Here is a 482,417-nt window from a genome sequence, read left to right as displayed (position 1 = left end):
ATGTGTGCCCTTGGGGTGCATGGCCCTTGGAGCAGCTGTGGGAGGATGCATTTGGGGAGCTGCAGCTGGGTGCTGCCTGCTACAGGAGGGCCCCTGGGATATCCCTGGGGCTGGGGGGTCTGCACAGCGTCCCCAGGGCAGGCAGCACCTGCTCCGTGCATGACCCCCTGGCTTGCCCCACCCTCCTCCCTTTGCTGTGTGCTGAGCTGCTGTCTCCCACCCCAGAGGTGGGCGCATTTGGGGGATGCTGCAGGCATTAAGGCTCCGACTCTGCAGCCGCAGCCTGGGCTGCAGAATAGTCTAAATCCCGGTTCCCGCCAGGAGGAAGCGGCGCAGGCTTGGGCTGGTGGTGCCAAAGCCTGTTGGGAGGAAAGGGGCACTCTGGAGCCTGGACGTGGTAGGGACGTGGGGCTGGCAGGGCCCTGGAGGGGTGACATCTAGTTCAGCCCTGGGTGCAAGGCGTGTCTGAGCCCTCCCAGACAAATGTCTCCCAGCCCTTAAAATCTTCCAGGGACCCGGCTCCCCCAGCCTCTCCAGGTGATCTGTTCCAGTGCTTAACCCCCTGCCTAGCTACCGAAGCCATGGCTCTATGCGCATAGAAAACACCCTCCTCGTTACCAGTTGGACAGATTGCTTTCTTCCCCTCCACAATCTTGGGGACAGCTGTTAAAAAATAACTCGCAACCTGCTTTGAAACACAGCCCCTTCCAGACCTGATTGCAGCAAACAGCAGTGGAGCCTCAGGCAGCCCCAGTATCGATGGGCAGGGTCAGGGGAGCGGGGCAGGGATCTCTCTTGCGCATTGTACTTACCTGTGCCAACACACAGCGTGAGGGGAAGCACCCAGCCAGCAGCATGGTAACCAGCTGGGATCGCACCATCCGAGCCAAAATGTGCTAAGATAAGAGAAAAAAAAATGTGGGCTTAAGCAATAACAATGCAGAAACAAAGCTGCTCACCAGCAGTAACCCCATGGCTTGAGGAAAGGAGTCAGGAAAGCTTTGGCAGGGATCTGCAGGTTGCAGCCTCAGATTTCTACAGTCAGGAGATGCCACGTGGGCAGAAATACAGGGCAGGGGCAACACAGGCACCAAGCAACAGCTGCTGCTCCAGAAGGCTGTGTGGGTGGACCACTGCATTGAGGCCCGAGGCTCTGCCACTGATCTGTCAAGTGCCCTTGAGCAAGTCACTTCATCCCACTGCCTGAGTTGGCAAGAGAGGGATAATAGGGCTGGCTTCCTCTGTGAAGGGCTTTGGAGTGTACATAAGAGCAGAGCATGATTAGTGGTCATCAGGCAATGGTTTGCAAGCAGAGCGCATGCATGAGAGGAGTCATCTTGCACCTCCCAGCACTTGAACCTGAGGCTAATATTCCCATGCATCACCCCCTCCCTTGATTGATCCTTGCTTTGTGAGGCTGCCATGGTCTTCGTCTCCCATCCATGCCCCGGTGGTCCTAGCTACTGGATAAGGTCCTGCCTAGGTTTGAAGCATGGCTGTGTAGACACATTTTCAGCTTGTTCCCTTAGCATGGAGATGGCTGGTCCATCCTAGTGCTGGGGAAACCGAGAAGCAGGAAAATGCAGCCAGGTTCGTGCAAGAAGACCGCACCCCAGCTGATGTTTGTTCTGTTCTGCTGCATGGCCCCTCCTGCCCCTGAGCCATAAACTGGTGGGGGGAGAAACTCTTCTGTTTGTTCAGCACATTTTTCCTCAGTGGAAAGCACTCTGCCTCTGCAGTGTAAATACAGTATGCTCTGGAGGTGGCATTAAGGGACAGTCTGCGCCTGGGCTGGGGTACTGAGGGTTTTCTTCCCCCCTCCTCCCCAAATACCCAGCTGTTTGTATTGTATTAGCATCTCCGAAGCCAAACTGAGCTCAGTGCCCTGTGGTGCTAGGCTCTTTACAAACACATAGTGTGAAGTAGTCCCTGCCCTGAACAGCTTACCCATCTCAGCATGGAGTGAAGTGTTTCAACCAAGGTCGTACTACAGGGGCGGTGCCAGAGCTCTGACAAGAGCCCAGGTGTCTGAACTCCCAGCCAGCATCACGCCATTGCTCAGCATGGGAAGGTCTTTTAATAAGCAATATTTTTCTGAGCTCCAACATCGACGTTCTCATCAGTTGAGCTCTGTGGTGAACAGCCCCAGCAGTTCGTCACTGATGCTACCAGGAGCAGCCCGGCCTCCAGCACTCCTAGCTTTCATCGATCCCGTGCAACCTCTCTTGCTATGCTAGAGCTGAGCCAGGGGACTTGGATGCTAAGACTTTTAAGAGGGCTGGGTGAATAAGTCCATGTGGCAGCTCTCAGCATCAGCACTGAGGTGTGGAGCCCCTGGCACACAGGGGAGGGATGTGGCCAGCAGCATATCTGGCCACCTTGGGCTTTGCAGCCCATATGACCAGGCACGCCCTTAGAGCTGTATCATCTAGGGGTGTCCTTTGGTTCGAGCTCAGAGAAGTACTTCTAGCTCCTGCCTCCGCACCTCTGGAACCACAGCTGTCACAGGGGCACGCTGCTAGGAGGATCCACACCTCCTGCCTTTCTTTTTCCGCCCAGGAGCAAACTGGTTACCCAGAAAGCAATGCAAACGGTGCTGAGAAATTCACTCTGGTCTGGAAAGCAATGACAAGGCAAGAGCAGCTGAGCAGCGTGTTGTCTTTCTCTACTCGTGGGCTCACGGCTAGGTGGGCAGCATCGGGGGGGATGTGCTGTCTGCCCAGTGACCCAGCACCAAGGGACGGGACAAAGTGGGCATCTTTATCTGCAGCCCAGCCAGCCCTTCACTTACTCCTTGCCTCATGCTTGGATCCCAAACACCAGCAGCCCCATCATCCTGCAAGTGTTTCCCCTTCAAGCATGGCTGGCTGTCAGTCTCCTCAGGCTCGCCAGTCCACCTCCTCATGGGCACCCTGCTACTACACTCTCATGTCATTGCTCTTTGCTGACAGGAGATGAATCATCTTCCATCTGAAGCCACATTGATCACTTCATGCTGCTGCCCCAGGAATCTTGATTCCTGTAGTTCAGGGCTGTCCGACTGGCAGTGCACGGGCTGCACGTAGCCCACAAGAACATAACACGCAGCCTGTGGGTCTGGACAGCTGTCTTCCCTGGGAGTCCACGCAGCACCTGCACAGCCCATGCGGGGGGTCTGCATGCTGCCAGTGGAGCGCACACTGGGGGGATCCAGGGCTGGTGGGGAAGGGATGACTGATGCATGTGGCCTGGTGGCCCTGGCCACGAAAACTGGACAGCCAGGAGGAAGCAGAACCCTTCTCACCTGCTGACAGTCACACTTGCTCTCCAAATGAGGGCAGACCCTGTTGTCACCCAAAAGAAGGGTTGCACAGACACAGCGGCACCTTATGTCGCCTCGGTGGTCCCTTCCCCAGCCAGCATCTTCATAACAACAGTGTTGATACTCTGGCACACAAGGGATGGCAGTAGCAAGGTGGGTGTTTGTGGATAATATGGGCACCTCCCCTATGCATACAGCCCATTTCCTTGTAATAAGTAAAGCCTACAAATATCTCGCTCTCAGGAGAGAGGGTCTGATGTTTCTCTCTGCTCCACAGCCTGCTTTTGATTTCAGCCCCCTCCTCTTAGGCCTTTTCTGGCTGTAAAGAGATAACCCTCAAAACAGCAGCAGAGGTGCCACTGCCCTGGGAACTCAGCTCAGCAGCTAGCTGCATGCAGCCATGCCACAGGTGCGCACACCCTCTGTTACCTCGGAGAGGCGTGAGCTCCGTTCAGATGAATGCAGTGTGACCTACAGAAAAAGGCAGCCCCCACCAAAAAGGCTTTGGTTATGGCAGCAGGAGTGTTCACCAGTTAGAGGAATAAAACTCAAACACGGAAACAAAATGCAAAAATCAATACGGCTGCCGGGTTATAACCAGATCTGTGAAGTATGAGGCCTACCAGGAATTTACTCAGCCGCATCGCACATCTGGGGGTAGTGTGATCTGTGCGACAGCCTGAAGGACTCTTCTTCATGACTATTTTTACCATGACTGCAAATAAACTTACAGTAAATTAACATTGGTAAAACTCGGTGCGGATACACCCTACCCATTTAATCCAGGCTATACACCGTGGGGAACCAGCCAAGCCCATATATTAAGATTCCTTATGGAGGACTAGAGTCACATCTCCCTTACAAAAGGTTTCTTTACACAGGGAAGCTAATGAGCACTAAGGTGGGGTGGAAATGTACAGAGCACTAACTAGTCTGGATGAGCTTAGTGTGCAGGAAAGGCACCTTTGTGCAAAGCAACTTACGCCACCTTCAAAGCAGAGCGAGTTATCTCGCACTGAGCATGGCCGGGAGGGGAGGTACTGTGAAGCAGCAAGCATGCCCTAAATAAACCGCCGAGCTTGACTGAACAACAACTTCCCCGTGTCGACAACCCCTTTTTCATTCCACTGGAACAAATAGCACCACAGGAGGAAGAAGTCCCCGCTCCACAGGACTAAGGGGGCCAGAAACTTGTCCTAAGAGAAACTGGAAGGGAGTAAGAGTCAGGTGGCAGAGTTCAGGCTGCTGGATTGATACCACCAACCCCACCCCAGGGTTCCCAACTCACAACCTGAGGCCCCAGGAGATTGGAGTTAGTAGCCCAACTATTTTTTAAATAACAAATGTGGGTTTTTTTCAATCTAGGTTGCATTTCTCAGGTTTTCTACCACTGCCACGAGGTCTAGGAACTGGCTCTTCTGCTTCAGAATGACTACTGAAATTCACAGTCATGCAATCACAGAGAGATCGGGCTGGAAGGGACCTCCAGAGCTCATTTAACCCAACCCCCTGCCAGAGGCAGGATCAGCCCTCTCCAAACCATCCTATACAACTCATAATCTGAACTCATTGTGAAAATACCGCCAACCCTGATACAACACAAGAAATAACACCCTAACTTGCCATAGGTAAAGCAGGGGGACCACAGCAGGCAACATCCTGCTTGTACAAGAAGTTGTTAATATACACTCAAGAGATCCCCGGTAGAAGCCGCACTCCCTGCTGCGAGGAAGGCAAACCCCCCCCCACAGTCCATATCAATCTGACCATGGGCTAAGACTCCTTCCTGACTCTAAATATGGCAATCAGTCTGAACCTGAGTGGAGAGGCAAGACCCTGTAGCCAGGAACCTTCAGCAGAAGCATTGGCACAGCCCGGGCAAAATCCTTGCCTTTGGCTGCAGCCAACACCCAATGTCTCTGAGGAAGGCTTAAAAATACCCCGATGCATGGAGCTGCAAGGTGGAGAGGGAGCAACCAGCAGAAATCTGTCATCCCAGGCCTCCAAGCACTGGCACTTCAAGCAAAGTGCCCCAAAGGCTGTGGGAGCTGGCAATGCAACCAGAGGAGCCTTCGCCTTTGCACCCACGAGCTCTTCTCGTAAGGGAACGTGCTCGCCTGGCACGTTGCATCCTAGACCTTTGTTTACACTGGGCACCTCACTAGAACTAGAACAGGTGTAACAAGCACACACCCAGAGGGAAGGGCACACGCCTCAGTTCCTCCTCTCCATGCCCACAAGAAGGGGAAAGTGAGAGCTCAGTCACACCTGCTCCACTCCCCAGTCCCTCCTTTGGCGTGGTTCAGCACCCGCCGAGGTGCAGCAGCTTTAAACCCAGTTTATGGAAATGGGAGTCTCCTCCCTTGCTTGCTCCGAGGGCCTGATGGCTAAGGGCAAGCAAAACTCGGGGGGCATCCAAACCCCATGCCTCTGGGCTTGGACCTGCATGTAGGACACCCACCAAAGGATATGGAAACATCTGAAGCCCCGGATGGGGGTGGAGGATGTTTGCCGGTAGTAGGGCCACTGATGGTTCTGGACTCTTGGATTTGGAATTAGCTTTGCCTAATTTGGCATAGGATACAAATTATTAAAAATTAAATTAAATTACGTTTTAAAAAATGTCCAGACTCATTGCACATAGAGGAACCTGGACTAGCTCAGCCCATCCCTCCCACACGGCCCATCACGTGTCTCCCTGCAGCAGGCCTCCACGGTCCCCCAGCAAGAGGAGACCGGGCCCTTGATGTGGCAGGAGCTGGTCCCTGGGCTCAGAATCTGGGCTCGGCTGGAACCTCTTGGCATCCCCTGGGAGCCGCTTTCTTGCAGGGACCTGCAGTCAGGAAACAGGGCAGAGAGGGGAGAGAGAAAGCTCCCACTTTATCCTGTTTTCTTCAGCCCCGTCCTGCCCTTCAGCCCCGTCCAGCCAACTGTGCCACTGGTTTTAGCAGCCCGGCTGAATGTGGCCAGACAGGTTTGCAGGGAAGCTCTTCTTGTTCTGCTAGATTGTTTAGTGGACCTCAGCCTGGATCCACTGCCCCGCAGATCCTGCTGGATCCATGGGGAGGCATCCTGGCACCAAATATCACCCTGAAACCACCGCCTAGCTTCACCTGCGTCTTGCCAGAGAAAACGTGGGTGGGCCACACAGGCTGGGATCAGCTCCTGGGGAGCCCGTGAGCGTGATACCTGCCCTTACTCTGCATCACCCACCGCCCCATGTGCATTAGGGCAGAAATCCAGCACTGGGCACCAAGTGCCCTCCAGACTGGGGTCTTTCGAGTTCAGTTAAACCCAGAGCTGATGAACCCTAGCAGGGCAGTGCCCTCCAGGTTGTTGACTCGGAGATTAACTTTAGTTTGTTTCTCATTACTCCTCCACATCCTCATTTCAATGCACCAGGAGCATGCAGCACCACCAGAGGAATTAGCAAGAGGGAAGCAGGAAGGGGAAAGGAAGTACTGAGCCAGTTGCCAGGGAGACTGGGCCACTGCAAACGCACTCATCCTTCCCTGCCCTGCTACCAACTGCTCGCCCAGCATGCCTAAAGTATCACCCAGAGAGGTGCGATGCAACCTTGGCTGGTCCAGAGCTCAATCTGGGTGAGGCCCTCCAAGCTGCCTGCAGAGAGCAATGAAAGGGGAGGCGGTGACCCAGGGGAGAGGGGACGGTGGGCAAACGACTTGCCCCCATTTATATTTGTGAGGCAGCACGTTCACCTGCACTGCGAGGAAACCCAGCGCGTCCCCAGGGGCTTGCTTGCTTGCAGGCTGCTGGCTCACCACCTCCTGACGTGGGGAGAAGTATCTATTTCTCTGTGCATGCATACATCCCCTGGAAGAAAGGATTGCTGACCAAAGTCCTCTGGCACACCAGTCTCCACTCTCTCATCACAAACCTGGCAGGGAAAGGCTGGCTGCAGCGCAGACACCGGCTGGGGGCTGGGAGTGGACAACTCCGGCTCAGGAGATGCTGCAACAATATGCTGAAAACACCCTGAGCCGGCTCCCTGGCCCCATGGCCCTGATGAGTCTGGCACAAGGAGCTGCCTGGCCAGCCTCCTACTCTGCCAAGCAGTCACACTCAGGTCTTCCTTATCCTTCCCCCAGCTGCAGGAGCCCCACAACCGTGAGAGGGGGAGACCAGCACATCCCCGAGCCCTGGGGGTGAGGGTGCCCTGCGGCAGCTGGTGGCAGTGCCATAGCTAGCACTGCAGGCAAGAGCCTCTGAAACCATCCCATCACTTCAAGCCTTGATAACACAGAGGGGGCAGATCCTGAGGTCCTCAGCTGGGATTCAGAGGGTACCCCTGAAAGCAACAGCAAGGGATAGGCTGAACAACAACTCCTGATATTCAGGAAAGAGCCATTGCCACGTGGCCAACTGCTCCCTGTAGCACTCACAACATGCTCCGGGCTCCTAGGACGCCCCAAACCAGAGACGGACGTTGTCTACCAACCTTATGGCCAACATTAAGTTGAGACTGCTAGGAGCAGCACAGCAGGAAGGGGGCTTCCCTTTTGCATGGATATTTCTCCTCCAAAACTTTTAGTAACCAAAGAAAGCTGCTGTTGTTACCTGAGCTGCCCTGTCCGTAGCCCTGGGACAGCAAATCCTCTGCCCTTCTGATCCATCACAGGGAGTTTGGCCCTCACGGGTGAGAGTCAAGGCAGAGCTGTGTCCTGGCCAGAGCTCCCTTAGGTCAATTGGATTTTACCCCTTATACAAGGCTGTTCCCTGCCCTTTGGCTGGGCCTGAAGCCGCCGACACAGCCAGCTCCTACAGTACTATATATAACAAAAAAAGCCCCTTGCTTCAGGGCAGAGGTGGAAGCTGGAGGCGGCCGTCCCCCAAAGCAGGGGTGGTTTGGATATGGTGGAGGCAGTGGGGGACAGGTGATTTGGGGGAGGTGGAGGAAGGCATAGATGTGCCTTCGGAGAAGCTGGAATCTGATGAGCCTCTTAAGCCCAGAGCTAGTTCTGAGCAGTTTTCTCTAATTACTGCAATTAAGGTAATGGAAAAATGGAAAGCATTTGTCAAGCAGATTAAATGGCAGAAATGGACGGGCTTGTCGGATGACTCAGCAAAGCCCAACCAGAGCTCGAACCTCAGGTAAAGAAGCTTAAACCCAGGCAGTGTTGGACACCTGGGCAAAGGGACAGGGAATGCTCCACAGCGCGGCAGGAGATGGCTGCCCTGCTCCCCGAGTCCAGGGTTTGGTTCAGGCCCAATGCAACCCAGGTCCCGCTGCATCTATGGTCCCTGCAGGTTCAGGGAGAGGCGCTGGTAAATGGGCCGGAGCCTACCCAGCTCCGAATGCAAGGCCCGGCTGGCGCACAGCGTGACGGCAGGCCCAGGGAGGAAGGCAAGGGGACAGCAGGCTGTGGCCACCCCAACAGGTCTCGTCTTCCCCCAGCCCAAGTGCCCGAAAGGAGTCAGGCCGTGTTTTGTGCTCGAACTGCCAGCCTGAAATAACACAGCAGGCGAGATCATCCCGGCCAGCGTGTTTATCCAGCGGTGGGAGGACGCAGGGGTGGCTGAGGTCACGCTGCATGATGGCCCCTCAGGGACTATATGCTGCTTTTCCAGGGAAGAAAAAGCAGCTGCTGTGTCCAAAGGCAGCACAATGCCAATTCGGACGTTTGTGCCACAGTACCAAGCTGGGCCTGTCTGTCTGGGGTATAAGCATGGCAGAAGCTGGTTCCTGGACCTCCTTCAAGCCCCCGTCTCCTGCATGTAGGGGAAGTTAGGGCATGTCCATCATGGACCAGGAGCCAGCACTCCTGGGGTCTACTGCCCTCTTGGCCATCCACTCTCTGTATGACTTTGGTTGGGCACGTAACTGCTCCCAACCGGCCTGCTGCCACCATTAGGACAGAGATGGATGCACAGGGGAGATGGAGGGCTCATTAGTTAGTGGCTGCTAAGCCTTGCAGTCCTTTGAGGCAGGCATGACTTACAGGAGCTTTCTCCTTGCAGCAAATGGAGCTGCTTTTCACAGGCCCCTCTTTGCCCATAACCCTCTCGGCCCAAGCCAGAGCCAAGTAGGCTCTGCACCTGGGCCACGTTCAGGGAAACATCTGTCACAGCAGCATCCGGCTGAGCAGGGACAATACGCCGGCACTAGCCAGGGTCCCTCGGTGGGGCACATGCAAGCAGCGTGCATGGCTGTTTCCACAAGCCAAGAGCAACACATGCTGAGCCAGTTTCTCTCTGTTGGTCTGGCTCAGCTGCGCACAGGCTGGGCTGCACCGGGCCTGCTACAGTGGATTTATCTGCTTTCATGTTTGCTCAAAACAGCCCTGCTGGGCAGGGATGTCACCAGTGCCTCCAGCTCAGCATCAAAGTGCCCCATCTGGCGACACCAGTGCCTCCATAAAATTGAAGGTCTCTTGTTGGCTCCTGAAGTGCAAAACCCACCAGGAAAGTGCTGCGCCGCAGCTAGCTGCGAGCCTACTCCTCGACAGGGCACGCACACTCAGCTGGTAGAAGCGGGTGCCCAGCAGGCATGTGCAATTCCTGCCTGCCCTAAAGTCAGGGCTCAACCCCATTCTGCCCAGTGCTTAGGCATGCTGAGCTGCTGGTGTGCAGCTCCCTCCTGGCCCCTGGGCTCTCAGGGGCTCCAGCCACTAGCAATGCTACAGGCACAGACAGCAGCAGACAGAGCCTCTGCAGAGAAAGTGCAGGCTCTGCTGGGCAGTGAGATTGGACAGCATCAGCAGGGCATGGGGGGATGGCAAGGGTGAAGTCCCACCAGAAGCAGCCCCAATCAGCCATGTTCAAGTCGGCTGGTGGGGAAACAGAGCCCCCCCACATGACCCCCTCCGCTATCTCCACCTGTGCTGAATGTCTGCATTGGCCAAAGCTTTGGGGCCAGCAGCCTAGCGCTCCTTTGCGCCCAGACAGAACATGGCCCGTCACAGTGCTGCCGTGCCAATGCAGCTCATCCCCCGTGAGATGAGAGCACTCGGGTCTCTACGGTCTGCAGGGCACTGCACTGCCTCTTTGCTGGGACAACCAAGGAGTACCTGGTGCCAACTGCGTGTGGGTCCTAGGAGGAGGAGGGCTCCAGCTGTTGGGGAGGGATGGAGTTGCCAGGGTGGCTACTGGAAAGTGCAGGCTGGTGATGGAGACCACTTCAACACACAGTCCTCTCCTGTGCATCTTCCTCTCCTTCCCAGGGAAAGGCAGGCAGGTCACGCTTTGCCAGTGCATCTTGACTCCGCTGCAGGAGGACACCGCTTGCTCTTCTGGTCACCCGGAGCTGGCATCTGACCATCAACCTGGGCACTGGGGTTGGAACCAGGCACCTCGCACTGGTGTGAAGCAGATGCTGCTCTCATGCTATGGAGGGCAATGCAAAAGCCTTGCTATCAGAGATGATAGTCTCCTGCATTCATCTCCAAACAGGATCACTGTGGGCAGGAGCTGGCCATTTGGTCTGGCAAACATGACTGAGCAACTGTTCAAACCACCCCGTATGCCTCCTCCCTGACCACGTTCCTCCCTCCATTGGCATCTGCCCGGTAGGGACGGCCCTATTTGTGCCGAGGAGACCCCCAACGGTTGTCTCGGACCGGGGCAGGGGGATCTGCTCTCACCTGCAGACGGGAACAGGGCTCCCCTAGCAGGGCGCTGTGTCTGGTTTGGTGCCATGCTAAAGGCTACCTGCCACAAAAGGTTTTGCTAAAGAGACTGAAGGAATTTCCCCCCAGGTCAGACCAGCCAGGACTGGGGGACACAAGGGGATTTGGTCTCATGCTCTGTGACTGGTGCGTGACGGGTGGGAGCGGGTAGTTTCTGGATAGGATGCAAGGGGCTGAGAGGCCTCTTCCAGGCCTATGTCCTTCATGCCAGGTAAATCATCCCAGTGAAAAGGTAACTGTGGCTGTGCCTGGGCTCAGCGGCTCCCTCGAGCGCTCCTCTGGCAGGCTGATCATTAACTCGGGGCTCTGCGTGGGCAGCACGGTTGAATCTGCGAGGGCCTTTTCCTCCTCCAACTCCGCTGCTCTGTCCTACCCAGGTTGTGCCTGGGGTGGAGCCGGGAGCTCCACTGACTCATGCACGTGGAGAGGGCACGTGGTCAGCAATGTTCCCAGGAGCCCTGCGTGGGCACCGCAATGGCACAGCCTGGACACACGGGCAGCAGCTGGGGATGCTGATGGCATGTGCACCGCTCCCCTCCACTGGCTGCTATCAGGACAGCCTGCTTTGCCAGGCCCTGTACAGCTCACCACAGAGCAAGTCCATCTTTGCCTACCTGTGCTTTGGAAAGGTTTGGATTTCTCTCCCAGTGGGCATCATAGAGGCTTTATCGCAGAGTTTCATGTAGCGTAAGCCCAGAAGAGACTTGTCTATCACAGACCATTACATTTCCTCCAGATTCCTCTGCAGCATGGCCAGAGACCTGCGTCAGATCAAAGTATGTCAGTCCCCAGGACTCTGGAGTGTTGCATGTCATGGGCAGAGACCAGGGGAGATGGAGATGGCCCCTGTCCCCTGAGGCTCTTGCATTGCCAAGGAACTGATGAGGTGGGATATGCCCAGAGGGTCCCAGCAGGAGCACAGCAGTCTGTCCAGTGTGTCGCGGAGGAAGGCAAACCCTCCCCACCGTCCCTGCCTGTCAGACTTGAAGGAAAATTCCTTCCCTGGATCCAGTGATTAGCATGACCCTGAACAAGACAAGAGAAAGCGGCTTCTTCCAACCAGCTCAGAAAGCTGAGCCTTCCCGTCTGGTGCCCTCCAGCTGCAGCCACTCTCTCCTGCTTCAGAGAAGGATGGAAAAAAATCCAGCATCCACCTGGCCAATTGTGCACTGGAGGGGAAGAGAGAATTCCTTGCTGACCCCTGGAGGGAAACAGCTGTAGCCCTGAAGCTGAAATCTGATGCTCCTTATTAATGCAGAGTGCAAAGGAATTTTATGAGCGTGTTGAGGGCCAGCCCCATCGAGGAAGCGGACAAACAGGAAGGTTCCTTGTACCATGAAGGTAAAGCCAACCCCTTGCATAGAGAGTTCTCCCAAGGCCTGGATGAAAGCAGAGCTTTTAAGAGTAGGCTTAAAACAGGGGTTGGCAATGTTTCTGGGCAAAAACACCTGCAACCTCAACTTGTGCCAAAAACACTTGCAATCTTGACTTGCACAGATGGCAGGGGAGAGCAACCTCGACTTGCCAGGGGTGGATGGCAGGGGAGTTGCGAGGGGCCCAGTCCTTGTTGTTGCAGTGCAGCCCCGGCCCCTTCCCCGCCGTCCGCCCCGAGCCACACGTGCCAAACAAAATGCCTTCGCATGCCACGCTCTGGCACATGTGCCGGGGGTTGTCTACCCGATCTAAAATTTTTCTTACAGACTTCAGGTGGCACTGAGTGCCCCTTCACCCTTCCCAGGGGCTGGGTGAGGGGTCTGCATCTTATGTCAAGGTTCAAAGTACCTAAGAATATCCTTCTGCCACCGGCTCTTGTCCTGCCTTAGTCAGGAAGGTTGAAAAGTCCCCTGTGACCAGGTCCCCGTTTTAGGCACAACTTCCCAGACACCGTGACTAAGCCAGCACTCAGCCTTCTCCTTGGATAAGCTGGGGAAGCTGAGCTCTGCAAGCCAGTCACAAGGCTGGGGCACCATCCCCTGGATCTTTTCAGTAGCCTCTATTCAAACTTTCTCCCAGGTTTCCACCTCCTGCAGTTGTGGACCCCTGACATCCAGCCACTGGAGGGATGCTTGGACAGCTCAAGCTTCATAACTGCTGGGGCCCCTGAACTGGCCGTGGGTCCCCATTGCATTACACTGATACAAAGCGCTCGTGCTCCATTTACCACAGCTTTGCAGGGGCCCCAAACAGCCTTCATCTCCACCGGCTAGATGCAACCAGTTACCAGCATTGCCTGTAAGGGCATAGCCAGCTCCCTGCTTCCCATCCATCCGAGGATCTCCAGAGCCCTCTGTGCCACAGCACTGCTCTGAGTGCCCAGGTGACCCCCAGTGACCTGACTCCTTCTCCACGGCACTGTTTCCCAAGACAGGAGTGTCCCACCCTGTCACAATTTCCTCCACTCTTCATGCATGCAGGCACTTGTACTGGGCTGCATTCAAATGCAGTGTGCTGGACTGTGGCTGTTTAACCAGGTGACTCAGCTCACCACCCTCCTCAGGGTCCACAGTCCCACCAGTCTTCACGTCATCTGCAGATTTGACCAGCCAAGATCTGCTCTCATTGCCTGGAGCACTGATAACGCAATCAGACAGCTTGAAAAACCGCTCCTTAGCTGCCCTGGAAACAGCTCTGCTCATTAATCTTGCCCGTTAGCACCTACGTTTTGAGATCTGTCAGTGAACCAGTCCTAATCCAGCCAACCTGCTAATTCCATACCTCGCAAGTTTTTTAATCAAATGTCACGTGGTCCCAAACCAGATGCCTCAGAGGAATCCATCGTGCTCCGTCAACCAGACCTGAAATCCTGCCAAAAGACGACAGGTTTGACAAGACCTAACCATCCAGGAAACCGTGCTGACTGATCTCAACTGTATTTGTAGCCTTATTCTTTGCTGATCAAGTCTGAACTCAACCATTGCATTATTGTACCTGGGCCTGATGTCAGGCTAGCCAGGCTGCATTTCCTGGCATCATGCTTTTTAAAATCTTTTTAACTATTGGACCCCCTGGGCAGTCCTCTAGCCCTCAGGAACTCCTTCAGTTTTCCAGGGTTTGTTCAAATTAACATTAGCAGTGCTGTTAACTCTTCAGCCCGTTCCTTTAAAGCTCTTGGGTATATTATTGGGGCTTGATGATTTACAAGGGTTTAATTTTAGCAGACGCTGCTTCACATCCTTCTGTGCTACAGATGGTAAACTGATTCTTCATCAACAGCCCTGTATAAGCAGGACACACCTTCCTGCTTCCTTCCGAATTCAGAACAGAAATAGTTATCAAACATTTCTGCCTTTTCTACGCTGCCATTTACAACTCGACTGTCTGCCTCTAGCAATGAGCTGATACTTCAAGTAAATGGGAAAGTTTTGTCCCTTATTGTTTAAAAGAACTACTTCTTATCATTGTTAACCTTATTGTGCTTTGATATTTCATCAAATCCTTCAGCTTCCTTTATCGGCCGCCTACAACTTGCAACTTATACCCCATGTCATTTACTTCCCTTCTATCGGCCTTTTTTTATATTAATTTTTAGGCTTGATTGTCCTTCTCAGCTCAGCTTTTAAATCAAGATGTGGTTTCTTTTTCCAGGTCTGTGGATTATTGTTTTTAGGAAATCCAGGAGGAGACCCTTAAACAATTTCTGGTTTTCATGATCACTTCTACTTTAAACTTACGTTCCTGGCCATTTATATCAATAATTGCTTTTAAGCAGGGGAAGCTGGCTATTTCAAGTACCAGATAAACCATATATAATCCGTAATATGCTTTTATGTGTATTATATACAGACAGTTAGATAAGTAGGTAGATGACCATTCCTTGAGCACAATATATAACTATTTCGTGGTTGCTGTCTAATTCTGTTTGTACCTCTGGACCACTAGGATCAGAACAAGCACCCATGTTTAGCTACTGGTATTTGCTCACGGTGGCTGTGTGTTTATCCTTTCCCTTTGTGGTTGGTGTAAAGCCCTCTTGGATCCCCTGAATAATCTGTCACCCAAGAACCTGGCACTGGAGCACCAGGCCAGAGCTCAGGACTCCTGGAGTCCTGCCACTGGCTTCTGGGTGACCTTGGGAGAGTCACTTCACCTCCCTGAGCTTTGGCTTCCCCAACTTTTTTTTTGCAACAAGGCCACACCACCATTGGCTCATATCCAGCTGGCAGCCCACTAGAAACCCCAGGTCCTTCTCCGCACGACTGCAAACCAGCCACACTTCCCCAGGCTGCACTTGTGCGTGCGATTGTTCCATCCCAAGCGCAGGACTCTGCACTCGTCCTTATCCAATTGCATTTGATTCATTTCAGACCATCCTTCCCCTTTCCCAAGGTCTTTCAGCATCCTGATCCTACCCACCAGAGTCTGCAACTCCCCCCAGCCTGGGGCCACCAGCACGTTTGCTAACAGCGCACTCAGTCCCATCCGCCATAACAATGAAGAAGATAGCAGGCAGTACTGGAGCCGGGACAACTCATGGGAACCCAGCTTAAATCTCCTCCCAAGCGGACATGAAGCTATTGATGACTATTGCTCGAGCACAACGATTGGACCCATTAGTAGTTTCACCTCAAGCAGGCACTTGGGCACAGTTTTTTTCCGTGTCAGGATCAAGGAAGCAGAATGCCTTTCTTCTATCCCTGCAGCACAGCAAGGGGTTGGCACAGCTGCAAAGTCATGGCCAAGCCCTACTTTCCTGGGCATGGGTACCTGGAGAAAGGGAGCCAGGGCTACACACACCAGGTCTGTCCGGGCCAGGGGCTGCGCTAGTCAATGGTGCCACCTGCTGTTCTGCCCGAAGAACAACTCCTCTGGACCAGCCCTGCTTGGGCCGTGGATAAAAGCTAGTCCGAGAGTACCTGGAAGGGGCAGAATTTGCTCAATCTGTTGGATTTTGGCAAATAAGGACATGCTGTAGCAGTCCCTCCCCTACCTCCTTAGTTCTCAGCCCCTCCCAAGGTTAGCCTTGATTTTTATTTATTTTTTGTTTTAAGGAAAAATGTTCATGTTCCAACTCAAATGGAGAAGCGCAGGCTCGGGGGTGACCTGGTGGCAGCCTGTAAGTACATGAGGGGTGTGCATCGGGATCTGGGGGAACGCCTGTTTGCTAGAGCACCCCAGGGGATGACAAGGTCCAATGGTCACAAACTCCTCCAAGACCATCTTGGGCTGGACATAAGGAAAAATCTTCTTTACCGTTTGAGCCCCCAAGGCCTGGAACAAGCTCCCCCCAGAAGTGGTGCAAGCACCTACTCTGGATACTTTTGAGAAACATTTGGATGTTTACCTTGCTGGGATCATTTGACCCCAGCTGACTTCCTGCCTCTGGTGCAGGGGGCTGGACCCGACCATCTTACAAGGTCCCTTCCAGCCCTGATGTCTATGACATCAGCCAAATCCGTGAGTCAGACAAGAACCAAATGTGGCCGTGGCCCTACTACCGGCCAACATCCTCCACCCCCACCTGGGGCTTCAGATGCTTCCAAATCCTTTGGCAGGCATCCTATGTGCAGGCCCAAGCCCAGAGGCTTGGGGTTCGGATGCCCCTGAGTTTTGCTTGTCCTAGGGAGGAGTCTCTCATTACCATTAAGTCGGCGTATAGCCGGGATCTTCCCACTGGAAGTGGGAGACTGAATTTATGCCTTACCTCCATCAAGGTACTACCCCCTGCCAAAAAAGTGGTCTTCCCTTGCAAGTAGGAAAATCACCTTAATGGTCGTGGTCTTTCCCTTTCCAGGTAAGTACAGTCACAGGTTTTGGAAGTGGTTTGTGATGGGTTGATCCTGACCTGACACAGGTGCGTTCACACACCCCCGCCAGCCACTCAGGGTTACATTGGTGCCACACAACAGTACTCAGACCATGTGTGACATTTCTCCAGCCTACTTACTCAAGGAAAAATGTTGTATGAACTACTAAGCAGTTGCAGAGTGAATATAACTATTTTACATGTGTTCTCCAAATGGCTATGTCATGTATTCACGCACGTACAAACATACGCACAGGTCAAGCCCAGGACACCTAACAGGTTGACTACAGCTCTGGGACGAGCACTACAGTTGACCATCCTGAACCTCTAGGATATTTCAATCGTCAATCGCCAGTTTGTGCCTGAGCGTGGTCAGCCGTAGAGTTTCATAGATGGTAGGGTGGGAAGGGACCTGAGCAGGTCATTAAGTCCAATCCCCTGCCATGGCAGGAAAGAGCACTGGGGTTAAACGACCCTGGCCAGGTGTTCATCCAGCCTTCTCTTAAAGACCCCCAGGGTAGGAGCCAGCACCACTTCTCTTGGAAGTTGGTTCCAGGTCCCAGCCGCCCTGACAGTGAAGTAGCGCCTCCTGATGTCTAGTCTGAATCTACCCTCTGCCAGCTTGTGACCGGTATTACTTGTCACTCCTGGGAGTGCTCGGGGGAACAGGGACTCCCCCAATGCCTGCTGGTCCCCTCTGACTAGTTTGTAAATGGTCACTAGATCCCCCCTCAGCCTTCTCTTGTGGAGGCTGAACAGGTTCAGGTCTTTTAGCCTCTCCTCGTAGGGCCTGCCCTGCTGCCCCCGATCATGCAAATCTAGCCGCATGATCCAAGTCCCAGCATGAATGTCACTGTGCTCCATTTTGAGTCTGTCAGGGGCATCCACAGCCTGCTTGGCCCATGATACAGTGTACGGTGGATATGCACTTATGAATCATCATGTGGATGAATCATTACAGGGAAGAAGGTCACCCAGGGCAGATGCCAGCTAGGCATGGAACGCGCTTGTGGCAGAGAGCAACCGGGGCCGTGTTCGAAGGGAACTGCCGAGACTTTTGCAACTTGCTCCCGCTAGCAGCTCCCACAGCCACGTGATCTGCATCCCTCAGTCCTTATATCCCCGCCTGCCCTCACCCCCACGAAGCCTGAGTGCAGCTGAGAGCCAAGCCAGCAACGGAACCTGCTTCTGACCACGCACATCGCAAACTCCCCTTAGCACCAAGCAACAACTGGGGACAGGCAGAATATTGGGGCTGACCAAAGTCCCCATTGTCCCCCTCCCAGCAGCGAAGCAGAGGAGGGAACTATTTCCAGAGTGAAGCAAATACTCCCTGTTTGGCCACTTAAATGTTTGTATCACCCAGCGAGTACCCAGTGACCTGGGTGGGGTGAGCAGAGCCCACTGGGAATTAGCGGGTAAAGGAATGAGTCTGTGCTGCTGCTGCTGTGGGCCGGAGACATCTGGGCTGTGGCTGCACCTTGCCATTTCTAGTTTCAACCCTGCTGCTCCCCACTCTGTCCAGCCACCAGGCCTTTTCACGTTGCAAAGCCAGGACCCACTCAGCAAGGCAGAAGGCCCCGTCTGGACACGAGCTCCAGAGACACCAAGTGGCTGGGGAAAGGGTGTGAAGATGGGTGAAAAATCCAGCAGGATGGCTGTCTACTTCAGGCGGTGGCATTTCCTTTGTGGGACACTCGAGCAGAGCCTGAACAGGGCAGGGGCTGGGCCAGGTGGAGATGGCCGTGAGGCAGCTGACCACCCCCAGCGCCAAGGCACAGAGGAGAACCAGCGTGCAGACAGTGCCATAGCAATGAAGTTTGGCGCCCGGGGCAAAGCCCACAGCGGCAACCTGCCCTCACCCTGCACCCAGATCTGGGGGGCACACACCCTCCTATGCGTGCCCAGGAGTGCACGCAGCAGCAGCAGCAGGAGTCGCCCTCTCCCCATCCCCGTGCCCCCAAAATGAGCCGCTCGTGGCTCCATCCTACGCCCTACCTTGGCTGAGCAGTGCCTTTTGACATCCCTTCGCTTTGATGCCCGTGGCAGTCAGCCCACTCCCCACCTTGCCCTTTGCTACGGCACTGTGTGCAGAAGAGCACATTGAGATGTGCTCAAATGGATGCACACGTGCATCTGGCTGTCTGCATGATTGGGGCAGGGGGTCACGTACGCGGGAGGAGCTGCTGTGTGTGCATGGGGGGAGGAGTGGGGGTTACTTTTAGGAATTTGGGCTGAAGGTAGCCTGCCAGGCTCCTGCTCAGAGAGAAGAAAATCTGTGCAGAATACCTCTCACTTCCTCCTTGAGGGCTCAGGAGGGTGGGAACTGTGACTTGCTGGCTGCTATTTACAGAGGTAAGCTTCCCCTTTAAAACCTCAGTCACTGAAAGGGAGGAAAAGGGGGAGGAGTACGCCCCTGCCCCCTGCGCCCTCTAGTCATTCAGCAGAACAACTCTGCCGCGGGGAATCAGCCCGGCTCTAGCTCCCGCCACGGGGGCATCTGGAAAAGCAGGAGCCGCTGGAAAAGGAGCTGTGGGGTCCTGTGCCTCTGCTCTCTGGGGTCCCAGCTGTGAGAGGCCAGGGCAGGCAGGAGGCCTGGGCCTTGCCTGCTAGTGCTGAAGAAAACAGCAACTTCCAGTGACCCCCTGACTCCAGGAGCTGGGGATTGAAGGGAAAATACTGAATAGCACCAGAATTGCAGTAACAACCTGAGTGGGGGCAGCACAGGGACTGCCCAGCAGTACAGTCCCACCAGGCCCCTGCTTGCCCTCCTGGTAGGCCTGCAAAGGGTCTTGATTTTTTGCTTGTCTGAGACCCCATTTTCCCCCCAAGCCCACGTCCCACAATCCATGTCCGTTGCCCAGCTGCCGTGAATATGCACAAAGCCACAAAACAGCCTCCCACGGGGAGCACTGCATGCCTGCGGGCACTGGGAGGGGGCCAGCGGGCAGAGTCTTCTGGGACAGCGATCCATCTTTCCTCTTCGCCCCTAAATGCGCAATCCCAAAGCCTCCTCTGGCATCCATCAGGCCAGCGCTAAGTCCCGTCAGCCTCTGCGAGAGCTGGAGCAAGGCCTGCCAGCGCCCATCTCCAGACTGCAGGGCTGGAAGCCTCAGCGTGGGGCAGAGTCAGGCCTCATCGCCCAGCTGGGACCACATTTCTAAGCGTTGGGACCTGGTTTCCCGTCAGCCTTGTTCCCTGCAGTGGATGTAACCGAGGGAAGAAAGCAAAACCTCAGCCCGCTCTTTTCAGTTGAGTCATAAAATGAACGTTCTTATTAAAGGAGCAGCCAGTCCCTGGGGGCAGGACACCACAGCTCCCACCTGGGACCGTGTTACGGCCCCGAAACCCCACGGCTGGGGCTGAGGAGAGCACCGGCCCCCCGGCCAGCTCAGGGCAGCAGGAACTGACCGCAAATGGACTCAACATCCGCTCTGCTGCTCCGCTTTCTGCTCCCTGCCCTACCTGCCAATGTGCTGCCTCTCCTCGCCAGTCTGCTGCGTGCCACACACGGAGTCTCTGCGCTCGTTCTCTTTGCTTCGCCTGGGGGACGAAGTCGGGACAGTTTCCAGAACAAGGCTGCTGCAACGAGAAACCACCTGTTGTCTGCCCCAGAGCTTGTAGACAAAAGCAGAGAGCTGCCCCGCAAGCAGCCAGGCGGGAAGAGATGCGTCACAGCGGGTAGAAGGGCAAGGCCTTGTATTACACAGCCCAAGGCAACTCACCACACTCGGGGACAGCTGCCTGTAGGTGCAGAAATGCCACTGTCTCTCTCAACCACCTTCCCCAACACCCCATCTGAGAGGCTGTAGCAGCCATCCAGGCACAGGCAGCCCCACAGTGCGCCTCAGCCACCAGCAGGCATTGAAGCCCTGCTCCCCGAATCAAGAGCCGGTGCAAAGTTACCCAGATGGCACCAACTGGGAGGCGCACGAGGCAGAGAGGAGATAGAGCGCTTGGCTGCTAACGCCAGGGCTGCGCGCCAGCCATGAGAGCAAGCTCCAAGTGCTGAGGTCAGGTGCAGAGCAGGGGGTTAAACAGAGTGGAAAAAACCAACCTTGCTCTCCCCGCATGTGGTTCTGAGAAAGCAAGACGCAGTGCAGTCTCCCCCTTCCCCAGCCCTGGTCTGCAGACAAAGTCTCAGACACAGCTGCCTGCACTGAGTCACTTCTGAGAAGGACCCTGGCTGCCCGCGTGAAGGAAGAGCTGGGGCAGAATAGCCAAGGCCAGCAGGACCCGAGAGCCAGAGGGCTTGTTCTATGGGCATTCACACGACCAAATGCCAGGCAGGAGGGGCTTCCCCAGGTGGGCGAAGCACTTGGCAGGCGACGCCTGGAAAAGCAAGATGCAAAGCCCTGAGTCTGACTTCAGAGAAGCTGGCTGAGCTTGGTGCAATTGGTCCTGATTAACACAGAGGAATTTAGTCCCCTGGATGTCAGCAACTGCAGGCCAGCCCCTCTGCTGGGTGGACCATGCTTACACATTGCCCTGACACCCCCAGTGCGAGTTGCAGACCACCACGGCACGGTCTGCATGAAGGACGGGTTTTTAAATATGTAGCCATGGTGTCGATGGAAACACGGGGCCGGAGGGGTCACATTTATGCTTCATCACAGACTTGCCTGTTAGACTCCTTCCATGGACATGGGAAAACCAGAGGGTTTGGCAGCTCCCAGCAGCGCCAACATCACCTGCTCTCTGAAAATCAAGCCATGCAGTTCAGGCTTCATCAATCACCCGAGACAGCAACTCTGGGGTCACAGCTTGGCTGGTCACCTTGGTGAAGCGGCAAGGAGAACAGAGCTGAAGGCTCTGCAGAGCTGGAGATGCTAAGGCAGAGGAGGAGAAGCAGTATGTAACCGTGAGGGCATCGAACCTGGGACAGGGGCATTTAGAGGAGCGTGAGTGTGTCAGTACAGACGTGGGCTGAGCCTGCCACTCCCCTGGACTGAATCGCACCCCCGGGAGGGAACAAAGGGTAGCAGATACCTCAGTTTCCCCACTGGTCATTTAATGGGGCAATGTAGATGTCTCAACATCTAGATCTACCCCAGCGAGGGGTGAAGATAAAGGGAGAGCGAACTCCACAACAGCCCATAGCCCAGGGGTTTGGCCATTTATTTAGCAGATGGAAGAGCCAGCTGCGAGTCCCTGCTCTGAGCCCAGCAGAGTGGATCAGGCGAGGGAGCCCTGCCCAGTTTCCTCCCGTCCCTCCACCAGAAAATCCCTCCATCCTGGCTCTGAGAAGGCTCGCAACTAAACGCTGATGGACGTTTCCCCTTCTTTTCCCATGGGAGGCATCGGGTGTAGTGAATCAGGATTTTCTGAAGAAGTCAAGTGCTGCCCTTTCTGGCCAACTTCTCTGTTTCAGAAGTGCATTACGTGGCTGAGTCAAGGGAGATGATGACGTGGGGTACGGTTTAAGATCTCTTCTGTCCGTTCAGACCGGGACACTGGCAGGCCAGAGCAGCATCCTGGAGGGATTATCTGGAGCTTCCTCACATGCTCTTTAGAACAACTGTGGTAGCAATTAGCACCCCAAATTCATCAGGGGTGCAGCACGTGGTCCAGGGCGTACTGGGACAAAGGAGTGTTTCATATCTGATGACAGCAGAGTCGTACTGGAATGGGTGCACAAGACCAACCAGTGCTTGACCTCCCTTCTGAGTCTTAGGACGAGGCTACCCTAGATGTTCTTTGGTTGACGGTTTTCCACCATTGCTAGGAATCCCCTTACTGCAACAGCGCTCCAGACAAGCTGCGGATGCAACCAGCATAGTAAAAAACACTCCTACAGTCACCCTTTGACTAGTGTTTGATGATGTGATAGTCTTCACCATACAGTGCATCCCCTGCTGCAGTGGCTGGTGCCTTCTCTACGCTAAGGGCCAGATGTCCAGATGAGCACAAATCAGGGCTGGTTAGGAGTGAGGGCTCAGTGTCTGTAGACATGCAAACGATGAAGTGCCAGCATATGCGCTCCACAACATGTACTTTAGTTCCTGGGTTTTGTAGCACTGATAAAACTTCCCATGCATTGAAAATGGCTTCCTTTGGCAGCTCTCTCCATCAACGCTTAATGGGCTTAATTAGGGCTCACATCTCCTTGTTAAGCACCAAAGTAAGTGGCATCTTGGATTCCGAGTTCTTTTGAAAATCTGGCTGCAATTGCAGGCACTGATTACTTGACAGTCTGGTGCCCCCAGGCGAAGCAAAGAGAATGAGCGCAGAGACTCCGTGTGTGGCACACGGCAGACTGGGAAGGAGAGGCAGCACATTGGCAGGTACGGCAGGGGGCAAAAAGCAGAGCAGCAGATCAGGCTGAGAGCACATGGCAGGAAGCAGAAAAAACCCCAACACATAGGATAAGGGCAAGAGGTTGGATGGACACTTGGGGTGGGTGTGAGACTAATTTGTGGCACACCTGCTGAAAAAGCACAGCAAGAATTTCCCCCACCACCACTGCTCAGCCATTCCCTAAAAGCAAGTCTCATAAAAAGAAAAAATAATTAGCTCCCAATGAAGGGGCACCAGTGCACAGACAGACAGACCCCACCGAGACATCATGATAGCACAAATCTCCCCAAGAATTTGGTCTGATCCATTTGAGATGTTTTCCACGTGCATTGACCAATCTCCGCGAGGACGCAGACCACCTGTAGGAGCCTAAGTTCATGGCTGACTTTGCCTGTTGTCGCTGTTCGTCTTGCAGAAGCACGAGGTTTCTGCCACCAGGCCTGGTCTGACCCACCATCCACAAGTCAATACAATTTGTGGGAGTATAACTTGCACAAAAGGATCATTTGCATTAAGCATCAATGGGGAGAAACCCCAGGAAGCACGTGGCCCAGGCTCTAATCAAATCGAACTCTAATAATAAACCGCCTGAGTAATGAGCAGGCTCAGAGACCAGGGTCACAGTGAGATGGCAGAAGCTGAGGTAGACTAAACTCCGCCAGGAGGCTAAACGTGAGTTACCTGCTTGATTTTTCCTGTATTGGGCAGCATGGGATGGGGCTGGGCTCTGGTAGGACTGGGAATGGAAGAGGACCCAGGGATGACCTGCGGGGCAATGTGCTTGGCGAGATCACAGGAGGTCTCAAGGTGCAGTCTGTCTCACTTTGCAGCTCACCATCTTACAGCCCTGGGCAGGATCCTAGAAAGAATGTACCGTGCGGTCACAGCAAGGTGCCCCGAGGGATGGAGGGGGGACACCGTTCTCACTGCTTCTCAGGCTGCAGGAACCAAGGACAACCCAGGGCTCAGCTCTCTCTGCCCTCTATCTGCTCTCCTCACAAGGGAGGGATGGCATCACCCCAGCGTTGTGCTCAGCCCCGATGCCAGGGGGGTGCTCAGGTCCATGTGCTGTTGGTGTCTCTTCTGGATGATGCAGTGCCCAGTGAGCTCAAGGGGACTTGTCTGGAAGAGGACAGAGGGGGAGACCAGGGAGGTGGGACACCTGGGCTCTAGCCCCAGCTCTACTCGGAGAGAAGGACAAAGCACTGCAGAGGTCAAGAACGGCTGCTGGTTGCTGTGGTTGAACCACCGAGTCGAAAGCTGCCGTACAGAGTCAACCATGTAGCAGGTTTCTGGAACTGCGAGTTCTTGCAGGGGGGGAGGTGGGGGTTGTGATGCTGGAGCTCATAGGCACTGGGAAGGGGTGGGATGCTGAACTCCCTGGCTAGGCTGCAGACTGAAAGCCCCAGCTGGGTGACCAGGCGGGATAAACAAGCCCCTGTTTGGCTGCTGCTGAACAAGCCGCTTCAGAGAGAAAAGACCAGAAAGAGATTCCCCCATCTCCCACAGAACGACAGGGCAAGCTGGGGGCTTGGCTTTAGAGACTGGCAGCTGGGCTCAGCCACATGCTCGTGGCTTCATGTCCCAAGGAGAGGCCTCATTTCTGGTTTGGTCTTGGACCTGGTACAGTCATGTTCATGCATGCAGCCCCACGTGGTGCTGTGCTCACGGTCAAGACAGCTGGCTTCTCAGCCAGGCTCAGGGACCAGCTCCCGCGTGGTGGAGTCCAGCCAGCACAGCTCATGGTGTTAGTCTCATGGAGTCCAAACTCCTCCCTGGGGACCATCTTGTCACAGCACCTAGCAGATGCTAAATGCGAACAATGGTGGTTGCAGGGAAGTACAGGAAGCCCGATTCACACCCTCCCTACCCACCCATCCCCTTACGCAGTGCATTGCACAGGCACCATCGACAGGGAGAGACTTGACCCCTTAAATGGGGGCAACTATTGGGACTTAGCCCAGCCTCATCACACCAGGGGCCTCATACCCCTGAGGAGGGGCTGCTCCTCAGGGAGTGGCAGGACAGGACCCCAAGGTGCTCAGCTGCAGGGTGCTGGCCTCCTGGGAGCCTGTGAGTGTGAAAGAAAGGGGAGTATGGCCTTGTCGCTACTGCAAGTCCAGGGGTGTTAGGGGAACCCCGTCCTGCAGGGCTGGCCCTGGAGGGGGCTGTTTGGCAACACTGGGGGGTCTGATGTTAGACGCTCCAGGCAGATCCCCAGCCACAAGTTTCCCCTTTGCTTCGTGCCCTGGAAAAGCCAGCATGGACAAGGCTTTTGTATTCAAGTGCTCCCTGGTGCTCCACTGACAAAGTGCCTGGTGTCTGCCCCATCCTTTCAGTGTGAAATTGTCAACCCTTCGCTGGACTGCCCTGTCCTTTTTTGCCACTTTTAACCTCAGTCACATCCAGTGGAAAGCTGGGAGCCCTCCAGGGCCACAGGCATGCTGCAAAAGCTTTGCTGGCTAAGAGAGATGCTGGCCCTGCTGTGCGTAAGGGGCATACACGGGCTCCTGGTGCTGTCTGTCCTCACGGCAAGGTGCTGTGGTGGTAGACAGGACATTGCCCCGCGGGGAGAAGCCCAGGGCTTACAGCCATGGTCCTTGCTCTGTTACTGCGGCATATCCGTGCCAGTGTGCGGCCAGGTCTGAGCCAAGGGTGTGCAGTGCTCAAGGAGAGGGTTTCATGCAGGCTGGGTTTTGCCAGCTTCTCTCACACGTATGTGGGGCCATGCAGTGTCCTGTGGATACCGCAGGCAACCCCTGTCCACAGAACCGGAGAGGCCACATGCCAGGGACCCATGGCTCACAGCAAGGGGAAGGGGCAAAGCAAAACCAGAGCTCACTAATGCCCAGGAAGCCGCTATTCATCTCCCTGAAAAGAGCCTCATTTACAGGGTGCTGTGCATTAAAAAGTCCAGCAGCTTGCTGTGCTCCTCACTGAGAGCAAGGCCATAGCCCAGTCTTGGGCACCTCTTGCAGCCATTGCTGCCCCCGCTTTTCCCCGGCTCGTCTCTCCTGTGCACCATCTTCTTGACAGGCCCTCGGTCACCGGAGTTTCCATTTCACGGGGTGTGTTTGACACTTCCCCAAGGGGGTTTTGTTCTGAGTCAGGCAGGAATGAATCTGGGTGAAAACGTCAATAGAACAGGAGGTTTTTTTTCTGAAATTGACGTTTTTCAGAAATCCCATTTCAAAACAGCGATGATGCCCTGCAGATGTCAGAGCATGCCTTCCCGGGGGGGTTTCCATGGGCTCCGCTAGGAGGTCAGGGAAGACTGTGCTTTGGTAGAGACCGGCAGCAAAAAAAAGCCCTGCCTCAAGCAAACCCTTGTAGCCACACTTACCTCCATCTGTCTCCCTGGCTGCTCCCCCTGTACCGTTCCCTTCCGCTACATACCAACTCCTGTGTCTCTGAGCCCTGATCAGGATGGGATGGCAGCAGCTGCAGTGTCAACTGGGTAGTCCTCCCCAGTGATACAACTCGGACAGTCCTACGGAGAACAAATAAAAGGGTTGGGAGTCTAGTCCCTCCATTTAACTCTGTGGTGATCCACATTCAGGGGCCTCAGTGGTGCCTAGACTGACACTGGTCAGGGCCACACAAGCTTCCCCAAGGAAGTGGGTCAGTGCCCATGACCCAGGCAGCTCCCTAGCAGAGGCCAGGGTTGCCAGCTCTGGGACATCTCCCTATCTTCTTTTCCCTTCTGTTTTGCAGACGTCCCTTTGCTGGGTGCAAGGCAGGAGGCCATGAATAATTGCACAGATCAGCAGTACTGGGACAAGCTCCTGTGCCAATGCACCTCCTGCCGGCTTGTTTGCAAAGGGTCCACAGTCGAGCGATGCACTGCCTTCTGTGGTGAGTGCTCGGGGAGCCAACTGGCTGGGCTTGCAGACTGGCCGTGGGCACTGGAGAGGTCGGGCACTTGCCCCAGGGACACTGCTGCGCGATGCAGACTGGAGTGAAAGGCTCCGAGGAGTCTCAGCCCTTTGTATTGTGCCAGTGGCTTTGTCCTGCAGAGGATGGGGCCAAAAACACCGTGAAAAATAGCAGCTCTGAAGGAGCAGGTGGGGCTAGGGCTGGGGCTGGCCTGGGAAGTAGACTCAGGCAAAGCTCTCAGATGGCTCTAGCCCAGCAGGTTTTCAAGACAGCAGTGAGACAAAACTTCGTAGGAAGCACAATTCCCCTTCCTCCCTCCCAGCCATGCCCCTTCCACTACAGGCCGGGGCTTACTGCAGCCTCTGACTGCTCTCCCCTACAAGAGCCCCAAAGGAAGGAGTCTGCAGGGCAGAGACGTGGCTGTAGGGTCCTTGGGTCCAGTCCTCCCCTGAGAAACCTGCCTCTGAGCATGAGAACAGGGAGCTGGCAGCCACAGAGGCAGTGCGGAGCTGGGCCAGGAGATCGCCAGAGCCCGTGTCTGGATGGAGTCTCTCAGGGGTGTGGGGATAACTCTAATAACCAGAGCCCGGGGGGTCTTGGACCTGGCGGCTTGCTGAGGTTACCACTGGCAAAAGGGCTCTGTTACTAAAACCTGCCTTGTCCAGCGTGGCAGGGTCCTGCCAACAGCCAGCTGCCACATGGCACATGCCTGCCCCTGCGTCTCCAGCTGTGTGGCAGGGCTGACGCGCGCCCTGGGCAGGCACCAGCTGCAGCAGGCAGGGCAGGGTACTGGAGTGCCTGCACGTGCCTTCCACGGTGGCAGGAGCTCTGCTCTCTCCTGCAGAGGTGAGCGACGGCAGGCTGCAGGGAGGGCTCTGGCCGCCCCGGGGGAGCTCTGGGAGAAGGTTGTGCTGGTGGGGTGGTGCAGGACTCTCCCCGGCCACTCTCTTCTTGCTCTGTTAAACCATTCCCTTTCCCAGCGATTCAGCCCGTGGCTGAAGACCACAACAAGAGATCTGGTCCCTGAGACTGGAGAGTAGGAGCTAGGTCCTCCAAAGTCCAGAGTGAGGATGAGGTATCCCAAGGTTTTAAACATGAGCCTTCCTTTGTCCTTCTGCCACTGGCGGGCTCAGGCTGGGCTTAAACAAAAGGCAGAGGCCATCTTATCTTCACCTGGCGCCAGGGCTGGGCCTCAGGTGGGAGGAACCAGCAGACACCAGGGTAACGTTTCAGGAGTTGGCAGCGCTCGTGCTGCTCGGAGCATGCTGCCTCCGACCAGCAGAGCTGGGCTCCAGCGTCGCAGGAGCTCCTCTTGCGACGGGCTCAGCAGAGCGTGTTTGTCTCCCTCCCGCCCGCAGCCTCCATGGAATGCAGCGAGCGCGCCGGCTCCTACTACGACGCCCTCCTGAGAAAATGCATCAGCTGCTTTGACATCTGCGGGCGGCACCCCATCCAGTGCATCTCCTTCTGCGAGAGCGGTGAGGCTGCCGCCAGCCCTGGCTATGCTCTGGGCTCCGTTGGGTGGAGGTGGGGGTGCCAGGGGCTGTACCCAGGCAGGCTTTGCTGGTGTCTGCCAGCCTGGGTGGGAGTGGCAGGGGCGACCCCACTGGGAGGTGGGTGCATGAAGAGTCCTTGCAGGTCTCACCCAGGGGGAGAGGGGCTGGTTCTGATATGATTACTGCAAACCGCAACGCCTCTAATCACTTCCACACCCTCCCTGCGTCTGCTTCCGACCCCTCCAAGCACCAGTGCAATTTAGCCCCTCTTGCCCAGTGCTGGGAAGCGCTGATGTGCTGCTTGTCCCAATGACTTTCAGATAAGCTGGTAACTACCTCATCCACTGTGGTTGCTGTGGAGCGGAGGCCATGCAGTGACCAGGACCAGTGGCTTGTGCTCTACCTGCTGCTGGGCCTCTGCCTCTGCATCCTCATCTGCTCTTTGCTGCTGGGCTGGACCCACTTCAGGAGGAAGGGGGAAGTGGTCTCCTGCCAACCAGGCCCCAGGCCATGCCACAAGAGAGAGGATTCATCCAAAGGTACGTGCCAGCTGCTGGAGGGCAGGGGGACATTGTGGCAGAGTCCAAGGGCAGAACAGGGCACAGCTGAAGCCTGACACAGGCAGGTAGCTAAGGGCTGGCTCTTGCACCACATCTGGGGTGGGTGGAGGATACAGGTGCTCTAACTACATCTGCTCCTAATGCCAGCAAGCGTCTTGGACATAGACTTACAGCCAGGAGGGACCCTTAATGCTCCTCTGAGCTCCTACGTAACACAAGCCAGAGAACTGCCCCAGCACTGTGCTCAGGGATATTTGCTATGACAGCAGTCCAGGAGCTTGACTGTGAATCCCAGATTGCAGATACCTGGGAGGGCAGCACCAGAGGGGGAAGCACTGGCCTGGGACCACCAGCTTGGGATTCAAATCCTGGACTCCCTGTGTGATGTCAGGCATGTCACAGTGTTTAGATGCCTTTCCTCGCAGCACATATCCCATCTCCCTGGGTTCCTGTATGGAGGCTCCAATAATACAGCACTGAGGGCCATGCCAGCTCGCAGATCTAGGTCTAACCCTGGGCTCTGATGCTCAGTTCTGGCCCAGACACAGACTTTCTGGACCTCAGTTGTTCCTGTGCCAGCCTTCAAGATCTCTGGCTCTCTCCTGGAGCCCTTTGCTCTGCTAGTCACTATTAAGGGAGCTATTTGCACAGGGCATGGCCTAATCATCAGTGTTCAATGAATGAGGTGCAACAAAAACCTCTTGAGAGAGTCAAGGAGGTGGTTTGTGGCTCGCCTTGGAGAACAACCAGGGAAACCCCCCCAAAGATGAGCAATTACATGTTCAGGCTCCCACCCCTCCATAGTTGATGCATGTGCCTGACACAAATGCTGCCACAGCTCAGTGTGCAGCAGACTCACACACGGCCTGGTGCTGCCATAATCAGGTGAGCATTGCCCTTTGCTCTGCTACTGCCCTGAGCATACAAAGCTTTCAAGCACTTTATACAAACATTAATAGATTGAGCTGCGCCACCCAGGTGAGGTCCATGTTATAGCTGGGCATTAAAGATTTGGAGACGTTTAATCCTGTGGTAAAGACTCCAGGGGTAAGACAACCTCAGCCCCCAGGCTGCGAGCTCCAAGTTCTCCTCCCCAGGAAATCCAGCCCATGGTTCTGCAGCAGCCCAATGGTTAGGTGATGGCAGTGACTGATGTGTGCCTGGCTGGCACTGCTGGCTTCTCCTTCTGGTGGCTGGCACCGGCTGGCCGACAGCTGGTCCCGTCCCAGGGATGAGGAGTTGTAAAGAACAAGCCTGTCTCTTCCTTTCTAATTAAGCAGCCAGGCAGCCATCAAGAGCCTGAGCTCTAATAATGGTAGCAATCCCGTTTGCTCAGTCTGGGCAGCTCGCAGGAGGACTAGCATTCACTTGGCAGGGACCCAGCTGAACAATGGCTTCTTGGTCCCTTGTAGCAGGCCGGATGGGGCAGCTGCTCCATCTGCCCAGCTCCCAGGGCCTTCAAAGGCAGAGCCAGGTGCTGGGTGGTGGCCATGCCAGGCCCCAGAGCTCCGGCTGAGCTGCGAGCAGGCTTGTTTGCAGGAACATGGGGCCTTGCTTTGAACCCTGCCCCTGCAGAGCACCATGGTAGCTCCTGGGGGCCTGTGCCCTCACAGAGCAGGAAGGTCCCTGTCCTGAGAACCAGGCTGCAGAGAGAAAGCTTGTGCCAAGTAAAGCCACTGCAGAGGTAGGGAAGGGGATGGGACTATGACAGACTCGCAAAGTCACAATGTTTTTGGAGACTGGCCAATGCAGGACTTAGATGGCCCAGGTTCAACTACCTACTCTGCCAGACTCCCTGGTGTGACCTTGGGCAAGTCACTTAGTTTCCCTGTGCCCCCATTCCCTGGCTGCAGCCAAAGGGAGGGAGAAGCAGAGCACTCCTGCTGGGGGCCCGAGGGGGAGAGGATGGTGATTCTCGCTCTCACAGGCTGCAAACACACCACGAAGCCTGCCGTGGCCTGGGCCAAGCAGAAGCTGATGCCCCAGGACGAGCTTTGTTCACCCCACCAGCACAGAGGGGCTCTGCTGGGTCCTAGGCTGTTCCCACAGTGCCAGGTCCTCCTTTCCAGCTGTTCACTCTGTTTCCTATACAGCTTTTGCCTTGTGGTGCTCTTCCACGCAGGCAGCAGCTTTAGGGCTGCTCTACACATGGTGGGGCGGGCAGGGGGCCCAAGGTTGCAGAAGGGAGGGGAGGAAGCCACAAGTCCCCCTCTGACTCCAGAGGCGGCAGCCGCAGCCAGACATGACATGACTTATCGTTCCCTGTCCTGTGTTTGCAGATCGTTTAGTGGAAGCGGGAAGCGCTGGAGATGGATTTGCTGGAAGCAGGATACCAGAGCCAGTGGAGACCTGTGGCTTCTGCTTTCCTGAGCAAGGGGCTGCCACACAGGAGACCAGCCCATGTCACAGTAGCTTCTACCATCTAGGAGCAAGGGCTGCTGTCCCTGCCCCTGAGGACGGCCACTTCAAAATTATATGCTCTCCATCGCAAGAGAAGACGCTCACAGCATGAACTCACAGTCGGGCTTCTGTGTGGTTGCCAACAGCCTAACTGCTGGGAAGAAAGCTACTTGCCCTTAATTTCTGCCCTGTTTCCAATAAGCACCACTATACCTTGCCTGCCCATCAGTCACACTCCCTTTCGTACTATGGAGTGGGACGGGCAGCCCATCACTGCTATTCTCCACAATGGAAATAAAAGTCTCATGATTATACTCAGGAAACCTCTTGCTTCCTTTCCCATTTGGCAGCCTCCATCTGCTTGTGGGTCAAGTGAATCAATCTTTCAGTGCGGCTCCTTCTTCAGGCACCCATGTCACAGGTACTGCCCCTTGGCCTCTGCAAACGAAGGACGAGGGACTGCTAGGGACCCCGCTTGTAAGTCAGGCAGTAGGGAGCGAGCTGAGCAGCTCCTAACTCACGGGCAGGGAGGAACAGGAGAGACTTTGCTTGGTTTGGGGCTGGCCCTGCAGGGGAAGAGGTACTTTTTTGCCAGCGTAGGGCAAAGCAGTGAGGGTCTTCCTCCCCTTCAGACAGGGCCTCTTGGTGAGGGGGGACATGGCCCACACAGCCAGGCTCCCTTCGGCAGGATTTTCAGTGGCCCACAGACCAATGGTGACCAGGGACAATCACATCCCTGCATACTTCCACCCCTGAGCCCACGGCCATCAGTGTACCAGCAGAAAGTTGCTTATCCCCAGCCAGTCACTGGTACACTGTAGTGCTTGACATTTCCATCCCTGTTCTGCATGAGACGCCTCCACACCTTGAAAACTTTGCCAAGGCTTGAAGCATATAGGGATTTTTAAAAGTTCTATTTTAAAATAGCTTTAAATGTCTCAAACTGTTGTCTTCTAGTTACAGATCACTTTTTCCGGCCTTTCTCTTCCTCCAGCCTCCAACCATTATTGCCTTCTGGGCTGGGGTCCAAACTTCAATAGAAGCCAATCATTCTGGTTAAAGAAAATTCAGTAATGCTGTCTTTACAATGCATGGATGGTATTTGGCAGGATTCCAAGAAGCCAGTGATGGCCACACGGGCTGTGCTGACCAAAGCAGCGCGTCTTGTAGCTTCAACAGAAGCATCTTGGAAGCAGAGGAAGCTCAGTAAGGAACGGGGCAGGGAGGGGAGCCCGGCCGTCAGGTCAGGAGCTCCATTTCCAGTATGCCGAGATGGGATTCGTGGGGAGGTGGCTGGTTCAGCAGGCCGACTGGTATATGACAAGACAGGTTGCAGCGACTGCAGCTCTCAGCCACGATAGTCTGAAATAGGTTGTCTAAATTGCTGGGCTCACAGATCTATAGAGTAGTGCTTCAAATGCAAACCTGTGTAGAAATTGGTTCAATATTTAGTTAAGAGCACTGCTTGATTTGTGTTCCTGTCTCTGGCCTTGCTAGCTGACTACACAAAAGAGACATCAGTCCTTAGAGGCACCGGGATTTATGAGCACAAAGATGAATGGTGTTGGGACAACTCTCCCAAGGCCAAACATTTTCAGAAGAGCCCAGTTAATTTAGGTGCCCCTGTTGTGGTTACCCAATCTTAGACATCTTCAAAAGGCCTGGCTTTCAGATGTGCTTGAAAGACCTGGTCCCTGTAAGGGCACGTCTAGAATCCATCACTTTGGAGAGGTCTTAGCTCCAACACTGAGGTATGTAGGTTTTAAAACCTCATTGGGACGAAAACGGTGTCTAGGGCTACATGAATCTTACACTGTGAGGATGAGAAGCCACCTGCCTTGAAGAGACTTGCTGGGGACTCTGCCTTGTAGAACTGAGTGCGAGGAGAAACACCAGGAAACCAAGCTCAGGAAACTCAATATTTGTCATGAGAAAATTACCACCATCTTTAGACAGCTAGAAGAAAGTGCAAGCGAGGGGTTATAATACTGCCAACAAGTGCCACCTTTTAAAAAAAAACAACAACACATAATACATCTCTAAGAAACTGTTTTAAAATATTCCACCTGGTTAGTATCTTCCTGCACTGAATGGGACTCGTCTTCTTGGCACTGCCACGTCAGTGCCCCAGGCGGTACTGTTGCGGACAGGATAACCTCAGGACACAGAGCAGAAACCGGCCAAAGCTGGAGAGCTGAGGGTGCGTCTACATGAGACACTAAATGCGCAGTAAACTCATTCTACTGCGCATTAGCACATCATGGCAACAGCCGTGCTATTGTGTTAATGTGCAGTCAAATGAGTCTACTGAGCATTGATATCACTAAAAAGGTGTGCGCCGGCACTACTACAGCACATTGAGTTAATACTTCTTATTACAGGTACTAAACTTAATGAGCAGCAATTAGAGCGCATTAATGCATGTGTAGACGTGCCCTGAGTGGCTTTGAGGTGAGGCGAGGACTCCAGCTACCACATATCCTGGGGTGACAGAGGAGTTTCTCATTAGCCCTAAATTTTCATCATCCTGAACTGCCCCCTGAAGGGCACCAGGATGTAGTTAAGATATCTTGCTACAGCGCCAGAGGCATAATGTAAAGCCTTGCTCAGGGCCCTGCTGAGGGCTGCCCCCCACTCAACCCAGGTATTGGCAGGCACTTGGCCATTCAGGCTGGGGTGGGGTCAAAAGGCAGGCAGATGTGACACTGGCCACACTGCTGTCTGATGGCTTATCCAAGCTCACCTAATGAACTGCTTGGCTCTGGCAAACCCAAAACGGCACTCAGACTCAGAGCAGCAATCTCTGTCTCCACATTCTCCCATACAGTAGTTGAAGTCCCTGCAGAGGGATGCAATGGCAGGGACCTCTCTTCAATTGCACGGCATGTACCTTTAGGACAATGAACACAGAAGAAAGGTGAAGCCTTCCCAGACTTGCATCAAATCTCCTCTTCTCCAGCCTGGTTTCTCAAATCCGCCGACTGAGCCTTGAAATGCTGCCAGCCGAGGCACAGGGCCTGTCTATCAGGACGATGGCACAAACTGATGATGTTGTACTTTCCTGTTAAAAAATAACACACATTTGTGGGCCTCTTGCATGGGAGGGGCGGGCAGGGCTGTGTGCAACAGGGAGCATCACTCACATCATTGGGGCTTACAGGGAACGGGAGGTTTCTGTCTCGGTCAGCAGCTACAAGGGGAGTTGTTGGTCTTTGTGGAAGTCGTAATGGAGGAGAATGAGGCTGTTGAAGAGGGAGGAGGTGGATGTCCGGTAGCCAGCACAGACGGCAGCTCTAGGCCCAAGCAGTTTCAAACTGAGACACGGTGGTTGAAGACTAGGGCTGTTTCCTGGCAGTTAATGACGGGCTGGAGGATGATGCAAAACTAGCTGGTCGCTGCTTGCCAGGAAGAGCTCGGCCTGCAGGTCATTATTGCTATTTCTTACCCGTGTGACATTTATAGACGAGGGATAGGAAGCTGCTCCCTTATGCAGTTTGTTTACTGAGCTTTGTTCAGCAGCATCTGGAGCGCAGAACTGAACTGCTCAATGTTCCTCCATGCACAGTGGAGAGGATACGCGAGGTCCCCTGCAAGGTACGGCACCTCTTGCTGTCTCTGTGGATAACGACCGCGCTGGGGAGAGGTGCTTCATGAACAGCCCTGGAGAATGAAGCAATGACACGACGCGAGTGCAGGATGGCCCTGCACGCCCGGGCCAGCATGGCTCGATACCCCAAGCCATGGAGACTATTCCGGCCTGAGCAAGGACTTCTGTCCCCATAAGGCTCGTTTTGGCTGCCCTGCCAGCAAAGGGCGATGTGGGTATCCCCCGGGATTTGTTTTGTGTGCAGGCACTTCTGTTCTGAGAACTAGATTGAGACCACAGAAATTTCGCTTGGCGTGAGCCTAACAGAGATCAGAGGGTAGCAGCTTTCAGCTGATCATCAACCCAGGCCAGGTATGAATTGGCCACCGAGAAACGAAACGAGCCGTCTCCCAAGACGCGGCGCTCGTAACGCTTCAAGGCCAGCAGCTTAGCTTAGCTTAGCTCAGCTCAGATGCTCCGGGCTCTCTCTCACAATGCCCGGGGAAGTGATCCTAGTCACTGTGGGGAAATAGCTCCAATCCTCGCTCCCCGGTGTCTGCCAAAAGAGGCAGAGCCTTGTAAGTGAAATAAATAACCAAAAAAAAAAAAAATCTCAGCCGGAGATCTCCACCCCCCGTAAGCAGTGCAGTTGCAACCAGGATCTGTCTCAAGGGGGCTGAAGTGCTCATTAACAGCTCAAACAAAGCAACATTAAAAAAAAAACGGTTAGCATGACAGCACACGCTGCTCGACTCTCGCGAGCCAAGTCCCCCTGTTCGCAAGAAGGCCGGATGCTGTTCTCATTCATTCATTAATTCAGAGTCCACTTGCCCTCTGGCAGGCCTCCCTCCCGTTACCAAGCAACCCGCGCAGTAGAGCGGCCCATGCTGTAGCTGCTATTAAGTGCTAGCTTTTCTCTGGCACTGGCTGCGACGGAGGCAGGGAGAACAGCCGTGCCCTACAATAGAAGGCAGCCTGCGTTGCTGCAATCCTGGAGACCGCAGAAAAAAGCCTGTCAGGCGCCAAGCTATTATGATAAATGGGAAGTGAATGTTGCACATGCCCTCCCCCTCCCCCCTTTCTATGGGAATTTAGTACAAACAATCATTGTATCAATATTGAGGGGAAAAGGAACACAGAATAAGCCCTCAGCCCGATAGGCAATGAGAGAATGGGATATTTGCAAACGCCAAGTACAAACAATTAGACGCGTTAATGCAACAGACTCGAGAGAACCAACAGAGTCTGCATCCAGGCAGCTGCGGCTACCTAATTACAGCTGGCCGCGCACGGCAGAACCGACTTCCTCCGAGTGAGGTTAGCAACGTACCCGTCTAATAGGAACGGAGGCAGCGGGAGCTCGCAGCGGCCTGCTCGGCTCGCTTGCTCGCTCGCCAAAGTGAATTCGGCTAAATTGAATTAAGGCCACTTTCATTCTGAATCAGGGCAAGGACGGATGAACAATTACTGCAGCGTAGACGTGGGCGAGGCTGCATCGTGCGTCGTCTACTCTGTGCTGATGGCCTGCGCGCGCGCGCCTGCCCCACAAATTTGTGTGGGACGGTTTGGATAGGGAAGACCCTGCCTTGGGCTGGGGCTGGGACTAGAGGTCCCTTGCAACCTGACTTCTTTATGAGTCAAAGTGGAAGCCTCCTTCTTCAAGGGAGACGTTACTGCTTCCATTCACCGAGCGGGGGGAGAGTGCGCCTGGCCAGTAGCTTCAGAGCACTTTATGCCCAGTAAAGTCCAGCCCCTTTTTCTGCATAGCAAAAATATGCACATGCCCCTACCTTAAAAGCATCTAGACAAGGATTTAATGCAGTGTAATTAAGCCCCTTTAAAAATTACACCTGCAGTTAATTCAGATTAACCTTCCCGAGGGTCCCTCTATAAAACCCCTGTGTTTTGTAACCGAAAGTACAAGGCGCCTTGAAGAAATGGACTGAAATGATGATCTCCCCCTAGTCAAGAGGCCGGGGGAGAGGGAAGGGGTCAACAGACGGCATAGTAAGGGTCTCTGGCCTTTATTTTTGCCTCATGTACAAAGCTATGTCAACACCAGCAGCTAAGCGTGATGTGCCGTGTTGCACACGCTGCTTCCACCCAGTCACTGGGAATTTCTTCTGCTGCTTGGTCAGGGCAGTGCTCAGCACGCAAGGGGCAGGTTGAGCTGCTTTCCAGAATGCGTTTAAAGTCAGGAGTCGAAACAACAGGATAATTAGCTGTGGGCCGGTTTCGAGGCAGGCATCACTCAGCCCGTGCCCTTATGAAGCACCGAAGGCCTTGCTGGGTTTCCCAGGAGCTGACGTGGAGAAGCAGCAGTGGGGGCAAGACAGCAGCAGGGATCCTCCTAGTTCTCTAACATACGTGTCTGGAACAGGAGCTTAACATCTTTTATGCAGAGGCAGAGACAGCACAAGGCCTAGTGAGGCAGAGATTTTTACAGGGCGCTGGTTGTCACAGCGGTGGCAATCCTGCCACTCCCCCGTCGTCATGATTTACTATTGCTGGAGGTATCAACCAGCCTTTCTGCAGAGGATGCAGGGACCGACCTTCCAGCCAAAAGCAGCTTTCTGCTTGCTTGAAACTCTAGATTCAAATGAAGCACAGCCGTGAAAGGCACCCTCCCCCCACTCCTTGAAAAATACATGTCATCACAGATCTGCTAATGCCAAGGATGTGCCTTCCCCTAGCACATAACAGAGAGCATTAAGGCTGGTTCCACAGAGCTGGCTTTGTCTCCTGAGCCCTTTCCTTGCACGCGATGAACACGTCGGACGGGGCTTGCTCCCGCAGATGAACCTGCGCCAGCAAGAACACAATTCCTTCCTTCGCCTTCGGCAGCAGGAAAGGAAAGGGAGGGCTAGGCTTTCGGCGTCACAAAGCCAAGGATGCCTTTCTGCCACAAGGTGGTGCCCCGTCTTCGGTAACATCCAAGGTGGTGGCTCAAGCTGCATCAGGAACCAGCTAAGGAATAACGAGAGGCTGCTTCTTTTCTTCCACTGCGAGCTTGCTGCATTATTAAAAAGGTAGCAGAAGCTGTCGTCAAGTGTCTGCACAATAAGCACACGCGGTTCTGGATGCGTGCGCGCACGATCCTTTACACTCCATCTGCAGTTCTTTCCTTTGCTACGACAACTCTGCAGCACCCACTTAAATGCGATCGTCACCAAATAAAGTCTGAACTCCTCCAAGCTGGAGGATGGGGTAGACAGGTTAAGAAAGCCCAGTGTTCTACCTGCCAAGCAGGAACCGTGCTGCCTGCTGGCCCCAGCACCTTCAGGTTTGCTTCCCGTATTTGGCTGGTGGGTGCACTAGATGCTAGCTGGTTCAAATACACTTCTGAGCTTCTGCCGCTGTCAGTGGGTGTTGCAGAAACCTCTTGCACTACAGAAGGGCTGGCTTGTTGTCCTCCTCTGGGCACGTGAATCAACAATGGGAATCCAGTCTGGTGTGGAGCTTCAGTTGCAAGATGCTCATTCCAGAAATAGCTTTGCTTAGTCTCCTCCCATCCCCTCCGCCGAGTACACCACACTGCTCTCCAGATCTGTCCTATGCAGGTAGGCACAGGTGAGTTGTCTCCAGATGACAGGGGTCGGTTTAACCTTTTCTCATTCTCCAGTTAGCTGTGCAGACAAGCTCTCTTTGCCTTGACCACCCCAGTCCAGGCTGCACCCGACAAGGAGAATCTTTTGCTGCTGCTGCCAACACGTCCGAGTACATATGCAGAGATAGAACAAGACCTTTTCCATGTAGCCCTTACACAGAAATACAGGGGCTAAAGCTTGACCAGACCAAGGTTTGTAAAACCCACTGCGCAGGGGAGGGGAGAGGGGCAAAACCATTTTTATTACTGTTTTCAAGCTTTGCATTGCGAAGGGTTAAAAGGTGAGCAAACCCTTTCCCCCTTGGACTGCAATTCAATTTATGTCCCAGCCTCCTGGGAGTAAGACAGCGCATGTCGAGTTATGCCAATAGGACACTTATAAAGAGAGCAGAGAGAGAAGGGAACAGAAATGCATTTGTGACAAGGCCGAAGTGTGCCAGCGACTAAGGGCAAAGGACACCGATGAGGAGGCTGGGATCAGACACAGGAGAGAGACATATGCAAAGAGTTAACAGATGTGGGAGGACACAAGGAGCCAGTGAAAGCCTGGTGAATACAGCGGGAGAAAACGCTTTGTTTACTTCCTAGCCAGTGCATTGCAGAAGTGCTCCATAGCAGCAGAGCCATCCCTCCCTGCTCCACCGGCAGCAGCCATCTCTAGCAGATGGTACATTTTCAATACCAAGGGTCTTGCAAACGCCACCTCCTTGCTAAATCAAACCGACACACAACATTTTTTCCCCCCCCGAAACAAAAAGAACCAAGACCACTCTTACAGTATAAACACGCCAATTCATTCATTTTACTGATGGTTGCATTTATGAATTTCATTCTCGTGAAAAAAAGGGAATAAAAGGAAAAAAAATTAAGAAAATAGCTATTTATAGAAAACAAAACAAAACAAAAACAAAAAAAAGGGCTCAAACAGAACAAGACTCTGTGCTGATGCTGTGATGAGCAGTCCAATGGCATCAATGGTACCTGGGCCGCAGGCATGCTTGGAAACCTGTCTCAGTACTGTCGCTTCGGTTCCACAATCCAGGGTTTTCTTTTTTAAGTTTGTCGAAACAAAAGAGTCTAATAGTTTCATACTGTATTTATTTAATAACTAAAATTCACAAATAAAAAGATACTTGCAAAGTCCTTAATTGTGTCATCCCCTCCTCCTCCACTTCACTGCTTTCAGACCCATATGCATAAAAAAAATGGGCTTGGATTTTTTTTTTTTGAATTATAACTGTTATATGATTGGTCAGTTGGAGCTGAAGCACCAATGGAGAAGATGCTGTATGGAGATGAGGGTACACCCCCCTTGCCTTCCCACACACATTTCGGAGGACCACAGGAGATGTACCATTGCCCGGACTCCTCTGCTCCCGTTTCCCCACCCAGAGCATTCCTTTCATTGTAATATTTCCTCTCTTACGTGACTGACTGTAGCCTCTTTATTTTCCCCCCTTTCTGTCCTTGCAGGACTGCATACACATTGGACATTGTTCGTTTCTTACTCCGCCAGGCTGTGAGCCAGTGTCAAGTAGGTCCTGTTACAGCTCAGTGCTAGTTGTTGTTTAATGGGTCTTTTCATTTCAGGTAGGTTTGTGTGTCATTTCAGAAGGCTTGCTTATTTGCTTCCTTTCATTCATCTGACAAGCTGCTGGATAAGGCTACTCATACTCCAGGAACTGTTTGTGATAGAACAGCAAATATCTGCAAAAAAAAGAAAAGGAAAGAAAAAAAAAAGAAGAAAAGACACCATTTTATCTGCACATTACAGCAGCTTTATATTTCTAATGACCCACTCATGATAAGAGGACTATTAGCTTAATATATATATATATATATATATATATACATATATACATACATACATATACACACACACACACACATTTTTAAGGAAAGATTCCAGGGAAGCGTGTCCGCTTCCTACAACGACCAGGAAAAGTCAATTGAAAGGATTTTATCACCCTCCCAATCTGTTCATTAGAAAGTGAGGGGTGGAAGGGACCTCAGGAGGTCACGTCTAGTCCAACCCCCTGCTTGAGGCAGGACCATCCCCAACTAGATCATGCCAGCCAAGGCTTTGTTTAGCCGGGTCTTACAAACCTCTTTGACTATGCACCCTGCAGCTATAGTCACGGTTTGAAAGCTAAGCAGGGTGCGCTAGGTTACTACTTGGGGAAGTGGGGAGGATCTCCACTCGACTGAGGATGCTGTAAAAAATGGCGATGGAGATTCTGCCTGGGACACCCTCTCCTTCAAGCCCATGGACTGTTGGAGGGGCCATTTTCTGAGGCAGCTGTAAGACTGAGGTCTCCACCACTTAATTGTTAAAGATCCAGTTCCCCTTGATTTTAAAAAGAACCAAGGACCCTTGCATACCCACCCAAATCTGACCGGCAGCGTATCTAACGCATCTACCTATGCTTTGCTTTGTGGTTTCAACTGGATAAAACTTCTCTTCTCTTCCAAAATACCATGCAGTCTTTCTGAGGATTGCTATAAGACTACTGAACTCTATACCCATATGAAGCCTGCAGTTCAGTGAAGCAATCCCTGTGCATCCCATCCCCTCTCCCTCCCCCCCACATCTCAGCAGGTTTGCTGCAAGGCTCAGTTAAAATTGGAGACTGAGAGCCACAAAAAGACTATTACCTCTCATCTCCTCCCCCTCCCATAGAGTTCCCTTAACCTTTTGCCTCCTTCCACAGATGGAGGCCCAGTCAGAGTCAGCATTTATTTAGATAGTGACTAAATGGATAAGATTCCTTTCAGTTAGTTAACATTGTGTCTTAAATCAGCTGGGGAGGCTACTGTTGAGAGGAGCTGCGAGCTACTTCCACAGATGAGACCAGCCCCAGAAGCACCGTTACCTGTCTCCTTCCAAAACAAAAACCCACTAAACTAATTTGGTCCACTGACCTTTAGAATGAATGAATGAAGCAAAATAATTTGGCACTAAAAAATGGGTATTATAAAGCAAAGGCACATTGCCAGGTTGAATTTCAGAAAAAGAAAAGTGAAAACCTATTAAAAAATTGTAAACTGAACATCTGTGCCTACAGCAATCAAAGAAAATGTCAGGTATAATTAAAAACAAGAACAAAACAGATCTGATCTTTCCAATACCAAACCCATGGTTGGAAATGCCAGCATGGAGGCGATTACAGATTTTAAGTTGTCTTATTTATTCTCAAAATAGAACACAATCCCTGATGCCTCTCGAATGACAAACATGTACAAATGCCTTTGTGCAACTTCCCAGTACTTGCTGGATGCAAAGAGTTAAAGCCACAGTGTCAACATAAAATCAATTGAAAGGAAAAATTAAAAGTACTAGCATCACACCTGCTTTCCGCACTCCCCTGCCTCTCTGTGGTTCAGCGTTTCCTACTGGCTTTTCTTCAATCGCTTGCCGTTATAGTAATCTTAGAGGGGTTTTACCTGGCTTTTCATACAGAGTCATGGCTTTTGTTTTCGGGGTGTCTGTTCAGATATTTATATGACACTCAACACCATATTGTTTGATCGTCAGCTGGGGCCAAACAAGCCTCTTCCATTTGCAAAAGCTTAAAAAGGTCTTCCTGATCTTTGTGACTTCAGGTGGAGAAGGAAATGGGGACAGAGCACCTGTCCTGTTGGTGACGTTGTAGGATCTTGTGTCTCCTTGTAGGAGACAGTGAACATGAGTGCCAGTTACAGACACCAGTCTTGTATGATGCACAGACAGAGCTGGAAGTTGGCCTTCACTGTCTCAGTGGTCAAGCTGCTGGGTCAGACTTGCTTCCTCCTTCCTGGGGCGACCTCCTCTAGATGTTTGGCAGGGGGATCTCCTACAAAGGTACTTTCACAGCATTTTTCAAACTCGACTTCTTTCTCACCCTGTCCAGCTGCCACTCACTCGCCTGTGGCTCTCACCACACCCCTTTTCTGCTTCATAACAACTGTCTTCCTTCCACCAACATGGGGTCTTGTATTAAAGACAAAACTTTCCCATCCCCTTGTTTGTCCACAACCTACCCTTCACTGTCTAGTACATCCTTAATGCTAGCCTTGGTGATGATGGCGTCATCACATTTGAACCACTGGTCCTTGTGTTGCCGGATGAAGCTGGTATAGTGCCCGCTCTCCAAGGTTCCTTGGTGATTAACTACTGCAAACAAGGAATACCTGGTAGGGAAAAGCATGGTTACTGAATGATTGGATCCATGGCAGGGAGGGAAAAGAAAAGAAAGAAAAACACTTGGCATTTTCATATATGTAGAAACTTGTGCTCGTCTATGCGTCTGCATAAGCAGTGGATGGGATCTTTAATGGCATTAACACACCAGTACACTTAACAGTGGGTGGGGATGGGTTGCCTTCATCTAAAGAAAAAGAACCGCGGTTTCCCCCCTTATCTTGCTACTCCCTGAAACTGATTGTGCTATTACAGCTCTGGGAGAGCGGTCAGAGGTTTTTCTTTGAAAATAAATAGATTTCTATCAGTAGGCAATAAGGCTAGAAGGGACAATTTTAATCATCTTGTCTGACCCCTGGTATAACACAGGCCATAGCACTTCCCTCCCCTTTGTCCATTTTGGACTATAGCAAAGCTCTAGAAAAACATCCCTATCTGGAGTTAAACATTTCCAGTGAAGGTAAGCTGATGCAGTGGTTAGTTACCCTACCTATTAACAGTTTGCTCCCTATTTTTAGCCTGAATTTGTCTGTCTTGGATTTCCAGTCACCAGATCAAGTTATACCTTTAGTGTGCTATAGCAAGGAGTGTTTTGTGGTTCTTTACTCCCCTCCCCACCCCCCGGAGGTACTTACAGGCTGTGATTAAATCACCGCTTAAACCAAACAGATTGAGCTCCTTGAGTATTTCACTCTAAAATGCATTTGCCCAATCCTTCAGTCATTCCCATGACTCTTCTCTACTCTCTTTAATTTTTCTTCTTTAACTGTGGACCCCAGACCAGATCAGTTTTCCAGTAGTGGCTGTAGCAAACACATTATAACCTCCTATTCCTACCCAATGTTGCCCTGTTGGTACATCCAGAAATCATATTAACCCTTTAGGACATGGTGTTACACTGAGAACTCATGCTACCTTATTATCTAGCACATCTCCCAAGCCTTTTTCAGAGGGCTGAAAACCTTGTTTCCCAGGAGAGACTATCCCATCCTCTGCGCATGGCCTACATTCTTTCTTTCACCCACATGACTTTACCTCTGTCTGTATTAAAAATGTATATCGCTGGCTTGTGCTCAGCATACCCGAAAGATTGAGATCACCATATAGCTATGAGTTGTCCTTTGTGCCATTTACCACTCCCCCCATCTTTGTGGCACCTGATTTTTATTTTCTTCTGGGGCACTGATAAAAATATTAAATAGTCCAGGGTCAAGAAACAATCTGAGGGAGCCTTCATTGGAAGCTCACCTCTTTGATGACAATTCCCCACTTAAATTTTGACTTATCAGCAGCATGTTTTTAATCCATTTAATGTGCAATTTTGTATCACTGTAATTTCTTAATCATAATGTCATGTGGACCCAAGTAAAATGCCTTACAGAAGTCTACGCCATCAACCCTATTACCCTGTCAACCAAACTTGTAACCGCATAAAAAAAAGATATCAGTTTGTGTGACAAGATCTATTTTCCATAAACCCATGATGATTGACATTAATTGCCCCAGTTTAATCCTTAATTGAGTCCCATATCGGCCATTCCATTATTTTACCCAGGATCAATGCCTGACTGGCAGGCCTATAATTATTGGGGTCATCCCTTTTTACCCTTTTAAAATATTGGCACAACAGTAGCTTTTTTCCAGTCTCTGGAACTTCCTCACAGTCAGTAATGATAGTTCCCACCCCCTGTTGCAACAGAAGTAAAAGCATTTAAAGAAAAAGCCTCTCTCACTCTTATACCAACGACTTCTAATTCATACCATATCATCACTACTAGTGTTCAGTCTACCATGAGTTGCCAAAAACTATGAAGGCTAAGTAAAACCTGCAGTATGAAGCTTTATTTCGCAATGGTTCAGACTGTGCTGGGAAATACGACAATGCACTTATCACGGCAGGACACAGACCAGATTCAACTTCACCTTGCTAAAGCCAGCCGCCATGCACAATAGGAGAGGACTGCAGTGTACCACTTACTTATTATCATTGTTTAGACTATCCGTAGGCTGCTGGTATTGCCCGTTCATCCTGCTCTCTTTACTGCAACAAAAATACAAAAAACAGTTACTTAAAGCAGTGGTACTGCAAGCATAGGTAAGGGGGTCATGTGTGGCACTGTGAGCCTGTTTTCTGCCTCCAGATATAAATACGACCATGCTCAGTGGTACAAGTGGCTTGCTAAGCACTAAGGATGCTTTATTTGTGCTCGCATCAGTGGCACCTAAATGGGATTTCTTCTCCCAGCAGGGCCTCATCCTGTGAGCAAGCGCATGCTTAAGTCAGCTTCTGAGTCTCCAAACTTTAAGGCAGCTCAAGGAAAGATTTATTTGACTCTCTAATTACATTAACTCCTTAAACTATGGTGAGTCAACCTCCCTTGTTCTGACTTGAAAGTTTATTTTGCAATTTTGACTACAGCAATACAATTTCCCTCATGGTTTCAGAGGCTGATGAAACCCTGACTCCTGAATCCCCTGCTACAAAAAAGCCCAGCGCCTATTACCCTGATGTAATAATGACTATATTCTATCACATGTGAAACCTTCCATCAATACCCATCTAGTCTATCCACAGAGAATTCCCCAGAGGAGCAGGAAAGCCTCAAAGACTCTGGAATGCGCGGATATAAAATAAGTTTCTCTGATATCACACAGGCAATTTACTGGAGGCTTGGAGCTGTTTCTCTTTCCTGGCAGCAACCTACGTTTCCCTGTGGTAAAGGATTTTAAAATTGTTCTTTTACTGGTTCAGATTAAATTTATACAATAACAACTTAATCTTTCAAAACACCCCACAAACTAATAGTTTGACTGTAATACTTAGTAAGTATTTATTGTCCCAGATCACTTAACCAAACTCTTATGGAAGGATTTTTTACATAAAAGTTTGTGTTTTTGTGATTGGTATTTGGGGTGAAAATGGTCTGCATACATCTGGTCAAGTGTAATAGCTAACATGCCCTTTAATTAATGGGGACTGTGCTCTCTTTTGATCCCTTGGCATCTGAACAGATGCGGAAAGAGGTTTTAAATTAACCTTGTATATATGTTTAGATATACATGGGAGGGCAGGGGAAAGTTTGGATCTCTGGGTGCGGTCCCAAAGGATTGCTGGATCTTTAATGCTGTGAGGAATAGATGCCTCTGTCATTTAACTACAACTCTGAAGCTAAACCAATGTTAAGAGAAAACTAAGTTTTAAACCATCTGAGGAGGACCTTGCTTATGCACAACATGCACTGTTCAACTGAAGTTTGTTCTGAAATGGATTTCATGAAACCAGGGCAAACCTTTGCACAGATGCACTTGGACGGATATCCCTGAACATGCATTGCTACGCACACTGTTCCACAACCCCGACGCAAAGGACGTTCCACCTTTCACAACATGCACAACTGGTATCCAGATTAACCTTGTTTCTGGAGGGATTTTTAGCCTTGAACATACCTGGAAGCCATAAATGGTGTCATGTCCAGCTCCAGTGGGAAGGAGACGTATGTAGTGATCTTTCGCCTCAGCTTAGCTGAATGTTCAAACCGCTAAAGACAGAAAATGGAAGAGTTTTTGTTTGGTTTTAGGAGAAGAGACTCATGTTCTTTCCTTGTATGCATCTCATGTAGGGAGTAAAATGAAACCAAAGAAGAACATCATGCAGCAGGAAAGGGATACTAAAATCAATGAGTATTTTTCTGGTAGAATCTATATATTGGTAAGTTCAAGAACACTTGTAACATGTTTTCCCCGGAACATCCCAATTCCTGAAGAAAATAAATACCTACGTAAATGAAGAGGTTACCTAGCTGGGGTCATTTGAGCCCAGTTTTCTCTCCTGCCCACGGCAGGGGGTCAGACTAGAAGATCTATAAGGTCCCTTCCGACCTGACATCTATGAATCTAAGAGGTGAAAGCTTGCTACATGGAATGGATGACCTACGTGTTGAGCCAGATGCAATTATGGGCAGTTTTGGTTATGAGGGGCACTTCTGCTGAGGTGACACCCAGAAAACTCAAGTGAGCCAGGCTGTCATTGTGCTAATCACAAACATGGTAACTGGCAGCCCTAGCTCCAAAGAGCTTACAAACTTGGGAGTAAAGTGTTCTGGGGACAGCTATGCCTTTGAATTGGTCTTATGGCACAGCTAATCAGGCAAGAAATCATCTCAAGAGACCAGCACCTTTATGCCAGTCATCTGTGCAAAGGAAACTTAAATCAAAGTAAGGACCAAAAGGAAGAAAAACTTAAAAAAAAAAATCTCTCTCTTCTCCTAAATGGAGAGATGAGTTGGCAATACAATGTCATCCTTTCATCACACTCTGAATACTAAACTGGAACAAATAGCAGGAAGCGATGAATGGGTTTCTATTTAAAGAGGACCACTTTCCCTATTTCTCAGAACTTCTGTTGTATTTACTCTCCTAGTTAATTATTCTCTGTCTGCAATGCTGTAACAATTCCCCAGTAGCAGATCAGGATGTCAAAAACTTAAGACTTATATACTTCTGGTTCTCCATTCATCTTTTTAATTGCATTATGAACTATGTCAGAACATATGCCCTCCATGATGATTCTGATATTTGCTAAACCATAAATAACTTACAATTTATCATTACAACAGCTGTTGGAGTCTACAGATATTGGTATAGAGCTGTTGCAAATCTGGCTTGATGCATGAAATGTTACATCTCAATACTGAACAGACAGGGCAACAAAATCACTTGTAGAGAAAATCACTTATTTTCAAAAATCTTCACTTGCGATGGCTACACAAATGCTGAACTGTGACGAAATGTCTTCCCTACGCTCTCATTCACGCTGTCTTGCTCAGGGAGCAGCCTCACCTTCTGAGCACTTCTTTCCGCTACTTTGCTAAGAAAAACAAGCAAGTCATCTTGAAAGCAATCTTTCTGTTAAGCAGACCATTTCAGAGCAGCTGGGAGTAGGGGAGGAGGCGCAAACTGCATTACTGCCTGTCCTGATTAGGCCATTGTCACCTTGGAGGACTGTCCTGTTGCTTGACAGTGACTGGGGCACAGATGTGTGATAGCTGGTTGAAACTCAACGTCTCTTAGATGCAAGTTAGAAAATGCTGGCAGGTGTGGGAAACAGTGAGAGGGTTTTGTTGTGGTCCATCAACTGGCTTGGTCCGAGCAGATCAAGCAGGTTCACAAATTACAAGCAACTTCTGACCCTAACTCCAATGTAGAAGCTCATGTTTCGTCTATCATAAAAGTTATTTTTATTCCTACATTAGGGAGGAACGGTAATCTTTTCCTTTGGATGTGGATCTCGCTGTGATGTTCCATACCTTTTTGACCTCTGCAATGCACAGGCATAAGTGTTTTTATATAGGCTAACTCTGGAAAACCATTTGCAGGCTGCAGCTGTAGCCGACATGGAGTTGCTGTGCAATCTAAGAATACTGATCTGTAATAGTTTTATAACAGAGTATGTGACCTGGTGTGATAAAGATACTGTATGGTTCTAGTGGAATATGTTATATTTCAACAGAACTATGCAGCATGGTTCCATTGATATATATAACAGTATGAACAGCTAAACAGGAGGCTGGACTGCTAAAAAAGTAAGCAGGAAACCAAACACAATAGCTAGAGAGAAACAACCTCTCAACAGATGTTCTGGGGGCAATTCCAAGACAATCATCTACTTCTAGGCTCCAGCCTGAAGTGACACAGCTGTTTTGCTGAGAGCAGAGATCAAACAAATACTAGAGCAGTTAAAAGGACCCTCCGGACACTCCTTTGTGTGGGGCGGACAGGATGAGTAGGTGCTTTTGGTGAGAGAGACTGACACAGAAGCCAGAGATGCAAGCCCTGGGGAAGCAACTAAGGATACCCCTGGTATATAAATACAGGCCTTTTATTGTTTTAAGGTTGGTTTCCTTGGATACAATTTGGTTCTGAGTAAAATCATGCCTTAATATACAATGCTGTCTGGTGATCAGCAACCACTGTCATTGCTCCCATGAAGAGGATGACAAGGACCAAAACCAAAGTCATTCCTGTTGAGATGCTTGTGGATAGTGCTTTGTGACCACAGCCCAAGACCCAGTCAGAGACCCGGAGAACTGCACAGTTCTACCCTGGGAGAGGTGATAACTTGGCTAGGGACAGACATTACATATAAACCGGTTGAACTGATCAGAAACTGGTTTAAACCTGTAGCAGAGCAGATGTTCAGTGCACATAAACTGGTTTGAAAGTGGCTGAAACCAGTTTGAGAAAAACTTGGCTGAATGTAGTATCACACTTAAGTGATTTGGGTCAAAAAGGTTTATGCAACGTCTGTCCCTGACTTCCTACTGGTTTAAGTTAAATTAGACTTCTCCAGCATCCCAGTATGCTCTCTGGCTGGGCGGGGCTCTCTGCTTCACAGCAGGGCTGGCCCCTCCCCTCTGCTCCCTGGCTGCAGCTCTGGCAAAGACTGCAGGCATCTGCCTGGCTTCCCCCGGCTCCCCTCCTCCCTCTGCTTTACAGACACCTCTCAGCATTAGCTAGCAGACCACATGCTGGTTACGGTCCGTGCTGTGGCAGACGGGACAAAGGCGGAATCAATAGGTAGCTGGTAATGTCCCTCTGTAGTTTTCTTAATGGAGTGATAAACTGCATTATCAATCACCTGCTGGGCTGGTCAGAAAAGGGGGAACCCCTCCCTAATCAGAGCCTCCTGCCAGAGCCTGGCCACGCCCCACTCTGCTCAGCACTGCAGAATGGAAGGGAGGGCTGTGCTAGCGCTCCCCGGGCTTCTAGCCTGAGCCACTGCAGGCATGTGCCTGCATTTTGTCATTCCAGAGGGGATGCCTGTGCAGTTCCAAATTGATTCAGCCTAGCCAGGTTAGATTAACTTGCAAAGATTGAATCAATTCAGGCTCAGGCTTTTTGAAACTCCCTTGAGACTGGGAGTCAGGTCAGAGGGTGGGTGTGCATGTGAAAAGCCAAGAGGGATCAGAAGCGCAGTTAGCTCTGTAACTATGACAGATGCTACTGCAACATATTCTGGTACTGCTCGTGAGGCTCTGCCTGTCAGAAAAACACCCATGCTCTGCACTGCCTGCCTGCTTCCCTGTGAATCATAATCATATTATTTGTAGTTAAAGCCATAAATAGCACAGGGCTGAACTACCTGTGGGACCATCTATTACATTATTACCCATCACAGAATCTGACATCAATTGGGTTGAAATTGCTAACAACCACCACAGGGTAATCTTAAGAGAACTGGCTGGGAAGTTACAGGAAGCCTTCTCCATTGCAGTCTCATATTTTGGCATTTTTTTCCCTTCAACGTACTGAGTACATTTATGGCCCTCTTCCAGCTGAAGCTCAGGATATCTTTATTTCCCTTCTTGCTCTGTGTGCCTTGTGAGTAATCATTCTGTTGTGCAGGAGGAGCATGTGCTGCTAGGGATTAGTTTTTTGGGCTGGTTCAGAAATTCTGTTACCTCTTCATTCCTAAGTGCTATTTTGTGGGGTACCATAATATAAAATACAGCTGGAAAGGCAAGCCGTCTGGCCTTTAAACTTGTTAATGTTACAATACGTTCGTTACAGCGGAGTTCCAAATAGAAAAGATCTTCAGAAGCTCAATTCATCCTCCTGGAGCAGAGTCTGTACTCTGCCCTTTGTGAACTTACTTTGAGATGAAAACAGGCCACAATGGGTAATTTCTTCATAGTGAGTTGTTTGGTAGATTCCTGGTAACTATGGCAACCACTACATTTGATTTTGGCACTGCTTCCTAGATGTTCTGGCCTTGTAAACCTATAAAATATTAAGAAGGAAGGGGATGCACAATGTAGGCAAATTACTGTCGGCGCATCTGGAAAACAGTTTTCATTTCCACCTGTGGCCCCTTGACACTACAGGAGATGAAGCTTACAGCTTTTAAGTGACAATGAAAAAAAAAAGCTCTACAAACAGAAGAGCGCCGTGGTTCAGATTTCCACGTCAGACCTTCAACTTGGGCAAGCTGCCCTGAAATGCATCAGTGGCGGAGGAAGGGGATGAAATGTTTGTTCATCCACCACAACAGAGCAGTTCCTTTTTAGACAGGCTACACAGACCTTCTGTTTTCAAAACCAAAAAACATGGACAAGTTACATGCCTGTCTCCAGCCCACAGCTTGTTCAAAAAACGTGGACAAGTCGCATGCCGTTTCAGCCCACAGCCTTGGGGAGCCGGGGTGAGGACTCTGGAAGGAGACGGGTTTGTGTGCACAGAGTTCCTTTTAAGTTCAAAGTATTTTTAAAGAAAAACATTAATGGCAACTAAAAGTTTTACATTCAAAATCCAACTTTGAAAAGCTGATTGCTCATTGCTGAGATCAGGCAGAGGTTTTTTAAAACGGCTTGATGGAGCTTATGAGGCAGAAACAGTTAGCACATGGGAAATCAAAGACAAAACACTATTATCACATATACATTCTTACAGAAATACATTTAAAAAAAAAAACAACAAAAAACTTTTAGGCTTCACTGATCTCGATATTAAGTTAAATCTCTCACCAGAGGAGAGACGAGGGGAGCAGACTTCAATTCCAGTAATTCCAAATGTAAACTTCCCCACTGTACACAGGCAAACACCCTCTTCCCATGTCTGCTTTCAGGTTTTTGTGCTAAGACATATGAAGCTGAAATTTCAGACAACTGCAGACTCTCAGACTCAAGGACCAAGCGGTATTGATTCTGATCACTGATCTTATTCTGTTCTCATTTTATCTGAGGCCATTGCAGCAATGGCTTTCCTGATTAGTCTTGATCAGGGAACTTCTCAGTAAGCCACATTTGCATTACTGTTCTGAATCCTTCCGCTAAATGCTCCTTTTCAAGTGTCCAAAGGCTCACCTAAGCTCTGCCATAAATTGCCTCCATATTTCCGGCCTTGTCTACTTGTCTATTCAATCTGTTTTCCTTCCAGCTAGTGCTGAACTGAGCCGTCACTGCTGGGTGACAGCCACCCCATCTTCCACCTGCCTCGTCTCCTCCTCTGCTATTCAATCTCCTGTTGCCCCTTTGCTGTATCAGAATTTGCTGTTATCGGATGCGTCAACGAACCCTCTTTTTGGCCAAGAAAGGCCTCTCTTACCATCTGCCTTCAACTTAGCTCATAAATCCAGAAACCTCAGTGGTATCTTTGAAGCAGAATATTTTTCCTTTCACATCACCTTTTTCCTGTAATTCTACTCCTCACCACTTCTGGCGCCTCACCAGAATTCATGCACCCCTGTTTTTGATTTGCCTCTGCTGTAGGCTTTCTTAATGGATTTAGTCACTCCTCATCTCTGGTTTTACTTAATCCACATTCTTGAAACAGTCAGAGTTTAGAAATCTGATGCTGGATTACTCCTTTAATCCAGGAAGCAGGACCAGACGTACCTAATCGGTAGTCACGTTTGTTGCCTCCCTATCTCTCTGTCTCTAACTCAGAATTGTCCCTGGATTTTTTTAAAAGCTCGTGTTTTTGCATCTCTTTCCCCACATTGTAGAATCAGCACCTGGGAGTGGCTTATTTGGTCCCCTACACCTTACAACGGGATCACACTTTACATTTGACTCTTCCCATAATGTAGCACACCGCATCCTTGTGCCATGAAGTCTTTTTGGGGGATGTCTGCTTAGCTGCCTTAAGCTTCAAAAGGATTAAACTAGGCATAATAGTAGTTCTACCATCATTTATGCAGAGAAATTATGCATTATCGTAAATCAATACCTATTGTTTGTTTGTTTGTTTTAAACAGCCATCAGGACGGTTGTGAATGATACTGTACGTTGTACCTTCTCTTCAGAGGCAGGGATGTCAAACTCACCCTGGGCTGGGGCCTGGATCCAGATTGTAGGGCCTGCTCCCAGGCCAGATCCATGAGACTGCATTTGGTCAGGTGGGTCTGGAGGCATGCGGCTGCATGGAGTTGCATGTGTGCATGCGAAGCCAGGGGCACATGGCAGTGCAAAGCTCTGGCTAGAGAGTGACACAAAGCTGGGGGTGTGGAGCACAGTCATGTTCCTGACTCTTTGAGGAGGCATGCTCCCATCTCTGTGCTGCATGAATATGGCTCTGTGCAGCTGCATGTCCCCAGACCTGTGCTGCCACACGTTTCTGATGCTACTGACTGGCCAGAGATCCGTGCTGCTGGGCAGCAGCACAGAGCTGGAGGTGTGCAGCTGCATGAATGCTGCTCCCTGCAGCCACATGCCCCAGCTCCACACCACTCCCAATGGCATGAAGCTCTAGCTGGCTGACAATGCCAGGGGCAGGCAGCATGCAAAGCTGAGGGGCAATGCACTGCTGGTGGGTCGGATACAACGGTTCCACGGGCCAAATCCAGCCCATAGGCCATATGTTTTACACCCCTGTTCTAAGGCCATCGGGAGATTTTTAAAAATATACTTTTCTGCAGCTTCAAACAGTAACCTGCTGTAACTGTTTTTGATAACCCGAGCCAATAAAAATAAAGCATCTGAGTTAAGACTTCCACTCTTACCTTGACTCTCTAGATTCCCACTAAGACAGTGCAGAATAGTTAGGAGAAGCATCTATCCCTACTCTACTTTATAACAGCCCAGATTAGAAATGGAGTTCAGCCTCCACTCAAACATTTTTGTTTCAGGTTAGTTTTAGAAACAAGTTTCTCAGAAGCCAAGTTCATGTTTATAACAGGTCCTACCTACACTGACAGCCCTGGAGAAGGAAGTCCTGCGTCCGCAGGGCAGGAACCACCACTACAGGTTCTCTTACTCTGCTGTGCACCAGACTTAGACCAACCACCTCCAGGACTCAATGGGGAAGTCAGTTTTAATGGCCCATTTGACCCCTGGCCTCTGCTGAAAGCAACAGAAAGGAGGGCATTTGGGGCTAACTGTGGTGGAAGTTTCGTTCCCAGGATGCTGGACTCAGACTCAACTTTATTTCCCACTGAAGACAACTGCTCTTATTTAGGTCTTGTTAAATATGAGGTTCTTTTGGCTCCTTTTCACTCTGTTTTAGGCACTACAAAGTGGTTCAAGGATAATGCTGTATAAGATGTGCTTGTTCCCCTTGCTAGTTGCTGCTATTCCTCACTTGTAGACAACTGAAGCAAGTGAGATGATTTCCCCAGTTAAATTCTGTCATGCCCATTTCATACCTTCGCAAGCAGTCTGTGAGCGTGGTGGTGCCCGATACGTGGCTCTCCCCATTCACCACACTGCCATCGCTCCCAGGACTCAGCGGCCAGAACGGGGTGGAGGAGCCTGGCAAATCCAAACTGATGTCCCAAAATGGGTCTATTGTTGTGGAAACACCACTGGAAAACAGTTGAATATTTAGCTGCCGGAGTTAAAAATAACTATCTCCAAACCGTGACCTCTTGTAGGGTGCAAACTACACAGTTACACGAAAAAGCAATCAGTTCTACTTCGCCCCTAGAGGGCGCTCAGGTCACAGAAAGCCTGTGCAACAAAACAGCATGGAATGTAGTATTTATACAGCCAATTCCTTTGCTGGAGATTTATTTAAAAATACATAAAAGGGAGAATTATACATTTTAAGAAATTTATTGCACATATTGGATGCAGGATATAAATTTGGTACAGTTTACTACCTAATGGAACCCAGTGATTTAGGACCAACTGGCTGGGCTATTTATTCAGAGATGCAAAATCTGGCCCTGGTACTACCATGGCCTGTTCAGGCAAAAGCTCATCTTGATAATTGAATGGCTCCATACAAATAAACTAGTGCAGTTCTTGGCCTGTGACACAGAACTTCGACTCTGTACTAGCTGGATCCAGACAAAAATCCTAGCTCTGCTATGGTGTGCCACGTGGAACTTAATGGTTCATGCAAGGATCTACCATGGCATTTGGAAGTTGAGACCTTAGAGAGTAACAGAATCAAAAAATATACCATGTTCTTGTTCGTATTTTTCTAGGAGATGGCTCAAGATAAGCAAATAAGCGGAAGATGATGGGAGAAGTCCCTCAGAGCACGTGGCCCTCCTTAAGCATTCAGATTATGGCATGTTTGGCTCCAACCACTGAATTTTCCTTTTTGTCTCCTTCACTCTCCTTTACTAAAAATCTCCTTGAGTTTATAACCTTTCCTCCTTTCATTCAGCTTCACTGATACAAAATATTTGAAATAAAAAAAAAAAAAAAAGGAATTTCTAATTCCACCTTAACTTTGCTAACGTTTCTTTTAGATTTTGGCATAATACATTATTCCACTAGCAGATGCCACAAGAAGCTCACTATTATCATGTATGGACTCTGTGGTTCTTCAAGGAAACCATCTCCATTCAACATATTTTTCTATGATTCTCTATCATTTTTGTGGTGAGGCCTCTGCAGGCTTGTCCAGAAAATTAAATACAAAAACAGATTAAAAAGAGCAGACTATAACCATCTATTTGCAGGACAGTGCAGGTAATTGTTGGGAATACTTGATCAGAACAAAAAAAAAAAAAAATGTGCTGGCACTCCTACTCCTATACCACAGTGACGTCCATTTGCTTGAAGCAAGTGCCCTTGCCCAATTGCATGGAACAGAAAACATTTTTCTCCTGACTCTTGTAAGCTTTTATTTCCCAGTACCTGAGTTTATGTAATACCAGCCTTCTGGAAACCTGAGATTTGAGGCTTGAAACTTAAGAAAAATAATAACACGGATGAATACTGGAGTCGTTTCACTTCAAATCTGATGGCAGCTACATATTCTCCATCAAAAAACAATTGCTCGTGGAGCTCTCCTCTTCTGACTTTTGAAATGAACATTTGGCAGGCCAATAAAATGCTAACCTAATCGGTAGAAACCCATAATCTTTTTGGTACTTTTCCAAGTAGATTTTTCACTGTGCCTTGATCTACGCTTGCCTTTGAATTGCTTACATTTAGCTGACGCTGTATGTGAACAGTTCTGGTCCTACTGGAAGCCTGCTGATATTTTATTGATGGGATAAGAAGGAAAGTCTGTCTGCTCCTGCGTTGGCAGATTAACCCCTCTGTGTCTGAATACAGAAATAACAACATTAAACTCACTGGCAGACTTGACACGTGACATCAGACTGCAGTCCGCCTGTGAAGATTTGGTCTATGATGCAGTTACAGTGGTTGGGGTTGTTGGCCTTCTTTCCATTATCATCACCTGAAGGAAAGCAAAAGAAAAGGCTCAGAAGCTAAAAACCCTCAGATGAGCTGTGGTTTGCCTGGAGCCATGCATTCAACATCTTACATGTATACCACAGGTTTGGAGTCTCACAGATGCTCTTTATGTAAGAAACCCAGGAAAGAAACAAACCAACCAAGCCAACAAAACAGAAAAGCCCTTTCAGAATATAAAATAGCCAGGTATTAAATACATTTTCAACAGGAGTGGGGTTCCAAAGCTGGGTGAATAGCCAGCCTATCTTCTTTACCTTGAAACAGGCCAGTCTTGCTCTGTCTGGTGTGAGGCCTGGCTCCCAAGGTGGCATTGTTGCCAAGGTGGGTAATGAAAATGACTATTTAAACTTCAAGAACAGGGCCACTGAGTGACATTTGCAGTTAAATTAATGGCCAGCCTTTAGCAGGGAAGCAGCAAATTCCACTTAGGACACACAATTGCATGTTATTTTCTTCAATGAATTTAAAGGACAGGTTTCCGGAGACGACAGCAATAGCCATTTCTAACGGTGCTTCCTTAATCAGCTTCACAGAGAAAAGGATTAAGGTTGCGTGAAGGCTCCATTAACCTTCGCCCGGCATCCGTCCCCTATTCTTTCAGCATGCACATGGCCCTACTGCTCTAAAGTTTTATCAGTAAGAGAATGAGAGGTAGCTTACCACCCCCCCAGGGGCATTTACTGTATGATAGGCCAGGTCTGTTGAAACGTCTTTATGGAGGGACTAACGTGGACATACTTCTAAGGGTGGTGAGCATGAGTGCCCATCTTCCAAGTATTGCTACCCATGGAAGAGCAGCTGATTTCATAATTGGATGCCTAACACAATTAATTGAATACAGCAGTCACAGAAATGTGGTCTGGGCAATGAGAACATTGGGCTAATAACCTAGAATAAAACAGCTCCGGCCTTTGTGGCCTTAGTGTCCCCTTCAGTGAAATGGGAATGATTGACATATTTTTCTAAAATAGAATGGCATGGTGAGGATAAATTAAAGCTTAAAGTAATTATTTCTTATAGGTCTTTGTTGCCACCAGTGTTTTAAACCCAGCACATACACATGGCTGAATCTGTTCTGAACTGTTAGTAAAAATTTCATAAATTGAGTTTTGAATAATCTTTCAAACCCCTATTAGAGAGGCTGCTGGAACATTGGGAATAAATGTTTTGTCAGGTATCCCGGTATTTCCCAGGTAAAAAAAAAAAAAAGTACAAATACAAAATGAGTTTGGCTGGGAGTATCTAGTTTCTGAACTAGCAGCTAGTTCTGTTTTAGTTTCTGAAATTAAATACTGAGAGGACCTAGTATTAAATGTGCCATTGTTATAAAATTAATTATATTTCATTCCCATGCAAAAAAGAAAAAAAAAAATCATCACACTAAAAGTACAGAAAGGCAGGCAAAACAGTGACTATGTTAGAGGTATATTTTGCTTGGCTTTGACTGCTTTCACGATTAGTGAAAACAGATTTTTGGACTGAAATTGTGGAAAATGGAAGATATAAAATGACTGATTAACAACAGTTCCAGTCTTTGCTAACATGTAAGAGCAGGCATAGGTGAGGACTGCTTCCCACAGCGGGCTGCCTGGGACAATGACAAGCTTTACTGGCTCAGAGAAACTCTCTGGATTCGATAGCTCCCTGCCTTAGAGGCATTCTTCTCTCGAAAAGATACTTCAAAATCATTCTCAAGAAAGGGATGCACACAACATACAAAGGACATTTGGGGGGAAAAAAAACCTGATTTCATCAATAGCAAGTAGATTTAAAATCCAGTTTTATATCCAAGTGCTCTCCGTGGAGAATGGCTTCAGTTCTAGCCTGGGAACTACATGATCAGACGCCCAGCATTCATACTTCTAAAACATAAATTTCTGCTGAGGTCCTACCAAACCCCTACAGCCCCCAGGATTTTTAAAAAAGGCTTGAATTACGCTCAAAGTAAAGTCAATCCAAGGAGCTCTTCAAAGATTATAAAGCCTCTCTCTGTTCACCTTTATAAATATCATTTGCAGTTTTTAAGACTGCACATGGCTTTTGTTAATGAGTTAAGGTATTTTACCTCTGTTTTAAAGTTGCGTTTCTGTTTCCCTTTACAGAAACTATAGCGGGCCATTACGTCACTGTAATCCCACCATCTGAAATCAATTACCCCCCGCTCCCCTTCTCTGTTTTGGAGCAGGCAAAAGCAGAGAAACAGCCTCTACAGATTTTCAGTGGTCCTCAGGTAATGCCCCCGCTGGATACCTTTAATAGACAGTTATTTCTGCCTACGGGAGAATAAGAATGCTCCCTTTCCAATTACATAAGTCAATTAGGCTCAGTGATGAGGGGTCTCAAAAGAATAGCCTGCAAGCTTGTTCACAGCAAAACAGAAGGGCATTACCCACTCACATCAATTCCCATGACATTTGGTTGGAGGGGAGGAAAAAATAAGACTACCACCTACTCACACTTGTCAATATATAACAGAAGCTGCGAGGAGGTATATTATGCAGCCGAAAACTAGCAGTGGCACTGACTGTGCTGTTAAGTTAAAGGCTGTATTCAGCATTTCTATCCTATCATGCAGTAAATTCCACGTTCACAGATTTACATGATGGCTATAACAATTCATGCTAGGTAGAGCAGTAATTCCTTGTCAAAGAGATCAGCCACAGCAGGAAAGCATTTTGGGGGCCTTAAAATCAAAACCAAAACCAACTTGAATGCATGTATACATCAACTGAATTGATTAAACTGTATCAAAAAGGCACAACATTTTCATGTTCAAGAGTTTGGACTGAGATGAAATGTAGCGTTCTGCCATCACTGTCGTGATTGAATAGTTCCTTTTACTTTAAAAACCAGAATTTTCTATGAATGTGTGTGAAGTCTATTACTTGTACCTTTATAGCTATCTATTTCTAGCTATATTTATAGAAGATTAATTAATTAAATTAGCAGCAGCGATGATGGTAGCAACTGCATGTTACCTTTTTTAAATAAAGCCAGGCTAAAAAACTGGATCAAGATTCTTTGCCTCACAACCTTAGTTTTTACAATAATAAATCAAAAAAAGTGAAGTTAAAATTAACAAGGGATCTTATTAAGATCTGTAGGATAAAAATGAGACCTATCAGCTTCTCCTCGATGGAGCAATGTGAGTGTTTCCTGTTTTGCAGAAGCAGGCGACACCTCACCATTTTTTTCCTACTTGCTAACAAGAATGGGTCAATCCAGCAGAATATGTAATGGTGCAGTGCAATGTGCACCCTCCTGGCCCCTGACATTGTATTCTGGTTGTTTGTTAGCAGGCACGTAGCTCAGAGGTGTCAAACTCACCTTGTGTCCCAAGCTAGATCTGGCTGTGGGGCTCTCTGCAGGCCAGATCCAGAGCAGGGCATGAGGAAGCTGCCATTGTGCCAGCAGCTCTGGCTCTGGACTGGGACATGTGGTGGCAGCAAGGACACGTGGTGGCAGGACCTCTGAAACACGTGACAGGGGCTCCAAACCCTCCTATGTGCCCCACGCCAAAGCTGCTGCTGCCTCCTGTCCCATGTTAAAGCTGAAGCTGCTGTCATCGTGACAGCTCCAGCTCTGGCTTCAGCACTGGGCATGTAGTGGGACCAGCAGCTGGGGAGCGAGGGAGGGCAATAGCAGCAGCAATCACCTGCATGGCAACCAGGGCTGAGTCAGTCCATGCTCACTCTCCTGTTGCCAACCACAACTGAATGGCAAGCCACTGTGCCCTGCCATGCCACAAGTCCAGCAGGCTAGATAAAACAGCTCCATGGGCTGTATGCTGGAAGCCTCTTGTTCAGCTGAAAACTCTGGCTCCTACTTAGGAAGAAGTGAGGGCTGGGCATGGAGAAATTTTTCCAGAATCAAAAAACACCCTGTTAAGGAGGCTCAACTTTATATCTCTCAATCTTGACAAAGATCCCTTGATGTTTCTGGCCTAAACAAAATTTGGGTGCAAACCTTATGGTTACTTTTATTGAATTTTTCTATGTCCAACTAGGTAACAGTTTGAAAATGCAACCAATACAGTGTACCAGCTGCAGTGTTTTCAGCAAGAGGAAAAGATCATTTTTGGTGCCTATTAAATTTTTCTGACTTCTGTGATAGTCTTGCTGAGATATGTAGCAGGTGAAGACAATGCTCAGTCATCATCAGCTCCATTATCAAGGGAGCTCTCAAATGGCTTTCTTCCAGAGCACTGATAATAATTAAGGCTACACTCTGATGTTATCTAAAAACTAATTTTGCAGATTTCAGGCAGGGCAGGGCAGGATTTTTTTACTTTTCCTCAACTACAACTCCAGGCACTTGGAACTCCCGTCACAGGCCATAGTAAGTACTGTGATGGCCAAGGACAGATGGTGCTGTCATGTGTGCTCTGCTTGTAAATAACAGTCTAAAACTAGACAAGGAAGGAGAGGCGACTGCTCTGCAAAACTTCCTGTACTTTTTCCATTCAACTCAGGCACTTGGAGACTGTAAATCAAAGCTTGTCGAACATGGTCCTCTGGAGATCAAAGCCTGACACTGATGTGAGACATGATTAGAAATGGTCGCCTGCCCAGTTCCCTCCTCAGACTTGTGCCAGTATGTGGGTGATCATTGTCACATGGTTTAAAATGCAAGGTCACACTGCCTGTGGCAGGCTGGACTCTAAATCCACTAGGTCCTCTTGAGCAGGTAAGATGTCGTATAGGTAAAGAGGACCTGACTCTTACCAGTGAGCTCAGGGGAAGAGGTGGCCACCAGCTATGGCACCTACAAATGTCAAAATCCAAAGATGCTATAGCATAGGGGTGGGCAAAATGCGGCCCGCAGGCTCGGATGCGGCCCATCAGGCCATTCTATCCAGCCCGCAGGGCCCCTAAAAAGTTTAGAAAATTAATATTTATCTGCCCCTGGCTGCCTGTCATGCAGCCCTCAATGGCTTGCCAAAACTCAGTAAGTGGCCCTCCGCCCAAAATAATTGCCCACCCCTGCTATAGCAGCTTAACTATTACATTATTCTGGCAAGTTGGGGCTGGCACAGCAGAGCAAGCAGATACAAAGCACACAGATGTTTAGTAGTCTGCATCCTCTGGCTGAATAATAGCTAAGAGCCTAAATAAGGATATTTTTTTTTTAAAACCCAAGGTAGAAGACAGCAGTGCCCTGAATGTATTTCAGCAGCTTCAATGGAGCACTTATTTCAACTTTTTTATGTTTTTAAGAACATAACTTTGTACATTTTGGAGATGGGTAAGGGGATGGAAGGGTGAGCAGTGTAATCAACAATTTGCCACCGTTTTCTTCCCAGCTCTTTTTCTGGCTAATCCATCTTTCCAGCTGGAAAGAACATAACCCAGTCCTTCTGCACTACATCAATGCTGCTCTTCAAACGGCAGGATGGAAAGCAATGACACAGAAAGGAAAGTGGACCTGATTCTTAGTCAAGTTACTCCAGCAACTTAAAGGGGCCTTAAATTGGGAAATGACACATGAAATTTCAAGAACCCCACCTCCTTAGAGGCTCTTCCTGGTCACTGTAGAGTTGGCATGAGGCTCTATGAGGTTGCTGCCTAACATTGGGGTGGATCAGAAGTGTGGCTAAAGTGCACTGCCATGCAAATATTCTCTGCTTCCTAGAAAGACTATGGAAAACTGAGTCAGACCAGTCTAAAAGTGCCCCATACTTTCATCAAAGGCCAGGCAGCCCTTACACCGTTCTAAAATATACAACTTTATATCTCCCCTATACCTCTTCCTAGTCCTGGTAGAAAAACAGAGTAATTGCAATCATCCCACCTCTCCAGCTAGGGACTGGACAGTTCCACACAGCTCAACATACTGTTTTCTTTGACATTAATAGGCCTGTCCAGATAGGGATCCCTCAGCTGGTCAGTTTTGTGCTGGGTATGAAACGGTGTCACGACATTTCATTTTTACTCGGAAGCTGGGGAGAGGAGAAGGGGAAGACCAACGTGTTTAATCTAAATCAAAGCATCGCCATGCTCCGATCTAGAGCCATTGGGGTATTCTGCATTTTCAGATAAAAGCAGCAGAAATTTCACCTGGATGATTCCAATGTCTGAAACTGTAGTGGCTGGTGCTGGTCCATTGTTGCCCAGAGGCAGGGGCCCCTGAATAATGAATTGCTGTTAATAACTGCACACTCACCATATTTTGATGGTAATGCTGGAGGTGAATTGCTACAAGCTGTTTATCCAGTATACTGAATATGCATTCATTAGCATAAGGGGGGATTTATCTGCTAATTGTAGCTTCAGTATGAGCATTCCCCTAGCAACATCTTACAACTATATACTTCACCTAGAAGGTTTTCCTATTGTGTAGCTAACGAACATGTTTTATATTAAATAGCTAAATAACTTGTTTATTCATGGAACAGTTTAGTAGGCTCAGCTGAACCAATCTACTCATGCCTACGATCAGCTACATTCTTCCAGTTCTGCAGAAACTCAAGTTTATATATCTTTTGAATTCTTCTACACTGGCATCTCTACTGGCTCTTATCACTGACAGCATTATAACAGAGTTTGGTCTACCCGTTTGCATATAACTGAGCCTTAGCATAATGATTATAGGGGACTGAACTAAAGCTAGCATTGAACCAGCACAGTCCAATTTAGTGTGAATGGCACCTCCCCAACAGACAGAGCTCAAGGGGAAGAGTGTGAAAGGCTCCCATTCACCTGAATGAAATGTTGGCTCTGAAACCTAATGACAATGACCATGTCATCACTTTTAGCACTGAGCAGTTTAGCAGGACTCTGCAGCTATCATACTTTTACTGCCTGGTTGGATGCCAGAGAAGCAAGGAAGGGACAAGTTCTATTAGACCAACAGCATCTAAGCCATGGCTTGAATGCGATTCTGCCAGAGCAGGGGGATGAAGGATGGCAGAGAGCTTTTGTGTAGGCCAGATAGGCTGAACAGATCAGGACGTTTCAGCAGCACTGGCTGAAGCTCAGGAAGAGTCATTCTGTTGCTAGTTCTGTAAAACTTATCAAGCAGGCACACTATATGAAGCCACTGCCTCTGTTGACAACGTCTTTTCAGATACTCTCAATATTAAAAACTTCAGAAGGGTGTGGTGACCTCTGTTTGCAGCTGCAAGCTTTTTTTTTTAATTACAGCTTGGGGGGCGAGGGTTGGGGGAAGCTGGGCAAAGTTACCACTCATTCAAACTTGCCTCTAAATATACAAGAAATGTGTAACATAGATCACAGCTGAAGAGTCAAAGAAGAAACTGTAAGACCAATGGTTCAGAAACTTTACAAGGGAGAAGAAAAAAAAGTGTGTGTTTGCAGAGGGCTTCTTTGGGATCAACACAAAGCAAACATTCAGATTCATCTTATTCCTTATAGTGCTCCCATGCTAGCTTCACGAAGCTTATTGAATTTTTATAAATGTTTGCCAAATGAGAGAGATTCAGAATTCTGAAGGCGGTCTCCTACATGCATACCCCTCTCCTTGGAAGCATTTATACCTTTGGAAAGAGACCTTTCCTATTATGAATCTGAGCAATATACATTCATTATCGTGCACACTATCACAAAGATATAGTCCAGACATTAACAACCTTCAGAAAAGCACTGGGGGTCTTTCCTTTGATAGCCTCCACTTTGTAAATCTCAAAACTTATTTTTAAGAGTTTTGGAAACAAAAAAACACTGTGTATTCCTGTAACTTTAAAAAGAGCTGCATTTAACACCTGTTTAAAAAAAAAAAAAAGCCTGAAGTATTTTTTTCCCCCCCAAGTACAAGAAAATCTCATGCATTTAAACAGAATGGAGCAAAACAAACTCGGAAAGATGAAAGTCCAGAGGAGTCAGGGGGTTTTTCCATTCATTTCATACACAATAAACAGTTAGTTAACTGAGGGTCCAACAAACAAGACTACAAAGTACATTCCCTTCAATTACTGGATTTGGTTGTCTTAAGCTTTAAGCATTTTCTTCATCCCTAAAAATGAGTGTGTGTGAATATATATGTGCATGCACACACACACACATGCACACACACACACACTGCTGTTGCACTTATGAGAAAAGGATCAGAACAGATAACTATTCAGGTAAGGGGGTAGTTTTGTCTTCCACTCACACTACTGTAAGCGTGTGTATATATCAGTACTTCGGCAGAAAAACATTTAAGCACCTCAGTCTTGGACCTGGAGTTGGCCGCCCCTTCTGAGCATTTTGGTCGGTTCCTTATTGATGCACTGAATACGTTTCAAATACCTCAATTATAAATAGAATTTTCACTGCAATTTAAGTTACGTGATACTGACTCACATAACCAATAAAAAAAAAAAAAAAAGGGCAAGCTGGTGACTCAAACCAATATGCACGCTCCCTTGCTTTCCTTAAGTGTGGTTAATCTGACAGTGGGAAATGGCTGCTTGATAAATTCGAGACAGTTAAAAACACTTTGAAACTGAAACTTGCTAAATGAAGAGTACACCGTGATGGAAAACTGTTTATCCCCTTGCAGAAGAGACCTCTATAGCTCTTTGTGATTCAATATCGCTCGTGGGTTGAATGAGAGCATGAGCCTTACCTTTGCAGTGTCTGTGTAGCACGTCTAATGCAGCAATAAGGAACTCATGTGCATCCTGTTGCTCGTACCCTGCTAAATGCCGTGCATGCGTCCATACCAGGTGCAATAACCTATATGGAATGTGAGGAGATCGGTGCCCAGAGTAAAACTGCTCAAAGCAAAGAAAAGGTCGTGATTATTAACATGTTACAAACTCTCTGTGCATTTAACTGTCAAACATAGTTAATGACTGGAATCAGGCAACTAAAGTTGAATGAAACTGTTTAGTAGTTTTGATAGACCTTGGCGGAAATGCTTTGTTTAAAAAACAGATCATGCAAAGTAGGTTTAGAACTGAGTACATAGGATACACTTCAGGTGTTTACACTTCTATCATTTTCTATTCTGAAGTTTCCTCTTTCTGTGGTGGGTTAGCTTCAATAATGAACAAGGTCCTACTCAGAAAGGCTGCGCTCCAGAAGCTCTAATGCTTATTTGCTACAGGTCAAAGAAACAGTAGGTATGCATGGGTTCAACAAGCATATTATGTAGTCACAAAGAATTAGGGTCAAAGATTTTTTTTCCCTCCGCAAAAATGTAAAACCAAGATGTAATAATTTTTGGTATCTCATGTCCGCTATGCTCAAGTTTGTTAGTCTCCACAAGAGAGTTTACCAGCAGATTTATACCACAGCGGATATGAAGAAGAGACCGCACACAAGGGAGTTATAACAGCAGAACCGAGGTACTATAGCTTGAGTTGTAATGTAGCTGTTCTATTTCCCCATGCACACGAATGCTAAGTATCGAGTAAAGAGTTACTTCAGTTAGTAAATTCTGAATTGAATTTTTATATTTAAAAATGCAAACATTTTATTTCCAACAAGTGAAAAACCTATCATTCTGCCTTCCCTGCCCTTTAAAGAAATGTTGTTCTCCATAAGGGTACTCCAAGCAAAGCCATTTAACTGACTGCCAAAACCTTTTAAGCTACATTACTGGTGATGTCTCAGTATATGATCTTCCCACAAAGCTCGTCAGCCGCATAAAACACAATGAGCAGCTGCAGATTTTTTTATTTTATTTTTTTAAATACAACAGCAAAGTTTGTTGTCTCATCATTGTGGGAAGGAAGAATGATTTTATTTCGGAGTTTCTCCTCCCTCCTTTTCTTTCGGTTTCTTTTTAAATTCCTGTACAAGTGCAAACACTGATGCAAAGCTGGCTAGACAATCTGAAGGTGGGCAGTAGGGGGCGGGTGCAGATTGTGTGGGTGAAAGGTAGCAAAAAAAGCTATCCTTTACTCATTTCTGCATGGCATTCTGCAGGCTTCTGACAAATTTCTCTGCAAAGGAAGTTCTTTCCTTGTGCAAACCTCAATTTTATCAACAAGAAATGATACCGCTGCAACCAAACGATGCAAAAAAGCCTTCTATAAATAAATGGATCAATAGGTAGCTCTGATGCCAACAGGAATGACACCGAGGGACTGGAGCGCTGGCGTGGTAATTGAAATCTGCTGATGCAGCTGCTGTTCAACATAATTCAGGAAACTGCAGCAATAAAACTTCCCTGTTCTGTCACTCCTTGCAATTAGTCCCAGAGCTCTCTGGTCATTTTAACCAACAGCACTCCCAATAATTACTCCACTGCAGACACCAGACCTGCCAGCAGGTTTTACATTCTTCAGTGCTCCATCAGGATGAAAGGAATCTAAAAGCAGCTCTTGTCAAATTATTGGTTATTACCATATGGAAACTGGAAACACACCCAATCAGAGTGCTGTAAATATACAGTGCAAAAAGCTTCAGCCACATGTGTTGTAAGTAAAATGCATGGGTACTATTAGTAGATATTTTCTACTGACAATGCACCAATATAAGGGCAGTCCTAGAGGTACGTTCCCTACACAAGACAGAACCACACAGAACAAATGCCAATTTAGATCCTTGGAAGATCAGACAAATTCTGTCTTCTGTTGTGGTAAGTCTGCTCATTTTTCTGATTTTATAGAGCTCTTTCCAAAAAAAATGTTAATAGATGTGACAAAAAGTGTCCCACTATCAATGGACTCATTCATCAGACAAAGCGCACTGTCAAACCATGTGAATGGGTTTACAAATCATTGCGTTTCTAAACCTAACTCTCGGTTGACTCTCTTTTGTGAGCTTTTATCTAAAGTTTAAAAATTTAGTCTCACTAGGGAAAAATACAAATATGTATTGAGATGTCAAAGGGGTGGTGTTATTGCATATTTAATACATTATTTACCTGAACCCAAGACAAGGTGTCATCTACACCCCCACCCCCAACATGGGGAAGAAAAGCCTTGTCTGAGATTTTAAGTACCCACCTGGGGCAGGCAGCACCTCTGCTCCAGCTCCAGCTGACTGTCCTGGAGCCAGAGCTGCCCAGAAAGTAAGAGAAGCCGGAGGTGAGGGGGGTAGGCACCAGGGACAGACTGCAGGAGGGCATGCACGGGAACAAGGTGGGGGGAAAGGGACTGGGGAGACAGGCATGGAGTGGAGGTGGCAAGCACCAGGGGCAGGCGACAAGTGGCAGGGAGGGCAGGCACCAGTGGGGAGCAAGTAGCAGGGGGAATAGGTGGCAGGCACAGGCACAGGCTTCCAGGCAGGGGCACGGGCACAGCAGGGGACAAGTGATGGAGGGATCAGGCAGGGGAGGCAAAGGAGGGGGGGTCTGACTCCTTGCCCCTCCCGGATGTTTTGGGGGAATGAATTAAAATGACCACCCCAATAATTAAATTCAATACATAGAACTAAATTATGATTTTCCATGTATAGAATCTAATTACTGGGGGGTCGTCTTGAATTAAAAGTTGCCTTGGATTCAGGGAAATATGGCAATTGCTATTTGATATTTTATCATTACAGATTTTCAATAGCAACTACTGTAGGGTTTTAAGTATTTCAAGTGACTGCTGCAAAGCAGATCATGGAAAAAAAAAGACTTTTTGCATACAAACTTATGTAGATATATTACTCCCAGAGCTCAGCCACTACCACAAAGTTAATAGAGACTACCAGGTAAAAGTCACAGCAATAAATACATTTTAATCTCATCTGCACTTTTAAAGGTGACTTACAAAAGATAAAACATTGGTTTATGTCTTTTTTTTTTTTTTGGTCTCTTTGTGATATCTAAAATGGCTTGCAAGGTTTGTTTTTTCCTTTCTTTTCCAAGAGACCTGCAAAAGTTGGCTTGTTTAATTGCTTTGAAATACCACATCAAGTCTAAATCTTCCTGCTTTTACTGGAGGATTATTTGGAGAAACTCAGAAATGTGTATCACACACTTTCAGAGATCTTAACCTTGACCCAGGCAGTGATAGTGTTCAATCCCTAGCAAAGGCAGCTTTTCCCTCTGTTGTCTGTGGGAAATTTTTAGTTAAATGGTAATTAACAGGCAAGCAAATATCCTTCCCACCCCCAAATATTTGAAACTGTGAAGAAAGGCACCTCCCATCTCAGGTTTCACTTCCTGGCTGCTGGATTGACAAGTCTCATAGTTCTGTAAACAGCCCACGGCACCTTTTATGGTAGATAAGGCTGCAAGTTTGCACGTAAAGAAAAAACAGGTAGGAAGAAATCTCTTTAAACCCTCCTGTGACCCTTCAGCATTCAGATCAATCTAACAAATGCCCAAATCCTATTTTTCCCCCTGTATGAGTCACCTTTAAGAAAAGTGTTGCTCTTTAACAAGTTTTAAGCAAAACAAAGTAATTTTTGTCTAAAATAGCTTAAGATTTTAGACAGGACCAATTAATTCATGCAGTTGGAGAAGCTGTGCCTTGCCATCTACATTACCTGGTTATTTACTATTTAAGACATGCTTTAGGACCAGACTGATCCAAGGGTCCCCAGGATGCAAGTTAGGTTTTTAAACTCATTCCTTGCAGTTCTCATAACAGTACTATACATGGGATCTCTAGATTTCAACCTATTTTATCCTAATGGTCTTCAGCAACAACATACAGCCGCATTTCGTTTGATGGTCATCGTATGGCTGGCTAACATTTCCGGGGTTTTTCAAGCAATAATTAACAGGCTTCCCTCCAGTTTTAGACTGCAATCTAATGGGAGAAGTTAAAACCTCTCTCTATGAATTCTCTTTCAACTTAAAACCCCGCAATGAACAGGAAATTCGCCAGGGATGTTGAGGGGGAAAAATATATATATATCCTTCAATTAAAACCTATCCAAGGTCCTTCATCAATGGGCAGTATTTCGAAGCAACTGGAAAGACCTCAGTTTCACGGGCATGGATACTAATATATTCCATATGCATTTCAGAAGCAATAATTTACCATCTTTTACTGCCTGGGCACAAGAGCTGGATTTCCTATTACAACCTATGAAACTTCAGGGATCCTGCAGGACTACATCAAGTTTCTACTGTGTCAAATCACATAGTTGCTTTGCTTTATTAAATTTTCCCCCCAATTCCTGACATCACACAACACTGCTACATCAAAGGCAATATATGTCAAGTAAATCTTCAGATACCATGGTATGGTATTAGGGCCCTAATATACATTTCCCTTTTCTCTCTACCTTTTAGTCAAAACTGATTTTATATTTTACCTATATACCATTTTAACACATCCAAGTCATGCATCTCATCTCTCTTCCTCCCCCCTTGCCCCTGATTGGAAACTCCCTTTACCTACTTGCATTGTGATCTTTTGTAGATTTATTGGGATGAGTAATGATGGGAAAATAAGAAGGCTTTGTTCTTTACGTTTTGGAGTGCGTGTACTGCACGAGGCAACACCCCAGGTACTCCCACTATTCTGGCTGCACAGTAGATTGAGAGAGACACTCAACTAATCATGCCATACTGTATAGTCGTTCAGCAAACTGATTAAACATCCCCTAGGGACTTGACCGTCACTGAACTCATTTTCTTTGGTGAACCAAAAGTGAAACACAAGTGTCTGTCGTACATGAATCTATTAAGCTAACTGGCTGAATGAGCAGATTCTATACATTTTTAATCTTGTTTTTCTCCCTTTCCAGTTTACATTATATTAGCCATCCTCAAATCCTTTTCATTCATCTTTCTGGGCAACAGAGCCGATTTCGTTTTATTTCACCAAAAGAGCATGTGTTTTGTTTTGTTTTTAAAACCAGCACAAATTAGACTCTTAATTGATGCAATGATATATTTTAAAAACAAAAACCAAAGATTTGATGTCTGACATATTGGCAAAGCAGCACTTAATGAAGGTCCAGAGAAATAACTGTTTCCTGGATGAAAACTCGGAGAACCAGCTGATTCCTTCGTTACCACCAATCTATTTCAAGTAGCAAGAACTCATGACTCTCAAAAGTGGAAATGCAAGGGACATTTGTCACGGAGAAGCCGTGATGCAACGTACACAAACAACCGATTCGAAACCAGAAAGTGGGACAGGCAATATTTACTTAGAGAGCACAAAGCAAATTTTCACTGTGATTTCTGGATTGCAGATATCTGCCTCCTTAGTTCCCAAGCAGTAGGCTTGCAGGACACTTATTCACGTGCTCTCGCTGGAGTCCAGGCATTCCACTCAGATAAGATCACACCTTCAGGAAAGGAGGGTGGAGGGAAGATGAAATTAACCTTTGCCCTGATCGTTTGTCACTGGATAAGATGTCTTGAGATAACCACATCAGTGAATCCCGGTGGGAGGACTGGGTAAAAACAAGATCAAACTGAAAACCGGAGATAGAATTTGAAATGAAGTTTCCCAGGTAATTAAATTACAAGAAAAAATTCTGCAGGCTCATGCTACTGAATTGCTATTGGTTAGGCCTCCTGTGTTCAGATCTGATCACTGGAAATATAACAAGAGGGCTCTTAAGGGAAAAAAAAAAAAAAAGGGAATGCGTGTTGGGGGCGAGAGGACTGCAGAGAACCAGTTCACGGCATAATTGAGACATTAGTTGACGTAGTGGGTTTGGAGGAATTCAAAATGCTCCCACCGGGAGAATGGGTTTCGTAAGGAAGTGCTGATTTATCACATAAATGCCAATACTATAATAATTGCCATTTACTGGCAGGTGGAAATATTCTGGAGTTGGGTAGCCAACAGGACAGGTCTGCTCTCGACGGGCCGAGTCTTCAATGTTTACTTGCAGGTGGAGGGGCTGTATCTTCTCTGCCCCCGCATCACTTAAAATAACGTTATTTTCTCAACACAACTCTGCCCTTGTTCATAATACCATAACCGTCAAAATATGAATTACATAAGAACGACTGAAACACAGTCCTGGATTTTGCCCGATGAAAAACAGAGGCTGAGATTTCAAAAGCTGCCACAGAAATTCAGAAGCACAAATCCCATTTAAACTCCTGAGTCATGCATCCAAATCCTCTTTGGGGAAGGACCATCTTGCACTACGAGTCTGTACAGTGCCTAGCACAATGGCCTCCTGGTCCGCTGCCATGCCGCCTAGGACACGTCTCAGTGGCTTTGGTGCCAAGCCCCAGAGCCCTGCCAAGGTGCTTGGCTTCCTGGCTCACTCTTGGTCAGAGCATGTTAGAGCTCAGAAATTGGGCCAGCAGAGCATGGCCCCGAGCTGTACGCTCATGAGAGAAAGCCTGAGTGCTGGCTCTGGGCAACTACCGAGGGCCGTGCAAAACCAGAAACACTGCCTGGGCACTGGCACATGCTGAGCAGGAGGAAAGTGGGCAGAGTGTGCTTCTAAGAAAGACTCCTGGGCTTGCCTTGAGGACAGTGCAGACATAACGCTCCAGCCATACAAATAAGCAATCCCTGCCTGGGCCGCCTCAGTCTCACCCACAGTTCCTGATGCAGCAATCATTTCTTCCCTCCTAACCATGCTTTTCTGTACTGACACAACATCAAGAGTTGCATGTGTCACTGCAACCCACTGCAGCAGTGGAAAGATCACAGGGAAGAAGCCATCTGAGGTGTGCCCTGGCCTCTTACACGCTACCATGGCACAAATATATCAAGTACACTGTGTACACAGACATCCCAGACCTTGCAAGGTGCATACAGGTATTCTGTAACAGCAAAATCCAAATCTTTTAACGAAGGAAAGGAAGTCTGAGCATGGTTTTTTGCTTACCAAGAAGGCAGTTCTAGCACCAGAGGAAAGACACAAGTCAGGTAAAAAAAAAAAAAAAAAAAAAAAAAAAATCATCTTAAAACCTATAATCAAAATAGTCTACAGTCTAAATACGTGGTCTTACACTTCCCAGTCAGAATTCATACTGTTATAAAGCTCCTTCAATAGTGACTCACAAAGGAAACGTCTGTCGGTGCCTGTCACGCAGCAAAGATTAGGGCTTATACAGGAAGGCCCAGTGCAAAGCCAGGAGTCTCGGTGAAAAGAGGGAAGAGACACAATGTACAGACTGCACCAACACGCCTCCACCCCTCCCCTTTTTCTTCCTGCCAGTAGTGTGTTTTGTGTTCAGAAAGAACAGCAAACCTTTGAATTACATACATACATTAGCAAAATCCTTACAATATCTTTACTAACAAATGTAATCCAGTGCCTTAAGCCATAAGACAATGTACTGCTGCAGTCTCCCCTCCCTTCCTCCCCACCAGGTTCCCCAATTAAAACCTGCACTTCATGATCAGATGCACTGTGTTGACCTCAAGAGGAAAGGTTTGGTCTGAAGTCCACTCTCAAACAATGCTCCCATTGGCTCCAGGAGCAAATTTTTCCTGATAAGGAGTCCAGAACTAAGGTTTGAGTTATCAAACTCAAGTATTTTTGACAATAAATTCACATTATTCCATCACTAGATTTTGCCATCATGTGACTAACTCAGATTTTATATGCGATTCCTTTCCATACAAGGTCGAGTGCAGAACTGTGGAGTTTACAAGGTGACACAATAGTGGCAAACAGCACTCACCTCCTGAAAGAGCGTAGACATTTCACAGACCAGACATGAGCTGGGACTTTGCATTTCACATTTGTGCCTGTCGGAGAGGAAGAAATCTCGCAGCAGTGGAGTGTGGGTAAGTGCCTGGACAATACAGTTCATAAAACATGTGTTCCCAAGATTGATTAGCCCTCGGAGCCCTATAAAGACAGAATGGGAAAGGAAACTGTAAGCATTGTTGAGTGAATATAATGGTGCATTTCATTCATTTGCATTTTTTAAAATATAGTTCTGCTGTAAAATATCACAGGCTCTCTCACACGGTGCTGAATGTGAGACTTTATCTTGTGTCAAGTAGAGAATGTCATTCTGAATTGTTCAAAATGCTGCATTTCATCCTCCAAACAGTAGTAAGGTTTTTTAATTCCTGTAAGAATTTGTGGCTTGTTCAGACCGACAGAATATGCAATAACACCTTTACCATTTTCCCCCAACATACTGTATTTTCTTTGCGTCCAACATACCCTGGAATCTAATAAATGCTTTGTTTTTGAAAGGCAGAATGAAGGAAAAAGATGTTTCCAGAGTTATGGCTGCATAGAGGAGGGACGCAGCCTAACCTTCCACTCTCACCTTGCTTTCCTGATTAACTAAAGCTGAAACCCTAGCTGCTGGCGATGACTGGTCTCCATGGGTAGATCCATGATTTTGTAAATAGCTAAAGTCTCCAAGGCTGTGAAAGAGGGAGAGAGAGACCAGGAGCAGCGAGTAGAAAGCAGAACTGCCCTGAGAAAGGTTAGCTTAATTAGTAGAACATCAAGACCATTAAAAAGGAGAGACGATGGGTAACAACTCTGGAGTGAAGAGCAGCAAGCTAACACCGAGTCAACTGACGTCCTCAGCTGCTTGAATAGTAACACAACAACTACTACACTGTGGGGAAGAAATCAAAGCAAGATGCTTCTATATCCTGGTCTGAAAGTCAGCTTCCTCACTTAATACATGCGCTCCAATTTGCGGGGGCTGATTTTTGGAAAAAGGTGCATATTTTGTGTGAGAAAATACTGTACGCTGTAGGTTCCCCACCACCGCCCCAAAAAAACTCATTACTTATATTACCAGTTAAAGAAGCTAATGAGCAGGTGGTGTGGTGGTAGATGCACCCTAGATAGTGGTCAACCCACCAAGGTGTAAATAAAGCTAATTTGTCACTTCATACACAGGATTTCCTTCATGCTTTTATGATTCGATCATACGTCATTTTATTTCATGATACCAGTTCCCTCTTTCTGAAATGTACTGTGGGTTGCAAGACAGCGGCCATTCCTTCTACCTTATGGTTCAGGAGACAAAATGATTGTGGTGGATTGTACCCAAACCGTTAGTCCAGATTATGCTTAACCTAGAATCATTTGTACAGAACTGGAGCGTCTAAACACAGCAACCTTAATTAAATAAAAATGTGCAAGGCTGTGGCTCCTAAAACAGCTATAATAAACGACCAGGAAACATTAATGTACAACACACAGGACCAAATTCAACATGGCACAAGAGGATTCAAAGTCAAGCAGATTCCAGAGACGCGGTCTTGTATTTAGAAGCCAAGATGCTCAAGGAAAATAGTCTCTTTATTTTTTTTGCATACCATGAAAATGGCTAGAAGTGAGGGAAGCTTTTCAGTCATTTGAAAAATCCAGCTAAGAAAAATATGCTCAAATCTTTGGCTACGCCTCCAAAGTCCGACCACTGCACACAAGTAGCTGTGAGCTAGAAGAACAACACGTGGAACTGAAAGGTTAATTTTAAATGCACAACAATCATAAAAAAAAAAGCCTACCACAAAACTAAGCGACAGCATGATGGCAGAGGCTCTTTAACACTGGGATGTTTGTCCTGCACAATAATTACAGTGTAACTTGTGCAATACCAAGGGGAGCCCGGTCAGCAATGCAAACCGGAGGGAGCAATCAGCCAGTTTGAGAATTCCCCTGCATTTCCATGAGAAGAAACCAGATGGCAATGCTGAGGCTCTTAAAAAAAATGCTGCAGTTCCCTTGCAGCACGGCAGACAGTGCTCCAAGGGCCCCTTCGCCTCCATCTGCACGAGGGGTGTGTTCTTGTTGCCAGGTGACAGGAGACCAAGAATGTTGCCTGGCATATTGAGTTGTAGGCAATTCCTAAATCATTCCTCCAGCGTGCCGTGTGACACGGTCCTCCCCGCCACGGCTTCCTGTCGCTTCTGTTTACTCTGGAACGCAGCTCAAACTTTCCAATTTACATTATAGTGATTTCTACTGGGCAGGAAGCTCACTGTAATCATCTGCTTTATTTGCCTGCCGAGAGGTCGAGCCACTCAATGCGCCGCATTAAAACTTGTTAAATAGTTAATCTGTCACAGTAGCCTGAAGTGCAGCATGATGCTTCCATCGGTACGCAGCCCCCTCCAACCCCAGCTTGGAGATCTCTGAGCATCATGTCACAACACAGGGCTGTTCATGCTGCGGCGAGTGCAGAAGTGTCTGACCAGCAGGGCTTGCCTGACTTATCACTTATTTAGAATTCACTCTAGTTGCCATGCTGCTACTGAGGCCTTTGCAAATTCCTGGCCATGCCTGTGATCAAGGAAGATATTCAGCACATATTCAAGCAGCAGGGCTTGTCAAAGGAAGAGAAAGTCCCTTTCCATTTTTTACTGCAAACTTTTACTGAGCTCTGTCACCTATGGTCCGTGACAGAGTTGAAAAATCAGGCTATGCAGTACTGAAGGTTAGTTAGTGGAAAAGCAGTACTGCACCTAGTATAGACAACGCGTAACTGCCGATAGTTAGGGGACAACTCTGCCGCCCCCACTGCTGCCGGGCGCTGGGTCTAGCAGGGCTGCACCCCACCATTGGCACAGAAATCTGGGAGGAGAGAAGGGGAGCGCACATCCTCCCCTGTGCTGCCCCCCCACCTCGCTTATAGCACCTAGCCAGTCCTATCCTATTACTTCTATTCTCGGTGTCCAATTAAAACGATCCCAAATAAATGCAAACGTGCACAGACTGCTTTTTAGACTTGTTTATTGAGTACTCTTCATTACATGCCTGTGTCTGAACCCTGCTCTGCTATGACTACAAGCAACATCCCTTCAGGATGGTCACCCAAAGACAAACATAGTGCTCCGAATTCAGAAGGCTGGCTTGGTGACGCTTTACATTCTTACACAAGCTTTTCATTTTTCCATGCATCCAAAAGGCATTCTTCATATGATGCTACGCCAGCTTGACTGAGTTCAAATGTGGACCTGTAACACATAAAATAGTGCTGAAATCTGGATCTCTCAAACCCTAATTAACACACTGCAAACAAAAATTTGAAGCAAGATACCAAACTTACTTGGCTGGGGATCACAACGTATCTAGCCCCGGGGCAGCCATGAATGCAGAAGCTGCATTATGTGGTGAGTTGTCTTCTGAAAAGAAACAGTATAGTACACAGAGTTAGAGCTAAGCTATACAACCAGCATATATATCTACTATAAGAATCGCTGCATCCTTACCTTGGAAAACACTGACTGTTGAATTTTCATGTATATAGGATTAACTGTTGACAGGACTTGGTTCAAAGTATTCCTGAAAAACAAAAGAAGGTTTGCTGGGGAGGTAAGAGGTACAATGACGTGAAAGCACATTCCAGGACAGAGATGCTCTCTGTTATACCTGGGCTATTAAAATGTGATAATATTATGCAAAACAGCCTCTACTCTCCTTGTGACTTGTCCCACTCCGGGAATTTTAGTGATTTTTTGGGATGTCTGTGCTGACTAGAGTACATGGTAAGATGTCCCTGCAGTTTAGAATGCTTCATCATTGAAAACTACATTGGAAAAAGAAAGGCAAAAACCTCAACTGTATTAGTCCGCTCTTGCTTGCAACAACATCTCTCTTCGTTGGCATCTCCGACCATGGAGCAATGCCTGCAAGGAGCGGCCTCATTTGCTAAAACTGCTCATCTTTTAAGTAATAATAGGCCAGCTGTACTGAGCAGACCTTCTGCTGTATTTTACAGTACCTTAGATTCTCTTGTCCCATTCATGCTTTTTGGGGCATTGTCTCTGGAGTGGCCTCAAGAAACGCAGACACTGAAGATGTATGATACATACTGTAGGCAAACATTTGTGTTCTGGCTGGTGAGCTCATTTGATATAATGGCACTGATTTCCTTCTTAAACTTACTGTTGGAAAAAGGAAGAATATGTGAATAATACCACTGTCCAACTGACAGGTTGTAAAGTATGGTACAAATGCAAGCAAAGGAAAACATTTATCAGCATCATACCTGGGGTGCCTGTATGGCTCTCTTTTTAGTGGTCCATCAGATAACGGACAGGAAAAGTATGAATGCAGCTGTAAGAAAGCTAGGTCCACAACACGTTCTGCAAGGATCATGTGTCCAAGCGATGCATTTCCCAATTCTATTTGCCCTCAGCTTTGGGCACTGAGCATTTGGCTTACCTTTGTGATCTGTAGTTCTTCACTTTTCTTCCGTCAATGCATTTTTTAATACTTGCTTACCAGAGGGAGACCAGCGCTACCATGCTGCTATATGCTTTGGGACAATACACGGAAAATCATAACATTGCTTCTTCACACTGACACTAAAAAGCAAAATGTCACTGCTGGGAGATCAGCAACTGTACAACCCACATTGAAGTCAATGCTATAAATCCACAAGAACTTTGCATTCAGTCAAGATGATAACTTGTCCTTCTAGTTAAGACATTGTCTGTCACCATCTCTGTTGAAGGCAATTTCCTGCAAGGGCCAGCAGAAAGCCATCCTGAGAAGGAGGCATCATGCTAAAATCCACGTGCGACTTGGAGTGAAGATGCTGAATGCTTAGTGTACAGGTCACTGTGCAGTAACATCAGTATAAAATAATGAGTGCTTTCCTAGGCAATCAGGGATCGCTTCGACGCACGAACACAAGGCCACCCTGCAATTAACAAATGAGATCGCAGGTAAACCACGTTAGAGCACTATATTTTTTCAGTTTTCTGCCAACCATCAGTGGATCCTCTCAGCCAGGGGCGGGCAATTATTTCAGGCAGAGGGCCACTTACCCAGTTTTGGCTGACTGTCGAGGGCCGCATGGGTAGCCCTGCCCCTTGACAGGTGCCCTGCCCCCTGGTCACCATCTTGGGACCAATGTCCCAATGTCTTGGGACCAATGTCCCAGGGCCAGCACCGGTGGGACCCAAAGCAGGGCACAGGCTGGCAGGGGTCTCTGGAGCCGGGCTGGGCTGCACCAGCTGGCAGAGGGGGCAGCTGGCCCGGCTCCATAGATCCCTTGCCGGCTGGGACCCTGCGCTCCTGCCACCCTGCTCTGGGCCCTGCCGGCACTGGCCCCGGGACACCAGTGCGGGCCCCATGCTCCCGCTGGCTCCCGCACCTGCTCACACCCAGTGCCCTCCAACCCTGCAGTACAGGCGTGGGGCAGCGCACAGCCCCAACCCCTGCTCACCGTCAGAGAAGAAGCTGGTGCTGAGCACGAGGAAAAGTGGCCCCTCGCCTGCTCCATGGCCGGCGCGCTTCCTGCTACAGCCACTCACAGCCTGCACGGGGCTGTCTGGAGCAGGCACAGGCAGCTCCACGTGGGCTGCGAGTGGCTACAGCATGGGGCGCTGGCCATGGGGTGAGTGATGGGCTGCTTTTCCCCGCGCTGAGCACCAGCTTGTAACCCAGCCCTGCTGCCAGCCTGGGCTGCGCACCGGCTCCAGGCTCACCTGTTGGTGGCGGTGGTGGCAGCTGCAGCCCCCCAGGCTTGCCGTGTCGGGCAGTGTTGGCTGCTGCTGCCTGCCTGGTGCTTGTGCACTGGGCAGCCCACAGGCAGCGAAGGCAAACACTGCCTGGCACAGCAAGTAGGGAGCTGATGCGAGGCCCAGGCTGGCTGCAGGACCAGGTTACAAGGTGGTGATGAGCGCAGAGTGGGGGGGGGGGGGGGAGAGGAAAGTGGCCCCTTGCTTGCCCCGTGGCCAGTGCCCCGCGCTGCAGCTGCTGCCTGTGCCTGCTCTGGACAGCTCCGCGTGGGCTGCGAGCAGCTGCAGTGCGGAGCGCCGGCCATGGGGCGGGCAAGGGGCCGCTTCCCCCCTCCTTTAGCTTTTCCCTGGGCCACTTTTCCCCAGCCTCCTTCCCTGCCCAGGGTCCTCCCCTGCCCTCCCCCCACCCCTTATCTGCGGTTCCCGCACAGGGTAGCCATGTGGTCCCAGGCCAGAAGCCCCTGCTGAGGCTTCCAGCTGGGGGGGGCGGGGCTGAGCGGGCCCTGCTGTTGCGGGAGCCCACCAGGCTTCCCCTGGGTCCTACTGCCCCTGGCTCCTTTCATTTTTGACAGGAACCAAGGGCAGATAAATATTAACTTTCTAAATTTTTTAGGAGCCCTGCGGGCCGGATAGAATGGCCTCACAGGTCGGATCTGGCCCACGGGCCATATTTTGCCCCACCCCTGCTCTAAGCTCTTTCAAACACCCCTGGAAACCAATGCAAATAGAAAAACTGTCTGTTGAAATACCAAAGAAAATGAACCAAGAATACCCCTTGAAAGAGAAGGGCTCAGAAATGAGTTTACAGAAAGGAACTTGCCTTCCACTGTGGGGTTAAACGATCAGTGCAATCCTGTTATTGTGCATCTTTCCAACACAACATTTCAAGCACAGATTCTGCTATTACTTAGCAGAAAAGGACTTGGAGGTCTTCCTGCCATGCTTCCACCTCCCCAGTCCAAGGTCATGTTTGCATTCCAGATGTGGACGATACGTTACTGGATCAGGTGCATCAGACATGGAGTTCCACCAGACTTCAGGGGAGATGTAACATTCATTGTATGAGTTCAAGGAGTCTCCTACATGCCAGGAGATGCATTACCTTGTGCTAATGGGTGATGAGGTAATTACCTGACATAAAATCATTCTCAAGCTTATTAACTTTTGAGGTGGAAGTCAATACCTAAGCATTTGTTGTGGATGCATATTACATAAGATAATTGCTGTTGAGATTCATGGGGAAAAAAGAAAACCCCCAACACAGAATCACAGCCAACAATTTCCAAAAATGTGATAGCGTGAGAATACACAATTTGCAAGCCTATGCTGGAAACGGGACCACCTTTTCTCAAATCAGTGGTCATTTCAAGTCCAAAGCTAAACAAAGTACAATATTCAGTTCTTATGTTTTCTGCGGCTTCTAAAAGGGTTTTCTGAACGCTTCCAAGTTTAGGTTGCAGCGTTCCATTGGAGAGGGTGATGGGGACTGCACATCTGGCTCAAGGTGCTTATGCAGCCCGATTACAGTACCAGCTAACCACCTTCCAAGTACTTTTGAACTTACTGTGCCCTTACCTCGCCCCTGAAATACATGGAAGTGTTATTCACCCCATGTTACAAACAGGGATTCACAGAGGCTTGGTGCAAGGGGGCACACAAACCTGTGGCAAGAGCTGGGAATGGACGTCTACTCACCCCAATTCCAGTTCAGTGCTGTTCAGAATAATTGACAGATTTCCCTCTCTGAATTTAAAGGGTCACTTCAGGCTATTTAAGCAGTTGGGGCCAGAAGGAATTCAGCCTATTGTAGAAAGCTAAGTATACGGAAGGGAACACTTAGTCAAATAGGGAACCTAGTTAAAACAGAGCTGCACCAGAGGGTTGCTGTCATATGATTTATGTGCAAGCTAGAAGACTATGGTGCTGGGGATTTATTCAGTCTGACAATGGTTTAACATAGAACAAAATAAAAAAAAACAAAACAAACTTCTGCCACAGCTAAGGTAATAAAAATTTCAAGCACACGAGCCTGAAGACTAAGCCACTGACTCACCCTCTCCTAATTATCTCCAGAAAACACCCACTACTGCAAGGAAAATGCATTTCTACAGATGCCTGGTTTCTCAGGAGGTATACAAGTTCCAGTCTTTAAACTCAAATTTTTGTCCCATTTTACAACAAATGTGAAATAAGGCAGCTGAAATTGTTTGTTATCGCTATTTTTAGTATTAAGTTTATATTTCTAATATAAGGCTTCTGGTATGGAAATTCCCCACATGTCATTTTGAGGTTCTATTGAGTTTGCCAACAATATATGGTTTCTCTTTTTTTTCTTGTTTTCTGAGAGGCGAGGGAGATAGAGGAATTTATTGTTTCAGGGGAAAAAAAATAACCAGCAAGAACTATTATTAGATATTATGCCTGCTTTAGTTTTCAAAGTGTCATCATCATCAAAATGGATGCTGAATGGTCTTCATCACAAAATCAGCAGTGCCAGTAAAACTGCAAAAAGATATGCAATGCATTCTTCAAATCTGATCTGTTCCGACTGCTCCGAGAATACAATTCTCCCCTTTCTCTCTCTGTCGAGGAGGGAGGGTAGAGTGAAATATAGATTTGTAGTTGTCATACTTTAAACCGTATGTTTAAATTCTCCAGCTCTGTCCAAAAACTAGGACTCAATGTCATTGCTTCTGGCCAGGTCAGGAATCTCATGGCTAAAGGAGGGCACTCTTGCAGAAGAACCAGGTGAGAGCAGAGCTTCAAAAATAACACAAGCCACCCACAAGGCTTTGATGGAGAAGAGAGAAAGATGGAAGACATGTGTGTGACCTGAACTGAAATACCAGTCATCAATAGATGAGAGTGCAACGCTTTGCCAGGAGGAAGCCTGCAGGAATCAGTAAGGAGGTTTCACTCTGGGCTTTGGTCCCAGGGTGCCCAGACAAGACAGATGTGGACTGAAAGTCTGGGGGAACGTTTCTCCTTTCACATAACACTTCAGCAGTTCAGGGGAAAACCACAACATATTCTGCTGTTTTCTATGCCAAAACAGAATAAAAAAAACAAGGCTTGAGTAAGTGCCACCATAATGAGCAAACTTTAGCTGTTTGACACAAGTTACACAACTTAATGTTAAAGATGTTCACTGAACATTTGGATCATGCAGCTGTAAGGAATAAAATATTGGATGAAAGAAGTCATTATAAGAGTCATAGGAAGTTTCCTGTTACCAGCAAGTGTGCAAAAGGATTTGGTTCCTAATTGTGTAGCCCACAAAGCTCTATACACACCAAACCTGTAACCTCTGCGAATATCAGGCTGCTGTTACCTGTAAGCCAAATTATTTGCATGGTGCCCCACAACCATGCAAAACTACCCTGCAGGTGGAAAGGTAAGTCAAAGTGTGAAGACAATAATTTCCCACTTAGAGTAAGGTTAAACATTATCAAGTATATGTGCTGTGCCATGGGCAGACCAAAGCTAGAGCTGGCTATCAGGGAAACACAAACCGGGTTTGTCAACGCATGGGAGGGCCATCATCTACTGCCAGTAGTCAAGAACAGCAACACAGCTATTTATCCAAACCCTGCTCTCCCCCTGGGCCAGTCACCAAGCAGCTGATCTTTCCCCCACCCACTGGTCACATGCAGAGCTTGTAATGATAGTATCCATTAAACAATATTTAGGTGGGCATTGCATACAATCCCCGAGCAACAAATTTGCTCAAGAAGAGGCTAGTCAAGAAACTAGTAAATTCCATCAGAACAGAAAGTCCTGACAGCTTGGGAAAATGAACAGTCGATTTGTAACATGAAGGGAAAGCAGCTGCACTAGTACTGATGCTGTTTAGCATGCAATCTTGAAGAGTGTTGGTGAGGAACAAGAAGATGTAAAACTCTGTAGATGACAAACCATTTTAGTTGGGTCTAAAGGGAAATTAGAGAAATCTAAAAGGATGGAAATAAGTTAAGGGATTTAGATAGCAGGTAAAATTCAACATGGACAAGTACAAGGGAATTCTTACTGAAAGGAACAATATCAGCTACACAAGGATACCAAGTTATATAGTGTTGAGATGCAAACAAGACAATAGGGTTACATTAAGAAGTCATAACTGAAAATATGATATAAAGAGAAATGGTAGTTGTCCTGAATACTGGTCCATTTTGGTCATCCCAACTAATACAGGGAGATTCCAAAATATACCAAAAAGAGCAACTGATCTGAGCTTTCAAAAGGCTTCCATAAGAAGAGACATTAAAAGGATTAAGACAATTTAGTTGAGGAAATGACTAAGAGATGGCAAGAATAAAGATCTATAAAAATAACAGATGGTCTAGAGAAATCATTCAGGAGCTCCTATCATATACTGTTTTTCATAATAGAGACAGGGCTCACTCAATGGCATTAGAAGGCAACACATATATTACCAATGAGGGAGAGAACACTTTACACGAGTAATTAAAAAAATGAAACTCACTCCCATGCCCAAGATTTTATTGAGCAAAAGAACTGAGTATCAATTAAGGTTTGATCAAACAAACACCTCCCCCGCGCCCCCCACCAGTTACACTAGCTGGGGTAAAAATTTACACGGGACATCAGCTTCCATGTTTCCAGATCTAAACATGCACTAACTGCCTGAAACAAGACAGATTTCCCCACCTCTTACATATATTAATGACCTAATTGGGAGGTCATATACTTCTGGAAGCATTTGGTATGGGCTACTGAGCAGCTAGATCCCAGTTAGAGACCCTTTGGACTGATCAGATATGGCACCACCTCTGCTTCTAATTCCTAGTGTGCTCCTGGCTGTAATAAAGCATCCACTTCTCGTTTTCACTACTTTCATTCAAGCTAAACGCAGTCCTGTCCTATTCTTTGTACACTGAAGAACACTGCATGCATGGGAGAAGGGAAACCAAATAAAAATTTAACAAAGCGTCTACGCTTAGAATCACATCCTTTGTACTCTAGAAAGATCAGAAACCGCACCCCTTCAGACTGTGGGCTCAACTGAACGTCTCTCCATTCATATCGTCTGTCATCATCATAGTCATTATCCCACAAGCTGTATGATCACTGTAGCTTTGCATCACTCAGCCCTACTCCGGCTCTGTGGAGTTGGTCTAATAAAAGATATCACATCTACTCAAAGAAGCCGGCCTACTCTGGCTCTGTGCATTGCACTTGTAGCATTTCAATTATTTGCTTAAGCTATGGCTAGTTTCTTGGGATATGGATTCAGTTTACCTTTCCCCCAAATGATGTGTTACCATGCCCCCAGCTACCCAGTCAAGTTAGCATAAGCAATAGGTGTTTGTTGATAGCTGCCCTTATGGAAGTGGGTGGTAAAACACATGACGATCCTCATTCTTGTTTAAAGAAACCCTAAAATAGTATTTGAAGATAAAACAATAAATGACCATCTCTAAAACCAAAGCCTACTAACTCCAAATCATCTTAAAGGAGTAAATGAAACCATTTCTATTTAATGCCTTCTGTGAAATTTGCGCACTCTATCAGCCGGTAGCGTCACCTTTAATAACAGCTTTTGTCATACAGGGACTGTCCAGCTAGTGAATTGAGACCACCAATTGCAAATTAGTTTCTAGGCAGCCCTCTCTAATCAGAGGACCTTGAAACATATACCATTATTTTGTAGCCCAAAGTAATTTCTTTTGTACTTAAGGTGATTTTTTTAAAGCTGGTCTCCTAATAAGGTACCTACATTGTTGCATTCAGGCATTTGTTGAAGAGGGAATAAGAGCTCATCTCATCTTGGCTGGCTGAACTAAAGCAGCATTACAATGAAGCTGTGAATATATAGATATATCTTTGCCCGCCTAGGTTCCCTCCTCACCTGGTTTTCACCCACTTTTCTTTCTCCTGCAGCTGCCTTCTCTTAACATTCAACCACTGTATTTCCTCTGTCCCTACAGGACAGTCTCACTGCCCTTCTCAGCTACAGCCTCTTCCTGTCCCTCTCCGTCCTTTGATTTGCTTTCATCCAACCTGGCTTCTTGCCTCTTCCTGCTCTTCAAACTACCCTCACAAAAAGCAACAGCTCCTTCTGCACAGGGTTCACTATGCCGCTGCTTCTTCCCATTCTTTTCCCTTTGTCCGTTCATCTATGGGTGCTGCCGTGTCACTCCCGTCTCTGAAATGAACTCCTTGCTCTAGGCTCCTACCCCTGTAAATCCCTGCAGAAACCTACTTCTGCAAGACTTTCAAGTCTGCAGTCATCAGAGGACACTGCTACCAAACTCTTCCATTTTTTATTTAAACAAACAAAACCTATTAAACCACAGAGACTCAGAACCTGAACAACTTCTCTAGAGCTTCTGCTCCAACCTGACTTGCGACTTGGATTTCCTTCTGAAAGCACAGGTCAAAATGGAGCCAGAAGACAGTGGCACAAGAGCAGAAAGTACCCTTGTATTTTTAATCAGCTGAATTAAGTGGTGATGGTGAGCTGTTAAGTCACCCCCTGTAAAATACTGACCTGTTCCTAACTGAGGAGTGAGTCCGCTTCTCCTTTAAAATCTAAATTTAGGAGAACCTCATTGGATAGGAAAACAAGTTTAAAACCAAGAAGAAATTAAAAAGACAGTGTTTCCTGTTGACCTATGAAGAACCACTGCCAATTATAAAGACAAATTAAACAAAAAGATTATTTTGGATCCAGTAAGCTAGGGGCCGCTGCATAAACTTAAAAAATTTATTAAGCCCTCAATAGCTACAGAACAACTGTGTCAGGAAAGACAGGAGAAAATATAAATTTAAGTGGCAAAACTAAACATCTGAATCCTAACAAGGAAAGCGGTTTTGTTTTTAACCCCCTGCAGCAATATCCAGGAGCATTGCTTATTTGAGTTACTGTTAAAATATTAGAAGGTTTTTTTCCTAGTGTGCAAAATAAAATCAAGCATCTCCAGGAACTGTATTAAGAGGACAGGCATGAAACATTTTAATATATACTACTACACTTTGTAGCTAGACTAACAGACTTACAAAATATGCCCCATGAAGTGATGTGCCCCACCTATGCAAGTGTATGGCAATGCATTGCATCTCAGTAGTACCAACATATAAAAATTCCAAGAGATCCAGGTGCATGACTTGATTTGGAAAATACCTGCATCATCAGATTGAGGAAGAGATTTTCCACATGGACGGACCAGTTAAGAGACCATAGAGACATTAAAAAAAATGTCATCAACAGCCAAAAATAAGTGGGTTTCATCCTCAATCTGTTTACCTTTTAATCCAGTAATGTCTTCACCCTGGCCAGGGGCAATAGAGCCCAGTCAGTCAATTTTCTGGAATTTGCTGAAAGCAACTTGCTCTGAAGCAGAGTATCTGACAGCATGTACAGATCTGGAACTATGTCATGTATAGTGATTGCAAAGTTGTGACCTTACCAGCTGTGTGGAGGCAAAACTTCCAGATACTTTACAAGCTACTTAATTTTTCTAAAAGTACTCATTCCTGCCCCCAAGGTGTTTTCTTATTTAAAAAGTAATTTCCCTACTTTTCAGATGATCAAAATCCCGTACAAAAATGTTAAAGGCATGTCCGTGCACATCCCTCAGTGTTTAGTCTGAACAATCCTATGTTAACATTATGACAGCTTAAATGCACAGTACTCCAAGTGTGCCAGGACACCTGGAATGGGGTCAGACTTGATGATCTGCTAAGGTCCCTTCTGTCCCAAACGTGCATGAACCTACATTTGCCATAGGAACCTTAAGCCCGTTGTATACAGTCACTTATGCTGTGCATATGTGCACAACAGGGCAGTTCCTTCATTTATTTTAGCATCCACAGCTGATTGTTGTAACTTATGCCCTTCAACTAGTAATCCTAACTTAGAATTAATAGCTATTTTGCATTCATTCTCCCTTTTTACTTCATTTCAAATACCCTGAAGAACCTGATATAATTATCAGTAGTTCACTGTCAAACCAGGAGCTTGTGACAATTGAGTCCTGCAGCGGTCTGTCTTGTGTTCAGTACTACTCAATGTTTTCACTTAGAAATGATGGAAGAGTGCACATTTATAACACTTGTGGATAATACCAACCTGGGAGGGATTGCAAGTATGCTGGAGAACAGAATTTAGAATGATCTTGATAAACTGGAGAAATGGAATGAAATCAAGGAGATGTAATAGAATAAAGACAAGTTCAAAGCAGGATAAGTAGGAAGAAAACCTCTAATGTGCGCGCGTGCACACGCATGCGCGCGCACACACACACACACACACACACACACACACAGGCTACATAGCACAGAAAAAAATGATCTTGGGCAGGTATAATGGAGTACACATGGTGGGGATGCAAGTCAACGAAGTGATGCTGTTGCAAAAAGGAAAATATCATAATATCATTCTGGAATGTATTATTAGGATTATAAGAAAGACATGGGAGGTAATTATTTTGCTCTACGTAGTGATGGTGAAGTCTTGGCTGGAGTACTGTCCCCAGTTTTGTGCGCCACATATGAAGAAAAATTAGAGCGCGCAATGGAGAGAAACAAAGACAAGAGGTTTAGAACACACGGCCTATAAGAAAAGAAAAGCATTTAGACTGGTCAGCACAGAAAAAAGAAGACAGGGTCATTATAGAGAGAATGATAGCCAATTTTTCTCTGTGCCCATAAAGAGTAGGACAAGCAGTAATCGCTTCAGTGACAGGAAGAAAAGCTTTGGTTTAAAAACTAGGAAAAACTTTCCAACTAATGGACGTTTAACAGTGACACTGGTTATCCAGGGAGGTTGGGGAACCCTTGTCACTGGAAGTTTTAAAGAACAGGTGAGCCATAAGACCGTTCAGGATCATTTTGGTTTACCTGATGCTGTTTGAGAGAGCAGGGGGATGGACTAAACCAGTGAGGGCCAACTTTTTTGGTAGGCATGCCCCAAATTAGCTCTGCACCCCCCGAGTACCACTCTGATGCCCTTCCCCTGCCCGCTGTGCTGCTCTGCTCCCTGCCCTACCTGCCACTAAGCTGTCCGTCCCCTCCTGGGATCTGTTGTGTGTCCCACACAGAGGCTGTCTGTGCTGCAAATTGGCCACTCCTGGACTAGACAACCTCAAGGTGCCCACACCTCCGTGTTTGATCACATCCACAGAAATGCTATAGTCACGGAAGAGATTCTGCGATGATCATCTGTATTCAGAGACTGGAAATGAAGTAGATCTCAGTTGCCATCTCTCTCAGTATAAGTAATCTCTTGTTAATGGAAACATCTATTCACCTGTGCTTTTCTTTAAAATATTTAACATATTTTTCTTCTGTCCTCATTTCATAAAAGAATCCAAACACTAAGTTACTGCTGGCAAACTTTTCATAATCCAAATATGATAGGTGATAATTTGTTAAGTACCCTTCAGTGAATCGTGACTAAAACGATTTCCCGCAGTAACTACTTTGTTCTGCTGTGGGTCATCACCAAATTTCAGTGTCTTATGCGACTCCTCAATAATATTTAAGCATACTTGACTGTTTTCTCCCCTTCCCCCCTCAAGGTCATTTTTAGACTACAAGGATATTACAGTATGACTTTCTAAATTTATGGCTTGATGCAGCATTAAGTCTTGTAATAAAAGAAAGGGGGGTTGATTTTGAAGCGAGACAGTAGGCATAACTTTCTAAACCCTGTGTTAATGGGCTAAAACACTCCAATATAGTTTCCCTCTCTCTCTTATTTACTAGGATTGGTGAAGAAAATTTAAGTTTGCAGCCCTCAGCAGTGCTGTAAATCAATGCTAGAGGAGCTCTGCAGTGTCCTTGCATCAAGCTGTGCCTTCAATGAAAATCAATGCCAAGGTAGTTTAACAGGACTGGACTGAAGGCACAGCAGGGCGAACCTGGGATGGTAGCCTAGCTAGGGTTTCTAATAATCATGGGGAAGAACAGCAACAGAGCCAAGATTTGGGAAGGTTACCCCTAATGCTGTCCATCAGATACAGAAATTAAACTCCTGTCAATAAGAGCTATAGAGGAAAAAGACAGGTCCCTAAACGATTTACTAACAAAGATGACCTTCCCTTAATGTCTCAAAGCCTGGAGTTGAGATTTTCACATGTGGTACCTGGTGTGTATTAATGATGGAGCTGAGATGTGGGGACAGGAATGTTTTAATGACTGTAATTTGAAGATGACAAACCAAAAAGCAGCTGCAGATTTTATTATTATTTTTAAACAGGAAGAAATTTGTGGAGCTAAGCAGTCAAGAGTTTCCCATCTGCGGAAATGCACACAATGCAGTGGGGTGGTACACGGCAGAAGCTAGAGATGAAGTCAGTCCGCTCCTTATCAGCCATTCATTTAATAGCAGCTGACTTACTGCAGAGGTCACTAGGGAGCAAATAAAGAAGTGCTGAGTAATTCTTCCCATGAGATAAGCTCTTTCCGAGCAAGCACAGACTATAGCAAGACGGGTGTTCGGCTATGAGTCTGCGTTTCTTCCTTGGGGTTGGCGTGGGGGCAGTCCGGCAGCGCGTCGTATGCTGCACTGAAAATACAACTTGAATGATACCACAGAGACGGCCACAATGGATCCCAACAGCATGCAACAGCCAAATCGGACCTAAGCAATTTGATGGCTCAGAAAGCCTCAAAGATAATGCACAAGGTTAGAAAAATACCCTACTTTCAATTTTTACCATTCAGCATTTTCCGGGGGGGTGGGATTAAGATTTCGTAATCTCCACCACGGTGAGATGCGGTGTTTTTCGGGAAACGCCCCATAGGGTTGTTATAAGACAGAGCCTTAACGTGGGCACAAAAACAGATGCGTCTATAGATGTACGTACATGCCACGGAACAAAAAGGAAGGAAATGATGTAAAAGCACCTAAATCAGAGACGGTCTTGAAACTACAACTTCCCTTACACCGAAAAAGTGAGCAAACAGAAGCAGAACTACGGGATTCTTCAAATAAAGTAAAATTTACTCTATGCAAACCCAAGGCATCACTTAAAATTCAATTGAAGTCCTCGTCAGCAGGACTTAAATGCTACACAGGGATTGTGTGGGTGGCTGGCTTTGTGCACCCGGAGTGAATTAACTGATTGTTATTAGGGCACTGACAGAATACGTCTTCATTATTCCTGCAGTTCCAGAATTAGCGTATTCCCTTCAAAACCATTTACCTTTTCCAGATCTGACGAAACAGTGCCATTCAGCCCTTAAAAAAAAAACTGCGATATAATTAAGCAACCTTATAAAATGCATATTGTATATACATATTGTGGGACCTTGCATAGAGGGACCTTGCATATAGTTTCCCTCTCAAAGAAGGGATTCTTTTGACAGACGTAAGGGACAGAGAATATTTTCCCCCTGACAAAAATACTGGATTTAAGCTATTTTCCCCCAACCAAAGAAAGCAAAATGAGAGTTTTTATTCTGCAGTGATTACATTAGGCCATTGCAGCTGAGCGGTACACTGACTGACCCCCCCACTCCCAATCTACTTGTATTTGAAAACATTCTTGTCGTCTCAGTCCAGAGATTTGTCAAGAGTGTTTCAAAAATTTCAGTAGCATTAATATGGTACATACACTTACAGGATGAACAGATAGCATGACTGATTCAATTTATATCCTCAATTATCTAGAGAATTATTTAAAAAAAAAACAACAAAAAAAACCCAAAAAACCTCACTGAAAATTGAAGGAGGGCTCATATTGCTCAAGGCATAACAGTATAACTGGCTTTCCATAATATAAAGCCTAAGCACCTGAGATGTTCATATTTCATGAATCTCTTGCTGAATGCATGATTCAAGCCAGGACTTCATTGTGACACACAAAGCAAAAGTGCAATTTGAGGAACGTTCAGGTTTCTATGCTCCCCGTCTCACTGAACAGTCCCCGGGGGATATTAAGCACAAAATAGTCTCTAAAGTATTCCTGCTGATTCCTGGCTTGCTAAGGACAGGGATTCTCAAACATTTTAATATAAAAATAGCCTGCAAGAGCGCTTTCCCCTCTATTCATGGCTGCAAAACCAACTTCCTTTCCCATGCAACATCCTTATGGAAAATACTGCAATTGCTTACGCATGTTTAAGTACATGGTTTGCCCTTTCAAGGGAAACTACACCGTCTATTTTTATTCTTCATTTCATCTCCCACATTGTTCCCCTCCTCTTCTTCACATGCTTCTATACTGTTTAGTCATTCTTCCTCCCGGGCAGTGTCCGATGCCCAGGTTCTCCCAACTGTAGCTCTAGGTTCTTCTGCTCATGAAGTCGGTCCTACTGTTTTGGCGTGTATACGTCCTCAAGGTCACTCTACTTCTCTTCAGGAAGAAGTGGCCCCTAGTGGAAGCTTCCCCAGTTCCAGGAAAGAAATCCAGGCACTTTTTTTGCCTGGCAGAATTTGGACAGCTATAAATGCAGCGGAAGGAGGAAGAGAAGCCAACATCATCATGTTACCTGCTGCTTTACATTTTTTTTACTTTCCAAAAGCAACCTTTTTCTTCTCTAATAGTGGCTCTTGGCTCTGGAGGATTAGCAAGGAGTAGAACAAGGAAACTGCAATATACTGAACAGAAGGTGCAGCCCCCTGAGCATTCAGCTAAGGTAGGGAGGTGACATTTATGCAAACTCTCTAAAAACTCAGATGCCATTGAAATCTGTTAGCACTGAGGAAAAACTCTGAAGACACTTTCGCATCGTATAAAGGAGCAGTTAAGGGCACAAATAAAAATAGAACCTGCCTTTGCTGTTCACCTTCTGCTGCCTACCCAGTTGTCACTGGTTTGGGAGTAACCAGCAGATTTCCAGGATGAAAAGTAGGGAACACAGGAGTCAAATGTTTTGGGCTTCAACCAGATGAGATGAAGTATATTCTAAGGGACAACTTGTGCTGCCCAAGATGTGAAGCAGCGTTCTGGTCTCTGATAAGGCAATGACTGCCTCCCTCTATTCTCTGTAATGGAGGAGAGCTGCCCAAAGTATGAAGAGGAAAAATAGTGTCTTTAATCAGTTTTATTACCAGTTTGTGCTGGTTTCTGCTGCAATCTATGAGAGTCCAACTATGCTCAGCAGCAAGGGAAGACCGTAAGCTTTAGAAGCAGCTGCATTTTCTGTACCAATGTTTACTACTAATTATACAAAGCACAAGCTAAGGTCATATATCCAGTTAATTCTGCAGCTGAAAAAGCTTTTAAATATTTATGATCGCAATAAACCAGTATTGATTTACTTGCAGTCTCCTAAACTCTGGCCTAATCAATTAAAGTTAACAAAAAAAAAAGCACAAGCCTTCAAGCAAAATTTGTTTTGGACCTTTTAGCAGTGTATGTCATCTGGTAGGGAAGTGGGGAGGGAAATGGCTAAAACCTAGAGCAACTTAAAGATCACATGTTATTTGCTGTTTTGTGCATTCTCTCTGCCTCTCCCATACACACAATTATTTTCTTATCTAAAGTTACCTTATGGCAGGTGAGTTACTTGAGACTACTCCTTTCAAGGGGTTATGGGGGATTTTCATTGTTGGATCTTAAGGCTCCAGTGAGACTCATGTGGGAACTCACCTATCTTGCAAGTGTTTGACATTCAGGCACCTGCACTTCACTCACTCAATTTATGCTGTCACTTGGAAATGAATTTCTGTGCAGGAAACCAGAGTTCAGATGGAAATAGTTGCTGAAAAGCAGCTTTTATCACTGCTTTCATGCTCTTATGCTAATATCCCAAGATGAGGATTTTTTTTAATGTAAAGAAGGGCATGGAATCAAATGCATCTTTAGCATTGGAGATAGGCTGGGATAGGACCCATGTTCAATGATTTCATCTCAGTATAATGCAGCCATTTGAATTATAAACTTATCTATAGCAACAGATGACATGAAGCTACCTGCTCAGATATGCTTCCAGAGCATTCAGATTCCCTGTCCATAAGATGGAGATAATTATATTAATTTGGTAAAGCATCTTGTGCTTTATTATTAATATTACTATTATTATTATTGATATTATGTGTTGCAACTGTAGAAAAGGAGCAAGCAGGAACAGAGCACAAAGTGTCTTATGACAAGAGTCATACCTTGTACCTCCTGCATTTCAAGAGAGAGGAGAGACCCTCGTGACAAGGGACTTAAGCAATACAGCCTGCATATATAGGTCTAAGAATCTAAGTATCTCAGAGAATTTCCAAGTTCCCAGAGACCCCTTCCAGAGACCTCAGTCACCAGATGAGGGTGCTGGAGAGAAGTGTGGAGATGATGAAGGGGTAATAACGTGCCAGCCTTCACACAGCTGCTACATTCTGAGCTCCTCAAGAGGCACCTTCATGCAGAGATTCAGAGCAGAAAATAGAGGTGGCAAACCTTGGAGTAGCATTTGTGGCCCATTAGGAGACATCGGGCTACCCAGTTCACAGGAGGTCCCAATGCATTACGGTCTCAAGAGAGGAAACTGATGCCGTGGCAAATCCCAGAGATGGCATCTCTGTCTAGAAAGAAGCAGCAACCATTTGGAGTAAAGCCTTGCAATGGGAGCTCTCCTGAATTCCTCAGGAAGTACGTAGCACCTATGCCAAGGCTTGAAAACCCAAAGGGTAACATCTTCTTCAACCTACTTCGCCTGGACCCCAACCTAACACGCTTGCGCCTGGTTCTCTTACCACTGAAACAAGCAGAGGCCGTGGGCACGTGCAACTTAAAGTCTAAGGATTCTCAAAACCCAGTGGTGGAAGGATATACCCTCCACTTACTGGGGGAAAATGAGAGATTCGCTGTTTTATACATATCCTCAGAGCGTGTAGAGATGGAGTCAACCAAAAGACCAAAATAAGCATGAGGAGCTGTGTCAAATGCAAGTGAGTTTCTATGATGTACTGAGCCCCAAAGAAAGCCACAAAGATCTCCCAGTGTAGCACAACAGTGCACTGAAGTGTCATATGTAAGCATTTGTACTGTGTGAAATGTCAAGGTGTGTTCAAGAATGGAGCCAAAACCCTTAGGCAAACTGAAGCATAGAAATGCATAAAAAAGGGGGTTGAGGAGGGAGGGGAGGAGCTGAATAAGTCAGGGGAAGCTCCTAAGGGAGCCAAATTCCTAAAATAAGAGTTACCATGTCTCAAATATCAAGCAGTGAAGGCCCAAGGTAGCAAAATCCTCTGAACCAGAACATATGGAGAACAATTAACCTAGTAATGGTAGGAAGGTCAAGAAAACAGATAAAAGCTATCCAGTGTCACAGGATAATGGCAGTAGGCAAAGTAAACTGGGGTTGTGATTGGTAGAAACCACTGAAAGACTCTTCTAGAGCACTTATTCCAGCTACTTTTCTAAGGGATGCCATGCGGAGGCCTCTGATATACTTTTAGGTGGCCACAATTTAGGGGGAAGAAACAATTTAGCAGGCCCACATATGCTTCATGGAGTAACCCTCCTCCGCCCAAAACCAGAAAACAATTAAAAGCTCGGTGAGTTCTTGCCTGATTGGCGCTGCAGGCCTGGGACCTAGAGTGTAAATCCTGCGCAGATGGTATCTTTAAAGAGCAAGAGTTACACCCACTAAACTGACAAAATAAAAATCACACCCACGGCCCTCTTCTTCCCCAATATCACACCATATGCTGCCTACAAGTTTCTACCTCTACTCCAAACAGATTTCACGTTTTAATAACTTAAGGGTAGGCCAACTGCCAATGAAATGATATGCATCCAAATGTATTAATATGCACAAATTATTGCCAGTGAATTGGCACAGAGCATTTCCAACAATCCACAACACACAAGACACTCCACATGCTGTTTACGCATTTTCCTAGTTCCAGTATAGAGTATAGCTGCCTTCTGTCCATGCAAGGCCCAGAGCTAGCTGCAGGCTTGAAGAAATGGAAAAGCAGGTCACAATACATCAGTTCCAAGACCAGCTCCATCATACTTCTGTTTTTTGGTCTACTGGCCTTGCTGGAAACTATGTTCTATACCCGGCAAGTAGGAACTATATAGAGGTGAAAATTCAACATTAAATCTATGCTTATTTCATTTTTTTTAAAACATCTCCAGGACATGCCTTGTTATATTATGAGCATTGCTGGGTTCTCCGCCGTAACTGGGAAGGACTGATTTTGGCTACATTCAAGGGTACATCTGCAGTGCACACTGCAACATAGCAGAGATGATCTCAAGCTACCTCAGGTGATGGAAGCAGTTCGGCGACAGTAGCAAGAAGCTCCATACAGTCTCCTCTCCTCTGTTTGTGATTTAGAGCTAGCTTGCGTGCCTCTACACTGTGCAGCATTACGCATTGCAGACACTCATGCAGTGTCAAGAATGGCTTGCCTTCTGAGAATTACTGGAAGTTGTATGTGTCTGACAAAACAATGACAGAAGATAAGTGCTTGAGCATGTTTAGAGAGAGGATTGATTTATCTTCAGAATCCAGTGACCAGTTAGCTCTAGCATACTCGCTGGACACAAGGTTCGCCTACCAAAGGACGAAATTTGCATGTAGGCCACTGCATATTTAATGAGCATTACTTGTAACAATTCTTGGTTTAAGTGTTAAAATTATTATCTACTGGTTTACAAAACTTTGTACTGCTACACCTGCTTCCAACACCAGTAGCTCTCATCCTAAGCACACCACTAGATACACCACCTATCTCCAGCCAAGCTCTACGTTACAACTGTATCTGCTCTGAGCCCACTGATCAGGATGCCCACCTTGAGGATCTGGAACAAGGATTCCTACACTTATCATACTAAAATGGTACCCACTAATATCAACAGAGCTAAACTCAGACCCTACTTTGATCTGCCATAATATTGATCCTAAAATGACGACGACAAAATCCCTTTCATTGTCACCCACAGCTCCCAGCTTGAACACCTTGGATACATCATTAATGATGTCCAACCCCTCCTGGAAAATTATGACCACCTCAAGATAGCCATGGGGGACAAACCTATCCTGATTTACAGGTAGATCCCCAACCTCAAATGACATGTCTCCAGCAGCAGACTACCTAACTCCTATCACCAAGGCACCAGACCTTGTTCCAGACCCAGATGTCCCTCATCAACACAAACCACATTATCACCAGACCAGACAACATAGAGGATAACATCTGAAGTTCATTTACCTGCACCTCTACCAACATCACGTATACCATCACTTGCTTACAGTGCCCCTCTCCTGTCTCCACTGGACAGATGAACGCTAGAATGAATAAATGCCGATCTGACATCAATACCAGAAGGATGGATGAGCCTGTGGCAGAACACGTACCTCCCTGGACAGTCCATTGCTGATCTTAAACAAAACTTTAAAAATGAACTTGAATGGGTAACTGCAGAACAAGAAATCACCCGCTGGATTGCGTTAAGTATGGTCTACACCGAGACTATAGATATTATCCCATTAGCTGGATTAGCTTTTATAAGGCCTAATGTCCCTCAGTGGGCTCACTGCTTTGTTTTTCTCTCCCCTACCCACCTTGCCTCCCCCAGCAGTGCCCCTCCTTTTCCGCCCCTGCTTCCATCCTCTTTGTATTCTAATCACTGCTTTCTGTTTAGCAGCTGGGCTTCCTGCAGTCCCTTCACAGCATCTGATGAAGCCCTCTCCTTACAAAAGCTTATGCTATACATCTGATTTAGTGAAGTCTGTAAAGGTGCAAATCTAGCCTGTCTTCTGCCTAGAATCTAAGACATCAGCCATGCTGTCTTGTTGGCAGTTCTTTGGTAAAAATTCAATGAGGGAGTCCAAATTTCCTACACTCCCGCAGAAAATTGGTCAAACAAATTATGACAAATGGCCAAAATCTTATAATACAATAAAGCTGAGCTCTAACGTCTAGACGGATTAGCATCCAATAAATTGTAGCAGTAGGCAGTGTATAGAAAAACAACTTAACTGCTTTACCTCTAGATAAATAATCAGCTAGGAGACAAAAATAAAGAATGAACAAATATTTCAGAAGGTTTGTTGGCCTCTGTGGAGAATGAAGGAGGTGGCCATATTATTTTTATGACCATTAGGTGACTAAGTTTACCTGCTCAGGTTTGCTCTGCTTCCCACCTGGATTCAAAGGGATAAGCCAAACTGGAGCTGCTACCTGGCTCTATGTGGGAACTGCAGACAACGAGTCCGAGATAAGCCACATCACTGTATCCCAGAGCCGATCCAGCTGCATCCCTTTGAAGCTTCGCCTCCAGTCAAAGTCTAGATGACTACTTGAAGGGAGGAGGAATACCTCCTAGGGAGACTTCTCAGAGGGAAAACGAAGAGGCTTGGAAGGGAGGGAATCCGAAACAAAGCCATCTGAGCTGATAAAAGGCAGGCCGTCTCACACTGTGGGATGCACACAAGACATCTTGAGGGATGGCAGTCTGCTTCTCTCATCGCAAAGATGAAGGTCAGCGGTCTGAGTCAGTCTCATCCAAGCCGACAAAGATAGAGTAAGGTTTAAGCCAGGAGAGAGCTGCACGCAGACTTTTACTGCTTTTTCGTTATCCTCTGCTTGCCATATACCACCGGGGGAATAAATGATGCCACGTTTGAATCGCTGATTACAAACTGACAGATTAAAGGGCTTTACAGGTGCTAAACCCAGCTGGATCTGTCTGGTACGGATGGTAGGGGCTGCAGTGCATGGGCCCAATCTAAGAACAGGAGGATCATGTGGTTCCAGCCCAGGAAAGGATGAAAGTAGTGAAATTTTATACCAAAGAAAGCCATGTGTAATGTGACAGCATGCAGGAACTATAAAAGCAATGCTTTTGAAGCAAAGCAGTAGAATCGCTTACAGCCTTCATATTACCACCAGAAATCCAGGGCCAAGCAGTGACTCTGCAGTAGCACATCTGAGTTTCGCAGGGTAGCATTAATACCACATGACTTGGGAATCCTTGCCCAAAGCCATGCTGGATCACCCAGTTGGGCTTTCTCCATTAGTTAACAGGCATAGACCAAATCCGCAAAAATGCACCGCTTCAAACTCAGGGGTTGGGTATGGAACCAGGCCCAAGTTTTGGACTACCAATCTATTGCTATAAACTCTGGAGAGCACTGCCTTCTAAATTACATCCTATTTTAACATACATTGCATGGCCTCCCTCATCCCAAATCCTTAATAACCACCTCGGGTTACAAAATCAAAGTATTTTCTGTGCAAATGCTGTATATGACAAGTTTCCAATACAGGAAAACAGAATTAATTCAGTCTCCATTACATTAAGCTGACTAGTTCACATACAAGTAATTCCATGAAGTTTAAACCTCAAACAGAGCCCACAACAGTTATAGTTCAAGTCCCTGCAGCTAAGTATTTTTGAATATACCAAATTCACAACTTGTAATCCCCAATTTCATGCTCTGCAATGCACTGCAATAATTATATTTTTTTTTATGTACACACAAGTCTTCTGGTGTCTGTTGGTCTTTTTTGCTCTTCAAGGCATTATTTCCCTCTGCTAAAACACAGATGACACATCCAAACAGTATGGGGGAAATAGAAAACTCAATCACGAGCAAGCTCTATTAGAATGCTTTCTAACTTGTGTGAAAGATTAGGCCTCTGCAAAAGAGTAATGAATATATGTATTTTAAAAGAGGCCCATTTAGGTTGCTGTTCTGACTTACACCTAACTATTCAGTGCAGAAGAAACTGACCCAAAGAAAGAAATCTACAAAGCAGAAGTAGCAAATAAAACCTTCAAGCATAACCCTCAAACTAAATCTCTCTGCCAGAACATACATTTAGCAAGTCTCTGCAAAAATTCATTCCAGTGCCAATTTGTGGTCAAGTTCAGACTTTTATCCTCAGGTTCCAGGACTCAGGACCCCTCAAGCAGCACTCTCAGAACTCTGTAAAAGTTTTACAGAAAAGGGATGCAGGTAAACACACAAGATTTTCCTCAAATAGATCTACTTGGGGATGGGCTCCTAAATATCTCATTCACAGGGGTGCTAAATATAATTTTGATGTACCATAGTGGTGGTCAACCCCCAGCCCACAGGCCAGATCTGGCCCCCAGCACCATGTCATCCAGGCCACAGATCCAAAAATCTGATGGCAGGGGAGCAGTGGCACCAATCCTCTGCTATCAAATCTTCAGGCTCATAAGAAGCCTTAGGTCCTGCACGCTAGATCAGGTGCCCATGGCAGCCTGCAGCTGATCCTAGCACATGGGGCTTGGAGGGAGCTGTGTGCAGTGCCAGGGCCTGATCCCTGTATGTGGAGCTGGGCGGCGTGATGCCAGGCCCCAGGGCCCGATCTCAATGAATGGTTCCAGGAGGGGCAGCATGAAGCCCCAGGGCTCTATGCCAGCATCCAGGACAGGGGGCCTGATCCTAGCACATAGCCAGGTGGAGGCAGCATGGGGCCCTCCAGGGATGTGAGGCTGGGAGGAGGCAGCATGGTGCCAAATCCTAGCACACAGGGCTCAGTCCAGTCTGGGGACCAGCTCCATGACACTCATTTGCTACAACAGGAGATCAAAAATGGAGAGAGTGCAGTAGAGGGCAACAAAAACGGTTAGGGGTCTGGGACACATGACTTGTAAGGTGAGGCTGATGGAACTGGGCTTGTTTAATCTGAAGAAAAGACGACTGAGGGGGGATTGAATAGCAGCCTTCAACTCCCTGCAGGGGGGTTGCAAAAAGGCTGGAGCTGGACTGTTTTCGGTGGTGGCAGATGAGCAATGGGCTCAAGTTGCAGCAAGGGAAGTTTAAGTTAGATTTGAGGAAAAACATTCTCACTCGGAGGGTAATAAAGCACTGGAACAGGTTACCCAGAGCGGTTGTGGACTCTCCATCCTTGGAGGTTTTAGGACCTGGCTGGACAAAGCCATGGCTGGGGTGACCCAGGTGGAGACAGTCCTGCTTTAGCAGGGGGTTGGACTAGACGGCCTCCTGAGGTCCCTTCCAACCCTCATTTTCTATGATTTTCTAGGATTCAAAAAACAGAGACAAAAAAAGTCTTCAGAGATGAACAGTATGCCAATATAGCCCACATTGTAAAAGAGGAGATGGTATACATAATGCCTATAGTATAATGTACTATAGTTTGATATCTGAGAAGCCCTAATAATGTTGAATCAGTTGCTTTTCACCTTATGTAGTTAAAAGAGATTTGCTCAAGGCCTGGACAAAACATGGGGCTGAAACCTGTTGGTGAAGGAATCAGTGTCCTCTTTTCTTCAGCTAGAAGCTGAAAACCTGCTGCTCAAATCTAAGTTACAGCATTAATAGAGGAAGTGCAAACTTGGCGTTATTATTTCTACAAGAGAACCTGGACTGCAGGGGAGTGTGCGTGTACGAGCACAGCTACCTCCCATTCTGGCCTCCTTTTCTGTCATATAAAAAAGCAAAAAGACAGCAAGCCACAACATTTTCTTTTCCTTTGCAGGTCGTCTTTAATGCTAGCAGTTTCCTCTCGCCTCCTGGATAAACAGCCTGAATGATTCTGCAGGTACAACAGCAAAACAAAGACAGTTCAGAACCTTTGACTTCAGTCCTCAGGGTGCAATATTTATATCCCACCTAAACAAAACCAAACCCCAAGGTTTTACTGGCAGTAGATGGTGAGAAATCAAAGCCACGCATCCAAACCTCTGCTTGAGTCTGATCTTCAGTCCCGCGGCAACTGAATGGGGAGTCCTGCTTGCTCCAAGATAATCCTTCCCTTTTTCTCCTACGGAGTCCTTCTTCCTGTGGCGTCTGATTTGTCTGCTATCTCTGGCCCTGCTGTAGCTGCTTCGTCTGAGAACCTACCATGAAAGCTACACCAAAGAGTTGCTTTGTCACAGTAGCCTTGTCATAAGAGACTGAAATCTCCATTAAAATGCACCAGCTGTCTCATGGATACAGCACCAAGGAAATTACATATAAGCAGCCTTAACAGCACTAGGGAATCCCCAAAGCCGCTATCTCCCAGTTTGCCCATGATGCAGTACACTCTTCTTCATCTATTCATTCCTCCCACATCTCCCCCTCTGCCCACTGTTATTTTAACTAAGGTCAGGCAAATGTTATATCTTTTTAAATTAGACGGGGAAAACCAAAGCCAAGCTCAAACAACCCAAGCTATACTCGCTGGCTCACTGTCCGCTGTGTGAATGCATCTGACATATGGGATATATGCATCTTCATCAGTCACTAACACCTATTTAGAATTCAAAACTGCCCTCCAACCTGCACACGTGCATTTGTTATTGCTGCCACTTTTTCCTATGGAAAGTACTGAACTGTGAAATTAAGTTTATGGAAGATCCTGCTTTAAATAAATCCACTTCCCACCTCATTGGTAGATTCTTTCACTTAAAAATTTTGTTATGCAGCTATTCAAACCACCACTGGCTTGAAAGAGATTCTCCAATGCTTTGTTCCTTCCGAGCCACAAAAGAGCAAGAGATCCACAATTTCTCAAAAGATTGTGTATAGCTTGGCAATTATAGCAATGGAAGTGATCTACTATGAAGGCTAATCAACATCTCACCTAAATAGGGAAGAATGAGAATTCAAAATGGACAGAGGCACCCTGATATTTTAAAAATAAAAAGGATGCCCACAAATACATTTTAATGCCTGCTATCACTTGTTAGAACTTTAAAAAATATGTATTTTCCTATCTGCATTTCTAGACTGCAGGCTGCATAGTTGCTTCTATTTGCTTCTTTATTTGTACCTCCAGCCTCAGTAGCTAAAGGAATACCCCCCAGCCTTAGCAAACAGTCTACGGCAGGTTACTGTAGTCAGTAGAGAAAAGCACAGACATTGGTCTCTTAATGAAGCCAAGATATTTTGTTCAATTTAGCCTTTCCAATAAAAGCTTGTGATGTGTTAAACGCTCCATTTTAATAAATGGTGAGATCAGTAAGGAAGAGAAGGGAATTTCTAGTTTTCTATCACAAAAATATACTTCCTTTAGAGTGCATGAACAAATGCTGAGGTCATTTGTCCTAAAAACAGAGAACACAAAAATATCCTGAATGGTATGGATGCAACTGTCTGGCAAAAAGCAGCATTATTAAACCATAACAAAATTAAACAGACAAAACTAAATATCAGATATTTCATTTGCAAAAGATGCTTGTTTTATTTCAGTAGCTAAACAACTAATTTACAAAGGTGAAAATTACTTTTTTTTTTGCTCAGTTATAACAGCAACAATTTCCAAATACACACTGTGAAAATTCAAAACAAGAAACCTCTGGATGCCCTTGTTCATCTGTAAAGAACTCGCGGTAACACCGGAGCTTGCTGTGCCACTTTCCTTGTACGTAATACCTTTCTAGCACTGTTATTCATTTAAGATAGGGTCTCTCTCTTCCCCTCTGCCCCCCAACAATCCCACGCATCTATCTTTCTGGCTGAAGAAAATGTTCACAATTTTGGCTGCTTAAAAACTATTACCTTATATGAATTTCTTATTAATTTAAAGTAATACTCTACTGGAATGGTTAAACATACCCTAAAATATTTATGCTCAGGCCCCAGAAAATTTTCCAGGGTTAGCTTGCTTGTGAACTATTGTAAAGGGTGTTCTGATGAATCAATCCATTTCCAAAGTTCAAATTAAAGCCTGAACTCTATAAAAAGTTTTCTCCTCCTTCCCTCAGGGACTAGAGTTGGACTACCATTGCTCCTCATGCTGTAGATCAAACAGAGAGATGGCATTCAATGTTTACCCAGCCACGTTATCAGACAGAGCAATGCTCATCCTTGAATATAAACATGGTTCATCCTACAGTGAAAAGGTACCTTCTTTTTTTGTCTGCTTCTTTGAAAGATGTTCCAGTTACAATTGAAGGGTGCAAGGAATGCCATATTGTCACGTCTAATCATGTAAAGTGCCCAGGATTTCTTTGCAAAAGTTTTTGAGACAGAAACCTGGAGGGTTTAATATTTTCTGGCACTAACTCATCGTTTTTAATGCACACATTCAATATGCAAGTGAAACTCAAACCCACACCTTTTCCATTCTAAATTCAACAAGAAGCATATTTACCACATTTCACTTTTGAAGCAGTTTAAATATAATGTATGTTGTGCAATGCAGGTAAGGTATGAGCTGATCAGACAGGCTACACAAAACAGAACAGAACAGAAATGCGCTGAAAGTAGGCTACCCTGTGAAAGATGTTAGCAACGGGCAGGTTTCAAATACTTCCGCAAAATTATACGTTACTTGTGGCATATTGGTCCTAATAACCCAGGGAACTCCCTTCAAATACTGCATCATAGTTGGACCGAATCTTCTAGCCCACTGCAGCATGAGCGGTGCAAAGGACTAATATTACACATATGCTGAGCCCAGTACTGGAAGCAACTTTAGCAAGTTATGTTAACTCAAAAGGGAGTTACTTCTGTGTAGATAACCTGAAGAGTTGGCTCTGTGAAGACAAGCCCTGAAATGTGCCATTACAACAGACAGGTCAGCTGCTTCTGGCTTGCCATCAGACTTGATCGTGATAGCCTATGTGAAGAGCAGTCAAATAATGAGGAGGAGTACAGGTGTGCTATTTGACAGCGAATACAAGAGTTCTGCTCTGACAAAGTTGAACAGGAAGGATTTCTACAACACCTCTGATAGCTTTGAAAGCAACTGTTCAAGTTCTTCCCTCCTCAGTGGTTACCAAATTAAGTTTACTGCAGTTTACTTTCAGAAAGCCATTCTGGGCACTGAATGGGATCATTTCTGAATGTGGTCATTTTTTCATGTGATCCTCTTATTGCAATATGCAAAGATGATGGGAAATCTAAATATTGGGGGGAAGTGGCCACTACAGACAAGAGTCAAAAAAAGCAAAGGAAATTTTCTGCTAATTTACTGTTTCCCATATGGCAGAAGTAATGCATTTATCAATTCATTTGAGAACTGAATATTTTAGGATCAGTTAATTAGTTTATGCAACAATTATCCAGCTAGACAGTGTCTGGAGTTCCAAGATTAGATGTCCACGTAATATTTTTATGCGATACATATTTTTGGGATAGCATTAGTAGAACTTCAAGCATATTTTTTTATTGATTCAAAACACTTTACACGCTATAAAGGAGTACCAAAAAAAAAAGGCCGTTAAAAATTAGAAAGCATAAATCCATTTTAAATGCATTCCATGGGTGTCACATTTCAAATATGAACCTGGTATTGTTTCCAAATCAGAATTAAAATTTAAACCAGCGCTAAAAGTCCTGTGCTATATCAGCATGCGTTTCCACTCCACCTTCTCATCTAATAAAGCTAGTTTCAGTAACATCAGACCAAAAAAGCACCCCAGAAAAGCAGCACATTCACTAACGATTTTCAAGTATTAATGCAGTCCTCAACATCTTCCTGTTATCTCTAGTTAGGCCCATGTGCACAGTTGCTCATGCATAGTTTATGAAACAGCAAGGGAAAAAGAAATGCTTCTGGTAGCTTGTCTACAGAACCAGAAATAATTTCCAGGCCACTGTTCATTTCCCCTTGCCACCTTTACACTGAAGCCCTGCTGCAATATTTATTCCTCTCATGCTTTTCATTCCCGCGTCATATTGCTTAGTGTCACACAGCTGCAAAAACCACCTGCTACTGCTCTGTAGCTATTGTTTTTGTCGCCTCCCCCACTCCTCATCATTCTTTCTGAAAAGGATTTGCTCATTCTGTTATAAAGACTCTCCCCTCTGCCTTTTTGCAACCCGGCAAATGGGAATCCCAGGTGGCTCTCGCTAATTATCCATGTGCTTTTGGAGTCTAATTCTTCCTATTGTTAATGTAGCAGTCTTTAGCCACAAAGTCACTTCATATGCTAATCGGAGACAGGCTGATCCCCAGCTAATATCTCAGTCTACTCATGAGTATTGATCTTTTGGGGGTACTAATGATAACAGAACAAGATGAACTGTCAAAATAGCACAGAAAACTTGCTAAATCTCTTTCTCTCCCAGTCCATCCTCATAATAGAAAACCCTCCTGAAGATGTGAATGCAGCAGTTGGACAGGCTGAGTGCAGCTTCTTCATAAAGCAGCAACAAACAGACTGGAAAATTGAGCTTCTTTGTACGACGGGAAGACAATCCAATAGCGGGTTAGTCTAGTCTAAACTTTATCAAACACAGACTAATTTAGGAATTACTGGTGTTGTTATCTAATGGGATTTATTTAACAGACACAGTAAATCTCAAATCTGAGACCAGCTGGTTATTTAATTCTGTAAAGATTAATTATGGACTATCAGCATTTCAATCTGCAAGCTAACCAGGTATATGATATACCCACAGTATAGTCTGCCTAATCTATATTAGGCTCCTTCACAGAGTAAGCGCACATCATTGATTGTAAGAGCACTGAGCTCACTGTCAGCTATTAAGCAGTCTGCCCCCAAATCACGTCACAGACATGCACTGGCAGCTGTGGAGATGGTTCTCTGGTGAGCACCCAGAAGAGAAGGACCAACGAGCTTGGGATTTCTCCAGCCTGCAGCAATTCTAGAAGTCAGTTTTAATTAAAGAGAAATTTGCTGGGTAGTACAATAGTGACTCAGCTAAAACTGCTTTGTAAACTTCATAATTAAGAGGAAAATATCTGGTGAACGGGATATTTAACACCCAGTTTTAAGAACAGAACAACTTACAGGGCCGGTGAGCAGCGCAGGCAAGAGGTTTTTCAAGAATTGCTTCCCAAAGATTGACATTAATATATACAAAGATATTTAATTTAATTTATAAACAAAAGCTAGGGATATTTTTCAAAGTATTCCAACTAATGAATTACCAGCAAAGTCCTCCTTTATAAGAAATTCATTTTGCAGCTGTGAATTCTGCATACTTAATGGTGCCAATGTCAGGCTGGTGATTCTGCTGCTGCTATCACTTGCTGCACAGTTCAACCAGCTCAGACAAACCAGTGCATTGAGCCAACAACTCAAATGCCACATGAGGTCAGTTCTCAACTCTTCAGGACAAAGCAGGGAAATAACCTGAAGTGCATGACTTTGCCAGGAAATTAAAAATCCACATGACCCTGGAATGATGCTCTTGTACAAGCTAGCAATATAGGAACCTCATGAGAAACCACAGACAAGGATGCATGATACCACCTGCATCCATGTATTTTAGAGCAGCGTACCCTAAAATAGTTGTTAGCAATATTCTGATTATGAGGGATCCTATGGCAATCCTTCCTGTGTCTCCTTTGATAAATTCCCTAATGGTTAACACACAAACTTACATTTATTTCCAAGCTATGCCTTGGCTTCAAGGAATACCAGTCCATCTTTGTTAGATATAGTACCAGAAAGCTTCACTGCCAAGCAGTAGGCTTAATAACAATTTCAGCACGTCATTATTATATATTAAACTGCGCCGCCCCCCAAACTGTGCTTCCCATGTCCTAGCCGAGTGTACCCTAGGAGATAGGGGAGGAGAGGAGAAGGGGCAAAAAGCAAGTTAGTGGAGGGGTGTTCAGGCAGTTTTCTAAAAAGGTAAAATGCTTGGTTAGTCTAAACAGAATTTTGCACATAAACAGAATTAATCTATAGGCTTGTGATGCTTTCTGCTTATTATCAGCATAAGCCTCATTTTCAGAGCCAATATGAGTGGACATCTAACTTTCATCTTCCGAGGTAGACAGATGAGTCAGAGAGTAAAAAGATTCACTAATGTCTATTATGGATCGATAAAGACTCGATGTTTGAAGAAACGAGCATTAGAAAAAGAAAGAAATGGGAACGTCCAGATAACTGCAGCATTTCAGTCTGCACAAAGGCTCTTTCACAGATTTGAAATTGCAAGTAGATGAGTCAGTGTGAAAATGTGATAGGAAAGAGTCAGAAACAGGTATATATTTAGCAGCAGGTTGGGGATAGAGAGAAAAGGCTCAAGGACAATGGCAGTATTTTTTTTTCAGTTAAACCCTCCAATGTATTTTTGTGAAAGAAACCAAGTCGTTTGCTTTTAACTGTAGCCCAAAACTGCATTACATCTCTTGGGTGCTTTGATTTTTTTTCTTCTTTTTAAATCTCAGCATAGAGACAGCTCTAGGGCTCAGTAGGAGAAATTATTAAAAGCATGCCTGCAGAAGTAAAAAGATCAGTCATTTCTCTTATCCCCTGTGTTTCACGAGTGCTTCTCCCCCACCCCGTGCAGTGTAGTATGAGATTCCATGCAACCAGAAATGTCCCTTTTAACAGACTGAAAAATTAAATCTTTTAAAAGTCAGCAAAACATTCCTTCCAAACAGAAAGAGCAACAGTATGCAAAAATGTTTTGTTATTCAGAAAGGTCATCTGCACCTTCAGATTTTATCAAACCAACTTTCAGCTGTCCTATAGGAATCATGTCTTTGTGTAACTGGCCATATGGTTCCTACATATTATGTCAGAATTTCATTAGAAAAAGACAAAATAAAAAAAAATCAAGCTGTAAATTGGATGAGAATGAGCCACCTTGTGCTTAGAGCGCTCTCTCAGGCTGCTTGAAGTTTCCACGGTCCAGGTGTGTTTCAACTCTTTTTTTCTGCTCCACCATTGTAAAAACGAATGCCCTTTCTTTGACATTAGTGTTCTATCACCCATTCTCAACTTACTTACTTGAAGTCACATTATTGCTTCTCAATCCAGAGTTTCACATATACATCTTATGCATTATTTATGTGCTACTGTACTAGAAACACATGAATAAAATAATGGTATTATATATCATTATGCTCAAAGTATTCTGAAGGGAGGAAAAGGTGCGAAGAAGCAGCAATGCGTTTCACAATAGCACTGCACTTCTGGTTTTGAAGGTGAGGCAAAGCAATTCACAAACCGTCTCTTGCTTTTAATGACTATATATGTATAACCCAATCTCAGGAATTTTCACTACTAAAAGTTAACGCTCATTTAACAACAAGCAAAACGCAACTGAGCAACAATTACTGATCAAGCTAGTCATCATGAGAGGAAGTCAGGAAAAGCAGCAACGTTTTCTGATAATTTTTGTACACAACCTTCTCGATCCCTAGGATGTTTCCAAACCATCACCTGATATGCCTATATTTCAAAAAAATCTTGGCTTCAAAGTAAGTGTGCTGAGTTGTGTGAGCTAAGCATTTGATTCATATGGGAATGAGAATGTGATTTTGGTTCAAAGTATGAATCTGAAGGATCCCATTTGGAGTTTTCAACATGTAGTAGAGGGAATGAAGTCCACATGCTTGTCCCATGTGCCCAGAGATTGACAGGATATTATGTAGGGAATTCCTGCTATGGGCTCCAGTGTAGATTAAGTTGTGTTTGTTCTTGATTTATCAATCAAATGAAGAGAGAGCTGAACTGGTGATAGTACCGGTGGGGTTTCCTCCCCCTAAAATGTCCTAGTATATGCACGGCTTAAGAGCCTCCTCCTTTGCTGATCTTTTATGCAGACACTCAGTCTTCAGTATCTAAAGTGACACAACATGCATCCTTCTACATGGAGGAGAAGGTGGAAATCAATACACAATGATCATCAAGATCACATATCAGATTTAGAAGAAAGCAACAGTTACTAGAGCCTCATGGGAACATGTACAAAAACCTAGAAAACCAAGACAAAGCAGCACCGTGTCTTAAAAGTGCAGGTGGCCAAGGCCGAGTCTGAGAGAGTTTCCTTAGACTCACCTATGGTGCAGTTTGTGGTTATTTTTCTCCGCTTGGGGTTGTGCCGTAGCAATTCTAATTCTCGTTTGGTTGGCTCCCATGTTGAATACTTCTCTCCAATGCCTAAGCAGATGAAAAGAAAGTTTCAGGGGGCTGTTAACCAACACAGTGGGAAGGATACTTGCAAGTAAAAGTTGCGATGCACTGTCCATTAAGTTGGATTCAGTAGACATACGAACATCACAGCTGACTTGCTTTGCATTGCTGTTTAGAAAGGCAGCAGCTGACTTTGACAATACGTTACCATAAACAATGGCTAAAAGCACCTTAATAAGCAGTTACTTGCATAGAGGAATTCTTATCTATCTCCAAGTAATATTTTTCCACTAGCGGGTTAAAAAACCCCTCCAATTAAAAAGAATGCTACCGTGAAGGCCAATCCAGCATTAGTTATTGTTTCAAGCAGCCATGATTTTCCTCAGCCTCAAAGAGGTCATACCGCTAGCATAACCTCACATCTTGGGCCTAAGCATAGACTGGTTGAGAAACTGAGCAACTTGGATAAATATCCCTACGTTGCTTCAGTGACATTTAACTAACAAGACAAACAAACCAAATTGGATCCAACTTACTGGACAGCGGCAGTCTTAGTCTTAATAGATGCAAAGCAGAACTTAGTAAATAATTTAGAGGATACTAAATAGTGTATTCTTAGATCACATATTTTAAGGTACACTATTATAAAACACCTCCTCTCTCCTCAACTGTGGATATTAGATACTGGCAAGCTAGAAAAACTCCAATAGAGTAAAGCTCACGTACTCGAACATTATCCGGAAATACTGAGATAAGTATTGTAATGTTTTAACTATCTTCTGCCCCAGGGAATATCTTGTTTCTTGACAGCTGTAGCTGAAATTTGTCAGGGTGATTTTTTTCTTAAAAGACAAGCCCAAATGCCATTTCAAAAACATTTATTTTATGTGAGGGATGGGAGAATGGGGCAAGTCACAACAGCAAGGCATAAAGAGAATAGATTAGATGTGGGCACAGAGGTGTGTTTGGTCCCAACCTGCAGCAAGAAAACCACAGCAGCGGAGATCCATGAGCTGACCAGCTATGAGCTGCTGCAGTGTTCTATGCAGCAAAGAGAAATTGCTATGCAAGGCCAGTTACAGCAAGTCACAACAGCATTTTGGCATTAAAAAAGGACAGGCAATCTATTCTAAAACTGAGGATTAAAGTCAATTAAAGTTCATCTTATTCTGAGCAGAATGCATATTGCTGAAAAAGTACTGTGCTATAGGAAGTAAATTATACACACAAAAAGAAGAGGAGCAGAAAATATAGCTGGGGGCTTACACATTCTGCATGCTATACATTAAATTTTAACAGCTCTTTGATCTTCATTTTCAGAAATAGCTATGCCCGTCAGGAGTTACCCATCTAAAATGTTTGAGTCATAGTTACTCTTGACCCTCTGGGTTGCTATAGTAAGTGAGGTCTCACTCTTAGATACATAAGGATAAGAGAGTTCACATCTATATAGATGTATAAATCCTTTAGCTTAATTTGACTCAACAGTTTTTGATGTAACCTTTTTTCAAAGATCTGCACTAAGCAAAACAAAACCCAGGAAAATAAAAGGGGAAACCAATTATCGTGCAACAGATTAATGAGATTAAACAGCTGCAATGCTTTGAATACACTATACAGTATGCATAGGCAAACGCTGAATGAAGCAGCATTACGGAGACACACATATGGACAGTCCACATATGACAAAACATTGGCTGGCAACAAGCTTTTCAATAGATGCCTTCAGCAAATTTTTTCAGATTAACCAAATTCCTACCATAATCAATACCAACTGTGTTTGCAAGCAAACTAGCAGTGCTTAATACTATGTCCCAACACGGTCTTACCACCAGCTACTTGATTGGCGAATTGTAACCTCAGAAAGGCTAAAAATCATTTATACTTTAATTCTTAATATGACCAAGCCAGCTTAGAATAATTTATCTATCAACAGATACTCCATAAGGCTTCCATTTACTGTCTAATGGGCCTCAGGACAAAATAAACACATTCAGTATGTACAAATGATGATTTATTGGGCTAGACTAAAGATATATACAATAAAGTTCCAATTCTGCAAGCACGCACATACTTAATGTTATGAATCTGAGTAGTGCCACAGAAGACAGTGGGACTGCTCATATACTTAAAGTTAAGAGTGCTGCCTAAGTGAAGGCAGGATTCTGGATCAACTGTTTAACAGCACATTTGCACCCTGAAGAAAGAGTAAATGCAACAGATTTGATTGTTTTACAGGACTCTGGGTGAAGCAATTAAGTCTAGTTTAAGCAGCAATTTAAAAACGCACACAGAGTTAATGCCAAAACAAACATCAAGAGCAAAACAGGAATGACATCTCCCTTGCAGAGAACCTCAGAGAAAGGCACAAGCCTTGTGAAGTCAGTGACAGTAACTTGGAAAAAGTAAATGTCCTTTCCCCTTCCTGTTGTAAAATTTAATGAGAAAATTGAGGCTTTATTCTTCCTTTAAGAATTGGAGAAAATTATCCCAATCTTTCGCAGTGGTTCAAGGTTTTTCCAGAAATATGTACTAAGAAAATATCCAAGAGTGCTAAAATCTCCAACATTTCAAATAGATAGAAATTTTCAATTCATCCACAAATTACCATTTAGGATTAAGGGAAAGTACTGTTGTTATTGAAAAGAAAACCCACTGCTTTTAAAATGCTCCTTTGAAGTAGCCAGGCCTGTAACTTGGCAGATGAAATCTCAATCCAGAAACTGTTTTGAAGTTTATTCTGATATTTTATAAACAGACAAATACCCAGATAGTGATAGTTTTCAGGGGTTTTATTCTAATTTTCAAAAAAAGTATTAAAAAAAATCCCACTATACAAGAGGTCATTAATAATACAACCAGACTACTCCATCCATATTCTTCTCCTCAGTATTAAAAAGGAAAACATTTAATACCTGAACATGGCAGAACTAATAAAATGTTATAGTTCTGCTCATAGTTGCATCCATGAATTGAAGTTTTAATAATGAACTACAGGCGAACTTGGGGGTTCAGCTTCCTTCCAGGATCTCCTGTATTTAAGCATTTTAGCTCTTGAAGCTCTGACTTTGAAAGTCACAAGATTTGGGGCTTTTCTTAGAAGTCCATTTCCTGGGCATTGTGTAATTACATAAAATGTTTATGCAAAAGAAAAGTTTCTAGCCCCCATGACTATGGGGGGGGGGGGAGCTTAAAATGTAAACCCTAAAGGCTCAAAACTCAGAAGAAAGTGGGAGGGGGAAAGGGACATTTTTATTACTTTTCATATCTCAGAATTCCTTAAGTCAGTTGCATCAGTTTTGCACGCTTGACTCATGAGTTTGAACCTCTGCAGTTGGCAGCATTATTATTCTGGGGGGAAAAAAATCTAAGTGTATGATGGACGAGGAAGGCAGAGTTTGAGAGCAGTATCGGTTTCAATATCCTATTTTGAGATTTTTTTATTTTTTTTTTTTGGAACTCTACAAAACATTAAATGCCAGGAACCACTGTACGGGGCTGGGAATGGAGGAGATTCACAACTGCCCTTCCATATTTTAGAAGTGTATCACATAATGAAGGGAAGATGCAAAATTAAACATTTTAAATGGCAAATATTATGCCACAGTTTCAAAGAATAGCTCTAAGATGAGCATTCCTTTAACTTCAGTTCAGCTACATTTAACTATTTATCATTTATCTCCTGGGTTTGTAATTCTTTCTGAACGGGGCCATCCACTAATCAGTCAACCGCATAGGAGGAGGTTATTCTACACAGCAGTTCCTCTGTGATGGGCTGTTATTTTTTTCCTTCATATTCCATGAAGACAAGGTAAACTACTGTCTGTAACTGGTAATGTGGTGACTTTTCAGACCCTTACATGGAGTTAAAGTCTGTTGGAGAACAGGCTGACATATATCTTGGTTGGGCCAAAAAATATAGATAGTGTTCCCGAGAACAGTATTGTTAAGAAAATATACTCTTAATTTACACATTAAAAAAAAAGAAGCTGGACATTCATAAAGATCCTACGGTGTCCTGAGCATCTGTTTTGCTCTTGCAGTTGATTATCTCCTTTGGCTCAAGACAGCAAATTTTAAACGGGTTTGGAGGGATAATTCAAGATAGAGGAGAAGAGACTAAATAAAAGGTTTCAAAACACTTTCCCAGATATGTGCAAAAATATTTTGTAGGAAAGTGTTTCATACCATGATTTTCTTGTTCTAAAATTCATTGCTATCTTACCTTCCTCTGACTGAACTGCTTCAAAATACACTGGGAAATGACAGGAGTAGAATTTTTTTTTAAATAAGTCAACAAGCAGCTGCAGTTTTTTGATATACAAAGACTGTTTCAGGTAAGGTCTATTCAATATACTGACAGCTGCTATTCTTTAAAAAAAAAAAAAAGTCTTAAAAGTTTTGAGTGGGAATGGTTTGTATTCATATCAACCCATGGCTATGTCTATCACATTGGCATGGGATGCCATGGAATTAATAAGAGTAATGTATAACTGGGGAGCAATTGCCTGCTTTCGAATAGAGACTTTTCCAAGAAATGAAATACCCCTAAAAGCCACTGAAAATGGAAGATGTCAAACATCTGTGCTAGACTTTCAAGCACTACCCAGGTTGGTTAAAAACATTTCTACTTCCTCTCCCCTTCAAAGAAAAGGGGGGGAAAGATTTCTTTTGGAGTAGCTCAATCAAGGGAAGGAGTTATGAAATTAAGTTTAATGTTGTCTGTTATTTAATTGCTGGAACATATCCAAAGAAGAGGAAAACAATCTGCATTATAAAACTGGCATTCTTAACTACGATTCAGGTCTAACATGGCAGGATAATCAGCAAAGGGACGCTTGTTAGTGAAGTGCGTCGCCAGCCCACGCCTCTTACCTGTCATTGTACACTGGTAGTGAGAAACCACTGTTGGGGTGAAGGCTAAAAAAGAAAAAATTAGGGAAAGCAAACTGAATAATAAAACAAATGTGTGTACATATATTTGTGTGTCAACATCTCTACATATACTGTGTGTGTGCAGTGAAATTATGGGTGTGTGTATTTAAGCTGGCACATTGTATTAAAAAAAAAAAAAAAAGAAATCACATAAAGGTGGCATTTCAGGTGAGGGGAACAGATTTCTTGCCTAAGTTACCTAAAATAGTCTAAGAGGTAGATTTGTTACATTTTCCTTCTGATATAGATCTCACTGTGTTGATAATAGGCGTTTTGCATGATTATGTTAGTTATTTTTAAATGGTATTTTGTTGCAATTATAAAACATATTTTTGTTACAATTTAGTGCTGAGCACGTGCTAAGCTAACAATCTAGCTTCTGGAAAGTTATAGCTCTAAATCTCTCTCCCCCACAACCTGCACTGATGTCTCTAAAAAGCTCTCTCTTCCCCTTACTGGTTTTTGCCATTGACAAATGGGAGGGACAGGTATGATTAAGAACAAAAATAAATAATTCAGGCAGGAAAACCAAACCTTGTAATTTCCAAGCTTTCCGTTGTTCTTCTTTGGCAATTTGTTCCATGTCTTTGTCGTAAATGTAATCTTGACACATAAAGCAGTATATACCCCCATACAAAAGGTCTATGGCTGCAAGAGAGAAGGGAAGAGAGAGAGAAAAAAAAATGTGAGTTCAGAACAAGCAGCTTCAAACAGGCTCCCAGTTTTATCCTTCTATCATCTATGCTCTCCTTGCTCTTGACAAAAAAAGCAAAAAAAATTAAAGTATCAGTCAAAAAAACCCAAACAAACCCCAGAGATTTCTCAGTTCCAGTACTAGCTACCTAGCTGCTCATAGCAGAGGCAGTCAACAACAGCACAGTGCAAGGTGCCTCGAGTTCACGTTGTGTCCTACAATACAGACCTCAGACAAAGTACGACTTAAGTCAGCATTTTTCAACCCATGGGTCGCAACCCAAAAGTGGGCACAAGCATATATCAAAGGGATGCGAACAAACTTAAAAAACTGATCGACAAACTTTAAAAGTGGATTCTCATTTAAAGGAGAAAAACGTGGGAAGCCGTGGCTTTTCCCTTGCAGGTGGGCAGAGTCCCAGTCTGCCTGTGGCCCTCCATGCCCCACACTCTGGGGGGCTGGGGATGGGGGCAGCAGGTTGGGAGCGAGGGGCACTGGGTCAGGACTGGCTGCTGATGTCTACAAATGGATCCTGGTACAAAAGAAGTTGAGAACCACCACCTTAAGTAACCAAAAGGCATAATTAAAGCAATGAAGTAACAATGCATGCAGAACCGGTATTGTAACACAATTTGAAGAGCTGATAGGTTGTCTTGAATTGATTTTTTCTGTTTTTAAACCACAGAGCTGGTGTTTCTGGTCAAACCCATTACACAACTACAAGTGTAGATTTAAAGCCAAAGTGAATATTCAAACAAAGCAGGCAATAAATATGTTAAAATGTTAATACAAGTCCAATTTTTGAGGCCAATAGCCTTTTGCCATGTAGACTTCTGCAAAGAGAACACTTTTTTCTCTGTTTTCTCTTGTCTGTTGGGTTATGTCTATGTGGACAAAATAGTTATGACCAGTGTTGCAAGATTTCTCTCTCTCTTTAAAGATCAAAGACAGATAAATCCCTAAGTAACTGGAAGAGTTGTAACAAAAAAAATCAGCTGACCAGACAAAAGACATTTCCTTAATATACTGGCTGAGATGGAAGTAAATTAACTTTATTCATAGCAAGCTGCTGATTTTCTGTCTCTCAAAACAGACCAAATGATAAAGTGACAGAAGATAAATAGGCAAGGCTAAAGGACGGACGCTGGCTATGAACTACAACCCAGCAGGACGACATTGGGGGCAACCAAGCAGCGCATTGTTGCTCCCCCCAAACTTCTACTTTTCTGCTTCTGAATTCCCAATATTAAGCACTCTGCAACGCAAACTTGTTTTAAACAAAAGAAATGCAATATTTTGCTCTAAATAATTCCAAAGTGTTCCATTTTGTTAGAAACAAAATGCAGCTGGTAACCTGTTGCCCACCACCCAGAGGCCAGCAGACTGGATCTTCTGGCTTCTCCCACCCTCCAGTAGACCAGAGCTCATGCAGTCCTCTACCCAGTGGCCATCTCACTGGCACAGGAGACTAACTATAGATGAACTCAGCCTGTTAGGCACTCCATTATTTCAGCAGGAGCTAAAATCAAAGGCTGCAGAAACTCCCTCACTGGAAGTTTTGTAACCTCCTCCACCATGCCCTCAACAGCTTTGATTCTGAACATCTTTCTTCCTTGGTGGATAATTCTTTCAAGACCATCCTCACAGTGTCTCTTGCTCTGATATCCTCCCTTCTCTCTAGCTTTTCTTTTCTTTTCCTCATACTACCCCTATGCTCCGATTAGGTCATTTCCTCTCCTGGCTCACTCCATCCCTACTATATATAACTTAAAACAGAGAAAACAATAAAAAAAAACCCTCCACTTGATGTTCAGCACTAATCCTTCTTTATATGCTATATCCTATCTTCATAATCTTCACTTATCTTCATATTGCAATCCATGTGGGGCAGGGGCTGCCTGTGATAACATTTTGTACGGTGTCTAGGACAACAGAGCTCTGATCCTGACTTGGGACCTATGAGACACTATAGGAATAAATAATAATAAACATCCGGATCAGAACAGCACTACAGCGGATAAGTCTTGCTGAGGCCATGCCCAAGAATGGAAGAGGGAGAAATGTTGCAAGAACACAATTAAGCTGCACCGGTAGTGGCGTTAACTGCATGATACCTGCTCCCACTACGATCATGCGCTGCCTACCCTAGATTTTCATTAGAACCAATAGCCATTGGCTCTTCTTGTTCAATGAAGAATCAATTATAGCTCTCCAGTACCAGCACAAAAAGCAGGTAGTAGAAGTGGCTATACAATTATTTAGGGGCATGAGAGAGTGACCTGGAACATGAGGCACGTGACAGTCCTCAGAAATGCAAACTACATGCCAACCATCCTCGTGTACCGCAGAAAGTCGGATTGCAACCATGTATCTGTCAACCATCTGGCTTTGTACAGCTAGGTGGCAAGCAGAAGGAAACCCTTCAGGAGACAGAGTAAACTGCTCATTCAGATCAGGGTGAATAGGAAATCTGGGGAATAAAGAGAACCAAAGGACAGCAGGAACATGAGGCTGGATAAATTTCATAATTGTTCCCAAGCTTGATTAAGGGCTCTTGAAGACAAGTTCTCCTTCAGCGCACTTGTGTACACAGTGCAACGTCTGCTGTATATACTCCAATACTTTGTGTCATTAACAAGATCGCAGCAGCTTTTGGGTAAATTATCTCAAGTACCAAGAAAAACAGTTCATACAGGCTTGATGACGGCAGACTAGGACAGGACGCTGTAATACTGTGGAAATAATCTGGCTGCTGGATTCAAACGTTCTAGGGGGAACAAAGTGAATGGAATTTATCTGCCGTTTAAAAAGATTGCTAAACCTTTGTTAAGTGAAGGTTCATAATTAATCCATCCTATAATTTCCACCCCAAAGACGTCCTACTTTTCCTGGAAGTAAAACAGAAAATTGTATTGGAAGGAGCTCTGCATAGTACCCTGTGTTACAAGCATACAGCTTCTCTGGCTACCGAGTTCTTGAGCTGCTGGTGGACAAGGTTCTTTGGGGAAACGTGATATCTTTTATTACACCAACTAATTAGTTGAAAAATTTGTTCTTTGCAAGCTTTCAGACACAAACACCCTTCTTCAGCTGGTGTACGCATCAGATGTGTCAGAGTGTCGGTATTCGTGCAACAACTACCTCCGTCTCCCCGTGACAGTTCCATATCCACAGAAATCAGATTGTTTACACATATGCAACTAAAAGCCAAAAGGTAAATGGTTTCACGCATCCTTCACAGTTAAAAAGGAAAGGAGCATGTAGTCCCTTAAAGCAGGCAGTTCATTAGCATTAGTTGAAGATATGCACACATGCTGCATTTCAGTACTTCCTTCAAGCCATTTATGAGACTGGTAACTCTCTAATAAGTTATTTTTTTCCCCTCAAATGAGCAAAAAGAAGTTATTTCTGTCAGGCTGGAAAAAACAGGAAGCAGTTTGTTCTGAATCTCCACCCACCCCAAGTGCTCCACGCACAGCTGCAGCATCTAGACCAGGGCTTGGCAATCTGCAGCCCACAGAGATTGGATCTGGCCCATGGCAGCGGGGACTGGCAGCACACAGGAGCAGGGGCACCTTCTCCACCCCGTCCCATGCATTCCTCTGCCACATGCTGCTAAGCCCCTCTACACAGTCCGGCAGGCGGCCATCTCGGCCTTCCCTGCCCTGGCCTGAGAGCTGTTCTCTCGTCCTGCTACTGAGGTCTCTGCTTTTACCCCTACCACTGAATTCATCGTTCCCCACCCTCGCTGGCAATGGAAACTAGCAGCAGTCAGTGGAGAGGGTAAGCAGAGGCTGTAGTAGGGGCCTGAGTATGAGAGCAGTCCTCAGCAAAGAGGTGCAGCAGAAAGGGTTGACTGGCTGGGTTACAAGCAGCAGCCCGCTGTTTGAAAGGTTGCCGACCCCTGCTTGAAACAGCATGTCTAGATGTTTCAGTCTGATCTGCAGCTGGAATTAGGCTTCCAGCTCCTGCCTACCATGCACGCTCCTTTCCCAGGACTACTGCTCCTGTGAACTCTAAGATTATGTTGTGGTATACTCACTACAGCAAGGAGACCCCCAAAAGCTTTGAGACCTCATCCAGTTACTCCTGCTGATATCCTCCACCATCATCTCCTATTACTGATATTGCTGTACCTCTCTGCTACAGCAGGGGAAGGATTCCTGGTGGTAGCTCCCCATGCCATTGATGCTTCATGGCAGTGACATCTTTTTGTAAGCAGTTCTGATGCTGCTGCCTGATGCTAACAGACACAGGGAGCCAGCTGGCCCAAGAAAAAAGCTTTTGTTTCTGTTCTTAGGCAGCTGCTATTTTAAAGTTGGTGACACTAGCTCTAATTGGACAGTGGTGCTGACAAAGGTAGGAAAAGTATGGGGACAAGGCAAAGAAGAGTCAAAAAAGAATTGTTGACATGGCATATGGATGCATAACCAGTGTTTCTAAGCCCTGCTCATTACAACAGTCAAATATGAAATGCTGTACCATCAGACATTCATTTTCTTGCCACTGAATTTTCCAGCAGGACCTACCTATATGAGGTTTTCAAAAACAAAGACAGCATTATTAGGGATTTGGATTGATTTTGTTTGGCGTTTTAGTTCAGCTCTGATCCAACTATGTGCAGAACTCACTTGCAGCAGCCACAGCCCTTCCAACAAAGCAGGAGCATGAGTGGGAAACAGGAACAATATAAAACCTCTAGAGGAAAATGGCTGGCTTGTTTATTTTATGGGGATAGAGATGGAAAGTGCTTTGAGAAATCTCCATATGGCCACTTTACTGGATTTGGTAAATGCAATGCCCAGATTGTCATTGCAGGTGTCCACAAATTGGTATTTTTGTACAGTACAACTAACAAAGGGCAGTACACATGCAAAACAAAGCTGTTCAAAATGGTATTAGGCAAGTCACAAAAAGGAACAGGTACAGAAGTTCAATCCGATTCGAAATATATCAGGCAAAGCACTGAGTTTTAATGTACTAAAAAGGATGACCTTTCTGTAATATATTTGTTTGCAAAATATTGTTAATATCTTAGTACTTCCCATACTGATAGTTTCCTCTTCAAACAGATGGTGCAACTTGATAATATTGCACTTGACCCCCCAGGTTTCTTAATATACCTTGTGTAGTACATCTCTTAACACACCACCAGTGAGGAGGGACCTTTTAGGCAAGCATGCCACAAATTAGCCCCACACCCTCCCTGAGTGTCACTCTGATCTCTTTCCTCTGCCTGATCTGCTGCTCTTCTGTGCTCCCTGCCATGTCCTCCATGCCCAAGCCACTGCTCTGCTTTCTGCTTCTGGCCCTGTTCTCACACTGTTCTGCTTCTTGTTCAATCTGCTGCTGTGCTGCCTGTCCCCCCCCCTGATCTACCATGTACCACATACACAGGCTGCCTGCACCACCTGTAGCATGCTTCTCAGGGTCTTCACCCCCATCTACACAATTCTAACAATGCAGAGCTGTGAGAAGGCCAAAAGATAGCTAACTTTCTTATTTTAGATTAAAGGTGCCAACCTAAGGAAGCCACATGATGCCAGGCAAGTTCACCTGGTGGGAGACCAACTACATCTACTAGTGCAAGTACCAGGTAAAGAGCTTTGATGAAGGCCAACTCAGTGACAAAAAATTAAATTTAGGAAGGGAAAGGCCTCATTCCCCCTTTTCTTTACTCAGGGTCTATTAAATTGGGAGCTACTGTGGGCATGTGGCAGCAATACCCAAAGAGCAAGGAAGCATGATCACTTCAAGAGCTCATGAGCTTCATTCAACTAAGTGAGAAATCATTCCATCCCTTCAGCTCATGTGACAGATCTTGAACATAACTGGTTCTGTGCAACCAGTTCACCAGGTGCACTTTTTTTTTTTTCACAGGGGGCCATACTACTCTTTATCATTCTAGGCAGAATATATCTTTCTGCAAATCTATCACAATCCCTCAGTTTTGTTGAGCACTGTTTACTGTCCTGTGTCACACAATAAATAAAATAAGATGATATTTAGGTCTGTATCAGGCACTGCCCCCTGATTTTATGTAGTAGGTAAAACAGATGAGACAAAATGAATATCAAGCAGGATCAGTAAAATAAGTTATTGATGTTTGTGTGTTGGATGAATGCTGTTTCTTCTGGACTTAGATGGCAAGAGACAAAGAACAAAAAGTTACCTGAGGCCTTTATGACCTATACGTGTAGTAATACTGCTCTCCTAGTCCCCAAACCAACAATTCCAATAATTATCCATTAATATACTTGTTAAAGCAACCAGGGGGGGCACCAAAAAACAAGAAACTTAAAGAGTGGTTTTCAACCCAAATACGCTTTCCCACTTTCAATCTTGCTGGAAGCAGTTGCAAAAAACATTTAATGCAGGTGTGAGCCATGGATCCGTCCCTTGCAAAGTTTCATGAAGTAAGCCTCGCTGCTTACACCTTTATGTAGGTCTTGATTAGATTAAGCTGATGCACTGGAAGTTGGCTTTCTTCCAGTCAATGGAAGAACAAAAGCCACAATTTTAATCATGTTTCTGTGGCCCGAGTTTCAATACAACTAAGAAACCTCTGAAGTCAAACAAAATAGCACCTCCCTAAGTCAAGTTTCTGATTGTACTGTAAACCTTCGGTATTCTGTTATGTAACAGACTACAAAGCCAAAAAAGGTTAATTATAACACCCTTTTTACAAAGTATGTTTGCTCAGCATTATAATCCAATTACATACCCCTAAAACTCACTCAAGGTATGCTGTTTTTAACCACCTTAATGAACTGCATTACTCTGAAATCCATTAGGGAGAATGTAGTAACATTCATCTAGCATTTTTCATATTAAAACAAAAACAGGTACGGTACCTACCTTCTTCTCTTCCCCCTGCCCCCCAACCTTCCTGCCAAATGCACTCTGCTACTTTGGTAATTCCCAAGATGACTGACAATAAAGCTCAGCACAGTAAGACATAAATGGATCCCAAACCTGTTGGCAGATCCATCTGCTAGATCAATCCACTTAGAAGTCGGCTTTCTGTCAGTATTGGATAAAGGAACATGCTTTAGATGGCACCCACTTCCCTCCACCCCTTCTTCATCCTTATGTGAAGACACTGCCTGTACCTTAATGGCATAGAGAGGGGAGACCCAAGGATCCACACCTCCCACCGGAAGTAGAGATGGGGAGTTGCTGCCTCTATGTACTGATTAATATGCTATTTGAAAGCTGGAATACTGCTCCCAGGCTGTTACCAGAGTAATTAAATTGACAATCCTAAAATCATCCATCAATTTTTATTAGCAGGGTTTAAATATTTCTAATTATTAAGCTGGTTTCAAGCTACAATGGAACTGCAAGATAGAAAACATTAATAAAATAAATGCAACACCTTTTTTCAAGCTTTTAGATGATTTTGTGAAGCTCACTGCCACACATACACACACACACACTATTGCTATAGCAACAGCTTGTTTGTGTGTATGACTGCTACAAAGCATTGTGAAATCCTTGTTTCATACAAGGTTTGCCCTTCAACTTCATAAAGCATAACCACTACAGCATGTAAAAATATTAACTATCTTCCTCTTTCCTTACTGAATACAATCTCCTTCCTCAAAACAATGTGAATACATTAGAGATTGCAGAACAGGTTAAAGTATGCTCCCAGGTTCTTTGCAGATGTGTACCTATATAGCTGACCTTGGAAACCCTGGCAGGACAACCATTTATCCAGATCATTTGAGATGGGAGTTCAGGGAACTGTATTTTTGAGCCATTGTCAAATACAGTAGACCATTAAACAGCTGCACTAATTGGGACCAACACCTGTGCAGCTATGGAAACATGAGATGGACTGACAACCTCCCAAAATACAAAAGAAATAACAGTGTAACAAAAAGAGACTGCATATAAAAGCACTTCCATTACCCTGTAAGGAAATTAGGAAAGGTAGTTTTTCAAGCTATACAGATAGCAGGAGATTCCCTGATCAAAGAGCAGCTAGAATTCTTCATTGAACTTCAAGAGAGGGGAAGAAACTGCACTACAGAAACAATGAATGGCAACATGTGGTTGATCGCAGTGTAGCTGTTCAGCACCTACTGAACCGCTTAGCACCTGAGTGTGCACACCTGATGCCTGTGAAAGCGAGCCAGAAGGACAAACTCTTATACCTGCTCTTAGGCATTTACACGTTTACAGTCTTAATATAATCCTGTATTGTTAGGAAGCTCCTGGAAAAGCTGAGATACAAGATGATGTTTGTGGCTTTGCAGTTTCTCTAACACATCTGGAATGTCAGCATTCAGCAACTGATGCCCATCTGCCAAACTCAGCTAACTCACTGGTATGCCAGCTCACTGTACCTCCCTCCTTCCCTACATTTCATTAAATCCTCCAGAGCCACAATCTTACTCCAATCTGCCATTCTCTGACACTGAAAAATTAAAAGCAACTTAAGTTTGCTAAAAATATATATGGCTGCTCCTAAATCATCAAAATCCCCTGAAGTGGAGGGCAGCAACATTTTTGGACAGAGAGCCAACTACACCCACAACCTGGACTTCCAAGATGTTGGCATGCCAGGCGCAGACGAGCTGCAAAGGGCATGATCCTTGTTGTGGCAGTGCAGCCTCAGCCCCCTTCCCCGCTGTCCACCCCAAGATGCGCGTGCCAAGCAAAATGCCTTTGTATGCCACGGTCTGGCACCTGTGCCAAGGCTTGCCTACCTCTGCTCTATAGAGTTAATTTGTGAAGGACCTAAAGGGAATACTCAGAGTGTATAGTCTTTGCATTAATGATCTAGCATAAAAGGGCACACCTACACTACACAGTTCATCCAGGATTGGATTATTGGTTATGTACATCTGTGGTTGCCCAGCATGCCCATGATGGCATGCACCCTGACTTCACACAACCAGTAGCTATATATCAGCATGTACCCTTGTGTTGTTACTGTTGCCCCACTTTCACACTGGGATTTCTTGGGACATGCCCTAGATTTGTTAGCATCTCACTTAGGACAACCTAGTCACTGGTTCATGGCATACAGTATTGAGAGAACTTCTGCATCCTGCACAGGCCCCTCTGCAGATGTATCATTTACCTGCTAATGCATTCTTAGCAGGTACATTTCTGAGTTGTGCACATTCCTCAATTTATTCGTTCTAGCTAGTGACAAACTGTAAATCCAGCACAGGGGAACACTACTTCGTTTGGCTTGTATTGTGTTGTAGACAACAGGGCATATCTCAGCTGCAGTCTCTAACTCAACCCAGGACGATAACTGGTCTTAGATGGGAGCTCATGAATACTGGATGGAAGCAGCAGACTGGAGACATCTACTGTTACTGCAACTGTTGGGGACAGTAACAGTTAGGGATACCCCATATGTAGACCAGCATTCTTGGGACAGAACAACTTGCAGTGTTGAGACTGGGCCATCATGTCGCCTAGAAAAGCCAAAAGAGGTCCCAGAACTTCCACATGAAGAGGTGGATCTTTGTGGAGCTGCGTGAGGAGTTTGTTCCAACTCCCTCGCATCAGGATGCAAAAATGAGGGAAACCATAATAACAGTCTTTCGGGAAAAATATCATCTGAAAAACAGCTACTCCACATGGCTACAGGTCTGTGGTTAACTAGTCTGATGTTGGCAAACCAGCTGTTGAATACTGATATATTGAAGAATGACAGGTGATTAATACTGCAATTTGCCCACAGGCGCTAATAATACACCTCGTTCCGAGATGTTATGTGAATTCTGTAGAGACTGTCATAGGCCCTTATGTGCCCCTAACTTCCTGCCACACAAAATGCAATCACAAAAGTAGGTTTATAAAACCAGTGGGATATACTAGGCAAGAAGGTGCATGAAGGTGCTGAGAAGATCGGGACAAGAAGGAACATTCCCTTCTCTTTGTAACATAGTTTTTGATGCTATACCTAGGTGCCCTATCATTTCAGGGGGCCCATATACCCCCAATTTCTACAACTCATAAAAATCAGTCCCTGAAGTCAGAGCACAGATAAGGTTCATTACGTGCTTGGAGGCTGCAGGACGGTCACCATAGGGTTGGGTCCAGACAAACAAAGGAAATGACAGATGTCCACGTGCTTGCATGAAAGAAAGCAACACTCATGGAGAAATGTGGCACTGTATACTTTTAGAGTACCAAGTAATTTGCAATTGCTTTTATGTGGCTAACATTATCTATATACTGATATCAAGGGCTTTAGAAACAACTTCCTAAGTCGTCATCTTTCCCCAAGCACTCACATACCAATGTATGATACAACAGAACCAATTTATTAACAAGTAGTAAAGCAGCATTTGGAAAAGCACTGCAGGTGTCACAGCTGCCAATAAACAAATATCTGAAGAGTATAAACACGTGCAAACTGAGCTGGTAAAACAGTGTGTAAGCAGTGCAATCTCACTGGTAGCAGAACTGGATATCAGAAGTGTTTTTGTTCTCCTTACCCCACATAGCAAGAGAAGAATTAGGAGCGTTTTACAGCCCACTCAATGCATGACTTGCCAAGTAACTGCACAGGCAGCAGCAAGACAGGCACATGGAGGAGAATCTGCAGGCACTGACAGCGGTGCTAGATTGGAGGCTGGAGCTGAGCACCAACAGTGCAAACTGCTGCTCAGGAAGTCTTCCTGCTGCCCTTGTTCCTGCTCCATCATCATCAAGCATGGTCATGCTGTATCTTGAGCCTCCTTTTCTCTTCCTGTTTTTCCCCCCCACTCCATACCCTGTTCCTCTTTGGCATTCCAGGTGCTCATCTGACGTGCCCAGAGCCGATCTGTATTTCATACAATAGATCATCTCTGAGCTCTTCCCTTCTGCTGCACTGTTTCAGGGTCCTCTCATGAAAGGGCTCATACAGGTGCCTCAGTTCAATAGAAGCAGAAGATCCTGCCAAGAAAGAGAAAGCATGTTATTTCTTTTGTTTGTGAAAGAAGAAATGAATCCCCCAGCTCCCCTTCCCCAACTTTTCAAGCACCGAAACCAGGCCACGGGTTGACACTGACCAACTGGGTACCCCTTTATTTCATCTCCATACACTGACTTGTTTAGAAGCTGCTGCTAGCTACACTGCCAGCTAATATTAATAATTTCAGAATTAATTTAATTTTAAATCTATGTATTTCAATCTAGTATGCATGCACAAAGGACCAGGGTGGGCAGGGGGAAGTGAAGCATTCTAGCAATCAGGTGGGTAGCCATGACCATTCTTATTATTAAAGACCACACAGGTCTTGAGAAATTGCTCATCACATTGAGAGCCCATGCTGGAAGAAGAGGAGACTCCTTCACAGTAGTGAAGGAATTCCCCAGATGAAGCCAAAGCCATCTCTTTTCATAACTGAATTAGTCACAGCCTGGAATTTTTTTCCATCCATACTGCAACTTCTCCCATAAGAACAAAGATGGGGACTGTCCCTTACCTGGATGAATCTCCAGCTCCTGCTCGTCTTGCTTCCTCCCAAGATGGATCACAAGCTCCTCTTCCAAGAGGTTCTCCGAATCGAGCCCCCGGACATGTTTGAGGCCTATCTGGCCACAGGCTCACTCTGAACTTGTTCTGAGGTTTGCTCCCAATTCTCTCTCTCCTCCTGCCACTGAGGTCTCTTCTGGTGCTGTTGGCCCTCCCCTCTGCCTCTTGTCTCTGCCTCTGCCTGCCAGACAGAACTGTGGAACTCCATACTCAGCGCTTCCAAAATCTTTGCAATAACAGCAGGTAGACAGGACTTTGCTGGACGCGTAGTTATCATTCTTAGCTTTGTGGTAGGTGGTCTTTAATGCACTTACTGCCCTGGTGCCAACTTCCATTAATCTCCAAGGTGTTAGGAAAGTGTGGATTTCAGATGCCTCTTTCAGAACCACATTCTCTGCTACAGTCAGAGGTGAATCAGAACCCATGCGTGCCTCCAGCCAGCTGGCTGAGTGCTGCTGAAATGGAGATGGCCACATGGGAACGAAGGGTTAGATACTTACTAAGTTGTATATAAACTGGCAGGTTGTTTCTTGTCAGCGTGAAACACAGTCATACCCTACATTTTGTTTAATCTCTTGCAGCGTGCACATACACACATGCTCCTGCTTTTTGTGGCTCAACACACTTGAACTCATGTGGCCCTTAATTAGAGTGATCATGCTTCCAGGTTTGGCTGGGACAGTCCCGGATTTCGTGGGACAGTCCCAGCCGAACTGCGAACATTAAAACAGAAGTCCCAGAATCGTAGGGGTGTGGGATGCAGTCCAGCAGGGAGGATTAAGTAGCATGCCCTGCCCACCTGTAGCACCACCACCACCACCACCTTGGCTGGGGCGGGGGGTGGCACAGGACACAGGGGGTAGGAGACAGTAATGTCCCAGATTTCCTTATGGTCACCCTATCCTTAATCAACACTTCTCAACTAGAATATCTACAACTCCACACCCCTCTGGGCTTCATGTCCTGACCCAGTGGCTTGGGCAGCTATAGCCTTATAACATCCCATTTGCAACCTGTGGGTGATTACCTGTTTTTAGTCACACATCCAAAAAAAAAAAACCTCTCATAATGTTAATGACTTTAAGTGGCAGTCCATTCCTTATCAGTGCCTGAGTTGGCTAAATTACAGCCAGCTGGGGTATGCATACATCTGCTGCAATCACACAGCTTGATTGAGTTGAAGGGTGCAAAGCACAGTGTATAAAACATGTGCAACTTTCAACTCTACCCATGCACATATGCATTATGAGTCTTTGGGTGTAAGATCACATACAACTTCTATATGCCAATGACATATTGAGTCCACAGGTTGGATGATATAGTGGAAGACAAATTCATTTACTTAGAGGGGTATTTAGCTGTGTTAGTAGGAAGTGAGGCAGAAGACATGGTAGAGACACACATTATAGTCTGACTGAATCAATTAGAGATGCATAAGCTTTCATGAGTAAGACCTCACTTCATTAAATGCTATGAAAGGACATAGAGAGAGCAGGCTATCAAGTAGAGACAGTGCTTTGTAATAAGGGTGGAACTGTTACGACTTCAATCAGGCTTGACAAATGTTTTATTGTGGACTAAAGAAACCAGTCACAAAAGATGCAAAGCCTTGAGATCATGCCTATTAATATAGTCTCTGGAATGGCAAAAAGGGCCAGCTTCTGAATAATATAGTTGTATTTCCTTTACACAACTGTACACACCTAAATTCTGCCTATTACCTAGAATGGGTGTGCTCACAAACGAGCGCTTTACACTTGAAAATACAATAATGGCAGCCTCACTTATTTGAAAAATACGAGGCATAATGTGGAAGTTCCTGGACACCCCTTGATGAGAATTTTAATTTTTGTATCCAAGCAACCACGGTGATCTAAAATGCTACAGTTCTAAAGCTATTATTTCAAGGCCCCTGAACAGAAGTGACCTGATTTTCCCTAGCACTGACCAATGTTAGCTTCTAAAGTCACTGAACACTATGGTTTTCCTCTGAAAGTCAGATTGTTTCTCAAGAGCCTAATTGTGTCTTTAGAAGCCTAGCTTCTGATACATCTTTGAAAAGTTTTACTATAGCTAAGAGATTTCTGAAAATGATTTTAAAGTATCCAATATAAAGCCAGTCCATCTGTGAGGTATGGCTTGTCTCATTGCAGCCTAAGCAGATAATAGCACAGAAGTGTTTTATTTGTGGATTGTGCACAACAAGTCTTGATAAAAATCCCAGCATGGTTCTTAAGGCATCTCAGTGTCTCCGGAATTTAAACATTTAAGGTAGACTGGGCACATCTACACGAGATGTTACGTTGCTGTAGCATCACTGGGTGCAGACCGTGACGCTGATGCTACTGTGCAGTAGTAATTAGCTACTGCACGTTAGCTTAAAAAAAAAATAGCCATACGGTGTCAGGACCGCACAGTAACGCTGCTTATCGTGCAGTCTGCCGCTCGTGGAGACCTGGCCATGGAGATGCTCCCAGTTAAAAATTCTTGCTAACGCACAATCTATAAACCCTACTATGCAGCATTGCAAGATGGAGGCAGAGAGGTAGTTGGCCCTCTTAGTCTTATATCCGGCAGAAAGCAGGGCTGAGATGCACCTTATAGACTAATTAAAATCAGATGCATAAGCTTTCATGACCATCAGCTCACTTTGTCAGGTAAGGGGTCTTTCCAAATAACTGTGCAATTATTTCTATAACCTTTACTACTGGTGCTTTTTGGCACTTGTACAGTAAGATATACAGGGTTGCTTATACTTTCTTTATAAAATAAAGAGAAAACCTTATTTGCCTGTAATTTGAACTTCTGCTACCACTGCTGTGACAGCTTAAGTGCCGTCCCCTGTACATGGCTGCATAAGAGTAGAGGGAGGAAGATTTTCATTCCAAGGAAGGAAGAATGTACCAGTACTGGCAGTAAGCAAGCCTGACCCCAAAAGAGGCTTTTGAACTGTGAGTTTAGAGGCACCAATCTCTCAAAAAGGCTCTAAATAATTAATTTTTTTTCCAGAAGACTTCAACTCTTTACTGAAAGGCTCCTCTTACCTCATTTAAAATTGTATTTTATAATATACACATTGCTTGCCCATGTAGATATACTGCATCTTATAGTGAGAGCTTGTAGAGATGTCTCTATTTAAGGTTGCTTAACATTTTCAGCAGTATAAAATTGTTAGTTTTTCTTCTTTTCTTTTTCTTTTTTTTTTTTTTTTTTTTTTTAAGAAGAGCTTTAATAACTCCATTGATTGTAGGCAAGCCTTTGAAAATCAGCAGGGTGAAACCCTTCAGGCGACAGAAGTACCTTTTCTTTTCCCCCCCCATGAAACTCTCTTCAGGTTTAACTGAGATAAAAAGTTAAAAGAAAAATCATCATTTCCCTTATCTTGCTCATGTTCCTCTAGAACATTCTGGTAGAATGTCAACCTCATAACTGCCGAATTCTGCATTATGCCGTGTATGACATTTTATGGAAAAGTCATCTAAACCTGATCTGCACATCTTTTACTTCACTACCAATTTAAGCTTACAGTCAACATGCCTTGCCCCCAGTAGTAGCATGCATGCGCCTGGGGCGAGTGGGTGGTCAAGAGCATCTAGGGTTCTAACCGGGTGAAGAAGCTGAGTGGGAAGCTGGGGATCCTGTAGGGCAGGAGGGCTCTTGGGCCCCAAAAAGCTATGCAGATGGCTGAGAATATGTGCTTGCTGGGGCTGAGAGGGCCTGAAATGGAAATAAATGGGAGAAATCTGGTGCAGCTAACTGCAAAGCAGGGAGGGGAACCTGGGGCAGTATCAGGGTTTTCATTTTCTTCTTCCTCCCACCCCCAAACTCAATTCCTGGCTAGGATTGAGGATAGGGCGCAGGAAAAGAAGCCGCTTCTGGCTGCCTGCCCAATACAATAGTCCTTGGTGGTGAAAAGACTGAACTGTGGGCAAATAGGTCAGCCAGATGGAAGAGATTCAGGCTGTAGAGCGGGAATGCCATGACCAGGGTGGGTAAGCCTCAGGTGACTTGCGAAGGACTGCAAAAAATAACTGGATGTGAACAAAACAAGTGAGCCACTCCACTATGTCACTACCACCGCCACTGCACACTGGGAACAAGTTTTAATTGTGCTCCCTTGTGCAGAGGCGCAATGACACAGTACTTATCACATCATCAGATGCTACTATTTCCACAGGACCCCTCTCACGACCACAACAGGCTAAGTTTACAAAAGGGGCAGAATTAAGGTTACACAGATCTATAAATCTGGCACCTCCTAACTCATAGCTACCAACTAAATACGTTTCTGTAGTCCTTTTCTGTGAGTACACTGCATGTGCGTCTTAGGGTGGGGGGCAATTATGCCTTGTAAACTGGAAGAGTGGGAATTAAAGACATTAAATTAAACCCCTGTCTTGAATACCCCTCAACTTCCCTCCTGCCCCACACATAACACAGAAGTCCCAGCTTTACATAACATCTCTACTTACTGCTGCTCTTAGAAAAACGTGTGTTCCAACTAAAACATTCTGACACAATAAATAATGAATGTACTCAAACAGGACTTGACTTCCAACTTGGAAATCAAGGATGTTTGAAGTTGCATTTACTTTCCAGGCGGATAGACAATGTTCAAGAGTTCCTTTCTCAGTTCCTGCTACTCTACTTCAGTCCTGACATCAAGGCTAGTTCTTCTGCAACACTGTCCTGGTCCTTTGCATAAATGAGATAGCCATTTGCAAGAAAAATTGCATAGCAGCACTCTGACATGTACAAAAAGTCAAAGGCAGCGTAAGAGTGATGTTGTAGCTGTAATAGTTCAGAAATTGTGAGGCAAGGATTTCTTAGGGTGATCTCCTTTACTGGACCAAGTATGTAGTTGGGGTAAAGTTAGACAAGCTTTCAAATGCAAGAGATTCTTCTTCAGGCCTCTGATCACAGGAAGCTATGCACAGCATAGTGAAAGAGCCAAAGCAAGCCAAAGCCATGCTTTTTTGGTTGCAGTTGTACCCATGGTAAAAAGGCAGTTAACCCACTATTGCATGGGACTCCCCATTCCCTGTGTTTTTCCACATTTTTTTAAATAACATTCTTTCACATGTTTATGATTATGGAATAATTCTGTCTTAGTCAGAATTCAGAAGCAACAGAAAATTCCATGTATTGCTTGAGAGGCAAGATGAAGCTTGCTACCTGGCTAGGATTTTCAGTACTAAGCTAAAAAGAGTTAAACCTTAATCTTTAAAATCAACTTCAATGACAATTTTCTATCCCCCACCCCCTTTCCCTTTACTTCTAGAGCAGGGGTCAGCAAAATGTGGCCCACGGGCTAGATATGGCCTGAAAAAAACACTGGATCTGGCTCTCAGAGCTGGAGAGCTTTGCCTGTGCCTGCACCAGGCCAGGCAACAAGGAGCTGCATCGAGGCCATACAGCTTCCAGCTGTGCTTGTGCTGCTGCCACCTCTCCCCAGTCTTTCAGCTCCAGTCCAAGGTGGGCCAGGTAGCTTGAGATGTGCAATAATAGTGAGAGGCTTTGCCTATGCCACCCCCCACACCTCCTTCCACAGTTGCGGCATGGGTACAGCTTCCAGCCATTGTGCAATCAGGTGTGTGTGTGGGGCAGGGGGGAAGGAGGAATGGGGGCAGAGAGAGCAGGGAGAAGTGGCACCAGTGCAGAAAGTTTACAGATACCTGCTTCCAGCTTAGCTCCCCCCTAGCTGGGCAGAGAGGAGTAGGGGACTGGAAGAAGCAGCCATGGCATGGACACAGCTTCGAGCTGCCTGGCTTCAGGGTGGGCAAAACCCCCTGCCACTGATGTGCCTCCAAAGCCTGTGTTGGACCACAGCTGAGTTGTTCTGGGCCACAGCTTGTAAAAGGTTGCAGGCCCCTGGTTCTAGAGGCACTGTGGAAAACCATCTTTTGACACACATCTGAGCCAAGGTAGTATGTATTTGTATTTTGTGAAAGTAAGAAAAGTAACCAACCAAACAAACAAAAAAAATCAAGCATGTGAGGAGTGTTTGATGGTCAGCATAAAACCACATCTGCTTTTCCATATCTTTTCAATGATATCACAATGTCCGCAGCATGGGCAAAATCATTCTTTCGAATTGCTGGATTTCAGGTCATGGCATCAATAATCACAAATCTACTTTATTACCTGAATCAGTCCAACAAGTGTTATACCTCAGAAGAGACTGAAAAAGATAGATAGACCCATCCCTTTAACTATCTGAAAACTCCTCAACTCTACATGCATCACTCCTCAGGCCACCTTTGGTACCTCTACCCCAGGGTATTCTCACAGCTCTTGCGATTCAAGCCATTTTTCACTGGAAAATGACAATTTGATTGGGCACTGCGCAGAAATTGATAACTCTCCTTGTACAAGTTCAAAAGCATATTTAAAATACTGGTCTCGTGGGACTTCCACTGTCTCAGTCGGTGAGAGGTGGACAAACTGCACACACTTTTCTTTAGAAGGTCTTTTATTTGCCTACCATACTGTGCTATGCATTTTCTGTGCTAAACATAAATAATGCAAGGCATAAAATGAAAAAAGGCAGAATTCATGTCCTCTCTCATTTGTGCATTAGCATCTCTCTCAAGCATGCACACACACTGTCTAATACAATCCATGGGCAAGTACAGCGCTTTAAATATTATATTTTCAGACAAATGGTAGGGCAAGGTATCCAGAGCAGTGTCCAATTTGCAATACCTTGTGAGCTAGAGGTAGTTAAGGAATGCACTTTAAGAGCACTCATGAGTATGATCCTATGGGTTCCTAATATCTGTGGCTGAGCTGCAAGAACATCATTTTCAGTGCTCAGAGCTGTTGCATCTGAAAATCTACAAGACTTCTTAGAGCTGTGATTAAGTCTGCAATTCCTGCTAGTCTCCATGGAGACCGGTGTTGGCTCAGCAAAAAGTTGCTGTGTGCTTTAAAATAATTCTTGTTCATTTTGAAATTGTAAAGCACTTGCTGTTTCTGCCTATCAGATGGTTTTTCCCCATGGAAACAGTAACAGCAGCAGCCATATGCATGACTGTTACAACACTTTTACAGTGGGTTTCATATGTGGATGAAAGCTAAACACTAAAGACAACATTAAAAAAAAAAAAGGAATCTCCAGAATCGTCACGCCAACAAGCCTGTTGTGCCCTTCTAAATTTCCGAGTTACCCTAACATCTTTACATTTTAAGATGCTTGTATACAATGCCACAATGATGACAGAATCTTTCCTGGAGACAATGATGCCCTGCTTAATTGCATACACTCTGTCTCATGCTATGCTTGGTTTCTCCCTTTTGTTTATACCCTAATGCTGTCGAGAAGCTGTTCTCTCTTTGGCACTGCTTTCCTCCTGTATAGCAGGACATAAGTTGCTACAAGGTTTTTAAACAAGAAGGGACCCTAAACACACATTTTAGCTCAGCCCAGTTTTAGGTTTAATTTCTTTTAAACTCAAATGAAAGCTGTATTTGGTTAGTTAATACCCACAACTTCACAAACCCAAAGAGCTCAGGTTTCCAGAATGATTAGATATCTAAAAAAAACAACAACACAGTTTACAACATATAAAGAGCCATTTGCAGTTTAAAAACATGCTGCACAACATTTGGTTGATTTTCACAATTAATATATATTATAGTTATGTAGCACCTATGGAAGAGCTAGAAAAGAAAGCAGGCAAATAAGCCTGGTGTTCGATATTTTGTATTTTGCTTGCTAAGCTTTTGGGTGCAAGATTGCACAGAGAGACAGATCTTGATATTATCACAAACCCTCAGCCACAGATTATTGAAATTATTGAGATTACTGAAATCTATAGTGCTGCCCTGCCAAAGCCTAAGTGCCAATTCCAACTTCTCCCTGAATTTTAAATTCTTTCAGCATAGACCTTGCACACAGTGACACATACTGATAAAACTTCTCTTGGGCAACAAGAGTATCTTCAACCACAGCACTGTTTCTTCTACTTTCCCAATTAATCTCTAGGATCGAAGGCTGGCGACAGAGTTGACTTTGAACCCCTCCCACTTTCTCTTAGGGCCAAAAAAATGTTACCTGTCACCATATCAATGCTGTATAAAAATGCTTCTCTGTATACTTCAAACACCCACCCCTTCAGTGCAGTGCCTGGCAACTCCTTTCTCTAGAGCTTCCCCAAGTCCCAGATCTCACTCCTTCAGTTTAATATTGAGTAGTACTGCACACCTTGATACCCAAGGTGTAGATCCTACACTCATCCTCCTCCTTACAACACCTGCATAAAAAGAAGAAAGAAGATGGATATGAATGATAAGGTATTTTAAAACCAACTTTTCCCCCCAGTAAGAACCAGTAAATCAATATTGAAGTAGATTAGTAACAGAACAGTCATTCTTTGAAACATTTTGCCTTCAGGGAACCAACGTGCAATTTGTTCCATGGGCAGTAAAAATATCGAAGTAGCACAAGCACAAGTGTGGCTATGGGTCCAGGGCTTTACAGAATATTTGTTCCCAAGACAAGTTAAAAAACTAATGGAAAAATGTAACTTATCTCCCTGTAAATAGTTTCTATTACAAAAACAAAATTTGAACCAGAAATGTTTTTGACAATAGTGAGCATACTTACACGGAGCATGCTTCTGTGTATTAGAATTTCCTTTTAAAGTAAGAGCATAAATATGTTGTAATGTGGCGATACATATAATGTATGGAAGAGTCCACAGAGACATTGTATATTAACATGCAAAAGGCATTATATACTTTTGAACAGCCCTGGGCAACTGACAGCGTTAGACCCTTGTCCCTTGATACAGTACTGAATTATTTCCAAATTTGTTGTGTAATGCTTTATAGCATGCTGAAATATTAACATCTCCACCTGATTTCTAGTACTTCTGTCCCCTAAGGTTTAATTATAAAATAACATTGTTTCTGTAAAATTGTTTTGTTTATCGTTTTTCGGTCTTTTGGCTAATATCTAGCATTTAAATATTCCACCTGAAAGTAATCAGGAATATTGCCTTTATAAAACAATTAGGGCTGTAAACATCATTTGAAAAATTATCTGTTTGACCTCCTCTAGTTATATTGGTTAAATGGTGAACCAATAGTACATTCCTAGTTTAGTGACCTCTGGTTGTAATGGCCCTGACCCCAGCTCCGGCCCCTTATGCATCCTGCACTGCACAAGCCCCAGCCACTGGGTAGAAGCATGGCTGTCACTAGGGGACAATGCCCAGCTGCAGAGTCACGGCTTCTCCTTGCCCCTGTGGGCAAGGGTAGGGGCTGAAGACCTCTCCTGCACCCAGATCCCGCTGCCGCACCTCAGGGGAGGGAGGAGGGTGCCAAGCCCCCCCCCCTCCCCCCCCCCGGGGTTGGGCAGGGCTTGTCTGCTACAGCAGCGAGACTCCCGGCCCCGCAGTGGGTCTGCCTGGCCCCCCTGCAGCTGTGGCACCCGGGCAGGGTGATGGGTTCCCTGTGCCTCCCGCTGCACTTGTGCTGTGGCCCAGACCTGGAAGGTTTCTCCGTGTTGCTGGGACGGGCCCTCCACAGCTCGCCCTGGGGGAAGGGAGGTTCTAGTCCCAGCAGAACGCCCTGGAGCTGTGTGAAGGGCCAATGGCGATTCCTTGGATGTGGCGCCGCTGCTGCACCTCCTTGGGCCAAGCCAGCTACGCGCACAGCTCTGTCTCAGGGCCGGGCCGGGCTCAGCACCATGGCCAGGAGGGGGAAGCAGATCTGGCAGAGGTTGCCCTGCTGGGACCAGACTCCTCTATCCCCTGGATGAGCTGAGGGGGACCCAAAAGCATGGAGAAGCCTTCCAAGTCCAGGGTGCGGCAGCGCAAGCACGGTAGGAACCACAGGGAACTTGTCGCCCGTTGCCATGCCCAGGTCCCATCACTGCAGGGGGGCAGGACAGACCCCCCATAAGGCCAGGAATCTCACTGCTGCAGCAGGAAGGCCTCGCCTGACATCTGTAGGGGGCACCCAGCACCACAGCTGGGCAGTGCCTCTGAGTGGCTTGGTCGCACCCTCTGCCTGCAACTCCCCATCAGCAGCCTAGGGCCCATGCAGCAATGGGTGCATGGCGAAGACATAGGGGTCAGGGCTGGGGGCCTTCCTGCTACAGGCCACTAAACAGTAAGTGATAAGCTGTAAATGATAAAATATATTTGTCATTTAACTGCTTACATCCCTAATGCTAATGCTTTCTTTATTCACTTTCTGAAAAAATAAATGTCTTCTTTAAGGAAATCTTAAAATTTATGACCAAGTTACAAAACACCTGGATGCAGGAGTAGGGATTGACATTGTTTACTTAGACTTCAGGAAGGCCTTCGATACGGTATCCCACCTCATACTGGTGAACAAGTTAAGAGGCTGTGACTTGGATGACTACACAGTCCGGTGGGTGGTGAATTGGCTGGAGGGTCACACCCAGAGAGTCGTAGTGGATGGGTCGGTATCGACCTAGAAGGGTGTGGGCAGTGGGGTCCCGCAGGGCTCGGTCCTTGGACCGATACACTCTTCAACGTCTTCATCAGCGACTTGGACGAGGGAGTAAAGTGTACTCTGTCCAAGTTTGCGGATGACACAAAACTGTGGGGGGAAGTGGACACGCCGGAGGGCAGGGAACAACTACAAGCAGACCTGGACAGGTTGGACATATGGGCAGAAAACAACAGAATGCAGTTCAACAAGGAGAAATGCAAAGTGCTGCACCTAGGGAGGAAAAATGTCCAGCACACCTACTGCCTAGGGAATGACCTGCTTGGAGGCATGGAAGCAGAAAGGGATCTTGGAGTCCTAGTGGACTCCAAGATGAACATGAGTCGTCAGTGTGACAAAGTCATCAGAAAAGCTAATGGTACTTTATCGTGCATCAGCAGATGCATGACGAACAGAACCAAGGAGGTGATACTTCCCCTCTATCGGGCACTGGTCAGACCGCAGTTGGAGTACTGCGTGCAATTTTGGGCGCCGCACTTCAAGAGGGATGCGGATAACCTGGAGAGGGTCCAGAGAAGGGCCACTCACATGGTTAAGGGCTTGCAGGCCAAGCCCTATGAGGAGAGACTAGGGCACCTGGACCTCTTCAGCCTCCGCAAGAGAAGGTTGAGAGGCGACCTTGTGGCTGCCTATAAGTTCATCATGGGGGCACAGAAGGGAATTGGTGAGGCTTTATTCACCAAGGCGCCCCCGGGGGTTACAAGAAATAATGGCCACAAGCTAGCAGAGAGCAGATTTAGATTGGACATTAGGAAGAACTTCTTCACAGTTCGAGTGGCCATGGTCTGGAACGGGCTCCCAAGGGAGGTGGTGCTCTCCCCTACCCTGGGGGTCTTCCAGAGGAGGTTAGATGGGCATCTAGCTGGGGTCATCTAAACCCAGCACTCTTTCCTGCCTATGCAGGGGGTCAGACTCGATGATCTACTGAGATCCCTTCTGACCCTAACATCTATGAATCTATGAATCTTAGCAGTCAACACTTTGTTGTCTATGTCTGGTATAAGAACTAATTCATTTTTATAGGAAGGTTAGGGTTCTTGAAGAATATGGCTATCGATTACAAAGTAGTGGCTTACTTTACTTTTTCTGTCCCTTTACAAAAACTTTTCAGATTTGTAGAGGATGCCTAAACCTTTCTAGATGTAACACTGCTGCACAACACTGTTTTATAAATAGGTTTGCTATGCAAAATGTTGCTCAAGTGCATCAAATTACAATTAAAAGGTACCTTATACCCAATTGTACTTTTAATACTCCAAATGGGACGACCACATATTAAATTGAATGTTGGGAAAAAATTAAGACCTTTATATTTAAGAGTAAAATATACTAAACCAGAGGTTCCCAAATTTTTTCTTATTGTATACACCCTTCCAGATTCCAGCTGCCTATGTTCCCCTAGCAGCACACATTTTATAATTCTAATCCCCTAAATGCCAATTATTATTATAATGAAAATTAAATCTACCATTATACAATTTCTCCCACGTAACTCCCCAGAGATGTCTTGCAGATCCCCAGGGGTCTGCGTACCAAGTCTGGGAACACCTAATAAACAAACAATTTCAGCATTTTAATGTGTAAGGATACATTTGCTAGAAAGACTTAGGTATCACATTTATTTTAATAATACTCCTCCCATCAAGCACATAAAACTGGCTCACCATGTGAGATCTACTTTTATCTGTTAAATCAGCTTTTCACTGTTTAACCAGTTACATTTTTAAATATAAACTGGACTCCATCACAGTTATATCCAAGTGCAAATCTTGCTGTTTGAAATCTTGTTTAATGTAATAAGTGATTCTAACCTCAACTCAAACAGAAAAGATGAAAGTGGACATTCTTGTCTTCCTTATTAACTCTGACATGAGGAACGAAACATGTCAGCATTTCTCAACAGAGACATCCACATTACTGTGTAGAGGGTGTGCCACCACCGCTCAAATGCTGCATTAAATTCAAATGTGTGCTTTTAGACTTGTTGAAAACCTCCTTGAACCATACTGATATTGGAATAAATTTTTGATTCTGGTTACAAAACATTTATCTGTGCGTGTACAAGTTGGTTAGCAAAAAGGGTCAATATGAAACACACACACACACACAAGGGAGGAGAAACAGGATCCTACATGTAACAACCCCATCCCTACCCCCCACAAAAAAAGAGCAAGTCCATAGTTTCTGAATTACTATTACTCTAGTTTCTTTTAAAGATCTGAGGACTTAAAATACACACAATACCAGTCTAAGACTGCACTTTGAATTAAAGAGGGGGTAAAAGGTGCAGAGGAATAAAAGTGATACATTTTCAAAACATCATTTTCTTTATAAAATGATGTCATTTTCTTTTAAGTACTAGATCATGTATTAAAAAAACCCTTGCGCAATCTTCCACTGCTGGGGTTTTAAATTCTTTATTTTTGGCTAGAGCGGAGAGGGATCTTATAATTTTAAGCATCTAGCTACAAAAGGACGTAGCTTTTATAAATACAGTTTTTTTTCCTACTGAACACTGTATGTACAGTCCTGTTATTGGAACAATTTGTGCTCTTATAAATCACTGCTAGCCTTTATAGCTTTCAGGATCTGTTGATGATTGCAGTAGGTACACAACCTTTTGCCAGGCTAACTGGATTTTATTCTGTGTCCTATTCAGCGAGCGTTTCCTAGCTGGATTCTATTCGTTTTCACTCCAAGAAAAAACCTGCTACTTACATTTAAAAGGCTGATCTGACGACTCTAAATGGTCAAGTAACTGTCTGCCTATAATTACTAGAAGTTATTTTGCAGTAGTTTTTCATTTGTTCGTTTATTTTAAATAATCCTCCGTGGAACTGCTCCAGTATCCCCTATGGAAACCTTTCCTGATCGTTTAGTACTGGCCTCCCCACTTCTTCTGTCATCACTATGTAAGGGCTGATGCTAAAGCTGCAATCATGCTGTCATCTGGAAACTTTAAATATCTTTAATAATTCCACTTCTGTAGAGTTATTAAAAATAAAAGGTAGAGCATTTGGGTAAGCAATAATGAAAGGAACTGCTGCCTTGCAGAATGAGGAACGAAAAATGAAGAGGGGAGTAAGGCAGCAGGTGGAAAGTTAATTATTAAGAAATATAAAAAATCAAAATCCATTTACAAAATAGAGGTTCTATCCATCTCTGGAGTCTGGTGACAACACTAACTCAGCTTTGTGTTATTACAGTGTCTACTGTTTCAAATAAAAGCTAGTCTTGAGAGAGACACTGTGTACATGCTTATGCAAGAGAGTCAGCATAGTGTATGCATCTTCATAGATGATACCTGTTCCCTAAATCTGCCTCCTTTCTTGGAGACAGAGACTTAATTCCCAGCTAATTCTCTTAAAAAGTTCACCTTCCATTCAAAACAAAAAGCTGCACGCCTTTGAAGAAAAATACAGAAAAGCCATTCAGGATCTGGAAGAGTTTAGTGTTCTAGCTTTGCACACATTCTCACTGGCTGTGAAATGTTTCTATTTTTACTCCTGCTTTGCAAACAGGGTGAGCCACTCAAGAAAACCCCAGATGCTAAACAAAATATTCTTATTTTACTTACCTTTGCTGATAAGCATCTGGTTATACATCATTACAGTCTGCTGAAACCTAGATGCTAAGGTTTAACACTCAGCATCAGTTAGGATGGAGCCTGCTACTTTCTGGGTCTAAACGAAGCAAGGTTATTAGAAGGCAAAAACCTTCTTTTGGCTTATTAAGCTTCAGAAGGATAACAAGTAATATCAAATGCACAATGCTGAGCTAACTGCATAACAGCAATCATAGTACAGGGAAAAATGCAGTAACTTCACAGCCCAAAACCACCTAAAAATAATCTGCTAGCAAACCAGTGGACCTTGAAAATAAGGGTAGTGAGCTTTTTTTGCTTTTTTTGAGGTAATGGATTCCTTAACTTCCTTTCTCCATTTTTTTGTGTTTCTTTTCATAAGAAGCGAAGATATATGGCAACAAATACAATCTAAAGTATTTAGGTGCTACAATAAATGATTTTCCATCACATTACTTTTTCATAAGGTTTTATTAAAATGGGTCTAAGCATGGCCTAGCAAGGACAATCCAATTGTTTGACTCTTAATTAGTACATTTCAGTCAGGAAAGAAGGCAGGAAAAAGTGGTTAGTCAACAAGCTAACTCTGAGAAGTTGAACCTCAGTATTCCAATGTCACAGTCAACCAATTTCCAATCAACACTAACCAGGTTGTTCTTAACTACCATGAACTAAAAACACCATTGTTATCCGAGAGTAGACATTGATTCTCTTGGTTTTGCAGGTCACCCAGCAGTGAAGGTTGCAGGATCACAACTTCATGGGCGTTTGGCAGATGTAGAGGTAGAATAGAAGACAGTTCTTCTACTATCAGTACTGCACTTCTGACAGCAGTTGAATAATCTCTTGTCATTAACCTAAGCAACATATGACTAAAAACAGGAAAGGAGTGCAGAAACCAATATTTTTTTTTTAAATATTTTTTTCTGAACATAACTTCATTAACTTGCAGTGCGTTGGGATTTGTGAATTTCATAAGCAATAATGAATATGGATTTGACAATTCAATTTTTATGTTAGTTATTATAAACAAGTGATCTAACAAAAAAATTAGAGATAAAACCTGAAATGCCAACAAAACACATCACTTACACAAGAGAGGTCACTGCAGGGTAAGCCCTCCAATCCCCTCCCCTTCCTTTTCTAAAGAATTTAAGTCAAGAAGTATCAACAGACAGTAAAAGTTGCAATAATGAAACCTTAAGTTATAATAAAGAATGCATTAATGTTACAATAAAAAAACAGGGCTGATGCTACTATGCATTTAAAAAAGTGCCACAGGTTTAGTCGAGTCAAACAGCAGATGGACCTTCCTGTCTTAATGAGCTGTGTTTTGGCATGTACCATGCTGTTAGACATCAAGCTCTGAAATGGGTTAAAAGGGTGGGCGAGGTATTCCAGGGCAAGGGCTTACCTAAGTTGTGTCGCTTTGTCTTCGCGTGCTCGTGAATATGTTTCTTTGTGAAACAGCCAAAGAAGACACAGTAGAGGCAAGAGTGAAGTCTGTTCAGGTGGGCACCACACATGTGACAAATGCACGACTTTGCCTGAAACACACAAATGAACATTCTTGATTAATAACAAACCCATTCACAAGGGCCAACACACTATTAACCTCTTAATCTACGTGTGCTGCATTTATAATAAGCGTAGCTGGAGTCCAAATAAAGTGTAAACAAGCTTTTTAGCAGACAGCAGAAATAACCTAAGTTCTGTCTCTCTAGGGCAAACGCAACTGTAGGCGGTGGCAGCAGAAATTTCTCTACTCCTCCAAAGTGTTTCAACATCTTTAATCCATAGCAGATCCCTTTTAAGACAAGACAACAGCCACACTCATTTCCTGTTCAGTTTCACTTTTGTAATCAATACCCTGGCTGGCTTATACAACAGATTTTTGGCGCTCGTCACTTGGAAGGTGACGCAGTAATCACCAATATATTCTATACGAACAAACGAGCTATATAGGTAAGCACGTTTGGTCACTCACTGGGGCCGACTTTGAACCAAGTTTGGAAGGTAAAAGAAATCCCATTTCCTGAGCTACCCTGTGTAACAAGGTATATGATGAAAGCCACTACAATTCATTTCAAGTCAAGAAGAACCAAAAAGAAAAAAGAAAAAGAAAAGAAAAGAAAAACAACCTAACAGTACACTTTGCCTCCTGTTGCTATGACACATTTTAACTACCAACACCAGCAAAGTAGCATTCAAAAGGAGGAGAGAAATGATAGACTTAATCCTTGATTGGAAGTATTCTTTAAATCAACAGTTCATAAGACTTTTGTCCTCTTGGCATCAAAATTAGATGGTCCAATAAACCTCTTGGGAGATTCCCATTATTCCCAATTGGTTAAAAATTTAGGAATTGAGAGAGTACGAGCGAGCACAAGCAAGAAAGCATGAGCGAGCAAGATCAAATGCACTATACGCTATTTAGCAATCAATATTTTAAGTCTTCTCAAGACCCATTGCCCTTGTTTGCACAGTGGCAAACAGAATGATTCAAGTTTAAATCATTTCTCAAGTGTATCTGGGAGATGTAGTCAACATTAATTCCAGCAGCAAGTGACTAAGTGTCTCTGAAATCAGAGGAAATGGAGTCAAAGGTCCGTCACCCACTTTACTGTGGTGGTTTAACTGTTCTCCGACAGCTCAAAGCTACAAATAGCACTTGGGCCCTGTTACAGTAATGAATGAGGAAAGAGCACCTCTTTACCCTGAAATATAGTGATAAGTTTTCCTGACGTTACTTGAAAAAAAATTATATCTTGAGTCTTGGACTGTTTAAGTCACTAGACAAGTACCATCATCCAACCCCCTCCCTCCAAGAGTTCATCTTTAACAGTATTTGCTTGCTTTCCCATAACTAAAAATAATGCCACAAAAATTATACCAGATTGACATTTTGCTTTTAGACCATCCTTGGTGTTAAAAATTAATAACAAAGCTTACAGTCTGTTACACTGTATAACATTTTCAGATGCTTCAAAACAAGACCCACATTTTGAATCACACATTTTGTGCATTCCGAGCTTCCAGAAATCCTATTAGATGAAAATAGATTAGTTAAATCCAACTGCACACACAGCTACATTAAGAAATATTTTAAAACGGGACCAAATAGCTTGCTCCCACCACCGCAACTTGTATCTTACGAAAATGTTGCAGATCTGTCTGTCCAACGTCTGACTGTTGTTCTTTGGTTGCAGATGCTAAATATGATTTCCCGGTCTCTTAAAGATTACTGCTATGGTAACAACTCTAGCAACTGACTTTTTCACTTTTTAGCTAACTAAGACTGGAAGTCCTTTTGCAAATGATACAATGAGCCGGCTAGCACCATTTTTGCTGTGTTAATGCACAGTAGAATTACTCTACTGCGCATCTAGCATCTCGTCTAGACATGTCCAGTATCTCTCACTTTTACTGCTTTTCAACCAATCCCATAGAATATGCAATCTTGAATCAAATAAAAATTAAGCAGAACAATGAAGCATTAAAATAATCTAGACTTAATTATGAAGAAATTCAACAATACACTTATTAGCTGAACTTTTTTTTCACCAACATGCCTGTATTTGTTCAAAGTTTTTTTCTGATATTTTTAGAAATCCAGTTTACAAGAGGGTAAAGTAGTATCTAACTTCTTTTTAAAGGAGACTCCCGTCTCCTTTTCACTTTTCTGTGCTTTAAAAGGTGCCAAGTGGGGGGGAAAAAAAAAAATCAAGCAGACAAAAATGTGGCAAAGGGTTTTTTCACCTTTTATTGGATCAACTTGCCTAATACATTTCCTGAATCATCATGGTTACACTACAAATCCAACCCTACTTTAAAAAAAACCCTAAAAAACCTAAAAACCCCTGCGTAATCAATTGGTTTATTTAAAACCCTCCTGTCCTCATCTCTTGAGGCTGCAGGCTGATAGCAACTACAGCAAAATGCAGTACTATAACCAAGTGTTCAAAACACTAAATTAGATCCCAAAGTGTCAGAAGCCTAGCTTCAAATCTTAAGCTTTTCTTTAAACGGTATTTTATGGGTCTAACTTCTAACTTTAGTCTTTAGGGAAGCCTCCTGCCTTCAGCTGTACCCAGAAATGCACGTGGAAGCGGGCTCCACTATTCTTTGCCTAACACCCAGCATAGGAAAGCAGTTAGAAATTTCTGCTCCCTAGCCCATCCCTCACTATGCTGTCTCCTGGCTCTCACACCTTTCTCTTTACCTAGCCCAGCAGCTCTCTCTATCTTTAGCCCATGGGCCAGATTCAGCCCATGGAGCAGAGTCACTCAGCCTTTGGGGCTCCCCATGGGTCTGGAAATCTGATGGTGGAAGAGCGGTAGCAGTGTTAATTGTTCCCAGAGCCAAGCTAATTACTGCTCCCCTGCTGCCAAATTTCCAGACCTATGGGGAGCTATATGGTCTGGAAGACAATCCTGCAGCCCCAAGTGCACCAGCATGAAGTCAGGCTGGCACGTGATGTTGTGCCTTAGCCAGATCCAGCATGTGAGGTCATACTGGCACACCAGATCACACCTGTGGTCCTACCCCATGTGCTGGGCTTGCGCCATGCATCCAGTTGGTAGGAACAGAGAGGCTGAGCACCACTGACCCAGTCTCCTGAATTCCCTCTCTGTAACCTCGTCCTGATCATTCATTCACTTTGAGACGCACATGAAGAACAGAACAGGAGACTGTATAACGGTAAATTATTCTATCCATTTGGAAAAACCACAGGGCAGATCCAGCGGTGCAGTTGCACCCCCCTCCCCTTTAATTTCTGCTCCACCCAAACTTTAAAACCAACTGCCTGGGAGGGGCAGCAGCATTTTATTCAGACAGTGCCAAGGGAGTCAGTGGACTACATGTCTCATTATAATCTGCCTAACTCCTTCTAATTTCTCTTCACTCCACAGATGTTAACAACTGTCTCCTTTTTAATGGTCTTGATGTTCCACTATTCAAAGTATTCTTTCTTCTGCATTTTTGCAGTTTGTTATCCATTTCTGACAATGTCACCCTTCTAGTTCATAGCCCCATAGAAGTTCTAGTTCATAGGCCGGGTATTATTAACTCGGGTATAGAAACAAATGACAATGAAGTATTGGAGACACTGTCAAGATGCTCAAGACTACTCGATTTTGCTCTACAAATCTGAATAAGAGGTGTATGTTTAATTATAATGACCACAAGACCAATGAAACACTACCTTTTGACTATTTTTTGTCTAGTCTGTTGTGCTTTTTAAACTTAAAGTGCATTCATTTGGTAGATTATATATTAAAATAAAATTATATTTGTTTTTGCTCTGATAATAATAAACTGAATAATGTAGTGCTGGCCCCTACTATGTTAGCAAAGCTTATAGTTTCTTTTCAAATGGAGACAAGCTGCACCACACCATTTGAACCCCCTTTTAAAAATCCTAGATCTGCCTGTGGAAAACCAGATCAACTTTCCATAGAAAGAAAGCTGCCCTGCAGCATTTTTGTCATTGGGAGACTGCAATAATCTCTAGCTAAATAAATAATAATCACAAGACTCTGGAAATACTACAAAGGTTAAAAACTCTGGAGACGGGAGTTCAATTTTATGCATGGCTGGGCTCTCTTCACATCACTTACTAAAAACAAAGACAGTGGTGACTAATATCGTTTCCATACTCTAAATTATTTTTTAGCCCATCCTCCAAAAAGTTTTAAGAAGGTACTGAGTTTACTAGGTTAATAAAAACAGGGCATGGAACATACACAGGGGAACTGGTAATGACTAGGTGCTTTATGTATCACTCATCAGCCCAAGATAAACAAGCCAATTTGTAGATGGCTGTGATTTTCTGACACCCCATATGACAACACACTAAACAGGAGTAAAAGGAAAAAGGCAGGCTTTAATATGGCAAGTAAATGGGGCTGCTGACACTCCCAGCTGTCTGGAATTGTCAGAACAGTTTGCTATTAATTTCCTACCTAAAGGATGGCAAATAACCAACCACTTACGAAGAGCAATTCACCAGCCTGAGAGCGCACTGCCTTGACAGCGCTCCTTGGCATGGCAGCTTCTGCGCCAAATCTCACTTTCTGGGCCAGCATGGATTTCAAATGCAACAAAAGCAGCAGCATGTTGGGCATAGAAAGCAGTTTACATGTCATTTAACAGCAGGGCCTCTAAACAACATAGTAGATTCAAATGGCCATACATGGTCCCTGCTTGTATCAGCTGGGGTGGTAATAAAGAGAGAAAGACTACATAAAGTTTAGCAGTTCTAAATGCATCTCCAGTGTTCACGGCTTAAGCTGTTGCCATACCTGGGTCTAGAAGCCACTCACACATGTTAGGTCTCCTGTGATCAGAGAACAATATTTGTGTATGCTCACACGAAGAGCTAAATTAGATAATTCTATCAGGAAAAATGGAGGGAGTTGGGGAGGTTAAAAGTATCAATAGAGACTTCTCCACAGGTCTGGGATGGTTTAGTTGGGATGATCCTGCCTTGAGCAGGGGGTTGGACTACCCCTCGCAAGGTCCCTTCCAGCCCTACTTTCCTTTGGTCTTATGTAAACTCTCATGTAACATTTAAAGGTATTCCAAGAAACAAAGAAATGCATTGTCAATATTTTAGCAGGGGCTCCCAACAACACCTTTGTCTTGTGATACCTCTTGTGCACCAGTAATACCCATCACAGAATATGGTGAAGACCCAAACTCTAATCTTTCTCTCCTATTTTAAATTTAAATAAGGACCTTTCAAAAATACGTAACAGAAGGATGTAACAAGTAGAAAAAAGAACAGGCTTTATAAGAGGCGGTAAGCCTATCCTCTAGAAAGGTTTCTACCTCTGATTATACCATCATTATAAATAAATTATTCAGGAAACTGGTACATATTTGCACAATGTAATAAAATGCATGTCTGTGCAGAGTCCACGTACTGGAACCTTGGAAGTATCTTTCGTCACCAGTTTGTCACTGTGATTAGGTTAGCTCCAAAAACCAAGTCATCTATTTTTCAAAAGCATTACTCTAGCCTAAGTTACACGTATTCCTCGCAGAGGGTTGCTTAACAGAGTCCAAAACAGGGGTGAGCTCCAAAGACAGGAAGGCACTGCAAAATGCCATTCAGTTTGGAAGCTGAACTTTGAGGTGGGCTTCTTGTGAATGACACAAGCCTTTCTCATTCTCTTGGCACAAATGTCACAGTAATTATTAGGCAGGACAAGCTGGTAATCCCAGAGTAGAGAGGTAAGAACTTTAATCGGTGCCAAGAGGCTAAGAGGAATCTGCCAGTGGAACTTTTTTCTAAATTCCATCCTCAGCTACCAGTAATCATCATACCAGAAGAAAAAGGATGTTTCTAAATTTGAAGTTCCTAAAATTAGAATTACTGCTACTAATAATTGTGCGTTTCTCTAGCAGCTTCCATCTGTGAACGTCTGAGCGCTCTACTAACAAACAAATGCGGCCTCGGCACTTCTGCGGGAAGCAAGCATTTCCCATTCTCTCCAGCTCTCCTGCCCCCAACCTCCCACACGTGAAAAATGAGTTAGGGAACAGTTCACCCAAAGTCCCACTGGAAAGCTATGGCAGAGCTAGGAATAAACCTTGGTTTCCTGTATCCTCCACCTCCTGCCTAGATATGCAAATACAAATGAAGTGCGCTGTCAGGCCAAAGGTTGTGATTATATTAAAATAATGCTGAAGTCATACAGTCGGTGCGGAGGAGGGCAGAGGCATCAGGGAGGGGTACTGACCTCGTGTCTGATCGCAGAGGCTTCAGTGGTCCTTGGACCAGGACTCTCGTGGAGGAAATTAGCATTTCCTCAGACATGGTGCAAGTCATGTCTGCCTTCATGTGCATGCTCAGTGTAAACTATTCCCCAGGACAGCTCATTAATGTATGCAGTGAGATGATCAGAACTTGTAAACACTTTAAAAATGATCTTTTGTAATCTCTTCAAAAGTCATCCATCTCATCACACCCAATGCCCTTGCGTTTTGGGAAAGCACAGTATACAAGAGGCAGCAGGAGATTCATGAAGGCTTGGATCATGTCCTTTTGTCTCCTTCCCCAGTGAAAAAAGCAGACACAGTCACAAAAGGTTGTGATATAACAGGCCATGAGCCTTTCTATATTTAAGATGAAGACCCAAAAGCAATTAATGGTCAGATTTTTTTTTTTAATCTTAAAGTCTTGTAGGGGGAAGAAAGCCAATATTAAATGAAGGCAGACAAGATTTATTACTCCCGAGGTGCTAGGAGTATGTGCAAAATAATGAATTCAGGTCAAAGTATCTGCCTTACAAGGTTTCTGACCATCTTAGCCATCACCACACTGCCTGCATTTATAAGACTGAGTGGGTGCGTCGACACGAGATGCTAACTGCACAGTAGCGTGCCAAGCAAAAACCATGTTAATACGCTACTGTGCAGTAGTATGAGGTTACCACACAGTAAAGAATCACTAAAAAGCTATGCACCACTGGCACTGGGCAGGAGTGCAAGTGCACTGATTTAGTACTTGGTGAACCAAGTATTAATGTGCAGTAACTACGGTGCATTAATGAACATGTAGACACGTCCAGTGTATTGCACCTCTAAGACACACATGCCAGAAACCATTTTTCTCATTAGACTGTTAGATTTAAGTCTTTCTTCGGTTCTGGTTTGTCTGAAAACTTTTAATGTTTATTTTCACAAAAAGATAAGAGTCAACTTTCTAATAAGGAACTGAGATTCTCTACCTCTTTGGTTAACTGGTGTATAAGCACCTCTTCCCAAGATGATACAGGGCACTAGGAGTCAACACTTTAATAGATTACTTCTGAAGCACTATTTTTTTTCTTTAATGTGTTGTTTATTTACTTCCTGGGGGAAAAAACCAACACATAGTCGTGAACTTGCTCCTCTATGGAATCTATATAATGTCTAAGAAAGAGTTCCCTTTTTATGCAGTTTTGCTTTTACTTCACGACAAGGGGCATGCGCACAAGATTTGTATTTGATGCCCATGTTGGTCCAAGACAAAAGAAATGCAAAACTCTAGAACTCTTGGTTCAGAGATGATGCCTTTTATTAGACCAACTAACAAATTGCAAAAAAATGATCTTTTTCTACAAGCTTTTGGGCACACACAGCCTTCCTCAGGCTCAGGAAAAATTAAAGATAGTAAAAAAGTTTCCATGGGTAGAAAATAAACTTGTATTAATAAAAATAAAATGAAATTCTATTAACTAAATTAATTAATTAATATGCACACTCCCAGGGGGACAGGGGGAACCCATGCCCCCAGATCTATGCATGTGGCGGGGGTGGGCAGTGGTTGCCCACTGTGGGCTCGGCCCTGCTGCCCTTCCCCGGGGCCTCCATAGCCTAGTGGGTGCAACTCAGCACTGCAGGGCACAGTGGGGCCACGCAGGGAAGTTCACGCCACTGTGAGTTCCATGCTGCTCTGGCAAGGTGCCACTGTCCCCGCTGCTGCCATACGGGCAGGGGACGCCTTGCCAGGGCAGCACGGAGCTTGCAGCAGCAACAATGAGCCTCCCCACGTGGCCTTGCAGTGCCAGGTAGCAGCCCAGTATGCAGGCCCCAGGGGAGGGCAGCAGAGTGGGGACCCCAGCCCACACCCGTCCCTGCCCCATACACAGATCTAGGGGTCATGGGCCCCCCCATGCACCCAAGGGAGTGCGCATAGCAGCAGGGAGCCAGCCCCACCTCGCCTGAGCCCACAGCGGGCAGGCAGCAGGAGCTGCCACCTCCTGCAGTTGGCAGAGGGCTGCAAATTCAGGTCCCTGGCCTTGTAGCCCTGGCAGCTGGGGGGGGAGGGGGAAGGGGGCAGAGGGTGAGGGGCACCAGCAAGCCCAGGGGGCTGGGAGGTGTTGGAGGCTGAGGGGCACTGGCAGGGCTGGGGGCTGCGGCTTGGGACTGAAAGGCCTGGACCTGCATTCTGTGAGCTAAAGGGGCAGGAGGAGCTCTAATTTTCCACGTTAAAAGACCCAAAATCAAATACCAAAAACATATAGGTATTTAGAATTTATTTTTTTATAGTGATTGAGGCACTGGTAGGCCTCCAAATTGCTTTAAAATTGTAAATATATCAAGAAAACATTGTGTTCAATTGATATATATTTGCAATTTATTTTTATTTTTTAAATTGGGGAAAACCAGAATCCCTGGTAATAATACATTTCCTATGCATTTAGTAAGGACTCTGGAAGTTCACCTCAGAATAACACTGGGCAGAAGGCAGGGCAGAGTGGCACCTTGGAGACCAACAATAACATTGAGATGGCATAATAAAATACAGCTAACCTCTGAAACTGGCTTATTCAGCACTTTATTTGGATCTTTGTCCTGATGCTATAGTAATGGAATAATTAATCAGACGGCAAAGGAGGCAGTTCTACTGGATAGCAAATCTGAAATTAAAAGGATTTTCTTCTACATTTATAGGTTTGTTGCCTGCTACTGTAACACAGACAATATACTCCATCAACTTTTAGCTTATTGGGGCAGAATGGGAGTACGTGGAAAAAATTATTTTAGAACTTTTCTGTAAACAGGACACCTGGATCCAATCAACTGCACAGAAATTAGAGTACAGAAAGGATGTTAAATTGATAATTAAAAAATGAATGTCCTACCTTGTTCATCACATCATCCTTCTCAACTTAAGTATGAATGAAAATATGCCATTACTGCTACCTTAACAGCACAGCTTGCTCTCTCGAATTTAATTTCATCTGCTTTAGAGAAAATTACAATTTCTGGGGGCAGTCAAAATGATGCTTCTTCCTACAGTGAAAAACTGGAAAAGGAAATTGAAAGTGTTGCTGGGCATGTCGGGAAGGAGGTTCAAGTACAGTCTTTCAAGGAAACTCCTCCTTGTCTTCACCTCACACAGACTGTCTAGATTTCTTCCTCGTTAAACTTTCCTCTTAAAGACAATGCAACTCAGCAGGGGCAGGCGTTTCCTTTGCCCTTCCACAAAGCTCAACTCCCACCCCCACCTGAACAATGGCACAAGCTAAACTTAACTGTTAGAATTTCAATATCCCTTCATGCTAAGATCGCCACAATTTTCAAATGCTTTAATTGCACATGTACTGCCACAAAAATGCAAAGCCAACTGGTTGCTCTAGAATTTCCCTTTTCTGATGCTTAATTTCAAGACTTTTAGCAGTGTTCCTTCTCCTCTATTTATAACTGAACACGTGTGAAAGACACACACACAACAGCCTTGAGATGATGGATATATTATTTACTGTGCAAGAAAATAAAAATCCCAGTGCTGGATGACACCTGTGAGGCTGTGGCTCAGCTCAGCAAGGGCGTCCCCGATCCAGCCTGGTTCAGTCCTCACCTCGGCTGCCCTGTGCTGCAGGTGACCCCCTGGGGTGGGCTACGCCAGCAGCAGCACCCTCGGAGCCAGCACCAAGACTGCCACCTCCATCCTGCTCTGCAGCCTGAGCCGCCCGGCCCTCCTGGCCCCACAGCCAGTAAGTGCCAAGCCAGAAGGCGCAGCCCTGCCCCTGCCCTCCCCATGGATTTCAGAATGTAGGCGGCACAACACTGACTGTGATTGGTGAGTTTTTCCCCCCAAATTATATGAACTTCTTTTGAATTATACAAAAACGCTAATGGTGCCCCTGCACAGGCTGATCTGCCCCAGGCCCCACACTCTGCTAGGGTTGGCCCTGTTGCCGATGTCATTATGGTAGCCTAAGGAACAGACATGGCAGAACCAGAAAAGATACTGAGTGCTGAACATGGAACTCAATGCTGACTATCTCCACAAATGGTGCTTAAAGTTGAGCATCGATAAATCAGTATCATCACTCTTCCACATGGACAATTGAGCCAAGAGCACTCTGAATATCAGAGTGGGCAACTACATCCTTCCCCATGAGCATACCCCAACCTGCCCAGAGTCACAGTAGACCGTTCCCTCACCTATAAACATCACATTTAGAAGGTCAGCAGTAACGTCTCTACATGGGCAACTGCCTTAAGATGTTTAGCCAGCACAACTACTTCAAAGGGGTGTCAACTGCAAAGTACTCAGAGCCACTGCACTTGTGATGGCATATGCTCCAGCAGAAGATTGTGCTCCTGTATGATCCAGAAGTTGTCACACTAAAAAGCTTGATACTGTACAGAACACTACGCTGAGACTCATAACAGGCTGTACCACTTACACATGCGCAGATGTACTCTCTGTACTCTGGGGCATTAGACCAAGTGATATAAGAAGAAAGACCCTGATGTCATTACTGGCAATGGAGGCAAGAGATGATGAAAGTCACCTGCTCCACTAACTGTTAACTGAAGACCCCGAACAGATGGAGGCTTAAAAGGCTCAAAAGTCATAAACCATTTATACATGAAGCCCGCGAGCTCATGGAAGAGATTGGGGATGCTGAACCAAAACGTTGCGATGCAAGGGAGTGGGGTGACTGCTAGAAGAGGTCAGACTTATTCCTACAGTGTTTTATACCAACACCAAACGAGTTCCCCATTGGGCATGACCTTGACAGAAACATGGGTCAAGCTGAACAGACTGAGATCTGGATACGGACACTTCAAAACAACACTATGCAAGACAGAGATCTTGGACAACCCCCTGTGCAAATGTGGTGTTCAATGACCAGCACAGCGCTTAATCAAAAAGCTGAAATCTTTACAAATGCCCAGACAGGGCAGATGGAATCCGCACACCGAGTGATAACTAATACCAGACAGAGGCTCAGAGATCTGGAAGTTGATATCCGATGTCATATGAAAGTTTTTCCAGGCTAGCTATTCACTGATGTGTAAGTTGCTGAATCTCTATACTTTTGTTTCTTCCCCTGGAAAAAGTGGAGAAAACTGTCTCATAGGGATGAGGAGGCTCACTTACCCTTTGTGAGGTGTGCTCAGACCACAGTTATGGTTGCCACAGAATTTAAAAAAATATATTAACTTCCTTAAAAAGGGGGTGGGAGTGGCAATTTCTTTACCTGCAACTGTCTTGGCATAATAATGGAATTCACAGCTAGTATTATGTGTTTCCCAGACAGCTTACAAAGACAGGTTGGGCTGGTTTTATTTTTCTTCCTTTCTTGTTTTAAATTTGATCTAGGTTCCTCCCTCCCTCCCATCTAAAATAATCCTTTTGATACAAAGAGAGGTCTCTCCTAAGGTGGGCCTCTAAAGGCCAGAGGATCTCAGATTTGTCTAGAGTGGATCACAAAACTGAAGGGAGTGGTGAAAGTGAGTCCCCTAGGTCTTCTGAAGTATTGTGTTTTTGGACATTGAAACCAGGGTAGGTTTAGATGTTTTCTATTGCTGCTTGGTACTATCTTGGTATATAACCCTGAGGGTTTCAAATGTTGGGGGGGGGGGGGGGGGGGGGGGGGAGTTACTACAACTTGGTAGTGGCAACCACAGATTGTAGAGTGGGTAGGCGAGAGAGAGAAGAACAGACATTGTGTGCGTAAGCCGGTGTTCCCAGGCAGATTGTACTGAATTTCATCTGCTTTCAACCAAAATTCTCTTCTTCAGTTGTACAGGACTTTCAAAACACCTTCTGAAGAAACATCTGCTTAGTTGAAGACCGAGGAAAATCTGCATTAGTGAGCCAGGAAACTTCCCCCAAAACAGAAAAATCTCTAGATGTTCACTATGACCTTGCCCAGTAAATGGCAATTCTTATGTCATGAATGAATAGCTGGACAGTTTACTTTCCTGCTCCATAATGAGCAGAAGAATAACAGGGGGGCATCCACAGCTTCTCTTATAAAGAAGAAGATGATATAATCTTTTTCAGGGTTTTTTTTTGGGGGGGAGGGGGAGGTTAAGCATTCAAGGCCTCTTTTTTACTGATCTTGTAAAGTTATGGGCCATTTTCAACGGACAGAAACTCCACCAGCTACATAATAAAAGGCACCAAATTAGTCTGGGTTAGAAGACAAATGTTGAGCCCTCCAAAAGGGTTGCAATGAAGTTCCTCTTTAAAGGGACATTCATGTAAAACCCCAGAGACATTTTTTGCATATTAGATATCAGACAGAAGAGCAGGTTTGATGGATTTCATATGCCTTTTTGAATTCTCCATTCTGTAGAAGGTTAAAAGTGGTATGAGACACTTTGCTGTGACCAAACATGCCACAGCTGCTTCAAGACCGACAAAGGAAAATTCACTGCCTTTTTAAAAAAGGGCTTTCAGCCTTTTTCTCGCCCCTGCCCAACAAAGATTGCAGCGTGATCTGATTCAAGCTACAAGAAGCTATAGAAAGTCCCTTCATAGAAACTAATATAGAAAGAAACTGCTTATGAAAGCTTATGCACCTCTGATTTAGTTAGTCTGTAAGGTACAAATCTAACCTGTTGTTTAACAAGCCACAGGAATGACTAGGGTTGTAGGCTGTAACAAGCCACAGAAGTCATTAGGATCTTCATGGAACTTTTATAACTCCTGGCTCAAAGAATCAGTGCTAGGTACAGAGGGAAATTGCTATCTCTGTCCTACTTAACTTGGTATGTCACCAAAAGTGCTCTTTGGAAGGAACAGCTGCCGTTGGAATCAGAAAACTCCAAGTCCACCATTTTTCCAAAAGGGAATTCTGGAAGAGCAATGCATCTGACTTGTCTCCACTTTAAAATGTGGACCCATTTAATTCAGCAAAACAGACTCAACAATCCTCTACATGCAATGCAGAATGAATCACATTAATTAGATCATTCAGGTTGTCCTCATGAAAACAGCTAAGTCATCATTCTGAGGATGCAACACTTCTTTGGCAGATAAAGCCTTAATCTTCCTTTTACTCAAATTAGGATTTCTGCAGATAAGTCAAGATTTCTGATACTGGAGTTTGATCTTGTTTAGTTTTCTTTTTAGGGTGTTGTGGGAGCAAGGGACAAGGCTCTGCAAGAAACACAGGGAAGGGGACCCCTTGAAGACTCCCTTCGCTTACTGAAATAAAGCGGCAAAAGCCAGTGAGTGCTGAAGACTTCCCTTGCATCCATGCAGGGACAGCAGCTGCAGAGATTGAACAGCGAGGATCCCTCACACAGTCCAATACTAAGTTCTTGCTCCCTAAGAATTGGAGGATGCCCAAGAGCTGCAAGTAAAACCAGATGTCCGGTAGGGCTGCAGGGGTAGTGAGGGACGCAGGCATCAGAGCAGTGCAGTAGTGGCGAGCAGGTACCCAGCAAGAGAGATGGTGACAGAGGAGTCTCCATGAGCCGGGTGCTCAGAAGGGCACCCGGTATGAGGTATTCAAACCCCAGGACTGGAGGATGGGAGGGGCTGCCCTCAAAAATCCCAGCAAGGACGAGCTTGGGGAGAAAGGAGCTCTTGTCCTTTATTGGCCTCCGAGACGGCTGGGAAAAGCTGTATGCCGACGGCTGCACCAGCACACACAGTGACACCAAGGGGTCGCAGCGCTGATGTGAAGTGGCTAAATAGACCAAGTGAGATACCTAGATCAACTGGCGATGACTGAATTTGATTTGATTGTGGTGACATGATTATTGGTAATAATTAATTGAATGCAGTGGAGGCAAAACGAATATTTATAAGAAATAATTTTATTCATCAAGATGAATTAAGTTCCTTCCACGGATCACAAGGTTTGAGTTCCCGACTGACCCTGAAGGGTGTCCCCATGGGGATTAATCAAGTATAAATGTCAAATTTAAAGTAAGTTGATAAACTGACAAATTGGATGAATTAATCCATAATTTGAGTTAAGCACCTGTGCCCTGAAAGCATATTGCTAACAGAAGTCAAGACCAAGAAATTGTTACTTTATGTGCTCAGAGACAGAGATCAAACAACACTCTTACACCCGGCCGCTCTGTGGACGGGGTGAAAGGGGAGGTGGAGCCCTGTAGGGAAGACATCTGCAGAACCCACGTATGGAGCCCCTTTAACAGCAAGGAACCTCCCTCATACTGAGCAAGAACAAGATGTGGCAGGTGAGAAGGGGAAGGCAACTCCTAAGTAGTGGAACATGCTGGTGTCCAAACTGTTGACTCTCAGGACCTGGTATTCCAGGGGCTTAGGCTCTCGAGCAGTACAGCATAGGACCTACCTTCAGTATTGCGCACAGGTGTTCAACTGATGATGTAAAAGGATTGCTTTTTTTTTCTTTTTGCTTTCTCTTGGGATGAAGCTTTTTGAACAAGTGTCTAGAAAAGTGATTCTCAACCAGGATGTCACCAGATCATTTGAAAGGCACTGAGGTGTGAGGAGATAAGCAGACAAGCACAGGCTCACGCCTGTCCCCAACTAGCCGATCCCCATCTCTTCACTCCATAGCTCCTCTGTAAGAAGGTAAGCACTGTAAAATATAAATTTGTTTTTGAAATTGGGTGCCACTTAATTCAGAATCATTACAGTGGTTGCCTCAAGTCCAGAAAGTTTGAGAACCACTGGTCCATTGTCTAATAGCAAGGGGCTGTTCATAAGGTCTGGGAGGATGAAGGATAGACCAGAAAAAACTTAAGTCTGAAGAGAAAGCCTTACTTCATCAGTTGTTTCCTTCCAATGTATTATTAATCAGGTCAGGAGGTGCTCGCCAAACACACAAGCAATCTTGCTACTTATTCATTCTCCATTCTTTTCCCATTGTTTTCTCTGTTCCACATGCACTTGTGTACATATTTAAAGTTATTCTACTTCATGATTTAGACGTTATCTAAAAAACCCAGGAAGTCTATAGCAGATTCATCATTTGGTCTAACTCGTGCATAGAGCAAGCAGTATCTACACAGTACTTCCACCTTACTGCAGAAAGCTGTACTCACAGCTTGGGAACTACTGTTTATATCAAATTACACCTCCTCCACTCAGTTTACAGACATACTAGTTCTTGACATTTACAAGAAAAATGCAGAAGAATCCAATTTCAAAGCAAAAAAATCACAATTATATTCAAGTTTAGCCTCCATTAAGTTGACTGCCAACTGCGGACATTTAAAGTGAAGAATAAAGACCTTGTTAATAGCTGCAAGAGATACACATGGTAGCAACATACTACAGATTCAGCAAAAGAGGCGCATTTAAAAAACACCAATGGACGAGAAACGGAATAAAACATTAATGTAGAATAAATAAATGGATTCTAGCACTATACAAGACCTACTATTTAAGAGCATTATTTAATTCCCAGGAATTCCTACAGGGTAATTAGCAATAATAATTCCTATTATTTTAGCTTGTAAAAGTGATGAAGGCAACAGACAGGTGAGCAGCACTATTTGCATGAGTGAGTAACCACAGATGCCCCCCACACCCTGGGACTGGAAAGTTTTGGAGTATTTGTGGCAAGAGGATTTCATTTACCAGAATGAGATGGCCCTGCAACACTTGTGAAAGCTACAGTTCTTCCCAGCCATATCTTACTTTTGTCAAAAGAACCGTCTGTGTAACCCTCTGTTCAGTTCTCTAGCAAAGAGGAAGTTCCAGGACTAACCAGAGCTCCAACTGCTTCGGAGCCTGCTCCCCAACTTTATTAGAAAATAGCCATGATCTAACTCTCAGCATCCTAGGAAGGATACATTTACTCCAACTTAATTTAGCAGTCAGCACCAAAATGCTTCATGCCGAGAGATGCATGCATTCAGCAAGGCAAAAATGCTTGCCTCCTCCTTTGCAAGCCTTTCTAGAACATGTGGAACAGACATCTCCTTCCATACGTATCCTACGCAGCAACAGACTGAAGGAATCGAGACAACTTTGCAGTCCTGCACCTTTCCCTGTACGCCTGCTCTCAGGGCCATTATAAATCGAAAATGTTGCCAGGGTCCCACACGTCATACATGCAGAATAAAGTTAGACTGGATTTCAAAATTTGGACCTATCCAAGAGTCCTACTTGAAAATCTTTTAAGTTCCAACTGCATCCAGTTTATCACAGCACCAGAAGGGCTCATGTCTGCACTCTCTCATGAGCATTAGAGTGCTCCCTCTCTACCCTCAAACCTCCAAAAATAGGTGAGCTTTGGTTGAAAATTCACTCCCACATAGAAAGCAAATTCATCAAGTTTAACTTTCAAAAAATAAAAACAGAAACAGTTATAAATAGCTGAAAACAGCACCTCAGAATGGAAGCATTTATGAAACCTTAACTGTGTCACTACGTGCAAGAAAGTAGACAAATCTTGGGTATCAGGAGAAGGTTGCAGGAAGTTTCTTCAGTCTTCTTTCCCTGACCCCCCTACCTCTCTCTCAAAAGATTCTGTCAGGAAAGCAGCAGTGCTAATTTCAGCCCAGCAACTCAAAAGACTCTAGGTTTTGTGCTGTCCCACATTTGTTCTTCTATCAAGTAGCCATGGGGAAGTTGAGCGAGAATAAAAAGGAAGCTGAATTTTAAGCATCATATAGGGCTTCTATTTGTGCTACAGGAAGAAGCAAGAATAGCATCTTGAAGGAATGGGACTTTAACAAGACGGAGTCACGGTTTCTTTTAACACCTCCTCATGAGAGTCAACCCCCAGCTCACAAAGCAGGAGACAGCATAGTCTAGGAGTGGTTCCCAAGCTTTATTGGTTCACATACCACTTTTCTAAAGACTGTTGATGTTCCATCCACTCAATTCACAAGGTCGTGTCGTTACCAGTGGCGCACGCACACACGCACAGTTTGGGAATCGATGGCCGAGGGCTCTGATCTAGTGACTGCAAAATAGATCTGGGATCTATTCCCAGATCTTTCAGCCACTGTGCATTTAACCTGGTGTAAATCACAAACTCTCAATTCCCCTCATCAACACTGGCTGAAAGAACATCAGAGATCCTCAGAGAAAAAGCAACACAGAAATGCAAATTGTGAATGTTTAAAACTGAACGTTCCTTTTTTTGTGATTTTCTTGAATGTTAGAAAAAGCCAACTGACTTCACAGTGTCTCAAGGAAAAAAAAAATATTAGCCAAACCAGAAGAGGAATTTCAGAAATTTAAGGCAACCAGGTTTGCTTTAGAAATGAGTGCAATAAATTCTCCCTTAGCTACGGTCCTTACTGCACTTCTAGCCCACTTCCAATCTCTGCTCCCGCCTTTGACCATGGACCTCTAACCCTTACCTGTCTCTGGACAGACTTCTGCAGTCCTCCCACTCATAGGCTATGTTTCTGAGCTGATATGCAGAATACCTGGATTTGGAGATGTGGGTTTTTTGGAAAATTTTGAATTTTGAAAATTTTCCAATGCCCTAAATAGAGTGTGATCTGATTTACCATGTTTATTTGACTTATATTTAGTAAACAAAACTAAAAAAGTACTCCATATTAATTTAATGTCCCAATAACCACAAGTATTTGAACTGAAATATTTAATTAGGAAAACAATTAAAATACAGCACACAATGTGGTTTAAATGTTATATTCAAACAAATTCAAGGCTTTATGAGGAAATAAATTATTTTTATTGGAATATTTGTAAAAATGTAAAGACAATACACAACAGCATGTATTTCCCTTACATTGATTGTTTAAATTTAAGGAAAAAAACGAAGGCACTGAAAACTGTTGACACTAATTTTAGCACACCCCAAGAACTGTGCATGATATGCTGTGCTTTGACCTGCACAGCCAATTAGGTGAATTCATAACTTGATTTTTGGTTTGGATTATTATGTGACTGTATTTAGCCTCCTGTTTACAAATTAATAAAACATATATGCACTCTCTCACACATTTCCTAAGGATAATCACCTGAAAAACATTAATTACAACTTTGAAACAGCCAAGCTTGCCTAATATTGTATTGGCATCCATTCATTGTTACTAATGAATTTTATGAAACAAAGAATTTTGAGAAATGGAAAATTTCTTATGGAAAAATAAAGCACTGGAAAATTTTCCGCCCCACATCTCTGCCTGGATTCAGGCTGCCTTAGACTCAAGGGTGGTTAGGGCATTACCGAGAAGGAAGAGACCCAAGTCCAAGCCTTGCTCCGAATCAGGCACTTTTCCTGTCTCTAACTCACTTACAGCAGGACAAGACTGAAGAAGATCCACCCAAAGCCAAGCTTGTAGCCAGATGGCTTGGCTTTTCCCCTACTTGAGACTGTGCCATAGCTCAACTGTCAGCTCCAAATCAAGAAGAGAAGGGGCCTGAACACAGGGCGTCCTCATCCGATTAATTTGCTCCCAAGCTGCACAGCCAATAAGCCTACTCCTGAGCCAACAAACCTGCCCGCAGTGACAGCTGCACTGCTTTTGGTCTGAGAAGGCGGCCTACCCAGGGCAGAGCAGTGTGCCATACTTAAGGGCACTACAGCTGGGAATGATGAGTTTACCATGTTGACATAACTGATGTTCCAGGCATGACAGCTCCGGTGACCAAACGCCACCTCTACATTTGTCATGCAAGTCATGACAACCACCCAAATAATTATTTGCATTATAGCTGTTGCCATATGGAGGACACTTTATCAAGTGTTATTTAAACGAAGCTCTTTGAAGCGGGGACTGTCTGCTGCTCTGTGTTTGCACAGTGCCTGGCACAACAAGGCCCTGTTCTTTGCTCGGTCTCTGGCACTGCTGTATCAAACATGAGCAATAATAAAGAGGCTCTCAGAAAGTACAAGGCCAATTCCACCATATTTTGCGTTGCTTCACTCGGGGAGCGGGGTGTTATGGAAGAAAGGGAGGGGGAAAGAAAGCAGTCACTGTTTTCTCTCCTCTCTTAGATGCTGTTATGCCATGTTATTTCAAAATCAGAAGAAAAATGGAATTTCAAAGTTTTGTTTTCCAATTCCATATCTCATTTCAAATTCTTCACAAAAAAGGCACCTGATATTGAAGCAACTTCCTGCTTGAAAAAGATGCTGCAGGGGATACACCACAACACAGGGACTCAACAGAAGTTCCAGCCTGTGCTATGCAGCATTATATCAAGACACACACCGCGTGCAGGGGGGTGGGAGAACGGGAGGATACTTCAAAAGAAATAATTTGATTTTCAGCAACAACATCATGGGTACTATAACAATAGCACAGCTCGCAAGCAGCGAGTTATTGTAAGTCTGAATAAGCAAGCTCAAATTTCACAGTTAGTGTTCCATTGGCAGGCAGCTTCTCCAGTGCACTAGGATTTACAAGGCTAAATAACTCGTCAGCTTCTCTAGGAAGGATACATTTAAGATTCCACCGTGCTTGGTAAACAAGCATTTAAATTACAGATATTGTTTAGATGAAATTATGCATCTTTTAGGCTGAATGAAAAATCCTCTTTCAAAAAAGAGGAAAAAAAATACTTTCCTCATAGGAAGGTGTACAGATGAAGAATGCTCCAAATGCCAGTCTGTCTCCTTGTAAAGCCAGGTTTGTAGGATACATAGGATGTGTGTATATTCTCCGTGTGCTGATTTTATCTACTTCCTGCAATGCACCACTGCAGTAGCCAATTTCACATGAGAACAAGATGATTGCCAATACCGCAGTAGTGTGTTCTAAGATCTAGTATAAAATCTATTACTTTACCTCAGCATTCCCCTGTGTCAGCAAATCGTGAAAATGTTTTTAAATGTCCTATTAGGTAATGTATTGATCTAATCTGAGGACACGTGACTTGAGAAGCAATTGAGTAGGCAAGCGAAGCAGACAAACCTACTTGACATTGTGTGGAACGTTATTATTCAACTCTGTCCATGTTGCAGAGATACTCTATGCAAGGCAAGAAAATACAGAGAAGGGTTGGATTCTTCATATGAAAAGAAGTACGCTCGCAGGAAGTCTGCCCTGGGACTTGGATGAGAATATTCTAGGCAACATCTTTCCAGAAAAAAGAAAAAGAAGAGGGATATGTAGATCAAAGCCCTAGCAAGTCCTGGAGTCTCATTTAGACAAGCATGGATATTTCAGCTCTGTATTTTTTAACCACTTTAAGCTGCCCATAAAAAATACGAACTTAATTAGTCCACATCAAAGTCAGAACAATTTCGTTAGTAGGAAGGATGGATGGGAACTGCTACCATACAGATTTGCTGTGGCATGGCTTATTTATGAGACAAAATACACTCAGCAAAAATGAAAGAGGAGGAAGGGAAGGGAGATTTTTTACTTTTTAAACATCATAAAAGCTATTAAAAACTAAGAAAAGGATGAAAGTGTAAAAATGTGTAGTCCTACCAGAGACTGAGCATGAAACTTGTCAGCAATAAACACACCTCATCACCAGAGACCGAAACTCCCCTCCCTCCCTATGCCCTTCATGGGGTTATATATGTAGGACTAGCCGCCCATCTTCCACCTTGCAGAACACCTTCTCAGTAGGCCAGCAGAAATTGGTCCACATTTCATTGCAAGGTGACGTGTGCACCACATTTGAGTTCGGATGCCTAGACCCAGAAGTAAAAGAGTCAGAAGGTGTCAGTGCTGGCCCCTGTGAGCTGGTTTCTCTGGTTTTTCAAGGTCACATCTTGGTCCCACCCAGCATGAAATCAGTTGGGCAGATCATACTCCCTTTGCCCACTTGGTATGGATAGAAAATATACACACGCTCAGAGAAGTCCAAGTCCAATGCACCAAAGAGGATGCTGAGGGCAGCAAAAAATAGCTGCAGCCAGGGGCAGTCCAGGAAGGCATGGAAGACAGTCTCTTCTACCTCCTCCTTGTGGAAGGACAGGCTGCTGATGCTGTCAAGTCAAAGTGACAGACAAAGATGCCAGTGGCCAGGGCCCTATGCAAGAACTGCCACTGGAAGTTGTCAGGTCTCTTGGTGTTGGGCAGGTTGTACAGGGTGTGCTAGTTGGGCGGGCTTGCTCTGGTTACACATTGCATCCAGATCATGCGAGGGCAGCCAGCGAGGACACTGGTATGATGCACGTTGACGGTCCACATGTACAGTGCTTCCCCAGATGGGATCTCAAAGCAGAGCCCACCACTCCTCTCGCTGATCATGGGGAGGAACAGACAGAAGCCATCAGACAAGAGAAACATGCTACTTTTGGCCCAGTTCATACAGGCTGAGAAGATGCTCTTGTAGGCCCACTGACACAGTATGAGGGACTGGATGTCACCCTCACTGCTGATGATAAAAGTTACCTTACCTGGCGGGCTAGCGGCTGGGGCTGATAAGAGAAGAGGGCCAGGCCTATTAGGTGCTGCCACAGTGTGGGGAGCAGCGTCTCACTGGCTAAGGCGTAGAGCTTTCTGGAGAGGGAGCAGCTCTGTTGGATGCTCCTGTATGCTGGGAACAGGATACATAGTGTTCCTTTTATCTTCAGGAGGCTAGAGATGTCCCAATACAGGAGCTGGATGGTTTTAGTGAAGGGACATAGAAAACCAAAGGTTTCCAGAGCCTAAAATAAGAAAAAGAAAATCAAGGTTGACCTGATCAAAGGGTTTTTTTGCTTGATCCAGGAAGACAAGGCCAATGTTCAGGCTTAGGAGTTATGTGGTTGCCAGTAGGTCTCACAGCAGAAACAGGTTGTCCTGGATGGTTCTGCTGGGTGAACAGTATCTCTGTTTCAGACATACAACTGAAGCCATGATCATTTTTAATTGGTTGGCCAGGGATTTGTAATCAGTGCGCAGGAGCCAGAATGAGGAGGTCAGTGGATACAGTGTGTAAGAGATCAACCAGTATCCTGAAAAAGCACACCTCTCCAACCCTTCATTGGGTCCACAGGTGTTAATTAGGACATGATGGCACTGCTCCAGAGTGGCACAAACCATTAGCAGATGACCAGGGATGACTTCTTGTGCAACCATGGAAACAGTTTCTGCAAGAGAAGGATGGCAATGGCCACAGTGGAGTTGGTACCGAGGCCGAGGAGAGTTCTTCCCTTCTAAGTTACCTGCCAGTCTGCCTTGCTGATCCCATCTGTGTGCATCATTTGCAACAAGGCGAAGTCTAACAGTTTCTGGTCCAGAAACTCAGAACTGCTCACTTGGGTCCCTGCCTCCATTTATGTTGAATGAGCCAAGAGTAAAAGGTCAGCACTGCAAGAGGTTTGAGACTGCAATAGCAAAGGCAGACAGAAAAGATGAGAAAGAAAGGAAGGGTGAGAAAGAAAGGCTGTGTCATCTAGGATGGTCCAGAAAGCTGGCCTGGGCAGGCAAGGGGCTTGTTCTTTAATAACAAGCTGCTCTATGAAGCTCTGCTCTTGATTTTCTTTTTGGGGTTTTCTCTAATGTGCTTTGTTAATTTTTCAGTCTGTATGCATACTGTTTCGTTGCCTTCTCAGCTAGCAGTTTTTGTCACACTATAAGCCAAGGCTAAGGAAAGTTTACAGCTATGCAACCATTCAAATATTTTGTTCCCAATCTTGCAGGATCCCTTGGTCTCATCAAGGAACCTAACAATGCTTCCAAGGGAGCAACCTTCCACAAATGCATCCCCAAACAAGGCATCTGAGGACTGGCGATTCTCCTGCAAGGGAAGGCCATGCCTCACTAAGGGACGTTTCCCTTTTGTGGGGGGGTGCAGGGGCAGAGCCCATGGGTTCCCCTCCTTTCTCCTCATCCTCAGACTCTCAATCGCTGTCCGGCTGAGAGCAAGAAGGGTTTGGGGCTAGTCACCTCACTACCTAAGATGGGTTATTACAGCATAACATAAAGGAAAGATTCATGGGTTTTATTCCCCCATGAAAACTCTACTTGCACCATTATGGAATTACGACTGCTCCTGCTTCCTGTCTCTACAAAGAGGGATTAGCAATTTGCTGCTTGGCACACTCCACCCACTGACCTCCACCAGCACTCACGTCCTTAGGTGCAACCCTGACATTCACACAGATAACAGCTGACCATTGGCCTCCATATAGTGAACAGGTAGATTATCACTGCAGAGTGCCCATATGCCTCATGCAGGCTAAGCCTCTCCTTAAGCTCCTCTGGTCTAGGACTATGATGCTTTTGACTAACTCTCCCTTTGCTAATATAATGGACAAATTGGAAATTTAGCTTATTCTGAATTTAAGACACTTAAGGCTGAGACAGGAAACTAAATGCCCCTTTGTATTTTAACTATACCTAGAAATAAAACCTTAAAACCCAACCACCTTATTGCCACGTGATAAATCTACAGAAGCAAAGTAGGTCCTAAGTTGGCTGGAGAGCTCAATACTCAAAACAGAACATGGTTTGACACCCTAGACAAGGAGACTTTACAATTAATGCAGAACATAATTTATTTGGTTGGGGTACAACAAAAGACTTTTTACAATCTGTTAGTATCCCTGAAAAAAAAAAAAAATCATGAACCTGAAATCTCATGTCCTACTGGGATAAGTTTTCAATGCCCTGACCACCTCTATAATTAGAAGATAAGACTAAGGCAGATTGATGCCCTGAAGTCTGCAGAACTGTAAGTCTACCAGGGGTGTAATTCTCAAAGAGCCTGGAAAGAGAGGAGAGAAGGTATTAAAAAAAGTACGAAACACCAGTTTGTTGGGCTAAAATTAATGCCAAAAGGATAGTGGATAGGGGGAAAAAAAAAAAACTCTGGGAAGAACTAATTTTCTTGGAACACAAGCACAGTTTTCTACCGACTTAATATTCCTTAGGGCCTGAAAACTGGTAGAGTAAAAACTTCATTACCTTCAAGGAAAGAAGGGGAATGTCCAGGAAGAAATCTAGTAGCTGCCTAAAGAAGGGACGTGTATGTACTTATTTCACTATGTGAAACTGTATCTAACACTGCAGTAGTGCAGCACATGATGCTGCACATTAAATATTTATTCATTCTGGAAAGCAAGCATCTTTTGCAGGCCGCTCAGATAATCAACGTTTTGGAAAAATTATTAAATGTCAAATTAGAGAAATTTTGGTTCCTGATGTTAGAGGGCCTCAAACAACAGATGTACAAGAGCAAGTGCTCTTTTTATAGTTTTCCTGTTTTGTAACTTTTCCCAAAACATACCCAATTCTTCCTTAGTAAAAAAAATAATTAGGTTTTTTAAACATGCAGCAAATACATACTCAGTCACATCCCTGCATAATACAGTTGGGCCTTGATTTGGCTGTGATGAGAACGGACATCATTCAACCAGATGTGAACAAATTCAGAGAAGCCATAAAGTTGTGATAGATCTTGGCGTTGTGCACTTCAACTGCACGTCCAAGACAAATTTCATCCAGGAAGAAATAGCCAGTTTTCAGGGTTTAAATGGGAGTTGCCCCAATTTTCTCTTCAGTAAGACAGATCTTTCAACAAGATCTTTAGGGAAAGCTAACCAAGGGCACCACGAAAGAGAATATTTGTAACAAGGGGTAGAAGAACAGAGGAGCTTGGGTAACTAATATATAAGTTTCAAATACCTTGTCCTTTGGGGCAAACCTGTATCTACTAAAAGTAATACCACTCTCTTTTTATTTAGCACCTCCTTTGTCAAAAAAAGAATTAATTTATTACATAAAGCCCATTTCCATTATAACACCCAGTAGCATCGACAGTCCACAATAACTCCTGCATCTATGCAACCTCCTTTAATTGCTGTTAAAAATACATACGTTTTACACAAAGTCCTTCTCGTTCTAAATACAAATTTTCAGCATACAAAGGCAGCTGAAAGCAAATGAAAGAAAGAAAGAAATCTTGATGGGTCCGTAGAATGCTACTGGGAGTGGGGGCTGGAGTTCTTCAATACTGCATGGCCGTGGAACAATTTCTGGACCTCCAGTCAGTTTTTTGGGGATGTAGTAAGCATCTTTCCTTTCCCTGATGAAGATTTGAAAACACATGTTTCACACCTCCTTAGAAACACAGTATAATGGCACATGAAAAAAATCCCCTTTCTTAATTTTTTTTTATTTTGTTGACTGTTTAAAGGGAAACTATCTGCTAGTTGTGCTCTTTTCTGTGTTTGTGGATGATATCTTTGATTACCTGGAAATAATATTCTGTAGTCTCTCTTTTCAGGCATTGATTCCATAGCATTGGCAGAAGTGCATTTCCCCAGTATAAATGCTTAGTCATTAATACATGTGAACTGATCCACTAGTGTCACTGTTACTCTTTATGTACTTGCTTTAAATTTCAACTCGTGAATTCTTCACTTACAGAATTTATGGCAGACTGGAGAATTTTAAAAAATGTGTTTAGAGGAACATATAGAGGATGCTTTTATTTATTTATTTATTAATTAAACAGTCCATTTCGTACTACACGGAAACCAGCTAATTGCTACTGTGTCACGTTCAGGAGATAGTGTTTCAGCTTATGGCAATCATAGTTCTTCCTACTCCTTCCTTTGTATGGCTAACTTGAAGCAACCATTATAAGTCTAATTTAAGGTTAATTAACCAGTCTAATGCTCTTGAGGAAATTAAATGCATTGCTGCAATGTCATCGTCAAATGTGTAAAGAGGGCAGAGTGTTGTTCTACGGTTCATAGTTTGATCAGGGTTGCCACAGTTGCATTCTGCAGAACTCCTAAAACACTGCCGGTGCATCGAATGACCGCAGCGGCCATGTCCAGTTCGGATCCGATTCACATCCCTTCCACGTTTTTCGTGGAAGGTCAAAACCAGGAGGCTTTATTGTTGGATCAGAAATTAGATGTTTATTCCGAATGGTGATTTCATTCATTCGGCCCATTTGGAGGTGTCAAAGCCAGACTGTCTCTGAATTAAACAGATGCTGAAGAACCGACGTAAGAACTGAAGCAGGAACTTAAATCATTATCACAATGCCTGTATGGCAGCACTGGAACACAGGCACTGACAAACCAGATCACAGGCCAAATCCAGCTGGTCCACAAGCCTGTCTCTCATACCTTCCTTTGAAGGTATAAGACGGGAGGAGGAAATCCCCTAGCTACTCCTTGCTCTGTATAGAAGCCCAAAAAGGGAACCGGGACTTTTTCTGGAAAGTTCTCTGTGATCTATTTGTAAAGATTGCTGTGCCACTGACTGAGATGATCTCCCAGAAGTGTGACCAGCATGTAGATTTTATAGAGCACCAGTCTTGCTTGTTTTTCCTTTTTATCTTAAACGACAATATTTCTTTGAGCTCTATTTGCTTCACTTTAAATTCAGATAAGAGCTCTGTAAGTTGGAAAGGGACAGTACCTCTAAAGCCAAAAATATGACCTTTCTAAATCTCCAATTGCACACATAAATAACATTTTAAAGTTTTAAGATAAAAGATAGCTTGGGTCTGTTTACCCATGCTGTAATCTCACCTTCCCATTGTAGATCTACCCTTAGAAAGCATGAACAGCAACAATGAAAGGTACTGAAATTACTTGCTGGAGAAGATGCTCAAAAACGAAGTAGAAAGAAAATGTACCATGTGCCACATCCAATTATGGTCTCAAGCAGGCTAGTCAGAGGACAAAGATGAAGATACATCACATTAAAGGTATCATGAATTTAGCAAATAAAAAAGGCTGTCTTACAACCAAGAGAGCAATACAATATTAAGCTGGTAAGCTTTGTAATGTATACAAAATCCCTTTTTTAAATAAACTTGCTATGCCTCATTTTTTTTTAATTTCTGTTCATTCGGTCAAACTGGAAGGACTCTTGGCTGAATTTCCAGAGGTATTTAGTGCCTGTAAGTCGCACTGAATTCAATGATAGCTGCACATCCTTAGCAACTCTGAAAATACAGCCATCAATACCCTTCAGTATAAATGCTGTACACTGAAAAACAAACTCCATCATTCTTGCTCTATGCTATTGTGGAGATTTGACAAGATGCATCTTGTGCCAAGCTACTGGACGATGTTAATTTCCCTGCACAAATCTCATGTATTTACAAGGAAAAAGTTGGAATAGTGATAAATAAATCTTGTGTGCCAAAACCTTCAGCTGAATGTAGACATTTGCTTCAACAAAGGCTGAACCACTCTAGTTTTCAGTACCACTACACATCCCACCAGTATTATTTCCACATCTTCCTTTCTAGTAGGCTGCCTGATTACATAATACTGCACATTGAAAACAAAAATTAGTAGATTATAGTGTTTGGCTTCATTTATGGACATTGTGCTTGGATTGTCATTTAATGCAGAAAGTGTAGCTTAATTTAAAGTGTGGATATAAAATTAGTTAAGACAAAACAAATACAGCGTCTGCAGCAGCCAGCTGGGCTCAGTGGCTAGGAAAGCTTCTTAGCCAACACACGTTTCTTTAGCTGAAATGCCCCCTTGCATTGCAAAAAGATGGGGCAGAAATAGTATGCTTTGCAATAGGATATTAAAAATAATTATTCCTTCCTGACACTCAAAACTACCTCCACAGAAATAAAAGCAAGAGACCTAGTGTCATTTTCCTCAGCTTCTGCAGTTTTACTTTTCATTGTGCAGGATTTGTTTCTAGAGGTCTGTGTTTAAAAAAAAACAAAAAAAAAGAAAAAAAAATCTATCTACATACACTCCAAGTCTTCCCAAGGAAGGGGTTGGACAAGCTACTAGAGGAAAAAATAATTAAGTGTGAATAAATATTCTTTTCAGGACTAAAAGCATTCTCTCACTCCTTGGCACCACAGAAATAACCTACTTGAGATTTTAAAGCACCATACAATCTGCCTGCATAACACAAGTTTCTTGCTGGACAATTAGGCTTCATGTGATTCCAGTGCTACTTAAATGTCAAGATAAATTATGGCAGGGGGAGGGAAGGAAGGGTGACATTTGGCCACCGCGCTACCCAAATCTCTTAAAATAAAAAACAAGTTGCCAAATACAAAGGATGTTCAATGTTTTGAGAGGAGATTGCAGGAGAGGAGGGAAGAGAAGAAAAAACAAGTTAATGGCCACAATGAAGATTGTCATCTTCTGGAACAGTGTAAGAACACATTTTGAAAGCCATTACAGGTAGCCATCTTCAAATGGGTCTCAACCACCCTTATAAGCAAGCAAAACTTTTGTTTAAATCGTTGTAAACAGTCAAGACTTCCGAGTCTAAAAACTGCATTGCACCGCTTTTCACACTTTCAAACCATTCCATTTCTGCAGAAAAGAGGTCAAGCCACCAAAGCACTCTTGGACAGGATGCAATGATTTTAGTCCATCTTTGCCTACAAGCTATAGCTCATGATATAAAAGGTACTTTATATGGTCCTTACCACAAGATACTAACTAACATTAAAAGGTAATTAGAATCCAAATCTCAAAATAGCAAAGGAAGAATACACAAAAGGAACGTAGAAGAACTTGCTAAAACCATATCACATTTCAGCCAATACAAGAATGGCAGAAAAACTTCAGAGATAAAAATCCAGTCTTCAAGAGAAAATGCTAATGGACTCTTAGAGATATTCAAGCCCAGTTATAATTACTGCCATTAAGTGTTTCAGACCAACAAAAGCTTTCAAACAGTACTCCTCTCATTCAGATCCCCTAGATGTTATGTCCATGTGCTGTAAGCAAGTAAACTTAACATGCTACAGATTTGTCTTCTGCTGGAGAAAGAGAAGAAATTAAAGTTCTCTTAAAACTTTAAAACCATACATGTACTCACAGCTGGAGATTTAGGAAGGCAGTATTTTTGGAATTAGAGACATGACCCCTTCCTAATTCAGACAGCTTCTCTCTGAATTTAATGCAATGCAAACAGAGCTCACAGAAATATCTTTATTTAAGACAAAAAGGGAAAACAAGCATGACTGGTAAAATCTACACATCAGTCATGTTTCTGGGTGGTCATTTCAGTCACTGGCACAGCAATCTTTAGGGCAAGATCACAGTGGACTTTCCAGAGGAGGTCCCCGTTCTCCTTTTAGGGCTTCTATAAAGAGCAAAGAGTAGTTAGATTTCTTGTAGGCCCCCAGTTAGTCAAGGGCAGATAAGTCTAAGTTAGGCCCCAAGCCTTGTACACGTTTTATTCCCACATCATAAAAGCAGTGCTTTCTTGCTCTAACGGCCTGGAGTATCCAGCATCATGTTTGCCAATTTCAGTATTGGAAAAGTTCTATGGATCATATGAATGTTTTAAAGGATTGTTTGTATTACTGGTATTTTCCTTCAGGTTTCATATACATATATGTGTTTCTAAATTTAAGGCCAGTAAAAAATTATATACATACAATTTTTTACTGGCCTTAACTTTAGGAACAGTATAAATTAAACCCCTTTGGCTCCAACTACTCAGAAAATGTAGAGTGGCTGTGAAGTGTCACCTAAACCCTGGGTTCCCTAGGCTATTTTTAAACTAACATGCTTTAAAAAGGGGACTCCATTCAAATCACTGACACATGCCTGCAAACTTAATTTCCAATTCCAAGTTATGTTTGTGAATTTCCTCAGGACAGCTGTAAAGCCAACAGCTCTTTGCAAACAGACTTGCTTTCTGGAAAACTTCCACAGTAGGAGGAACTTGGAACATCTCCTGGGCCTACAGACTACCAGACTTCCTCCTATGCATGGTTCCTGCACCCCCCGTTGCAGGTAGTCCTTAAGGCACAGACTTCTTAAACCACATTCTCCTGCCACTTCCAGTTATCTTCCAAATGTTCCAAGAAGGGCAGCTGTTCTCCCAAAAATGAACAGGCGGGGGCAAGAAAGGAGAACATGCTGCAGATGGGAGAGCTGGAAGTCAGCAGAGCTAGGAGAGCATGACAGCCACCCTCCAGCCCCACAGAGGTCATGAAGAGCAACACTTTTCCCCAATCCCTAGCCTGTGCATTGGGCTACAAACAGTTTGGAGAAAGTAAGTTTTCCTCCTGGAGCCCGGCAGGCAGTTCAGCTGTAGGAAGCCTTCAGTCTTCCTCTACCAGACCAAAACATCAACCTCACCACCACAGTCAAAATAAAAGCAGATCTGCTGCACGCTACTGAGGATGAAGAGTCATGGCCTACAGTTAAGTTCAGAGGAAGAAGTGTGGGACTGAGCACTATATGTATCTAAGTTTCATAAGACTCAAAAGAATCCCAACAACCTCCTGCAGACCTGAGTGGATCCACAGAAATGGGTGAGTAAGTCACCTCTCATCAACTTTCAGATTCCTATTTCCACTGATCCGCTGCATGGATCAGACTTCTCCTGACCAGGACATGAGGCTCCTAATCTACTTCAGCATCTCAAAAATCACTGGAGGAAGTGAATCAGTGGGAGATGCAATGGGTATTTTTCTCAAAACAGGAAGCCCCCTTTCACATAATTTTATCACAGAAGCATCTATGCCATACACATTTTTAAAGCAAGCAAATCCAACAATGGGGGAATACAGAAAGTGCTTAAAGAAAATATCTATATACACAATACAACTAGGGGGAAAAGGAATTAAACTTCAGTGATGTTCAGGCGTTTCATTGATTTGTCAGCTTCTCAGATGCAACAATTTTAACTCATTTAGTAGAGGGTATAAAATTTTATAAAACCCATACAAATATGACAGCTCTGAGTAAAAAACATTAGGCCTTTAACAAGTATCTAAATATTATGGAGGTATTTACTGCCGCTCCATAGTTAAGGATGAGCTCTTGTGAAGTTCTGAAGTAGAGTCAACCTGTTTTGTACGAAAAATAGAACCTCTTTCCCCCCACCTCATAATGCAGTCTGAATATAGAATAAGATTTACTTATAAGTTTAGGAAAATGATCAGTTTAGAGGCAATAAACGTATATATTTGGTCATTTCTTAACAGGAGACTACAGATATTTCATAATGTAATTTATGAAAAGTTACAAGCTTGTGTTGGGTCTATCTTTGAAAAAAGTTGAGTTGCAATTACATTAATGTATTAACTAAAATGGCACCTAACTGCAGTTATCATAAAGGGTCCTTCTAAGCTCAACAACTGAATTGTTATGATGAGCCATTTTGGCTAGGGACAGAAATTACACATAAACCAATGAGTGACGGGAAACCGGCTCAGATCTGTAACGCAACAGAAGTTCAGCGTGCATAAACTGCTTTCAAAATGGCTGAAAACAATTTAAGATAAACCTGGATGGATGTAGGATAGACTTAACCAATTTAAGTTCAATTGGTTTACTGAACTTGTGTCCCAGATCCCCTCCAGATTCAAGTTAAATCACAGTCCACCAGCATCCCAGGATGCTTCACACCTCTCCTACAAGAGTTCTCCCCCCCTCCCCCCACTTTCTGGCCTGGGTCACTGCAGGCATGTGGCTACATTTCCAGAATCTAAAGTGAATGTCTGTTCACTTGCTTATCGGTTCAATCTACGCTGCTTAGACTAACTTGCAAAGATTGAATTGATTAAACTGCAGGCTTTTTGACTGTCTGTACTTAGCCTTTGACATCAGAAGTTGATTAACTACTTACCAAGCTTTCCCTAAAGCTAGTTTGCACACAGTGGCTGTATTATTTTAATGACTCGTTGGTATGACCAAGACTGGACAGGCATCAAGAGTTCTCATGGGTGGATTCTCAAACCTGACTGTCCCTCTTTTTTATTCCAAAACTGCATATTGGCTTAGGCATCAGTTTGCAAGTCTCCCCACAGCACTGCTGCCTTACCTCTACTGTGTACTGAGGCAGCACTACACAGGTAACAAAAGTAAAGTGGGATCCCCTAAAACATAGAAAGAGTGGGGAATTTAGGAATAAGTTGTCCTGACAGAGACTTCACACAGTCTGTCTCACTAATAAAACCTTCTTAACCAATAAATCAACTGCAAATTACAGGGTCAAGTTTGCCAGTGTGCTTCTTCTGTTATGTACTGTTTACAGTCTTAAATTTACACTGCAGTTATGCTATAAAAGTTGGCAAATAAATAAATAAAAAGAAGAATCTCTGGTGCCTGTAAAGATCAGTCTAATTTAATTTAATTTAATTTGGGACCACAAATGCACTAATCATAAATTGTACAATGGCAAATTAGGGCAACTCAGCTGTGGATTTCTTACCTTAACATACTTAAATTCATTTAGGGTTTTTTTCCTGGGTTTATATATATTTTTTTAAATAATACCAATATCTTTGTGATTTTTTTCACTTACATTACTGATATGCCGTCAGATCTTAACTCTATCCCAGCATTATTTACTGCAAAACAATTATGTATGCTCAAATTCCTTATATTACCTGTAAGCGTTAAGAATCAGTATACTTGCAATCAATCACTCTTTGGAACTTGCCTTCTGCACCAAGATGGGAATTTCCCAAGTATCTAATTTTTGTGTGTTCATTTCATAGGAATAAAGGCTCAACTCCCCATCTTTTAAAAACATACAGCTAGAAAGTAGCTAAAAAAACCAACTGGTGTGTTGGAGTTGCATTAAGGAGGCAAGAAAAAAAAAATGTAATCAAAACGTCATATTACTGATAAAAGTCGTGAAACCAAATACACCAAATCACAAAGTGGGATGTATGATGACAGGCATGAGCAGGGGTAAGTATTTACATAGTTCAAATATTTGTTTTAATGCTTTGTAAGCCAGCTTGCCAGATTTTCAGGAAAGAGATATAAGCACAATCCATCTTCTCTCTGCAACACCGCTATGATGCCAGCCCACACTGACCCCTGCACAGCTCCTCACTTCCTGGCACCAGCACAGGCCCAGACAAAAAACTCCTCTGGCTCTGTGGCCTGGATATGGCCCACAGGCCGTATGTTGCCAATCGCTGATCTACACCAAATACTACTAAAAGAAAGGCAAGGTAATCTCAAGAAGAAAGGAGGAAATACCTAGAGTTTGAATTTAAGACAGTTAGGGAAGATACTGAAGCTACTCTTTTACTAGGAAGCATTTGCAATTGTTATCTCCAGAATATTCAATTCATGAACACATGTGCATTTTCTACCATGGAAAAAAAAAATACAATACTTTGGTAGATACCCTGCTCTATTTATGTCTACTTAAATTAATGCATTAAAGTTCAAATGTACAAAGTTAGCTAGTGGACTGTGACATGTCAGCTTTCACACAACAAAGATATCTTTAGGAGGTTAGAGATACATCAAGAGAAACTGCAAGACATTTATCAGCTGCACAGGACATTATTGAGAGCATACACCTGACAAATTAGAAGCATGTGGTGCTTTAGTCCCAGCAACATTTGCACAAATTGCTTACAGGAGCTGGGGGAGGGGAGGAAGTACAATCTGCTGTACATATTATGGGCAAATGCCGCTAGGTGCTCGCTGCACAGCACGTGACTGTCTGTTGATTCATTCAGACAAGGCAGTCAAAACCTCAGTTACTGTCACATCTGCAGAGTAGAAAACAAAAAAACAGAATTCAGATTCTACTAGACACCGCTCTCTGCAATTACTGGGCCCGCATACGTATTTCGTAACATCAGCGACTGCCACAGACCAAGTGTTTTATTTACTGGAACAAAACTGCTAAGATGCAGATGAATTACATTCTTATGTTCAGGAAAAAAAAAGTTCTAAGAACTGAGGGCACTTATACACATGCGGGGAGGCTGCTCCGACACCAATTCCAGCCCATCGGAGCAGACTCAATTAATCAAGTCTGCTGGAGTGTGGAAATTACCGTGCTCCAACAGACTGCAGCATCCCCACACTTAAAAATGGTGGCAGGGCACTTTAAACTAATGCTCATTCGACCAGCTTTAGTTTAAAGTGCCCCACTGCCATTTTTCAGCACTGGGACGCTGATACACATGACGCTCCAGGCACTTTTAATTAGTGCGGAGCTGCAAAAATTAAAGCACCCCCCGCGCCTCCCGGAGCACGTGTATAAACAGCCTGACATTTTAACTGCTCAGTAAAGGTTTAACCGAGGAATTTCTAAGCATCATTAAATAACAGTCCTGGGAAACTTATCTTAAAATCACACCATTAAAGGAGGAAAAAAAAAGAAATGGTATGGTCTAAGTCATCAGTTCAGACAGCAAAATCACAGAGGTCCAAGAACTCTGTTTACTGGAAAATGAAAGTGCAGTATGTTGGGGAGCGACAAAAACTGGTTTTTAACTTTGACAGGAAACTGCAGCAGTGGTCTGCAGACAGCTCCATCACTTCCAGTCAAGTCACCCTGATGCAATTTAACTGCACTCAGCCCAGGAAAGCAGAAACTGGGTGTGTCCGGGTAGCTGGATCAAGCAATAAACTGCCCTGATGATTCTGTTCTGCAATCTTGAGCTGGAAAATAGGTGGGAAGTTAGTGAACATTTAGAGATTTCCACTGCCCCGGACCCCCGGTTCTGTTGATATCAGACGTTATCAAAGCCTTGCTGAGGAGAGACTGGAAAATTAAGAACAGAATTCCCCAAGAACAAAAAAGGCAAGGGGGAAAAGCCCTCATCTCCTTCCAGCCAATAGTGCGCGACAGGAAATTGTATTCGACTACTGTGCTGAAACTGTTCAAAAGATGGATGGGGGAGTAGTAAGGCAATTAAACTGTATGTAAATATACTCCACAAGCCAAATGTAGTGTTTATATGGATCCAAGCCCTTAGCCGCACTGGAGTGATCTGGCATCCTAGCCACCAGGTGGTGGTCCTAATGTGTCTGCAAAATCCCTTACAATAGAGCACGTGCACTGCAACATGTGAGCCAGGCTACCCACTGTGAAGCTCTCCACTGAGCCAGTCTCCACCCATTTAGTACTAATTTGAAAGGAGACTGTTTGTACTGCTGGGGCTGGTAAAACAGCAGTCCTCCTGCCAGCAGGTCAGTGATTAGGATAAACCGTCTGGTCTGCTTTCTACACTTCAATGCCCCAGGGTCAGACCGGCCAGAAGCCGCTTGCCTGTTCCAACAGGACAGTACATGCCACAGAGTTCGACTGTGGGCTATTTTAAATTGAACAATCACCGTCTTCTACATCTGTGAAGTAATACAGTTTGGTCACCAGCACATCTCTGAGAAGGCAAATCTCCCATGCTGCCAGCTGGGCTGAAGCGGGTATAGCGGCATTGGTATCTACCCAGGGAGAGCTGTAGAGTCAAAGCACTGAACTGGGAAATATGTAGCACTTGACTGTAATTCTGGGTAGCCTGCAGAATGGAAGAAATGAGCACAACCCCTGAAGCTGTAAGAGTGCTGTGTGAAGATAAAACATTCAAATTTAGGACACCACCACTCTGTTCTGCTCAGGGTCAAGAACTTCCCAATTTTAAGATGAATAAGACTAAAACCTTCATCAAGACTCCTCATGCTCACCTCTGTGCAGGAGAAAGGCACTACCATTAGACAGCACAGATACCCCTGCCCCCTGGCTTTTTGTAAGAACAAAAGAAAGTTGCTTGATCCAGGCAACTTGCAGAATGTAAGCAGTTGGACCAGGAGCTGGATGCACCATAAGGATCTTTTGGGAATAAAACAGATTCTGCCATGGCCGTGAGACTTGCTCAGTGAGCAACCTGCTTAGGAAGAAGGAAGAATGGGGACCCTGCCTGCACATTTGTATTGAAACTGTTACCAAGGGGCTCTGGTCTGCTTTTCCCAGATCAGTACAAATATTCTGGTTTCTTACAAAACTCACCAGTGGTGGGTGTAAATGGACAACCTAGAGACTTAAAAGGCCAGAAGCATCCCTTATCTACCCATGACTGATGCAAATAGCAACCCACTGCGGACACAAGCAGTTCAGTTTTCCTGTGACAAGTCTTAGCTTTCCATGGGAAATCCCCGTTAGCTGCAAGGCCCAGGTAGGCTGGCAGAGCCCCAAATCCATGTATACAGCAGCCACCTGACCCAATGCACAATGGCACACTGCATGTAGATGGGGAAGAAAGAAAGAGAGAAACGGAACAAGGTTATTTTGCAAGAAGTTACCTAATTAAGCACCAAGGCTACAGAATTAACACTACACCTAGGGACTGGGAAGTCGGACCTGATGCCTCATTCGCATGCCACTCTTCCATGCTTGCAACTGCACCTCAATATAATTCATTCATGGAAAAAAAGAAAATGAATCAGCAGAGTCCTAGCAAGTACTTTTCCAGCAATTTAGAGTGCATTTAGGAATCAGACCAATATAATGACCATCAATCATAAGGAGCTGAGGAATAACCTCTCCCCAGGTGACTGGAGCTGGCTGTTGAGACAGACTGGGAAGGAGGATGAGGAACCCCAGAAAGCAGAATACCTTAAGGTTTCCTAGGTGTCATTGCTGAAACTTGAGGAAAAGAAAAAGAAGAAGCATCAGGGCTGGGAAAAATGATACGGGCTACAAACCCAAAACACTTTTATGTTGCCAGAGGCATCCTAGTCAACCTCCAGATGATGGGGGTCTCCAGCCTCCCTCAACATACTCATCTGAGTACTCCCTCAACGTACTCTTCCAGCCAGAGAGGAAGATGGACAAGACGGGGAAAATTCTCCAGCACAGAGTACTTGAGGAGCTGCTAAGGAAGCCTCTGTCCTGCACACAGAAATGGGATGACCAGGGAGCAAGTTTAGAGCAGTTAACCAAAGAAGACCACAGAGGGCTTTAACAGGCCTGAAAAAAACACAGCTGAAGAACAGCAGATGCCTAGGTTGAACAACTGTAAGCTAATACATACTTCAGTGTTCCATCTTCAAATTTCCATCATCAGTTTGGAAGCGTGCCTACAGCTCTTAATTTGTGTAGCACACTGACTGCACACTGTTAACAGTTCAGGTTCAGCCACTTTGGCAGCTGCCATGCACAGCTGAACAATCAGGCTGGCGCTCCACCACTTCCTAGAAAATTTGCTTTCACTTTCTTGTGTTTCGTCTACAGTAGGGGATGGCTGCCCCCCAAGGTAGGGCAGCAGAGCTCCGGCATAGATGTAGTCAAGCCAGTTCCCCCCTGAATGGCAAAAGCCTTATTCAGCCAGCACAGCCATGCCAACGCTGGGGGTTTTGCTGGCACATTCATGTGGGCTGCAGGTCGTGATCCTTTTGCACCACTTGCCAGCAGCACTCTGCATGTAAACAAGGCCCAACATTATACAAAATTTGATACTGAAGTATCAAGTATCTCTGATGTAACAGAACAGATACTGCAAGATAAATCTCTCAGGACAGCGGCAATGTGCTTCTGAACACACTGATTACTGCATACCAAAAATTCACTCTCATCTTGGAGTCGGTAAAATTAGGTCCAATTGTTGTTTCGGTAGATCATAAGAAGATGGAAAGCATAGACACAGTGAAGGTGCAATGCTGGAATAAGTTTCCATAAAAATATACTATACAACCTTCCTGTAAAGTCTTCTATAATAATAAACCTCAGCAGAAAAGCTTGCAAGAAACAGGTAACTGCCAACGACAGCTATTCTCCTGCCAAAGGACAGTTCTACAGGTTTTTTCCAATCATAATCCATCAAGCTTAGCCAATACATATTTACCAGCAACAGTTTCTTAATGCCAAGTTACAAAAAAAAAAATTAGCCTTGAAAAAACAGTCTTGCCACAATCTACTCCCTTATTCTTCAAAGAAAAAAAAAAAGAAAGAAAAGAGAAAGACAAGACTAATGATGTTAGTCACTCGTTGTAGGACAGCAGGCAAACAACATTTTGCAAAGCTGACACGTTATGCCATTTATCCTGTGGAGTTATTTATCAAGTCATTTAAAAAAATAAAAGCTCTTTTCTAGTGTCAGTAAACTTGTGACAAATACAGAAATAAACTCATTGCAACACAAAACCCACTTGCACTCTACTACTCAGAGTTTGCTCTCATTTATTTTATTTAAAACTATAATCGGTTGGTTTTAAAGATAAACTGAAAGGATTTTTTAATTCATTAAACGTAACGTTTTAGAACCTAGGTTTTGCCCACAGTATTGCTCCTGCAGTCCTAGTTCTTAGAAGAGTTGCATTCACTGCCTTTCATTTGAGGTCAGACAGATCTGGGGGAAAAATATCTCCATTTTGTGCTTACCTGCCAGGGACAGTTGAATTCAGATTTAAATACTTAGCATGTTTACCAGACGTGTTTAGAAAGTCAGGGAGTCATTTTAGACACTAGGGTGTCACGATGCAATTAATTAAAAACTGATCTTTGGAAGGACCAGTTGCAGCTGCACAAATAAGTGCAAAGCTCAACCCTAACCTTAAAAGTAAGGATTGAGCATTGATGTTATGTATAGAAAATATAGCAATTCCTCTCAAAAAAAAAAAAAAAAAAAAAAAAGAAAAAAAGAATCACAGTGCTTGCTTCAAGTACTACACGAATCATCAGAGAATTTAACGACTAAATCCTTCATTAGTCTAGATCACAGAATCATAGAAAATTAGGGTTGGAAGGGACCTCAAGAGGTCATCTAGTTCAGTGGTTCTCAACCTCTTTCATACCACGACCCATTTGCAAAGATCAACGGCTTATCCTGACCCACATATCACTGGCCCTGCCTGAACCACAGTGCCCCACTGCCCCTGCCCTACTGCAGCCTCAGTGCTCAGCCACCTTCCCCCAGTGCCAGCAGGCACTTGCCTGCCCCCATACAACCATCCCCTCCATACATGCACCCCCCTCCACCCCCACAGTCCCCAAGCCCTGGCCCTCCAACCCCAGCTCCCCATAAACTTACCTTCATCTGGCTGCTGGGGCTGCTCCCATGACCCTGCCTGGCTGCGTGCTGGCCATTCCCCAAGCAGGCTGGAACCCTGCCGGCCTGCCAAGGGGAAACTTGTGCTTTTGTGCATTTTCTGGCACTTGCTCATGACCCTTTGAAATATTCTTACAACCCACTTCTGTGTCATGACCCATGGGTAGAGAAAAGCTGATCTAGTCCAACCCCTTGCTCAAAGCAGGACCATCCCCAACTAGATCATCCCCGCCAAGGTTTTGTCTAGCTGGGTCTTATAAACCTCCAAGAATGAAGCTTCCACCACCTTTCCCGGTAACCTGCTCCAGTATTTTACTACCCTCCTAGCGAGAAAGTTTTTCCTAATATCTAACTTAAATTTCCTTTGCTGCAACTTGAGACTGTTGCTCCTTGTTCTACCATCTGCCACCACTGAGAACAGTCCAGCTCCAGCTAGTCTGGAACCACCCTGCAGGGAGTTGAAGGCTGCTGTCAAATCCCCCCTCAGTCTTCTCTTCTGCATACTAAATAAGCCCAGTTCCCTCAGTCTCTCCTCACAAGTCATGTCCCCCAGCCCCCAAACCATTTTTGTTGCCCTCCACTACACTCTCTCCAATTTGTCCACATCCTTTCTGTAGTGGGGGGTCCAAAACTGGACACCGGACTAGTGCTCCCTCTAAGTTGTGCGATGTGCACAGCCACACAGGCACGCCTGGCAGCACGGCACGATCATGTCTGTGTGGCTGTGCAGCTTAGAGGGAACGCTGCACAGGGCTCCAGATGTGGCCTCACCAGTGCTGAATAGAGGGGAAGAATCACTTCTCTTGCCTTGCTGGTAACGCTCCTATCAATGCAGCCCAGGATGCCGGTAGCCTTCTAGGCAACAAAGGCACATTTTTGGCTCACATTCAGCTTATTGTCCACTGTCACTGCCAGGTCCTTTTCTGCAGAGCTGCTGCCCAGCCAGTCAGCCCCAGCCTGTCCCAGTGCTTGGGATTATTCCATCCCAAGTGCGGGACTTTGCACTTGTCCTTGCTGAACCCTCATGAGATTCCTTTTGGCCCAGTCCTCCAATTTGTCTAGGTTACTCAAAATCCTAGTCCTACCCTCCAGCATATCTACTACTCCCCCAACTTGGTGTCATCTGTAAACTTGCTGAAGGTGCACTCTATACCAACCTCCAGGTCATTGATAAAGACACTGAACAAAACTGGACCCAGGGCCAACCCCTGGAGTGCTCCACTTGATACCAGTTGCTAACAAGACATCGAGCCATTGATTACTGTGCTCAAAGCCCGATGCTCCAGCCAGTTTTCTATCAACCTTACAGTCCATTCACCTAGCCTGTATATTCTCAGCTTGCCTGCGAGAATGTTGTGGGAAACCGTATCAAAAGCCTTGCTAAAATCAAGGTACACCACATCCACCTGCCTCCCCACATCCACAGAGTCAGTCATCTAGTCATAGAAGGCAATCAGGTTGGTCAGGCATGACTTGCCCCCAGTGAATCCATGATGACTGTTCCTATCACCTTCTCCAAGTGCTCAGAAATGGATTCCTTGAGGACCTGCTCCATGATTTTTCCAGGGACTGAGGTGAGGCTGATTAGTCTGTAGTTCCCTGGCCCCTCCTTTTTCTCTTTCTTAAATATGGGCACTATGTTTGGCCTTTTCCAATCATCCAGGACCTCTCATGATCACCATGAGTTTACAAAGATGATGGCCAGTGGCTCTACAAATCTCATCAGCCAACTCCCTTAGCACCCTCAGGTGCATCCCATCCGGCCATATGGACTTGTATATGTCCAGCTTTTCTAAATAGTCCCTAACATGTTCTTTTACCACTGGTGGCTGCCCACCTCCTCCCCAGACTGTGCTACCCAGTGCAGTAGTCTAGGAGCTGACCTTGCTTGTAAAGACTCATGTGAAAAAGACATTAAGCACTTCAGACTTTTCTGCATCCTGTCACAGGTTGTCTCCCCCATTCAGTAAGGGACCTAATGCTTTCCCTGATCCTCCTCTTGTTACCAACATACTTGAAGAAACCCTTTTTGTTTCCCTTGCTGGCTGCAACTCCAATTGGGCTTTGGCCTTCCCAACCTCATCCCTGCATGCCCGAGCAATGCTCTTATACTCCTCCCTGGTTATTTGTCCAAGTTTGCACTTCTTATAAGCTTCTTTTTTGTGATTTACTTTACTGAAGAGTTTCCTGATAAACCAAGATGGTTTTCTGTTATACTTGCTAGTCTTCCTGCACATTGGGATGGTTTGTTCCTGCACTCTTAGTAAGGCTTCTTTAAAGTACAACTAGGTCTCCTGGACTCCTCTCCCCTTCAGACTGGCTTCCCAGGTGATCCTGCCCATGAGTTGCCTGACCGAGTCAGAGTCTGCTTTTCTGAAGTCCCAGGTCCTTACTCTGCTGCTCTCCATCCTTCCCTTCCTCAGGATCCTGAATTCAATCACCTTGTGGTCACTGCTGCCCAAGTTGCCATTCACTACTACATTCCCCACCAATTCATCCCTGTTTGTGAGCAGCAAGTCAAGAAGAACACAGCCCCTAGTTGGCCACCCCAGCACTTGCACCTAAATGTTGTCTCCAACACTCTCCAAAAACCTCCTGGATTGCCTACACACTCCTGTATTGCCCTCCCAGCAGATGTCAGGGTGACTGAAGTCTCCCATGAGAGCCAGGGCTTGTGACTGGGAAACTTCTGCTAGCTGTCTGAAGAAAGCCTCATCCACCACTTCCTCCTGGTCTGGTGGTCTATAGCAGACACCCACTACAACATCACCCTTGCTGCTCTCCCCTCTGACCTTAACCCAGGGACTTTCAAAACACCTATCTCCAGGTCCATACTGGAGCTCTGAGCAATCATATGGCTCTTTTACATAAAGTGCAACTCCTCCTCCTCTTCTCCACTGCCTGTCCTTCCTGAACAGTTTATACCGATCCATGACAGTGCTCCAGTCTGGTATTTTGATCATGTCATAGCTCCATGACTGTGCAACGACTTCCAATTCATCCTGCTCGTTTCCCAGGCTCCGTGCATTTGTGTACATGCACCCGAGGTAATTGGTCAACTGTGCTGATTTCTCAGGAAGTATAAGAACACCTCGCCTGTTGCTCATCCTGCTTGCTCTTCCTCCAAGTCTCCCACTTCCCCACTTGCCTCAGGGCTTCGGTTTCCATCCCCTGATGCGCCTAGTCTAAAGCCCTCCTAAGTAGGTTAGTGAGCCTGTCTGCAAAGATGCTCTTCTTTCTCCATCAGGTGGATCCCATCTCTTCCCAGAAATCTTTCTTCTTGGAACAACATCCCACAGTCGAAGAAGCCAAAGCCCAGCTGGCAACACCACCTGCGTAGCCAGGTATTGATCTGCAGGATGCTCCTGCTCAGGCCCTTTCCCTTGACTGGAAGGGTCAAAGAGAACACGACCTGACCCTCAGACCCCTTCACCCTTGCACCCAGGGCCCTGTAGTCACTTTTGATCTGCTCAGGGTCTTCCCTGAAAGTATTGCCCATATGGATGAGCGGCATGGGAGCATGGGGTAGTAGTCAGAAGGCCGGATGAGTCTCAGTAATCCATCCCTCCATGACAATTAGATGTTTCAAATTTATTAAGAGTGGCTCCTTTAAGAAATTTAACACACTGCGTCAGACTTTTTTTTAGTCTTTCAGTTATAATAAAATAACCCAGCCTTCATACTTTTTTTATAATTGTAAATCTCTGAAATTATACGTATAAGCATCAAAGATTCTTTGTAAAAATTAAAAACAAGAAAACTCATAGGCAAAAATTCAGAGTTATAGTAAAAAAAAATCCCAAAAACAAGCAAACAAAAAACCCACCAAAAACCCCCCCACCAATAATTTAGGGCAAAACAAGATAGGGATGTTTCAATGGACCTAAAAACTGAGCAATAACCCCAGGATATTCCACTAGATTCCCCTGTTGATTTAAAAGTATAAGGTATGGAAAAACACTCTCTGGACAGCCAGAGCTGCAGTAGTGACAACATGAAAGGAAAGAAAAATAGTCTAGATGTGATGATTAAAATTCAAACTAGTACAACCCCTTCCCTTTCCCCTGATACAAAGATGTTTTTATCATTATGGCATGGTTATCCAACACCATCACATACAGAAGGTGAGGGTGGCTTGAGTGCCTACCTTTGTGCATATCCATCCATACCCTGGATCTCTAGATTTTTTTTTCAATTGAAATTTCTTAATTTTTGAGTTTGCCATGTTTGTAAAGCTTCAAGTAAAATGGGGTAATATACCATGCTTTATACTTTATAAATTGCTTTAAAATGCTATCATCCTTAACTTCATCTTAGGTAGGTTTTTTCCCCCCCTATAAATTTGTAAGTCAAAGTCAAATATTTCAATCCAGCAAGATACTCCATCTTCACACACACACACTTTTCACCCCCACCCAGGAACAGAAAAAAAAAAAAAAAAAAAAAAAAAAGAATAGGAAATAAGAGGCATTCAATTTTACCTTGACAATGCTTAGAACTCCCTCATTAAACCTCAGCACAGTGGACAGTATTAGTTTAGAACAAAAGCAATTTCAAATGACATTTCAAATGTTTTAGAGTAAGTAGCCTGCAAGCATAAAAATGCTATTACAAATAAATTATGAAACTATTTTCAAGCTTAATTTAAGAAACATACATTTTTCTATTACTGATTACAGTGAATAATTGAGGGTACTGCTTACATTCAAGCAAGTAAAAGTGCAAAAGGCCACAATTTATGTCAATGCCCCAGTACAAAAAAGAAGGAAGTTCAAAGTCTTGGCTGAAATACTCTACTCCATCGTGCTTAGTCACTGGAAGAATTTCCCACTCGAGGATGATCTTATGTAAAGCACACTGCAGCATCTATGCACAGTAGAATGAAAGGGACAGCAGCAAAGCAAGTTAGACTAAATTTTGATTTTGTTAAATTTTTAATTTAGACTTTAAGATTAAATTAAAATTTAAGGTCCACAGTTCTCCACTGATGTCATACCCAATCTGAACAGGAGGCGTTAATAGAATTTATTGGGGCTTCAAACAGGATCTCAAATACATTCTGCGGCAGACATGTCTTACTGTGTTTGTAATATTCCATGTCAGTCTGCAATGCTTTACACATCTGTAATCACAATGAAACAGTTACAAATAAGAGATATCAATTGTGTGCATGTACATGTGTGCGTGTGTGTGAAAGCACTATCACGGAATGAATAACTTCTCTCTCTCTCAGATAGACAAAGCAGCTAAAAGTAGATCTTTATTTCCTAAGTGACAGACATCAATCTGACAACATTACAATTACCTATTTTAATAGGCCAAACTAGAGATGTAGGTGTAATCATTGTTTGATAGATGCTAATGCAACAGACTAACAGTTATTGACTGAACCCTTACTAAATAGTTTTGTTCTGATCAATCTATACAGCCCTTACACGAGAATATAGTTTTAAAGTGTATTGCTTTTCTGTGATTAAGGAGATTTGGGTGAGGATTTTGATGTGTATGGCTTAACCAAATGCCAAACATGCTACTTATCAAATTTCTCACAGACAGGATCTCCCAGGGTCAAAAAAACAAACAAGCCCCCACGCTGCAAAGCAAGAGCACAGGGAATGCCTGCATATGCAGTGTGTGGCACCGCAGATGGGTCTGAGGTGCCACATACCACACATCCGCGCTCATCTGGACGTGCCCATAGGTGTTAAGAGGTACAACATAATGCTCAGTTAAGCTTCCAACACTGTATCACAAGTGCTGGTAAGTTACCTTCCCTTTAAAGAGCTCCTACAGTGGGCACGCTCTTCTCTTCTGACGCACATATTTCAATCTGGTTTCCCGTAAGCCAAATTAATACAATATGAAGAGTCTCTCTAAAGAGGAGGACTTAGAAGCAGGAAGACCTAGACAGAGCCCCACAGCATGAAGATGACAGGCTCTATTTTGTGACATCACGGTAGCAATCTGCTTTTGATTCACATTTGAATTTCAATGCCTGCATGAGCAGATACAATAGAATAATGTGGTAAGTTTAAAAATGTACATATGTGGAAACCTTGCATAAAACGCATGTGAAGTCTTCTAAAAACACAATAGGGCCCAGTCTGCATGGGAAAATCCCCCCTATACATAGGGAGACCATAAGGAAATCCAGGACACTGCCCTTCCCCACACCCCTCCCCCCAAAGTCAGCGCCACTGCTGCTGGCAGTGGTAGAGGCCGGTGGGCAGGGATGTGGGCACAGTCTGACGGAGAGACAGAGCTGCCTGAAGCACCTTGCTACTCAAGCTCCCTGCTGGACTGGACCCCGCACCTCTGTTATTCCAGGACTTCTGTTTAAATTGACCAACCGGCTGGGACCAGCCTACGAAATCTGGGACTGTCCCGGCCAAACTGCAATATATGGTCACCCTACTTATAAAGCAAAGAGGATAGGTTTACACACTAAACACGTTTACTGGCATAACTATCAGTTAGGGGTGGAAATCCTGCTCAAAATAATTATGCCAGGAAAAGCCCTTATTGTAGATATCCCTGTATCAGCAAAACTATGCCCCCTCAACTCCTCCTTTCCTCACTCTGCCCTATGCTAGGAACTCTGCACACATCTCCCTTTCCCCTCTATTATTTCTTCTCTCTCTCAGTTAAGTCAGAGCTTATTTTATTAAATTATTTGGGGGAAATAGGACCTGGGCACTATTAGGCTGGAATGTGTTAATACATACCCTACCAACCAGTTCTCTCACATACAGACAACCGCTACCTGAAGCTGTAGTTCTGCTAAAAAGATGGCAGTCAACAGTGTTCGGCTCTTTTAGGTGTGGAACATTTACTAAAATGTTGGGGCTGATCCTATGCAGTAATAAACAGTGACCACATTTCATCCAAGCAGGAAGTTGCTAGCAAGTTGATGTATACAGCCTTGTAATCCCAGCCAGAGCTCTGGATATAACAGAGGCTTGAACTATTCCTGTTCATTTCCATTCAATGCCTTCTAGAGGCTGCCATCTTAAATCATACACTCTGATTTGTTTTTGCTTGTGTGATTTTTTTAAAGTTTATCTCTACCCTTTAAAAGATTTCCCCAATTGTAAACCATGTGTGATGATGCAATGTCACTGCCAAGCGGCAGTCAGTCTTTGACAACAGCTTTCTGAGCTCTGAGCCATCTCCATTCATTTCAAGGTACTGAAATGAAAACTGTAGTCAGATTATATAGTATTATCAACTATATAAGCATTGGTCAAAGTTTCCAAGAAAGGAGAGGGGGATTATATTACCTTGGGATTTGACATTCAAATCTTCATGGCATCTCAGGTAAGTGCAGTTAGGTAACCTACCCTCCTATCACCTCTGTTGGCAAGACTGTAAACAAGTCTTACGGGGTTGTTGGTTGTAGCCATGTTGGTCTAAGGACACATAGCCTCTCCCTATGCCTGACAAAGGATGATTGTGCCCGAAATATGGCAAAGAACAGTTTTTCCAACTATTTAGTCGGTCTAATAAAAGATATCACATCTACTCAAAGAATCTTGCCTGCCAACAACTCTTACAAATATTCATAGGCCTTATCTACATTAGAAAAGGGCTGCAAGTAGAGAGATACCAGCAAACTCTCTTAGTGTAGATACAGTTTACATTGGGGTGGGTGTAGAAGCCTTTTCATGTCATTTTTTTATCGTAGGGCCTAGGTCCTGCAAGCACATTCCCAATACAGGCATCTCATTAGCTCAGCATGCAAGTGGCCACAGGATTAAAGCCAGACTGTAAACTCCCAAAAGGAGGGAACGCATCTTTGTCTGCAGAACCTACCACAATGAGCTACCAATACCAATCAAATCCACAGGGTGCTACTGCAGTAAGATAAATTCATAGGAACCAACAGAAAGGCCAACAACTGGCTAAACTGAGCCAGTACAAACCAGGAAACATAACAAAATTGCATCCCTCCACCATTTGGTAGAGTAGAAAGAACAGACATAGCGTGAAGAAAATGATGGTGTCGCAGAGCCAGACAGCTTGAGCACTAGTGCAAAAGTTATCAAAGAAAACATACCCTTCCACAACATTTATCTTTGTATGTGACAACTAAGGAGCAGAATAGAGGAACAGTGTTTATTCCCTTTAAACCTAAATACCTTTCTCTGTCTCCACCCTCAAGTGTAAATATACCTTTCCTAGGAGTAAGAGCAGTAAAATTAGCCTGCTCTAAAGTCGATCTGCCACTTACTAGTACTGTACAGCAGGAGTGTGCGTTTCACTATATAATGGCCTTCTAATTCTCCACCCCCAAAGTAAGGACGCTTATTACAAAAGGGTTTTGATTGCACCCGTTTTTATAGCATCTGACTGTGGAATAGGACTCTTGAAATAATTGTTTCTACTGTAGTATATGGCTAGCAAGCATGGCATGAAGCAGTCTAAAGCATGTGCTGGTGTTGGTGACAACAATGAATTACTACTCTGGTCTACAACAAGATTAACACTTAGAATCCCGGAATAAAAACAAGCCAACTGCTCAAATACTGTGTCAAGAGGCCAGATCAGAAAAGAAGGGGAGGGCAAACAGTAAGAAGGTAAGAACGGAGATGCAGACATTTACTCAAACTGTAAGCAACTAATAACCTAAATAATAAATTAATATCTAGTACATTTATGGCAAGAGGCAAAACACAGTCTGAGCAGTAGAAACACAAACAGAAGCTTAAAGGAAGAAATGTGTGGCGGGGTGGGGGAGGAATTGTAAAGATACAGAATTTCAAATTACCCTAAATTGTAAACATGAAGCAAGCATGCAAAAATGTGGGTCTTGAAAAAAACAAAACAAAACAGACCAGACCTCAACTGGCTAAACATAAAAGCATTAATGGCAATTGGCCATTTCATCTGTACAATTAGTACAAATCATGTTCCTATGGAAGGAGACTGACTGCCCTAAGGATAGGAGTTAATCACACCAAAAGAAGGAAATTTGCTAGCTGATCCTAATTTAATATTACTATTCATACTGACTGCCAAACTAACTAAATCCTTGTGCCCAACTACTTTGTAAGTACCGATTCAAGAATGACCTCAGCCTGACTGCAAGCCTCGGGAAGAGTGCATTCTCAGCCCCATCTCTGCAAGGGAAGCCAATGGCAGGGACTCATTATTTCAAAGCATCAAATGATTTTATCCCTATTTTGGGGGGCAGCCCTATCAAATATCCCCTGAAAGAGAAGAAAATTGGAAATTCAACTGCTTAGTAAGTTTTATGACCCTAGATTGGGCTTGTGTTAGCGCTGATGTCACAAGTAAGAGAAGCTATGCAGCAGGAACAAACAAACAAACCCAACAACACAGACCAAGCCCTCCGGCTGTCTTTAAGTTTGAGAGTCTGCTTCACAAAGGATCCTTATCCTGGGCCTCATAGAACAACTTGCTCTTTAGGGACTTATCTAAGGCCTTACTCAGTAGCAGGTTTGCTAATTTCTGGACAGGTTTTTTATCACGAGATTTCAGAGAAGCTTCAGAAATCCCATCAGGAGTTACCTGCAGCTTTGGTGCAACTTTTTTATTTCTGAGACCAACGGTGACCTTTGAAGATCTGTGGCTCACAAAACTGAACTTCCAGATTAAATATCCTTTTCTCCTAAAACCCTATTTGTAAACAATTAATCATCTTCAGATTTCACCATTTGGCTTCTGTAGTTAAGTGTTTACCAATTCTTCTTCGCAAATCTTTCACATTCCTCGGTTCTGAAACCTGTCAGGAGAAGAATCTCATGCATACATAAAAAGTTCAGGGACAGAGACAAAGATGTAAGAAAGTCAGAAGTATTTACAAGAGGCAGACAAGGTTCTTTGAGTGAATCGGATATCTTATTAGACCAACTTAAATAGTTGGAAAAACATTTTTTTTTAATCAAGCTTTCACATTTAAAAACCCTTTGCAGGCTGAGGAAGTTTGTGCAGCTGGTGTGTGCTCTTCCTGGATGGAATGAACAAGATACTCTTTACATTTATAAGATATTCTTTACTGGGAATCAAAAATCACTCTGGCAATTCTTATCCTCAAATCCAGGCTTTAATAGTAGAATTCTAAAATCTTTCCATTAAGTATGGTTTAATCCAATAGATTTCTTCATCTTTACACAATATCCACAAAACTGCAGGAAAATGAGTAAGGCTGGATCAACTGCTCATTGTCTAGTAAGATGCAGTTCAAGAAACCTGAAGCTTTCTTTATCCATGCATGAAAACTTACTCGTAATGCTAGCTGGCAAAAATAAATTTGTTACCAACGCTAGTTGAAGTAAAGCTTAAATTTTTCAATCAAACAACAGAAAAAACAGGAGTGCTCTAAATATTACTGGCTAGAATTTGCTTATTCTAGTTTGAAAATGTTTCTGATCTTTTTTATAAGATGGTTTGACATGAACAGATAAGTGGCCTATCTTAAAGAGAACTAAGCTTGGAACGGAAGTATGATCTACTATAACATTTGTAGTTTAGTGAGAAATATCCACATATTTTTCATTAAATAACTGGGGCAGAAAGATGCTAGTAAGGTTCTATCCACTAGACGTGCAACATCAGTTACACAAAAAGCATCTTCCCGGTTCTGGGATCTATAATCACAGGCCACTCCAAAAGATAGTAAATCAAGTCATAAGGAGCCAATGTTTAAAATTTTCTTCTTTAAAAACCATGTGTGCTTCTTACGTCTTGCCTTCACCCCCCTCCTCTTCACCACTATGAGAAAGTAGCAGAGTTTGACACAGCAGGCAACAGGACTGTTCATTCTTTCTTAAAAGGTTCCAAAACCTTGTTCCTGGTACTGAGAAGGCCTTGTCTCCATTTTTCACAAACCTCACCTGCAGCTGATGGTTTCTTCATTCTTGAGGAACTTAAGCTCTCTGAACAGGTCAGAATAGGACGCACATTTTAAGGTACCTTGCTGTTTGAAAGTCTGGGTGTCGACATCTGCTTCATTTCAGCCAACTGTCTGGCCAAGAGACACACATACTTTTTAGATGTTATGCCCATTTCTGGACCGAGGATTCAGTCAAGAGGGGTATGTCAGCCATCTGCACTAGGGCAGAGATCTCCAGTACAAGGTCCACTATGGTAGTTAGCTATTTTGGGCTACCAGATCAGAAATGTTAGCTGTATTAGAATTGCAGTTTCTGAAAGGGAATTTAGAGACATGCAATACCATTCAAGCCAACCTCTATCAGCTCTTCTGAGAAAGATCTGTCAATTTAGTACATTTCTAAGGCCATGTCATCTGTTGACTCCCACAGGGTGGATATACTTATACGTTTCTGCTTTTCCAGGGAACCTCTCCTACACATGAGGCTGATTAGCCATAGGCTGTTCACTCTGCCTTTGAATTTGCTCTGAAGCAGTGAAGTGAGCCAACGACAGACCTGCAGCAGCATCTAAACTCTATACTGTACTGATAAAACTGGTTTTTGCTATAAAAGAAACTAAAACTACCATAGTTGCCAAATACACCAATAGAATACATAACTGCCTTCAGGGGGAAGAAAAAAAAAGTTTATGAAGTTTAATTTTCAGATAATGGTGAAGGAAGTAAAGACCATTTAAAAAAGAAGTAATCTGCATTGCCCTTAAGAAAGCTTAAAGCTTATCGTTCTCAACATGGTAGTTTTCACTGCAGAAAAATCCGAACAGTGCATAAGGAAGCTGTGTACTGCTTATAGACAGGTTAGAAAACCTGTAAATTCGTTCAGACCCCATTTACAAGCTGCTTAAGATACAACATCCCCAAACTAATTTCAGAAAATATTAAGCTTTTACATTTAGCTGATTTTAGTAATTCTTAAGTTTAGCTGATTTTAAAAACACAAATAGGTCTCAGTATATTTCTGGGTTGGGTCCTAGATCTTACACCCGTCTCAGGCCCTGCTCCAGCTGTTTTGGATTGTAGCACCAGCACAAGGTAACCAGAATATTAGCATAACTGGCTGCTTTAGTATCCTCCCAAAATGGCAAAAGCCAGAAGAGACAGCCTGGCTTTAATGTACTTTCTTTCCCTGACCCCAATAGACGTGTGCGCACGTATACACGTTGGGACGTTGGTCAAAAGCTGCTGCTTTCCAGGGGGCACACTGGATTCTTGGGCTAGGGACCGCAATTGCACATAAACCAGTGTAAGTGATTGGAAACCGGTTCAAATCTGTAACACAACAGAAGTTCAGTGCACATAAACTGCTTTCAAAATGGCCAAAGCCAGTTTAAGATAAACCTGGATGGATGTAGTATCAGACGGAACTGATTTGGGTTATATTGGTTTATTGAACTTCTGTCCCAGATCCCTTCCAGATTCCAGTTAGCTCAGTCCCCCAGCATCCCAGGATGCTTTGCACCTCCCCCACAACCCCCACCTCTCACAGGGTGGGAAGGCTAGCCTTGACCCAAGTTGTCTGCTCCAGCCGAGCAGGGAGGCATGCTCTAGTGCCCCCCAGTTTCTGGCCTGGGCCACTGCAGGCATGTGGCATTTCCAGAACCAAACATGAATGTCTGTTCACTTGCTTATTGGTTCAATCTATACATTTTAGACTAACCTGTGAAGACTGAATCGATTCAGCCTTGGGCTTTTTGGCTGTCTGTACTTAGCCATGGGAATGTAACCAGCTGACAGATTAGGGCAGTCCCAAGGCTGGTCTTGTCTCCACACAGAGTGAAGTCCGCCATAACCAACACCAGAGAGCTACTTTACAGTCTCCTCCCTCTTCAGCTGCCTAAACTGGAAACAATTGAGAATTCAAACCAGACACTTTAAACCACAGGCAGGCAAAATACAGCCCACGGGCCAGATCTGGTCTACCAGGCCATTCTATCTAGTCCATGGGGCCCCTAAAATAATTTAGAAAAAATAACTGTTATCCTTGCACGGCTGCCTGTCAAAGATGATGAGGTGCTAGCAGCAGCAAGACCCAGGAGAAGCTGGCAGCAGGACCCAATGGCTAAGCAGCAAGGCCCTCTCAGCCCTGCCCTCCCCGCAGTCCCCAACTGGAAGCTTCTGGCCTTGTGACCCTTTGGCTATTCACTGCCCACCCTCTGTCTGAGTGGAAATTCACATAAAAAAAAAAATCGGATGGAAGGAGCGGGGGAAACCACCGTGATCAGTCTACACTGCAGGACCCGGGCCAGGCCAAATCCATGCCATGCCATGCAACATGAAGCGAGTGGGGGCTGGCCATGCAGGGGTGGGGTTGGGGGGCAGAAACTGCCACGATCAGCCCATGCTGCAGGGCCTGCACTGGGCCAGGCTGGTTCCATGCCGCATCGTGAGGTCACAGCCATGCAGCAGGGAACTGTGTAGTGCTGGCTGGGGCGAGCTGGAGCAGAAGATGGGAGGAAGGGGAGGGAACTGGTGGTGGGTGGGTGAAGTGGCAGCAGCAGCTGGGAAGGCAGTGGCAGCTGTGGTGGGTGGGCGTACAGGAGGGAAAGTGGGGAAGTGGTGGGGGAGTGGCGGTGGCAGATGGGAGCACGGAGCCCATGTCAGTGTCCTGGGGCCAGCAGGATCCCAGGGTGAGGCAGCAGGAGTATGGATCTTGGGCACGGGGTCTTTCTGGCTGCATCACGCAAGGCTCACATTCAGTTCGTGGCCCTACCCACTGCTACGCACAGGTCATGGGGAATGGTGGGGAACTCTGCACTATGAAGCTGGGCTGGCTCCGCCCCCTCCCCACCGCCCCAACAAAGCCCCATGACCTGCACTGCCAGCTTCATCACGCAGGGCTCAGTGGGGCTGGCCCTGCACGCTGCCATCACCTGCAGATGGAGATTGGGGTGGGAGCACAGGGAGCAAGGGGAGGGACTTCTGCTGGCAAAGATCAGGGGCTAGAAGTGGGACTTCTGGTCCCAAGATGGCGACCAAGGCACGGCACACCCATCAAGGGGCGGGGCTATCCTTGCAGCCCTGGACAGCTCACTTAAACTCGTTAAACAGCCCTCCAGCCAAAGTAACTGCCCAACCCTGCTTTCAACTAAATTTCAAGAAATGAAGACTTAAAACATCCTAACTGAGTTTTATTTACTAGCAAAAAAAAATTAATAATATAAGCAAAGATTTAAAACTTGGAGCTTAGCCACTCTGAAAAGGAACAAAGGGTGCTGATAAGATTAAGCAAGCATTTTGATTACTTCAAAAATATTAAAACATTTCGATCCACTAAAATAAAACAAAACAGAAAGACATGTAGATTCTACCCCTCAATTAAACCAGCCATACCACTCTCCCCTCCTTGGTTCATTAGTTTTCAAATGGAAAATAGGATGAGAAGCAGGTTATTTTTGCACAAACTTGCATTGTATATGCTCTAGTTACTACAAGCTGAAGAACAAGTTTGGCGTGCTCCAGGCTCACTACAAGACAGTGCTCTCATAAAAGAATGCAATACTGAAAACTGGAAGTACCAACACCAATTAACATTACCTTGCACTAACAGAATCTTTCAAACAAAGCTAGTGTCAGAGCTGATTTAGGGGATGCGAAACAGAGATGTGGAGGACATTAAATCGTTTCTCCTAAAGACATATACTGCAAGTAAGCAGAAGAATCAGGAATAAGATTCAGGTCTGTCTCAAGACCCCCATTCCACTTGTAGACAGCTTCCCAGACCCAATAGCCCTCATCTGAAGTCATCTGCAAAAGATGTCAGAGAGATTAACTGGTTCACAATGGGAAGGGAATGATTACCTTGTAGCAAGGATGACCTAGAAAAATTAAACACCTACATGCTGGCTTCATAAAAGTGATGTTGCCGCCCTGAACAATAATAATCCTCCCTGAGCCAAGTAGAACACCAAACTAGCATGACTAAGGCACATTACTTCTTGCAGCTAGTGCTACATGATTAGTATCATTTCCAGTCACCTTTGACTTCCCTACCCAAATAACAAGGTACCCAATTATAGCCAGGCTGAGTGGGTATAGCCTTTGGTGCAAGTTCAAGGCAAGACTTAAACTCACCTCTGGATCTATAGCCAAGCCCAAGCTGCTATCACTGCTATATTGCCCCCTCCCCCCCCCCCCCCCCCCCCAACACTGCATACCAGACAGCATTCTTCTAATTCAAATTATTTCGTCAATTTTGTTGTACAAGTTTTTGAGAAAGCTCTGAAATTTTCACTCCAGGCTTTTAAAAATTGTTACAAGCATCTGAACAATTTATCTTCCCCATTCCCATCACCAACCCTGGCACCAATCAAAGTAACCCTGACAAAGAGGCTCCTTACTTCCAGTTGGCTTTCTTTTGAAAAGGGGTGGGTCATCCCAGTTAAGTCTGGTCCACACAAACTTAGCTAGTTTAAATCAGAGAGGCAGTTTTAAACCAATATAGATTTGCAAGTGAAAAATTTAAACGTGGCTTGTATCATTGTAGCTTTCTCCAGTAAATTTACAAGGGCAAGTTACTATGCTTGATCTGAGCCAACCAGAGACCGAGAAGCAGCCAGGCTTTAAACCAATGCAAGAATGTCTACACAAGGGCTTAAAACTATTGCAAGGTCCTATGCAGGCAAAAGCAACTGAAAGAGTGACTTACCACTTGTCTCAATCATAGCACACACCTTCCACTTAAGCAAATTATGCACTTCCCTGGTACGCACAATAGCATGATAGGAAAGTTTTCCCCCTACTGCTTACATTGTAACAAACACTGCCTAAGTGCATAAACCACTCAAATGCATAGTATAGCATCTTTCAGCCCTGATCTATTTGTAATGTAATTGTACGCTGCATACTAATTAACCGAGTACTAAATTGGTGCCAGAAACAGTGAAGGGGAAGCAGCTGTCAACTGGCTGCTATTAAAAGCTTTGAAAATGATGGGAGCTCACTCAGTTTCATGGCCACTCTCTCTCTTCTCACTTTCAAGGTTTCGAGTAGTAGTCACCAAAATGACTATTTCCCATCACCTTCAAGACTTCTAACAACAGTCCTGAAACTGGCTAGTTGAAGCCATGAAAACGACAGGAGTGAATCGGTTTTAGGGCTGCTAGTATCAAAGCACTGACAACACTTCCTATTTAATAAGCATTACTTGCATTAAGATTGGTTAAGTGCATGCTTAGGGCATTTGTATCATCTCTCCGAGTCCCAAAGCCATCCACCATACCATGGGGCTGCTATCACAACACTATAATACAAGAGGAAAAACAGAAGGCATTATCATCCTGACCCATCTATTTTTGTTCCCTTTACCATTGTTGTGAACCTGTTTGCAAACTGGCTTTGCTCCTGCAGAAAAGCCTTGGTACGTGCTTCTGACACAAATCAGTCGCTTTAGGAAAAATTGTCACATCGTATACATCACTGCTTCACTGCAGTATTAAAATATTGGGTGCAATGTGTTGTAAAACAACAAGAGTACTATTTGTTCACAACAATTTTTGCAGCAGAATAGAAGAAGAAGGTAATCGCACTAATACAGCTGAAAAAAAAACAAACAAAAAAACCCAACCCACCCCTACATGGTTTACTGCAAATCCTGGAAAAGAGAGCCTGAAATTCTTGCGTTCCAAGGATAGCATGCTCGCTCTCCCCTTGACTTGGAGAATGCTGCAGCCTTGTTCTCCATCTGTAAAATATTCACTGTGGAGATAAGATTAGCCAGTGCTATAAAGCAGTTCTGTCAGTTCCACATACTTTTTTAACCGGAAATATTTCAGCAGCCACAATCCCCAAGAGGCAAAGCTACTCCAACACAACCAGTGAGGAACTCAGAACTGGTTGAGATGGGGCATGCTCTTTCCACTCATCAGTACAAGCTCCAGTAACAAGGCAAGCAAGTGGTTAAAAATAGATTGTTCTGTATGTAGAGATCTGAATTTCAATCCTGTCCGGATACTTTTTAGGAGATGAAACAGACACCAAATTAATTCACAATAGCAACATTTTAAGATTAAACATTAGGGCAAGGTGTTACAGCAACATCCAGAAGGTTGGAAAGAGGTTCCCTAGGAAGCAGCAGCAGCAGCAGCTTCATCACAGACTACCATATTTTCTTTTTCCCCTCCTTCAAAAAGAGCTTCTTTTGAGGCAACTGAGTGGCAGCAGCTAGGGTGCTAAGCCTGCTCCTGAGCCTGTTGCCAGCCCCACACACCAGATGGGGAACATGGGCTGACCCAGCATGCTGAAGGTAAACCTATGTGCTACCTCTGGAGCCATATGCCATGTCTGACCCAGTGCACCGAGTCTGGGACCACATGCTGGACCAGGGGCCACCCACTGGCTCCAGGGCCAAGCATTGAATCCAAGCCAGCACATTGCCCCAGAGCCAGAATGAGGTCCCAGACTTGGCTCATTGAGTCTGACCCAGTCCATAGATCTGGAGCCAATGCCAAGTCCAGTTGCAGACCAACCCCATGCCAGCCCAATTCAGCATGCAGTTGGGGAGGAAGAGCAGCAGTAGCTTTAAACTGTCGTGGTCCCCAGAGCCAGGGCAATTAGATCTGCCACTACACAACTCCCCCCCCCCCCATCCCCTAAACAAGTTTACGGACCCATGGAGATCTTTTTTCTTGTATAACGCATACCCCAATCTTCCTTAGTTGGTTGGGAGAGGGGGGTGGTGTGCTGGTTAAGTGAGGGAAGAAAACAAGAATATAGAATTCTGCTGGACAAAGCATAAGAACAACTACATTAGGGAAAAATCCTGAACTGGCAGAAAATGGACTCTGTTACCTGCTATATCCTGTCCATCTTTACATCTGACGATTCATAAAAAAACCCCTTCCAACTAGTTTCATTCTTCAAGACAGGAATGAACACTTATTCCCTTTACAGAAGTGGAAAAGATTAGAGGCCACTGCTGAAATCACTGTGATAATTTATAGAGGTCTGTGTTTCATTTGTACTCAATGTACCATCAAAATAGTAAAGGAGCAGATTCCTTCACTGCCTTCTCAAAAATGCTCAAATACTTTAGTAGTAAATCTACATTGTTCTGATACTATTCTAGGTAAAAATCTGCTCAGTATAACAGGTCTCTAAATGCAACTAGTGACGTATGCTGGGAAAGTAAGCTAGCTTTAATGGGGTGGTAGACTCAATACTGCAGTCTCTATTTTTCCTAGCAATGCCTACCAAAGCTCTTGGCACACTCTTTGCTCACAGAAACTCCAATTCCTGGCACCACACACACACACACACACACACACACACACACACACGAGGATCAACTTCTTAGACATCAGTCTTGAGAGACTTTCTTCAAGCTTCATTTTTATCCTGGGCATATTTCAAGTCTTTTATCATTTTATATTCCTCAGAAATTCTCCTTAGAGAAGCAGTTCCCAATTTGGGTTGCGGGTTACAAGTGAGGGGCACCAGTAGGGCTGGTGGGGTGGGAGGCTGTGGTTGGGGAGTGAAGGGCACTGGCAGGGCCAGGGGGTTGTGGGTAGGGAGTGAAGGGCACCCAGGCGGGTAGGGAGCCAAGGGAATGGGGTCATGTTGAGGAAACGGGGTCATAAATGGGGTCACACTGAGGAAAAGTTTGAGAAGCACTGCCTTTGAATATGTCCGAAAGGGACTCTGCAGCCTGTCTTCACAATTCACCCTATGGAAATACAACTGGACAGAACGGCTTTCAGTACCACGTGCAGATAATGAACACCACCTTTACATTAAGTCAGAGAGATGATGCAAAGTGATTGTGGCACTCTCCCTTCCAATGTGGGGCAGAACATGCTAGCTTCACAGTGCTCATAGGACCCACTGCCCGGAGATGAAGGACAAAACTCCACATCACCTGTTCTACACTTAGCACACTGGGCTTTCATTTTACCAGTCCCACAGGCTATGCGTTATGGGAGACAGCTCTTAAATGCTATAAACTACAAACAAACTGTTGGTTAAATTTGATCCTACTTGTGGAATGGGCAATCTTCCGATTTCCTTCTACGCCAAAAATAGATTTCTCCTGCAGCAAAACATGCTCACAAAAAGGATCAAAGAGCAAATTCTTAGAACAGAACTGTAATTCCCTGATCCCAACTCTAGAGAGCCATATTCATAACCAAATTCAGGTATCACTGCAATGCTGCTGCTGCAGGGATGTCAGCTGAAAAACTCTAAAAGGATTATCGTCCATATACATAGTGCCCAAGATGCACACACACTGCTTTCAGGCAAAGAAAAAACTGACAGGTCCCTGCCCCAAGATGCTTACAATTTAAATTCAGACACAAAGCAAGTGAAGATAGAGAATAAAAATAAGCAGAAGGCATGACAAGTGTGTTGCAAGTCAAAGCTCATGAGATGAGATTAAATTTCTCTCACTGGTTTCTTTGTCTTTTTTCAATTTTGTCTATTAAAGCCTGAAAAAACCATTTGAGACGGGCGTCAGTGACAGAAACCGAGAAGAGTAAGGGCAGAAGGAGGAAGTTGTCCTAGGACTAGATTTTATTAGAAGGCTGGATACAAAACAAAGTATTCTGTTTATATTCCACACAAAGGCATTGGGCTGAGCTCTGTACCCAAAAACAACAGCAATTTATAAAACATGCACAGGAACAATCTTTGGGGGTAAAAGGGTTTCTTTAGACCAGGAACAAGAAGCATCTCTTCCCCACTTCTGGGCCAAGATGAGTGCAAGTTACTTTCATAGGAACGTAAGACTGGAAAGATGCCCTAGTTCACTAAGTCACAGGCAACCACATCGCATAATCTTTCTTTCAAATACAGAATGTGCTATACATTTCCATGGTCTGCATTGCTCCAAGGACAGGACACTATTACATGGCAGTTAATATATGGAAAGTCACTCAAACCCCTAAAGTTAGTGCAGGACATGACAGCCTGTTTATTCATTAGAGCCTCTTGTCGAGAGAGCATAACAGCAGCACTCCTCGAGTACCATCAATCACCTGATGATTTTGAGGTGGAAATTGAAGTGGAGGGCTTTAACTGTCAAACCAAATGCTCTAGAATCAGGATAACAGCCTACCTCTGTCCCAACACAGATTGCCAGTTAGCTCTGGAGGCAACCATGTTATGATTAGTGAGACCAAATCACTAGAAACTTTATTGGCATAGCAACATCATTTAGGGGCACCGGGGTTCTTCAGCATTACTGGAAAAATCCTAGTATAGACATGGTTCTAGCGGCAGAAAAGTGCTTTTGATGTTATAGATTCTTTCACTCGCTAAGCCAGCGAAATCTATATTGGCAAAACCCTTTCTCCCCAGCGCAAGTAGAAGCTGTGCATATACTAGGAGCCCTTGCCAAAACAGTAAACCAGGTTTAGCATGGACTTAGCTTAAGAAAACCTTGAAACAGTGAATAATGTAACTGATGCAGGAATGTCTGTTCCCCTCTGCAGAAAGCCCAAAACAATAGCTGTTAGGATGCAATTTGTTCCATTCTCCTGGACGGTACTAACTTCAATTTCCAAGTAATGATCATCCAAGTTCGCAGGCTCCCATTCACAGAAGCAGAACATGATTTTTCATTCCATTTTTTGCCTTTCAGCTTCTTCCTTTTCAAATGCAAGATATTAACTATTTCATTGCTCACAAGAGCATTTATAGAAAGAAGTATCTAGCTGTACAAGTCTGAATTCAGGCAGGAAGCAAGGCAGGGTGGCACTTTAGATCAATTCATTCAGAAAGGCATAAGCTTTCATAAGCGACAGCCTACTTCATGAGATGTTACAAATAAAAGCATTTATAAAAGAGGAGATGAGAGAAAATGAACTTAGCCATAATGCTGCCATGACTATAAAACACTTGAGAAGTTCCATTTATTCTTCCTCTCCTCTGTTCTAGGAGCCAACCCCACAGAGATCAGTGAAGAGCACCTCGGCATCCCCAAGAGGAAACTAAGCGTGAGGAGCTCAGCAGAACCCACAGACTTATTCAAACACCATGAAAGCAAGTCAAGCTCAAAAAACACCGTGTGATGTGAGCAACACTTGAAAGAGTACCCACCCGCAACCTTCTTCTGCCCATGTTACACTCATTCTCCAGTTCAATCCCTGTCTTCAGTGAAGACATTCTCCCAACAAAAGACCACCTATGAAGCTTCAATTTAATCCACATACTTTCTTCTTGGTTCTCCTCCCCCAGGTCCCTCCCATTTAGGACTTCTGAATGAATGTGAAAAAAAATGACTCTGCAATGGGATTAGTCCAGGTTTCTACTACTGTATAAGGCTGGACTCTGGCCCTGAATAGCTAGTTTCAACTAATTAAGATAGTATTCTGCTATTGAAATTAAGAAGCAGTGCAAGAGGTATTGTTCCCCAGATAAGCACATCAAAGGAAGAAACGATTCAGCAGCGTAACTGCATCGAAAGAGGCTAGTTTTGTGAACTTTCCACAATAAACAAACATTCAGAATGAAAGGTTAATAAATGAGCCACATGGAGGAAGACTGGAACGTACAGTATAAAATACAGATGAGAATGAAGAGTTCATGGCCATCTACTGTAAATGAGATGAAGAACTAGGAGTGTCAAAACAAGACGGACTGAGAAATAATAAAGGCAATTAAGCACAGTGCAGGAGAATGACTGGTGTAACATCAAAGTACACTGGAAAGTTGAAGGAAATATCAGGTATAAAAAATGCAGCCACAAGCAGCATAATCATTGTAGTAGAAGCAGGCAGAGTCTAGAACTGTGTAAAAGTCTTGTATTATTTGTTGCCCTAGAGGCCAAGATTAGAAAGCATCACCCACATGTACACAAGATGCTGGAAGTGTTAGTTAGTCATCTGGAGCCATGAATGAAAGCCACGAGTGAGGTATAAAAAAATACAAGTCTGACTCTCTTATTTGTGAAGTTAAGAATACCACCAATACTGCATTCATGGCCAGTCAGACAAGAGGGTAAGAAGTGTAAATGCACAGAGCAAAAGCCCAGGAATACTTATTGTTTTGTAAGTGTGTAATTAGACTTAATATTTCTTGTACATTTGTTCTCCCTTTCCTATATAAGAATAGATCAGTATATGTAAGCAAAACTGGGAGGTGTGGGGGTAGTGGAAATCCATCCTTCTTTATTGCTTAATCTACTAGTCGAAAGCACTACTGTGATGCACTAGTTTACGTCAGTATCTGTCAACTGAAACCTGTATTTGGGGGAACAATCTGTATTTTTATTAACAGGAGATAAATACTATGTTCAGTAAGATGAAAATGAGAATGGGTAAACATTAATTCATGGGGGGGGGGGGGGGGGGGGGGGGGGGATATCAAGCAAAAGCCCTAGTGAAATGCAGCATGTTCACTCTTGCTTGACAAACATGATGGCAAATGTAAAACAGAACTCTGACTGTCATGTAATACCTACCCCTCCATAAGACCCATGCCACCACAAAAGGGCTTTGAATTACTTCTGTGTAGCAATAAGTCCACGTGAGGAAGAAGTTTTGTTACTAAATTATGATTTTTCATTCCTTTAATTATACTTTCTACTTTTGAAATTGTGAATGTACATGCACATGGGTGACGGAGCAGTTCAACACCTCTCCGAGAGCTGCGGTGTTCAACTCCAGGCTAAATGGGTGTCTAATAAAAAACAAACAAACCCAACAACAACAAAAAACAACCCCCCAAAACAAAAACAACCCAACTGCATCATTCAAGCAACAAAGCAACTGAACCCTAGACTAAATTATCTCCACGATCTGTAATTCCAAATAGAGACTATGACTCACTGGTTAAAAAAAAAATCCTCACATTATATGCATTCTGGAGAACCAGACTGGGTGTACAAACTAAATTTCAGAGTGCAAAAGCAGAAGAGAATACTAGACTGAGCATGCAATTTAGAGCCAAGAGCTCCAAGCCCTTATCCCAGCTCTGCCACTGAGTCACTGTGTGACATGCAGATGAAGATACACCACTGCTTCGCGATGATCTGCATCACCAAAATTCAATACAGTACATCATCATTATTTGCATTAGCATAATACCTACACTAAAGCATCCACATTGCTGAGTGGGGAGATATGGATGGAAGAGAAAACTTTTTATTACATTCCCCAGCTCCATCACCTCTACCATGCAATTTTTCCAAACTGCGACAAAACTACTAGGCTTCATCCTAGCACTATATAAAATATGTCCATGTTTAGAATACTACAGACTTTCAAGGAAATATTTCCCAGAGATGTGCTGACATCACCAACCATGATACAAAAAAGGCGGCAGACAAGAAGAGTCATGTTAATTTCAAGCTCCATTTAACACCGGGAAGGTGGGAGGGGAAGAAATCAATCTCCGCCAAGTAGGAAAAGGACCAAGAAGACTGGTAAGGAAAGAAGCTTTAAAGAAAAATTTCAGAGGGCATTACAGACAATGGAGAGGTTAGAGAGTGAACAGTAGTGGTAAACCACTTCTTTTTCAGTCTCACTATATGATGACAGAGAGAAAATAAGTATTTGCTGCATTTTTTACTGTATGCAAGCCAGCCTGCTTGCTAGCATGTTACTCGCTGATACTGAATCAGAGCTGAAGTTATTGGACACCAGCTCCTGCAAAGTAAAGTATGTTTACCTGTGCGAACAGATAAACAGGTCTTTGGACTGGATAAAGCACGACTCTGGACTTTAGACCAATCAAAATGCAGGTGAATTTTCCAATGAAAACCTGTCTACGCCATCAGTCATTTAAGGCATCATCATACAGAACATGTGCCTGCAACTCTTTGTTTTCCAAAAGTATCATTTACACACTAAGCCACTGATTAGTCTGCGATATGCTGTTCCACTTTTGTAAATATGGGTATACTGGGGCATAGCCTGATCTGTGCTAAGTGTTCCCTGCCTCCCTAGGTGTAGGGAAATGAGGCCTGGGGTAATGTCACAAAAGCATGCAACTGTTGCTCAGAAGCAGGCCTGCTGAAGAGTGAAGGCAGCAGACAGACTTCAGAGGAAGCAAGAACACTCCCTAGCTCCCAAGCAGAGGGCCTGAGGTGAGGCATCTGCAGGAAACGAGCACTGGCAAAGATGAATGGAGCCTGGAGACCAAGTCTGCAAGAAGAAAGTCTCTTGAAGGTAGGGTAGGAGATTGTGCATTTCCTTTTGAACTTCACTAATAAGCCAGGCCCTAGAAAAGAAGATAATTTTTGTTTTTGGACAGGGTAGCCTAAGTTACTGGGGAGCTCTAAAAATGACTGAGTCAGTGGACAGACTGGATGAGCCCTTGCTACTATGAGCCAATTTAGTCTAGGCAACTGCAGGCCTCAGTGCTGTGACTTTTAGGAGGATATTCTAAACACAGCTCTAGCAAAAGACTCAAATCTTAAGAAACTTCATACAGAACTTATTTCTACTAAGAGAATGTTTGTACCAAGAATTTCTCTTATAGTGACTTACATAAAAGGCAGTTATAGTCCTGCTCGTAGTTAGGACTTCATGACGTTTCATTCCCACACAAATACACGCAATTTGTTAAATAAGGAACAGGTGCATTTGAATGTTACATAACTATGGTTTCTACATTTCTAGCTGGGTTAGAACAGATGGCAAAGAGACTCAAATTAGAGAACTGTCCATTAAAGTAACCCATACAGACAAGAGTGTGAACTCTATAAAGATTAATTTCTGCAGTTAGAATTCTCTTTCTGTTGAAATATACTGGAAGGAAGTTGGATGTCTGGAAACATCTATTTTTTTAAAGTGTAATATGGATTGATATGCAAGACTTCTAATACATTATTGTTTTACTAATGTTTGTTTTCATGAACCTTTGAACTATTCATATAGCTTTTTACTTTGTGGTGTGCAACTTTCATTTGTTAAAAAAAGGAAGCTGTAATTCATAGGTTTCCTCATAGCAAATACTAGCAGTCATATCAGTATCAGTTACGGAAAAAGAAGACAGACCAACTCTAGGCTTCTACCACCTCCATTCAGCCCAGAATATGGACTTTGGCAGCTGCAGCCCACCCTTGAAGGAGTAGCACAGCGAAGTGACAGAACTGGTAGGGAAAGAGCTTTTTAAGGGCATACTTCCTACTTCAACATCATGCTCATGTCCCTGCTGTTGAGCTAAGAGAATGAAACCAAAAAGAGTCAGCGGAACAGAAGCTACCTAATACTGACACAAGCTAGATAGGTCATACAGAAAAGTGCTTTTAGTAAAGTCATTTTAAATATGAAACCCCTAATTGCAGTCTTAATATGACAATTGGGAAAAATCAGTTCTGCAAGCAACAAAAAAAATGGGTAAGCTCAACACCAGGACTAATCACGCCCCCCTTCCCACCCCACTCAATCTACTGCTATTCTTCTCACTTCACTTGAAGGTTCTTCCATTTGACTAGCCCTTTCCCCAGGCACCTACCTTATGACTAGGAATAGGAATAAATACATACATACATACATACATACATAAATAAATAGGCTACCCCTACCTAGATGGACTCAGCAGGCTCATGGGATGGGCTGTTAGCACAGCCTTTTGTGAGAGCACCCACTGGGGCACTCTTGGCCCTTGCCTCGCTGTTCCTACATAACAAGGATGAAGCTACAGACAAGGATGTGGTGCTCTAGCTGCTACAGCTCCTTCCCCTTCATTGGGTCAGTTCACAAATAAGAGCTGAGGAAACTATAAAAGCAGGGGAAAGGGATGTGCACAGGGTACTCAAAAGAAATCAAAGTTAATAGTAGGATAGTTTGATAGAGTGCTGGCAAACCAAGGTGGGAGAGAGTGCTAATCAAACAGCAATGACTGATAACCACAAACTAAGCACCACTTCAGGATGTTAGGTGTAGTGGTTGTTTTATGAACATTAATTAAGGAGCTCCATGTGATGGCCCTGCAAGCTTCAATGGTGATATGTCTAAGGCATGCCAAGAAGGCTGCCTTTGCCCTTGTGGAATGTGACCTAATCCATAACTCAAAGTCTGAAGTAACAAGCTTCTCTTTGTTACTTACTGCACAAGAAAAAGTAAGTTGGACTTTGACTTTCTACCAAAATTTGTAAAGCTTTTAGCATCCCATGTAGGAAGTCTCATTTTGCTTGAATGAATAGGATCTAGAAAAGAATACTGGCAGATTTCTCAAGATGCTCACCAAGCTAGTTCAGGATGGGAACACAGAACCACTGCCCTTGGGGAAAACTAGGAAGTGTAGGATCAACCCAGAAGCGCTACTTCACAGTCAGGGCGGCTAGGACCTGGAACCAACTTCCAAGCAAAGTGGTGCTGGCTCTTACCCTGGGGGTCTTTAAGAGGAGGTTAGACAAACACCTTGCTGGGGTCGTTTGACCCCAGTACTTTTTCCCGCCATGGCAGGAGGTCGGACTTGATGGTAGGGTTGGAAGGGACCTGACCAGATCAACTATGAAGCCACCAGGCTGGTAGCTTGATTACCCTTTTGGAAGAGGTTATGGTTATAAATGTGTTTTGAGAATGAAACAGCAAGTTTTCGGAGACTTCCTATGCTTGATAAGGCTTAGTTATGCTCCCACAATGCAGTCAGGTCTGACTAATAGACAGATGATCCACAGACCATTCATAAATCTCTGTGTCATGAGTAAATAGTCCTATAATCAATTAGCTTATGCTAAATGAATTCAACTATCATACAGACTTTCACAGATAAGAGACTGGAAAGTTTCAGGTAAAGCAAGTATAGACTAGATTGGAGCTGAAATCAGAGCTGTGTTAGCAGATATCCAAGTGCAAACTTTCCCTACTTGACATGACCACATATATATGGATTTCTTTAGCTCCGTCAGTCCTGTGGCCTATACTGTCAGATGCAGTGAAAAAGATCAGGTGGTAAAGTCTGCTTTTTCTCCCCTGAAAATAGGCCTAGTCCCAAGGAAAGAAAGAAGCCTGAAAACCAGTGCTGTCTTGTCCACGCAAGGGCAACCCAATCACACTGGCTCCGACTTGCTTTGTTGTTGTCTGGGTAACAAAATAAGAAAAGCCATAAGAAGTTTACCCCCCAGCTCCCCCAAAATTGTGCCTTTTATAGATGGACCCATTTCTATGATAAGGCAGGTAGCTTATCAGTCACTGTCTTTACAGAACATTTCTGAAGTTCTCCTGCCCCTGGCTCATTAATCACTGCCTACCAGATGCTGAACTATGGCGTAAGTACCGGTCCCACAGTTCCACAGCTACCTGGCATAGATGAACAGAATGAGCTCCTCTTCACTGGTCCATAAGCAACTTGAACTACCTTATCTTGCAAGCGAAAAGAGTTCTAATCTTGAATAGAAGAGATGCAGATGAAGCCATGAGGCCTAGCAGGCTGAAGAAAAACAGTGACTTCAGGAAACTCCAATATGACAGTCAATACAGTAGACGGAGTTTTCAAAAACACTGCTGGGAGGAAGGCTCTGCCTCCCAAGTTCACACATGTCCCAACAAAGGGACATCTTTATTCTGAAAGAAAGTGATTAATTTATTCTGAGTCTTCGCTCTCAAATGGGGCATGTGCAAGTCATCCTTGGGTGACTTTTCTTTTCATATTGATATGCTTATGTGCGTATTCCTGTCATTTGAGAAGCTGTCGCCAAAAAGAACACTTTGAAAGTACCTGAATGGAAGGAGAAAGGCCAAAAGAAGGAACCTTGTTCCAGCAGTAATCCCCATATCCCCTTTTAGAATCAAAGGAATGTCGGAAGCAAAGCCCTAAATAACTGTGTGGAATAGACATCCTTTAAACCAGAACCCCCACACTAAACTTTGGTAGGCAGCATCCAAAGTCCCCCTCCCCTTCCCTTCCCAAGATCAACGTATAGAATGTGATTTTTTTCCCCCCTTTGGTAGAGTTGAACTCTCTCACATTTAAGATGGGACAGAGGCCATACTTTTCCTGTGTAACCACAAAATACCTGGGATGGAATTCCTTTAGAATATCTTCTCTGATTCCTGTTTCTGGGAGTTATTCCACAGAACTGGAATTACATCTGGGATCTGCTTGTCTAGTGATGGCACTCCCAGCTGCAGGTAGGAAAAGCCAGTCTACAAACTGAAGGAAAGAGAGTGAACAGTTTAGGATGGACTGGCAGTTCAAGCCTCCAACTTGGAAGAGGCTTGTTACAGAACAAGGGGATGTAGTCTCCGTGTCCTTTGGGTGGAGCTTGAAGCTTTCTCCTTTGTTCCAGTAGAACAGCGGGCTGATCCCAATACTGATGTCCTCATGTGAAATACTAAGAGGAAGAGGAAGATGGTATTAAAGCTACTAATATCAAAACCAAGCAGCTACCTCTCTTTGAAGGTTCAACTCCAGACATTTCCTCTTGGACTTGCACTGAACCAACTGTCTTCTTCTAATGAAGAATCTTTCACACATGCCATGTTTTATGATGAAAGACCTGATGGATGTTGCTTAAATCCTCTGGTCATCTGCATGACAGCTGAAGTTACTGGTCTTGCTGTAACTTCTGACATATCAAATGAGGCATTTAGCAACAATTAGCTACCCATCTTTCTGCTACTAAGGCTTTCACCAGGTTTGCTTTATTCTTAGCAGATGGTTGGCACATAAGGCCATTTTTCCCTAGAGATGGTATGGATAGCTGAACTGTAAACCCTAATCCCATGTTGGACTGAGGAGCAAGCCTTCCTGCATAGACTATCCAACTTTCTGTCTCGTGTCAAATGATGTAGAATGCACTTGGGAGTCCTTCTTGCTCTCTGATATGCTGCAGTGACCATCAGAAAGTGAGGAGGCTGGATGCATGGAAGTGATATGGGGAAAAAAAATTCTTTGTACTGTAATCATTATAGCTGGCTAACCTTATTTGACATGGCTTGATTAGAAGCACAATTTGTCCAAATGGGTTTCATGGGTCATAACAACCCTCCTGAGACTGGGATCTTGCTGTTAGAAATGGACCCTTTTGTCCCATTGAGTTTTTGGTATACTGTCCTTTTTAACCACCAGCTGATGAAATGGCACTTTTGGCTAAAACAAATGAGGCTTCAGATGCTGTCCTGGTATTCCATCTGTTCTTGCATTGGGCATATTTCTAGACACGCACTGGAGCGCTCTCAGTAACAAATCCCGAAGCAGTGGAGAATCCATAAGGATAAGCGTGACAAATCCAGAAACAGTGGAGAACCCATAAGGATCCACATCTAGAACCCACAAGGATAAGTGTGTTCAATATCAGTATGCTAACTAGGTAAGGCCCAATAAGGCCAACTGGCACAAAGAGAGGGACTGGCAGACCTGCTAATGCAGTGCACTAGGCTCCCTTCTCATAGTATCCACTGGAGTAAAGATACTGTCTATGTTTAATACAAACTGAATGGAACATCTACCTAACATTCACCCCAGTAGCCTCTTTCCAGGTGAGGAGAAGCAAGGTGATAAATCAGCCAATGCCATGCCAGACCCCAGATGTGATACTGATCTTGTGATCTTGGACAATTTTGAAACTAAGAACCAAGAGAATAACTTCCCTGACGAGTTCAATAGAGCAGAAAGTGGAAGGAGGGGAAGGTCTGGAGAAATAGGAATTTTCTGTGCCCTTTTGCCTCATCTGTCCCACTTTACAGAAAAGAACAGAAGGGTGGGTGTGGCCTTGAGGCTGCTTGTATTCACCTGACCACTCAGACCAAGGGATGCAAGGATCTGTATAACCTTTGGATCACACTGTACATACCAATGTATCTAGGCCATTGTTGTGGTAGCTAGTGATGGTTCAGACTGCTCTGTGCCAACATCCAAAACTGCTTCTTGCTATGATAGGTGTATCATAGCATGTCATGGCACAGAGTTAATCCCCGACCTTTGGCCTAGGTCCCAGTGTTCTTAGAACTGACACTGAGGAATCTACGAGGAACTTGGAACAGTGCCTGATCCTGCTAACAAGAAGCCACTGTCATCTGGAACGGGAGGCACTGCATCTGAAGGAGCACTCCCACTTGATCTCCATTAGCAGAACCTAACGTCCGAGAGGCCCTGCTATTTCTGCAGCTAGAATCTGATGCTTCAAGATCCTTCTATTCCGAAGGCCATGCTTTCATTCCACAAGCAGCAAAGGTGATATCTACACAGGTGCATGAGGCTTTTTATTCTCCAAAGTCTGAATGGCCAACAGGAAAGAGGCCTGCAGCTGGATCTGACACTGGTGAGAAACTGGGGCAGACAGCACATAGCAGAAATACTGGCCCCACGCATCCCATGGGCTGCTGGAATACAGACAACAGCAGGGAAAGAGAGGTATATTTTTTAAATCCAGGCTTCTTCCCGTTCATACCCAATACAGGACTTCCAAAACCATACCTTAGTGTAAGCATTTTAAGAAGAAAATAGGCTGAAAATTTCCATTAGTTCTAAGACAGTCTTTGGAGGAGGGTGGATCAGCCTGGAAGATGTTCCTGGTCCATCTGTTGCTGCAATTAAAGAAGTTGAGGTTGCCAGGGTGCCACTCGCTCTTACCATGTTGCCCTCCAACTGTTTGCAGGGGGAGAGGGGTAAGATGCTCCAACTGGCACCTTATGAAGTGTTCCAAGGCTGTGCTGTCAGTGCAGCTCAAATGGAGTTAACATGAAGTTACCACTTGAACAAGAACTTAACAGAAACCAAATTCAAATCGTGAACTACAGTATTTATCACTGAAAACATACAGCACTTGCATTCCAATAAATATATGAAACTGGTTCTTTTCCTAACCTTAGAGGGGAAAAAATATATCCTTCTAGCTATAAGTACTGGGAGGAAGAGTAAAATCAAGTGTGTTCTAAATTAGGTCTATGGTCTAGAAACCTGACATTGGAGTATGCACATGTGCAAAGGAGCCTTCTGCAAGACGTTTCACTTAAAATGCATCTACCTATTTAAAAGCTTTTACTAGTTTAAGATGTACATACGAAAGGAGCCAGTAAGAGTTCTTTAACAGGAAAAACATTCCAAGTGCACCCCTTGTAACTAAAAGGATATAGCCCCCAACTAGGAGTGTGTTGGTCTACCAGGCCAGGCCAAGTGTGTCACAGTGGTGCTATATAACACAGAGAGGACCCTCTGTATAACTTGACTGTGGCGCAGCACACGGCTCCAGGTTTACTTTGTACTATGCGCTTACTGGCCCAGAAATAAAAGTCAGTTGCCATCGTCTTGGAGCATAGTAAGGGGTTGGGAGATGGGGGGAGAATGATGGGTAGGGGGCAAGCGGGTGGGGAAAGAGTATACCTGCAAAACCCAAGAACCCTGCCAAAGGAGTTGAACAGCAGGTCCTTAAATGGTGAAGGTCACTACTTACTTACCAACTTAAAGATCTAGGTGCATAATTAAATCATACACTGCAGAAAGACTGACATCCACCACCTTCAAGAGAGATTCTCAGTACCGAAGACTAGGATTTTATTACTCAAGTGTGTAACTTCCCTCTACCCACTGGATGCAAAGCTTGAAAATTCAAGTCCAAACTTATGCTTAGACCATTTAGAAATTTAATTTTAATTTGAACAATAAACTGTACTCTTGCTTTCTGGGTCTAGTCTCATGATCTGTTTCCATACAGGGTTCACAACACTCAAAAGTAAAAACTGTAGACAGTAAAGAATCCAAAGGCTGCTGGGATGACACAAAGTCTTATGAACATCTACCCTCACTTTTATGTAGCACCACATGCTAATGTGGGGATCACATTTTAAAAAATCCTTAACATTCCACTCAGTTGAAAACATGCGAAAGTTCATGTTTACATTCACTGGGAGACATGCAAGTCCCATGGACATAAATAGCAAAGCCTATGCTGACTTCAGTAAGACCAGGCTTTCATTCAGTCATAGTGGGTGAAGAGTCACTTAACTGCATTTGTTTATGCACCATTTAACAGAAGCCTACAAGATCCTGCTGCACCAGTGGTCTCCAAACTTCACTGGCCCATGGGCAATAATACTGAGCAAGCAACACACCACAAGCAACTCCATACTTCTCCCTGTCAAGCTGAAGAAACACACACATCAAAAGAAGAAATTTTTGTAGCCACAACCAGTATCAGAAGGTCTCATAGGCAACATGTTGCCCGCAAGCCACAAATTCCGCACCACCATGCTGTGCACATTTCAGCAGAAATGAATCTGCTTTTCCTCTTCCATTCATGGAACCTAGGCTCAGCTACAGTTTTCAGAGCTCTTCCTGAATTACTACTAGCCAGTGTTAATTACAGTCAAGTCAAGAGATATCAGTTTTAAAGACTAGGAACTAAGATGCATCAAACTGCTAGGCTGTCCCTTCTACATTTCACTGAAGACATGCGATAAAACATTCATCCCACTCACCATGGCTTCCTCAGGAATTGTCTGTCTTTGGATCCTTCCCTACTCCTTTTTCTGCATCAGTCTCAGACCACAGAGTCGGGTCTCATCTTCAGCAGGGTTTAGCCACCAACATATCTAAAAAAACTGATGCATTTGTATGAATGGAAAATCCTAGCACAGAGGTGGTACAATAATGTAAAACAAACTTGTGCTGCTGCAGTTTACTCCGGGTAAGATGTAGTGATCCAAGCTGCAGCTAAGTACCAGGGATCCATAGCTATACTAAGGTTTTTGCCATGGTGCAACTGCATGTTATACCACTGGTTAAAAACCCCCTGTACAAAGGTTCAGAGCTCTACGAATATTTTAGAGGCCTGTAGATAAGGAGCCCACTTGATGTATCAATCAGTTATAACTGATAAAACTGCATGTATTACAGCCTTTGCTTATTTCTGATTAAAAATATAACTGGAAAATACTCAGCTTTAGAAAGCTACATCTTTAGAATCGTAAAAATATATCATATTAGAGAGTGCACCGGATTAAAAGCTGAAGACTACATACAGATGCAAATCTGTAGAGAAAGAGAGAGAAAAAGAAAGAATAGATGGAAACAAACAGCAAGAAGCAAACAGTGTTGAAATGGTCTTTCAAAGCATAATGCAGTAAGCAGTAGAAGTAACCAAGTAAAGCAGCAGAAATGGACAGTTTCTGCCCCCTGCAGTTTCTATTGCTATCTGGATTTTTAAGACTCAGCCCTTGAAAAGACACAGAACATCAATGTCCTAGAAATCTAAAGACCAAATGTGACCGTTCCACTATCACCAGATAGCCAACTGTGCAACACAACGTGTGCAGCTGGGCTCTTTTGACCAAGAATGGCTTTAGTCACTGAATTTTCCTATTACCGTCCAATTGGAGTTTGGAGCAATCTCTATAAGGACAAACAAGTCACATTTCTCGATGTATATTTCTCTCTGCTATATGCTCGCTGCCTGGATACAAGGAAACCGAGATACGTTTTCTAAAGTTGTTATTATTATTTTTACTCTACCTCAACCAACTGACCAGGACTAATAATGAAGTCTCATCCACAGAGAGAGATTTTTAAACATGAGAACTATGCCCCACACATAGCCACGGACTGCAGAACAACACAGAACTGTTTGCTAGTTGTTAGGCCGTAAGAAGACTTTCCGAAAAAATGCTTCTAGTAACATTTAAGGTGTCAAAAATGTACAGCGTGTACCCAGCTGAGAGAGAAAAAAACAAGAATTGGCAAAGAAATGTGACATGGGTGGGTGGGGCACAACCGCGGCTGGGGCCATTCAGCTCCATGTACATAAAGCTATTACCATCGGTCTCCGAATTTGAACAATAAAGCAAAAAGAAAAGATAATTTCATTACAAAAAAGTCCAAGTGGTACATACCCAAGTATTAGAAGAAGGTGAAATGATTATTGGTGACTGAGTATTCAATCAGGTTACGCAATTAAAGTCAGCAAGTCAGATACCAGCCTCACCAGTCAACAGGGCCAAGATTTCACCCTGTATTTCCACATGTTTCACATGGACTAGAATCCAACAACTTCCAGACCGATCTATTGGTACCCATTAAAATGCTGATTTTTTAGCTTCTTAAAGAATCAATGAAATATTGATGCTTTCCTTCAGAAGGCAGAAGAACTGTCCCTTTGAACTCGTCTCCTTTATACAACCAGCCATACAAGGAGCAAAAGAGGAAAAGGAAAGAGAGTCATTAAAAGATGTGGGTGGAAAAAATATGGCACGCTACTGGACGAAGACTTCCAACTGGCATTCAAGCAGTGACGTGCAAAACACTATAGCCTGCAGGAAAAATAAATATTGTACTCCTGGAGTTTATCACAGCTCCTCAAGAATGACACTCATTTTTTTTAAAGTATTCACTAAAAGGTACAAGGATGTGGGGTCAACCTACAGAGGCAGAAAAGCGTGTCGATGCCCCAGGAACGGTAGAAGTTTGGGAACAGACGAGATCACATCATGAGGCAAAACTAATCGTTACCCTCCAGCAACGGCACACGCCAGGTACCAGTTGGGCACGGCCTTCCCGCCCCGCCGGGGGTCGGGCACGGCCTTCCCACCCCGCCTTTGCTTTTGGGGCTTTCACTAGACATAACTAAAGTCCCGCTCCTCCGCCTGCCCCTCTCCACGCAAGCCCCATCCCACGTATTAAGTTGTGTTTCGGCTTCTTTTCTCCCCCGTGGCACGAGAGAAAGCAAGCCCGGGACCGAGCGCTTCAAAGGAGCAGAGATCCCGAATGTGCCCGCAGTCTTATTTTAGGACGGCCAGACTAGGAAGCGAGGGACCGGCTTTAAACCTCCGTTTCCTCGTGCGCTCCCTCGACTGTTTCTTTTCAAAGAAAAATCTGGCAAGTGGAAGACGGCGCATGAGTCAGACGACTTCTTCCCGTTGCCCGGCCCTCGCGCCCCGCCAGGACCGGCTCCCCGCGCCCCCCCGGCCGCTACCTGTGCGACGCTCGCGCTTCCCCCTCGCAGCGGCGCCAGAAACCTGCAAAGTCATTTTGAAGTCAGAAGTGGCGGCGAGGGGAGCGTGGGTCGTCTCGCAGGGGGTGGGGGGAGGAAATAAAGAGATCAATGGATGTTTTTGGAGACCCCCTCCCCTCCCCTCCCCTCCCCCCCTTGCACAATTGGGGCAAGGCTGTGGATGAAGGCGCCGGGAGGGGGAGGGGGGGGTGTCCGCAGAGGGGCAGGATCGGCACCGGCCGCCCCTTCCCCGCACGCACCATCCCCGCCCTGCCCCGCCCCGCCCGGCCCGGCCCGGGGTACCTTGGCTTTCCTGGTCTCGGCCGAGCCGCTCCACACGAAGCACTGGTAGATCGCCCGCAGGTTCTGCTTCCAGTTCTCCACCTTGAAGCCGGTCACATGGCAGCACCCGGCCGCCGGCGGACTCATGTCAGACCCCCCACATCAATCCGGGCCGCCTCAGCCGCCGCCTCAGCGGCCCCCGGGCGGGCGGGCGGGCGCGGCGGCTCCCCCGGCGCCGAACAAAGCGCGGGGCCGGGCCGGGCCGGGCCGGGCCGGGCCGCACAAAGATGGGGCTGGGGAGGCGCCGCCGCCTCTACCTCATGGAGGCCGGCGGGCGCGGGGGGCCTGGCGGCGGGGGGGGAGGGGGCGCCTCTTGTCCTCCGCCCGGCCGCCGCCGCCGCTCCCCCGGCCGGCCGCCGCGCTGCGCCTGTCTCTTTAAATCTCCCCCCCCCCCCTCCGCGGTGTTTAATGGTCCTCGCTGCGAACTCAACCTAGCCCGCCAGGCCCGGAGTGGGACAGACCAACGAGCAGCGCGGGGGGGGGCGGCCGCGCCGCCATTGGGGAAGGGAGGAGCGCGCCCATTGGACGGCGGCTTGTCACTCCGGCGCCGCCGCCGCCCCGCCCCTTCTGGCGACTCATTGGTGGCGCGGGGTGGGGATGGGCAGCGCGGGGCGCCAAACAGCGGGGAGGGGGCGGGAGATGCGGGGCGAGGCGCGCGGTGCTATTGGCGGAGGCGGCTGCCACTCTGGATTGGCTGGGAGGGAGGGGGAGGGCAGGCGGCCCCGCCCACAGCAGCAGGCTAAGGTGTGGGGGCAGAGCTGCTGTCACATCCGCTTGTCCCTGCAGCTTCTCTGTTACCCCAGTGATTTCCTGCCAGGGGGGCGGGGGCTGCTGCTGCCTCCTGCCCCCCTCCCCCAGCCAGGGCCACAGTGCACTGCAGCCCCACCCCACCATTGCAGTGTACTGTGCCCTCCCTGGGAGGGTCCCTCCAGGAGCTCCCACCTAGGGGGCACCCCGCCCCAGCTTGGCATGCAACACGCCTTCCCCCCATGGCTCTCACGCAAGGGTTGGGCTGGAGCTGTGTTGGGTTTTTTCCCATCTGAGCTGCAGGCCTGTCCCTACAGGCCCCTGGGGCCCTGGCAAAGTCAGGTGAAACTCAGGGGTACCAGGCGGCTGACGTCTCATTCTAGGGACCGCTGTGACAACGGGTGCTCGCGGCGTTTCCAACCGTGAAGCACCCCGATACGACCAAATGGGGCATCGTTTTGACCGGTGAATGAGCGCGGGAAAATGAGAAGTCTGAGGAAGGATGCAAATATTTGAGGCTACGCTCTGTTCTTTGGCTGTATTGCACTACGGAGCTAACAGCAATAGGGAAGAGAAACTGGGAGGAAACAGACAGGCTGTTTGCAAAGGTTTCTCAAAAGCGGTAGGAGGCTGCTTCAGATGGCGGGTGCTGCAAAGAACCAGACTTTTCATCTTCCCATAGCAATATGAGAAGTCGTGCTAAGGCTGGGCTATACAGCGCCGAGTTTGTCAGTCTTGTTTAATGTACACTATTAAGAACTTCCTGTTGGAACCCTGGGCAGTGACCTCGGCTGAAAGTGCTGTATCTGTTTTTGTCAATGAGAACCAATTCTATTCTCGGGTCTGTTGCTACAGCTCCTTCAAATCGGAGAGTGGCGACTGTGTTTCCAAGGGCAAAATTATGTCCTATGTTACCTGGAGCTGCTACTCTTTGGTAAAAGAAAGAGAAATGATTGTGTAGAAACTGCTGAACACTTAAGTCTGTTCTGCGTATTTGCAAATTGTTTGCATAGAACCATAACCTTCTATTTTAAAATAATTGTGGGATTGAATTCTAATAAAAAGTTGGATGTAGCCGGCCCCAGTGAATTATATCTTTCGCTGCAGGCCGGCAGCAGGTTGAACTACCCACGCTGCCCTGGCAACACCTGTGATCTGGGGGCGACTTCCTAGGGTTAAAACAACAGCAGGTCAGTCTCCATGGATGGTGTAATTCCTTGTTTCTCTGCTGATATGCCTTATTCTAAACAGTGTTTAAGGACAATGGTTTCTCGAGCCAAACAGAGGTTGCTTATGCACAAGTATCTTCTGAGAAGAGTATCCAGGAGACTAGAGGTTTGCAAGGGTCAGTAATATCAGGCTTGTTTCTGCCCCTTGTGCGCAAAGGGGCTGGGGTTGGCTAGCACACCTGGTTGTATTGCAATGCTCCAGAAGGGTCTGTCTAGGTGGGTAAGAGTGAGGGCAAGTCCCTCCTTTGACCCTTTGTAACGTATGTTGTGTTTGTCTAGCTCTAGGCCAGCACCGTGGGAATGCAAGCTTCGTGCTTCTGTTTAAAGAGGTAACAAGAATTGCTGCTGAGTGTGCTGCTCCCCCATTGCCCTCCCCCTGTGGAGGAGTGTTTGCTTCTGTATTACGCAAACACACTGCTTCCAACCATGGTTGCTTGGGTGCTACACCACTGAAACCACCCACTCCCCCTAAATACATCACAGATGTGATGAGCCATAACTAGTCTTGCAATGAGCTCTGTGTGGGTAGACACCCCTGTAACTGTGAGGCACCCTGTTGATTCCAATAAAAATAGTTCAATGTTAAGATATTTCGCCAAAATACCATATGGCTTGCCATGATATCACAGTCTTTGTGTCCAAGGGGGTCACTTATAAATGTAATGAACAATAAGGAAGAAGCCAGAGTACTGACTAACCCTTCCTGTTTTTTCCCAGGCTGTTCCTCATGCCTGGGAAGAGCTCCCGGTAAACACCTGCAAAGCTTCCACATTGTCCTCCTTCAAACCCAGCACTGCCATGTCACCTACAAAAACCTGAGGGCAATGACCAAATATGCTCTCGATCTTTCCTTGTACTCCTTGATTTGTGTGGATGCACCAGTCATCTCCTGCCTTAAAGTTGGACAGTGAGCCTTTTGGAGCAGGGACTGTCTTTTCATTTGTGTCTTCATTCTTTCATTCTCTTGTTCATTGGTTAGCATAGTGGGGTCCAAATGTGAACTAAAACAAAGCCCTTTCAGATAGGGCGAAGATGCCCCAGGATTAATTCCATGAAAAGAGCCAGTGAGAAAAGACTGCGTGTGCACTCACTAATGACCCATCCTCCTGTTAACAATAATTGCCATAAATTTCAATTGTAACAAAACCACAGCAAGTGTACAGCAGATGTATCTGAAAGAGATATCTCACCTAAGAAATGTCATAAGCTGTTTTTAATAATAATGATCTTAGGATCTACCAAATCCCTAATAAAGACAAAGGAACTGAAAATATAGATCCTGTACATTTACTAATCCAACAACTCTTTTATCTCCTCAAAAGAAAATGCGAGCATGCTATGATGGCACTGAGACATCATCTGTGAAGAAGTAAATCAGTGATAAAGCTAAGTTCTCTTAGATCTTTCTCATCCATCTTCAAAAGAGCCATCAAAGAAAGTTACCAATTAGTTTTAATTCAGAAACCAATCATCAAATCCCTAGCAGTATCTGACAACCTGCCTCCTCCCCATAGCCTTAAAACTAGTTAAACTTCTCCCCTTGTTCTCATCACTGTGAATTAAACCAGCACATTACCTGTGATCATTTGGAAACAAACTACATGTTGTAAACAGCACGCTCACTGGTAGGAGCGTATGTGTCACATTATCTCATCAGTAGCTGTCCCTCTCATCTATCTTCAGATGAAGGCAGCCCAGTGACTGCAATAAAGTTTTTGCTCCTGACAGTCAGTGCTGCAAGAGGAACAAGGAACTGGTAACAAAGCACATTTCTAGAGAAAGGTAGCGAAACTCACTCATGTAAATAAGAGTATCTGCTTTGAGGCTGGAGACGAGCAAGCTCAATCATTTGCCAAATAGTTTGAACATCAGCCATACTTGGCAAGCTCAAAACTTTTGAAACATAGCTAGGCTATTCAGATATCCAGCCACCCATCCCTTAGTCTGCTCTGTCAGCAGCAAACCAAAGCTTAGGGAACTCTCACTGCTCCCGACTGGCCCAGTCTAGCACTGCCAGGCAGGCATCAGCCTTCATGGAAAAAGGGGCACCACCTTGCCCCAAATACCTCCTCTCCCCAAGTCTTTAGAGGGCACCTGGAAACTCACTAGTAGATCCTGCATTCACATGAGGTCTCACTCATATTGATCTTTCCAGCATGGTCTGCAACATCTCAGCTGCAAACTGCTTCATTCATTTTTATACAAAGGTAGCAATGAAACCAAGTTCTGAGTTTCTGCATTCAACTGCCACCGTTTGTTTGTGTGGCACCGTGGTTGGATTAGTCATCTGCTGCAGAAGGTTTACAGCTCTCCAGACATGAAGGCTGGGACAGAGACTCATCCAGTCAGCTACTCCTTACCCCTGTGAGAGCCAGGTGGGAGCAAGCATCCATTAAACAGAAGAGAGAAGGCAAGACCACTCAGGAGGTAGCTCAAGAGGATGGAGGCCAGTGCAAATCTAATCTGTAATCAGTACTGTTTATACTGAGTGGGCTGAATATCTTCCAATTAAAAAAATACTTCAGTATTAATATAATCCATATCTAAGCAGAGCAGTATTTGCCCATTCCTATTCAATGCTGGAACAACCTGGTGTTGCTAATCTCAGGATTTTCTCCATGGCTTCTATATCAAAACAGGAAGATTAGGATAAAAAAGAAAACTTCTGCCTATAAAATTTGCAACTGTCTCCCTGAGGGTTAGGATGCCAAAGCCTACATCTGTTCAGTGGCTTATAGGTTTGGAAATTTCCATCAAGACTTCCAAGGCCCCTTTTCAGCAGAGTCACTGGCATTGTGTTGTTTGTAAGGTAGCATGATGCAGAAGCAACTGAATTGCAAGTCTATTAATGGAGTACTTTATTCTGGAGACAGGGATAGCACATTCCCCTCCATGCCTCAACATTTTTCAGTGCTCCTCTCTGAGCGACTTAAGACTTTTCCAAAATGAAATACATTCTCTTGAAGAGCTCAGAGACAGTAAAAACACTTAACTCTTTCTGTTCTCTGAAGCCCATCTTGGGCAAAGTGATTCTGGGGTGCTCAACCTGAGAGTTACAGCAACCTGATTTTAATTGGTGCGGGCTACCCATGGCTCCAATTTATGTGAATGGAAACTGAGACTACTTGGCACCTCTGCAACTCAGATATCAAAAAACTGGGACATTGAAAGTCATTGGATGCTAAAATGTTGGCCTTAATTTTCAGGTGAGCTTCTTTGGGTAGATATGATATCTTTTATTAGACCAACTGAGTAGTTGGACGATATCACATCTACCCAAAGAAGCTTGCCTAACTATGTCCTTGGACCAACACGGCTATAACCAAAAGGCCTTAATTTACAACTCTTTTCTGGCAGCTTATTCTCCACAAAGAGTCAACTCCCACCAGCCCTGGTAATGTGATGTGGTGGTCAGCCACTAAAGCCAGGTCATGATAAAAATCTACCCCAAGGTAACAAAGAATGTCTCTTGTGACTTGCTGAGGTTGAGCATTTGCTCAACAACGGCTGCTGCCAGAGCCTAAACCAAAAGCTAGAAGGCAGCAGTGGGTCGTGGAGTCCCCGGCCTCTGCGCTTTTCATTTTGGGACCGTGTCATAATCTTTGCAGTGAAGCACACAAGTTTCCAATGCAACAAGTGCCGTTCGGTTGTTACAGCCCACGCAGCAAAGGTGGCAAAACACAGCAAAATAGCAGTCAAAACAAAATAAGGGAGGGAAATGGTGACGTAGGCTTGTCACAGCAATTGTCAAATCACAACCTCCTCATTACAGATGCACACCAGGGTTTACCAGCTTGCTTTCCTTTAACTTGCACTTAGCATAGCTTGGGAACCTTCCTGCAACGTAACTGTTGGTGCGGCAGTGAGCATGGGAAAGGATTGGCCTCTGGGGGCAGGAAACAGCATTGATCCCTCTTGGTTCTGCTAGAGGAATTTTCATTTGAAAGCACGAAAGATTATGCTAATTGGCACTCGCCCCTGAATTATGTTGGAATATAAACATTGATACTAGCTAAATGCCCTGCAAACACGCAGCAAAATCTCCCTCCTGAGAGCCACCGGTGTTACATGATATCTCAGCTGGGAAGAGGCAATGTTCTTCCATGTGGGAAGAAAAGCAACCGAATTCTCTAACTGTGCCATCCCAGGAGGCACTTGAGGGCTTTGCTGATCAGTCAGGAACGTGAAACAACAAGACCTGGTTTCTCTGAGACACGTTTTCCATTTTGTGTGGCCATGGTTTCCTCGCGCAAGTGCTCAGTTCTCTTTCTCAGAGGGAACTTAACCCTTTTCCCGGGAGTCCAAGCATTTGAACAGCATCAAGGCCTCCTCACTGAAAAACTAACAGAGGTTGAGAAACTAGTGCAGCGAAGCCTTTCAAGCACGATCCTATGAGATGCCGAGCAGTTGGGTCCCCAAGGTAACTTCTACAGGGGCTTGAACTGTGCACTGGCAGGGGGCGAGAGACCTCAGCACCTGACAAGATCAAGGCCTTTGCACTTGACTACAGAAAGGTAAGGCTGAGAAAATAAAGTCATGAATACTGTTAGAAATGTACTGCCATAAGGTGATGCTACCCCACAGATCGCCTGTCATCATACACCATGCTGCCTCTGCCGGCATGATCAGAGGAGACACTGGAGCTGCAGCTCCCTCACTGTAAATAGGAAGGAGCTGACACCTCACCCCAGCTCCTGGGCTTTGGATCTCCCCAGTCTTTGGCTCTCCAGAATGTGGATCAGGCACACTGAACAGCCTCGCTAGACTTTTAATTAATTTATGATGTCCCTGGTGGCTGGTGGATGTTTATTGTGATCAAAGCAATTCTTTTTAATGCAAGGGATAGGCACTCAGGTTATTGGGTTGGGGGAAGGTCTCAAGACTTTAATAATGCTAGATAAATAAGCAGGGACTTGTAATAACTTGGTCACGTGGGGATTCCCTACAAGCATCAGTTATCTTATGCAGCCACCATAGCTAAGGGGAAAAAAGACACATCTTCATGCAGCTATATGACAAACAGGACTAGCTAGTACTCTGGTTTCCACAGGCTGCACCCAGTATCCTATATCTGGGAATCACACACGCTTTGCAATGGTTTTGACAGCAGTGAGCACACAGAATGAGCCAGTGAACAAGCCCGATGTAGCAAATACCTGAGGTCCGTTGGAAGAATAAGAGACTTTTCAGGGCCCTCAGGGGCTACAAAGCCTGTGGCTGTGCTCCCCCTTTCCAACTGGAGGGGCTAGGAACATCAGAACAAGTCACAGCTTTTCAGATCTGTGGCTGGGTGGCTCAGGCATGAGGGTGCTCCAGTGTGGGGCTAGCTAGGAGGCACGCCCAAGCCAGCCGCATCAGTGTCTACATGTGCAGTACTGCGGAGTAAAAAACTGCACAGCGGGATAGTACTTGTACTTACAAGTACTACTCTGCTGCAGAGTTAATTAGTTTCCTGTGGCCTAATAGGGCTGCATGTGTAGACATGAGATGTTTACTGCAGAGATCATTAGTCTACTCCGCAGTAAATGTCTCATGACTCAACCCAGAGCCTTTGGGATATTATGCCAGACACTGGTACTGAGATACCAAGTGACAGGTGTGTTAGGAATGCCAAAGATAGATCCAATCAGAGCAAACCTGCTGCCTGATCCTGGAAGGGGCTGAACCTTTCAACCCTCAGCAAGTATCCTTCATCCAGTATTCTGAAGACACTCAGCAGCTCAGAGGATGGGGTCCTTGGTGCAGCTGTTTTGTTAGCTCCATGCCAGACTGTTCACCTGCTGCTGAGCTCAGTAAGCTTTTACTAGTCCAAGCTGTAGCCTCTTCTGTAAATTAATGAGTTTTGTCTGACTGCTGATCCATCAGCAGAGTGCTTGAGGGCCACTGGATTCATATTGGAGGTTTCCACCTGGCTCTGTCCAAGTACAAAAGGGCCAAGGAGTTGATTTAGAAAATCATAACATGATGACTACTAGGCACAGTCCCTCATACCTGCACAAGCCCCAGTACCAGTCATCAGGGCCTCCTTCCTGCTGTTACAGGGTGAAATCCAGTCACTAGTTGAACTCAGTGTGAATTTTGCCAGGGGCTGAAACAAGGCCAAAACTTCATCCTTGGTATTAATCAAGACATTTCCCTCCAGATAATACTCCATAAGGCAGCTTCCACTGCATGCACTGTGTGGTTCACCTTATTAGATCCTGACCGTGATCCAGGGTTTGTGGCTAATCTGATGAAAGAATTCAAAAGCCTGTTTCTTAGCAGGCTGCTTGTCTTGAAGAGGGGGGCCTTCCATTGTCACAAACAGTGCTGGTATCTGTCTGTGTAGGAGGCAGCTGTTGGCAAAGACATCAGCAGATCCCCTTTCCCAGAGACTGCCAAAAGCACCCATCTTCCCTGGAAATCATTATCCCATAAAACCTACTTGTAAGTGTGAACCTGGCACAGGCTGTGTTCTTCCAGCACCTCCTGGGAAGCATCATAGTCCAGTGCACCCTATATTTTCCAGGCCAGTGGAAGTCTCTTTTGTTAGGTTATGAGCCAATGGCTCTCCAACCCAATGCCTCCTCTGACTGCAGCAATCCAAGGCAACGCATCAAGCACCGCACAGCTACCTGGCATTACGTTTCCATGCAAAAAAAGCAATGGTCTTATTTTTACAGAGGCATAACAGAGGTGTACAAATTCTCCCACTGTCAAATCCTAGCCAGCATGATGCACTGCTTTGCTTTGAAGTAGTTGAGTGAGGTTCTTTGCAGACAGGGACTTGCCTTGTAGTTTTTGGCAGCAAAGGCAAAGCCATAGCGACACTCAATCAGTGTACAGGCAAACAAGTGCAGTGGAAGGGAGGGATGCTCAAGACAGCGAAATGCCTCTCCTGCCTGGGGAGAGCGTGACAGTAGTGGGTGTGCATGTGGCCTGCTTCTCTGGGCCCTGAGCAGCTCTGTATCATATTGCACACCTGTGCAAAGCTGGCCTCTACCCCCACCCCAGGGAAACACAACCAGAATCAGCCTCCGGAATCTGATGAGCCTTAATTCCCAGTATTTAAATAATGAGCTTCTCACATGTACAAAAACAACCCTCATCTTCTGGATTAATGAAGAAAGCTGGTTCCACCACGCAAGGCCATTACCAAGCTGCTAATGTGCTGCTAATTTCACTGCCTGCGACTGAGCACAGTACTGTGGTCTCCCGGGAGGGCGGGGTAGGTGAGACTCTAGGGCAAATGAGGAAGGCAGGAAGGGCCTCACTGGCAGCTCAGGGCTTTGTGGTTTTATTGGAAGGGCTGGTTGGGGTTTGAATAACTGGCAAGGGTGTGTGCCACCCCCTTTGTGGCTGCTAAATTGCCATGTGGCCTGCACGGAGGCTAAATAACTCAAACAATCCTAAGGGCTCAGTGATCCTCAGGACACCCACAGAAGCTTTGGCCCAGGCTTGAGAGCTGTCACAGTGGTGCAGCAAAGCACTTCAGGGCTGGGCCTGTTGCACTTGGGACCGCTGCCCTAGCCAGGGACCGTGGTCACCTTCCTTCCTTTAAGCTTGCCGGCTGATGGCAGACAGATCCTGAGAGTGTGCAGGAGGGCTCATTTCCTTTCTCTCGCTGGCCAGCACTGACATAGCAAGTTTGGTAAAAACAACCCCCAGTTCTTTGTTCTTGGCAATATTTGGAGCCCCAGCACTAGCTGGAGGGTGGAAGGGCCTGAAGACCCCCATTCTGTGGCCCCAAAACCCAGGCCATAGCATATGGATGGCTTGGTACTAACAGTACCTTTCCTTTGCCTCTCACTTGGACTGATCTGGGCACTCTCCTAGGCCCTGATCCTGACAACTATTTTGCAGAAGCAGACTCAAAGGTCCACACCGACTCCCACCAAAACCTATGAGACTCCACGTGGGGCCACGGGGATCCGACTGTGCAGAATGATTTGAAATCTATCCCAGGAACCAGACATCAGGCCAGGCAGCTTCCCAGGCTCCAGCAGAATTGGGAACCAGGTGCTGTCCCCAGCTTTTACAGGAGTTCCTCTGCCAATCCCTCTTCCTCTGGCTTTTTTGGCCTTTCCTTTTGCCCTGTGTCCTTTGCTTGGACTCCTGTTCCCTTCCTTGAGCATGGTCTTTGCACGTACCTCCCTGCCCCATTAGCAATTCCTGCCTGCTGGATCTCTCTTAATAAAGGTACTCCATGCAGATGCTGTCCTAATGCCAGTCCCTCATCCTGTCCCAGGAAGCCCCCTTGCTCTCACACCACTACATTTTTCTGGTCAGTGTTCTCACTTTCCTCCCTACCTCTTTCACAGGGAACCCCCTTAAAGCCCATAGCCTCAAGGCTGGGAAGGCTCTGGATGTACCTGGAGCAGGCACTTGCCTAGAGTTTAGGTAAACCATGCTCATTAAGTGCCCAGCACTGACAGCCCCATGTGCTTAACAAGCCTTGTTTACAGCATGGCTAGGGCTCTGGGATCAGCAGCCATGAAGCTGACTTGCGCTCCTGTCATTTTTCAAGGCTTCTAATAGCAGCCCTTTAACAGCTGCTTCCCCTACACTGTTTCGGGCCCAGTTAAATGGAGTACAAAGATACGCAGCAGGCAAGGGGCTGAAAGATGTAACGCAATTGGGTGGTTTCTGCACTCAAGCAGTAGATAACCAGAGTCTATTACAACATATCCAACAAGCAACACATTGGGAACTAGGTTATGCCATACTGTTAAGTAGTACACATTTACCTGCTATTCGCGTTAGTGGAGTATCTGGTATTCAAGCTATCACCTCCCAGCTGTCTCTTCCCAATTCAGACTCCCACTCCTGGACTTTACCCAATCAGTTCACATTGATTGGTCTTTCTGGGACCTTCTGATTCCACGAGCAGCGTCCCCCAAAGGCCTTTGCCGCTCTTTGGCCAGAACCACAGGGGAAGAACCCCGTCTGTGATCCTGGCTGCTCCAGCAGCATGGCAGTCTCCATCCATCAGTAAGCTCAGCCCACCGTCCAATCCTTCTTCCAACCCACTGCCTTACTGGGTTTTCAGACTTCAAGAAGCCCCCCACTTTGTTGCATTTGGTTTGCCCATGTGTTTGCTCTCCTGAACCTCTGTATCAAGGGAAGCACTCATAACAAGACAGCATTTTTTGAATGTCAGAAATCATATAGTACAAGGCTGAGCATTCCTACTTAGGTGGTTCTCACCCACCTAGTTTCTCACAATGACTCACAGTGCTGTCCACTTTCACCAAAGCACGTCACATCCACCACTGAGTCTGAATTCCTATTAGGCCTCTGCAGAACACACCAGAAATTACAAGCTAACCATGCTGGAAATGCTAGTTTACAGGGGAAATCCTTATACACCATGCTAAATTAAGAAAACATTAAAAGAAGCACTGTCACCCCAGTTAATGCTTAAATGTGGCGATGTTAAAGAATGGCAGTCCTCAAGACTGGACAAGCCAACAGTATCCATATTCAAGAACATTGGTCCTCTTTGAAGTGCGTGAAATCATACCAGGCCCTGGTGTTAAGCTGTAAAACCATGTCACCTAGGAGTGGCAGCAACTAGAGAAGAGGGGGCAATTGGCATTGGTAATATAAAGGCCTGCAGCGCATAATGAAAATAAGACTTCATACTTAATATACATGGATATCTAGAACTCCTCAACTTCAAAGGGCAGCAGAGATGTTACCTGCCAACACTTTTGTGAGGCTGCTTGTTTGATGCTAATTTTATAGAGACAGCACGACCAGGGCAGAGGGGCCATGGGTTGTGCCTGAAGTCAGAGGCAGAGCCATAACTAACGTTCAGGAATTTGAATATTTGGGGCCAGATTTTCAGAAGCCACAATGTGAGGTGTCTCCGTTTCAGAGATGGTGAGGCAGATCAACGGGATGCCAATGAAGCTCTGGCCATTCCCACTTGCTGAGGCTCTATGCCTGCCTTCACATGGACTTACAGGGACAGCAAAACTGACAGGGAGTTCAGGGCAGAGGTCTCAAACTGGCCATTCAAGACCACTGATAGATGCCTCTTTTGAAAATCTGGATCCTGCTTCCACTTCTGTGACACCAGAGGCTGCTCGGGAAGTTACATCAGGGGAATTTGGCTGTTTGTAGAAGCAACTGAGAAATCATTCAAACAATGCGGTTACAAAAAAATGGAATCTCTACAACTAAACAACTGAAGGGACTTTGAAACAAACAAATCAAATCCTACTTTGAAGCGATGCTTAATGTAAATGAATCACTTATTAGACAATGCAACAATCAGCTGCTATTCATTATCAAAAACAATATGAGAGGATCAGCAGAGAAGAGCCGTGAGCTGCAGGGAGCCCTGCAGGAAATACTGCGGGACTGGGACCAGCTTCTCTGTCTGTGCTGCCATTGTTGCCTGACAATGTCTTGCTAATAAACGTCCAAAATCATCTTGGTTAATAAACTTTGTCATCTTTTTCCAATCACAGAACAAATGGATAGAACCAGTGACCTTTGGAATGGAGCAGAAATCCTAGCTTGGATGAGGTGGAACCTTGCGTATTGAAGCCACAGTTTGCCGAGGTACGAGAGAGTCTGGAAGCCCGATTCCCAGTTGGAGATTTCAGGTTCTGAGGAATCACTGAGTGCACATGTGTGCTGGAAATCCAGTGGCAAAATTCTTGGCTTCTGATGGAAATCCGTGAAATTCTACCATAGCTTCAGATGTATTTAAAACATCAAGTGCATCTTGAATTCAGTATTTAAGGGAGCAATATAATCAACCCAGAAGCTCCCGTGTTATTTATTTTTAAGTGCATTGACTTTATTCCAGGCAGTCCCTGCATGGTCACTTTTCAACATGTCACTGTTGTACTGACAATGGCTAATGGCACCTCAGGATTTAGTGGGGAGGCTGGAAGTGGATTAGAGGATGTTTGAGGCTTTCAGCACTGGGAGAGGAGCGTGAGCCAGTTTGGAGGGCAAGCTCTCAGCAGAGGCGTCTAACTGAATGGAACAACAGTGAAAGTGTTAACCACGTAAGCATTAATTTGTTCCCTTTCTGTTTCAGAAGTAATAACCCACGGGGACAAGGAAGGCAAGTTTAAACCTCTCAGACATGCTATTTCACACCTGAGTTGGCCAAGAGCATACAGCACTGCACTCGTGCTCCTGTCACCTTTCTTGGCCATCTTTACCATGAGGAGGGCGAGATACTTTTTCAACAAAAGGAGATTCTGGAGCAGAAATCTGCAACAAGGGATGAATTCTGTGGCAAACTCAGTGGCTACAGAATAGGTGGGGCCCTAGCCCAAGTTCTACAAACTCATTAAACTTTACTGCACTCTCTATAAAATAATTTTAATAGTTCAAAAATATGCCAGGACAGAGAGCTTGATACTGCACCACATCCCTCAGGCCTCACTGAGACAAAAACCTCATCAAACAATGCCTGATGTAGCCCAACTTTGACTGAGCCCTGGTGCCATGTGAAAGCTCTTTGATGGCTCTCATATAATATGAATGTGGGTGGGGAGGGAAGGTCCTCCATTCACTGATCTCTGATGGACAATGGTCCGCATCACAGAAACACAATAGTCCCATTGGCTCTAAGTGGCAATCCTTTGGCAGTCTCTAGTGGAAGATGAAAATCCTAGGGAGCCTTTTGAAAAGAGAACAATGTTAATTAGTATAATTAGTACTATTATGCTAAGCCATGATTATGAAAGTAGTATTAATAATATCATACCAGTATATAGCATGAGCATGTTAATCTACCACAGGGAAACCTGGAGAAGGAACCACCTTAATTAGGCCCCCTCCTTGTTTTACTACCTTGCCCCAAAGTACCCCAAAATGCACCTAGTAAAATCCTGCCTCTCCCTGCTCTGGTAAGGAAATTATTTTTGTTGGTCCCTTGAGTTGTTGCTTAAGGCAGGTTTCACTGTAATTACATACCTCACAGCAGTGCAGGGAGACTTAATTAAGAGACTTACTGTAGGTGCATTGTCAGACAGAAACAATGCAGCTCTTTTGGCTAAGGCACCTGGTCCGATTGTGATGGGCACGTTAACTAGATAATTAAAGTTGGAAAAGTACCTTATGATCATCATGCAACAAACAGCCAGGACACAGCACGCAGGGTTTATTCAGAACCACTGGCTTCCATCAGGAAGCTTGCATTTTGAAAAGTCTTGCTGTCCCCATCAGGAGACATGCTGCAAGATTGTATTTTGGTAGAAGAGTGTGACTCACCAGCTTCAAACTGTGACATTTCATTCCTGAACTATTCTTGGAGCAGCTGGCTCCACAAGGCAGGGAGAGGTGGGGAAGGGGTAGGGAGAGAAAGAGAGCCAGACTGAAAACTGAGAACTACTAATTCTCTCCTCCACAGGTATGTGGCTTTCATGTTCACCACCATGTAATTTGGAGCAATCTGGTAAATACCATGGGGAGGAGAAACATAAAATCCTGTTTCATAAAATCTGTATGAGCCAGGGCTAAAAAATAAGTCACCCTTAGGCAGGATGCAGTTTGGCTTGATCTCTGAACTCCAAGGAAGAAGGCAGGGAAACTCGCTGCTCTCCAAAATCCAGATGCTGCAACTCTGGGCTCCCTTTTCAGAGTCCCTACATGATGCAGATGCAATACTTAGTCCTCAGCTGCATCCAGCTGATGCCATGCGAAGTCAGGGAGGGAAAGTGCTCCCTGAGCCTTGGGGAAGTTCTATGCGTCATCTGGCAAGGCTTCAGTGTAAGCGTGGTGTCACAGTCATTAACAGCGTGCTGCATGTGAGCTTGGTGCTTCGCAGCAGCGTGGGCTGGTCATCGCTGTCACCAGCTCCGTGCCAGTGGCATATTGGTGACATGGGCGTCATCCCTCCTGACCTCAAACTCTATGAATCAGTGTGTCCCAGGGCACACAGACATGCTTGTTCATGCTTGTAAGGCTCTCAGGTCCCGGAGCTGTGGACAAATGCAGCACCATTGCTACGGGTACACGGCAGGTTTGCAGCACAGGCGGATCAGCAATACGCCAGGTCACTGGGACAGCAGCTGCAGGCACAAGGTGAGTGGCGTGAGCTTGTCTGCGTGGAGGCAACTTCACTACTGCATGTCACAGAAGGAGAAACTTCAGAGCAGTCTTGAATGGGGCCAGGCAAGGTGGTTCTATACTGTGCCTATTACCCCAGGCCTGCTGGGGCAGGGGACCTGTTATATGTTGGAGACTGCTGTCATCAAGGATGATGGCACAACCCCACACACTGCCTCCCACTATACAGTGAGCCAGCCGGGCAGGGATTTAATTCAGCCCCAGATTCCTGCATAAAAGAGAATGCTGTTTTTGTGGCGGTTTCTACACAGCCCATCTCCAGAGCTCTGTATGGCAGTCTCTCCCCCATCCCAACCCCTTACCTGATGGAAGCCTTACTGAAAGCAGTGCTCATTCAAAGCAGGGGACTGAGCCTGGCTGCTCCGAATGATGCGGCATGTAGGAGCCTCACCAATGACCTTGGGTAGGTAATCACCGCCTGAATACAAAAGATGGATATAAAAGGACCAGCCCCCTCTTTTACAGTCTCCTGCTCAGGGAGGGAAACACAATGGCTTGTTAAATAAGTGGTTCTGTCAGGGCTGAGGGTTTTTTGTTTTTTTTTTAACTTCCCTAAACGTCCTTCAGCAGCAGAGAAGGGGGTGGGGATTTGCTCTTTGAAGCCATTTCCTTGTGGGAATAGGAAACACGGAAAGAATTCAATTCACCACCACAGCCAAACACCACTGATACATGCTTCAAAAAAACCTGAGACTGAAAGGCAGGCTGGCTGGTGGGCGTGGGTGGCTGCTAATTTACAGCAGCATCAGATTATGTCTGTCCACTATCTAGCATCAATAAGTGTCCTCCCGGCATGTTAGAACAGAGAAGGGAAAGGGGGAGGAAGAGAGACAAGAGGAAGGGAAATCGGGAAAGGCAGAGCAGAAAGGAGTTGCGGCAGTTCAAATCTCTGATCAATAGTGCCATCGAGTGGAGAAGCAGAGCACTGCCGTTTAACCTGCCCTTGGTGAGGATGCTGCATACACAGCAAATAAAATCTGGCTTTCTAGTCTCTCTCAGAGGGCTTACACCACGGTTGAGTCCCCCCAAAACCCAACAGCTATACCAACGCAGCAGCTTCTCAGAGATGAGAAGAACATGCATAATAAGTGAATACAAATCATCATCGATACTGTAGATGCCGGCACCTTCTACAGGAGAAGCACAAAACACCTTAAAAACAATAAGGGATTAGGCATCACAGGAAGAGCATCAGCTCCATTTAGGAAGTGGGGAAACTAAGGAAGAGAGACAGTGGCTGAGTGACCTGCCCAAGGTCACACAGGAAGCGTGAGGCAGATCCGGGAATAGAACCCAGGAGATGCTGAGTCCTGAACAATACCTCATTCTTTCTCTCTTTTGATTTGAGGGTTTCTTAACCCTTTAGGATCCTGCTAGAGAATCCTCTCTAAATACCTCCCCCACTGAGATGAGACGTAGTCTTCTTTGACCGCCAAGGACAACAACAGAAGGGGGGAGGGTGGTATTTCTATAGCTTCAGAGGGGTGTGCGATGCCTTCCAGGCACAGCTCTTTCTCTATAGTTGGTTTCATAATCTAACGCAGAGGATGAGTGAGCCACAGAAATGCATGCAGTTTGGTTTGCTTACATGTCACATTGCTGAATCAACAAGAGCAGCATCCTGTTAAGGGGGACCCAACATCCTACACAGCATCCCCAAGTGGGACCCTTGGCAATCACAGCACCTAGACTTAGTGCTTGGGAAATGTGGGCCTTGACTTCTCTGCACGCCTGTCTCTCCCTCCATGTGCTGGGAATAGCACTGCTTCTCGGGGCTGCTGTGCAGAGCAATTCAAATGTTTACCAAGTGCTTGGAGATCCTCAGCTGAAAGGTGCAAGAGGAAATAAAAACACCTCATCCCTGACCTTGACTTTGGAGTCAGCAGCAGAACGTGGGTTTGCAGGAAGGGAACATGGCAGGAACACAACCCAGCAGAAGCCCTGTTGCCTTCTCTTGTCCACTGTCCAGTAAAGGGGCTGCAGGGAACTAATAAAATAATTCTGGAATGAAGAGCTCAGAAACCAACCACTTTAAAAAGAGAACAAGACAGAGACACAGCCCATAGCTGGAGAATTCATAACAGTCACAGAGGAACAGACCTAACAGAAAAGCTGTGCAAGAAAATCTGTAAGGGCTGCTGCTGGGGAGGGGAGTTCTTCAGTCACAGCTCCTGAATCAAGCAGATCTTGCCTCAGTTCCAAACCAACTGACCCTTGGGAGCAGTCTCAGGACATCCTGGGTGGCCCCACTGTCCTGGAGAGGCACCATGGACTACACACTTTTGCCCAGGGCAGGGCTACAGGAGTGAGGAGATGAGGAAGGCATCCAGGGGCTGACAGTTCTACCAGGTTCATGGACTGAATTCTTCTCATTCCATCCTTCTCCCCCCACCAGTTGCTTCTGAATTCCTTTTTCATCCATTCATTCCCATAAGGCCAAGCTATGCAGGCAGAGGGGGGGAGAGCCTCTGTCTTACATCAGAGGCTGTGATTAGAGATGTTCTTCTCACACCCCAGCCCTTTCAAGTTTTACATTTTTTAGCTCACAGCACCACAAAAACTGGAGCTTTCAGGCCAGACTCAGTCAAGACCCCTTTCCCAGGGGAAGACTTTCGGCCAGGGCTGGACCACGCTGCTTATGGGAACAGTCTCATGCTCTTAGGGGAAGCTGCCAAGGCATTTATTAAGGGAGAAGCCATATCTTATGCTCCTGTTAAAAGGGACAGAGGAAAAAAAAGATGACTAAGAGACTGGAAGAAGCAGAGCACAAAATTACTGCACCAGAGAGTCAGGTTAAAAGGCTGTCTCAGGGCTCAGTGATGCTTGCAATGGTGTAGACATCATCAGACTGATTATAACTAGTGCCTTGCTCCAAAAAACAGGGAGATGGGACTGCTCTCTTATTTTTATTGACACCTTCTCTCAGTATTGGGGGAGAAGTTTGCTAGTGAAGCACTGAAAGGCTAGAGGAATTCCAGCTCTTCATGATTCTGGAGGGTCTAAGGATCCAAAACACAATAATCAAATTACGTGGGGAGTTCTTTTAAAAGAAGAACTTAAGACTTGCTGCCAAATTACACCCATGTGTTCCCCAGGATAGAAATCCTGGTTACAAGGGCTGAAGCTCCACACCTCTGGAGTGCAGTATCAGTATATTCCACCAGAGATGAGTTTAGCCTGATTCAATGTTCATCCCTGAACAACTGATTCAATGAAATCAATGGCCTTGTGTAATACTGTATTTCACTGAGGTTCCATCTCTAACTAAACACCATCTAAATGCAGCCTCTAATCCTTGGAACGTTACCGCCAAAGCCACCATAAGGCAGATCCAGATGGCAACGGTGCCTCCGGGGGCTACTGGGTTTCAGACTGACTTTGCCAAGCACCTGGAGAGAAGGGAGGCGGTGGTGCAGTGGTGACTACTGCCAATTCAGGGAAGTAGGCAGGCATCTGTAATACAAGTTACCATGGGAGACTGGAAGTAATTAACTCTCAGACAGATGCTCACAAGCTTCTGGGAATGGACCTGGAGTAAGAGTGGCTGCTGCCAATCCTGCCTTGGCTTGGTGGGAAAGATGGATTAGAGATGCATCTTTGCCAGCCCTGTATTTCGGAGCCTGTAACAGGCATTGCTTCCAGTGCTATTACCAGGACATACATTGGGGTTGTTCTGCTGAAAAGTTGGTTTGCCGTTTCATGTGTATACGATCCTTGTTATGCTGTTCATCGTTTTCTTTCATCTTATGGAGAGAGGTATCCATCACTGAGGCCGGAAAGCAGGAGGTCTCATTAGGTAAGTAGGGCCGTACATTGTAGGATCAATCTTAGTTTCTTTCCTCTGGAGTTTTATTTTCTTAGTAATGGCAGACTACCCCTAAGTGAAACCCACATCACCAGTGCATCTGCTTGGTCAGTAGGCAGGAAGAGAACAAAGTCATCATATGTAATCTGCCTTTCAAATGGCTGGGGCCAAGAGTCTCTGTCTCCCTGTTCTCCATAAGGATATGCCCCTGCGATTAGCAGCTTTGCCTCTGCATGGTGCCAGCATATCCTAACAGTCTGTGCAGATGATATACTTGCCCCACTGCAACTCAGGCAAACCAGAAGTTCATAGACCCATTTGATCTCACAGGTCCAGGAGAGGAGAAATGGTCCAGGGAGAGAAATGCTTCCAAAAATGTTGCAATTTAACATTTTTTTTAAAACCCAAGTCCAATATGGTGCTATTGATTGTGAAGGATCAATGATTCCCATTTGGGAACAAGGAGAGGCAGACACTGAGCAACAAGGATTTCCTCTCTGCCAACACACCTCAAGCCTACTCTGCCACCCTCGTTACTCCAGTTCTGGGCTCCCCCCCGCAGCTGCCAATGACCAGCAGTCCCCTTCCCTACTCCATCCAGCTCCAGGAAGCAGCCCAGTCCTTCTCTGTAGTATGCCCTTTCATGTGGGCCCCAGGTATCCCCAAACAACTCTGCCCATGCATCTCACTCCAACATGCAGCAATGAATTTTTAAGAGAATTTTGGAAAAGGTCCCAGCCCAGGAGCTGTAGAGACAGGAAGCTGCTGTCGGTATGTGAGGGGGAGTCTCACCCAACGCGAGGCAACGTACCTGCTCCCTGACAGAGTCCCCATCTCCTTGGCACTGGGGTTAGCCACAATATACAGCCCTTTCCCCCTTGGGATTGCACAGAGACCCCCCAGATTAATTTCCCGCAGTGCAGCCATATGATCACTGAGGCCTGGCCTGGATTCCAGTGCTGGTCTAGTGCTGGAAGGCTCCACAGCCCATTAGCAAGCCTGGGACTGTAACTGCCTCAGCCAGGAGGTTGCAGCCCTGGAGACAATCTTGTATCTCATCAAGGGCTGGTGCTCATCAAGGGCTGTATATCATCAACAATCTCATCAAGGGTTGGTGCTCCTGAGTTGCAGTCTGGAGTATGGGCTGCTCTGTGAGGAACCAGTTTGAGCATACCGAGGAACCCTTCTGTTAGCCCTGAATGAGATGCCAGACTGAGTTCCTCTTCGTTCTGTTTAACAGGAACATTCCACCTATGATTCCCACAATTCCCTATGTGTGTACACACACACACACACACACACACACACACACACACACACACACACACAGAGTAAAGGGGCATTCACACCAAAGCCAAAGCAAGGAGAAATTTCCAAATGAATCTTTACCATTGCAAACAGATGAATTTCCCAATCCTCAGGGCCACTAATTTACTTTCAACCCACCTGAACGAGAGGATGGAATAGTTTAACAGCTCTGCACCATACCCTGGAAGCAGCCAAAAGTAATGACAGGAAATCAGCTCAGCCTGATTGCTGAGGAAGAGCCAGTCTTCTGTATCTAGATGTGCAATGGAAAGATCAGGGCTAATCCAGATTGCTGGCCAAGGCTAAATCCCACCCATTTAGCTTCTAGCCTCCCTGCTGACTGCTCCTTAGCCAAATCAATCTTATTAAAATGGTAATTCTCTTCTGCATTCGCTACCCTCATCAGACCATCCCTTTGAGCTCTGCAAGTGAGAGATAGGAGAGGGCTGGAGAAGAACTAAATATATTGTAACAAATATAATTTCAGAAACAAAGCCTAGAAGATAGTTCTGTAAGATGCCTCTCCCCATGGGAAAGCCACGGACTCGATGTGCCTGAAATAGGAATGGTGTCCTTTTAGCAATTATATGTATTTAAATTAAATTCTGGCCTTTGTAAGAAAAGCAAAACCAAAACACTGACCCAGGAATAAAAATGTGTAATGTTTTTAATTGGTTTTGTAGTACTTTGAAAGTCCAGCCTTCCTTGCACCGGGGTGGTGGGAGGGGTTCAGTGATGAAGGGTAGAGAAAAACCACTAGCAGTCTTTCTCTAGGCTGTTTTGTGTCCCAGATCCTATGCCTTAGTTTTTATTTTTCTGTCTTTTCTCTATGCATTTGTCTTATTTATGGAGAAAAAAAAGGAAAAATATTTACCTCTAGTCACAGTGTCAAGATATTTGTGCAGCCTCCTCCCAGCAATTGGCAATTCAAGCAGCGGTTCTCTTCTTTTCCGAGTCACTATTGAACCAATGCCCACCGTGAGGCCGGAGGTGCCAATTCCAAACTGGATGCAAAATCAGAATCCTGCCTTGCAGTCATTAAAGAGCCTGTTTGACAAAAAAGGTGTTTTTCCCCACCACCTACCCACGTCTTGACATAACTTCCTGATTCTTTTAACAGCTAGGAGCCACTTCAGAATAAGTTAAATTTCAATTACTAGCATTCCATCTTAAAATGTCCTATGCTCTCTACCACTCTCTGCTCTTTATTTATTTTTTGATAGCAATACTAGGCATTTCTGTTGCGGGCTTTTAAAATTGGGAATAAAAACCTTACAATAATAAGGACTGTAGATGAACCTGTGAGACACAAACATCTTCCCTTGTCACTGAGGTAAATTGTTTCTGTGGTACCAAGCAAAATACATCCCGTTTCTGAAACCCACAAGTATTAGGCTTGTCTTTTCTATGCAAAGATGGATGTAGAAGGTTTGAAAAAGACTTTTACACCAGAAAGAGCGGTGGAATCCGTGCAAAGTCTCTAGTCCAGGTGGGTCTCCTTAGATCAAGAAGTGTTGTTGTCAGAAACTGGTTTAAGGTGCCGGAGACCCAGGTAGTGCCCTGGGTCTCTGAAGCTGTGACGTGGGGATGTAGGCAGCTGAGCAAATCATGCTAGAAACTATCTTCGCTGGAGATCTGGGGACATTTCTGACACTTCTGGCTCCGCTGGTTTGCGGATTTCGGCTCAGGGCCACGCCCCGGCACTCGGGCCCAGGCGCGCGGGCGTCGAGTTGCGCAGAACGGGTTAGCTCCTGCCCAGCTCATCCTGTTTGAAATAAAACGAGGTGCCCTTAACACAGCAGGGTCGAACGGCAGCGACTGTGCCGAGCTCAGGCCAAATCTGCTTCTCTCGCAGGCCTGACGAAGGGCCCCAAAGCCCAGCTGGCGCCTCTTCCTCTGTGGTCTCACAGGGGTTTTCCACCTCCTCCGATCTTGCCCGGTCTCCTTCCACCTCATCGCGGCCTCGCCTGTCCCTTCCAGATCAGCGTTTACACCATCTTCCCTCGGTGCCTCGGGCTACCTCAAGGTCTGATGCCTGCACCTCAGCTGCCACAAGCCCACGTGGCTTCTCTCCTCCGCCCTGCCCATTTCGCCCTCGGCTGCGCGTGCAACGCCCTGCGGCGTGGGGCGGCCTTGCCCCTTCCCGGGGCTACGCCGGAGATAGGGACGACGCTGGTCGCGCACTGGGGGCTGGAGGAGCCCACACTCAGGCCCTAAGGGACGTCACACCTGTGACTTGCACCCCCTGTGACATCACCTCAGAGACAACTGCCCCTCCCAGCGCGGAACCCGGGAGTCGCCGCTTTGTTTCCGGAGGGAACGACCTGAGCAACGGACCGGGGGGGGGGACGGACTGCGACTGCTTTTCCCCTCCGGCAACATCCGCTCTGACGCGCGCTGTGATTGGCCAGGCTCTCGTAGGGCCCGCCTCCAGGGGAGTGGGAAGTCACGAGCGGAGCGTGCTCATTGGTCAGCCTGCTTCCGGGTGTGGCCATGGTGACAGCGGCGGGCAGGTATGGGCCGAGCTCGGTTCCCACGCGAGCAGCGGGCCTCGGGGGCGGTCTCTGCCCTGCGAGCGGGGCCTGTAGCCCGGGAGGGGGTTCCCCTGCCCCCGCTCTGGAGGGTGCCTGGCGGTGGGGGGAGGCCTCCCCCCCCCCCCGCACCGAGGCCAGCACGGGAATGGTGTCCCACATGAGGGGCTGCTCCCAGCGAGGGGCTTCGGGCCTAAAGAACCGTGGTGCGGGAGGGATGTCCCTTTTTTCTCTCGGCTGCCTGCTCGCCCGCAGTTAGGGGCAAGGCAGCGGGGAGACGGGGATGGAGCTGGCTGGTCCCGTCCCCCGGCAGCTTCTCCGGCATCCTGCAGGCTGTCGTGGGGAGCCGCTGCCCCGTAGCGAGCCTGATGCAGGCTGATGTCGGAGATCATCGGGGGGAAGAGCCAAAAAAATGATATCATTTAATATCAGAGAGCAGGGAAGTGAGGAAAGAGGCAGATTGGGACCTCCCTCCCCCCAGTTTTGGGGGGGGCACATCCCCCCCCCGGACTAAGGTGGTACCAGTTGCCCATGCCGCTGGGGAATGGATGTGGATCTGGCCAGATCTGTTGACTTATCGTATTAGAATGAGTTGGGAAAATTAAAGGGACTGACTAACTTGTGTCTTTAGGTGTGACATTTGAAGAGGTTTGGGTTGTAGCCGTGTTGGTCTAAGGACATTTGAAGAGCGTATTTGTGAATTGTGACTGCAGGATCTCAGTGGGGATGGGTTCTTTAGCTACAAAAAGGGAAAACGGGCTACTAGGAATAGACTATTGTGAATAACGGAGTATTCCTAGATTTCATAGACTTTTAGGGTCGGAAGGGACCTCAGTAGATCATCGAGTCCGACCCCCTGCCCTGGGCAGGAAAGAGTGCTGGGGTCAAATGACCCCAGCCAGGTGCTTCTCTACATCAGTGGTTCCCAACCTCTGACAAATTGCACACCACCAATTTAAAATGATGCAACCTTAAGTACCACCAACAAATGTTTCAGTTCAGCCTTAAGTACCAGAAGTAAATTTCTGTCATGGAAAGTAACTATAATAAATCTGTTAATGTGTACCACTGACAGATTGTCTGTGTACCACAGATTGGGACCCCCTGCTCTACATGTAAAGGTCCTAGTCCAGCCTGGATCCCATTGTGTGAGGTGCTGTAAAGTTATTAAGGAAGAGCCACTCCCAATTTTGAAGAACTTCAAGTCGGAACATGTCTTCAGAAAGGAACTTCTTTCTACTGCTAACGTTTGCAAATATCCTACCAAACCAATATCAGCACATGCAGTTGTTTTGCAAGGTGTTGTTTTAAATTTGGAGTTTAATTATGCTGTATCGTAAATCTGGAGGCAACCTGAATTACAGCGTTGCTGGCAACACCTGTACTGCATGCTATGCAAGCTGCTTGCAAACAGCTTCTGCCTCTTCCTCCCTGCCTTTGCATGGTGCTGCTGCAAGGCAAACTGGGTTGACTGTGTAGGCAGTCATTGAAGATAAGTTGGTGGAGAGTTTGAATTGCATGTCCTGGTTTCTCTGCTGGAAACTTCTTACTTCCTGGGCAAGTTATTCCTAGTAATCTACTGCTGTCAGTTCTCATATGCCTCCCACACACTTGCTTTTGGGTGGAGACTGTGTAGGTGAGGCCTGCTTGCATGGTCTCTTTTAGCTCCAGGTCAGGGATGGGTGTACAGGTTCTGGCAAGCAAAATTTGGAAAAAGTTGATGTAGTAGAAACAAAGTTTTGAGGTTATGGATGGGAGAGGTACTGGGATAAGGGCACTGTTAACCTCCAGGTCACCAGGGACATTCTTTCCAAGTCTGTGGTAGTGACCAAAAGTCAGTGCTCGCTGATTGCTGTTCAGTAGCCTAGGTGAAATGAAGTTGCATCTAAGCCAGATCTTTGTTATCAACATTAGCCAATATAATAATGTTAGTTATGGGTGTGGTGTGTGTAGACAGTTCTGTGCCAGAAGAAGTCCTAGTACAGATGCATTAGGAGTGCTTCAGCCTGGCATAGTGTATTTCTGCTCCAGGGGCCAACAGAAGCTATCTGGGCCAAAACACTTGCTTTACTGGTTTAAGCTGTGCTTTCATTAGCCAGGCTCGCTACTCTAGCTGTATTGCAAGCCTCCTTGAATGTGGGTCTTGCCTTTGCTTAGGCTGGGGATATCTGGTCACATTGGACAACTGTGATTTATTTTTCTTGGTCGTCTTAGTCAAGGGACCAAGTACAGAATGAGCTGAAGGGGCTGTACTCATCACATGGTCCTCTGAAGTAAGGAAGGATGGCAAGATGATGTGTAAGGGTGGATGGAAATTGCTCTGCTCGTTTCCATTCAATAACTTGCTATATGACTAGAGAGAAGTTTAATTTCCTGGGCTTTCAAGCCAATTCCTTACACCATTGTTTGGTTGATTAGATATCAACTTCATGAGAGCAGGGAGGGGGGGAAGATCAGAATTGCCTTGATTTCCCTGTAATGTTACAGGTTTTGTTTGAATTCTTTCAGCAAAACACTTTCCTTGAATATTGAATGCTTTGATTTTTCTGTTGTTCTGGTTTATCTGGTGGACTACCCCAGGTACCTCAGCAGGGAGCTGAGGAGGGAGGTTAGAAATCAAGCACAGGCTTAAGTGAGGGCAGATGAAATATTAAGAACAATCTGTCCCATACTCCCAATCTGGTGACCAGGTCAGGTGCTGAAAACACTGGGTTCGTTCTTTTTTTTCCTTTTCCATTTTCCTTCCTTTTCTGTCTGACCTGGACATTATTTTGAGCTTATACGAGGCAATAAGCACAATGCAGCAAAAGTTCCAATTAGAACTCAAGGCTTTGGTCATGTCTGGAAGGTGGGCAGCATGTTCAAGATGAGCTTCAGAAGCCTCAAGTGAATACAACAGACAGCTTAAAAGTAAGAAAATACTTATTTGCTGTGTTATTGGAGGCATACAATGCAACTCATGCCTATCCAGCTGGGTAGAGGGCTTTCTTTTCCATTGTACTGAGGTGCTGCCCTCCGTGGACTTGCTACTGAATTCCACCCCAGAGATCTCAGTGATGCCTGATCCTATTAGGATAGTTTTGGTATCACTTCAGTTCATACAATCCTTTGAAATGAATGCTGTCATGTAAGTGCAAGTTACTGTATTTCAGCAACTTCATAGTTTAGATGAGTTCAGTCACTTTGTTGTTACAGCAGTGTATCTTTTCCTATCAGATTTTGATCTGGTCTTAGAGACTCAATCTGTCATTTTCAGAGGACTCGTACAAGAATTTAGTTATCGCCATCTAAAAATTGCTATTTGTGTTCTATTAGGTCATTGCAATAGTCTAATTGGTGATGCTGGATCCTTCCATACAGTTTCTAAAGTCTTGGTTAGTTTTAGGCTTGATTCAAACTTCTTTCAGAAGTGGTTGGTTCGGGGGGGAAAAAGTGATTATCTGATCTGAAGGCCGCATGCTCCCACACATACACCCACACACACATACTCTCTCTCTCTGTCTTCAGGGAGGAGATAACGCAATCTCTTAAATGTAGCGTACACCAGGTGCAGGTTGCCGCCTCCATTACAGATCTGAATATGAGCATACGCGCAAAACACTCAGCTGGTTCATTTGTTTCATCACTCATGTAAGCTATATAAAGTCCTTCCTAGTAGCTGAGTTTGCCAGCACTGTAAGTTCCTAGTGTGAAAATTCAGCTGATCTCTCGTCACAAAACGTACTTTTTTCTGTATCTTCCCTGTGCGCATATAATCAGAAAGGTTAGTATGACACCCTTCCCTCCCCCCCCTTTTCAAAGGTCACAGAGTGTTTGAGGTTTGTTTTTAGAGGCTGTTCCTGGCACCTTGTGCCCATGCTGGACCGAGAGCGCCTGCTTGGATCCCTGCCATTACCTGATTTAAATCAGTCTGCTCAGTGTCAAAAGACTAGAGGGAGACACCAGCACAAGGAGCCACTGCTGGCAAGGGAGCTCTTTCGAAAAGGTAGGATCTCGTGCTTTCTTCAGACCCAAGGCAGCTGCCAACAAGGTACAGGCTGGTGCTGCTTCTTCATACAACGCTTCCATGGGAAAGGGGGCTTTTCTCTCTCTCTTTTTTTTTTTCCTTTTTAAATGACACCTAGTTTCTGAAAATAGCCTCCCAGTTGCTTCCATTTGTCACTTGCGGGGCAATCTGATTCTAGGTGCTGCGGTTAAAGAATAGGTGTTTGTGAGGGGAGGGTTCTTTTTTTCTCCCTCTTTGTCTCACATTGGCATTTTCTGTCAGCTCCTCAGTACCTGAACTTGTCTCTGCTGCCTTTGTTATCAAGTCTTCTCCGGGCTTGATAACTAGCCCTCTCATGCCATCTGAAGTCATTCCTGACTTAAGGGCTCATCTCTTTTGAAGGGAACATTTTTAATTGGTATGTGTGGATGTGACTTGTTCTATGCTATTTAGCCCTTGAAAAGGCTAAGTACACCGAATTTAGACTTCAAATTCCAGTTATTTATGCTTGTTTACATCCTCTACCACTTTTGCGCTGTCCCCTCTACAAAGTCCTTTTCCCTCCCCGAGACTCTGTGCAGTCAAATGAAATGTTACTGTCCTGTGGGATGGAAGAGGGCATGCTGAAGTTAGGAGCAGTGACTGGTGACAGTTATGAAGGTGTCTTCCCCTCGTCACATCCTCCTGCATTACAAGCTTTGTCACAGGAAAAGGTAGTGGATCTTCAGGTACATCTTGGATGGCCACATCTTGGAACCACAGTTGTGGCATCTCAGACTTTCAGGTTGGAAGCCTGGGGGACATCCAGTATAACTTAAATTAAGCAAAGGGGCCAATATATGGGTCATGGTCTTTTCTCTGCCCAAGGCCTCCTTGGCTATTTTGCCTTAGGACTGCTGAAATGTCAGGTTTTTGATGCTCTGAGTTTCTTCCCCAGCCTTTAAAGTATCCCAGCCCAACATTTTGTGGCTCTAAATAAAGTTCTTGTTGATTCCTGGCCTGTACCTGTCTCTGTCCCCTTCCCCCTGAGGAGCCAGCAATGATTTATTTCGGCCCCTCCACCAGATAATCTTGTAATACAGAAAAATCCGTAGACTGTATTTTTTTTTTTTTTTATTTTTTTTTTACCTTGTGTCAGCAAAGAGACTGTAGTTCAAGTGGAAACTGTCCATGTGAATACAGAACAGCACACCTTGATCCAACTCCCCTGCTTTAATGGAAAGTCCATTCTATGGCTATTTCTTCTAAAGTGGCAGAGCAAACCTTGGATTTTGATTGGGCCTCTGACTCAGCCCCCATGCTGATATGGAGATACCTCAGCATGCCTCTCTGCTGCTTTTGGGACCTTTCCTTCGCAGCATGTTGCTAGTGAGAGATTGCATCCAACCACCGAGGGCTAGGTGAGGCTTCCATTAAAAGCTGAAAGAGCTGATATTTAATAGGAGCTTTGCACACCCACGCGGAGAGAGATTCTTGTTTTTCAGGAACCACAGAATTCGTTCCCATTCAGGAAGTTCTTCTAGCAGGTAGCTAGCAAGAGCCCCCTCTGCTGATCCCATTTAGGTTACAAAGTAGGGTCCACACAGTTCCTGCCACTCTATATATTGACCATGATGCTAGGGTAGGGTTTTCCATTCAAGCTGTCACTAGTCAATGAAAACCTCTCAAGAAATGAAGAAAGTTCCCAGCATGAACCTTCCAGCCCCAGCTGACCTGGAGAGAGTTGCTGCCTCCTAGAGCTCCTGAATGGCAAGCCATCAGGCCATGCACACTGTCTCTCTCCGTTCCTTGGGGCTGCTGGGCAAGTCCTTTAACTGCTTTTAAATTCTGCTGCCATACTTGGTCCCTGGTGATGTTCTTGATTGAATGCAGGACCTTTGCTCTCCCCTAGAAAAATAGACTCTAGAACGACGAATGGAGTTCCCTAACCTGGAGCCACACGTGCCTGGGGCAAACTGTTCTCCAGTACCAAGAGACCCAGGGTGGACTAAGGTAGTGTCTCTGTTGACCGTGGGACCCAAGACCATTGTTCCTCGGGCACGGACGTTTACAGGATGGTTTGTAGTTTTCGCTTCTTATCCATGTTGGGATGGTGCTACCTTTGCTGTCATTGGACTCAAAAATCAGGAGTGGAAAAAAACAGCAAGTCGCAAGAATCTTTCACCAGCCAATGGTCTCATGTGCTTCAGGAGCAGGGGTAGCTGCCGGTCTAGTTATCAGTGTTTCCTTGGGGTTATTTTTTTTTTAATTATTATCCTCTTGAGGTAATAATGTTTGCCAAAGTGCTGCCGTTCCCACTGAACACCAGCACTCCAAATGAGATGCACTTGGTATCTAAGGCAGCAAAGCTTGTGTGAGCCAAAACACCATCTACCCAAAACACCATCTATCAGCGTGCTCTCTCAGTCCTCCTTTTCAGTGTTTGTTTAATGCCTTCCATTTAAAGCTTGTTTGGTGTGGGGACTTTTTGTATTTTAAAGAGATCCTTGTGGATCAAAGTAAAACCTGCAAATTCAGGTGTGACGTGCACGGGCAATTCTTTCTTCTTTGGTTGTCCTGGTGTGCTTGCCAGGTTGTCTTAATCCTTGAAGCTTGCTTCAGCTGGGGCTGGCTTTGTTCTTGGCCTCAGGGTCATAGAATCTCATTCCCAGTCACGAGGCCTTCTTTTTCAGCCCAGTACTTTGATCTCGTTCCTCCCTTCTTTCATCAGGTTTCTCCTTCATGTTTTCTTTCCTCGCCCTCGCTCTGTGGGAGGCAGTTACCTAGGCTCAGCTTCACAAAGATGTTTAGGCACCCATCGAAACCAGTGGCTCCTTTCTAGATTGGAAGTTGCCAATACAGAGTTCTGCCAGTGACTCAATGTGACTGAGGTGGAGACGAGCTCAATTTTCCCAGTTTCTTCATGTCATAGGAAGATATCAGGAGACAACCAGAAATGGTCAGAGGCATGGACAAGCTTCTATCTGGGAAGCTTGGGAACATTTTATGCAGAGAGGAAATGAAAAGGGACACAATGAAGGCTGTAAATGAGCTGGGTATAGAAAAAGTCTAAAAGGCAAAAACTAGATGGTGCTTCATGAATATTAAAGCAACTTAGATGCTGGGCAGGAAACATGATGGCTGATCCTCACTGTCAGGCAATTGAGGGTAAACTTGGACTTTGTTTCGCCGAAGAACTTTGTACGACTGTGCCGCAGGCCATGCTGGGGAGTTGTTCCTGCCCAGCTGTACAGTGTGACGCATAGAGGTGTAGAAGGGTATGGGGGGAGAAGCTCTTGCCCACAGTGATTAACAGGTGGGTTAAAAGGGTATTATTCCCACTTTACATGTGGGGAAACAGGCAAAACAGGTTCAGTAACTTCATCAAAATATCTCCAACTCCAATATTGGCACCTAGGTGAAATGGGCAGCACCTGGCAGCTCCTGTTGAAAACGGTTTATACGTTTAAACAGGAGCTGAAAATCTGACCTGAAGTAACCTGTAAAGTTTAAACCATGCTGGTTCATGTCCACGTCTCCTATTAGTCCAGCCTCAAGTAGCTTCTGGCTTCTCATAAGGACACAGTTTCTCCACTGTGGTTTTAGGAGTGATGCATGCTGTTTGCACTTGTTATATAATCTCTGGCAAGATCTGCTTGGTGGGGGATGCTATACTGTGTGGCCCATCTCATGGGCTACACTGGCAAGGAGGAGACTTAATGAGTCTGTGTCCTGGTCTCTCCCTTTGGGCAGCATCCCGTGTGTATTCAGCCCCAGGTGTCAGTTTGTAATAGCCCTCCAGCTCAGGGGAGTCCTCCAGCACTGACTGGTTTTTGGAGACATCACATCCAGCTGTCGGGTAAAAGTAGTTGCAGCCCGGGGCTGAAGAGATGGGGTAAAAGTTGTCAGGCTCTCCCAGCAATATGGAGTTACTCCAGATTGGTGCTCTGAGTTCCCTTGCTGATCCCTGCCCGGCTCATGAGCCTGCCCTTCTACGTTCAAGGTGGATATTAACTGTAAAATAAGATACATGATCAGGCCTTAGCAGGAAATGCACTTTAGAGCTGAAACTGCAGGAAGAGGGAGAGATCCTGGAGTCTGGCTCTACCTGTTGTCTGACCGAAAATAACTTCTGGATTCCAGTGGATGATTTTTTTAAAAAAGTTCTCATCTCATTGTGATACCAAACAGCAAAAAAAATCGGGGCTCAGGGTGGGAAGTTTGTCAACCTTTGCCTTTATCAGAGGTATTGCTTACGCTGTGGGGATGCAGTGACCTGTACCATAACTTACTCGCATCAAGGCAATGGCTTAGCTAGTAAATTAGGTACGTGTGTTTCAAAACCATATCTTTTCCTGAGTTAGGCCAGGTTTTTCTAGATACCAATGGTTTGGGTTTCATTTGCAAGCTGGAGTTTGGTCTGTTCAAACGTAGGCTACTAAGAAAATGTATAAAAATAAACTAATTACTAGAGGCAGACTTGAAGGCTCCTTGATGATCAGACCCCTGGCTTGTGGAATCAGATTACCTGTTTCTGACAGGCACTGCTGTTTTAGCAGGAGATGTAAAAATTTCCAATAGTTAACAAATCACCTGCTTGAAGGGAATGTTTCTTGTGAAGCTCCAGATCTGTCTCTGCCATTTTCATATGGTGGTGATAGATCCCACAGAAAAGTCTCAGATGTTTGTATAGCATCACAGGCATGCGGAGAAGCTTCCTGGGCCAAAGGACCCTTTTGTCTAACTGTGGTGCACAAGAAAACATCTGATAAGGTAGAAAGGGGGATGTTGGAAATGGTGTCTCAGGCTATTTTGTAGCCAAGTACCTTTAAAATATCTGAGACCATGTCCTGTTGTGACACTCAACTTAGCCTTTTGGTTTTTAGCATGGATATTTGTGATTGTACCACTTGGAGGGTCTACCTGCAGGAGCTGGATGTTCCCTTAAAGATGCACACTTGAGGGGCTGGGATGGCAGGGAGAGGGGACAGATATGCTTCCAAATCTGCTCAGACATCCTAACAAGAAAGAGGCTCAGTGACCGCCTAGATTTCTAGCCTGTGTAATGCTCTGCTTGTTTTAACTGTGCGGCTCTAGGAGGAACATTCAGAAAGCGAAGCTCATGGATTTCACCAGCACTGTCATCATCCCACTGCTTATTGGCAGTGTGGGTATCTTTGGCCTCTTCAGGCTGCTGCAGCGCATGCGAATGCGAGCCTATCTGCAGGACGCGGTGGTGGTGATCACAGGGGCTACGTCTGGCCTGGGGAAAGGTGAGTCTTGCCTGTCCTGCTGGAAAGGTTAGGATACCAGATCATTTGGAAAGCCCTGCCTGCTGGTGCTCTGTTCCCATCTTCTCTTGTACTTCCAGTTGTCTTACCCTCTTTTGCAGTGTGCGTCTATCCCACCTAAAGGGCCTGATGCCACAAGTACTCCACCTTCCCTTGACACAAAGCCCTGTTCAGACAGTCCGCATCAGTTGCAAGAGCCAGGAACTTTGTGTGCACGTGACACATGAGGCATTTTAACTGCTATCAAGACTAACTCAGTAGTTTTTTGTGAGGGGGAGGTTATGCATTTGCTTAGATGTGCTCCTTCATCCTTCCCAGAAAGCCCTTGACTTCTTGAGAATACAGCATCCTTTCTGATGGCTTGTGATTTTCCCCCATCAGGGCATATGGGCAGCTTGTGCATGTACTCTTGTGTGAAGAGCTGTCTTAGAAAAACACCAACCTCACTAGCTGCATGGTCAGAATAATTTGAATGCCCACCTCCTTGGCCAGTTAGAACCGAAGAGCAAGAAGTAGCTGGTGGGTGTAATGTTTCATGTTTAGAAGACTGACAGACCTGGTGTCCGAGGAGAGACCTTCACAGGCTGAGCATGCGCGTTGCAGCTGAAATGCCATATGTCCTTAGGCATCTTTTCCCTGCTATTTTGCTTTTCAGCTTATAAAGAGAAAAGGGTCCCCCAAGTCCAGAGTACTTCATCTCCTATTTAAATGTGAGGTCTTGTGTCCCCTTTCAGCTCCACTGCAAGAACAGCCCATGCAGAGGTTATCTCCTTTTGAGTTTTTTTTTCTCTTTCAAGGCTATATTACAAGCACTGACACTTGCCTACATGCTGGCCCGCACTCTGTGATATCACGCTGTAGTCCCCTGTGGTACAGGCCTCAACTCATTAGGTCACGCTCAGAGGGTGCAGAAGAATGTGAAGCCATGCTGAAGCATAAGAAACCTGCTAGGGATAAACTGTTCTGAACAGAGGCGTAACGGAGCAGCTCTTGTGTCCTAGACAGTGGTGACTGCTGGGGGCAGTAGTGCAAATAGCCAACAACTGCTACGACTGTTATTTTTATGCTTCCCAAGAGTTACATTACTGGCCCTGAGAGGGAAGGAAAACCGTTAACTTGAAGTTAAGACCTTGACTTAAGGGCTGGGATAATTGTAGCTAGATGGAAAGGAGCCGCAAACTTTAGGGCAGGGCAAGGGCTGAATAAAGTGTCCTTGAGAGTACAGATCTACTAGCTAGTCATGATTGCCCAGCCCCTTTCCTCAAGGCCCAGGCTAATGCAAATGCCTCAGGAAGCCTGTGTGTATTTGTTTTGGGCCTTCCCACCTCCCCTACACCCTTTCTGTCACTGAAGGATATCTTGTTTCTTGGTATGTTGAAATACTGTACTTTTAACAAGAGCCTAGAAAAGCTTTGCAAGGTGATTCTTTCCATAGGAGTAGCACTTAAGTGCCTTTCCCATGGTGCTCCATACTATATACACACAAGAAGAAAAATGGTCCTCATTAAATATAAATGTGTCCTTTGCCCAAGGTTCTCAAACTAGGTGGTCACAAATGCATGGGAGGAGCAAGATGATCATGGTTGAAACAGGAATCATGCCAGCTGCCTGCTATAGCTTCTCTCTTATGCTAAGTCTTCTCTGGTGGGACTAACACCATTGGGCAGTGTCGAAAATGGATAATTAAGATGCATCTTCATTGTGCCATATATTTAATAGAAATGGTATCTTGCTCTAGTCTGAAAGGGTTTAATGGCACTGATTGAGAGATGGCTTGGTCTCTTGTAACTAGCATAGCTATCCTGAACTTGTCAGTGGGCTCTTTACAGCAGACCTCCAGGTATAAAATGCATCTGAAATCCACACTTGACATTAAAACATCTGCTTTTCTCTTCTGTTCTCTCCCTCCCAAAGAGTGTGCCAAGGCTTTCCACATAGCTGGCTCCAAGCTCGTGCTCTGTGGCAGAAACAGTGAGAGACTCCAGGACTTGGTGCGGGAACTTTCTGCCATGACCAACCACCCAAAGAACGTAAGCATGCAGGGAAGAACAGGCTGCTGGTATTCAGGTCTTCTGGCTACAGGAAATGTAGAGCTGCTGTGGCCTTTGTGGGGTGCTGAGTAATGAGAGGGACACAGCTCTGCTGGTACCAGCATTTAGTTGCCTCGCTGGGAGCACGTTACACTAATGTGTCCTGTCTTGCTGGAAGTGAACTTGAGTGGCCTGGGACTGCTCACAGAAACATACACGTGAGGAAGGGCTGACAGAATTACAGTTATTTTAGCCTGGGGAAGAGAAAATTGAAGGGGATTTGATAAATCTTCAAATAACTGAAGGGTGATTATAAAGAGGATGGAGTTGGGCTTTTTGTCTGTAGCTGTAGGGGACAGGACTAGGAGGTGGAGCCTCAAGATACATCAGGGAACGTTTAGGCTGGAGATTAGGAGGAACTTTCTGACAAGAGTGGAACAGATTACATGGAGGAGCTGTGGGATCTCCATCCTTGGAAATTTTCAGAAGCAAGTTAGACACTGGACTGGGATGGTTTAATTGGGGATGATCCTATCTTGAGCAGGGGGCTGGACTAGATGACCTTGTGAGGTCCCTTCCATCCCTACTTTCCTGTGGTCCTGTGAAGGGTGCAGGGCCCCACACCTCCCACATGTCTAGTTGGGCAGAGCAACATCTTTGGCTCTAATTTGGGTTGGAATCCTTACCTCTGAAGCTTGTTGAACAGAAGGGTATAGTGACAGGTGAAGTCGGGGCAGGCCCAATCTCCCTGCAGCTGCCTGGATTAGGATTTGCTGAGCACATCTCCCATTTCTTCCTGTAATAAAACATCAGCAAATTCAGCAAGCAAGATCCTCCTCAAGGTGTTGGGAGCAGCCTGAGGGAGAAGTACATGGCACAGTGCCAGCCCCGCTGTGCTGCAGTTACTAGTTGACACAGCTGAGAGCAGCATAAGGGAGGTGTGAAGATGGTTTAAAGCAGCCTTGCAATCTCCTCCACCCTGACTCTGCACGAAGTGCAGAGATGGAGCAAAATGGAGTTGATGCCCTAAGCTGTATCATTACCTCCCCTTCTACCCACAGACCCACCTTGAAGGAGCGAGCAGGATGTAATGAGGAGAGGGGGAGAGTTTGGTGTCTTCACCCTCTGTCGGTACTTCCAGGTTGCTGAGGCTAAACTAGCAACACGGGAATCTGGAGCTGTGCTCTTAGGCCAGAAGATAGTACCAGTCCTCTTTTCCTGTCGAGTAGCTCTGTGTCTCTGCTTCTTCCATGCAGGCTTTTCTAATACTGATATAGCTAGATGGCCCTGAATTTCTAGGTGAATTGGAGCACCTTGATAAAGGTCCAGTCATTTATTACTAAAGAAGAGTCTGTTTATGCTGTATAGAAGCTCCTTCACTTTGGAGTCTGTGCTGAGAAGACTTTGCTGTGTATAACTGTTTCTCAGGGTGAATCCCAGAATGTGTGCATTTAGCATTACTGATTCAGCGTCTCAAATCCCCAGTAGTTGGACAATACGATTGTTTACAGGGTGTGGGTGAAAAGGGAGAATGGACTTTCCTTGACAGGCTCCTATGGGATGGCTCCTTATGGGGCATTAAAGGCATGAGAATTTAATGCAGGAATGACCACACGTTGCACAGAGGTGGCCGAAGGAGGACCAGAGAGACTTACAAAGGGGCCAGTGGCAGTCCTTTCTGTGCTTTTGGAGGGGTGACAAGAGGTGGACACCATCCTGTTCAAATCTATACAAAGCACTGCATGCTGGGAAGGCCTGTGGAGGAAGATGGAGCATTGCATGTCGGTGCCTTTAGGTTCTTCTAACCACACCAAAGGAAATAAGCTTTTAGTCTGATGCATGTGGAGAGCCTTTGGGTGCTCCTTTCTGCGCTGTCAACATAGAGGAGTAGATCTCCGCCTTCCCTCCAAGAAGTAGGAGTGTGTGGGCAGAACAGCCAGCAGCCCGTCTGCTAACTTGTCATCTGTTCACAGGTGCACAAACCTTACACTGTGGTCTTTGACCTGGCTGACACTAACACCGTTTTAAATGCTGCTGAAGAGATTTTGAAGCATCTGGGTCACGTGGACATACTGATCAACAATGCGGGCATCAGTTACCGAGGCACGATCCTGGACACGGGGGTGGACGTGGACAAAAAAGTGATGGAAACCAACTACTTTGGGCCTGTTGCGTTCACAAAAGGTACCTATGACCTGACTCCCCTTTCCCTCTTATGCGTTCAAGCATGGCTGGCCTGCTTCTTCCATCTGGGACTACCTGCTCCCACATCCCTGCCCTTGCAGCTGCAGCAGCTCCTTCCCCGTTTCCCTCCACTTTATCTTACCACCCTCATTTCAACAATGTTGGGATTTTTTTTTTAGAAGTGAGCCCTCTCCCCATTCCCTGACTCAGCTGCTTTTACTCCCCCTTGCCTACACTGCTCTTTTGTGTAACCCTGCTGTTTGTGTAGCCCTGGTTTATAGCCCTTTTTGTCTGTCTGCAGTTTGGAAGCTTCCACACAGACAGCAAAGCAGGGATTCATCTGGGAAACAGTGACCTGAGATGAGCTTGGAAATACTGAACAGTGAACAAAAGCCCCTTTATTGCCCTCAGAAGGGTTGTGCTCTGCCAGGCCACAGAATTTGAAACAGGCAGACACCTCTTCTAGCACCTCTCTCTCTCTGCAATGATTTGCTTCCCTCTCTCTCTTTCTCTCTCTGTGATGATTTGCTTCCCTTTCCCTTGTAAATGCTATCATCCTCTTTATCTCAAAACCCTCCGCTCATCTTGAGTTTGCAGAATAGCTCCAGGTGGAGGTTGCCTGCTCCCTTACAGCTCAAGCAGACCTGGAGGAGCAGGAATCCTCAATGCGCAAGATGCTCCTTCAGGCTTGTTGGCACAAAGGGCTTCTGGCATCAGCAGTCAGGAAGGAGCTTCAGTGCAAAATTCCCTTTGCCTCACTCCTAAATTGGCTCAGCAAACCTGAGGTGACCCCATGTTTCTCAGTACCACTGCTCTCCTAGACACTCATTCTTGACTGCAGTAATAGCCCTACTGTGCTTCTGAACAAGTCTTTTCTGTCTCTTTCTCCAGCACTTCTACCCTCCATGATCAAAAGAAGACAAGGCCACATTGTGGCAATCAGCAGTGTTCAAGGCAAAATAAGCATTCCTTTCAGATCAGCATGTAAGTACCTCTGCAGAGGATGGCGAGCAGGAATCTGGGCACTCGACTTAGTACTTGGATACTGCTTCTACACGCTGCATCCTTGGGGCTGGTAGTATGCATGGAATACCAGGGCTTTGCAACATTCTTGGTGTGGTCACAAACTGCTGACACTGGTGAGAAGTGTTCCAGGGAGCAGAGACACCATCATAGGTCTTAAAACCTTAACTCTGAATCTTAACTCTAGTTTAAAATTCTCCTTCCTTATCCTGTCCCCAACCTGGGATTCTAATATGAAAGCTGCTGGGCATCTCTGTCTTGGCATAAGCCATACAATCTTGTGTGACCGTTAGGAAGTTATTGTTGTCTAATACCATGACTTTATTGCGTCGTATCCTGGCAGTACTGTCAAGCTGAAGTTTGTCGTCTTGTTTCATAAAGGCCACTGTAAGCGGCACAGCTCCTTAGCAAAAGCATATGCAAACAGATGAGGCCTTCACCCAAAGAGCTTGGAGAGCAGATCAGATCCTAGATAGAACATCTCTTCTTTTACAGGGAGGAGCTGCATTGCTTATTGAAAGGCTATCCAACTTTGCAGCTGGACATGCAGCACCAGCGTGTACCCTCACCTCCCTTTGGGTCCTGCTCCACTGTGCAGCAGTGGGAGAGGTGGCTGCAGGGACCTGTGGCCCACATGTTAACTGCTCATGGGCTGTGAGTTGGACAGCCCTGGGTTATAACATGATCTGCACCAGTAAGATATGAAGCCAGTATCCCAGCCAGTTTCCAACTTGGTTGATTTGTGTTTTCCTTTCTAAACTGCCTTTATTGTCCCTTAATGCTGCTGCTCCCTTCTTTTAAAAGGCACCATGGTGTTGCCATGTGCAAGTAAATGGCTCCTGTGCTTCAGCTGAGAAACAGTTGCATGTCGCTGCTGAGCAACTGTGGGAGAAAAGCCCTGCTCTTACTGCACAGCTCAGGTTTGTTTTGCAGATGCAGCCTCTAAGCACGCCACGCAGGCCTTTTTCGATTGTCTACGAGCAGAGGTGGAGCAGTTTGAAATCGATGTGACTGTTGTGAGCCCTGGCTACATCCAGACTAATCTCTCTCTCAATGCCATCACAGCAGATGGATCTCAGTACGGAGGTGAGGCTTGGCCACCAGTGTCCACTAGGAAAAGTGATCCTGTGTTCTGTATAACAGGTGAAAGGGCTAAACCCCTCTGCCTGCAACAAGTCTCTGTGTCGTGGACAGGAGTGATTTGTATTGGCAGAGTCCTACAAATAGGTTGTAGTTGGCCGGAGGAGCAGGAAAAGACCCCAAAGATATTAGATACTGTTAAAGAGGGTGTCTCTGTCAGCCCTAGCACACAACCAGAGCCATTTTATACAGAGCAAAGTTATTAGTTGAGGGTTAAGCAGGGTTTCACCCAGTACACAAGAGTTGACATTCTTTACTAGTCACTTAAGTAGCACTCCATCTCTGTCTGAAAGCTTCACTAATGTTCCTTATACCAGTGTGGGTTATAAAAGATGCTGCCTTTTGAGTGGAGAGTTGGAAATCAGCTTGCACTGTAATCTGCAGCTTTTGTTGAGCTGCGGGCTATAGGGAGACAGTACCTCTGTCTCCCTCCCATCAGACAGTCAGCTGGAAGTTAAGCTCAGCTAGTGAGCAAAACGCACGAGAACATACCTGTATTCAAATGCCTCGTGGACTGTGGCTCCATAGTTGGAGCAACAGCCTGGGAGTCAGAAAGACACCGTCTCCTGATCCCAGCTTAGCTACAGAATCCTGCTGAATGTGTGCCCCATTGAAGCCAGCTGTGAATGATTGGTCTTAAAGCAAGGCACTTGCTGACAGCCGCAGGCTGAGCTTTCCTGGGGAACCAGCACTTAGGAAACTAGTGTTTACCTGCTGTCATCCATGCTCATCAGCTTTTTGCTTTTGCAGTGATGGACAAGAACACCCTGGAGGGCCAAACGGCTTCAGAGGTGGCTCAAGTGGTTCTTTATGCAGTGGGACAGAAGAAGAAGGAAGTGCTAGTTGCTGGTTTAATGCCCTCTCTGGCTGTCTACCTGCGAACGCTCGTCCCCAAGCTCTTCTTCACTTTTATGGCATCTAGGGCAAGAAAGGAAAGGAAAGCAAAGGCCTCGTAGAGCTCAGCTTACTCATGCAGCAACTGTAGGCAAAAGAAGCCAACCCCTGTGACTTGGCGCACACATCTGTGGAGGAGCTCAGCAGGAAGCAGATTCTTACAGTTGCTGCAACTTGCCATCTCATGGAGCAGTGGTAGCACCAACACACATGCCACAAGGGGCCCCTGCTGCCAGAGACCATTGATTTTAGCCAAAACTCACTGTTCAAGGCAGCTCTTCAACCAGTAACTCTAAGTGCTGAGTCCTAGCGGGCAAGGATGCTGACCAGATGCAAAGGGCTAGATGGCTGAGCAGACCATTCCTGCACCTTCCCATTTCGTTCTGCATTAGCCATTTAAAGAAGCTCTAGGAAGAAGTCTTCAGTACACTATCCAGCTTAATGCACGCAGGCACAGCACAGGCACTGACTGCATAGCTATGGAGGACAGCAGCAGCAAAGAGAGGCCACTGACTGTAAAGCCCTCTGACATCAGTGGTGCCTGGCTCAACTGTGTGCCTTGAACAAGGTATATGTCACAGTCCTTTTAGGTGCCAGGCAGCATGCCTTGTGGTCAGCAGGGGAGAGGACCTGTACATGCAAGCAATGGATGCTAGTGGAGAGACCACCTTTGTCCTTACCTGGGATCTACTGCCACCAAATATGCAGTGTGGAAACGGCATTCTGGTGGTACATCTGCAGGGGGGACAGCACCACCAACTACCTCTTTTCCCCTGTGTTTATGGACACTTCTCCCTTTCCAACACAGGAAGGGGAGAGGACTCTTACACCTGGTCTCTGCCCCTGCAACCCACTCCCTGCCTCCCCAAATCAACCGCTGGGTAGTAGCAAGGGCAGTCTCTATCTTATGCTGAGTGAAAAGGGTCAGTCCATTCAGGATCTACCACTGGACAGCGGACAGGACAAGGAGCTGCCTTATCCTTTGGCTTCCTCATAAATAAAACTGATTACAGAAACCAAGGCCAGTGCATCCCATCTTAGTCTCTGCTCTCAGCTGCTGAATGGGGCTCCCTGCTAGAATATCAGGTGTCCATCCTGCCCCCTCCCAGCTGCCTACCCCTACTCCCTCTAGACTCTGCCATGTGTGTAGGTCCTGCCTATGAGCGTGCATCTAAAACAAATAAAACTCAGAGGGGTTTGAAGCAAAATGCTGTCTTTGTCATGCTGCTTGTCTCAGCTATGGCAGGGAAAGCTTATAGGCAGAGCTGCCCCTCTGCTCTCAGCAGGTGCTTCCCTGGGGCAGTTGCAGTATCATACACCTGCATCCCTACCCTGGAGAATCTCTCTGGGAATAATAGCCACAGGCAGCCTTTAAACTGGCAGGAGGTTAAGGGATGGGAGAGCGTTCTGGAGGATTCCTCTAGGGAAAATCTCAAGGTTCCTGGTTGGGTTACGTTCCTGTAAACATGAGGCATTACTTCGCACTGTCGTCCTTCACACTTCCCTCCTTCCTGGACCATTTGTGCCTCCCCACAATTGTACATATTTCTAGTGATGTGGGCACACTGTTTCATTTAACCTCCTTAAAGTGCTGGTTGAGCGCAGGTCTCTACTCGACCGTTTCCTGTGGTGCCTGGCCCTGCATTAAACACAATCATTCTGAATTGCTTCTGCAGGGGTTGTATAAGGCTGGGTAGAAACACAGTTCATCACAGCTGCAGGAGGGGAGCAGTCTTGAGTTCCAGAATTGTACGACAGAAGGAAGGCAAAGCTAATGCAATTACAGAATAGTCAAAACATACCTCTCCCCTTTCTTTCGATAGCAAAGACTACCTGATGCAGCCCACAGAGCTCATCTGCCACAAGAAGGTGGCAGTACGGGTTGAACTAATTTTGGAAAGGAGGTTTGCAGGAGACAGTCCCTGGGGAACCTGTGCCACGTAGGCCGAGAGCAGCCTTCCCCTCGATAAGTGGCTGAGTGGCAGTACTAGGATGTCCTAAAAAAGAGTGCTGCTGGGATGCAGCAGAGAGCGGTGGTTGCTTGGCGTTCCACTGTGCAGCTGATGGAACGTACTTCACTTCTATCCAGCTTCCTTTGTCTGAATCAGTGGAGTCCAAACCCCAATCCTCACTTACTGAACGGGTGATTCTCCAGAAGGGTAGAAACGGCCAGATGGAGTCTCAGCCTTTATGAGAATGTTACATACCAGTATCCTTCCCACTGGCCCGACTTCCATGTCTAGTGTTGATCATCTCATGACAGGGGCCAACAGAATTACCCTCTGTCCAAGTCAGAGTAACTATCAGTTTCTAGAAAATTCACCCCAGCTGCCAGGATGCTGCTACCCTTAGGCTTAATAGGCTGGGAACTGACTCAGCACAGAGGTAGCTCCCAGCAGCACCTCCCTGCATGTGTATTGTCACGTCTCCATGATCTCTTTGCAGCAAGAGCTGCAAGACAGGCACTGCTGAAGAGTTTCTAGATGGGCACTGCATACAGAATCTCACTCCCACCAAGGCAGCAACGGGACTTCATCTTTGCTGCTCCTATCTGTTAGCTCCTGTCCGATGTACTTACGGTACATGTGCTCCCTTATTTATCCTGTTTTCTGGGACAGGCATGGAGGAGACCCACTACCTTTCCTCGGTATATTGTCCTCCAAAAGGTTTCCAGGCAGTGCAGCATGTTTCTACGTACCCTTTCGATGCCTGGGGCTGACGACAGCTGTCAGTTGCTGCAAAAATGGCATGCCTTCTCCCCATAGCAGGTAGGTCCAGCTGACTCTTCACCTTTCAGCCTGTAATAAGAAACCAAAGTGATCTTTGGCCCTTTTCTAGTCACCCAGCCTCAGCTGTTTCCCATGTACAGAGACAGCCTAGCAAGGTTCATGCCTGCATCGCACTGACCCCTGCTGGGCAAGGGGAGGAGTGACACTGACAGGTGCTGGGGAGAAGCGTTTCGGTGAAGCGTCATGCATAGCGTGCATCGGGGACGGGAACCAAGCAGGAATGCCTTCTCTGTTCAACACGGAGGAAGGACTTGAATGTTGGAGTTTGATATTCTAGCAGGATTCCACACCAGTGAAGTCCGATTTGCCAAAAGCTTCGTTCCAGATGGCTTAGACTTAGGCACAACTCAAGAAAGTGACAGTACAGTTTGACAAGGAAATATACCGTTTCTAGGCTGCTCACCAACAGATGAAAGCGTGTGCATCTTTCCTCCTCACCCCAAGCAGAAAGCACAGACAACTGCACTGCTGCTATAAATAGAACCGTTTCCACATTCAGTTATTTTTAACAGCGTAGGTGACTACATTAGCCATTGTAATAGTGAAGAGAAAAAAGGCAAGCGTTTCAGAAGGGCCATTACCTGCTACACAGCTGCTCTGCCTAGCCTCTCAAAAGAATCCTATCCTTGATGTCAAAAGAATTTCCTTGGAAGGCAAGGGGAATATAGGTACTTAGTTCAGCCCTGGCCCTGGAGCAGCACCACAGCCTGCTGTCCGTGCAGAGGGAGGACATGCTGCTCATCTGAAAGCTTTGTCTGTTATACCAGATGCCTAATAGCAACTGGACAGACAACCACAAAGTCTCCAACCTTAGCCAGATTACCCCTCTGCAGTTCTGAAGCATTAGGGAGCTCTACCGCCTGCTGTTTCGAACTGAAGAGATAAAGATAGAACTGAATATGGGTTTTGACCTTGCAAGACTCTTCTACGGTCAGTTCTGTAGCTGCAGAGGTCAGGTTGCAATGATCATTTAAGCAGGCAATAAATACACCTGTACATAGGCAGTTCATATGACAAGAACTTTGCTCTCCTTTTCAGAGGTTAGAGTGGAAATTGCCGAGCTGCCCTTCTCCAGCAGACCAGACCTACCCTCCATTTGGTAGAAGAGTCTGCTTTGCCCGATCTGCTATCATAACTGCTTTTCATTCTAATGGAACAGGACTTTGACAAGAACTCCGGATGGGATGCTGAGATTTCTAGATTAGGACACGACTAGTCAGACACCATTTAAAGACAGACAGCAAGGGACCTTCCTTTGTACTGATAGTAGCTACCTCCAGAAGTTGGTGTCATACAACCAAAACCAGTGGAAGCAAATGATCACGATATGGCCTGCTGGATGTCATGGACACTGGTTTGATATTATATACTGGTTGCACAAGCATGAACAGCGGTAATAAACCATAGCCATGGGTGAAGCAGTCAGATTCTGACCTCTGGACTACTCAACTACATTGGAGTAGACAGCTGGGGTACCATACATGGAGCTTCATGTCTCATACCGAATGGAAATGTGCCTGCATGCAACCCAATAGGAAGCATTTAACATCAGCAGGAAGTTGAGATGGTGCCACTGAGCACTGGAGCGAAGTGACCAGGCAGGCCAGCAGCTGTAGGGCAGTTTTCACCCACAGCGTCAGTGGGCAAATGATGCATATTGGAAACAAGCCACACATTTACTGTTGTCATCCTGTGCATCAACACGATCCATCAACCATCAAAGAGATACCATATTGCCTGCTAGCATCTAAATGTGTACATACAATATAAAAAAAACCAAACCAAACAATCCCCCCCCAAAAAACCATAAATTACTGTGGCTCCCACTGCAAAGGGGTTCAAGCTCCCTTTTCCCCTGAGGCAGCCTGTGTAAGAGGAGCCACTTGAATAGTAAAGAGAAAGCAAAAGCATTTGAAATTCTCATCTTTAATGGTCAATGATAACTTCTGGCTGGTTCTGTGTAGTACAATTAAACAATATACTTAAATGTTTCCAAAAAAAAAAAAAAAAAAAGAAAAAAAAACGAAAAAAAAAACCTCTCACACCCCCTTTTTATATAGCTTTCATTTGAAATTCCACTGCTGGATCAGACTCCCAGGGCCTAACATACAGCGCTCAAGTCACTGCAGATCCACATCTCAAGTGTAATGAAGAACTGAAAAACCTTGGTGCGCCAGTGATGTGTTATTTGAAAAATAACAGCTCTATTAAACCAACTGCTTCCCAGTCTTGACCACGTCTCAGAGGAAAAACAAAATGTTACTGTGGGAGTCTTAATACACTTGTCTTTGTGGGTTTCTCATTTCCCTATGGAAGTCATACAGCGTAGAGTTCATAGACCTTCTTTACACAGTACACCAGGGCAGCGAGCGCTATCGTGTTATGCAGTCTTTTTCTGTGCAGGTCGTCCTTCCTCACCAGCACCACAGGAGTGGAGGAGGTGAGTGTATGCAGGGGCAGGCGGGAGAGTTTATAGGCATCGTACTCCACTTGGTACTTGCAGCAGGGGTCAAACTGCCAGGAGATACCGTAAAGGGTGCAGCAGGCCATGCTCAGCACGCCGGCAGGCAGGGAGATGTAGTGGGAATAATCTCCTGAAAGTGCCAGAGGGGTGAAGAGACAGGCAGTGCCCGCGAGGACAGCCGTCTTATGCAGGCAGTTCCCCACAGTGATCCAGCGGGCGGTCTCGTCACCGATGCGAGTGGGCTCTATCACTATGTATTTGTACTGTGCTTCCAGGGCTTGCTCCAGCTCATACTCAAACTGGTCCTGAGCGTTCTCGCCGTTGTAGATTTCATGCACAATGTAACAGTCCGTGGAGGACAAGGTCACCCTGTTAACAGAAAACACAGAATTAAACTACAGCGTGCAGCGAGAGCCCTTCCTCTCCGTTCCCACACTTAACTAAAGAGTATGGGAGATTGATGGCTAAAGAAGGTTACCGCCTCAAGGTCACTTGGTCTCTGCTTTTCCTCCAGCCAGGAGGTACCTTTCTCCAGGTCAAGATCCACTGGAGAACAGCTGACTGCCCAGTGACAACACTGAAGACAGTGTTGGTTAGGAATAACTGCATTTTACAGCTACTTCCCTTGCAGAGGGGACTAAATACATTTCACAAAAGCAAGATCAATTCAATCTTCCCAAGACAGATTTGTTATGACTTCAGCCATCAGTGACATTAGAGATGGTTGCTGTAGAGACACTGTCACATGTAGAAGACAGTGTCAGGTGATTGGATGAGCCACAAAAATTTAAGGTTTTTTTATGGAAATATATTTACTGATAGGGTGTTTTCTCTTTTTCTTAATAAAAAACACAAGCTGTCTCATTGGTGAAGGAGCTGCCAGTTTTTGGGGGGAGACCTCTGTAAGGACTTGAGTTGCTCTCTGACCATATGGTCTCTGCACCAGTCAAAACACAATCCCATGATAAATATCATTTTCGACCCCAACCCTCATTCTTTTAACTCTAAAATTCACAGCTATGCAACCCAGACTGCAGCTTGCTGTAAGGCTCATCAGCTCTGACCCATAGGGATACGGGATGACACAAGCATGTACCTGCTCAGACAAGCAAGAGAGCAAGTATATCAATCAGAATGTGGTGCTGAATTTTTTAATATCTTTGTTACACGTCAGGACAAGGGAAGAAGCAGGATTTTTGAACTGCCCGTTTAAATGAACAACCTATTCCACCTTCGGGCAGTCTCCCTATTTCTGCCAGCAGAATGCACACGGATAGTTTAAGATAATCACGGTCTGTGAAGTGTCTTTCTGTAACCTGGATTAGTTTCCAGCCTCATCCCCACCCCAGCTTCTTATCTTGTGCCAAAGTCCGTTATCTTAGCATACCTGTGCTAAGGTAACAACTGCTCTCAGCCCTCAGTAAGAAGTAAAATGAAGAACAAAGCATATCCATATTCATTCATTTGTATTTAATTAAGAGAAACTAAAATTAATACTATGCTCTGTCAAAGCCAAAGCGCAATAAGTACATGGATCTCAAAGGCAAATTCCTTTAGCAGGAGAAGGAAGCAGTACACATCTTCAAGCTAACATCATCCCCAACTGCACTTGACATCGGTAAGGCAACAGCTCTCTGCAGCAGCGATTGAAACTAGCTCTTTTTGCTCCATTAGCACAAACATAGTTAGTTATCTGTATGTCCTGGAAATGGTACAGGAAGAGAAAAATACACGTTTGCAAGCTGTTGTGGTACTAGACACTACCCTTTATGTTTATTCATACGACAAAGAGTACTGTGCGGTGGCCACCTGTAATCAAGAATATTGTTAAATTATAGGCTGTTGCCAGAAGTAGCATGTTTATAGCTAATAGCAGCAACCCTATCAAACAGCAGGAACTACGGCTTATCAACTGCCTGGAAGGCAGAATAATGGGTTGTTTCTATAAAAGTCTGGTTGGTACTTACGTAAACCTACAAGGATAACTCCACTTACACGCCTGTTTCTTGGCTTCTCTGCCGGAAGCCCGCCTGCAGTCAGAACTGCCTAGGACAGGGACTGGTTTGCACCGAACTCTCAGCAATTGTTTTATTTGGTTATGGAAATAGAAAGGATTACTTTGAAGTGTGAGCCCTCCCTCCCCCTGCAAAAAGGATGGATTTTGGAAGGCATAAACCCCTTCAACACAGGAAGCAGTGCACATTCTTGGATGATAAGCATTTTTTGCTGGTATAGATACTTCATCTAGTAAGACAACACTACAGGATTTCCTTGCTTTCCATGGGTTGTGTGTGTGTGAATTCGCTCTTTTATGTGATGATTGGTTTTATACCAAAAATTTGTTATATGCAAGGTAAATTCACTCTTATGCGATCGGTGTGGTGAAGCCCGCAGTCAGCTGCTTTGTGCAGTGCATTGTGGGAGTGACACCATAGGTGGAGGAAGAAAAAAGTATTGGGGGGGTGGGAGGGGCTGAGGCAGGTGGTGGTGCCTGGGCCGGGCTGCAGCCCCAGCCCCTGCAGCATGGCTTGGTTCCATCAGCGTGGCGCCCCAGGAGCTGTGAGCCATGAAGCCACCTGGCAGCAGCACCCGCAGTTGCCACTCAGGGCATCTGGTGCCCATGTTTCTGGAGCTGCAGCTGTGCTCATGTGTACTGTCTACTGTTGGCAAGTACCAAAATGGTCTTGTAAAACTGGTAGAAATGGGTCTGGGGGTCAGTACAGTTGACGTCTTAGGAGATACCCTTATTTGTTGCATTGCAAAGTGTGAATTCAGAGTTATGTGCTATTTTCCAGGAATGCATGCACAGCATAAAGCGAGAGAAACCTTAAAACTTAATCTGAAAGCATGTGTCTGGTTTTACAAATCAACTGGAGTTTAAGCAGCAATGAGAATCAAGTAAGCATAATAATGCCAAGAAGTGAAGCTTAACCCAGCTCTATTACTCAAAACAATTCATGGCAACATAAAACTTTCATCATGTACAACAAAGCTAAGGCATTACCGAGAAGAGGTTTCCACTAATGGTTTCCTCCTTGAATCAGTACTGAAGTGTTATAGTGGAGCCAGAAGAATTTCGGTCCCATTTCAGGAAGCGTGCTTGAGACTTTGTAAGGCAAGCTTTCCAAAACAGCAAGTAATGTTACTGCAAACACTTAATTACTTCAATACCACTTCAAGGGGAAACTGTTGCTAAAAGCCATTTTCAGCAATAGTTAACTTTCCTAGAAGAATAAATAGAAAGCTCAGATTACAGTAAAAATGCCATGTCAAACAACTGAATTTACACAAAATGCTTGAAGTTAAGAGATAAATTCCACCCAGTTTTAAGCTTCATCTAATATTGTGTGTTCCCCAGTTTCAGTTTGGGTCCCTGACAGACTGCAGCGTAAGAACCCAGTGTCAGATTGGAGCACTTCTCCCAACTAAGAACAATATCCCGCAGCTTTACACAGTGTCTTTCCTTTTCCCGAATCTTTCATATCCTCGACAGCTCTCCGAATACTCCTTTCTGCTTCTCCTGTCACTTTACACATTGTCACAGACCCACGTCATGATCAACAACCAACCAGACAAGGAAATTCACACCAGAACAGAATAAAATCATTAACTGTTGTCTGGAGATACTACTGTTAGGAAATGCACTCTTTTCCAGCTCTCCCCTTTCTTCCAGCAGCTTTGCAAAGTTGTAAGTGCAAAATAGGGATACTTTAGAGCTTAAATAAGCTTGCTAAAATTTGTTCCATTGAAAGGTCACGATGAGTGAAACAGAACCAGGTCTTCTCCCCTAGCAAGCATGCTACTGCCACACCCAGCACAGCACCCACCAGCTCTACAGAAAGGCTCTTCCATACGTGCTGCAACCACCCAAGATGCACCCCCACCAAAAACCAAGGGGTGGGCAGGGGGAAATCTATAAGCCACTCAAAAAGTAGGAAAAGTGAGAGAACACTGAAGCGAGCAGAAAGTTGCATCTGGTCCAAAAGTAAGATAAGTATTCCATTAGTATTCAGGCATGTGGGCAGTTCAATTCAGTGGATGTCGTTTTCATACAAGAGCCTGGCTGCCGCAGGAAGAAATATGAAGGACTCTGTTCCTTTCTTGAGAGGCGATTTCACAATGACACACAAAAGGAGGAAAGTCTCAAGAGAGCACAGTGTTACTACATGGAAGACCAAACACAATTCTGTTTACAGGACATTGTAGAACTTGGCCTGTGGGACCAGGAAGGGGGCTCGTTGTCGGACCTCAAGTATACAAACGAACAAAACATTTTCTCTGAAACAGGGAACAACAGGGATTGCTTCATTTGAACAGAACAACTGCATGTGTTGTCAGGATGGATCTTCTGAAGAATGTCTTTTGGAGCTTTCCACCCACCACTGAAGGAAAAACAAAGAGCCACGGCTTAAGAGCCGTCAGCCCCGAGCTTGCATCAGCTGGGAAAATACCGATAACTCTATCTCCACTTTCCTTGAACATGTGGGAAGAAACTAGTGCCAGAAAAGACCCATTTCTCGACATCACAGAACATTGCCACACACCCACAGGATGGGTGTGCCAGTTACTGGGGACACGTTAACATCACTCAGTTTAACAAATTTCCCATCTTCCAAAAAAAATGGAAGGGCTTTGCCAAATGGAAACTGTATATCCCTTCTGTGGTAACTGTCTAGTTTATATCCTGAACACCGTTTGCATCTCAATACTTAATGCATCCTATTCCATGTGATATTTTTTATGCCTTGTTTCTGGCGCCTGCTTTTTATACCAGGAAAACAAGAAATATAGCAAGACTCTTTCAACGGATTAAAAAAGGAAGATGAAAGCCACTTAAATGCGACCGATAAGATCCATCTACTGGCCCAATCAGAAAACAAGTTTAGCTAGGCTCTTGCTAAGTTAACACAACACTCACCAACAAGAGGGGTAGGAATGCCCACATTAACAGTCAGGTAAGCGTCAAATTTAATTTGGAACCTGTTGCCATAGTAAAGCTACCATGGTAAGAACACTGCACCTGCTTATGCGCTAGAAACTTGGGACGTTTCCCAGTTACAATCCTCAAACTTGCCTCATCTCTCTCTCCCTCCTTCAAAACGCTTGATACCCTCCAGTTGCCAGGAAGTTAAGACCATCCTATGGAGTATGAACTTTACTTGGACATTCTTCAGCTAGGACAGGTGAAGTCACAAATCCTTCAAACAGGGAAGAGAAAGGATACCCAAGAAATCAGTTTACTTCCAGCAGCTTTGTGGGGAAAGAGGAGTTTAAGTTTTGTCAGATACTAATCAGCAGCTGGGAATTCAAGTGGAGCAAAAACAAGGTCTAGGACAATGATCTAGAAGAAATCTCAGCATCCTGCTCCAATCAACTGCTGGGAATAGAAGAGGATTAACTCTTAACAGTGAATTGAATCTGTAGCTAGCTCAGGGAGACCCTCTCCCAGTCATGTATGTATTTCTGGCCAGCAGCTGGTGTCTGGAAAACATCTCTAGTCCTGCTCAGAAATATTCCTGAACCATGCACTGTACCAACTGAATATACACAGGTCATGACTCCATTTGAACCAGTATAAAAGTTCCTGAACCCAACTTATAACCTGCAGGTCATTCTCTCTCTCTCAAAGGTCACAGGATCATTCTTGGACAGCAGAATACTTGTGGTTTTACTAGTCAAAGAAAGGCTTGTTTACTGATGGCACTCAGGACCAGATGGAAATACATGTCAGCTGCACATGAACTGAACCTGTTTGGAAGGTGCTTAGGAAAAAAAAAGACGACTAATGGCTTGTGACCTGTCAAAGTCGTGTCACATGCAATGTGCACAGAAATCTAGTACAGCCTGCAGAACTAAAGGCTGGTTTGTGATTAATTCCAATAGAGCTACATCACAAATGGCTGAGCAGACAGTGTCTGGGGTCCACAGAGTCCCAACTGAGCCTGAATAAGTTGTTACAGTCCAAACAGGCCAGACTCAAATGAATCAAAGCACTATATCTTCATTTTTACAGATCTCGTTTCAAATCCTGTTAATTTCAATATGAAAAACGAGCTGTGTTCTCACTTTTATTTCCAGGGGAAGCATTCTGTATCACAATACCATACAATTTAACAAGACTGTCCACTTTTATTCAGGAAAGGTCCAGGACTGCAATGACAGAGGTGCTATAAATAAGATCTGAGCAACTGTGACAAGTGTTCCCCATAGCACCTACCCACTTTTTGCCATTTGTTACCCATTACTGTCAGTTTGCAGTGTAAAGAGTCTATTTTTTCAGAAGGTTGCAAACAAAATCAGCACATTCAAAAAAAGAAGAAAAAGAAAAGAATCCAGAGCACAGGGACAAATGAGACTTCCATTCAAGAGGTGTGCTAAAAATTCAGCAAAGGTTAGAACTAAACAAGAAGTTGTTCAGAAACTGACTGGCTCTGAAAGGAGCTCTGTTTGGCCCTGAGGACAGGGTGCAAATGTTAAGAAAAATAAGGATGAGTGACTCAGAGATACAACAGTACAAGCCCACACAGAAAAACAGCACACCACCACTAAGGCGGCCACTGAACAAGAGGCATCAATTTGAATTTAACAAAAAATTAACTAGACAAACAGAAACAGGTCAATCACTGCTCTAAGCAAATGGACTGCCGGAAATCCGAGCAGTACATGTAGTGAAATGAGAGACTTTTAAGACTGCTCAGAGGCCAATAAACATAGTTGGGGTGACATTAAAGCTGCCTTACTGCACTGCTCTTTCCGTGGTGGTCAAGTTTGTTAGAACATTTCCCCAGGGAACAAGTGCCAGTCTGTTGTGCTCTGGCGGTCATCGTGTAGATTTTAGACAAGAACTCCAAGTACAATTCAATGTCTGTTCTCTAAAAGAAGTTTGATCTACAGATTAATGATTCCTTTTGGATAGTCTCAATTAAGAGTCTATCTTATCTGGAATGAAAGAGGAAAGAAATATTTAGTAAGATCACTTTGGTTTGGGTTTGGTTTATCTTCGTTATTTTGCTATGAAAGCGGGCCAGATTTGACAACCAAGATATTTTTAGACTAGCATCTTTCCATTTTACTCACAGTGCAGACGAGGAGGGATGTTTCTGACCAACACAGACCTTCCACGCATCAATCGTGTCATTGATGAAGGGACGTGGTCTCCATAATACAGCTCCTGGCCATTTTGTTAGGTTGGACCAATTTCATAACTTCAGACAATAGGTTATTCATGAGCTGCTTCCTTGGCTCTACCTCTCAACACAGACGCCTTTTAGACAAGCTGGCCGACAGTTATAAAAATACCTTAAACCAGTGTGCTCAGTCAGAAAGAATGTGTCTTTGGACAAGAAGCATGTCAAGCAGTGCAAGAAAACTGTATTTCCTACCTATAAATGCGTGTGTCACTATTTGACGGCAGCTAATTAATCAGCCTTGCCCTAGACACAAATTAAGCTAGACAAGTTAGAGGTTAAACTTTGGAGGAAACACTGGCCAAGAGAGACAGAGTCTGGCGGCACCTACCTCTGACACTGGAAATGGGAGGATTGAGATTTATGCTGAAAGCAAGTGATCTTACCATGCAAGATCGCTTAAAAAGAGTGCTGTCCAACACTTAATAAAACAGCTATTTTTGTCCGGTTTGTGTGGGAGAGTTTATAGCACTGGTCAGAGAAGTATAACTAGCCAGAGACCTGCTATTGCCTTGCCATGCCTCTTATATGTCTGCTTAGACCGCACACGCTCGCTTGTCAAGATCGGGAAGCAACATTTAAGCCTCTGAAGAGATCACAGAGATATGTAATTTATTGCTCTGCACAAAACACACTGATCATCTGATGACAGGCACTTTTCTAAGTACAAAGTACCTTTATTTACAACCTGTATCTGTTGTGTGATCTGCAGAGAGATCACAGATTAATTTGTACTGCAATTTTTTTTTGGTTTAAAAAAAAAAAAAAAAGTAATTTTTCACCGTGCTACAATAGCTTTTTTTAATACTGAATTCACCAAGAATGAGTTTCATCCTCATGACTTTTGTGGGGGAACCACAGTAGCTAAGAGCGGACATTTCACACCACTTGCCCAGCACGGGTACACAACCACCGTTGCTAACCCATGATAAGAGCAGGCATGTTCACAGCCCCGCCATTGCACTTCACAGCATTTTTTCTTGTTTGTAAGCATTACGCTGTGGTGCTAATTCCTTTTGATCCCCCAATTCATTCGCTTGGGCTCCCTCGAGCAGATGCAACATTCCTCTGACTCAAACGCCGACGGGAATGTTAAAGGGCGGCTGTTTTCTCCACTCACACCATAAAAACAGGTATTACACGTCCTAAGACCGGTGCCATCTTTCCCCCTCAAGAAAAGGAAAGCACCGGCCGCAAAATAATAAAGACAAGGGACGGCAGAGTCTGTAAAACGGCAACAGAACAAAGGGCAATTTTTGCTCCTCCATAAAAACACAGCTGCTTTCAAGGGCTGGTGGTTACACCAGCGAGCACAGGCGTGGGCTGAACAGGGGAGACCCAGGAGAAGAGAGTTAGCCACAAAGTTGTAAGAAAGTAAATGGTGCGTACAGATTTTAAGGCAGCTCAACAAGCTCTCTCGCTCTCTCTGGTCTTCCCCTCAGCCCCTCAGGGGTCGACTTCCCTGCCTTTAAAGTCAGGATCCCAAAACTTCTACAGCTACTCCGCACGTAGTCCCATCACGTCCTAGCTCTTCTCCATCCTGACAGAGGCAAAAAGAGAGCCGGCGATCAACACGTCTTTGAAAGGGCTTTTTTTTTTTTTGGCCGGCGCAGAAAAGTATGGAGTCAGCGGTATTGTGGCTGCCGCCAGCCCCCCCCCAATCCCAAATGCAGGGCACGATACGGCGCTGTCCGTCCGTCCGCCCACCCAAAAGAGGTCACTGGAAAGGACTTCTGCTGCCTTCCCAGCCTTTACAGACAGACCCGGGGAGTGTCCCGGCCCCGGGCATTTGGGGGCCTCTGATAACGTGCAGGTTTGCACTGACCTTCCCCGCCATCCCCTCTTTCTCTCCCCGCTCCCAGTCCCCTCGACCGCCACCCCCAGGCCCGGCTGCGAGGCCCGCTGGGCCCCGGGGCAGCTTCCCACGGCTGCAGCCCCCCGCGCAGCTCGCTCCTCAGGCGGGCAGGGCTGCACCCCGGCCTACCCCACCCCCCGCCCCACGCGCGGCGGAGGAGGAGGGGGCTCCGCTCAGTCCCCCAGCGCGGTCCCGGGCCCACGCCCCGCCGCAGGGCCCCGGCCCAGGGCAGCCCGCGACCCCGACCCGCCGGGACCCACCTCTCCCAGCCGCTGCTCGTGCTGCTGGGGCCCGCGCGCCTCCTTCCCCACGCCGCCATCTTGGAGACACTGGGCTCGCAAATGTCTCCGCCGAGGGGGGCCGGGCCCGCGCCGGGGGCTGCTGGGAAGCGTAGTCCCGCCGGCCGCGCCGCCAACACCCCGGCGCCCCGCGCGGACTGCGAGTCCCACAAGGCTGTGCGCGCGGCCCGAGCCCGCCGCGCGAGGCCTCACGGGAGATGGAGTCCGCCGGGCGCTGGGGCAGCGCCTCCCCCTCTGCAGGGGGAGGGGGGCGGGAGCGGCGACGGACTACGGCTCCCGTGAGGCCCCGCGGCAGGTTTAAAAAAAAAAAAAAAAAAAAAAGAGGAGGCCCCGCGCTTGAGTGCCTCAGCCCCCGTCGGCTCTCTCCGCGGGCTGAGGGGAGAGGGGGCTGGGGTGGGGGGGAGGTATGGCCTTAGGGAGGAGCCGCCTCCCATCCCCGCCCCCAAACAAAATGGCGGCCGGGGCTGCAGCTTGACACCGTGGGGGGATGAACCAAAGGCGGAAAGGGTGGGGGGGGGGTAGTACCGTCGGTCTTCCCCTCAGCCCGGGTTGACAAAGAAAGGCCAACCCCCCTCTTAAGCAATGGGCCAGGCCGTGCCTTGCTATTGGCTGCCCGCCAGGGCGAGGGTAGGCAGTGAATGGGTCGGGTGCGGCGTGGCGCGAAGTAGGGGTGAAGTTGTTCGCTGGTGGAAGTCCTTGTCGCCGGATGTTGTCGTCACCGCGCTCTGGCGGGAGTTAAGCACGTGTATAGGGCAGGTTCATCCCAACTTTTAGCCCGGGTCATCCCTAAAATTAGGATAGCTGCTCACTGGGACTGCTCTGTACCCTGACCCCCTTCCTCCCTAAAGCATCCACTGTGCACACTCAATAGGAGACTGGGCCCTAATGGTGTGATCCCCCACCCGGTTCTTAGGTTGATATCCTATATGACCATTGCACACTTGGCTTAAGTCATGGTATAAATTATTTTCCTGGACGTTTTTAGTTATTCTTTTCTGCCTGTTTTTGATCACACAAAGTATCAAGCTGATGGTGCTGGGGTCTAAATTGCATGTGAACTAGATATTCTCCCCATGTCTTGCCATTGCTATAGATCATAGTTTCTCAACCTGTGGCATGCGTACATGGATAGCCCAATACTCTTTCTCTCTTGCCCTCTTTTCCTTTCTCTCTTGCCCCTTCCTCCTCTCAAAACTATGGCAAAAAAATCAGCGCTTTAAATTCCCCAGTAATAATGTGGTGGGCCGCGCTTTGCACACCACTGGCTTCAGCCCTCCTAGCTTTGGCCAACATCACCTCTAGCCCAGGTACATACTTGAGTCGTGCACCCTTGGTGTAAAATGAGGCAACCCTACCCTCGCCAGATCAGACATCTGTCATATCACGGGCTTATATACACAGCCGTTCTTCCAACATATAGCACACATTAGTCTGTAAATATAAAATCCCCTGGAAAATTGAGTGTTGGGGTACTTACTAACATTTTCAGAAGTTAGGGGGTACTTGCTACTTAAAAGGTTGAGAAACACTGCAATAGATCCTCTGCGCTGACGGAGGACGCTGGCCTGGCACAGCATTTGCATCTCTACTTTATCAGTTCAAAGTGCTTTTCATACTTACATTGTATTTATGCGCCAGCTTAAAGATCAAACTGCCCGCCGCCTGGGATGCAGCTTTCCGGGGGGGGGGAAACACCACGTAACAGTGTAAGCAGAGTGCTATGTAAAGAGTAGGCAATCAGGACTCGTAGTAGAGATGGTATCTTTTATTAGACCAACAAGATTTTTGCAAAAAAAAATCTTTAACTGCAAGCTTTCAGGTACAAACAAACACCCTTCATCAGGCATTGGAGAAAAGATTGTAAAACTTCTCCTGGGTAGAAAGGGAAGTTTGTAATACATAGGATTTCACAGAGGAGTCAACAGATGGAAAACTTCTCAGGGCAGTCAGTTCATAGCTGGTCTGGAGCCTCTCACCGCTTGTGAGGATCTGTGATGATGCAAATTACCTTGAACCAAAGGCAGGAGCAGGATCTCAGGTTTCAGGTGGTCAGAGTAGCTCATTTCTAGTAGAGGCGACATGGGCAATTCATGTGGGTTTTTTTTAATTCCCCAGATTTTTTTTAGTTCTTGAGATGGAATTTGACCAAGGCATGCCAATGGAAAGCACGCTCACCTTGTGCCTCCCAGCAGGAACCTAGAGCAGGTTAGGCAGACGCAGAATAGATCAGGGTGCCATCTGTTATAGAAAGGTATTGAAAGGAGCAGCAGGGGTTAGCTTCAATCTAGCTTACATATGGATCCAGCACATCTCAGGAAGAGTGAGCGTGCTGTCCTGGAAGGACACGAGGCTGAGGCAGGTAGAGAATAAGGTAGATCAGCTCATCTCAGCAACCTCCACTGGCAGACCTCCCCCAGAAACAAAAACTGCCATCCCCTGGCTAGAGAACTTAAGAAAACAGGTAGTAGGAACAGCATTTGCCATCCCGGGGTGCAGCTATCAAAGCACAGGGGCCTGACAGCTTGGTGAGGATAGTTTTCAGAGGCTGCATTTATTTTAAAATAACATTTTTTTTCTGCCATCGGTTCTTCCCCCTCTCACATGAAAAATAGTGTCCATCGCTTCCCAGATGCAACAGCCTTCACAACACCCACTGCTACAGCAACCATTCAAACTAATGAGCATCAGCAAGGTGATACTGTCCTTCCCCATCCTCAGTTCGTGGGGGTCCTTCCTCTCAACCGCAGCAGAAGCAGCTGTTCCTTTCACAGATGTCCAAGCACTTTTCCAATCCAGGCACAAATCGCTCAAAGGGATCTGTTCCCAGCTTTTCTGATGTTGCATCTCCTTGATCTGACAGTGCTTTTCAGGACACGTCAGATCTCGAGACCAGGAATCATGGCACAGTCCTTTCAGAGGCGCTTTTTTATAGCATCAACTTCAGAAACAGGAGCTCTCCTGTTCCAGAGGTTCATTCTTCCTCCACCTGGCAGTATCACTTCTCAACCTCCATCACAGCACTAAACACAAGCTGCTTCAGTCTCTGCTCCTTATTCACCCAACTAACTGTCCTGCTTGAACTTCTATTACAATGTTCTAGGGGAGTTTTTTAAAGGGACCTTGTTCCACTGTGCAATTCTTTTCCCTTTAAAATGTCCTTCTCCTGCCATTTCTTTCCCATTAAGAACCCCATACACTTACTTTTACAAGAAGCACTTTGAGCTCTTCAGCAACCACAAGCAGCTGGGAGGTTGGCTTTTGGTCCACGTATGACTTGACTGACGGTGCATTTCAGAAGAACATAAGGCTCTCTTTGTGCCCTCCCTTCTAAGGAACAAGCTGTATTTATCTGCAATGGTATTAATGAGCAACTCTATACGGCTACAACCGAAAACCCAGCAACTGTATAGAGACAAACTGCAACAAATCCACGGTCCCCTACAACCTCACAGGCATCACCGTGCCGCACACCATGATCACCAGATGTTCCAACAGGCCCTGAAATCAGAGCCCATTTAAAGCAGAGGCCTCTATATTTTGAGGGAAAGGAGACTCTCCAATACCTGTGAGGCGTATAGGGTATCTGGCATCCCTGGGGTAAAGGCCAGCTCCAGCCTGGAGAGGGCAGTGGCGCAGCTGCGTCCCAGCTGCTTTGTTCTAAACAATGAGTTCAGCCCGTTCTTGCAGCACGACAGAAAGCCAGTCATCATTATGTAGCATGTGTTATCCAACAGCTCGGCTGCTGTTTGTGGGATGATGCATCAGTAGAGAAAGACTCTCTGGAACGTGGAGCGTAAACAGAAAGTGCAACAGCAGCATTCCAGCCTGTGCGTTAGACACCAAAAAATGACAGCTATGCATCGCAAAAGGAGCGCGGGTCGAGACCTCTGGGTTCCAAGCCTGGAACCAGACCTGAATTTTGCAAAACGAGCCTCTGCTTTTACAAGGGGTCAAACCAAAACCTTGCAGCCAAATGCAGCTTTCCCTGCCCCATCCACTCACCCAGCCGCTTGGGGGAATCTGGCTTCAATGTCTATGGTGTGTTATCTGTCTCTCCATGAAACAATATGACAAACACATTCTGATCGGGGACCTGTTGGCCGAATACTCGAGCTGTCTCCCAGAGCTGAGGAGCACGAGGGCCCCTGGGTGGAATTTCCTTGTGTTTCATGGGGTAGCCTATCCATTCCCTTCACTGTGTACAAACACTGCAAGAAATAACTTGGTTTATGCAGGCTTCGTTCATTCACGTCTTTAAACTGAAGAATATGAAAATACACACTCAAATGACAAGGGACAGACTTGCACTTCACCGGGCAGAATAGGAATCGCAGAAGAGCGCTGGACCTATTGCTGGACAGAATGTATTACTGCATGCATCGTCCTTATGGTTATATTGATGGAAATTGGAGTCACAACCTGATTCCACAACAGCACCAAGCTCCAAGTAGTCATTAAGACCATAACCTGAAGTAAGTCCACAGCCTGGAGCCCCCTTGGTTTGTTCACAATGCATCTCCTGCCAGCCCATTATCTGGGTTTGAGGCACTGCCCTCAGGGAAACTGAGGTACCAGAGATGTGGGGTAACTCTTGTTACTGGGAGAGGAAAAAAGCCAAACCAAGAAAAGCTGTGAGCGTGTCAGGCCATGTTCAGCTCAGCAGTTTACCACTGGTACCAGTGTACATTGGTAGTTAGAAGTGAACGTCCTCGTCTCTCACCTTAGGGCTGAGGACAGGCAACTACCTGGCTTGCACTTGAGTTGTGTTGCCTGGCAGCAAACCCCAGATTTTACAGACTGACAAACCCCTTGTCCTCTTTTCAGTACCTGTGAATTATTTGAATTAACACTTTGCCTCATAGTTAATTGGAGTTAGTTGCCATTTAAGCCTGGTGTGTTAACAACTGTTTTGATAAGAGTCTCAGCCTAATCCCTTTAAAGGGTTGTCTGTGCATAGCCCAAGCCTGTCTCCTCCTTTGCCCTTGCATCTGAGCACTTCCAAGGAATTTATCCTCACAACACTGCGGTGAGGTAGGCAAGCCCAATCGTTTCCATTATACACATGGAAAAATGGAGAACCAGAGTCTGATTCTGTTCACCAGCTGAGTGCGCTCAATGGTACATTAAGGGAGGTGACCAGGTTGTGCCACAGTAGCACGTACCATGGAGAATCCTGCTTGCCAAGGGATTTTGAGGGGCAGCTTGCTTTATGTGGCTGGAGATTAATCTTGTTTTTATATTTTTGGAGGGGCACTACAGTTTTAACAACTGTGATGCTCTGCATTTATACCGCAGAAGGCAAAGTTAAACAAATAAAATGCTTTTCATATGGCAGGGGCCCAGGTCTGTGACCGTGTCTAGTTCCAGGGAAATTTATTCCACAATCTCAGACTGATCCAATATATCATGGGCAGCCTGTGCTACAGACTGGAACCGAACCCAGATCTCCCACACGGTCATCCTCATCCCCCAGCCACAAGGACAGCTCGCCCCCCGCCGAAGCCCGAGGAGCATGGTCAATCACTGCAGATTGGTTAAGCCACACTTTTTATTGAATTGTATTCCATGCAATATGTTCATGTTTAATAGTATGACAGGAAGGGGAGGATAATGTTAGACACAAATGAAAGCCGAAAGGTTGTTTGTAACAGGTCCTGAGCAGGAAAGGCACATAGTTACCACTTAAATCAACAGAATAAAAACCTAAACGGAGGGAGACACAACATTGGAGGCCATACAAGAAAGAGGGAGCTTCAAGTTGGTTGATGGAGAAGTAGGTTACATGACCTATAGTTTCCCCAGGTCTTTAATTCAAGTGAGCTTTGTGACCTCAATATGCAACGGAGCCACTTCCCCTCTGCCGTCCCCAGTCTCGCAGGCCGCGTGCCAAGGCCAGGCAGCACCGCAGAACGTCACACAATATTTAGGGCCTCAGCAACTGTACAGGGGATGCCTTTCCACTGAGATGAGCTAGGAAAGGATGGGTGATGGAAGTGGTTTGGGGAGAGCCCTCCCTCGCCAGGGACTCAGTGGTCACGTCAGACTGGCACTGATGGGTTCCTGCAGCGTGGAGGATTGCAGTATCACGGCTGACCTGCCTTGACACGTAGGTATTGCTATTCACCAAACATCAAATAATACAGGAAATTAAGGGAAGGCGGTAGTGGTGATGGGGAAGGGGATACAGCAGTAAAACTGTGGGGCACAACACTATCGAACATCTCCATCACGTCAGAAACTGAAATGATCATAGCACCTCAGAGTGAAACAGTGGCAATACCACGTACTGCGCTTGTTTTAAGGCAGGGACGGCCAACCTTGATCTGATCTAGGAGGCGCGCGGTTCCCTTTGAAATAGCACGAAGGACTCCACTTTCAACCTCTGCGCCTGTGCTTCCCATGTGAAACGGCAGCGCCAGAATCCTTCGGGAGGCCTTCAGGCAGGAGACAACTGTATTTCTGGAAGCTGGACACATGCAGAAGTTAATACAAAGAGAGAGAATAAAAAAAAGAGGGATGAGGTTTGCAGTGCTGGCCTTGCCCTGGCATTTTGCTTCTCAGATCTTAAACAAGCCACCCTGTTTCCACCTTCAGCTTGCAGAGGAGGGGGAAAGGATTCACCAAAACACCTGGACCTTCAGAGGCAGCAGCTCAACATTACACAGCTACGGTGCGGGCAAAACTCATCCTTCTTTAGGCCAAATGTTCCCCATCTTCGATTCCTTTCGACTGCCTGGCCTCATTCTCTACCCCTGGGAGCAGCAGAGGAAGCTGCCGTACGTGAGAAATATGGAGAAGGTCGGGCAGACTGCAACACTGCACCACCACGGACAGCACAAATCGGAGGCATTTCTGCTGCATTCATCCACCTCCTTAGGTGTAGGAAAGGCCCGTGATGATGGAAGCTGGTGCTGTGACAAGTCTGAAGGACGTTTCCAACTAAGGATGTTGTGTGTGGAAGGCAGACTACGAAGTCTGGGAGACGGCGTGGGAAGTTTTCACTCGGGCGTCAGCACCCGAACACGATTGAAATTCCAACTTCTTGTGCTTAACAAACGGAGGTGAATGAACAGTGGGTGAAAGGTGCTAAACCGAAGGCCCTGATGTTGGAAGTCCAACAGAAGTGATGCAGTCTGGACAGCAACGGGGTAGGTCCTGATGGAGCCATGTCCCCAGAGGACAGTCAGCCTTCGTGCCGACTGTCACTGAATGCTCTGCCAGCAATAACCCTGGCTGAGGAGTCAGCGATGCAGACACCTGTCCCCTGCCAGCACTGAGCCCGAGTCCTCTGAAACCAACAAGTCTTTCCATGCATCACCCTGGAGTTTGGCTCAGGATCTAGAAATAGAACTGAGCTCCACTCTCATTTAGCTCACCGCACAGCAACCAGATGGTCATTCTGGGTCCCTACAAAATCAAGGCTGAATTTAGACATGGGGTACAGGCGAAATGCTCCAGCTTTCACTACAAATCGCCTGAAACTCCCCTAATTTCAGCAACTGTCCAGCTGTAGTTATCAGCTGTTCAGTTATCAGAGCGCTCCGAGGCTGCTGCATCCCATACAGAACCGGCCTAGCTGCCTGAAACAACACTGACATCCCCTGAAATCAGAGCAGCAGTCCCATTTCTCTGAAATCTTTTCTGTCTCCTGAAAACGTTGGCTATAAATGCAGTTAATGAGGCTTTGGCTGCATTTTGGGTCTTCTAGCACCACACTTCTATGGAATAAAGGGGTAAAATCCTGTCAATTAACCACGTTATAACTTTTTCCTCCTGCCGAGTAGCACAAAACTAGAACGAGGAGGAACCTTCCCCTCCGTAGCCCCTCCACCTCTGCTCTACAAAGGGAAGGCAAAGGTCTGGTCCTGCCTGCAGGGCAGACAGCTCTTGGATCCGGCTTCCAGGTTGCCTCCCTGCCAACATCACATCAACGAACAGCACTGACACTAGCAGAGCAGGGAGAAAACGAGACCAGGTTTTGAGGCCGGTGGAAAGAAATCTCAGGCCTGGGCTGTTTAGTGAAGTGGTGGCAGCAGCTTGCACTTCAGAAGAGGAGTCGGGGGATGCTATTTCATAGCACTTGCCGCCTGGCTCCCTCACGTCAGTTCTGCGGGGATGCTCCATTCTTGCCTGCAGCCCCATACAAGGCCCGGACAAGGGAAGATGATTCTGCAAGCCGGTGGAAGAGCTGGCGCAGGCTGCGGCCTGGCCTCTCCTTCTCCACCGGGGCAGGATGCACGCCCTCCTCCCTTCCCCACTGGGGCAGGACACCCCGAGGAGCCGTGGCGTTCTGTTTTGCTTGGCACAGTGCGCGTGGGTCTGCGTTTGGCAGGGATGGTAGATCCTGCTTGGCTGGTTCTTGGCACCTGTGTGCCCCCCTGGCTGAGGGTGCTGCCAAGCCTTGTCGGGCTCCACCTGAAATCTCAAGGAGATGGAAAAGCAAAGCCCTGGGCAGCGGCCAGTCCTGCCAGCGCTGGCTCCTCCACCAGCCTGTTATTGCTCCTCCCCCCTCAGGGGAATGTCCCCATGCGTGGCAGAGTCAAAGATGCATCAAGAGAAGAGACTGAATTGAAAACTCCCTTCCCTCCCCATGTGTAGCAGAGTTTTCGATCATCCCTTCTCCTCCCCTATCCCAGGCTGACTGAAGGCAGCGGGGCTGTGAAAAGGAGGTGATGAACTGACCAGCTGCTCTTCTGCAGCCCTCCATGTTGCTGCCCAAACTGAAGGCAGATCACCTCCCACAAGTCAGTCCCCTTTCTGGGCTAGGAAATATCACAGTCTCAATGTCTCATCATCCCATGTCTCTCAGAGCAGAGACCCTTTGACACCATGCCCTAGTCCTCAGGTGCCAGCTGCTTGCTTTGCTCGAGGGAAGAGCAGTCATGGAAGCTTTTTTCCCCCCCTCTGGCTCCAGTTCACCTTTCAGGTGGATTTAGGCTGGGCACGGTCTTCCCGGTCCCTTTGCAACAGGACCTGGGTGAGAACCTGCCCAGGGAAGCGGGCTTTTTCACTACCCCACACTCCAGGATGGTTAAGTCTCAGCATCCATGTGAACCTCCAAGATGAAAGCAGGCCGGAGTCTGGTCATTGCTTTCCCCAAGCTGTAGGGGAGAGGATGCTGCTGATGGAGGTGGAGATCCCAGTCCTCTCCCTGCCCTGGTGAAGGAGGTGGACAGAAAACCACCCTTTTCCAACCCAGGGCACGGTGAAGGAGGAGGCCGTTGTAAACAAAACCCTGAGCCAGGCTGGCCGTGGGAGGGTAGTGGCTGGCCTCAACACCTGGGGCCGAGGTGGCGGGAGGTGGTTGGGGGTGGGTGTCACAGCCCATGCATGCACCACATGTATGCACTTGAAGAAACACAAAGACTTTTGAGTGCGTGTGGGGGTGGGAAGGTGGGGTTTCCTGAGACCGCGCAGAAGCAAAGGCCGCGTTGGAGAGTCAGGGACGGGGCCTGCTGGTGTGAGAGCAGTCTGGGCTCGGCAGCGTCCTGCATTAAGGCTGTAAGTGTTCCAGATACTGCGGCAGGGGGTTCTCCTTGACGTACTTCTGAATGTACCAGCACGTCAGATGAGCTTTCAGGTCCTCTTCCACCACAAAATCCAAGGCTGCCTACAAATCACGAGAGAGGACATACAGGTTACAAATGCTGCCAGCCCATCCCACCCTTCACGGTTGCCTGCAAGGTGATCAAGGCTTATGTGCACCTGGTTCTGGTGACAGTACAGAGCAGTCCTAGCCCCAGGAAAGTGACCTCAGGACCCAGCCTTACAGCTCAGCAGCTATGAGCAGAGACCAAGTGAAACCATGTCCTAGGGGGACCTGGCCCCAATGGTTAGCATCAGTAGGAGCCCGAAGCACCACGTATTAAGCCATACATGGGCAAGGGGCAGGGCCAACAGCAAAGCTGGTACGAGGAAGCCAAAGCTCAGCATTCAAACCCCTTGCGGTAAATGTGAAGCAGGGAGACTCCTTGCAAGGAGGAAGGATGGGGTAGGGGAAACAAGAGAGTTGTAATGAAGCCTGGGTGCAAGGAAAGGGCAAGTCCCTCTGCAGAGCCTGCTGCAGGAACCAGAGGGCATCAGGCTACGAGACAGTCCCTGCCCTTTAAATAGGGAGCAGCATCCCTTCTGGCCACAGCTCTTCCACAGCCTCCTGCAGACAAAGGGAGATGTGAGCTGTCCTCGTTTCCCCTCTGTGTGTGGAGGGAGAGGAGGCAGGCAGCAGGATTACAGCTGGAGGGAGAAACGCAGCAGTGCACAAACAGCCCAAAGCCAGGGCCCTGCTAGTAATGGTGCAGGAAGAAAACCAGCAGAGACCTAGGCATGGTGGTGGGGGCTGGCAGTGCTTGCCTCTGCTGCCTGTATGCAGCACAGGGGGTTTCTCTTAGACCTTCTCTTTTGAAAGGCAACATTTTCAAGTGCTTTAAACATCTGCCAGCTCACTTCCAGCTTGCCAAACATCAGGGCAGTGGAGCAGGGGACACAGATTTGCAGCCCCTGGGCACATCTAGGCTGGGAGGAAATGCTTGGCTAATGCTGCATCTCAGCCCCCCCTGCCATCCCAACTGAGGTTCTCCAGGGCCCAGCAAAGGCCCCAGGGGCACGGAGCTCCCTGTCTCCTCTGGGACCCTGGATGGACCATTTGGAGCTGTTCCCAAGGTATCCCCCGCATGGTGCTCATTTTCCCCCATTCCCTGCCCAGCTCCCCTGGCCTGCTCCATCACTGCCCAGGGTCTGCAGAAGAGACGAGGCACAGTAGTGCCAGAGGGAGTGAAAGAGGTGCCCGCAGCTGCTCCCCTAATCCTCTCTGGTTAGGAGCGTGTTCACATGAGGCAAACTGAGCAGATTTGAGGCTGCTCGTTCCCTGCCTTGGTTTGGGGCCTCGATTTAGAGTGGACGCAACTGGACGTTTCCACGTGGGGCAGAAACATCAGAGACTTCGAGCCCAAACGGAGACAGGACCTTTCCCTGATGGAGGGTGCAGAGCCTCCCCCCAGCCCTCCACCTCGTCGGCCCCATCTCCTACCAGCTCACAAAGGGCCCGGTTCTGCTCTTGTCCCGCTCTAATGTCATTAACTTCAGTGAAGCAAGTCTCAGTGAAGCAATATCAACACCGAGCCCTTTGCCTGGAGAAAGGCCCGTCTTCTGCACAGCATTACATGGGTGTTGGGAAGCTCATGCCGAGCCAGCCCCACAGGAAGATGACAGAGTTTGCCTTACTTCACAGACAGGGGCACAGAGAAAGTGCAGGGCTTTGCCCTTGCTCAAGGACACTTGCTGGGTCAGGCCAACACCAGGCACATCTGCATGCTCACTCGCATGTTCTGTTCAGATGATAAAAGGGAAGAGGCAGAGCTGGGATTAATGGCAGGATGGGCCAGGACTTGCCCAGCAACATCTCCAGACCAGAAATAAAAGCCTCCGATTACAAATCTTTCTGCACATGCCGCTGCATATCCAGCCCACGATAGTGGCAGGAGGAGAGTGCTGCTGCCTGGTCACTCCATGGTCGGTCACTCATCACCGAGACCAGCTGTTGTGACAACGTGTGCCCGACACGGAGCATATGGTATGAACCGTCTCCTGCCTAATGAAGCAAGAGCAGACTCCTCGCTTCCAGTACGTGGCTGGGATTTTACAGAGACCCTCGCCTCCTCCGAGTTCACAAGCAAGCCAAACCCTCCACAGGAAGAGAAAGGCAAAGCTTCCTCAGGGGCAGATCTCTAGTAGAGAAGAAATGATGTAGGAGAGGCTCACGTGGGAATGTATCTGAAGCAGCCAGGTAATTACTTGCCCCCGCTCCAGTATGCCCTTCAGAGCACTCCTCAGAGACCACCTCTGGCTCATGCAAGCAGCAGCCCTGATGGGATGTTGCCTTGGTGCAATGCAGCAGAAGGGCTGCCGTGAGATGGCTTGAGAACAGTGGAAGGGAAGGAATTGGGGCAGGAGCAGGAGAAATCATATCAGAGCGTTTCAGTCCCTGAGAGAGCCCCATTGCTCCCAAGTCTGGAAACCAGAAGATTTGGAAAAGGTGAATGAATTCCTGCAGGAGACCTGATCAAGATCTCCCCTTGCAAGCAGAGCAGCTTGGAAGACAAGTGCTTCTATAAACTACTGCCCTGGCCTGAGGCTCTAAGACCCAATGCTCTAGCTCCAGGGAGCCAGGGATTCCTTCAGCATTTAGCTCTTTGGTTCCCAACAGCTATTTAGAGACACTCCACTTTGTGCCCACTTAGCTCAGCAGAGATGTCCCATCACGGGGCTGTGCTGTGCTTCACAGGGTTAGGCAGGGCTTCCTAGTGAAGGGCACTTTGTCTCTTCCTTGGCTGTGAGTATGATGGTCCCCAGAAATGACTCTAACAAGGTCAAGAAGCTTTAGGAGATGGGCAGCTTAGGGCTTTGATGGAGAAGCAATAGTCAAACCCCTGATGGTGACTACAGACTGACAGGCCATTGCTCAGGCATGAAGCAGGGGGCACAGCTGCTCCTACTGTGCAGAAGAGACCGCAGGGCAATGCAGGGGTGGGGAGGGGGGCAAGAATGAGCATGGTCTGGGGGGAGGGGACAGCATACACACAGTAGGAAATAGGAAGATGCCCTGCAAGCAGGCTTCTCCCATCATGCACCCAGGTTGGAGGCATGGCAGAGGAGTGGATGGCGCAGGGAGCAGGCTACAAAGCCAGCAATGGAAGGGCACATGATCCAGAGCAGCAAGTGGAGAGACTTGCATGCAAAGGAGAGCTGCTGGTTGTGACAGCCTGGATCTGTAGCAGGACTAGCTGCCTCCCCCCAGGCTCACAGCACAGCTGGGCTAAGGAAGGGCTGCCAGGCAGGAGATCTCAGAGGTCCCAGCACCCGATTCCAATGCGAGCTGGAATGGCTGCAGCCCACCTTTGTCACAGGGTGCATGGACTCCAACAGCTGCACTCCCGCCAAAGGTCTGTTTTCACCAGTATCCTCAGATTACAAATGCTCTGAGGCAGGATTTGCTGTTATCCACAGCCCAGCTCCTGAGCAGTACCCTAGAGACTTCAGGCATTGTGCAAGCATGCCTGAAGCAGCAGCCCCTATTATAAGGAGGAGTAACTTAATCCTGCCCTGTGCGGTGGGCTGACAGATCTGACAAGGCAAGAAAAGCCAGGAACAGAATTTCTAGGAATTACTGTGCTGCCCGGGACACTGCGGCGCTGGCACTCTGCCTGCAAGAAAGGTGAGTCAAGGCCTGGACGCGGTGCTGGAGAAGTGGGGCCAGTAGTGTTCCTTGAGCAGTAGATGGTGCTGGTGGGACTGCTAAAAGCATTGTTTATGCCCAACGTCTCAAAGCCACAATCACTTCTGGAACAGGTGACCGGCAAACTGACAGCATAAAATATGAACCAACATAGCAGGCAGGGGAGAAGCAGAGACTGCTGGGCTGGGAAGGTGGCAATGACAGGACGCAAGAATGCAGGCGTGCACATGTCTGAATCTCACCTGGAGAGGGGAGCTGGCAGGTGCCCATGGAAAACACCTGGGGCAGACAGACTAGGGTACAGAGATGGAATAAGAAATGAAGGTCAAGGGTAAAGCACCAGTGAAGTGTATAAAAAGGAGTTCAGCAGAAGATGCCCAGCAGGTTGCTTGAAGCCTTTGAAGAGGAAAGCCGCTCACAAACATAAATCCATAAGGGCTTGAGGAGGGAGGAGCTCTACAGAGAAGAAAGCCTGTCCTAGGAAAGGTGAAGCCTGGCTTGGAGACGAGGAGCAGGTACTCCCAGAAAGGTCGAGGACCAGTATGTTCAAGGCCTGGGGCCGGAGGCATCTCTGAGGTCATTGCTGTAAGATGCAACTGCTCCATTCCCATCTCTGAGCTGGCTGAGCAAATGCAGGCAGAAAGCCTGGAGGCAGGGGAAGAACCAACGAGGTGTCCAGAGACCACATGCAAATAAATTGGTCTCCACTTGGCATCTCTGGCTTCCTCGTTGGCTGATGCCCAACTGGGACGAAGACTGGAGGAACCCAGGGCACAGAGGTGGCCTGGCAGAACATCGCGGGAGCTGGGAGGAGGCCGTGGCAGCTCAGGAAGGATGGGGTGGGGAGGGGAGGAGCAGAGGGCAATGTGCCACAGCTCCATTTGGACTGGACCTTGAGGCAGGGGAGGAGGCCCCTGAACTAAGCTTTTCCTTTAGCAAACAGCAGGACTTTAGACTCCATGAAATGCTGGGGAAGGAGGAAGTCCCCCCACCTCAAGCTTCCCTGCTGGGCCCAGAGAATGCCAGGTCCCCCTGATACTATCACCCCCCTCACCTCCCCTTCCACCATCGAGGAGCAGAGACACTGATGGTGCTGGAGACATCAAGGATAGACACGTGGGCTAGGATGCTGGAGAAAGACCCCAGTCAGAGTGGAACATGCTCTCTGGTACATCACTGCATGGGATGGCAGAAGAGCAGCACCCCTAACAGTAAAGACTCCAGTCCTGCTTGGAAATCCATGCCTTCCCCCTGGCCCACCAGAAAAGCTTTTAATTAAGAATCCATTCATTTGCTCATCTGGGGAATGCCTAGATCCTCTCCCTCCCAAGGGAATCTTCCCAGCTGCAAGCTCTTTGCAACAACAGCCGCCCAATTTGTTAGATTTCTTCCTGGATACCGTGGAGGAGGAGAAGCACTGAAATGCACTAAACACGCACGTTCTGGAGCAGGGAATGGAGATTAGCCAGGAAATGGCAGGGACAGATTTGGCTGGTTTGGTTGTACTCCCACAGCAGAGAGCCACCTCTGTAAAAAGGGGTCATTTCACTGCCCCACTGACATCCTGTAAAAGAAGGTGCATGCTGCTGGGGGAAAGCTACAGGGAGCAGAGGGAGAAGGCTTTGGATCTCTTCTATTATACAGAGCCACTCCTCGGTAGATGACAAGAAACAAGGATATTTGGGAGATGGCAGAGCCAGAAGGAAAAAAGGAGGATGAAAACAGGTTTGGTGATGAGCAACATACATCTACCCTGCCCCAGCCTGTCTTAACGCTGCCAGCAGCACACCGGACAGAAAAGGTCTGGAGGGGTCTGAGCTGAGAGATGAAGAATAAAGTCAAGGGAAGCGATTCTCTCACTGGAGGGGACCTGAGTCAGGCCACAATCACACCATAGCGCACAGCTCTGATCTCCATATTGGAGGATGGAGACCAGGAGTCCTCCAGAGAGGACAGAGCAGTGCATGAGAGTAAAAAATGAAGCAGATTCAGCCTCTGACATGGGAAGAGGAACAGGGACATTCCCTATGGAGAAAGGGTGAAGGATGGCTTGAGGAGGAAGGATGCAGACAGGCACTGGTCCGGTGGCAGAACGCCACTGTGGGATGGGAGACACGAAATAGCAGATGGCCGTAAGTTAGTCACTGCACCAAACGTGCAGGCAGCTGGACACGGTCACTGGGAAAGGGCAGCGGGAGGAACGTGGCTACTTCTCAGGATTTATTAGAGCAGGCTGTAATTGGCCATATGGTCCCCCCTGGCTCCGAATGCTCCAGTGCCTCTCGATGCCTTCTCCTGATCCTGCTGGATGAAACATCCCTGCTGGCTTTGCGGCCTCCATTCAGCAGCTGTTTCTGGGGACCTTGCATGCCACCCACCCACAGGCCCGACAGCTATTCTCTTTTCCTGCTCCTGTTGTGTGGCCCTGCTTGCTCTCACACAGCTCACTCACCTGTGCTGGAAGGGACACTGGGAGAGGGCTTCATGCACAAGACTTCTTGTGGGGGGCAGCGGGGGGCACAGCAACGCTCGCAGTTACCTTCCAGGCTGGTGTGCAGCTCTTGCAACGTGCTTGGAAGGAGCCCCCCTTGGCATCAAATGTCTAAGATGAGTGGGTTTTTGTGAGGAAGGATTTCCAGATTTGGGGGGAAAAAAAAAGATATTTCCCCCCCCTTTTCCCTCAAAACTAGCTTGGTTGCAGTCTGGGGGTCAATCTGGGTCATTTTTGTCATTTCTAAGCCATCTGCAGAAGCCTCCCTCCTGCCCTCAGCTATATCTTAGCTGGTTTTTAGAGAGGCTGACTCGTACATGGGGTAGGCCACTGGGTGAGGCTGGGGGAGACATGGATTCTGTTCCTATCTCCGCCACTGACCTGCTCCCTGGTCTTTGGCAACTCACTTCGCCTTTCCGTGCTCCTATTTCTTCCCCATCCTCTGTCCACCTCGTCTCACCCGAGCTCTCTGAAGCAGGGACTGTGCGCACACATCACGGGAGTGCAGTAGAGCCCCGCTCCAGTCAGTTCCTCTTACCGCTACTGTACAGAAGTGTTAGTCTGCGGGTTAAGGAAGCATCTCCAGACACTGGCTGAGCTGTACCTTGGCCAGGTGTTTGGCTATTCCTCTTCCTCGGTAAGCATCAGGGACCTCCGTGTGTTGCAAGTCCACTATCCTCTTCCCCACGTACTCATAGAGCAGCACTGCCTTGTCGTGGCAACCTGTGGAACGCAAGGCAAGAGTGAAGTGCTTGAATCACCCCGGAGAGCCTCCTGCCGAGGGGGACCCAACACGGAGATGTGCCCATCCCAAGCCCTGGCAGGTTGGCTCACCTCTGCTGCAGTTGCTTGCAAACCTGCTGGATCAGCTGCAAAGGGGGCCACTGCACCTTGGCACTGGCACACTGGCTCCCACCAGGCATGAGCAATATATGGAAAGAAACTCTCCTGTGATAGACGGAGGCTGGCTTGGGGGAAACTAGAGCGCTTATACAGCTCTTTGAGAGGGGATCTGGTAACATTTTGGCATGGCAGATGAAGTGCTAGTTCTGACTGGCAGGTTTTAACCCCGAGACCTGCCAGAGAAGACATTCTCCTGCGAATGCACGCTGGGAAGCAAGTTACATGAACGCACAGGACGAGTTACGTGTGCACAACACATAACAGCTGTTGATGTCTCATGGTAATTTAAACACAAGAGGAATTTAATACGTGTAAAGTAGATGTGTGCTAATAATGGATTTTTGGTTTGCCCGATGTACTAGGAAGTCAACATTTTCATTCCAAACTGAAGTTTTGGCCACTTCCAAGGTATTTCTAAAGTTTAACACACACAACTTTAAGTACATTTTACAAAAGACACTGAGTTGATAAGCTGAAACGTTTCCTTTTAAGAGATGTGTTGAAAGGATTTGGATTGTATTGCGTTTCATTTTCTTGGACTGAAACAATTCAGCAACTTGGACATGACATGCATCTGCCAGCTGGTCTTGACAACCCATATCTGCATTTTTTTGGCAAAAAAAATTCTCTCTCTCTCTAACCTACAGTGCTAAGTGATAAAGTTCTCAGATCCTGAAGCTGGATCAGTATTAGAAGAAAATCCTCTCAAGTTTATTTCCACAGGGTTATCCATTCCTCAGGGAGTTCCTCGTGCAGTCATTCGAGTGACAAGGAATCTCCCGGGTCAAGTCTTCTGCGATTACAGGCACCTCATCACAAACCCTTTATATAAGCTGGTCAAGCTCATCTTAAAAAACCTAATTAAACTTTTTCCTTTAAACCCAAATGCTCCTATTGGAAGGCTCCTCCAAGACCTCCCCAGTCCCACAGTTAGAAACTATTTCCAATTTAAATTTCTTGGTGTTTTCTTTCCATTTACTTTTTGGCCGACACCGTCCTTCAGCTTAAATAATTCTTCCCCCCACTGGCATTCACACTCGTGGAGGACGTGCTAGGCTAAATAAGCCAAGATCTTTCAGTCTCTGTTGGTAGAGAGGCTCTCCATCCCCTCGATCAGTCTAGTGGCCCTTCTCTGCACTGGATCCAGTTAGGAAGTCATCGTCCTTGAATGCAAGGGACCAGAAGTGTACACAACATCCCAGACAAGGGCCTGCCTGTGCCTTGTGCCCTTCTCTCATGGAAATACCTCATGGGATACACATCCTGGGATCCTATTTGCTTTTTTCCCCAACCACATCATGTCGGTGACTCAGTCGGTTGACTAATCCTCCAAGACCTTTCTGCACCTCTGCCTTCCCAGCTGATGAGCTCCCAGCTTCCAGCAGAAATTATTGTTGTTGTTTGTCCTCGAATGCCTGAACTTGCATGTCACCCGATTGCATTTCATTCCTTTCCTCTTACTCCCGTCCTCAACGTCCTCCATCTATTCCTGGAAAACAGTCTGATCCTCTCTGTACTGAGGATGCCTCCCAACTTAGGGTTGTCAGCAAGTTACCTACTCTGTCAAAAACACAATGAAAAATAAAGCCAGTCCCGAGACTGATCCTTGAGCAACTCTACTAATACCCACGTCAAGCCAACAGGTCTCTTTCCAACTCAGTCCGTTTCCTCTTTACTTATTCCACAATTTTGTACTAATCCCATCTTAACCAGCAGCATCTCCATGTGGCATGATATCCTATGCCTTACTGGACAAGATCTCTTTTTTCCTTTAACAAGACAGCTAGCAGGTTAGGCTGGTGCCATCAAACACTGATAAACCTTGTGCTTTGTCCCATTTTCCAGTGACCTCTAGTACATTTACTCTTGCCTTCAAAAATGTGTTCTAAAGCCTTGCATGCTATTAAGGAGTTGCCAGGATCACTTCTGACCCTTTCTTAAATACGGGTATTAAGATTGCTGTAGTCCAGTCATTTTATATTACCTCCGACTTGCAAGCAAGCAGTTTTTATTAAAAAGGACCGTCTCACACGGTTCTTTTGGAGGTCTAGGATGAGCGTATCCCAATCCTCAGAAATAAACTCTTTGCTCCCATTTCTAAACATCCATAATCCCCATTCCCTCTAGTCATCCTGCTTCTTCCTTGACACGATCTCATCATCCTTCTCCAAAATGGAAGGAAAGCATTCCTTTGGTTCCCGTGTCACTGGCCTGGCATCAGAAATTCAACACAACCAACGACCAGCCCCAAGGGAGAGCATCTCGCAGCAAAGCTGCCCTGGTCGAAGCGACTTGCAGGACTACAGAATTAGGCTCCAATTCTACTCAATCACTCCAAATGTAGGAAAGAAAAGTTAGCTGGTGATATTTTACTCACCTGTCAAAAACACGCAAAAGCTCAAGTGAGCAGTTTTGGACAGCCAAGTTAGACCCTTGCATGTGTGGTCAGCAGGTAAAAAAGCAGCTCCTTCATTTTCTCAACAATAGCTCTCACAGCCAAGCAACAGCATTTCTGATGGGGCTCATGGACCGTACATCTGCACGCCACAGGTTCTGGGACCCACAAGGGGAGCTGATGGATCTGAAGATATTAAAAACCTTGCTGGGTTTGCTTGGCTGTAAACCAGTAGTGGCCTAGATATAACTCCATGTATATTTGTGAAAGCTTGCAGCTTACCTCAAGCTTTGCATGTGGTCACACAAGAGAACATCCAAGCCAGGAACACACACCTGAGCTACTGGCGACTATCACATGGCATCTGCAAGTTTAGAAAGTTTCAGCTCCAGTTAGGGAACAGCAATCCCACTGCAGTATTGTGGGACAGACACCAGAGTATACCACCACAGATAGATATCACAGCAACCCCTGCTTCAGGCATTCACGGTGTGTAAAACTGTGCAAACAACAGATAGGCAGAAAATTGTTGGCAGTTTGATGAACCTTGATGAATAAAGAACCTGTTTGCAAAAGTCAGGACAGGGAAATGGACTGAAAAGTAAGTGCATGAACAAGGAGCGTCAGGGTTAGGGTTAAGGGTCCCTAACCCTGTTCCTCATGGAGAAATGGATGTTGATGCAAAGTGGGTAGAAGATAACGCAGAAAACTGACATTTTACACGCATTTCATACCAGCAGAAAATGGCAATATGTGAAGAAACAAGCCTGTTCTTCATCATGAGTAATTCGACCAGTTCTATACAAATTTCCTGTGTTGGGAAACTCTCGCTAAAAGGGTGGATTTGGAACCGCTCCACAAGAGCCGAGGAATACTGTATGTTGAGCCAATTACAGGGACACTGGCCACCCAACAATACTGCTTTAGTTGCATAAAAAACCCTTGGGAAAAGGAAAGGAAAGAATGGCCGAGGATAAGTCACTTCTCCACAAACACTAGAGGGCTGTTAAGAGACAATGGCAGGTTGAAGAAAATGAATCATAGCAGGGGTTCAGAAAGGTGGGGAGCAGCCGACTGCATGAGCCGGGCTGAGACAGAAGGACCCTCCTGGGGTTTCTGAAGGCGGTTGGACATTTAGGTTATTAGGGGATGATAAGCTTTTATCTATGATAAGCCTGTAGGCTAATCTTTGCTCCTCTTGCAGAAAACAGGACAGTACTTTAAGAAGGCTCTCAGATGACTGAATAACCCTGGTCACAGGCTGCCACAAGAAAGAAAAGCACAAGTCCAAATTCAATCAGACCTGTTGGGCAGGCCTGGTTGATACCTAGCATGATGCTTCAGCCTAGGACTTGGTCTAGGAGGGAGAACCGCACAGCTCCAGCACAGGGAAGAAGGAAAGGCCTGAGGCGCGACATCTCGGGGGTTTGCTTAGAGACCGTAGAAGGCTTGGACCCCCGATACAAACCCTTCCTCCCGTGTGTGCTATTACAGCTAACCCAAACCTAGAGAAATCTGCTTTCCAAGAGACCCACAGCCTCAATCACAGGGATATAAAGCAGGTTCCTCCTACCCTCATGTAGTTTCCATAGACCACAGGAAGCGAAGCGTTCAGTGGAAACTTTCTTTTATAGCAGTCCAGCAACAGCCCCTGCTATAATGAAGGCTGTAAAGCGGCTCATTGTAACTGCTGCTTTCACATGCTCCGAGCTTCCCACCACGCTCCCTTTCTGGCTTGACACCTTCCAGGGTCTCCATTTAATGTTTTCCAAAAATTCAGGCAGATTCCCTTCATACCTGCATTGCAACAGAAAGAAAGAGTCACTTTTCTTTTAAGTTGCACATGCACACGGTCCTGGAGCAAAAGATGGCTCAGTTGGAAGGCAGATTTGCTAAGGACAGAGACTTTACTGAGTATTATTTGCATTTCTGTAGCACCAGGAGACCCCAGGCCATTACACGTGCAGACCACAGTCCTAGTCTTGTTTGCAACCTGCATAGCCAGGACAAAAAGCATTCTCCCTATTCTGGAGATGAGAAATCAAAGCCTGAATTCAGCCGGTCATGCTGACACAGCAAGGCGTAGGAATGTACATTTAATGTCAAGCTCCTGAGAACAAAGTTGGAAAGGGCCTTTGGGTTCATCTTGTCCCACTTCCGGCACAGACACGGGTCTTGCTACTCCCAAGCCATTCAATGGAGAGGCTTATCCAACCTCTGCATGCAAACCTCCGATGAAGGAGAGGCCACACTTTCCCTGGGCAGCTCTTTCCACTGTCCTGCTGTTCTGACAATTAGGAAGCTTTGTCTGAGATTAGGCAAAGCAGGTTTTGATCCAAACACAGGCTTAAGTGCATGGAGAAATCAGACTATAAGTCACAGGCCAAAAGAACTGATGAACTCTCTGGCAGAGCCAGGAACCAAACTCCCATTCCCAAGTCTCCAGTCTACCTTCTTACACACAAGCCCAGCTTTTCTCTTCCTCTTCTCCTTTTGCACTGTTGCTTAAACATCTGATGCACTGAAAAGTATGCCCCAGGTGTACCGAGTAGAAAAACACAGCCGTCCACTGGACCACACTTAAAGCACAGGTGTATTCTACATCCGTACGCAGAACTAGCTTGGCGTGCACAGGCCCCGATCCTCTGGCCGACTCGGTCGGTGCCCTGCCCAAGGGTCCAAGCCTCTCCTTCTCTCTGCTTGTGACGCACGGTCTGATGCCACACATGCTGGTCACAGCAGGGTAGGGCTGGCATCCTAGAAACAGGAGGGGGATCTCTGGTGTATGGAGCTCAGATGGCAGCGAGGCGCTGTCCCCAGGCCAAGGGCAATGGCAGAATGACAAACCACCCCAGTGCTCTACGGAAAGAATCACAGGTTTCGTTTCATAATGAAGGGTTATTTACCAAGCCCAGCCACCTCCCACGGGGACAGAGAAAAGCAGCATTCATGAGATATTAGCTCAAGCCACCGGACCCTGGATATGAGGGCATTCGGCCTGGCTGAATCACTGAACATCTCATCAGCGAGCCCACGTGTCGGCAAGATAGAGGAGCACGCCTGCCTGCTCCGGGGACAATCTAACTATGCATGCAGAAGCACGCGGTGGGCCTCCTCTGCAAAACAGCTTTGGGGAAAGGATGGTCCATCGCAGGGGCCGAGGTGAGTGTGCAATGTAGGGTCATACTGCAGGGCAAGTGGAGATGGAGGGTGAAGGTGAGAATCATGACCAGCGTGTATGCATCTTGCCTCCATTCGCCAGGGAGGGTGGAGATTACACCTCTTAGAGGCAACAATCTTCACGTTCACATGGACTTCAGCAAGAGGAGGGTCCAGATTCGAGGGCAGAGGTGCCCAGCAGAGTCACGGGGAAGACGAAGCCAGTGGGCAGATGCCCTGGGTGTCGCTGGCGTGCAACAGCATCTCGTGTGTGACGGGGACACAGCATACAGCTGCTGGGGAGACACCACCGGCTTCTTCTCCATCTTGTGCGCGTGTTGATGGGGAGAGGAGCTCACCCTGGAACAACCCATCAGCTCAGAGGGGAGGAGGAGGACAGGCCAGTTATCAGGGGAAATCCTGGTGATATCCCCTGGCAAGCACGAAGCCGTCTGGGGTGGGAAGAACAGGATGTTGGGACCGAGGACATGTAGAGTTTAGGGTCTGCCATGTAAAACAAAAGGGGGGGGGCAGACACTGAAAAGCTCCCCCCCATGCTCCCCACCCCGCAAGCCCCTGCAGCCTGTCGACCTCCATCAGCCTTGGGGGCCAGAGCATTTCCCAAGTGGGCCAAGGAGCTAGCACTGAGCTTCCCAGCTCTTTCGCCAGATGGTTCGCCAGGCTGCTCGGGGTACGTCAATACTAGGAAGCCTCCTATTGTTTTCTGTGCTCTGCCAGGCAGCGCCAGGCTGGGGGATGGAGCGCAGGGCTGCCGAGTTCCAGGGAATGTCTGGAGTCAGCAGGGCCAGAGCGCTGGAAAACAGATGACTCTCACACGGGTTTCCCCTGCCAGGCCGTGGCGTCACTTAACCCTTTTGCACGTTCAGGCGCTACGACGCACTGGGAATAGATCAGACGAGGAACCCTGACCCCAGAACAGAGGAGGAAGAAGAGCCGGCTAGATGCAGAAGGCTGGCAGGAAACCAGCCCCAGCGGCCAGAACACCTGCGTGCAACAGGAGATTCCCACGGTGGTTCCCAGTCTCCTCTGGCCTGGGACAACCCCATCCAGGGAAGGGCGAGGAGGTCTGTCCCCTCTCCACCTGGGAGCCTCGCCTTCCAGACTTGTGATCCCTTTTTTCAAGCTTGCATAAGCCAAACAGAGGCAGCGCCGGTACCACCCCCAAGCCAACGGGCCAGAAGGGACGCGCGCTCGGAGATTAGCAGCGACAGGCAGGTATAAGAAGCTGCAAGCTATTTTCTACCCAGAATGGAGCAGGCTGTCCCACATATCACCACGGCCCTTGTAATCCTGCACTGGGAAGCCAAAGGCCTTAGATGACCCTAGCCCCATCCTATCCGCATGCCTTGCGAGCTTGTATGGATTTAGCCTCGGAGAGCTCCCCCGGCAGGCAGGTGCTATCATCCCCGATTTCCAGAAGGGGAACCAAGGATCAGAGCAGCTAAGTGACTGGTCCAGTCATACAGGAAGCTTTCGGTGGAATAGGGAACAGAGCCGATATCTAGGCCAGGAGCCACTAGGCCCATCTTCCCCTCCAGAAGGCCTCCCTCTTACTGAGGATGCTGAAGCAGGGGGAAGAGGGTCTTGGCCGGCTCCACTGGAGCCTGCAGAGAAACACCAGCATAGCACCACAGCATCGGGGTGCTCTGTGCAGCCCTGGGGTGCTGCATACGGCTTGCTCTCCCCTGAGCAAATCCAGCCAGAACAGCGGCCTCACAGGCACGTTTCATAAATCGGTGAGAAAACACATGGGAGTGTCATGAAGTCCTGCAGCCCGTGAGTAGCCTCCCGGTGCCAGGAATGGTGAAGGGGTGCCGAGGAGCAAAGGCAAGGCCAGAGAGCATGAAATATACTTAGCTGTTTTTGGCTTTGCTGCGGCAGAGCTCAGCTGCTTGCAAACTGGGGAGCAGAGTCCAAGGTGGACCACATGCTGCCAGGGCAAGGGGCCTACTGAAGTCCATCGGGGAGGGCAGGCTGCCACCCTATCCCTGCTATCAAGTAGCAGAGAGTGCAGAGCCCGAGGTCTGTCCCTATGGACAGAGAACTGGAGCTGCTTTGGGGGTGGCGTGGCCGGAGAGGAAGAGCTATATTTAAAAAGTCTCCTAAGCCCCCCAGGCTTGCGGAGCCAAGATTTTTAACCTGATGCCCAACCTGAATGTGTTTCTGTTCTGCGTGCCAGGCTCCCCCGGGGAGGGGAGGGCAGCCTGTCCCCATGGGCTGCAGAGCCCCACGCGGATAGCTAGCAGCTCAGCATAGTCCTTCCTTCCCCCATGAACTCACTCTGCGTTGTCACGAAGCGCCTCCCCAGGGAGCCGTGCAGGGCAGGCCCCCAAGGCTGGCTATGACAACCTGACTGCATGCTCCATGGTTTCCCACCCAGGAGGCAGGGCCACCCTGCGGGGCTTAAGGAGGGAATGCCAAGAGAGGAGCACTGGGATGGGTGGAAATGCATGGCCCCAGACACCTGCCATCTCTGTTGAGCCTGTGCTGGGAAGTTTCCCACCTCTGCTGTCCCTGAGCCCATGACAGCTCCTACCCCAGCGAGTCACAGAAGCACCTGGCGGGGCTGCAGGCCTCAGCAGCAGCCCGCTGCCCCCGCCTCCACTCAGCCACAGGAGCATGCACAGCCCGAGGGGGCAAAATAAACGGGCTGCTCCTTGCAGCCGTGCCCCGAGCAGCAGGCGACGTGGGCACAGGGAGCGGAAGCCATGAAGGAAGGTCTAGAAGGAATTAGGGACCTGTGAAGAGAGAGAAATGCACACAAAGACAGCGGGGGGAGGCTGGAGGGAGCGAGAAAACGAACAAAGGAGGAGAGTGCTGCAGTTGTACAGGCGCAGCAGAGGCATTAACCCTTCCCAGCCTGGGCTGTGACAGTAAACTAGGACCCACAGTTCCCCCAGCTTTGGATGTACCTGCTGGGTCCCCGAGCTCCTGCTACCCAGACTCAGCCCTTTGGGACAGACCCAACATATGAAACCACCTCTAAACCCGGCCCCTTTCCTCCTCCCAGGTCCCCAGTCTGGCCCAAGAGTCTGGTTCTTTCTGGACTCGTCATTGCTTTGCGTGCCCAACAGCTCCGAAATTCCCCAGGCCAGCCTGCCCAAGCACCGGCACCACCCCCGTGCAAGAAGTGACATTTCCCGTAGTCTCCCAGAACTGCCCAATTCCACCGTCCCTCGGGATTCCAGCTCTTCACGGTCCAGGACTCGAAGGCACAACAGGCATGATGGAGTGACAAAATTTTGGTGCCACTAGATCTGTCCCTGCCCTGCTGCAAAGATGTTCCTGGGAGAAATGGAACGGACAGAAATCCATCAGGGTGAAGAGCAAGAGGAGCACCTGAGCAGGAAAGTAGTAGTCCTCATTTAAAAGTTTCACTGCTAAGACTTACTAGGGCGAGCGTGGCCTTGGGTCTCATCCTTCCTGGGGGTGGTTGTGAAACAGAGGCCCTGCCAGGCTGTCTGCTGCAGTCGTTACTAAGAACGGTCCCCAGGGCTAATGCTGCGTTCCCATTAGCACGTAACCTGTGCTCGCACCGGCAGGAATTGTGCGTCTAAGGGCAAGACCCCGGACTTCCCAGGCTTGGCTCAGTGAAGCTGATCATGCAAATTCCCCAAGTGCACACATGCACTAGCCAGTTATGAGGAGCTAGAGATTTGCATATAGCAAAAAGGCGATCTATTTGAATTTACCCAATTGTTGCGGGCAGAGAGAGGTGACGCAGCTGCTTTACTCTAGGGAGGATAACAGGAGGGCTATTAACCATCACGTTTCAGGGCAGAAGCAAACTGGGAAGAGGCCAAGGCAAGCCCTCTGCAAGGGGATCCTGGCTCTTTCATCTGAAGCACGTCTCCTTGCAAGGCACATCCACCCAGATGCGATTTCAGAACAGGCAGGTAAACCTGCACGCTGCTTCGTCTTGCACATCGCAACCCTGTCTGAGGGAAGCTCCAACCGGACTCACCCCAGCTGCTGGGTTCGAGTCCCACCACACTGGATTCATGCACTTTCAAGCATCCCTTGGTCCGAGAAGGTCGCAGTCACAATTCGTTCCTTGGCCACTCTGGTCGACTTCCAGGACACAGATTCCCCATTTCTGACGTTATCACAGACATAAACCCTCAGTCCCCATCTGCCCTGGGCTCCCTGGACCAGTGCTGATGCTTCAGTAGCTCATGCACAGCTCCAACTTCATGGGCAGTTTAGACTTGCAATTTGCCTCTCAGTGATCTGCATAGTCTGCATTCACTGCACGTGGGCGCAGGCTCCAAGGGCTTCCAAACACCAACCCCTCCTTACTTTAGGTAGCACAAGAAATAGAGAGGTCTGGTCAAACTATTTAATACGTACATGTCTGTGGCTGCCTGAGACGGGGACCTTGCCTCTTGCCAAGGGGTAAATTGAACACAGTTTTAGCTTCCACTTGTTCTGGGTAAGAGCAGGTGCACAGGCTGTTACTACAGAGCAGCACGAACAGTCTTCAGGCTTTGGCCTGAGTTCCTTACGGAGTCCAAAGGTCGTCCTTCCATCACATGGCTTTTCTTCCAAATTATAATGTCTCTCTCCTGTGTAGGGAATTCCCTTCTCTCAGCTGGTCCCCCAGTTAAACCAACCCTTCTGCTAAGCAGCATGCCCCTGTTTCACCTCTTCTGCCCCAGCTTTCTGTGCCTGTGAATTCCCCTAGCTCTCGGGGAGGGGGGGGTCTGACCCAGGGTTAAACACCTTGCTGCTTTGTTCTGTTCAGGGATTTCCCACTCATTAGGCACAACTCTCCATAGAGAGTTTGCAGAAAGCAGCATTTCAGTAGGATGTGGCCACCCCATCATCCCACCTGGATGGGGGCCACAAAGGTTAAGCCACTGTCCAGTGTCCCAGGTCTGGAGACGGGTGAATCACATGCTCTTGGGCTGTGTCCACACCCCCACCCCGCCCGAGGCGTTCAGCATCACGCACTGAACAAGCTCAGAGCTGACAGCGCCGATGCAGACAAGCAGATGTTCTCCAAGACATCACACCCTGTTCTAGCTAAGTTGTGGTAAGGACTCACTTGCCAGCCCCCTAGCCAAGGCAAGGCTAAAAAGCATGCTACGCTGAGCGAGGCTGCAGCCCATGGTTTAGCTCTGAGCAGGCACAACACCCTGGCTCCAGGTGAGAGACCAGAGGAAAAGGGATCCTGCTTTGAAACAGAGCTAAAAGGAGCCACCCAAAACAGAGGAAGGAGAAGCATCTACTTGCCCAAGCTGGGACTGCAGGAGAGAGGAAAACAGACCAGGCCGCCTGATCTAACAGGCATCACTGGAGCAAATAGGCAGAGACAATCTCCAGAGCAGCTTTTCCCTGCAACTGTTCAAACCGTCATTGAATCCTGCCCCTGGATCTGGCCCTGCAATCTGTTCCAGGCAGCCAAATCTCCATCCCAGGGGGTCCTGGATTTCATCGTCATCTGCCTCCCCTGCAGAAGAACCCAGACTCTAGCAACGTCCGTGCTCGCTGATCTCCCCACGCCGTGGTCGAGCATTTTGTAAGTTGAGAGACCAACTACACTGTTTGAGAAAGGAGGCGAGGCAGGGCCGAGGAGGGAGCCGGCACACCAGAGCTGAGGGACAGATAGCAGATCTGTGCCAAACTGCCACTCGCTGGCTAGTGATCAGATTAAAGAGACTCTAGGGCTTTCTGAAGCCAGTGTGATCAGTATGAAGACACCGTGGGCAACAGGCTTAGCCTTGTCAGCTCAGCTTTTCTTGTGCTACCATCTTGTGTCAATGAGTTGCCAGCGTGCTAATTTGTGCGGCACTCCTCCTAGAAGCACTGCCATATTTCTCTGCATCGGGGTTTTCTCCTCCAGACACAAGCCGTGTCCCCACACCATCCCTCAGCATGACTCATTTCCCAGGGGGAACACCCCGGCAGGAAAAATAAGCTATAGTGCGCTTCCCACGAGGGAGCACAAGGTGTTTCTCTTCTGCAGGAGTCTACGCCCAAGCATAAAATGGCTGCTGAACTCTGCCCGAAGAAGAGCCAAGAGGAGCGGATAGACCCAGACCCCAATGAACCAGTACTACCCCAATCTCGCAGCTAGGGAACGAAGGTGAGTCACTGGGCTTCCAAAAGACCCGCTCTTCTGGGGAGAGCAAGGGGTGCAACTTGCTTTAAGTGGATCACGCTGTAATAAAAGACAGACAAGGCAGAGAAGACAGAGTAAGGATGGACCTAGGACCCTCCTGGAAGTCTAACAGGGTTGGAAGATACAGATACCTGCTGTTCAGTAGATACGGTTTAATCCTCCCTCTCACATGCCTGCTCCTTGCACCCACGGGCTGTGCCAGGGCCTTGCGAGTCCAGAGGTCAGTCACCCATGCTCCGCTGCTAGTTCTGCAAAGGTGGCCAAAACACAAGGCACGGTGCTGTTTTTGGGGCCTCCCAGCTCAGGGGTGCAGCTCCCCCTTTGCCAGCCGAGAAGGTGAATCCTGGACTCCCCGGGGGGTGCAAGGTCCTCTTCTATGTGGATGCGCCAAAGCAATCGTCTCGCCCTCTGGATAAGAGATGGAAGGGTAATGGCTGCCCGTGATGGGCGAAGTCAGCGCAATGCCCAAGTCTGCTACCAAGGCAAGTGTCACACATCACAGTTTCAGTGTCTAAAACAGCCAAGTCACAGAGAGTTTTGCTCAAGTCACCTGCATTGAGGGCAAAACCAGACTGATGGAGGAACAGGAGGGGTTGGCATCATTGTACTAGCATGTTACACCCGCAAGACGCTCCCAGGTGGGTGCTGCTCGTTCTGGCATGACCCCTGCTCTCCCAAGAAAAACAAGATGCGTTGTTTCATCGGGGTCTTTTGCCATGCCACTTGGGCCTCACGCTCCTCGCCCTGGCCAACAGCGAAGCTGGGAAGAGCTGCACTCACTGGAGGTTGCTGTGTTTACTCTCTATCCTGCCCCCTCTCTCCCACCCCAAATACCTGCATCACACCAAGCTGGTTCCTACTAGACCAGCTGCTGTCCCTGGGCTCCCAGCCACCCACCAACCCCCTCCCACACAGACCTCAACCAGGCAAGAGACAACCGCAGCACTGGAGCAACACGTGCAAAGCTGCTGCTCGCCCATTTTATCCTTTTCCCAGTCCCTCTCGGTCTGTCTCGTCTATTCAGACTGCGAGCTCCCAGGGCAAGATCTGCACTACACTGTACCCGATACGCTGCAGGGCCCCGATCTTCACTGGTCCCTAGGCCATTCCACGGTAAACACAATGAAAATATTTAACCTGCAGACACTCCCGCACGTGTTACCTCTGGACTGGGCCTGCTGAGCATAGGGGAGTTCGAGTCAATGCAAATCAGAGACTGTGTGGCCCAGTGACAGGAACAAGGCAAGAAAAACAACGCAGAGGAGGATATGTGCATTTGTTATATAGTATATATAGAAGCATAGAGCAGTCCCACGCCCCTCCCTTTTCCTGGTTTCTTGGGTTGCAAGTCTGAGCTGGGGAGACAGGTCTAAGCACCTAACCGAATGAAACAGAGCCCAAGGCTTTGTCCGGGCTGGGGGATTTTGCATCAGCAGCACTCTGCCTCGCACGCTCCCCCTGGGGAGTTTAGTTCCCAGTGGGAACAGGCACAAATTGACGCCAAGCCCTTCAGGGCCACCGCACAGTTAAGAGGGAGCTCCACGTACACTACTAACACGGCTGCCCGCTTCCAGAGGTGCTGAGCCTCTGCCGGTCCCAGTCAGTGCTCAGAGTTTCCCAAATCAAGCCCTGAATGCATCTACTAGGTGACTTCTTACTCCCAAATTTAATGGAGCCCAACAAACCATGAGCAGGTCACAGCTCATCAGTCCCCGCTGCAATGGGGAACGCAGGACACCGCTTCCGAGACCTGGTATCACAGCTCCTGCAGCTCCATTTTCTTTTCCCAGATAGCACTTACAGGTCCTGAGAGGAAGCAGTCTCCCCAGACGCTGCAGAGCCAGTCAGGTAGTTCTCAAGCTCTGGGACATTACTTGCTACCGGTTGGGTTTTTGTGACAAGCACTGAACTGTGAAGGAAGCATGTGCTAAAATGGGCTCAATACCTTGCAGTGAGCTTGGACAACTCACTCCACCCTCAGTTTCCCCATCTACAAAATGGGAATAAGGCATTTCTCCACTGCAGGGATGCAAGGTGTGAAAGCATCTGAGCACCTCGGTCCTACACTAGCAGGGCTCACATGAGGCAAGCCTCGCTTGGCTTCACCCCGCTTGAGACTGCCTTCAAAAAGCAAGGTCCTCCCCTAGTTCTGCACACACCAAAACCAGAGAGGCAGCAGCGAGCATGCTCTGGGGATGCCCCCACTGCCCTGGTTGAGAGCAGCTGGGGTGTCTGCAAAGCATCCTGGTTTGGGGCATGCTCCCAAGCCATGCAGAGCTTGCATAGCCAGCCTCTCAGAGCCACAAGACCGCCAGTTCCCACGTCTCCTCAAGTCAAAGGTCCTGGCTGGCCAAAACGTTGCCTCTGGTGCATGTTCCAATCCACAGCAGCCTGTTGTGCGAATGAAAGGAAGGGGCCAGGAGGTGGCCAGTTGATGCAAGCTGTTGCCTTTGGGCCAAATTCTGCTTTCAGCTGCATTGATGCACAGCTCCGACGGGCTCCATCGGGGAATCCGGCTCCAAGCACGGTAAGCTGGCACGGGTCCTTAAAAGAGTTGGAAGCTGTTCCCAGAGCAGGGTTTTATCCCCCTCCCTCTGCACTAAATCATCTCGGTCTGGAGAGAGAATCCCCGAGAGAGGCTGCTACTGAGCTTTTATGGCCAGCGAGCTCAAAGGTGATCATTAAGCCATTAGCAGAGGCAACTGCAAAATTAAACAGGAACAAGTTGTTCTAGGCAGCTCCCATCCATCTGATTTGGAGAGAACTTTAAGGGCTGTTCTTGCTCTCGGTAATGACTCCGAGCAACTGGCACGTTACTACGGAGAGAAAACAAAACAGACCACAACACGCAGCGCGGAGCAGATAAAACACAACTGCCACCCAAGACAGCGGCCTTCGAAACAAAAGGGGGTTCGTATTTATTTAGAGCCGTTTCCTGTTTGGGATTTACCTCCAGATCAAGTGGCTGAGGAGGGCAGCTGCGATCATGCGGAAGGAAAGGAACTTCATTACTTTAAAAGAACACGCCGCCATGTACCGAGAGCTGGGAAGGAAGCAGGTTTTCCACCCCGTGAGGTGCCTGCCCTGATGTGGCCTGGGAAAGTTTTTGAAACCTGAAAACCAAGACCTTTCCAAACTTTTCCAGGAAAAACTAGAGACAGACACTCGACTGGTGTGAATCAGGCAGTCTCCCTCCAAGACAGAGTCCCCAGTCTTACTCAGTCTTGAAACACATCCCAGATGGGTGCTCCAACCGCTAGGATATTAACTCTTCCCTCTCATTTTGAGCAGAAAATGCAGCCTGAACCCCAGAAGCCTCTCCCGTAAAAGCAAAAAAAAAAGCAGGTGGTGTCTTTTCCATGGAAAGATTCATTTTTGATGAACTGACTTTTTCCAGGAAAAAACCAAAAACCCATCTCATGGGAAATGCCCAGACCAGCTCTAGCTGTTAGCAGTCTGAGCAGAGAACCCAGTTGGCTTCTCCCTTTTGATGTGCCCCATCCGAGACAGAGGCCGACTCCGCAGAGTCAGACTAGGATCACTTCACTTTCAAGTTCTCAGCGCTTTTCCCCCCGCAGGATGCATGGGAAAGGGAAGGGGTTAAGAGGAAGCACCCCTTGGGCCCATTAGAAGGTTTTTAACCACATGCTGCCAGGAGGAATATCAGTGGGGGAAGCCAAGAGCGCACCCTCAAATAATTCCTGTGCCCTACACGAGAAAGGGAATGCCAGCCTCAGGCTTGACAGCGAAAGCAAATGGAAACAAACCCTAGCCAGGACCAGGTAGAGAGACAGGTCAATTCTGCACCTCGTCACCTCCATGTTTCAGGCACATCAGTACAAAGGGCCTCTTTCCTTTCACCCGTGACCACCCCCGGGGAACGTTTCCTACAAGTGGCACCTCGCCACTGAGTGACTGCGCCTTGTGTCCACAGATCATGTCCAAACAGGCCAGAGGCCCGCTGCAACACCTGCATCGTGATGTAGCAACAGGCAACAAGAAGCTTTGAGGGTCTGCAAACCCTCCAACACCTGCATTCAAGTACGACTGACGCCCAGCCTGGCAGACGTGTTGCAGGTAAGGGCTTCCCTGCTGCTCGAGGTTTCTCAGAAATAAAGCATTAAGCCACAACCCCTTAATGGCAGGTTTATCTTGTGACCACCTTCTAGGGTTGGTTATGGCTAATAATAGCAGCAAACTAAAAACAGACCGACTGACACTGCAGTCACACACAGAGCATAATTATCCAGCAGTTAGAACAAGTTCACACCAGGGCTCCCGAGTCCTAGTCCCACCTCTGCCACCAATTTATCGTGCGACCCTGAGTCGCATCACTTCCCCGCACCAATATTTCCTCCTTCTGCAAGACGGACAGAACAATGCTGGGCGTTGGTGAAGTGCCACCGTGCCAGCACACGCTCACACTGCTGGTTCGCCGTACCAGGAGTTGTATCTGGAATCACGGAGGGCCAAGTTTTCAGCACAGGAGCCGAGGCCCGACCCTCACAGGATCAGCAGCAGTCATGGGTGATGCTGCCTGCCAACCTGCTGAGCTTCCAAACACCGGTCACTAGGGTCCAAACCAACCTCTGCGGAAGCCAAGGGACATTCCCAGACTTCCTTAGGGTTATATCAGGCCTGCAGCCAACGGAACGGCCTGACACTAGCTTATTCACTTCATATTTTTGCATAGGTGGTTTCCTGCTGGGTTGAGGTTCTCTCGCCAGGCTCTTTTCCAGCTAAGGGTCACTTTGTCACCAGACTGACTGGCAGGCAGGGCGGGGTGGCTCAGAGCAGCCCGAGCTTTTGCAGGTGACAATCAACCGTCAGACTGTCAGGATGGACGCTAGCACAGAGTCCACTCCTAGCAGAATGGCTGCTTGTGGCCTGTGAAAGCTGCCCTGCCCGACCTCAGGACAGCACAGCCAAGCACCTCTGCAATATCTGACTGGCGGAGAGTATTCAGGGGTGCAATGCTGAAAAATTAACTTCCTCAAAACAACCGTCTGCTCTGAGCCTTCCCTTCACTGTCGGCACGCAGAAGTGTTAAAACGGGGAGGCCAACGTGTGCCTCTGCACACTTCAAAAGGAAACATGCTGCATTGTGCGCGCACTCACAAAAAGAGATCAAAACCGAATCCAGTCTGCTCCTCGGCTTGCTCATTTTCTCAGTCACCGGGCACCATTTAGTCTCCTTTGCTGCCTATACCCATTGCTGAGCCTGAAGACTACACTTTGTAATTAGTGGTTTGAGAGGGGGGAAGTTTCTAAAATAAAAAAAGACACAAGCTATTCTTGTTGTTTTATTGAGAATGCCTCCTACTCCACGTATAATTTCTGAACTAGCCATCCATTTTTATAACCATCTACCCTGCAATTTCTGTACAGCAAGAAGATAGGAGAGAGAAAGAGAATTAGATTTAACTATTAGAACTATCACAGATCAAGATTTTGCCAGACAACAGGAAGCGTTGTGGGGTGCCTTTATCTCATTTCTTACTGCAAAATAAATGCAAGTGGGGGAGCTACCGGAGCCCACAGCAAACGGGATCTTTGCGGCAGGGTCAGGACCTGTTATCGCTAGTGCAAACACTTACACACAAGTGGTCCTACTGATTTCAAGAGGATTAGTCGTGCACCCGCAGTCTGCTGGACCGAAGCCTGCACGCGATTAGACTGAGGTGACCCTCCAGCCAGCCAGCTCTCCGCAGAAGGGGCGGCGGAGAGGACTTCAAATGTGTTGAAAGGAACCAAGCTTTAAAAGGGCCTCTTCCTGACTGCTGGATGTTATGACTGTACGCGATCCTCAAGACGCACGCATGGATGCTCCTCTTTGCTACCGTCAGCTGTCCCATTGAAACAAGTGAAGTTACACGTGCACTCACACGCTGACGGAACCAGGGGCTAATCCTGGTCTTCCTCTCCCTCCCAAGTTAGAAATGCTTCTTAAAAAAGAAAAAAAAAATATATCTCTGCAATCTGGCCCCTTAGCAGTTCCACTTCATGCCGCTCCCACAAAGCGCCAAAGCCGGAGGTCACCCCCCAAAAACTCCCTATCAAGAATTTAAGCAGTCAAACCCGACACCTGCCTCCAGAACGTCCTTCGCGCCCCGAAACCACGGTGCGGCCCATCTCGCCTCGTGCCCCGAAACCACGGTACGGCCCATCTCTCGCATCCTGGCGCGACGCACAAGACAGGGGTTTCTTTCCGCTGCCCGTCAGAAAAAACGAAAGGGATTTAAAACAATCGCCCGCCGCCTGTCCCTGTGGGTTCAGAGTCCTAAGCTACCGGGCCACAGTTACTCAGGGCAGGTGGCGCGGAGGGGGCTCACGAACTCAGCGGGTTCACTGGGGGGGCTTTAATGTGCTAAGCCTGGCTTTCTCCGGAGGACGCAAGCAGCTGGCAGGGAGGGACAGGGTCAACCTTGGCTTGTAAAGAGATGCCGACGGAGGCGGACGGGGAGAGTCACAAGCGCAGCAGCCGCTTGGGCGAAAGCAACCGCAGCAGCAGGGAGGAGCGGGCGGATGACAACCGGGACACCCCCGGGAGTCCCCTTGTTTTGTCTTCGCTTGTCCCAAGCCACCTCCGCCAGCGAGGGGCCCCTGGGGGCAGAGTGGCGGGGCTCCTGCCGCTCGCCCGCGCCTCCCCACGGACAAGGAGGGCTGGGGGAGCTCGGGAGGTGCCCCCCCCCCGCTCCAGGCCGCTCCGCCGCCCCGGCCCAGGCTTTGTCCGGCGGGCGCTCGGCCCCCCGAGGATGGGGAGGGAGGCTGGAGCAGGGCTTCCCCGCCCGCCGCCGCGCCCGCCCCCAGCCTCACCGTTGAGCCGCACCGTGAACTGCCGGCGGCGGCGGTCGTGCTCCACGCGGATGGGGCCGGCGGGCTCGGGCGGGCCGAGCGCGGCGGCGTGGGCCATGGCCGGGCCGGGCACGGCGCTCCCGCGCCCGCCGCGCCGCAGACAATGCTGGGGAGGGACGGCCAGGAAATCAGCTGGGAGTCACGTGGCGCGCCGCCGCCAATCGCCGCGCGCCGCTTTTGTTTTGATACATTCCGGGCGGCTCTTAAAGGGACCCCCCCTCCCTCCGCTCAGCTCCGCTCCCGGCTAGTGCGGCTTGGTGTGAGACCCCCCTCCCCACTCTTGGTGGGACCCCGCCACCTGCCCCGCGTCCCTTCGGCTGCATTGCTCCTCGTTGTGTCGCCTGCCCGCACTGAGACCAGCCCAGCTCCGGCCTCCACTTACCCGGCTGCAGCCTGAGCCCATTGCCTCTCCTTGTGTCGCCTGCCCGCACTGCGACCAGCCCAACTCCACCCCCGTTGGAAGCGCCCTTCCAGGAGCTGGAGGCTGCTCTTCAATCCCAGCCCCAGACTAAATCGACCCATTTCCCTCAGTGCCTCCTCGCCCCCCGGCCCCCCAACCATTTTTGTTGCCCTCCTCTGGACTCTCTCCACATCCTTCTGTGGTGGGGGCCCAGGCATGGCCGCACCGGTGCTGAATAGAGGGGAAATCGCTGCCCTGCAGCTGCTGGAAACACTCCTCCTAATGCAATTTCGTCCTTCCGCTGCACGTACCCCAGGATACATCCCCGGGGTGGGTGCAGCTGTTCCCAAATGCAAGCGCCTTCCTCCGCTTCCACAGATGCTGCTTTCATCCCGGTGAGAAGTGGGCAGCGGTGTCACGCGGGGGTCGGTGCTCAGTCCAGTGCTTTTCAACATCCTTAAGAGCGATTTGGATGTGGGGGTGAAGAGCTCACTCGCCGTGTTTGCGGACGACACCAAGTTATGGGGGAGCGTGGTCACGCTTGAAGACAGGCTACAGATGCAGGGGGACCTGGACAGGCTGGCAAATTGGGCGGGTGGGAACCTGATGAAGTTCAACGTCCGGAAATGTAAAGCGCTGCATCTCAGGACGAGCAACCCCCAACACGCCTACAGGCTTGGCCACACCAAACTGGCTAGCACCACGCATGAAAAGGACCCGGGGGTAATAATAGACCACGGTATGAATATGAGCCGGCATCGCGATGCTGTAGCCAGTAGGACAAACAATACTCTGGCGTGCATCAATCGATGCATCTCCAGCAAACCCAAGGAGGTGATTCTTCCGCTCTACTCGGCACCGGTGAGACCGCGGCTGGAGGACCGTGTCCAGTTCTGGGTGCCGCACTTTAGCGAGGATGAGGACAAGCTTGAGCGAGTCCAAAGAAGAGCTACTGTATGATCAGAGTCTTAAAAGGCAAGCCATATGAGGAAAGGCCGAGGGACCTGGGACTCTTCAGCCTGAAAAAAAAAGGCTGAGAGGGGACCTGGTAGCAGCTTGCCACGGCACTAGGGGGGACATGAAGGGCTCGGTGAGCAACTGTTCACCAGGGCACCCGAGGGGAAAACCAGGAGTAATGGCCACGAACTCCTGGCTCAACATTAGAAAAAACTTCTTGACGGTCAGGGTGTCCAGACTGTGGAATAAGCTCCCTCTGGAGACGGTGCAATCGCCTACCCTGGAAATCTTCAAGAGGAGACTAGACACTCACCTCGCTGGGGTCACCTGGCCCCCAGTTGTCTTTCCTGCCTGGTTCAGGGGGCTGGACCCGATGATCTTCCAAGGTCCCTTCCGGCCTTACAATCTATGGCTCTATGAAAGCCAAGTCCCACGGTACCACTGAGGGCGCAGATTCAGGCAAAGAAAACCCTGGGGCAGTCCTTTATTTGTAGGCTGGTGGCAAATAACGAGCTCTCCAAAAAGGCAGCGGGCAGTAGCCAATTCCACTCCTTGCACCCATGTGGCAGGTGTGTCACTTGAAAGGGGATTTTGCAGGTGTAGGGATGCCAGCCCCCCGTCAGCGTGCACACGTAAGCAGCCGTAGGGCTATTGCTCACAAGTAAGTAGGGTATACTGGGCGTGCAAGTGCCGGGCTCTGTCTGAGTGTACCCTGGGTGGGAGCCAGTCACTGTATTTAGCCAGGGATGATCCTGCCTTGAGCAGGGCCCTGGACTACGTGACCTCAACAGCTCACCTGTCCAGCCCCATTGTGATCCTCTCTGCCTGACGAAGGCCTATTACAAGTGGCTGTTAGACTCGGGAAGAGAAGGGGCCTTCCCCTTTTTAACCCCAACTGCTAAGTGGTCAAGGCAGTGGTTTTCAACCTTTTTTCATTTGCAGACCCATTTGGAGATTTCAAATGGAGGTGCAGACCCCTTTGACTTGTAAGTATGGGTAGTCACATACTTTCAATTGAACGTACTTTTGCTGTCCCCTTAGATGTAGTCTGCAGACCCTGAAGGGTCCACGAGCCACAGGTTGCAAACCAGTGGGTTGAGGCATATGCCCAAGAACTGGAGACTCAGGTTCTAGGCTCCAGGGTGCTTGAGCCTGATCCTCTCTGACTTCCCAGCACAGTGCTCTGACCCCCAGGTTACACTTGAGGCCACCTTGGAAAATGCCAGCTCTTTGTTTTCACTTTTTGCCTGCAGAAAAATAACAGAGAGGTTTTCCTGTTGGAAAGAGCTCAGAAAGACCACAGCTATGGATTCCTGTTTGAAATCTCTGGGTCTATCTTATGGATCAGGTTTGTCAGCCTAACGGGGTTAACACTGTGCAGCAGCCTGCGGCACCCTTGAAGGAGCCTCAAGGCATCCGAGGGTGCTGTGTCACCCTAGTTGATAGTGTATTGGGTTAGACATTTATTTGTCCCTTTTAAAGCCGATCCCTGCCCTCCCCAGGCAGCTTCAGGGGAGGAAACGAGGACTGGGAAGATGTATGGCCCTGTGATGGGGCTACTGGGTCCTAACCTGCACCCTTGCTCCCAGCGGGGCAGAAACCACTGCACTGCAAGCCCTCCAGGGCCTGTTAAATGAGAGGAGAGATGGTCCAATTAAGACCAACCATTTTGAAGGGCTACTAAGTAAGCGTCATGGTGCAGGGTTTCGGTCCGTCTCTCACAGTTAGAAAATGACTGTGGGGGAAGATTATCCCGGAAGCAGGACTGGGTGGATATGGCCGTGCGGCTCCTGGTTTGGCCCTGCAGAGCAGGGCAGCATGTTGGGTGCTGCTGCCATCCTGGTGTGTTTCCTGCGTAAGCACGGCCTTACTATGTACGAACCCCAACTTCCCACCCCATCAGAGCGCCGTGGGGTGTGCGCTGTAAACACCGAGTCCTTCAAAAGTGGCAGTCACACACACACATCTTGAACATGAGCCAAGGAGTGCCGATTTGCTGTGCACTACTGTTAACAGACAGCAGTGTTACCAAATGTAGATGGTCATTCAGTCATTTTACTGAAAGCTTCGTGCATGACCAGCAGGGAAAGGGAGACTTCGCTCAGAGTGGGGTGCCTCCACCGAGTCCCCCCAAAAATACATCATAGCGCGAGACATCACAGCTGCGGGCCCATGTCACTGGAGGATGATGCTCGTGTTTGGGTTTTGCAACAGGTATTAAAATGCTGAAGCGGCCCCTCCAGCGGTAAGACGAAGGAGACTTTCTGGCCCTGCCAGGAACAGCTGCCTCCAGAGCTTCCGTCAGGCTTCCAGCTGCAGCAAGCAAAACCACGTGCCCCCATGTTATATCACAGAGTGATTAGCTTCCTGGTGGATGATCCAGCTCCCGAGCACATGCTGATCTCCGCTGTCCAGAGCTGCCTGACTCTCACAGTCATAGCATTTGAGATATGTCTTGTGGTCTTTAAGGAATGATAAAAATCCACCGCCCTTATGGAAAACTATGAGCATGCTCATGCTCCATTGGGAGCTTTCGCTGTTCCTGCATCTGAGTTATATACCTGTGCCTCAGGCCAGCGATGACAGCCAGCTCTGATCTCAGACGCACTTCTGGAGCACGTCAGAAGGCAGGGCAGAGTTGCACCTTGTTTTCATAAGCAATACCTTTGTCAGATGCTTTGGGAGGCAGACAGGGGTTGTCACATGCAGAAGCAGCAACACCAGGAAAGGTGCTCCTCAGAGGCAGCGTTGCCTTGAACTTTAAATCAGAGCAGCGTCAAGCCCAGGACGCTGCCTGCCATTCTGTGCTGGGGCACGCTTGCTGGGCGTGTCTTTTTATTACGTCCAAGGTGTCTTGTAGGCACTCTTGCTTTACCTAGCTGTGACATCAAGTTACCATCTCGGATCTTGATGCTGATCCTATAAAAATCCCACTGCAGTGCCTTTCTCATCTGAAGGTCTCAAAGCATGTTACAAACACCAATTCACTAATTTACCCAGAAGTGCGGGACGTGTCAGTAAGATGAAGGGATTGCTTTGTTTCCCCCTTTATGATGAATATGGATATGAAAGAGCACCTCTCTTCGGAGAGGAAATGAGGAACAGCTTTCAATGTGAGTGGCTCAGAAAGGGCAGGACCCAGAGGCTGAACACAGGTGCTGGAACTAGAATTTACCCGGGACGTGAAGGCAACCGCAGCAGGACTGTAGAGAGCCCCTAGGCTCTTTGGGATTGCAAAGGGTCAAGCTCTCAAGGGTTTCCCCCTTCCAGCAGCACAGGCAGGGCATTGGCTCCCTCCTGACTCCGAGGATCTGGGGCTGTCTGGGAGTCACTCGCACCACTTCCTGCAGCACGTGGGAGGGCTGTCACCCAAACACCCACCCAGGCCCAGCTCATTCAGGCCTGCCTGTCTGGAGTTCAGCCTCCACCCCTGATTTTTCAGGCACCACAGATATATCGTGCCAAGCAGCGGTGTCCACAGATACGCCACGCTGTTACAGACTGGCTGCCTCCTGGAAGCAGTGTAGCTGTGTTTGTGGGCCATTGTGGGCTGGCTAATTGCAGATGGGAGGATTACGATCACTTCTTTTGATTTCCAGTACATGCAGGCCCCATCATTCTGGCATCGAGTCCTGTAGCTGGTCACTCTAGAGCAGTAGTTTTCAACCTTTTTTCATTTGCAGTCCCCTTTGGAAATTTTGATTGGAGGTGCGGGCCCCTTTGGATTGTAAGTGTAGGTATTCACATATTTTTGCCTGATCATAGTCATCTTTCATGGACTCCTTAGGCATAGTCTGCAGAGTATGACCCACCGCCCACGGATTGAAAACCACTGGTCTAGAAGAACATTTCAGAAAGATGTCCAGTCCTAGAAGAGTAACCAAATGAGTCTGATCCTCCTGCCTTGGAGGATCGAGTCCTGCCACCACTAAGCATTACGGGAATGAGCAGAAGGCTCTTTTCACGGGCTTGGTCATGGAGGACAGCTGGGCATGTGGCTGCTGTCTTCAGTGAGGACGCACAAGTCTTCTCCCCTCACCAGGTTCAGCAAAGCCTTTGTGACATCTTGGACCCTTCTCTTGTGTTTTCCCTTCCCAGGGACACACTTGTCAGGACCCCAACACTGGTGACACAGAGTCCAGGCTGGCAAGGAACTCGGGGAATGGATGTGAGGGGAGAACAAGAAAACCCCTCTGTTTCTAAGGGATTTGCCTGTGTGTGTCACTCCACCACTCCTTCCATCCCAACTCTTCTGGCCTGCCCTTTGCTGGGATTACAGCGGGCGGGAGGCAGGTGACTGCTCAGAGCACAGGACCCGGCCGAGGGCCATGGTTGGCAGAAGCACTGAATTGTTTCAATAAGAAGCCTGAGGAACTTGAATCCTATTTGGGCCCCAGGAAACGCGTTTGCTGGCTGGAGCCCACAGACACGTCTTCTGCACATGGGTGCAGGGCACCCTACTGCAGCAGCTGGGGTGTGGTTTAGAGAGGGGCTGGGTGCCTGAAGCTCCCACTGTTATCCTCTGGAGCAGGGGGGGCACGGCAGCTCTCAGCCTCAGCTGGGACGTGCCTAGGGCTGGGCTCTCTCCAAATTCTGGCTCTTGTGCCTGCTTGAGACTTGCCCATGGCAAAATCCACCTCCTCCTCCCCCAAGGCCAAACCAGGGAGGAAAGCACCAGGGAGCTGGAAAAGCAGGGGAGAAACTGCCCCATGGCTGAGCCAGGAGGCAGCAGCATGTTGGGGTACAGGGCTGGTTCTCAGGGAGTGGTGGGGAGACAGGACAACCAGGCTGGGAGCTGTTGGAAAGGGCTGATTTCTGGCCATTAAGGTACAAAGTCTGCCCTTTTACCCATGCAGCTTGGAAGGGCGGAGGGAGACACGCTCCAGAGCTCGGTCTCAGTCCCTTTCAGGCCAGATCTGCCCGAGAAAAGGCCAGGAGCCAGGCCGAGTCTGCGTCAGACAAGGCTTAGTTACTCCCACCGTGGATCTGAACCAGTGGGACAGCCCAGTACTTTGTTCTCAGCCTCTGAGCCATCCAGCACCCCTACGAGATGTCACTTAGCCTGGGACCCTGCCTGGGGAGATCCAGGTCTAGGTCTAACCAGTGGGACAACCTCATCCTTTTCATTTTCCTATGTCACTAGGTGGCAGAAGCAGCACGACTGAAAGGCAGGTGTTCTCGGAAACACCCAGCAGATGGTCCAGGAGCCCCAGGGCACAGCTGGGGAGGGGGGGAGAAGTCTTCCTCTCCTCTGGGCGAGGGTGTCCTGAGGTGGCGGTGGGGGTCCTGGACACACACGTGTGCATGTTAAAACTGGGACTCTCCCCACCCAGCTGTACCTGGGAGATGCAAACGGAAACCTTGGGGGATCCAGGAAGGAGATGGTGGGATCAGGAGAGAGCCAGAGGGTGCGGAGGGCCGAGAAGCCTGTGCTGAGCGTGCATTGGAAGGTGGGGGGGAGCAAGCAGCAGGCCCAGGGGGGACCGGGAGTTCCCAGGCTGGGGGCAGGCCGGGAAAGGAAGGAGCCTAGGGAGGACTGGAGCTGTGGGGCGAGGAGGAGGTTGCTGGACTAGGCATGAAGGCGGGCAGTGTCAGGGCTGCCCCCATGCCCCACACTTGTCCCCTCCCAGCCAGGCAGGAGTGTGGCCCGCTGGATCCCACTGCTGCCCCTGACTCTGGCTCTTCGCGGCAGCACTTGGGCCACGTGCGGAGGCTGCCAGGCACAAGGGCGCATCCCTGGTGTAGTGGCACGTGCCAGGTGTGGGACGGGGGCGGGTGGACCCCCCCTCTTGGCCCCATCCCCAGGCCGGGCAGGGGCAGGAGCCACCCCTGCCTCGCACCCCGCAGCCTGCACTACCCCGGCCGGCCAGCAGGGGGCTGCCGCGCGACGCCACGCCCCCTCCCTGGGGCTAGCCAATGGGGAGGCAGTTCCGGCGGGGGGCGAGGCTATGTTAATCTGGCCCCGCCCCCGCACAGCTGCTTCCAGCTGTCCGCCGCGCGGCCGGACTCCGCTCCCGGGACATGTGCGCAGCCCGCGCCCGCCGCACCTAGGGCCGCTCCGCTCCGCTCCGCTCCGCTCCAGCATGTCCCTGCCCAGAGGTGGGTGAGCCGGGGCCGGGCCGGGTCGGGGCCGGGGGAGGGAGTCGCCCCTGGGCCGCGCTGCACCCTCTGCTCCGGGTCGGGGACGTGTGTTGGAGGAGCTGGGCTGCACGGAGTCATTAAGTCTTATGTAAAGTGGGAAGAGCAGAGGCCAGCTGTTGTTGCCCAATCCTCCCTGCACAAGTGTCCTGCTGTCTGCCAGAAAGCGCCGGCAGGTAGCTCCCTCGGCCAGCCGTCGTTTGCGCGGAGCCAAGAGCACGGCGGGCGCTTTCCGAGCAGCGAGGTGAACTGGAGCCCCGTCCCAGAGACCTGAGCATCCACAATCCCGTGCCATCACTTGCACCTCCCTAGTTTGGGAGGTATGGCCGAGGGCAAGCCGTAACCTGGCAGGGGAAATACCACGCATCCGTGTCCAAGAAAGCAGTTTTCCTCAACCGCTTTGCAGGAGAACTGCTTTTCTGGCGTGGTTCAGCACCCACCGAGGTGCAGCAGCTTTAAGCCCAGTTTATGGAAATGGGAGTCCCCTCCCTTGCTGGCTCCAAGGGCCTGATGGCTAAGGGCAAGCAAAACTCGGGGGCATCCGAACCCCGAGCCTCCAGGCTTGGACCTGCACGTAGGATGCCTGCCGAAGGTGGCATCTGAAGCCTCAGGTGGGGTGGAGGATGTTTGCCAGTAGCAGGGCCAGTCATGGCTCTGGACAGACTCACAGGTTTGGAATCGATTTGGCTGATTTGGATCGGGACATGAAAAATCCTCCTTTAAAAAAAAAAAAAAAATCACTTGCGCGCTTAGCTGCCATCACTTGCGTGCTTAATCTCTGACCGATCCTTCTGACCTGCGTGTGATGAATGTTTGCACCAAGTTGCCTGTCTTCACAGAGAGCATTGAACAGATTTTCAGGGTTTTGTGCTTTCGCGGACTGACCACAGTGATTTTTTTGGTCGAAGAGAGAAACTAGACATTTCAGCAGATGGGCTGCGTGCTTTTTCCGTCTGTGGCTGAGAGGCCGCGAATGTTAGAGGGTCTAGAACGAGGGAGGCTGACGCTGCAGATCTAGCTGGGAAAGTTTAGACAAAACTAAACCTGAGCTAGTAACAGCATGTGGAGCTCAGCCTGATCAGCTGCAAAAAGTTCTCCTCTCGGCAGTGGGAGAAATAAAAGTGCTGTAATACTCATTTTAAAGGCGACGTTGTGGCCTGTCAAGGTTCGAGTTCTTGTCAAGACCTGCTTAACGTGCCTCTTCAGGGGACCCGGGGCATCCGCCTCGTCCCTGCTGGCATCAGTCTGTAACCGGCATTTTCATAAATCCATTCCAGTGTCCTGTCCTGCATCGTTACAATGAGGCAAAATCCTTATTTTTGCGTGCTTTAAAAAGAAAATGGAGTGCTTTTAAAAGTGCTTTAAAAAGCGAATGGTCTCAAGTTGCAGCACAGGAGGTTCCAGTTGGATATTAGGAGGAACTTTCTGATGGGCAGGGTAGCGAAGCACTGCAACAGGTTACCCAGAGAGGTGGTGGAAGCTCCATCCTTGGAGGTTTTTAAGGCCCAGCTTGGCAAATCCTGGCAGGGATGATATAATTAGAGCTGGTCCTGCTGTGAGCAGGGGGTTGGACTAGATGTGACCTCCTGAGGTCCCTTCCAACCTGAATGTCTATGCTTCTATGAATTTGAGCCAAATCAGGGGCCAGCTGGGATGGTTTGCCTTTCAACCCTAAAGATTTGTTTGCCTGTCCTAATTGAAGTGTCAGCTCAAAAACATGATGATGATCAGAAATGCAATGAAAAGGGGCTCAGGCTCTTCACAGTTGCCTTGCATGAATAGGTCAGTGGGGGAAATGACAGCAAACTTCTGTCTCCGGGGGGGCAAATCATGCTTGCAGCTTCGTAAACTTTGGGGCTAACTTTGTACGTTGTTTTGGTGGCAGGCTGGGCGCCGCGTGATGTAGCTTCAGGGGGTGCGATTGCATGGGCCGAGGAGGAAATGCAGGGGCAGAGCTGGCCCTCCCGAGCTCTCGTGTATGTTTTGGATGGAGCGGCGCTCAGTCCGCGAGCTCTGGTGCACGTTGACCGAAGTGTGTCTGTCAGGCCTTACCTGCACTTCCTTTAGCGCCCGCATTGCATCGGGCTGACTGTGTGTAATGGCTGGTATTATTTATATGGCGTCAGCGTGTCCTTCGTGCTTTGCCTCTGAGTAAGAAGACAAGGTCCCTGGCCTGAGGGGATTGCATTCTGGTGAGGCAGCTGACATAATGGGAGGTTACAAGATCATTGCGGAGGAAAAGAAAGGGAGCGGGGCATGTCGGGAAGGAAAGCAGCATGTGGACGATGGTCCTGGGCATCCTCTTGTCTAATGAAATACAAGGGTGGGAGCAGGCAGATTGTTCCTGTCCTGTGATCAGTGCCGGATACTCCTGAGCTTCAGTGGCTGCTTCTTATGTCACGGGAATAAACTGGATTTAGGTTTTTGGGGGACTTTCCTTCGCCAGGGCTGATGCACAGGAAACTTGGAGTCAGGCCCCATGTGAGTGGGTGAACAACACACGCAGCGTGCCTTTGCTTTAAATGAGCTGCATCTTAAATGGAGGGAATGTGGACTTGTGTTTCCTGTTTGCTGTGTAACCATAGGATGAATCAGCAGCGACATAATGGTGCTGAATGGAGCTGCTGACTCATAAGCAAGAAGCGCAAGCTAGCCCTGGCTTCCTGGGTTAAAGGGGTTCAGCCGTGCTGCTGAAAGGGGCAATAGTGCCTGGGCCTAGGGCAGGCTGCTTTGCTCGAGTTGCAGGTGGAAGGACGGTAGGCACAGGGACGTGGGGGCTTTTGCTCTGCTTTAAATACCAGCATCTGCCCTTTGGGGTACGAGCTGAAGACGGGAGCAGGATTCCCGAGGGTCGTCCCCTTGGCAGCGAGGTTTGCTGCCCCTGGAAGGATGCCGAGTGGAGGGGGGCGCGTTGCCTGCAGAACGTGCTCTGTGCTGCTGGCAGGGAGGAGGAGGTTTTGAAACCATCTGGTTTCCAGGCTGCTGGCTGCACACACTGGCTTTGGAGAAGAGCCAGCACCTGCCCTGAACGATTGTGCTGCTAATGTCCTCCCTCTGTGCTGAGCACACGCGTGCAGCCCATTCCTCCTCATCACGCTGAAAGCCTCCAAGCCTTTTCAGATGCTGCAAGCATCTGCTTCTCTTGCCGAGCTGCGATGGACGGCTCCATCTCTGTTCAGATCTTCTTCAAGCCTGCGTCTGGCCCGAGCATTTTTCCCCTCTCCTGCTTCCTTTGTTTCCCACTGTGCTGCCCCCAGCTAATGGCCAAAGCATCTGTCTGCTCTGAACACCTCCGCTCCCGTGTGCTGTGCACTCCTCCGTGTGCCATCTTCAGCCCTACTTGCTCATGCATGCTTTCCATGTAAAGGCCTGCTGGTTGGGGAGCACAGCTCCGCAGCCGTGTGCTGCCCTGTTTGTCTGGTACCGATGGCCCCTGGTTTGGGACAGCCGCTTTCACCTGGGGAGATTGCACCGGCTGTATGTGCTTCGGTGACAGCCATGGCAGGAGGTGTCCCAAGCTGCCCTCCTGGATGGGCTGAAGCTTCCTCCTGTGCCTCCGGGGAAACTTGCCAAGTGGTGTCTGGCAGAACCAGCTTCCTCTCTGCTTCCCTTTTATGTCACGGCCTGATTAAAACCAAGAGGCAGGCACAGCATCTTTAGCTCCCCGTGGGGATATTTACAGGCACCCCGTCCATCTTTGCAATGAGGCGGCTGTGGTTATTCCTGTTCCATCGCAGGATAGTCTTGTACCTCCTGGAGTTTCCTAAGATGTCACGTAACTTTATATGGCTGCGTGACGCTTGCAAATGGAATGATGTTGGGCGAGAGAGCTCTTCCTCCAGCGTGAACCGATCTGCCCAAACCTCTCTGGAGGGAAGCACCTCAGCTCGGTGTGACACCTAATGCTGAGTTCAGCTATCTTTTATTTTTCTTCCCCTCCCTGCCTCCCCTGCAGTGCTGGGGAGCATTTTGGCTTCACCTGGAAAATCACCAGTGATGATCAGATTGACTCGCCAGGTAGAAGTGAGCTGAGAGTGTGTCCGGCTGGGGTGATAAACTTGCCACCTACTATTTCCAGCTGATCTTGCACGGAAGAGTCTGGCCGTACCAAGATGCGCAAAAGCTTTCTGTACCCTGAGGTCAGCCTTGGTCTGCTGGGCTGCAGTGATCTGAGGGTGATGGTGAAGTGGACTCTCTCCATCCTGATGTCCTAAGGTGCTGCCACAGCAGGGGGGCACTTTCCAACCTTGCTTTTCAGTGCACCTGCTGAGCTACGTCCGGCTGCAGACTGAAAGCTTTAAAAGAACAAGCCTAATGTTTTGCTTTAACATTTAACGTTTTGCTTTAAAAGGATGGGCAATAAGGTCAGGAAGGAGGGCTGGAGGCTTTGTTTGAGCGCTAGATTTACTGTCCTGAGTAATGGCATCCTCAAACTCACATCGGGGAGGCTGCTCCAAAACCAGGCTTGGTCTAGCTCAGGGGTGGGCAATTATTTTGGGCAGAGGGCTGCTTACTGGGTTATGGCAAGCCATTGAGGGCCACATGACAGGCAGCCAGGGGCAGATGTATATTAATTTTCTAAATTTTTTAGGGACCCGCTGGCTGGATAGAATGGCCTGGCAGGCCGCATCTGGCCTGAGGGCCACATTTTGCCCACCCCTGGTCTAGCTGCTTCCATGCAGTGTCCCTGCTTAGCTGGAGGGAGCTGCCTAACTATTGGCGTGGTTGCTCAACACTGCTAATTGGCCAGCCTGATGATGAACCTTGCAGATGTGGCCAGGTAGCTTCTGATTTAGGAGGCCACCAGCCTGCAGCAGTAGGCCTGAGAGCTGCTGGGCATGGTAAGCAAACTGCGTAGACATGGCCACGTTGCAGCTGGGAGCAGTCCGGCAGTCGGGAAGTCGTGCAGTGAAAACCCCTGTGCTGAGGCAGGATCGCGCCCATCGCAAAGGAGGCAAATGGCACGTGCTCAGGTCCCCCGGAAGCAGATCTTGGCTCCTCTAAAGGCAAGGTTGAAAGCTCCAGCATTGCACTGAGGGGCGGATGCAGCCCTGAGACCCAGGGGGAGGGGGACACCTGCAGTGAGTTCCTGTAGCCCCAGCCACAAGGTAGCAAAAGCCCATTGCTCCTCCTACGGTATGAAACCGTGCCCTGAGCCCGGAAGGAGTGAGTGGTGCCTGCGAGCCTCTGCTCTGCCAGCCCACGCGTTCTGACTTCCCTTTTTGCGGCTCAGCTCTGAGCACCGGATCCAGCCTTCCTGCTGCCGGGGGCCTCTGCCGGGAGGGAGCGTGGTTCTCGCGGTCTGCAAATGACACTAGAGCGGAAAGCTGGAAAAATGTGCAAAGCTATTTTGGGGGGGTGTGCTTGGCTGGGACTCGGCTTATGGAAATACAGCTGCATGAAGACCTGTAACAGGGGAGGGTCTTTGAATGAGCTGCTGCTTCTCTGGTGCCAGGCTCAGGTGCGGGGCTGGTCGGGAGATAGTGTCAATGCTCGTTGCCTGGTCCAGCCTGCGCTCCTGTGCCCTGCACCCTGGGGTGTGGTAAGACTCTGGTCTCCACGTGGATGCAGCTACTGATGCCTGATCCCACACTGCTTTTCCTTGCCACTGATACCACCCTGCGGTGCTGCAGGGAAGATCAGGCCAGGGTCTGCAATAGCCAGTGGGGTGGATCCTGAGGCCTTCTTGGTGCCCAGGGCAGGACCTTGCAGATGGCAAATGTACCTGGAGGCCCCGTGCACCCCCCAGAACCAGGCGCATCCCTGTTTTTCAGCTTGACCATAATGCATTGTGGACTTCGGCCCATTCTGGGACCAGCAGCAGCTTCTCTTGCACTTTTCTGCTGCCGTCTCACAGTCAACGGCTTGGGAGCCAGTTGCCTGCTTCGTTTTGGTGTGGCGACCTTTGCATTGCGTGGCGATGCTGCATTTCGCTGCACGGTTTTTCGCGGTGGCCATGATGTCGCCCCCGTAGGCTCTGGAGATCGCAGCCCAGGCAGCAGCCCCCGGGGTAGTGAAGTTCCAGCTCTGTTTGATGCTGTGCTCAGTTGTTCACGGAAGTCGTGAGGCTGGAAGTCAGGCCTTTCCAAGGGACAGGGCTTGTGGTTGCTGCAGTGGCTGTGAAATAGTTGGCAATTATGATCAGAGCTGTCGCGTTGCAAGCCCGGGGGTTTGGTGGGGTTGTTGCCAGCGATCTGTTTTTGCTGCTATGGCTAATGCAGCAGCCTCTGAGGGGCTTTCCTGGGGGAGCGATGCTGGGTGTGCTAGTCCAGGAGGGGATTTTACTTTACTAACCAAGAGATCCTGGGGATTTATGAGACTGGAAGTTGGGCATGGATGCGTGCTTGGCTCTGCTGACCAAAGGCAACCCCTAAGGCAAAGAACAGCAAGCCTTAGCCAGGGAGTTTGATGTGTGACATTATCTAACCCTCCTGTTCCCTTCCCACCCTGGCAAGGGAGAACCCGGCTACCCTGGTTTCTGGAGCGCACGAAGCACAAGGCAGCGAAACCTCTAGTCACGCAGCTTGTCAGTAGGCATCTCTCTGCAGCCCCGGGAAGGACAGGCTGGCAGTGCCCCGCTGCTGGCTTGCATGTCACTGGTGTGCTACCGCTCTGCATGGAAAACGGGGAAGCGTGGTTGATTTGTGTGCTGTCAGGCTCGAGGGGCTGTCGTGACCGCAGCGGGGCCTGAGCTCCGCGGGGGCTCCCCAGGCTCCAGCTGCGTGTCGTGCTGGAATTGGAGCATGTGATTTACAGAGGCGCGATTTCCAGGGCTGGCGTTTGAGCCCTTTGCTTCTCATCGTGGTCTGAGCATCTCCTCTCCAGTCTCGAGCCTGAAACAGTGGACTCCAGGCAGCGTCTGATTCATGCTGGGGTGTGAGAGCAGCAGGCTGGGAGAAAAGGTTTCTGCCCTTAATCTACCCTCTGCTTGTGGGGCTGTCACGCCGACTTTGCCATTCAGGAAGCAAGGAGAGGACAGTCCATCAGCGATGCCGGGCACAGAGGCGACAGCCCAGCGGGTGTCAGATCCGTTGGGAGCTCCCAGTGTTGATCAGAGAGAGAAGGGCTGGGCATGAGCACGGCTGCAGAAATACGTGAGCTGGTTCCACCCGCCACGGCCTCTGCAGGCTCGTGTGTGCCGGGTTAATGGAGCTGGCTAGGCGCCACCTCTCTCGAGGTAGCTGATGCTGGCTGCCGGGCCAGGGTGGACGGCTCTAGAAGTTCGCTCCAGTTAGGCGAGTTTGCTATCTCTGCCACTTGAGCCGACTCCAGATCATAGAGTCGGGTGTGCAGCAGCTGCAAGCAGAGGCAGGATGGGGAGGAGGCCAGGCTAAGCCAACAGTATTGTTCGTAGAGCACCCACCCTTCCTCCCTCCATCCCCTCCCTCAAAGAATCCTTATGCTGGAAAGGAAGAAACCTCCCGGGTGCATGGTGCAAGCATTTCCCATCAGAGGTTGCAAACCTCCTGCTGAGGCTTGGCATCAGCACCCGCCAGGCTGTCCAGCTGCTAGCACCAGATAACCTCGCCCGAGCGCGGCCGTGTAGCAGCTCCAGGCTGCCGTCTGCCTCAGCGTCCAAGGGCCTGTTCTCGCTTGCAGAGACTCCCTAGTCTTGGTGACATACGTCCTTTTTGTATGCCAGGCTCACAGGCCGCCACCCGTCCGGCTGCTTCTGAGGTTTCTGGCGATGTCTGGGGGTAGCCTTTGTTGTTGCCGGAAGTCTTTGGCATCCTTGTGCCAAGTACTTCAGCTTCAGGGCTTGGGGTCTGAGCAAAGCACTGGGCCTCCAGGCTGCTGCTTTTCACAGAGAGGCGGGTGCGAAGCAACTGGGTTGCTGGGGGAGAGTCAAGCAGGGGGTTAGACTAGATATGGTCTCCAGATGTCTCTTCCAGCCCAACTTTTCTATGATTGCATATGAGCGACATGGGGTAAAGATCCCCGGATGTTGGCAATTGACCTACAGTGATCCCTTCTACTCTGGCTTCCAGCACGGGACCCTCTTCCCTGCAGGAGGGAATTTGAAACATCTTGCCTATATCTTCTCAGACATGCTCAGATGTGAAAGGACGAGCTGCCTTGTACGGTTACACCAAGCCCTCGTCCACAGACAGTTCTTGTACTGATTCAAAGTCCTTTGGGGTTAGGGTGGAAATGTACAGTATTTTTAATAAGTGGCACAGCCCTTTCCTGGGGGATGTTTAAGGTTTAAAGGTGCCTGCATGAGAGCGCATTCGTGGAACTAAAGGGTGTTGATATCTGTCCAGAGGGACTTATAAAACCTTGTCTACACTTGGGATTGTAGTGCTTTACTCCATTTTGAAATTGGGCACGATGCACTGACTGCACAATAAATAGCTTGGTAAAAGTGAAGCAGTCCTTCTGCAGAGTAAATCTCAGATCCAGGGGAAAGTTCCCCCTTATTATCTGGGGAAATGAATACGTGGAACGTGTCCTGCATCTGCTCCCCTGCTCGGTTCAGTGCAAAGTGGATGGTTGCCAGCCGGACTCCCCTTACCATGGAGTACATTTACTATAGGGTAAAACATAGCAGCCACGTCTGCTTGCACATAAAGGGGTGCAAAAGCTGCATGGAGGAGAGTGCTGTGGCAGCACGTTTTGGGGCCTTTCTGATCCTGCCGGAGGTTTCAGAAGGCTTCTCGGAGGGTGGCCAAGGCCTTGTGCAAGCAGTAAATCCATCTCCGAGTGCCAGCGGAGCAATTCATGGTACAAACCAGAGACTGGGGGGGTGGGGAAGGGCTGGCAGGTGGCAGCAGCCCCGTGTCTGATGGCAGATAAACATGCTGGGTCAGACACTCGGGTCAGATGTCTAATGAGTACCTGCAAGCCTGGACTAGCTGGCTGGATGAATCTCTCCGTGTGTATGTGCATCTTCCTGCTATGGATTTATGTGGGGGACAGCTGAGAGAGCAGCTGGCGGTCAAGGAAACCCACCTCGCCAGACCCTGCTCTTTCCCATCCATACCACCAGCTGACGGTGACAGTCGCTCTGCCTGACTCCTCACGCTGGGGTTCTTCGAGCACGTCGCTCTGCACTTGATCTAAGTCCGTATCCACTCCCACAGGCTGCACTTTTGCATACGGGAATTTGCTCGGCCAACTAGTATGGCCCGGGGGGAAAATGCACCACAGCACAAAGCCTTGTGGGGCTCAGAGGCTAGGTTTCTTCCCCAGCCTCCTGGCAGCTGTCAGGTCATGCAAGCTCAGCAGGATCCGGTTGGGTTGGGACCTGGAAGGGCGACTTCAAGTCGGCACGGCAGGAAATGGAGTTTGGGGTTAGGGGGAAGTCCCTCTGACTCAGGGCTGAGCCAGTGCCCCGGCATGCCCTGCCTCCGAGGAGGCACATCGCCTCTAAGACGAGCTGCAGAAGCAGAGCTCTTTGCAGCTCCTTGCTAGAAAACGACGTAGCTCTTTTCCTACGAGGCAGATGTGCCAATCCTGAAGTCTCTTAAGAAACCGTTGTGCGCCCGATCACGTTTCCTCTCCTATTTAAAGTGGTTGCGGGGAGGGGGGGTGGGCTTCCCTCCTCTCCAGCGTGTTGCATTTTAGCAGCGCACGAGGGATTTGCAACCATCCCTTCCCGCACCTTGCACTGCAACCCTCCGAGATGCTTTGGCAGGTGCCTTTGCAATGCGGGGTCTTGACCACGAGCCGACTCTGTGGCCCCGTGGGGCAGAAACCCAGGCTAGTGGAGCCATCGGACTAGGCCAGAGCCTCCTCCATCTCGGTCGCACAAGCCGCTTCTGAATGGCTGCTGGATTTGCGACATGCCCTGGCGTCTCGGCAGGCTCCGATTGGCCTGCTCCGTCTCCCGTGCATTTGCCCGTTTAACTCTCACCCTGTCAGCAAGCTCCGCTTCCTGTTGACTCCCGTTTCCGATTGGTCGGCGAGCACAGTGTTCATAGAAACCAAATAAAGCAAGGGTATAAAAGGCGGTGGCAGGCGGCGCGTGGGTGGCGAGCTTGTGAATGGGATCGGGGAGGCCTGTGTAGAAAACCCGCTCCCGGGTTAGCCCTGTCTTGCCGTGTTTCTGTGCGCTGCACTGCGCTGCGTGACCTCTGCCTGTGTGCTAATGACGTGTGTACGCTGGCAGCCGTGGTGTTTGATTTCCAGATTACTGCTCTCCAGCCCGGACTTTTCCTGTGTTAACTCTTTAGTGCCTCTTTTTAACCTGGCTGGATTGTGCTGGCGTCAGTGAGGGGCGCGGTGCGCTCTCAGGCTGGGAGCAGCTGGCACTGGTCTCCTGGTGTGTGCCGTGGTGCTGGGCACAGCTGGGATGCCTGGTGGGGTGCTGTGCACCCCAAGAGCCAAGCATTTGCAATTGCCTCTGGACTAGCAGTGCAGTAAAACCGTGCTTCGACCCAAGGAGTGCCTCTTTGGAGGCTGAGTTGATCTTAGTTGCTGCCTTGTTCAGCTGGAGACAGCAGCAGGGAACTGGGGAGTAAATGCGGTGAGGGCAGAAGGTGGCTTCTACGGGAGCCAGGTGAAAACTGCAAGAATGACCCTCTGAATCCGACGTATTGGCATCAGCACGCACACCTCCCCTGCCCGGAGCACCCTTAGCTGGTCTCCGTCCAGAGCGTGCTCCTCCCCAGCATCCCCACTCGAGTCTGCACTGGGCTGTCTGACCACAAAGCACTTTGTGTGATATGTGGATTTCCCTGCTCCTTTCCTCCCTGGGGGTTTTGCATGGGGTTTCCCTTAGGCGGGTACCGCATGTCACAACCTTATGGAAGCAAGCCAGCGTGAGCTTCCCTTCTCTGCTCAGGATTTGATGCCTGTGTGCCCCATCCACCCCATCCCTGGGCTCACGTTCTGCTCTGTGGATGCCTCTGGGCTGACGCTGCTAAACCTGAGATTAGTTTATAGGTCTGGCATCTTGCTTTTAAGGGAAACACCTCCTGCCAGGCACACTGGGGGCGGCAGGCTGCAGTCCAACGATTTGGTGTGGAGTCCCAGCCTGCAAGAGCTTGACCCAGGATGCATGCGTGACATGTTGGGGCTTGTCTGTCTGCGGAGAAGCCCGTTTCCTTCCAACAGGGTGGTGGCTGTTTAGTTGAGGCTTGACAGAGCTGTACCTGCCCGCTGCACCAGGGAAGATCATTTGGTTAAACTGATTTGAGGGGCAAGAACCAAGGAAGTTTTCTAATGGGCAGGTCTCTCCTTCCCCCTCTCCTCTCTCACTGGAATAACTTGATGTGACGGGGCTCTGTGGCCCAGGGCTTGATGTTGGATTTGGAAATGCACCAAAGCATTCAAACCGTGCATCCTGCCACTGACCTGCAGGTAGGGCCCTGACTGAAGAAGGACCCCATTACCTGCATACATGGTCATGCCTAGGACTCTGTTGTGCTACGAGTCACAAAGCAGTGTCCGTCTCAGCTTCTGTTGCCTCGTTGCTGGCAGGTTGAAAAGGCTGAGGTGACTGCAGAGCTTTGTAGGGCTGTGTCTCCGAGACACTGTCCTCTGAGGCTGGAGACAATGGATGGGCATGGATGACGGTTCACAAGTGTGAAGGTGTCTGTATCAGGAGAATTGGACTATGGCTTGCTGCCCCCCTCCCCACCCACTGCTGTAACAGTCTCAGCTAAAAAACTGTTCACTTGAGGCAAGCTCTGCATCTCTCCTGCTTTCCTTGCCGGTCTCCTTGGCCCCTCCATGCTGGAGATGTTCCCTTGATCAGAAGAGCAATGGTAAAAATGTCTCCCCAGCCTTGTGCTCAGGTGGGGCGGACGGTGGAACCTGTGAAGACTTCCAGGCACTTATTGCTTCTGGTGAGCTTTCTCCCATAGTACTCGCATACCTGCAAGAGCAGGAGCTTTTCTACTGTCCCATGCATCCTCCCAGTTTGTCCTGGGGCCTGTTGTTGCTTGTGGTAATGCACAGACTCGCTTGGTCTTATGGTCCCCAGGCTGAATTTGAAAAACTTGAAGCTGTTGGAGAACAAACTTGGATGTGGAAACAGTGCGTGCTTTCCTCGGGAGCCGCTGAGAGGCAATAAGCCAGATTTATAATCCCAGAGGGGAACATCTCTGCAGGGTCGATGCAGCTGCCTTCTGCATTCTTGGGGTGGAAATGGCTGTTCCAAGAAAGGGCCTGTCTGAGCTGCTTGCCCAGACAGACACCTGCACTTGCTTTGCTTTACCTCCGACCTGCTTCCCGAGAGGCAGCTGCAGATGGTCAGGGCTGGCTCTTTGTCACTGGATTCGATGTCCCGGAGCAGGTGGCCGATCCGTTTTTACACTTCTAGTTCCGACGGGAACTGTTCCTTCCGTGTGTTTTGGAAGGCTTCAAGATCTCTTGTTGCTGCTCTGGGTTGTCTTTGGCACCTGTTAAAAGTGGGGCTCAGGCTGTGAGTCTCAACCAGTGCTTTGAGATGCCGTCAAGGGTGCTGCAGGATGCTACCTGATGTTAGCACTGTGGAGCATGCAAACACGATTCATGAGACACCCTGAGATTTTAAATAGGAATCCATAGTTTTAGAAATGCTCTGACCCCCTTGGGTCTTTCCGAGTTCTTTGCAACAGAAAAACTGCTCTGTTATTTTTTTCCGTAGCTAAAAAAAAAGTGGAAACCTGAGACTTTTCGAGGGGGGCCGTGAGTCTCAAAAGGATGAGGACCACTGGGCTAGGTGAACTTTTTGGTGCAAACAGATGAGTTGCTAGAAAAGATAGTTGTGGGGCGACAAAATCTTTGTGAATCCAGGCGAATCATTTCAGGCCAAACACGAAGGGGAAATTTTTTATACACTTTAATACTTGTTTAGAAACTTTTATAGAATCCTGAAGAACGGCCCTGGCTTTTTTTCTTTCTTTTTTAATTAACTATATTGTCTTTACCTTTAAAAATGGAGCTACCTTTTTCATAATAAAAAAGATTTAAACCCCTTCTTGCTTTCCAACAGCAAAAATCCACTTAAAAACATTTATTTGGGCGGGTAGTTGGAGAACTAGATTTCATGCAGTGTTTTTTGTGTCTTCCCTCTTCTTCAAGGAGCTGACATTTTTCGATTTGGGTTGCGCCCAGAACCGATGCTGTTTTCCTTTAGCCACTGAGCTGAGAAATCAATGATTAACAGCTTTATCTCCTACCCCCGCTCCGCTAAGCCCTTTCCCATCCCTGGGGTTAGGTAGGCAGGGTGTGGATGCATGAGATGCTGCCTGCACTTTCCTCGACTCTCCTGGCTCCTTCTTCTCTTGTGCCTGGGAACAACTGCAATGCATTTGGGCTGTGTTCCCTTTGCAGCCCTTTGTCTGGTGGCTGCCGGCCAGTCTCCCTGGTGTCTGCAGCCGAGTCGGTGCCGCCTGTGGCTCCGTCCCCCGAGAGCACTCGTAATTCTGAGAATACTTCTTGCTCTTTAGGCTCAGCTCTGTGCGCGGGGGTGCAAAAAGCACAGAGGCAGGATTCTGCATTTCCAGATTAGATCTCGTGTCAGGTGGGGCCACCGATTGTGGTTTCTTGTCTTTTTTACAAGCTTGCCAGCGAGGGGCGCTTAGGCCGTGACATGGGTTTGCATTAGGATTGCACTGATGGAGAGGTCGGGTCTTAATCTGCCCAGTGGCTGCCTACACGGTATTTAGGCATGTAACCACGATCCTGTTCTACCCGAGTCCCTGCAAAAATGCTAACGCAGCGCAATGCAGCAGGCAGCGGGATCTCCTTCTCCTCGCTGCCTCGTTGTGACTGACTGTCCTAGGTCTAAGACGGGGTCTTCAGGTGTCAGCTCTTCTCATCCTCAGTCAGTAGCTTCAGATCCTGTCGCGGCCACAGACACCGATGCCTGGAGATATCGCATTAGCAGAGGACGCAGATGCACGGCCCTGTGTTCTGCAGAGCAGGGAGATGGATCGCTGTCGTAGTTCGACGCCGAGTAGAAGGCAGCATAGACTTTATAGAGGAACCAGAGCAGATGTGTAGAGCACAAGCTTTCGTGAGCTGAAATTTGCTTCATCCAATGCTATAAAATGATGGACAAAAGCAGCTCTGCTTAGCTGCTGCAGCTGAGATGTTGTTACCTGTCACACCCCTTGCACCCAGGTTGCTTTGCAATTTTTGTATCGGCTCCTGGCACAAAGCCGTTCAACCCTTGGCAGGGGATGGCACCTCCTGTATCCACAGCCGTGTACAAGCTCCAGGCAGGCAGTCCACGCCTCCTAAAGGCATCTGTTTTTCTGATGCAAGTGGGATGCACTCTGAGAGTTTTGCCAAGACAAGGACTGTATTCCCATCAGAGCCCGGCATGTGCTCCAGCCCTGCAGCTGCAGGAACAACGCTGGGCTTCAGAGCCTCAGCTGTCGTTGCAAACATTTTTTTCTCGCCCTCGTGGTTAGCTAGACCATGCGAGTGGAATGTAACCTGTCCAGTGAGGTCTTCCTGGAACTTCAGAAGGACCAAAATAGTAACCCCGAGAGCCATTATCTCCACCCTGTTCATCATAAGCCTGTGTTCACTCTGAAACCTAATGAGGGCCATTTGCACCTCTTTATTAGCAATGATTTGCTGGTCGCTTGGCTGTTGTGCTTATGTCGCCCCTGTGCTGCTTTCAGGTGCCAAAGGCTGTGGCTGCTTTCTGTGCATCTGCCAGAGAGCCAGGTCCCTGCTGACAGCCAGCCTCGGAGCTGCTCTTGGGCACTGTCAGCATGATGAACTGTTACCCTGACCCCGGGGCATATGGGCGCAGCATCTCCAAATAAAACGCGAGGGGGTGACTGCGATGGCCTTTTTCCCTTGACTCTTGGATTCGTTCAAAGCTCTCATTAAAAACAGAGGAACTGCAGGATTTCCTCTGCTCTGGTGTGGAGCAAAATGCAGCAGGCCAGCTGCAGGCTTCCGATGCTGCCTGCTGGTGCACGCAGGGCTCGGACTGTGATTGCTGGGTTTCCTCCGTCTGGGGTGTGCACCGACCCCTTCGCTGCCCACAGGTCTGAACGTACCCTGCACACACTGGTGGTGCGTGCCACGCGAGGCAGACGGTGCTCCGAGTGCCTCTTGCTGGGGAGGGCTGGGAGCTCCGCGGCACAGCACGTCGGCTCCCTGCAGCCGTCTGCCTGTCATCAGCAGAGTACATTCACCCTCTGCCTCTGGGCCGAGAGGAGACGGGGAAATACCCGAGTGAATGTTGCTGTCGCAAGCTCTGGCGCTGCATGTCCATCGGAGGGCATTGAAATGTAGAGGCTGTGCTCAAGCTGGGCGAGTGACACAGTTCACTAGCAGAGGGTTTGGGTGCAAAAGGGCTCACGTGGTCTGTGTGGTCGCAGGCTCCTGAGATGGAAATACAGCCTCAGCAGCGTGATTTTCTGCCCTGTAATCACTAAATGACCATGAAATTTCCCAAATGGAATTTACATCATATTTTAATGGGAAGGTCTTTATCCCATTAAGGGCTTAGTGCAGTCCTAGCTAATTCTGCTCTTCGGTTCTGCTTGACTTTCCAAAAAAAACCCCAGAAGTCTCCAATTACAGACAGCTCTTATTACTTGTGTTGTGAGAGCCATTGGGTATTTAGGGGGTTTTTTTTTAGTGAGTGTGTGTGTGAAGGGAAAAGCCTTAGAAATACAATGATCAGGGCTGGGAAATAAAAGTAGAAGTACATAAATCAAGGTTGGAAGAGCCCCGGAGAGCCGCTGGCATCTCGCCCATTGTAGCCATTCCCTAGTTGTGCACAAAGAGTCTGTGGTGCAGGGCGCTGTGCAAACCCCACCGAGGGACGGGTGGTCCCTGTCCGTCTTACAGACAGAAATTGCTGTTGTTGGCTGAGCTGTTTGACTTTGCTGTTGTTGCTTTTGGGACCACTTCTGTCATGTAAAGGGTGGGAAAAGGGACCTTTCTTTTCATCCTGATGATGATGGTTCTTTCAGGAGTTATGATTCACAGATGTTAGGGTCGGAAGGGACCTCAGTAGGTCGTCGAGTCCAACCCTCTGCCCTGGGCAGGAAAGAGTGCTGGGGTCAGACACCCCTAGCCGGATGTTTGTCCAGTCTCCTCTTGAAGACCCCCGAGGCAAGGGAGAGCACCACCTCCCTTGGAGCCCGTTCCAGATTCTGGCAACCCTCACCATGAAGAAGTTCTTCCTAATGTCCAACCTAAATCTGCTCTTTGGCAGCTTGTGGCCGTTGTTCCTAGTTACTCCAGGTGGTGCCCTAGTAAATGGAGCATCTCCTATTCCCTGCTGCCCTCCCCGGATGAATTTATAGGCAGTCACAAGATCACCTTCTCTTGCAAAGGCTGAAGAGATCTAGGTCCCTCAGTCTCTCCTTGTAGGGCCTTGCCTGCAGGCCTCTGACCATACAAGTGGCCTCCTCTGGACCCTCTTGAGGTTGTCCACATCCCTCCTGAAGTGGGGATGCCCAGAACTGGACTCTACTCCAACGGCGGCCTGACCAGTGCTGCATAGAGGGGGAGCATCACCTCCCTGGACCTGTTTGTCACGCATCTACTAATGCACGATAAAGTGCGGTGAGCCTTGTGGATCACTTCGTCGCGTTGACGACTCATGTTCATCCTGGAGTCGACTAGGACTCCGAGATCCCTTTCTGCTGCTGAGAAGGTTTGGCCCTCCTCTGATCCCATTTTGATGACAGAGGATGTATATTGCTTCTTAACATAGAGAACCCCCCCTTTCTCCCCGCTGTTTCCTGTCCGTGCAACCTGTAACCCTCAATGCCCACTCCCCAATCGTGAGTAGGGTCCCACCAGGTTTCCAGGGGCTTCTCACCCTGCTGCGAGCCCTGTCTCAGTGTTTCCAACAGCACAATTGTTTGTCGCCATTGGTACGGGAAGGGCGGGGGTGCTGGCAGAGCTCTGCTTTAGATCACTTTTGCTGGAGGGTGTGCTCTTCCACTAATTGAGGGCTGCTGGCTGGCGGGAGCAGCGACCTCGAAAGCCCAGAGACCCGATGCTGGAGCAGTTCACAGGGTCAGGCCCTCTTGCCAGCCATGCCCAGCTCTGTCGTGGGCTTGCTCTGACCCTGGGCAAGTCCCTTTCCTCTTCCTCTGCTGTGGTCGATCCATCTGAGACCTGAGACGGGAGGGAAGGTGCTTTCCTCCTGGGGGCTGTTAGTAAAACTCACGGTGCCTTTTGTGTAACGGCTCAGTGAGCAGCGTCTGAGCGCTGCTCCACTTGCTGCTTTCAAGGCTTGGGATCCCTGCTTGAGCTGACACCTCCTGGGCTTGCGACAGTCCTGCTAGGCATAGAGGCCAGTGCGGTGGCTCTCCTCCAGGACTGCTGCGTCCGTTCGCTTCGAGACATTTCGGCCTCCTGCTTGCCTGGGACTTGGTCTCGAGGAGACTCATCAGGAGCTTCTGACCTGTCAGAGCACGAGCACCGTTCAGTGAAACCGAAAGGGGCAGGTGCAGATCTGATCGAAGGAAGTGCCGGTTTCCCAGAGCTTGTCATCAAACGGTGGAGCTCGTTGCCACAGGAAATCGCTGCGAGGACGAGTACTTGCAAGTCAGGCAGGGAGGGGTTACTCGTGAGCACGGAGAAGATCCCGAGCTAGTGCTGCTTCTAGCAAATCTTGGAGGGGATGCTTTGGGACATTTTTATTTATTTTTTATTATTATTTTTTTTAATTTAATTTGTATCCAAAGCCAAATTAGCCAAAACTAATTCCAGATCCAAGAGTCCAAAACCGTAAGTGGCCCTACTGCTGGCAAACACCCTCTACCTGCACCTGGGGCTTCAGATGTTTCCAAATCCTTTGACAGGCATCCTACTTGCAGGTCCAAGCCTGGAGGCTTGGGGTTCAGTTGCCCCTGAGTTTTGCTTGCCCTTGGCCGTAAGACCCTCGGAGCAAGCAAGGGAGGAGACTCCCATTTCCGTAAACTGGGCTTAAAGCCGCTGCACCTCGGTGGGTCCTGAACCACGCCAGAAGAGCAGTTCTGCAAAGCGGTTGAGGGAAACTGCCTTCTTGGACACACATGCATGGTAAGATGCCAGGTGAAGAAGCCACGATGCTTGATCTGAGCCTTCAAGAGGGGATGCTTTGGGACATCTAAGTGGGAGATGGCAAGAGGACTTAATCCTGCCTCTCCCTTCTGCAACACCCAGAGCTGGCACGTGGCAGCGATGGGACACTGAGCTAGAGATACCTAGCAGCTGCCCGACTGGGCCAGATCTGGCATCTAGTTTTGGCAAGCTTAGTTTGACTCTCAAGGCTGGGTATGAAAACCCTGCTGCGGAAAAATAGCCTCACCAGCCTTAAACACCACTTAAAATCCGAGTGGGCTGTGCTGCTACCTTCATCGCAGGCCTTTCAGTCCGCAAGCGCATCTGTTCCTGGTTAGCCTGCGAATCGGGGGATATTTCCCAAGCCAGTCACCCGCAAGCTTCTATTCTTGGGGAAGGTAAAAGGATCTGGATGCCGTGTCTTTCCCAGGCCGACTCATGATTGGAAACAAGCAAAGCCACAGCTTGTCTGCCACGAATCTGGCTTCGATCAGGAGTCGGCTTCTGTTGGCCTGGTTGGACAGAGCTGGGGATATAAAAAGGACCTGGCCCTTCTATTTTTTTTTTTGGTATATGCTTATGTGCATGTGTGTGTAGGGGATGGGATATCGAGCCCCCGCGCCCCGCAGCCTCCAACTCCTCCTTCCCTAGTGAAATCCAGGCAGTGGTTTGTCTCTTGCCATCTGAGCCGTGGTGGCGGCTGTTGTCCTTGGAATAGCTGCGGAGCGCCGCGCCGGGACTGGAATGGACCAGCGTTCCCACTGTTTGTTGTGGTAATGGTTGTTAGATGCAGAATTATATATATATCAATTTTTTTTTTTTTTTTTTGCATGTCACCTGCAATGTAAAAGAATAGGGGCTCTTTCTTCCTGCTGCCCCCCGCGGGGGTGCGTCTTGGCTAGAGGCAGCGGTCTTGCTGCCTGAGTCCTTCGACAGAAATATCGCCGGGCTCCGCGCTCCCCTATCAGCTTCGTTTCGCTCCGGTCGGGTTCTCTTCCACTCCCTCCCCTCTCCCCCCGCTGCAGCAGGCTCCGGCAGCTGGTTTTTCCCTGCTCCAGGGAGCTCCTGTTTCACTGCTGACATGGCTTGCGGGGCAGGTGCCCAGCTCGGAGAGTTGAGGCCAGGCGAGCCAAATCGCTATGCTTGTGCTGCCTTTCCACAAGCGGCCATCCTAGGGTTGTGAAGCCGTGTCCTGTACGATGCTCGGGGTGCTGACCCCTGGGGCGGCCGAGGCATCATCGGTCCACAGAGCATCCCCGTTTCAATGCAGCGAATCCCTTTTGGGCAGACCCACGACTCGTGTGCAACCCTCATCCGTGCCTTGTGCTGTCTTTCTCCTTCAGCATCCCTGTCCAGACTGGGGCAAGGACCGTGGCGGCTCTTTGCCGCTACACCGGCTTTTCCTAGTACCATGCAATCCCATTTTAGTGGGAGCAAGCCCCGCAGGCTAGCGGTCTGGGACCCGTGAAAGCCCGATGACCTGGTAAATGGGCACTTTCTGGAAGCCAGCGTCGATTTATAAGCATGACGTCGGGCTGGGGCTATGTGCGGTGACACCTCTCGAGGAGCGTCCCCTCCAGCTGTCACCTCTCATTGTTTGCTTGTCAGCCCCCACGGCCGGGCTTTGCCCTCGGGGTTAAAGAGCGGGGCCGAATCTGCCTTTCTCGTCCCAGCTCGGGTTTAACGAGCCGCTTTCTGCCGGGACCCCTGCGCAGTGGGATGCTGCACATCGCTGGCTTCCACCATTGGCTCCCCTCCGGCTTCCTGTTTGACGTCACTGGTGACCGGACTGCCGCAGCTGTACAACTGTTGAGCTTTCAAGTGTAACCGGAGCTGAAACCAGCCAAGTTCAGCAGCTGCCTGGGAAGGAGCCCTGCACTCCACCTTCTCCGTCTTTTTCTTTCCTCTTTCCTCCCTGGCTCCCTAGAAAAGCCCTCGCATGCTCTGAGTGCGCTGTGCTGCTGCCAGGAGAGAGCTTCGGGGAGGGGGGCCTTGTCCCCGGGACCATGCATTCTCTTTGCAAATAAGCAGCCTTGTTTGCGGCAAGCTCTGTGGCGCTGGATTTCTGCAGCTTCAAGGCGTGCCGTTCCTGTTCTTCATTTCTGGGAAGCCATGGACAAGAAACAAGGTAGATGTTGCAATTTCCAATGCACGTGGTCGGTCGGAGGGGGTAGCGCGTGGGGGGGAGAAGGATTAAAAAGCTGTTTCTGTCTGTTCATGCCCCGCAGGTTTTGTCTTGTGTAACCTTGCTCGGAGGGGCTGCATTTTGAAGCTAGCCGGGGCTCGCCGGCAGCGGGGGTGGCTATGCCCGGCAGAGGTTTGCAGGGTGAATCTAGTGGGTGTCCTGCATTTTTTTTTGCATTTGCAAATCGCAGGGGTTTCAGGGTCTTTTGCACAAAACTCATGCCTGCAAGAAAACCCCCGTTGCGCTGGATTTAGGCAGGTTTCTGTCTCTCCCAGACCCTGCAGCTCAAGGTGCTGTTCCTGCAGAGGTTAACAGGTGACGCCGGAGTGTCTTTTTTTTTTTTTAATTTTTTATTTTTTTTTAAATTTTGCTCGCTCTTGCAGGCGGCTCTGGCTGGAAGGGGGTTTTTTGGCACTGCCTTTTCCTCCTCCTGGTTCACTTTTATTTTAAAGTATTAATTTTTGTTTTTGCAGAAGTTGAAAACCAGAGAGAGGCGATGCCAGAAAGGAGGCTGCTGGGGTTTTAAAAAGGCTCCATGGGCTGCTGGAAAGTGGCCAGCATTCATTTTCCACTGCACTGGTAGCACTCTGCAGCCCTGCAGAGCTGTGCAAATAAGGCTTGTGGCCGTCTCTGCCAGGCTCCTGCAACCTGCAGCCGTCCCCCCTCTTGTCCGTGCTCTGCAGGCTTTGCCTTCAGTGAAAGGCATTGTCACCCCATGCATTATCTAGCTTCCGAGCCGGTTTTTACCGACTGTTTCCCCGGCATGGGGAAACCACCACTTTTCTTTATTTGCACTTTGCTCCTCCCTGTGTGACTGGACTCTGCAGCTTCAGGAAGAGCAGTTAGCCGAATGCAGAATAAAATCCTCCCAGGCCCAGCCAGCAAAAGCTCATTAATGGGGGAGAAACGCGTCTCCGTGTTTTACAGAAGGGACAGGATTGCTGCTGTCCTCCTTTACCTGGAGCCGGCACAGGCCACGAGGCAGCAGAGAGGTTGGATTTCAAAGGTCAGCTCAGTCGGAGAGCTTTATTTGCAGCTCTTAAGATTCATGTCACCCAGGAACGGGGGCAGTGAAGTCGCTGGGAAAAAGTGCGACGTGGTAGGAGGTGTCCGTGCCTGTGTGCGGGTGGATGCCTAGCGCTTGTATGTGCAGGACTTGGAATTTGTCGGCACCAGGAAATGCAAACGGCTGCTCGAATGCTCCCAAGATCACGGCACGAGAGACTGAACTGGGCGTTTGGCTAGGGAGGAAACGGCTTCTCTCTTTGTGTGGAGGATGCAGACACTGGGAGGGGGAGGGCGGGGGCTGGTTACCGCTGACCCAAACCCTGCCTGCACTAGAAAACTTGCACCAACTTTCCACCCCCACCTCTCCCCCCGCGGTGATGCAGCCAGTTGCGGGTCTGCTCAGAGCGGTATCAGGCGGCAAGGGGGCCGGGTACCCGCTCCTAGCCTGCATGCCAGCTCCTGCTGCCGGTGGCATTGTGTCAACCCAGTCCTCCTGCGTGAGAGAGAGTTGTGCTTTGCAGCGTTGCATGCCCGCCCAGGGCGGTCAAGGGCTAACAGCCAGTCGGGGATGCTTGTGCCTCCAAGTGCCGGAAGAGCCTTGCAGTTTTTTCAGGCTGAGCCATGCCCTGCTGATTGCTGTTTCCTTTGCTTTGCTTGACTTCTGGTCTTTTGCCCTGGTTGGAAGGCCTCGCAGCTGGCATAAATCAGCAGTGCTGTGTGGCAGACAGAGGGTCTCTGCTGCTTAATGTCCACGGAGGGTCTGGCTCCGTGTTCCTGAAATCTGCTGGAAGTGGGTGCCCTGGGGGTGCAGCTGCAAAGCATCCAGGCCTTTTGGGTGGGGAAGAAGACGGTTTGCAGCCCTTGCAGGGCTTCCAAGTAGCAGCCTCTGAAGCCTTCGTGGAATTGCAGCACGTGGGCGAGATGGGAGTCAGGGTGACGCATGCAGCATAGAGCCACCTACGGGGTGTGGACACGTGCCCTTCTCTGGGTGCCAGGGCAGGATGGGAGGTCTTGACTTGCAAGCGTTTGTCATTCTTCTCCCACCGACTTGGGAGTCCTCTTCCCCTCCTCCCACCCTTGCCTGGAGATGGGGCAGGCGTCTGTTCACACGGTGCCTAGCTATTGGGGACGGGGCTTGGTAACTACACATGCAACTCTTGCATTTGTAAGGGAATTGGTTTGCATAGGGATCCCTCCTGGGGTGGGTCACTGGAGCTTGCTCTCCTGGGAGGGACTGGTCTCTACTGGGAGCTGGGCTGGGGGGTGGTCTCAGGGTAGCTCTGCCAGCAGCTCATGCAACTTGTGCGTGTCTCGACTGCAGCCGGCAGGCAGAGAGTCCGGAGCGCGCTAGACCAGATCGTTGTAGCGGGGAGGGGAGGCCTGCGTGTCTAGGAAATCTGGCTCTTGCTATTTTCCTCCTCGGGGTAGGGCAGGTGCAATCCAGCTATGGCTGGGCTGGCCTGGCACACAGTCCTCTGTACTGAGCGCCAGTGGTAGGCTTGCATCGGCACAGGTGACGGGTGGAGACCCTGGTCATTGCAATCAGTGCCTCCGATGAGTCACGGCTCTCCGATCGGAGCCAGGAACTGCTGTTCTAGGGTTGATCTAAAGGGGCATTGCTGCATGGGGGTTTCAAAGGTGCAGCACTGTGTTTGCCTGCCTGGGGCAGGGAGCTACTTTCTGGGGTATAGCCAGGCTTCAGGGTGCTCAAGCACCGTCTTCATTGGCATGATCCTCCCAGCAGCTCTGGGAGGGGAGGAGCAGCTGCTGCCTCCATTGCACTGATGGGGACCTGAGACGCAGGCAGAGTGACTCGCCTGAGGTCGCCCAGGCAGTCTGTGTCAGGGCAGGTGCCCTAGCCCCCAGCCCAGCCCTCTCTCTGCTTGCAAGGGGTCGTTCTCTGCAGGGTGGCAACCAGGAGCCCAGCCTTCGAAGCACACGGGCTCATCCCCAGCAGATCAGGATCCCCAGCGCCAGCGGGCAGGGCTGCAGCCTTCACCAGTGCTGGTGCCCGCAGCCCGTGGAGCCTGGCCAGCTGGCGGCCAAGTGAGTCACTTGGTGCCGTGCGGCGAGTGGCTGGGGCCTCTCGGCATAGAAGCAGCTTTGTCTCTGCATTTGTGGTTGCTGTGGTAACTGGAGAGCAACAGAAAGGGGGGAGTGGGGCGGCGGGCAGATGAGCCCCGTGGACCGCCCCAGAGCCGCCGGTCCCAGATGGGCGGGGGCTTTTCTTATGGCCCCTTGTGGACCCGTGTGTGATGGTCTGGGCTCTACCGGGGACCCTGTGCCCGTAGTGGGGGCTGCTGTATTCTGAGCATCCACTGGCACATGTGTACCAGGGCTCGGAGAGGAAAGAGCCAGCCAGCGTGGTACCCCTCCAGTCCATGTCTGACCTGCAGCAGCCCCTCGGCAGGGCTGTCCTGGACCTTGGAGGCCTGTCTGGGTTGAGGGACATGCAAGCGGGTTTCCGCTGTGCCCAGCTGGTGATGAGACTGTGCATGAGGGTGCCCGGCAGCATGGGCGATGAAGGGTGAGTGGGGGGGAACCCCTCTGCCAGCCCTGGATTTGGGTGGGATGCAAGTGTGTGCATAGAGCTGGGGTAATGAGCACGACACGTGCAGGCAAATCCCACCTGAAAGGTTTCTCGAGGCAGGGCTGGATTGAAGCATGTACCCAAGTATTTCCTGGGCTGTAACGAAGCAAGAGAGAGATGCCTGTGCCTCTTGCTGCAAGCGGCCTCGGGAGAGGATAGGGTGCAGCAAAGGCGCCCTCTGGGCTCTGCCTTCAGTGGCTCCCCCGTCCTTGTGGCTGGCTAGCAAGCTCCCCTCCTGCAGGGAGGCCGGGGCAGGTGCGTGGGTCCTCTGGCTGCTTTGAAGCAGGTTTTTGGAGAAGTGTCACCGGAGTGTAAATCTCCAAGTGCTATTTATAGGTCCCCTTCCCCTGCCGGGCTCCGGTGGGGCATTGGGAGGGAGTGCCGTGGCTGCCTCGCTGCTGGCAGGGCTCCCGGCCAGGGGCAGAATTCACAGCAAAGCCTGTTGCTGCCACGGCTGGTCCTCCAGCCCGTGTGCGCTCCTGCGTACCCTTTATTTTTCTAGGATGCTCATTGGCTAAGGTGGCGGTGATGTTGTTGCAACACGAAATCCTTCCCGTAGCTGGGGTGTTGCAAGTGCGTGGCGAGAATGCACGTGCGGTGCTGGGATCGGAGCGACCGGGCTGGGCTGGTGAAGGCCTTTGCTTCTGCATCCTTGCGCATCCTAGGGGGGCTGCTAATTGATCCCAGCTCCCTCCGCAGGGCAGGGGGCTGCTGATGCTGTGCCCGTTGCTGAGATGTGGGGGTGACATCTCGGTGACCGGCTCGGTCTGGGTGCAGAACTAGGGAGCATCATGGAGGGTCTCCTTCATTTGGGAGGGATGGTAGCCTTGAAAGCCAAGTATGAGCACAACAGTTGGGTCAGGGGAGCACTCCCTAGAGCTTGGCCAGTTCCCGAGGAACCTCAGTTTCTCCAGGGCCACGGGGCCAGGGGTGAGTAGTGGCCATTAGCCATGCCTCGGTGTGTGGGCTTTCATGTGAGAACTTCATGGCATGACCCCTGGCAGCCAGAGTCACTGGCATTGAGGTGGCAGAGAGGGCAGCTGAGGCTTGCCCAGGGCTGGAGTGAGTCTGATAGTGCCTCGGGCACAAGGTTGGACTAGATGACCTCTGGAGGTCCCTTCCAGCCCTGCTGCTCTACGATGCTGAGCATGTGGATATTGCCTTAGGTGTAAGGAGGCGGCTGCTGCTGACCTGAGCCATGGGGAAACGAGGTGAGAGGCCTCAGTGACGCTCTGCAGCCCAAAGAAACCTGCTCTCCATGCCGCGGTGTCTAGAGTCGAGCAGTGGGTGTTACCCACCTCTGCAATTCAGGTGCTCTTGGGGGCAGTACCCCCCCCCCCCCAAATGTTGGCTGGGGACCTGCTTTGCAGCCCCCTGGCACCTATCAGCCTGTCCAGGCCGGTTAGCGAGGTAGCAGCAATTCTGTCCTGCGTGCACATGGGCTCAGCTATTGTCTTGGGGCCTCCGCTCTGCCTTGCACTCCCCCTCTGCAGAAGTCTAAGTGCTGGACTTTGTCGGCTGGCCAGGCCCCATGAGATGGGCAGGTTGAAAGCCAGCTCCCTGCACGAGGAGGACATTGCTTGCCCAATGCTGTGCAGCTACCTACGGGAGCAGGAACTTTCCTGGTCCTAGCCCTGCGTTCGCATGGCACCGCTCTGCTTGGGCATCTCTGAGGTGTGCATGGTTGGCAGAGCTGCTGGCAGCAAGCTGTCCCTCTCTTTTTGCATGCTCGGGGTGAGTCAGGCAGTGCCTGCTCCATTGGCCTCATGTCTCTGAACAGCGGTGGCTCCTGGCTGTCCTTAGCCCTGAGCGGTAGAGAGGCTCCCACCCCTGCAGCCACAAAACATCCAGCTGGCCTGATCAGGAGCAGCTTGGCTGGGGGCAACTGCAGCTCCTACAGACGCACCTGGGCTGGCTGTAAACCAGCTCACCCAGGGCTGGAGGGGTTCAGTGCCAGCTGCAGACCCCGCAGAGCCCCAGGCAGGGTGTCGGAGGTGAGCTGGTGCAGCGGTCTCTGCCACTGGGGCTTCCACGGCTGTCGGTACTGCAGATACCTCGGCTGTGCCGTGGCTAGCTGCAGTTGCACCTGTTCTCCCTTTTCCCGTCCCTGTAAGTAGGGACACATGGTGTGGTTCAGGGAGCCCCTAACCCAGTACTGAGAGCTCTGGTAGCCTGACCCAGGTACGACCCTTGGTATCTGAGCTCCTTGCCCTGAAACAGGGCTCTGCTTCGGGTGGTGGCTGCAGAGGCGAGAGCAGGGAGCAGTGGGTGGGAGCACTGGGCACAGGGAAGATGGGGCGGCATCACTAGGCTGGTGGCTCTCAGTGGGGCTGATGACAAGCCCTGCATGTGAGGCTCTAAGCAGCCTGGGCCGCATCCTTACCCACCTTGGTGCTGGCTCCTGGATGCATGGGTTCTGCAAGGCAACCTGCGCGATGCCTTTACTTGCGTTTGCCCCGGGCTCCCTTCTCAGAGCCTGGCAGTGCCCCACGTTCCTTTTTGCTCAAAGCCCTGACCACCCTGCTGGAGTGGATCCAGCCTACCTGGGCAGGAAGCTGCTGCTGCCACCACCCTCCAGCTGGTCCCTGCCAGCTGGGAAGAGGGAGCACTGGGAAATCCCCTCTGCAGTGGCCTGCGCCCTGGCTCACTTGGGCTGCCCATGCTCTCGAAGGGGAAGCTCCTGGGTTACAGGAGTGAAGGGGCACCGCTGAGCATGGCTGGAGTCGGGGACACTGGCAGGGCCCAGCCACCTCCCCGGATCCCGTCTCCACCGTGGCTTCATCAGTGGTTTGGTGACCTCTTGTGGCCAGTGCTCCTGAGCTCAACCCAGATCTGGAGCAGGAGTAGAGCCCGGCTGATGCTGAGGTTTTGCCTGCCTCCGCACAACCCCTCTTTGAGGCATCTTTGCTTCTAGCACAGCTCCCGGTGCCAGCCCCTTCTCCGCCCCCACAGCAAATGCACCCGGGACCTCTTCCCGCTGGAGGTGTGGCTGGGGAGGAGGTCGGAGAAGACCTTGTTACTTGGCAGCTCAGAAGCCGGTTTGGTACCAAATCTGTTTGGTACCCAGAGCTGGCTGATTTCATTAAAACTGATCCAATCTTTCTCCCTCTTTTTATTTTTTATTTTTTTAAGATCCCAAAGGATCTTTGGAGCCACACAAGCCAGGTAGGTGCTGGCCAAACAATGGCTTTAAGCGTGTTGAATGTTCAGAGTATTGCGGGCTGTGAATAGCCCGGTCATGCTCAGCTCAGTCAAGACTCTTTGCAGGCCTGGGTTTGGGTCACTGAATTCAGGGGATAGTCTCTGCTGATGCTTTCTAGTGCTGCATCTCCCTGCTCTGGACACACTTTGCTATGCCCTTGGTGACTTGCATCAGCTTTGAAACCTAAATCTTCATTCTCCCCTGCACTGTTGGGGCTGCTGGGTGTGGAACGGTGCGCTCATGATCTTCTAGCGTCACTGCTGCCTGTTGTGCATATCTGGTGGTGCCGGGCAGATGCAAATCAGGCCTCTGATCTCCCCAAATGAGTGGGTTGTGTGGTTAGGTCCTTGGAGGCCATCTGAGCTGTTGCTCTTGGAGGCTGAGTAAGGAAGCTAGTTGAAGGACCGAATGCTCCAGATCAGTGGTTGTAGCTTTGCCTGTGGGGGCTGATCCTGTTGGAGATGTCCAGGTTGGGTTGAGTTCCCTGGTTTGGCTCCATTTGCAAAGTACCCCAAACTTCCTTTCTGCACAATTTGGATCCAGCTGTGCCAGTGGGCTCGCAGGCCACTCGGGTGCTCTCATGGTAACTTGGGTAATGCCAGGCAGCCCTGGCAGGAGGAGAGGGGAGAAGACCCCAAAGTGTTGGTGACTCAGGCGTGTGTTTTCTCTTTCAGTGAAAGGCAAGAAGAAGCGGGATCTGAAGATAACATGTCCCCCCATCAAGCAGCCAGTTGTGACCACAACGTAAGTCTCTTTCTGCGCCGCTTAGAACTGGTTTTCCACACACTGACTTGCCAGTATGTGTGGAGCATCTAGGCTGAGGATTCGGGTGTTCCCACCCCCCGGGGCCTTTCGAAACTGAGCTTCTCATCCTTCAGAACGTCTTCTGTCAGTTTTGTGGCACGCCTGACCTCTGCAGTGACTTACCCACGCAGCCAGCAATCCAGCCACGGTCATGTCTGCTAGGGGGAGAGATGTCATGTGCTGGCCCTGTCTGTCCACAGCATCTTCATCCCAATCTTCAGGACCACAGCTTGTCTAACTGCCTTATTAGAGGACCTTCCAGCTATGGGCTTATGCTGGTGGTCAAGGGAGACCATCCAGCCTATTCACATGAACCCTCACCTGGGTCTCCAGGCAGTGCATCCATGACCTTCCTGCCACCTTCACTTCTCTTGAAAGCAATACCATTGAGTAATTTAGGCTCCACATCTAGCTTGGTACAGGTCTTTCTAAGCGGTATTTGCACAGTCGTAAAGAGGTATCTACAGGTATTTGCACAAAGGTAGAGAGAAATGCAGTGTCTTTCACTTTGCAATGGGACATCTCCTTGAAGATGTTCCTTGAACTAGAGAACCAGGAAGCTAGTTGTACAAGCTACATGTGAGCAGGCGAGAGAGAATAATCAAACTTGAGTGATGAAAATGGATGTTAAAAACCATTTCAACAATTGTTAAAGGTGAAGGGTAACCTAGGAGGTAAGGATGATGCCTCATAAAAAGCCTTGGATCTGAAAGTTCCTTGAAGCACAGTGCTGCTAAGATGCAAGGCTCACCTGAGTGTCATAAGTGAGTGATAAAGGCTCTGAAGCATCGCTGGCTTGACAAACAGAGGGATTATCTCGTGTCCTCATAGCGGTGTGCTTCGTGCTTCTGGGCTGTTGTCTTCTGGGCAAAGACAGCTAGCCATGGCTAGCAGAGCTAGGACACCGCAGAGGCATTTAATCTCTGTCTCGGTTTCTTTGGATATCTTGTTTCAGGAGGGTTGATCTCGATCAGATCTCTGGTTTGATGCTTGCTCGCAGTCGACTTCCTGGGCCAGTGAAGCCTCACACCCAGCAAACACTTGAGCACATTCATCACTTTAATCCTCTGAGAGGAGCTACGGTCGTACTTGAGCGTTGCAGTTAGACTTGAGGTTGTGCATTTAAAACTGGCCGTAGCAGGACATGGTGACAGAGGCCAGGTGACGGAGGCCAGCAAATTTCCTGTGCCTGGCAATGGCCCCCCTCAAACGCGTTGCATTTGTTCATGCTGGTGGCCTCCTGATCCTTGTAGCTATACCTGAGACGGTGTAGGCAGGCTAATCAGCAGCCAGACGGGTGAACTAGCGCTGTCACTCAGCACTGCTGATCAGCTCATGGGAAGTGGCTGAGGAGGCAGCCTTGATGGGGCAGCATGTGTTTGAGAACCCTGCTACTGGGCCCTTTAAGTAACAGAGTGGACATGGCTGGTTGACTGGCCCCAAACCCCACGGCTGGGTAATGAAATGCCAGGTGACGGTGTACTCACTCCTGATTTTTCTTTTTTTTCCCCTCTGCAGGCCTCCAAGGAACTTGGACTCCAGAACTTTCATTACTATTGGAGTTAAAGTAAGTTTTTTTTTTTGTTTTTTTTTTAATGTCTGTTTCCTCCCCTTGTTCCCCCACGTCCTTGTTGGCACCTCCCCGCCACCACCCCTACGCATCTGTCCCTGCAGTCAGTCTGTCAGCAGCAGACTGAAATGTCAGAGCCGGCGTTGAGCCCATCACGGTAAAAACATGCCTTCTCCTTCCTCCTGCCACCATCTCAAGTGACGTTGCCTTAAAGGCTTGCAAGTTCAGCCAGCAAAGGCCTGCCCCAGTTCTGCACCCATGACTCAAATGATGATGAGGCAGCGTAGACCCCAAATGGTAGGGCTGGTTGGGGGAGGTATAAATGGGGCTGCAGTGTTTTATGGAGTTACACATGACCAAAAGGGCAGAAGTGAAGTGTTGTGACCAGTCCTGCCTGGCAGCTTGTCACTGTAAAGGCCAGGTGAAGCCTCTTGAGCATCTCATCTAACTTCTTGCACCATGCATGGTCCAGACAAGGCTGTCCTGTTCCTCGTAGGTCATGGAGAGTGTGATCAGGGGGCTTTGGGGCCTGTCCATGCAGCCTTCCTCCTGACCCGAGCTCTGCCCCCAACCAAATTAGCCCTGCTTGGAGCAGGCCTGAGTGCACACCTTCAGGGAGAGCTGGGCCTGCTCTGGGCGCTGTCAGACACCTTGCTGGGGTGTATGGTACAATGCTGTCCTGCTTCTGTAACCAACTCTCATGGGAGAGGAGAGGAGCAGGGGGTGGAGGGGTCTGGATGTGTCCTGTTCGCCCTTCTTGTCAGCATCCACTCTCTGCCACCATGCAAGACCAGGCTCCCGGGCTAGAAGGCCCTATGTTCTGATCAGGAAAGGGCAGTTCATCATTTGGGCCACAAAGAACGGACGCATTCGTTCAATAAAGGCCTCCCCTGTGCAGGGCTGGGCTTGCCATCGTGCTCCCAAACCACAGGCTTCTGCCAGCAGGTCTAACCTGCCTTTTCTGGCAGCACAGCAGGCTCCATTCGCTCTGTCTGTGGGCTGTCTCTGTAGGGCAACCTCAGTCAAGCGGATGGTAAACTGTGGTCTGCTGCAGTGCCCACGTAGCTCCAGGCCTGAGGGACTGCATCAAAGCTGTGTAAGGGGGTGAGTGAACTTTGTGGGTAGCTAAAGGGCAGGGAGCTCCCAGGTCTGTCCCAGCAATGACCTCGGGCTGAGGTCAAGGGCACAAGCCAGCACAGTAAATCAGCATGACCTCGGCGCCCTCTCAGCTCTGAGCTCACCTCTCCTAACAAGGCTTCCCTTGTGCTGCCCATCTCTGGGGCTGCTTTATTGCAGGCCGTTCTCCGGAGAGGCCGTGCGGGGAGCAGGGACAGGCACATCGCTCCTCCAAGACCCTGCGCAGCCGTGCCTTCCTCCCCTCGAATGTACCACCAGTGACCTAATGAAAAACACCAGCTAGAAATAGCCACCGTCTCTCTTCTTTCACTCTCTTGTTACGGGCTCTCCTGGGGCTGTGTAAGGCCGTTTGCTGTCATGCTAAAAACAGTGGCCTGCCTCCGTGTTGGATCAGAGCTATATCTAGCTGCTTACCTTCCCCCCAAGGCAGGTGGCATGGCCAATACGATCTGGACCTCCAGTCCTCGGTGCATGGTGGGGGAGGGAGAAGAGGGAAGCCAGGACTCATGCCGCATGACGGCCTCAGTGGTCATTAGGTAATGTGTGTATTAATAGCTGAGGGAGAGAGGAGCTTTGTAGTAGCCCGCGGTGGTGAGGGGGAAGCAGGCATCGCTTGCTGTGCCATGCCCTCGGCATTGCTTCCTTCCCCGGTGTTCTCCAAGCAGTCCCACGCCAGAGCTGGGCACCTCTGGAGTTATTGAGCTGGTGGGACGTGTGCTGCTCACAGCCTGATTCTGGAGAGAAGTAGCTGGTGATCCCTAGTCACAAGCCACTGTAGCATGGCAAGCAATGCAAAGTGTGCTTTGCAGCTCCTGTGCTGAGCCAACCACAACCGTGGTTTGGGGCAGAGCAGGGTGGAGAGGAATAGTGACCCTACCCCCAGGCAGGCAGGAACTCACTGCGGCAAGCCTCCCTTCCCTGGGGAGGAGGATCGGGGCTCCCAGGGCATGCTGTGAACCCCCTGAGCTCTCCGTGGCATGGGAAGTGCTCACCTTTTGGGAAAGGGTTAATGCAGACGCCAGAACAGAACAGTAAACCGGGAGCAGAGCGACTGCCTAAGGTAGTACCGGGCTTCTGGGAGGCATTGAGAAGAGGTAGCCCCCTCCGGTCACAACTTGCACATGTCCCCTGTCAGCCTGGCGCTGCCTGGTGACCTCCTTCCCCTCTCCAGGCCCCCCCTTTCCCCGCTTCCAGGAAGGGAAGTGGCTGGGGCAGTGCATAGCTGATGGATGAGCTCACACGTGCAGCTCTCCGCCGCTTCCAGGATTATCAGCTGCCAGAAACATCTGGCTGCAGGGAGCTGTGTTCAGGGCGCACCAGATCAACCCACGGCACGGCGGCCTCTGCACAGCCCAGCGGCCAACTCGGAGGGATCTCCGTGTGGCTGTGTCCACTCCACTCTGCTTTGAAATAGGCAGCGCTGTTTCCCCTCCACCCTGGGCGTAACCTATAGGCATTGTCTCGGAGGCAGAGTCCCTCCTTGTGCAATAAAGGCTTGTCCCCTCCTTTTCTGGCTTTGCTTTGACTCTGAGGTATTTTCTTCCCTTGAGACCAAAGCAGAAGGCAAAGCCAGTTGCTATTGTGTGCTCCAAAGAAAGGCTGCAGCTCTTGGGGGGGTGCATGCCAGGCTTCCTTGGCTCTCAGAGTGAGAGGTGGACTGTGGTGCCGTGTCAAAGGGGGGCTTGCAAAACAACCTTCAGCTTGTGGGGCAGGAGGGACGATCGGTCTCATGGGTGGAGCAGTCAACTCTGACCCCAAAGGCCTGGACTGCTTATGGGTCAAGTCTGTGCGTAAAGTGAGGATTTTATTTCTCTACCTCCAGGGATGATTGCAAGGACTGGTATCTGCTTGTGATTGTGAAGTGCTCACTCTGCATTGATGGGGGCTGTAGGAATACCTAGACAGGCGGGAAGTAGCACAGCCTGCATCTCTCCAGGCACCTGCGATGATCCAGCCTGACTGTTCCCAGACTATGCTGATAGTCCATCTAGTCTGTTATCTAATGCGTCCAGCTAGGACCAGGAGCGGTGACTTCAGGGGAGGGAGTGAAAATGCTGTAGTGTGTCTCCTGCTAGGACAGCCTGCCCCAGGGAAGCTCGTGTTTTCTCTCAAGCTGGTTAGAAGTTGGCTGAGCCCAGAAACATGAGTTTCCATCTCTTCCAAAACTCTTGCTTTGTGTATTCTTTACCGGCATAACCCTGCCTGCTCTGTTGATCCACGTAAACGCCCAGTCCTCCTTCAATTCTGGACACAACCCACCTAGTTTTCCAGTTGCCCATAGTCTTCTAGGGCAGACGAGATGAGAACGTAAGGGAACCTCGCCACAAGACGACAGCATTTAAGGCTGGAGAGTAGCGGTTGTCTCTCAAATTCATTCACGCAGCTGGCGACACGTATGCTTTTGGTCAATGCTGTTGCACGCGATACCTTCTGCCTCTTTTGGCACTTAACAGTTTTTAAAGGGGTGGAAAGTGGGAGATCTCTCCGTTCTGTATGCCATAGCCGTCCTCTTGACAAAGGTCTATTGATTGAGCTTGGCTGGAGTCTGAAAAGTCTGTGAAGCAGCACGGAGCCGGGGCAGGGATACTATAGTTCCTCAGTTCCCAGGATTGGCAGGGGTTACATGGGGGTCACAGCTGCACACCAGGGTAACGTATGGCTTCCCCTCTGCTTCCTTTGAAACTGGAATTCATTGTGGGGCGGGAGCTGTGCTAACCTCCCCATTCAGCTCCCAGCTCAGCATCTCTCCCTGCGTTGGGCGAAAAAGGGTTAAAATCCGGGTGCTCGTTCAACTCCTGTGGAAATATCCTTATGCCAGCCCTACCGAAAAGCACAGAGAGGGGGACATGGGATGGGCCGTCATGCGCTGTGCAGCGATGCTTTATCATGGCTCGCAGGATAAAATCCTTGTCTCTGAATGGAAATGGAAGTCCTTTGCAGTACAGCTGCTGGGTCATCGGGGTGGGTAGCAGCCAAAAATATTTTTCCCACTTCCGAGTAGTTCCCTCGTGTAGTTCTGGTGAAACATGCGCTAACTGGGCTGCTGCAAAGCTAGGAGAACATGCGCCTGGGCCTGGACCACTGCTAGCTGCATGCAGCACAGTCCTTGCTGGGTTGAAGACGGTTGCAGAGTGCATTCAAAGCAGAATAAAGTGCTGGGTGTCTTTTAATGCCGTTTCATGAACCTCAGAAGCCAAGCAGGGGAACTTGTGTCCTTCGTGACGGTGCTCAGGACAGGAGCGGAGCGCGTTGCCGTGGGTGGAGTTGAGGATTTGTGTAACCCAGCCCATGGTGGTTTTGCCCAAGTTGCTCTACAAAGGAAGTGACTTAGCAGTGTATAATGCCAGTGTAGGCTTCAGAGAACCTGAGACACAGCGTCACGTGCTGCGCTCGCAGCTAAGTGTTCCTGTGAAATCATCCCTGACTAATCAAAGTTCAAATACTCCTTGTCCAATGTGAGAGCCTGATCCAGTCCGTGCCAGCTACATGGCTTCACCAAAGCAGGTTCTAGCTACCACAGGGAAGAGCTCAGCGCTGCATTGATGGTAGTTAGATTCGATTGTGCCTTTGGTTGGATGTTGGGAGTTGGTGATCGTATTTTTGTTTCTTTTCCTTGACTTTGGACATAGCCGTCCTCACCGGGGTCTCGCTGGGATCAGGGTCTCTGGTGCCTTGGGTTGAGATTGCAGTTCCCACCACCGAACGGGGATTCATCATGCATGGGATCTTGCATGCTGCGATGCTCAGCTGTACATAACGGGTCGAAACGGGATGCTGCAGGGTTTCTGGATCGGGTATCTGTGACATCCCGCAGTGCAGAATGGGCCAATGGAAGCTTGAAATTTCCCCCTCATCCCTGCAGAAAAATTTGGGGGGGGGGCGGCAACTGGAAATGGGCTAGTCTACATTTCTGGCAGGACACCATTGCGGCTTCCTCCTGACTTTGCCTGTGGTAAAGGAAATCCTTCTGGGTGACAAATCACACGGGTCAGTGGTAGGAAAGGCTCCAGCTGGGGTCTGCAGCACCCAAATTACAGGCCTGTGCCACTCAGGGCAAAGGAAGAACTGTGCTAGCAGTGAAGAAGTAGCAGGCTGCTGTTGTCTTGGGGGCCAGCTCCCGAGGGAGCTGTGATAGGGATGATCCTTCCTCCGGCAGGGGGTTGGACTCGCATGTCTTCTTGAGGTCCCTTCCAGCCCTGTATCTCGGTGACTCTATCCCACGAGTGTGCAGCTGTTCTGTCAAGGCAGATGTTTGGCTCTTCAGGTCCTTGAAGTGTCCGTTTCCCTGTGGGGGGTACCTTGGTTCTGAGGTCTCAGTGCCCGTTTCATGTGGCACCTTCTCTTCTCCCCTCCCAGAACTTCGAAGTGGAAGCTGATGATTTGGTGACGATTTCAGAGCTGGGCCGTGGGGCCTACGGCGTGGTGGAGAAAGTACGGCACGCACAGAGTGGCACCATCATGGCTGTGAAGGTGAGACCTGCTTGCAGTCCTGGTCATGCTCTCCTGGGGTGGGCGTCGAGTTCCCCAGTCCAGGTCCTGTTGGCATTGATGAAAGTATCCTGGCAGCTCCTGTGGGTGTTGGGTTGGACCCTATGCCTCCAGGGCAAGAGCTCTGTGTTGAACCCTGCCGAGCTGTGTGCATGGGACCAGGATACTGGTACTGCAGGGGGTCTTGGGCAGGCAGTTAAAGGTGATCGGGGAATATAAGAGCAGATCCTGCCTTCTCCAGAGGAACAGCGCACTGACTCCTGCAGTGAGAGAGAGAGGAGTAGACATGGAAAGCCTGGCTCCTTCACTTAGCAGCCTGTTGTACTGCTCTGCAGGCCCTCGGCTCTCCAAGTGACTGTTCAGATTGCCAGCCTACTCCCTCACCTACCACGCAGCTAAAGCATCGTATGACCACAGTGGAGACCCCATCCTTCATTTGCTCTCCTGAGCTACTTCATGCATCCCTAGTGCACTTGCTGCAAGTCCAGCCCCCGGCCAGTACTAGCAACTGGTACTGGTGCAGAACCAGAACACTTCTGCAGCAGAGGTCACTCCCTTGTGAGCTCCTGAGCCAGTTCTCCAAAGCAAAGTTCAGTTTTCAAGCAAACAAGAAAGCCCTCCATCCTCTCCCAAAGGCTAGGAGGGGAGCCCCTTTCTGCTTTGGCCTTAGCCCAGTAAGCTCTTCTCTTCACAGCTTGCTTTCTCCCCTCTTGCTTTCTCTTCTGGGAGCTTTTAAAGCACACTGGGTTTGTTTAACAGGGCTTACTGCCCTTTCTTAAGGGGACAGGCCACCCTGTTGCAGGGACATTCAAAGTTCCCCAGGCTTTTCTAGAAGGTCATGTTGCTGCCACCACAAAGATGGCCCACGGGGGTCAAAAGGCTTTAACTTTTGCCAAATGACTGTTTTCTCCCAGAGAATCCGGGCAACTGTGAACACTCAGGAGCAGAAGAGGTTACTGATGGACTTGGATATCTCCATGAGGACAGTAGACTGTTTCTATACGGTCACCTTCTACGGAGCCCTCTTCCGAGAGGTAACGGGACTGGGGATTGAGCTGGTGCTGTGTATGGCAGGGGATCGGTCTCCACTAGGGCTTAAATTAATTAACTCTCCAGAAGGGACACTAGGCCCATTGCTTACACCCCTTTAGTGCCAAGGAGAGTGGCAGCCTCTTTCCCACTTCTGTGCTGGCCCAAAATGCATTGCATTGAGGGGATACTTTCCACTGCCTGCTCTGGTCTTTGGACCAGACAGAAGCCATCGCTTGGTATTTGCAATAGTTTCTAAACACAGCTGGGCCAGGATGTTTTCAGTCCTGCTTGGCATATGCCATACACAGGACAGAAAGAGGCCTGATGGGCCATCTGTGTGAACAGGCAGCCTTTTTTCCAGACAGTCCTAAAAAGGGTTTGTTCCACCCCTCACCCGTTACAACCACAAATCTCATTGCAAACCCAGAAGCACCCTGCAGTGCGTCACCTGTGAAACCTGAGGAGGAAAGGGCATCACCAGTGCCCTGCTACTGCAGTGGCAGAGAAGTAACCAGTTAATACGTACTCAAAGGACCCCAGAGGAGTGGGAATCTCCCTTCCTCTCCTCCCAGTCTTTGCCCATCTGCCCTGAGAGACCCTTCCTTCCTGACCCCAAATCTGGCAGTTGGTTTGATGCTGAGCAGGAGAACAAGATCCTTCCACCAGGTACCTGAGAGGCCTCCAAAATAGCAGCAGGCACACCCCAGTCAGAAGTCTGACCACTGGCTTTGCCCAGTGTCTAGTCTTCATGGGAAGGCAAGAGAAGTCCCCAGAAGCCTATAAAGCAGTTATGGGGGAGGAATTCCTCTGTCCCCCTGTAGGTGACCAGCAGAAGCCCTGGAGCAGGTGCCTCTTGCACAGAGATGATCACCTCTCAGCTCCAATGTGGAACCTGTAAAACATGATGCTCCAGTACTGAATGCAGTCTTGCTTCCTAGGTTTGCCCATGTCAAAAGGGTGGGGTTCACTCCCTGCCCCCATTAGGTCTTGGGATGCATCTGGAGAGCTCTTAACACATGAGCTGTTTCTTTTGTGGTCAGGGCGACGTGTGGATCTGCATGGAGCTGATGGACACCTCTCTGGATAAGTTCTATAAGAAAGTGCTGGAGAAGAAGAAGACAATCCCCGAAGACATCCTGGGGAAGATGGCCGTGTCGGTGAGTGGCCGGCTTCTGAGTCGAGAATGACTAAGAATAAGTCCCCCACCCTCGCTCTGGTTCGGGAAGCATGCCCTTTCCTGGGGTTTGGGAGCTTCATCACAACTGCTAAGCACTGTGGCGTATGTAAGTCACGTGGTGGAGCTGTGGTGCCCTGAACTTTAAGGCCCAGGACACGTGTCCGTTCTTAGCCCTGTGGTGGTTTGTGGCCATGTGGTGAGAAAGGCCGGGCTTTCAAGACTTCTGTGCATCTAACTTGTTCTCTGTCTCCTCTCATCACTAGATTGTGCGTGCGCTGGAACATTTGCACAGTAAACTGTCAGTGATTCACAGAGGTATGTGATGCTGGGGGGCAGTTGCATGGCCTTTTCCCTTTAACCTTTCTCCTAAGGGCACAACTGGCTAAGCTGGCTCCCCTGGCAGAAGGTTTCTGGGGCCTCTGCCGGCTCCTATCCTGAGCGGGGCTGGTACAGGGAAATTGTTCCTTACAACTCGCTGGGTGATTCCTGTTCTTTCCTCCCTCCCAGCTTGAATTTAACAATTGCAGTCTGAAAAGTGTGCATTTCCACATGCATCGCTGGCTCTCTCCACCTTGGGCCCTACAGAATAGGTTGCTGTTTGAAGGAAAGCCCCTAAACTTCCTTGTAGACTTGCTGGGGATTCAGGCTGGGTGAGACTGGAAGGTTGCACTTTGGCTGAATTTTGGGGATGGAGAATTGGGAAGTCAAGGCTGATTGTCTTTCTGGCTCTGCTAGCACCTTCTGGGGTAGCCCTGGGCCCACAGCTCCAAAGGTTCCTGTTACCCACTGGAATCAATAGGAGTTAGGCATCTAAATACCTTTGGAAGATCCAGGCATCCACTCACCTTCCTGAATCAGAAGGTATTGATCTGCCTAATGAGGCAGGGGATGCTTAGCTCATTGGCCCCAGTGTACTGCTGTCTTTGGGGCCAGAGAAGGGCAAGGTCCCTAAAACATGAGAGGAATGTAGTATTGAAGTACAGAACCAGTGGGCTTTAGTCTGCTTAGTCCCCATACCCTTCAGTCAGTGACTGCCCAGCTTTGTCCTCTTAGCTCCTTAACCTACGCCTGGCATGCTTTATCCATAGAAGACTTAACTGGTTTGCTCTGTCTCCCCAATCCCACCAGACGTGAAGCCATCCAACGTGCTCATCAACAAGGAAGGACATGTGAAAATGTGTGACTTTGGCATCAGCGGCTACTTGGTGGACTCGGTGGCTAAGACCATGGATGCAGGCTGCAAACCCTACATGGCTGTAAGTGGGCTCTTGCACAGACGGGCCTGTCACCTTGAATCAGCTGATTGTAAGGGCTGTGGTTCCTTTCTTGCTTCTGACTGAAGTAGGGACAGAAGGGGGCGGTTTAGAAACTACCTCCCCACCCCTTCCCCTTCGCTTGCCCTGAGGTGGAACCCATGGAGACTGCTGCCTGGATAGATAGTGCCTAGCACAATAAAAGTGACTGTAATGATAGTGGCTTTCATTGATCCCATTTGGTGTGACTTACCCTATTTTCAGTGCACTGAAACCCCTGCTACACTGCTGTTCCTGCAGCTTGGGTTTTATAGCCCAGCATGTGCACTGGATGTGTGTATGTGGCTCGTGCACCAGGGAATCCAGACCAAGTTGCATTAACATCCGTCTTTTCATTGCAGCCAGAGAGAATAAACCCCGAGCTGAACCAGAAGGGCTACAACGTGAAGTCGGACGTCTGGAGTCTCGGAATCACGATGGTAATTCTGACTTGGCTTTCAGCAGTTCCAGCGTTTGGCTGCTGCCATGAGTTTTGCGGAAGGCAGCTAGTGACTGGGGAAGGAGGAGAGAACTGGGGCAGCATGTGAATTGGTGTGGAGAAGCAGGCTTTGAAACCCTGGCCTCAGTCCCTTGCGTTGCTATGCAGGCTACTTGGCAGGCCAAGTGTCCATGTAGGTTGCTGGCATACATCTGTACTTGCTATATAGCTAAAGCGTAATGACGCTGCAGCAGAGGTTCCTGTCTCTGCTGCGGTCTGGGCCCACGTTGTGGTGGAAGCTGGAGGGCAGGCCTCACTCGCTGGGCATACTCTGTGCTCTCCATTATTTTGGTGAACAGTGTCACTCGGGATTGTGAGCCCCAAAGGGTTGACTTGCAAGCAATGTTGGGTGCAGAAGGGGCTTGACAGAGAGGGTGTTGGTGCTGCTTGTAGGAGCCAGGAGTCAGTGCAGCATTTAAATCCCCTTCCACGTTGCAGTATCCAGTGTATGCGAGGGAGGCACAATCCTTGAGCGTGGTGCCCAAGTGCCAGGCTTGTTGCTTGCACATCTGTATATGCAGTGCCCACACCTGCCCTGCTGCTGGCCTGTGTGTTTGCAATGGCTTCTGGGAACACTTGGGCAAGCTGTTTCATAGAGAGTATCAACAGGAGGCTCGAGTGCCTCTAAAGCAGGGCAGTGCAAAGGGGGAGCAAAGCATTGCAGGATGCTCCAGTGCCAGAAAGCTGGGAGGAAGGAGGACAAGCCAGAGCTTGGGTGTACTGTGTGCCTCACTGATTGCAAAAATTTTGGCTGTGACCCAGGCTTGGCCTCTAGCAGGGGGAAATGCTGCTGGCTTCCATGAGTACTAACAATTAAACCATGTGCTGTGTGGATGCACAGACGGTTTCAAGCCAAGTGTGCCCTGAGCTGTTCACTGATCCAGTTCAAAGCTGAGACTGCTCAGAGCAGCTCATTATCTACTGAACGCGAGGAACTGCTGTTGCAATGAGCGGCCAAGCTCCTCGCGTCAGGGGCTGAAGGAGATCCCGGCGCCTGGCTTGGAGAAGTTAATGTCTGGGAAAGGTTTTTTCCCTTTCTGAGAGTCTGAAGCTCTGAGTAGGTGGAGAGGATCTCGTTGAGGAATAACCTTCCTCTCCTCCAGGCTCATAACCGCACCATCCATTGGGATTCAGCTTCCCAGTGTCACGGGTGTGTGTCGTGATTGTTCTCTCTCCTGGCTGGACTTGTCCAAAAAAAGCTGCCTGGCCCACGCTTCCTGTTGGATTCTGCGTCTAGAGCAGGAATGTAGCCGAGCTGATTGGCCATCTGTGCCCCGGCCTGGAAATGTCATCAGGCTTCAGTTTTTCCTCCCGAGACACAGGAAGCCCTGTGATGGGAGATTGTGCGAACGAGGAAATTTTGCAAGCTTGTCTAGAAGCCGGACGCGAGGCCTGGCTGAAATGCTGCCAGCTTGCAGCTGAGCACAACCCCAGCCTGGCTGACGCTGGCTAATGTCGTCTTTCTGGGCTGACTTCCTGCTCTTATAACCTAGCAGGGCTGGAGGATTTCAAGTCGGCATGTGTTCAGGGTGGTTGGGATGGCACCAATCCAGCGGGGATTTGCCCTGTAAGGCTGTAAAGCAGTGCTGTCGTCCGTGGGCTGCTGATAACACAAAGTTAGTGTGCTCCCTGGAGCATTGGCCTGGGGAAATCCTGTCCTGATGAATTCTCTTCTACCAGCTTTCATATATCATGGGCTTTGGAGGCTTCCTGTGAAGCCCAGGAGCAAATTGGGAATTCTGAAAATCACCCAGATGCTGCTTTGAGAAATACATGGATTAATAATGGAAGAACACTGGCAGAAAGAATCAAAACTGCCTATTTTCCCCAGGGAGTGTAAGATACTGTATTCCTTGTGTAAAAAATAATACGCGGACCTTTTGTTTTTTGGTAGGCGGAATAAAGAAAAAAGGTGTCCCCTTTTAACCAAACTGTTCAGAATCAGTTTCCTCATTTAGGACACACCCTCTTAATTAGTTTTCAGTTGCTAATTTGAGGGGGAAAAGGAGAGAATAAATATGGTATATTAAGCTTCCTCTGAATATTTTTGTTTTGTTGAGAAGCAACCCCCCCTCTCCTCCCCCCGTCCCGCTGAAACTCCATGAAATGTTTAAGTCTGTGGTTTCATTGCAGTGATAATTTGGGAAACGAGAGCAACACAAAGTCGTTGTGCAGGAAAAGATTCGTTGTAGTCAGAATTCATGGGATGTTCTGGTGGAAACTGGCCGAAAGCTCTCAGCATCAGTGCCTGCCTGCTCTTGTGGCCATGTCCCCGAAGCCGGGAGGCATCCTGAGGCCGTGGGCCTGCTGTCCAGGCATTAAGCCTGAAGCACTAGGTCCTGACGGCAGCTTTTTCTTCTGTGTAGATCGAGTTGGCCATCCTCCGCTTCCCCTACGAGTCCTGGGGCACCCCCTTCCAGCAGCTCAAGCAAGTGGTAGAGGAGCCCTCACCCCAGCTGCCTGCAGATCGCTTCTCGAGGGACTTTGTGGACTTCACAGCACAGTGGTGAGTGCCTGCTCTGGCCCCTGCCTGCTTTCTGTCTGGGCATTGAGGTCCTATCCCACCGATTCAAGGATGGGACTTGACATGCTGTGTCCATCGTATGGGCTGGTTCCATGCCCTGTTATCCTCCATCTTGGGAATGCCTTGATGTACAAGTGAAGGGAGGTTGGTTTTAATGGTGAAGCTAACAGGAAGCTTTCCAGTCTTCCTGGCTGTCCAGTGCTGCAGGTGAGGTCTGTTGACCTGGCTAATTGATTTCTAAAGCCAAGGAGTGATGCAAACTGATATTTGCCCCCCTAGAAGGAAGGCATTGGTGGCTAGGGTTGCCTCAGTCCTTTCCTACCCTGAGAGTCCTCTTCAGCAAAGATGAAGCCAGCGCTTCATGGGGTTTCCTTTTTTTTTCTGTTCCAGCTTACGGAAGAACCCGGCAGAACGGATGAACTACTTAGAACTTATGGTGAGTCTGGGGCTGGTGCGTGTGGATCTTGCAGAGTCTTGTTCGGTAGCTGAAGCTAAGAGGCTGGTCTGTATGTACTGGACCAGTGGTACAACATTGCTCACAGCTCACCCTGGCCTCTGGGGTGGGTTGGACGTGTAACACTTCGAACCCTTTTGGGTGGAATAAGGAAGGTGGAAAGAGATGGAGATTTCAACAGGCCCACGAGTGCCTGCCAGCCTGGTGCATCTGGGTTGGAAGACTTCCAGGTGTTTCCCTCATCCCCTCCACTTCTGGCTGGTGGAGAATCACCATCTCTGCATCACTGCCTGACTCGCGTGCCATGGATTGAACCAGGCATCCTGAGGGCTGCCCTAGAGCGTGAGCTAGGATGGTTTGAGGTCCTCAGCTTGGACTTCAAGAGAGTGGTGCTCCCGGCTGGCTGGCATGGAGGGGCGCCTGTAACGCATGCTTACCCATTACACTGGCTTTGATTGTCCAGCTGGGTTGAGTCCTCATTGGTATTTTGTGGCTTGGTCCTGAGATCTTGCGTGTCCTTTGAAAACAGAATTCCCCGCGGCTGAAATAAATCCGAGCCCCCTTGGACAGAGCATGTGCCCCTGTATCTGCTGTCCAAGGGGATCGGTGCCCCAGGCGTGGGCTTTCCTGTTGCTTCAGGAGTTTGGTTGTGGGGAAAGCCTTGCAGGGGCCTTTTTCTCCCATGGTGCATCGGTTTCCATTGGGAGAGCTGCTTTCAGCCTCATTGCTGACTCCTGCCCTGTTCTCTTTTGCAGGGACACCCCTTCTTCACCTTGCACGACACCAAAGAGACTGACATGGCCTTCTTCGTGACAGAGATCCTCGGGGAAGACTCCTAACTGCCGAGCTTCACGGCCATGGCCAGCCCCTCATGCCCACGGCTTGGCCTCCCTGCCGGAGAGAGACTGAGGACTTGTGTCCACGGTGGTTTGCTCAAAGTGTGTCTCCCCTGCCTGGTGAACCCGCTAGCGGCCTGGCTTTTATCCCACTCCTTTGAGGCTGCTGCAGGAAGAGCCTGGGAACTTCACACACCCAGAAGTCGGCGCGGTCGCTGACCGTCACCCAGGGCAGAGCGGGCTCCGCCATTCCCCAGCTGGTGTGTGGGGGGTCCAGGTGGAAGGATTCCCAAGGCCAGGGGAAGGGCAGGCAAGTCGCAGTGCCCTCCCCTCCCCCAGCACCACCGTGCTGGAGGCTTGGAATAGCTTCGTGTCTCCCCGTCTTACGCTGCAAGGGCCGAGAGGTTCTTCCTGGACTCTCCAGACCCCTGTCCCTGCCCTCGGTTCAGGGCTTGCTCCCTGGAAGCCCCTTGTCGCTCTGCTTTCCCTGCAGCCCTGTCACAGGACCACCCCCGGGGGTCTGGCTGGGGGTGTCTGGAGAGCTGCACGGCTGCCTCTTGTGGGAGGGGAGGGCAGTTTCAGCCCTCGTCTTCAGAAGCCAGTGCTCCCAGGCAGCCCCATGCACGGGACCCCTTCCTACCCAGAGTCCTGTGGGGTAGGTCTGCCCCCAACCCTGCTGCTGGGGTAGGGCTCACTAGACTGTTGAAGTGATCTCTGGGAAGCAGGTTCAAACCATGCCCCTCCTTGGCCTGAGCTGTTGCCACTGCACCCTCCCCAGGTGGCTGCACATTCCCCCGTGACCCTAGCCCTACATGCGTGCACAGGTCAGGCCCCTGCCTCCACCGAGCCGTGTCCACAGCCCGGGGGAGAGGAGGTGGCTCTGTTCTGCGCGCGCACCCCCCCTGCCCCTGCACCCCATATACTGAGTAGATGTCTACGCTGCGCTTGGTGCCTATTGGCCATCATCAATGAGTCTGGGTGCTGACCGGGCTCCCCCCAGGGACCCTTCTCCCAACCCCAGGGCTCACGAAAGGGACTGGGCACCATGGTTCTTGCTTGCTCCCCAGCCGCTGTTCTGTGCCAAGCTCACACCACCTGTTCAGCGTTCACCAAAAAAAGAAAAGCTCTCTCAAACCAGCACCTTGTCCAGGGGCTGCCGACTGTTGTACATTTTTCTGTCTATATATAATGGACTTTGTAACCCGATTCCTCGCTGGGATGAACAAGCTCTCCATGAACCCCTTCCTTCACGAAAGGACGAGGGCACGGGGGTTCCTCCCGGTCTAACAAATCCACTGTGAAAACCTGAGGACACCCCTCCTTGCTTCCCAGTCTGGGAGGTCTATGTCCGGCCAGGGAGTCAGAGGGGTTTCTACCATCTGCTGTAGCTGCTCTCCCAATGCACGCGCTGGAGGTGGATTTTGTTATTTTAATTCGGAATGAGTTTTCAGAGTGATTCCCTCCCCACCTTTCTAATTATATATTTGTGTGTCCGTATGTGTGTGTGCGCGTGTGTGTGTGTACATATATACATAGATATATTTTTAAATCAGTGATGAACGCAGACAGACATGTCTGCGGCCAGCCAGGTGGGTGGGATGATGGCTACTGACTTCTGGGTTTCAGTTCTGTGGGGGGGAGGGGGTCACGCACAGGCATCTGGGCCCAGATCCTTTTTTCGGTAGAAATGGAGCTGTTTTGGAACCAAAGCTTTTAGAAAAGCCGTGTTGGGGCCTGGGGCGTAGGAGGCCTGGGTGTGGGGGCAGACCCGCTGATGTGTGCTCTGCTCCTCGCAAGACCCGGGTTCTCCCCAGCTCAAGGCCCCCTGCATTTCGGAGGCACCGAGTCCAAGCATCTCATCTGTTTCTGCGCACCAACACGATTCTCCGCACCACCTTGACTACTTCTTCTGACTGGAGATGGATGAGGCCCATTTTGCTCCATGTCTCATCCCAGTCCCTGGCTTAGATTCACCTGCTGTAACGAAGGCAAAGTGTGAAAGCAACTAGTCCCTTCAACTGCTCCCTCCTCCCGCCCGCTCTGCAAGCTACCTGAAGCAGGTCGTGGGGACGGTGCGCTGTACAGTTGTCCTTTATCTTTGTGCTTGCTTCGGATTGTTTTAGTTTGACTTGGAGCTTTATTCTTCCCCCACGCTGGGGCTTTGGGGCTTGGTTATTTTTTTAATTGCATGGGGTTTGTGGCTGGCTTTCACCCCCTTGGGGAAAGCCCTGGGTCTAGAGTCTAGATGGAGTCCTGAAATCCCTTCTCCTGGCCACGTGGTTTGGGGAAAGAGGACTCCTCCTGCCTTGCAGCCCTGGACATCGTGTCTAGGGCACGGATTTCGCGCCTAGGTGGTGCGTGTCTTCCCGCACGGGGAGGCGGATCTCACCCTAGTTTTGCTTCAGTTGATTTCAGCTTCATCCTCCCCACAAGTCTCCTTGCCCTCTCCTCTCCAAAGCTCCCCCCCTCCCCGCTCTTTTTTGGTTCTGTTCTGTTCCTTTCCCTCCATGGGTTTTGTGGGTGAACTCCAAGTACCTGTTTGGGATTCAGCTGATCTCCGAGGAGGGAGAGGCGGTGCCTTGGGAGAAGGCCCTCTCGCCTTCTGTGGATGAGCACGGTCTGTAACGACGAGATGAGTCATCGTTTTCAATAAAACATGCCCCCACACCAGCTTTGCGCTGCTTCTTTTTTCCCCTCCGTTTCAAAAATCCCTGCCTTTCCAGCGTCCCCTGCTCCAGCTTTATTTTGAACGTTGCGTCACGGAAGCAAAGTGCTCGAATCAGTCGGCTTCCCTTGTGAGAGATGCTGTTCAGACGTACGCCAAAGGGTAGGTCCCATTCTCCCCCGCCAACCGGAGCTGGCAACCATCTGAGTTGTTATACATGTGCAGCCGCTGGCACGTGGAACAAATGTGCAGGGTGCAGGCGACAGCACCGCACCCAACAGTCGGCCAGGCCTGTGAATCGTATGCAGCTACTTTCCTCTGTCAGACGACGTGGCCCAGAGGACGGAGAATTGGCCTGGGCTTGGAGCTGGCTTCTTTCTCCTGGACTTGCTTAAGGCCACCCACTGTGCTGTGCCTCTGTTTTCCCAGCTGCAAAATGGGGTGATGACAGCAGCTACCTTTAAGGGGCAGAGCTGAGTCCTAAGGTACGCCTAGCCTGCAGCGGTCTGAGCTGGGTCTGGTCCCAGAAGCATGGGCTACTGAACCCTGCTTCATGACTAGATGGTTTCCAGTGCCCAGGCCGGTCGGTGTAGAACAGATACCCGAGTATTTGTTATGCTGCAGTATGGCGCACTATGATGGGAAAGAGAAGAGATTAAGTGTGAAGGGTGCCAGGGAGACAGAGCAGCCCTGTCCCAATGCTGGGACTTTCATTGCTAATGATTTGCATTGCGAAAGTCCTTCCCTGTGCTAGGCTCTGCACAAACAACACAGCTTACCTGTGAGTTGTCACCCAGGGGCAAAGGCGTGTGTGGGGCTGCAGCTGCTATCACACCCATTAATGCTTGCCCTGATGTGTCCGAACGGGACTTTCCTGTCCATCCCCATCCCCTAGAGACTGAAGGCTGACCCTGCTCCATGCACTTGGGAACGGGGATTGGAGGGAGATGGGCGTGCGTCTCAGCTGGGAGGGTCCAGTCTTATTCAGCAAGGCCAAGATTCTGGTAGGAAACCCTCGGTCCTGTGGTTGTGTTTGTGAGGGTGAGCTCCTCCCAGCTGGATGGGAGATCAGCAGTGCATGGAGCTCGATAAGGCAGTGTTCACTGATCAGGCCAGGATCCTGAAAAGCAGCTAGAAGTGAAGTCACCAGCACAGCTGGGAGAGCCAGAAACCACAGGGGCTGTGCCCAGGGCCAGCTGTGAGCCAGCTCTGTTTCACTGTCACAGAAACCCAGAGGGTATATGTGACTTCTGCCAGCGGAAAGATCATGACCAGTGTAGGAGCTATGCCTCCCCCATGCACGAGCAATCAATCACTTTTATCCATCACCACCTTTCACTGAGCCAGGCCTTGTGAGCATAGCTGGATGGGCTAAGGGCTGGCTCAAGGTAGGAAACCGGAGCTTCCACACTTTCTCTCTGAAAGCCCCTTGTGCACCTCTCTCTTTCTGCATCTGGACTGCAGGACTGCATTCCCATTCCCTGGACTGCATCTGGACTGCAAGCCTGGATAGACCGAACTCTTACGCTGTGGTATGTCCAGAAGGTGATTAAAGTGGGAGCCCAAGTCCCCATGTCACAGCCTCATGCTAACAAGGGCGGTCTCTGTCCTGCAGATTCTCTGTGTGGGATGCTGAGACTGCTGCAACCTCACCTGGCCATGATTATCTGCAGCACACGGAAAGGTCCAACTGTCTGGGCTAGGAACAAGCTCGGCATTGCTCTGGAAAGCTGCTGGATGTGTTCAGGCACTGGGTCTGGTAGTTGCATAAGAAGGTAGTTTGTGCATTTTCATTTGCAATAAGTTAGATGGATGCTTGGGAGGGATGGTTTAGATAGGTGTGACCCTGCCTTGAGCAGAGGACTGGACAAGATGAGATGGCTGGAGGGCCCTGCCAGCCCGACTTTCCTATGATTATACATGCACCAGGCCGGCAGAGTGTGATGAAGGAAGCAGGCCCAGGGACACAAAGGAGCTTGTCTGGAGGACACAAGATCTGTGGCAGAGCTGGGCACGAGTCCCAGCTCTCCTAATGCTCACGCTGTGTCTCTTGTTGGTTCTGGAGCTAAATGGGTAAAAGGGTTTGAGTTTTTTGGTTGCAAAACTCTGAAGTTCTCCATCCCACCTGCAAAGGGTGGTACTGATGCTTCCCTGGGGAGTGCTGTCACCTAGAGACAAACTTTTGTGCTGTTGGGGGGATGTCCCCATAACCGATCCTTATAAAATAATCCATGGGAGAGAGAAGGAGCTCAAAAATGAGTTTGGGATTATCAAGGCACTGCTAGCTGCAGCCTTGGCTCGCCTAACACGAGCGCTGTTACAGGGAGTAGCCGCTTGGTGGGGTCATTGCCTCGTGGTTTCTCTCCCCCCAGCTGGCCTCTTTGCTAACTCTCCCACACTCCCTGGGTTGCAGCAGAGATTTCCCTGCTCTCCTTTTCAGGGAACTCATTGCAAGGCCAGTTCGGGTCCCAGAGCATGAATATGCCCAGGGTGCAGCTTGCACCAGCACAGAGTCCCATTCCCTGGGGTTTGAGCCCCAGCCAGGTTCCATACCCCTCGCATTGTGCTGCCCACCGGTGAGAGGAGCTCCCTGAGCCCCGGGGGACTGGGATCCCTGCAGGGAAGCAGGACACTTAGGGGCCTGTCAGAGCCTGGGTCCATGGGGATGGAGCGAGTAGCAGATGCAAAGGCAGCGCCGAAGGAAGAAGGGTGACAGACCCCTTCACTCCGTTACCACCTGCTGCCGATAGCTGTGCTGAGCATCTCTCTGTATGGGTGTCCAGCCACCGCTGCACTGATAGCTTGGCTGTTGGGCTGGCAGTGCAGGGGAGGGAGTGGGGAGCCTCAGGGCCAGGGTCACAGGAGGCCAGGCTGGTGCTGGGGGCCTGCCCATCCCCAGCTGCTGGAGCCTGTCCAGCTACTGGTACAAGCAGGGGAGAAGGAGATGGGCTGGCTCAGCAGGCCTCTCGACTGCGGTGCTCCCATCTGTGAGCCAGCAACCCAGGGCTGTGCCAAAATATCTGGCAAGAACCTGCATCCTAGTACTTCTACCATCCCAGGGATGCACCCTAGTATCCCTACCCATCTGCCAAGCAAATGAGCAGCTCCCTGCACTTTGCAAGCCCCCCACTGCAGCCTGCTGCCCTCCCTCGGGGGCAGATGACACCTCCCTCACTGTAGACCTGGGTCCGCAGAAGCCAGCTGAGCTTGTGTGTCCAGAAGCCCTTATTTTAGATGTGTTACCATCTGCTCCAGCTCCAGTGGGAGCTCAGCACCTCTGGAATATGGCCCAGGGCCTCTCCAGCAGTGTGCCACATTCAGAGCCATCTCCGAGCAGATGGCTGCAGCCTCACGGAGAACCAGCCACGGGGCTGGCAGTGCAACCCAGGCATGCTCTCCACCTTCCCTCCTCCCTTTCCATGTAGGTTCCTATATGAAATGTTCCTTCAGCTTCCCTCGCCCGTGTGCTCTGGGGGTCCAGAGTACGCAGCACCCCTTACTGCCATTCTCTGGCCCAGCACCCACCCCGTCCATGGGCAACATCCAAGGAGCGGGTCCCCGCACGGCTCCTCCTGTACGAGGGCAGGGGTGGGGAGGACAGGTGCTGAACACAAGCCCTTGCTTGTCCTAGCATAGGTCATGGTGGGCTGCGCGGGGGGGACCAACCATTGTGTGCCACGACAAAGGACCATCCTTCATTGAGGGCTTGCAGATCTATTAGCAGGGCGTCAGGGCCGCCGAGGGGAAAAGAAACCCGAAGGCATCAGACTGTGTAATTAAAGAGACAGTTTCTCATTGTCAAGGGCGATGGAGCTGCCAAGGGAGCAGCGTGAATAACCCAGAGGGAGAAGGCTGTGAGGAAGAGGGGGGAGGCGCGCTTTGGGTCTGGTGTCAGGCCTGAGGAGACTTGGCTGCAGTACTCAAGCTGGAGGTTGCAGGTCTGGGAGCCATGGGGGGAAGCAGCACGTGAGACATTCCCCTTCCAGCCTCCTGCATCTGTGACCTGGGGCGAGGAGCCGTGCTCCCGGTTGCCTGGCTCCATCCCCCCACTCCCCACAGCTGGGGAACCCCTGGCTGCCAGGGTCCTTCCTCTGCAGCAAGCATTTGGAACTGCCTGCTCTGTCCTCCTCAACCCCGTGGTGGCGGTGGCGGTGGCGGGAGTACTAGCCTGAGCCCTGGGACATGCAAGGAGATCTAGCATTGCAACTGTGCCACTTGCCACAGGCTGCAATGGCACCTCCATGCAGGGCCCAGCGTTTTGGATAGCAAATGGAGGGGGAAAGGATCTGCCAGGTTGCAGCCCAACAGAATGGGTCCATCACAGGGTGACCCTTCACCCTGCAGCTGTAGGCACTGGTGCTCCCATAGGCTTTGAAGCCAAGCAGGGCTGGGAGTGGTTGTGGCTTGGATAGGAGGCAGCTGTGTAGTCAGGCTGTAGGGAACAGCACCAGGGTTTGGGAAGCGGTACCTTCTGCTCAGAGCTACCCATGAGCCAGTTGCGGACTGTGATGTTCCACCCCAGAGGCAGCTGCATTGCAGATATTGCCGTTCCTGTCCCCTGGAGGAGGCTTGGGGGGGGGGGTCCTGGGCTTGCTAAGTTTCAGCTCACTATGGCCATGGTCTCTTTATTTACTGGTGGGGGAGCCCAGTAGAGCCCTTCTTATCAGCAAAGCAGGCAGGAGAGGCAGGCTGTTCTCTTGCTGTCCCTGCCTCCATCTCCACCCTCCCTGTTCTGCTCTCATGAGCGTTTGCCTCTGGGGGAGGAGTAGGTGCTCCCACCTGAATACATGCACCCACCCACCCTGCCTCCAGGAAAGGGTCTTGTACAGCTGGTGCAAGACATGGATGTCTTGCCTCTGAGGTTGCCTGCAGTCCAAGTCAATGGAAAGAGCACGCGTTCTCTCCCCAGCATGTCTCTCTCACCCCAGAGGCACTTGTGAGCGTGGGGAGGTGGCAGGGAGGACACAGCACATGCCTGTCCATACATCTCCACAGCTGCAGGAGTCAGGAACGGATAGAGCCCGAGACAGGGACATGGGGGCCCACTCACCAGCGCTCTGCTGACTTCATAGGTGCCTGGATGAGAGAGCAGAGGCGGCGTAAAGCTGCCCCATCCCCTGCCCTCGGAGAGGCAGGACCGTCTCCCTTTGTCTCTGTAGGAGCTTTATCAAGTTGGCTGGCTCTACTCTCCTTTCTTGCGGCCATCTGTCAAAATTAAAGGAGAGACAAGACTAACGCACACCTTGCAGGGGGTCTGGAGGACACACCTTTCCAGGTTGGCTAGCAGCAAGTGTCAACCAGTCAGGCCTGTAGCCTCTTCACGGGCAGGGCTCCTGGGAGGAAGGGGCGAGGGGGGTGATAAATTGCCTGGCTCCAAGCAGGTCTGGGTCACGGGCTAAGCTGTGGAGGACTTTTTGTTTCAATTACAGCCTTAATAGCTACATCAAGGGGCATTAAAAATGCATCAGTGCCTCCCAAGCGCAGGACTTGAGCAGCAGCAGGGAATTCATTGCTGCAAGTTACCTTATTAGGAGCAAGATTTTTCTTGTTAGTTGGAAACACTGGCCCAAACAGGCTGTTCCCAGCCCTTCCTCTGCCCAGCCCTCGTTGCTGATTAGCAGAGTGGCAGCAGGCTTGAGCATATAGCATCCCCTCATGCTATAGTCCCTTCCAAGAAGGATGTAGCTCTTCTAGCAAAGTGGAAGAGCATTTTTTTGAATTTTTTAAATTAATTTTTTTTTTTTTAAAAAGTGGAAGAGCATTTGTCAGCTGAAAGAGAAGGGGAAAAAAAGTACCCTTAGGGCTGCAGCTGGCTGGCTCTGCTGGATTTAAAAGGCCAACCCCCTCACCCCAGCAAGGAAGTCTGGGAGCAGACCTTCTATAAGAAGGACAAGCTGAATGAATAAGGGTTAAAATCTCATGAAAGGGGTGGCCTGAGGTTGAGTGAGGTTGTGTACATGCTCCTTCAGCTGTTCTTTATGCTCCGGCTTAATGCAGATGCTGCAAAGGGGATATATTTATTTTCTTCTCACTTTTTCGTTATTATTGTGGGGTTCTTTTGGTATTCTGCTGGGTGCTGAGTAGGCAATGCAAAAGGCATCTGAGCAGCCTTTTGCTAGGGGGGTCTGGACTAGTCCATTGGGCTAGTAGCGACTGGGAAGAAGCCACTGGGACCCCGTCAGTCCAGTTCAGTTTTGGAGCACTTTGGGACGGGGGGCTCTGGACACCTCCGCTCTGAATCGGAGAGTTCTCACAGCCTGTTAGGTGTATTCAACTATCCTTCTGTCTGTCCTAATGGCTGCCTAGCCTAGATATTTCTAATGCACTGAAAGGCTGATGAGCTGAAAAGGCTGGGGGTGGGGGAAAGGAGACCTCAGCAACTATGGGTTGCTCTATGAATGCCATGCAAGGCTAGTGGTAGCTTTAGCATTATTTAGGAAGGCACTGGAAGTACAGTCCACCTGACAAGCCAGGAGATTTGGTGGGGGGGGGGGGGAAGAGATTTAAAGTTTTTGTCATCTGGATTTTAAAAAAGAATTGATCTGCGGTTTTTATTTGTTCTCTGGCTTTTGAGCCTCTCAGGATCATGGATTTCAGCTTTTCTCTGCAATGAGAAGGGCCTTTTTAAACTCCTTTTTAAAAGTTCATTTCATGCGAACTCATGTCTCTCAGAGCTGGGGCTTTACAGAAAACCCCTCTAAAGACACGGGGAGGCTTGGCCGTACAAGCCTGGCATAGCAAATGGGTTTCTGTGATGAATCCTGTCCTGGCCTACTTCTGAAACGCCTCCATGGAGCAGGGTCTCTTGCCCCATTTTACACTGTTCCCGTCCACCCGGCAAGCAGGAGCTGTCACTCTGCATGTGCAGAGGGGGAGATGGCTTAACTATAACTGCCTCCGTCCATCAGGCTGAGTGCTGACAAGGAAATCACAGGACCTCAGTAAAGAGACCTGCTGTTTCTCTGCCATTGGGAACACTATGCCGGTGCTGAACATGTATACCTGCTTCACAGACCGGGCAGCAAGGACAAGAAGGAGAGCAGCGTCTGACTGTCTGCCCAAGTGCTAGGGGTAGGATTAGGACTCCAAGCCCTCTGCCCTTGACAGTGGTCCTGAGGCCCTTCGAGCCACCCACTAGCCTGGTTCAGCATCCTTTTCTGGCTTGAGGCACCTCCTGCTTCCTTTCTTTGCTTTGATCTCCGAGCAAGCCTTGCATTTCTGTGCAAGTCAGAAGGGCTACTTCTGAAGAGAGTCTAGCTGGGACCCCCTGGGGCTCACTCTGGGGGGGCTGCTGCTGTGCGAGGAGAGGCCAGCCCATGCTCTGGCACGTCTGCCTTGGGGCGTTTCAGCTTTGGGACTGGCTGCCCCGCTCCCCTGTGCCACTTGCATCCTTTGCGTGGGCCTTTCGAGCGGTATTAACGGCTCCTGGCAACTGCCCTGATGACCCAGGATAGATCCGGGGCTTTTTGCTATGGAGAAGTGCCAGCGCAGGGCAGAACCCAGGCAGGCCGAGTGGTCGCCAGTGTGTGCATTAATGGGGTTCACTCCCGGGCTAGGGGAAAGGGCAGGGGATTCCCATCCCAACCCGTTTCAACTCCCATCATTCCAGCTTTTGCAAGAGGGGCTTGTGTGACAAGAGGCAGGACCCCTGGGTTGCAGAGAAGGGAGGTAGCTGCTTCTTTCTACCAAAGCGCTAAAGTGATCACAGCTCCAGGAGACAGCCTGGAAAATAAAACAGGCTTAAAATCCTGATTGCAAGCCCAGCCTTACAGTATAGTCTGGCTCTTTCTTACCTTGTTGGGTTATCATCCAGACTAGCCCAGTGTCCTAGCTCTTAGCTGCATAGGACAGATCCCAGGGGACTAGACTCTCATGCTTTATTCAGGCCAGTCTGGCAGCCTTGGTTCTTCCTCCCTGATAGGGATTTATCCCACTGGCTTTTCCATTTGGGGTGGGAAGAGACCCAGCCTGCTTCTGGGACTGTGCAAAGTGCAGCTGACAATCCCCCAGGCACCGCTCCCAGCCTTCTACCTTGTAGGGCATGTAATTGCTATGTAAATACACAGCAGCTGCCATGTAAACCCGGAGGCTCCCATCACTCAGGCATTGGATCGATCCTGGGCTGGCATCGTGACAGCCACAGAAGCAGGAAACAACGGGGCAAAGCCAGGCTGGGGCAAAGCCAGGCTGGAGCAATAGGCAGCAGCATCGATTCATCTTGTGCAGCCTGGTGCCAGGGTACTGTAGCCGTGGAAGAAAGCTCTGTTCTCCCCTGGTACCCTGGGGTGAAAGGCACAGAGAGGGAAGGGAACTAGCAGTGTAGGGGGCCAGGAGTGGGCTAGGATTCAGAAAGGGCCGTGGGAGTTACCAGGGAGCAGACCTCTTACTGGGAGGTTTCTGAAATCTGAGCTCCAGCATTTCCAGTGTGTGTCCTGGAGCCCCTGGCCCGTTGTATCCCTGTAGTGGTAAGAGACTACATGGGCTAGTGACTCCCTCTTGGGCAAAAGATCAGGCCTGCAGCTGGCAGGGGGCATGAAGGAGAAATGACTGTCCTGTTCTGCTGAATTCCCCCAGGAAGAGCGAGCAGGTTCCCAGAGGAGGAAGGAGACTCATCCCACCTGGCCTAGAAGTGGGGCTGGCTGTCCCTTATGGTGCTGCCTGGTCATAGGTCTCAGTGGCTACCGGGGCAGGAAGGAAGCGCCACCGGGCTTGACAAGCCAACAAGAGCAGCAGAAGATGCCAGGTGAGGGACAGCAGAGCCAAGATCAACACCTTGCAGGTGGTTCAAGGCTTAGCAGCAGCTTTGCTCCTGCCCTGGACTGATCTGAGGTGTCTCCAGCTGTGTCCACGCATCCACCTCTGTGGCTACCACGTGCTCTATAGGAACCAGTGGCCAATGTGTATTAATGAGGTATCATTAAGCCTGTCCACGGAAGTAGCTAATGGGATCTTAGCCTACACCTGGTGCCCCTTCTCTAGTCTAGTAGGGCCAGGACATAGGAAAGGATCCAGCACACATCTGGATGGAAGTTTTGGGCCTGGCTCTGAGGGGGGCCAAGCATTTTGTGTCTAGCGTGGACAGTCCTCCACCCCAGTGAAAGCCACAGGAGATGAGGCGGTGGGGCTCGGCCCCATTGTCTGTCCTTGCTGGGAAGTAGACGGACAGCTCTGCACTGTGCTGCCCAGAGACCGGGGCCTGGGCAGTAGTGGGGGGAAGGCTGAAATAGTGGGGGCTGCATAGGGCTGAGGAGCATTGGCTTTCTGTGCTGGGCGGAGGTGAAGGGAGGTAGCTGCATAGGGGGAGGCTGGCACAGCCCCTGGTCACACTCGTTTTGCTCTGGGCAGTGAGGTTTAACCCACATGCTCTTGAGGGAGAAGCCTTGTGGGTCTCAGGATCTTCAGGCCCCAGGATCAAAAAACACCCATGCCTTCATGATGGCTTCAGCTGAACTCTACAGAGACCTCATAGCACAAGGCAGGCCCTGCCTGGGCAAGCTCCCCATAGACAAGGAGGTGCTTCCCGCTCCTGGGGCCCTCCTCTGACTGGGCCCAGCTCTAGGATGGTGCTGGGAGGGGACAGGCGGCCAGACCTGCTGTGTCAGCTCCAGAGTCTGGTCCTCCTACGTGGTTGCTAATTGGCCTCCCCTGCCGGCTGCCCTCCCGCAGCCTTCCCTCGCTCCTCAGGACAGCCAGCCATCCTTCAAATGCTGGAAAGCAGGGCAGCAGGTGGCACATTTGCAATGCAAACAAGGTGCTCGGCTGGCCAGGCGCTGGGGAGAGCGGCACCCACATCCATCAGCGTGGCAAAACTGGGTGGAAGTGCTGAGTCTGGTGCTTTTCTGCTGATGCCAGCTTCTTATTGCAGGTGGCTGTTTGTCAAGCAGTCCCTTATGGGCCAGATCCTGGCACCTGTCTTCCCAAGCACACATGCAACTCCTCCTAGCCTAGTATGGGTTGAAACGGGCTGGGAGCAAGTATGTCAGAGCTTCAGGAGGATTCACGTCTAACCAGGGCCCTGTCTCTAACCATCAAGGGTCCCTGGCTCCCCTGTTTCACTCTCCTTTCCCATAGGCAGCCGCAAGCCTCCTTTGATCCCACTGGCCTGATGGAGAAGGCAGGTCTCCTGCAGGGAAATAAATAGGATCAGGGGAACATGAGGAGAGAGGGACCAGCTGGCTCCATATTGGACAGACCCCCCCACTCTCCCACTTACAGTTCTGCCGATGCCCCTTATTCCCAGCTCTCACCTCTGGTCCCAGCACGCCAGGAACCCCTGACAATGCACCTCACTGCGTCTCTGGCTTATGAGAGCCCCTGGCCTACAGCTGGGAAGCTAGGAGAGGGGACTGGGATGTCCCTCTCCATGGCTTCTTCAGTCCTCAGTCTTTCTGGAGGTCTGGAGGTACAGTCTAGTTTAGGGGCCTGAATCTTCCCTGCCTTACGGACCATTGTTGGTGTGTGTGCACGTGCACAAATATGTATGTGCAAGGAAAAGTTGCACAGCGATCGGACAACCAGATTGGACAAACACCTGGCTGAGGTCATCTGAGCCCAGCGCTCTTTCTTGCCCAGGGCAGGGGGTCGGACTCGATGATCTAATAGGTCCCTTCTGACCCTAAAATCTATAAGTCTATGAATCTATGAAACCCATATTGCCTGGCACTTCTCCTGCGAAGGCAGCTTGCCTGGGTTCCTCTGCAGCAAACGCTCACCCTCAGGGGGCTTTGCTGGCCCTGGGACAGCACGTCCCCTCTTTGCCTCTGGTCCGGATCTGGCCCCAAATTTATGATGCCTTTGCTAGGCGCCGCTGGCACTAGGCAGAGGTGCGGCCCGCAGAGGCGCTCTTTGTTGAGCGGCTGTATAATTAATGTAATGAATTCTGTGCTGTCAGGGGCTTCTCTTATCTCTAAAAATAAAGTGAGGGAAGAAAGTGAGAGGATTGGGAAAAGTGGGGGCCCACAATAGCGTGAGGGGTGTGTGGAGGGAGCAGCAGGATGCTGGGCACAGACAAGGTGCTGGGGTCTGAGTGGCACAGAAGGCATCTCGGGGAGAGAAGGGTCCAAGGCAAGGATGCTGGTGAGAGGGGACTGACAGGTGATGGCACTTTTATAGATCTCTCCTCTCAATATTACTAATTATTATCATTTTCTGGATGAAGTAATAGCCCAATTTAGCCTGGTGCTTCCCCTCCTCCCCTCCATAAATCTAAGTGCTTGCAAAAGGGAAGGATTGACAGACATAGCATGTGCCGGGCGCCGGCTGCAAGGAAATGGGTGCCGATTGGCCTCATCCACCATAAACTGATATATTTGCCACCCCAGCTGGTCTCAGCCCGCAGCTCCAGCTAGTCCAGCCCTGCTTGCCCAGCCAAAGCAGTGTGGTCCCGTGCTTGCTGCACCCCCCACGAAAGAAAGCCCTGGGTGCTGGGCGGAGAGTGGATTTCACTTTCCACGGCCTTTCTGCTGACCACAACCACGCCAGCTGTGTGCTGCTGTCCAGCTCTAGGCTCTGGATCCCTCCTCTGACTCACACCAGCCACTGCTACGCTCCCCTGGGCAGAGGGGTGTGAAACATCAGCCTTCTGAACGGGCAGCGTGTCACAGCGGTTGGGGACGCAGCCTGGAGCTCAGGACCCCTGGGTTTCACACTCCTGGGGGTGACCCGGAGCAAGTTCCTTAACTTCCACCTTGTGCATCACCAGGGCCATGGGGACAACACGACTGACCTCCCTTGCAAAGCACTTGAGGCTGGCTGGGAAGAGGGACCTCGCTGAGCCCTAGGTGCATGGCATGTGCCCATGGGCCCACAGCACCCAAGAGGAGAACCCGTTGGCTCATCTTTACTGTCCACAGGAGCACCCCTGTCTTGGGTGAATGGGATGGGGGTTACAGGCCCATTGCATTCAGCTCCTCACATCTCCACTTGCCCAGTGCATGCATCTACTCTTTGCCTCCAGACCCTCATGGGAAGGGCTGAGCCCTGTGTCCCTGCAGATGGCTGGAGGCACCCAGGGGGCTTTCTAGACCCCCATGAGTATTAAACAGACCCCCCATCCCTTTCCCTCTGCCATCCCTGCCTTCCCCACTGCACAGACATGCTCCCAGGGGGTGACAGCACAGCTGCCCAGTCAGGCAGCTCTGGGCGCAGGCTCCTGGGAGGCTCAGTCATGCTTCTTTTAATTAAAATGTTGTAACTCCGGCACTAATTGTTCTTTGGCAGTGGGGGAAGGAGATGAATCAGATGTCCTGTGACAGGGGAAGAGGGAGAAGAGGCATCACCAGTCTCGAGCAGTGACAGGCAAGTCTGTCATGGGTGCTTCTCAGCAGCCAGCCCATTCCTCTATGGTCTCCAAGCCTGTGCCGTGAGACGTGGCAGGGCTGGCATGTGCTGCCGACTTGGCATGTGATAGGACTGGGGAAACAAGGGGGAGATAGCCTGGGCCACAGGATTAAACTTTTCACTGCCAGGGTCTGAGATTGGAGTAGGTGTAAGAGCCTTGGCTGGGTTTGCAGGGATAGGCAGGAGCCCCAAAGACTGAATGGAAAGTGTGCCCAGGTTCATGAGGCCTCTTGCATATCATCCAAATGGGGTGGGGAACACAATAGGGCAGCCTGGCTTTTCTCTGCTCCCCTCGTGCTGTGATCAGGACCCCAGCCTGTCTCTGTGGGATGAGCAGACCCCATTAGTGCCCCTGGGCCATGTGAGATCTCCATGCCAGGTTGACTTGGGTGTAAGGGCAAGACTCAGGACTCTTGACCCCCGGAAAGCTGACCAGAATCCAGCAGGGCCTCACGTGCAGGTGGGTCTCTTAGGGGAGGCCGGGCAGAAGTCCCCGGGGCCAAGAGAGAGATGAGTGGTTGCACCATCTCTAGAGGTTGGGCTTCTTTTCCCACACCCCCCTCTCTCCAGCTGGCTCTGTGTTCCCAGCGCTGCTGAGGGCACCCACTCTCACACCCACCTCCCCTGCCCGCTTCCGCTCACATGCATCCCTCCCAATAGTCAGGCCCTGAAACCTGATTTTTGTGGGTGCCCCTGATGGCAACCCTCACAACCTCTGTCTCTGGTGTGCTTAACTGGGACGCCTATAACTCCTGGACCATCAGCGACGCTTCCCACAGCAGCCTCTTGGTCCGAGCCTGCAGCTTTCCATTCTCTTTGTGCTGCGGCAACCTGCTGAAGTAGCAAAGTTATGGAAGTGTGTGGATGTGTGTCCAATGAGACCGATTTTAATATGGCTTGCAAGCTTCCAAGTAATTTTCTATGCTAATTCTATCTATTTTGGGGGGAACTGGTAGAGGTGCCTATAATTAAGGTTGCCCAGTGATTTGTGCTTTTCCAGTTATTTATAACTTTGACAAACTTTGCTGTTTGGATTGAAATTTTCCAGGCTTGCTCTTTGCCGCAGATTGATTTTTTCCCCCTCTTTCTTTTGATTAGAAACATGCAGCCTCCAGCAACCCTGTGCATAAAGAGTGGTCACAGGGCTGCGACGTCAAACTCTTTTGCATCAGAATGAAGTCGACCCTATAACATAGAGTCAGCCTCCCTCTTGCGTTGGCACTGTGATGCAACCTTTGCTACCATGAACGTGCTCTGCGTCCTCAGGGACCTCTGCCTCCATCAGTACAGGGGATGGGGTGCTCGGAAATGAGCCTGGTGTATGATGCAGTCAGGATAGTTAAAAAATGAAGGTGCCAGTGCTAGGGAGCAGAGAGGAGGGGTGGTCAGAAGCGTGAGGCTAAACCATGCTGTGGATTCATGTTGAGGTCTGTCTTCAGTCAACCCAGCTGTAAGCGGGTATATGGCCATTTACACTGGGTGTGAAAAGCAGCCGGGCCTAACGTTGACTGCATCACTCTCCTGTGTGCCATTGGCATGAGGCCCTGGTGTATCTCATAACCACACCAATCCAATGGGCCATGACCTGGGCCGATCGAGACTTCTTTTGTAATATATCAAATCAGGACATCAGCACTGGGATGCTGATCTTTTTGCTGTAGGTTGATGGTTCAAATTGAGTCATCATGAAACAATCACGAGGAGGCCGGGAGGCTTCTATGGCTGCAGAACGCAGGGTGGTAAAGCAAGGGCTGGGCTTAGCTGGCAGGGACATGCATGCAGGATGACCTTCTGGGGAAGTCCAGGTCTGCAAGCATCTCAGCAGCTAATGCCAAGAGTGGGTGAGCTCAGACCCACTTCAGGGCAACGTTTTGGAGTCTAAGGGAATAGGTTCCTCTCCCTGCTAGTTTATCCTGGGTTATTCATGGCCCACGCAGGTGGGTACCTACAGGAAGCAGGCTGGGCTCACCACCCATGTGCCCACAACTCTCCTCCCCATTGTGGCACCACATTAAGCTCCTTCATGATGGCCTGTGTCTCTGACTGTTTTGCCCTATAGTGATGATTGAGAATAACTAATATTATTTCCCTGCCATGCTCCGCCACCATCTCTGAGCCACAGGAAAGCGTGGAGAATCCTTCTGTCCTTGTCCTGTGACTCCGTGTCTCGCAACCTGCCGCAGAGGTTCGTTACCGAGCAGCTTCAGCCTCCCCAGGACAGACAATGCCGGGGTTCACTCACGAGTACATCTGAGAGATGGAAGCTCATTAGCGGCTGTGGGATGAATAATGAAGAGGCAGGTTCTGCGCAGGAGCTCGGCTTGTGTCGCAGGCGAACGCCTCTGATTTCATCTCCCCGGGGGAAGGTGGGGCAGAACCATCATAAAAGCAGGCTGGAGGGACAAGAGCAGCAGCACAGGGGTCTGTGAGACACCGTGGGCTTCATTAGTTGAGGAACGGGCAGGAGAGCAGGGAAGGGAAAGCTGAGTCCTTCACTGCTTGGTGCTGCTCGTTGTGAGCTCCCAGGGTGGAGTCGGGGCTCTGCTCAGGTGAACGGGAGCTTTGCCCTTCACTTCAGTGGGGCCAGGACTACTTCAAGGTTCCTCTATGGGCACTTCTATGCATTTCCCGCTGTACCTCGTGAGATGCCCTGACCCTTCCCCAGACATGGTGGGCAGAGCACGGCACTCACACCGCTCCCTCAGCAAGCACCAAGCAAGGCAGCCAAATCGCTACCCTGCCTCCCTGCTCTTTGTCCTCTAGCCCAGCAGAACGGCGATTTTTCATCACGTTTCATAATGCGCGTGCAAATAACTCGTAACGTGTACAAGCGCCCTAAGCGAGCCAGTGAGCCTCTCTGCTGCCCACCTCACCCCCTCCACCCCGTCCCAGCTCTCGCCGCCCCATGCCAGCCTTCGAGGCTCTCCTAGCCATGCAAGCCAGCCCCTCCTAGCTCGGTGACAGCAGTTGGATGTCACCCTTCACCCGCACAGCTGCTTGCTCTGGGCTCGGAGCTGTCGCTTTGGAGAAGCCATGTTTTTTCCCTGCCCGCTCAGATGCCTGCACTTGGGCTGCCGATGTGCTGAGGGTTAAATGCTTGGCCTGCAAAAAGGAAATGGTTTTCTGCAGCGGCTTCCTCCGCTTTTGTTCAGGTCTGGTGCAGCTCCCTGGGACACTGTCTGTGCCCCTGGCACCGGGGAGGCAGCTTCTCCTCGGGAGTCTGGCTGAGGGATGGAGCAGGCTGTCAGGTTTTCCTTTTTCCAGGCAGGCTTTTCATTCGTCACAAAGGGGCTGGGCAGGACCAGGCACAGGGGCAGCAGTTGCTACCTGCATGGGGGTCAAGGCTTCAGGTGTCGAAACACTTCCCTGAGCGAGGGACACCAGTGCATAACAAAAAAAGAGGACCTCTTTTTCATTCAGAAGTAGGCTCCGTTTGGGGAAGAGCCTTCCTATGTTTTTGCCCCAAGACCTTCCTTCTTTTCTTGCTCCGTGGTCCCTTGAGGGCAGTTCTTCCCCCCTTCCCCCTTGTTAACATGGCAGGCAGATGTCGAGGTCAGGTTTTGACTGGCCCCATCGCTTGACTTTTCTGTGCTGTGAAAGTCAGCCAAAGTGAAGCAGAACGTAGTGTTTAAAGCCAACACTGTCACCTCAGCTTAGGCTCAAATGGGAGGTTTCGCTGAGAAGTTGAGATTTTGCTACCACCTCTAATAGGAACCAAAATGTCAGGAGTTTAAAAGAATTGACAACTGAAGCCAGTTTTTAGGTTGCAAATGGCCAAACCCCGGTGCTCAGAAGCCCCCCAAATTCAGGCAATTGGCTTTGAAACCATGATATTTAAAACAAAAATATGATATATATATATATTTTTTTTTTAAATAGTGCATGGTGGATTCTTTCGATTTCAAGATCCTGAGTCCATGTTTTGCCATGCAGAAGGACTAGAAACTCTGGCGAAGTCAGGCGAATTGGCTCTGCGCTGGTGAGATGCAGCGCGATCAGGCTGGGACCTGCGAATCCGGAAGAGAAATGGACTGCATGAGTGTAAGTGAAAGCAAGCAGGCTAGTTTAAGAGCCTAACTTGGGTGAAGAGAAGAAAGCACACAGCATCCCCAGGCAAAAGGCAAAGCGCTGATGTGAGCTGATGAGGGCAGTTTCAATGCCAATCACGTCAGTGGGTGACTGTAACCCACCTTGTAAGGAGTCTGCAGACACCATTTCATTTTGATGATCTGTGAAGAAATCTGCTTTGGCAAATGGGAAGAAAGGCGAGGATTGTTAAAAGTGCCTGGTGAGGCTGGGTGCTGAGCTGGAGACTTTTTGGGTGAGGCCAGTTTTGCTTGGGCAATGGCTGTGCTTTGCATTCACACTTGGATCTGCACCCACCGCTGTACACGGTCTGCTATCCAGTCCCATCTGGAGGTCCCAAATGATGAGTTTGTGCCATCCAATGGGCCAGGAAGTGCAGGAGAAAGCTGAGGATGAGCTGTTAATTCTTGAACAAAGGACAGGAGTAAAAGGGAGCTGGCTTAGGGCATGATGTGCTCTGTCACCTAGCTCAGTAATTCCTGATGAAAGGCAAGCAGAGGATGGACAGCAGAGAGCGTGACCATGCTGCTCTGTCCTTGCATGTAACCCAACTGACCTTCTGATCCTCACCTAGATGGGAACCGGTCTCTCTGGGTACCCTGGGGGCAGCAGGAGTGAGCTCCCACCCTTTGCACCAGGCTAGTATGGTTTGCAGAGGGTGCCTGGAGCTTCAGGGGCTGCCTGGGGAAGCTGGAGCCCTGCAGCCATGTGTGGTGTGGCTTGCCTCCCCCCTTTCTCAGCACCCTTTCTCAGGCCATCTCAGTGCCATTGCAACTTGTCACCAGGGCTGAGGAATAGGCACCAAGCTGTTCTCTGTCTGCAAGCAGGAGAGACGCATGTCCCAGTGCTGCCAAGTGTGGTGGTAGCGGCAGAGCAGGAGTGGAGCCCAGGACACCTGGGTTGTTGCATCCCTTGCACCCAGGACTTGTCTCGCCTGTCTAGAAAAAGAGGACAATATGATTTGCCTGCTTCACTGGAAGGCTTAAACCCAACCACGCTAGCAAAGGGCATTCAGATTCTCCCCAGAAAGTTGCAGAAGGTGTGTGGCTGGTGAGACACGTGTTAGTGCATGCTCACTGTTATGTGTGGCTTGCCTCTTCCCCATCATAGACCCATGCAATGGCACCTTCGTCTCTGCAGGCAGTGGTGGGAATCTGAGGCCACAGAGGCTGTGGGGCCTGGTCAGGGCCTTGTAAAAGATGCCATCGGCTGAGCTGGGCTTCAGAGCAGGCCCCAAAGGAGCAACGTACCAGGTCAGTGCCCTCCCATCTGTGCTGGGCCAGGCGTGAGTGTTTGTCACACCCACATCCCCTTCGCTGAAGCCCATCACAGTGTCCTACTGGGCTGGGACTCACCTTAGTGCAGAAAACTTGGAAACTGCTCAGGTGCTACCATCCTGCACAGATGGAGATGCACAGGTGCCTCCCTTGCCCTCCCATGCCAGGGACCAATTCATTCTCTGCTCCACTCTCCTGCAGGCTATGCTGCCCTGTCTCCATGACCCCCGGGGGCTGGTGCCAAGGCCCTGGCTGCGTGGGACTCCTGGGTTGGTTGTGTCGGAGGGCAGAGTGCTGACTCGGTGGTGCGGCTAAACTGCCTCACCCCCCATGTCCCCCATCTGTCCGGGGTGGGCCCTGGGAGAGCCCTCCCCCCACAACTTCTTTGGTGTGTGCAAGGGCCTCGGGCTGGAGGGATGCTTGGTGCTGGCCAGAGGGGCCTGCTGTTTGAGAGCTGATGAATTAATAGCAAGAGCTAAATACAGCGCCTGCCACGTGTTTGGTGAGCTCTGCCTATCCAGCATGAATAATGAGCTAGGGCAAAGCTTCTGCAGGAGAGTTGATGATAACCCACATAGATCCCCAGCCATGGTGGGAACTTGCAGCTGCCACAGTGGTGTGAGGCTAGGTCTCCGGTACTCAGGCTCCAATGACACAGGTCCCCTGCCCTGGAAGGGGAATGCATCCCTGTTTGGTCTCCGCAGGACACGACAGAGGTGCACTGGGCAGCCATCCAGCCTCTGGCCCCAAGGGGATAGTAACAGTGAGCGCACTAACACGTGTCTCACCAGCCGCACACCTTCTGCAACTTTCTGGGGAGAATCTGAATGCCCTTTGCTAGCGTGGTTGGGTTTAAGCCTTCCAGTGAAGCAGGCAAATCATATTGTTCTCTTTTTCTAGACAGGCGAGACAAGTCCTGGGCGCAAGGGATGCAACAACCCAGGTGTCCTGAACTCCACTCCTTCTGCTCAGCCGCTACCGCCACATTTGGCAGCACTGGGACATGTGTCTCTCCTGCTTGCAGACAGAGAACAGCTTGGTGCCTATTCCTCAGCCCTGGTGACAAGTTGCAATGGCACTGAGATGGCCTGAGAAAGGGAGCTGAGAAAGCGGGGAGCCAGATTTTGACAGGCAGCGGGGAGACAAGTAGTTAGCTCTGTTAGCTTGAAGTCAGGCAAAAGGCAGGGTAGATTAATTTTGCACCTTATAAACACGCATCATTAATCTACCCAGTTAGGTAGGGGAGATTAAAGTTAGGGAAGTATAGCATGGGCTTTTGTGAGCCTGAGCTCACTGGGCAGGGAAGAGCACAGAACAGTACAGGGAGGTCCTGGGAGAAGTTACTGTTTCCTGGAAGGGCGCCTGGTTTGTTGCTCTCTCTCCTGCAAGCTGGGGTGCGCAAGCCCCTCTTTGCCACGGCCCAGGCTGACCTGGCAGCAGAAGCCAAGCGGCAAGTTGCTGTGTTAGAAGGAACCAGTTGCCTTCACCCCCCGCTCCCAGCCACATACGAGGAAAGGGAGGACTCGTCCTCCTTCAACGTCCAGCCCAAACGCTGGACCAGGCTGGGGGCAGAACCCAGACCTCACTGCAAATGAAGCCCAAACTCCATGCTCTGTCTGTGGAGCAGCCTTGCCGCTCACCTAGGACAGCAGAAGGAGAGCTGAGTCCTGGGGGGTCTCTGGGGAGGAGAGTATGTACCAGCCTGGGCTCCCTGCCCTGTGGAGAGAGCCTCCCCACCTAGCGGAGCTAGCGGTCCAGTTGCCCTTGGCAGGGGGAAGATCTTCGGCTCCAGGAGCTGTGCGGTCCACCTATCACCCCCGTGGATGCTCCTGTTCGGGCTAGGATTGCTGCCCATCCTGTCAGGGGAGGCCCCGAGCTTTTGTCAGAGCCGAGCTGCTTGGGGCCGGCATTGCTTTGCAGTCTCATGCCAGGCTGCAAGACTCCTCCTGATAGCGAGCGAGGCGTGGATTCCTCCATAACTCAGGACCGAATCAATAGAAATTTGGTTTTGATGTATTTTTAACCAGGCTTGAACATGTGCTCGCTTCATGTTAAGTGAATCTCGCTGGAGGTCTGCAGCAGCCGAATGAAGATGGAGAGGTTGTTCTGGAGGGCAGACAATGGTCTCCTTGACCCAAATGGAACGATAATAAATAATTCCCTTATCTGCCTTGGAAACCAGCCCAGCGGCCTCCCAGGGCCTACCTGGAATGGGAGCATGGGTGAGAACGAAGCCAGCCTGTGGCGGCTGCTGTCTCAAAGGCTGAGATGCCAGAGCAGAGCACACAGGGACGCGGGCAGGAATAGGAATCGTTTGCAATTGATCTTCCTGCTTCAGGGGGTTCGCTGATCAGCGGCTGTGGTCAGGAAGAGAAGGCTTCCTTCCTACCCTGGGGCACAATTAGATCCACCGGATCAGACCCTACAGTGCTGCTCCTGTTGATTTGAAAAAGACCCTTTTCTTTTGATTCTGCAGCGTGCCGTGTTCCCGCTACCAGAGACAGGATGCCGGGCTGGGCAGACCGTGGATGTTGCAGTCTCCCGTTGCCTGTGCTCCTAGCAGGGGCTCGAGTGGGGGGCAGGAAATGGAGATTTGGGTCGGACGAGCGGTGGAGGGGGCAGCCTTTGCTCTGAGTCCTGATCGTTAGCGCAGCGGGTGTCATGCTGCTGAGGGTGCTAATAAGAAACCTTCCACGTCCTCAGGGGATCAAAACTGCCTGCAGCACCTCTATGGAGGGCATCTGATCCCTCTGTCTGGGCTGATCTTAAACTCCTGAAGCACCTTGGCAGGGGCACAGCTCCTCTGTGTGCTGCTGGCTTTACGCTACTCATGCTGCCGTGACAAGCCGAAGCAGCAGGAGACCCATTACCATCCCGCCCCCAAGTCTTTAATTAAAGCTTGGGAAATAATTCCCCCCCTCCCTCTATTACGTGAAATCTTCTCATTAATTAAAAACCTTGATCTGGGCCAATGGGAAGCAGATGTTGCCTGATTGCTTTGCGTCTGTGCGTGTCACAATCTGCTGACCTGATTGACGGCCGTGGCGGGATAAATGTGGGGTGGGAGGCGGGGAATGAGGTTTTATTGCGTCATGCGAGCAGCTTGGTTCAGTTTTCCTCCTACTATCTTGTAGTAGCCCATGAGTCTGTCTGCCACGGTGTAACGTCATCCACATTAGCAGTTGTCCTGGTGTTCCTCCAATGGGAAAAATCACCCCCATCTGTCCCGACCATGCCACTTGACTGGTACCCAATCTGGCTGCACAACAGGCTGCAATGGTGGGTGCGAGCCAACTGGCTAGGGGCCACCAGAGCCTTGTCTTCATTGGCAAAGAGCTGTATTTTTAACGTGTTAGCGCACTGTCCCCACGGAAGGAAGATGGAGTGGTTTGTTGTGGAGGTCAGACGATGGTTTCTCTGACTTTAGCCAGGCAATGTGGGTTAAAGCTACACCTGCTTTGTCTACATCACTCGTGCTACTTAACACAGGTTACTCGGGCACTGTTCTTCTGACTTGGTGGAAGGCCCCAGTCCAAAGTCAATGGAAAGACCCTATCGGCATTCGTGATCTGTGAACCAGGGCCTAGCTCTGTCTGGGCTGGGACACTCTGCGAACGGTGCACCTGCACAAGCGGAGAGCTGCTGGGCAAGCCACCTGCCCAGTCTGTGTGGTCCCGTGGGAGCGATTCGTTTCTCAAGGGTCAAGCCCTGAGGCTCAGGAAGGAGAAGGGGACCAGGAAGTCTAAGTGCAAACAGATGTATCTCAGTGGAGGTTTCTGCAAAGGGGAATTCTGCGTCCAGCACCTGTGATCCCCTCTGTTGTGAGCCAACCAAGTGGATTGCACTAGAAAGGGTCCTGGTTTTGCCTCACCAGTTTCTTCCCCACAATGAAGCAGACTTGGCGGGCCCCAGATCCTGTTTCCTTCCAGCTAAGCGGCAGTGGGATCCACGTTGACAGCAGCATTGGGAAAAGTGGCAGGTGATGCACAAGATTTCTGCTGGAGAAGGAGGAGGAACTCCCACAACTCCTGCTGTGTTCCTGGTTCAGTATCTGGTACTTGGGTTAGCTATTCATTCTTTGTTTTCCAGTTGGCTTTTAAGGTGGCTTAAATGCCCATCTCCCATTCCTGGCCTAGAAAGAGCCCCAAGAGCTGGGGCATTTAAAGGCCCTAGATCTTCAGATTCCCAGTTTGGTGCCCTGTGGCACTACATTCACCCTGTTCGCTGTCAAAATAAAAAGCCGTGACCCCAAACCAAATGGGACGAGCGACAACAGGGCACCAAGACCCAAATGAACGTGATTTCCTCTGGGCCAGAAATCTTGATCTCATGAACATTGAGCTCTTCAGGGGCCTGCTGGAGAATCCTAGCCAGGTAGATGTGAACTCGGCCTGATTTTAAGTGTAGTAATTCTCTCTCCTTTCTTTAAACTGCATCAAGGTTTGAAGAAGAAATGCTGTCAGCTGAGCAATGGATAAAAACAGGCCCTTGAGATGAAAGGGAATTGTAGATTGGTATTCACGTCTGTTAACTAATGTGGAAACCAACCCAAAATCCCAGACATGTTTAATGAGCTTTGCATTTAGAAGTGACAATGATGTTGCTATTTGGAAGAGGCTTTGAACTTTGCAGAGACCTGCTTATTGTGGGTGATGGAGTTGGGAAAGCCCGACAAACTAAGTATCAGCTCATATTAAATATCACTGGCATTTACTTGATAAAACATGCATATTGCAAAATCAAGAAAAAGTTTGTTCAATATTTTCGTGTGTCTGGTTTGCTCTTCCTCTCCTTGTATACAGGCTTACAAAACGCTTTGCATATTTATTTTAACATGCACTGGATTTATTTAAAAATAGCAGCTCCAGCATTGGAAACAGCCCACTTGCTTTTCTTCTGAATCTATTCATTGAATCAATGATCCAACATTAAAGAAGGTTATGGGAGTTAACTCTCTATAGGGATCTATTTGCTGATCAGTACAAGGGTGGAGGGTTGGAAACTTTTTATTGCATGTATCTGTAGTGAGAACCAGCTTAAACAAATATATTTATATTTTAAAAAGTAGGTGTTCTTTTTGCCAGAAACCCCCCCTTTTTTTGTCAGCCAAGATGCCTTGTCTTCAATAATTTATGCCGTGTTTATAGCGTACAAAGAGCAGAGCAGCCCTGTTCTTAATGAGCGAGGACGAAAATACTCAGGATATTTCTTTTGGGATTTGTTTCATCAATGGGAAGAGCTGAAGTCACAAAAGCACGGGTTGTGTCTGAGAACGTACTGGTCTGTTTTCCTCCTCAAGGGACCTGACAGGAGTCACCCCGCTGGCAGTACAGAGGAACAGTGGTAGGGCGGACACAGAGGGCAGACTGGTTTCAGATGGGTCCGAGGGCTTGTCCTCGTGGCCTCTCTGCTGAGTGGTGCGGTGAAACCTGCCCTGCCTGATCCATCCCACCCGCTGTGCGTCACATCCCAGAAAGGAGCCACTGGCTTAGAGCACCCGGTGCTGCTTGCAGACCCTCTTGGGAGGGCTTACTGGCACGGCCTCGGGGCTGCTCCACTGTCTCGCCCCAGGATTTAGCTTATGCTGAGATGGAGCTGGAGAGCGGGTTGGTTTGTGCTTCTTAGTAGCCCTTCCAGGGTGTACGTAGACCTGACCTAAGTGAATTGGGAGCCTAAGTCCCAACACCCCCTTGCCCAGAAGAACTTCTCTTTGGCTGCTGTCTTGAATCCAGGCCTGATATCTCTCTTCCAGAAATCAATGGAAATACTCTTATTTAGGCATGATGGCAGGTGGGGCTGGATCCTTACGGGTGGGTTGCTGGAGGTGACATGTCTCAGGGGAAGACCAGAGCATCACTAGATGCCACTTGTGTATAGGACCGAACCCTTCAGAAGTCTGTTCCAGCTCTTGGGGCTCTTTCTAGGCCAGGAATGGGAGATGGGTTGAGCTTCAAACACACGCAGAGACAGAGCCAGAGACATTGTCTTCTCCTGTCCTGGGGGCAGCCTTTGGGGCTGGTTCTAATTTTTAAGGTTCCTCCCACACAGACAGACAGACAGATCACTCACAGGCACACTGCAAAGATTAATCATGAATGAAAATAATTAGCACCCTATTTCGCATGAATATACATCTCTGCTGTTTCCTTGAATGAAAAATGCGCACGCTGGTAAATTGGAGGTGAAATAGTACATCTGTTGTCAGCACTTTTTCAGAGAGTTTCATTAAAAAAGACATATTGTCTCTGATAAAGTTAATGCCACCAGTTCTCTAATTGTTCCTGACATTTCCCTGTTGCTCCGATGATGGATCGCTGCAGAAGCACAAGCTCCAGCCAGCTGGGGAGCTGAGAAAGTCACCTGTTTGGTCTATTTCTGGAAGTCCAGATAAAGAAGCTGGCTGGTAGCTGCCAGGAATATGCCCACTGCTGATGGCCAAAGAGCAGGACATACTTCCTTTCATTCTGTCTCCAGGTGTTTGTACCTTGAGGGGCAGAGCTGAATCCTTATTTCCACCTGCCAGAAAAAACCTGGGCCTTGCAGCACAGACGTAGCCAGCGTTGTATTCAGTTTCTACATTGATTCAGAGGACGTTTTGGCAGCGGTGCTATAAAACCCAGCGAAAAGTGCTTACTATGAGAGATTGAGACCAAGCTGGCTCTGGAGGGACTAATCCAAGGTTGAATGTATCTAGGAGGACAGGGGCTGTACTGGCTTATTAAGCACAAGTTTTCAGCTTGGTCTCACCTGGTCTCTGAGCATACTCCACATTTACATCTTTTTCTCTGCTTTTGAGACTGGATTTTCCGTGTCTTGCACATACGGGATTGCCCATGCCGTGGCCCGGTAGATTGCTACAGGGGACGGTGCACACATACCTCCGGCACGCTCACCTGGAAGTCAGGCACACGCAACAGGCCTGACAGAAAATCTGAGGGAGATTTTACAACAGCGCGGAGGATAGGGAGGCATCACGAGCACTGCAGATCGGGCGCTACAATCCCAGGTGCGCCTTTCAAAGGCTCTGCCTCTTTCCCTTTGCGTCTCGAAGCCATCCACATCCACCAGTTCCTGGTTTAGCCTCACGCCAAGGAGAGGATGTGGCTGCTCTTACAAACATCAGGGAGAAGGGCCTGATTTATCACTGCAAGAGCTGAACTGAAAGTCAGCAAAGAGGAAGATAGGAAGCTCCTTCTGCCTGCCTCTTTTGTCCGTCCATCCATCCTTCTGTCCTTCTCAACGGAGTCTCATGGGAGCCCCTGCCCCTTTCGATCGATGAGCCAAGAGCAAGCAGTTCAAGGCTGAGATGCCACACCAGGGCTGGCTGTATCTTAGGGTTGAAGTTAGCTGACAGAGCTGGAACAGCAAGGCATATTGTAGACCAGGACGGATGCACGTCGGCGGGGCTGGGGATGTTGCAGGGGCGTTGGTTCTCTTTGGATGAGGAGATCAAGTGAGCTTGGAGCAGCAGCTGATGGCAGCTGTCACAGGACACTGATAGCCCCAAACCAGCCCCAGGACAGGGACAAAGAGAGAGCCGGATGAGACCTGTTTGTCTTCAGCACATCTCAACAAGAAGCCAAGCGGCTGTGCAAGCCAGAGCCCTGCTTTCCCCGTGGGGAGACGTGACCTAGGATTCCCTGTTGTGGGGGGGGGGGTCCATCACCAGCACCAAACTCCTCACTCCATCCAGCTCTCCAGCCACCCCCGGCCCCTCTCATATCCGAGGCTCTCTGAGTCGTCGTGCTTCCCAGGTCTGCCCATTTCCAGGGCCCAGAGCGATCCGTTCAGGGCTTGTGATGAAAGGGAGGATCGCTCACTCCCACTGCTTCCCAACCGCTGAGCCCTGACAGCAGCTCCCAGGGCAATTTCTGCAGCTCTGTGTCATCTCCCCGGTGGGCAGTGGTTTCTTGCACTGTCCTAGCTCAAGGAGCCTAATTCACAGGTCCCAGTGATACAAACAGTGTAACTCGGGGGGGTGCATTGGTCCGCTGGATGAGACAGACGGATCCAGGCTAGCAGGGAAGCCTCTCTAGGTCGGTGGTGGTGAGAGAGGCAGTGGGTCCTCCAACACATCCCCGGGTGTGAATTCATGGCACCAAAGCCGACAGACATGCAGCAATCCCAGAGTAGCTGCGAGCAGCTAGCGGCTATTTCTTGCCTTGCCGCTAGCAATGGTGGATGGATGTGGACACATGAAGCCAAGTGTAACTTAGTGGTACAATCGATAGAAGTCTACCCGTGATGGCTCCAGGGGTAATTCTCCCCTGGGTCTGGTGACGTCCCCCCCATCTCATCGTTCCACTACTTTTGCATCCTCCGGTAATGTGTTGATCATCCTGGGCCTTTCCTGCTATATTAACTCTCCCCCAGACACCACTGATCTCCCTCTCTAGGGAAGGAATCACCTTTTGGCTGAGCCCATGATCTCTCACTATGATTTGGGTTCCCAGCTCTTGAACCTTTCTTTTAGATCAGTTTCTGGATTTCCTTTTAATTCCTCAACATCCTTTTTTAAGCTGTGGACACCAGCACTGGCCCTGCTCTTCCATTCACGTCTCCCTGATGCTATAAACGAGGCAATCCCAGCGCCGTCCTTCCAGCCAGTGCTCCTTATCTCTGGGGATCACATTTATTTTTATTTCTGAGTCACACCGACAACTGGCTATTCATTAACCCCCTCCCAGCCCTTTGCTGAGTCACTGCTTGGCTTTCCAAAACACGGTGTCCCCATCCTAGAGGAGGGACTTACAGATTGCATCCAGCTGTCCTAAGACGCATGACAGCCCACTTTGGCATGTGGTGCAGGTCAGAACAGACCTGTCTTTAACTGTATTGACACTTCCACCGGTGTCCGGGCCATTTGCAGATATAGCTGATCTAAAATCCCCCTTACTTCGGCGTTCTCCACTTCCCTCCCCCAGCCACTGAGAGTTGAATCATCTTGTACCATTATCGACCTGGCACACTCTACCCCAGAGATGACTGTTTCTGGCCACGGGTTTGTTACCCCTCCCCTCTCTCAGCGGTTAGGCTGATGGAGGGAATTTGTGGGTTATTTCCATTCAGAGGAGAAATGGGTGATGGAATAAGATCCCTTTTGCTCCAATCCAGCTCTGCTTCTCTGGAAGAGGAGTGATCAACCGCACAAGACAGCTCCTTTACTCACAAATCCCAGCCACTTTCAATGAGTGCTTAGCTCAGAAGCTTTCTCTTGGCTTCTTCTGGGGATCACACAACCAGGACTTCTGGGGCTGGGGCCAGGACTTCCTTGCTGTGCAGTCTTTCTGCCCCTCTGGTGCTTCTAATACAGGGGTGGGCAAAATGCAGCCTGGGGGCTGGATGCAGCCCATCAGGCCATTCTATCCAGCCCACAGGGTCCCTAAAAAATTCAGAAAATTAATATTTATCTGTCCTGGGCTACCTGGCATGCGGCCCTCAATGGCTTGCCAAAACTCAGTAAGAGGCCCTCTGCCAAAAATAATTGCCTGCCCCTGGTCTAATAAGAGCAAGAACCAGCAAAACGGTGAGACCTTGATCTGGGCGATGGGTGTGTGTTTGGGGAGAAGGTCACGATTGCTGCAGCAAACAGGTGCCCTAAACGAGTTAAACAGGATCCACCGTGATCTAACCTGAAAGACGGCTGTGCCGTTGGCTGAGATGATCTCCCAGAAGCATGACTAACGTGAAGATTTTACAGGGCACCAAACCATAGCTGGGTGTATTCAAAATATGCAGATAGCTGCATGAGGAGAGCGGGCAGGGCAGGCACAGTAGCGGGTTCAGAGGGGCACACGTTTTTGTAGGAGACAGCCTACTTCTTCAGATGCTATGAGGACTTACGGGAGTATGGAGGAAAAGTTATCCAGACCTAAAACAATGGCTTCATTTGATTGAGAAGCTCACATCTGGACTGCAGGCTTTGGGCTAATCTTAGTCGGCTCTGCAGTTAGTCATCACCGCTTTGTAGGGACCTATTTTATCGAATCCCTGGGCTAAATCCAAAGTCTTAAGCCATGTAAACAGGTGATCGCAAACATGTCCCTCGGGCCTGATCCTCAGGCGGTGTAAGCTGACATGATTCCAATGGAGTAACCCTGATTTACCCCAGCTGTGGACTTGCTCTGATTTGATTGTCTCTCTGGCATCTCTATAGGAGTCTGCCACCTCCCCTACCCTGCAGCGTGTCGCTCATCTGTTTATCTCTGGACACCCGTTCTTGCTTCCCTCAGCCAGCAGGCGAGGTGAGCAGTTAATTAAGTGAAGTATGTGATTAACATCAACTTGGTTGCAAGTTAAACACCCATTAAAAGCAGACCCGTTGCTTGGGAGAGCAGAGCTGCCTGTCGCGGCAGACGCCTTTTCACTGAAGAGTTTAATTATGCACTTATGGCTTATGTAATTTTGATGTAATGAAGTGTCAGAGAGATTGGACTTGCACAGAGCCAGCCCCGCAGACCTCGGCAGGAGGCAGGTCACAGAGGCTTTAGTATGGCCCTAATAAGACATTGGAGATGCCGAGCAGTGGGTGGGAGGCGATGGAAATGGAGCCTTCTGGGGGTCCTGTGTGATTTGTAATGTGCCGGCAAACCCCTCCCTGCTGCCGTCTCTTCTGTGAGGCCGGCTGAACCTGTGGGTTGTGCAATTGCTGCTCTTGCAGGGATGTCCCCACGTTCCTCCTGCTCCCCCCCTTGCCCTGCCGGGACTGCATGTGCTCTGCTTCTGGCAGCAAGCAGCTGGCTGGGCTCCGTTGTTGTTTGCTGCTGGTTTCCCCGTGCCTGGGCTTCTCCGCAGAACGGTGCCTGGGGCTGGCATGTTAGACAAGCACACGTGTTATCAGCTGGGAACTGGACTTTGGCAAGGGGTGGTGAGAGGCATGGCTGGCATGTGGGACACAGCATACACTTTATGGCCTCCTTTGCATGACTTTCAGAAGGGGGAGTGGTATTTTTTGACTTGGAGTTCGAGTAGAAAAGACCCTTCCCTGTCTGCAAAGAGGGTAATTGGAGACAGGATTTTGTGACCCTGTTGGAAAGGCCTGGACCAGGGACCCTTCTTGACACAGTGAGGCAGAGCCCCATCCCTTGCTTCTGTTCCAGTGCTGCTGGGAGCTGCCCAGTGCCCAGGGGCTTGGGGATGTTTGGGCAGGGTAGCTTAGAAGAGCCGAGGGAAACATTGCAGCATATGTGTGCTTGTCCATAGATCAGGAAGAGCACCTAGGACTGAGGTTTCTCCTCTTCAGTATAAGTATCAGAGGACTTTGGAGGCAGGGAACAGCAGCAAGAGGCAGGGAACAGAGGCAGAGACAGTATCAGAGGACTTTGGAGGCAGGTGGCAGTGGATGAAGAGGGCTGGGTCGTGCCAGTGACGGATCCAGGGGCTCTAGGGGAACCAGGCAGTGAGAAGCTCTGGGCAGAGACGGGGACTGCAGCTGTGTTAAAGCTTGCTTTGCTGGGTCCAGAGCACTTCTGCAACCCACAGTCCATGCAAAAGAGAAGGCACTGGCTGGCCTAGTGCTTAGAGTAGAGGGCTGGGGACCTGGGTCCCTGTGCTGCACACAGTGGGCAAATTCTTTAACCTCTCTGCACCTCCATCCCTTCTCACATCACCAGAGCAAGCTCTGTCCTTCCCCACATGTGTGAGCACTGGAGATCCTCAGAGCAGAGGTAGAGCATGCAAGGCAAACTATTATTACTGCTTTAGCAAAGGCAGAGGAAGCAAACATGTCCAAATCCAACCTCGCTCTGAGCTTTTTTGCGGTACTTTCCGTAAAACAAAGAACTGCCGAACCCTGGAGGCTACTTAAGCCCATCCAGATGTTCTTATTCCTTTTCAACAGCAGCCACTGGGGGGGAAGGGGCTGGGGGCTGGCTTTTCTTTTGACATCAACAGGTGGTGGCTGAAACCTGAAAGTCCCTCCCTCCGGGGAGCAAGAATTAAATCCATCCCTTGTTAAAGGAAGCCACCCTTGTCTGAGAAGAGCAGCAATGAAAAGTCGCTTCTGGAAGGGGGCAGGCGGGAGCGCAGAGCTCTGATGATATTTGAATGGACGAACTTAATGGGCATTTATGTTTCAACCAGGGTGGGCGGCTTTCAGCTGATGTTTTTAGGCTCTAATGGCTAGCCAAAGAGCTCTGTCCTTGGAGCACCTGCCAAAGAAAAATCTGATGCCCTTGCAGGCAGAAGAGGATGAAGGCGCCTGTAAGGAGATGACTGTGGGGGGAGGAGAGGTGCATTTAGGGGTAAAGACCAACACGCAGCAGCTAATTAGCTGCTTCATTAAATCCACACAAGACTCTTCTGCCCAGCGTTCCCTTTGCTCTGCCACCAAGGGAGTGACGGCAGGCAGGGGGCAGTTCATTTGGCTGAACACTTTTGACGAGCCAGCATTGGTGGAGATTTCTGCCTTGCGGCTAAGGGCCCAGCTGCTGGGCTGTGTCTGGGACAAAGCATATTTCAGCTCCTCGCTCCCGCTGGTCCATTGGCCGGACCCGCAGACCACAGCTGGCTTTGCAGCCCTCAGATGCAAGGCAATGGCAGAAAGAAATCTTTGCTCTCCGGGGAACTGACTTTGATTGCAATTTGGGATTAAGCATCTGAGTTCAAGAGGCAGAGGGAAGGCATGGAAAGGAGGCAGTGTAATCCAGGGCCAATGGTGAGTTGTCCGAAGCAGCGTTATGATAGATTAAGCACTAAATAGGCAAAGGGACCGGTGTCTCTCTACACCGCAGTCTATGGGGTCCCGTCAGCTCTCTCTGCAAGAATCTCGGTTCTGTCCGGGTGGAGCTGGAGAGGTCAGGTATGCAGAGGCCCCAGATCTAGGAAGCATGTGGGGATTGTCCTGCCTCTGATGAACTCCTCCTCAAATCTCACCACTTCTGGGTTGGGTTATTCCCCAGGTGCATAGGAAGGGGCCCATGGTGGCCACCATCTGCCACTGGGCCCCAAGCCTCATGACAGCGATCGTATCACTTGAAGCCCCAGCTTGTGGAAGCGAGTGATCACACGACAATGTCACCTGTCCTAGTTTTTAATCAAAAGCAGATTCTGGTCTTCAGGTCTGCGGAGAAAACACTGGAAAATGTGACCTGGTTGTATCCTACAACTCAGAAGGCAAAGAAGAAGAATGGCCTATTTCTTATTTTATTAAAACCCTACTTCTTTTGAAGCCCGTCTCGTGGATTTAGGGGCTGACCCCTGATTTCTGAATGTTCTGCGTGCTTCCTGGAGGGGCTGTCTCCTGGAGAAGGGTGCTTCCAGGGCCCCTATAACCTTTTCAGCCTCACCTCCCATTTCTTCTCCACCACGGGACTGTGCTTGTTTCAGATGCCCCCTCTAGTCTACAAGGCAAGTTCCATTTCCAACAAAGCTCGTTCCTTGTTAAACACCTCCAAGGGTGGAGAGTCCACAACAAGGAATCATAGAAGAGTAGGGTTGGAAGAGATCTCAGGAGGTCACATCTAGTCCAACCCCCTGCTCCAAGCAGGACCAGCCCCAACTACATCATCCCAGCCAAGGTTTTGTCTAGCTGGGTCTTAAACACCTCCAAGGATGGAGCGTCCATCACCTCTCTGGGTAACCTGTCCCAGTGTTTTACTACCTTCCTCATGAAAAAATTCTTCCTAATATCCAGCCTAAACTTTCCTTGCTGCAGCTTGAGCCCATTGCTCCTTGTTCTGTCATTTGCCCCCATGGAGAACAGTCCAGCTCCGTCCCCTTTGCAACGCCCCTGCAGGGAGTTGGAGGATGCTTTCAAATCCTCCTTCAGTCTTCTCTTCTCTGAGTCACAGGCTCAGCAGGTGCTCCTCGGCATCGATCCATTGAAGTCAGTGGATACAAGCCATTTTATGCTGAGGATCTGGCCATGGGCCTGAAAGAACTCAAAAGACAGCAGGCTCAGGCCTGGATGACCAAGGAAGGGACCTCTCCTGCACTACTCTATCGATTGTAACGAGCTTTTGGCATGCTTGTAATGAGAGTTCGGCAATCCTGAGAGAAGTAGTGAACGCCAGACATTCCCTTTGTGCGTGGAGGAGCAGGATTAGCAAGCACAGAGTTAGTAACTAGGCTTCTGATATGGTGACATCCTGGGTTTTGGGTAAAGATCCACAGCATTTGGGATAAATAATGTAATAGTATCATGCAGTCCAGCTCCCGTGCTGTGCATTTTGTAGACGTAAGCTCCCAGTGGGTTTCTACCAGTAAAAGAACAATGGGAAGGGGAAGAAAATGAAGCACAGCTGTTGTGCACATCTGTCCCAGGGTCGGCCAAGGTACCAGGCAGGAGGAGAGGGGAGTCTGTAGGAAGTCTCAGAGTGTGGGAGATCGGCAGATGGCTCAAGCCCTTGGCACCACCATCAACCAGGACATCTCACTGCTTAAACAGCTGATATTGAACTAGCTTGGAAACGAAACATGCCTTGAATTCTGCATTTCTGACTCTTCTCAGGAACTCTGACTCTAAATCAGGATTTACCTGACAGCTTTCTCTCTTTCTGTAGACTCTGACTGGGCTTTTGACCAGAGGGAAGCTTTACTAAACCCTGAGGCTTAGGGCTGGTCTGGCTTTTATTGCTGCTGCTTTTCTTTTCATATAATTTTCCATGGATGGCAAGATTTTTATCCTGCAGGCATTGATTCTGAAGCAGATCATCCCTTGGGTTGTAGATGTCGGCTATGATATTCTTCCCCCATAAAGACAATGGGGCTTTCTACACTCACACCCCCAGGGCCAGTAATGGTTTATATGCTCCAGGTTGGCAAACTCTGCCGAGGGAATGGAGCACCATGATTATGGTTTCTCATCTACAAAGCCTAAAGATTGGATTCTGGCTGCGGCTGCATCATTGAATTTGGCTGCAATTGGCTTGCACAGATCTAATTTCTGATTTCTTTATTGTGTTACATAGATTAATTTCCACTGGGTGCTATGAGTCGCTCAGGCTGGGCGGAGTGTTTCTGGGGAGACATTACATACCTTGCACTGTTCAATTTATCATTAGGGCATCATTATAGGGCAAAATTCAGGTGCTCAGCACTGCACAAATGTAGGGAGGTGGAGTTTCTGCCCCAGCATGCTTACAGTGTGGGTAAGACTCAGATAATCAGATGCACTTAGTCCACTGGGTAATGGTTCAAAGTAGAGCGAGAGGAGGAGAATTAGCACTGGAAGGTGTCATATAAGAAAGGAAGAGCACACACCAACTGCAGATGTTTCCTCAGCCTGATGAAGGGTATTTATACCCAAAAGCTTGCAAAGAAGAATTTTTCCAACTATTTGAGTTGGTCTAAAAAAGATATTGGATTTACCCAAAGAGCTTTGTCTGGCTATAGAAGAAAGGAGGCACTTGGATGGAAGGAAGGAACATGAATGAAGGATTTAGGACCTGAGGAAGGAACGACTCTGCCAAGAGTAGTGGGTAGAGTGGAAGAAAGGAGGGAGGAATAATGTAGATGAGGAGGGACATGGATACATGGGAGGATTGGGAAGAGGTGTAGACGCATGGAGAGCAGGACCAGATGACAGGAGATGGACTCCTGAAGGACTCTGGAGAGGAAGAACTGCCTCTTGAAGAGCAAACAGCTGGTGAGCAGCATGGTGTTGGTGGCAGGCATTTGAATCGGTTGAAGGGGAAGCCAGAGGAGATGTAGGGAGAGCAGAAAGGAAAGGAGAAGGTCGCAGAACGCCTAGCATAAGGTGACCGAGGTAGGAGGAAGTCCTTTGACAGTTGGCCAGATACATCACAGTGTCCCATAGGAAAACTATCCTACAGATGCCTGCCTTCCTCTGCCCGATCATTCCCCTCCAGTTTCTTAGCATGGTCCTTAGACCCGAACCGTCCTAAATGTTCTCCAGCTGCAATGAGAGGCTGCAGCACCAAACATGACAGAGGAACATCTCCTGAACTGCCTTCGATTTGGTTTAGAGAACTAGTAACCAGATAATTAGTTGCTATGGAAATGCAATGTGGGAGAACTATGGGGAGAAAAAATTATAGGTAATTTTTGCTTGTTTGGGTCCTGTTCCTATAGTGACAGGAGTAGTTGTCACTGACTACCAGTTGGTTTCCATGGAGCTAGCTGGTAGTTCTAGGTTATTAATGCCTTGAAACGTCAAACAATGCAACTTGCCTGGCAGAACCTCGTCGGGGAGACCTCTGTACCAGCAGCACATGAAGCTCTTAAGTACCTCGAACCAAAATCCTTGCACCTTTTCTTGCAACATAGCTTCCAGCACTTCTGGAGATTTTGCAAGTCTTCTTTGATATACAGTTTAAAACCAGACGGGACCAGCATCTCACCTCATCTGACCTCCTTTACTACAATGGGCCACCAACTTTTACCTAGTTCCCCTGTATTAGGTCCAGTAATTTGCATGGGGCTAGCACATGGCTTCCAATAAAGCAAGCATCCAGTCTCAATTTCTGGACATCAAGAGATGAAGTGTCTACCACGTCCCTTGGTAGCTTGTTCCAGTGGCTCCTCACACGTGCTGTTAACATTTGTACCTAATTTCTAACAGGAATCTGCTGGCTTCAGCTTCCAGCTGTTGGTCTTTGCCATGCCTTTCTGCTTAATTAAAGAACCCTTTAGCACCGGGTATTTCCTCCTTCCAAACCTACTTGTACATGCTAATCAAGCCGCCTTAATTAGCATTAGCACCTTACTATAAGGCATTTCCCCCAGCCATTAGATTGGCTTTGGGGCTGTCTCTCTGCATGCTCTCCCATTGTTCAACACATAGCTAAACAGGTGGACATATTTTATTTGCAGCAATTTTTATATTTACCACTTCCAAATTAGAATGCTAAATAGCCTCAGGACTACTGCTGATCCCTGCAAAAACCCCTGTAAAACCACCCCCGTTTGATGCTGATTGCTATTGACAACTAACTATTTTTGAGCACGTTACAGCAGCTGATCCAGACCCCGTCATCTTGCCGGAAGTCCTGACCCTGACTCCACAGAAGTCATTGTTCAGTTGAACCAAGCTCTGTTTTCCCAAGCAAGTCTTTGGGATAGGACTTTTCAGCCTCCTTGCTTGATGGGTGGGCAGAAGTCTGCAGGAAGATACCAAGAGTGGAGGCCTTCAAGGCAAGGCCAGCCCATCTGCAACAATTCGAGGGATCTGTCTTTGCTTATCTTAGTACAACGGACTCTGTGCCTGACTCCAGACCTCTGTGTGTAGTAAGGCAGAAATAGGATGACAAAGACATAGTCATGTTTCACACACCTGGTGTGGAAAAAAGCTACAAAACCAACAAAAGAAGTCATTACTATTTTATGGACTCAAGATGCTGTGTACACTAGGGACGTGCCTCCCAATCTGGGACTTCTTTTAGCTGAATGCCTGAACCCCTGGGCAGGGAGGGTGACTGAGCTGGAAAAACACAATGCCTCCGGGTAGGTGACAGATGCTGCAAGATGCTCACTGTGCAGTATCTACTGAGCAGTATCCACACGAGACACTTACTGTGCAGTATCTACTGTGCAGCATACACACAAGACACTGTGCAGTATCTACTGTGCAGTATACACATGAGACACTTACTGTGCAGTATCTACTGTGAAGTATCTACACTAGATGCTTACTGTGCAGTATCTACTGAGCAGTATCTACACAAGACACTGTGCAGTATCTACTGTGCAGTATCCACACAAGACACTTACTGTGCAGTATCTACTGAGCTGTATCTACACAAGACACTGTGAAGTATCTACTGTGCAGTATCCACACAAGACACTTACTGTGCAGTATCTACTGAGCAGTATCTACACGAGACACTTACTGTGCAGTATCTACTGTGCAGTATCTACACGAGATGCTTATTGTGCAATATCTCGTTACTACTGCACAGTAGCATTGCGGGGCATGAACCATGATGCAGTAGTAACAAGCTACTGTGCAGTTGGCATCACCAGGAAACCGTGTGGGGAAATGCTGGTTATGTAGTAATGCCAGCTGGGTATGCAAATACTAAATGACTGTGCAGTAACACCTGTGCAGTCAGCGTCTCGTGTAGATGCAGCCAGAGAGTGGCTGTGGAGCAGTGGTGTTTCTCTTGAAGAGGAACAAGGATAGAGACATTGGTAACATGCTTTAAAATCCCAAAAGGACCCAGCACGGAAAGAAAAAGAGGATCCTTATCGATTGCAGGACCATCCAAAGCCAAAGAGAACTGCCTGCAGGGCTCTGAGAGAGACGCCATGAAGCTGTGACCGAGTAAAATGAGGTCCAGCAGAGAGGACCCGGATCCCTGAAACAGCCCTGCCTGAAGTCCGAGGAGCGCTCAGAACCCAGGTGGGGACTCACGGGCAGGCAGGTCTCGTTTCACAGGGCTCTGTGCTTCTCTTGTGCTGCCCAAAGTGAAGAGAAATCATGTTTGGGAGTCCCTTTTGCAGAGCTTGTGTCTGTCTGCCTGGGCTGCCCTCCACGGGTGGAGCCTTAGTAAAAGCTGTGCTGGGGAGTCTCGGGGAGCCAGCACCAGCCTCAGGCTCCAGGCAGCTGGTCTCTAAAACAGCAGGTGCTAGACAGAGAATATGAGCCCCAAAAGAGCACCGGGAACAGCAGAGCCAGTGCAGGGCCGGGCCTCCGCCAGGCTCCCAACTCCGTTACAGCGCATGACCCGGGGGCTGTGGCACCTCGCCAGTTATACAGGGCTGCTCACTGCTTCCTTCCTGTGCCTTGTGCGTGAACAGCTGACAGGGTTTAATTGCCCATAGCAATATCTTAGCTATTAAAAACAGCTCTCTTATTAATGGCCACACAATTACCCAGCCATGGCCCATTACTCATTGACTTCCTGCTCCCAGAAACGGGACAGGTTGAGCGCACAGAGAAGCCTTCCCTTTTCAGTGGCTCCAAGAGGAAAGAGCGTCTCAAGTGAATTTGAGAACACGTGGAGTGATTTGATTTTCCTACGATCTTTCGGAGCCTGCCCTGTGAATTTTTTGTCTTTTGGACTGCAGCGTTGCAGTCAGTAGTTTCAAGATGAATGACTCAAGAAAACACGCTCACCTTTCCCATCCTTTACCGGAAGCCACAGCCATTTCTACAGACCCTCCCATTTCTGCGGAGGTGGGAGAGCAGCAAGTGGTGGCCCCTGCACGGAGCCGCAAAGAACTGTGCATGCCTTATTACTTATTTAGATTGAATGAAATGTACTTAGATTTAACACCTCATTGCCCCTTCTCCACAATAACTCGCTCGCTTGCTTGCTGCCTCTGCCTCATTTTGTCTTTCAGAGGGCAAGCTCGCCGCGCCAGCGACTCTCATTTACTGTATGCTCCCACAGCACCCTTGACAGCGGGGCTTTGACCACCACCACAAGACGGACATCTCATTATAATGAGAGCCTCAGAGGAGAGATATTTTTGGAACGGTTGTTTTGGGTAAATAGAGTTCAATCCTGGCCCCGTCGCTGTCCTGGGGAGAGTCACTTTCCCATTCTGCTTGTGCCAAATGGACAGAAGTCCCCCCATCTCTTTTTTACCTCCTGGAGGGACCTCAGGGCATAGAGGGTGTCTGTACTGCAGTCACAGAGACACACACGGCGACTGCAGGGCAGTGTAGCGGTTCCCCGGGCCCATTTAGTACCTGTAATAGTTCAAGCCAGTGATTCTGAACCAGGATGCTGTGATAATATTAACAGGGGGAGATGAGCAAACCCTTACATGTGATTCACAAGGTAAATCCAGAGATTTCAAATAGGAATCAGGACTCATGGTAGAGGTGATCTCTTTTATTAGACCAACTAGATTTTTGCAAGAAACTGTCTTTAATTGCAAGCTTTGGGGCACAAGCACCCCTCTGCCGGCATAGGAGAAAAGATTGTAAAATTTCTCCTGGGTAGGAATGAAAGTCCATATTTCATAGGAGAGTCGAAGGTGTGGTAAAATCTCTGAAATATGAACTTTCATTTCTACCCAGGAGAACTTTTACAATCTGTTCTCTGATGCCTGGTGAAGGGTGTTTGTGCCCGAAACCTTGCAATTAAAGACATTTTCTTGCAAAAATCTAGTTGGTCTAATTAAAAGAGATCACCTCTACCATGAGTCCTGATTCCTTTTTGCCTCTAGGCCAATACGACTACAACCTGGATACCTGAGATTTCAAATAGGAATCCAGAGTGTCCAAACTGTTCTGGCCGGCTGGGGTCTTCCTGAGCTCTTTGCAACAGAAGAACTGCTCCGTCTTATTTCCGTAGTCAAAAAAATGAGTGAAAGCAAGAGCTGGCATTTTTTGAAGGGTGCCTTGAGTCTGAAACCGGTTTAATGAGACCGGCAAGGAGCATACCCCGAGCTAACTTATCTCACGTTTAGGTGGGGTTTGAAGCCTGCACTGAGTTCAGTGCTACTGCGGTGAGACTGCTACCGGGACTAGTTTAAAGCAAACCAGTATGCTGCACTGTGGTCACTGCTTTCAAGATGCTGAAATGAAATGTGCCATGGGACACCGAGCCAAAGCCCCCTTGAAATCCACGGGAACTGCTCGATGACCTCTCCTGAGCTTTGGTTCGGGTTGTAGAACCGCAGAATATCACGGGGCAAACTTCTCCCTTCAGCAGAGATGTTCCCAAAAGCTGAGTAAAAAGGGAGTCGTGGGCCTGGATTTGGCCCTATGAACTGGACTATCTTCCATCTGGAAAGAAGCAATTTGCATCAGCCTTTACATAAACCCAGTAAGGAGCTTCATTTCACCACATCAGCTTCTCCCACACTCTCAGCATTTGCAAAGTTTGGTGCTGCAAAGCTGAGCCCAAAGAGTCTCCAGCGGGCAGTTTCACAGCCTGTCTCTCCTTAGTCTCAGGTGCATTATCTTTCTGGGGAAGGAGCTAATTTAGCAGACAACCTGAATAATCAGCTCTCAGGCAGTAGGCTGCTGAAACTAGGCTGCTTCGAATAGCTGTCTGATAAGGGTTCTCCAAAAGTGTCAGCTCAATGTGGCTCAGGCGTAAGCCACGAGGAGCCTTGCTGCTCATTGGGAGAGAAGCCCATTTCTTGCTTCCCTTCCATTTACTGCCTCTCAGTGCCTAAGCAGAGATGCTGTTAGAAGCCCTCTGGGCATAATCGGAGACCCGGGATGCTTTGCCAGCAGTAACAGGAATTAGGGCCCTTGGAGCAAGACCCCATCCCCAGCCTGCCTCACGTCTGAACCTGTTAAAACTTCCATGTCCCAATCAGGCGCTGTAATAAAACAAACATCCCTGGGACATTGGAGGCACAGATGGGTCTTTATTTGCATAAGTGAATGTGCTTTGGCTGCAGAGGGGAGCTGGTGAACTCTTTCAGGGCAGTCGCACACCTGCCGCGCCGCTGGGCATTTGGTGCCGGGGAGGGGATTCCACACCTGGATCTTGCCTGAACCAGGCTTCCCAGCAAGGGGGGGAGCTCAGCATCATGCTGTCTCCAAGGTGTGGGTGCTGGGATGTGCCTTAAGCTGCTGACCACCATAGGCTGTCTCTGAAGGGAGCTCCCAGGTACTGGGCAGGCTCTGGAGGCCATTAGCTTGGAGGCTTGGGCAGGCTTGTACTGCCTCAAGGAGAAGAGGCTGGTGTCAACAGCGGGGCTGCTAGAAGGGTGGGAAGGAAGCAGTGACGATCCCAAGGACAGGAAGTCTCGGAGGTGCCGTGCTCTGGTGGTATGACTAGGTGTGCAAAGGCAGCAGTGTTTGGAGACTGCTCTAGTTATGCTCCTCAGACGTCAGGCAGAGCTCAGTTGGGGAGGGGAGGGAGAGGTCCATCAATTATTAACCACCCCGAAGAAATCTGCAAGGAGAACCAGACAAGCCTTGTGGCAGAAGCCTGTCTAGGGGCATGGTCCTGGGTGCTGTCAGGCCAATAGACACACTGGGAGAGCAGATAGGGCAGAAGGCCAGGGCAGTGTTGGATCAGGTGCCTCCAAGCTGGGGCAGCATCCAGCCAGCTAGTAGCCCACCCAGGTTTCCAGCACCCTGTGCACCATCCTTGCCACATTCTTTGGCCAGCAGCAAACCCAGCTGCCCTCCTGCCACCTTCCCGCACTGCCCCAGGGGCAAGTCAGCCCATTCCTGGGTGGCCCCAGGCATCCTGCTGGCTGCAGGAGCCTGCTGAATGCAGAAGCAGGGAGGGGCCCAATCCTTTTTTTTCTTTTCAGCAGAGCCTGCCCGCCTCTCCCGTGGCCAGGGGTGAGCTGACTAATGACTGCGATGTTCCAAACTGCAACATTGCAAACCAAACTACATCGGGATGTAGTTTAGTTTGCAATGACGCCAACTCATTTAAAACCCACAAAACTTGGGTATGTGTGATGTGTGATTTCATTAAGCCACACAAAGGGGAATTTTCATCATGTGTACCTTGTGACATCATCACATGTACAAGCGCCATTGTGCTTTGCAAATACTGGGCTAGGGGCTAATACTGTCTTCTGTGGTGGCATGGAAGCAACACAGTAAGTCTTTGCCCTCCACCCCTGCAGACCAACTGGCATAAGTAGACGTTATCTAGCTGGGGTGCACCAGAAAGTAAGGCCAGAATACCCATCTAATCCAGTTGCCCCATTGCTGGAATGGGAGCTGGGTGACTAATGGACTTTCCGGTTCAATGTCTAGATGGAAAGCCCCGTGCAGAAAAAAAATGTTGGTTCAGGCTGAATCAAGAGAGAAAACTTTCAGGGTTTTTTTTTTTGGGGGGGGGAAGAAAACTGGAAAAAACTGAATTTTTGGTCAATTCAAAATGTCTTGTTTTGGTTTCTTTTGCTTTTGGGGTTATCTTGGCCTTTTTCTTTTCATGTGGGTCAGTTGTAAAATCGGGGAGTGGGGGGGCGTGGGAATCCTCTTTCAGAAATGATCCATCCATGAGTTTGGTTTTCAAAATGGCCTAAGCAATATTTCTGCATTTCTAATGTCCAAAATTTCCTCTCAAAAATGGGAAAATGCAAAGTTTTAACCATTCTAAAATGCAGCTCTTTTATCTAGCTGAAACTATTTGCTAAATTTGACCTGAATTTGTAAACAGCATCTCTTCCCTAAAACCCATTTTTTTCTCCTGGCAAATTTACTATTTATTGAAAAAAAATTGCTAGAGCTGAGCAATGGCCCTGTAGGTTAGAGCAGTCTCAGGGTCACTCTAGCTTTAACTGGGGTGCTGAATTGGTTCCCAACAACCCTGAAAACCAAGGGACTGCAATGTTTAAAGCAACTTTTGCTCTTCAGCCTTACATCCTGCTCCAGCACAGCTGGGCCATTACCTAACCTGCATGTTCATGGGACAATTTGCAAACTGTGGCCTCCAATCTGTAGCTGAGGAAAACAAGGCAGAGAGGCAACATGGCTTTCATGAGGTCACACAAGACAGTGGGGGCAGAACAGGAATCAGCCATGACAATGCCTAGTGCTAAGGTCTATAAGTGAACATCTTTCTACCATGATAAATATTAGAACTCCACATGACAGACCCGACTGCTCTTTTAAAGTAGAATAGACCAAAACATTATTTTACTTTAAAAAATATATATATATATCCCCAGTGAACTGGAGTGTCTCACTGAATCTTTTTTTTTTATGGAAAAATATATTGATTTCATTTCTGGCTTTTTTTTCCAGTGGAAAAAAAATGAAAGCAGGTTCTTGCTTTAAGTCAGCCTTTCATTTCAGTCCATGAAAATGTCCTTTTTTTTTTTTTTTTTGGTTTAGACCTTTCCCAATCGACATTATTTGGAACTTTTCTTTCCACAGAAATGTTCATCATTTTCGGTCTTTGTCCAGTTTGGGGACAAAAACAAATGTCAAAATATTGGACTCTCGCCCCCGGGATGGAAATTCTATTTTCTGACCGGCTCTGGTAAACACCTGTGAAAATGTATGAATAATTAAGAGGGAACATGTGTGTTTTTTCCCCCTCAAGCATGTGTTCAAACATGGAAGGTGCTGTATTTAGATGGGGGAGACAGAAGAAGAGTTTCCTGTGGGAGCAGAGGAAAGACAGAGAGAAGATCAAAGAGCAGCAACACTGAGCTCAATGGCGATGTGGGTCACCCATGTTTTAAAAACCAACCCAACCAGTTGGGTTGGAGAGAGGACAAATGGACTCACTCATTTCTGGATGGGAAGTGATGCAGCCATCTCTGTGCTATCTTCCTTCCCGTTCCATGTACTCAGGGTGGTCAGACATCTGTCTAACCACAGTTGTCGGATGCGTGCTTTGATCCGTTGTTCTTTTCTATCACAGTTCTCCATCCTCTTCTGAGTGTCTGATGACCAGTCCCAAGGTTCAAAACCACCCCGAGGTGCTTGGACAAACAAACATGGATGCGTAGCTCTTCCAGCAGAAGAGAGATGTTCTCCTGCACCTAATGGCTGGCTCCAAGCCATAAGACACGATGAGGCAGCATACTACTGGGACATGGGCATGCCTGGGTGGTGCTAACTGAGGCAGGAGGCCAAGGAAAAGCTACAGAGAATCAGAAGCAAACTAGTTCCCGTGTCTGATTACCCTTATCAGCTGGGCCTAATTCTGTGACCGCCGGAGTCCATGGGGACTTTGTTATTGCCTTCCAAAGCACCAGGAAAAACACATCAACAAAAACAGGACAACTTGTCTGACTTCCCGGCTGTTTTTGACCCGGGTATAGTGTCACTGGCAGCCAATCAGAAGGCTCCATCTGCCTCCGGACCCCGTTCCAAAGCCATTTCATAACCGGAGAGGAGACGTGTGGAGCCAAGCAGCAGATCTGATTCCCTGGTGCCGGGGCTGGTGGGTTGAATACCTCCTGTCACTGGAAGCTCTGCTATGCATGGTGACTGCCATAGCAGAAGGTGATGAATGTCACTGAGCCCAGGGCAGCTTTATATTTATAAACCAGGCTGGAGCAACATGCTCCCTAATTGTTTTGTCACTCATAAACCATAGAGATCTTTCCATCGGCCTGGCAGCCAGACCTGAACCTGAGCTGCCCATAACCCAGGCCTGGATTCGGTTCCCTTTATGAGGCCTGAAGCTGCCCTTGTTGTTAATGGAACATTTCTAGGTTGACACAAGGAGATGAGCTGGCAAAGGGTCATGCTTTCTGCCCTTCTCCATGACCCCCCGGCTCACAAAAGCATGCTCCCTTCCAGCTGCTTCTGTGAGATGGTGGGTAAATTCAAACCGATCTATAAGACGGAGGTGCCTGGGGGGGCTCAGATGAGATTGGGGCTGTGCTATGCTTGTCAAGACACATACGTGGTGCGAGGGACAGTTGCTGCTTCAAAGAGCTTGGAGTTCAACTTGGCCAGTAAGGATTTGTACTGGCTTTTCACAGGGAGAGAACTGAGATGGGGAGACTTGCTGTGGTTTCATATAGGGCCCCACTATAAAATACCCAAAGGGAGCACTCTGTGCCTGTGCTTTCCTGCAGACTTTGAGATCCAGACCCTGCAAGCTTTGCTCCCATGTGAAGTCTTTGCTCTGGAAGAAATCCCATTCACTTCAGCAGCTGCTGGGAGGCTCTTTGTTGAGCTAAACGTTGCAGAACAGCGCCTAAAACTGTTATTACTGAGTACTGAAATGGCCTGGAAATTCGACTGAACCGTGCTGACAGGCGCCCTGTATTGGAACGTACATAGCAGAGATGCACATTCACTCGATGTGATGCGCACGTGGCGGCATCGTATAAAAACGCTGTCATCCTACCCATTCTTTGCATGTGTCAGTCAGAGACTGGCTTGATTTGGAGCATCAAGATCACATTGACCTCAGGTGTGCAACCCATTGATGGTTATAAAAGCTTCTAACCCAGTTCATTTGCAAAACCAAATGGAGGTGGTGTCACTCACAACCACTCCTGCAACATTGCGCTGTGTTTGTCCGGCTTCCTCCATTCAGGGGGCTCACAGGGGTTTATAGACAAACTAAGCTCTAGCAGGCAGAGGAGCACTACAGGTGCGGAAATGGGGGATTAAGGGATCTACCCAAGCCCTAGCAAGAAGTCAGTAGCAGATGAGGATTTCCAAAACCTCAACGGGGCCAAAATGCTGTTTGAGGGGTAAGTATCTCTACAAGAGGGTTTTTAATGATCTCACTAAGCTGACACATTTGTTTTCTTGCCTTTGTCCTCTCCGTGTCTCTGGGGTGGCTCCTTTTATTACAAATATGCACTAGCTCCAGGGGCAAAGTCACGTCAAAGAAGGGCTTCTATTTTGCCCTGCAGGTGATCAGATTCTTTTGCAGTTCTCGCATTCAAGTACCAGCTAGGGTAGGCCCTCCTTAGCAGCTGATATTGCCTATAATTACCATCCCCAGTGACAAAGCTGCAAGCCTTTTCTTCCCAGGCCTCTTGTTCTATTATTTATACTGAAGCTCCTTTTTCTGAGCTACTTCTGGCATAAATCTCTCCAAGAACAGAACGTTTCTAGGAACTTTGTGTGAAGGCAGAAGAAATAGAGTCTGCCCAGGAGCTTTTTCTACTTGTGAGTAATGGCAAAACAGCAGCCTGTCAGTAACTGCAAATACTGGGGTCTCGGAGGATGCAGATCCAGAATCACGGGCCTCATTTCTTCACCAAGGTACTGAAAACTTGTTGGATTTAATTGGGGCGAAAGTGGATCCCAAACAGGTTGAGTCTGTTGATTGCTAGGACTGTGAGCAGTGCTGCAGCCTGGATCCCCACCGTCAAAAGGCACAGAAAGATCACAGGGCTGAGTTTCCAGCAGACAGGCAATCAGCACTTCTGGGAGGGTCTGAGTCCAAGATAAAGCCAGTAGGAAGAATAGTGCTGTGCGCTGTGACTGCAGCCAGCGTCAGACCGGCTCCCAGTGTCAGCTGCATCCCTTCACTGGATTTGCTGCAGCTACACTGATTTCGCCGTGTGAGGATCTGGCCAGCTTTTGTGTCTGACACTCCCAGAAGCAAGGACTTGATCAATATGATCTGCAGGGTGAAAGTGCCATGTTGTCACTTTGCATTTCTGACCTATTAAGCTTATCTGTCACCACATTCACTCAGGCATAAAAATATGGGACCATTAGCTCTGTGTGATGAAGTGCTGTATACACCCTCTGGCCATTGCCTTGCGCGGGGAAGCTGGACTGCATTTGCTGAAGTGGACCTGGATGGGATGTAGTCAAAGTCTGAAGTTCCCTATGATAGTTGCAGGTGGGTGAGGGGCAATATCCTGATCTTGTCCCCTGTGGTATGTATGTGGTAACTCTCCTGGAGAAGCAAAGGGCAGGGTTTCCCCATTGCCTGCACAGTAATGCCCAGAGGCCTTTATTTACATAGGAAGTAGCTCCCTTATGTCTTCCAATGACTTTGATTTCCCAGGTCATACAGCAAAGGAAATCACTCACCTGGTAGTTTCCACTTCATTGGAGCACTGCCTAGGAGCCAGCAGTTTTCAGTGTGGCTCCTGGGGTAGCAGGGTGGGCTGCCCAGCTGAATCCCACACACGTCATTGACAACATCACTTATGTGTCCCCCGTGTAAGTGGGAGGTTACAGTAACCGTGTATGAGCGTGCCCCACTCAAGCCATGGATCTGTTCTGCTCAGACGTCAGCCCCTCCTTTGGATGCCCTGGGATTGCTGCCTTCCTGTTGGCTTCCATCCCTTAATGGACCAGAACAACCACTGGGTTGCACCATCATAGTCCCATTGTCTTCACTAGAAGGGTGCCAGCTTGAGGACCTGGCCCCTCACATATGAAATTGCTGCTACTCAGGGGCTATGGAGACAAGCACAGGTTAGGCACATAAAGTAGATGCAACCTATGCAAGAGCCCTGGGAATTCTGGTTGGGAACCAATGAACCTAGTCAACAGCCTTTGACTGCTTCCAGATCCTCTGGACAGCCCCTGAGACCCTCTTCAAGACTCCCTGGATTACAGCTCTTAGACTTTAATAGTTAAAATCCAACGTTCTTCTCAAAACTTGGCTCCCTTCATCCCTGCTCCTGTAGATGCTGATCTCTAGCTGAGATTGGAGACATGTGGTGCAGATGTGTGGGAAATACTAGTCCCTGACCTGACAGCCTTAGGGCCAGATCTTGTAAGATGCTTAGATGCCCGGCTCCTACTGCTTTCATAGGTATTTTTAAAAATATACCCCATGAAACTTAAAAGAGAGTATGGGGAGAGGTGAAGAAACCTAAAGACAGAAACATCCAGTAGGTCAGCGGTAGAGCTGAGAGGTCCAGCTAAGGAGTCAGCCGGCTCATATGATCTCTCTCTAGATGGCATATGTGCCGTTGGATCTGACCTACAGTCCTTCCTTCCACCTCCTCCTCAAGGCTAAAAGGGTCTGGAGGATGGTGGGCTCCCTTTATATGAAGAAAATAAGCAAAAGTGCAGGGTACTGTGTTTATTTGAGTGACTGAACCAAAGCACGGCTCCAGCCATCCAGGGACCAAAAGTCCACGGGCATCTGAGCCCCATTTCTGCTGCTGTTCTCTGCCACTGCTGTAGGTTGAGGGGGATTGCCTTCCTTGGCTTAAGACTGCAATTAAACATCAGGCTAGGAGAGGTGTGCACCCCATTATCTGTCCCGTGCCTCCCTGCATCAAGAGGATCACGCCACCCCTCCCTGGACCACTACAGCTAATAATGAACTATGCACATGCTCTTCCATGGTTGAGGGTGTACCAAGTTAAGGAAGGATGAGCACGTGTGGGCGAGGGAGCAGGCTGGGTGCTGTGAGCCTCAGGTTTCTGTAGTGGTGGTGCAGGTAGAAGGAGCTGATCCTGGGACAAATGGCTTCCAAAGCCATTGGGAGGGCTGATCACTGGGAGTGAGATATCCTGTTCTATGGGCACCAGGTGTTGGGGTCAGGAAGGATGTATTTATTTTTTGTTTGTCAGGGAAACCATCCAGCTTGTGTGCCAGGGTGTCCTGGCCCAGGGATGGAGAGCTGGTGTGAGAACCGGTATCACAGGTGAGATGTGATGTGCCAAACGAGATGTCCATACCATCACTGAAAAATGAGTCAGCGTGGGAAACCAGAATGAGTCCCTGGAAATGTTGGTTGGTGATTGATTACTCTGCTGCTGGATCATGACTGGTCTTTTCCAGGACCAGGCATGGCCATCCTGTTAACCCTGTCAGCAAACACTTTTGGAAAACACGGAAGGAAGCCTAATACGAACCACAGCTGCAGCCAAATGAATGTCAGATAGCATGGTTCCCACGTGCCAAGAGGTATTGCTCAGCAGTGCATTCGTGCCCTAGCTAGGTACATTAGAGCTGACTTGGATATGTCGACATGTGTGCAATCGCGCTTCTCACTGAAGGTAGGCCAAGCCGCAGGAGAGTGACCTCTGATACACCAGGAGGACCAAAAAATGGGGGCTTTATAGATCACAACCATTGCTTGGAGTTGCACCCAGAAGTGACGCCAACCCAAATCAGGGAGCACTGCTGTTATTCGATCTCCACCATGCAGACACCTAGGTGTATTCTGCATTAGCTGCAATTTTCAGGTGCTCTTCACAGACCACTATTAGGGGAGAATCAAATAATCAGCTCATCAGATAGAAAGGGAGACTGCTATTCTGAGACATCTCAAAGTGACATCACTGCCTCTACCATGGCTCTCATCGAGCATGGGTGATAGTGATGGGTTCGTTTCCCTGGGTGGGGTTGCAGACGAATAGGTTTCTATGCCTGTTTCTGGTGTCACCCTGGTGCTTAAGAGTCAGCGTGAAAAGAAGCAGGAGACTCAGCTGTTCGGAGAAAGCCAGGAAGGAAAGGTGCAGTGACCATTGTGCCAGGACCCAACCAAAATGTGGACAATTGCCTGTTATCCTTGCAGTCTAGCCACCCAGCCCGAATCATCACAGAGCTCTACTGCAACAATGCACTGTGTGACTTTGGGTGTGAATCTGGGATGGCGATGCCTGGAGATGATAAGGAGTTGCATCAGCGTGGGCCAAAGGTCCTTGGATCCAGATCTAGTCTGGGCACTGGATGTTTTGGATGGGGAACAAGAGCAAGACTTACCTACTTTGAAAGAAGCACCTTGAAATCTGAATTTCACTGGGGATCCATGGGCTGTAGCAAAGTCCCTCCCGGTTGTCTTGTCTGCCTGGGAAAGGTGGCCCTTCCTCAAAGCGATGTGGGGTGTGGAGCGGAGGACAAAGCACATTGCTCTCTGCAGGAAGTTGTGTCCCTGCTTCGACAACACGGCCCCTCTAATAGAATGCTAGCACGCCCACCAGCAAGGATGTGTTTGAGATCAAGGCCCAGATTAAGTAGGGAGAGCAAATAATGAATGCCTGCTGTCCTTTCAAATATAATTAAGAGAAAGAAGAGATTTCTCAGACTTTGGGTCCTGCGGATGGAATGTTTTATTCATGGCCAGGCTGGGAAGAGCTCGGCAGCCCCATTAATTATGGGAGCCGCTCCTGGCTCTGAGGCTGCCTCCAGAGAGCCAGCCACGGCTTCATCATCCTGACATCCAGAGCTTCTGAGCCGTCTAGGAGGCAGACTGCAGGATGCATGGGGGAGCGGGGTGGCTAGGAGCATCCCACAGATTGTGGACATCCGCTCCTTGTCTGCTGCAGGGTTAAAGAGATGCACCTTGCTGGATCCTGGCTTTACAGGTCTGGGTTTGGCTTCAGCTGTCACAGGCTCCAGCTTCTCGGTGGTACGCAGAGCAATTACACTACAGTTCACTTTCAGGCAGACCGGCTAGTCGAGCAGGAAGGTCACTGAGACTAATGAACATTATTCTGCTGTACAAAGACAGTGAATCCCCTTCTTCTCCAGGGATCCTGGCGGTGGGGTGAAAGGCAATGTAAAGCTCATGGTTTGGGTCAGGAGCCCACAGAAGAAGGAAAGGACGAGAGCATTGGAAGCGCACTCATGAGCCGCGTGGATTGGAGGCAGGGGTGCGAGTCAAGGCTGGGACGCGGTTGTCCTCTCCCCACCCCCTGGCTCTCACCAGAGCGGAGTTCATTGGAGCTTCTTTGGATAGATAAGACACTTGGCCAGGTAATCTGGAAGAGCAGGAACGCTATAGGATGTTGACTATGGCTAAGGCCAGGGGTTTTGACGGGCACTGATGCTTCTGCCAATTCCTTGTTAACACCCAGAGGTTCTGGACTGGAGCATCTTGCTCTTCCACTGCCAGGTTTGGGGTTAGGAAGGATTTTTTTCCTGTAGGTATGCTCAGCACAGATTGTGGGTGCTTTAGTCTTCCTCTGCACCATGGGGCACAGTCCTTTCCCTGGGATCTCCTGAGCAAATACTAATCAGCGACTTCCCCGTCTCTTCCCACTATGATGTGTCGTGGAGGGTTCTTGGAGCACTGGACATTGTGCCTGTGCAAGAGTGGGGATTTTGGAGTCTCCTTGGGTGAATGACTGCCTGCAAGGGCAGGGGATTGGAGTTGCTGGCCCAGGAGGGACCTCCCAGTCTTACCTCCTTAATGGTGCTGACTTCAGGGCAAGCATTTTTGCCTCTTCAGCACATCAATGAATAAGAACAATACTATATTCATTCCCGCTACCTTGGAAGAAGGGTTTGCCTCAGGGGGTTGGTAGCAGAAGCTCTATAGATTTTCCTTTGGATTTCTAAAACGTCACCCCTTACATTGGGAAAGCAGGACAGTGCTCCCGCTGGGCTGAAGTTTTGGCTCTGTCCTTGCTGCCCATTAATTGGCTCCCTTAGGATCCGTGCTCATCCCGTGCCCTGTCCCCATTCATTATCTGCAGTCACCAATTTTTTAATGTTCTGCTTAACCAAGACCTGGCTTAAAAGTTACTCCCATTTCATGGGGTTGGTTGGTTGGTTTAGCATGAACTCATTGCTGGGCAGGGGGATCTAGCTGATAATGCAGGGTCCCCCTTTCAAAACAGGAACCAGTGTAAAGGGCCCAGAAGCAGAAGTGCACTTTGATACTAAAGGCTTAGGTCAAGAGACCTGGAGAAAGAAAGGAAAAGGCAGGGGAATAGGACAGGGAGGAAGGGAGGAGAATTGGGAATATAAAAACCCATGAAGTTATTAGTAGCCTACAGTGGAAGGGTAGCCAGGTCAGCGAGACACGTACCACACGAGACAGCCCGGTGACTGAAGAACCACTGCCTGTAGATAGTAGCTGCCAGTGGAAGACTTGAGGCCCATGGTTTAGACATTAAGGATCGGGCTTTCAAAATGTATAATCAGGGCCAGATTTTCAGAAGAGATGGGCATGTTATTCGTTGAGCTCCTCATCTGGTCCAAAGGCCAGGTCTACACAGAAGACTTATCCTGCCAGGTAGCTGCTTGGGCTGACCTGAAGCAGGAGTGCAGTTGTGTGTGTAATTAGCACCGCTGAGTGCCAGCGAGAGCTGCCCTTCCTGCTGAGATTGAGGCATTGCTGCCAGTTGGGAGGCAGGCTGTGCAGACCTCCCTGGTCTCTCACATGCGGCATTCGAGAATCCACTAGTCGCCTCTGAAAACCGAGGCCGTTATTGGTATTTCACCAATAGTACCAAAAGGCGCCAGCTGCAATCCCATTGTGTTAGGCTCTGTACAGACACAGACTAAGAGTGAAGTCCCACCCTGCCTTGAGGAGCATATTGTCTAAACAGAAAAGATGGAAGAGAAAACCGCGGTGAAGTGACTTGCCTAGGATCAGCCGGCAGGTCAATGGCAGAGGCAGCCATTAAACCTGATCTCCTGAATCCAGGTCCATTATTTTAATCGTGACCCTCTTTCCTCTTGTACGGGTTTGGTGTGGGTGCAATGAAAAGCCGTTGTCTTGTGCAGTAGGGTGGACAAATGCTCGTTTGTGGGAATGTTCATCAGTGGCCATAGTTAAGGGGAAAGGCAGTCCCAACTCTGAACAGCTGCCTGGGCACTGAATGCATCTTCTTAAACCCCGGTCTGCAATCTTGTTGCATGTGCTTTTCCAACACTGTGACACCCTGGCAGAGTCAGGTCCTTTGGAGTTGGAGTTACTCATCTCCGCTCAACTTGGTCTTTCATATGGCAACCTGGAAATGAACACCATGGGTTGCCATCTATGTTGCAGCTTCCATTGACAAGGATTGGATCCAGCTTGTTCCACTAGACAAGGGTCGGAGAGGGGCAGCAGTTCATGAGATGTCTCAGGCATTGCATACCACCCCTCCAGCTGCATGTCTGGCTGTCCTCCATTTTCCACACATGTCACCCGTGATTGCAACACCTGGATGAAGTTCTGCTGTAGCTTTCTGTGATCCACATCTAATGTAGCATGGTGAAGCCAGGGGTTTGATCAGTAGGGTCCATGATTAAGCTTTCTTTCTTTGACTTCTTTCTTCCTTCCTTCACAGTTCTGCCTGGAAGAACATTATTATTTCCAAGAGCTTGTTCGTTATAGCAATGATATTGGTCAGGTGTTCTCCAGACCATCCCTGGAAGGTGGCAGCCTTCGTGGGGTCCTGTCCTCTTCATGGTTTTGACATAATCCATGGTGACCTATGCAGATTGATGGGCTGGCAGTCTACAAAGCAACTCCGGCAATGATCCCCATTCATGAGATGACTCCCACACATCGGCATATTCAAACACAAGCGGCTGTTTGTTTTCAGTGAAGATGCAGCAGCCAAAAGGAATTAAAACAACAGTGCTGATGAAGCATTGTTTTTTCCCGGTAAGAACTTCGTGTTTGCACAGGGCTTTAGTGAGCTGGCAATATTCAAAGCTGTCCTGGGAGACTCATTCCCCACATCTTCAAATGTCTCCTACTTTTACAACTGCACGTTCTTTGTATGGCCTTCCATAGTGATCCAGGATCTTTCATAGCTGTCACGTGTATTAATGCCAAGGACAGTTCATTGCAAATACTTTGGTTTTGCTGCAGGTGGATGGTCTTTGCCTGGTTATTCAATAGAAGGAAAGCAGATGCTTAGCTCTTTGTTTCTTGCCGGGTCAAGAGGAGTTCAGACAGTGGCCCCAGAGCTACCCGTTCCTAGATCTCCTCGGGCAAAAAGAACTTCCTCCCCCATTAACGAGAAATGTGTTACCAAGGATCTAATTGCTAGCAATAGGTGTGGCATTAAAGGGGGCGGGAGGAGCGTCTTCATGGAAAAGTTTTATTTTTGGGAGCCATTATAGCCAAGCTAGAGAGTCAGTGGCATCTTGCTATTCTTCTAGAACAGTAGTTCTCCACCTTTTTAGACTCAAAACACCCCTTGTTAGATTCAAGACGCCCCTTGCAAAATGCCACTCTTAGATTTCACTCATTTCTTGACTACGGAAAAATAATAGAGCCGTCTTTCTGTTGCAAAGAACTCAGAAAGACCACAACAGGCCAGAACGTTTTTGACCCTCTGGATTCCTATGATGATGTCTCTGGGCTGGTATTGTGAATCTCGTGTAGATGTTTGCACACCTAAACTTACCAATATTGCATGGCATCCTGCAGCACCCATGGGGCATCAGGGGTGGCTGGATGTGATACCACCCACATCACTCCCTTGTGTGTCTTAGCGATACTAGCCTGGTGGGTGGCTATGCTTGGATGGACCTATGACCACTAGCAGAAGTAAGGGGTTCCAATGGCAGCACACAGCATCTGGAAACAGATGCTTTGTCCAGATGACTGGTAACTAGAAACACCCATGGGGTTGCAGAAGGGGCATGTTTCTCTCCAGGTCACCACCATTTTCTTACAAATAAAAAATTGCATTAAATGCATCTAATGGGGAGTCCTGTGCAGGCTTACAATGGGCTCCAAGCAGCTGTTAAGCGGGATCTGGGATTTGGTGCAAAAAGCAGGGTCTGGGATTTGGTGGTCAACGGTGTTTACAATTAATTCATGTCCAGTTCCCACCACTGTCCACTGCAGGTGTGGGAATAAGATCCAGATTGCCCAGCATCCTGCCCGTGCCTTAACTACAGCACCAGGCTCGGTCTCTGATAAAGGAGGCAAACCCATGGGGGACATGGCCTCTCTCGGGTGGTCTGGAGTAGGGCAAGCACCTGGGCAAGGCCAAGCCAGGGGAAGGTAGGCTGGTTATCAAGAAGTCTCACAAAGAGGGAAACATTGAAATGATCTCCAAGGGAACTGGATCGAAATCCCCATGATGGAGGGAGAGCAATCCCATGTCGCAGCGGGGAAGGACCAGGTGGGCTAACGTTGGAAGGTTTCTTCTGCTTCATCTTGTGGTGGTGTTCTGAGCAATGATCCCAAAGAGGAGAAATGGAGACTGTCCTTCCCTCTCTGTGAGCATGGCATTGAGAAGGATGGAGGAAAGTATTTGAAGGGAGAGATTTCAAAGGGAAGCTCAGCCTATGTGAAGCCTAATGAGAGGGTTGGAGAGAGCTCTGGAGGGAGACAAACCTGTGCTGAGACGAGAAGGGGATCGTTTCGGAGTAACCTTTCCCCGTCACGCTCCCTGCTTTGTAGTTGATCACATAAGGAGCCCTGCTCAGCCAGGCTGGCAGGCCCAGCTGTCTTGCTGGGCTTTGGCTCCTAGGGCATGTCAGTGCCTTTCTTTTTATTTAAATAAGAGGATCAGGGACCAGTTTGAGTCCCTGACATGTCCAGAGAAAATCACTTTCCCCAGAGAAGCTGGGATGCTAAGGTTGGTCCTAAGGAGGGGTCATGGGAGACTATTCGGTCTCATCATTTGAGGCTCGTTAGTCAGAATCCTGCCCTTGTCGTCCCGGGGGCCAGGGGACAGCAGGGCTGGTTGTGCGGAGAGCTCCTGACTCACGCGGCAGGCTGGCACATGGGATTTGCACAGCCCTGGAAATGGAGCAGCATGTGCTGTCCTGTGACATACGGCTTCCTGCTTCCCCCTTGCTTGTACGCACAAAAGCCGGTGGGCTGGCTTTCCCTGGAGCTGGCAGATCATGCATCCTCAAGGTCGGGGCGGTGGAGAACCCTGGGCTGGAGCATGGCTGCATACGTGTGCAAGGAAGAGCGAGGGACGCTGGGCCTGCCAGGGGTTTGCCAAGACGTCGGCACCCCAGCAAAGTCAATGGGAGCCTGCTTGTTGGCTTCAAGGGTGTGTGCAGGCTGGACTCTGGGGCAGGGGGAGAACTGGCCAGACCCTGTCTCCTCCTCACAAGGAGGACGTGAATCCCAAACCCGAGGTACAGGAGGAATCCTAGCTCAGGCAGAGCCCAGCAGCCCTGCTCTCCCCTCCCCAGGGTTAACCACCTTATTCCTGTGCAGCTGCATCCTGTCCGAACAGGCGAGACCCACAGCCTTCCCCTGAAACAGGCTTTTCCTAGGGTCTGTTCCTGAGCTGACCACGAATTCACCATCCAACCGAAGGGAAGCCAGCCTTCTGACTTCTCCAGGTCTTTGCCGCTCCGGGGTGCTCATACACATGACGGGCGTTTAGTCTTCTATGTCCCCTAAATTGAAAACTATGGGTTTTAACTGAAACCCACTGTTTCAATTTTGGGGTTTTATTTTTCTGTCACATTATGGTAAGGGGCCCGAGCCTTTTTTTTTCAGCGGAGCCTGCCTGTGGCCTGGAGGCGAGCTGCCGGACTCAGAGGCTGCTTGGCCCGCCGGCAGCTCACCCCCCAGCCATAGGCAGGCTCTGCCAGCCCCGCCAAAAAGGATCAGGCCCCTCACTGCTTCTGCCTTCAGTAGGCACCTGCTGCAGGCAGAAGAGACAAGGGGCCTGATCCTTTTTTCCCCGCGGAGCCAGCCCCCCTCTCCCACAGCTGGGGAGCAAGCTGACAGCTGCCGTGCATCATTGCAAGCTAAACTACATCAGGATGTAGTTTAGTTTGAAGTGATACAAACTCATCTGAAACCCCCAAACCTGGCGCACGTGTAACGTGTGATGCTATTAAGCCCCACAAAGTGACATTTTTGTTACGTGTGCATCGCGACATCATGGATCTAGACCACAGGCCACCTCACCCCTGGGGCCGTCTGGGCTTGGTGTGACTTCTCCAAAGGGCTGAAAACAGCAAGAGATGCTTTGCCAAAGAGTTTCTAGTGTCAGGGAGAGAATTTCTGGCCTGTTGCTCTCTAGGCTTGGTCTTAAAGAACCTCAGTGGTATTCAAGGGCTGAGGCAGTGGGACTTAGACACCCAAGGGGTTGTGAGCTAACTTGTCCAAAGTCCTTCCTAAGAAACCCAGGGCTGGCTCCTCAGCTGAGGTTAAGTCAGGAGAGCAGCTGCAGCCCAAGAGGTAAGGCTGATTTGCTTCAGCTGAGGACCTGGAGGGTGACTCAATTAGCTAATGGATGTGAAACCTTGATTGGGTGGTGAGTGGGATGGACAGTTCAGCTGCTATAAAGGCAGAGGGGCTGGAGTTAAGAAGGTTTTATGTCTATGTGAGCAGGCTTGGATATGCAATGATTTCAAAGCAGCACCTAGGGTTTGGGGTAGCTGATGGCTGGCTAGGTACAGAGCAAGCAGGGAGAGGGGACTCAGGCAGATTTGGAAGGATAAGATGGCTGGAAGGAGGAGTGTGGCTGTGCTCTGCTGCATGCAAAGCTGGAGGAGAAAAGACAGCTTGCTACCGCAAGGGATAAGAACAAAGCCCTGAATTCTGCCCCAAAGGGAGGGATTACTATGGAAGAAGGGCTATGAGATCTCCAGCACCCATCCACAAATGCACCTTCCCTTGTGTGCCTGCTAACAAGCCACTGAAGCCTGGGTAATGCAGCATGCGGGGTGTGTCTGGGCAGGGCAAGGCAGGGGAGTCCTGGGGGGCTGTATGGGAATGTGGAGGAGTTTAGCCCCTGGTCTCTGGGGGTCCTGGCTGTTCCAGCAGCTTTTCTGCCTGGGAACAGACCCAGCAGTAGTGGCTCGCTTGAAGGAGGGGCTCTGGGGCAGGATTTAAACTGCAGCCCGGGGTTTCTCTGCTGGTGTCAACTTCTCATGGAAAGTCCCCTAGGCTTTGCCAAAGGACAGTGCCATGTAGGACAGCTGCACCTTAGTAATGCCCCCAGCATGCCCTGTCCAGCCATGCTCCAAACACACAGCCTTCCTCCACTTAAGGCCCTCAGTGCCAAGGAGACGGGGCCCTCGGAAAGATGCCAGGCAGCTTCCTTGGTATGGGAGGGGTGCAACTTTAGTGGAGTGACTTATCAATGATCACGCCCTCTGCTCTGGGATTACATTATCACTGATGGACCGTGCCCCTCTGACCTCCCTCCACGCATTGGTTGTATTGCCTCTCCTCCCTCCGGCTTTTCACCCCGGCCAGGCTTAGTCGGGGAAGAATTGGTACTGGATTGTGGCTGTTCTGCCCCGTGGTTTCCCTGAGCTCGTCCTCCTTCCCTATTCAGCAGCATGCCACCTCCCCTTCCGCCCCAAGCTGCTTGGATCACTTCAGCTGCCCACGGCCCCACACAAAGCCCTTCATGAGACCTGCTGCTTTGCTCTTGGAAAAACAGGAGGTCACCCCAGAGGAGGTACCCAGTGCCTTCAGAGACCTGAGAGAGGCACCGTTCACCCTGCCACAGCATTTTGTGACCCTTGCCTAGAGCTGGAGCGTGATCCCACAAGAGCAGCAGTGATTTCCAGGTCATGTGCTCTATGAAAAGCCATTAGCTGGTGGGAGAAGAGCCCATCTATCAGGGCTTCTGTGTCACGCAAGGTTTCCCTATGGCACAGGATCGGCTCCTGGGGAGGCAGAAGTAATATGCTCTGGAGGTGAAGCGGCATCGGTTGTTGGAAAGAGAAGAGACATTAGTTAGTCTCTATAACACTCTGAGAGCCTTCGTGTATGGAGCAGAAGCTCCCTGTCTGGACTCTCCTGCAGTAAACAGCAAGGTTAGAAAGGTGCCCCCTTGATTTCCTCCTCCTACAGCCAGCTTCACGGCCTACGATTAAAGGCCCAGCTCCTGGCCCCTGCTTTCTAATTCCGAACATGTCATCCTCTGCAATTTTAATGACTCTACAATGGCCCTTCAATTATTTAGCAGGCTGGTAATGGAGAGGCCAGGCTGTGGAGAGGGTGCTGCCAGGCAGGGCTGGTATCTGCACACAGGCACAGTGCCCGTGTGGCTCCAGTTTGGGGAACTTTGCCAATTTTCTTGGAAGGCTGCGGGCGAGCGGTGCATTGGCTGCTCGGCCCGTCTCCCCTGCAGGGACCGTGCAGAACATGACGAGCCAGGGGGTGAAGTTTAGCCTGGCCGCTCCCCTGTGAGGGTGGGGAGTATCAGTCCCGGTGCCCGGCGAGAGCTGCGCAGAATGGGGAGGTGAAATGACTTGCCCAAGGCTGTCCAGGGGATCGGCAGCAGAGCCAACATCAGTGCTCAGACTCCCAGCAAGATACTTTAAACCAGCTTGTGCATCCTCCACTCTCCCCCTGCCTTCCCCCTCTTGTTCCCAGCTTGCCCTTGGGCTGTGTTGAATCCCACGGCTCTGGGCCATCTGCTGCGGATGACACGTTCCAGGGGACCGTGTCCCATTGATTCCCCCTGGGCTGCCATCCCTGTTCTCCCGTGCACTTTCAGAGGGTCAGCTGTTAGGCCTCCCCAGGGCATTTGACCCTCATGGGAAGGCCCAGGGCTCTCTTGCATGGGGGGACTGCGGCCCTGATGTGGGAGCGATGCTCACTGCTGAGCCCATGACACGTACACACCTTACTGCCAGTAACACTGTGTGCGTGGACTGACTTGAGACTAACTTTAGTCCCAAGTCTGTCGGTCCACATAGTGCTATGGCTCTTTGACACCTGTAGAAGCCAGCCTAAACCTGCACGGGACATTTAATGCACAGTAAATGCACATGTGGACACACCCAGTATGTTCCAAGGAAACTGCAGATCCCGGAGAAGGAAGGGCTGGTTGTAGGCTCTGGTACTGCAAGCGGCTGTGGGTGGTTGGCTATTGGCTGTGCGCAATCTGTGGCAGCTGGCACAGGACAGGGCACGTGTCACATGCCACAGCCTCCAAGTGGAGGCCAGGCAACCTCAATGGCGTGAGCCAGGGCTGGTTTGAGAGAGTGCCCTAGGGGCTCAATGATGGGCATCTCCACACCAGCCAAGTGAGTCGGTTGGGGGGGCTCACACCATCTGGTGAGCAGGGAAATCTTCCTGCTTAAATGGGCTCAGAGGGAGCCATGAGCAGAGTCTCCCCGTGCTGGGGAACAGCCTTCCTCTGGCTACAGGCTGCTCCATGGTTGCTAAAAAATTAAAAAGGAAATCTTGTGCTAACAGGGTAATTAATTACAGCTTCTTAGGGGAGTCTCGGTCCCAGTAGTGCCTCTGAATCACTGTCAGGCTGGGAAACGCTGTTTCGCTGAATGGGAGAGGACCTGTTACAGCAGGCTGGATTGTTGCTGCTTTTGCTGGGGAAAGAATAGGACGTTTGCGACTTGGTTTGTGGGACGTGGTCCCTTCGCAGACCAGCCGGGGCGCTGTAAAAGCCAGAGATGCTGTCACATGTCCATCAAAGAAGGTGCGAGATTGATCGTGTGACCCCAAACTACGGCACCTGCCTTTGCCTTCCAGAGTGGGCATTGCTGCAGCTCCATGCCTTGGCCTTTTCTGAGCAGACACCTGTCAAATATGGGGTGCTTTCTGTGATGCAAGGGGAAAGCTGTCTACAGTCAGGAATGAGAGCCAGCAAACTCACTATGCTCGTGCGTGCAGTCACCCCAGAGCCCATGACTCCCGTATACTCAAGTGTCTGATCTAAAGCTTGTTGCTTTGGGTCAGGCCTCAATCCAGGACATTTAGTATGCTTATTGCTGCAGGACTTAAAAGCCACAGCCACCAACCAGAACCTCTTGGTGCTGGATGCTGTGCAAACAGAACAAAAAGACTGCCTTTGGCCACAAGCAGCTTCATTTAATGCTCAGCCCATGTGCGTCTGTGTCTGTGTTTCCTACCTTTTTTTTTTACTTCTTGGAAAGCATATCTGAAAAGCTCGAACCTTCCTCTTGAAATCTTTCTCTCTCTCCCTGCACTCTGAAGAGCAGGTTTGCAGCTTGCTTGAGCATCTCACAGCCCCTTTGTGGTTTGTTGGGGAGTTTGAACAAGTATTTTACAGGTGGCTGCCTTAGACTTGCTGTGGGTGTGTCTATATGTTCATTAATGCGCAGTAGTTGCTGCACATTTAGTTTAATACTTGCTTAATGAAGTACTAACTAAATGCGGAGTAACTGCAGTTACTGCGCAGTAGCACCAGGGCACTGCTTTTTTGAGACGCTTACTGCACAGTAGCCTAATAACACTGCACGTAGTGTATTAGCACGGTTTTTGCCTGGCACGCTACTGCACATTGAGTGTCATGTGTAGATGTGTCCTCTGTGGAAAAGATGCTGCTAGAGATTCTCTCTCCTGGGCAGAGCTTAAGCCTATTAAATGAACTAAAATCAGCTTCATCCAACCCAGGACTCCTGGATTATAGCAAGGTATCTTGATAATCATCCTATCATGGCATCTACCCTGAATTCACTTCTGCCTTTCCATTTAACATAATTTAGTAGACAGAGGGAAACTGAGGCCCACAGAGATGCCGACCCAGCACCAGAATCCAGGTCTGCGCTTCAGAGAATCAGAGAAAATGAGGGTTGGAAGAGACCTCAGGAGGTCACGTCTAGTCCAGCCCCCTGCTCAAAGCAGGGCCATCCCCAACCAAATCATCCCAGCCAAGGCTTTGTCTAGCCGGGTCTTAAAAACCTCCAAGGATGAAGATCTCACCACCTCTCTAGGTAACTGTTGTAGTGCTTTACTACCTTCCTTGTGAGAAAATTCTTCCTAATATCCAACCTCAACTTCCTTTGCTGTAACTTGAGCCCATTGCTCCTTGCTCTGTCATCTGCCACCACTGAGGGCAGTCCAGCTCCAGCCTCTTTGCAACCCCCTGTCGAGAGCTGGAGGCTGCTATTCAATCCCCTTTCAGCCTTCTCTTTAAACTAAATAAGCCCAGTTGCCCAGTCTTTCCTCATCAGTCCTGTCCCCCAGCCGCTGAACCATATTTGTTGCCCTCCGCTGGACTCTCTCCGATCTGCTCACATCCTTTCTGTAGTGGGGGGCCGAAAACTCAACACAGGACTCCAGATGTGGCCTTACTAGTACTGAATAGAGGGGAAGAATCACCTCCCACGTCCTGCTGGCAACACTCCTACTACCAATGCAGCCCAGGATGCCGGTAGTCTTCTCGGCAACAAGGGCACACTGTTGGCTCACATTCAGCTTGTTGTCTGCTGTCACCCCCAGGTCCTTTTCTGCAGAGTGGCTGCCCAGCCAGTCAGCCCCAGCCTGCACCGGCGCAGGAGATCATTCCATCCCAAGTGCGGGACTTTGCACTTGTCCTTGCTGAACCCTCATAAGATTCCTTTCAGCCCAGTCCTCCAATTTGTCTAGGTCACTCTGAATCCTAGTCCTACCCTCCAGTGTATCTACTACTCCCCCAACTTGGTGTCATCTGCAAACTTGCTAAAGGTTCAGTCTATACCAACCTCCAGGTGCTTGATGAAGACATTGAACAAAACTGGCTCCAGGACCAACCCCTGGGGCACTGCACTTGATACCGGCTGCCAACTAGACATTGAGCTATTAATCACTGCCCTCCGAGCCCAATGCTCCAGCCAGTTTTCTATCCACCTTGCAGTCCATTCATCCAGCCCATGACTTCTCTAGCTTGCCTGCGAGAATGTTGTGGGAAACCGTATCAAAAGCCTTGCTAAAATCAAGGTACACCACATCCACCGGTCTCTCCATATCCACAGAGTCAGTCATCTCGTCATAGAAGGCAATCAGGTTGGTCAGGCACGACTTGCCCCCAGTGAATCCATGATGACTGTTCCTATCACCTTCTCCAAGTGCTCAGAAATGGATTCCTTGATTCTGCGCCATGATTTTTCCAGGGACTGACGTGAGGCTGACTGGTCTGTAGTTCCCTGGATCATCCTTTTTTCCTTGCTTAAATATGGGCACTATGTGTGGCCTTTTCCAATCATCCAGGACTTCTCCTGATCGCCATGAGCTTTCAAAGAAGATGGCCAATGGCTCTGCAATCACATCAGCCAATTCCCTTAGCACCCTTGGGTGCATCCCATCTGGCCATATGGACTTGTACACGTCCAGCTTTTCTAAATAGTCCCTAACCTGCTCTTTCACCACTGGTGGCTGCTCACCTCCTCCCCAGGATGACTGTGCTGCCCGGTGCAGTAGTCTGGGAGCTGACCTTGCTTGTGAAGACTGAGGCAAAATAGGCACTGAGCACTTCAGCGTTTTCTGCGTCCTCTGTCACAAGGTTGACTTGGGAAACCTGCTTTCTCCTGCCCTACTTCTCTTGCCGAAATGTTATTAGCACTCCATTCGTCTCCTCCTATCACTTGTTGCCCGTTGCTGCTTTGATCCCTTTATTTATTTATACATTAGTTCAAAGAACTTTTGGGAAAAAAATGCCTCCGTCGGGAAGGTAAGGTGCCTCCTGGGCCTGTCTGATTTAAATATAGCAACAAATGCAATGATCAAAGCTGGCATTCGTGTACTTCTTTACCTCGATGCATTTAGGAAACTCTTCCCCTCTTGCCATGACACAGAGCAGCATGGAGGCCTGTCAGGATCCCAGCTGCCTTTCCTGGGACCTTGAGTATACATCGAGCGGCTAATGTCAATTGGTGTTGGTCCTCTTTTCCCGGCGCCTGCTGCCCGGGACCTGATTGTTTCCTAGCATAGCAGTGCAGCTCATGAATAAAGATGGAGCTGATTAAAAGAGGAAAACCCAGAGCAAGGTGGAATAAAAGTGATTTGTAAAGATTAGATGCTCTGGCACGTCAGATGTTCCCTCAAGGCCTGAGCGAACATGTTTGAGCAAAAGACCTGTAAGTTTTCCTCCCTGGTAGCTAATGGCTCTGGGTCGGGATGAGTAACTCCCCAATTTGATAATCATCATTCCCGGGGGACTGCAATACTATTACAGGAGCTGCATTATGCAGGGAGACTGGAGGAACACTTTAACCAATCGGGTGCCAGGGTGCATTACATTGCTTTGGGATCTAGTGCTCATGTACCGTTGGAGTGGGGTACAGAGTGTCCTTGGAAGCCGTTCAAAAGAGCTTCTGTATTTCTCCAGCTGTGTTATCTGTGCTGGGTGCAGAATAGGCTGGACTCCAGGTAATAGGCCCACATAGTCATTAGTGGCGTTTTTTATAAGCTTATTTTAATAGCAGCCTTCAACTACCGAAAGGGTGGTTCCAAAGAGGATGGAGCTGGACAGACAGAACAAGGAGCAATGGGCTCAAGTTGCAGCAAGGGAAGTTTAGGTGAGACATGAGACATTAGGAAGAACTTTCTCATGAGAGGGGCAGTAAAGCATTGGGACAAGTTACCTGGAGAGGTGGTGGGATCTCCATCCTTGAGGGTTTTTAAGACCCGGCTCAACAAACCAGATGCTGGTCAAACACAGAACAAAGACCCTTTCCCTGCCTAAGGGGCTTCTCATCTTGAACAGCTCATGACTGAAAATGGGATGCCTCACACAGCAATGCTTTGCCCAGTCCCTGGGATACCTTGTCCAGACAGTGCTCTGTTGAAATCAGGGGGAACATCAGGACTAATGGTAGTGCTCAGATGCTGGAAACGAGCTGTGAATCCAATGCACCCCTCTATTTACACTTTTTCTCGGCCAAGAGTCTGAATCAAAGCCATCAGAGGCACTGCATAGAGCAAGAGCGAGGAAATACAGCACACGATTGAGAACGTTAGAGGGTGCAATGGAGGAGAGGGGTCCCAGAAATGACAGGGAGTGTGTTTTCTTGAGTAATTCATATTCAAACTACTGACTACATCACTGCAATCCAAAGGATTAAAAATATGAAGGGCAGGCTCTGAAAGACTGTATGAAAACCAAATCACTCTACTACATATTCTTAAATGCACTTGAGATGCTCTTTCCTTTGCCTTCAGGTTGTACTTTTTGGCACAGACACGAAGACTAGAAGGATGCTTTTAAAGGAAAAGGGGAGATGAGATGCTCGTGGAACCACTTGAGTGCAGGTTTGGAGGCCTGAACAAAAATACCGGGCGTCTCATGATTAAATTGCAAACATTGGCAGCCCTGTGATTGTTTGCTTTAGTTTTGGGCCACGATGCCACGGATGTGAAATGAAGATGTATCTGCTGAGCCACAGCAGATGGCTTTACTTCCAATAAATCAGGTGGCATGTTCATTGATACATGTCGTGGCTGTGTCCCTGGGGGAAAAATACCCACTGGATTCAGCTGGGTTTGTGAAAAACAAGAGAGCTTCTGAAAGATTCCTCCCAGGATCTTTCTGAGACCAAGTCCAAGAGGTCTGAATGTTGCGTCCGGCTGTCTCGGATGCTGTATGAAAAATGCTGCTCCTTTGATAAGTGCTGGAGACCGGGGCGAGAGGCAGTAAACACAGGAAGGGGGCACTGAAGTGGACACATTCATTTACCCTGAAGTTCAGAGCATTTTCTCAAGGGCGGATGATGGCTCAAGACCCATGAGCTCTCATCCTGCAGTGCTTCAAAGCACCAAGAAGAGCATCTGCCGTTTTGTGCCGAGGTGGGACGGGCAGTAGTGACTCATACAGCCACCCTGAACAGGATGCTACCAAATTATAACTCTGCCACATCCAGCAGATTAAATGGGTGTTCCTCAGAGGCCAGCTATTCACCCACTGACCCACCCCACCCCTGTCTGCTACAGGTAGTGCTGGGGTAACGACCAGGCTGGACTGTGCCAGCGCTCAACCTACGGTCAGATGGGACAAGCAAGGCCTGATGACGACTGAGAACTTCCCAGCGTTACGCGTGTCAAGAGGCAGAGAGAGCTGGGTGGACTTGCTCAAGTCTGTACTGGAGCCATTGAGAAACACAGAAGACGTCCAACATCTGGGAAATTAGGTTTTAGACCAGCCTCTTCAAAAGGGAGAACTGGGCAGAACAAAAGTTTTAACATGGGATTTGATAAGGTTCTGGATGGGATTACATGAGCTGGTGATAGCGGGGCGCTGCGTTTCATGAGCAAGGAGGCTCCTTCCAGTCCCAAATTCCTATGGAGCCCACTTTATAATGGTTGTCTAAAATTTTGGGGGACTGCACTCGGCAACCTGGATGGTCCCATCTCATTTGAGAAACAATCTGAGTTGGAAACAGCGCTTTTAAAGAACTCCAGGCAGCTCAGGGGCTGAATACGGATCCCGCTGCATGAGATTACATTGTTGAGGATTTAGTGTTAATTCTTATTTCTTTCCTCCAGCAGAAATGTGTGTTGCATTTCCAGGTAATGCAAAGCGAGGGGAGGAAGGAGATGAACCACTGTAATGGGGGTGTGTTTAATCTCAGCTAGGTCTTTAGCTGGCATAAATCAGCATAGTGCCATTTACATCCGCTGGAGGCCTGGCCCATTGTAGGTAAAGCACGGCAGCGTCTATTCAGACCAGGCACAAAAAGCAGCAAATGGAGCGGTGAGTAGACTCATTCTCTCTTGCAGTCCCAGCTATTCTCCCTGAACAATTGGATCCAAAGCAGCCTGTTGGCAAAAACTCCAACCCAGCATTTAGGAAGCTATTTCTTTCCCCCCTAAGGTTCAACAGGGAATAAATACAAAGTAGTACAAATATTGAAATGCGGTACATGGGGGATTAGCAGGCTGGCAGTAGAAATATTTGACCTAGATATCCTGGAGTCAAAGCAAGTTCAGAATTAGCTGCATTTCTTCCCCAACTTCTGGTCAGGGAAGATTTCGATTTTTAAAAATAAATTAATCTTTTTATATCTATATATCTTAAATATGAAGTGGATTGTTTGAGTTACCTTGGAAAAAAGCACCATCTGCCAGATGAGAAAGTCCATATTCCCTGCGACTCTGTTACTAAAGGAACAGATTAGTGGTGACTTTTGTGGCGTGCATATAAGCTGTGCAAACACAGATGGTTTGTATGGGGTCGAGAGCTGTAAAAGCGATGCCAGGGCACTCAGGTATGCAGTCTCCTTTAGGACATGGAAGGGGATTGCTCTGGGTCACGCATGATTTCAGAGTCTGGAGCTGTTGATAAGACTGACATGGATATTTTTCTATGTACAGTGTAGATCCTGCTCCCCACTTCAACCCAGTCATCAATTCTGCTGAACGCCAGGGATGAATTATAAGGATTAAAATTCATGGAAATGACTGGCCATGTCTCAATACCCAGCCTAGGCAGATGCTGGTGAGATGGGGGTTGGAGGGACTGGAGCCGGCTGCCGTGAGCAACTGGAAAGTGCAGGGTGGGAGCAGGCATTGAGCAGGGAGCTCAGCATAGTCCTCGGCCTTAGGGCTAGAAGCAGCAGTGCATGTTTCTGATGCTCCTGCCTGTCAAATCCATCCTTTGCAATTCCCAGTCCTGGGTCTCAGCTATATAGCTGCTCTGTCCCACCTGCCTCAAGCACTAACTCAGCCAGCACTAAGAGCGGTAGGGGACCCAACCACATTACCCTGCTCCCTGGGACGTGGAAGGCACTGGCTAGCCTGTAATACTGCCTGGAACGAATGAGTCCAGCATCCCTCTGAACCACACCTGTGCTGCACTACCCCCTGACCGCTGCTGAGGATGTCCGCCTCAGCGACAGGAGAGACCACCTTGCTCATCTGTTTGCTCAATGCTTAGCAAAGTAGCTATTGCCACCATGCAAACAGCTCATCATATAATTAAGTTTTGGTTTCAAACACAGCTCGGAGAAGCCTATACTAAAATAGAAACAAAGCCCTGGTGTCCTGGGGCCTCTGTGCTACTGGAAACGATACAGGAAGAACAATGAAGAGTCAACGGGTTGGGTGATGAGTCTGTCTACATATTACACTGACAGGTGCATGATTTTTGTGTGAGTAGGTCTCGGTCCATAGGGTGATTCCCGACCTCTCTGACTACATGTCTTTTGAAATCCTAGCTCCGCGATTGGTCCCCCAAGTCCAACAGTTTTGTTTCTGTCCCCTCATTGGATGCGAGAGAAGCTCAATGAATCACATTTGCCTCATTTCCTTGTGGATTGGCTGCCGCCGTGATGCCATGCCCCAATAAACTGGGGAGGTGGGGGGAGTTTTCTGCTCCAGATTACAATGGAATTGTTGGAAGTGGGTGAACCATCCAAATTGTGCGCGGGACCATTGGTTTGAACAAACCTGCATGGAGGGAAATGAGAAAATGAATCAGGCTGATGAAAAGATTTTGTTTCAGTTTTGAAAGTTCATTTCTACCCCGGAGACCTTCTACAACCTTTTCTCCAAGGCCTGATGAAGGGAGCGTGCCTGAAAGCTTGCAATTAAAGAATTTTTTTTGCAAAAATCTTGTTGGTCTAATACAAGAGATCATCTCTACTACGAGTCCCAATTGCCTTTTCCTCTAGACCAATATGGTTACAACCTGGATACCTGTTTTAGTTTTGACTTTTTTTTAAATGTCGGTTCCGTGCGGGTTGCCACATCTCCAGCTTTGCAGTCTCTCTGTTCTGTGAATACACATTACTAGGCCCCTGACTTTGGGTTTTTTTGCACAGGATCCAAAAGAGCTCTGTTACCCCCAAGACCAAGTTTTTGGTTTCGGCACTGCCACTTCTCACTGTAGCCCCACGAGTTCAATGTGCATGAATTGTCTCTTAGAGTCTTACCCCGCTGGGTACTTTTGCAGAACAAGCTAATGGCCAGCTGGTCAAGGGGCATCCAGGACGTAGGGGGCTAGATCAGGATGAAGAAGCAAAAGTGTCTGCATGTGGCCACTCCACCCAGCAGCAACCAGCATTTTCTTTCCTGCCTTCTGTACTGAGCAGCCAGTTGCTAGCAAAGTGCCCTGACCTTTCATTTCCTCGTTTCAAGCTATTGTCTCATGTTCTGCCTAATAGCCTCTTATGGCTCTACTGGATCCCAACCGTTCATAGGCTCACACTCCATGGCAGTTCATTGATCCTAGTACAGACGTGTCCAGGTAGCAAGATGCATCTTTTCATCTCTTCCAGAGAAGAAGCTTAACCCCTTCAGCACTAGTGAATGGGCAACCTCAATCTGCCCTAGTTTTTCTTATTTTCTAGAAACTCATATTTTCATTTTCTAGAAACTCCCTGCTTCCTGCACAATATAATCACTCTTTAAAAAGTAAAGAGCAATGATCTGTTTCAAAACGGGGATCCCCCGCTCCCATTCCAAGAATAATGAATCAGGATTGTTAATGTCTTTTGACCTCTCCCCTCTCTCCCTCCCTTTCTTCCAGGAGCAAATCCTGGCCAAATCTCAGTTTTGCAAAACATTTCAGTTTTGACAGAACCAAGTACTGAACAGGAACGGCTCCATCAAAGTTTGTCAGACCAGCTCCAGTCCCAAATTCCTTGCTTCATTTCTATGTTAAGTGCCTTAGCCTGTCTGTGAGGCCTGGGCAAAAATCCAATCAATCACGTAACCTCCTTGCAGCCGTCTTGTTAAGTGTTGATTTCTGTAGCTTTTCCCTACTAGAGCAGAGGCAGAAGAAACCCTGGAGGAGCATCCCCGTATAGATCCTGACACCCATGTTTAACCTCAGGAAACTTCCTGGCATGACGGGAGGTGAGACACCCGGTCCAGCCTCCTGGGGTGAACCTACCATGTACACTAGGTATTGCTGCTCATGTTTCTTCCTCTTTAGATGGAGACGGATTGAAGACCGAGCTGTGAGTCCAGGACCACCCTACTTTCCTGATTTGTTACCAGCCGGCATGCAGAATCAAGAAGCTCTTGTGTAGCCTGCAGGAAAAGACTGGCAATTATGAGTGAGCAGTGCCCAAGGAAATTCAATTGCAATTTTCCTTTTTTGGCGGTGTTCTGTATACAGATTTAAAAAAATCATCTCTTCTGTTCTAGGGACGGCAAAGACTCCCTATGGCTGAAGAAGGGTGACTGCGCCCGAAAGCTTCCCAAGAACTTTTTTCCAACTACTCAGTTGGTCTAATAAAAGATACCGCATCTACTCAAAGAACCTCGCCTGCCTCTTCTGTTCAATACGCTTGATGTGCTGAATGCATAGGTATGATCTGCCATCTCACCGGCATAGTGGGGACTGTGGGGGTTGAAACTAGAAGCGTGAGCAGCTACCTCTTGAGTTGGGATGAAGTCTTGCTTGCTGTAATGGCCTCATTGCTTCTGCAAGTTGGGCACAGATGGAGCCTTTAGCATATACTCTCCAGCTGTTACACATACTACAAGCTATTCATTCCTTGTATTTTATAGTAGCGACTCAACTGGGCCAGGTATTCGGGAAGACAGACATCCTACCCTAGCTGGCACGGTATAAGTCCGTACACACGGCAGTTGGTCCATCGCTTGATAGCTTAGCAAGACCTAGGATGTAGGAAGCCCATTAGCAGGGATCGCAGCATCACACATGGCACAAGGAGGGAAATACAGAAAGGGGAAGAAACCCACTTTCCCCATGTAGTCAGAGTGGGTAAAGCCTTTGTGCAGAGAATCTGAGAGCCACTTTCACCGGGAGATTTGAGTTAAATATGTGCCGTTTGGTGCAATCTGTTGCTTTTCATCAAAAACTAACATTACGTGCCAAAGAAAAACAGCGTTGAGATGGCTTAGAGGACTTCTGGGGGGATGAATTTCACCAGGAACAGGAAAATCATCAACCTGCCCCTTCCGTATTGTGAGCCTTGAGACATTTCACTGCCCTCTGGATCAGACACGCTGGAACGTTTTCCTGTGTGTCCCTGTGTGCACGTGTGTAAATAGGACACGTACAACTAGGGCAATTTTATTTTTCATTTAATGGCACTTTAACTACAGCCTTCGAACGAAAGAATTCTGCGAAGTCGGCCAGAATTTACCATTTGTTTGATTCCAAATAGAGGGAAAATAGCAACATCTTTTTTAAACTGCTTTTCCATTTTTGGAGAAGCCACGCCATTTTGTTTTCAGCCATTTTTCATTGAAACGTGTTGGGTTTCTTTGGCTTTTCGTTTTGAAAGGGTCTCTCTCACTTAAAAACTAGCCTTAGTTAAAAAAAAGGAGAGAGGGGTTTTAAAAAGGGGTTCATATACCCCAGGCGAAATGAAATCTTTCATTTTATGCCAAAGTAGTCCTTTCTGTTGGCACAGAAGTGGCATATTTCAGTTTTTAGCATTGCTGATAAGTGTTTAGTTCAACCCCAAATCTAGTTTTTCTTCAGTTGCTTGTTTGGTTTGTTTTCCCGGTTTGGTGACCAAACGTAGTGTGTCCCAAGCCCCTTGTATCTGAGTAGCCGCACTGGAAGGCTGCCCTCTGATACCTTCCTAAAAAGTGGGTTTGATCTGCTTGCCCCGCTGAGGATGAATTGACGGGTCTGCACAATACAGTCTCCTCCACCCTTCGCTGCTGGAGTCCTCTGATCCACCACTCCCATGGAGATCCCTTTCTAAGGAGATCTCTCTCTGTTGTTCAGGGGGTTATATTGTGCTATTGATTTCTTTTTTTAAAGCTGAACTCTTGATCGGAGTCAGTGGGGGGCTCTGCTTAAAAGTCATTCGCCTTCCGTGGACCCAGGAGAGCAGGTCTCTTAATAATTTCATGAGTAATCTCCCTCTTCCTGCACTGCATCCTTTCTAACACCACCTGTATATCTAATTTGACCCAAGGCATGTGGTTTGGAGCAGATGGAGAGAGATTTCGTTGGGTCTGGGCTTTTTCACAGATCTGCTTGGGATTCAAAAAAGCAAAGTATGGCCCTCTCTGCTGGTTTTCTCTGTTCCCCACAGCTGCCTGGTGTCTGTTACTCCGCTACGAATCCTCGGATATAGTTCTAGGAACTCATTAATTTCTTGTGATTATTCTCATAGTTATTCCAGCGGGGAGCCCCCACCACCTGCTGGCCTCTTGGCGCTGAGCTAGTGGCGCAAGACTATGCCATGGGGTGGACGTGCTTGTACTTCAACAAATCTTTAGGGCTGCCAGTAGCTGGGGTGCAGGCCACAAGCTTTAGGGGCTCATATTTCACCTGCAGGAATCTAAGGCTCTTGAGTATTCAATCAGACACGTAACAAGAAGGGCACAGATGCTGCCCGGGTTGATGGAAACCAGTCTTCCCCTGCCAAAGAAGCCTTCAAAGGATTAGCTGCAACGCTCATCAGAGATCAGCTGTCCCTGCTTCTGCTCCACAGGCGCTCTCAAGAACGTATTTATCACAGCTCGAGACGCAGACCCCGGGCACAGGGCACTGCTTGGCATTTTCACCAGAGAGCGGATGGGCCACGTGAGCCAGTCTATTCTGAGCAAGGGCTCAAAAATACCCAGCAATGCCTCTCTTTTCGGTCCAGACTTGCTCTTATCAGCGGTGCAACTTCCAGGGGTGCTTTCTGCAGCGAGTATAACCCCAATGCTCTTTATTTGCTGTCACCTCTGGTCAAATCCAAAGGTCTCCAGGACACGTGCACCTTCACGTGTGCATTATTCTTTGAACATCCCACTACAGCACCTTGCCTGTCATTCAAATGAGGAGTATTTTGGCACCATCTCACTAGCTTAGCAATGCACGTGGCCATGCTAGGTCCTTGCTGCAAACACAGGGAGCTTGGGTGCTGGTAGCAGCAGAGAGGTGAGCACAGGCGTTTAACTCCCCTGCTTCCCAGTTACTGTGTAAAGCTGAGCTTTAGGAACCGCGCTGAGCTTTAGGAAATGAAAGATTTCATTTCACCTGGGGTATATGAACCCCTTTTTATTTATTCGCAAGCTTTTTGCCTCATGTTTGCAAGTTGCTCACAGACAATTCATTACTTCCACATACTTACTCAGCATTTCATAGGGGGAATAGTTGGCACAGGCTAAAGCTGGTTATAAAAATGTGCCGGGGGTGGGGGGTAAAAAAGCCACAACGATCTAATAACTCCTCTCCTCCAACCACCCCCACCCCTGCCCAGTGGGTCTAGGTATCTATCTTTAATTAAAAATTAAAAAGTCTATCAAGAACTAGGGTAGTTAGAAAAACTAGGTGACATTTTTATGCCCTTGGGGGGGGCGGTATTTATTTATTTTTACAGTTCAAAATTTTGTTGCCCACTTGCCTGCATTTTCTTGGCCAAACCCTTCAGGATGACCAGCAGCTATCTGAATTTAAGCAGCATTATTCAACCTTGGCCTAGTAACAGAAATATGTTTCTGTTGTCTTATGAGATGATAAGTATTAGGAAACATTATTTAATATGTTTCACATATTTTAATACTAATTACTATTATTAATAAAAATGACGGTGATTGTAACAACAATAAATAATACTTTGTAGCAAAGTGTAGCTCCCAGAAAGCCCAGTCGTGTACCAGGGCTCCACGGTGCTAGGTGTGGTACAGCCGGACCGAGGAACGATAATCCCTGCCTGCCGTAGCTGCTGCTGTTGCTGGCTGGGGAGATGGGTAGCAGGTGGTGACAGCAAGCGTGAAGCCTGCTGACTGTGCAGATGACAGCTAGCTGTAATAACAGCCTTAAATCACTTTGGTCCCCCAGGGACCTCTCCTTTCCACTAGGAGGATCTGGACCTCCACCCGCTGCCCCTTTCTCAGCCATCCTGGGTGCTGGCTGTGCTCCCAGTCCCCGGCGCTGACCATTCCTGTCGTCTTAGGTTGATGGAAGCCAGCAACTGCCCTGCCTCGCCAGACCCTGTAAGCAATATCTCCAGTGGATGGATGGGGTGTTTTGCTGGCTCCATCTATACGGCAAGGGGTCACTTAAAGGAGAAAGCAACGCACTGCCTGTATTTATCGGTGGTTTCACTGGGAGGGAATGAGGTCTGAAGATGGGTTGCTTTCCCCTTTAAAAGTGAATTGCATGTGCCTCATGCTTTCCCTGCAAAACTGCTTGCTCAGGCCTCTCTCCAGCTGCCTATCAAATGTGCCCATCCGAGTGCAATCCAGGCACCACGCTGGACAAATGAAAGGCAGGCAGCCCCACTGAAGTGCTGCCAATTCAGGGGCCGAGGCAGCTGCCCACTAGCGTCCAGCCAAGAGCAGTGAGTTGGAAGCCATGGCCAAGGAGGCTGTCCGACTAGAGCTGCTTGGCCAGTGCTGGGCTCCAGGGCAGAGGTCTGGAGACCCGGTGTTAAAAAGTCCTGCAGGAAGCAGCCCAGATCGCATGACCTGCCACTTGGCACAGCCACGGATGACACATGTCTAGCCCAGGCAAAGGGGGCAGAGCAGGACAAGGGGCCCTTCCAATAACATGGCAGCACAGCTATCTGCTGACTCTCTCCTCTCCCAAATCCGCAGTGATTGTTGGGCTTCAAAGACCCACATTCTTCACCTCCACTGCCCTGAATAAGTCTATTTTCTGCCTAAGCCTGGGGCTCAGATGCAGCATGTCAGAAAAGGCCAGGGCACAATAGCCATGATGTCAAAGCCAGCGATTGCCATTATTGCAGGGGTGCATTGTTTCTTCCTGCCAGCTGAAGCTTCATCATCAGCTCCAGGACGGAGGCTCCTACTAGGGCCACGTGTTGCAAGTAACTCGTGTTGCTTTTTTTTGGTAAAGAGCAGTTCTGTGAAATGACACTTGTAAAATGCAGGGACCAACTGCCAGCATCTTCAGTGGGGCAGGGACCAGAGAGAGAAGGCCTCAGCCAGCCTGGTCGAGTCCCATCTGAGCTTCCCCACCGTCCAGCCGGAGGAGAAAACCCTGCTTTTATCTCAAGGGATGTGGCAATGTCACGGCTATCCACTGAGCCAGGCAGTGGCCAGGCAGCTTCATGTATGTGTACACGCTTGCATGGCCGGATATCTACTGGGTGGGATCTGTCTTCCGGGGGAGAGGAATTGAGAAAGGTTTTTGCCTGAGCACGGGCTGTTCACGTGACACTGAGAAACAGGAGGAACTGGAGATGAATGCTGAGCTGTTGAGCCAAAGGGAGAAATCAAGTGTCAATATAAGCACACGCTGTGCCCGTGCCAGACAGGGAGAAGGGCAGAGTGCTGGCTCTTGAGCATCATCTTTTTATTTAGAGCCAAGAGTCAAGCAAAGGAAAGAGATCCATGATGATGGAGGAGAGATTCCTAGGAGCTTTATGGGACCCATGTCATCACATCAGCTCATAGCTGACTTTTTCTCATGAGCAGGCTGGTTAAATGGCTTCCAACTCCTCAGCTTGTAATCCTGGGGAGCAAAACAGACTGTATCCTCCAAGGTGGGAACGGTCTGCTTGCTGTTACCAGACACCGGGGATTAACATGTAGGATGCCAAAGCAGTGGTATGGTGTCATGATATACCTTATCCTCCATGGAGTCTGTGCTCACTGATGCACAATCTATTCTGGGGCATCCTGCTGCTTCAGCCTTGCTGTGATGGACTGGAAATGCCTATCCCACCCATGCCAGCTGGTGAAGAGGAGCAAGGACATAGTGTCCCACAGGAAGCTTTGATGCTTGGGACCTCTGTGCCATGCTCAGGTGGGCCTGGCACTGAGTCGTGTGTAGAATAGGGAGGGCAGGACGTGCCTCCTCACTTAGGGAGAAGGTTCAAGTTTCAAGTCCAAGGAGAGTCTGAGTCGGTCACTGTTATATCCTTGCTGAGTAGGTGCACTCATGAACAGGAGCATCCCATCCAGGGATCTTCCTTGGTGTAGGATGCTTAAATAAGAAGTGGCTAGAGCATGTGTGTGTGTGCATCTGCACATGTGAGCACATGCACGTGCCTTTTGTGCTCTGGAAGCATTTGTGACTTCCCATTTATTAATTAATTGAACTCCTCCCCGTCTCCCGCCGTGCGTAAACTTGCGGGATAAAGAGTTATCAAAGCCGATGCTGTGTGTTTATCTGCCTTGAACCATCTGTGCCATCTGGGACTCGGTGCGTGGCACAGTGCCTCTGTCATTACCTAGCGTCCTCCCCTGGGCTGGGTCCCTGCCTCTTGCCATCTGCTTGGTACATACCTTCTCCGTGTTCACAATCCAAAGTTGCACGAAGATCCTTTTCTCTCTCCGCTGTGTGAGAGAGGCGGGCGGGGAGGGGGGCTTCCTGAGAGCGGGGGGAAGGCTTTTGTGTGGGAATCCATTCATATTCATGTGTAATGCCGCCCGCTTTGTTCGACAGCAGCAGGTGCCGGCTGTGGTGCGGTTCCTGGAGTTCAGTACGACATTGTGAGAGCCAACGCAGCAAGGGAGGATTTAGTGCCAATGGCTCTGGTGTGAGAAGCCCTTTCTCCAAAGATCAGGGTTAGCAGGGCTGCTTTCTTCAGGTCACGTGCTGCTGCATCTCTGTCCAGACGGCTGCTGGGGCTGAGAGGCTGGGGAAGTTCCACATCCCGGCCCGCTTTTGGCCTCTTGAGGGTGCCAGAAATGGACCTTAATTGCAGCAGGGACTTTTGCTTGGAGATCACCGGACTTTTGCCACTGACACGAGGCCCAACAAGCTGACTTCCCCCACAGGTCATCCAAGAGGAGCAACTTTCGAGGCACAAGGCTGGACTTGAACCAGTGACCATGTCTGGGGAAAAAAGTAATAGCCACTAGCATACCTTCCTCTTCACATGCAGTCTCGTGGGCTATGGACAAACATTACACATAAACAAGTTTAAATGATCAGAAACTGGTTTAAACCTATAACAGAACAGACGATCAGTGCATATAAGCTGGTTTGAAAATGGCTGAAACCAGTTTGAGATAAACCTGGTTGAATGTAGTATCAGACTTAACTGATTTGGCTCAAACCGGTTTATGCAATGTCTGTCCCAGACTCCTGGCTAGTTTAAGATAAACCAGACTCCCCCAGCATCCCAGCATGCTCTCTGGGGTGCATGGGGCTCTCTGCTCCACAGTAGGGCTGGCCCTTCCCCTCTGCTCCCTGGCTGGAGCTCCAGCAGAGACTGTGGGCTGCTTCCCCCCTCTGCTCCCCATCCCCTCTACTTTACATGGACACCTCAGCATTAGCTAGCAGACCACATGCTGGTTATGGTCCGTGCTGTGGCAAACGGGACAAAGAAAGAATCAACAGGTAGCTGGTAATGTCCCTCTGTTGTTTTCTCAATGGGGTGATAAGCACTGAGTTAGGGGTGATAAACACTGTTATCAATTCCCTGCTGGGCTGGTCAGGACAAGGGGAACCCCTCCCTAACCAGAGCATCCTGCTGGGCCCTGGCCATGCCCCCCTAAGCTTAGCACTGGAAGGGAAGGAGGACTGCTCTAGCACCCCTCGGCTCCTAGCCTGAGCCACTACAGGCATGTGCCTGCATTTCTGGGATGTCTGTGCAGTCACAAACTGATTTAGCCTAGCCAGACTAACCTGCAAAGATTGAATCAGTTCAGGCTCATGCTTTTTGAATGTCTGTCCCTAGCCATGGAGCCATCTGGGGAGAAATTCAGCCTGACCATTTTAAGTGTTACACACATGTGCAGGTTACAGGCCACTGAGTTGAATTATCAGTCTCCTTAGGCATCAGCCTGTGCTTACAGGCTCCACTTAGATGACCAAACCCAGGTGACTGGTTGTGGCTCCAGTAAGGAGCTGATGAGGACAAACCATGAAGTGAACAGACCCCTACATGGCTGTAAAGTCCTTGGGGATGGCGGGGATGGTTAATGATGACTTGTCCTCTCAGAAATGTCCTGCTGTTAAAGTGAAACAAGAGCTCTAGAGTTTTGCATTTCTTTTGGTCTCACACCAACATGGCTACTAAATACATCCTTGAAACATGGACGATGCCAAAGTTTAGCCGATTTTCGATTTAAACTTCACTGCTGAGCAATAAGAAAGATTTCTACACCTCCCTGCCTTCCTGCCAGCAGACCCCACCAGGGAAGGAAATTTTGCCTTATCTGCATGTCAAAGAGCAACTCACAAAGACACGCTCGTGGGCCCAGAGGAGCAGACTTCCACCTTCAGCTTCCTCTGTGCAAAGCTGAAGTTTACCTGGAGACTTTTTATCATCTTTAATTTTCCCTGAGCCTGAGGAAGGGCGTGTGTGCCCAAAAGTTTGCAGAAAAAGATCAGTTTTTGGTGATTTCTTAGTTGGCCTAATAAAAGGTATCATTTCTGAACCAAGAGTTGTAGAATTTGGCATTTCTTTTTGTCTCAGGCCAACGCGGTTGCTGTTACATGGGAGGTGACCTGGTAGAGGGACAACCCTCCTTCCTAAATCCCTCATACCATGGCCCTGTACCACGGTGATTGAGGAGCTCTCTAGCAAACTAATCATAAAAAATCTAAAACAGTTATCCTCATGATATGTTAAGAAAAAAAAAAGGATCTGTTTTGGATGTAAACAATGGATCATCCCCAAATTTTGCCCCAATCTCCAGGCCTCCTCTGTCCTCCTCTATGCACATTTCCTTCAAGGGGGAGCCGGGCTACCCGGCTTTGCTCTTCTCCTGGATTATAAATGGTCTCTGCTCCCCAGCCAGAACCAGTTACATAAGATATTTACTGTAGCACCCAAGACCCCTTTGACAAGGAGCCAGCGTGATGATTAGGTGACGTCTGTGTGGAACGAAGTGGATTTCACTTGAGCATCTGCTGCCCAGTCTGGTGGCCTCAAAATCAATGCCCTGAGGACTTTTATGTAAGATGCCATCAGGGGTTTTACACTCTCGTGTTGGGCTCTGGGGCAATGTGATGGCACGCTGCAGTCAGGTTGGCGTATCTGCAATAGGAGATAGCGAGATCTAACTCACAGGGCACCAAACCAGGAATCTGGAGATCTAGTCTGCCCTCAGTTCCAGCCTTGACTTATTGTGTGAGGTTGGCTGAGGCACCACATCTCTCTGTCTCTCTTCCTCCTGCACGTATACAACATGTAGCGTAATAATGGGATCTGGTCTTGTCTGGGGCTGACACCCTCTCCTGTAACACATGACAATGGTGTGGGCTGCACACATGTTTCTGTGCTCCACTGGTTCTGGAGAGCGTCGGCCTCGAGCAGGAAGGTCAACTCCGTCCACACGTAGAAGCGTGGGTGAAGGTCTGCAGTGCACGGTTCTTTTGGAGGAGGCCAAACGATGTCCAGCGTCTGGGAAATGTGCTGGCCAGAAGACATCACATGCACCGATTGCTGCTCTTCCTTTTAATTCCCATTTGCTTGAAATGGGGAAATCTATACATGAATCAATGTCTATGAAAGTGAAGGCCAGTTGCTCCTGGTGCAGTGATAAAGGCACCAGCGATTAGGGCGATATGTGACTCTGCGGTGGAATGATGTAGACAAGCTTCCTGAGCACAATTCTTACTGAACTCTTGCACCTCCAACGTCTGTCTTCTGCTCTTCCAGGCCTGATTTCTCTAACCCAGCTCTGCTAAGGCACCTTAGTCCTCTCTGCTATCCTGGTCCTGAGCTTCAAAATACATCTTCCCGTGCCCCTAAGTTCTGATTTGCAGCCCTTTCCTGCTTATTCCAGGCTCTCAAGTGACAAAAGGCCATGGAACGTGACTCATTTGGGGTAAACTATCCTATGCTCTTGTGTTGGGGATGTATCCCAACAAGACCGAGAACCTACCAAACTCATTTCACTCATGGCACGTAACCAGGATTTGAATGGAGATCCCCAGACAGAGATAGGTCCGAGACTTGGCCCCACCATGATTTTGTAGAGGGTGGCAGCAGGGTCACAGTCTCTCAAACCGGGGCTCTTTTCTCCCAGAGAATCCACTGCTGCAAAGGGAAAACCATTCTGGTCCCAGCTGGCACGACATGGGGTTGGCGCAAAGCTTAGGCAATAGGTCCAGAAAATCCCTACATCTGTTGCCAGCCATTTCAGCTGCACAAAAAATCTCCCCAACAAAGCGAGGTCACAATGGGAGCAGATAAGCTCCTCACTTCCTGCTATTCCTAGCTCCTGTCCTACATTTGCTTTGCAGTTCTACTGAGGTTACAGGGGAGCCCGAGCTATTTTGTTGGTCACGAAAGCCCATGCAGCCCAGGGGATTTGCAGGCCAGCTCCTCCCCTCCCAGCCCCTGCATTTCAGTTTGGGGTGAGGTCACTAACACAAATGTGTGGCGGCCATGTCCCATTTCCCTGGGCATTTGCCTCTGTTGCAAACTTAGCAATCACACAGCAAGAGCCAAGCATTCGCTGGCCAAAGCAAGGCCACGGGAAGAACTCCGGGAGCAGATTGCAAGTCCCAGTCTGTGGATCAGGAGGGTCCTGTTGTGCAAGATGCTGTACAAATACAGTCTGTGTAGTGTTAGACCGGTTCCTTTTTTAAGAAGGGGGATTTCTGCTTCCCTCTGGATGGGTTCCATTGACCAGCTGCTTGCTATTCCTACTTATCTGCTGGTAACCCTCTGAGTCCCCTGTATCTATTAGGACCCCATTGTGTTGGTCACTGTAAGCCTAAGAACATAGGAATGACCATACTGGTTCACACTGGACTCATACTGGATCCATCCAATCCAGTTGCCCACCTCCAACAGCCAGCACCAGAATTATCAGAAGAAGGTGGAAGGACTCTGCAGGAGTACCCTGGGTCCCATCCTAATTTATAAAAGACCAAGTTTAGCTTCAGCTCTGAAGAAACCGAGATCAATCGAACGTCCACACAGGCCTAGCAGCCCTTTGGGTTAGGGTGCTTCTGGGAGCAACAGCATGCGAGGGGTCAGAGTGGCTGCCGTGTCTGAATGACCAGCTGGGTTTGCTTGGGCCTTGGACACCTTCAGCATGAGTCTGGATCTTGCACCCCCAACCACTCCCCTGCCTAGCAAGGGCTTTGGTCACTCTTCCAAAATAACATGATTGCTGGTGACACCTAGGTATACCCGCCATGCCCTTTTTGGGTCTTGTGGGTGTCTTGACCTCAGCGACCCCCATTGGCTGCAAGTTCTACTGTCTTATGAATCCTTTAATCCATAGGATGTCCCATAGGCATCCCCATAATCCATAGATCGGAGACGGGGGAGAGGGGTTCCCAGCTGACCTTCCGCAGGCCTCAGTGATCTCACAGTCTAATGCAGCTAATGCATGGGAGGGGGCAGAGAAGCAGCCACTCGCCCCAAGTCACTCAGCAGGGTGGGGCAGAGAGGGAAACTGAACCGAGGTCTCCTAAAATGAAGCCTAGAGCGGTACCCATTAGATGCTACCAGCCATGCTGGCCCCTGGCTACTTCCCCTTGAGTTGAATGAGAATGAACTTCTTTTGGTTATGGTGGATCCTAGGATCCTAGGGCTGGGGTGGACAGAGGCATCCATCTCTCATCCATCCCCAGTGGACCCTGTCCGGCCTCTGCTCGGAAACCTCCAGCAAAGGAGACCCCACGACATCCTGAGAAGTGTTCCAGCAGTGTTCCAGTTTGGACTGGGTTTATCTTCTTCAAGCATTTACTGAAACCTGTGGTCAAAAACAATCATGGATTGGGTTGTTTGCAAGTTATTGGCTTCAAATAGGCATCTGGGGAAGTCGCCAGTTCATTCTTCGTTGGGGAAGAGGGGGAGGGGGACTGCGGGAAACACAGATATGCATCCAAATGCAGGGGCTTCTGCTCCTGTTCCCATCATAACTCCCATTGACCTCAATGGGAGCTAGATTGAGCCTAGGCCAGTGAAATCTGTGTGGACTTCTATCGGGCAGACTTAATATAATGCCCAAAAAGGAGCTCTGGCAAACCCCTTTCCATGCATGGGCCAATGCGGGATTGTGTCTCACAGAGCAGTGCTGACTTCTTGAGCCATGTGGGTTTGCAAATACTGAAGTAAAGGGGATGTCCACCATGTCAGTGCAATGAAACACTGTGTTTGCACGTGTGTGTGTGTGTGTGTGTGTGCGCGCGCGCACGCGCGCATTCGAGCAACCCATGGGGAAAAGTGACTAGCGTATAACTTCTTCACTGATGGCAAATGAAGTCAGGGAATGATATCCCCAAGGGGACATACTGTAACAAGAGGTAATGGGATGGAATTAAGAACAGATAAATTTAGGCTGAATATCAGGGAAAATTTCCCACCTGCAAGATCTGTTATACTGTAGCATCATCTCCCAAGGGAAAGGGGGAGGGGCGGGGGAGAGCTTAGGAGCAATTGTGCCTTCCCCCAAGTGAGTGCTAACAGGAAGTCCTTTCCCAGCTCTGCTATGGGCCAAAAAGCCTCTTACTCCTGTTTGGAAACGCAAGAGACTTTGTTCAGAGCCGCTCAATGAGTAACTGCTCCCCAAAGCGCCAGCGAGGCCGGGTGGCACCAACCTCACGACGTGACGTTCTTGTAGGGCACCATCTTGTCTTCCAGAATCTCGCTTTTCATTTAAAAAGCAAAGGTTGGTTTCTACAGGTCCTAGGCGGGAGGACAACCTTTACCACATAACCACTGCAGAATCGTCTGCCTGAATTTGCAGAGAGCCCGTAACGATAGCTCTGAATGCAGCAGACTCCTATGTGTGTCAATGGGTGCATTGCTATCCATGATTAAAACCAGTTAGGAATGAGAGGGGCACTCCATATTAGCAAAACCTGCACAACTGGCTGTGAGCAGCGTCTCATTTTGCAGTTGGAAATAACAGGATTCCCTTCCATCTCCCCCGTGGTCTGACCCATGGTTGCTATTGGGGCTATTCCATCTGCCCAATGGGCCGTGATGCTTTCTAGCCTGAAGTGCAGGGGTGAGGATCAATGTGTTTTGAGTGAAACATGTTGAGTAATGTGGTTTCTTAGGGCCAGGGTCTGCCCCCGTGCTCAGCTCACACCAAGTATTTCCTCCTGTGCAAGCTGGAGACCTCTCATGTAAAACCAATGGTTCTCCTGCAGATAAAGACTCCATGTGACATGGTAGGCTCTGGCCCTTAGCTCCACCTGGTTGTAAACCACACGTCTCAGCACAGCTCTGCTCCCTGCTTGTGCACAATAGGTATGTCAACACGTGCATTTATGCCAGCTTAAATTTACTGCGCAGTAAATTACTGCGCAGTAAGCGGGAATAGGCCAGCATCTATACGTGCATGCCTTAAAGTGCATAAATGCTGTGTGTGGTCTGACTTGGGACTAAAGTTAGTCCCAAGTCAGTCCACACGCACAGTGTTACTGTGCAGTAATGCGTCTACACGCTCATTGCTGTGCAGTAACTAATCAGGCATAAATCTGGTAGCTGCATGATGCAGGTATCAAATTTATGCTCAAGTCTAGCATAAATCACTACATTTACTGTGCAGTATGGGCATGCATGTGTAGACACATGCCCTTACTGTGCAGTAATTTTGGTTACTGTCCAGTAAATGCGCCTGTGTAGACATGCTTAGTCTCTCCCCACATGAGCTGGTCCCTGGAAGCTTCATTCTAACCCCACTGGCACTTTCATCTCCAGGATCTTGTTCTTGGTTTTTCCTTAGGTTGATCATAAGAAGATTCACCAGGAATGATCTCTGTCACCACAATCCCTCTCTTAGCCTGCAGCTTTGCTCCTGAAAGTCAAGTTTGTCCCATTCTCCACCATGGGCAACCTTCTCCATGCCCCCGATTGGCACGGCAGTGTGACCAAAGCAGAGAAACCTGAATCCTCTTCACCAGGGGTGATACAAAACCCAGCACAGGCTGGGACAGACACCTAGGACTCAAGATATATTTCTTCAGGTCCTTCAGGAACCTGCAGGTTTCACACGTAGAACCAAGCAACACGGCGGGCTACTCTGGGGCATGTGTGGCTCGCTGCATGATGGCAATGCAGCGAGCACCGGCTTGGTGAGGAGGAGGCAGAGGAGGTGGCAGCAGATGGTGGCATGATCCTCTTCCATTCCACAGAGCTTGTAGTCTTTGCATAGGGGTCAGGAGCACAGATGAGCATCTTCCCCCTCTCCTCCTCCCGCACCCGGCCACCATCCCTGGCATCCCCGGCACCTCTGTGCAGTGGAAAGCGTGGGGAAGGGAGGCAGCTTGGCTGGAGAGCCAGTGCAATGAGCATTAATAGCATGGATAGGATCTATTTTTAACATTGATGGATGAGAGCTGATTTCCCCTCTCCCGTCACGGTCATTATTCCGATGGTGCGGTGAAGCTCTGTCAGCCCCTACGGCTCCTGCTCCCTCCACTGCAGCTGGTCCTGGCTCTTTAAGAGGAGACACTTGTGTGAGCAGATGGGCAGGTGGCTCACAACCAGCTTTGCAAAGCCTGGAGCAGAAATGGGTAGCAGCTGGAGGCCCTCTGAGGTCGGTAGGGATGGCTCAGGGGGTGGGGAATGGCCCATGTCAGCAACTCAGATCAGCAGGAGCTGGCACATGTTCCCCTCTGATGGCTTTTTGGAGGCATGTGCAATGAGTTTTGAGTCACCTCACCCCGGGTCCCTTGGAGAGATGTCCCAGATGTTCCTACCTGGCTCCATGATTGAACTCCACAGAGAGGCTGTGGGGTGACTAGACCTTTTGAGCTACACTCCTGGGGGGCTCTCTCCGGCACAGGCAGGGACACCCTACCAGGAGGAGGTGTACCTGGAGGCCTGCACCCACCCTGTGTGGGGCTTTGTCTCCCTCTCATGGTGGCTGGGCCATGTAGCCGTTGACAGGTCCGTCGCCGCCTTGGCTGCCAGAGCTGGGTCTTGGAGCCCAGCGGGTAGACGCTTGCACTGATCTTGGTCCCAGGTCCCTTTTACTGACCAGCCACCCTAGTCAGAAGGGACCCATGCTGCAGTAGAGGCATCATGTGACAGTGCCAAGGCCTTCCTGGTGACCAAGACTGGCCAGTGCCCCATTCTGCCATGCTACAAGGTGAGATATGGCCATGGCAATCTGTGCATGGCTGGCCCAATGGTCAGCTGGGCTAATACTCTGGGCTCCCAGGCCAGACAGGGTCCAGATCCTCAAGTCCGTACTTGTGAGGGCCACGTGCGGGAGAGGGAGTCCTCAGCACCCTTCTCCCACCAAAGATTGTTTGGGGCATTGAGGAACTGGGGGCGGGAAATGCCCCATGTCCCATCCCTTCCAGCCTCATGCCAGCCGTGGCTGCCTCTGGGAGCCCTCCGTGGCCCTCCTGTGGGTGTCCTGCAGGCTAGGACCCCACTCCAGGCCTCTCCCTTCTCAGCAGTCATCCTCCCCGTAAGCCCACGGTACGCTCAGACCTCAGCAGTATGCAGCTTGCTATATTTTTTATCCCTCTCTACCTCCCCCACCCCCAGTCTTTTTTTCCGGGAGCTGTGACACTAATGGAGCCCGAGGGCTGGATTTATGGGTAGCAGCCCTCTGCCGGGGCCATCTGTCTTTATTAAATTAGCCCTAATGGCTACGCGCTGCCTTGCTGCGATCCCAGCACAGACGGGCCAGTGAAACGGAGCTGGTAGGAGGCATCTCGCACCCCAGGGGGTGAGTAGGGGAAGCCCCTCCTGCCTTCCTTGCTCCAGACAAGGCATTGCTGCAAGCCCTGGGATGGCCATTTCCAGCTTGCCAAATGCTCTCCTGCTCTTGCTTTCTCTTAAACTGGTGCCTTTTACTGCATGTGGTAGAGAGAAGCAGGCAGTGGGGCCAGAGCCAGTCCAGCTCCAGGGCTGGGCTGCGTCCAGATGCCGGCTCTTCTCATGCCTGGGAACTTGGAGACATCGGATGTTGAGGGGGAGGCCATCTCCCACACATCACTGCGGGGTAGCCTTCCCCAGACCTCTGCAATACCTGGGGCCACACTTCCCAACCCTCCCGATGACACGATGCCTTTTGTGGGTGATGTGGCTGAGCCCTCTCAAACTCATTTGACACATAACCCAAGCCACCAGGAAACTCAGGCCTCCAGAGGTGAAAGAAAGGCCTTCACCAATCTGCCCCCACGCCCAGGCAGGGACCACAACTGTGTCCTGCTCAGGGCGTGAATTCAAGGATGATCCCAGAATAGATCAGAGTGCGCCCAGGCCATGGTGGTGAGGGAGGAAGAGGGCACCTAGATCCCTCCTCACTTTCCCAGGGGGAAAATGTTTCCTCCTAGCACTGCGCTGATGGGCAGGTGCATGAGCTTGCTGCGAAACCCTTAGGGCACCGTGCTCTCCGCCCTGTGCCCCTTAGTAGGAAGCCGGCTGGCTGCCTCCTGGCATGCTCGATGTCAGGAGGAAGAGATGTGCCAGGCTCTGTGAAGCCTGATGGGCCTGAAGCGGAGGGGAGAGCTGGCCAAGGCCTGGGAGCAGACATTGGAGTGACTGGTCTTCGCCGCCTGTCCCAGCACTGTGCAGTTTTCACAGGGCAGGAAGCACTGGGGCTGGGTGCAGACCCTGGGAGCAGTGAGAGCTCAGAGCTGGCACCCTGGGGAGTACAGCATGCCCGCAAACAGGGACCTGAGCTCTTGGGGGAAGTGGCTTTTCCCGGGAGCAGAAGTGGGAGCTATTCCCTCACTCCCAGGGAGCTCCCAGCCTCGTGGTGCTGTGCTCGCAATGGGCTTCTCTCGGTGCAAAGCGGGGACTGAAGCCACAACCCCAGACGAGGCTGAAGACGCTGAGGAAGGGCTAGAAGGAAAGCAATGATGCCTTCGTCCCTCTGAAGCCCATCCTGAACCCTTCTGTGCTAATCCAAGCAGGATGGACCCCGCAGCCCTCCCTGCTGCCTCTGGGGCACTCCCCAGGAGCACAGCTCGGTACAAGGGCCCCCTTAGAAAAGAGAGGGGGTGAGGGAGGAACCAGAGACCACCCGGGGGGGCTTTCGTGGCTGCTCCATGCTCTCAATATGACCCCAGGGCCGAGCCACGAGCATGCCTCATTGCATAAGGGAGAAGTCCACGGATTCTATTGATTGTCGCTCAGCCGGAGAAATGTCCTGCTCTAACAGCCCTCAAGTGCTGTCGGGAGACCTAGCCGAGCGCCTCGCCGGGCTTGCGGCAGAAGGGAGGGAAGCAATAATACGATGAGAGCGGCAAATGAAATCTAAAAGGGTTCGGGTAAGAGGAAGCCATGTGCCCCCCTCCCCCAGACAGCTCTCCGCCAGGCGCTGGGCAGCCGCCAGCTCTCCGTCCTAATCGTTTAGAGTCCTGTAGCCAATTTCCATGCTGCCCAGCCATATAATTATATTTATTGTTAAAGGGAGAGAGCAAGGCAGCCGGCTGGCAAACGCGGGGAGGGACGGGGGACTTTGGCTCGGTGTCTTTGAGGGGCTTCGACACAAACACAGCCTGGCGGGAAGGAGCAGCAGGTGGGGGACGAGTGGGTTTCTGCGATGAGCGCCTTCCCTCCGGGGAGCGATTCTGCAGGAGGAGAAGGTCAAGGCAGGCTGGGCTCTTTGGTGGCTCCAGTGTTACGCCGCTGGCATAGGTGGCATGACCACCTTGTCTCTCTGTGACTCAGGCCTTGTCTGCCCACGAGTGGTACCACCAGTACAGTTCAGGATGGGTGTCAGACAGGCACTGGGATGAGCGGGTTTGGGCAGTGATTTTCCAGGGGTTGGACTGTTTGACCTCCGGAGGGCCTGGCCAACCCTATTTTTCCAGGATTTCTACTATTCTCCTCTCCTGGGGGTGATGTTGTAGGGGAGTGAAGGGGATCAGAACAGCATTGCCTATCCCAGTGTACTGTAACTGTGTCCACACTAGGGGTTGTACCCATTTAATTATGTTGGTGAAAATCAGCCCCCCTGCAATATTTTCGTTCAGGGTTGTCCAACTTGGAAGCAGCCAGGAGCCACACTAATGGGAGATGCACATCTGGGGGCCACACTAAAGTGAGCCAGGGGCCCCTGGGCTGCGCGCTGTATGGATGCAGTGTGTGGATGTCACCCCCCTCTCCCCTGTTGCTGCAGGCCCTCCTGCCTACTGCCACACTGGGCTCACATGTCATTTTTTTTTCTTTATATGGCTGATGTAGATAAAGAATAGCAACCGGTGGTATATTTAGGACAGCCCTGATATAGTTAAATCAATACACACACTGAGTATAGCAGTAAAATGCAGCCTACAGACAAGACGTACTTCCATGGTCGGGGGCACGAGGGTGAGTACTTCCATTGCCACCCTGCAAACCACACCTGGGTCCAGTTGTTTTATCCTATCAAGCCAAGGAGTGCCATGGAGCCTAATAAGTCGTCATTAGGAATAATTAGCAATGAATTAGCATTAGAATTAGAATTAATTTGCAATGATTATCCAAGTCTTCAGTATCAATTAGGAATAATTGGTGTCTATATATTATTTACCAATGATCAGCCCTCGCACATCTGTATGCGCGCACACACAAGCATGTCTTTGTGTTGTACATTTTCACATCCTAGTTCTAAAAATTTGATGCTGGAAAATCTCTAGCTTCAGCTGAGCTCCCATGTTAACTTGGTTGCCAAACTTTATCAGTAATAATAATAATTAGATCTTATGGGCATTGATCTTAAAGCCTACTGAAATCAATAGCCTCCCGTCACCATCAATGAGCTATGGATTAAGCCATTATATGGCTCTTTCTTTATAGATGTCTTCGGTAGGGAGTTTGATTTCACACGCTGGCTTCCAGCTTGTTCCCTGGCAATGTATGCTTGGAGAAAAAGACGGTGAGAGTGACACGAGCCAGGGCAGAGAACGCGAGAATGGAGCCAGACGTGCAGCCTGGTGTTGCTTTTGAACCTACCCAGTGCTTCCAAGTCTTCAGAGGTGAAGGCAGGAGACTATTTTGACCCACCTGTTCTTAAAAGATGACAGGGAAGTCCTTCAGAGGACGAGGAAATGAAAGGGAAGAGGAGCTAGAAACAGAAGGATACACATTCTGTTGGCTTTGCCACCTCTCCAAAAGTACGTACCAACGTGTGTATGTAAAACAACAGAAAAACCCTACCAGAACAAGACACGCCATTGCGCACACTTCTTCCCCCAGGGACGGCCAAAGCAAGCAAACAGCACGTGACAGAAATTAGTCACCTTGCTTCCTATGCTGCTCTCAGGTATGGTGGGGATGAACACAGCACAAACTCCCCGATAAGCAAGGGGCGTGTTTAATCCCATGCGTGATGATGCTTCACGGAGGAGCCTGGGACATGGAGGAGGGAAAGCACAAAAGCACAATGAGGGGAAGTCAGAAAATAGGTGGAAGGGAGAGAAGTGCCTTTGGACCTGGGTGGCAGGTGGGATTGGCTGGGTGAGGTCTGTGGTCAGTGTTGTGCCACAGCTCGGGCGGGGGTAGGTGGGTCGGGTGGTCCGTGTCTGGGCTGAAAAGCTATGGAGTCAGCAAATGCAGGGAGGGTTTTGGCACAGGCTGGAAGGTGCTAAACCCCAGGTGCTAAACGCCTCCTAGTTCTGAAACCAGTTTGACAAGTGGCTCTAAGATGGCACAAGTTGTCACTCAAAGTCGGGACCATTGTTTGGTCAAAAAGGAGGCCAAGTAAATCCAAACGGAAGATTTTTGCCAGTTCAAATATCCCCGTGAGTCGAAACCAGCCCCTGAGCATTTACAAAGTCTCTGACTCTCCCTGCAGGGAAGGGGATAAATGATGGGGACTCCACCTGGACCCCCGACCCACTGGGGTCCTGTCCAAAGAAGATCTTTCTCCCCCATAAGAATCCCACCTGCAAAGCTGGGCCCTTTCTTCTGCCAATGAAAAACCCTCAAAATGCAAAACCTGCATCCAACCTCCCGAACCAATACAAAAATAAATCAGTAACATTAAAGAAAACCCCCTAAACCTTTTTCCACCGGCAGAATTTTGAACCTAGAGCAGTACCGGACACCAGACTCCCACGGGACCACATAGCCGGCGCCTTGAAATCAAGGTGATGGGCAGCCGGGCAAGAGCCCCGAGATAGCGGGAGCAAATCGATCCGCTGCAAAGTGAAGACGGGAACGGCTGTTGCTTTCATGCAGCTGTCGCTAAAGGAGCCCAGGACAGGACGGAAAAGAAGGAGAGATGAACGGAAGCCGTAAAGGTAGAGAAAAGGCAGAGGGAAAGCAGAGGAGCTGAAGAAATCCTGCGAAGCAGCCATCGGGAAACTGCTGATGCAGAGGTTCACTTGTGTCTGAGGGATGGGTTTGGAGCACTTGCTGTTCATGGACAAAGGCGGTAGGAGGGAGTGGAGCCTTGTGGGAGCCTGAGGCTCTCTCGCTGGGTGTCTGTGCTCCATTCCCTGTCAAAAGGCTGAGGGCTGGGGGAAAGCTCTCAAGCGCTGAACTGCAGCACTCGCTCAGGATCAGATGGCAAGAAAACCAATAGGAGAGGCAACAAAAACCCACCCTCCACGCTGAGCCTGAAACCGGCAGCCTCCTGCCAACTCCACGGCACGGCACGCAGCAAAACAGCAGAGAAGTCTGGCATCCCCAGGCAGGAGTGGAGTTTGACCCCAAAGGATACGCGATGAGAGTTTCCCGACAATGGGTCCGCCAGCATCTTCCGCAGCCCATCTGAGGATGAAGGCTCCCAGGGAGGAGCGAGTTTGCAGCTAAATTCACCTGAACCTGGATCTCTTGACCGCTGGGATTTTTTTGGAGGGGGGGAGGGAAGGAAAAAACCCCCAAACACTTGTTTTAAAGAGTCTTTTTATGATTATCGTTATTTTGGAAGAAGGTCCAAGCGGTTGCTGGAATGGAGGGATTGGTTCTCAGCTTAAGAAGCAGCAGATTGCGAGACCTGGGAGACGGCAGCACGGACCTGGGGTCCCTTACCAGCTAACTGTCCTGGACTTACAGCACGGCGCTTGGGATCTGGGGGGCTCGATGCAGTGAGAGGTAAGTGCCGGCTGTAGCAAGAGAGGCAGAGAGACGGTTGCTTGTGGTCCTGTCGATCAGCCTAAACCTAAATCAGGGGGAAAAACAGCAATCTCATAGTGACTCAATCACTTCCAGCCCAAAGGTGCATGTTAAAATAATAATGGGAAGGGGAGAGGGAAGTTTGGCAGAAACGGCCTCTCTCGGTAACTCGGTACCAGGGCCCCCGGAGGCATTTTGTTTCCCTAAATATAATTTGCAAAGCCTGATCAAGATGATACCCTGCAAATTATTTGTGGGAAGGGAACGCTGGCTGTCGGCGTGCTACTAGTGTTAGTTTTAATTCCTGGGGGTTTTTTAGGGGGGGTCTCAGCTCCTCCTAACTCTTTCTCTTCTGCTGTTGAGTTTCTGACCCTGACCTTCCTTGCTTTTGCTTCTGCTGTGAAACTTTCCACACAGCCTCTCTGGGTGAATTTCAGCGTGCGCCCGTGCGTGTGCATATGCGTGCGTGTGTGAAATGCACACTCGGGCGCTTGACCGACTGATTGTAAGCCCCTGGATTTGTCTTTCCAAAGCAGAGGTGAGCCTAGAATGACTTTGCAACCATTGCGAGTAAGTTTAAACCACAGCCCCGTGGAAAGAAAGAAAGAAAAAAAAAGACAACAGACCACCTAAAAACATCCTTCCTCACTCTAATGGTATCAGCGCTCAGTAAGAGCCGGTGTAGTAAAATTATTCTGAAAATGAGCTATTATAAAGTCCTTCAGCTAGCACCTTCACGTCTTTCTTGGTGGATTAGAGGTCTCATATTTTTAGAAGTCACTCTTAATTATAGACCAGACAATGCCGGGAAGAAAATGGAGTGTATTTAGCAGCATTTACTTCCAGCACAGTTACACAGCGTGAGTGCGATCACACAACCCAGGTTTTGTTCTCCTCTCCATTCTGGTTGCAAACCACCTGTTTTTGGTAAAGGGCTCCACAGATTCTAGCATCTATTTTTGATTTCAGTTCTTAGAAAGAGGGGACAGTGCTTTGCTGTTCTCTAGCACTCGTTCCTTTTGGCACGTTGAAAGTGTGAGCAGTGGCGGCCAGTCCGGGGAAGTTTTGCATTTGGCTTCGTAACCACCTTTTCTAAAAGTTGGGGGCTGGTGGGTCGTGTCCGCCGGGGACAGGCCCATCTCGAAAACATGGAGCACTTTTTAAATGCTCGGATCTAAAATGATCGCTTGTTATTTTCCCGTCTCACCACCCTCCCAACCCCCCCACACCCCCAGATGTCAGACAATAGACACATGCCAACACCTCCTCGTCGTTTCGGCAGTGGGATAGTCCAACGGAGATTTTCGCACTAGTGATGGGTGTTCTGTGAATATCCGCGAGACCAAGATCGTGCTACAGAAATGTGCAGCTATTCATTTTGCTCCTGGAAGGTGGTTTTCCCTCACTTTGAAAACTTTCCACTCGTGCAGCTCCTTTCTGTTTCGTTCCAAGACCTGAAGGAGCAGCTGAAATTTCCCGCAGTTAAGATCTAACCCCACTCTGCCACCAAGAGACAAAAAAAAATCCTGTTCCGTTTTGCTCATGCCCGGTTTAGAGGGATCGTCATTAGGTGTGTTAGAGATGGATAATAAAATACGGTATTCTCTTAGGAGGGCGCGCTCCTAGCTCGCTGCTTTGTCTCCAGTGCGATGGGAGACGTCCTGCCCTGTGACGTTCTCCCCATTCTCCTGTTTCCGAGGGGAGCTGCTGACCTCCAAACTCAGCATCTGTTTTCTCTGAAATGATCCCAAAGGACCGTGACAAATCCCACCCGGCCCCTGCTCTCTCCTTCCCCTGAAGACGGCATCTTTTTGTTTTCATCGCGCTAGCATTTCCCGGGCCCAAGCGCGTCCCCTCGGGTAAGCACAATTTTAATCACACTTACGAGCATTTTACGATCGTTCACCCACGAAGGAAGCCAGGGCTCAGCTTGAGTTTGGCTCTTGTCACTCCGGTGGCCCATCAACACTTAAACCTCTGGCAGATGCTTTGGCAAAGGGTGCAGTAAAAGACGGCTCTCTGCAGCCCGACTTACGAGCAGACCCAAAGAAACTCTCCAGAGGGACTAAGAAGCAAATGCTCCCAGGCTGTTCAGTGGGTTCACCTGGGATATACAGATGCAGCGTACAGAGCATGGGTGCCAGTGGATATGACCCATGTCCACGCATGCTAAGAGAGGTCCTAGATCAGCGGTTCTCAACTAGGGTGCCGTAAGATCCTTGTAAGGGTGCTGTGGAGTCCCACACAACAGTAGCACCATTAGGTGGACAAACTCCTACACATGGTTCACAGGATCAATCCAGGGAGATTTCAAATAGGAGCCTACTGTGTCAGAAACCATTCTGCCCTGTGGTGGTCTTGCTGAGTTCTTTACAATGGAAGAATTGCTCTATTATTTTTCGGTAGTCAAGCAACACGTGAAAGCGAAGAGCTGGCGCTTTCCCAGGGGGACCTGGAGTCTAATGGTGGGCGCCCCGCGTCTAAACAGATTGACAGCCGCTGTTCCAGCTTGTTGCTAACAGGCGGCCAAGAGGGGAACACGGTTCAGTGGTCAGAGCTCCGCGTCTGTGTTCGGGAGCTGGTTCAGCTACTGACTTACTGTGTGTGACCTTGGGCAAATCACTTTGCCGCTTCCTAGTTGTTCGTTCCTCTCTAAAACAGGGTCAAAGCTGCTGACCCAGTTTGGTTAGAGCGCTCTGAGGTCTGTGCTCGCATGGCAGGTCTTGTGTAAGCACTGTTTGGTATTAGCATAATCCCTCACCCCAGGATTGCACGGCAGCAAGCTGAGGTGACATCTTGGGGCCAGGTTAGGGATGCCTCGCTCCTCCCAGACCTGCAGGCTCCCTGAGGTTGCAGATGCTTCCTGGTCTTGGTCCAACTTCAGGAGAAGAGGAGCAGCTGTAGAGAAAAGGTTCAGGAGAGGGATGAGGCCATGAGTTTCAATCCCCCTAGTGATCCAGAGTATTTGAAGCCAGGACTGGGTCCAAAGCTACCGTTAGATTTTTCCATGTTGACTCTGGCCAAGATCCAAGTGCACCGAGCGGGAGCTACATCCCATCCGCTGCCCCGAGTGGGAAGGCACGGTCGAACCAGGCTGGCTCATTTCTAGCATCCAAGCTCCACGGTGGGAGATGAAGGGAAGGGAGAGCCCAACATGGCTTGCATCCAGTATCACTTCTGTCGTTGTCCAGAGTGTACGACCAGATGGGGAATATGTGGGTGAGCAGCGGGGGTGCACATAGATGCTCTGCAGCCTCCCTGGCCATGGAGTGAGACAGGGTAGGGGTTAATTTTACCAGGGCACAAGCTGCACTGCTCCGGCCCCTCTCCTTTTCTAGACTTGTCCGTGCTAACAGCAGCCGTGGGCTGGATGCCCCGTGCCCTAGGAAGCCCTTCAGCATGTGTGCCGACTCCAGGTCCAGCTGCTCCTACTGCAGTGAGGAGGCAGGTCCAAGCGGAGAAAGATGGCTGGGTTTCAGGAAGCTTAGAAGGAGGATACTGAGCCTGAGGATACCATTTTTAAGCTTCAGCCCACACGCATCTTCCCAAATGAAGATGCAAGCGGGGAGAAAGCCAGGGAGGCATGCTGATCGGAGCAGAGGACAGGGCATGTGAAGGTTTACATTCACCTCTGCTACTGACTCTCTGGCTGGCCTTAATCATGTCCCTTTGCCCATCTTGTGCTTCAGTTCCCTTGTCTGTAAAACCAGGTTGTTCCCTCCTCGCAGCGGGGCGGGATTGCCCAAGAGTTGCTGCCTGTGAAACGGTCTCCACTCTTCGGCGAGGGGTCCCTGTCTACGTGTCCGCAGCAACTGTTTCAGTTTCTTTATCAATTACTATTCTTAATCCAGGGTGTATCTGTTTATAAGTAAGCGCCTCTGGGATTAATATTCTGCCTTTCCTGGAGCAGAAGCAGCCAGGCTCAGAGCAAATCCATCCAGGACGTGTTTCTGGGCATGCCGGGGTGTGAGATGGGGACGTGCGCCTCTTGCTTTGTTTGGAGGGGCTTGTTTTGGTCATGCTTTGAACTCGTACCATCCCAGGAAGGGGCTTGGAGGCAGCGTTGGCCTGGGTGTCAGCTGGCGTGAGCCCTGGGAGAGTGGTACCAGGAGTAGATTTGGCCCTTGGCCTCTTGCTCTGAGGTCTGTACTGGTTTAGGATAGGATGCTCCCTCTCTGGACATGGAGGCCTGTTGTTGCACTTAGCTACTCCAGATGTGAGGGGAGAAGGGGGTGGGCTCCTATTTGGGGGTGGCAGCAGCAGCGGTATGACGCTGCTAACTTCTGCTCTGGCAGTGAAGGGTGCTTCTTGGTGGGCTGCAGTGCATCTTGCTGGATGGTGGAGGGGAATGGCATCCTGCAGCCCAACACGGCTTTGCCTGAGTCCTTCGTGGAAAGGCAGTGGTGCTCAGTTGCTGATCCTCCTCCACAGCCAGTCAGGGCCTCCCCCTCCAGAGTCACCTTTGTAATGCACCACAAAAAACCCTCCCTGTCTTTGGTACTTAAAGCATCCAGCACCAGACCAGCTGCTTCCTCTGGGACAGCTGTGGGCTTCCTTTGAACAGGTGTGTGTGCTGCAGCATTTGCTGTGCACACGCCGAGTGTTGGAGCAGAGCTGCAGCTCAGCCAGCAAGCGTCCCTAGGTTTCGGGTGGGATCGGGAGACCCCTTGGACATGCACCGGGACGATCACTCCGTGGGTGGAGTGGCTGGCTCTGAGTAGAGGCCGCTGATTGTTTTCCCACCCTGCCACTCGGAGACTTAGCGACCTTTGGAAAGCAAATTGCTCGAGCTCTCGGTTCGCGGTGTGAAACGGAGCTCGTAGGGCTCCTCCAAAGTGTTTTCACATCCCGGCAGCAGGGCCCAGCTCACGGCAACACCTGTTGCTCCCTGCGTGGGCCCTGCTGTGTTTCATAGCTAGCAATTTGGCCCTCCCGACAGTGCTGCGATGCAGATAGAAATGATCCCCTGTGCTACAGATGGGCATACTGAGGCAGGAGGTGGCTGTAAAGGGCCCAATCCAGAAGTGGAGCCCGTGAGTGTGCAGGGAGATGTTTTCCTGGGACTGGGCTTGTGCGTGTGTGGGGCTGTCTTGCTGCCCTGCAATGAGAGGTGCACTAGCAGCTCACGCCGCATCTCTGGAACGAAGCGCAGCTCGTGCACTTTGCTGCATGTTGTCTGAGCAGGGCTGACACCAGGCCTGGGAATACCAGCACCTGCAGCAGCAGCAGCCTCCCCTGGAAGGAAAAGCCTTGCATTATGCTGAGCGTGGGAGTGGGTGGGTAGGCATGGAGAGGGGAAGGAAACAAAAAGGAGGGGCTCTGCTGCCAGATCCATCTGATGCCTCTGGCCTGGCCGGGCGCCAGGGGAGCAATTATGAATGATCTGAATTAAGTAAGTGTCTGGTGCACACCTGCGAACCGTTGCCACCTGGGCAGGCTGCTCGGCAATTGGCAGGACCCTGGGCGCTGGCAGGGGCTGCACGGAGGGGAGCTAGGGGCAGGGTGGAGCAGTCAGGGCACTGAGGTATGTACCCAGGTGAGGGTCAAAGGAAAGGGCAGGGCAGTGCCTCTAGCAGAGCCCTTGGCAGGGGACGCGGTCATTGCTGGGCACCCCAGAGCCTAGCTGAGTATTTGCTGTGCCTCCTTTTTGGGAGTTGAGGCATATCACCAAGATGGCCCTGTCTGCTAGGCCAGTGCCCCCGAGCCCCGGGCATCCTGCTCCTAAGCACCTCTCCTTAGCTCTGCAGCTGCTCCCTTCTTCCCCCGGCTCCAGGGAAGCCGATGAGGGGAACGGGCTCCCATGTCGAGCTCTGGATGGGGGTGGAGGTGGGTGGGAGTGCCAGGCGTCAAGCACACCCACTGCCGACCACGTCCCAAAACCCGGCTGGGATCCAGCGGTTGGTCTCTGCTGCTCCGTGGTGGCTCTGGGTCCTTGAACTCAACATTTGGTAGCTGAGCTGTGACTCAACACCCGAGGCTGCCCTTGCTCCCAGACCGTGCTCCCCCACACACCCCAGGCACTGGCCCCGGGTCCACCTCATCATTAGGCTCTAGCTGTATCTGAGGGCGTTTGTACACATCACTTGCCATTTCTTGTGTTGCAATGGCACGACTGTTGGCACGAGCGGGTTCTCCAGATGCTTGAAAAGCTTTTCTGTGAGTGTCTTTCTACTGAGTAAAGCGCCCAGCTTGGTGGCTACAAGCACGGTGCAGGTCTCGTGCACAGAGGCACTTAGGGGGGTTGACTGGGCTGGGACAGAAGCAGAATAACTCCAAGGCCTAGGTTGGTAATGCCGCTGCATGCAAGTATTTTTATGCCTGCAAGTCCCAGCGCTCACCATGAGGTAACTCAGCTGAGATTGCATGTAACGCTTCCACCTTGGCCTGGGATCTGTCTGCTGCCTGCTCACTGCCAGGCCATCGGGAAGACACAGAGCTTCTCCTCAGGGTGCCTGAGACCAGACAGGCAGGATCAGCAAGGATGGCAGGCTTTGCTGGGCACCTGCGTGGTGGGGAGAGGCTCCACGTTTTGGAGACCACAGGGCTGGGAGGTACCGCCTGAAGGTGTTGAACTCAGCTGCTTGATACTGCAGGCCAACCACCTCCTATCATCCTGGTCCTAAGAAGATTCAGCTCCATCCAGAAACTGCTTCAGGTGTTTTTTTGCCAGTCCTTCTCCTCTAGGAAGAGCTCTGAGCTGAGCCATAGCAGGAGCGCACAGCGGAGAAGGTCCATTCTTTGGGGGAGGATGGACTTGCTTGTGTCCTGCTCCTTCCTGAAGGGACAATGAATCCAGTATTCCTCCCGCTCACCTGGGTGCAGGTCAGGAGTAACTCTAGTGAAGTCTGTGGAGCTGGAGAAGTGGCTTGCCATGCATGGAGTACTGGGCATGGAGGAAAAGAGGGGACCCCGGGAGGGGTTGTTCAGGGAAGCACAGGCAGAGCTCTGTAGGGGCCTGGGCTGGGGATCGCGTGGTGTTGCTTTGGGTCAGGGCTAAAATGCCTTAGCAGCTCCATGTGTGGAAAGGTTGCATAGTGCTGCTGCCTGCACTATTCTCAGCTCCAGCTAGTCCCCTAGAGTCCCTAACTCCCATGTACAGTGGAGCAATGTGGGGACCGTGCATAGCGGGGGGCCATGCTGCTCTCCCACTGCCATTCTCCCCGGCCCTTCTCATCTCGTTTCCTCCAGGCTGCACCAGGGTTGCCTTCTGCAGCTCCCTTTCCCTTTTGCTGACACTCACCAAAAGGAAAAACCTATGGTTTAGGTACATAGAAAGTGCCATAGTGCCCAGCTGAGCTGGGTAGGGCTTGGCAAGATGAACCCATGCATTGCAGATGCATGGACATGTCAAGCACATGCAGCAGCAGGGATAGAGCACAGGGTCTGCTGCTCCAGAGAGCCAGGCAGCTTCCCCTTGAACTAGAGGATGGCTCCCTCCACCAGCGGTAGTGGTAGAAACCTGGGCCGGTGCACTGCACCGGAACCGGACTAGCCGGGGACAAGTCAGAGCCACGGTGAACAGGCAGAGGGGGTAAGGGCGCTAGGAAGGGAGGGCTGCAGGTGATTGAATCTCCTGCAAGAGGTGTGCTTAGTCGCTCATGCAGCCCTTGATTGCTCGGCTTCACTCCACTCGCTGTTCTCAGCCCTGTCTCTCCTGACAGCACTGCAAGGATGCAAAGAGGACCCCATCCTGGAGGTGGAAGTGAAACCCTGCTTTGCCCACTTGTTGCCCCATGTTTCTAAATCCTTGAATCATTTCTTTTCTGTACATGAATCTCCCCCTATTCTTCTTCCATGAATCCTTTATGCCTCAGGTATAATTGTGGCCCCATCCTGTGATCTGGCCAGCAGTAAATGATGCCAGAATGATGCATGCTGGTCCCCTCAGACGGGGACCCTGAATGCACCTGAGAGCAACAAGCAAGGCAGCTCGTGACCCACCTGAAGCCACTTCTGGCTTCAGCCACATCTGTTTTATCAAACCGGCATTCTCTGCAACCAATGGACAAGGAACAAAGGTTTCCATGAGCTCATCTCCACTGGTGTGGAAAATCGTGGCATTGACTGCTCTGTGAAAGGCTCTGGGGCCTGTGGTTCCGCTTTTAGACATGGGTAGAAATAACCTATTGAAAGGAATGGCAGAAAAAGAAGCCCTTGGAGAGCAGCCACTTTCTCTAAGTGGGCTCAGGGCTTAGAGAAGGTGGACCGCTGAACCCTGTGTGAGTGCAGGTGTCTTCTCTGCCCGTGGTAAATCCCACCCCCAGCCAGTCCCTGTGTCCACCTGCTGTTGCAAAGAACCAACTCAAAAGGCAGAACTGACCCAGGACCCCTGCTCTGAGACACGAGGGGCCAGAATCGATTCCACCTAACAGGCACGTAAGTGGATTTAGGCACCGAAGTGCGGTTCTGTTTTAGCCTGCTCCAGTCCCTGGAAACCAGTGTGTGCAGAAGGTGGGTGGGTCTTCCTCCTCCTCGCTGCTCTTTTGTGACTCAGACTTAAGGGTCAGATGACGGCGTGTTACACAAGTAGATGCATTAATGGATTCTCAGGACTTCGGCATCTAAATGCGATGCTTTTCCACCCTGTTGAAGTCCACGTAGACGCCTAATCGGTGAAATAGAATCTGGTCTCAAATCCCCCCATGCAATGCGATTCAGGAAGTATCAGATTCAAACTGGTGCCAGATATGGGCAGGGTTAGTGGTTTTGCAATCCTACCTAGCTCTGGTGACTCCCTTCAACTAATTTCAGACAGAGACCATCATCAATCATTTGTCTGATAGTAAATCCCTATGTGAAAGGCCCCTTCTGGGCAGTCCATGCATCGTGGTGTAACTACCGTAGAAGCAGTCTCCAACATGCCACTGTAAGGTGTCAGCCCAGGGAGTTAACCTCTGGATTACAGGTTCTGCGACAGGTAGGAAAACCTCTGGGTCACTTCAGCATTAACAGATGAAGTGCGAAACGGAAGGGGAAACTTCTGGTAATTTAGCCGCAAATGGGTAATTACAAGAATAAAAGAGAAGAGCCACAGTGTAATTACCCTGTAGCTGCAGGGTGGCTACAGGGTAAATGGCAATCCCGTGTTGGAGCGGTAGTGGAAATGCTGCAGTTAGCTGGAGGCTGAACCCCAGCACGGCGATGCTGTAGCTGCAGTCTGGGCTACAGCGTCACGGGGCTGTAGCTGTCGTTCTCCTGGTTAAAAAGAAGAAAGCGGCGTGGAGTTTTAAAGAACAAGGGAAGGGGCGGGAAGGGCCGGCGCTGTTCTTGCACTTCCTGACTAGAGAAGGGCCTTGGAGAGATGACAGAATCCCTTTTTTTTTCCTCCTTTCCCTCTTCACAGTGTCTCATCTGTCAGTGCGTTAGGGGGAAGTGTGAGGCCTGGAGACAGAATCATGCACCTCTCCTGCCGGGGTGCAGGGGAGCCACCAAACAGCAGCCTCTTGGGCTTATCTGGGACAGAAAATTGGGAGTTTGACTCTATGCTGTCATATGCATCAGCGTAGAGAGATGGTATAGAGAGCGCATGAGTGTGTGTGTGTGTGTATGCATGCAGACCTCAGCCGTAGGAAGTGTTTCTTTGTCTTGTGAATGCTGCCCCAGTCTCCCTTACACACACACACACACACACACACACACACACACACACACACACACGTTCCCCATCCAATGATGCAGAGCCAGGGGTCAGCAAAGCAGCGCTTGAGCTATTTGTAAAGAATAAGGAATCATTCTCAGTTTCTTTTTGCATCAAGCCGCCTTTCTGTCTGTCCTTCTTTCTATCCCTTCTGCGTGTGTCCCTGAGGGAGGGTTACCAGGAAGAGCACAGCTCATTAGGTGCGGAGGAGAAACGATGCCCCTGGCAAGCAGGTAGCGGGCACGCACAGGAAGCCACCTTCACCTGCGTCAGCCCCTCCGTGGAGACCACCGGGGAGTTGACTCTGGTCGAGGTGGTTTGGAAGGAAACCACCCAGGTGCAGGGACGGCGGCAGGAAAAGAGAAGTGTGCGAGAGGGAGACAGCCTGTACCCACCTCCTGTGCCAGGGACAGAAAATGTGAGCAAAACAAACTCTCTCCCTTTTGCTGCAACATGTCCCCATTTGGTGACAATTTGGGGACGTCCCTCTTCTTGCGGAGATGGGAGGCTGTGTGCGCGGAGAGGGAAAGTTTAACCCTAGACGGGACTGAGAAACACCAGCTGAGATGGGCACTTAGTCCTAAAAGGGGATCCAGAGTTGCTGAGGGCAGAGGGGGAAAGTCTCTCTGCCAAAAGCATTCCAGCCCCATGGGCCTTGCCAAGCGCGGTGGGCAAGATCCGTCCCTCCACCCCCAGAATAACCCCCAGCTATTCTGCGGCTCTCGTTACTGTGGAATGGAGTCACAGCAAAGGCTTTTGTGTAACGAGCTGTTGCCTTTTTTTATAGTTAATTATATGGATCGGTGCCACCATCAGACAAATAAGTAGTGTTGGCCCAGATGGTAGATGCTAATAAGGGCAGGGAGAAAATTGGGAATTTGACTCTATGCTATCATACGCATCAGTGTAGAAAGATGGTATAGAGAGCGCACACGTATGTGTGTGTATGTGCGAGAGAGAGAGAAAGAGAGAGTGATAGTAGGGTATAGCCAACTGGATCTACTTTTTTAGTGGTCGGCCCCCAGGCGTGATCCAACATCATTTGTGCACGTTGCTCATCTCCATACTTTTATGATTCAGAGGAAGAGTTCACGCTGTCTCAAACAACGTTCAGGACCAGATGTGGGAGCGCGGCCTCTTCCTGCTAAGCCTCCCTTATTTCCCCAAGCACGCTGCGGTCCGTGCGCTGATTCAGTTCTGTCAAGCGGCAGAGAAGCCAAACGATCCCTGGGAAAAATCAATGAACAAAGTATGCTTTGTGATGCTCCTCGTTTGCTTGTATTTTCAACTGCATTTGTTCCCTAATTAGCAAAATCTGGCAGGCCTCGCTGTTGTCCCAGTCATTAATTATTATTAATTGTTTGTTATGTGCATAAAGTTGATGTGCTCAGCGCTGTAGACAACACAAATGAAAACAGTTCCCGACTCCTGGAAGCTGATGTAACAACCCTCATTTAGGCAGTACTGGGGACAGAACCCGGGACCCTCGGGCTGCGACGGGATAGGGGTCAAGCTGGGAAGACCTTCGAAGGGCACCCTGCGGTGCTTTAGGCGGTGGTGGTGATTTAATACACGGCAGGTTCTCCTCCTGGGGTGGTTTCTGACCGTTACAATGAAGCAGGGTGTGGGATGGTGTGATTCAATACACAGGGCACTGGTTTGTGAGTTGAGACTATTTTTTTTTTTAAACAATTTTTTTTTACAATTTTTTTCATTGCACAAATTATTTCATTTTCCGGTGTTTTAATTTTTTTCCTCCAGCCCACTCTTTGCCTGTCTCACCTGTTTAGAAGAAAGCCCTTTTGGGACAAGAAGTCACTCTCGGGGTCTTTTTGAGTGCTTGTCCTCAGTAGCCCCCAATCTCAGGAACGGTCTGGAACCACGCTAATGAACAGAGCAGGGATGGCACAAGTGGCCAAAATCCTGCCGACCGGTGGCTTTGTTGGCAGGAGTGGTGGCACGTGTCTACGCATCCTAGAAAAATAACACAGGGGACTTTAAACAAGGAGCGAAAGAGAATCGATCATAAAAAAAAATGTAAATGAGAGAGAGAAAAGACTTAATAGATCGTCTCTATCTATCAACCTCCATGGCTGGCTTCCAGGCGGGCTGATACCATGCTGCTCTCTGTTTTCATTCCTGTGAAGGGGCCTTGTCAAAGCAGTGGGTTTTGCTTTTATGCTCAAAACTATTCCCTGCATATACTGCGCTCCCATACACTTGTGAGCAGCATTTGATCTGTGGTTGAGTCCCTGCTCTACCCCTGTGTGCAGATGCTGGTTATAGGCATTTTCCACTTCAGATGGTGAGTCACTGCTCTAAAGGGTTGCCTGAAATTTGGGGTGACAAAGCTATCTTCCCTCGGGTACCCGTTTGACAAAATACCTCGTCCTGCTCTTGAATATGTAACGCTGGTTTGATGGCTGTATTTGCTTCTGCAGATCACGACGGGTGGATCGGGGCAGGTGGGCCGGTGTCATTATGCAGTAACTACAACGTGGAAATGTGCTTGGCCTCATGCATTTCCAGTCTTAAACCAAGCAGGTATATCTCCAATTGGTGGGCACGGCAGTAGCTTATGTTACACTCAGCAGGAAGGTGCTATTCAGATTCCCATTTTACCCATTCCTAGTCCACGGCTCTGCAGGTTATTGGGTAATCTGCACTTGGTCGGTCCAGCAGTACCGAGCAGATGAGTTGCACTCCATTTCAGGAGCCCGTATCTTTTGTGTCACCGGCCTCTTCTTTTGTGCTGCTTCCCATGGAAATCCAAGCGTGGATGGTTATTTGTGTATGTCCCGGGAGCTCTGATGGCAGACGTGGGCCTGGCTCACGGTTCAACGTGAGCACGCTGTGCTCTGAGCTGTGTCTCTTAGGCAGCTGCAGATATCCCAGCAAGAAGTCCCAGTGTCCAAGCGTGTCAAATAGGCCATTGGAATTGGGCATTGTCATTTCTTTTCCTCTTTGCTGCCAATGGTTTTATTTTTGGCATCACTATCCACCGCTTCTCAGATTTGTTTGCAAGCTTCACTTGTTTTGGTTTTTTTAAATTTGTTGCTGTTGTTCATGCCTTATGATTGGTTGGCTCCCCTAAATCACATAATGTTGGGTCTGTGTCCTGATTGGACAACGGCAGTTTTTACAATCTGAGCATTACCAATAATGAAGGCGGAAAATGCAGAGCAAATACTCCCGTTTCTGGTGGAACTTTTTAAAAATTGTAGTTGGGGGAAAAAATTTGTCAGCCGCTGAAAGTTCACCGCCGTCGTCACAAGTGCACGGGTGGGCTTCTGAACCCGCACGAGCACCAGCCGTGCGTGCTCGGTGTCAGGCTCTACCTGCAGATATAATATATCAGAGACTAGATTAGGGTTAGCCTGCGGCTGAGTGCTGCCTGTCTCAAAAAGAACAGGACCCTCCAGCTAGCAGTGTTTGCCTTTGCTTACCCCAGATAATGACAGCTTGGACAGGTCTTCAGCATGCATCAAATGGACTTTATAGGTCTCCTGTGACTGCAGGATTTGTGAAACAGCTGATGGGAAGGAGCATGCTCATCTGCACTCTCAGCCCTTTATACCCACAGAATAGCAGAGCTTGCCCAGAAACAGTCCCCTCCAGCGTGGCGCTGTAAGAGGCATGTTACATGTGCTGGAACCTAAAGGCTTTGCCTGTGTCGGCTGAACTCCATTGATGGTTCAGGAGTTTCCCCTAGGAGAACAGCTGCAGTTGACAGAAAGAGTCTGATGGGGCCGAGCACTCCTATACCAGGTGCATCTGTGTTGTGTGTGCGCGCACGTGCACTCACACACGCACATGCATAAATCTGCGTCAGGAGTATGTGTGTGATTTTCAGATCAGGCGTACCCAGAGGGACAATCCTCCCCGTCTCTTCAATAACACCCCCCTGCAACACTGAGAGAATGGGACTCTCGGTCTGGCCAGACATCCAAACGTCGCCTCTTGAGACCCGCCTCGACCCCCCCCCCCCATTGCTAGCTCTGTTCTGATGCCACCATGCCCCATGCCTGCAAACAAGGGAGGACAACCCCCACGCCACCCTCCTCATGCAACCGCGTAGTTGCATGTGTCCATTTGAACAGAACAGGAAGGAAGCGCTTTCAGCAAGGACACAGACGGCATTGCAAACACTTGCTCACATATGTGCTATTTCCAGCTTGCTGAAGAAGGGGCCAAGTTTTCTTCAGCAGATTGAATTTGGAGTCTGAATGATCCTCTGCTTCTCCCAGCACCTACTGTCTGTACGCATTTGGGAGAGCCGGCGGGCTGCAGAGCGCCTTCCTGCAAAGTCACACGTTGCTTTTTACATTGTCATTATAGGGGAGAACTATTTCTTGTGTGTACGTGCTCACGTACATAGACCCCGTTGCTCTCATATATCCATCCCATCCATGCATTTGGACCCACGTGGCCACATCTCCCATAACGGCAGGGCACTCATAAACCCATCACTACACTCCCTGATGGCTGTCTGTGCCCTTCTAGTCCGATGTCCCCATTGATTTGTTCACATACACTCTTGACACACCACCTGCTTGTTCTTTTTTCCCCCCCAAGCAGATTAATATTATTACTTTCTTCTCTTCCCTCCTCCTTCCAACCCTCCCCCCCAACCATTGCAGTCCTGGAAAGTGCAGCTGTTTCAGTGGCTATATCCTCACCCGGTTTGACGCGCAGGAAGAAATATGCATGCAACTTGTTGTCTCCCAACCCTATAATCACGTCACCCAAAATGCACTTTGTCAAACACCCACAAGCCAAGTGGGGGACTTAATGAATTTGGGAAAGGCACCTGAGATCAGTCTGTGCGTTTCTTTTCCCGAGGGGAATGGGGCTGAGGTTTGCAATGGTTTATTTCCCCGCCTGCCTTTTGGGAATGAGATAGCAACTCTGATTGGCTGGATTTAAAAAAAAAAAGGCTCTTGCAGAAGACTTATAACGCTGGGGAAAATGTGTTGCCCCGGGGGTGAATTGTCTGGAGAAAGCGGACTTATGCAACACAAAGAGAAAGCAGTTCTCAGCCCAAGAAGAGACCTTGGTTGGTTTCCAGCAGACACTAGAGGACCTCCAGGCTCGGTCGCCTGGACCAGATCGAAGACTGGATCCTCCCAACCCCTTTCTGCTTCTGCGGGGCATCCAGTGTCTCCCTTTGTTTTTCACCGGTGTTCGTCTCTGGGGTCTTTTCAACACGAGGTTAATGTGACCATTTGGCTCCAGTATGAAAGCAAACAGACTGGGCACAAGCATTTCCTCGTGCAGAACCTGGGAGTGGTTCATTTTCCATGAAGTGGATTTGCAGCCTGCCAAGGGGACGCTGTTCATGGCAACACTTGCTTTAGCGGGGCGAGGGAATCCCATGCCAGCTCCCAGCTTGGTCTGTGCCCTTCCTTGTTCACCCCATTGCCAAAGACATCAGCGAACACCTGGAGGTGATGCTGGCTCCCTTGGTGACGTGCCGGTTTGTCTTCTACAAAGTGATGGCAGGCGGCTCCGCAGACTGATCATGTTATCAGCCCAGCCTGGGAGTCTCCGCTGTGGCCGAGCAGACGATGAATGCAGGCTCATTGTGACGGGCTGGGCTGCTTACCTGAGCTTCCACTGATGTGCTGGCAGCTGGCTAGAGAGAGCAGTGGCATCTCATTACCAGTTGCAGCGCTGGCAGCCAAACCCAGGTACTGCCTCTCTCTGATAGTCTGACCCACACCCAGCTCATTGAACCGGTCCCCTTGGACGATACAGGCAGGATCTCTCATTTCACTGGGCAGAGCTGCCAGAGGACAGCGATGTGGTCTGGAGGCATGAACGCCTGGCTGGGATACAGCAACTCCCATCCCTTACTCTGCCAGCGAGTCCTCTGTGGTTTAAGGGATGCTGCTTTGTCTCATTTCCCTATATATAAATCAGGGTAATAATTAGCCCCTCTTGACTCACAGAAGTTGGTTTGGGGTTCAGACTTGGAGAGGGGCGGGGGGCGGAGGAATGGTAAAATCTGGAGGGACGAAGAAGAGGAAAAGAGGGGGTCTCTAGGTACAGTGGGAAATGCATTACTCCCAGCAAGGAGGGATGGGTCACTCCAGAAGCCCCCTTCACCTTGCCTTCGTCTGCCATTAGCTCTGGCCTCTCGGGCATCCTTCTCCCGCCGCTCGCCTCTGTTTTCTTCTCGCTAGGCTGGTCCCTCCTGACTCTCCATCATGTCGGTGAGTTCATCTCCCCCGGAGAAAAGAAGAGGGCGGAGAGGAAACCTGGAGCGTAACGGTCTCTTCCACGGGCAAGTGCCCCCAGCTGGAAGCCCTCGCTTCTGGTTTTTGCACGAAGGAGAAGGCTGTGCTTCTCGTGGTGAAGAGCAGATGTGATCCCCAAAGGAAGCCGCTTCCTGTGCTAGACCGGATCCCACAAATGCTGCAGGGAAATTGCACAGAGTGGTAGTTTTGCTCTTTCCTTTCTCTTTAACCTTTTGGCTAATGAGGTAGCAAATGCCTGGCATATTTGTGGCGGGCCTGCAAAGCAGAGTGGAAAGGCCAAAGCAATCCCAGCAGAGGCAACGTCAGGTGGTGTGAAGGGCCATGAATCTGCTGGGAAACCATCTGTAACCCACCAGCAACAGGGGCCCGAACCCATGCTGCTCGTTTGGTGGAAGGTGCTGGAGCTCAGCGCAGTGCGTGACGTGCGGGGACCTGCTCTGCACTGCCATGAATTTTGCCCTCGTTGGTGTTTTCAGCTGATAAACCCCTCTGCGTCAGCCAAAGCACCACGCAGAGTTTGTGCTGTATTGGCTAGGAGGGTCAATGGGTGAACAGCAAAGGGTTTGCCGTGAACTTTCATGCCAGTTTTCTCTGGTTTTGCCCCCACTCTTTTGAGTGTGCTCTCTGCAATTGTCCCAGCGGGTGAGTTCCCAGGCAGGGGCAGTTAAAGGCATGATGGATGTTCAGCGAACGCCAGAGACTGTAAGGCAGGTTCCAGATCTACGAGCAGAAATATTCATACCCAAAAGACGCATGCACCCCAAATCCGCTCAGGGCTCAGAAACTACTCCTCCATCCTAGCACGGCACCTGTGCAGCTGGAATTTCAAGCACCAAATGCTAGCAGCAACCCTCTCGCAAAGCAGCTACCACGCAGCAGTCTGCACTGAACAGTTTTCGACAGAGAACGCATTTTGAGGAAGCCGATCTGCCCGTGGACAGCTTGAGAGCAGGAAAAGAAAAGGGGAAACAAACATTGTTTCAGAAATTATTTGTCCTGAATGATTTGTTCAGCTCAAATTCCCAATCCCACACAAGCAGAAAGGGAAACGGATGAATTGATTTTATAGGGCAACCAGTGAAAATGACTCTACATTAAGGCCTAGATCCTAATTCCCACTGGAACCCAAAGGAGTTAGGCACCTACATACCTTTAAAGACAGCTGTGGGCCTAGCTGCTGTCAGATGGGCAAAATAAACTCTATTTATAAACTCTTTTTCTCTTGAATTGCTTTCTGTTACTACTTTTTTGGGGGGTGGATTCTCAGGACTTGAAGTCAGAGAAGCTTGGGTTGTGATGTGATGACATCCCTTCACTCCCTTATCTGGCGAGAGCGCGGTGCAGAATTGCACAGTGCTGCTGTCTACGCTCGCGACAGGGCTGCTGCAGCTTGCTCTTCGGACCCGCTCTCCCCAGGTTTAATAACCAGTTGATGGAAGGCTGGCCTGCTTGTCATCTTTTATTCTGTGCTCTTAGAAAACACTTGGAAGAAATCTTACTTGATTAGACCGAATCCCTCGAGCATGCTGGGGTCGCGGCCTGTTGGCCATTATGCCCGCTACGAATTTGCTGTTTTTGTGCATTTGTAAAACGGGGCAGCTGGTTTTTTTGCTTTTATTTTTTGTCTTCCTGATATTCCTGTGACCTTAAATGTGGCTTGTTTTTACTGCAATCTTCTAGGTTTCCTGCATGTGGAGGATTGAGTACAGAGTTGGGCTGTGCAGTTCTGTGCAATTGTTTCTCCTCCGGGGTGCCTCTGACTTTGGCAGCTCCTTTGGGGGCTGGGGTGGATGTGATTTAGGACTGCAAATGGTGTGGCCAAGGGATACTGGAAAATGCTTTTTAAAAAGGAGCCTGGAAATAGAAGCTTTGCAGCTTTTCCCCATCGGCTTCCTAGTGCACCTCTGATTAAATGTGGTTTCTGCTGGCATCATTTGGCAATTTCCTATAGGAGGTCCATGCGTAGAGAATTCACTGCAAAGGGGCTGTGCCTATATGTGATCTGCCCAGTCACTGGGATCCTGGCATGTACGAGTAGGCAGATCTTATGTCTAGAAGTAGATGGGCAGGGGTACATTGTAGACAGGGGAGGAACTTGGGCTGAGGATTGACGGAGCCATCCCCTGCGAGCTGGATGGTATGTACAGACCCGTAGCAAGATACCGTTGTGTCCCCACCGAGGAGGAGGAACCTGGGCAGAGCAGAAGAACATGTCTGGATCAGTGCATTGTATTCCACACCTCTTTCTCTATTCTCCATCACAGCAGAAACTTGGGACATTTCTCTTGATTGCATCTTACTTTGCCCACGATACCACACTTCTCCCGCCCATGATACCACACTTCTCCCAGCCCAAGGGCTGTAGCTGGGGCTCTAAAATGTGGCCCTTAATTTTTGGATGGGGAGCGTGAACCCTCTGTGGGCACCTCTCAGAGGCAGGGGCATGCTTTGTAATTAGTTCTGATTTGCATAATACAGGATCTATGAATGGTCTGCAGTTCTGTGTGTGAGCCTCACACATTCCCTGGGAATCAGAGAGGGAGAAAGAAAAGCTCCTGCTTCTACGCCTTGTTGGGGGAGCAGGAGGATCCTAGAAGTCTCCCTCCTGGGCAATCACATCCTGGATCTCTCTGGGCTCTGCTTGAACGTTCCTGCTAATTTGCCTGTCTGAGAGTTTTAATGAAGCAGGATGGATGGTGCGCTTGGGGCTCTCGCTCCATCCCCATTAGCCCAATCTCAGCCTCCAGATCTGTTCAGTGCATGCCTATAAAGAAACACAGGACCCAGGGCTGGATTCGGCTACACTGACTCATACTGGGTGCCAGTTTCTCCGAGTGATTGCATTGAAATCGGGTGGGCTCACTGTCAGGGAGTGAGATGGTGAGATGCTATTCAGCCTGATAACAGGAGAGAGAGTTCTGCCAAATAACCCTTGTTTCCCTTAATCTGAATTAATTATACATGAACCAATTTGCCCCCCACCCCCCTTACTCACATGGAGTGGGAGCTCCTTCCTCTACAGGTGCTCCCGCTTGACTCCAAGGGCTTCTCCTGGGAAGATGCTATTCGCAGGGAGGAGGGCTGTCAAGATTTCCCCCTGGGCATTCAGGCATTAGTGTAGCTGGTTGGAATATTTTCAGAGGGAAGTAATTTTCCATTAGAAAAGGCTGAAAATGGAAATGTTTGGTGGGAGCCTGTTGGCTGCTGTTGAAACTTTTTTTGGGGCACTTAATCACCGGGTTTCACTTCCACTCCCTGATATAGACTTCTAGCAAGGCATCACACCCAATGAGATACAATCCGTGGCAAAAAAATTAAATCAAATCCTGAGAGCCTGGCTTTTTCTTGCAACTGGGGATGAAACATGACTCCTCTCCACTCCCTTCCCATCTCATGAATGACTGACACGAGTCTACAGCTTTTGCCCAGATCGAGTTAAGACCCCAAAATGGGGCTGTCACCAAAATATCTGGGCTGTATTGTCCACAAAGTCAAGTGGATTCACAAGACAGCGAGATTTCATGCCCCACCAGCTGATGTCTGGGGTGAATTATATTTGCCCCTAAACACGTTGCACTGGTGCGGTACCATCCATGTAGGTGACGGTCCACAGTATGGCTGAAGCTACTAAGCACCATACTGGAGAGATGGATGCCCCCCAGTCTGATAGAGTGGTGTACCTCTCTCTCTTCGGATGTGGAAGCAAGGTTTCTTTTATAACTAGGGGCTTTGCTGGATTTTGAATCATTTTAATGGCTTTTCCCTCCTGTTCACCCATCGCTTGGTATTCATCATATGGACACACAGGTCTGGAAGTTTTGTGTTGAGTTGCCCCGTTGCATTGGAGAGGCAGAGGAAAGGAAGATATATGTTTCCACGTCTTCCTTTTCCTATGTGGGGTTTTAAAAATCATTCTGTTTGGTCTCAAAGGGCCTGATTCCTGCCCAACACTGCTCCATCACCCCCAAAGGAGCTGTAGTCACACATCATCTTGGCTTTGTGACGGCTGTATTTTATCCGTTTCGTCCTAGCCTAAGATCTGCTTGTCTTCTGGGAGGGCAAGGACAAGGGTGGAAGGGGAAAGCTCCTCTCTGTGCTTGCTATTTTGATCATCGTGTGACTCTGCAAGGCCTCTGCTCTCATTCAGTACCAAGTGTACAATGAGCGTGTTGGGGGTTTGCATAGATGGAACTGGTTCAATATTGGCTTGGTCTGTGCAATCTATTTTTGACTTCCAGGAGTCTCTTGCCAGGGATAAGGTTATTGCTACTTGGATAAGAGCAGCAGCTCAGTATAAACACGAGCCTGCCAGGTGCATGCTGGCTGCGGGGGGAATGGAGGGTACTTGGTGGAGACTTCAGGACCAGGCCCACTGTGACTTGGGTGACATTTTCAGGCTTAGAGTCTGACCCAATGAGCGCACATTAGCCATGACAGAGGCACTGGGCAAGGCATTAGGTGCCGTGGTCTCCAAGTGGCCAATTGGCCTTCTGCGAGAGGAGCTGCCAAGGGATCTCAAGGCAGATGGAGACAGGCAGGGTTAGGACACATGGGCATGCCCTGAGCCGGCGATGGCTGCTGCCTACGTGTAACGTGTGATGGAAACATCACAGAACATGTCGGGAGTGCTCTTGAACACGGCCCGTGGGGAGATGGTGATACCCAAGCAGGCCCAGCTCGCTCCCTTTGTGTGTGATGTTTGTCACGGCTGTGACAAAACTCTCGCAGTCTGTTTCTAATCTCTTTGAAGTGCTGTTATGCTGGGATGGGGCTGTATAGGAGAGAGACATGGGGGTCTCCCTCTAGTGACCCAAGCTGGCACCCATTATAAGCCTTTATACCAGATGGGTTCATAGCGATTCCCCTTTACCTCAACAATGGCAGCCTTGCTACTTGAAGGAGACAGCCCTGGGTTTCCTCCCAGTATGACCAGTGCCTACACAAGGGCTGACCCCTGGGAAGTCCCATGCAGTCAGGAATCCCTGACAACCGACACAAATTGCCCTGTGATGAGGTGCCAGTCAGTAAGTACTCCTAAATGGTGGGTAAGTTCCCTTCCCCTTGCCCACGGAGACTAATACAATTGGTGCTTCCCCAGGTACTGGTCCAGGAAACATTGCCCCTATATCCAGTGCAGACTCTGAGGCAGGGTGCAATCTCGCCTGCTTGGACACAGCTGCAATAGTTTTTGGGTGGGGAGAAATAGTTGGTTTTTTTATTCAGCTGCCAGGACCTAGAGGAGACTAGTAAATGCCAGGCATCTCTGAGCTAGGGGATTGCTCTTACAGAAGGGCAAGCCTTCCATAACCACGGCAGCTGGTGGATAGGCAGCTTAATACACAGAGGGAAGGAGCTATATATGCAGCCTCTGGGATTGCTGGCTCAGGTACAGTGCAAATACCTGGGCATAGGTGTGTGTATGGACAGGGAGATAACAGAGGGGGAAAAGGCATGCGGCCTCAGTCCCGGGGCACTCAGTGAATGCGCACACAGATGCCATTGGCTTGCTGACCGCTATGCAAACCCCTTCTTTCAGTGTCTTCTCTCCTCCTTGCAGGAGCTGAGCAGTCTGGCTCACCCCATGTGCTAGGCTAGGGGAGTTGTCACTACACAGTGCTCCCTCCTTGCCTGGACCTGGAGCGAGCTGGCTTGATAGCACTCGTGGCCTTTGAAGCAGGAGCCTCGAACCAGGGCGAGCCACGTGGCATGCAGCAACTGAGGTTCAGCTTTCAGGCCACCCCATCTACAGCTCCAACCCCATGCGCCGCGGCCGTGGGAGCAGCTGCATGTGTCCTTATGTTTTTCAGTGGAGGTCATGCAGTGCCAAGCACTTTCTCAGCAGTCCTGCCAGTTAGGTACAGGAGAAGCAGAGAGGAGGAGGCTGCCTGCTTTCTGCTGAGCACAGCTGTGAGACTCAAAACCCGTGTTTAGCGCCTGGAGAGGGCTGGATTAACCAGCCCCCGATTCCCCGCAGCACACGACTGGCATGGCTAATGCAAAATGAACGGGGAGGAGGAGCAGAGCTGGTTTGTGGAAGCCACGCTGCCTGCAAGGGACTTGCCTTCCTGCCCCTGCCAAGTGCCCTGAGCCCACGTCACATTCACAGCACCATATTTCTTGATGCCAAAGGGGCTTTCTTTGCACCCACAGATTGGCACAGAGGAATGGCAGCAGCAGAGAGGCCGGAACGTCTCCTCCCCGGGGGAGCTCTTGGTGCACTTGGATCACTTCCACACACATTTTTCCTGCTGAGAAGGGATCTGCTCTGCACGGGCTGGAAGATGAGCTGCGCTTCTAGTTTGCTCTAAGCTCAGTCTTCTTCCATAAGGACCGCTCCCCCCCCTTCCCACCCACTTCCATTGCAATGCACAGTGCAGACTTTGATAGTTTTATCTCAGTCCCTACGCACACACACCCTCAAAACTCCCTGAGACAAGACTGTAGTAATATCTCCTGCTTAACCATTGGGGAAACTGAGGCACAGAGAAGGAAAGTCAGTCCCCTACATATCATACAGTGACAGGAACTGAAGCCTGGACTCCTGGGCTGTACTCAGGAGGATCCTGGGCTCTTTCCACCATCTGTATCTGACAGCAGCTCTCATCCCTCCATCTGCAGACAGGGAGGTGGGCAACCGCCCTCAGAGAAACTGGAATAACTTAATCCTGATGCCCCGCTCCAGCGCTTGGAGCTGCACCCTCCGCAGACTCTCCAGCATTGTACGTTCCTAGATTAATGCGGAGGAAGTCAACGGTGCTCTAAGAATCAACGTCCTTTGGCAAAGAAGGGAGTCTTCCTCACAGCGACCACAGCAGTAGGAAGAGAGAGGGTTTGTAGACATGTTGGTGAAGTAAGAAGGGGGAAGTTCCCAGCCAAGGCAGGACACAGTGCCAGGCCTGCATGTGCCAGGGCCTTAAAACTCACCCCTCTGCCTCCCCGGGGTGGCATGCCAAATGCTCCCACAGCGAGGACAGCTCCTCGCCCACATGCAAACTGCAAATTGTCTCTGTAACTGAGCAGAGTGTGCTCCAAATTGGAAGCGGCAGGTCAGAGCCGCCTGCCGACAGCATCCGTCTCGCTGCTAAAGCAAAGCCCCGTGCGATACCGGATCCCGAGTCCCTGGCGCCCTGCTCAGCAAGTGACGGGGGGACTGGCTGCGTTGGCACTAAGTAGGGACGCAGCAGCGAGCGTGGCACTAGGGGAAGAAGCAGCGTTAATAGGCCTGGCAATGCTATCCTCTTCCTGTGCTGAGCTGGGCAGCGTCTCTCCATGGCACCCTGCCACCGCAGCTGGGCAGAAAACGGCTGTTTTGCCCCCGGAGAATTGTGGAGCTTTCAAGTGTGACGACAAATTGACATCTCTGATTTTTCACCCGCTGACCCGCAGGCAAAGTGGTTCAGGTGGGATATATCGGCCTAAGTCACTTTGAAAAGTTTTCTTTCCATTTCCACCACCTTTCCCCCCCCCCGCCCTCCCACCTTCAACAGCCAAATGGGAAAGAACAGAAAAATGCCATTTTTTGACCTCAGAAATGTCGAAACAAGGCATCTCTCAAGTCACAAAACTTTTCCTCCCCTTAAGTTTTGTTATTTCACACCAATGCAACCATGCCGATGCTTCCCCAGGGATGGATTTGCCAAGTGGTGTTTTCTGCAGGGGAAAATAAACCATTTCTGTGGCAGGAACCAACCAGCCGTGTTCACTGTGCCCCTCATCCCCGACAAGGGGCACGAGTCCGAGTTGGTGGCTCTGGCCCAGGCAGTTTGTGACCTCCGTGCTGAAGTGGTCCAAGATTGCTGCTGTCGGTACGTTGTGATCCCCCGCCCTCCGAGAGGGGCTGAGACCTGCCAGACTCATTGCATGGACGGCACTGAACAGAAATCAGACAGCGACGCTTTTAATCCTGGTCTACCCAGGCTCCAAGCGGTTCTGGCTTTTTAAGTTAAAACGGTCCCTGATGAAACTAGTTCGTATATCCAGGCATCTGGCTGCTGGGTGGATCCGAGGGTTTTCCGGATAGCCACCAGCGTGGATTGCTATTCTGAGAATAAGGCGGTTTTCCATCCTTGGAACATGATTCACTCGGCACCATCTCCAGATCCTCTTCAGATCCTGGCAAGCGTTTCCAACACAACCCGCCTCAGCTCACGGGACGGAGGGCAGAGGAAAGGCAAGGATGGCTGAGGTCCACGGTGGACGCAGGGCGCAACAAGAGCGGGGCGTTGGGTTGGGAACGGAGAGGAGCGTATCGGTTGAGCGAGAAGGCCGAGGGAGCAGTGGGAGGATGCATGAGGAGCTGCTCCTGGCTGGGGTGAGAGCGTGGTGGTGGTAGGGAAGGCAAAGGCAGGCTCAGGTCACTGCCCGGTTCTTCTCCTCCAGGGCAGTGCTCTCTCGTCCTGGCAAGGCCTCACTGGCCCTTTCCCTCTCTACAGACACTACGACCTCACCAGGGTGTATGTAATGGCACATGTTGCCATCCGCCAGCATAAAGCGTGTTAAAAAAGGTCATGAGCTTATTGTTGGCAGCTATTTCCATAGCACCATCCATGTCCCTGGAGCAATGAAGTCCCTTCACCCCAGAAGCGTCCACTTTGAATCACCTGCCGGTTGGGGTCCCCGGGCTAAGGGCGAGATTTCTGACGGCTCCTTTCCATATCGGGTGACACAATAGCATCAGTGCTCAGCCTAATTAATACAAAGCCTAAACTTTCCAGGCTCTGGTCGCAGGTTGCATGCCCAAGCCTGGACTGCAGAGATGGTTCAAAGCTGACATGGAGTTGGTGACAATTGTGACAAGCGAGCGGCTGGCTCCTGGCTTGGTGGGCCTATTGTAGGACGTCAGGCCGGAAGGGCACCGACAAGTTTCTCTCCGCTCTGGTTTTCTGCTTCGTTCTTTCTATCTCCGGAGCGCCAGGATAGCTCGCTGGGTCTCTGGCCTCGACAAACCCTGAACAGCAAGAGCCGGTCTCCTGGAGACGGCTGCATCGGGTTGCCGTGGTGATCAAACCTTCATCTGAGCATCACTACAACTCTTGTCAGTTTGTCCAAAGTTGGGGAAGTGAGTAATGCACACAGACCGGGGGGGACAGAGCTTTCCCCAAAGTGTCCTGGGTCCTGGCAGGCGTGGGGAGGCAAAGCTGAAGCCCTGAAGCAGAAGAGGCTGCCAACGTCCCACGTCTTGGTGGGGGACGACACCATTGCGAATGCCTCTGGCTGGGTCCTTGGTGAGCAGAAGGGGTGGCCGGAGCTGGTAGCAAAAGTCCACCAACCTCCCCGCTGACCCCAGCCACCCCCAGCAGCCCGTCCGTGGCTGGACCTTCGAAGCATTAGCATCGTTTTGTGGGATCCGGTGATAGAGGAAACCTTTCTGGAGCGAGTCCTCAGAGCATTAGCATTTGATCATCGCTATGGCAACGTCCGCGAGCTCACTGCGCTGTCAGATTTTATTTTCTATACAGCGGGCATGTGTGTGTATATATGGTGCGTGAAGGTGGGTGTGGGCGTGTGTGTGCATATATGCATATATATAATATCATTATTTATCCTTTCTGACCCGTGCGCTCAGCCAAGTTTCAGAGCTCTGCAGATTGCTTCGCTGAGCTGAGTCAGAGCGCTTCGATTCAAGCCTGCCGGTGGCTCAAAGCCCGCAGGGGCCTGGCTCCCCAAACACGGCAGGAGCGGGTTTCTTTGCAACTCCCCGCCTCTCTCAGCCAGAACTTAGCCCCGCAGCTCTCTCTCCCTCGGGTTATTCTAAGGGCCTCTGGAGCAGTGACTTCTGTGCCGGGGTCTCATGCCTCGTTGCTGCCTTTTCTTTCAGCTTCACCAGCCTTTTTAGGGGGCTCATTCTCCCACCAGTGCCGAGGCAGCCTGCAGAACAGAACTGGGCAAAACCCCTCTGCTTGCCCATGCTTTGCATGACCCTTTGGTTTGCGTAGTGGCACGTCTGTTTTCAGGGTGGAAGCTGCTATTGTGGCATTTACCTGGTTTCATGTTGCAGGTTGAAAAGGGCTCCCTGCAGCTTCCAATAAGTTTTAGTGAACCTGTCACTAAGACAGAGCGGCAGTAGCAGCTGAGTGTGTGTGTTGTGTGTGTGCAAGGGACTCTGCTGGCACCGTGGAGCACTGCCAGGCACTATTTCAGAGACCCTGTGGCCTGCGCATGTGAATATAACATAAGGACACTGAGTGCTGTTCCCCTCTCTGTCACTGAGTTGGTAACCATAAGCTCCATGCCTCAGTCTTCCCATCTATAAAATGGGACTTCTCTTATAGTTTCATAGTAGTTAGGGGTCAGAAGGGACCTGAATAAATCATCCAGTCTAACCCCCCACCACTGGTTGGAGCACATGCTGGGATCGTATGACCCGAGACAGGTGTTCATCCAACCTCTTTTTGAATTTGCCCAAGGTAGGAGTCTTGGTGGGACTGTGAGGGTTAATCCACGAATAGTAGCAAAGGGCTAAGCAGGCTTGCTTTGGGCTATCTGTGTGTGTTGTAGGGACAGGTAACCAGCATCTCCTGTGCCTCTAACACCCACCTTTGGGAGCTGGCGTGTGAGGCAAGGGCTGGCAGGGAGTCGCCTGAGAGTGTGAGTCAGAAAGTGCTCGCAGCTCCTCGAACCGTGAGATGAGGACAGTGGCCCCGGTGCAGCGTGGCCTGGAAAGCGCTCCTCGCAGGAGCCTGGGGTACAACTTCAGCCCTTCAACTTCAGCCCCAGGCTCCCTGACACAGCTCAGCAAGCTCCAGCCCTCCTATGGCTGCACCGGTCTTGGGCTCCTTGCACACCGCTCTGCTGACGCCTCGACCCCCTGCCCACAGGGCTCTGCCAGCACCCATGCAGTGTCCCACAGCCCCCACTCCACTCCCAGCCCTGTCCTAGCGTTGCCCTGCATCCCCTCTGGTGTGGTGCTTTGCAAAGCAAACACTTGCCCTGCTGATGTGGGTCAGGATTTAAACCAGTGCATGAAGCCATCTCTCCCTCCCTCCACCCGCTACCAGCCTGCCCCTCTCCCCCACGGACTTTGTTGCAGCCCCTTCTCCTCTATCCAAGCTTCCCATAGGAGGAGGAAGCATAGCCTCAGCCCCCCGGGTGAGGGGACAGCTGCCCGCTGCTGACAGGCTCCCGCATCTATTCGGATGCAAAGGAACTTCTCCTGGCTGCTGAATTCCTTATGAGGCAAATGTAAATGCCAAGGACAGGAGTTCCAGGAAACGGGCATGCACTGTTTATGCCCTGGCTGGTATAAATCAGCACAGCTCTCTTGGCTTCCCTTGAGGAAGAGGATGGGGGCAGCTGCTCCCTTATATCTGCTAATGACTCTAGGGAGCTTGGAGGCAGGAGCTGAAGACCTAAGAGGGTGAGGCGTGGGATAATAACTGCCTGAGACACGGGCTCAGCATGCATGTGCTTGTGTTCATGCCAGCATCAAAGTTTTTGCCCTCTGGGATTGCCCTGGCCCTGGGAACACTGGCTGGCTGGCGAAGTGTGCCTGGGGTTGAGATCACGGACCGATAGCACCGTGCAGTGCATGGGGTCACAGAAAGCCTCTTGCTAGCACTGTGCGCCTGCCACGGCTGTTTCAGAGTAAGGTAAACTCTCCTCCTTGTCCCAGAGCAGCAGCCGTGATCACCCAGCCGGCCAGGAGTGCTGAGCTGATGCAGTTAGTTCCCTCCATGCTGCTGAGCTTTGCTCCTGCTGTGAACCGTGTCCGGAGGCAGACGCTGGCTCAGCCCAGGAAGGCAGTTCAGGGCTGGTACGTCTGGCCACTCTGGCACCTTTCCTCCCTGAGATTCGCTGCAGCTTTCTCAAGCCAAGCTGGTATCAGATTCCAGGTCTGGACTTAGGGGATGTTGGAGTAGAAGAAGTGAAGTGCTGGCTGAGTCATGCACTCCTTGTAGAGCACTTTGGAGCTCTGCCTTCGAACAGCGATGGAATCAGATTGTCAATTAAGTGTGTCAGTAATTTCATTTTGCTGGCTCTTAATAATCCTTGGAAGTCTTCTCTGCTCTCCCACGTGCACAGATTTTGTTTGTAGCTGGGCCTCTGAGTGCTCGGAGAGCTGAGCTGTGCAAGTTTTACCTAGGGGGTGGGGGGGGTTGATTGTAATGCACTTCTGCTCCTGCCATTACTAGTAAAATTAGACATTCCTGGCAGGGGGGCTCTGCTCCTCAGCTCCTGGACACACCAGACACCAAATTTGGAAACAGGAAGGATTTTTCCTCCCAGGTCAGATTGGCAAAGACCATGGGGGTTTTGCTTTCCTCTGCAGCGTGGGGCACAACCCTTCCCCATAGGAAATTCTGAGCTTATGTTAACCGATTGCCCAGTTTTGGCAGTGGTCGTGACCTCGCTATTATGCTTTTACGTGTGCCATTTTACAGGGTGTTGCTGGTGTTTCAGATCTTCTTCCTTGTAGTTAGAAGCAAGCGTTTGAAGCGGGGGACCCCTTTGGTTAACAGTGGCCTGTGAACTCAAGCAACTGATCTTGATGGCACCAGATACCTCTTCTAGCCTCCTCTTCCTACTAGTTTCTATGCCCTCCCAGTCCTACGTTCTCCCCAAACTTGCACACTTGGTTTGTTATTGTAGGGTGGCGTGTGAGCACTTGCTTTGTTCCTGTAGTGCGAGGCCTGGAGTGCTGTTGTTGAAGAGAAGCTGCCATGCAGTACGTGTCTTGGGGGAAAACCACACAGGTAATGACATGGATGTTGCAAACGGAAAAGAGAGAAAATAACTGGTTGCATCTGGGGCCTTGCAGTTCTGCAAGTGAGTCTCTCAAGTCCCTGGGTCCCTCCCGGTGATGTCTGCCGTTAAAGCGCTTCTTAATCAAATGACATACGAGAGTGTCTGAGGTTCATAGACTCATAGGATTCATAGATTCATAGCAATCATTATTGCAGGAACAGTCAATAATGAGAATGGCATTGCTTTAACGACTTCCTTTAGAGGACCAGCACATAGGTCTTAATGACCCTGATTTAAGCAGGACTTTCCACAGGCGGTGCATGCCATGAGCACAGGGTGGGGTGGGTTAGGTCTGAACCCATTTTATGTTTCTGCAGGGAAAGGAAAGGGCTGGCTTTTTCTCCTGTCCCCATCCTACTTCTGCTGTGCTGTGACCCCCCCCCCCCCATAGAGAAAAGGGCTCTGTCCCATCTGCTTCTTGACTGGGGAGGCAAAGGGATGAGCCATTTTAGCTGCCAGGGTGGTAGGCACCCTTGAAGATTTGTAGATAAGAGGCTACAAGCCCAGCCTTCCTCCCCTACACCAGGCAAGGTAGGCTTGGGCATGCTCCAATCTGAGCATCCACTAATGGCAAGAGATGGGACCAGGGCTTGGGTTTCCTCCGCTGCAAGGCATGGCTGTAACGGCACAAGGACTGGAGCGTAACTTCCACCTGCCTCTACCTGAGGGCCCGTAGAAGAAAGGTGAATGGCTTCTCCCAGGAATATGCGGGGATTCCCTAAACATGGAGGCAAGCACCGAGCCCTCTGTCATGTAGATACGCCGGCCTAACTCCACACACAGCTTTCGAAGGATTGGCAGGTACAGTGACAGCTGGATCCCCAGGTCTAGGCCTTTATTGAGGTCCAGTAGCGATGGCTGTCCTGCAGACACCTGGGGCAGATGGGAGACCGTCAGCCTCTGGACTCTCCCTCCCAGCACAGCTCAGTGGCTCCTCTTCTCTTGGGGCTGCAGCCGACCCCTTCAACACCACCGCCGGCTATTGCTCCGCAGGGCTGCTGATAGCCACGCATCCTGGCACGGTGCGGTTGCACGGTCTCAGAGCTGCCCCTGAGCTATGCCACGTTGGGTTGTTGTCCCAGGGTGGATTCCCCTATTGCCTACTGCCACTTGCTCCCCTCCTAACCTCAGTGCTGGGTGGAACAGAGCTCAGCTGAATCAGCAGGTGGGAAGGGAAGGGAAGGGAAGGGAAGGGAAGGGAAGGGAAGAAACTGTCCCTCTTGCTGGCTGGCGCTCAGTGCCCGGGTGCAGGGCCAGGCTGCGCTGGCAGGGCTGAGCGTTGCCTGGTGCTCTCCGGCTGAAGGTCCCAAGGGCAGTGAATTAGGAAGGATTAATTGAACTGGTAGCCTGATCCCTGAGACGGGAGGGGGCAAAAACGGGTGAGTTACGTAAGTAGCAAACTCATCAGTGAAAGACGGTCCGTTGGGCTCCAACTCGTTAATACCCGGCCTGCCCCCGCCTTCAGGAAGCACTGGGCTTTGGGTAAATAAAGCAACCAAGCCAAGCAGATGCAGTGTGAGGGAGGGAGGGAGGGAGTCCGGATCTGTCAGGCTCCGGGGAGCCCAGGCAAAGCCCTGCAAAGCTCTTTATTACAGGCAGGTGCAGCAAGGAAGTGGCAGCTGCCCGGCCTTCTCTCCTGCCAGCCATTCACTGGGACGAAGGGTCTGGCCAGTCCGGCGGGGCTCAGCTTATATCCAAGGGGGAGAGCCCTGGAGGGAGCTGTCCGAGGCACTGCGATTCTCCCCCGAGGTCCAGACCCCAGGGGCTGTGGAGATGTGCGACTGGGACGGAGGGTCTACAACGCGCCCGCAGCTGGCACCTCCAAGGTAGCACAGGAGGCTTCCCACTGTGTCATGACAATAAAAGTGGCTTCCTCCAAAGAGGGGTGGGTCTGAGGTGCTCATCCCCCTCTCCATGTGCGGTGGGCAAAGATTTCAGGAGCTTGCTCTGTAAGCACGGCAAGAGCAGCTATTACATCCTAGATTTCAAGGGCTGGATCCTTGGCTCCGGCCAAGGGTTGCTCTGCTCCAGCCCAGGGGAGGTGACAAGTTGAATAGCTCTGGGCTTGGTACATGTGGGTCAAGCGCTTCTGCACCCACTCTCTTCTGCCTCCTGAACATCTCTGCGTTCCCTCTGTATGCTGCTCCTCAGGCCAGAAGTACCAGGGAAACTGCCTCTTCCCTGGCACTGGGCTCTTTCGCACTTGGCCCTTCCTGCAAAGCCTCCAGGAGAGGTGACTGTGGCTTCTGGGTGGGTTTGGTTCAGATGAAGTGCTTCGTTCCTCCTCCATTTATCCGTGGTGCACCTCACAGGAGTCGAGGCAGTGGGTTTGGACCATGCCTTGGGAGCGTGTTCTCCTCAGCGGTGTGCGCTGAAACTCCAGTCCAGGCTGAACTGACAGTAACTCCAGTGTTGAGCAGGTGGAGAAGTGTGCTAGGCCTCTCTGCCCCGAGTCCGTTCCACAAACACTGCTACCACTGCTTGAGTCCCCAGCATCCCAGTGGGCTTTGCAAATCATTTGCACTCCATGGAAATGCAGCCACTTCTGGGGTAGAACATGGCACGTGGGGAGCAAGGACCCTGGCCTAAACTCCATGTCTTAAGCAAAGTGCTAAGGGATCTTTAACGGCTCTGTTGAATAGACGTGACGGTGTCCAGTTGCTGTGGGATAAGTCACCATCAGAAGGAAGAACTGGTGAACTAACCGTGCTGGGACTTGAACCAATGGCTTCCAAAGGAGCCTAAGGATCTAGCTAGAAAGTGGTGGGTAGGAATTTCCTTGTCCTTGGTGAATAAGGGGTTAATATTGTAATAATCTCCACACGCACGCACACACACACACTTTCCTTTGCTGAGGGTGAGGGAGCAGGGAGGATGCTTTTGGGAAAGTCAGGCTCTAGGGCTGGGGTCAGCAGACCGGCTGGTACGTGGGCCGGGTCAGACGGCTGTTACGCATTTATGATGCTAATTCATTCTGATTCCTGAGTAGCAGTATGTTCCCTGCAGGGAACTCCCTCGCCGCTTGCCCTGGGTTTTATTCTGTGGAAGATTTCACCATCCCACGCAGCTGCACGCTGCTCCCAGTCGCACCCTCCGCGGCCCGCAGGCAGCTCCTGCTGCAAACACGTGTTTTCACTTTACGGACTTTGCAAGATGCTCAGTGCTTAGCGCGAAGGTTTCCAGGCCCAGTCTGTGCCTGAAGGGGAGCTCTCCAGATTTCTTTGTGCAGGTTTAAAAAAAATCTGAGCCCTGCTCTTCTAGACAGGGCTGCTGCAAAGCTAAGCAGAGGGCACGACTTGCTTCGGACTGGCACTTCTTTGCTGGGTTTGAGAGAGAACAGCCGCTGGGTGGAGCCTGCTAGGTGCAGCAATGCAAAAGCAAGGGGTGCTGCAGTCCCGAATGGGGGGGGCCTTGCCAGCAGGGTGGGAACAGGGGTCCGAGGCCCCCACTGCAATGAACACATCGTGGCTGAACTTGCTCCCACCTTCTGCCTGGAGAGTCCACTTTTCACCCACTTCAGGCAGCCTCAGGGGGACTGATGCTATTTACTGCCTGGATGGCCTTAAAAATAGCTGATCCCCAGATCTCTCTGAAGCTTTCTTTGGCTCTGAAGCCTCCTGAAGCCAGAGGCTGCTGCTCAGACAGTTTTGTGATATCCAGGATAAAGCTAACCCTGTTGCCACCCTGCAGAAGAGCCAAGTGACCTAAACCAGTTGCCAGAGTTCATGCCGGGCAGCCCATTCTCCGCTGTGATAAAATGGGCTTGGAGACATTTGGCCTCAGGGTCCTGCTTTCTTCACTCCTTCCTGTAGTGCCTTTTAGCAGCCAGCAGGATGGGGAAGGTGTGGAGGCGATGAGAGCGGAGGGCACGAGTCTGTGCCAAAACCTCCCTCTCTCACTGCAAAGCTCTGCCCGTGTTGCATCTCAATCAACTTTCCCCCCATGAGCATCGATGTCAAAGCAGGGAGTGTTTCCAAGGCCTCGGGCAATGGCACACGTGGTGGAGCAGGGAGAGGGGACACATGGGTGTAGAGGTCAGACCCATGGGAGGGGACGTTGAGTCTAGAAGATGCTCAGCATCTCAGGCCCCTTCCCTTACAGAGCTGGGTAGCAAAGGGAGGGGGCTCAATGCTATGATGCCACAGTCATTTAAACCCCAAGCAAGATGAAAATCAGTGCCAGCACCAGGCACCCGCTGTGCGCCAGTTTGGCCGTCAACGAACCATGATCCTGCTCACGGAGAGGGAGCATAGAGAAAGGGCGTGAGATGATATGGCAGAAGGGGGCAAGTAGACCGGAGTCAGCAGACAAAGAGGCCTCAAGGGTCAGGCCTGGCAGACTGAAAGATTTCCCCCGGTCCTACACTGCAATGGGTGGCCAGTATTGGCAGAGGTACAGAGCTGGGTTGCTTTCTCCAGCCAGAGGCAAAGCGGACAAGCCATCTTAAACTGGCTCCTTCATATATAAATGTTTAGCCCTCACTTAGCTTTATTATTGTTATTCATTCTCATTTAGTAGTTATCAGTTATTATAAGTTTATTCTTCTTTAACTGGCCCAGCTGCCTCCCAATCCCATGCTCTCATCCAAGGAACTTCATTCTTTCAGATCACAGCGCCGAGCACACACAGATTCACAGAAGTTTAGGGCTGGAAGGGACCTCGTGAGATTGTCGGGTCCAGCCCACCCTGGTCTGGGCAGGAAAGACGGCTGGGGTCTAATAACCCCAGCAAGGTGTGCGTCCATCTCCAGGGTAGGTGCCTGCACCACCCCTGCTGGGAGTCTATTCCAGTCTGGTCACATGAACCGTGAAGAAGTTTTTCCTTATATCCAGTCTGCAACCTTCTTCTAGGATTTTATGACTGCTGCTCCTGGTTTTCCCCTGGGGTGCTTTGGCAAGTAGCTGTTCGCCTAGCCCCTGATGCTCACCCCTGATACATTTGCAAGCTGCCACCAAACCCCCCGAAGGCTTCTCTTTTCTAGGCTGAACTGTCCTGTATCTGTCAGCCTTTCCTTGTACAGCTTGCTCTTCAGGCCTTTAATCATATGAGTGGCTCTTCTCTGGACTCTCTCAAGCTTCTCCACATCCTTCTTGAAGTGCGGTGCCCCGGACTGGACTCGGCATTGGTGAGACCTCAGCTGGAGTACTGAGTAGAGCCGGATAATAACTTCCTTAGTTTTGCTTGAGGTGCATCGGTTGATGCAGGCGAGCGTATTGTTTGCTCTGCTAACTCTAGCATCACACTGGCGGCTCATATTCATTTTATGGTCAATTATGAGAACCCAGGCTTGTAACTAGAGTGGTGCAATTAGAGCACCAACCCCAAGTACAATTTAGGGGGGGCATGTCCTGCAGCATCCAGCACGCATCCTCCCCCCTTGCTCTCCAGCATCGGACAGCATCTCTGTTCAAAGCGCTGACATAGCTAGGGACACCTCTACAAGTACCTCTATTTTCTTTTTGGCTTGATGACACCACCCCAGGGCTGGACAGGGAACGCTAATTAATTCCTGGGACCAGTATGCTGCTTTTCTCAGGTGCCAGGCTTTAATCATCTGGCTCTCCGAGGCATTGCACAACCCTTTGCAGCAGCAAAGTCAGTGTGACTTCCCAGGATGTGACTCTCTGGGACCTCATCCCAGAGACACTGTATTTGCCAAGCCTCTATTTCCACCAGCCCCCTCTCCGGGAATTCAGGCCCCGATCTCTGATGGTGTCGCCAGGCTGTGAAATCTTCCCTCCTCCACTCGAAATCTTTTCCCCAGCAGAGGGACAGCAGGTTAAGGGTATTTACAAGAGGTTGGATTTAAGGAGATTACAACTTCTCTTGGGGATAATCTAAAATTCAATTAAAACTCCCTGTCTCTCCCTGGGCCCAGCTGCCAGGCCAAGGGGCCTGCCAGCCCTGGCAGCAATGCGCTGGAGTGATCCTCGAGGGGTTGCTAAGTTAGGGGAGACCCTCACACTTCAAAGGGCCAGCGCTCAGCGGTGGCTCCAGCCAGTCTCTTCTCTTTCCGCTGCAGCAGTTTGCAGAACTGCCCCTTCCCGTAGGATTTTACTGGGCATTAACAAGGGTGTGCTACATGGAGGCTGCCAGCAACTGGAGGGCTGGCAGCTCCTCTGCCAGGTACCTGGCAGAGGAGATCCCCTCCTTCCCGGCCTTGAATGACTTGATGCAGTTGGGAGTGGAGATCTGTCCACTGCACTGCGGGCAGGTCCCCCTGCGAGAGCCGACCAAAGCTCCCCAGTGGGAAGGTCTTGGCTACACAATATTTGGCAATGGGGGATTGCTCTCTCTAGCTTGCTTCTTCGGCCTTTTGGCTAGGGGCAAGTGAGACTAGGGAGCATTTGAACTCCAAGGCCTTTGGGCTTGGGGCTTGCACATAGGATGCCTGCCATGGATTTGGGAGTATCTGAAGCCCTAAGTCTGGAAGGGAGGATACTTGCCCGTGATAGCGCCACACGGACTTGAACGATTGAGCTCTGTTCAGCCGGGAGAATTCGGAGCTGATTTGGCGGATTTTGCCCGAGACACGAAATGTAATCATCATAATAAAATAAAAAAAAATCAGGTGATATCGGACATCCAAACTCTGCTCCCTGCCTGCCAGCTGCCCTGCTTTTGCATATGAATGCCACCGCTGGCTGCTGCAGGGCAGAGAGGAGCGGGGCCCTGGAGAGATGAGCAAACAGGCTTGTCTGCCTTCATTTAAAGGAACCGGATGGGTTTCTAAGGATGTCCAGAGCCCGATCTGTGTTTGCAAGCATGAAAGGCAGCTGTGGAAGGCCCTACCCGGCCCTTGGAAACCAAGCCAGCCCCTAGCATTCAGTGCTGGGCTGTAGAAGGTGACTGCATCTCTGCAGGAGCCGGTGAGGCGATGTGGCACGTCTCTATACAGAGCTCCTGTAACTAGAGGTAACAGATTGCCAAGGACTTGGCTTGCTTGCAAAGGCTGGTGCGGATGTACTCCCTGCTTTAGGGTCACCCTTGGTAACAGGAATCAAATGTCAGGGGAGAGGAGAAATGTCTGCATCAGCTGTTACAAATGGAGATGAGGGAGGACAGGCAAAATTAAGAGGGCAGGGAGAGAAGGAAAGGACGGGTTGTTCTCACAAGCACCAGAGAGCCACCATCCTCCTAAGGAAAACGTACCACAGCTCAGGGGGCAGTTGTGGGCCAGTGGCTTGCTCTTAATGACCTTGGGAAATGGCTGTCTATGTCTTGATGGACCCACAGCCCTTCAGAAATCTGGCCCTTCGCTTCATCGTGCCAGTGAACTCCACGGCAGTTCAGCAGGACTCCAGGGGAATGAAGCCACCGATGCACAACTGCAGGCCTGAAACCCTCTGCTCAGCTCTCACGTAAGCCCGGCTCTGGAGGATACCACCCAGGGATATTGTCTGGTGCCCGCACCTGCGGGGTGTTGTGGGCATAGGCACATTAATGGCTTGGTGCTTGGAGACTCCCAGTGCTTGCCCCTTCAGCGGTGAGAGGGAAACCTCTGCCTGCATCTGCATGCCAGACGGTAGCCTGTGCCCCCACCAAGCCCTGAACTCCGTCCGGAGGCCCTGGCCACCCTTCTCCCCACCTGCTCTGATCCACTCCCTTCCTATCCACGGTGTCATGAGGCCGTCATGTCAGCATCCCCCTGACCAAAGCAAAATATAAAAGCCCATTGCTATCTGCTTTTTCTTCCATTTGGAAATTCCTGTATGCAGTGATGAAGTCACCTCCAAACCTTCTTTTCAATATGCTAAGTCGAGCTCCTTAAGTCTTATATTTTAAAACTAGTTCCTCAGCCCACTGGGGTTTAGGTTGGACATCAGGAAGAACTTCTTTTCGGTAAGGGTTGCCAAAATCTGGAACAGGCTTCCACGGGAGGTGGCACTCTCCCCTACCTGGGGGTCTTTAAGAGGAGGCTGGACATGCACCTGGCTGGGGTCATTTAACCCCAGCGCTCTTTCCTGCCCAGGGCAGGGGGTCGGACTTGATGATCTACTGAGGTCCCTTAATCTATGAATCTATGAGTCTCTGCTGCAGGAGGAGGAAGCTCAATCAGAGAGGCCCTGCAACTCTGGGGTGTAGAGTATGCCGAGTTGGGGTACTGCCAGTCTCTTGTCTGCTCATGCCCCCCAGACAGGTGTCTCATGGCAATGTCTACCAACTCCCCAGACGCTTTTGAGGAGCAGTGGCCACTGTCAGGGCTTGCTGATCAGGCCCTTTACTTCAGTTTTGACCCTCTGAGGCTCACTTCCCTCCTGCCATTTGTTCCCCCTGGAGTTATTTGGACCCTGATCCGATGGCTTTCTCAGCTTAGTAGGACAGACCGAGGCAGCTCACCAGAGTAGACTCTGGAAGTACTTTTCTAAGTGCCCTGGGCACCGGGCGTGTGGCTGGGGGAGAACAGCTCTGTGCCCATCTCTTAGCTAATCAGATGAGGATCCAGTAACCAGGCATTCCTCCCCCTCAGTCCCCGGAGAGCCTCGATCCGGTAGGCGGCTCGACGAGTGCCTCATACATGCTGACGGGAGCCGGCTCCCTACAGAACGGAGTTGCAATTGCCACTCGCTTTTGAAAGCAGCAGAGGGAGGGGGATGATGCCAGCACCCCCTTTGCTTAATTTCCTGGTGGCTAGAGAGCGCCCACACCTGATTTCAATTCGCTCTTTTGTTTCAGGAGATGCAAACCCAAACCTTTGCAGAGACGGCCCCAAGTAGGCCGTTCGGGCGGAGAGGGGGGAGCGCCCTCGTCACCTCCCATTGAACCTGGACCCCTGCAAAGAAAATAATTCAAAATGAATGAGGCCAGAGAGACTGAGGGCAAGGAGAGAGTGTCTGCTGCTTAGTAATTTAGACCCTCAGCTGGAAGTAGGGAGTCCTGTAACCTGGTCCTTTTTCCCAGTACTGCTTCCATACTGTATCCAACGATGGTTTAATGGACTTCACATAAACAACTGTAGGGCGAAAGACCAAAATCCCAGGACTCCCCTGCTCTCAGGAGGGCTCCCCAACCGCTGGACTAGAGAGTCACGATCTCTCTCCAAGGGTCACGGGATCTTGTCTGATGTCGAGGCCATGTGGTGCCACTTCAATAGCCAGCGCGGTGGGTGCTGATGGCTGACGGCTGGCGGTGGGTCCAGGGAGGTCAGCGGTGGGATCCCATGAAGCAGGTGTGAGAATTCAGCCTGGATCTCCCGTTCCCTGAGCGAGTGCTCCAGGCACCACCTTAGTATGGAAGAAGCAAGGGGCAAACAATAAGTGACCCATGCTTGGTTCTTTCAAAGGTGTTGGAGGCCAGCTCCACGCTGGCTGTAAGTGGCCCCAGGCTCACTGCGCTGGGCCCAGTTTCAGACACCTTGTTCCCATCATGGACTCTAAGGAGAACCCAAGGGCCCAGGTACTGGAGGCTCCTCCAAGGACCAGGCCCCTATAAATTAGGCATG

The 482,417-nt window shown here is 48.6% G+C and overlaps 6 protein-coding genes and 6 long non-coding RNA genes across 27 annotated transcripts; 6 read left to right on the top strand and 6 right to left on the bottom strand.

Moving 5' to 3' along the window:
• Nucleotides 1-28,026: 28,026 nt before the first annotated feature.
• Nucleotides 28,027-31,662, top strand: TNFRSF13B (TNF receptor superfamily member 13B). The gene is made up of 3 exons (XM_019494623.2): nt 28,027-28,341; nt 28,680-28,898; nt 31,199-31,662. The coding sequence occupies exons 1-3, from the start codon at nt 28,227-28,229 to the stop codon at nt 31,429-31,431; spliced, it is 567 nt and encodes a 188-aa protein (XP_019350168.2). The 5' UTR covers nt 28,027-28,226; the 3' UTR covers nt 31,432-31,662.
• Nucleotides 31,663-39,284: 7,622 nt separating this feature from the next.
• USP22 (ubiquitin specific peptidase 22) lies at nt 39,285-214,762 on the bottom strand. 3 transcript variants are annotated; one of them, XM_006272694.4, is made up of 14 exons: nt 214,310-214,761; nt 140,358-140,490; nt 113,219-113,332; nt 112,625-112,669; nt 107,675-107,776; nt 72,296-72,465; nt 64,415-64,562; nt 55,724-55,829; nt 53,833-53,991; nt 50,345-50,471; nt 46,140-46,231; nt 44,671-44,733; nt 42,533-42,682; nt 39,285-40,219 (listed from the first exon to the last, which is right to left on the bottom strand). In XM_006272694.4, the coding sequence occupies exons 1-14, from the start codon at nt 214,433-214,435 to the stop codon at nt 40,177-40,179; spliced, it is 1,578 nt and encodes a 525-aa protein (XP_006272756.1). In that variant the 5' UTR covers nt 214,436-214,761; the 3' UTR covers nt 39,285-40,176. The 3 variants fall into 3 exon arrangements, with proteins under 3 accessions (XP_006272756.1, XP_059572840.1, XP_006272757.1); XM_059716857.1 differs by lacking the exon at nt 214,310-214,761 and adding an exon at nt 213,989-214,008; XM_006272695.4 differs by lacking the exon at nt 112,625-112,669 and having other exon boundaries at nt 214,310-214,762.
• LOC132244674 (uncharacterized) lies at nt 66,255-75,309 on the top strand. 3 transcript variants are annotated; one of them, XR_009456388.1, is made up of 3 exons: nt 66,255-66,376; nt 72,238-72,401; nt 72,823-75,309. It is a non-coding gene; the product is annotated as an uncharacterized LOC132244674 (long non-coding RNA). The 3 variants fall into 3 exon arrangements; XR_009456387.1 differs by lacking the exon at nt 66,255-66,376 and adding an exon at nt 67,883-67,991; XR_009456389.1 differs by lacking the exon at nt 66,255-66,376 and adding an exon at nt 69,468-70,149.
• LOC109284930 (uncharacterized) lies at nt 88,599-100,350 on the top strand. The gene is made up of 2 exons (XR_002092555.2): nt 88,599-88,716; nt 99,457-100,350. It is a non-coding gene; the product is annotated as an uncharacterized LOC109284930 (long non-coding RNA).
• On the bottom strand, nt 123,655-135,962 carry LOC109284931 (uncharacterized). The gene is made up of 2 exons (XR_002092556.2): nt 124,823-135,962; nt 123,655-124,289 (listed from the first exon to the last, which is right to left on the bottom strand). It is a non-coding gene; the product is annotated as an uncharacterized LOC109284931 (long non-coding RNA).
• A 329-nt stretch (nt 214,763-215,091) lies between the features above and the next one.
• LOC132244675 (uncharacterized) lies at nt 215,092-217,130 on the top strand. The gene is made up of 3 exons (XR_009456390.1): nt 215,092-216,440; nt 216,604-216,653; nt 217,042-217,130. It is a non-coding gene; the product is annotated as an uncharacterized LOC132244675 (long non-coding RNA).
• Nucleotides 217,131-219,559: 2,429 nt separating this feature from the next.
• On the bottom strand, nt 219,560-236,885 carry LOC106738021 (uncharacterized). 3 transcript variants are annotated; one of them, XR_002092607.2, is made up of 4 exons: nt 235,392-236,885; nt 229,707-229,822; nt 228,391-229,612; nt 219,560-227,953 (listed from the first exon to the last, which is right to left on the bottom strand). It is a non-coding gene; the product is annotated as an uncharacterized LOC106738021 (long non-coding RNA). The 3 variants fall into 3 exon arrangements; XR_009456386.1 differs by adding an exon at nt 234,656-234,770 and having other exon boundaries at nt 219,560-229,612; nt 235,392-236,882; XR_009456385.1 differs by having other exon boundaries at nt 219,560-229,612; nt 235,392-236,882.
• A 53-nt stretch (nt 236,886-236,938) lies between these two features.
• DHRS7B (dehydrogenase/reductase 7B) lies at nt 236,939-254,782 on the top strand. Of its 8 annotated transcripts, XM_019494725.2 has the most exons (10): nt 237,014-237,030; nt 238,142-239,958; nt 240,879-241,033; nt 242,925-243,090; nt 246,110-246,285; nt 248,218-248,333; nt 250,307-250,517; nt 251,409-251,501; nt 252,474-252,626; nt 253,431-254,782. In XM_019494725.2, exons 4-10 carry the CDS (start codon nt 242,948-242,950, stop codon nt 253,634-253,636), a joined length of 1,098 nt encoding a protein of 365 aa, XP_019350270.2. In that variant the 5' UTR covers nt 237,014-237,030; nt 238,142-239,958; nt 240,879-241,033; nt 242,925-242,947; the 3' UTR covers nt 253,637-254,782. The 8 variants fall into 8 exon arrangements, with proteins under 8 accessions (XP_014459809.2, XP_019350270.2, XP_019350271.2 ...); XM_019494726.2 differs by lacking the exon at nt 237,014-237,030 and having other exon boundaries at nt 237,566-239,958; XM_059716858.1 differs by lacking the exons at nt 237,014-237,030; nt 242,925-243,090 and having other exon boundaries at nt 237,566-239,958.
• LOC132244676 (uncharacterized) lies at nt 244,535-249,179 on the bottom strand. The gene is made up of 2 exons (XR_009456391.1): nt 249,020-249,179; nt 244,535-245,026 (listed from the first exon to the last, which is right to left on the bottom strand). It is a non-coding gene; the product is annotated as an uncharacterized LOC132244676 (long non-coding RNA).
• Nucleotides 254,783-258,273: 3,491 nt separating the features above from the next.
• On the bottom strand, nt 258,274-268,238 carry TMEM11 (transmembrane protein 11). The gene is made up of 2 exons (XM_014604305.3): nt 268,130-268,238; nt 258,274-259,196 (listed from the first exon to the last, which is right to left on the bottom strand). Exons 1-2 carry the CDS (start codon nt 268,186-268,188, stop codon nt 258,680-258,682), a joined length of 576 nt encoding a protein of 191 aa, XP_014459791.1. The 5' UTR covers nt 268,189-268,238; the 3' UTR covers nt 258,274-258,679.
• Nucleotides 268,239-273,698: 5,460 nt separating this feature from the next.
• On the bottom strand, nt 273,699-303,468 carry NATD1 (N-acetyltransferase domain containing 1). Of its 2 annotated transcripts, none has more exons than XM_014604300.3 (3): nt 303,309-303,449; nt 284,495-284,613; nt 273,699-277,778 (listed from the first exon to the last, which is right to left on the bottom strand). In XM_014604300.3, exons 1-3 carry the CDS (start codon nt 303,403-303,405, stop codon nt 277,662-277,664), a joined length of 333 nt encoding a protein of 110 aa, XP_014459786.2. In that variant the 5' UTR covers nt 303,406-303,449; the 3' UTR covers nt 273,699-277,661. The 2 variants fall into 2 exon arrangements, with proteins under 2 accessions (XP_014459786.2, XP_059572759.1); XM_059716776.1 differs by lacking the exon at nt 273,699-277,778 and adding an exon at nt 302,582-302,703 and having other exon boundaries at nt 284,527-284,613; nt 303,309-303,468.
• A 7,217-nt stretch (nt 303,469-310,685) lies between these two features.
• MAP2K3 (mitogen-activated protein kinase kinase 3) lies at nt 310,686-356,274 on the top strand. Of its 2 annotated transcripts, none has more exons than XM_014604330.3 (12): nt 310,686-310,803; nt 338,466-338,535; nt 340,114-340,162; nt 345,659-345,772; nt 346,705-346,824; nt 347,863-347,979; nt 348,263-348,314; nt 349,128-349,255; nt 349,654-349,731; nt 352,157-352,296; nt 352,705-352,750; nt 353,524-356,274. In XM_014604330.3, the coding sequence occupies exons 1-12, from the start codon at nt 310,788-310,790 to the stop codon at nt 353,605-353,607; spliced, it is 1,014 nt and encodes a 337-aa protein (XP_014459816.1). In that variant the 5' UTR covers nt 310,686-310,787; the 3' UTR covers nt 353,608-356,274. The 2 variants fall into 2 exon arrangements, with proteins under 2 accessions (XP_014459816.1, XP_014459815.1); XM_014604329.3 differs by lacking the exon at nt 310,686-310,803 and adding an exon at nt 330,583-330,934.
• Nucleotides 356,275-482,417: the final 126,143 nt, after the last annotated feature.

Source organism: Alligator mississippiensis, chromosome 13 (assembly GCF_030867095.1).
Source record: "Alligator mississippiensis isolate rAllMis1 chromosome 13, rAllMis1, whole genome shotgun sequence".
NCBI classification, from domain to species: domain Eukaryota; kingdom Metazoa; phylum Chordata; order Crocodylia; family Alligatoridae; genus Alligator; species Alligator mississippiensis.
The sequence above is the reverse complement of the archived record's forward strand: the minus strand, read 5'-3'. Positions and strand labels throughout refer to the sequence as shown.

Coding starts and splice junctions, on each gene's coding strand:
- USP22 (XM_006272694.4), bottom strand. CDS start 214,435: ATGAGTCCGCCGGCGGCCGGGTGCTGCCATGTGACCGGCTTCAAGGTG. Junction 53,992..55,723: donor GTCACGTGTCAAGTCTGCCA/GTGAGTTTAATG, acceptor ACTGTTTTCCAG/TGGTGTTTCCACAACAATAG. Junction 40,220..42,532: donor GATGTACTAGACAGTGAAGG/GTAGGTTGTGGA, acceptor TTTTTTTTGCAG/ATATTTGCTGTTCTATCACA.
- DHRS7B (XM_019494725.2), top strand. CDS start 242,948: ATGGAGTTCCCTAACCTGGAGCCACACGTGCCTGGGGCAAACTGTTCT. Junction 251,502..252,473: donor CATTCCTTTCAGATCAGCAT/GTAAGTACCTCT, acceptor TTTGTTTTGCAG/ATGCAGCCTCTAAGCACGCC. Junction 252,627..253,430: donor AGATGGATCTCAGTACGGAG/GTGAGGCTTGGC, acceptor TTGCTTTTGCAG/TGATGGACAAGAACACCCTG.
- TNFRSF13B (XM_019494623.2), top strand. CDS start 28,227: ATGGAATGCAGCGAGCGCGCCGGCTCCTACTACGACGCCCTCCTGAGA. Junction 28,342..28,679: donor CATCTCCTTCTGCGAGAGCG/GTGAGGCTGCCG, acceptor AATGACTTTCAG/ATAAGCTGGTAACTACCTCA. Junction 28,899..31,198: donor GAGAGAGGATTCATCCAAAG/GTACGTGCCAGC, acceptor CTGTGTTTGCAG/ATCGTTTAGTGGAAGCGGGA.
- MAP2K3 (XM_014604330.3), top strand. Junction 349,732..352,156: donor GGAGTCTCGGAATCACGATG/GTAATTCTGACT, acceptor TCTTCTGTGTAG/ATCGAGTTGGCCATCCTCCG. Junction 352,751..353,523: donor TGAACTACTTAGAACTTATG/GTGAGTCTGGGG, acceptor TCTCTTTTGCAG/GGACACCCCTTCTTCACCTT.
- NATD1 (XM_014604300.3), bottom strand. CDS start 303,405: ATGGCCCACGCCGCCGCGCTCGGCCCGCCCGAGCCCGCCGGCCCCATC. Junction 284,614..303,308: donor GTTCACGGTGCGGCTCAACG/GTGAGGCTGGGG, acceptor TGCGTTCCACAG/GTTGCCACGACAAGGCAGTG. Junction 277,779..284,494: donor TAGCCAAACACCTGGCCAAG/GTACAGCTCAGC, acceptor CGTGATTTGTAG/GCAGCCTTGGATTTTGTGGT.
- TMEM11 (XM_014604305.3), bottom strand. CDS start 268,188: ATGGCGGCGTGGGGAAGGAGGCGCGCGGGCCCCAGCAGCACGAGCAGC. Junction 259,197..268,129: donor ACGAGCAGCGGCTGGGAGAG/GTGGGTCCCGGC, acceptor TTCTGTTAACAG/GGTGACCTTGTCCTCCACGG.